The sequence below is a fragment of the Hippocampus zosterae genome, chromosome 14 (genome assembly GCF_025434085.1).
Source record: "Hippocampus zosterae strain Florida chromosome 14, ASM2543408v3, whole genome shotgun sequence".
Classification (NCBI taxonomy): Eukaryota; Metazoa; Chordata; class Actinopteri; order Syngnathiformes; family Syngnathidae; genus Hippocampus; species Hippocampus zosterae.
This window is the reverse complement of record NC_067464.1, coordinates 15222282-15795705: the sequence shown is the minus strand read 5'-3', so window position 1 is coordinate 15795705 and position 573424 is coordinate 15222282. Positions and strand designations below refer to the sequence as shown.

The 573424-nt window shown below is 43.6% G+C and overlaps 8 protein-coding genes, 2 long non-coding RNA genes and 1 pseudogene across 19 annotated transcripts; 6 read left to right on the top strand and 5 right to left on the bottom strand.

The window, feature by feature from the left end:
* Positions 1 to 5942: 5942 nt before the first annotated feature.
* Positions 5943 to 23614, bottom strand: gja10a (gap junction protein alpha 10 a). 2 transcript variants are annotated; one of them, XM_052085776.1, is made up of 2 exons: positions 23354 to 23614; positions 5943 to 7601 (listed from the first exon to the last, which is right to left on the bottom strand). In XM_052085776.1, the coding sequence occupies exon 2, from the start codon at positions 7560 to 7562 to the stop codon at positions 6096 to 6098; it is 1467 nt and encodes a 488-aa protein (XP_051941736.1). In that variant the 5' UTR covers positions 7563 to 7601; positions 23354 to 23614; the 3' UTR covers positions 5943 to 6095. The 2 variants fall into 2 exon arrangements, with proteins under 2 accessions (XP_051941736.1, XP_051941735.1); XM_052085775.1 differs by lacking the exon at positions 23354 to 23614 and adding an exon at positions 9844 to 10043.
* Positions 23615 to 30225: 6611 nt separating this feature from the next.
* LOC127615157 (zona pellucida sperm-binding protein 3-like) lies at positions 30226 to 31760 on the bottom strand (annotated as a pseudogene).
* Positions 31761 to 34689: 2929 nt separating this feature from the next.
* ankrd6a (ankyrin repeat domain 6a) lies at positions 34690 to 101015 on the bottom strand. 2 transcript variants are annotated; one of them, XM_052085753.1, is made up of 13 exons: positions 100838 to 101015; positions 81682 to 81786; positions 81488 to 81586; positions 77236 to 77334; positions 76419 to 76517; positions 76003 to 76080; positions 70532 to 70690; positions 54049 to 54159; positions 53674 to 53826; positions 51646 to 51759; positions 50992 to 51271; positions 46681 to 47006; positions 34690 to 38039 (listed from the first exon to the last, which is right to left on the bottom strand). In XM_052085753.1, exons 1-13 carry the CDS (start codon positions 100847 to 100849, stop codon positions 37854 to 37856), a joined length of 1821 nt encoding a protein of 606 aa, XP_051941713.1. In that variant the 5' UTR covers positions 100850 to 101015; the 3' UTR covers positions 34690 to 37853. The 2 variants fall into 2 exon arrangements, with proteins under 2 accessions (XP_051941713.1, XP_051941714.1); XM_052085754.1 differs by having other exon boundaries at positions 100844 to 101015.
* Positions 38080 to 98348, top strand: LOC127614482 (uncharacterized). Its single transcript, XM_052085817.1, has 2 exons — positions 38080 to 39081; positions 97625 to 98348. The coding sequence occupies exons 1-2, from the start codon at positions 38412 to 38414 to the stop codon at positions 98056 to 98058; spliced, it is 1104 nt and encodes a 367-aa protein (XP_051941777.1). The 5' UTR covers positions 38080 to 38411; the 3' UTR covers positions 98059 to 98348.
* A 48425-nt stretch (positions 101016 to 149440) lies between the features above and the next one.
* gabrr2a (gamma-aminobutyric acid type A receptor subunit rho2a) lies at positions 149441 to 218711 on the top strand. Its single transcript, XM_052085764.1, has 9 exons — positions 149441 to 149758; positions 153578 to 153684; positions 172019 to 172086; positions 184379 to 184602; positions 186872 to 186954; positions 193379 to 193519; positions 206561 to 206713; positions 214120 to 214328; positions 217833 to 218711. The coding sequence occupies exons 1-9, from the start codon at positions 149562 to 149564 to the stop codon at positions 218166 to 218168; spliced, it is 1518 nt and encodes a 505-aa protein (XP_051941724.1). The 5' UTR covers positions 149441 to 149561; the 3' UTR covers positions 218169 to 218711.
* A 5641-nt stretch (positions 218712 to 224352) lies between these two features.
* Positions 224353 to 540852, bottom strand: LOC127614473 (uncharacterized). The gene is made up of 3 exons (XM_052085806.1): positions 540507 to 540852; positions 233872 to 234300; positions 224353 to 225165 (listed from the first exon to the last, which is right to left on the bottom strand). The coding sequence occupies exons 1-3, from the start codon at positions 540834 to 540836 to the stop codon at positions 224638 to 224640; spliced, it is 1287 nt and encodes a 428-aa protein (XP_051941766.1). The 5' UTR covers positions 540837 to 540852; the 3' UTR covers positions 224353 to 224637.
* Positions 235970 to 310509, top strand: syne3 (spectrin repeat containing, nuclear envelope family member 3). 4 transcript variants are annotated; one of them, XM_052085693.1, is made up of 18 exons: positions 235970 to 236121; positions 238246 to 238408; positions 239997 to 240169; positions 242435 to 242744; positions 245682 to 245837; positions 255556 to 255915; positions 259722 to 259858; positions 260297 to 260471; positions 261536 to 261718; positions 282063 to 282206; positions 286877 to 287011; positions 288280 to 288441; positions 288804 to 288976; positions 299428 to 299902; positions 304328 to 304471; positions 306512 to 306685; positions 307429 to 307479; positions 310134 to 310509. In XM_052085693.1, exons 2-18 carry the CDS (start codon positions 238265 to 238267, stop codon positions 310314 to 310316), a joined length of 3279 nt encoding a protein of 1092 aa, XP_051941653.1. In that variant the 5' UTR covers positions 235970 to 236121; positions 238246 to 238264; the 3' UTR covers positions 310317 to 310509. The 4 variants fall into 4 exon arrangements, with proteins under 4 accessions (XP_051941653.1, XP_051941650.1, XP_051941652.1 ...); XM_052085690.1 differs by lacking the exons at positions 307429 to 307479; positions 310134 to 310509 and having other exon boundaries at positions 260348 to 260471; positions 306512 to 306709; XM_052085692.1 differs by lacking the exons at positions 259722 to 259858; positions 260297 to 260471; positions 307429 to 307479; positions 310134 to 310509 and having other exon boundaries at positions 306512 to 306709.
* Positions 324729 to 393427, top strand: clmna (calmin a). 2 transcript variants are annotated; one of them, XM_052085672.1, is made up of 14 exons: positions 324729 to 325122; positions 337409 to 337470; positions 355498 to 355593; positions 355699 to 355782; positions 355887 to 355979; positions 369500 to 369690; positions 369781 to 369974; positions 374529 to 374611; positions 374723 to 376732; positions 383514 to 383692; positions 385001 to 385082; positions 385438 to 385499; positions 390058 to 391643; positions 392201 to 393427. In XM_052085672.1, the coding sequence occupies exons 1-13, from the start codon at positions 325038 to 325040 to the stop codon at positions 390179 to 390181; spliced, it is 3345 nt and encodes a 1114-aa protein (XP_051941632.1). In that variant the 5' UTR covers positions 324729 to 325037; the 3' UTR covers positions 390182 to 391643; positions 392201 to 393427. The 2 variants fall into 2 exon arrangements, with proteins under 2 accessions (XP_051941632.1, XP_051941631.1); XM_052085671.1 differs by having other exon boundaries at positions 374529 to 374629.
* LOC127614537 (uncharacterized) lies at positions 393382 to 393692 on the bottom strand. The gene is made up of 2 exons (XR_007966576.1): positions 393543 to 393692; positions 393382 to 393507 (listed from the first exon to the last, which is right to left on the bottom strand). It is a non-coding gene; the product is annotated as an uncharacterized LOC127614537 (long non-coding RNA).
* dicer1 (dicer 1, ribonuclease type III) lies at positions 404378 to 508090 on the top strand. 3 transcript variants are annotated; one of them, XM_052085646.1, is made up of 29 exons: positions 404378 to 404529; positions 409793 to 409879; positions 409990 to 410192; positions 412575 to 412737; positions 416430 to 416560; positions 423331 to 423465; positions 427321 to 427481; positions 427621 to 427789; positions 433426 to 433898; positions 434089 to 434221; positions 440728 to 440970; positions 442415 to 442569; positions 442658 to 442790; positions 442868 to 442943; positions 443026 to 443165; positions 447840 to 448019; positions 455121 to 455334; positions 458072 to 458225; positions 470236 to 470418; positions 475964 to 476069; positions 479533 to 479708; positions 480629 to 481340; positions 483162 to 483314; positions 486589 to 487212; positions 487949 to 488204; positions 493859 to 494127; positions 494352 to 494514; positions 501473 to 501548; positions 504782 to 508090. In XM_052085646.1, the coding sequence occupies exons 3-29, from the start codon at positions 410079 to 410081 to the stop codon at positions 504945 to 504947; spliced, it is 5658 nt and encodes a 1885-aa protein (XP_051941606.1). In that variant the 5' UTR covers positions 404378 to 404529; positions 409793 to 409879; positions 409990 to 410078; the 3' UTR covers positions 504948 to 508090. The 3 variants fall into 3 exon arrangements, with proteins under 3 accessions (XP_051941606.1, XP_051941607.1, XP_051941608.1); XM_052085647.1 differs by having other exon boundaries at positions 409969 to 410192; XM_052085648.1 differs by lacking the exons at positions 434089 to 434221; positions 440728 to 440970; positions 442415 to 442569; ... (15 more) ...; positions 501473 to 501548; positions 504782 to 508090 and having other exon boundaries at positions 433426 to 433902.
* Positions 517107 to 564329, top strand: LOC127614552 (uncharacterized). 2 transcript variants are annotated; one of them, XR_007966596.1, is made up of 2 exons: positions 517107 to 517375; positions 564252 to 564329. It is a non-coding gene; the product is annotated as an uncharacterized LOC127614552 (long non-coding RNA). The 2 variants fall into 2 exon arrangements; XR_007966595.1 differs by lacking the exon at positions 517107 to 517375 and adding an exon at positions 532679 to 533402.
* The last annotated feature ends 9095 nt before the right edge of the window (positions 564330 to 573424 follow it).

Sequence of the window (573424 nt, the reverse complement as noted above, 5' to 3'; positions counted from 1 at the left end):
CCAAGTCAACAAATGTACTCCCCCTAAAATATAGCCCGTCTATCAATGGATTTAAGAAACATTGTTAAATCTCTTTCCCCTGAATGAAAACTCACAACTGCATACTTGGGAGATGGACAGTAGGTTTTTTTTTGTTTTGTTTTTGTTTTTTAAAGACATGGCATACCCTGCAAATGCAAAAGAAGACGAGCTCTCTTTTCACAATTTTTAGTTTGTACCAATGCAATTTATGCATTCTGTGATTTTTTTTCACAAAGAGCCATACTGAAAGAGTTTTCAACACAATCTGTATGACAAGCTTACGTTATCCAATCCGCGCATGAAAAATATTTATGAAGACACCATATTGATGTCGACGTGGGAGTTTTCATCCCAAATAGTGTATGTTGTGCAGTTCAAAGCTAGTAACAAACACAGCGGCGCGTGATTGATTTAGGGTCATACCAAATTCATCCGCTGTTGAAAAGTCGATTGTGAGGCACGTGGCAAGGCCGAGTGTTGCCGCAGTGCGCTTTGTCGCTCGGACGGCGACGTAGAGGAGCGTATTTAGTCCAGATTGAATGGTTGAATGGTTTCAGGGTGTAATCGCGGCAGTTGTAGATACTAAAGAAAATGAAAACATTCCGCTTCGCACTGCATTTAGAATGAACTGTTCCTGAGTCCCCGCCGGTAAGACCGTGTAAAGCTCAATAAGGTTTACCATTTTGAAATTGTGGCTTGTTTTTCAGAGTAGATATGGATCAGCTTCATATCATAGTGTATCATTGACTTCCTAAATGTGAACTTTTATTTATTTGGGATTTAAGTCCGGTGTAGGTCAGGGGTGCCCTACCTCGGTCCTGGAGGACCCCTATCCAGCCTGAAACACGCCCGATTCAAATGATCAACTCATCAGCAAGCTCTGAGGAGCCTGATGACCAATCCCGATCATTTGAATCAGGTGAGACATCGAAAAGCAGGCTGGATAGTTGGACACCCCTGTTGTAGGTAAAATGACATAGATGGGGGGTAGGGGTGGTGTTATAGTTGACAATTTCATGTGATGACACATCTTTATTTACTAGTCACGTGTAAGTTGTAATATTTTTCTGAAGATGAGTGAGCATGTTTACAATTTTGCTGTATTGCGTTTTTAGTTTTTTTTGTGTGTGAAGGTACTGCTACCGCATTATTAAGTTTTTTTTTCCTAACCCTTAAGTTAGCTAAATGTTGATGAATTTGTAAAATAACAAATCTGACAAGTGCAGCTAAGGTTGAAGATGAGATTTCATGTCAGTTGCTTCATGATACTCATGAAATGCTTGGATGCCTGAGCTGAGGCCACCGGAAAAAGGGAACCTCTAACTATTGCCGTACAGCTTCCCTCATGTAGATATGGAGAAAAAAATTGTTCAACATACAATAAATAATCTAATCAGTCAATCCAAATGAAGCACTTGTGCTTCACTTGTAAATGCATTTTCTGCCTTGAAATTGCAATGAGAAGAGTTGGTGGTCCGTCCCCACCACAGACGGTAGAATAAGCCGTAGATATTGGATGAACACATTACCGTCAGTATCTATGTTGTTGTCGTTTTATTTACACAAGAATAAGGTTAAAGCTAAAACACCAGAATACCTTTATTTCATTTAGCCAATTTTACTTCTCCATACAGACGACAATTGCGACGCTACTCCAAACCAATGTCGTCATAACTTGACTGAGCTCAAGAAAATGAACTCAAATTGCACTTGAAAAAATATGAAAATGGAGAACCTAAAGTTGGCGCTTCTGAAATACTTAAGTTCACATTCTTGTACCATTTTTGCTCCCTGGAGATGCCATGGCGCGTTTCGATGTCTGCTTTGAGCCCATCTGTTTCCCGTTGATTATTAAGTCAAATTGTACTGTCGGGAAAGAGCAACTGCCGCCACAAAATTGGAAACAACATTGTGAATCCTTCAACAAAACACACGCAGGGCCCTCTCTGTGCATTCCTGTTCTCGTTGTGTTTCGATCGATGTTCGAGGGGGCTGGGCGCACCCAACGGCTTCTGTATTATTCTTAAATCAGCCTTGAAAAAAAAGGCAGAATTTTGATTGGTTTTTAAAAGGGCAGTATTTCTTTCCTTATTTATTTATATTTTTTTACTGTGCTGTGCCATACCAATATTCATGTCATCCACAAAACAGGTTTGACTGGGAACGGCTCACACCTCTTGAATGCAGCTCCGACAAAAGTTGTGAACCCTTCAAATATTTGCTCTGTCTTTTGCCTTTCTCTTGGTGGTGACAAACCAAGGTGGAATAGAAACAAAGTACACCAATCGGGGTCCATTCCAGCAGATTCATTTATTTCTCGGATTGTGGCTTTGGGAATTTCTGAAAACCTCAGTTGAACTGACTTAACAAAACGTATCTACCTGGATAATTCAGCATACCTCTTTTTGTGGGTAAGAACTGTATGATAGACATGTAGTTTCTGTGGAGTTGTTTCTAACTTTTTACAATTCGAACATTATTGTATTTGTAGATTTTGGTGGTACATTTTACATGTTTTTTTTCTGACTACATACAACATGACTGTTATATGCAGATTCTGCGTTGTTGATTTCATTTTGTACCTCTGAATGTTCAAATGACACGTTTAGTTTAGAGATTTTTTGTTTGTTTGTTAATGAAAATGTGAAACCTGTCACGTTTATTTGATATGAAACCATGTTTTAAAGACAAAAAACCTTTTTTTGTCAAGGCAAATTTTTTGGTTGAGAAATAAAACAAAAAAAAGCATGATAATCATGGTGTCGTGTGTATTTTGATGCCTTTGTCATTTGGGGAGCCATTAGAAAGCATTTTTTTTAATAAGTTATGATGGATCAACTGTATATTAATGCTTGGACAAAATTACAAAGGGCTTATAAGTAAGTCTGATTTAGAAAATAAAATAGTCCGGGGTACAGAAGCAGTCAAACATCCTTTTGTAAATGTGCCTTAAAATCCAGACTGTTTTTTCAACATAGAGACTCCAGAGAAAGAGAAAAAAATACAATCCTGCTCCGTGCGCACATAGAAGAAGTTAAAGGTGCTTCTCATCCTAAATACCCCATTTTAACAAATATGCAGACGCAGCGTCAACATGACTGACTCTTGTCCACTTTGAGACCCATGAAACTTGAGTTGTGCATCGTTGTTGATGGATGAATCCTTGATAACCAGTTTGTGATGGAGCTGAGGTGTTGAACACAATTCCTGCATGTTCACCCACTCTCTCTACTTCTTCATGATTGATGAAATATCCAGAAACACACTCTGTGGAAGAAAAGAGCACAGTTATAGGATAATACAGCTCTATAGACTCCCTGTAAAGCAGGGGTGCCCAAACTTTTCGGATCGAAGATCTACTTTTCGATCAACTAACCTCATGGGATCTACCCTTACCGACGTGCGCGCGCACACGCACACGCGCACACACACACACACACACACACACACACACACACACACACACACACACACACACACACACACACACACACACGCGCGCCATGATGAGAAACAGACTGAAACTGAGGCATGCGACGCACTTCTGCAGCCTGTTAACTATCGTAGCTCACAAGTACCATTTTAAAGTGCTTCCCTGGACCCTCCTAGATTCCTATTCTTTGCCCGTGCCCTCGGTGAATTGTACACGAAGCAAACTCTGAATGAGAAGAATGACGATAAAAGATAGAGCGCAACAGCTCTTATCACAAGCTGCAATTGCAGACTGCTGAGCGCTAACAACTTCCGGTGACGTAATCAGGCGCCACCGTAAATTCAAGATTTACCTGCTTTATTTTATTTTTTTAATATTTATTTTGTGAAAATGAGACTGATAGGATGATTAGGGTGCAGCGTACATGAACACAAAAAAATATATTACTAACATGTACAAAGACACACAAATGGTTGTTTGTTTGTTTTTCTCCTCGACACTCTTCAGATCTACTCGGGACCTGTCTTAGATGTACCGGTAGATCAGGATCTACCTAATGTGCACCCCTGCTGTAAAGCATATAAACACTGTATGTAAACCAAGATAAAATTTTCAGATATCAAGCAACATTGAGTATTGAATTTTATAATTAAGGGTGCACTGAAGTGGTGCGTAGCATTGCAAATTGACTAATGGTCTCCTGTTCAAATCTTAACTGTGCTTTAGCCCACAAGAATAATGTAGCTCAGTCAGTCAGCATGACTGCAGTCAATGGACGACATGATCATCTATGTACTGTATATCCATCCATCATCTATCCATCCATCCATCCATTTTCTGATCAGCTTATTCTCACAAGGGTCACCGGGCGTGCAGGAGCCTATCCCAGCTGTCTTCGCGCAGTAGGCAGGGTACACCCTGAATCGGTTGCCAGCTAATTGCAGGGCGCACAGAGACAAACAGCCATCCGTGCTCACGCTCACACCTCGGGACAATTTAGAGTGTTCAACCAGCCTGCCATGCATATTTTTGGAATGTGGGAGGAAACCGGAGTACCCGGAGAAAACCCGCACAGGCATGGGGAGAGCATGCAAACTCCACACAGGGAGGCCGAACCTGGAATTGAACCCGATACCGCTGCACTATGAGGCCAATGCACGAACCAGTCGATCACCAGGCTGCCAAATCTCTTGCTGTCTGTCTGTCTCTCTTTGTTTCACTTGTTTAAAATGATGTTTAAATTGTAATTTCATGATGAGAATGTTTCATGGTAAAAGGTCCCCATTTCACAAGAAGGAAGTTGGATATTGTGGGGAGGAAAAGTGAATCTTTTGGGATCCAGTCCTAATATGAGAGATTTTTTTTAACAAGTGGAAGAGAAGAAAGGACATTCGAGCTGCTCTTTGTCTCATTGGATGAGCAATATTGTCAGATTATGCATTGGCATTTTCACATTAAACAGTGAGAACTTTGGTCAAAATTTTGAATCTTGAGTGAGTGGAATTCCAGTGGATGCGCTATATACAAATTTAAATTGTAGTGGTTTTCTTTCTTTCTTTATTTTCTGCATTTGCATATGTGCTATTAGAGTAATCTAAAAGTAATTACAAGTAATCATATTACATTTCTTTAATATTATGGTACTTGGATTTGTCATAATTCTGTTTGTGACCAACAGGTGGCACTGTAGGGTTCTCCTGCAGTTGCACACCTGTTGGTCATTATGTAATTAGTGCTTTAAAAGGACTCCCAGCCCGACCACTCATTGTCGGGTCATTGTTGCTGTTTGCAACTGTCATGTTTTTTTGATTGTCCTGTTTGTTTCCGTGATGGTTCTGTTCTTTTTTTTTTAGCTTCAGTCATGGTTTTGTTTGATACTTTGGATTCGTTTTGTTGTTAGGACTTTGTTTAGGATTCAGTTTTCTGTATTTTATCAAAACACTTCTTTAAATACACCCTGCTCCTCCCTCCTGCCTGCTTTTTAAGGTCCACCACCACCTTGCTACGTGACAGGATTAGGTCACAAATGGCTTTTTTTTTTAACAGGTAACTCGTAACGGTATCAGAATCCATTTGAAAAGTAACCCTCCCAAACCTGAATTCATCACTCTTTTTATGTGCCCTTGCACAATACTCGGTACCAATTGTCTCAGAATTCACTTGAATTGAATTGAATACAACTTTTGCCTAATGTGCAGATAAAGATGAAATTTCTTCCCTCTCAACACAAAACATAAAACCTCAGAGGATATTTTAATCATCTTTTTAACTTTTCACCTCAAAAATATTTTTTACAAAAACTTTGTTCCTGAAACATCACAAATTTAATGTTATACTGTTGTTTTTGCTTGTCAGCATTTCCTGAATCCTCCAACGACCGCTTCAGGGCGAGCTGCCTGGCGCCCCGCCTGGCGCCCCGGACCCAAACAATGCCATTTCTTCTTCAGTCAACCACTCATTTAAATCAATTAATCTAGCCTCACGTATCTTCAAATGAAATGTGTTTCTCATGCTCGATCCTTGATTTACAACTTTTGTATCTCAGAGTAGTTCCCATTTTCCCGTTTCAGATGGCTTCATAAATTTCGATCATCTACATGACACTGATTGATACTCTAAATAACACACTTGGCATTCAGATTCAAATATTTGAGTTCAACATGCAATACGTGTGGTCTGTGTTACTTGCCATTGACATTCTTCGCCCCCCGGGAGGCGGCATCATGAGCATGTCGCCCTGCAGTGAGCCGAGTTCATCTGATTCTTCTGAGGAATGTAAGGAGGAACTCGTGGAACGACTGACTGATGACAAGCTTTCAGATGGTGGTCTGAACATGAAGCTGGTTTTTCTAGGTTTGGGTAGAAGGACCTCACTCCCCACTGAGTCTCTGCGGTCATCCTCCAGGTTAGTCATAGAAGACGGCCGTCTAGCGCTACTACACAGAAAAGCCTCGAAATGGCTGGCATCACTGAGTTCTCTCTGATGGGTATCTTTGCCAGGGCTTGATGTGCTTCCCTCTGCTGCGGACAACACCGTGTCCAAGCCATGGTGGTTGTCCACTATTGTTGTGGGTACCTCTGGACCTTGATGAGTTTGGGAAATGACATAGTTGTGAGTCGATTGTATTCCTGGTTGGGGGCAGATGTAGTTGGTCTGGATGTGCCCCAGATGAGCCAAGCTGTCATTCCTCGGAGCCCCGTGGCTCGTTTTGAGCCCGGGGTAATGAGGAGGTATTACGTCTTCTTCTGGTATTACATTGAAGGTCTGTGTCAAAGGTCCATTGTAAGGTGACGCATTGCTCATCACACAATGATGTGACAGTGATACTTTCCTCCTGGACTTGAAAATTAAACTGTCATCTTCCATGTATCTCTCTCCAGAGAGGGCCGTTTTGATTTTCCTGATGCCAAGGTGGGATATTTCCAGAATGTTGAGAGAAAGCGAGACACCAGCAATGGCTATCATGAAAACCATGAAAATGGTCTTCTCGGTGGGCCTCGAAATGTAACAGTCCACACTGTTGGGGCAAGGCATCCGTTCACATTTATACAGTGGGTCAAGTTGAACACCGTATAGAATGTATTGCCCAAGTATGAAGAACACCTCCACCACAGAGCGTACAAGGATATGAATGATGTAGGTTCTCAAGAGGGATCCTCGAAGAGGTGCCTTTTTTACTTTTCGCTGTTCATCCAGCTTCCTCAGCTCTCTCTCTTTTCGTTTATGTTCATCCAGTGGCAATTCTGCTTCATCCATCTCCTCTTTCAGCTGTATCCGTTTCCTATGGCGCTCCTTCTCTAGTGCTCGGATGCAGTAGAGAGCATGGCCCATGTAAACCAGTGAGGGTGCAGAGACGAAGATGACCTGCAAGACCCAGAAGCGAATAAGCGAGATGGGGAAGGCACGATCATAGCAGACTGCCTTGCAACCTGGTTGGTCAGTGTTGCAGACAAATTCAGACTGCTCATCATCCCATACATCCTCAGCAGCCGCCCCCAGGATCAGCATGCGGAAAATGAAGAGAATGGTGAGCCAGATCTTGCCCACGATTGTTGAATGAATGTGGACCTCCTCCAGGATGCTGCCCAGTAGGTTCCAGTCACCCATCGTAAGGTCCTCACCACTTTATTGCCACATGTCTTTGAGCTGAAGAGACAAGGGATAGAGATCTTGATCAGCCTTTTTACATGCACATTGATCCCTAACTTATCGCGGTTAATTGGAAATGATCATTCTGCAGGTTCACCTACGGAAACCTTGTTATGACTTTTACTTCCTCTAGATCACATATGTCCGCGGGCCGGATCTGGGAGAATGTTTTCAGTGGCCCCTGGGATGATATTGATTTATTATTAGAACCGGCCCACAGACTGCAGCAAGCCAGGAACCCGCAGATCTTTTACACGCACCAATACTACATTTCCCACAATGCAACAGTGACGCGCCAAGCAGTGACCGCTTCATTTCAATATTAGTGCCGTAGTCGTTAGCTGAGCAGTGACATTAGCTTGCAGATACCCATTGAAAATGACAAAACGGATGGTGGACACTGAGAACCGGGGGTTTCAAACAAGGTGGGAGTCTGAGTCAAGTCAAGTCAAGTCAACATTATTGATAGAGCACTTTCAAACAGCCATCGCTGCATACAAAGTGCTGTACATGGAGCAATTTAACATACAATAAACAGTAAAACAAATCGGTAATAAAGATGGTACAAAGCACCAAACAGTAAAACCAAGAACAAATCTAAGTCATGCTGAGTCGAATGCCAAAGAATACAAGTTAGTTTTGAGGGGGGTTTTGAAGATGGGCAGCGAGGAGGATTGCCGAGTAAATGTTCATGGACGTAGCTGGAAAACAAGCGTGTCTTCTGTGCGGAGAAAGTGTTGCAGTATTGAAAGAGTGTAATCTGAGACGACATCATGAAACGAAACACGCGAACAAAAACAAGAATATGGACATGGATGGGGGAAGGGGATTTCATTAAAAACTGTATACTTAAAGTTTGTGACACAGTTTGCCCCGAAAAAAGCAATTCTTTTTAAACGTGAGCATGAGCACAAACACAATTGCCAAGCGAGTAGAGTAGTTGTCCATTTATCTAAAAGAGCAGCTTGTGAAAAACGGAAAATATGTCTTCACATATTCCTTAGCTGTGGATGAGAACACTGAAGTTTCTGACGTTGTCCAGTTGTCAATTTACAGCCACAGTGTGGACTCCAGCCTGAGTGTTACAGGACTTTTTGGCTTTACATCCTATGCATGAAAAAGATACGGCAGTGGGTGCTGCGCAGTTTGCCCGTTTCCTCCCTGACACAGTGGCCCATCTGCGCATCCAGGGTGATCAAACGTTGTCGAACGTTTGGCAGCACATTCCTGTGGAACAACTACTTTCTTTGATGCAACTGAACAAAACATCACACAGAAGTCGACTTACTGCTGAACACCTTTACTCAATTTTGAGAATTTGCTCAGCTCAGAGCCTGACCCCAAATATTGATGAACTTGTAGAAAAGATAAGACAACACCGAGTATCAGCCTCGGCCTCAAAGAAGTGAATATTACTGTGCAATCACATATGAAGATTTTTTACTCACTTCAAGTTTAAAAATTAAAGTATAATATTGGCTTTCACTGTATGTTACTTCTCTTTGAAGTGTTGTTTTTGGTGAAAACATTTTTGCACTTTATTTTATTATATTTAAATCGAATTTTTTTTAAAATATTTTTTTTGAGTAAATGATCGAAAATTGCTATTATTTGTTTTTCTTGTCAGTAAATTTTGCCTACTTTTGCTAAAAGAGAAAATATGGGCTCTTGATGGTGCCTTGAATAATACCGGCTTCTTTCATTCATTTTATTCGTATTTTTATAAAAAGGAAATTTGTTTTTTGTGCCTGTTGAAAATTAAAGTTTACTGACAGAGCCATAAGAAAATATTGCTTTATTTATCTGATCATATTGGAATGTATTTGTTTTCAATCAATTAACTTTGGTTCAAAAAACTACATGTGGTCATTTTTCAATTTTTCAATGAACATTCGATCAATTCTGCCCTCGGCTTGCAGCAAAATTTTTTATCTGGCCCTTCGTCCATTTGACTTTGACCCCCCTGCTCTAGATAGTCAAGTTTGATTGTCTTCTCAGCGCGCCGATAAGTGAAGAACCGCGAAAGAATTTTTGTGTAAAATTATATGTGGGTGCCAGCACGTTTAAAATCTGTAAATAGTATTTATATTTAATATATTTCAGACAAAGACTACAGCAGTACACATATTTACTTCAATCATTAATTATAAAAAATTGTACAGTAATGAACATTCATCAGCATTGCCTTCTGAGAGGCAAAGAGACTTGTGTTGGTGGTGGTGTAGAAGGTGGCTCTCACTTTACGCTCTGATGGTGTAGCCCCAGTTAGCCTCCAGCTAATGCCTGGCCAGCTATCCCCATAGCCGATGTGTTTATCATAAGACAATTAATCGGTATTGATGAGGAGGAGGCGAAGAGAGACGTGCTGCTGATTTGAAGCCCAATCACCCACGTCTCTATCTCTCTTTCGCTCTCTCTTTCTCTCTCGCTCTATATCTCACCCCCAACACACACACGCACACACACACACACACACATACACACATACACACTTTGTCACTTTAAACAAACTGCACTTCTTGTGCCTGATTATCTCATTTGGTGTTTGAACAGTGAGTTTTGGTTTCTCATCATCTTGCATGAATGAATGCTCACCCAATCCGTCACAAAAAATGACAATATGATAAACCATGACAACACTTGCTTTATGTTTCACGGTTTGACTTATATTTGTCATCATAACCACCCTTGTCCCTCCACCAGTGGTTTGAAATTCCACGAAACTTTACACCTGCTGGAAAAAGGTCTAAGCTATGGCGCAGGTAGTCTAACGCAGTGGTCTCCAACCCCCGGGCAGCGGACCGGCACCGGTCCATGGGTTATTTGGTACCAGGATGCACCGAAAGAATAAATAACTTACATTACTACCATTTTATTCATTTCTCAATCTGAAAGATTTTTTATTTAGAAAAATTACAGGATTCTCTGTGACATTAGTCTACACTGTAGACTGTAGAGTGACATACTGTAGACTCTACAGTATGACACTCGCAGGACGCAGGTCTAGGTGCGCTTCTTGGTCACGTGATTGGTTACCGCTAAAATGAAACCCAGGAGCGAGCAAAATGAGTAACAAACTAAAGTCTTTGGGAAGGGGAAAAGGCCCAGCCAGAAGTCAGAAGAGGAACCTTCGACTTTTAAGAAAAAGGTCACATTTAATACACAGTCTCAGGACTCCTGCTTAAAGTAAAGATTTATCTCAACAGAAGAGTCCCACGTACCAAGCCCACTCTCTATAATATGCGGCGATGGTGTGTCATGTTTTTCATGCACTTTGTATTTGTGATGAATCTTATTTTGAAGACATGTTTAAATGTTACTATACGGACCAGCGGGTGTTGCGGCCAGACAGGACGTAATGATTTGTGTTTATTATTATGTTTTGCCCCTCTGTGAGCCGTCACCTTACCGTGGTGGAGGGGTTTGTGTGTCCCAATGAACCTAGGAGCTAAGTTGTCTGGGGCTTTATGCCCCTGGCAGGGTCACCCATGCCAAACAGGTTCTAGGTGAGGGACCAGACGAAGCACGGCTCAAAGACCCCTTATAATGTGTAAAATTAAAGGATCTCAGTTTGCCTTGCCCGGACGTGGGTCACCGGGGCCCCCCTCTGAAGCCAGGCCTGGAGGTGGGGCTTGTTGGGGAGCGGCTGGTGGCCGGGCCTACACCCATGGGGCCCGGCCGGGCTTAGCCCGAAGAAGCAACATAGGTCCCCCTTCTCATGTGCTCACCACCCATGGGAGGGGCCAAAGGGGTCGGGTGCAATGTGAGCTGGGCAGCAGCCAAAGGCGGGGACCCTGGCGGTCTCTTCCTTGGCTGCAGAAGCTGGCTCTAGGGACATGGAATGTCACCTCTCTGGCAAGGAACGAGCCTGAGCTGGTGTGCGAGGTAGAGAAGTTCCGACTGGATATAGTCAGACTTGCCTCCACACATAGCCTGGGTTCTGGTACCAATTCTCTCGAGAGGGGTTGGACTCTCTTCCACTCTGGAGTTGCTCACGGTGAAAGGCGCAGGGCAGGTGTGGGCATACTCATTGCCCCACGGCTCAGTGCCTGTACATTGGGGTTCACACCGGTAGACGAGAGGGTTGCCTCCCTCCGCCTTCGGGTGGGTGGACGGGTCCTGACTGTTGTTTGTGCATATGCACCAAACAGTAGCTGAGCTTACCCACCCTTTTTGGAGTCCTTGGACGGTGTGCTGGAAAGTACTCCTGCTGGGGACTCCCTTGTTCTGCTGGGGGACTTCAATGCTCACGTGGGCAATGACAGCGAGACCTGGAAGGGCCTGACTGGGAGGAACGCCCCCCCCCCCCCCCCACCCCCCCGATCTGAACTTGAGTGGTGTTTTGTTATTGGACTTCTGTGCTCATCACAGATTGTCCATAACGAACACCTTGTTCAAACATAAGGGAGCGTCTGGCAGAATCCCCTGTCAGAAAGAGTTTCAACTCCCACCTCTGGCAGAGCTTTATAATATTTATATAATACATTTATATAATAACACTGTGGGAAGCCCGGTAGTCCAGTGGTTAGCACGTCGGCTTCACAGTGCAGAGGTACCGGGTTTGATTCCAGCTCCTCCATGTGTGGAAATTGCATGTTCTTTCCGGGCCTGCGTGGGTTTTCTCCGGGTGCTCCGGTTTCCTCCCACATTCCAAAAACATGCATAGCAGGCTGATTGAACACTCTAAATTGTCCCTAGGTGTGAGTGTGAGCGTGGATGGTTGTTCGTCTCTGTGTGCCCTGTGATTGGCTGGCAACAGATTCAGGGTGTCCCCCGCCTACTGCCCGGATACAGCTGGGATAGGCTCCAGCACCCCCCGCGACCCTAGTGAGGATCAAGCGGTTCGGAAGATGAATGAATGACTGAATAACACTGTGTACAGTGGGGATGGGGCACTGCTGACTTCGACTTGGGACGTTGTGAACCGGTGGGCAGAGTACTTCGAAAACCTCCTCAACTCCACCAACACGCCTTCCTCAGAGGAAGCAGAGCCTGAGGATCCTGAGGTGGGCTCCCCTATCTCTGTGGTTGAAGTCACCATTGTGGTTAAAAAGCTCCTCGGTGGCAAGGCCCCAGGGGTGGATGAGATCCGCCCGGAGATCCTCAAAGCTCTGTATGCTGTGGGGCTGTCCTGGTTGACACGCCTCTGCAGCATCGCGTGGTCATCGGGGAGAGTGCCTATGGATTGGCAGACCGGGGTGGTGGTCCCTCTTTTTAAAAAGGGGGACCGGAAGGTGTGTTCCAACTTCAGAGGGATCATACTCCTCAGCCTACCTGGTAAGGTCTATTCAGGGGTGCTGGAGAGGAGGGTCCGTCGGGAAATCGAGCCTCAGATTGAGGAGGAGCAGTGTGGTTTTCGTCCTGGCCGTGGAACTGTGGACCAGCTCTACACCCTTAGCAGGGTCCTCGAGGGGGCGTGGGAACTTGCCCAACCTGTCTCCATGTGTTTTGTGGACTTGGAGAAGGCATTTGAACGTATCCCTTGGGGGGTTCTGTGGGGGGTGCTTCGGGAGAATGGGGTACCGAGCCCCCTGATACGGGCTGTTCGGTCCCTATACTGCTGATGTCAGAGTTTGGTTCGCATTGCCAGCAATAAGTCGTTTTCATTGAGGGTTGGACTCCGCCAAGGCTGCCCTTTGTCACCCTTTGTCGCCGATTCTGTTCATCACTTTTATGGACATAATTTCTAGGCGCAGCCGAAGCGTTGAGGGGGTCTGTTTTGGGGGCCTCAGTATGGCATCTCTGCTTTTTGCAGATGATATGGTACTGTTGGCTCCTTCAAGCAGGACTCTCCAACTCTCACTGGTGCGTTTCGCAGCCGAGTGTGAAGCAGTTGGGATGCGGATCAGCACGTCCAAATCTGAAACAATGGTCCTCAGTTGGAAAAGGGTGGAGTGCCCTCTCCGGGTCGGGGAGAAGATCTTGACCCAAGTGGAGGAGTTTAACTATCTTGGGGTCTTGTTCACGAGTGAGGGCAGTAGGGAGCGAGAGATCGACAGACAGATCGGTGCAGCGTCTGCTGTGATGCGGACATTGTATCGGTCTGTCGTGGTAAAGAAGGAGCTGAGCGAAAGGGCAAAGCTCTCAATTTACCAGTCGATCTCCGTCCCAACCCTCATCTATGGTCACAAGCTATGGGTCGTGACCGAAAGAACGAGATCCCGGATACAAGCGGCCGAAATGAGTTTTCTCCGCAGGGTGTCCAGGCTCTCCCTTAGAGATAAGGTGAGAAGCTCGGTCATCCGGGAGGGGCTCAGAGTAGAGCCGCTTTTCCTCCACATCGAGAGGAGCCAGATGGGGTGGCTCGGGCATCTAATTAGGATGCCTCCTGGACGCCTCGCTGGTGAGGTGTTCCGGGCATGTCCCACTGGCAGGAGACCCCGAGGACGACCCAGGACACGCTGGAGAGACTATGTCACCCAGCTGGCATGGGAAAGCCTCGGGATCCGCCAGGAAGAACTTGAAGAAGTGGCTGGGGAGAGGGAAGTCTGGGCTTCCCTCCTAAAGCTGCTGCCCTCGCGACCCGACCCCGAATAAGCGGTGGAAAATGGATGGATGGATGGCTGGCTGGATGGATGAATGGATGGATGGATATTATGTTTCGAAAATACCAGTTTTCACGCAGGTCGTATCATATTATTTTGCTGTATTTATCAGCCACAGCTTAAAGGCTGGTCCCGGAAAATATTGTATGATATCAAACCGGACAGGTGGGGCAAAAAAGGTTGGGGACCGCTGGTCAAACGCATCCATCCATCCATCCATCCATTTTCTAATCCGCTTATTCTCACAAGGGTCATGGGGCATGCTGGAGTCTTTCCCGGCTGTCTTCGGGCAGTAGGCGAGGTACACCCTGCCAGCCAGTCGCAGGGCACAAACAACCATTTGTGCTCACAGTCACACCTCGGGACAATACAGAGCGGGGTGTCAAACTCATTTTTGTTACGGGCCACATTGTAGTTACGGTTTCCCTCAGAGGGCCATCATGACTGTGAATTTTGTAAAACCGTGTCAATGCTTAAACACCTCCACATATTACATATTTAGTGCACAACAAATAGGTGGATAACTCGTTTTGAAATCAGAAGTCAAGAACAATGGTTTGTTCAGATCTTGCTAATGTTAATGTTAAAAGTATGTAACGAGATAATGCTTGTTTCTCTATGTTATGATGGATTACATATGACAATTTGAAAATTTTGGTTTAGACTTGAGCAAGCATCATGAAAAAGTTGACATGCTTGGTTTGCTCTCGCGGGCCACACAAAATGATATGGCCAAATCTGGCCCGCTGTGATTTAGAGAAGGTCTCAAACTCGCGGCTCTCGGGCCCATTGCGGCCCAGACGCTAGTTTGAGGCCCCTTCCTTGATATAAAAGCTTAATGTTACTGCGGCCTGCGTGAGTTTAATATGGATGCAGCCTGTGGTTACACTACCTCCTAAATAATTACCTCTGTGTAATTTGAAGGCCGATAGCTTCGGAGCACCCCGACGATCGTGGCAATGTGTCCCGCACCAGCTTGAATACACGTGTAAACAACTTAGCTCCTAGGATCCTTGGGACACACAAACCTCTCCACCACGGCAAGGTGACGGCTCACGGAGGGGTTATTTTTATTTCGAAATAAAAATGAATAACAAATTATCCTTAGCACTTGTATTTTGTTCACATACTAAATTACCAATACAAGCACATTCATATCTTTGTATTACGCAAATAGCCGTTGAATTATTAACACGCCCACGTCAGGCCGAGCCCCCATTCACGTCCGGCTGTCGCATGTTCCTCGTCACGTTGAGCTCCGTCCACGTCAGGCTAAGCCCAGCCAAAGGGTTACCGTCGCTTTTTGTTCCTGTTCCCTGGCGAGGTAAGCCTTTGGACGACTTTGGGACGTCTGAGATCTGTCCCTTGAGGGAGGGGTACTGTCATGATTCATTTTGTGACCAACAGGCGGCACTGTAGGGCTCTCCCTGCAGCTGCACACCTGTTGGGCGTTATGAAATAATTGCTTTAAAAGGACTCCCAGCCCGACCACTCAGGGTCGGGTCCTTGTTTGTTTCTTTGCTGCTGTCATGTTTGCTCTGGTCATGTTTCGATTATTTAGTTTCTGCTTCAGTCATGGTTTTGTTTGATACTTTGGATTAATTTTTTTTCAGGACTTTGTTTTGGATTTAGTTTTCTGTGTTTCTATCGATACAACTCGTCAAGTTCACCCTGCTCCTCCCGCCTGCCTGCTTTTTGGGTTCCACCACCACCTCGCTACGTGACAGATAGTCCCCCAACTTAAGGTGAACAATAGTTGTATACTTCGTGTTTTAGTGCCACAATTTTACATGACTCAAATTCAACTAAATGTTAACGAAATACCATGTGTGTAACAATCACTTTGTGAGGCAATTATGGATGTAAAATGATTTGGTGAGGACAAATTACATTTTTTTTCTGAGTCTTCAGGACCCGAGGAGGAAAACCATAACTATCATGTAATAATAATAATAATAATAATGCTCTTGCGACGCGGGGGCCCAGTCTCATTCGGCTGGGTCGTCGCAGTGCGTAGAGCCGATCAGCTTCACCAGGGTCCGCCAATGACCACGGTCATGGGCCAGGTCCGCTGCATCCTCCAGGGTAAGGCCCTGGTGTTTGAGATCTTCTCTGATGACATCAAGCCATCTGGTGTGGGGTCTGCCGCGTGGCCTTTTCCAGCCGGCTGTCGCTGGATCAAATGAGAAGATGGCACGAGTTGGGTGTTCCGGGGGTAATCGGAGGAGATGACCAAGCCAACGGATGCGCCTCTGGGCGGCCAGTCGGGATGCAGGGGGCTGAAGGGTATGTTTTCGGAGGTCTGAGTTGGAAACATGGAGGTGCCAGCTGATGTTCAAGATGGTTCTTAGTGACTATGATGTGGCCCACAAAAAAAAAATGGAGTCTGATACCCCTGCCCGAGAATGGAGCCAGCACCATTTCATTCTTTGCAGGAGGCTTGTTCATGCATAATTTTCCTCAATAATAAAACACCAGACTAACACATTAAGAACAAATACAATGTTTGGGGGGGGTGCCACCTTAAAAAAAGTGTATAAATTTAGTATGACATTATCATGAATATCATAAACGGGAAAAGTTAAGAGGAAGAGTCTGGCTTTTAAAATATGCATAGAGGGGAAGAGGAGTGAGTTGCAGTAGTCAATACGGGAAGTGACGAGACTGTGAACAAGGATAGCAGTGGTGTGAGGAGTGAGTGAGGGACGGAGGCGGTTTATATTGCGAAGGAGGAAATGAGCAGACCGGGTAATGTGATTGATATGGGAGTGAAAGGATAGTGAACTGTCAAGGATGACACCCAGACTCTTCACCTGGGGGGAAGGAGATATAGTGGCATTATCAATTAGAAGGGAGAAACTGTCGGCTTCGTTTAGAGTGGATTTGGTACAGACGAGTAGGTGTTCTGTTTTATTGCTGTTTAGCTTGAGGAAATTATGGGTGAACCAAGATTTGATTTCTAAGAGACAGTGAGAGAGGAATGAGGGTGGGAGAGAAGCTGGGTTTGCTGGAGAGGTAGAGCTGGGTGTCATCCGCAAAGCAGTGAAACTGTAAGCCAAATTTGCGGAAAATGTTTCCGAGCGGAAGGAGGTAGACAATGAAAAGGACCCAGGACAGAACCCTGGGGAACACCAGAAGAGACGGGGAGGGATTGTGAAATAAAAGAATCAAGTTGAATGAACTGAGAGCGGCCAGTGAGATATGAGTGGAACCAACGTAGAGGGGTGTTGGTGATGCCCATGGTAGAGAGTCTCTTGAGGAGGATGGGGTGAGATATTGTGTCGGAGGCTGCACTCAGGTCAAGGAGGATGAGGTGGAGATTAAGCCAGAATCTGCTGCCATGAGAAGATTGTTTGTGATTTTTATGAGGGCTGTTTCAGTACTGTGACGGGGACGGAAGCCGGACTGGAATTGTTCATAAAGACTATTGTCGGCGAGGTGGGAGTGGAGCTGAGAGGCGACAGTTTTCTCAAGAATTTTTGAAATGAAGGGAAGATGGGAAATGGGGCGTAGGTTATTGAAGTCATTGGGATCTGAACCAGGTTTTTTCAGGATTGGGGTAACAGCTGCAGTTTTGAAGAGCACAGGAACAATTCCAGTTGACAGAGAGGAATGGATAAGGGCTGAGATGAAGGGAAGCAGAGAGGGTAGGCAGGATTTGACCAGAACCGTGGAGAGGGGATCGAGCTGACAGGAGGAAGTCTTGGATTTAATGATGAGGTCTGACATTAATGAGAGATGGGGGAGTTCAAAAGAAGAGAACAGTTTGCAAGGGGTGAGAACGTCAGAGGAGGGGAAAGGTACAGAGGAGCCCAGATGCTGGTGGATTCTGTTGATTTTTTCGTTGAAAAAGAGGAGAAGTGCGTTGCAGGTGTCACGAGAATAAAAGTGAGGTGGTATGGAGTCAGGGGGTTGAGTGATTCTGTTCCAAAGGGAAAAGAGAGTCTTTGTATTTCCAGCATTGGAGCGGATGAGTCCAGAGTAGTAATGTGATTTTTCTTGAGAGATGGAGTCCTTGTAGAGGGATAGTTGAGCTGCATAGATGTCCTGGTGAGCAGTGAGACCGTTTTTCCTATAAAGTCTCTCAAGCTGTCGGGTTTGGGATTTCAAGGAACGGAGATGAGGGGTGAACCAAGGGGCAGACCGAGTAAAAAGGACAGAGCGGGACTTGACAGGGGCGAGCGTATTGAGGATGCTGATGAGACCAGAGTTATATCGGAAAACTAAATCATCAGGAGTGGAATCAATGTCCGGAGTCAGGGTAGTCAGCCATGCAGTGAGAGAGTCAATGTTAATGTCTTTAATATTACGGTAAACGATGGTCCGGGGTGATTTGGCAGTTGAGAGCTGGAGCGTAATGTTGAATGAAATAAGGAAGTGGTCCGTTATTGGAAGTTCGTCAGCAGTACAGTTGGAGGGGGAAATACCAGAGCAGCAGATCAGATCCGCTGGTGTTCCAACACCAGCGGCAGTTGACCCATTGGGTTCGGCACAAGCAGCTAAAACCACCAGTTGAAAAACTACCAAGCCGAACAGCGAACCTGGCATTAGCGGCAGCGGCACTCGTCAACAGTGGCAGTATTGCCAGAGGTAGCGGCACTTGCCACATCAGTAACATCCGGGACAGCGGCAATGCCACTGGTCAGCAACTAGCATACAACCGCCTAGCAACTACAACTGACAATTTGCCACCCAAACAGAAGCAAGACACAAAGCTGGATGAAGAATTCATGACCCTCACGCCAGTAAACAAACTTCTCTGGAAACAAAAAGACGTTTTTACAGTGCTCTTGCAACAGTAGCATAACCATTTTAAAGGATTTGTCAAGATAAGATAAGATAAGATATCCTTTATTTGTCCCACACTGGGGAAATTTACAGCCTCCAGCAGCAAGAATGTGGGTAGAAAGAAGAAAGAAGAAAAAACAAACAAACACCGTTCAATTAAGTGCAATATAAATACAAAATGGATAAATCGCAGTGCTATTTACAATTGTTTTTCCACATCATTTAATTATTATTATTATTGTTGTCATTTTTATTCACATCACATCATTTAAATATTATTATTATTATTGTTGTTATTCTTATTCAGCAGCATGACAGCATTCGGTAGGAACGACGAAGATGATAATAGGCTAAAAAAACTCACAACTTGACAGTGTTACCATGGAAGTCAAAGAAATTAAAACCAGCATAAACTTTACTCAAGGAGAGGTAGATGACCTTAAAAAAGTCAGATGAACTAAACTGACCACCGACAGCCTGCTGGTATTAACAAAAAATATGGACTACTTGGAGGGCCAGTCAAAAACATACAACTTGGTTATTGATGGAATAGAGGAAACACCGGGAGAAACTTAGACTGAGGAAAAAGTGCAAAAACATCTCAAGGAGAAGTTGCAGCTACAGGGGACAATTGAGGTGGGGAGAAAGCTCACTGCACTGGGAGGCTCAGACCTGGGAGACTTCGACCGAGGCCAGTGGTGGTGTACCGTATTTGCCCTAATATAAGACGGCCCTGATTATAAGACGACCCCCTCTTTTTCAAGACTCAAGATTGAAAAAATACTTTTTGAACACCAAATTAATTTTTATACAGAAAATATTAGAGTACATCTGAAACCAATGATTATAACAATATATTTGATAGAAAAAGCATGTTATTTTACCTCATTCAAATCTAAAGTGCAGTCACATTCATAAATGAATGGCTTCTGGTTTTTGAAATGTAAATTACATCATAACTTCTCCTCAGCAGCTGGTTAACCTGGCCGATCTTCAACCCACTTTTCTCCAGATTGTCACTACGTTTCTCCATTTTCTGTTATCTCTTCTATTATTTTCTTCTCTTTTCCTTCTTACCGCTATTTTTTATTTTTCTTCTTCGTGCTACCGCTATTTTTATTTTTATTCTTTGTGGGAGGGGTTCACTTTGGCCTGGGCAGTCAAGTTCAGCATAGATGGTGCCATCTAGCGTCGTGAATGAGTATAATGTCTAGACCCCGAATACAAGACGACCCCCACTTTTTCAGTCTTATTTCAATGCAAAAAACACCGTCTTATATTCGGGCCAATACGGTCATTTGAAAAATACAAGGACAGCACAAGGATGCTACAGAGAACAAAAAGGCTCAGAAATCTACATTAATGAAGACTTTACAGATGCCGTGTGTCAAAAAATAAATTAAAATGTAAAGCTGTACGTGAAAGAGGGAAAATGCCTACTTGCGCCATGACAAACTTGTAGTCTAGTCCCACACCAGTACACCAACACAACAGGCTCGAGGTCAACACCATCAAGCGGCATGCTGATAACTGTTCATCACCTGACTAAAAAGCTCTCAGACTCCAGTGAAATAGTAAATGCATACACCAAAAATATGGACTTCTAAACCTTTGATTATGCTGACCACAAGACATTCGACCCAAGAACAACCTGGACCCAGACAATCATTTCTTCAATAATAATCACAGTATGAAAAATGCATTTTCACCTATACACTTAAACAGTACACGCCTCTCTAAAAACACAACATCAAACAATACTTGTCTAAATTAAATAAATGTAAAATCCTTGCCATTTCAAAAACTTGGCTTGACAAAGAAAAAACAAGTGAAATGAAATTGAAAGGATATGTGATGTGCGCAACAAATAGGGAAAACAGAAAGGGTGGGGGGTTGCAATATATGTAGACAATCAAGATTGACAAACACAATAGGAAACCTCATGGAGTGTGTAACTATCAAAATACATATTAAAAAGGCATCAAATGTCATCATAAGTTGCATCTATAGGACACCCGGATCATGCCTTGACACATTCAATAAAAAAACGAAAAGATATGCGAAGTGACTCTCACGATTTAAAAAAAAAAAGAAAGAAAACGAAGAATTTGTGGTGACTAACATTTGTTCAACCTAAAAAAAAGGACTATGAATACTGTGTACAGCAAGAGTCTTTTCCCAGTCATCTTTAAACGTAGTAGAATGACAGTTGATACAGCTACATTAATAGATCACATATTTATCAAGAATGTTGACCATAAAATGGAAAATGGACTTCTCATTACTGATATAAGTGACCATCTGCCTGTCTTTGCAGTTTTTGTAATTATTTTTAAAGACAAAACGAAGTTAACAGCTCACGTATCAGAAATAGGACCAAGAACCCAACACTCCATCGCAGCTTTCAAGCTAGATCTCGAAAAACAAAACTGGTCTGAGGTCTACTCAAATGAAGACCCAAATATTGCGTATCATGCATTTCAGTCTCCTATAATCTTTTCATATGATAAACATTTTCCATGAACTAAAGTCACCAGGAAGTATCAAGTCCTAAATAAGCCATGGATAACGAAAGGTATAGAGAATGCAGGTAAAAGAAACATTTTTATAAAATTGAGAACTAAAGACGCTGAAATAAAGTATAAGACCTATAAAAATAAATTTGTAAATATAACAAGAACAAGCAGGAGAGATCAATATCAAGCATTATTACAGCAGAATAAAAGAAACATGCACAAATATGGAAAATACAAAATCACATCATCAAAAAATGTTCCAAAAAAGTAGACTACCCAAAATATATTATTAAAGATAAAAAATATGAGTTTTGATAAAACTGCATAAATAGCGCATGATTTTAATGAGTATTTTGTCAATATGGCTTCTAACCGAACAAAAGAATAAAAAAATAAAAAGGTCGATTGATTGATTTAATATTGACATGACATTAAACATTATAGAACATGAAGTGCGACCCTTCACATACATATGCAACTTGCCATTTCATCCTCACGAGGGTCGCAGTGGGTACCGGAGCCTATCCCAGCTGTCTTCGAGCAGTAGGCAGGGGACACCCTGAACCGGTTGCCAGCCTATTGCAGGTCACACATTCAAACAATTAATCACACCCAGGGACAATTTAGAGTGTTCAATTAGCCTGCCATGCATGTTTTTGGAATCTGGGAGGAACCCGGAGTATCTGATGAAAACCCACTCAGGCACGGGGAGAATATAAAAACTCCACACAGGAAGGCCAGAGCCGGGATCGAACTCACAACCTCTGCACTGCGAGGTCGACACGCTAACCGCTAACAGCTAACAGCTAAAATCATTCCTATTTATAAATGTGGAGAGAGACATCTGTTCACGAATTACAGACCAATATTACTTCTCCCACAGTTCTCGAACATAAGAAAAAGTGGTTTCATTCAGACTTGATAACTTCGTTCAGAAACATATGCTTTTAAGTCAAAATCAATACAGCTTCAGAGAAAAACGGACCACGTCAATGGCAAGAATGTAATTTGTGGAAGCAATAGCCACTAGAATAGACAATAAAGAATTACTGTTGGTATTTTTCTAGATCTAAAAATAGCTTTTGATACTGTCAATCATAGTAAATTATTGAATACATTAGAGACAAGGCATGAGAGGTGGAGCATCTAAATGGATAAAAAGTTCTTTCGATAACAGATAGCAGTATGTGCAGTGCAACTACTTAAAATGAAATCAATTGAAGATAATAATGGGGTTCCTCAAGGGTCTGCGCGAGGCCCAAAACTAATCATATTATATATAAACGATATCTGTTGTGTCTCAAAACAATTGAAATGTGTCTTATTTGCTGATGACACAATAGTCTACTGTTCTGGAGGAAATCAGAAACAGCTTCAGACGACTGTGGAAAAATTAATTAAACATATTTTTAAAGCTGGTTGCAAATAAATAAATTATGACTAATTTTAAGAAAAAAAATCAAAGTTAATTGTTTTTGGCACTAGACCAATCAAATACCTGTTTAAAATTCTGGTAAACTCAATTGAAATAGAAAGAGTGTATGAAAATCTTGGATTTGAAATTGATTGTTTTGATTTAGTCTTTGAGCCTGGAAAAATGCTACATTCAATGAGAAATTAAAATGTGAAATGAACGGTTGTGTGTCGCTGATGGTCCACCCACCTGACTTGTGAGCAGGCAGCGTGGGATCAGTTCCCACTCGGTAACGGTGTGGATGTGGGTGTGAGTGGTTGTTCATTTCTAGATTTTGCCCTAAATCAGCTGGGATAGACTCCAGCACCACCACCCTGTTCAGCATAAGCAGTGTTGAAAATGGATAGATGAGCACCGGTAAAATTATGTTTTTCTCAGTGACTTATCAGTAAACAACTGTAACCATCATTGTTCAATAGTACTTACAAATCTATGGGATCCCTTTTTGCCTCTTGCTGTACGTCATGATGATAATTTCAAAATTCAAGGAATCCACTGCATCTGTATGGCTACCCCATGGAGGTCGAATTTTGTTGATGTCAAGTTATAATCCACAATATTTTGCTCCTTGCTCCTCGCTCACCATGTGTGTATGTGTGTGTTTGTGCGTGTGCGCGAGTGTGTGTTTGTATATGTGTGTTTGTAATGGCAGAGTGCAGGCTGGCAGTGCTCTTCCGTGTTGCTGGGCTTACAGGATGTGTGCATTGATTGCATCTCGATGGGACAATGTACCCCCCCCACACCCAACCCCACCCCCATCTCACACGTCAGCAGTGCCAACTCCAACCAGCGCCATCAATATCCCCCTCTCTGACAGAGAGCTGTGAGTGTTTATGGTTCATCTTTCACATGCAGTAGAATCCTCGTCTAATGGCTGGGACATTTGGAAATGAGATCAGTGAAGCTGATTTCGTGCATCATGATGATGTTCTTCTTATATGTCATACAACCAGTGAGAGTCCTGATTTTATTTGCATGTTTTGATTTCTTTGTAGAAATTGAGACAAAGTAGCCACAATGACCCTTTTGAATACTGAGTAATCGATCATGAAAAAAAGACCAAAGTGGGAATCAAGCCAGCTGAACTCTCAATCATATGAGCCAATGATGCAATGTGTGCTGTTTGTAAATAGAAAATACCAAACTGACACAAGATATGACGCCATTACCTTTTAAATTTGCGCTTCTCTGCTGTAAACTTATTATATTAACTTCAGGCCCAATTGTGCGTGTGTGTGTTTTGAAAAATCTGCTCTCATCATTTTCTCCTTGAATGTTTTTGTCTCTTAATTCCTTCAGGCATCATTTTTTACCGCAACATCTTTCAGAGAGTGTCATGATGTGTGTTTTGCTTTTCTTTTGGTTCTGAGAAAATATCATTTTTGGTTCTTAAATTTTCAATTAAAATAGGAATATAATATATTCACCACATCCCGGTGGTCGAGTGCTTAGCGTGACGACCTCACAGTGCAGAGGTACCCGGGATTCCATTCTGGCTGCAGCCTTCCTGTGTGGCGTTTGCGTGTCCTACCTGTGCCTGCGTGGGTTTTCTCCGGGTATTCCGGTTTCCTACCACATTCCAAAAACATGCGTGGCAGGTTCACGGAACACTCTAAATTGTCCCTCGGTGTGTGAGTGTGAGCGTGGATGGTTGTTCGTCTTAGTAAGCCCTGTGATTGGCTGGCAACTGGTTCAGCGTGTCCCCCACCTACTGCCCGAAGACAGCTGGGATAGACCCTAGCATGCAACGCGACCCTTGTGAGGATTAAGCGGATCAGAAAATGGATGGATATAATATATTACTATTATACCAGCATGTCACGTGTCTCAGGTCCTTTCCTCCATGGCGCTGAGTCTGTGCCAGTTCATCATTTTCGCAGTTCGGTATCTGTTTTTGGAGTTATTACTTGTTGACCCAACTATGACATACATACTTTTTTTTCCACCCCAAAGCCTACTTTCTACTACCGGTATTTATTTATAATATCATCCGTGCTCTCCTGCATTGCCTGCTTGCATGTAGAAACGTCAGTGTTATTAATGACATCGATGAGATATAGCTTTTCAAGTCAAGTTTGAGAGCTCTTTTTTTGTTTTTCATTTTGTTAGGTTGATTGTTTTTAGTTATCATACATTTGTATATTATTAATGATAAATTGATTATGCTTGCAATGAAGAACCCTTATGCCTGCAATCATAAATAGATTATGCCTGTAATGAAGAATGCTTTTGCTTTTAATAAAGATATACTGCTTTTAATCATTATATTCACATTTATAATTAAGAATGCTTAGTGCACTGTGTGGCAGTTGAGGGACGCAACCACCTTTTCGAGGACGTGGTTGGGAAGAGATAAGTATTAAGACTAAACAAGACCAAGGTTGGACAGTGGATGGAGCCATCTGCAACGTGATGTTTTTGGAACAATTGCACACATGTACGTAATTTTCACTCACATACACACACATAGTCAAACAAGTTTGGTGTGTCTTCAACAGCCCCCATCCTTTAGGTTGGACACACCCATGCATTACATTCCCAATAAATGAGAGGGCGAGCGGGGAGATCCTTGGGTGACGTGCAGAGAACTGAAACTAGTGCTTCTCCTCGTTCCCCCTGGTACCAGAATTGAGTCTCCTGTTTCCTCCTTGTGTTTTATGTCTAAGTGTCAAATCGATGAACCTGACGTATTTTCAAAAAGACAATCTCTGCTTCAAGCAAATCTACTTATATAAATTAGCAAACGCAAGTAGTTGTACGCATGTCCTGCGCAGCGTAGCTCTACAGACTCTATGAAAGTAAGGCAGTAGTAGCTTTTACTGGCTTAATTTGAGACCCATGGTGGCTCTATCAAATGACCAGCTGTGCCTAGAGGGCCTTCAATTGGGTTTCCATTGTGTGCGGACAGAGTCAATGGAGCATCGATTTGATTTTCCCTTCAGATGCTGCTGCTGTTGTTGCCGAGGACTAATGCTAGATGTCACACTGGGATCATTGGGTTACACCAGTGTTTTTCAATCCTTTTCGAGCCAAGGCACATTTCTTTCATTGAAAAAATCTCGCGGCACACCGCTAGCTGAAAATGTGAAAACAGCTTATATTAACAATTAAGTTTTACTTTATTATCAGCGTATTTTAACATTGAAAAATAACACTATACTATAACACCTTGAATAGTCAAGTCAAGTCAACAGTATTTATAGAGCACTTTCAAACAGCCATCGCTGCATACACAGTGCTGTACATGGAGCAATATTACATGCACAATAAACAGTAAGACAAATCGGTAATAAAGGTGGTAGAAAGCACCAAACAGTAAAACCAAGAACAAATCTAAGTCATGCTGAGTCGAATGCCAAAGAATACAAGTGAGTTTTGAGGAGGGTTTTGAAGATGGGCAGCGAGGAGGCTTGCCGAATGTTCAATGGGAGGTCATTCCAGAGAGAGGGAATCAACTTCAATCAATATTAATCTTTCATATTCATTCCCACTCAGTGTGATAAATGGTTTGGATGAAAACAGATCTGATATCCTGGCAACAACCGATGAAAGACTCACAAAGCTCTTCCTCTACAACTCTAATTTTTTCGATGTTTTTAGTTTTTACAGCAGTCAGGCTTAGCCATTTCGGCTCCGAGAATCTAATTTACAATGGCTTTGCAGGCAGGAAGTATTAATAGATCTGCCAATGGGACTTTTTTTATTTAGCCCTGCGTTCAGCGACATGGTAACTTGCTTTCAAGGCTTTCTCGTTTACCTTTGTGTTTTTTTCTCATCCAGGTTGCTTTTTTATCCGTGTATTCATGCAGGCGAACAAAATACTCCACATTTTTGTGAAGTGAAGGAAGGGTGTTTTGTTTGGAGCTAGAGTTTAAGCTTACTTTAGAGCATAGCACTGTTGGAGAGCTTTTCACCACATATCAAGCACAACGTAGTCGGTGCTGTTGCATCTCCGGTAAAAGTACTGTAAATCTAAATGAACTATGGCTTTTGTTGTATTGCCTCGCACCAGAAACTTCACTTGTCTCGAAGTATGAGGTAGCTAGCTAGATGCTGCTGCTACCTATCGGTACGTAAGAGTACTGCATGATTACCCTGACAGGCGATCGACCGCACAGGCATACATATCGGATCATTTCCCACAGCACACCTGACTATATCTCGCGGCACACAGCGTTTGAATAATACTGGGTTACACAAGAATGGTGGTCTCGTCATAAGCTCTGCCAGCAACTGAGCAGCAAATCTGTTGGTTCATGCTGCACCTGAATCAGGGGTGTTGACCTTTTCCGCCCTGAAGGGGAAAAAAAATGTGGGGATGATTTTTGTTATTTTTATTTGTTTAATTAGCCTTCAGTTTGCTTCATGCATATTAAGTTAGAATACTCTAAATCAGGCGTGGGCAATTTATTTTGCAAATGGGGCCGAGGTGGCAAATCTCGGTCCAGAAAGATGTCACAATCATAATAATAATAATAATAATAATAACAATACTTTTCATTTATAAGTGCCTTTCAAGACACTCAATTACACTTTACAACCAAAAGAAGAACAATAAAACCACAGATAAAATTATAAATAATAAAAGGAGAGATTAATTTAAACTGAATATGCGATTTTAAATAGTTGACGCCGGCAACATCGCCGTCACGAGGAGCACTAGCCGAGCCAGCCAGGCCGGCCAACACGCCGTGGTCCGCGGATCGGCCGCCATTTCTGCCGTTGTTTCTGCGTGGCCGGCAGGAGGACGACCAAAAGGAGGTAATGCCCCTGGAGCCATCGAGGTGGACGCCCCGACGAGATCCATGGCAGATGCACCTCCGGGAAGGACGAGGAGCGACGCCCGGGAGGCGGTGCAGTGCAGGCGGGGAGCCCGACCACCGGAAGCGGAGCCCAAGAAACCCCGCCACCGAACACCGCAGCAGTCCCCCCACAGGCAGACGGAGCAGCGACAGGACGGTCCACAGCAGCATAGCCCAGACACAGCCCCCGTCGAACCCCAGCACGTAGGCAGAGGGGTGGAGAAGGCACGGGGCCCCGTCCGACAGCCAAACAGGCATGACGCCGCGACAGCGCGACCAAGGAGAACCGTGCGACGACCAACGGTCCAAAACCACATTCACACCAAGGCATCGGTTTGGCATACGGGAGACGGTGGTTAGAATACCACTTGGGGGAAAAATGAGCATATAACACCATCCAGTGTGGGTCCTTGGGCAAGATCCTTCACGCTAATGCCTGCCTTATACAATGATGAGAGACAATAAAACGAATGACATGCCGGCTCAGATGTCGCCCGGCCAAACAAGGTCTGCGTCTGGTCCTGGGGAACCAGAGCACCTTCATGAAAAATGGGCTACTGGAACAAAGCGGAGATGGGTGAAATGCGAAAACATGGCTCTGTTGGAATGCTACTACTCAAGCAACCCTAGTCAGAGGGGTTACTTGCAGAGAATGTGGGCTAAATAGTTACTTCGAAACCCACAGTCACGGTTGACCAAGAAACAACTAGTAGCTCAGTGTTCCAACATCCACAAACGGCAACTGCTGTCACAATTTGAAATTGATGAGGTACAACGCAGGTTCCATGGTGAAGGGCCCCAGGCTGCCAGATCAGAGGAGGAGGTCATACCAGAGATTGGGAGGCAAGCCCCAATGATTGGGAGTCTAGCCCCAATTAATGAAATGCTGAACGATTCAGCAACTGACCTGAAAGCTAAGATCAGGGCAAGAATCAAAGCTGGGCAACCTAGAAACCGATTACAACGGCTATGTGAAGTACCACCTGAAAGTCTCATGGAAAGTGTGAATGCAGCACTGAGGGCAATCCCTACCGTAACGATCACGGAAACCAATGAGATGATATACGCTTCAGCATCAGTGATCCTTGAGATGCTTGGCTATAAGAGCAACCATGGAAGCCATGAGATACGTTACTCATCGTAGAAAAGACGGTTGGAGGCTAGGATCAAGGTGACCCGGAAAGATGTAAGTCAATTGACGGAGGTCCAGAGAGGTGTGATGAAAAGGCCGATACCCGAGAGGTACATCCAGATGACCATACCTGAAGCACTCGAAACTGCCAAACAAAGGCTCCAAGCCTTGTCCAGCCGCCTAAAGCGGTACACGAAAGAGAATGAGGCCAGACGAATAAACAGGCTGTTCGCAACACAACCTGCGAAAGTGTACGCTCAGTGGCAGGGTCCTAACAACAGAGCTCCTAACAACAGAGCTGACCCACCAAGACTGGAAAGTGAAAGGTACTGGAAAGGCATATGGGAGAAGGAGGTTGCACATAACAGCAGTGCACAATGACTGGTGACCCTGAGAGAGGAGCACAGCAACCTCCCTGAACAGAACCCAGTTACCATACCAGTGGCAGACACACAGGAAAGAGTCTCAGATATGAAGAACTGGACAGCACCAGGCCCAGACATGGTACACACCTACTCGGTAAAGAAACTCACAGCACTCCGCGAGCGCCGAGCAGCACAAATGAACCAGCTGCTGAGGGATGGGACTCACGCAGAATGGCTAACCGAAGGGCGAACGATCCTGATCATGAAGGATCCCTCGAAGGGTGCAGTCCCATCCAACTATCGGCCAATAACATGTCTCTCCGCAACATGGAAACTCATGTCAGGCATCATTGTGGCTAAGATAAGTGGACACATGGATCAATACATGAATGAAGCACAGAAGGGCATTGGTAGAGATACCAGTGGAGCCTGGTTGACAGAACAATCGCACAAGACTGCAGGTCCCGACATACCAACCTGTGCACAGCCTGGATTGATTACAAGAAATCCTATGACTCGATGCCACATACATGGATCACTGAATGCTTGGAGTTGTAGAAGGTGAACAGGACGCTAAGACCCTTCGTTGCGAACTCGATGAGGATGTGGAAAACTGCACTTGAAGCTGATGGCAAGCCTTACCCAAGTGTCCATCAAATGTGGCATATACCAAGGTGATGCACTCTCCCCACTGCTGTTCTGCATAGGACTGAACCCCCTAAGTCAAGTAATCATCAAGACAGGCTATGGATACCACCTCAGAAATGGAGCTACGATCAGTCACCTCCTCTACATGGATGACATAAAGCTGTATGAGCGAAAGGGACATAGATTCCCTGATCTTGATTTTACTGTTTGGTGCTTTCTACCGCCTTTATTACCGATTTGTCTTACTGTTTATTGTGCATGTTAAATTGCTCCATGTACAGCACTTTGTATGCAGCGATGGCTGTTTGAAAGTGCTGTATAAATACTGTTGACTTGACTTGACTTGACTATACATATTCCGTTGTGCTTGTATGATGTTCTGGCAATGACTAAACAGAGCCATGACAAATGCATGAAATGACAATTGCATAGCAGTTTATTGCATTATGATTGTGCAAATTCATCCAACTGCAAAATTTCACATATGACAGCTGCATACCATACAAGGCCAATGATACTTCCACATCAGTCATGCAGTTGTAGCCCCACCTGCTGGAGTCGGTTGGTTGCTGCACTGCTTGGCCCCGATGCGAGTGGAAGGCAACAACATTCTCATGATAAAAATCAAACCAATGAGACAGTTGTCAAAAGAACTATTTATTATATAGGCCACCTTGTTGCTGGTCTACTTTTTTGGGCAGAATCACAAGAGGGCCGAGAACAATAACATCACGCATCTTGGCACCTGAAAGAGAATGAAATCCTGTAAAATTGCAGCATTGAACATGTTACAGAGGCTCCTAGAGGGTCTAACCAGGAGGCTTCAGATGTTCGTAGGAGTATTGTGTGCAGGTGGTGTCACAGCAACAACACACGTCAGGGCTCCCATCTATGTTTTCCCATCTGATGAAGAAATGCAGCGAGTTCCCACAAATTCATCAGAGAGGATGTTTACGTGCCTTAGTGTATGACATATTAAATGCTACGGTGTCCATTACAGCTACCATTTGAGGAACTTTAGCAAGAACATTGAAGTTAAAAAAAAAGTCCAAGTTGTCACCTTGAATGCATATAAGTGCAGACCTTGTCCGCTCTGTTGCTCTTCCACATTTCAGAGGTGCCTTTTATCATGCATGTTAGAAAGAGCTGGAAAAGGGGGGTGAGGGGGGGCAAAAGTTGAAAGAATCTATTATGAAACTGCAGTCAGTGTCCCGTCAGTAACTCTCACCGTGTTTCTTTCATCCCCGTTAAACAGGAAAGCGTCCAGCTGCAGCTGGAGAAGGTCGGCCTCACTCTGGACAGAAAGCGCGCTCTTGATCCCCGCTGTTTTGAGTCCGCGAGACACCTGTGGGACAAACTGCCGCGACATCAGCGAATCTAGATGCAAAAAAAAATATATATATACACATTTTTTTTTAAAAACCTCTTTGCATTGTACCCGTTATTTTCAATGAGGAAGTATCGTGGCACTGATGCTGCCTCTGGGCTCAGAGTTGCCACACAGCTGTCAATGAAGAGCCGTCTCTGTTCCGGGCCATAATTGGTATAGGACGCTTCCAGGTTGAGCACGTCTCCAACATAGAAAACGTTTGACAGCCTCAGTCTTGTCCAGTTATCTACAATACATACAAACATGAACACATGAATTCAACATGCAAGCACATGCAAACGCACAAACACACACCACGTTATACACAAAGCCACCAATGTTCTCCCTTACCGGACATCAGCCTCAGGGAGAAGGGCGAGGTCTTTGGAGACGCAGTGACAAACTTAAGTGGCAAGCGAGCTTAACTGCTCACAATGTGTGTCCTGAACTCATGACATGCTTACAAAAACAGAACTCATTTTTGTTCTACCATTGACAACTTGGGAATACATAACATTGCGGCGAATGTCAACTGCAGAAACTTTAGGCCAGCAGTAGGAATTTTTGGAGGGCCGTTGATGGACTGAATTCTCAGTCCAGGAATTAAATCAGGTGAAAATTTTTAATTCTAGTCTCAAGCCTACAACTATTCATACACTTAGTCAATGTTACTTTTTGTAGTGGCAGGACACAGGAACAACCATTTGGGTCTTCCTTGTGATGTCATGACGGGGAGGAGGAGAGAAGGTCAGTTGGTTTGAGTAGATAAACGAGTCGTCAGATACCTGCAGATGGAAAAGGTTTGCTTTACAAAATAGGCAACTGGCACCCAATTACTATTCATGGCTTTTGTGGGAAGTAGTTTTTTTTGCACAGTGGTTACAACATTGCCTGCAGACCTCTTTGTGGCAACTTAAGTGGCTGGTGGCTGTCAAGGCTCTCTGTTACAAACTCCTACTTGTTGGATTTTCATATAGGAGGAACTGGAGAAAAGGCCGTTAAATGTGATTCTTTTAAGACTATTGCAAGTTGAAGGGTTCATTGTTTATGAATTTATGGCTCTACGTTAAGAACGGGCAAAAGGAGAGATGGATTCCGTTTGAAAGAAGACAGGTGATATTGTTTGGTCCCAGTGGCCCTTGTACATTCCATCCTGTAGACTTGGGCCCCCTGTCTCCATATCTGAAATCAACAGTCTCAAACTTGGGCCTTAAACTGGACAGTGATTTCAAACTCGATCGGCAAATTGGTGCCGTTGTTGAATCCAGTTTCTTTCACCTTAGACAGCTGGCCAAAATAAAAACTCTCCTCTCACATGAACACTTTGAGACAGTAATTCATGCCTTTGTCACCCGGCTCGATTACTGCAATGCCCTTTACTTTGGAGTCAGCCAGTCCTCCATTAAGCGCCTTCAGCTGGTCCAGAATGCTGCTGCTCGCTTCTTGACTGGTACTTGTAAGAGGGAGCACATAACTCCTACTCTGGCATCACTTCACTGGCTTCCCATTCATTTTAGAGTTATTTTCAAGATCCTCGTCTTTGTTTTCAAATCTTGGAATAATCTCGCGCCACCTTACCTCTCTGAGCTCATCCGCCCCTACACACCTGCCCGGCGCCTGAGGTCTGTGGACCAGACTTTGTTAGACGTACCAAGAACTAAACTGAGTCTCAGAGGGGATCGAGCCTTTTCTGTTGCTGGTCCCTCTCTCTGGAATGACCTCCCACTGAACATTCGGCAAGCCTCCTCGATGCCCATCTTCAAAGCCCTCCTCAAAACTCACTTGTATTCTTTGACATTCGACTCAGCATGACTTAGATTTGTTCTTGATTTTACTGTTTGGTGCTTTCTACCGCCTTTATTACCGATTTGTCTCACTGTTTATTGTGCATGTTAAATTGCTCCATGTACAGCACTTTGTATGCAGTGATGGCTGTTCTCTCTAAATACTGTTGACTTGACTTGACTTGATCCACACAACCGGGATCTACAGCAGTGATATCGGGATGTCATTCGGGCTTGAGAAATGTAGTCGGATGGTGACTAAGAGAGGAAAGGTAGTCTGCACTGAAGGGGTCTCACTCCCTGAAGGAACAATAGCAGACATTGAGGACAGCTACAAGTACCTAGGTACTTGTATACCACAAGCCAATGGCAACCTCGAACTGGCAACAAGGAAAGCGGCTACGGCCAAATACCTCCAGCGAGTGAGGCAAGTCCTAAGAAGCCAGCTCAATGGCAAGAATAAGACCCGGGCAATAAACAGCTATGCCCTGCCAGTGATCAGATACCCTGCAGGAATAATAAGGTGGCCAAAGGAAGAGATTCAGACCACGGACGTTAAGACCCGAAAGCTCCTAACCATGCATGGAGGGTTCCATCCCAAATCCAGCACCCTGAGACTGTACGCACGCCGAAAGGAAGGAGGCCGGGGACTAGTGAGTGTGAGAGCCACTGTCCAGGATGAAACATCCAAGCTCCATGAATACATCAAGGAGAAGGCTCCAACGGATGACGTACTCAGAGAATGTCTCAGACAATGGGGAACAGAAGATGAGGCGCTGGAAGAGGGACCATCATGGGAGGACAATCCCATACACGGGATGTACCACCGGACCATAACTGAAGTGGCTGATCTCAAGAAGTCCTATCAGTGGCTAGAGACGGCTGGCCTGAAGGACAGCACAGAGGCCCTCATCCTGGCTGCTCAGGAGCAGGCCTTGAGCACCAGAGCCATCGAGGCCCAGATATACCACACCAGACAAGACCCAAGGTGTTGGTTGTGCAAAGAGGCACCTGAGACGATCCAACACATAACTGCAGGGTGCAAGATGCTGGCAGGGAAAGCCTACATGGAACGCCATAACCAGGTGGCTGGCATAGTCTACCGAAACATCTGTGCGGAGTATGGACTGGAAACCCCAAGGTCAAAATGGGAAACACCTCCGAAGGTGGTGGAGAATGACAGAGCGAAGATCCTGTGGGACTTCCAGATCCAGACTGACAAGATGGTAATGGCGAACCAACCAGATATCGTGATCATAGATAAAGGGCAGAGGAAAGCGAGTGCGAGGAAATGTGCAGTGCTGGGAACAGCAAGGATACTGCGCCGAACCCTCAAGCTTCCTGGCCTCTGGTAGAGGACCCGAGCTGAATGAGGGACGGACACCACCCGAGGGGTGAGATGAGGATTTTTTTTTTAATATATATATATATATATATATATATATATATATATATATATATATGTGTGTGTGTGTGTAACATTAATTCCAGCCACATGCATCTAGGGTAGAAATCCCTCAGAACTGTTATTCCAGTTAAAATTCCAATGTATTGAAGCTGCCATTTCCCAAATTGTCAAAAAGGACCATAATCGGGCAAAAAGGTCTCAAGAACAAAATGATCCTTTTGGGTGATTAAAAAAATGGACGAGTGCACAATGTGTCCACTTCCTCAAAACTAATTTTTATTTTTGACAGGTTCTGCACAAGAATAAAAATCACTACGGTTCTATGAATAGCCCTCTTCATTGAAAAAAAAAGTAGTTTCTCCTCCTGTCGTTTATGCTAGTTTTGCTATATGCTCTGATTCTCACACAGAGAGCAAGAAAATAAAATAAAAGTTATCAGTTTCAAGTAACTTCCCTCATTGTCCAATCAAAGAAGACTGTCCCAACATTTCGGCACAAAAGAGACCCGTATTTTGGGGGTTCTCACTTTTGGGGCAACAAAAAGGGAGTTCCACCTTTTTCTGCATATTGAGTAGTTTCAACTGTTTCTTGCTCTGCATCAATTTCTCCAACATATTTTCCTTTGTTCGCCACCACGCATTAGGAAGTCCTGTTAACTCATGTTTTTGACCTATTTGGTATTAAATTGAATCATCAACAGCTCATCTCCCCATCAAGGGTAACTTGTTGACACCAATCCTCTGAATCCACTCATAAAGCACAGAATAATGATTTTGTTTGTGCGTGTGTGTGTGTGTGTGTTATAAAAAAACTATCAATACCTGTTCTCACATGTAATGACAGGCTTAACTTTCAAACACATAAAACATATCTGTGAGATACATGTTTCATGGGCAAACCTTTTGGGAACAAACCATCTGTTTCTGAATACATGATCAAGCTTGGATACATAGTATTTGTATCAATATGTATCATGTTATCTTTATTTATCATGTAAAAATGATACATGATAAATGGTACAAAAAAGGACGTTGGACAACAACAGGAAAGTGATACAACCCAAAATCCATGGAAAAGCCAAGGACAACATATAAACTGACATAAATCAATCAATAAATACTCAAGGAAACCCCAAACACGTAAAATACAAAACCATGACTGCTCATTGCAATGAAAAACTACTTACAAAGGTCAGTTCAAAAAACATCGAGAAATTTTAAAATTAAATAAAAACAAGAACATGAAAGACAGAGCGTCTGGAAGATTCAACACTTGGTGACAGAGTCGTGAGCAACGGAAATAATCCAACAAAGAAATGACAATGTGAAAGTCCTTATCTATACTGCTGATTGTGATTGTCAGCAGGTCTGCCAGCTGAAGGGAAAGGCCCGCTTCTGGCACCTGCTGGAGAAGCACAAAAACTGAACATTGACAATTAGAGGTTGAAAGGGATTTGTAAATCACTTATTTACATTTCACACTATGTCCAAACTTCATTGGAATTGGGGTTTGTAAAATAGCTTCTTTGATATCCAGAAAGGGTGGTTGATTGGTTAGATTGGCTGCCCTACAGTGCAGAGGTGCAGGGTTCGATTCCAGCTCTGGCCTTCCTCTGTGGAATTTGCATGTTCTAACTGTACCTGCGTGGGTTTTCTCCAGGTACTCCAGTTTCCTCCCACACTCCAAAAACATGCATGGCAGGCTGATTGAACACTATATAAATTGTCCCAAGATGTGAGTGTGGTTGTGTGTCTCTTGTGATTGGCTGGCAACCGGTTCAGGGTGTCCCCCAGCACTGCCTGAAGACAGCTGGGATAGGCTCCAGCACCCCCATGACCCTTGTGAGGATAAGCAGTTCAGAAAATGGATGGAGGAATGTATCCAGAAATATTTTTTATTTGACATACATTTCCATATTCATCAAATAAAGTGGGAACTTTTCAGAAAGAGGATTCAATTTCTGCCCTGCTTTGTACATGTGTACATAAAAACACACAAGTTGTGCAACTACATTGAAAAAAAACACAAAAGGGTTCCACCAATCCAAACTCCTTTGAAATGAAACTTTGACTCATTTGTTCCAATATTCAGTGAATTAAAATATTCCAATAGGAGGTATTCATTTTCACAGAGCTGTATGATTCACAGTGCAGAGGTGCACGGTATTGATAGGTACGACTTCAAATAAATGATACTCCTGAAATTAATACTCCTGAAAGTTGGGATCCTTTAGCCTTCACAGGTGCATCAATATCAGGTGTTAAATCCTGAGAAATGTTCAGTAAATTTCAGAATGTTATTTATGTGGTTGTTAGTGTGACCTCAAGTGGACAAAATGAAAAGTTTTGTCCTGTCTCCCCATGGGCCAGACAGGACCCCCTGAAAAGCTGGTTTCTCGCCCACGTGGCTGAAGCGTGACACATCTGCATTACAACACAAGTAACACAAGCAGAAAATACTCTGTAGGAGCAACAGTAAGCCAAAACTCACATTAACAACCCAAAGACAATCCGGTAATATTCATGAAGTCACTCACGAGGCCATCACATTACACAACACACAACAGCCGTTGCTGGGACTTGGGCTGTCCCAATGAACATTATAAAATCAGTTTAATTATTTTTAATATTTTTGATTGATTCTGTGTATCTAGAATACAATGCCCAATTGTCTTTATTTAAAAAAAATGTGACCCAAAAAAGTGTTGTTTTTTTCCCCCCTGGAATTTTTTAACACTTGGGAGTATTGATTTGAAACACAACTACATTGAGTTATGAATTTGGTCATGAAACAATTTAAAGTCTTTCGATTAAGTGCCACTGTACCTGTATTGGATCTTTCCTTGATACTGTCTGAAGTTAGCATGTTTGTTCTGTTTCTCTTCTGGGATTCTATGAACCAGATTATGCTTGCTTACTGCAACCATCCAAAAAATGTCTTATGATTAGTCTGAAGTGAATTCCTCTTTCCTTAACTTCGCAAGGATATAGGCACCAGAGAACCTTTAATACAGCGGTGAAAACTCATTTTTGTCACGGGCCACATTGTAGTTACGGTTTCCCTGGGGAGCTGTTATGAATTTTGGGAAACCAAATAAATGTTTAATCACCTCCACATATTGCATACACAGCGCACAACAAATTGATGGATAGACAGTACTTTTAAAATCAGAAGTCAAGAATGACTGCTTTTATGGATTACATATGACAATTTGAAATTTTGGTTCAGACTTTAGCAAGCATCATGGAACTTGACATACTTGATTTGCTTTTGCGGGCCACATAAAATGATGTGGCGGGCCAGATCTGGCCCCCGGGCCTTGACTTTGACACCTGTGCCTTAATAGATTGAATTAAATCAAAATTGATTAATTGTATTAGCATAGACACAGAGAACATTCTTGTAATGATTTTTGTCCTCAGGTTTCTGCATTCACGCCAGTTTTCAACTTCTGGAGCTCTTCCTCTAATACGTTGATATGTTGCAGTAGCTCCTGTCTCTCCTGCTCCATTTTGACCTTTGTCTGCTCCTCCACTTCGAGGACCTTTCTTTCATACCAACGCTCCAACTGAATGGACACAGTCTCAAAGAAGTGCTGAGTCACCTGCCAGGCACAGTTGAAAGTTAGTATCAGATTTTACTATGTCATCTTATTTCAGAGTAACCAGAAAGTGGATTTGTTAGGGAGTATTTCTTCATTTGGAAAAACAATTAAAAATTGTAGTTTACTGACACATATATATGTAGACAAAGCACTTAAATGCAGTAAAATCGAGAGATTGACAAACACAATAGAAAACCTAATGGAATCTCTAACCATTGAAATACACAATAAAAAGGCATCAAATATCATCATAAGCTGCATCTATAGGACACCAGGAACATGTATTGACACATTCAATAAAAAACTAACAGATATGCTCAGTTACTACAACGATAAGAAAACACGAATAATATGTGGTGGTAAATAAATACTATGTACAGCAACAGCTTTTTCCCAGTAATCCTGAAACCTAGCAGAATAACAGTTGACACGGCCACATTAATAGATAACATATTTATAAATAAGATTGATCATAAAATGGAAAGTGGACTTCTCATTAATGACATAAGTGACCACCTACCTGTTTTTGCAGTTGTTCATAATTATTTCGATAGAAAAGCTAAATCAACAACTCGTATAACAGAAATAAGGCTAAGAACCCAACGTTCCATCGATGCCTTTAAGCAAGACCTAGAAAAACAAAACTGGACCGAGGTCTACTCAAACGAAGACCCAAATACAGCGTTTGAAGTATTTCAGTCTACCATAATCTCCTTATATGATAAACATTTTCCATTAACTAAAGTCTCCAAAAAGTATAAAGACCCAAGTAAGCCATGGATAACGAAAGGCATAGAAAATGCATGTAAAAAGAAAAACAATTTATATAAATTGTTTTTAAAATTCAGAACTGAAGAAGCAGAAAAAAAATATAAGACCTATAAAAATAAACTGGTAAATATTATAAGAACCAGTAAAAGAGATCATTATCATGCACTATTAGAGCAGAATAAAGGTAACACACAAGAAATATGGAAAATACTTAACCAAGTAATCAGAAATAGTCCTAAAAAAATTGATTATCCAGAGTATTTTATCAAAGGTAAAAATACTATTTTGGAAAAAACTCCAGAAATAGCAACTGAATTTAATTAGTATTTTGTCAACATCAGCAGTAACCTAGCAAAACAAATTCCTGATCCAACAAACCTGCTTGAAATAGATAGATACGTAGAAAAAAACTCCTCCACGATGTTCCTTACTGCTGTAAAACAAGAAGGAGTATCAAATATTATAAAAACTTTTAAAAATAAAAAGTCAACTGATTGCTTTAATATTGATATGACAATAATCAAGCAGATAATAGAATATGTAGTGCGACCTTTCACGCACATATGTAACCTGTCATTCAAAGCTGCTATCTTTCCATCAAAAATGAAAATTGCTACAGTTATTCCAATCTATAAAAGTGGAGAAAAACATCTGTTTACAAATTATAGACCAATATCACTACTACCACAATTTTCAAAAATATTAGAAAAACTATTTTCGCGCAGACTTGATAGCTTTATACAAAAGCATGCGCTGATAAGTGAGAATCAATATGGCTTCAGGGAAAAACGGACCACCTCAATGGCAGTTATGGAGTTTGTGGAAGCAATAGCCACTAATATAGACAACAAAGAATTTACTGTTGGGGTTTTCCTAGATCTAAAAAAAGCTTTTGACACAATAGATCACAGTATATTATTGAAAAAACTAGAAAGATATGGCATTAGAGGTGTAGCTTATAAATGGATAAAAAGTTATTTAGAAAACAGATATCAGTACGTGCAACTCAACAATAAAAAAACGAATCAACTGAAAATCACTCACGGAGTTCCTCAGGGGTCAGTGCTTGGTCAAAAACTATTCATCTTATATATAAATGATATCTGCAAGGTCTCAAAACTATTTAAATGTGTCCTATTTGCTGATGATACAACTTTGTACTGTTCTGGAATAAATCTGACACAGCTCCTGATAACCGTAGAAAACGAATTAAACAAATTAAAAAACTGGTTCGACAGAAATAAATTGTCACTTAACCTGAAAAAATCAAAGTTAATTGTTTTTGGCACAAGACCAATCAAACACCAAGCTAAAATTATGGTAAACTCAATTGAAATAGAAAGAGCGTATGAAACCAAGTTTCTCGGATTAGTAATAGACTCAAAACTATGTTGGAAACCACATATTGATGACGTAAAAAGAAAAATAGCCAAGACCGTAGGGATCCTCTACAAAACCAAGGAAGTGCTAAATAAGAGATCTTTGTACACATTATACACCTCATTATTATTACCATATATGACCTACTGTGTGGAAATATGGCGAAATGCATGCAAAACAAACACACTCCCTATTCTCAAACTACAAAAAAAAAGCAATTCGAATTATTAATAGATCAAAATATACGGAACCCACAAATCCACTATTGATCAAATTATATACGATGACATTTTATGACCTGGTTGACTTTAAAATCGCCCAATTAATGTACAAAGCACACAATAACCTGCTCTGCCAAAACATTCAGAAGTTTTTCGAAATTCGAGTAAGCAACTATGAATTAAGAGGTACCAACTTATTCAAAAAACTCAAAACAAGAACAAACATTAAGCAAAGAAGTGTATCTAGCAAAGGTGTTAATCTGTGGAATATTCTCGAAACGGACCTAAAAATGAGTAAATCGCTTGCTGAGTTCAAAAACAAATTAAAAAAAATAGTACAAACAACCTACATCAATCAGAGTTAAAATGATAAATTCTAAACATTAAATATAATGATAAATCATAACTAAGTTGATATATAGAGAAAGGTATTGAAATAACCATTATGAATACAAGAGAAAATTGACACAAGAGTGCCAGAGTGAGGATGTATATAATCCCGATACAAACCAAAAGTTGTAAAAATATCACGGTTAAGGGTAAAGTATGAGCCTTAATGCAGACTTCTTCTTACTTTTTCTTTTCTGATTGATATAAAAATGATTTAGTAGATATAAACACATAACGGGGTAGGACTAGATTAATTTTTTACTTCATTCTACTCCCTTGACCATAATAACTGTGTTGAATGAAGACTGATTTCTTTCTTTTTAGTTTTTTATCTACCTTATTTTCTGTCAAATTATTACTGTATTTGTTTTATGTTCACTAAACAATAAAACAAAAACATATGTGGAAGAAAAAGATGATGATGAAAATGATATCAATTGCTTGCGGTATGGTCACACATCCACATGGTGCAAGCGGGAGCACAGAAACAGAAGTGCCTGTGGAAGTGGAAGTGGCAAAGGGACCATGAGGTCTCATGGCCTTCCAGGTATGTCAAGAGGTGGAAATGGAGGGGTCCTTTTTTTCAGAGGAGGAAGAAACTTGCCAGCTCTTCCCTCTGTATAAAAAGATACTGGCGTGAGATTTCTCAGACAAATTTTGAGATACGCATGTTGGTGAGGAGAAGGGGGGCACAAATCAGACTTAGAATGAAAATGATTCATTCAAATCCGGGATTACATAACAAAATTGTTGAAGGTTTAAAGATAAGGAAGGGAAAATATCTCAAAAATGAAAAGAAAAAAGAGATGCAAGAGAGAGAAATAAAAAGAAAGCTCTGAACATCACGACATGAAACGTCCAGTACAGGTCAGTACAAGGAAGACAAAAGTTGGAGCTAAATATGATGATAAAAAACAAGTGGGATGCAGTATTACTGAAAGAGGTGAAGGCCAAGAGGGAAGGCAAAGCCTGGTTTGGAGAAAATGAGAAACGAACTGCTAAAGCTTACTCTTCATGAGCTGCGATATTGCTGAGAGGGGAGTTGTTGCAGAAATGGTGCGATGAAGGACAACCAAGCACAATGAAAGATCAAGCTCAGTAAAAGTTATAGGCCTAGTTTTAACTCTTTTTTTAGGTATGGTTGGGGAGGAATTCTCAACCAATCAAACAACAAGAATGATCGATTAGAATAGCGGTCCCCAACCTTTTATGTCCCACGGACCTGATTAATGTCAGACAATATTTTCAGGGACCGGCCTTGAAGGTGTGGCAGATACAACAAAATAATATGATATGGCCTGCATGAAAACTGTGGAATTTTCAAAACATGATAATAAACACAAATCAAGACAAGAGGAACATCCTTTCTGGCCGCAACACTCTCTGTTCGCTATGGTAATGCTTAAACGTGCCTTCAAAATAAGATACACCGCAAATACAAAGTGCATGAAAAATATGACTCACCATCGCCGCATATCATGCAGAGTGGGCTTGCTGCATGGGAATCTGCCATTGAGATAAATCTGTATTTTCAGTAGAACACCTGATACTGTCTATTAAATATTATTCTTAAACTTATTCTTAAAAGTCGTGGGCTCCACTTTTGTCTCCTGGCTGGCCTCTTCCCCTTCCCAAAGACATTTGTTTCTTATTCATTTTGCTCGCTCTTGTGGTTGATTTTACTGGTAACCTATCACGTGATCAAGAAGCGTGTCAAGAATGACGTACTGTAGATCAGGGGTCCCCAACCTTTTTTGCCCCACCGACCAGTTTATGTCCGACAATATTTTCAGGGACCGGCATTTAAGATGTGGCGGATTAATACAACAAAATAATATGGTATGAGCTGCATGAAAACTATGGTGTGGTGCGTCTAATCTGGCCGCAAAACTGATCGCTATTAAGCGCCTTTGGCTGGTCCAGAATGCCGCTGCTCGCCTCTTGACTGGTACTTGATTTTCTGCAACTAGACGGTCATATCTCGGGGTAATAGGAGACAATGACACCTCAAGTGTGTGGTTTATGTCAAGACTACTTCGTAATTTTGTTTTAGTCGCCGTTGCTGCAGAACCCCCGCCTCACATAGGTAGGATGTCGGAAACAGTGCAACAGTGCTATTGTGGCGATTTCAGAGTATCCAGCCATAACTTTAATCCAGTTGTCTCTAACTTACTTTTAAGGCCGCCGTCATTTGCGATCCTCGGCAGTTTTATAACTCATTTTGCGACCTCCAACGTTTTGTTTTTAGCGTAATCGGTCACGTGACGGAGAAGCACGGTTTGACGCGAGTCAAGCGTGACACACACGGATGTAACGGAGAATCCGGAAATTTTAAAAAATAAAATATCTTTCGTATTCCGAAATAAGGTTCTTTCTGTGCGGCCCGGTGCCAAATGCCCGGAAATGCCATTTCCGGTCATTTTTCAAAACATCTTTCAGATTCCGAAATAAATAGAACAGAGGTAATGTAAGTTACGTATTGTAATATCTGTTTCTTGTATTTGTGTGAGATCATAGGGAGGTGAGGAGCCAGGTTGGGGGGAATATTGGCTCCGGGAGTTAGTCTGAGTGTGGAGCGCATGGGCGTGAGTTGTGGCGAACAGCAACTCCTTGAATGCGCGTGTTTATTACTTATTTTGTTATTTTAAATGATTAAGAGTATCAGCGACTGCGAGCATCCTTCTCTCCGCTACTGAGGGGCATTACATATCTGCAGGTGGTAGTGCCCGGAGCTCTTAAAGAGATGGTGCTGAGAGCATGCCATGGGAGCACCGGCTCAGGACACTTTGGCAGCACCAAGACCCTCCAACGGCTGCGCCAGGGGTTCTATTGGGGTCAGCATCGACGGGACGTAGAGGACTTCTGCCGGCGCTATGACGAGTGTGCGGCCTACAAGGGACTTCAAGACCAATCGCACGCACCGCTTCAGCAACAGAGGGTTGGGGCACCCATGGAGAGGGTTGCTATGGACATTATGGGCCCTTTCCCCGTGACGGACAGAGGGAACCGTTACGTGCTATGTGCGATGGACTATTTTACTAAGTGGCCCGAGGAATACGCACTGCCAGACCAAGAGACGGAGACAGTGGCGGATGCGCTACTGGAGGGCATGTTCTGTCGGTTTGGGACTGCAGATATCCTCCAACGTGACCAAGGTAGAAATTTTGAGTCCAAAGTTTTTGCTGCTCTTTGTAAACGCCTGGACATGCAGAAAACACGCACCACACCTTTGCATCCGCAGAGCGATGGTCTTGTGGAACGATTTAACCACACCATGCAGCAGCAGCTCGCCATCCTCACCTCCAAACACCAACGTGATTGGGACCAGCAACGTGATTGGGACCAGCACATTCCGCTTATCGTTCAGCGGTCCAAAGTTCCACGAGCTGTACTCCTGCTCTGCTGATGCTGGGCCGGGAAATTGGGACACCGGCAGAGATGGCGTTTGGAAGACCTCCCGGCAGCTCAGAGGACCAGCCGGGGCTGGAGTATGCCCGGAAACTGCAGGATCGGCTGGGGGCAGCGCACGCATTCGCACGGGACCAGCTGGAGAAAGCCGGCGCACGTCAAAAGCGAAACTATGACGTGCGGAGTAAGGGGCGGAACTTCCAGACTGGGGAACTGGTTTGGGTGTATACACCTAAAAGAAGAAAAGGGCGCTGCCCCAAGCTAGACAGCCATTGGGACGGTCCATGTAGGGTACTTGAGCGGGTGGGGGAGGCAGTTTATAGGGTGGCAGTTCCCCCCAGGGGCAGAAAGGTTGCCCTACATCGGGACAGGTTGGCCCCCTACCGGGGCAGCGGTGTTCCTGTATTTGAGGCGGGGTCCGCTTCATCCGCCAGTTCAGAACATGTGGATCCATGTTCCCCAGATCCCACCAATGTTGTCCCGAGCCAGCCAGCTGATGGTGGTATCGACTCAGAGCCAGGCCGACCACAGAGGCCGAGACGAAGACCACGACAGCTGGAGGACTTTTTTTATTGAACCCTCGGGGCGAGGGTTTCATAAAGGGGAGGACAGTGTAATATCTGTTTCTTGTATTTGTGTGACATCATCGGGAGGGGACGAGCCAAGTTGGGGGGAATATTGGCTCCGGGAATTAGTCTGAGTGTGGAGCGCATGGGCGTGAGTTGTGGCGAACAGCAACTCCTTGAATGTGTGTGTTTGTTACTTATTTTGTTATTAAAAATTATTAAGAGTATCAGCGACTGCGAGCATCCTTCTCTCCGCTACTGAGGGAGAGAAGGATGGAGAAGGAGAGATACATTACAGTATTATTTCTCTGCAGCCTGGTACCAAATGACCCAAAGATCTGGAGTGTGTGGTCTATTTGGATTAAGACGATGTAATCAAAAAGGGGTAGACCGCTTTGACTGGTGCCAAGAAAACAATGTATCCTATGTTAACAGTTATGACAATCATAAAACGCGGGGGAATTGGTTAAACAGTGCATTAGGGAGATGGTATGAGCTGGATGGATTCAGAATGAAGAGCGGACAGAGACATGGAAATTCTAAAAAAAAAAAAAAAGAAATGTACTGTTGGAAAAGCTACTTTATCTGACCACACGTAAATGAAATTTACATTGGAACCTATCAATTTACAGAAGAATAGGAAGAAGCGTTAAAAAAAGAAAAATCCTAGAATGAAATGGGGGGGGGGGGGGCACTAAGAATGATGATATTGCCAATGCATTCCGAAACAAAGCAAAATCATTTTGAAACAAAAGTGATGACAATGATGAATAAAGACACAGAAAACAAACTTCGGGAGGACATTGTCAAATGTGTCCCAAAAGCAGCTGTAAGTATGCGGAATCGAAAAAAAAAGAGAACCTGCGGCTGGTTGACCATGAAGAGGAAATATTACAAATGAGATCAAGAATCAGCAGGTTCTTGAATGCCAGAAACGAAAGAATTTTGGAAAGACTAAGACAGAGTACAGAGAAGAGCGTGACATCATAAGTCGAGCAAATGTAAGAAATGCAATTAGAATGTTGAAAAGAAGAAGCAGAGAGTTGGAGATTAAATGGTGGCACAGGATATTGAATGAGTGGAAGTGAGACAAATTATTTAGGATGGATGTACAAAAAAATCAGGAAAGAAAAGAGAGGCATGAGGAAGCACCTACTACATCAAATCTGAAAAAAAGAGGATGTCTAAGACCATTTTGAAAACAGCCCAGAAGATACTGAAGAAACGACCCACAAGAGAGATCATTACCGTCATGAAAAAGATAAAGTCTGCTCTAGGAGAAATTGGGTGAGGATGATCTAGCTGACAAAGGCGGAACCTGATGTCTTGAACAAACTGGTCACAATGATTCATGTTTGATAACGGGGCAGATCAGTGGGAAGAAGCATTGAAAATTGGCATTAAGGTACTTAAGAAAGGTGAGAGAAACAACACCAACCATTACTCAAAAGAGTCATCTGAGGAATCACGTGGAGTTGTGTGGGTTTCAAATTAAACAATCCTGCCCTGAAAGGGAAGAGATACATCTGCGAGCACTGCAGCGAACAAACCACGGCATGAAATAAATTGTCTGAGAGATCTGACAGGGAGGAAACCATGACAGGACAGTAATTCTCATCAAGAATTTGACCCTGTATTTGCAGATTTTTAATGAGGGTGTACATTGATCACACATTTTGCAACTAAGGAACAGTGTCATTTTTAGAAATAGGATCACCTCAATTCTTTGGCAATTTCAAAAACTATTCACAAGGTACGGAGTACGATAGAAATATTGCTTTTATGAATAAGTTATGATTTATGTTTTGTTGTTGTTGTTGTTGTTGTTTTTTTTTTTAACCAAACCATTTGGGTGTACAGTATAATCTTCGACCGGTGCTAGCGCAGTAGTTTGAAATCACTTACCTCCATAGCATGCCAATGATTTCTTTCTTGAATTAATGTGGGCTCCGACGGAGGGTCAACAAAGAACTCCAGTGTTCTGGTGCAGTCTGCTTGCATCTGTGTACACTTGTAGTCACTAGTTAATTTTCCACTGCGTCTGTCTGTTCTCTGATGATGATTGCTCAAGGGGCTCTGGATACTTAGGCTGGACTGCCGACTGCTGCTCGAGAAGCTGCGGCCACTCTCCTGCACTCCTGTAGTCTGGCGGCAGAGGTCATTAGCATCCACGAGAAATCCAAAAGCATGTCGGTTTTGTTTGGAGCAGAGGGCTTTCTGCTCATAGTCATCTGACAGGAGATTTTAGAAACAGGAACAAAAAAGCAAAACACACACAAAAGAATATTTACTCGGAAATGATAGACGCATGTCTGAAAACACTTCTAATATTTTATGTCTGGTGAATGTCAAACATTTGACTCACTTCGCTCTGACTACATATTTTATTTATTCAACAATTTAACACTAAATGTAGTGAGTGTGTGGGCCATTCATCTATTCTCTACTACTTATCCGAGGATGGGTCGTAGGGACAAGAGCTTTAGCAGGGAAGGCCAGACTTTTCCCAGCTACTTCTCCCAACTCTACCCGGGGGATCCTAAGGTGTTCCCATACCAGCCGGAGACATAATCTCTCCAGTGTGTCCTGGGTCGTTCCCTGGGCCTCCTGCCGGTGGGACGCCTCAACGCCACAGCTGCGCCTAGAAATTCCGTCCCTAAAGGTTCTGAACAGAATCGGTGATGAAGTGCAACTTTGGCGGAGTCCAACCCTCACTGAAAACAATTCCGACTTACTGCTGTCAATGCGAACCAAACCCTGAAATCAGGAGGTTCGGTACCTGATATTCCCAAAGCATGTCCCACAGAACTTCTCGAGGGACACGCCTTCTCCAGGTCCAAAAAGTACATGTAGACTGGTCGGCGAACTTCTATGTATCCTCAAGGACCCTGTCAAAGGTGTAGAGCGGGTCCACTGTTCCAAAGTCGGGACAAAAACCACACTGCTCCTCCTGAATCTGATCACTCGACTTGCCGACAGACCCTCCTCTCCAGTACCCTGAATAGCCCTTACCAGGGATGCTGAGGATTGTGATCTCTCTGATCTTAAAAAGAGGTACCACCACCCTGCCAATCTAGAGCCACTGTCCTGATGACCACACAATGTTGCAGAGGTGTGTCAACCGGGACACCACCACAGCATGCAGGGCCTTGAGGAACTGCGGGCGGATCTCATCCACTCCCGGGGCTTTGCCACTGAGGAGTTTTTAAACCATCTCTTACTTATATCTTTAACCCCAGAGATAGCAGAGCTAACCTCAGAGTCCCCAGAATATGCTTCCTCTAAGGAAGGCATGTTGGTGGAGTTGAGGAGGTCTTAGAAGTACACCAATTCACAACGTCCCAAGTCGAGGTCATCAGCGCCCCATCCCCATCATACATAGTGTTAAAGGTGCACTGCTTCCCTATCCTGAGATGTCAGATGGTGGACCTGAATATCCTCGAAGCCGACCAGAAATCAGCTTCCATGGTCTCGCCGAAGTCCTCTCATGCCTGAATTTTTGCCTCGGCAACCGCAAAAACTGTGCTCTGCTTGGTGAGTTAGTATGCATGAGCTGCCTCCGGGTCCCACAGGCCAAAAAGGCCTTCTCGGACTTCTTCAGCTTGATGACATCCCTTACTGTCGGTGTCCATCAGCAAGTTCGGGGTTAACTCCTGCTGTTCCTTTTTCAAATGCATATCTGATATTCAAAGTATTAACATTGATTCGTCCCAGCAATCTTTGGTAGAACTTCTTTTAATCTTCACATCAACCATGCAGGACAATATGATTGCCTTCCCCTCCTTGATAGCGTGCAGGGAAAGCCTTCTTTCATGGAAACCACAACACCCACCTTTAAAAAATGGCTGCAAGCAATGTTCTCTCAAATTTTTAATATGTCTGGGCAAACATACAAGCTCACTGAGCACACGAGGACCACTGTGAAGAACATCAGAAGTGTTCGCGGTGGCCACACATTAGTATCACACCTGGGATCATAGAAAGTTAATGGCTTATTAAAAGAATCAAATTACAGCAGCAATTTCTATTAGTTTGCTTTTAATATAACTAAGACTGGCTCACTTAAAGTGAAAAATATATTTTCTGATGAATGTGTCACTTGAGGTAGTCCAGCTTCCATTTAGTCTAGTTGATTTTCCAATGGAAAATTTGCGTAGAACTTTAACTTCACTGCATGTTTTGTCTCCGTACATTTCAAACTAAGAGAACCGCAGTTCATTTTTATTTTGGTTTGAGTCTACGTATCGCATTCACTGCTCGCTTGTTTCGCCATGATAAGGGGATTAGCATTGCATAAGAATAGCACTGTTATTCTTATGGAGCGTGTATGAGCGGAGCACATGCGCAAGTACTGCCAATGTCGTGATTGGCTGCATAGCATCATTGCATCATGCGCCTCATCTTCTGTTCCCCATTGTCTGAGACATTTCTGAGTACGTCATCCGTTGGAGCCTTCTCCTTGATGTATTCATGGAGCTTGGATGTTTCATCCTGGACAGTGGCTCTTATACTCACTAGTCCCCGGCCTCCTTCCTTTCGGCTTGCGTACAGTCTCAGGGTGCTGGATTTGGGATGGATTGCTCCATGCATGGTTAGGAGCTTTCGGGTCTTAACGTCCGTGGTCTGAATCTTTTCCTTTGGCCACCTTATTATTCCTGCAGGGTATCTGATCACTGGCAGGACATAGCTGTTTTTTGCCCGGGTCTTATTCTTACCATTTTCTTACTTATTCTTAGGACTTGCCTCACTCGGTGGAGGTATTTGGCCGTAGGCGCTTTCCTTGTTGCCAGTTCGAGGTTGGACTTGCCAACCGTCTTTTCCATGGTGGGTAATATATCTCATGGCTTCCATGGTTGCTCTTATAGCCAAGCATCTCAAGGATCACTGATGCTGAAGCGTATATCAGCTCATTGGTTTCCGTGATCGTTACGGTAGGGATTGCCCTCAGTGCTGGATTCACACTTTCCATGAGACTTTCAGGTGGTACTTCACATAGCCGTTGTAATCGGTTTCTAGGTTGCCCAGGTTTCATTCTCGCCATGATCTTAGCTTTCAGGTCAGTTGCTGCCTCGCTCAGCATTTCATTCATTGGGGCTAGACTCCCAATCATTGGGGCTTGCCTCCCAATCTCTGGTATGACCTCCTCCTCTGATCTGCCAGCCTGGGACCCTTACCATGGAACCTGCGTTGTACCTCATCAATCTCAAGTTGTGACAGCAGTTGTCGTTTGTGGATGTTGGAACACTGAGCTACTAGTTGTTTCGTGGTCAACCGTGACTGTGGGTTTCGAAGTAACCATTTAGCCCACATTCTCTGCATGTAACCCCTCTGACTAGGGTTGCTTGAGTAGTAGCATCCCAAAAGAGCCATATTATCGCATCTCGCCCATCTCGGCTTTGTTCCAGTAGCCCATTTTTCATGAAGGTGCTCAGGTTCCCCAGCACCTGACGCAGACCTTGTTTGGCCGGGCGACGTCTGAGCCGGTATGTCATTCATTTTATTGTCTCTTATCATTGTATGAGGTAGGTATTAGCGTGAAGGATCTTGCCCAAGGACCCACACCATCCCGTCTCCCGTATGCCAAAACAACTGAGCTATCCAGCCACATATATATATATATATATATATATATATATATATATATATATATATATATATATATATGCAATCAAACCTCGGTTTTCTAACGTTCTCGACCAATTCGGTTTTCGACCAAAAATTTCAATTTTTTTTTTTTTTTATGCCTTGGATGACAAACAAATTTCGGTTCTCGAACAAACTGAGCGCACCATTTAACTCCTATCTCCTTCCTTACACGAGAAAGTGACGCTTCCTCGGGTAGACGAGGAAGTGACGCTTCCTTGTGTCGCTTTCCATTGTGAGCGGACATGTTCAATAAACTTTTTTTTTAAAGAGTGCGGTTTCCGTTTTCGAACAGCCTTCTGGAATGGATTATGGACGAAAACCAAGGTTTGACTGTGTGTGTATATATATATATATATATATATAGATAGATAGATAGATAGATAGCATACATGCAACAAGTGTAAGGTGGCTTTGCTATTTACAATTGTTACTGTTTTTTCACATTTTTTATTTTTTATTTGCACTGTGAACGTTGATCTCGCAAGAAAATGTTTTCAAAAATAATTTTATAAATGAAAGTAAAAAATGAGCCAAACCAAAGGAGAATAGCTGTAACTTACTCCTACTTACCAGGTGACCAGTTTGTATTTCTTCCAAAGTATTTCCGACTCCCCATCAGCTCCTGTTTGTCTCCCCCCAGACTCTGGGTAGATTTCATGGGACAAATGTTGACGTAAGTAGCCAGTGATGTGCCACTCTCGGCAGATACTACAGAAAGCAAGGGAGTGGATTCCAGTCCAGTGTCCGACTGTTCCACAGGCGAGGAGGGAAGCAATTTATAGTGCTGGGATTCAACTGAAATTGGAATCTGGGCCATACACCACTTCTTCAGATCACAATTCATTGCTTTCTGTTGAACAGAAGAAAAATGTTTTTTTTTTCATTAAGAAATCTGTTCCGAACAAGAGTATAAAACTCAGTCCATAAATGTAATTGTGAGTTGTCCTTGAGTTGTATTTTCTGGTCTTATTTAGCATCAATAAATGCATGCTGCTTAATTTGTACATTACAGCATAAATCACAAAACAAATCAAATGTACTGCTTTTGGGGATAGCTGCATGGTATGTGGGTATTGCCATAAAAGGCTAAAACGCATGATCGTAACACACACTTTGGAGGGTGTTTTTGCATTCTGTGACAGATGCAAATTCTGTGACAGATTGGGTTGTTTAAATTGACTTTAACAAAACTTAAAATAATGTTTGTTGGATGTTACTGTGTACCTGAGCAATCAGGGCTTCCTCTTTGCCTTGCGCAACCACCTGCTCAATCCTGTGCATTATGTTGTTCCTCTCTGATGCTGCCCTTTCTTGATTCAGCATATCCAACACTTTCATCTACAACCAATTCAGAAAAAAAAATTGTGGTCATTTGAAATATATAAATCCTCCTCAACTTTCCTAGTTATTATATGCCTCTTTGAAGAGAATGATTTATATTAAATGGGTTACTTCTGTTGAGACACCCATTTTATTACATCATCATAATAATGATAATAATAATAATAATAATACATGTCGTTTGTATTATTTTTTTATTATTCATCTTTTCAAAAGAACTCTAAAGATCCTTTATAGTTGTAGATTAAGTGAGCAAAACAAACAGACAAGCATACTTCCCTTGGGTCCTTAACCCCCCCCCCCCCCAAAGTTACGCGTTTTACAATTTTGTAAATGATGTATGTTGTGTTATACAAACATTCTTTTTTTTTCAAACACTCAAAATTTTCAGAGGCATCTGTGCTATCCATACATTTTTTAATAGTTCTTTGGGATTTTTTTGCCCTTTATGGACAATAAGGGCAGTACTGTGCTATGACACTTCAAAGAAATCTATAAAAATAAAACCTGAATTGGAAGATGTCATATCACACAAGTAGAGCCTTGATAATGTCAAAGAATTATCAAAAAAAAATTCTCGATGAAAAAAAAAATTGTGGAAGTGCCGTTTTCTTGAATATGTACAAGGAAAGTCACAAACACAAAACGGTATAGAGGTAAAAAAAAATGTCCGTTGTTATTGTGTGCCCTTCCGACGAGTCCATGCGCCCCGGCGCCGCCTGGAGGCTTGCCGGTGTAAACTTCAAGCTTGGAGGCGGGGGCGGAGGGGGAGGCGGAGGGGGAGGCGGCTGCCAGCGGCGTTCAAGGCGCTGCCAGCGGCGTTCAAGGCGCTGCTAGCGGCGTCCAAGGTGGCTGCTGGCGGCTCGAAATCGGCGAGCGGTGGCGGTCGAATGCAGCTTTTTTTTTCTTTTGCAAAAAATAAAGTTATGTTGGGTACTCGGCGGCTGTGTGCGCCGGCGCCCGCGGGGATAGGCGTAGGGGGTGGGGTACGGTGCCGGTCATTGGCCGGTTTCCTACCCCCTCTGCCCTGGCCCACAGCGCCCGCTCCGCGATGGCAGCTGGTGGGAGAGGTGTGGGGCGTGGCCCGACGACGGGCTACGGCGCCGGTCATTGGCCGGTTTCCTACTGCCCCTCGCCGACCCACAGCGCCCGTCTCGCGGCCTGAACCACGCGAGGGCGTCAGCGGCGGTGCACCCAGCCCATAACTTTTTTTTTTTGCAAAAGAAAAACAAAGTTGTGTCTGGAGGTCCCAACAAAGCCCTACAAACAATCCCGACCGGAATTGTTCATGCAATAATGCCCCGCAAGGCGGTCGTATCTTCACAGCCCTGCCCAGCACCTAGAGTCTCATCAAGCTGGTGACTCTCTGGCATACAGTCTCTTCTGTTGTTTCTAAGTGTGCGGCGGAAAGAGAGAGAGAGCGAGAAAGAGGGGGCGGGTGTGAAACCCTACTTCGTGGATTTTCCTCTTTCGCAGAGGATCTCGGTCCCCATTAACCGCGATAAGTGAGGGATCACTGTATTCAAACAAAGTCCTGAAAACCACAGGAAACCAAAGTTACAAAATGTGAACAGAAACAAAATGTGACAGGGGCGCACAGAGATGCACACACACAATGATCCAACAAAGATGGCAGGGAACTAAATACAAGCAAAGTGACGGGACAGTGAGAAACATTTGGTCAAGACACCAAGGTTGAGGGAGCTGATTGGTTTGACACAAGGGGCACGGCTGACAAGAACAGGTGCAGACCAAAACAAAAACATAACAAACCTTCTTCACTAAGACTGAAAAATCCCAGTTCTAAGTGTACATCCTGCTTGAATGGTACAACAGTGATTTCCGAACGTAATATATACAGTGTAACAACATGTTTGAGCTATTTGTATGTATTTAGTCGTAAAAGCAGACCTGATGTTTGCTCTTGCGGTCCATCTTGCGCAGCCTGCTGTCAACCTGTTCGTGCATGTTCAGGATGTGTAGTCTCAGCTCCTCTTGTGTGCCCTTCAGTTTCTCTTCTAGTTTTTTAATCTTGGGCCTGCAATGGCAGCCATTTGCTGGTGCCTGGAGAGAATAGCTCGCGGTTAACAAAGCTCCAAACTGAAAATTAATCAGTGATTTGCCAGATCTCACCCAGGCGCATTTAGCAATACATGATTTATCAAATACATCTCCAAGCAATACAGATTTGTCTTTCCCTTTTTTATGATTATTATTTTTTGAGGGGGCTGAAGGTGGGGGTAATATCTGGTAATTACTTCTTGTAAAAAATTAACAAAAACTAACTTGTCGAACGTTTCCATCTGTGTCACGGTACAAAGTATAAAGGTGAAAACAATTTCCATAGGAGATTGGTGAATTGTCTCTGGCGATTGGATCCCTTTTTATGTGAAATTCCTGCAAAATGACAAAAAACACACGCAGACAACCAAACACACACACACACACACACATACACAAACACACACACACACACACACACATTTTTCATGATAGGCCATCGAATGACATCGAATGACACCCTTCCAAAAGAACTGCTCTTCTTCACCTCAAATTTAGAAATATGTATCAATGCTTTAGTCTATTACTGTACAAGAAAAGAGCAGGATTTACTCAAGGCACCGTATTTTCCTCACTATAAGGCTCACCGAAAAGTCTTCAATTTTCTTAAAAGCTCACCGCGCACCTTGAAATCCGGTGCGCCTTGTATATAGTCATTACGGTAATACGTCGACACGCAAGATGGCTCCTTGCTGGAGACATGCTTACAATGTTATAACTTGCTGTTGGTTCAGTGAACTGTGTCGCTTTATTAAATATATTTTTGTTGCAACTCCGAAAAAGAGGAGAGCTGTGGTGATGTTTTTTAAAACGCACACTTTATTTATGGTTTTCACAGTCTCAACAAAGACAGGTACGTCTTTGTCTGTCTCCGTGTCTTCTCTTCTGTTCGACTCGAGAGATGTTCATGACCACCTCTGAAAAATGATTCCTTCAATGTAACGACAAGAATTGAAAATAATGCATCAAAACAGAAAATCAAGCAAGTTAATCGAAATAAATTTTATAGCCCCCCTACAGAATTTTTTTTGTGACATGCCTGTCCCCAAGAAACACATCACCAGCAGCCTGAATGATTACAGACCAGTGGCACTGACCCCAGTGGTCCTAAAATGTCTTGAGAGGCTAGTTTTTCGCCACCAAAAATCACAAAACCTTGACCAGCATCAGTTTGCCTATAGACAAAATAGATCAACAGCTGATGCCATCTCCACCTTTGTTCATGCTGCCGCAAGCCATGGAGAGAATCAAAGAAGCTATATCAGGGTGCTTTTTGTGGATTTCAGTTCAGCATTCAATGCCATCCTGACCGACATTCTCATCACAAAGTTGAAAGACCTGGACTACCCATCCACCACCTGCAAATGGATCAGAAGTTTTCTGACAGATAGACCACAGACTGTGAGGGTGGGGCCCCACACAATCTCCACACTGATACTCAGCACAGGCTCCCCCCAGGGCTGTGTGCTGAGCCCCTTTCTGTTCACGCGCGACACACATGGCTGTACCGCCACGGATGACTCCAATGTCATTGTGTAATTCGCCGCTGACACTACATTGGTGGGTCTCATTTCAGATTGTGATGAGATGGCATACAGGGAAGAGGTACAGAGACTCGTAGGCTGGTGTTCATCAAACAACTTGCTGCTGGACACCAGCAACACAAAGGAGATGGTGATGGACTGGAGGAGCAAGAGAGTAGACCCCTCCCCACTACAGATAGGCGGTGTCTGTGTGGAGAAGGTCTCGACATTTATGTTCCTGGGTGTGCATGCAGTGGATGACCTCAAATGGCACAACCAACACGGAAGCTTTGGTCGGTCGGGAAAGTGCAACAGAGGCAGCACTTCTTAAGATTGCTGAACCTGACCGTTTTTTGTGCATATGCACCAAACAGCAGCTCAGCGTACCCACCCTTTTTGGAGTCCTTGGAGGGTGTGCTGGAGAGTACTCCTGCTAGGTAATCTCTTGTTTTGCTGGGGGACTTCAATGCTCACGTGGGCAATGACAGTGAGACCTGGAAGGGCGTGATTGAATGGCCCCCCGGATCAGAACTCCAGTGGTGTTTTGTTTGTTGCACATGGCACCAGGACACCCTAAGCCGCAGTTCGATGATTGGTTTTGTGGTTGTATCATCGGATTTGCGGCCTCATGTTTTGGACACTTGGGTGAAGAGAGGGGCGGAGCTGTCAACTGATGTCCACCTGGTGGTGAGTAGGCTCCGATGGTGGGGAAAAGATGCCGATCCGTCATGGCAGACCCAAACGTATTGTGAGGGTTTGTTGGGAGCGTCTGGCGGAATCCGGAAAAAGAGTTTCAACTTCCACCGCCCGGAGTTCCTCAAGGCTCTGGATGCTGTGGGGCTGTCCTGGTTGACACGCCTCTGCAGCATCGCGTGGTCATCGGGGATAGTGCCTCTGGATTTACAGACTGGGGTGGTATTCCCTCTTTTTAAAAAGGGGGGCAGAGATGCAAGACTGAGCTGGACAAAATGAGTGTGGCCGGTGAGATAGGAGTGGAACCAACTGAGGGGTGTGTGGGAGAGACCAATGGAGGTGAGTCTATTAAGGAGGATAGGGTGGGAGATTGTGTCAAAGGCGGCGCTCAAGTCTAAAAGGATGAGGATGGAGACGAAAGCGGGATCAGATGCTATGAGGAGATCATTTACAATACAATACAATAGGGCAGTCTCTGTGCTGTGGCGGGGGCGGAAACCAGACTGAAAGTGTTCATAGAGAGCGTGAAGGGACAGGTGGGAGTGGAGTTAAGCAGCAACAGTTTTTTCTCAGATTTTCGAGATAAATGGAAGGTTGGAGATGGGGCGGAGGTTATCGAAGTTGTTGGGGTCAGAGCCATGTTTTTTCAGTGTGGGGGTGATAGCAGCGGTTTTGAAGAGCGATGGGACAATACCAGAAGAGAGTGAGTAGTAGATTATAGCAGATATGAGAGGAAGCAGGGAAGGAAGGCAGGATTTAACAAGGGATGAAGGGAGGGGATCGAGCTGGCAAGTGGTGGGCTTGGATTTGAGTATGAGGTTGTATAATTCATCAGTTGTGGGTGGAACGACGAGAGAATTTAGAATATTTGTGAGGCAGGCATTGTAGTGAGCGGTGAGGTCATCCGGGTTTGAAAGGGCGTCTGGGGGCGGGAAACGGTCGATAATGGAGCAGATGGTGTCAATGTTGATATTTTTGGTATTACGAAAAGAAATGAGGCGGGAGGTTTTGATTGAAACGGAGTACGGTGTTAAAAGTGAGGAGGAAATGATCGGTTTCAGGAAAAACATCAGCAGTGGGCTTGGAGGGGCAGAGGCCAGAGCAACAAACCAAGTCCAATGTGTGGCCTTTGATGTGGGTCAATGGGTGAAGTCAATAAGACAATGTATCCCAAGTCTCTCCAGACAGGATGCAAAGTCTCTGGTGAGTGGCAGGTTGGGGCTGTCCACGTGAATATTGAAATCTCACAGAAATTAAATTTGGCGAGAGAGTGGATAAGTGTGTGATTAAGCTTGAAAATTCATTGATAAAATCGCTATTAGGCTTCGGGGGATGATAAACTGTTGCAATGATGGTTGGCGAGAGTCCAGGGAGTTTAAACACCAGGCATTCAAAAGAGTTTGATGCAGGGACGGAGACAGGCAAGACTTTCCACTTCTCGCGGTGGATTACCACGACGCCTCCTCCATGGCCGTTGCCACGGGGACGGCAGATGTAAACAAAGCCGGGAGGAGTGGAGTCATTCAGAGCAGCGAAGTCGATTGTTTGTTGCCAGGTTTCTGTTAAAACAAGGAAGTCAAGTTTGCGTTCGGCGAGGACGTCTTGAATGAGGTGTCCCTTGTTCGTGAGTGAGCGGATGTTCAACAGTCCAAAGTTGACGGCGGAGGTGTTATGTTTGACGGCTGCAGTGCTGTTAGGCAACCTAGCCAGGCGGGCTACTGCATGGTAGTTGGTGCTGCGGACGCGGTTTCTGGGTGTCGGGATGTGGACCAGATTGAATTGATTGAGCCGGGCTTTTTATAGTCAACATGTCTACGCGACCCGCGTTGAATGTAGCGACGTCAAGGCAGGCGAGCGATGTCAGGATGATGGTGCAGCTCCGGCGGTGGAGGCTCCGGTGCAATCCTCCGGATCCAGAGAAGATCCGCGACAGAATGGTGGAGCAGTCCTGTCACTGGATGATGGCACAACGTCAGGAGTATCAGAAATAACCCAAGGGTGGCAAAGTTGTGGCGCCCCATGACAAGGGAGAAAGGCCGGTGCAGTGACAGCCGGTAAGCTTAAGCCCATGGACTAAGTTACGAACTGGGGTTTGATTGGACGGGTGAAGCTATGATTTGTTACATCAATCACAGTCCAAACAGTCCAATACAGAAGGGCAAAAGAAAAATCAGAAGGAATATCTGAGCTTTGAAAAGTTGGGCTGCCTCCGTGAGTCGTCACCTTACCGTGGTGGAGGGGTTTGTGTGTCCCAACGATCCTAGGAGCTAAGTTGTCTGGGTCTTTATGCCCCTGGCAGGGTCACCCATGGCAAACAGGTTCTAGGTGAGGGGCCAGACAAAGCACGGCTCAAAGACCCCTGATGAAGATTAAAATAAATTGATCTAAGTTTCCCTTGCCCGAACGCGGGTCACCGGGGCCCCCCTCTGGAGCCATGCCTGGAGGTGGGGCTCGTTGGCAAGCGCCTGGTGGCCGGGCCTACACTCATGGGGCCCGGCCGGGCACAGCCCGAAGAGGCAACGTGGGTCCCCCTTCCCATGGGCTCACCACCCATGAGAGGGGCCAAAGGGGTCGGGTGCAATGTGAGCTGGGCGGCAGCCAAAGGCGGGGACCCTGGCGGTCCGATCCTCGGCTGCAGAAGCTAGCTCTTGGGACATGGAATGTCACCTCTCTGGCAGGGAAGGAGCCCGAGCTGGTGTGTGAGGCAGAGAATTTCTGACTGGATATAGTCGGACTTGCCTCCACACACAGCCTGGGTTCTGGTACCAGTTCTTTCGAGAGGGGTTGACTCGCTTCCACTCTGGAGTTGCTCACGGTGAAAGGCGCAGAGCAGGTGTGGGCATACTCATTGCCCCACGGCTCAGTGCCTGTACATTGGGCTTCACACCGGTAGACGAGAGGGTTGCCTCCCTCCGCCTTCGGGTGGGTGGACGGGTCCTGACTGTTGTTTGTGCATATGCACCAAACAGCAGCCCAGCATACCCACCCTTTTTGGAGTCCTTGGAGGGTGTGCTGGAGAGTACTCCTGCTGGGGACTCCCTTGTTCTTCTGGGGGACTTCAATGCTCACGTGGGCAATGACAGTGAGACCTGGAGGGGCGTGATTGGGAGGAACGGTCCCCCCGATCAGAACCCGAGTGATGTTTTGTTATTGGACTTCTGTGCTCATCACGGATTGTCCATAACAAACACCTTGTTCAAACATAAGGGTGTCCATATGTGCACTTGGCACCAGGACACCCTAGGCCGCAGTTCGATGATCGACTTTGTAGTTGTACCATCGGATTTGCGGCCGCATGTTCTAGACACTTGGGTGAAGAGAGGGGCGGAGCTGTCAACTGATCACCACCTGGTAGTGAGTAGGCTCCGATGGTGGGGAAGATGCCGGTCCGTCCTGGCAGACCCAAACGTATTGTGAGGGTTTGTTGGGAGCGTCTGGCGGAATCCCCTGTCAGAAGGAGTTTCAACTCCCACCTCCGACAGAGCTTTTCCCATGTTCCGGGGGAGGCGGGGGACATTGAGCCCGAGTGGACCATGTTCCGTGCCTCTATTGTTGAGGCGGCCAAACTGAGTTGTGGCCGTAAGGTGGTTGGTGCCTGTCGTGGCGGCAACCCCCGTACTCGCTGGTGGACACCAGCCGTAAGGGATGCCGTCAAGCTGAAGAAGGAGTCCTATCGAGCCTTTATGGCCTGTGGGACCCCAGAGGCAGCTGACGGGTATCAACTGGCCAAGCGGAATGCAGCTTCGGTGGTCGCCGAGGCAAAAACCCAACCGTGGGAAGAGTTCGGTGAGGCCATGGAAGGCGACGGCTTCGAGGAAACTCTGGTCCACCATCCGACGGCTCAGGAGGGGGAAGCAGTACACCACTAACACTGTGTACAGTGGGGATGGGGCGCTGCTGACTTCGACTCGGGACGTTGTGAACCGGTGGGCAGAGTACTTCAAAGACCTCCTCAACTACACCAACACGCCTTCCTTAGAGGAAGCAGAGCCTGGGGACTCTCCTATCTCTGTGGTTGAAGTCGCCGATGTGGTTAACAAGCTCCTCGGTGGCAAGGCCCCAGGGGTGGATGAGATCCGCCCTGAGTTCCTCAAGGCTCTGGATGTTGTGGGGCTGTCCTGGTTGACACGCCTCTGCAACATCGCGTGGTCAACAGGGAGAGTGCCTCTGGATTGGCAGACCGGGGTGGTAGTCCCTCTTTTTAAAAAGAGGGACCGGAGGGTGTGTTCTAACTACAGAGGGATCACACTCCTCAGCCTCCCTGGTAAGGTCTATTCAGGGGTGCTGGAGAGGAGGGTCCATCGGGAAGTCGAGCCTCAGATTGAGGAGAAGCAGTGTGGTTTTCGGCAGCAGGTGGCGGGTTGAACATTCTTGCTGATTGCACACCTGCTGCCAATCTGTCATAATTGCACCCTGTATTTTAGGTACGACTAATTGGCATTTCTTTGCCAGAGAATTGTATGCCACTGTTCATGCCAATGAAATGTGTTTTCTGACCATGTTTGGACATGCTGCATAATTTTCCTAGGTAGGACGCAGAGACGCCGGGACGAAGCAGTCGAAAATGGTTGAGTGTGTGAAGCAAGACTGGATTGGGGGCTGGAGTGGAATGATTGTCGTATGAAGACAGTAATTCCGTGCGAAGACAGTAAAACAATCGAACGTAAAAACACCGTATAAACACAGAAGTTGTGGGAGAACAGCAGCAGCCAGACGCGGCAGCCAGACGCGGTAGCCAGACGCGGCAGCCAGTTCGCGGCAGCCAGACGCGGCAGCCAGACGCGGCAGCCAGACGCGCCAGCGTTCACTCAACCCGGAAGTTGAAACTAATAAAGTCTATCTTTGATTAGACTGGTCAATTTGAATTTAGCTCTGCTAAGACCTTTATTCACGGTTGTAGTTTGTTTGACAGTATTTGTGCTTTGCACAAGATAGATTTTGACAGGAGATTTTGACACAGATGATTTTGTGATCACAATATTATTTGTGATCGAGAGATGGATTGTGAAGGAATTATTCCTCTCTGTTTGCTGTAACTGTTCAAATATTTGAAAGAAAGAATATAGAATGCCGTTGAATGTATTTCCTGCTTACTGTGATTACAATCACTTTTAGTGCCCCCTCAACCCCACTTTTTGGACCCCACCAGCGGACATGTTAACATCAAAAGACTCACTGTTATTGAGGAATTGCACCTTACTATGAGTACTGCTGATCTCAGTCTCTTTCCTGAACATCTGTTTAAACAAAGAATGTAGCGTTAAGTTTATATCTTCTTCCTCCTTGAGTGGTTAACAGCCCCCAAGTGTCTTCCGTGCCCCCACACTTGTGAAAGGGCCTGATTGCTGTGAACCTCCCCAGGGAGGACCCCTTATCTCAGGATGTATATCCAGCTCGGGGATTTGGTCCTTGTTATCATGCAAATATCGAATTGCATTGACCTTTCTTTTTTTCTGACTTTTACATAAGAGGCAGTACTCCTCATTTCTCATTAATCATATTGTCTCTACTATATAATCTCATGACTGTGTCTCTTCTGGGCTTCCTGACTGAAATCTGGAACCCTCAGGAGCCGGAATCGATTTGTAAACTGCGGAAAATAAATTAAAAGCTTTGAAGAAATTGTTCATGGACTCCAGCCTGTATTTGGATAACCAACATCGTCACCCTCGGAAATTATCGAACACGCGGAGGAAGAGAAAGGCCGCTCTTCTCCTAACACCTGTGTGTCTATTATCTTGTTCTCGTCCTAGTTGCTCTTGTTCCTCGTGTCTGATATTTTCTGTGAGTATGGTTTTCATTTAGGTTTATAATTCCTCGTATATGTGAATTGCTGTCTTCACAGTGTGTTTTCCTCCTTGTCTTAGCAAGCACTTTTCGTTATCGTGTTCTTTTGTGTTTTCCTGGTCCTTGTTTTGACCAGCGTTTTCGGTTTCTAGTTTTGTAATAAACATTTTTTTGTACGGAGCTCCTGTTGGAGTCTACTTTTTGGTGATCCAAAACATTCGCGTTCTCACTTGGTTCGGAACGTGACACTATATGTGCTTCCAACACAGTTTTGCATTACTCATCCAAGAAATGTATATTCATAAGCTCTTTCTATTTCAATTGAGTTACCATAATTTTAACTTGGTGTTTGATTGGTCGAATACCAAAAACAATGAATTTTGATTTTTTTTTCAAGTTAAGTGTCAATTTATTTCTGTCGAACCCGTTTTTTAATACCGTAAATTCCGGGCTACAGACCGCACCTGGTTAAGAGCCCAAATGCTCAAATTTATGAAGAAAAATCAATTTTGTAAATATATGCGCCGCACATTACTGTAAACCGCTGGCCAATGAGTCGGCGGGGGTTCGCGTATGTGTCCGGTCCCCCGCTGAACACCCGCAGAAAAAAAACGCAACATTTCTTAAGGTGAAAATAATCTCCATACTTTTATGAGCATGATAAATGCATTTGCACAACGAAATTACGCTGAAACACAAAATAAGAGGCCAGACAAAGAGAGATCTTGATGCGCATCTGCGTAATTACTAGGAGAAATACTGCAGCCAATTAGGCTTTAAATAGAATAATGCAAATCATATACAGTAAATGGGAAAATATATATGAAATTATTTCTATAGTCAGCCGCTTAAAAATTATCATTGTTGGCAGCTTTAGGCAGAGGTAAAATGTGTTCTCTCGTGGCCGCTTGTTTTCAGTATGACGGGGAGTCACCTTTTTTATTTACAGTCCGAGTGAGAGGCAAATCAAATGTCAGAGAGTCTTCGTCCATATTTATTATTTCATCTGGGCTGATGGAATTCTCCGCTATCTTTATTTGTGTGAATGTGCGGAACGAAGCAAGTTTGCCCTCGTAATCGGGAGGGAGCTGCTGCCCGAAAAGACAGGCTTATATTTCATGAATCTATAACACCACGACGGCCCACTTTTAAAAGCTTTGGTTGTCTTTTTACACTGGCTCATTTCTTCTTGCCGGAGCCTCCACCTTCGCACCATCGACTCGTCTATGCCAAATTTACGGGTGTTACGAACTCGGGTAAACCGAGTTAGGGAGGGGGATCCAAAAAACGTAGACAAAAACAAGGTCTCCGATGTAAAGACAATTTAATGTCTAAATCGAACCGAAAATAAGCGAGAACATAAAGCGCTGGTCCACAATGAGGACCAGGAGGTAAATCAAAAACGACTAACAAAAGGTGCTTGCACAAAAGAGCAAGAAAAGGAAAGTAAAGCCCACAAACTATGAACGAAAAACAATGTAACACTTTGTACACGCATGAAAAGCCAGATCATCAAAACAAAATGGTACTTACTAGTGATGGGTCCAGCGACACCGATGCATTGACACATGCACCGGGCTCACAGAGCAAACCACGTGTCGATGCATGTGCCTGCTTCATTATGTCACGTGATTGACACGTGAACTGCATTGACACAGTCCAGGCTTCTAATTGACACACCGGCTGCGTTGACACAGTCCAGGCTGCTAATTGACACATCGACTGTGTTGACACAGTCCAGGCTGCTAATTGACACATAGGCTGCGTTGACACAGTCCAGGCTGCTAATTGACACGTGAACTGCACCGGTGCAGTTTAGACTGCATCGGCTGCTTGGCACAGTACAGGCTGCGCCACTTAGTCCAGGGGGCGTCGACTCAGTGCAGAGGGCGTTGACGCAGCAAAAGCCCGCCGCACAGTGTTTATAAGGAAGTGCGTTTGGCGACACAATGCCACCTGCCGAAACAAGCCAGACCTCACTCACGCTCGCTTGTCGAAGTTCGTGTCAGTGCAGACTTCGTGTTCGTGCCTTGCCTTCCTTGCCGATTATGGAGCAGAGACGCAAATCATCCGCCGTGTGGGACCATTTTGATGTCCCGGAGAATAAGGTATTATTTATTTATTTATTCAAATCGCCTTCTGTCGCCGAGAGCCTCTCGGCGAGAGGCACTCGCAGAGTGCCTCTCAGATCATTGTCGTGTTGTACCATTCTAATCCGAATACATTTCAAGGTAACTCTTAGTTACTTCTTATTCACATTTCATTACAGGTGAAATGTCGAATTTGCCAAGTCGAATTGTCATACACCAACAGAAGCACCTCCACCATGCTGAGGCATTATCAGGCCAAGCATGAGAATGAAGTTCGCGATACACCCAGTATTACGCCAGGTATACAAACGTTCACTCATCTTTTCACGGTTGCTATGTTGATGTTTTAATTGACAATCACTAATTATTATTGGTTGACTCTCCACTCCATGTTTGACAATCAAGGTTCCAGGAAGCAGCTGTACTGGAAGGACCAACACACTTCTTTCCCAAACCTCTCCCACCTCGCAAAGGAGTTCCTTTGTACGCCAGCCTCATCCGTCCCTTGTGAGCGTGTGTTCTCCACAGCAGGAGAAATTGCTTGTAAGACGCAACAGGCTGAAGTTTAAAACATTGGAGCATCTTATTTTTCTCAAATTTGTGAAATAAAAGCCCACAAGCATCCTCATTCAAATGATCTTCACATTATTTGAACACATTGAATGTTGCAAAATGAATGCATGGATGTGAATGATATTGTATACACTTCATCATCAAATCGATGAATGACCTTATGAAAATGTTTTGGAACAGTTGTAGATGCAAAACCGTACTGGCAGCTACATAATAGATAATAAAAAATATCCCAAACAATAGGGATCCTCCCAAAAACTAAGGATGTGCTGAATAAGAGATCCTTGTACACATACTTTTATTACTTCCATATTTGACCTATTGTGTGGGAATATGGGGAAATGCCAGTAAAACACTGTTTTAAAACTACAATACAAAGCAATCGGAACAATCACTGGTTCCAAATGGACGGAACCCACAAATCCACTGTTTATCAAATTAAACAATGAAATCTCATGACCTGATTGACTTCAAAATCGCCCAATTAATGTACAAAGCACACAATAACCTTTGCCAAAAGATCCAGAAGCTTTTTAAAATTCGAGAAAGTTGTCATAATTTAGGGGGTACTAATCTATACAAAATCCAAAACACTAAACGAACATCACACAAAGGAGTGTATCTGTAATAGGTGTAAATCTGTAGAATGATTCAGAAACGGACCAGTAAAATGAGGAACTCTCTTGCTGAGATTAAAAATGAATTCGAGAGTAGTACAAGACAACTACACAAATCAGAATTAAGCTGATAAATTCGATACACTCATGAAATATAGCAATACATCAGAAATACATTGATGAGATTATTTAATATATTAATGAAATGTAGCATCCATTATGAATATGAGAAAATCGACATATACATGTGCTCTAAAGAGTATGTACTGTATATACAAACCTAATGTAAAAATGTATTAGTACAGCATACATAAGGATAAAAGCATTTGTTGATATTTAGACTTTCTTTCCTATTTAGAAAAATGATCAATTCATATATAGGAAGGGGTAGGACTCGGGGTAGGTTTTTTGCTTCTTTCTACTCCTCTAAACACATATTTGTGATGATGACTATTTTCTTTTCCTTTTTTTATATCTTACCTTCACCTTTTGCCAATTTATTACCGAATTGTATATTTTATATGTTCAATATACAAAACAATTTATCAGTCAGTTCAGTCTGTTAAGTGGGTTGGCTGCAGGGATCTTGAAGGTCCAGCAGGTGGCAGTGGTCAGTGACACAGTATCAGCACAGTATCAACACAGTGTGTCAGTGTGTCGACACGCCTCATGAGGCCTCATGGACCCATCACTAGTACTTACACACAAACTTGGTACCGAGACTACACGCGAAAACACGACGAGGTCAAAAGCCACTAGTCAATGAGCAATGAGGTAAGCAATGCCATAAACAATACTCCCACAACAGGTGTAGAACGTAGGAGTCCTTAAATAGTGTCTCTCTTGATTAATGATTGCCAGCAGGTGTGCTAGGAAGACCGCTCATGCCACCTGCTGGCCAGACCGAAAAACCGAAACGTGACAACGGGCAGCAGCTCGATTTCCTTCTTTAACTGCCAGAGTGATCGCTTTTAGTTTAAAAGCTGCATCATATGCTTTTCGTCTGGTATTCTCCATGTTGATCAGGTTTAGAAGAAAGATTGAAATAAGGAAGTTGTGATTACCGGTAATCATACAATTTCATTGGCCCCCTGTGTACTACTTCATTGGTCGACTGTTGCCGGGTAACACATTTTTCCCCTGCTACGGCAGAAAGAGCGGACGTTGTGATTAGTTCTACAATCTCATTGGACCTCAGTGAAAGACTGATTCATTTTATTGGTCCATGTTTTTCCCGCGATGGAAAAAAAAAATAAAAAGCCGCTTCATATTACACGCCGCAAGTGTTGAAAGTGTGGAAAAAAAGTTGCGGCTTGTAATACGGAATTTACAGTATGTTTAATTCCTTTTCCACAGATATCAGGAACTGTTTCTGATTTTCTCCAGAGCAGTAGAAAGTTGCATCATCGGAAAGTGGGACACGTTTAAATTGTTTTGTGACACGACATATATGATTTATAATCAAGATGAATAGTTTTGGGTCACGCATAAATCCCAGAGGGACCCCATGAGTGATCTTCAGTTGATTAGATTTTTCTCTTGTTCAACTGCACATACTGGTATGTGTCTTCTTAATAACTTTTTATCCATTTACAGTATATTCTACACCTCCAATTCCATATCTCTCTCTAATTTATTCAATAATATACTATGATCTATAGTATCTAGAAAAATCCCAACAGTAAATTCTTTGTCTATACTAGTTGCTTCCACAAACTCCATGACTCCCATTGAGGTGGTCCGTTTTTCTCTGTATATGCAATAGCTAAACAAACTCCTATTCCTTGTCTATTGATTTTTATTCATTGTTTCTCACTTGCATCAGTGAGAAAAACTAATAGAACTAATATTAGATCACAAATACAAGAGTTGCCATTTCCAACCATCCTGATAACGCACTTTTTCAAGCCATATTTTGCTTATCTTGGAACCAAAACTGGAGGCTTCACACCTTTGTTGCTTGTGTGACACCCTACGGCGGGCGTCGGCTACCCGCAGCTCCAGAGCCATGCGGCTCTTTAGCGCCACCCTAGCGGCTCCCTGGAGCTTTTTCAAAAATATTTGAAAATGGAAAAAGATGGGGGAGGGAAATATATTTTTTGTTTTAATATGGTTTCTGGAGGAGGACAAACATGACACAAACATTCTTAACATTTTCCAATGCTTCAAAAATGTGCTTCAAAAAGGCTTCCAAAAAAGTGTTGAATAAATATTAAATGTCAACATTTCTGTCAACGAGGATATGCGTCATAGCCTGCAATACATGTTTCTATTTGCAGGACGGGATGCAAGACAGGTGGCTGTCGTGAAAAAACAAACTGCATTTCTTGTACAGTTCACCGAGGGTACTGGCAAAGAATGGGAATGTGGTGTCATGATTCGGTTTGGGACCAACAGGTGGCACTGTAGGGCTCCCCCTGCAGATGCACACCTGTTGGTCATTAGGTAATTTGCTCACAGAGCAATCCCTGCATCGGTGCGTGTACTGCAGGCATGTCCAGCTCCAGGCCTGGAGGACCACTGTCCTGCCTGTTTTCCATCTCTCCCGGCTGCAACACACCTGATTCAGATGAGCAGCTCCTCATCCAGCTCTGAAGCAGCATTAGAACTGTCCTGATGATTTGAATCAGGTGCGTTGCTCCTTGGAGAGCTGGAAGACAGGCTGGACAGCGGCCCTTGAGGAAAGATTTTGGACACCCCTGGTGTACTGCTTCAAGACCATCACGTGAACAATAAATGAACTGCGTCGACTCAGTCTAGGGGGCGTCGACGCCGTAAAAGGCCGCCAAACTGTGTTTATAAGGAAGTGCCTCGAGCGATACGGTGCCACCTGCCAAAGCAAGCCAGACCTCACCCTCGCTCAAATAAAAATATATATTTGGTCAAAAACGAAAACACCAATTATCAGATAATGTCTCCGTCTAACTTCGAGCATCGCATTGGCGAGGTTAGCTTCGCTGTTGTCGTAGTTCAAAGCTTCTTTAATATGTGACGTGGGTTGCGTCAATGCTGATTGGTTGAACCACGTGAGTACGTGCTCACGCTCACGTGCGCATAGCAGAGAGCATCGGACTATCGACTGGTGAGGCGTGCTTAACTCGAGTGGCGTTGCTGCAGTCCGGCATGTTATGGAGGAGCTCGTGGAGAAATGTAAATTTTCTGCCCGTAGAGCCATTTTGATCTCCTTTTGGAGAATAAAGTACTTCAAATTTCCTTGGCTCTCCAATAATAATAATAATAATAATAATACATTTTATTTACAAGCGCCTTTCAAGACACCCAAGGACACTTTACAATAACAAAAAACGCAAAACAATATGGGTTGAGCAGCGGCAGCCAAAACGCGCCAGCGTTCACTCAACCCGAAGGTCAGAAAGAAACCACAGGGAGAAAAAACCCACACTCCAACTACCCTCGTTTTGAGGATAATTTGAGTGAGGCAAAAAAACTCCAGGATAAGCATATGACAGTTACACCAGGTCACAAGATATAAACAATGAAGACGGTGAATCAAGGGAATGTATGAGGGAGGGGGTAATGGCGGGGGACTAGCTTCCGTGCATATCTTCATCAGGTGAAGGTCCAGATAGCAGATGTTGTTTTGGTAGCAGGCTGCCCAAGAATTTAAGACAGCCTTGAGTCCGTGGCTTATGTCTCTTTAGTGGCATTGATCAGCCAAATCCATGATTTCAGTCAGTAATTGAACACGGATTCCATTTTTCTCCAAGTTGATGACCATCCTGCTGTGAAACCCGCAACAGTTTGTGGTTGAGCACAGTCTGAGTCTGAGTGTTGGACATCAGCGTTATGCCATCCTTAGCCTCGTCCAATAGAGCCGCTTCCGTCGGTTGAATTTTCGATAGATCAGGAAACTGCTCACACCAAACAGCAGCATACCTGTTATCGGAAGGCGAAAATGTAGATGTCGTCCAAATCCTCAACGGACAGTGTTGACAGGCACACCATTCTCCGCTTCCTCCAAGGATCTAGGGTGTACCCAGCAGCAAAAGTCCCCGAAGGGCAAGTAGGCTCCCCACTGCCTGCTCTTCTCATCGAGAAAATGTTGTCAATGGCATCAAGAGACCAGCCAACCAATTCCATGTTTGTTTTTAGGATGAAAATACGACAGAAGGCTAGGAAAAGTCAGACATAAGACAGCACAAAGTCGCGAGCAGGGAAGGGTGGGGTGGGGTGAGGGACAGCGCAGAAACCAAAAAGCGTCCGCCTTCGTCGAGAGCCAAGCAAGAAGTTGTCGTACCAAGTGCCTCTCAGATTATTGACATATCTTGTTCCATTCTAATTCAATTTAATTTCAAGGTAACTCTTAGTTCACTATTCACATATTTTATTACAGGTGAAATGTCGAATTTGCCATACAGAAATATCATATACCAACCAAAGCACCTCTGCAACTACATCTTGTATGTTACTCAGCCATATTAGTTTGTTTTTTGGAAACTGTTCTAAATGCCAATTTTGTTAGGTCAGTTCAGTCTGTCAAGTGGGTTGCCTGCAGGGATTTTGAAAGTCCAGCAGGTGTCAGTGGTCAGCAACACAGTATCAACACAGCATCAACACAGCGTGTCATTGTGTCAACACGCTTCATGACGTCTCATGGACCTATAACTACTAGACAAATACAGCTAATATAAATTCATACAGCATGCGTGGCCATCAATGTAAGGCTTATACCAGGCTTTTAATTTTTTGCGGCTCCAGTCATATTTGTTTTTTTGTATGTTTTGTTTTGGTCCAATATGGCTCTTTCAACATTTTGGGTTGCCGACCTCTGCCCTAAGGTTACGCATGCAGGCAGCTTTTTAGTATTTCTTGAAAAAATGATGAAGATTCTCCAAAAGTGAATCCCACATTGAATTCCACGGCAGCGGCAGCAAGCAATGAGTTGCAAGATGGCGCCTGGAAAATTATGTGACCGCTCAGAGGCAATCCACGTCCGAAGCAGGGAGAAATGGAAAGAGCTTAAGTTGGCCAGTTTTATATACAGGGCTGTGAATGTAACGGTATGTATTATACTGACCTCTGGGTGCCAAGTCACTCACACTAGAATGAGAATGGTCAATTAAAGCATGCAATCATGATGTAACAATTGTTTAATTCTTTACCTTCTGTTTAACTGTGGTGTAACTATATGTTTGTACAGTACACTTCTGCCTGGTGCAAATTTTTGTCTTACTTTTTTTTGGTGGGTGGCAGGCAGGTTTTTGAAGTGGCTGAAATGATTGAGTCCCATTTCTGTTTTTCCTCTAATTTGACATAAATATTAATTGAGTTGTGGGCATGCTTACAGAATAAATTAAACTCATACGTCATGAATTATACTCATACGTATGTAAATGGAACTGTTGAAAATATAAGGAAAATAGATTGGCAATCAATGAACGTCAAAATTGTAAAGTTTACCTACCTGGCCTTTGCCTCTTTTCCATCTGTGGGGTCTCATGGGCTTGCTAAGAACAGTGGGTGTAAAGTGGTTTTGCAGAGGCCCCTCCTGATCCATCTTGTTTTCCTTGCTCCCTATTGGGTCACTCATGTGCATTTCCGCCACCAATGAAGGGCTTTCCCGCTAGAGGATCAACAGAAGCAAGCAGGAAGGAATTTAGTTAACATAGATATTTTAACATTGTTTTCTTACAATGTAGCCGTTCCTCGAGGCCTCTAGGACCGGTCCTTGGTCCTCGGCCTCGAGTTTCAAGTCCTTGGCCTCGGATTGCCGGTCCTCGGACACAATGAAAAAAAACTCACCAAGGTCTACTAATTACGATATTTAAGAAATGGGAATGCTTGTCTGATTTTTCGTATGAATCGTCCAAAGGGCGTATCACTTAACTCACCTGTGACGTGTGCACAGAACGCGAGAGCGAAATATGACGCGAGGCACGATTACGAGGCAAATTGGTCATTAGATTTGTAGGCTAATCGCTGTGAAAAGTATTATGAAACAGTATTGGTTATTCTATAATTTAGTGGTTGTAGCATGGTAACATTATGAATAAAATATTAGTCACAAGGTGTAGTCATGCTAATGTTAACTATTGGTAGAACTCAATTATGTGTGTTAAATTCTTTCGTCAAATTGATCATAGATTACACATGCATCATCTTGGGAAGAGGATGTCAAGCCACATCTATACTTACCTGTATTAATGATTACCAGTAAATTAATCTTTGCAGTGTGAGATTGGAAAAATACTCAGATTTTGTGGTATGCTGTATTCATGATCCATTTATTTTTTTGGGAATAAACCCGGAGTACACAGCTGCTGATGTAATGTTCATTGTTAATGCCTAAACATTGAACTTTGAAACATTATACTTTTGAGTTTCGGAATTCTTGATTATCAATATCAGTCAAAATAGAAAAATGGGTTCCCGTGCTGAACATTTACGGAACCCAACATTTGTTATCGTGGTTTCCCATTGGGTAATCCGACGGAACCGAAAAACGGTTACCTTGAATTTCCGAAATCCTCAGGCCTGCTCCTGAATTATTTAAAATTTTGCAGCATTTGTTTATCGTTGTATGTATATGTTGTTGTTTGTGTTATTATCATATGCAATTGAATAAGTAGACCATTTCAGAATTCAAAATTTGGGACTCTCACAATGCATAATGGGACTCATACTTTTCTGATCAGCGAGGTCCTGGGACTCACCCCAGTTAACTGTAAAATTATCACTGCAGAGATTACCGCTTTTTCTGCAGTCAGTGATTGACTTCTATGCAAAGTCATTTCTCAACTTGTGTTCCGTGCCATGTCATGCCTGTTGAGTGTTGATTTACTTCATATTAAGAAACTACTGCACTAAAACATTAATTCATAAATGTATACCATATGATTTTGTTTTTTTCTCAATATAAATAACACATACCCTGACTGTTCTACTCTTTGAATAAAAACACTTCATTCAAGTGTTAGGGGGTGCAAAGGGTTATGATGGAGGGGTGTTGCAAATCATGAAGACCTGGCAAGTGGTATGATAGCATAGTTTTATACATGTTCTCAGTTTTATACATGTCTACTCGGCCTCAGTTTCAAAATCAGTCCTCTGACCTTTGACTTGGCCTCGGAGGCAAGTCCTTGGTCCTTGGCCTTGGCCTCTGAAAATTTCTCAAATCCATGGCCTTGGCCTTGCCCCTGAAAATTTTCCACGTCCTTGGCCTTGGCCTCGGGTTGCCGGTCCTTGGACACAACACTGATAGTAATATCCCTAAGGACAAAACCAGCCAGTTTTACAACATTTTGATCGAGAACTTTGAACAACAATCTTTTTCAAAACGCCATTGTATGGGCCCTATTTTTTGTGGCTCGCGCTAGTCTAGCGCAAAGCGAAGTCTAACTGTGCGCATGGGTGGACTTTTACTATTTTCCTAGATTTACAGGTACAAACCTAATTTCAATCCAGTTGGGACATTATGTTGAACATAAATCAAAACAGGACGGCCCGGTAGTCCAGTGGTTAGCACGTCGGCTTTACAGTGCAGAGGTACCGGGTTCGATTCCAGCTCCGGCCTCCCTGTGTGGAGTTTGCATGTTCTTCCCGGGCCTGCATGGGTTTTCCCCGGGTGCTCTGGTTTCCTCCCACATTCCAAAAACATGCGCGGCAGGCTGATTGAGTATGGATGGTTGTTCATCTCTGTGTGCCCTGTGATTGGCTGGCAACCGATTCAGGGTGACCCCTGCCTACTGCCTGGAGACAGCTGGGATAGGCTCCAGCACCCCCCGCGACCCTAGTGAGGATCAAGCGGTTTGGAAGATGAATGAATGAATAAATCAGAACAGAATACAATGGTTTTTTTGTTTTGTTTGTTTGTTTTTTACCAAGATGGCGTCGTACGAGTGGCTTCCTTGGTTACATGCTCCCTTGTTTTATGTGCTCCCTACACCGCTTACTTATCCGAGAGAAGACTTGCCAAACAGTAGAGAGTCTACGCTCTGACTTTTTTCACCAATGCATGCAAACCTACTAGGTTTTTTTGAGTTATTAGCTCCCAGGGCGACTCTACTGTACGGAGCATGGTAACGCTGCCGGAAGAGGGGGAAACGAGTCGGCGCGCGAGTCAAGCTACATCAGCGTGGTTCTCAAACCTCGCTCTCATCAAGAAGGATCCTTCTTGCTAATCTCTGTCTGAAAAACAAGATGGATGTTCTTCTTCTTCCAGGGACCAACAAAACCTTTGCACGTTCTGTCGCGCGCTGCTTACCGAAACTCGGCTCGGCGACCACCACCTGGATGCTGCACTACACCTACACATCTTCCGCCTCCTCCAAGCCATTACACGATGATACAGAATAATCATGGAAATCAAAAGGTCGTGGAAAATGCTTCTATTTCAATGAGTACTTGTGCACTGATCACAAAGCTCAACATACACTGCAGCCGCGGCTTGGATTCGCTGTTTCTAAGCTGTAAGCCATTCTACTCACAATGTAAGTTCTCCACTTGATACTCGCTGGTGTTTACATCCTACCGCAAGCTAACGTGAACAAAGCGCTACAAACGCTGGCTGACCAGCAGCACAGTGATTGTTTCACCAGAGAAGGCAACATTCTGGATTACTGCTACACGACACTTAAAGATGCATAGTGATCTGTCGCCCATGCAGGACTGGGCTTTTGCTGGGCAGTGACTGCTACAGTTCCAATAAATACTATGCCAGAATGCTAGATAATGGCGTTTCATACACACATTTGCAGCGTAAATGCCTGTATTTCACACTACAGCCTGGAGTGCAACAAGGATAAGAAAAAAAAAGGCACGTGGAAATTCTAATTGGCTAGTGTTTAAAAACATAACAGCCCTGAACATCAACAGAGCAATCGCCATCATCAGAATGGGATCTTCAGTTAGATTTCAGTTAGAAACACTTGTTTTTATTTAATCGATACCAGTCGTGAGATCTGTGACTTTCCCACTTGTGTGGTGCGCTGTGCAGGCATGGTTGCTGGTCAATGCTGATCAAGACTCACTCCTTCTATTGCTGCACCAGCTCAAACATGCATTCAGTCATGTGCACAGTATTCTTAATACTTTATTTTAAATTAGATTCCTGAAAGGGTAACTCACCCCCCTACCAGACTCTTGCTGCACACCTCACGAATAGTCAAATCTCGGTTTTCGAATCGATCTCTGGTCTTGACCAAATCAGTTTTTGACCAGACATTTTTACACCTTGGTTTACAACCGAAAACCGGTTTTCTACTAAACTGAGCAAACCGAATACACCACTTGACTCCGCTCAGCTTCCTTACACGAGGAAATTATGCTTCCTCGTCTAGTGTTCATTGTGAGCAGACGTGTTAGTTGTGATTTACGCAGATCTGACTGTTTTTATGTTTTTTTCTGCATAATGTATTAGCCCCTAAATAGGGGCTAATAAAATATTTTCGGATTTTGAACAAATCGCTTTTCGAACAGCCTTCTGGAACGAATTATTGTTGAAAACCAAGGTATAACTGTATTTGAAAAAACGGGGGTTGCCTGGAGGACCACCGGCCTTGCAAAGGACTTGCTCGTCCAATCACATCCAGTAACTTTCATAGCCTCGCAGGCACTTGGAACTTGTCAAACTCAAACATCAATTCATAGAACACAACTATGACAGTGTATCATCATATTTTGCGGTAACAAAAAAAAATAATTGTTGCAAGACTTTTATGAACTCTCACTCTAAAATGGTTCAATGGTTCAATGAATGACACCATCTGTACAACTGTCATAGTATTGTATTCTACCACTGTTCACTTTAGCTCTGCTTGATACTTTGCGCATTGTCTCATAGTTGTCACTGGGTGGTAACAACGCACGACTTACATTACGAAATGTCCCTGCATACCTATTTGTCATGTCCTTGTTTACGATGATACTAATGCAGCGTGTTATACCAGAGACAAATTCCTTGTGTGTTCTACATACTTGGCCAATAAAGATGATTCTGATTCTGATGAAATCTGAATGTTCGTCAACTCACTCATCCTATCACAAATCAGACACATGATTTGTGATAGGATGAGTGAGTTGAGCGGGGATGGGGCCAGTGGAAGCAGGTAGAAAATTGCAAGCATGTCTGCTGGGAGATAGCTGACAGTTGAGATAAACCATAATTTATTTTCTCAATCAAAGGGGTTATTGATTGACTGCTACTCCGCATTGTGTCATCTTTTCAATGACAGATGAAAACAGGAGGTAAATTTGCTGATGACTGGTGTGACAAATTATGTCTGCTTGTTCGCTGGCATTAACGGATGACTGTCCAGACGGGCATGCATCGCACATGTGCCATGGTTATATTTGATTATAGACTTGAACGTTTTGTGAGTGATCATACCACCGGTCTCGTTTTAAATAAAAGATGTCCGCGTGCTTGAGACACCGCTGCTAGCTTGCTACATGAACCCACCACCCATGATTTCAGCGAGGTGTCCATGTTGTCATAACTCTTGACTAGCAAATGATCAATCTCAAGCTCTAGCTGACTGCGGAGTGGTAAACCCCTCATTTGTTACATTAAAGGGAGAGTGGGTATTTATTTCCATCTTAAAAGTAGGCTATTTTAGGGAGATGACATTTCAGGCATTTTACCTTCAACAAAACCAACAAGGGATTATCTAAGAGAGTGGACAAAACCAATGATACATGTTGCATTTCTGACAAGTACAACTGACCAAAGATGCAAACGCTAGCTAAGGTCAAAAGCTGTCTGCTTATCAACATAATTGATATCACTTTGTGAAGCAGATTTAAAGGAGCCCCTTTAAATATTCTTTTCTTCGTAAACATCTAATACATTTCAATTAGCAAACTGTTCAACTCTGTCATTTTGCATTTTGAAACCATTCATTCAGCAGTTGAGGAATAGGTGTTGAAAATACCAACCTGAGGATCCTTGGCCAGCAGAAGTACGACATGCCGGTGGTTATTTTTTCTGGCTATGTCCGATGCCAATAGGCCTGCCTAGAATTAACAGAAGAGGCTCATTCACTTTCTTTTTTACGCTTGGCAAATAACATCTGATTTATTTCCTTTAATGTGTGTGTGTGTTTGTGTGTGTGCATAAATCTGACTATTGATAAATATATAAGGCATAACGGATTATAAGGTGTGCTGTCGGCTTTTGAGAAAATTGAATATGTTTAGGTGCGCCTTATAGTACAGAAACTACGGTATATACCAACATTCAACATAACTGTTGAACTTCCCGAAAACAATTCACATGCCTCCAAACTGCTAGAATGACATATTGCTACATGTATTAAAATCATTTTAAAATGAGAAATATGGATGCACTTCACATTGTTTCGGATTTTTCCATCTGCCCCAGAATCCAATAAAAGTTTAACTGTCCTCTTATGGCTCAAAGCAGCTGCCACATGTAGAGCTGTTTCCCCTTTCTACAGTAAAAAACAGAACAAACACATACACGCACACACACACATACACACATACACACGTACACGTACACGCACACGCACACGCACACACACACAATCATGAGTGGAGATTTGCTCCTGTGAAATCATTAACTTTGTGGTTTATTACCTTCGTGTTGTTATTTATTTATTTATTTATTTATTTATTCATTTATAAGAAAACCCTTTCTTGTCTCACAATGGAGAAATTTGCAATGTACAGCAGCAAAGTTTGGACAGAAGAAGTAGAAAAAGAAAACAAGTATTTGCATGCACAAAATATCTTTTTTAAATTATCTGTACAGTACAGAATGCCATATAAAAATATAAGATATAAGCAGATATGCAACAGTGTATGTGCTGCATAAGGTGGCTGTGCTATTTACAATGGGCCAGTGGGGGTTATTCACTAACTATATAATATACTGTGTAAAAACCAAGCATTGCTTTGCATATTGTTACCTCCACTGATAGATTGGTCTTATGTGATGATAAATGAAAGATGTCAAACTGGCCAAAGGAACAAGAAGTTTAGAGGCCCCTGGTAGAAATGAAGATGCTAACCAGTATTTTTTGGATGAAATCAACTGCTCTGTGAATGTTAATATATATATATATATATATATATATATATATATATATATATATATATATATACAGTATAACTAAAAGTTTAATAATATTGGTGGATTTTTCTGACCTTGTTCTTCGTGTCTGGTGTGGCTCCTCCAACAAGCAGAAGGCGAGCAGTCTGAGCATGATCATTTTGGCTGGCCAGATGAAGTGCTGTGTTGCCTGCCTGCATTAATGCAAAAAATTAAAATAAAATAAAATTAAAAAAAAAAACAGAATGGCCTTTTATTAAACCAAAACCAACCTCTTTGGTTACTTTGCCCAGTTTTAAAACTATGGCATCCATTGGGGCACTGTTGTAATGACCCTCAAGGACAACATGACAGTGTCCAAGCAGACTAGCACTTCTCCGACATCTAGTTGTAATATATATATATATATATATGTATTTTTTTTTTTTTTTAAGGCACTCTGTACATGACGCTGCGGCTCCAAAGCATAAAATCATAAAATGTTTCCTTTCTGCCTCATCCATCCTGATCCCGCTCTTTAGTCCATCGTTGAGGAGGGTGGTTCAAACTCCGGAGTTGAACAGTTATTTCGGGTTTTTGAAGGTGGCATCAGCTTTGCGTTTCCATGCAAATGGAGAGGCTGAAAAGGTGAGTTGGGTGAGTGGTGCAGCGACCTTGGTGAAGTCATGGATGAACCTCCAGCAGAAGTTTGCGAACCCTGGAACTGTTCTCTATGAATCTATTCTGGCAGGAGGAAAGAACTTGGGGATGAGCCACTGCCTCAATTAAGGTTGCCACCCCACCCCGTAAAATACAGAATCGTCCTTTCAGTCGGAATTTGATGTTGCGTCCTGTATTGGTTCAATATGGGAGGCGGTTTGTTTCATATTGTCCCAGACGTCTGTCACACACAAAAGACCACTGAATTTAATAATTATGAACAAACAAAAAGACAGGAAATATTAAAGACAGCAACGTGGTATTGGTGGGACGTATGCAGGACCTCCTGCGGACCCGCGAGCGTAGCCTACATCTGGTGCGTTCTCTGCTCCGTGCCAAATCCTCTTGTCTGTCTGCCTGCACGCAAGCAGCTCAGACCCTTTGCGATGCTGCTTCCTGTCATGATCACTGCCGAGTAGGTCACTGCACACTTTGAGCAGTCCTGTTGAGAGTTTCACAGCACTGCTTTGAAAGACAAAAAGCTACTCAGTGTTGCAAGGGGTAACAACGTGAGTACCGTAAATTCCGGGCTACAGACCGCACCTGATTAAGAGCTGCATGCTCAGACTGCAAGAAGAGCCCTACAGTGCCACCTGTTGCTCACAAACAGAACCACCCTAACAGTACTCCACCCTCAAGTGATGGATCCCAGACGTCCCAAAGTCAACCAATAGGTTGGCTCGGCGGAGACAGGGCGGGGTGCGGCGCGGCACTTGCATTGCCCGGGACAATGCCCGGAGGGTGACTGCAAAGTTTGCCTCATTGGGAACAGGAACGGATGGCAGTGGGACCAGCCCTCTGGTCCTGCAGGATCCAGTCTGTTGGGTCATTCTGTTAAGGGTTTTGCGAGGTGGTAGTGATGGATCCAGCAACACCGATGCGTCGACGCATGTGTCGAGCTCACAGAGCAATCCACATGTCAGTGCATGTGCTGCTTCGTGACGATCACGTGACCAACACATGAACTGCGTCGACTCAGTCCAGGCTGCATCGACTCAGTCCAGGGGGCGTCGACGCAGCAAAAGCCCGCCACACAGTGCTTATAAGGAAGTGCGTATAGCGAAACGATGCTGCCTGTTGAAACAAGCCAGAATGTAGCTGGGCAAAAAGGAAAACACACAGATTATCTGAAAAACGTGTCCGTCTGACTTGGTGCGTCGTGTTGGCTAGGCGAGCTTAGCTGTTGTTGTAGTTCAAAGCTTCTTTAATATGTGACGTGGGTTGCGTTGGCACCGTGATCAGCGCGCACAGCAGAAATCAGCAGACTATTGACTGCTGAGGCGCGCTTCACTCGAGTGACGTTGGTACAGTATGTGCATATTATGGAGCAGCTCCCGCAGAAACTCAAATTGTCCGCCATGTAGAACCATTTTGATCTCCTTTGGAGAATAATGTATTTATTAAAATCTTGTCTCACCAAGTGCTTCTCGGATTTTTGACGTGTTATTCCATTCTAATTCAAATTAATTTCAAGGGAACTCTTAGTTTACTTTTCACATATTTTATTGCAGGTGAAATGTCGAATTTGCCAAACAGCAATATCACACACCAACAAAAGCACCTCTGGAACTACATCTGGCATGTTACTAATCATTATTCGTTATGTTTTTCGGAAACTGTTCTAAATGCCAAATTTGTTAGGTTTGTTTTTTTGGATTGCGTGTGGCAACATTTAGATGATGAGGTATGGAGACTGCGAAGAAGTGCAACAGCAGATGCTCTACCTGAGGTCCAGCAATACCTGGCGGAGGGGAAAATTGCACGCAGTCAAGACCCACTATTATAATTGAAGGACCAACACACTACTTTTTCAAACCTCTCCAACCTCACAAAGCAGTTTCTTTGTATGCTGGCATCACCAGTGCCATGCGAGCGTGTGTTCTCCACAGCAGGGGAAATTGCATGCAAGAAACGCAACAGACAAATTCAAAACACTGGAGCAAATTATTTTTCTGAATAAAGATTTGTGAAGACAAAGCCCACAAGCATCCTCATTTACACAATGTTTGCATTATTCGAACATATTGAATAATACAATATGATTGCATACAGTAGATATGAATGATATTGGATACACTTCATCATCAAATCAGTCAGTTCAGTCTGTCAAGTGGGTTGCCTGCAGTGATTTTTAAAGTCCAGCAGGTGTCAGTGGTCAGTGACACAGTATCAACACAGTGTGCCATTGTGTCATCACGCTTCATGAGGCCTCATGGACCCATCCCTACGAGGTGGTAATGTATGACCCCAAAAAGCAGGAAGGCAGAGAAGAGCAGGGTGGACTGAACAAAATGTATTTAACAAAAAAAATACAAACTTAGTGGACACATAGACAAACACAGTGACAAAACTCAATGACCTGACTTCGACATGTCGGGCAGGGAGTCCTTTTAACAGAACCACTAACTAATGACACAATGACCAACAGGTGTGCCACTGCAGAAAGAGCCTTACAGTGCCTCCTGTTGGTCACAAACAGAACCATATAAATGTTTCACTCTTTGTTTCATTGCAGGTATTTGCTCACATCTTTTTTTTTAAAGTTGATTTCGTTTCTTGTTAATGTATATTCAACACTTCATCTTGAAGGAAAAAACTGAAATGTAGAATTTTTTGCAAATGTATTTTTTAAAAAAAACAACTAAAATATCACATTATCATAAGTATCCAGACCCTTTACTGTGATACTCATACTGAATTCCCATGCTGTCCATTTCTTCTGATCCTCCTTGAGATGACCCCTTTATTGGAGTCCAGATGTGTTTGGACTTGATTTGGAAAGGCACACACCAAGACCTTACACCTCACAGTGTATGTCAGAGGAATTGAGAATCAGAATGCCAAAGGAACTGCCCGAAGAGCTCAGAGATTTGAGAATTGTGGCATGGGACAGATCTGGTCAAGTTTACAAAATAATTTCTGGAGCACTCAAGGTTCCTAAGGACAAAGTGGCACCTCGCAAAACCCTTAACAATTTAAAGGGGGTCCCCATAAGTGAGCCACGGAAAGAATAATTGTTGGGATATTTTCAGAGGTTGAAGTGGGTATAAGTAGTGATAGCCACAAATATTTTGGGACTGATTGATCCCTGTCTTTTGACAATATTACCAATGTATGCACAATGATTTTGATGGACAAATTGTGTATGGCTCCTCCCATGATCTCACCGATAAATGGGATGAGGGTGTGTGGCTGTACACAGGAGGATGCTAGCTAAGCTAACAGCTATGATGGACAGACCCTCCCACCCCCACCAGGCCAACCTGACAGCACTGGGCAGCTCCTTCAGCCAGAGCCCCTGTTGAAACGTGAAGTTTGGTGATGTTATCCCATTTGTGATTAATGTGGCCTTTGGTGAAGACCTCTCCTGGAGTTTCAGCACTCATTCAAAACATTATAGTGAGCACACACCCAGGACAGGCTTCGTGAAGTGAAGACCAAAGTCATGACTCATTTGCTCATTTGTGTGAGTGTAAATTTTTGTTTGCCTATATTGTAAGTGCCCCGTCATTGAATGGAATAGCTGGGATAGGGCCCAGTTCACCCGTGACCTCTGAACAGGATAAATGGAAGAAAATGGATGAATGGATTAATTTCACACAGCAGTTTAAATATATTGATACAACTATTATATATTCCGGATCATACCTTATTCTTGATGTGTACATTCGCACCAGCCTTGACCAGCAGTTTCACACACTGAAGGAAACCATGCCACGACACCTCATGCAGAGCAGTGTTGCCATCCTCAAAGAAATCGAGAAAATGATTTGGTTGGACATGAAGTATGTGCAGTCATCTGAATTCATGTGTTTCTTGTTGTGGGAATGTCTATAACTCACTCTGTTCTGTAGGTCTAATGCACAGCCACCTTGAATGAGAGCAGAAATGGCATCACTATTTCCCAAGATGGCAGCTCGATGCAATGCTGTCTGGTGGCTTGGCAACTGTCAGAATGTGAGAGAGTTAATACACTTTTCTCCTAAACATCATGACATGTATCTTTAAATATACAGCATTGCAAATCATATACAATAGGGATAAATGTATTGAGACTGGATGCGCTTCATGACCCTAAAAAAAAAATGAGGGGAAGCTCATTTTTTTCCCCGCCTCAGACCAATTATCCAAACATCATGCAGAAGCCCCGCATTTATCCATTGACCATCCAGTTTCGCACAGTGAAACAACTCACTCTACGAAGAATCTGACTACACTAACAACAACCCATCATTATTGTTCTTTAGTGGAAAAACTTAAAATGAAGCCTATACCAAGCCCTTTAGTAGAAATAGACGCTACGGCGGAGCAGCGCCAGGACAGAGATGCACGGTCAGACGACTATGAAATACAAGTCACCACAAATTACATGTGTCATTTTCAAAGACAATCAGGGCTGATAAAAAGGATCGCACCATCTTGGTGGCTGGGTGAACTGTTCCAAAATGCAAGTTTACACAACCAGGACCAAAACATCATGTGAGATGGATGGCCCAAGCCATATATGTAATGAAGCTAAGCCTTCTGTACATTCATTTCTCGATCCTATGTTTGAGTCATCCAAAGATTCTAATCATGACCAATGATTACTATCATAAGTGAAATACCGTTTATACTATTCTTGGAAAATTTGGAGTGGCACCTTGAGAGTAAAAATTTGAATTGAAATTTGAATTTATTTGGTCTCCCTGGGGAAAACTTCTCTCAGAGGAGAGGCCCTCCGTGCCACTGTGTGCATACAATGCACAACATACATTGGACAATACATACAGTACAGACAAATATATGTATGCCGCAGACTGCCCTCATGTCGTCCTGCTTGTCTATCTGCCTCCCTCTAATTGTTTAACTAAGCTGATAGCCTGTGGTACGAATGTTTTTAGATCGGGTTAGTTTGCAGAGAGGAGTCCGATTGTCGCAGCTCCGAAATAAAGAGAGCTGTCGTGTTATTGTTTTTAAAACGTACACTTTATTAATTCGTTTAAGACTCAAGCAAATACAGACACGTCTCTGGCGGTCTCCGTGCCTTCACATCTTCTGTTAGGCTCGAGAGGCGTTCAACAACCGCCTCTGGAAAATTTTAAATTAACGATTACTTCAAAGACACTAAGAAAAGCGAAAAGAATACACCAAAACAGAAATTGTGTGTGTGTACGTGTGTCTTGTGAACACAAAACAAAGGACTAAATAACAAACAATTCAGAGACATTCCAGTCTCCTTCACGATGCCTCCTTCCAGAGTTTAGGAGCTCGAATTGGGAGTCTAGCCCATGGGAAGAATTTTCTAAAATGCTGTTGGCCTGTTGAAAAACGGACTGGACATATATGTCCTGGGGAGCAGGGGGTGGGGGCTGCCCCATTACCTTCCCCGCTGTTTTAACCAAGCTGGTTATCTGAGGTTTTGATTTAACAGTTAGGTTCCCAAACCAACTGGTTATTCCAAAGCACAAGACTGACTCAATGGTCACTCTGTAGAAGGAAGATTAACAATGCTTCTGCCAACTCAAAATATTGTCAGACGCCGCAAGAAGTGAAGGCGCTGATGGATCCTCGAGCAGACATTTGATATGTGTGTCTGCCAGTTAAAACTGCTATTGACGTAAATTCCCAAGTATTTGTAAGAGGAGACCTGGTTGATATCCGCACCATTTATAGAGATGGCGCTATGGTCTCTTATTGTTTGTTTGTTTGTTTGTTTATTGAACATAAAACATATATAGTAATAATTTGACAGGAAATACGGTAGATAAAAAAGTAAAAAGAAAGAAATCAGTCTTCATTCAACACAGTTATTATGTTCAAGGGAGTAGGATGAAGTAAAAAACTTATCTAGTCCTACCCCGTTATGTGTTTATATCTACTAAATCATTTTTATATCAATCAGAAAAGAAAAAGTAAGAAGAAGTCTCCATTAAGGCTCATACTTTACACTTAACCGTGATATTTTTACAACTTTTGGTTTGTATCGGGATTATATACATCCTCACCCTGGCACTCTTGTGTCAATTTTCTCTTGTATTCATAATGGTTATTTCAATACCTTTCTCTATATATCAACTTAGTTCTGATTTATCATTATATTTAATGTTTAGAATTTATCATTTTAACTCTGGTTGATGTAGGTTGTTTGTACTATTTTTTTGAATTTGTTTTTGAACTCAGCAAGCGATTTACTCATTTTTAGGTCCGTTTCGTGATTATTCCACAGATTAACACCTTTGCTAGATAGTCAAGTCAAGTCAACAGTATTTATAGAGCACTTTCAAACAGCCATCGCTGCATACAAAGTGCTGTACATGGAGCGATTTAACATACACAATAAACAGTAAGATGAATCGGTAATAAAGGCGGTAGAGAGCACCAGGGAAAAGATACAAAACTAATTTCAAAGGCATTCAATTTACGATACGCTTCTTTGCTTGATGTTTGTTCTTGTTTTGAGTTTTTTGAATAAGTTGGTACCTCTTAATTCATAGTTGCTTTCTCGAATTTCGAAAAACTTCAGAATGTTTTGGCAGAGCAGGTTATTGTGTGGTTTGTACATTAATTGGGCGATTTTAAAGTCAACCAGGTCATAAAATGTAATCATATTTAATTTGATAAATAGTGGATTTGTGGGTTCCGTATATTTTGATCTATTAATAATTCGAATTGCTTTTTTTTGTAGTTTGAGAATAGGGAGTGTGTTTGTTTTGCAGGCATTTCCCCATATTTCCACACAGTAGGTCAGATATGGTAATAAAAATGAAGTGTATAAGGTGTACAAAGATCTCTTATTTAGCACTTCCTTGGCTTTGTAGAGGATCCCTACGGTCTTGGCTATTTTTCTTTTTACGTTATCGATATGTGATTTCCAACATAGTTTTGAGTCTATTACTAATCCGAGAAACTTGGTTTCATACGGTCTTTCTATTTCAATTGAGTTTACCATAATTTTAGCTCGGTGTTTGATTGGTCTTGTGCCAAAAACATTTAAGTTCGATTTTTTCAGGTAAAGTGACAATTTATTTCTGTCGAACCAGTTTTTTAATTTGTTTAATTCGTTTTCTACGGTTGTCAGGAGATGTTTCAGATTCATTCCAGAACAGTAGAAAGTTGTATCATCAGCAAATAGGACACATTTAAATAGTTTTGAGACCTTGCAGATATCATTTATATATAAGATGAATAGTTTTGGACCAAGCACTGACCCCTGAGGAACTCCGTGAGTGATTTTCAGTTGATTCGTTTTTTTATTGTTGAGTTGCACGTACTGATATCTGTTTTCTAAATAACTTTTTATCCATTTATAAGCTACACCTCTAATGCCATATCTTTCTAGTTTTTTCAATAATATACTGTGATCTATTGTGTCAAAAGCTTTTTTTAGATCTAGGAAAACCCCAACAGTAAATTCTTTGTTGTCTATTTTAGTGGCTATTGCTTTCACAACTCCATAACTGCCATTGAGGTGGTCTGTTTTTCCCTGAAGCCATATTGATTCTCACTTAACAGCGCATGCTTTTGTATAAACCTATCAAGTCTGCGAGAAAATAGTTTTTCTAATATTTTTGAAAATTGTGGTAGTAGTGATATTGGTCTATAATTTGTAAACAGATGTCTTTCTCCACTTTTATAGATTGGAATAACTTTAGCAATTTTCATTTTTGATGGAAAGATAGCAGCTTTGAATGACAGGTTGCATATGTGCGTGAAAGGTCGCACTACATATTCTATAATCTGCTTGATTATTGTTATATCAATATTAAAGCAATCACTTGACTTTTTATTTTTAAAAGTTTTTATAATATTTGATCCTTCTTCTTGTTTTACAGCAGTAAGGAACATCGTGGAGGAGTTTTTTTTGACATATCTATCTATTTCAAACAAGTTTGTTGGATCAGGAATTTGTTTTGCTAGGCTACTGCCGATGTTGACAAAATACTCATTAAATTCATTTGCTATTTCTGCAGTTTTTTCCAAAATAGTATTTTCCTCCGTGAGTCGTCACCTTACCGTGGTGGAGGGGTTTGTGTGTCCCAATGATCCTAGGAGCTAAGTTGTCTGGGGCTTTTATGCCCTGGCAGGGTCACCCATGGCAAACATGTTCTAGGTGAGGGGCCGGACAAAGCACGGATCAAAGACCCCTGATGAAGATTAAAATAAATGGATCGAAGTTTCCCTTGCCCAGACGCGGGTCACCGGGGCCCCCCTCTGGAGCCAGGCCTGGAGGTGGGGCTCGTTGGCAAGCGCCTGGTGGCCGGGCCTACACCCTTGGGGCCCGGCCGGGCACAGCCCGAAGAGGCAACGTGGGTCCCCCTTCCCAAGGGCTCACCACCCATGAGAGGGGCCAAAGGGGTCGGGTGCAATGTGAGCTGGGCAGCAGCCAAAGGCGGGGACCCTGGCGGTCCGATCCTCGGCTGCAGAAACTAGCTCTTGGGACATGGAATGTCACCTCTCTAGCAGGGAAGGAGCCCGAGCTGGTGTGTGAGGCAGAGAATTTCCGACTGGATATAGTCGGACTTGCCTCCACACACAGCCTGGGTTCTGGTACCAGTTCTCTCGAGAGGGGTTGGACTCGCTTCCACTCTGGAGTTGCTCACGGTGAAAGGCGCAGAGCAGGTGTGGGCATACTCATTGCCCCACGGCTCAGTGCCTGTACATTGGGGTTCACACCGGTAGACGAGAGGGTTGCCTCCCTACGCCTTCGGGTGGGTGGACGGGTCCTGACCGTTGTTTGTGCATATGTACCAAACAGCAGCCCAGCATACCCACCCTTTTTGGAGTCCTTGGAGGGTGTGCTGGAGAGTACTCCTGCTGGGGACTCCCTTGTTCTGCTGGGGGACTTCAATGCTCACGTGGGCAATGACCATGAGACCTGGAGGGGCGTGATTGGGAGGAACGGCCCCCCCGATCAGAACCAGAGTGGTGTTTTGTTATTGGACTTCTGTGCTCGTCACGGATTGTCCATAACGAACACCTTGTTCAAACATAAGGGTGTCCATATGTGCACTTGGCACCAGGACACCCTAGGCCGCAGTTCGATGATCGACTTCGTAGTTGTATCATCGGATTTGCGGCCGCATGTTCTGGACACTCGGGTGAAGAGAGGGGCGGAGCTGTCAACTGATCACCACCTGGTGGTGAGTAGGCTCCGATGGTGGGGGAAGATGCCGGTCCGTCCTAACCAAACGTATTGTGAGGGTTTGTTGGGAGCGTCTGGCGGAATCCCCTGTCAGAAGGAGTTTCAACTCCCACCTCCGACAGAGCTTTTCCCATGTTCCGGGGGAGGCGGGGGACATTGAGCCCGAGTGGACCATGTTCCGTGCCTCTATTGTTGAGGCGGCCAATCTGAGTTGTGGCCGTAAGGTGGTTGGTGCCTGTCGTGGCGGCAATCCCCGTACTCGCTGGTGGACACCAGCAGTAAGGGATGCCGTCAAGCTGAAGAAGGAGTCCTATCGAGCCTTTATGGCCTGTGGGACCCTAGAGGCAGCTGACGGGTATCGACAGGCCAAGCGGAACGCAGCTTCGGTGGTCGCCGAGGCAAAAACCCGAGCGTGGGAAGAGTTCGGTGAGGCCATGGAAGCCGACTTCCGGACGGCTTTGAGGAAATTCTGGAAGGCTCTGGATGTTGTGGGGCTGTCCTGGTTGACACGCCTCTGCAACATCGCGTGGTCAACAGGGAGAGTGCCTCTGGATTGACAGACCGGGGTGGTAGTCCCTCTTTTTAAAAAGGGGGACCGGAGGGTGTGTTCCAACTACAGAGGGATCACACTCCTCAGCCTCCCTGGTAAGGTCTATTCAGGGGTGCTGGAGAGGAGGGTCCGTCAGGAAGTCGAGCCTCAGATTGAGGAGGAGCAGTGTGGTTTTCGTCCCGGCCGTGGAACAGTGGACCAGCTCTACACCCTTAGCAGGGTCCTCGAGGGTATGTGGTAATTCGCCCAACCAGTCTACATGTGTTTTGTGGACTTGGAGAAGGCGTTTGACCGTGTCCCTTGGGGAGTTCTGTGGGGGGTGCTTCGAGGGTATGGGGTACCGAAACCCCTGATACGGGCCTTTCGGTCACTATACCACCGATGTCAGAGTTTGGTTCGCATTGCCGGCAGTAAGTCGGAATCGTTTCCAGTGGGGGTAGGACTCCGCCAAGGCTGCCCTTTGTCGCCGATTCTGTTCATAACTTTTATGGACAGAATTTCTAGGCGCAGCCGAAGCGTTGAGGGGGTCCGTTTTGGGGGCCTCAGTATTGCATCCCTGCTTTTTGCGGATGATGTGGTGCTGTTGGCTCCTTCAAACGGGGCTCTCCAACTCTCACTGGAGCGTTTCGCAGCCGAGTGTGAAGCGGTTGGGATGAAAATCAGCACCTCCAAATCTGAAACCATGGTCCTCAGTCGGAAAAGGGTGGAGTGCCCCCTCCGGGTCGGGGAGGAGATCTTGCCCCAAGTGAAGGAGTTCAAGTATCTTGGGGTCTTGTTCATGAGTGGGGGCAAGAGGGAGCGGGAGATCGACAGGCGGATCGGTGCAGCGTCTGCTGTGATGCGGACGTTGTATCGGTCTGTCGTGGTGAAGAAGGAGCTGAGCCAAAGGGCGAAGCTCTCAATTTACCGGTCGATCTACGTCCCAACCCTCATCTATGGTCACGAGCTATGGGTCGTGACCGAAAGAACGAGATCCCGGATACAAGCGGCCGAAATGAGTTTTCTCCGCAGGGTGTCCGGGCTCTCCCTTAGAGATAAGGGGAGAAGCTCGGTCATCCGGGAGGGGCTCAGAGTCGAGCCGCTTCTCCTCCACATCGAGAGGAGCCAGATGAGGTGCCTTGGGCATCTGATTCGGATGCCTCCTGAGCGCCTCCCTGGTGAGGTGTTCCGGGCATGTCCCACCGGGAGGAGACCCCGGGAAGACCCAGGACACGCTGGAGAGACTATGTCACCCAGCTGGCCTGGGAACGTCTCGGGATCCCCCGGGGAGAGCTGGAAGAAGTAGCTAGGGAGATGGAAGTCTGGGCTTCCCTGCTAAAGCTGTTGCCCCCGCGACCCGGCCCCGGATAATAAGATAAGATAAGATATCCTTTATTCGTCCCACACTGGGGAAATTTACAGCCTCCAGCAGCAAGAATGTTTGTAGAAAGAAGAAAGTGGTAGATGATGGATGGATGGATCGAGTATTTTTGCCTTTGATAAAATATTCTGGATAATCCATTTTTTTTTTGGACTATTTCTGATTACATGGTTAAGTATTTTCCATATTTCTTGTGTGTTACCTTTATTCTGCTCTAATAGTGCATGATAATGACTCTCTCTTTTACTGGTTCTTATAATATTTACTAGTTTATTTTTATAGGTCTTATATTTTTTTCTGCTTCTTCAGTTCTGAATTTTAAAAACAATTTATATAAATTGTTTTTCTTTTTACATGCGTTTTCTATGCCTTTCGTTATCCATGGCTTACTTGGGTGTTTATAATTTTAGGAGACTTTAGTTAATGGAAAATGTTTATCATATAAGGAGATTATGGTAGACTGAAATACTTCAAACGCTGTATTTGGGTCTTCGTTTGAGTAGACCTCGGTCCAGTTTTGTTTTTCTAGGTCTTGCTTAAAGGCATCGATGGAACGTTGGGTTCTTAGTCTTATTTCTGTTATACGAGTTGTTGATTTAGCTTTTCTATCGAAATAATTATGAAAAACTGCAAAAACAGGCAGGTGGTCACTTATGTCATTAATGAGAAGTCCACTTTCCATTTTATGATCAATCTTATTTATAAATATGTTATCTATTAACGTGGCCGTGTCAACTGTTATTCTGCTAGGTTTCAGGATTACTGGGAAAAAGCTGTTGCTGTACATAATATTTATGAAGTCAGTTGTTTTTTTGTGTCTATTTGGGTTTAATAAGTCAATGTTAAAGTCACCACATATTATTCGTGTTTTCTTATCGTTGTAGTAACTGAGCATATCTGTTAGTTTTTTATTGAATGTGTCAATACATGTTCCTGGTGTCTTATGGATGCAACTTATGATGATATTTGATGCCTTTTTATTGTGTATTTCAATGGTTAGACATTCCATTAGGTTTTCTTTTGTGTTTGTCAATCTCTCGATTTTACTGCATTTACGTGCTTTGTCTACATATATTGCAACCCCCCCTCCTTTTTTGTTTTCTCTATTAGTTGCAAACATTTCATAACCTTCTAATTCCATTTCAGTTGTTTTATCTTCATCAAGCCAAGTTTCTGATATGGCAATTATTTTAAATTTATTGAATTTACTCAGGTATTCTTTGATTTTTGTGAAGTTTTTATAGAGACTTCTACTGTTTAAGTGTATTACTGAAAGTGCATTTTCCAGTTTTATATTAGTGTTGAATTGTTCATCCAGGTAATAGTCAAAGTTTGTTACCCTTTGTTTGTTCTTGAAGAAGTTATTGTCTGGGTCCAAATTGTTCTCGGGATTGAATGGTTTATAGTCAATATCTTCAAAGGGCTGGAAGTCCATGTTTCTGGATGTGAATTTCCCGCTCCCACGCGGTCGTCGATGGCTCCCTCACGGTCGTCGTTGGTTCCCTCGCTGTCGTCGCTCGCTCTCTCGCCGTCATCACTGGGTCCCTCGTGGTCGCTGGCTCCCTTGCGGTCGTCGCCGACTCCCTCACGCTCGCCGGCTGGCTGCCTCCCGGCTCTCTCACGCGCGCTGGCTGGTTGTCTCCCGGCTGCCTCAGGCTCGCTGTCTCCCGGCTCCCTCGCGGTCACTGGCTCCCCTGCAGTCGTCGCTGGTTTCCTCTCGGTCGTCTCTGGCTCCCTTGCGGTCGTCGTTGGCTCCCTCACGGTGGTCGCAGGCTGGTTGTCTCCCGGCTTCCTCACGGTCGCTGGCTTCCCTGCAGTCGACGCTGGTTTCCTCGCGGTCATCACTGGCTCCCTCACGATCGGTCGTCGCTGGCTCCCTCGCGGTCGGTCGGTCTTGAAAAAGTTTTTGTCCAGGTCCAAGTTGTTCTCAGGGTCAAACGTCTTGTGGTCAGTAGGGTTGGAAGTCATCAAAGGGTAGGCTTGCTGCTGGGTGTTTCTAACGTGGCAAGTGGGTTTACCGGCTCCCTCACGCTCGCTGGCGTTTGGTTGGTTGGTCTCTGGTCGTGGGTTCCAGCTGCGTAGTGACTTTTCCCAGTTAGCTTCCGTACTAACGTCCGCAGTTAGCTTCCGTGCTAAGGAGCTCGCGTTTCGTCCAGCCCCCTCTTCACGTTGCCAATTTCTACACACGCGCTGCCAACATGTTTCGCTCTGTTCTTTACTTTCAAATGTGGGAAAGCTTCACACGAGAGAAATGTTGACTTTGCTGTTGCTGCTCCTTCTTTCCGCTCGGCAATGCGTAGCAACTCACCATTTAGCATGTGATGCGTTCAATGATGATCCTTAGGTAGTGCTCATGCCACCAGGCAACAAATTTGTCAATCCTGTCACAGTGGCTACAAATGCCAGAGTCACTCGTGAGCAGACTAAGGATAGTTGTTTCATCTGAAAATTTTCCGACATATTGATTTGGTTGGGAGCTAACACAGTCATTTGTAAATAGGGTGAACAGTAAAGGTGAGCTCCTGCAACCTTAGGGGGGGTTGCATGAGCTAAAGTCCACAAATAGCAGTCTGGTGCATGCCCGCACCCCTACTCTCAAGATGCCTCAAAAGAAAGTGCAGGATAGTAAATCGGCATCATTGGTACTATGATTTTTAGTGTTGGCAAATTGATATTGATTTATTGCAGGTTGCACCTCCATGCATATTTTCTCTACAATGATCTTCTCTAACCCTTTCATCACATTGGAGGTTGTTGTCATCCTGTGGACAGGTTTTTTTAGGGGACCGGAATGGTAACCTATTTCCTCCAGAGCTCCGACATTTCTGTCTGTATCGGCAGCTGCAAGAGAGGATGCCAGGCCGGTGTTAGTTTCTCAGCAAAAGGTTTTAAAAAAAATAAGCAGACAAATTGGTCTGACCCAGCTCTGGGGCAGACACGGCACGTACACTCAGCCCACATACCTCAATGAATGACGGTCCTGCAGTGGCCCACGTCTGGCATCCATGATGTGGGCCACATTAGGCCCAGATCTGAGTCGCATTGTATAACCATATCTGGCCCTACTCCGCCCCTACGCTGGGCCAGAAGATGTTCTTGATATCAGCCTTAATTCAACCTTAACGAAGCCACATCTTTCATAAGACATATTTGACCCACATTTTTTAAAAACTCTCAAAAACGACTGTTATAAAAATAGGTTTATTGTCATAATTTGTGAACCTCACATGTAACTCCACCGACACTGGAAAAATGCACTTTTCATTATTTAACAGTGAACACAAAGTCCAAATTGGGATGCAGCTTACTGTTGAACGGCATTTTTCTATCCATCAAATTGTTGCACTCTCCATGTCCTCTTTTCTTCTCATGCTCTCCTTCCTGTCACCATCCCAATCAGGAGTCAGATGTAGCCATCTTTTGATTGTGACATAAATTTCCTGGTCTGAGGCCCAAGATGTTAGGCTGTTAGGTATCACAACAGTTGTAAGAACTGTAAGAAAACAATCCTGATTATTGTCTATCCTAGCGACGAAGTTCCAACAACAGCTGTCGTGAAGCCTGACGCAGAGACCGCCCCCTCTCGTTTTCCCGGAACAATCATCTGTATCCACGCATATGTGAGTGAACCCGTCGACTTGAATGAGATTGTCCGGAGCATCCGCGTGAAACCATGTCTTGGTAAACACCAACAAGCCAGACTCACGATATTCGAAGCTCGCTCATGCCTGGGTGCGCAGCTCGTCCAGTTTGTTCTTCAGCAATCGCCACCTAGTGGTCGAGCAGGATGCGCGGGAATGGAAGTTTTACAGCTCTTCGCACCCACTGCCTGACGCCTCCTCCCCTGCTCCGGTTTCTTATCCTCCTGAGACGGCTCGGTTTTGTTGTGGGTTGCCGCTGTAATTCCACGGGAATGTCTCAGAGCATGCTCGGTGATGCAAAAAGTCCACAAACCCGCAGGTTTAAGAGCTCGGTCCCGCTGTATTTAAGTTGTGCAGTGCTGGAGAACACGCCAGCAAAACATTGTGTTAGCAGCCCAGATACCATCAGCCACAAAACAAACAAAACTTAATTTTTCCCCAGTTTGATGTGCCAATGCTCAGATTGCAGTGCAAATATAAACGCAGACAAAGTAGATGTTCTGCCCAGTGTTCAAAATTAACATAAAACATACATCACAAACAATCAAACAAAAGAGTGTAGCAGCAGAAGCCTTCCTCCATGTCACCTGAAGACCAGCGCCATCTTGTCTTTCCTCCAAATTCACAAAAAACAACTCCCAATCAGGTAATCGAACCCCGGTACTCCGGATGATAGGTGGAGATACTGTCCATGATACTAACGAGGAACAGATACCTTTCGAGAGCCCGGCCCGCCAAACCGCCAGCAATACTATCATTTTGGTGGGTTGACAGCCATACATCCGTCCATCTATTTTCTGATCTGCTTTATCCTCACATGGGTCACGGGGAGCCTATCCGAGCTGTTGGGGAGGATAATCAGGCTGGATCAGTTTGGGCGTATATAGGGTACAGGATGATGTATCGGTCAGAATACAGGACGCGGGTATCTTGAAGTAAGGCTCTTTAATAGGTAGTAGAAGGCAAGCTTGGGAGATGGGAGACAGATTGTAGGTGATGGGGTGGAAGGCAGGGGCAAAGGGCAAGGGCAGAAGGTACAGATGCAGATGGTGATTATAGGAAGGTGCAGGAATGCAGATGCAGAAATGCGGATGGGGGCAGAAATGTAGATGGCGGAAATGCAGAGTCTGGAATATCAAATGACATAAATTAAGGCATATTCAGCATTCAACAAGATATCATAAAAACAGGCACACAGAATAGTTCTTAAGGTATAGAAATGCTGTACAAACTCTATAAAGAAAATACAATAAAAGGGAGGAAAGGTGCTGCCAACTGCTTGGTTGGCCAAATACACTAATGCAACACTCAATTGTACTGGCTCATTCAGATGGTCTATGAAGCCAACTAGTGGTCGATAAGAAAAGTGCAGAATGGCGGCCGAAGCTAACGTCTCGTCCTAGATTCACTTCGAAGTGTCATACAAACTAATAAATAGTGCGAAGGTACCAATCAGTACACATCATTGCAATAAAGAAAGAAAGGAAACTTACTTTGCGGTCAGGAACTCTGCCAACTTAGGAACTTAAAGGGAACGACCTTGAGTGAAGACACCAGACACCACGAACCTGCGCGCTACTAAACTGCTCATGCGCAGGGAACGCTGCAGCATTGTTAGATTCAGACGAGCATGGACGTTGCATTGCTAAAATGGCAACAAAACGGACCTTTGGATGTCAAGCAGCTAAGACAAGAAGAGCTCTGATGCTGGAAGACAGGGGTAAAAGTGATCAAAATGAAAGACGGAGCAAGCAAAATAAAATGCAAGAATCCAAGTATTAAAGAAATTGATGTAAGTGAAAGTGAATGGTGATAGTAAATTTCGCAATTTCTTTCACATTTTTTCTTTCTACACTGACAATATGAACTTTCAAATAAGTGTGTGCTCATAATTATGCACTATTGGAATAAAAATAGAGTATGCATACGTTTGTGTATGCTTGTACACATACGTTTGTGTGTGTGTGTGTGTGTGTGTACAGTGTGCTACAGTTGTGCAACCCCCTGTTGTGAAAGATTTCTTGCTGCAAACATGATTTCGTTGTAAAGGTGTTTCACTGTAATACTTCAATATACCAATCTGAGCCTTTAATACACAAGCTGTCTTCGGGCAGTAGGCAGGGGACACCTTGAATCGGTTGCCAGCCAATCGCAGGGCATACATAGACGTACAACGATCTGTGCTCACAATCACAATTCGGGACAATGCATGCTTTTGGAATGTGGGAGGAAACCGGAGTACCCAGATAAAACTCACGCAGGCAAGGGGAGAACACGCAAACAACTGGTCTGCCCCTGATGAAAAAAATGCATCACTAAAATTATAAAATTCACAAAAACAAACCCCACTTCAGAGAAACGAACACCTGTCTTCCACGTGACTGGCAAAGATCTACTTCACTAACTCAGAACTATCACCTATAGCAAGACCTATCAGTGAAAGCGCCGTCAATGCTATCAAGTGGGTTAGCCAGAATATGAAAATCATGTCACGTTCTTCTATAGTGTGGTGGTTATCATTCTCGTCTCTCACATGAAAGGTCCCCAGTTTGAAGCTGCATGCAAAAAATATCTCCTCCCTTTTTGATTTGCTTAAAAAAACGACATCACCAAAATATCCACTCATTCATTCATTCATCTTCCAAACCGCTTGATTCTCACGAGGGTCGCTGGAGTCTATCTCAGCTGTCTCCGGGCAGTAGGCGGGGGACACTGACACAGAAACCGCGACCCTAGTGAGGATAAAGCGGATTGGAAGATGAATGAATGAATGAATCACCAACATAATAAAATTCGTAAAAGCAAAGTCTCATCAGGAAATCGAACCACAGTTGTCCGCATGACAGGTAGAGACACCTCCAACAAGTCCTAGTGGCCAAACCACCGGCAATGCTATCAGGTGGGTTGACAACCGTGATATGAAAAAGCATGTGGTCACGTGTTTGCATATTGTAGTGGCTATCACGTTTGTCTCGCACACAAAAGGTCCGCCGGGCGAAACTGGGTGGAAACAATCTCTTTTACAAATGTCTTGGTTTAACAAACTCCACGATGTCAAAGTGCGAGTGTCTTATCTAAAGGTGTTTCGTGATTATTGATTTTCTATTTGTCAGTAACACAACATGGCCAGGGTTGCGAGGTCCCCTCATAGCTGCTTGCAGCTCTTGTCTTATGTTATTTTCTTGTTCTAAATTTTTATTTTCACAAATCTAAGATTAACCTGGCTATTCTTGGAACGCGTATATCATATTCTGTGCCATTTTATGTGGAAACGTGTGTTGGTCTGGGAAAAGAAATCTCAACTCACCTGTATTTACAGAGAATTTCAAAACAACCAATGCTGTATACAAAGTGCTGTACATAGACCAAAAATAATTTATACAACAACCAAATTAATAACAGAAAAATAAAAAAGAAATTACATAATGAGTAAAACTAAAAATTAAGTTTCGTGCTAATTCAAAAGCCAAAAGATGGGCATGCGAGGGGGCTTGCCGAATGTTCATTCATTCATTCATTCATATTCCGTACCGCTTGATCCTCACTAGGGTCGCGGGGGGTGCTGGAGCCTATCCCAGCTGTCTCCGAGCAGTAGGCGGGGGACACCCTGAATCGGTTGCCAGCCAATCGCAGGGCACACATAGACAAACAACCCTCCACGCTCACACTCACACCTAGGGACAATTCAGAGTGTTCAATCAGCCTGCCATGCATATTTTTGGAATGTGGGAGGAAACCGGAGCACCCGGAGAAAACCCACGCAGGCCCGGGGAGAACATGCAAACTCCACACAGGGAGCCGGAGCTGGAATCGAACCCGGTACCTCTGCAGTGTGAAGCCGACGTGCTAACTACTGGACTACCGGGCCGCCCCGCCGAATGTTCAGTGGAAAGTAATTCTAAACAGAGACACCAACCACAGAAAAGACTCAATCCCCTTTAAGCCTCCGCTTCGTTCTCGGTACCTCTAATAGTGTTTGGTCCATAGCTCTGAGGAACCAGGCAGGTGCGGAGTACAAGGGCCACCGAGACGAAAAGACTATCACTTCTGTCTTTTTGTCATTGAAATTCAAGAAATTGCAAAATACTTAAAAGGCTCCAACATCTACATTAACGAAGACTTTACAGATGCCGTACGACAAAAAAGAAAAGAGCTCCTCCCAAAATTAAAAGCTGCACGTGACAGAGGGGAAACTGCCTACTTAAGACATAACAAACTTATTGTCCACCCCCGCACCAGTACTCCAACACAACAGGCTCGAGTTCAACACCATCAAGCAGCATACTGAGAATTTTTCACCACCCGACAATAAAAACTCTGACCCTACTGAAGCAGGAAATTCACATACCAAAAAACATGGACTTCGAATCCTTTGGTGACCCTTCCAACCCTTTGATGACTTCCAACCCTACTGACCACAAGACGTTTGACCCTAAGAACAACTTGGACCCGGACAATAACTTTTTCAAGACCGACCGACCGCAAGGCAGCCAGCGACGACCGACCGTGAGGGAGCCAGTGATGACTGCAGGGGAGCCAGTGACCGCGAGGGAGCCGGGGGACACTTAATGACATAAGTGACCACCTGCCTGTTTTTGCAGTTTTTCATAATTATTTCGATAGAAAAGCTAAATCAACAACTCGTATAACAGAAATAGGACTAAGAACCCAACGTTCCATCGATGCCTTTAAGCAAGACCTAGAAAAACAAAACTGGACCGAGGTCTACTCAAACGAAGACCCAAATACAGCGTTTGAAGTATTTCAGTCTACCATAATCTCCTTATATGATAAACATTTTCCATTAACTAAAGTCTCCAAAAAGTATAAAGACCCAAGTAAGCCATGGATAACGAAAGGCATAGAAAACGCATGTAAAAAGAAAAACAATTTATGTAAATTGTTTTTAAAATTCAGAACTGAAGAAGCAGAAAAAAATATAAGACCTATAAAAATAAACTAGTAAATATTATAAGAACCAGTAAAAGAGATCATTATCATGCACTATTAGAGCAGAATAAAGGTAACACACAAGAAATATGGAAAATACTTAACCAAGTAAACAGAAATAGTCCTAAAAAAATGGATTATCCAGAGTATTTTATCAAAGGCAAAAATACTATTTTGGAAAAAACTGCAGAAATAGCAACTGAATTTAATGAGTATTTTGTCAACATCGGCAGTAACCTAGCAAAACAAATTCCTGATCCAACAAACCTGTTTGAAATAGATAGATACGTAGAAAAAAACTCCTCCACGATGTTCCTTACTGCAGTAAAACAAGAAGAAGTATCAAATATTATAAAAACTTTTAAAAATAAAAAGTCAACGGATTGCTTTAATATTGATATGACAATAATCAAGCAGATTATAGAATATGTAGTGCGACCTTTCACACACATATGCAACCTGTCATTCAAAGCTGGTATCTTTCCATCAAAAATGAAAATTGCTAAAGTTATTCCAATCTATAAAAGTGGAGAAAAACATCTGTTTACAAATTATAGACCAATATCACTACTACCACAATTTTCAAAATATTAGAAAAACTATTTTCTCGCAGACTTGATAGTTTTATACAAAAGCATGCGCTTTTAAGTGAGAATCAATATGGCTTCAGGGAAAAACGGACCACCTCAATGGCAGTTATGGAGTTTGTGGAAGCAATAGCCACTAATATAGACAACAAAGAATTTACTGTTGGGGTTTTCCTAGCTCTAAAAAAAGCTTTTGACACAATAGATCACAGTATATTATTGAAAAAACTAGAAAGATATGGCATTAGAGGGGTAGCTTATAAATGGATAAAAAGTTATTTAGAAAACAGATATCAGTACGTGCAACTTAACAATAAAAAAACGAATCAACTGAAAATCACTCACGGAGTTCCTCAGGAGTCAGTGCTTGGTCCAAAACTATTCATCTTTTATATAAATGATATCTGCAAGGTCTCAAAACTATTTAAATGTGTCCTATTTGCTGATGATACAACTTTCTACTGTTCTGGAATGAATCTGAAACAGCTCCTGACAACCGTAGAAAACGAATTAAACAAATTAAAAAACTGGTTCGACAGAAATAAATTGTCACTTAACCTGAAAAAATCAAAGTCAATTGTTTTTGGCACAAGACCAATCAAACACCAAGCTAAAATTATGGCAAACTCAATTGAAATAGAAAGACCGTATGAAACCAAGTTTCTCGGATTAGTAATAGACTCAAAACTATGTTGGAAACCACATATCGATAACGTAAAAAGAAAAATAGCCAAGACCGTAGGGATCCTCTACAAAGCCAAGGAAGTGCTAAATAAGAGACCTTTGTACACATTATACACTTCATTTTTATTACCATATATGACCTACTGTGTGGAAATATGGGGAAATGCCTGCAAAACAAACACACTCCCTATTCTCAAACTACAAAAAAAAGAAATTCGAATTATTAATAGATCAAAATATACTGAACCCACAAATCCACTATTTATAAAATTAAATATGATTACATTTTATGACCTGGTTGACTTTAAAATCGCCCAATTAATGTACAAAGCACACAATAACCTGCTCTGCCAAAACATTCTGAAGTTTTTCGAAATTCGAGAAAGCAACTATGAGGTACCAACTTATTCAAAAAACTCAAAACAAGAACAAACATCAAGCAAAGAAGTGTATCGTAAATTGAATGCCTTTGAAATTAGTTTTGTATCTTTTCCCTGGTGCTTTCTACCGCCTTTATTACCGATTCATCTTACTTTATTTTTACTTACTTACTTACTTTATACACTTTATTGTGTATGTTAAATCGCTCCATGTACAGCACTTTGTATGCAGCGATGGCTGTTTGAAAGTGCTCTATAAATACTGTTGACTTGACTTGACTATGTAGCAAAGGTGTTAATCTGTGGAATAATCACGAAACGGACCTAAAAATTAGTAAATCGCTTGCTGAGTTCAAAAACAAATTCAAAAAAATAGTACAAACAACCTACATCAACCAGAGTTAAAATGATAAATTCTAAACATTAAATATAATGATAAATCAGAACTAAGTTGATAAATAGGGAAAGGTATTGAAATATCCATTATGAATACAAGAGAAAATTGACACGAGAGTGCCAGGTTGAGGATGTATATAATCCCGATATAAACCAAAAGTTGCGAAAATATCACGGTTAAGGGTAAAGTATGAGCCTTAATGGAGACTTCTTCTTACTTTTTCTTTTCTGATTGATATAAAAATGATTTAGTAGATATAAACACATAACGGGGTAGGACTAGATAAGTTTTTTTACTTCATCCTACTCCCTTGAACATAATAACTGTGTTGAATGAAGACTGATTTCTTTCTTTTTACTTTTTTATCTACCTTATTTTCTGTCAAATTATTACTGTATATGTTTTATGTTCAATAAACAAACAAACAAATAAAAAAATAAAAAATATTTAGTGCCATCCAGGTCCTGATTTCCTTCAGACAGGATAAAAGTGGTCTCAATGAGAAAGCATGTATTTTGCTCAGCGGGACAGAGATTTGATCGTCATCCGCAGAGCAGTGGAAGGAAATACCATGTACTAGAATGCCTTTAACATGGTCAGAACGCTGCCACTACGCTTTTACCTCCGAGGCTGAATCTCTTTTTGATTGATAGGGATAAGAGCCAATCACCAATCGTTTGGTGAAGGCATCCTTTTAATTTTTTGAAAAGGAATGGACAGTAGAATTCACGTATAAATAAACGGACACATTTTATGATGTAGGCCGAAATTGAGCTTCCCCTCCTTGACAGACCAGCATCCGTCAGTGATACAATGAAACCAAAGACCAAAAATTTGCAAAGGTAAATTTGGCAAGCTATACAAAGGGGAGGTTCGGAGAGAGTTGATGTTAGTCAGTCCGTTAGCCAATCAGGATGCAGAACACCATTCACTGTTAAAAAAAAAAGCATTTAAAAAACTGCACACAAAAAAATCTGTGAAACAGCGAAGCCACGGAAGGTGAACCGCGTTATAGCGTGGGATTACTGTATTACAGAAAAAAAGCAATCTTAATGCATTGCACAATTACATACAACCCCCAAAAAACCGAGGGCAAGAGAAAAAAGTCAAAATGTTAAACATCATATATTTGTATTATACTGAGTGTGCAGTTTGCATAAAAGACAACACGCGGTAGACGAAACATTGACTTCATGTTATCTTATCAACCAGTTCAATAGAATTGTTCAATAGAAAAGTTTTTGTTGACATTTTTTAGACAATTGACAAAAACAGCTGCATCGAACCAGTTTGCAAAGCCAAACTGGTTCGATGTTGATTCAAACCCTCACCTCCATACGCTGCAGACTTCTTCACAGGCTGTTGAAAAAAATGAGCATCCCAAAAAATTTCACCCAAAACCATTCAAAGAGCGAGTGGCTGTGCTATGTAAGAGGTTGATACTGTTGCACCAACATTTGAATGGCTACTCCATCTGTGAAAGTGTCCTGAAAGGATGCCAGCTGTTGTAGTGTCTTCCAGATTAGCGGGACAGAGAGAGGGAGAGAGAGAAAGAGACCGAGAGAGAGGGAGACACACACACACATTCCACACACACACACACACACACACACACACACACACACACACACACACACACACACGCACACACGCACACAGACGCGCAGTGCATTTGGGACACTGCATGTACATCTACCCAATAGTTAATCCATGCTTAGATACTGTCATGTTAAAACATTAAATTATCTTCAATTCAGCTGTGCTGCCATTATGACAAAAACGTGTCATCTGATTCATTGTCCATCTTCACAACATGAACACGCTTGCTTACACACACGCATACACTGACATGGGCACACACTGATTATTAACAATGAATGCCTTTGATGATTCTTTGTCAAAAAAATTTCAACCTTTAGGATTATGATCAGAGTTGGCCAATGGGAACTTTGAATCTCCTTTTTCCACTTCCACTGTAACCTGGTAAATCAAAATAAGATCAATGGCCTAGTTTTTGACCCAATGGAGGAAATTGAGATTTGTTTCTTTCATCAAAGAGTGCAGCCATTGCAATCAATAGGAATCGATTGTGTTTTACAGCAGTTGTCCCCAAGTCACGGGCTGCGGACGATGGGTCATTTGGTACCGGGCCGCATAGAAAGAATAAATAATACATATGACTTCCGTTTTATTTATTTTGCAATTTGAAATATGTCTTATTCTGAATAATTACCGGATACTCTGTTACATCTGTCGACATCACGGGTGGCCATTACGTCGATTACAATGATCGGTCGATCGCTGACAGGTCCTAAGTCGATCGCAAGGGGTGTTGAGGAGAAAAAACAAACAAACAACCATTTGTGTGCCTTTGTGCATGTTAGTAACATATTTTTGTGTTAATGTACACTGCAGCCGAATCATCCTATCAGTCGTCTCTTTCATCATCATCTTTTATCGTTATCATTATTCTCATTCAGAGTTTGTTTCGTGTACAATTCACTGAGGGCACGGGAAAAGAATAGGAATCTACAGGGCCGAGGGAAGCACTTTAAAACTGTACATGTGAGGTACAAGAGTTAACAGGCTTCATAAGTGTGTCGCATACCTCAGTGTCAGGCTGTTGCTCAGGGGTGCCCAAAACTTTTGGATCGAAGATCTACTTTTCGATCAACTAACCTCCCGGGATCTGCCCTTACCGGCACGCGCGCGCGCACACACACACGCACACACACACACACACACACACACACACACACACACACACACACACACACACACACACACACACACACACACACACACACACACAAAATGAGAAACAGCCTGAAACTGAGGCATGCGACGCACTTTTGCAGCCTGTTAACTATCGTAGCTCACACGTACCGTTTTAAAGTGCTTCCCTGGGCCCTCCTAGATTCCTATTCTTTGCCCGTGCCCTCTGTCAATTGTACACGAAGCAAACTCTGAATGAGAATAATGACGATAAAAGATTGAGCGCAACAGTTCTGATCACAAGCTGCAATTGCAGACTGCTGAGAGCTAACAACTTCCGGTGACGTATTCACGCGCCACCGTAAATTCAATATTTACCTGCTTTATTTTATTTTTAAAATATTTTTGGGGGGTTAAAATGAGACTGATAAGATGATTGGGGTGCAGTGTACGTAACACAAAAAATATATTACCAACATGTACAAAGACGCACAACTGGTTGTTTTTTTTTCTCCTCGACACTCCTCGGATCTACTTGGGACCTATCCTAGATCTACCGGTAGATCAGGATCGACCTAATGGGCACCCCTGCTGTTGCTCATCTTGACGTGTGTGTGTATGTGCGAGCGCGGTAACGGGTCAATCGCGGGAGGTTGGTTGATCAAAATGTCGATCTTCAGTCCAAAAAGTTTTGGCACCCCTGGTCTACAGTATGTCACTCTTGACACAGGTCAAAGCGTGCTTCTCGGTCACGTGATACGTTACTGTTAAAATGTATCCCAGGAGCTAGTCAGTTGAGTAAAAAACAAACGTCTCTGGAAGTTTTATTTGGGAAGAGGAAAAGGCCCAGCCAGGAGACAGAAGAGGAGCCTATGACTTTCAAGAAAAAGAAGGCTATATTTAATAGATAGTATCAGCAAAAAACTAAAAGCCTGATAATGAAAGCAACACACACTGGATGTATCTATATTAGCTGACAATCAAAATCACTGAAGTTGGCTACAAAAACACAATGAGCCTTCATGATTAAATGTGTATTTCCCCCTGCAGTGCATCCTGTAGAGCAGGGGTGCTCAAATTTGTTTTGATCAAAGATCTATTTTTCGATCAACCAACCTCCTGCTATCGACTCATGACCGTACAGGCGCTCATACACACGCATTTACACACACATGCCATAAGTCAAGTCAGCTTTTATTGTATATCATATATATATATTCATTCATTCATTCATTCATTCATCTTCCGTACCGCATGATCCTCACTAGGGTCGCGGGGGGTGCTGGAGCCCATCCCAGCCGTCTCCGGGCAGTAGGCGGGGGACACCCTGAATCAGTTGCCAGCCAATCGCAGGGCACACATAGACGAACAACCATCCACGCTCACACTCACACCTAGGGACAATTTAGAGTGTTCAATCAGCCTGCCATGCATATTTTTGGAATGTGGGAGGAAACCGGAGCACCCGGAGAAAACCCACGCAGGCCCGGGGAGGACATGCAAACTCTACATAGGGAGGCCGGAGTTTGAATCGAACCCAGTACCTCTGCACTACCGGGCCGCCCATATATTATATATATATATATATATATATATATAAATAACATATATAACATATATCACCGATGAAATTACTTTCCTCTCCCAACCATAGTGCAAACATGTAGTGCATTGAACACGCAGCTAAAAATTTACATTAAATTACATCAGACATAAATGTATTCATTCATTCATTTTCCGAACCGCTTGATCCTCATGAGGGTCACGGTAGGTGCTGGAGCCTATCCCAGCTGTCTTCGGGCAGTAGGCGGGGGACAACCTGAATCGGTTGCAAGCCAATCGCAGGGCACACAGAGACGAACAACCATCCACGATCACGTTCACACCTAGGGACAATTTAGAGTGTTCAATCAGCCTGCTATGCATGTTTTCGAAATGTGGGAGGAAACCGGAGTACTCGAAGAAAACCCACACAGGCCCGGGGAGGACATGCAAACTCTACATAGGGAGGCCGGAGTTTGAATCGAACCCAGTACCTCTGCACTGTGAAGTCGACATGCGAACCACTGAACTACCGGGCCGCAACATAAATATATAAATATATGAAATAAAAGTAAAATAAATAAAACAAATAGCAATAACAGACTCCGTCCTCCATTCACCTCGGTTCCTCTACCAGAGGCCAGGAAGCTTGAGGGTTCTGCGCAGTATCCTTGCTAAGATAAGATAAGATAAGAAACCCTTTATTAGTCTCGCAATGGAGAAATTCCCAATTCACAGCAGCAAAGTTATGAAAGGAAGAAGTAGAACAGCAAAATATAGGAGCTGCTGGAAAGGCAGCCACTCTCGCGGCGCCATTTTGAAGTCAAAATAACAAAAAAAAACACAACACAACACATAGGACACAGACAGTCGTGCAATCTTTGCCAATTTTCTGCATACACTTTGTTGTCTGAAGCAGTTATAGATGAAAGAGGAGAGGATCAAAGTGTCCTTTCACCAGTGGATCAGTGTTCCCAGCACTGCGCTTTTCTGGACTGCGATGTCCGATGTTGTTCCCGGGATCTGTTGCAACCACTCATCTATTTTGGGGGTCACCGGCCTGAGTCTTCCGACCACCACCGGCACGACTGTCACCTTTACCTTCCAGGCTCTCTCCGGCTCCTCTCTGAGGCCTTGGTATTTCTCGAGTTTCTCGTGTTCCTTCTTTCTGATGTTTCCATCACTTGGGACCGCTACATCTACGACAACGGCTTTCCTCTGATCCTTTATCTATGATCACAATATCTGGTTGGTTCGCCATGACCATCTTGTCAGTCTTGATATGGAAGTCCCAAAGGATCTTCGCTCTGTCATTCAACACCACCTTCGTAGGTGTTTCCCATTTTGACCTTGGGGTTTCCAGTCCATACTCCGCACAGATGTTTCGGTAGACTATGCCAGCCACTTGTATATCGGGATATCATTCGGGCTTGAGAAATGTAGTCGGATGGTGACTAAGAAAGGAAAGGTAGTCCGCACTGAAGGGGTCTCACTCCCTGAAGGAACAATAGCAGACATTGAGGACAGCTACAAGTACCTCGGTATACCACAAGCCAATGGCAACCTCGAACTGGCAACAAGGAAAGTGGCTCCGGCCAAACACCTCCAGCTAGTGAGGCAAGTCCTAAGAAGCCAGCTCAATTGCAAGAATAAGACCCGGGCATTAAACAGCTATGCCCTGCCAGTGATCAGATACCCTGCAGGAATAATAAGGTGGCCAAAGGAAGAGATTCAGACCACAGACGTTAAGACCCGAAAGCTCCTAACCATGCATGGAAGGTTCCATCCCGAATCCAGCACCCTGAGACTGTACGCAAGCCGAAAGGACTAGTGAGTGTGAGAGCCACGGTCCAGGACGAAACATCCAAGCTCCATGAATACATCAAGGAGAAGGCTCCAACGGATGACGTACTCTGAGAATGTCTCAGACAATGGGGAACAGAATATGAGGCGCTGGAAGAGGGACCATCATGGGAGGACAAGCCCCTACACAGGATGTACCACCGGACCATAACTGAGGTGGCTGATCTCGAGAAGTCCTATCAGTGGCTAGAGAGGGCTGGCCTGAAGGACAGCACAGAGGCACTCATCCTGGCTCCTCAGGAGCAGGCCCTGAGCATCAGAGCCATTGAGGCCCAGATATACCACACCAGACAAGACCCAAGGTGTAGGTTGTGCAAAGAGGCACCTGAGACGATCCAACACATAACTGCAGGGTGTAAGATGCTGGCAGGGAAAGCCTACATGGAACGCCATAACCAGGTGGCTGGCATAGTCTACCGAAACATCTGTGCAGAGTATGGACTGGAAACCCTCATCCATCCATCCATCTTCTACCGCTTATCCGGGGCCGGGTCGCGGGGGCAACAGCTTTAGCAGGGAAGCCCAGACTTCCCTCTCCCTAGCTACTTCTTCCAGCTCTCCCCGGGGGATCCCGAGGCGTTCCCAGGCCAGCTGGGTGACATAGTCTCTCCAGCGTGTCCTGGGTCTTCCTCGGGGTCTCCTCCCGGTGGGACATGCCCGGAACACCTCACCAGGGAGTCGTTCAGGAGGCATCCGAATCAGATGCCCAAGCCACCTCATCTGGCTCCTCTCGATGTGGAGGAGAAGCGGCTCGACTCGCAGCCCCTCCCGGATGACCGAGCTTCTCACCTTATCTCTAAGGGAGAGCCCGGACACCCTGCGGAGAAAACTCATTTCGGCCGCTTGTATCCGGGATCTCGTTCTTTCGGTCACGACCCATAGCTCGTGACCATAGGTGAGGGTTGGGACGTAGATCGACCGGTAAATTGAGAGCTTCGCCCTTTGGCTCAGCTCCTTCTTCACCACAACAGACCGATACAACGTCCGCATCACAGCAGACGCTGCACCGATCCGCCTGTCGATCTCCCGCTCCCTCCTACTCCCACTCGTGAACAAGACCCCAAGATGATTGAACTCCTCCACTTGGGGTAAGATCTCCTCCCCGACCCGGAGGGGGCACTCCACCCTTTTCCGACTGAGGACCATGATTTCAGATTTGGAGGTGCTGATTTTCATCCCAACCGCTTCACACTCGGCTGCGACACGGTCCAGTGAGAGTTGGAGAGCCCCGTTTGAAGGAGCCAACACCACCACATCATCTGCAAAAAGCAGGGATGCAATACTGAGGCCCCCAAAACGGACCCCCTCAATGCTTCGGCTGCGCCTAGAAATTCTGTCCATAAAGGTTATGAACAGAATCGGTGACAAAGGGCAGCCTTGGCGGAGTCCTACCCCCACTGGAAACGATTCCGACTTACTGCCGGCAATGCGAACCAAACTCTGACATCGGTGGTATAGTGACTGAACAGCCCGTATCAGGGGGTTCGGTACCCCATACCCTCGAAGCACCCCCCACAGAACTCCCAGAGGGACACGGTCAAACGCCTTCTCCAAGTCCACAAAACACATGTAGACTGGTTGGGCGAATTCCCACGTACCCTCGAGGACCCTGCTAAGGGTGTAGAGCTGGTCCACTGTTCCACGGCCGGGATGAAAACCACACTGCTCCTCCTCAATCTGAGGCTCGACTTCCTGACGGACCCTCCTCTCCAGCACCCCTGAATAGACCTTACCAGGGAGGCTGAGGAGTGTGATCCCTCTATAGTTGGAACACACCCTCCGGTCCCCCTTTTTAAAAAGAGAGACTACCACCCCGGTCTGCCAATCCAGAGGCACTCTCCCTGTTGACCACGCGATGTTGCAGAGACGTGTCAACCAGGACAGCCCCACAACATCCAGAGCCTTGAGGAACTCCGGGTGGATCTCATCCACCCCTGGGGCCTTGCCACAGAGGAGCTTTTTAACCACATCGGTGACTTCAGCCACAGAGATAGTAGAGCCCACCTCAGAGTCCCCGGGCTCTGCTTCCTCCAAGGAAGACGTGTTGGTGGAGTTGAGGAGGTCTTCGAACTACTCTGCCCACCGGTTCACAACGTCCCGAGTCGAAGTCAGCAGCGCCCCATCCCCACTGTACACAGTGTTAGTGGTGCACTGCTTCCCCCTCCTGAGACGTCGTATGGTGGACCAGAATTTCCTCGAAGCTGTCCGGAAGTCGGCTTCCATGGCCTCACCAAACTCTTCCCACGCTCAGGTTTTTGCCTCGGCGACCACCGAAGCCGCGTTCCGCTTGGCCAGTCGATACCCGTCAGCTGCCTCGGGGTCCCACAGGCCATAAAGGCTCGATAGGACTCCTTCTTCAGCTTGACGGCATCCCTTACTGCTGGTGTCCACCAGCGAGTACGGGGGTTGCCGCCACGACAGGCACCAACCACCTTACGGCCACAACTCAGATTGGCCGCCTCAACAATAGAGGCATGGAACATGGTCCACTCGGGCTCAATGTCCCCCGCCTCCCCCGGAACATGGGAAAAGCTCTGAGCTGCTGTTTGGTGCATATGCACAAACAACAGTCAGGACACGTCCACCCACCCGAAGGCGGAAGGAGGCAACCCTCTCGTCTACTGGTGTGAACCCCAATGTACAGGCACTGGGCCGGGGGGCAATGAGTATGCCCACACCTGCTCTGCGCCTCTCACCGTGAGCAACTCCAGAGTGGAAGAGAGTCCAGCCCCTCTCGAGAGAAATGGTAGCAGAACCCAGGCTGTGTGTGGAGGCAAGTCCGACTACATCCAGTCGGAAATTCTCTGCCTCACACACCAGCTCGAGCTCCTTCCCTGCCAGAGAGGTGACATTCCATGTCCCAAGAGCTAGCTTCTGCAGCTGAGGATCGGACCGCCAGGGTCCCCGCCTTTGGCTGCCGCCCAGCTCACATTGCACCCGACCCCTTTGGCCCCTCTCATGGGTGGTGAGCCCATGGGAAGGGGGACCCACGTTGCCTCTTCGGGCTGTGCCCGGCCGGGCCCCATGGGTGTAGGCCCGGCCACCAGGCGCTTGCCAACGAGCCCCACCTCCAGGCCTGGCTCCAGAGTGGGGCCCCGGTGACCCGCGTCCGGGCAAGGGAAACCTTGGTCCATCTATTGTATTCATCATTAGGGTCTATGAGCCGTGCTTTGTCTGGCCCCTCACCTAGAACCTGTTTGCCATGGGTGACCCTGCCAGGGGCATAAAGCCCCAGACAACTTTGCTCCTAGGATCATTGGAACACGCAAACCCCTCCACCACGGTAAGGTGACGGCTCATGGAGGGGAACCCCAAGGTCAAAATGGGAAACACCTACAAAGGTGGTGGAGAATGACAGAGCGAAGATCCTGTGGGACTTCCAGATCCAGACTGACAAGATGGTAATGGCGAACCAACCAGATATCGTGAAATAAAGGGCAGATAAATAAAGGGCAGAGGAAAGCCGTTGTAGTGGATGTAGCGGTCCCATGTGATGGAAACATCAGAAAGAAGGAACACGAGAAACTCGAGAACTACCAAGGGCTCAGAGAGGAGCTGGAGAGAGCCTGGAAGGTAAAGGTGACAGTCGTGCTTGTGGTGGTCGGAGCACTCGAGGCAGTGAACCCCAGCCCCCCGGCTGATTTTCAGATTTTTTTTTTTATCACTAGCCACTCTCATCCCTGATCTATTGATTGCCCCTAAGTATGACTACCAGAGTCAATTGGCAAGGTTCTGTGACATCATTGTCACGTAGTAAGGTGGTGGTGCACCCCAAAAAACAGGCAGGAGGGAGGAGCAGGGTGTATTTGAAGAAGTTTATTGATAAAACACAGAAAACTAAATCCAAAACCAAGTCACGAAAACAAAACGAATCCAAAGTTACAAACAAACACCATGGCAGAAACTAAAAACTCTCAATAACAAAAACATGATCAAAACATGACTGAAGCTAAAACATAACAATGAACATGACTGAAACAAACATGACAGAAGCCAAGAGCAAACAGCAACAAACAAACATGACAGTAGCAAAAAGCAACAATGACCCGTGTTCGGGCAGGAGTCCTTTTATACAACTAATAATTACATAATGACCAAAAGATGTGCAACTGCAGTGGGAGCCCTACAGTGCCACCTGTTGGTCCCAAACCAAATCATGACAGTACCCCTCCCTCAAGGGACAGATCCCAGATGTCCCAAAGTTGTCCAAAAGCTTGCCTCGCCGGGGAGTAGGAACTAAAAGCGAAGGCAACCCTTGTCTTGCCGGAGAACAGGAACAAAAGCGACAGCGACCTTCGCCTCGTCGAAGAACAGGAACAAAAAGCGACGGCAACCCTTGCTTCGCCGGAGAACAGGAACAAAGGTGACGGCGACCTTCGCCTCGCCAAGGAACAGGAACAAGAAGTGACGGCAACCCTTTGGCTGGGCTTGGCCTGACGTGGACGGAGTTCGACGTAGCGGGGGACATGGAACAGCCGGACGTGAACAGGGGCTCGCCCTGACGTAGGCGTGGACGTGGAATGGCTCATCATGGACATGAACGTGAATCCACGCGAACAGACACAAGACGAGCCTCGGCTCAACGCAGACGCAGACGGGGCTCGGCCCACCATAGACGTGGCTTGACGAGACGAAAACAGGACAGCCGCATCACCAGCGTTGCCTGAAAGGGAAAAGGGTGTCGGCAGCAGATGCGCTCCGCCAGGCACATGGTGGAATAGGGACCAGTCCTTAGTACCTGCGGGGTCCAGGTGGTTGAGTCATTCTGTCACGTAGCATTGTGGTGGTGGATCCCAAAAAGCAGGCAGGAGGGAGGAGCAGGGTGTATTTGAAGAAGTGTATTCATAAAACACAGAAAACGAAATCATAAGGAAACAAAGTCCAAAACCATGACTGAAGCTCAAAACTTTCAATAACAGAAACATGACCAGAAATAGTGATGGGTCCAGCTAGTGAGGCTGGGCTCAGAGAGCAAACCACGTTTCGGTGCATGTGCTGCTTCATTACGTCACGTGATGACACCGGCACAGTTTGGACTGCATCGGCTGCGTCGACACAGTCCAGGCTTCTTGGCACAGTCCAGGCTGCGCCACTTAGTCGCAGTTAGAGGGGGCGTCGACTCAGTATTCAATACGGAAAACACAATGATTATCAGAAAAAATGTGTCCATCTGACTTCGAGCGTCTGTCGGCTGTCATATAATAGGCTATTATTATATGAGAAGTGCTTTATGAACGTTTGTACTGTACGTCATATTCCAGTTGATTGAGAGGTCCCGCCTATAAGAAAGTGACTGCGAGTGAAAATTAAAAGTCACACATTTAAAAATCACATAAAATGTAAACCTTGTCTGCTGACCATCATTACATCGGCGAGGCTAGCTTAGCTGTTGTCGTAGTTCAAAGCTTAATATGTGGCGTGGGTTGGGTCGGCGCCGCGAGTACGTGCTCGCGCTCACATGGGCACAGCCGAGAGCAGCAGACTATCGACTGCTGAGACGCGCTTCACTCGAGTGACGTTACTATAGTTTATTATGGAGCAGCTTCCGGACAAACACAAACACAATAGACTAAAATTTAAAACACTGGAGCATATTATTTTTCTAAATCAAATTTTTTGAAGACAAAGCCCATAAGCATCCTCATTCACATCATTTTTCACATTATTGAAACACATTGAATGATATGGGTGTGAATGATATTGTCAAGGGTCAATGTCATCTTTATTGTCAAATATGCTTTATGTATGACATGCAGCATAGATGAAATTTCTTCCTCTCAATCCTCAGTGCATATATGCATGCAAACATGCTGTGCATTAAACACACACAGCTAAAAAGGAGAGCAGCTACACTGTATAAAAAAGACATGTTATCTGAACAGTATAGACCAGGGGTCCCCAAACTTTTTCCTGTGAGGGCCAAGTAACTTTCCCCTACTCTGACAGGGGCCGAGTTCGTTTTGTAACAAAAAGTGTGACGATCGCAGGAGGTGTCGAGACATCAGCATTTATTGTTTTCCAAAAAGCCGCACATAACCAGGTATTAACCTTTTTCCAGGCTCTTGACAGGCACAATTTATGAAATCAATAATAACCAATATTTTTTTTTTCTTTTACATAATCTTTTCACCATTAGTCCATTTTTTTTTGACAGGACTGCATCGCAGATTTTATTTGTTCATTTATTTATTTTTGGGAGAGAGGAGTTCCGAATAGGGCACAGACTGCAGAAGGCTGGAATAGAATGTTATGTTCTATGCATCTACAAGTCTCGATCACCTGGTCAGACCTAGAGGGGGAACCCCCCACCAAAAAAACGTAAAAAACATCTTTGGTATTGTTCAGGGGGCCTAGGAAAATGCAGAGTTGGGCCAAATTCGGTATGGACAATATAAACAGCATAAACAACAACATAAACAATGGCGCTTGTGCCTATTGTGAGTAGAGTGAGGTAGTGCATTGTATACACTTCATCATCAAATGAGTCTGTTCAGTCTGTCAAGAGGGTTGGCTGCAGGGATTTTGAAGGTCCAGCAGGTGGCAGTGGTCAGCGACACAGTATTAGCACAGTGTCAACACAGTGTGACACTGTGCCTCATGAGGCCTCATGGACCCATCACTATCAAACAGCAACAAACAAACATGACAGTCGCAAAAAGCAACAATGACCCGACACTGAGTGTTCGGGCAGGAGTCCTTTTATACAACTAATAATTACATAATGACCAACAGGTGTGCAACTGCAGGGGGAGCCCGACAGTGCTACCTGTTGGTCACAAACCAAATCATGACAATCATGTGAATAGTCTATAATGCTTAAAAAATAAAATAAAAACTAGATTAAATGTTTCTGAACATTTGGTGCAATTTATTTCTTGCATGTAGTCAGGTGCAGTCTTGTTTCACATAATGGTTCACTCAAAAACATTGGTAGAGGTTAGCTAGTGCTCATGTAAACAAACAAGCCAGCTATTTAACAGACTGAAGCTAATGCTAATGCTTCTATTCTTATCCTATCACACTGTTTGTAGATCAGTGGACAAATAACATTAAATATATGACTGCAGTGGTGTGACATTCATTCATCCATCGCATCAGGAGCACAAGAAAGCATAGTTTGTTACGTCACCCTCGAAAGGTGGCCAAGATCATTAAGATTAAGATTAAGATTAAGATTAAGATATCCTTTATTTGTCCCCCAATGGGGAAATTACAATCAGAATTCAGAAAGGAAAACGCTGGGCAGGGAGAAGGAAAAAAAAACACGCTCGAACTATCCTCTTCCGAGGATAATTTAAGTCCAGGATAAAAAAGACCCTAGCACATAATAAGCATATGACAGTTACAACAAGTCACAAGACATAACATGTATAAGGGGGAGGATGAATGGAAAGGGGTGGGGGGATAGGGTAACCACGACGCGGCCGGAATGACCAGCTGCACGGCCCCCGTTACGCTCTGCATATCGGACCACGTCACGGGGGAAAAAGAATCGAAACGATGAAGACGGTGATAACAAGGATGTGTATGTGCATGTGGTTGTCCAGTTGTGTATGTGTATGCGTGTACAGGTCATAGCTGCTTCTTCGAGGTCTGCTCATCATGAAGACAGTCCGGGCTTATCAGTCCATGGCCGAGAAGGAGGGGGGTGATGGTGGGGGCCCTAGATTCCGTACGTACTTCCATCCAGGGGAAAGGCCAGATAGCGTTGTTTGTTTTGGAGGGACGGCCGCCAACAATTTCAGACAGCCTTGAGTCCGTGGCCTGTATCTCTTCACTGGCGCCCATCTGCCGAATTCAAAAAACTCTTTCCGCAGCATGGATTCCAACTTCTCCATGGTGTTGTCAATCGTGCGGAGTCGCTCCAAAACCGCATCAATATTGTGGGTGAGCTCAGTCACCGCTTGAGTCTGAGTGTTGGACATTCGCGCCAAACCATCCAGAATGACTGGCAGCTTCTTCACCTCCAATAAAGCCGCTCCCGTCGGTCGAATTTTGCGATAGAACAGAAAGCTGCCAACACCAAACAGCAGCATACCTGTTATCAAAGGGCCAATAATGTAGATGTCTTCCACATCCTCCACGGACAGTACTGCCAGGCACACCGGTCTCCACTTTCTCCATGGATCCAGGGCATATCCGGCAGCAAATGTCCCTGGAGGGCAAGCAGGCTCCCCACTGCACGCTCTTTTCGTCGAAAAAATTTTGTCGATTACATCGAGAGACCAGCCAACTAATTCCATGGTTAGTTCTTCGGATGAAAACACGGTAGGAAGCTAGGGAAAAAAGTTAGACAAAGACAGCACAAAAGACTGAGTGGCGAGCAGGGAAAAAGGTGGGAGGGCAGGGGAGCTGTGCCTTCGTCGAGAGCCAAGCAGAAAAAAAAAATCATGAGCTTATCATTAAATTAGAATTTCCAATTTCATTTTGTTGTGTGATCAAACCGTAGGGCCAGATATTAGCTTTTCATTCAAATAGAATATCACCAATAGGCACAAAATGCAGCAAAAGAGAATCAATTAATGCAAAACAATGTGGTCTGATTTTATTTTTTGTGCCATTGGTTAGCACGTCCGCCTCACTGGGCAGAGGTGCAAGGTTCGATGTCGATGCCTTTGCATGTATGTTATCCCCGTGCCTGCTTTTTTTTTTCCTTGGCACTACAGTTTCCTCCCACATTCCACAAACATGTATAGAACACTCTAAATTGTCCCACGGAGTGAGTGTGGTTGTTCGTCTCTGTGTGCCTTGCGATCGGCTGGCAACCAGTTCAGGCTGTATCCTGCATCCTTCCCAAAGACAGTGAGGATAGGCTCCAGCACGCCCTGTGACTCTTGTGAGGATAAGTGGATCAAAAAATGGATGGGTGGCTTTTATTCTATTTTAACCTCTTATGGACATTTTTAAAATGCATGAAAAAGATAATTACACTGGTCATCAAATGTTTACAAAATGTTCCAAAGTCAGTAAACTTTTCCAGGTGAATTTTCAGGCCGCTGAATCAGAATCTGCCCTTGTTTTTCCTTTAGGAGGTTTTCAAAATAAAATAATAAAAATAATATATTTTTGAATTAAGGATTGTATTCAGCAAGAGGTGAATTTTGTTTTCTGAAACATTGCTGTACATCAGAATGCATGATAAAATGTGAATTGCGCAAACTTTTATCGCTCTAACTGTTGTCTCAAAAACCTGATGATGTTTTTGAAAGCCGCATTAAAAATATACATTAATACATAATACAAATAAAACCTTTTTGTGGTCCCCATATTCACAAACTGCGGGTTTTTTTAAAGACCATACTGTATTCCAGAACAGAATGTCAAAACTGTTTTGAGTGCTCACTAGTGGTTTTCTGCTTCTTGTTGTTGTATTGTGCACCCTCTAATCTGTTTATTTGTATGTTTCTGTGTCCTTCTCTCATCTATTTGTGTGTGTGTGTGTGTGCGCGTGCGCACGCGCGAACGCTTGCACATGTATGTGTGCGTGTGCTGATTCCAAGTAATGCAGGCAGTTGCATAACAACTGCTGCTGGTTGTCATCTGCACTACCATGTGTTGCATAAGACAATTTTATGTCCGGTTTTAATCCGACCTGTGTTGCCTGAGCATTTACCATCTGTATTTCCAGCCTGTCCTCGAACCAAGCGTTTCACATGGTTTAACTGAGAGCTCTCAAAGCAATCCCCTGTTGAGAGGCTCGTTGGCTGCACTTTCAATTTGTTACCCAAAATTAAAATTAAATGTTTTTTTTCTTTTATAAGGATTTTTTTGGGGGGGGTAGCGTCAGGGTTTGGAGGGGATTAGCCTCAGGACATATTGAAAATTGGTTGTTACCTTACCATGCACAAGGATGAGATGCACATGACTGTGCTATTTCTTACAGTGCTAAATTAACTGAGTCATTACTTTTCCTAAAAATTAAAATCATATAAACTTGCTAAATTCCATCCATCCATCCAATTTTTAATCATTAGAGTTGTGGGTGTTCTGGCTGTTTAAAGCATCTCATCTTTGTCAATGCAAAGGTCAATGGAGGTGGACTACAAGGAAAAAGTATGTCAAGCTACCGTATTTTCACGACCATAAGGTGTACTTAAAAGTCTTACATTTTCTCCAAGATGGACAGGACGCCTAATAATGTGCGTCGCCTTGTGTCTGCACTGACTTTCAAAATCTGTGAATGTTATCCCGCTTGATTTGTGTTGTGCTGACACGTTGCTTCTACAGAATAAAGGTGGACGTAACACATTTAGTTACCTTTTCCCTTGGAGGGCCATTACGACCGAAATCATATAAAGAAGTCAAGAATAACAGTTTATTCAACTATTGTTGAATAAACTACAGTAACTTACTGTAGTGATGTGTTTGGCAACAAGAAACTGCTTCCTGCTCTTATTTATTACATATGAAAATCTGAAATGTTGGTACATATTTTACCAAGCATCATGGAAGTTGCCATGTTTGATTTTCTTTTCGCGGCCCACATAAATCAATGTGGCGGGTCAGATCTGGCCCCCGGGCCTTTAGTTTGATAGATGTAGTGGAAAACATCCATAAAATTGCACCAATGAAGAGACATGCTTATGAAGCACAGTTTTTTTTTTTTCTTCTTTCTACATACATTCTTGCTGCTGGAGGCTGTAAATTTCCCCATTGTGGGACAAATAAAGGATATCTTATCTTATCTTAAACTGCAAGCTATCAGTTCCACGGGGGACCATTGGAATCGCGCAGCCGTCAAGATCAACTAACCAATGTTGCTTGCTATTTTTGTTTTATGACACAGCGATATCTCTCTATTCGGGCAAGGATGTGTGTGGTGCAGCAACATCCGGTGGATTACAAGAAAAAGCTGGCCAATGTCCGCTTCTACTGTAGTATAAAGTGTAATGTTCTGTGTTACATTAAGTAAAGATTTTGTTTTTGTTGAAGATTTTAATCCTTTATTCTGCCGTTCTGCTGGCCTCACTTGGGCTCCATTACCAACTGGTTTCTCAACCAATCCCCACATTCTTCCATACTCGCATGGGCTACGGCAAGTGGTGAGGGACAAGCATACTTTGCAATAAACAAAAAGTTTGCTGACAAACATATCAGGTCAACCACATCACCAGCATGGGACGTGGTGCCACTCACTTTCAAGATCCCGGTGAACCACCGTGTAGAGGACCAGGACAGTAACGATACACACAACGGGGCGAATTGGCTTTTACAGTTGTGCTTTGTTGCCATGATAATGGACAGAAACGGCCAAAGTGACGTTGCAAGCAACGTGGAAGTGATGGTGAACACAGCTTTACGAAGACTCTGAGGCAGCGCCAAGCAAATTATCCCACACTTTGTGAATGGGTTATGGATGCATCTGCTTGCACTGTTGTTCGAAGCCAGCATGCCTGCGACCCTTGTGAGGTGAAAGCGGTTTGGAAAATGGATGGATGGATGATTCACTTTTTGAGTGTTATTCTTGACCCATACAAGTTTCGATACACACCTTTTGTGAAAATGTCTGTTTTGTTTGAATGTTTGAAAAGATATGTTTTATAGATATGTATGTGAATTTGTTTTTATCTGAGTGAACAAAAGTGTGATTATTTGTCTCTGTCATGTTCCTGTCCTTGGCCTGGCCAGCAGGTGGCAGACTGAGCAGAATTTCTAGCTGCACACCTGCTGCCAATCTTTCAATCAAGGAACTGTGTATTTAAGAACAAACAATCTGTCTGCTGGTTGTCGGAATATTGTTATGCCTTGATGCTTCCTTGCCCATAGACATTTTTGCTATACATCTCAGAATCAGAATCAGAATCATCTTTATTGGCCAAGTATGTACAACACACAAGGAATTTGTCTCCGGTATAACACCGTAAATTTCCCCAGTGTGGGACGAATAAAGGATATCTTATCCTATCTTAACACGCTGCACTGATATCATCGTAAACAACAAAATCATTGAACCATTTTAGAGTAACCAGTAGTTTTGTAGCACCATTTTGTGGTGCAAAAAAGAGTGACTACGTCAGTGACTGTTTAAGGAGTTAATGGCTAGAGGGAAGAAGCTGTTTAAGTGTCTACTGAATTTGGTGCGCATGGATCTGTAGCGTCTGCCTGAGGGGAGTGGCTGAAAAAGGTGGTGGGCAGGGTGCGGGGGATCCAGGAGGATTTTCCGTGCCCTTGTCTTGATTCTTGCAGTGTGCAAGTCCTCAAGAGTGGGTAGGGCGGTGCCAACGATTTTTTCCGCCGTCCTAACTGTCTGTTGAAGTCGGATTTTGTCCTTTTTTGTGGCGGCCCCAAACCAAACCGTGATGGAAGAACACAGGATTGATTCGATGACTGCCGTGTAGAACTGTCGTAGCACCTCCTGTGGCAGGCCATGCTTCCTCAGCAGCCTCAGGAAGTACATCCGCTGCCGGGCCCTTTTCAGGATGGAGATGGTGTTGACTTCCCACTTCATGTCCTGGGAGACTGTGATTCCCAGGAACTTGAAGGTCTCGACGGTTGACACAGGGCAGTTGGATAGTGTGAGGGGCAACTGTGGAGAAGAATCTTTCCTGAAGTCCACGATCATCTATACAGTCTTGAGCGTGTTCAGCCCGAGGTTGTGTCGGCTGCACCAGAGCTCCAGCTGCTCCACTTGTTGGCGGTACGCAGACTCGTCGCCGTCTTTGATGAGACCGATGACCGTGGTGTCGTCTGCGAACTTTATGATATTGACAGCTGGATCTGTTGAGGTGCAATCGTTTGTGTAGAGAGAGAAGAGCAGTGGAGAGAGGACACATCCCTGTGGGGCTCCAGTGCTGGTGGTGCGAATTGATGATGTTGTTGCTCCCAGTCTCACCTGTTGTGTCCGTCCCGTCAGGAAGCTGAGGATCCACTGGCAGATCGTAGGGGACACACTGAGGTGGAGTAGTTTGGGGGTGAGGAGTTCCGGGATGATGGTGTTGAACGCAGAGCTGAAAGCCACAAACAGAATCCTTGCGTAGGTCCCTGTGCTGTCGAGGTGCTTGAGGATGTAGTGCAGACCTATGTTGACTGCGTCTTCCACAGACCTGTTTGCCCGGTAGGCAAACTGGAGAGGGTCCAGCAGGGGTCCAGTGACATTCTTTAGGTGGTTCAGCACAAGGCGTTCAAAGGACTTCATGACCACAGACGTCAGGGCGACAGGCCTATAGTCGTTCAGTTCCGATGTTGCCGATTTCTTGGGAACTGGGATGATGGTAGACTGTTTGAAGCAGGATGGGACCTCACACAGCTCCAGGGATCTGTTGAAGATTTGTTTGAAGACCGGAGCCAGCTGCTCAGCGCAGACTTTTAGGCAGGAGGGGGGACACTTTGTCGGGCCCCAGAGCTTTCTTGAGCTTTTGCTGCTTGAAGAGCCGTCTCACGTCCTGTTCGTGGATCTGTAGTGGAGAAAAAGAGGGTGGGGGGTAGGTAGAGTGTTTCTGGTAGAAGTGGGTGTGTGTGGGAAATGGGGGTGTCCTTTTCAAATCGACAGAAAAACATGTTTAGTTCATTAGCAAGACCCTTAATGTTCACTGTTTGGGGGGATGGCATTCTATAGTTAGTGATTGCTTTCAGGCCCTTCCATACAGATGCAGAGTCGTTAGCAGAGAACTGTTTTTTCAGCCTCTCTGCATAGCTTCTCTTAGCGATGTTAATTTCCTTTGTCAATTGGTTTCGGGCATGTTTGTACAGTGCCCGATCTCCACTTCTAAATGCGGCCTCTTTCTCTTTCCTGAGTTGCCTGAGTTTGGGAGTAAACCATGGCTTGATATTGTTGAAGGAGCGGAAGGACTTCGTTGGTACACACATGTCCTCACAGAAACTGATGTATGATGTTACAGTGTCTGTGTATTCATCCAGTGTGCCCGTTGAAGTGTGCCTCGTCGTGTTTCGCTCTTGAACTCTCGGTACCAATGGTTTTGTAAGTATTGGATTTTATTTTGTGAATTGGCTTTCTCTTGCGTGTATTTTGGATACATTGTTTTTGTTTGTCTTCGCGATCTTTATTTTACTCCCTTGCCTTTTGTGCAAGCGCGTTTTGTTGTTCATTTTTTGTGCCCTCTGGTCCTTGTTTTGACCAGCGCTTTATGTTACTACTTTGTCGGTGCGATTTTTGTACATTAAATATTTTTTGCTTCGAAGACCTTGTCTGGCGTCTACACTTTTGGGTTCCAAACCTTGATTCGGTTAGACCGAATCGTGACAGTCTCGTGCATTTTTGACGAAGGCTGTCAAAGATAATGTAAATTGTACAACACATGGCCACACTTCGTACGTGCATTGCCAAAAGGGGTGTTCACAGGGCACACATTTGCTCCGGCGCTACACCGATGTATTTTGTTGCGATATATTTTACACCGTAGCAAATTTTGTGGAGCGGTCACACGTACAAAGCCGCTGAGCGTGTCAGCACCGGTGCAGCTCCACTTGCGGTCACATGGCAGTTTCTGCAGCGGAGCAAGAAAACAAATGAGCTGTCGTGTTGGTTCTTTTTAAAACATACACAATTCAAGAAAGCAACTGCTGTACAGGCACATCCTTCTCCTTCTCGGTCTCCGCCCCCGAAAGCGTAAATCAACGATGACTTCAATGACACTCAGAAAAGCAAACATGTAATGCGCCAAACAGAAAATCAAGAGAGGAAATCACAAATGTGGGGCGGGGGGTTGTGAACACACAACAAAGGAGCAAACTACACAAACAACTCCGAGACAATCCAGTCTCCTACAAAAGAAAAGATGTCGTTTGGGGATTATTGGGGACAGTTTGGTCGACTGTACAAAATTTAATGAGATGTCACAACATTTTTATGACACCAAACTGCAGAGCCTGTCAAAATCCTATAACAAAATAGATTAGTCTAAGAAAAATACAATAGAATATTGAACCCTGTAGAACCCACAGGGGCAAATTTTGGATATGAAATAACCAGTAGACAATTGAATAAGCTACTGTTTTTGGTTGATATATTTGTAAATCTGACACTAAAGGAGTCGGTGCCTCACCAACCATGAACCTCACCGCACGCCACTGGCGGGAGCCTATCACGTGACCAAGAAGCGTGCCTTGACCCGAGTCAAGAGTGAAATAGCTTAGACGGATGTAACAGAGAATCCGGTAAATTTTCAAAATTAAACATCTTTCAGATTAAATAAAATGATGTAAGCTATTTATTCTTTCTCTGTGGTCCAAAATAACCAAACAAGATGGTCGAAAACAAGTGCCCCATTTGCTTTTTGGTCTCAATTTATTCGCACATGAGATTTTTACGAGGTTTTTTTTTTCATCAAATAGTAGCTGAATGATGGTAGTAGTGATGGGTCCAGCGACACCGATGCATTGATGCATGCGCTGGAGCATACCACGTGTCGGTGCATGTGCCGCTTCATTACGTCACGCTATTAACACATGAACTGCACCGGCGCAGTTTAGAATGCATCGGCTGCGTTGACACAGTCCAGGCTGCTAATTGACACATCGGCTGCGTTGACATAGTCCAGGCTGCTAATTGACACATCGGCTGCGTTGACACAGTCCAGGCTGCTAATTGACACATCGGCTGTGTTGACACAGTCCAGGCTGCTAATTGACACGTGAACTGCACCGGTGCAGTTTAGACTGCATCTGCTGCTTGGCACAGTCCAAGCTGCGGCACTTAGTCCAGGGGGCGTCGACTCAGTGCAGTGGGCGTTGACGCAGCAAAAGCCCGCACAGTGTATCCTAAGGAAGTGCGTCTGGCGACACGATGCCGATTGCCGAAACAAGCTAGACCCCACCCTCGCTCGAATAAAAATATATCTTTGGGCAACACGGAAAACACACTGATTATCAGAAAAAATGTGTCCGTCTGACTTCTAGCGTCATGCCGGCTGTCATATAATAGGCTATTATTATATGAGAAGTGTTTTATGAACGTTTGTACTGTACGTCCTACTCCAGTTGATTGAGAGGTCCCACCTCTAAGAGGGAGTTCCAGAAAGTGATTGCGAGTGAGCACACCGCATGTTTGATGACTCTGCCAATATCATGCATTAAATGCAACAGACTGAAATTTAAAACACTGGCGCATCTTATTTTTCTAAATCAAAAATTGTGAAGACAAAGCCCACAAGCATCCTCATTCACATGAATTTCACATTATTGAAACACATTGAATGATACAGTGCAGCCCGGTAGTCCAGTGGTTAGCACGTCGGCTTCACAGTGCAGAGGTACCGGGTTCGATTCCAGCTCCGGCCTCCCTGTGTGGAGTTTGCATGTTCTCCCCGGGCCTGCGTGGGTTTTCTCCGGGTGCTCCGGTTTCCTCCCACATTCCAAAAACATGCGTGGCAGGCTGATTGAACACTCTAAATTGTCCCTAGGTGTGAGTGTGAGAGCGAATGGTTGTTCATTTCTGTGTGCCCTGCGATTGGCTGGCAACCGATTCAGGGTGTCCCCTGCTCCCCGGAGACAGCTGGGATAGGCTCCAGCACCCCCGCGACCCTAGTGAGGATCAAGCGGCTTGGACGATGAATGAATGAATGAATGAATGAATGATACAATATGAATGCATGGATGTGAATGATATTGTCAAGGGTCAATGTCATCTTTATTTTCAAATATGCTTTATGTATGACATGCAGCATAGATGAAATTTCTTCCTCTCAATCTTCAGTGCATATATGCATGCAAACATGCTGTGCATTAAATACACACAGCTAAGAAAGGATAGCAGCTACACTATATAAAAAAAGACATGTAATCTGAACAGTATAGACAATATAAACAGCATAAACAACAACATAAACAATGGCGCTTGTGACGACACTGAGCTTTTAACTCATTCAGTACCAGTCATTGGGTAGTGAATTGTATACACGTAATCATCAAATCAGTTTTTTTCAGTCTGTCAAGTGGGTTGGCTGCAGGGATTTTGAAGGTCCAGCAGGTGGCAGTGGTCAGCGACACAGTATCGGTACAGTATCAACACAGTGTGTCATTGTGTCGACACGCCCTATGAGGCCTCATGGACCAATCACTAGATGGTATATTATATCCTTCAAATCTGTCACATAGCATGTTGGTAGTGGACACCAAAAAGCAGGCAGGAGGGAGGAGCGGGGTGTATTTGAAGAATTTTATTTAAAACAAAGAAAACTAAATCCAAAACACACAAAGTCCAAAGTATCAAACAAAAACCATGACTAAATCTAAAACATAACAATGAACTAAACATGAAAGAAAACAAGAGCAAACAGCAACACACACGACAGTAGCAATAAGCAACAATGACCAGACACCGAGCGTTCGGGCAGGAGTCCTTTTATATAACTAATTACCAAATGACCAACAGGTGTGCAGCTGCCGGGGGAGCCCTACAGTGCCACCTGTTTGTCCCTAAACTGAATCATGACAAAATCTGATTGAAATTGAAACTTTATCAGTTGTCTGTTCCTAATAGTGACTATTGTTCTGTGCATGCATTGACGGATAATTCATTGCCAAAGGGAAGTGGGAAATCTGGAACGTCTTCAGGAGTCTGACCACGAGCAAGACTGCCGACACATCGCGCATCATAACGAAGAACGGCGTGCACTACGTCAGTACCCGTCAAAAGGCAAATGCGTTTGCGCAGCTCTATATCTGTCAGCACCCTGAAGTTAGTGAGTGGGGGAAAAGGAACAAAGAAGGTCATCAATTCCAGCCTGAGAAAAGTTGAGCCAAGCTGCAACCAAATATTCACTGCCAGCGAAGTGAAGGCGGACATAAAGAGCTTAAACCCGGCAAAGGTGGCCGGACCTGTTGGTCTGCAACCCCGCTTCACAACACCTACTGAGCGAAAACCAGGCTGGCTTCAGGCCAGGCCACAGCACCGAAGACCAGCTGCTCTGCATTGGGTTTCCAACGCAACCAATGCAGAGGACCTTGCTGGCGCTGATCGACTACTCGAAAGCTTATGACCATGTCTGGCAAGATGCCCTTCTCTTCAAGCTATGGTGCAAAGGGGTACCAGGCCATATGGTTCGCTGGATCCAAGCCTGGCTAATGAATCACATAAACTGGTTCACCTTTGATGGGGTGCGTAGCTCAAAGGCAAAGTTCTAGGAGGGTTTACCTGAGGATTCAATTCTTTCCCCCCTGCTATTCCTGTTCTTCATCAACGACCCGATTCGCCTCAAGTCAGCCTCTTCGCGGATGACGTGGTGGTTTGGGTCCATTACAAAGACCTAAAGAAGGCAGAGAGCAAGTGACAGACGTTGCTAACTCAATAGCAGACTGGAGTGACAAATGGAAGATGACTATCTGAGCCTAAAGGTCGGAGTGTAGCGTCTTCACAACCCATGAGGTACGCTGGGAACCAACCCTCACGCTCAAAGGTTAACCCATTCGCTTCAACGCAACACTGAAGTTCCTGGGAATAACCGATGACTGGCAGCTGTCGTTCTCCTCTCGAGTCGAACTGAAGAAGGCACGTAGACAGACAAAGACGTACCTGTATTTCTTGAGACAGTTTTAAAAAATGAACAGCACAGCTCTTCTTTTTTCGGTAATACAACAAAAACAGATTTAATAAAGCAGAGACACAGTTCACTGAACCAACACCAAGTTATAACATTGGAAGCATGCCTCCAGGAAGGAGCCATCTTGGAATCGATGTATTACCGTAATGACCATACAAAAGACGCACCGGATATTAAGGCGCTCGATGAGCGTTAAAGAAAATTGAAGACTTTTTGACGCGCCCGATAGTGCAGAAAAATATGGTCATCAAATTGATGTACTGTATAATGTTATCAAGATAATGTTATCAAGATTCATTGTCTAAACATAACAAGAAGGCATAAAAGTAACTTAATACTTCCGGGTTGAGTGAACGCTGGTGCGTCTGGCTGCCGCTGCTCACCCACAATTATTTTTCTTTTAAGCGTTTTTTTTTTACGTTTTCCTGTTGATACTACGGTTTACTCTCGTCATGGGAATAACCCTACACTTCTGTCACAATTCATTGTGGTTTTGGACCGTCGGTCGTCGCACGGTGGTCCTCTGTCGCGCTGTCGCGGCGTCCTGCCTGTTCGGCTGTCGGACGGGGCCCCGTGCCTTCTCCACCCCTCTGCGCTCCATGGTGGGGGTCGACGGGGCCTGTGTCTGAGCTATGCTGCTGTGGACCGTCCTGTCGCTCCTCCGTCTGCCCGTGGGGGGACTGCTGCAGTGCTCGGTGGCGGGGCTTCTTGGGCTAAGCTTCCGGTGGGCGGGCTCCCCGCCTGGGCTGTACTGCTTCCCGCGCGTTGCTCCTCGTCCTTCCCGGAGGTGCATCCACCACGGATCTCGTCGGGGCTTCCACCTCGATGGCTCGAGGGGCATCACCTCCTTTTGGTCGTCCTCTCGCCGGCCACGCAGAGACAATGGCAGAAACAGCGGCCGATCCGCGGACCACAGCGTGTTGGCCGGCCTGGCTGGGTCGGCTAGTGCTCCTTGCGACGGCGATGTTCCCGGCGTCAACTATTTAACATCGCATATTCTGTTAAAATTATATGTAGTAAAAGGAGAGATTAATTTAATCTGTGGTTTTATTGTTCTTGTTTTGGTTGTAAAGTGTCCTTGAGTGTTTTGAAAGGCGCTTATAAATGAAATGTATTATTATTATTATTATTATTATTATTATTACAAGTAGAACCGAACAAAAGGGCTACAAATCCCAGCGGTCAAACCCGGAAGCGGAGTGCCGGTACTTTTAACTCCAACCACAGCACAAAATTGTCATTCAAACTTTCCAGTGCAACCGGAAAAACATGACATGGCAGCACTCCATTAAAAAAAGAACAAAGCAAAGACACCACCGTAATTGGAAGACTTAACTTTTTAACTTTTGCTCACTTTGTTTAAACTTCCAATTGAAAAGAACAAGCAATTGTGATTGCGATGCCGCAAACATAAAACGCCACAGACACAAAGCAAAGCAGACAAACCAAGCAAGCAAACATGACAGAATTCCCCCAAAATAATTCTACACATCTGACAAAGAAAAGCGGACACAAACGTAGCTTACCATTGGGGTCATGCTGACGACGAAGTGAGCGATTTTCAATTGACACGAACTGTGATGGGCGGCCCGGTAGTCCAGTGGTTAGCACGTCGGCTTCACAATGCAGAGGTACCGGGTTCGATTCCAGCTCCGGCCTCCATGTGTGGAGTTCGCATATTCTCCCCGGGCCTGCGTGGGTTTTCTCCGGGGCATGCTGATTGAGCACTATAAATTGTCCCTAGGTGTGAGTGTGAGCGTGGATGGTTGTTCGTCTCTGTGTGCCCTGTGATTGGCTGGCAACCAATTCACGGTGTCCCCTGCCTACTGCCCGAAGACAGCTGGGATAGGCTCCAGCACCCCCTGTGACCCTAGTGAGGATCAAGCGGTCCAGAAGATGAATGAATGAATGAACAAACTGTGATGCTGCTTTTTATACATCAAATGAACGGGCACCTGTCAGTGGCAGCCCCGCCCCTCTTAAAGCCCCAGGTCAATCCAACAGCCGATGTGCATACGTAGCTGCTGGAGGAGGGATAAATTATTGTTGGTGAGAGGCAGATTGTTCATCATCGCCGGAGATTTCTTTGGGATTGTCTTCAGTGGACAGTTCCTTGGAAATATATTTGGGGCATTCCTCTAACTGTGGAAGGTGAGGTGAGGCTGATGAGGTGGCATTCATTTGTTTTGTGCTGTTTAACAGCAACTCGTAAAATGACGGCCAGTAGTGATGGGTCCAGCGACACCGATGCATTGACACATGCGCCGGGCTCACAGAGCAAACCACGTGTCGATGCATGTGCTGCTTCATTACGTCACGTGATTGACACGTGAACTGCATTGACACAGTCCAGGCTTCTAATTGACACACCGGCTGCGTTGACACAGTCCAGGCTGCTAATTGACACATCGGCTGCGTTGACACAGTCCAGGCTGCTAATTGACACATCGGCTGTGTTGACACAGTCCAGGCTGCTAATTGACACGTGAACTGCACCGGTGCAGTTTAGACTGCATCGGCTGGTTGGCACAGTCCAGGCTGCGCCACTTTGTCCAGGGGGCGTCGACTCAGTGCAGAGGGCGTTGACGCAGCAAAAGCCCGCCGCACAGTGTTTATAAGGAAGTGCGTCTGGCTACACAATGCCACCTGCCGAAACAAGCCAGACCTCACTCACGCTCGCTTGTCGAAGTTCGTGTCAGTGCAGACTTCGTGTTCGTGCCTTGCCTTCCTAGCCGATTATGGAGCAGAGATGCAAATCATCCGCCGTGTGGGACCATTTTGATGTCCTGGAGAATAAGGTATTATTTATTTATTTATTCAAATCGCCTTCTGTCGTCGAGTGCCTCTCAGATTATTGACACGTGTTTTACCATTCTAATCCAAATACATTTCAAGGTAACTCTTAGTTACTTCTTATTCACATTTCATTACAGGTGAAATGTCATACACCAACAGAAGCACCTCCACCATGCTGAGGCATTATCGGGCCAAGCATGAGAATGAAGTTCGCGATACACCCAGTATTACGCCAGGTATACAAACGTTCACTCATCTTTTCACGGTTGCTATGTTGATGATTAATTGACAATCAGTAATTATTATTAGTTGACTCTCCACTCCATGTTTGACAATCAAGCTTCCAGGAAGCAGCTGCTTGATCAGGCACTGCTGAACTTCATTATCAAGGACTGCCAGCCCCTCAGCAGTGTGGAGAGTGAAGGGTTCAAGGAGCTGATTCAGGTCCTTGAACCCTCGTATGATTTGCCGACGAGAAAGGTCTGTGTGGGAGTTCCATAAAGTAGTAGATGAATCCCATATAATGTTTGCTTTTGGTTTAATTTTCAGACCATCAAGAAAATGGTGGCCGAAAAACTTTGCTTGTAGCAGACGTGTGCACATTTTTCAGCATGATGTCTCTGATCCACTGGTGAAAGGACACTTTGATCCTCTCCTCTTTCATCTGTAACTGCTTCAGACAACAAAGTGTATGCAGAAACGTGGTGAAGATTGCACGACTGTCTCTGTCCTATGTGTTGTCTTGTGTTATTTTTGTTATTTTTGACTTCAAAATGGCGCCGCGAGAGTGGCTGCCTTTCCAGCAGCTCCTATTTTTTTGTTGTTCTACTTCTTCCTTTCATAACTTTGCTGCTGTGAATCTGGAATTTCTCCATTGCAAGACTAATAAAGGTTTTCTTAATCTTAATCTTAAATATATGGAGGAACGGGAAAAAGTGAAAATGGAAGTACAGCAAGCTGTGGCAGTGAGTATAACGACTGTCATGTTGACCTCTGTGAACACGGAGGCCTACTTGGCACTCACCTGTCACTACATTAATGCAAATATGCAGTTGTGTTCATCAGTGTTGGAAGTACAATATTTTCCACAAAATCACACTGCTGACAATTTGGCCCAGGTCAAAAGGGGCATGATGGAGGACTGGGCCATAACCAACAAAGTAAAGTGTCTTGTGACTGATGCAGCACCGAACATGATCGCATCCACTAGAGACCTCCAAATACGCCACTCAATTTGCATTGCACATAGTCTTAATTCATTAGTTAGAAAATCGTGCGATCAGGTGCCTGCACTTACAGACATTAGGAACAAAGCTCGGCACATTGTTACATATTTCCGTTCAAGCACTACAGCCAAGGAGAAGCTTGCTCAGGTGCAGCAACAGATTTGACGTCCAACCCTGAAACTTATCATTGAGGTGCCAACATGCTGGAACAGTACCTATGAAATGCTGTCAAGGCTGCATGGTGAGAGGGAACCAGTGTGGGTATCTCTGGCCTCCCTAAAGACAGATTTGGCTCTACTGACAGCTGATGAGTTCACCATCATAGGAGAAGCACTACTTGTGCTTTCTCCAGTCCATCAAGCTACAGTGGAGTTGTCTGAAGAGAGGAAAGTTTCAGGTTCGAAGGTCATCCCGATGATGAAAATGCTTTATCATGCACTTGAGCGCCACGCTTCAACCCTGCACACACAGCCAGTCATACAACTCCACGAACACCTCAAGCGTCGAGTCACAGACACTGCTGCTTCCAGTTTGGAGTCTATGAGTGTTAACCTTAGCAACACTTCTAGACCCCAGATTCAAATCACTTGGATTCCGCAGTTCCTCCAGGTGCACGGAGGCCATATCCAGGCTGCGGGCTGAGTGCATGCGTGTCATCGGGTGCACAATCGAGGCCCAGGCTGGACCATCATCGCAGCCCTCTGCAACTACATCAGGCATGTTACTCATCATTATTAGTTTATTGGAAACTGTTCTAAATGCCAATTTGTTTGGTTTTTTTAGGTGGCCTGTGGAGTCATCTGGATGATGAGGTGGTGCAACAGCAAACGCAGTATCTGAGGTCCAGCGGTACCTGGCACAGGGGAATATTGCACGTGACCGGGACCCGCTGTTGTACTGGAAGGACCAACACACTTCTTTCCCAAACCTCTCCCACCTCGCAAAGGAGTTCCTTTGTACGCCAGCCTCATCCGTCCCTTGTGAGCATGTGTTCTCCACAACAGGAGAAATTGCTTGTAAGACGCAACAGGCTGAAGTTTAAAACATTGGAGCATCTTATTTTTCTCAATAAAAATTTGTGAAATCAAAGCCCACAAGCATCCTCATTCAAATGATCTTCACATTATTTGAACACATTGAATGTTGCAAAATGAATGCCATCCATCCATCCATTTTCTACCGCTTATCCGGGGCCGGGTCGCGGGGGCAACAGCTTTAGTAGGGAAGCCCAGACTTCCCTCTCCCTAGCTACTTCTTCCAGCTCTCCCCGGGGGATCCCGAGGCGTTCACAGGCCAGCTGGGTGACATAGTCTCTCCAGCGTGTCCTGGGTCTTCCTCGGGGTCTCCTCCCGGTGGGACATGCCCGGAACACCTCACCAGGGAGGCGTTCAGGAGGCATCCGAATCAGATGCCCAAGCCACCTCATCTGGCTCCTCTCGATGTGGAGGAGAAGCGGCTCGACTCGGAGCCCCTCCCGGATGACCGAGCTTCTCACCTTATCTCTAAGGGAGAGCCCGGACACCCTGCGGAGAAAACTCATTTCGGCCGCTTGTATCCGGGATCTCGTTCTTTCGGTCACGACCCATAGCTCATGACCATAGATGAGGGTTGGAACGTAGATCGACCGGTAAATTGAGAGCTTTGCCCTTTGGCTCAGCTCCTTCTTCACCACGACAGACCGATACAACGTCCGCATCACAGCAGACGCTGCACCGATCCGCCTGTCGATCTCTCGCTCCCTCCTGCCCTCACTCGTGAACAAGACCCCAAGATACTTAAACTCCTCCACTTGGGGCAAGATCTCCCCCCCGACCCGGAGGGGGCATTCCACCCTTTTCCGACTGAGGACCATGGTTTCAAATTTGGAGGTGCTGATTTTCATCCCAACCGCTTCACACTCGGCTGCGAAACGCTCCAGTGAGAGTTGGAGAGCCCTGTTTGAAGGAGCCAACAGCACCACATCATCTGCAAAAAGCAGGGATGCAATACTGAGGCCCCCAAAACGGACCCCCTCAACGCTTCGGCTGCGCCTAGAGATTCTGTCCATAAAGGTTATTGTCACGTTCCGTGCCTGCCTGCAGGGGGCGGGCTTTCTCTCCGCCGACTGCACACCTGTTGTTCATTTCGGGATGATTATGCTTCCTTTATTAGGAGACTCCGGCAGTTTACTCACTGCCGGAGAATTCCACGCCGTGCCATATTGCTCTCGCGCTCGATCTCGCTATTTTGTCATTTGACCAGTTGCCTTTTTGCCTTACGGCCGTTACTCTTGTTATTCGCGTTTAGCTCCTAGATTTTGTATTACTCGTATTTCCGCCAATTCAGGCCCTCCTCGCGTCGTTTTGTTTTCCGCGAGCGTTTTCTGTTGTAGTATCCTTCTTTGTTATTCCTGGTCCTTATTTGACCAGCGTTTTGTGTTACCGTTTTTCCCTGTCGGGCTCTTTCTGTTTTTTTGTCATTAAAGACACTCTTTTTCTTTGACAAGATTTTTTCGTTGTCTGTTCTCCGGGGATCCAACCCTTTATTTCATTGTTCTGCACGGAGCGATAGTTATCGCTTCGGGCAGAACGTGACAGTTATGAACAGAATCGGTGACAAAGAGCAGCCTTGGCGGAGTCCTACCCCCACTGGAAACGATTCCGACTTACTGCCAGCAATGCGAACCAAACTCTGACATCGGTGGTATAGTGACCGAACAGCCCGTATCAGGGGGTTCGGTACCCCATACCCACGAAGCACCCCCCACAGAACTCCCCGAGAGACACGGTCAAACGCCTTCTCCAAGTCCACAAAACACATGTAGACTGGTTGGGCGAAATCCCACATACCCTCGAGGACCCAGCTAAGGGTGTAGAGCTGGTCCACTGTTCCACGGCCGGGACGAAAACCACACTGCTCCTCCTCAATCTGAGGCTCGACTTCCTGACGGACCCTCCTCTCCAGCACCCCTGAATAGACCTTACCAGGGAGGCTGAGGAGTGTGATCCCTCTATAGTTGGAACACACCCTCCGGTCCCCCTTTTTAAAAAGAGGGACTACCACCCCGGTCTGCCAATCCAGAGGTACTCTCCCTGTTGACCACGCGATGTTGCAGAGACGTGTCAACCAGGACAGCCCCACAACATCCAGAGCCTTGAGGAACTCCGGGCGGATCTCATCCACCCCTGGGGCCTTGCCACCGAGGAGCTTTTTAACCACATCGGTGACTTTAGCCACAGAGATAGGAGAGCCCACCTCAGAGTCCCCGGGCTCTGCTTCCTCCAAGGAAGACGTGTTGGTGGAGTTGAGGAGGTCTTCGAAGTACTCTGCCCACCGGTTCACAACGTCCCGAGTCGAAGTCAGCAGCGCCCCATCCCCACTGTACACAGTGTTAGTGGTGCACTGCTTCCCCCTCCTGAGACGTCGTATGGTGGACCAGAATTTCCTCGAAGCTGTCCGGAAGTCGGCTTCCATGGCCTCACCAAACTCTTCCCACGCTCGGGTTTTTGCCTCGGCGACCACCGAAGCCGCGTTCCGCTTGGCCAGTCGATATCCGTCAGCTGCCTCCGGGGTCCCACAGGCCATAAAGGCTCGATAGGACTCCTTCTTCTGCTTGACGGCATCCCTTACTGCTGGTGTCCACCAGCGAGTACGGGGGTTGCCGCCACGACAGGCACCAACCACCTTACGGCCACAACTCAGATTGGCCGCCTCAACAATAGAGGCATGGAACATGGTCCACTCGGGCTCAATGTCCCCCGCCTCCCCCGGAACATGGGAAAAGCTCTGTCGAAGGTGGGAGTTGAAACTCTTTCTGACAGGGGATTCCGCCAGACGCTCCCAACAAACCCTCACAATACGTTTGGGTCTGCCAGGACGGACCGGCATCTTCCCCCACCATCGGAGCCTACTCACCACCAGGTGGTGATCAGTTGACAGCTCCGCCCCTCTCTTCACCCGAGTGTCCAGAACATGCGGCCGCAAATCCGATGATACAACTACAAAGTCGATCATCGAACTGCGGCCAAGGGTGTCCTGGTGCCAAGTGCACATATGGACACCCTTATGCTTGAACAAGGTGTTTGTTATGGACAATCCGTGGCGCGCACAGAAGTCCAATAACAAAACACCACTCGAGTTCTGATCGGGGGGGCCGTTTCTCCCAATCACGCCCCTCCAGGTCTCACTGTCGTTGCCCACGTGAGCATTGAAGTCCCCCAGCAGAACAAGGGAGTCCCCAGCAGGAGTACTCTCCAGCACACCCTCCAAGGACTCCAAAAAGGATGGGTATGCTGAGCTGCTGTTTGGTGCATATGCACAAACAACAGTCAGGACCCGTCCACCCACCCGAAGGTGGAGGGAGGCAACCCTCTCGTCTACTGGTGTGAACCCCAATGTACAGGCACTGAGCCGGGTGGCAATGAGTATGCCCACACCTGCTCTGCGCCTCTCACCGTGAGCAACTCCAGAGTGGAAGAGAGTCCAGCCCCTCTCGAGAGAAATGGTACCAGAACCCAGGCTGTGTGTGGAGGCAAGTCCGACTACATCCAGTCGGAAATTCTCTGCCTCACACACCAGCTCGGGCTCCTTCCCTGCCAGAGAGGTGACATTCCATGTCCCAAGAGCTAGCTTCTGCAGCCGAGGATCGGACCGCCAGGGTCCCCGCCTTTGGCTGCCGCCCAGGTCACATTGCACCCGACCCCTTTGGCCCCTCTCATGGGTGGTGAGCCCATGGGAAGGGGGACCCACGTTGCCTCTTCGGGCTGTGCCCGGCCGGGCCCCATGGGTGTAAGCTCGGCCACCAGGCGCTTGCCAACGAGCCCCACCTCCAGGCCTGGCTCCAGAGTGGGGCCCCGGTGACCCGCGTCCGGGCAAGGGAAACCTTGGTCCATCTATTGTATTCATCATTAGGGTCTATGAGCCGTGCTTTGTCTGGCCCCTCACCGAGAACCTGTTTGCCATGGGTGACCCTGCCAGGGGCATAAAGCCCCAGACAACTTAGCTCCTAGGATCATTGGAACACGCAAACCCCTCCACCACGGTAAGGTGACGGCTCACGGAGGGACAAAATGAATGCATGGATGTGAATGATATTGTATACACTTCATCATCAAATCGATGAATGACCTTATGAAAATGTTTTGGACAAAATGAATGCATGGATGTGAATGATATTGTATACACTTCATCATCAAATCCATGAATGACCTTATGAAAATGTCTTGGAACAGTTGTAGATGCAAAACCGTGCTGGCAGCTACATAATAGATAATAAAAGAAAAATATCCCAAACCATAGGGATCCTCCCAAAAACTAAGGATGTGCTGAATAAGAGATCCTTGTACACATACTTTTATTACTTCCATATTTGACCTATTGTGTGGAAATATGGGGAAATGCCAGTAAAACACTCTGTTTTAAAACTACAATACAAAGCAATCAGAACAATCACTGGCTCCAAATAGACGGAACCCACAAATCCACTGTTTATCAAATTAATTCATCTTCCGAGCCGCTTGATCCTCACTCGGGTCGCGGGGGGTGCTGGAGCCTATCCCAGCCGTCTTCGGGCAGTAGGCGGGGGACACCCTGAATCGGTTGCCAGCCAATCGCAGGGCACACAGAAACAAACAACCATTCGCAGTCACACTCACACCTAGGGACAATTTAGAGTGTTCAACCAGCCTGCCATGCATGTTTTTGGTATGTGGGAGGAAACCGGAGCACCCGGAGAAAACCCACGCAGGCCCGGGGAGAACATGCAAACTCCACACAGGGAGGCCGGAGCTGGAATCGAACCCGGTACCTCTGCACTGTTAAGCCGACGTGCTAACCACTGGACTACCGGGCCGCCCTGTTTATCAAATTAAACAATGAAATCTCATGACTTGGTTGACTTCAAAATCACCAAATTAATGTACAAAGCACACAATAACCTCCTTTGCCAAAACATCCAGAAGCTTTTTAAAATTCAAGAAAGTTGTCATAATTTAAGATGTACTAACCTATACAAAAAAATCCAAAACACGAACAAACATCACGCAAAGGAGTGTATCTGTAATAGGTGTAAATCTGTGGAATGATTCTGAAACGGACCAGTAAAATGAGTAACTCTTTTGCCGAGATTAAAAATGAATTCGAGAGTAGTACAAGACAACTACACAAATCAGAATTAAGCTGATAAATACGATACAATCATGAAATATAGCAATACATCAGAAATACATTGATGAGATTATTTAATATATTAATGAAATGTAGCATCCATTATGAGTATGAGAAAATCGACATACATGTGCTCCAATGAGTATGTACTGTATATACAAACCTAAAGTTGTAAAAATGTATAAGTACAGCATACATAAGGGTAAAGGCATTTGTTGATATGTAGACTCTCTTTCCTATTTTGAAAAATGATCAATCCATATATAAAAAGGGGTAGGACTCGGGGGTAGGTTTTTTACTTCTTTCTACTCCTTTGAACACATATGTGATGATGACTATTTTGTTTTCCTTTGTTTATATCTTACCTTCACTTTTTGCCTATTTATTACTGAATTGTATATTTTATATGTTCAATATACAAAAAAATTTGTCAGTTCAGTCTGTTAAGTGGGTTGGCTGCAGGGATCTTGAAGGTCCATCAGGTGGCAGTGGTCAGTGACACAGTATCAGCACAGTATCAACACAGTGTGTCAGTGTGTCGACACGCCTCATGAGGCCTCATGGACCCATCACTAACGGCCAGTGAGAGGTATTTTTTTCTTATTGTAGATGTGAAATGTGCACATTGAGTGTTGCTCCTCGGCAGGTGTTGCGGCAGAAACAGGAACTATAGAACTGAACCGTATAATGTTGGACATGGTTAAAAAAAAACATCACATTTATGAACATCAGTGAGCAATTGTTCCTAAGTCAGAACTCCCGCATACAGAAAGTATGCCATTGATAATATACAAATTTGGGGCATTGACCACATATGATCATTATAATATACAACCTTTCAGCGTACCCATCTCTTAACCTAATTTCAGCAAGGGTCAAAGGATTAACTGCGTTGTTTTGCGTTTACCCATGGCTTTTTGCTTTTCTCAACAAGTGGAAAAAGAGAGAGAATATCCTCATAAAGATACTTTAATTCTCATAATGCCCAAGTACTTTTGCCCTTCATGACCAAGTTTTTCAGTGCAACGCCAGTCAGCAGATAATCCTTAGTAGCCATATGGATGACTGAGCTGACCTGGGCTGGATTTACACTAAAAGGTTCAAGCGGAACGATTCTATTTCTTTGCTCCCAAGTGATACAAACCAGATATGCATCATGGCACCATAAAGAGAACTAAGACGGTTAGTATCTTCAAATTGGAGGTAGACCTCCTCTAAATATGATAAAACATAAGATACAATGTTTGTCAATGCCACTCCCAACCCATTGCCCCTCATTTCTCTGGCACGCTCGCGCTCTCTCTTTCCCCACCGTACAAGTAGCAAACAAACAGGAGAGACAGTCTACCAGAGAGTCAACAGCGTGACGAGAAACAAAGGGAAGGTGCTGGGCAGGGCTGCAAGGATGCGCAGCTAATCAGCTCATGGGATAAATCCACCCGTGATGTCATTGGTCGATGTCACACCGGGAACTAATAATGTATATTGAATGATTGCCCGTTGCATCTACAGTACAGGCATGTACAAAACCTCTGAGTCATTCTGCATTTTTTTCTGAATATAGGAGTATGATGTGGCTCTTTACAGTAACACAGTAACAAAACAAAAAAAACAAAAAAAAAGGTCTCAGTCACTGAATGGTTGGCCACCCCTGCTCCAAATCTGTCGTGGCTCTGCATTTTGGCACACCCCTGTGGAACAGGATTACCGCAATGATCATTGTAGCTCCACCTCTGTACTTACTTGAACCATTGTCACTGATCTATAATCCACAGCACCAGACACTTTAAAGCGCTCAAGGAGTTTCTGTACAATTGCACACTAAAAGGTTGTTCACAAATACTCCGACTGGTCACTTTAAAAATAGTGCCATTATCTGCACCAACTGCACAACTGTCATCATATTTTGTGTTCTACCACTGATCATTTTAGCTCTGCTTGACACTTTTCGCATTGTCTCACTGCTGCCATTGGGTGGTACTACTGCATGATGGTCCCCAAACATTTCGGAAAGTCTTTCATTCATTCATTTTCCGAACCACTTTATCCCAGCTGTCCTCGGGCAGTAGGCGGGTGACACTCTGAAGCCAATCGCAAGGCACACAAAGACGAACAACCATCCCCGCTCACACTCACAATTTGGAGTGTTCAATCAGCCTGCCGTGGGAACGTGGGAAGAAATCGGATTATCCAGAGAAAACCCACACAGGCCCAGGGAGAACATGAAAACTCCACACAGGAAGGCCGGCGCTGGATTTGAACCTGGTACCTCTGCATTGTGAAGTCAACGTGCTAACCACTACCGGGCCGCCTTCGGAAAGTTTTTCAATTGTCATGTGCTTGTTTATCGTAGTTGCTTAGTACTTGTGTAGCCTGTATTACCAGGGACAAATTCCTTGTGTATTCTACATATTTGGCCAATGATGATTCTGATATATCAATTTATACATGATATGTGACAATCTATAGTAAGTATAGTAAAAGTATAGTAATTCATACATACTTCATAGCACAATAAGTTAATGTATTGTGAAAATGTGCTGAAGAGACTTGAGTGCAGGTGTCCACAACTTCATGGAAGGGACTGCCTGTCGTGAATGCATGTGACATCATCTGATAACAAGTGGGCCTTGCGCAAAATAAGACTGGGCAAGGTTCACCTCTTTGTGAATAGCATGAGTTCGATGGTAGAGTACACAAAAAAGCAGCAGGAGAAGCAGGGTGCACTGAACAAAATATTTGAAAAACACAAACAAGAGCACACTTGGAAAAAAACCCAAATATCTTAAAGTAACAAACAAACAAGACAAAAAAAACTCATGACAGTAGCACAACGATCTGACACCGAGTGGTTGACATGGCAGTCCTCTTAACAAAAAAAAGAGGTAATGACATCATGACCAACAGGTGCGATGCTGGAGGAGAAGCCCTCCAATGCCACCTGTTGGTCACATGGAATCCCATCGTGACATGTGACCCATCGGTCACAATGGAACAGAACCACATAAAATCAGCAGAGATTCCAAGAGATTCCTTACCCTTCACATTAACTTTTTAAGCAGTTGACTTCAGGGTTAAGCATGTTGTAATTTAATTGCGACTGCTACGCTTCCTTCGCTGCTCCATTATACTGCATCATTTGCATTTTTCTGTTTTTGTCTGCCACTTTTTTCCCTTGCTGTTGTACCAGATGGGCTCCAACTACCTGGGATGAATTCCTTGTGTCTGATTTCTTTCTTTGTTCTACTTAGTGCTTAGGTCACAGCATTTTGACTTAGAGGTTGCTCAAAGAGAGCTGCATAAATTCAGCCCAGAGGTCACAGAAACCGACACTAGTAAATTGAGCAGACATTTTATTCATTTATTTATTTAATGTTATGCAAGTGTTAAACCACTGTCCTTGGCTGTTGTTGTATGTGGGAGGTCATTTCTTTTTTAATATATTATTTATTTATTTTACAGGGACAGGGCACAATTAACAGCTAATTTGCATTCGTTATTCCGGGGCAAGCAGGCAAAACAACAACAACAGTGTTAAGGACTCGGATAAACCGAGTTTGGAAGGGGGATCCAAAAAACGTAGACAGAAACAAGGTCTCCGAAGTAAAGACAATTTAATGTCTTAATCGCACCGAAAATAAAGCGAGAACATAAAGTGCTGGTCCATAATGAGGACCAGGAGGTAAATCAAAAACGACTAACAAAAGGTGCTTGCACAAAAGAGCACGAAAGGAAAGTAAAGCCCGCAAACTATGAACGAAAAACAAGTAACACTTTGTACACACACAAAAAGCCAGATCATCAAAATAAAATAGTACTTACACAAAAACTTGGTACCGAGAACTATACGCGAAATCACGACGAGGTCAAAAGCCACTAAGTCAATGAACAATGAGCATAGCAATGCCATAAACAATACTCCCACAACAGGTGTAGAACGTAAGAGTCCTTAAATAGTGTCTCTATTGATTAACGATTGCCAGCAGGTGTGCTAGGAAGATCGCCCATGCCACCTGCTGGCCAGACCGCAAAACCAAAACGTGACAAACAGCAACAGAGAACAAAATAATTACAACATAATACAGCACAGTCTATAAAAACAACATTTTTGTGACATATTGTATCAAATTTGTACGTTAATTAAATACATATTAGAATAATGATAAATACAATGCGTATTAGTGTTTGAGAATGGCAATAAATGCAAAGGGATCATTGGTCGCAGCCTTTTTGAGGTAACTGTAGTCAAAGCTGGAAGTTATTTTCAACAGTGTTGGGTTGACATGTTAAAAAAAGTACTGTGGGAGTAATGTATTACCTCTAGTGGTGAAAAAGTAATATAACAAGTCATAATTGTAATACTCATAGTTTCTGGGTTCAATCGTGCTCTATAATGTTGAGGCAAATTTAAATGCAAGGAGGACATGAATTAGTCCCACCCCGATCAACTTCTTCATCATGGATACGTATCAATACTTACTCTAGAAATCTATCTATCTATCTATCTATCTATCTATCGTGGGGCAAAGAAGTATTTAGTCAACCACCAGTTGACTAAATTCTCCTATTTGTTCTCCTACTTGAAAAGATTAGAGAGGCCTGTAATTGTCAACATGGGTAAATCTCAACCATGAGAGACAACGTGGGTAGGCGGGGGGGGGGGGACTCAGAAAATTACATTGTTTGATTTTTAAAGAATTTATTTGCAAATCCTGGTGGAAAATAAGTATTTGGTCAATACCAAAGCTTCATCTCAATACTTTATGTACCCTTTGTTGGCAATAACGGAGGCCAAACATTTTCTGTAACTCTTCATAAGCTTTTCACACACTTTTCAGAATCAGAATCAGAATCAGAATCATCTTTATTGGCCAAGTATGTAGAACACACAAGGAATTTGTCTCCGGTATAACACGCTGCACTAGTATCATCGTAAACAACAAAATCATTGAACCATTTTAGAGTAACCACTAGTTTTGAAGTACCATTTTGTGGTGCAAGAAGAGTGACTACGTCAGTGACTGTTTAAGGAGTTAATGGCTAGAGGGAAGAAGCTGTTTAAGTGTCTACTGGATTTGGTGCGCATGGATCTGTAGCGTCTGCCTGAGGGGAGTGGCTGAAAAAGATGGTGGGCAGGGTGCGGGGGATCCAGGAGGATTTTCCGTGCCCTTGTCGTGATTCTTGCAGTGTGCAAGTCTTCAAGAGTGGGTAGGGCGGTGCCAACGATTTTTTCTGCCATCCTAACTGTCAATTGAAGTCGGATTTTGTCCTTTTTTGTGGCGGCCCCAAACCAAACCGTGATGGAAGAACACAGGATTGATTCGATGACTGCCGTGTAGAACTGTCGTAGCACCTCCTGTGGCATCGGCCTGCGAGTGGTGAGGAACAACAGCTGGAAGCTTCACGTGAGGGTTTCAAGAAAAAACTGGCCGCATAGAGGAGAGTGGACAATGAAAATTGTTGAAGCCTGACAAGGTGACGAGATTTTCCACTCTGGAACAAATAAGGGTTAGTTGAATTGAACAGTATTTGGGTTTATGTGTGAATATGCTGGGGCATGCGTGTGTTGGTATATACGCGAACAGGCGTACGATTGAGCAGTTATGTATGATTGCACAGGGGTGTGCGTGAGTAAGTGTATTAGTAAGCACTGTAGGAACATGTGGAAAGGTATGTAGGGAAATAGGTATGCATAAGTATGTGTGTGGGTGTGCGTACGTATATGTGAAATGCAACGAGTCAGAGTTCGAGTGGAAAATGGGTTGTTTAAGCAATAGGCGTTGTTTACTTTTTGATGGAAAGTCACAAAAAGCCACTTAGGTTCGCTTCGTACAATGTGAAAGGTATCCTAAATCCTATCAAGAGAAGCAAAATTCTGGGCAAAATGGCGAAAGACAAGATAGACATAATGTTTCTGCAAGAAAACCACCTAACTGACTTGGAACATTTGAAACTCAGAAGACAGGGATTTAAGCAGGTGTTTTCAGCCTCCTGCGAGAAAGGACATCAGAATCAGAATCATCTTTATTGGCCAAGTATGTAGAACACACAAGGAATTTGTCTTCGGTATAACACGCTGCACTAGTATCATCGTAAACAACAAAATCATTGAACCATTTTAGAGTAACCAGTAGTTTTGTAGTACCATTTTGTGGTGCAAGAAGAGTGACTACGTCAGTGACTGTTTAAGGAGTTAATGGCTAGAGGGAAGAAGCTGTTTAAGTGTCTACTGGATTTGGTGCGCATGGATCTGTAGCGTCTGCCTGAGGGGAGTGGCTGAAAAAGGTGGTGGGCAGGGTGCGGGGGATCCAGGAGGATTTTCCGTGCCCTTGTCTTGATTCTTGCAGTGTGCAAGTCCTCAAGAGTGGGTAGGGCGGTGCCAACGATTTTTTCTGCCGTCCTAACTGTCCGTTGAAGTCGGATTTTGTCCTTTTTTGTGGCGGCCCCAAACCAAACCGTGATGGAAGAACACAGGATTGATTAGATGACTGCAGTGTAGAACTGTCGTAGCACCTCCTGTGGCAGGCCATGCTTCCTCAGCAGCCTCAGGAAGTACATCCGCTGCCGGGCCCTTTTCAGGATGGAGATGGTGTTGACTTCCCACTTCATGTCCTGGGAGACTGTGATTCCCAGGAACTTGAAGGTCTCGACGGTTGACACAGGGCAGTTGGATAGTGTGAGGGGCAACTGAGGAGAAGAATGTTTCCTGAAGTCCACGATCATCTCTACAGTTTTGAGCGTGTTCAGCCCGAGGTTGTGTCGGCCGCACCAAAGCTCCAGCTGCTCCACTTGTTGGCGGTACACAGACTCGTCGCCGTCTTTGATGAGACCGATGACCGTGGTGTCGTCTGCGAACTTTATGAGTTTGACAGCTGGATCTGTTGAGGTGCAATCGTTTGTGTAGAGAGAGAAGAGCAGAGGCGAGAGAACACATCCCTGTGGGGCACCAGTGCTGGTAGTGCGTATTGATGATGTTGTTGCTCCCAGTCTCACCTGTTGTGTCCGTCCCGTCAGGAAGCTGAGGATCCACTGGCAGATCGTAGGGGACACACCGAGGTGGAGTAGTTTGGGGGTGAGGAGTTCCGGGATGATGGTGTTGAACGCAGAGCTGAAATCCACAAACAGAATCCTTGCGTAGGTCCCTGTGCTGTCGAGGTGCTCAAGGATGTAGTGCAGACCTATGTTGACTGCGTCTTCCACAGACCTGTTTGCCCGGTAGGCAAACTGGAGAGGGTCCAGCTGGGGTCCAGTGACGTTCTTTAGGTGATTCAGCACAAGGCGTTCAAAGGACTTCATGACCACAGACGTCAGGGCGACAGGCCTGTAGTCGTTCAGTTCCGATGTTGCCGATTTCTTGGGAACTGGGATGATGGTAGACTGTTTGAAGCAGGATGGGACCTCACACAGCTCCAGGGATCTGTTGAAGATTTGTGTGAAGACCGGAGCCAGCTGGTCAGCGCAGACTTTCAGGCAGGAGGGGGACACTTTGTCGGGCCCCGGAGCTTTCTTGATCTTTTGCTGCTTGAAGAGCCGTCTCACGTCCTGTTCGTGGATCTGTAGTGGAGAAAAAGAGGGTGGGGGGCTAGGTAGAGTGGTTTCTGGTAGAGGTGGGTGTGTGTGGGAAATGGGGGTGTCCTTTTCAAATCGGCAGAAAAACATGTTTAGTTCATTAGCAAGACCCTTATTGTTCACTGTTTGGGGGGATGGCATTCTATAGTTAGTGATTGCTTTCAGGCCATTCCATACAGATGCAGAGTCGTTAGCAGAGAACTGGTTTTTCAGCCTCTCTGCATAGCTTCTCTTTGCGATGTTAATTTCCTTTGTCAATTGGTTTCGGGCATGTTTGTACAGTGCCCGATCTCCACTTCTAAATGCGGCCTCTTTCTCTTTCCTGAGTTGCCTGAGTTTGGGAGTAAACCATGGCTTGTTATTGTTGAAGGAGCAGAATGACTTCGTTGGTACACACATGTCCTCACAGAAACTGATGTATGATGTTACAGTGTCTGTGTATTCATCCAGTGTGCCCGTTGAAGTTTCAAAGACGCCCCAATCAGTGCAATCTAAGCATTCTTGTAGAGCTAGCTTTGCTTCATCTGTCCATTTTTTCACAGTCTTAACAACCGGTTTAACACATTTGAGTTTCTGTCTGTATGTAGGTATTAAGTGGATTAAATTGTGGTCAGAAAGACCCAATGCTGCGCGGGCGACCGATCGGTATGCATTTTTGATTGTTGTATAGCAGTGATCTAGAATGTTGCCTTCTCTGGTGAAACAGTCTATGTGCTGCTTATATCTGGGAAGTTCACGGTTAAGATGTGCTCTATTAAAATCGCCCAAAATGATCAGGGGTGACTCTGGGTATTTTAGTTCGAGTTTGTTTACTTGTTCGGCTAGCGTTTGTATCGCCGTGTTAGCGTTAGCTTGTGGCGCAATGTAAACACCGACTAGTAAAAAGGAGGTGAACTCACGTGGCGAGTAGAATGGCTTGCAGTTTAAAGACAGCGACTCCAGGTCCGGGCTGCAGTGTGCGTCGAGCTTCGTGACATCAGTGCACCATTCTTCGTTGATATAGAAGCAAATCCCACCACCCTTCGATTTCCCCGATAGCTCCGTGTCGCGGTCGGCTCGGAGAAGGCGGAAGCCGGGTAGATGTAGCGCGGGATCTGGATGGCGGTCACTGAGCCAGGTTTCAGTGAAGCAGAGCGCAGCAGAACGTGCAAATGTTTTGTTGGTCTTTGTGAGGAGAATAAGTTCGTCCATCTTGTTTGGCAGAGATCGTAGATTAGCAAGATGGATCGATGGGAGCGGGGTTCGAAATCCGCGCTGCCTGAGCTTGACGAGCACGCCGGCTCGCTTCCCCCTCCTCCGGCGGCGTCTCCATGCTCCGTACAGCGCAGCCGCTCCGCTCGCGATTAGCTCCGAAAAACCTTGTGGATTTTCGTGTGCTGGTGAAAAAAGACCGAGCGTAGACTCCCCAATGCGCAGCAACTTTTCCCTCGTGTAAGTAAGCCGCTCAGGGTCGCCAAAAACAAACGAAAATAACAAAAACAGGGATAATACTAGGGAGCGTGTGACCGAGGCTGCCATACCTGTCGGCGCCTGATGACGACTTTGTTTGTTTTGCTGGTATTTTGGCCCATTCCTCCCTGCAGATCTCCTCTAGAGCAGTGATGTTTTGGGGCTGTCATTGGGCAACACGGACTTTCAACTCCCTCCACAGATTTTCTATGGGGTTGAGATCTGGAGACTGGCTCGGCTACTCCAGGACCTTGAAATGCTTCTTATGAAGATTCAGTATTCTTTCTCCTCCAAACACGAGAACCTGTGTTTCGACCAAAAAGTTCTATTTTGGTTTCATCTGACCATTACACATTCTCCCAGTCCTCTTCTGGAGCATCCAAATGCTCTCTAGCGAACCGCAGACGGGCCTGGACGTGTAGTGGCTTCAGCAGGGGGACACGTCTGGCAGTGCAGGATTTGAGTCCCTGGCGGCGCATTGTGTTATAGGTATTTTCACCCATATAGGTTTCGTTGTAGAGGACTTCCACTGTATTTCTTTCTCACCCCAACTAGTGCACGATATGGCCAGAAATCATTTTTAAGAGAACATTCACAGTCATGGTTTTGCAAAATACAATCCACATTTGAAATACAAGCAGTCACAAACTTAAATAAAATGCAGCATTGTGACGAATTAAGAGTCATTGTGCTTTTTAGATCACATTTTCAGTCACAGTTTGGAAAATAAGGATCACTTTGTTTGGCTGTGACCAAGAAAATGCAAATCAGTCTGCCTCTTAGAGGAATACGGTAATCTGCCGCCAGCGAGCTGCGTTGGCCACCTTAAAAATATAAGCACCATCATTTATGCATGCACGGTAATTGTTTGGATTTTAAAAAATGTATATGAATAAAATAAGTAATTTCTCTTCTGTCTGGCAACGATTCACCTAAGTTCACCCAGGAAGAATAAGAACTCTCAGAACAGCGCCAAGAAGCGATCTCATGTGAAGATAGAAAATAAAGTCAATGGTAATTCTACATCAATTTGTATATAACATATAATATATATATTTTTTAATTCATTAAAAAAGGAATCTTTGTTACCCCGCAACCACACCAGATTTTCGACACACTACGGCACCCCAAGGTATCCAAACACAGTACTGGCATTCAGATCTGATGTTCCATTTCAAAATAAAATGCCTCTGAAATATGACATTTTGACCTCCTCGCCTTATTTGTCCAGTAGTGGCATTGTCTGTGTTCTTCATTTGTCTGTATGGCTGTTTTATACTGCCCTCGCCTGGGCCCACGTTTTGGCCAGATTGTTCTGTCAGGTAGTACTTTGGACTCAAATGCACAACAGATCAAGAACTGAGATGTTTAAATAACTTTAATTCGACAGAAAGTGGTATGAATCATTGACTGACCACGGCACCTGACTCCAGGAACTCCTGATAGGACAGTTATAGATGAATGTGATGTGATGAAATAATCTTGAAGTGTCCAAAACTATTTACTCACAGAGGACGACACAGTGAAACTTCCTTAACCCCAACGAAGTGAGATACAATGGATGAATTTGCCAGTCTAATTGAAAATCACTGTGAAGTGTAAGACCCAAGTTTAAGACTGTTGGCTTATGATAAGGAGCCAGGGGGCCTAAGTCCATGGGATGGCATGTATAAGGCCCACTCAGACAAAACACCATCACTTCTGTCTTCTTTTCATTGAAATTAAAGAAATTTCGAGCCACCACTCAGGTCTTAATTTCCTCCAGGCAAGGTAAAAGTGGTCTCAATGAGAAAGTGTCTTTTTTGTTCAATGGCACATAGATCTGACAGTCATCCGCATAGCAGTGGAAGTAAATACCATGTTTCCTTAAGATAGAACCCGACAAGAGCAGATACTCCATTCCCATGGTCCTCTGCATAGCTAATAGCTCACAATTTAAACTGTGCTTTGTAAGCGTGTCTCTTCGAAGATGCAATTTTCTGGATGTTGTTTTGCACAATGCACGTACCGGCACCGACTCGGGGCGTGCTTTTAACGTTTTCTTTCACACCCACCCATCTCACTTTAACATCCGCATGCTGTCCTCAGTTATGTCTGCCTTTATCCTATATAAGCAACATGTCAGCACAACCAGTGCCAATCAGTCTGTCAACGCAAGATGGTGGCGCGGCTACCCGCAGCGGCTTCTCTCTCGCCCCCTGCAAATCAATGTTCTCCGTGTTCTTTATGTTCCTTGTTTTCACTGAGTTGCGCACCAAGGCGCGCATACCCTCGTGAGTTTCTGCTCGCCATCAGCAGTACGACAAAAACGGACAGTCATCCAACGGAGGCGAACAAACTGCTTGATTGTAGTCTGCTGCGTGACTGCGGTCTGCTGCGGAGGCCTGCTCGATCACCGACCCCCACTCCTGCAACCACCCCGCAGTGGAAGCGCCATGGACGGAATCGAAGGAAGCAGAAGAGGGGGAAGCGTGGAGGTATCTGGGCTAGGCTAGCAGCTAGCTCTCATTGACCGGCTATCCCGACCATCACACTAGTCAACGTACGCTCGCTGGACAACAAATTAGACTATATCCGCTTACTTTGAACAACTTGCAAAACCACGAATGACTGCTGTGTCTTTGTTTTCATGGAGACATGGCTCAACGACAGTGTCCCGGACCGGGGTATTCGGCTAGCCGGGCTAACGTGCTACCGGGCAGACAGAGAGGTCGTCGAGGGTGGGGAGACTCGCGGCGGGGGACTGTGTTTACATGAACGATGCCTGGTGCCGTGACACTGTTGTAGCTTGCAAGCGCTGCTCACCAACGGTGGAGTTTATGTTTATCAGGTGCCGGTCATTCTGCCTGCTGAGAGAATTTAGTGCCATATTACTGGTAGCAATATACATTCCCCCTGGCTCAACCAACAGCAAGAGTATGGCTCTGTCTGAACTCCATCAGGACATCAGTGAGCAGCAGACAGCCCACCCCGACGCCTTTCTCATCATGGTTGGAGATTTGAAGAGAGTGCTTCCACAACTCCATGGCCACATCATCTTTCCCACAAACAGCACATATATCCTGGACAATGTCTACACAACAATCAGAGGATCCTACAAAGCCCTCCCCCTTCCCCACCTTGGTGCCTCAGACCACACCTCTGTGATGCTTATGCCAGCATACAGGCCACTGGTGAAAGTCATCAAACCAGTGAGGAACCAAGTACGAGTGTGGCCTGAGGAGTCCACAGAAGCACTCCAAGACTCTTTCTCCTCCACAGACTGGAGTGTGTTTAAACATGCAACCACTCACCTCAACGAGTATGCGGAGACCGTCACTTCCTACATAAGGAAGCACATGGATGATGTCACGGTCACCAGAACCATCACCATCCGGGCCAATCAGAAGCCATGGCTGACAGGTGAGGTCCACAGGCTCCTGAGAGCCAGGACCACTGCCTTCAGAGCTAGAGACGTAGTGGGCCTCAGGACTGCCAGGGCGAACCTGTCACGAGGCATCAGACTGGCCAAAAAACAATATTCAAGGAGGATTGCAGACCAGTTCAAGGACAGCAGAGACATTAGGAACCAGTGGCGGGGGATCCAGACCATCACGGACGACAAGCCCTCTCCGCACACCTGCAACAGCTCCACACTTTTTACTTGGCTCTCGACGAAGGCGGACATTTTTGCTTTCTGCTCCCCCTTCACCACCCCCACCCTTCACTGCTCGCCACTCGGTCCATGTGCTGTCTTTGTCTGACTTTTCCTAGCCTCCTATTGTATTTTCATCCTAAAAACATGGAAACGTGGAATAGGTTGGCTGGTCTCTCGATGTCATCGACAAAATTTTCTCGATGAGAAGAGCAGGCAGTGGGGAGCCTACTTGCCCCTCGGGGACTTTTGCTGCTGGGTACACCCTAGATCAAGGGTGCCCATTAGGTCGATCCTGATCTACTGGTAGATCTAAGACAGGTCCCAAGTAGATCCGAGGAGTGTCGAGGAGAAAAAAACCCCCAACCATTTGTGTGTCTTTGTACATGTTAGTAATGTATCTTTTTGTGTTAATGTACACTGCACCCTAATCATCTTATCCAGAGGTGCCCAAACTTTTTGGACCAAAGATCTACTTTTCGATCAACTAACCTCACCCGATCTACCCTTACCGGCACGCGCGCGCACACACACACACACACACACACACACACACACACACACACACACACACACACACACACACACACACGCACACGCACACGCACACACCCACACACACACACACACACACACACACACACACACACACACACACTCACACACGCGCACGCACACGCGCACGCCATGATGAGAAACAGCCTGAAACTGAGGCATGCGATGCACTTTTGTAGCCTGTTAACTATCATGGCTCACACGTACCGTTTTAAAGTGCTTCCCTGGGCCCTCCTAGGTTCCTATTCTTTGCCCGTGCCCTCGGTGAATTGTACACGAAGCAAACTCTGAATGAGAATAATGCCGATAAAAGATAGAGCGCAACAGCTCTGATCACAAGCTGAAATTGCAGACTGCTGAGTGCTAACAACTTCCAGTGACGTAATCCCACGGTACCGTAAATTCAAGATTTACCTGCTTTATTTTATTTTTTAAATATTTTTGGGTGAACATGGGACTGATAGGATGATTAGGGTGCAGCGTACATTAACACAAAAGAAAGTCAGAAGCAAACACACCCAGAAACCAAGACACTTCACAATATTGGAAATTGAACATGAAAACATATCCACATCCATAGCAACTTTCATTTAAAACTCTCTGCTCACTATCGTCATCTGAACCATGTGAAAGAGTATTTTCTGAGGCTGGGGAGCTGGTGTCTAATAGGAGAAATCGCCTTGGAGCAAAGACACTCCAAAAACGTTTGTTCCTCAATAAAAATTCATAAACTAATCACTTTGTTGTATTTTATTTCACATGATTTAACAAAACATGTCTACATAAGTTAAAAATCTGAATTGCAACTCAAAGTTGCTGTATAATAATAATAATAATAATAATAATAATAATAATGCGTTACATTTGCAAGCGCCTTTCACATCACTCAAGGACACTTTACAACCAAGAGCAGTAATAAAACCACAGATAAAATAATAAACAAAGAAAGAAAGATTTAAGGTGCCTAAGCAAGTCTGAATAGGTGGGTTTTGAACTGGGTTTTGAATATGGAAAGAAAGTCAATAGTGTATTACGAATGTTGGGAGGAAGTGAGTTCCAGAGTTTGGGGGCAGAGCGACTGAAGGCTCTGCACCCCATTGTACTGAGACGGGCAGAGCGTAGATTAAGGTGGCGGCAGAATGAGATTTCTTTTCCACCAAAGGAATGAATACCGTATTTTCCACACTAAAAGGTGCACTGGGTTATGAGGCGCACCTTCAATGAATGGCCTATTTTGTCTTTTTTTTCATATATCGGACGCACCGCACGATAAGACGCACTTTACAATGCATTCACTAGATGAAGCTGCGCTCGAGGAATTACCAATAGAACTGTAGCAACGCTGCTCGAGTGAAGTGCACCTCAGCAGTCCATAGTCCGCTGCTCTCTGCTGTGCGTGCATGAACGCGAACACCTACACACGCGGTTCAACCAATCAGCGCCAAAGCAACCACATCACAGATCAAAGAAGCTTTGAACAAACAACAGCTAAGCTTAGCTGTTGAGTGGTGCTGCTACGGAACGATCAGATGTCAGTAAACTTATTTAATAAATCAGCGACACAGTTCACTTAACCAACAGCAAGTTATAGCATTGACTCGTTAACGTTGAAATCTCATGTGGTGGTCAACTGCATAACCCGATCGCCTTAAATTTGAACTCCGCGTTGTCAGCATGTCTCGCGCAAGGACCCATTTTGGGGTCGTCATATTACCGTAATCACCATACACTAGGCACATTGGATTTTAAGGCGCACTGTGAGCTTTTAAGAAAACGAAGGCTTTTAGGTGTGCCTTTTAGTGCGGAAAATACGGTAATCTCCCTCTCGTGTTTTGCCATGCTTCGCAGCAAGTAATCCCAATGTATTTTTTTCTCTCCTCTCAGCTGTTCATTCGCCAACCATCCTCCATCCCCCATACCCAACTGCCCCCCGCCTCCACCATCCCACACCCTCCTCCACCCTGGTGTGAAAAGTGCAGACGGTGAAGAGGTGCACACATGTGCAACTGCAGAGAGTCAGAGCCATGACTGAAGATTCATCCATCCTCCGCTGAGAGTCATGCTCTGCCCGAGTCCCCTTGGAATGAAATGCATGAAGGGAGAGTTCAAGAGTTCGCTCTGTGGGGTTTTTTTGGTCATCAAAATGCCCTATTTTACAAAACCTTTTATTTTATTTCTGTGTTTACTTATTACGGGGGAATGCCGTCATCGGGAGCGGAGATGGACGGGAACTGTGGAGACCCAAAAGCTTGGCACGTAAGTGATCAAAATATTTAAAAGCATAAAAATAGTCATGTTCTGATTTATCTTTGTTCATTTGGAGAAAAAAACTTGTATCATCAAGAGCTTCACATCTGTTTAAAGTTTTATATATCCAAACACACACACATACTAGACTAGTCCTGTGCTTCAATTGCAATGGTTTTATAACATACCATTTCCCGGTATGGTAATTAAAAATGGTAATAAATATAACAAGGTGACTTCATTACGCCGTACTGGACAGCATGATGATTAATTTACAGAATTGATTCATGAATACACATATATTGGGGGGTTGATAGAGAAATTGTCAGTTGTGAAATGTGATGGGAGATCATGCACAGTGAAAATAAGACATCCAGTAAGAGTATCCTTTAAGATAATAATCTATTATATTATTATATATTTTAAAATATTGATGTATTAGCACTGTTTTAGAACGTTTCTGGGGGGGGTGATTTTATTTTAAATTATTATATGTATATACAGTGTATATATATAAAACTGGTAAATATAAAACTAAGAATCCCATGGACCTGAAGCATCACAAATACCGGTAAGTCAATTGGAGTTTGCTACAGCAAAATAATGATGCCTGTTTCTTGTTGTCAAGGGATTCGAGACAACATCTCCAACAATGCATTAAATTCAAGTCAAACGAGGCCAAACTGAAATTGCTATCTACAACAAATAAAAACAATGTTTCGGTAAACAAGCTCAAGTGCTGTAAGTAGTGGGTGTCACAGCTCGCTGTGATGAGATGCAAGATCCAAGAGCAGAGAGGCAGGCAAATATTTCAAGTCTTTTACAACAAGATCAAATCCAACAAAAGAAACATGCAGAGCACAACCAGTCAGTGGATCATAAGGACTTATTGTATGATAAGGACGTATTGACTTATATGTTACAGATTTATCATTACAATCATATTTTGGTTCCAGTGAAGACAGAAAAAAAAGAGAAAAGAAATTCCAGGCTCACAGATCTAGTGGGCTGGACATCGGCACTAATATCCATTTGTATAACTGATGTCAGCAATAAATTTCACCACCTAAAAAAAATCTGTATTGGTTTACAGGTTTTGACCCCTTGTCTTGCAAAGCTTCCCCCCCCCCCCCCCCCCCCCCCCATCTCAGACTCTCTACAGTCACATTTATTTGTGCTGGTGTTCAACATGAGCTGGGTTGCACATTTGCATTTTATTGTTTTGTATCGTGTTTAATGTGTATTTTTCTATTTTTAATGTCGGGTTTTTCTCACTATTGTGTTTCATCATAGTGTTATATTTTAATATTTACAGCACTTTGGGCAGTGTTTACTGTGTATAAATGTGCTATTTAAATAAATATACACCTTGACTTTGACCGTGAATCTGACTTACTGAAGAGAAACGGAACCAAATTCTGACACTAGTCGTAGAGTGGGTGCTCCACACTCCTGGAGCACCCTCCACGAGATGCTCGAGGGTACACGGTCAAATGCTTTCTCCACTCCACAAAGCACTAGTTGAGCAAACTCCCATGCACTCCGACCACCATCGAGTACCCACTGTCCCATGGCCAGGACAAAAATAACACGGCTCTTCCTGAATTTGAGATTCAACTTCTTCTCCAGGGCCTCTCAATGGACCTTACCAGTGAGGTTGAGGTGCGTGATTCCCCGAAAGAAACAACATCACCGGTCCCCCTTCTTAAAAAGGGAAACCACCACCCCCGATCTGCCAGTCCAGAGGCACTTCACCCATTGTCCATGTAATGTTGTATCATCCAGCACATCCCCACAACATCCAGAGTCTTCTGAGACTCTGGGTGGGTCTCATCAACCCCCGGGGCCTTGCCATCAAGTAGCTTTTAAACCACCTTGGTGACCCTTTCTCCAGACATAAGACAGATAGACTCATAGACCCCGGTGAGTGGGAGTGAGGAAATCTTTGAAGTATTCGTCCATCCATCCATGTTCTAATCCGCCTATCCTCACAAGGGTCAAGGGCGTGCTGGATCCTATCACAGCTGTCTTCAGGCAGGACGTGGAGTATACCCTGAACTAGTTGCCAGTCAATTGCAGGACACACATAGACGAACAACCATTTGTGCTAACAATCACACCGAATGTAGAGTGTTTCATGAGCCTGCTATGCATATTTTTGGAATGAAGGAAGAAAATTGAGTACCCAGAGAAAACCCATAGGGAGAACATGCAAACTCCACACAGAAGGCCAGAGCAAATCGAAATGTGAAGCAGCGTGCCAACCAGTCAAACAGCATGCCGCCTTTGAAGTAATCTCTCCACTGATTCACAACGTTCCATGTTGAGGTCAAAGCACCCCATTCCTATTTTATACAGCAGGGGTAAGGAACTCCGGTTCCTCTAGTGCCATATCTTGCCTGCTTTTGATCCCTGCCTACACCAACGGACCTGATTCTATGGGTCAGATCATCAGCAAGCTCCGTTGAACCCTGAAACAATCATGATCAATCGAATCAGGTGTGTCTGATTAGGGAGAGCTCTAAAATTGGCAGGATATGGCTCTCAAGGAACCGGAGTTCTCTACCCCTGATCAAGAGTGTTGCGGTGCACTGCATCCCCTTTCTGAAACGTCGGATGGTGGATCAGAATTTATTCAAAGCCATCTGGAAGTTCTCTATGGCCTCACCGAACTCCTTCCACACCCGAGTTTTTGCCTTGGTAACCGCCAATGCTGCATTCCGCTTGGTCAGCCGGTACCCAACAGTTAACTCCAGAGTCCCACAGGTCAAAAAGGCATCATAGGACTCCTTCAGCTTGACTGAATCCCTCACCGTTGGTATCCACCAACAGGCTCAGGGGTTGCCACCATGATACAGCCACAGCTCTGGTGGGCCACCTTAACAACAGAGGCACAGAACATGGTCTACTCAGAGTCAATGTCCGCCACCTCCTCTGCGAAGTGGGCACATTTCTGCCAGAGATGAGAGTTAAAACTCTTTTTGATAGATGATTCTGCCAGATGTTTCCAGCAAACCCTGACAATGCATTTGAGCCTGCCATCGGAGCCAACACCCCACCAGGTGGTAATCAGTTCACAGCGCCACTCCTCTCTTCACCCGAGTGTCCAAAATATCGACAACATGGACAAACCGTGACAAGCACAGAAAGCCAGTAATCGAACACCGCTTGGGTTTTGATGAAGGGGGGGGGGGGGGGGGCGTTCCTCCTAGTCACGCCCCAAATTCATCCCAGTCATGCCCCTTCAGGTTTCACCGTCCTTGCCAACATGAGCACTAAAGTCACCCAGCAAAATGATGGAGACACCAGAAGGAGGACTCTTCAGCACTCCTTCCAAGGAATACACAAATGGTGGATACTCTGAACTGCTGTTTGGTGCATGAGCACAAACAATAGTCAGAACCTGTCCCTCATCTGAAGGCCGGGGGAGCCTACCCTCTCGTCCACCAAGATAAAACCCAATGTACAGCCACTAAGCCAGGGGACAGTAAATATTCCCACATCTGCTGTGCGACATTCACTGTGGACAACTCTCGAGTGGAAAAGAGTCCAATCCCTCTTGAGAGGACTGGTACCAGAGCCCAAGCTACGTGTGAGGCGAATCTGACTCTATCTAGTAAGAATTTTTCTGCCTCACACACCAGATCAGGCTCTTTTTCTGCCAGAGGTGACATTCAAAAATGTCTTGTCTTGTGTTATGATCTCATAGCCATATTAAAATCGTCCATACGTGGAAAGATGAATCAACGAATAAAAACACAACATATCTACGATTGTTAATTCTGAAAAAGGTAGGTACATAATCTGCCCCTCATTCTCTTCTTTTAGCTCTTTCGCAAAGAAGCCTCCAGATGTGACCAAGTCTCGTAAAATGAAGACAGAGCATCTCATCAAAGTAGATGATCATGACTTCACCATGAGGCCAGCATTTGGAGGTAAGTAACTGGCATTTGTGAATCTTTTTGCTTTCAAATTAGTTCATGCCTCTGTAAACATTTAGTATTATTTTGTCACCTCTCATGACACAAAAGCTGAAAAAAGCTTAGTAGTGTTATGTCAATAAAGTTTGCAAAAATAAAACAGTACACATAGAACTTCAATGTCAAAATATTGCATTTCTGAAGAAAAAAAAGTATACCACTATTCTGTATAGTTGTAGTGTACTACTATTGTTGCAGGATGTCATTAATTGTAAATTGTATGTGCATAATCAGTAGTAGTTCCAACATGCAGCAGGGAAATACACAGTATCTAATTTGCTCTTGTATTTTAAAAGGGTGCTGTACAATTTTTCCCACCCTTCACTGCCCATTTTCACACCAGGGTAGTGGGGAGGCTTCCAGATGTGGATCCCTATTTTTTTTTCTCAACCTACCAAGCGTCTACAGATGAAAAATAGCCAAGAACTGTAATCCGTCATAGTAACATGCAAATGTTGATTAAAATGCATAGTCTCGTTTGAATTGAAAGAAATCAATCAGTAAATAAAAATCTATCCATATCTTTCCACTTAACTGTGAGATTGTGGGGAGTATTGTTGCAAAACCATTTCAAACCAGAATCAAACGAATCTGTGTCCTTACCGCAGTCCCAAACGTGTAACAAAAATCCACAAATGCGTGACTGAAGTCAAAAATGTAAAAGGAGAACCTACAAATGTCACTCAAGTCACAAATATGGAATGAATGAATATACCAATTTGTGACTGAAGCTGGGGTCCTCTACCGGAGGCCTGGGAGCAAAGCACTTTGTTATAGCTGCAGCTGGTGTGAAAGCGCGAATAAACGTGTTGTATCAGCACAAATAATTTTATGTGGATAAAAAAATAGACATTGACAAGAAGATTAGGATGAATGATGAAAGAATGAATAATACTCTTGTAAATTTCTTACTGTTCAAAAGTAACTTTGGCCAATAGAATTCAAATTTAAAGGCTAAATCTGGAATATTGCTCAACCACCACATTTCAAAAAAGACCACAAAATCTCTTCTGCAGTCAACAAAATATGGCATGACCTGGCCACATACATCAAACTGATGGGCTATTCCTCTCTTCCTTCGATGCAGATTAACAACAACCTTAATGTGTTATTCTATTGAGGATTAAAAGCAATAACATACCACATGTCCGTTTCTATCTCCCTATCTCTCTCTATACACACTCTCATTTATATATTTATACTGTGTATATATATATATATATATATATATATATAATCAGAGATGTGTTCCTCGGTCCTTGGCCTCGAGGACCGGCTCGAGGACCGAGCGGCGGTCCTTGGTCCTCGGCCTTGGCCTCGGAGTCAAGTCCTTGGTCCTTGGCCTTGGCCTCGGGAGTCAAGTCCTTGGTCTTGGCCTTGGCCTTGGGCTCGGATTGCCGGTCCTCTGACACAATGAGGGATTAGAGCCTCGAAACCTTGTACAGGACCGCAAAAATCACAAAGGAAATAGTGATTTGTCGTTCGCAAATGACACATCAAGGTCCAACCCTCTTAGAGCCGGCTCTTTGAAGTGAACAATGGGATCGGCTCCTCATTGGGAGCCGGTCCGAATAACACACACACCCACGCACGCGCTGCAGTTTAGAGAAGGGGGAGGGGTTAGAGAAGAGACACACACAGCAGCACACTGAGCAGCACACGAACAAGACAGACGAGGAGACGAGAGAGCTAGTTAGTGAAAATAAAACAACACGGTTGAAAGTGGAAAGGTGAGAAAATGGAGTGAAAATGAAAGTGAAATATGGACTCATTTCAATTTAATTGATAGTTCAAGGGCGGCCCGGTAGTCCAGTGGTTAGCACGTCGGCTTCACAGTGCAGAGGTACCGGGTTCGATTCCAGCTCTGGCCTCCCTGTGTGGAGCTTGCATGTTCTCCCCGGGCCTGCGTGGGTTTTCTCCGGGTGCTCCAGTTTCCTCCCACATTCCAAAAATATGCATGGCAGGCTGATTGAACACTCTAAATTGTCCCTAGGTGTGAGTGTGAGCGTGGATGGTTGTTCGTCTATGTGTGCCCTGCGATTGGCTGGCAACCGATTCGGGGTGTCCCCCGCCTACTGCCTGGAGATGGCTGGGATGGGCTCCAGCACCCCCCGCGACCCTAGTGAGGATCAAGCGGTACGGAAGATGAATGAATGAATGAATGATAGTTCAAAGGCAGCGTGTAGACTGTGCAAGGTTAAAATATCCCATAGATCAGGCTCCACAAATAACCTGCACAGGCACATCAGAAAAGTCCACCCATCAGTACAATTCAAAGAGAAAAGGCAAGCAAGGGAACCAGCTATTAAGTAAGGTGCTAGTGTGTCTGCAACTGTTTCTGCTGCTGCAATGTAACAACTGCCTAGATGTACAACCCGGAGCTCTATGAGCCACTTTATGCAAAAAGCTATAAAACCAGCAAAACAACACAATTGACGAGGAACTGGGTAAAATGATTGCAAGGGATTTTCAGCCATTTTGTGTTGGCTGTGTGTTGTCGCAACATCTGTCCCCTCAGAGAGAATCTTCTCCAAAACATGGCAAATATTAACAGAGAGGAGAAACAGGATCAACCCCTCAAAGCTGTTTTTTCTTCATGCCAATCTTCGCTAAAGACAAGCTAAAACCTTTACCTGGATGCTGCTTTTTTTCCTTTTTGTTTTACAAATTTTAATTTATAATTTGTTGTGTGATATTCAAAGCTTACTTAGGTTGTTTTACTATAAATAGTTAAAAGCTTATAAATATACACATTCAGAGATTGGACCTTTTTGTTGACCTTGTTTTGAGATAGGTTTTTGTACTTTGCTTTTATTTTTGTAGCACTCGATGTTGTACTCCATGTTGAGTCTGTTCAGAAGAATATAAATAAAGCCATATAAATAATAAATATTTGATATACTGTCTATTTTTGCATTCGTCATTCATTTTACACATAATCTTAGGTTAATTTGGTAGTAAATTAACTTGAGGAACAAAAAAAATGAGGAGCCATTTGGGAGCCGAAATAGGCTCTCTAAAAGGAGCCAGAATTCCCAACACGAGAAGGAAATAAATTCCATCCAAGGAAACCCATAATGATGGATTAACTCTAACGCTTTAAGAGGGGCGGGTCTGCCACTGACTGACAACAGTTAGCGCAACGTATAAAGAGCAGCATCACAGTTAGTTTAAATCAAGCTTTGTTGCGTTCGCGATCAGGAGTTTAAATAGCGTGTAAAGCCTTTCTGGAACAGTGGTGTCTTTTATTTAGTTATTTTTGCACAGTCGTCACGTTTGTGCGGTGGCACTAGAATGTTTGTTTGAACCAAGTAATTTGCGTTACAGCAGTTCACTTCCGTTTGGATTTGGAGTCCTTTTGCTCGATTCCAGTTTTGTTTGCTGAATGCTTTCTCATGTTTGGAATAATGAATATTGATAATACATAGTTTAAAATCATGGTTGATTTAATTATGTATTTTATTATTGTGAAGTTGAGGGTATTAGTGGTAGTGGTAATAATAGTAGTACTCAGAATGGTTGGAGATTCAGCCATCTCGTCACCTCTGAATCCCGCATCCTAGACGCATAATTTTCCCACGGGACGCACAGGTCCAAACAATGTGCGTTTTTGGGATGCAAGGAAATTTCTCAGTGAAAACAAACAAACAAAAAATCTAAGGCAAGCCTGAGGATTTCACAGTAACAATCATTACCGGTTGCGTGTCGTTTCTGTGGCGTCATTTTCACGGTACCGAAAAATAGTTTAATTATAAAAGTCACCGCACTTGAATTGACTGTGTGATCCACGCGATTTTACTGCACCTGTATGTGTTTGTGATGTGGTGTGGTGTGTGAGTGTGTTATTTCTAATTTACTTTCCTTTTGGTTTGTTTTCAGTGTTGGGGGGGACACAACAGATGACGTTATGTGCGCATGCGGGTTGTTATTTTAGTCCGTAAACTGAGGAATGAAAGTTTGATATGGCGGCGAAAAAAACTCACCAAGGTCTACTAATTACGATATTTAAGAAATGTGAATGCTTGTCTGATTTTTCGTATGAATTGTCCAAAGGGCGTATCACTAAACTCACCTGTGACGTACAGTATGCACAGAACGCGAGAGCGAAATACGACGCGAGGCACGATTACGAGGCAAATTGGTCATTAGATTTGTAGGCTAATCACTGTGAGAAATATTATGAAACAGTATTGATTATTCTATAATTTACTGGTTGTAGCATGGTAACTTTATGAATAAAACATTTGTCACAAAGTGTAGTAATGCTAATGTTAACTGTTGGTAGAACTAATGATGATGTGTGTTAAATTCTTTCGTCAAATTGATCGTAGATTACACTTGCATCGTCTTGGGAAGAGGATGTCAAGCCACATCAATACTTACCTGTATTAATGTTTACCAGTCAATTAATCTTTGCAGTGAGATTGGAAAAAGTACTCTGATGATGCCACATGATTACACCAGTTTTCCATCCATCCATCCATTTTCCGAACCGCTCGATCCTCACTTGGGTCGCGGGGGGTGCTGGAGCCTATCCCAGCCGTCTTCGGGCAGTAGGCGGGGTACACCCTGAATCGGTTGCCAGCCAATCACAGGGCACACAGACGATTAACCATCCACGCTCACACTCACACCTAGGGACAATTTAGAGTGTTCAATCAGCCTGCCACGCATGTTTTTGGAATGTGGGAGGAAACCGGAGCACCCGGAGAAAACCCACGCAGGCCCGGGGAGAACATGCAAACTCCACACAGGGAGGCCAGAGATGGAATCGAACCCGGTACCTCTGCACTGTGAAGCCGACGTGCTAACCACTGGACTACCGGGCCACCCTACACCAGTTTTTGATCCATTTCAGTCCTTGGCCTTGGCCTCGGAGTCAAGTCCTTGGCCTTGGCCTCGGGTTGCCAGTCCTGCACCAACACTGATATATATAGAAAAATATATATATATATATATATATATATAGTGAAGTGAACTCCCAACATTATTGACTCCAGCTGTAACGCAAATTACTTGGTTCAAACAAACATTCTAGTGCCACCGCACAAACGTGACGACTGTGCAAAAATAACTAAATAAAAGACACCACTGTTCCAGAAAGGCTTTACACGCTATTTAAACTCCTGATCGCGAACGCAACAAAGCTTGATTTAAACTAACTGTGATGCTGCTCTTTATACGTTGCGCTAACTGTTGTCAGTCAGTGGCAGACCCGCCCCTCTTAAAGCGTTAGAGTTAATCCATCATTATGGATTATATATATATATATATATATATATATATATATATGGCGGCTGGATAGCTCAGTTGGTAAAGCATCGGTTTGGCGTACGAGAGACGGTGGTTCGAATCCCGCTTGGGCATAAAAAATTACCATCCATTGTGGGTTCTTGGGCAAGATCATAAAAAATGATGAGACAATAAAACGAATGACATGCCAGCTCAGATGTCGCCCGGCCAAACAAGGTCTGCGACAGGTGCTGGAGAACCAGAGCACCTTGATGATAAATGGGCATCCACAAACGGCAACTGCTGTGACAACATGAGATTGATGAGGTACAACGCAGGTTCCATGGTGAAAGGCCCCAGGCTGTCAGATCAGAGGAGGAGGTCATACCAGAGATTGGGAGGTAAGCCCCAATGAATGAAATGCTGAACGAGGCAGCAACTGACCTGAAAGCTAAGATCAGGGCAAGAATGAAAGCTGGGCAACCTAGAAACCGATTACAACGGCTATGTGAAGTACCACCTAAAAGTCTCATGGAAAGTGTGAACGCAGCACTGAGGGCGATCCCTACCGTAACGTACCCAGTTACCATAACAGTGGTAACGATCACAGAAACCAATGAGCTGATATACGCTTCAGCATCAGTGATCCTCGATATGTTTGGCTATAAGAGCAACTATGGAAGCCATGAGATACGTTACCCAGCATGGAAAAGATGGTTGGAGGCTAAGATCAAGGCGGCCCGGAAAGATGTGAGTCAATTGACGGAGGTCCAGAGAGGTGTGATGAAAAGGCCGATACCCGAGAGGTACATCCAGATGACCATACCTGAAGCACTCGAAACTGCCAAACAAAGGCTCAAGCCTTGTTCAGCCGCTTAAAGCGGAACACGAAAGAGAATGAGGCCAGACGAATAGACAGGCTGTTCGCAACACAACCTGTGAAAGTGTACGCCCAGTGGCAGGGTCCTAACAACAGAGCTGAACCACCAAGACTGGAGACTGAAAGGTACTGGAAAGGCATATGGGAGAAGGAGTTTGCACATAACAGCAGCGCACAATGGCTGGTGACCCTGAGAGAGGAGCACAGCAACCTCCCTGAACAGGACCCAGTTACCATAACAGTGGCAGACATACAGCAAAGAGTCTCAGACATGAAAAATTGGACAGCACCAGGCCCGGACATGGTCCACACCTACTGGCTAAAGAAACTCGCAGCACTCCATGAGCGCCTAGCAGCACAAATGAACAAGCTGCTGAGGGATGGGACTCACACAGGATGGCTAACCGAAGGTCGAACGATCCTGATCTTGAAGGATCCCTCAACGGGTGCAGTCCCATCCAACTATCGGCCAATAACCTGCCTCTCCACAACATGGTAGCTCATGTCAGGCATCATTGCGGCAATGATAAGTGGACACATGGATCAATACATGAGCAAAGCACAGAAGGGCATTGGTAGAGATACCAGAGGAGTCAAACATCAGCTCCTGGTTGACACAACAGTCGCATAAGTGTGTTGGTCCCGACACACCAACCTGTGCACAGCCTGGAGTGATTACAAGAAAGCCTGTCTCGATGCCACATACATGGATCACTGAATGCTTAGAGTTGTATCATGTGAACAGGATCCTAAGAGCCTTTGTTGCGAACTCAATGATGATGTGGAAAACCACACTTACCCAAGTGTCCATCAAATGTGGCATATACCAAGGTGATGAACTCTCCCCACTGCTGTTCTGCATCGGACTGAACCCCGTGAGCCAAGTAATCACAAAGACAGGCTTTGGATACCGCCTTAGAAATGGAGCTACATCACCTCCTCGACATGGATGACATAAAGCTGTATGCTAAGAGCGAAAGGGACATAGACTCCCTGATCCACATAACAAGGATCTACACAGGATGTACCACCGGACCATAACTGAAACGAATGACATGCTCAGTGGCTAGAGAGGGCTGGCCTGAAGGACAGCACAGATGCACTCATCCTGGCTGCTCAGGGGCAGGCCCTGAACAGCAGAGCCATTGAGGCCCAGGTATACCACACCAGACAAGACCCAAGGTGTAGGTTGTGCAAAGAGGCACCTGAGACGATCCAACACATAACTGCAGGGTGTAAGATGCTGGCAGGGAAAGCCTACATGGAACGCCATAACCAGGTGGCTGGCATAGTTTACCGAAACATTTGTGCGGAGTATGGACTGGAAACCCCAAGGTCAAAATGGGAAACACCTCAGAAGGTGGTGGAGAATGACAGAGTGAAGATCCTGTGGGACTTCCAGATCCAGACTGACAAGATGGTAATGGCGAACCAACCAGATATCGTGATCATAGATAAAGGGCAGAGGAAAGCCGTTGTAGTGGATGGAGCGGTCCCAGGTGATGAAAACATCAGAAAGAAGGAACACGAGAAACTCGAGAAATACCAAGGGCTCGGAGAGGAGCTGGAGAGCGCCTGGAAGGTAAAGGTGACAGTTGTGCCTGTGGTGGTCGGAGCACTCGGGGCAGCCCATCCCAGCCGTCTCCGGACACCCTGAATCGGTTGCCAGCCAATCGCAGGGCACACATAGACGAACAACCATTCACGCTCACACTCACACCTAGGGACAATTTAGAGTGTTCAATCAGCCTGACATGCATATTTTTGGAATGTGGGAGGAAACCGGAGGACCCGGAGAAAACCCACGCAGGCCCGGGGAGAACATGCAAACTTCACACAGGGAGGCCGGAGCTGGAATCGAACCCGGTACCTCTGCACTGTGAAGCCGACGTGCTAACCACTGGACTACCGGGCCGCCCCCACAATTAAATTTACATTCATATATTTGATCACTTATTCTTTGACATTTTAGGGGAAGCCGAGCCTCCCTTGCAGTCCGAACACACACACACACACACACACACACACACACACACACACACACACACACACACACACACACACACACACACACAGCTTCTGATTTGAATGCCACTCAAAGAGATGGCTGGTGTGGTTCCCATTTCTGAGCCAGAATGTTAGGTGTAGCAAGAACGGCAAAAAAGGCTTTGATATGATTCTTTTGTCTGGCACATCTTGCAAGGTTGTGCTGCTTGGATGTGGTTCATGGGTCGATGAGCCGCTGGAGCCTGGTGCTGTCGCGAACGAGCTCGACAGACTAACTAATTGATTGAAATGCTTTTCCACGAGCCATATCATCAGCAGCAAAAACAGACAATACAAAACACAACAAATATTACAGAAATATATAATATACATTAGGTGGTGATGTGGTGCTCACTGACACGAGTGAAGAGATGTGGACATGTAAATTTCCCCATTGTGGGACGAATAAAGGATATCTTATCTTATAGGCTGCACAGGAGGACAATGGCCACCACTACTTGGAAGCCTCCTTGGAAGCCGGCGTGTTGTTCTCTTGGTTATGGTCAAATGGGTACCTGAGTATAGCTGAGAGAGGAAATGAAGTGAGGACAAACTAAACCATGAAAAAGAAATAAGTGAGAGAAAGGTGGAGGGAACAGAAAGTGGAGAACACAATTTAAGACAAGATAAGAAAACCTTTGTTTGTCTCAATGGAGACAATGGAGAAATCCGCAAATATTTGGGAATCATTCCGAATTTTACATCTTCAAAAAAAATGTATCCCCAGAAAAGAACGGTGGGCAATGTGGCACAGCAACAAGTAGCTAAAGCACAGGACAATACAGGGGGAAGCAGAAACACAAGGAGACGTGGAACAAAGGTATGATGAGGAAAGGGAAAATGACCTTCATTCTGGCACACATAAAAAAAAAAACATACAAATTTGGGTTCCATCACTGACATAAAAATGGAATTCCATTTTAAATCTATAATCTATTCAATCAGTATTAAATTGACTACATATGATTTTGAGAGGCAAATGACAAAAAGTAGGAACTGTCTACTCGAAAGTGTTCAGAGAAAGATTTATTGGAGATTTGCACTGTGGCTTTTGCAAATTTGAAGTGGAAGAATTGTATTGCTATCCTAGCTCTGTTGCTCAATGCTCAAACTTACACTCATCGGAGAAGAGCTTTCATGTCATCTGCTTTATCCCTGAGCACCAATGTGTCATGCAATGTAATCTCTTTGGGGATATGATCTTGTCACACTGTTGAAACAATGAGGACCAGTTTCTCTTCACACTTAACAACCTAACACTATCAAATATTTAGATTTAAAACACAGTAGGACTTTGCCTATTAGCTGCATTGAATGGTGTGATTTAGGTGACTTGAAATATAACTCTTATGGCACATAGCTATGTGGCAAACTCCCACAGCAGCAATGCTGAGCAGATTAAGCTGGCAGCCGTTCCTCCTGCTTACAGTTTAGATTTGCATTGGCACCAATCTGTTACACCATCAGCCAGATGTTACTCTGCAAATAACACTGTCACAACTAAGAAGCAGTCGGCACAAAAAGTCCAAAAGTAATAGTCGCGGCATCGAGAATTTGGAATGTGGGAGAAAACTGGAGTACCGGCAACCTACGCAGGCAGGGGGAGAACGTGCAAACTCCACACATGGAGACCAGAGCCAACGACATCTGCACTGTGAGGTCGCAATGGTGAATTTGATTATCAAACTATTTTCTTACAAAAATTCTTATTTAATATTCTGATCTCCACCCCCCAAAAAATAACGTTTTTAAAAAGAATAGATTGTTTTTTTTCTTCCCCGAAAAGGAAAATAATGATCCTAAGCTATTCAAATTTCGACATGCCATATCAACCCATAAGTTATTTTGAACATTATACAATATTTGCAAATATCAGCTCTGGTTGCCATGGTGAAGTAGGACTTTGTAATATATGAATTACTTTTTCATTCAAAACGCTGTTTCTCGGGAACTACCGATGGATTTAGCAGAAACCCATTATGCACCTGCTTATAAAGCAACGATGAAGTTTGATGCTACACATTTCTACTTGATGGTATATTTGCCTTTAATTATAAGATACCCCCTCAATGCTCATCTAACCTTGGCAACAATATCTTGAGAAATAGTCATTACAAATGATCGTAAATTCTTATTTGCATTCAGGAAAATACTTTGTGTTGTGATGTGCTCTGCGACTGACTGGCGACCAGTTCAGGGTGTAGTCCGCCTTCTGCCTGAATTCAGCTGGGATAGGCTACAGCCACTCCCTGTGACCTTGTTCAGGATATGCAGCGTTTAAAATAGATGGATAGACTTTGTAGTATGAAAAAGCCGTGAATATTTAAATCTGTTATCTTGAAGCACTAGTACGAAATGAAGGTTGGTTGTGGTAGCGTCCACAGAGGTTTTGCTCAGTTTCATCGGGTCCATCTCCATGCCAAAAGACGACATTCTTCAAATGATACATGAAGGCATAGCGGCTATTTCCTCAGAAAATGTGAGTAGTAAGAGTATGTCTACATTACTCAAAAAAAGCGAGGGCTATTTGGCGTTCAGGTGAAATTTATGGAAAAGGTAAAGTTCACACTACTGTAATAACATGAAAGTAGGACATTTAAGTAGAAGGATGCACTGGTGACTTCCTCTTCTCAAACAATTCATTGAAACAAAAGTTAACAACAATAATGGTACACCACAACAAAAAATTTCAACCTCTTAATAACACGTCATGTGCCCGTTGAGCATCAATTATAGACAACGACGTATCATGCTCTTCACAATTCGACTTATTGTCGACTGATCCACTCTTCTTGAAGCGCAGCGCTCAGGTCATTGCGGTTCTGGTGTACAAAGTTTCGACCCTTTACACGGCGACTCAGTTGATGCCACCGGTTTTCAAGAGGATTCAGGTCTGGAGAAAATGCAGGCCATTACATTAGAGGTACACTACCTGTATTTTCCACACTGAATTATGAGGCGCACCTTCAATGAATGGCCTATTTTGTAATTTTTTTTCATATATTGGACGCATTGGATTATAAGGCGCAATGTATAATGCACCCACTAGATGGAGCTACGCTCCTTCTGTTCAACTCGAGAGGAGTTCATGACCACCTCAGAAAAATGTAAATAACTCAATGAAACTACAAAAATTGAAAATAATGCATCAAAACAGTAAATCACCAAATACATTCTATAGCCACCCTACAGAATTTATTTTGGCATTTTTTGAGCGTAGCTCTAACCGAACGATCAAGATATCAGTAAAATGTAGGAGACTGGACTGTCTCAGAAGTGTTTGTTAATTGTTACTTCATGTATTGTATTCACAAATGAGAAAATCACAAAATAAATTCTGTAGGGGGGCTATAGAATTTATTTTGTGATTTCCTTGCTTGATTTTCTGTTTTGATGCATTATTTTCCATTTTCATAGTTTCATTAAAGGAGTCGTTAATTTACGTTTTTCGGAGGCGATCATGAACGCCTCTCGAGTCGAACGGAAGAAGAGAAGGCACAGAGAAGGACAAAGACGTACCTGTATTTGTTGTGACTGTGAAAACCATTAATAAAGTGTGCATTTTAAAAAACAACACCACAGCTCTCCTTTTTTCAAAGCTGCAACAAAACCAGAGATGAAAGTGGACTTTTCTGAAAACCCCGGAAAAATAAATAAACACACACACACACGCAATCAGCACCGACGCAACGACAACACACACCAGACGTCACACACGACAACAGCTAAGCTAAACTAACCGAGATGACAATCGATGTCGGACGAACACGTTTTTCTGCCAATCTGTGTGTTTCCCTTTTTGTCCAAATATATTTTTTACGACAACTGTCTTGTCCATGGTGTCTTTTATTCGTTCCACTGGGGCTTAGCAAGTGTGTTTATAAAGAGACGAAAATCTCTTTACTGTTACTAGTGTTAGTGTCTCAACATGGCTACGCTCGTGAAAGCAAAACAACGAACTCAAACGCGTCTTTGTTCAACGTTGTCAACTCATCCGGATTAATTTTAGGAAAATTTTCCTCAATTCTCCGGAGAGATTTACATAAAAAATTCGGAATTCCGGGAAAATCCGAAGGACTTTTATCTTTGAAAAACATATTTAATAAAGCAGTGACACAGTTCACTGAACCAACAGCAAGTTATATCATTGAAAGCAAGTCTCCAGCAAGGAGCCATCTTGGGCTCGACCTATTACCATAATGACCATACACTAGGCGCACCGGATTTTAAGGTGTGCTGTGAGCTTTTAAGAAAATTGAAGACCCTTAGATGCATGAGTGACTGGCCCCTACACTCTTCCATAGGTGGAGGAAAAATGACCCATAATACAATCAATGCTTTTTTAATGACATTTTTGTCATTTTGGTTAAGAATAATCACTTGTATAAAATTTAGTAATATATTTAGGACCATACAGGAATGATTTCATGTTTGAAATGTCTTTATTTTTAATTTTTTAACATTTTTGAAAAATAAAAATTACCCAGTGATGTGAAATGTGAACATTCCATTTTGTGTGTGTGTGTGTCTGTCTGTCTGTGTGTACAATACAATACAATACAATACAATACATGCTGATTTATATAGCGCTTTCACAACAGCGGCAGCTGTAACAAAGCGCTTTACAAAACAGTTAAACATAAAGTAAAATAATAAACATAACATAAAACACGACAGTCATGCAGTTCTAACCACTTTTCCATCACACGCTTTGTTGTTTGAAGCGGTTTGAGATGAAAGAGAAGAGAATCAAAGTGTCCTTTAACCAGTGGATCAGAGACGTCATGCTCAAAATGTGCACACGTCGGCTACAAGCTAAGTTTCAAAGTCAACAAGAAGCTGTAGCATCCATTGACGAAAAAAGAGATTGGTTCACTTCTCCTGTCCCATGGAAATCCATGTCAATTCCAAGCGGCGACTCACGGTTCCAAATACGCATCGGCGCTCTTCGCCAACGCTCCTCTCTCCTCATCCTCAACTTCTGCGGCCATCCATCCAGCCGCACCAACGCCGACTGTCCAACAGCCCTGACATAGCCACTGAACAAATCAGGGTTGTGAAAAATGCTGCCCATTACTGGCGCAAAAAACACAAGCGCCCCAGGTCTGTCCAGCACCGACAGTCAATGGCGCCGACATTCCTCCCAATCAAAATCTGTGCTGGTACAGGCGTGCTGCCGAGAAGGCGCAACCACCAAGCACAAGCTTGCTTTTTTTGTATGCATTGCCTGTTTTGCCTTTCTGGCAGTGATCATTGCGCACAGTTACATTGCATTTCCCACACCTATTGCTGACTTTGCGATCTTTGTTACTTGGGCAGATCTGAAACCTTTTTCTCTTTGGTTGGCCCTGTGTATTTCTTTCCTGTGTCTTAGTGGTGGCTTTTGTCACCCCGCACCTTTTCATTGCTTCAATAATCGGGATTTGCAGTTCGGTGCAGCTTTCCAGTCGACTCCCCATGTGTGGTGTGACAAGCTCCTTTGACAGCTCTTTGAGGAACAGCCGTCGTGCATTGGTGATGCCACTCTTGAAATCTGGGTGCGGAGCCATGAAAAAGGTGTAGGCATTTAGGGGGCCGATGTCAATTATGTTGTACCATTGCACCATGGGCCACCTCTGTGTTTGTCGCTTGCACGTGTAGTTGCCCACCATCTGGTCAATGGTGTCGAGACACCTCCATTTGTCTCATTGTAGAATTTGATCACTTCTGTTTTTTTTCTTTTTGCTATGTTCATCCACTGCTTTGTCATGGTGCATCGTGCTCAGAAGCACAACAGCTTTTCCTTTCTTTCTGACATAGCTGACCATGGTAAGGCTGTCGTTGAATCCAAACTCTGTGCTGTAAACCTCCCTGGACTTGGAAGGCTTCATCAGAGGAGGGATTTCTGGCTTGTTCTGACATAGAGTCCCCACAATAGTGAGCTCCTTCTCCAGGAGATGCTGCGCGAGTGGCACACTGGTGAAAAAGTTATCCATGGTGATGTTGTGACCGGTGTTTCTAAATCTACCACACAGCTGCTGGACAATATTTTCTCCCAGATACTTCTGAACGTCTTTCCCTGTTGGTCTTCCCGTGTAAACTATACCATCTATTGCATCGGGGATGCGTGCATCACAAACCCAGAACATCTTTAGGCCGTACTTGGCAGGCTTGCTTGGCATGTACTGTAGAAACTTGCACCTACCCCTGAATGGCACAAGCTGTTCATCCACAGTGACACAATCACTGGGGATGAATTGCTGTCTGCAGTTGACCAGGAACAGGTACAATACATAGCGAAAAACTGCCATATGATCTGTTTCCAGGCGAAAGGCCAATTTGTAGATAAATCATAGTCATGAACGACACACAAAAAAATTTATATGAAGATAATACTTAGACGTATCAGCTCTTACAGTGTAAATTAATTTTCCTGAGGGGTTCATTTCTGATAGTATAGTCTTCGTGGTCCGCAGTCAATCTATTGCTGACAGCCAAAGTCGAATCTAATCAGTGGTTCCCATTGGACTCCATAGAAAATGTACACGGGTCACTTTTGACCCATTTATGGAAACTTTGGGTAGCAATACGAAAACTGAAATTTCTTAAAATGTATAAAATGTAAGTTAAAATTGTGAATCACATCATATAAAAAAAATTTTTTTTGAGGAATACTTGGAATATGAAATTATAATAAATTTTCAGTCCGAAGATATTTCAAGAAAAAAACCTCACCGGGTCATTTTTGACCCACATATGCATCTAAGGGTTAAGAAAATTGAAGACTTTTCAGTGCACCATATAGTAGGGAAAATACGGTCGTCTCCAACAGCCATATTCCCCCGATGTGACCTCAATGAGCTGGAATATTGTCGTCCATGAAGATAAAATAAGGCCCGTGAAGAGGGCACAATCACTGGAGGAATAATTATTCGGGTAGTATAGGCTTGTCACTGGACCATTTAGTGTTGGGCAGTTCTATCCCCACTGGACACACCTGCCCACACTGCCACCACCAAAAGTTCGTCTGGCAATAAATGATGCATAGCACACTCGTTGACATCTCCAACATCGTTGGCGGCCATCATTCTTCTCAACGTTAAAGACTCATTAGAGAACAGCACTAAGGCCCGCTGATCCCTCGTTCAATTTAATTGCTCCCTGCCCCATGCGAGACGATGACGTCTGTGCCCGGTGGTGTGGTCTGGTAACCTTGCAGGTCGTCTAGCGCTAAGACGGTGGCGATGTTAACCGTTTTGGATGGTCTGACGTGACACTTGGGTGCCTCTCACCTCCCTTAAATGTGCCTAGATTTTGAGTGGCATTCATCAGCATTTTCTCAGGGCATTGTTCACAGGATAGTGCGGTCATCGTCATGGGGTGTGGCCAAAGAACATCCATTTCTGCATCTTTCTGTGATTCTTCCAGTCTCTTGATATCTCTGTTGCAACCTGCTGATGACACTCTGTGACACTCTAAGACAGTGGTTCTGAACCTGGCTTCGATCGGAACCGAGGGTTTCGGTGAATCGTTCTCTGGTGTTCGACGGAGCCTGTGATTGAGACACACCCGACTCAACATGTCAATTAGTTATGACACACCCGCTTGGCCATCACTGGCTGCAGATGATTACATTGCTTGTCTAATCAGTGCTGCAGGAAATTTAGTTCACTCAGTAGTCACCGTGTGACTGTCGTGATAGGACATCATACAATTTAAAAATATATAGTGCTGAGAGCAGCAGACTATCGACTATCGACTGCTGAGACGCGCTTCACTCGAGTGACGTTGCTACAGTACGTGCATTTTATGGAGCAGCTTCCGGACAAATACAAATTGTCCGCCGCGTAGAGCCATTTTGATCTCCTTTTGGAGAATAAGGTATTCATTAAAATCTCCTTGTCTCACCAAGTGCCTCTCGGATTTTTGACATGTCTTATTCCATTGTGTGTGTGTGTCTTCTCCACAACAGAGGAAATATCATGCATTAAATGCAACAGACTGAAATTTACAACACTGGCGCATCTTATTTTTCTAAATCAAAAATTGTGAAGACAAAGTCCACAAGCATCCTCATTCACATGAATTTCACATTATTGAAACACATTGAATGATACAATACGAATGCATGGATGTGAATGATATTGTCAAGGGTCAATGTCATCTTTATTGTCAAATATGCTTTATGTATGACATGCAGCATAGATGAAATTTCTTCCTCTCAATCCTCAGTGCATACATGCATGTAAACATGCTGTGCATTAAACACACACAGCTAAGAAAGGATAGCAGCTACACTATATAAAAAAAGATGTAATCCGAACAGTATAGACAATATAAACAGCATAAACAACAACATAAACAATGGCGCTTGTGGCTACACTGAGCTTTTAACTCATTCAGTACCGGTCATTGGGTAGTGCATTGTATACACGTCATCATCAAATCAGTTTGTTCAGTCTGTCAAGTGGGTTGGCTGCAGGGATTTTGAAGGTCCAGCAGGTGGCAGTGGTCAGCGACACAGTATCGGTACAGTATCAACACAGTGTGTCATTGTGTCGACACGCCTCATGAGGCCTCATGGACCCATCACTACTCGAGACTATCAACACGAAAACCGAATCAACAAAGAATATCTGACGTGGAGAACAATAGCAACTATGACAAGATCGAATACAAGAATGAGAGAATTTAACACATGGGCAAGAGGAGTGGCACAGCATACAATTCTCCAGCAAACCAATGCCAGAAAGTAGGTCCATAAATACCATGTGCAATAATGACAGATTGGCATCAGGTGTGCAGCAGTAAGAATGCTCAGCCCGCCACCTGCTGCCGATACCGGAACATGACAGTTGGTCACAAACAGAACCACTCTAAAATGCCAGAATCGCAGCGTGCCTGTACCCCAAAGTTTCCCAGGCTGCGAGGGCTTTCATAGCTGCTCATAGCTATGAAAGGCTTTCGACCCAAAATGAGACTGACAGTGTTCTATTGTTTTTGGGCGGCTACTGTATATTCGTTAGTATTATTTATTTGTGCTTTCGATTGATACTGGTTTTATACCATCATAGGGAAATTCACATGCATTATGATCTGTGTGATCAATAATTGTATGAAGCTTCATCAAACATTTTATGACCTGGTTGACTTTAAAATCGCCCAATTAATGTACAAAGCACACAATAACCTGCTCTGCCAAAACATTCAGAAGTTTTTCGAAATTCGAGAAAGCAGCTATGATTTAAGAGGTACCAACTTATTAAAAAAACTAAAAACAAGAACAAACATCAACCAAAGAAGTGTATCTATCAAAGGTGTTAATCTGTGGAATAATTTCGAAACGGACCTGAAAATGAGTAAATCGCTTGCCGAGTTCAAAAACAAATTCAAAAAAATAGTACAAACAACCTAGATCAATCAGAGTTAAAGTGATAAATTCTATACATTAAATATAATGATAAATCAGAACTAAGTTGATAAATAGAGAAAGGTATTGAAATATCCATTATGAATACAAGAGAAAATTGACACAAGAGTGCCAGGGTGTGTATGTATATAATCCCGAAACAAACCAAAAGTTGTAAAAATATCACGGTTAAAGTAAAGTATGAGTCTTAATGGAGACTTCTTTCTTCTTACTTTTTTTTCTTTTCTGATTGATATAAAATGATTTATTAGATATAAACACATAACGGGGTAGGACTAGATACGTTTTTTACTTCTTCCTACTCCCTTGAACATAATAACTGTGTTGAATGAAGACTGATTTCTTTCTTTTCACTATTGTATCTACCTTATTTTCTGTCAAATTATTACTGTATATGTTTTATGTTCAATATACAACAAACCAAACCAAACATTTATTCATGCGGTTTTCAAGCTTTTGGCATTTTATCGGTTTGAGCTGGCACATATTTCTAACTCAGTCAATATAGTCGTAATAGTATTTTTTAATGCTCTAACTTGAATGTGAACAGGAGCATGAATGTGCCCTGCGATTGGCTGGCAAACAGTTCAGGGTGTCCCCCACCTACTGCACGAAGACCGCTGGGATAGGCTCCAGCATGCCCATGAGGATAAGCGGAGAGGATAATAGGTGGATATTTGTAATTTACAGCTGGCGCTTGAATGCATCATTTTGTTTTTCAGGTCCTGCTATCCCCGTGGGGGTCGACGTTCAGGTGGAAAGCTTGGACAGCATCTCAGAAGTTGACATGGTAAGGTCACCTCTGTGTATTTGGGGAATTGTATTCGATTTTCATTGGTGCAAATGTACTTTACTCAAAATAATAAAGATAAAGTTAAAGAATCCAGATATAATATTTAATCATTTGTTTCCAAAATATGTAATTGCAGGAGTAGAGAACGACTATAGAATAGAAATAAAGATTTTTTTTTTTTAACATTGAAATCTCCCGATTTATTGTGGTTAATGCTTCACACTCCCACTATATTGCAGTTTCTCAATTTTTAAATTTTTTTATTTTGATACTGTTTGGACAGTATTTTTGTGTTGGCCATTGCTGTTGTTCTCTCTCAACAAACAACATGTTTAAATGTGTTTGTATTACTTTAAAAGTGTGTGTGGAGCAAAACTGACACCCAAATCATGAGCTTTATCATATCACCAATATTTGGCTATTTATGCAACTTTTGTGAGGGCTGTAATTAAGATTAAGATATCCTTTATTTGTCCCGCAATGGGGAAATTACAATCAGACTTCAGAAAGGAAAACGCTGGGTAGGGAGAGGGGAAAAAAAACACGCTCGAACTATCCTCTTCTGAGGATAATTTAAGTCCAGGATATAAAAAGACCCTAGCACATAAATAAGCATATGACAGTTACAACAAGTCACAAGACATAACATGTAATAAGGGGGAGGATGAATGGGGAGAGGGCACACGTGCGCTCTGCAGATCGAACCACGTCACGGGGGGAATCGGAGCGATGAAGACGGTGATAACAAGGATGTGTATGTACATGTGGTTGTCCAGTTGTGTATGTGTATGCGTGTACAGGTCATGGCTGCTTCGTCGATGAATGTCTTCATTCATTGAACCGAGAAATAAATTCGGACCCAAGACACAACAACCTGCAGTGTTTGCATTTATTCATTCATCTTCAGATTGATTGATCCTCACAAGGCTTGCGTGGGGTGCTGGAGCATATCCCAGCTGTCTCCGGGCAGTAGGCGGGGGACACCCTGAATCGGTTGCCAGCCAGTTGCAGGGCACACAGAGACGAACAACCAACCACGCTCACATTCACACCTAGGGACAATTTAGAGTGTTCAATCAGCCTGCCACGCATGCTTTTGGAATGTGGGAGGAAACCGGAGCACCCAACTAATATATTTGTTGCCTGTCTGTCTGGTAACCTGTCAATGTGTAAAGTGCGTTTTAAATTTCTTTTTTTTCGTCCGGCTGCACTCTTTGTTGATAAATGTGCGCGGATAAACATGGACATTTGTAACACTCTGTGAGGCGAAATTGCAATGAGTGTCTCAGCTTTCAGGCGGGAGATAGAAACGAGCAACTTGAACATATGGCAGAATTGGCTACAATTACATTGAGCTCTGTGGCATATGCATGTCCTCACAGAAACTGATGTATGATGTTGCAGTGTCTGTGTAGTCATCCACACTGGAGCGGTAATCTATCACATGACCGAGAAGCACGCCTTGACCTGCATCAAGAGTGACATACTATAGACCAGTATTTTTCAATATTTTTTGAGCCAAGGCACATTTCTTTCATTGAAAAAAATCCCGCGGCATACCACTACCTGAAAATGTGAAAAAAGAGCTCATTTTAACAATTAAGTGTTTTCTTAACATTGAAAATTAACGCAATATTTTAACACATTGAATAGAAATCAAATCAACCTCAATCCAATATTTAATGTGTTCATTTTAATGGCAAGTAAAAATTAGTCAATTAAAACTGCTCAGGGTCGGATTTGTTTCTGTGTGACAGACGGATCTTTTTCTCCCGGTCGTTTGCGCTCGTCTGCAATATTGTACCAATCCCTTTTCCCATCTTGAGTCTTTGTATAATTCCAATATCATTCAAATGACTTTTCTGCTGAATTTGTGCAGTAGTGCAGCTTCCATTTAGTCATATTTCTGTAGCTTTGCTGCATGTTTTGCAGAGCATACCTTTTTCACTCGAAAAAGAAAACATCTCACTCAGTTTCACTGCTTGTTCTTCTATTTTCACATACTCCATCAGCCATTCCAACTTAAAAGAACTGCTGTTCATTCTTATTTTGGTTTGGGGAGTCGACGTATCACATTCACTGCCCGGTAGTTTCGAGATGACAGGGGATTAGTTTTAGCGTCACTGTTATTGTTAAGGAATAGAGAACAAGCGTCAGTACTGTCCATCCTGTGATTGGCTGCAAAGCGTCATTGCATTGCATCATGTGATTGGCTGGACAACTGTCACTCACTGAATTATACAGCAAATTGATACAGAAAAAAGTTATACAGTAAATATTCTCTAGTACGGACTCATGTTTGCGCTGTCCAATCTGTCCTTATAACAGAATTTCCTTATTTGGTAAATGAGCATAGTACATGTCCTTTATTTGAACCTGCAAGTATGTTGACAAAATGCACGTAAAACAACACAAGCAATAAAATGCAAAAATATACTGTCCAAAAATGATTTACAATATATAACAACAATTGCAGTACAGTATACAGTACAGGTGTAGAGTATTAAAAAAAATCTCTACTGTGTTGTGATTTATTTATTTTTTTAGTACGTATAGTACTAAAAGAAATGCAGATTTTTTTTTCCATCTTGGAAAAAATGAGTCTATTTTGGGTTGTTTTATTTTGTTTTGTTGGTTTGTTGTTCTTCGTTTCGATGCCATGATCTACAGCAGTGGTCCCCAATCACCGGTCCGCGGACCGGTACCGGCCCGCAGGGCATTTGGTACCGGGCCGCACTGAAAGAACTTGCTTTAATTTACTTCGTAATACGAAAGATGTTTTATTTTGAAAAATTACCGGATTCTCCGTTACATCCGTCTGTGTCACGCTTGACACACGTCAAGCCACGCTTCTGCGTCACGTGACCGATTACGCTAAAAACACAATGAGTAAAAAATGAGTTAAAAAAACTGCTGGAGATCGCAAATGACGCTGACCTTAAAAGTACCGTATGTTCGAGCCAACTGGATTAAAGTTATGGCTGAATATTCTGAGATCGCCACTATTTCAGACATGCTACCTGTGTGAGGCGGGGTTTTCTGCAGCAACGGCGACTAAAACAAAATTACAAAGTAGACTGGACATTAAACATACACTTGAGGTGTCATTGTCTCCTATTACCACAAGATGGGACCGTCTGGTTGCAGAAAATCAAGCTCGGGGCTGTGGTGAGTCGTCATTTTTCATGCACTTTGAATTTGCATTGTTTTGTATTTTGAAGGCATTAAGGCTTGTATGTGTTACCTATATGGGCTTAGACTGCATTTAAAAAACAATTGTAACAAAACAACATGCTTTCTAAAAATGTGTAAAACTGGAGAAAAAAGGAAAGAGATAGAGTCACAGCATGGGTAGAGTGTCATCAGCATCGTCGTCGTCATCGTCACTAACATGTTGGGGAGATTCTTCCTCCTACTGCTCTTCAGTGAAGGAAGATGTAGAGGGTTGAGGTGCAGCTTCCTTGGAGGTTAAGGGTATTGACCGAAAGAACCAATCCAAGAACGATTGGACAGTTTTCCTTTTTGTGGTAGCACTGCATTGCATCATCAATTTGGTTTGCACCCTTCGTACAGCGCACAACATTTGGGTTCTGTTGCTTGTAGATTGCAAGGGCTTTGTCAACAAAAGAAAACCCCTCTGCCAAACATTTATCTCAAACTTCTTCATGGGGATTGGTGTGTCATCTTCCCTCTCTGCCTCGACACAATGTTGCGCCTCCAACTCAGTGAGGTCTTCGTTCATCAGCACCTCTCCATGGGAATCCAGCAGTTCCTCAAGGCCTCCTCCTCAAGGTCAAGGTTGAGTTTCTCAATTAGCCTGACAAGACTGGTGAGGATGCTAACACTGTGTACAGTGGGGATGTGGCGCTGCTGACTTCGACTCGGGATGTTGTGAACCGGTGGGCAGAGTACTTCGAAGACCTCCTCAACCCCACCAACATGTCTTCCTTGGAGGATGCACAGCCTGGGGACTGAGGTGGGCTCTCCTATCTCTGTGGCTGAAGTCACCGATGTGGTTAAAAAGCTACTCGGTGGCAAGGCCCCAGGGGTGGATGAGATCCGCCCGGAGTTCCTCAAGGCTCTGGATGTTGTTTGGCTGTCCTGGTTGACACGCCTCTGCAACATCGCATGGTCAACAGGGAGAGTGCCTCTGGATTGGCAGAGCGGGGTGGTAGGCCCTCTTTTTAAAAAGGGGGACCGGAGGGTGTGTTCCAACTACAGAGGGATCACACTCCTCAGCCTCCCTGGTAAGGTCTATTCAGGGGTGCTGGAGAGGAGGGTCCGTCAGGAAGTCGAGCCTCAGATTGAGGAGGAGCAGTGTGGTTTTCGTCCCGGCCGTGGAACAGTGGACCAGCTCTACACCCATAGCAGGGTCCTTGAGGGTATGTGGGAATTCGCCCAACCAGTCTACATGTGTTTTGTGGACTTGGAGAAGCGTTGAGGGGGTCCGTTTTGGGGGCCTCAGTATTGCATCCCTGCTTTTTGCAGATGATGTGGTGCTGTTGGCTCCTTCAAACGGGGCTCTCCAACTCTCACTGGAGCGTTTCGCAGCCGAGTGTGAAGCGGTTGGGATGAAAATCAGCACCTCCAAATCTGAAACCATGGTCCTCAGTTGGGAAAAGGGTGGAGTGCCCCCTCCGTGTCGGGGAGGAGATCTTACCCCAAGTGGAGGAGTTCAAGTATCTTGGGGTCTTGTTCACGAGTGGGGGTGGGAGGGAGCGGGAGATCGACAGGCGGATCGGTGCAGCGTCTGCTGTGATGCGGACGTTGTATCGGTCTGTCGTGGTGAAGAAGGAGCTGAGCCAAAGGGCGAAGCTCTCAATTTACCGGTCGATCTACGTCCCAACCCTCATCTCGTTCTTACGGTCACGACCCATCGCTCGTGACCGAAAGAACGAGATCCCGGATACAAGCGGCTGAAATGAGTTTTCTCCGGAGGGTGTCCGGGCTCTCCCTTAGAGATAAGGTGAGAAGCTCAGTCATCCGGGAGGGGCTCAGAGTCGAGCCGCTTCTCCTCCACATCGAGAGGAGCCAGATGAGGTGGCTTGGGCATCTGATTCGGATGCCTCCTGAGCGCCTCCCCAGTGAGGTGTTCCGGTCATGTCCCACCGGGAGGAGACCCAGAGGAAGAGCCAGGGCACGCTGGAGAGACTATGTCACCCAGCTTGCCTGGGAACGACTCGGGATCCCCCGGGGAGAGCTGGAAGAAGTAGCTAGGGAGAGGGAAGTCTGGGCTTCCCTGCTAAAGCTGTTGCCCCCGCGACCCGGCCCCGGATAAGCGGTAGATGATGGATGGATGGATGGATGGATGGAAATTTCTCAGTCAAGACAAACAAACAAAAAAACTACGGCAAGCCTGAGAATTTCACAGAAACAATCGTCACCGGTAGTGTGTCGTTTCCGTGGCGTCATTTTCACGGTACCGAAAAACTGTTTTACTATAAAAGTCACCGCACACGAGTTGTCTGTGTGATCAACACGATTTCACTGCGCCTGTATGTGTGTTTGTGATGTGGTGTGGTGTGTGAGTGTGTTTCTTCGAATGATGCAACAGATGACGTTATGTGCGCATGCGGGTTGCTATTTTAGTCCGTAAACTGAGGAATCGCGCGAATGAAAGTTTGAGATGGCGGCGAAAAACACTCACCATGGTCTACTAATTACGATATTTAAGAAATGGGAATGCTAGTCAGATTTTTCGTATGAATCGTCCAACGGGCGTACCACTAAATTCACTTGTGACGTATGCACAGAACGCGAGAGCGAGATATGACGCGAGGCACGATTACGAGGCAAGTTGGTCATTAGGTTTGTAGGCTAATCGGGACTCGGGACGTTGTGAACCGGTGGGCAGAGTACTTCGAAGAACTCCTCAACTCCACCAACACGCCTTCCTTGGAGGAAGCAGAGCCTGGGTACTCTGAGGTGGGCTCTCCTATCTCTGTGGTTGAAGTCACCGATGTGGTTAAAAAGCTCCTCGGTGGCAAGGCCCCAGGGGTGGATGAGATCCGCCCGGAGTTCCTCAAGGCTCTGGATGTTGTGGGGCTGTCCTGGTTGACACGCCTCTGCAACATCGCGTGGTCAACAGGGAGAGTGCCTCTGGATTGGCAGACAGGGGTGGTAGTCCCTCTTTTTAAAAAGGGGGACGACCAACTGTGTGTTCCAACTACAGAGAGATCACACTCCTCAGCCTCCCTGGTAAGGTCTATTCAGGGGTGCTGGAGAGGAGGGTCCGTCAGGAAGTCAAGCCTCAGATTGAGGAGGAGCAGTGTGGTTTTCGTCCTGGCCGTGGAACAGTGGACCAGCTCTACACCCTTAGCTGGGTCCTCGAGGGTATGTGGGAATTCGCCCAACCAGTCTACATGTGTTTTGTGGACTTGGAGAAGGCGTTTGACCGTGTCCCTCGGGGAGTTCTGTGGGGGGTGCTTCGAGGGTATGGGGTACCGAACCCCCTGATACGGGCTGTTCCGTCACTATACCACTGATGTCAGAGTTTGGTTCGCATTGCCGGCAGTAAATCAGAATCGTTTCCAGTGGGGGTAGGACTCCGCCAAGGCTGCCCTTTGTCGCCAATTCTGTTCATTTTTGGACTTTATGGACAGAATTTCTAGGCGCAGCCGAAGCGTTGAGGGGGTCCGTTTTGGGGGCCTCAGTATTGCATCCCTGCTTTTTGCAGATGATGTGGTGCTGTTGGCTCCTTCAAACGGGGCTCTCCAACTCTCACTGGAGCGTTTCGCAGCCGAGTGTGAAGCGGTTGGGATGAAGATCAGCACCTCCAAATCTGAAACCATGGTCCTCAGTCGGAAAAGGGTGGAGTGCCCCCTCCAGGTCGGGGGGGAGATCTTACCCCAAGTGGAGGAGTTCAAGCATCTTGGGGTCTTGTTCACGAGTGGGAGTAGGAGGGAGCGGGAGATCGACAGGCGGATCGGTGCAGCGTCTGCTGTGATGCGGACATTGTATCGGTCTGTCGTGGTGAAGAAGGAGCTGAGCCAAAGGGCGAAGCTCTCAATTTACCGGTCGATCTATGTTCCAACCCTCATCTATGATCACGAGCTATGGGTCGTGACCGAAAGAACGAGATCCCGGTTACAAGCGGCCGAAATGAGTTTTCTCCGCAGGGTGTCCGGGCTCTCCCTTAGAGATAAGGTGAGAAGCTCGGTCATCCGGGAGGGGCTCAGAGTCGAGCCGCTTCTCCTCCACATCGAGAGGAGCCAGATGAGGTGGCTTGGGCATCTGATTCGGATGCCTCCTGAGCGCCTCCCCGGTGAGGTGTTCCGGTCATGCCCCACCGGAAGGAGACCCCAAGGAAGGCCCAGGACACGCTGGAGAGACTATGTCACCCAGCTTGCCTGGGAACAACTCGGGATACCCCGGGGAGAGCTGGACGAAGTAGCTAGGGAGAGGGAAGTCTGGGTTTCCCTGCTAAAGCTGTTGCCCCCGCGACCCGGCCCCGGATAAGCGGTAGATGATGGATGGATGGATGAGCACTTTGCCCTACCTTAGCCTTAAGGTCTTCAAAGATGGATCTGGCCTTCTCCTGGATCAGCATGAGGCTCAATGGAACACACCACTACCGCTGATTTTCAAGGCAAACACCTAGAAATCTCCCTCTCTTCTTACTGATGATGGTGGACTGCATTCCCACTGCACTTTTGAAATGCTCCATAATATGGTGCTTTTGGTTGTAGATGCTACTGATCGTCAACCAATTCATGTTGTATGTCTGTGCCACATTCACATCTCACCAGCATGAATTTTCTTTATTATCGCCACCTTCATTTCAAATGAGATGGCTTGCTGTTTTTTTTTAATCACAATTCCACGAGAAGCTTTTCCCTTTTCACCAACCATACTGGATTAGGGATACATTGAATAATTTTCGATAAATCACAACGAAGTTAGTACCACCGAGCCTGTATTTTGATTCCTTAATGGCAAAAACCGATGTTATCTGTGTGGTCGTTCTTTCATTTAAGAGAGGGTGAGGCCCTCACCGTGAGGGTATGAATAAAATAATGATGACAAAGATAGATTTAATATGTAATTTTTAATAGCGAAGCAATAATTCATACAAAAATGAAATAAGATGTAACGGAATGAGTTGATAATCATCAACATGTGAAAATGATTACAGCAATTCGAGTTTGTTTATTGAACATAAAACATATACAGTAATAATTTGACAGAAAATAAGGTCGATAAAAAAGTAAAAAGAAAGAAATCAGTCTTCATTCAACAGTTATTATGTTCAAGGGAGTAGGAAGAAGTAAAAAACTTATCTAGTCCTACAACGTTATGTGTTTATATCTAATAAATCATTTTTATATCAATCAGAAAAGAAAAAAGTAAGAAGAAAGAAGTCTCCAGTAAGGCTCATAATTTACCCTTAACCGTGATATTTTTACAACTTTTGGTTTGTATCGGGATTATGTACATCCACACCCTGACACTCTTGTGTCAATTTTCTCTTGTATTCATAATGGATATTTCAATACCTTTCTCTATTTATCATTATATTTAATGTTTAGAATTTATCATTTTAACTCTGATTGATGTAGGTTGCTTGAACTATTTTTTTTAATTTGTTAATTGTTTTTGAACTCAGCAAGCGATTTACTCATTTTCAGGTCCGTTTTGAGATTATTCTTCCAGACAGGATAGGAGTGGCCTTAATGAGAAGGCGTCTTTCTTGCTCAGTGGGACATAGATCTGGCAGTCATCTGTATAGCAGTGGAAGGGAATACCATGTTTCCTTAAGATGGAACCCAATGGGAGAAGATACAGTGAGAATAGCAGAGGCCCCAGAATTGAGCCCTGTGGAACACCACATGACAGGGGAGCAGTGCGTGACTCAGATCAGCCAAGGCTGACACAAAAGGTCCTGTCAGCTAGATAGGACCTAAACCACTCAAGAGCACTGCCGCCAATGCCCACAAAGTGCTGCAAACGAGTCAGCAGAATACCGTGATCCACTGTATCAAATGCTGCAGTTCAGTCCAATAAGACCAGACACACGTGGTCTCCAGAGTCATTTGCCAGGAGGATGTCATTAGAAACGCATAACAGGGCTGACTCCGTGCTATGCATCGTCTTGAAACCTGACTGGAAGACCTCGAAGATGTTATGTTCATCCAAGAAAAGTTTCAACTGCATGTGCACCACTTTTTCCAGAATTTTGGAAATGAAAGGCAGTTTTGAAATGGGCCTGTAACAACAGACAAAAACTCCATCGCAAAAATGTTTACTACAAAAACGCACCGAAAGAGTAGAAACATAAAGCACTGGTCAAGTGAGGACCAGGAAAAGAAAAAACAAAACAATAACCATCCAAAAGCACTTCCGCAAAAGGCAAAGAAGAAAATTAACCCGAGACAAACAAAACAAAATGCAAAGAACCCAACTTACGTAAGCTCAGAACAAAGATGAAAACAAAAACTATACTCACTAGTGATGGGTCCAGCGACACCGATGCGTTGATGCATGCACTGGGCTCACAGAGCAAACCATGTGTCGGTGCATGTGCCGCTTCATTACGTCACGTGATTGACACATGAACTGCACCGGCGCAGTTTAGACTGCATCGGCTGTGTTGACACAGTCCAAGCTGCGCCACTTAGTCCAGGGTGCGTCGACTCAGTGCAGGGCGCGTTGACGCAGCAAAAGCCCGCACAGTGCATCCTAAGGAAGTGCGTCTCGCGACACGATGCCGATTGCCGAAACAAGCTAGACCTCACCCTCGCTCGAATAAAAATATGTTTGGGCAATACGGAAAACACACTTATTATCAGAAAAAATGTGTCCGTCTGACTTCTAGCGTCATGTCGGCTGTCATATAATAGGCTATTATTATATGAGAAGTGCTTTATGAACGTTTGTACTGTACGTCACACTCCAGTTGATTGAGAGGTTCCGCCTAGGGGGAGTTCCAGAAAGTGACTGCGGGTGAGTACACCGCATGTTTGATGACTCTGCCACGTTGCTATTAAAAGTCACATAAAACGTAAACCTTGTCTGCTGACCATCATTACATCGGCCAGGCTAGTTTAGCTATTGTCGTAGTTCAAAGCTTAATATGTGGCGTGGGTTGGGTCGGCGCCGCAAGTACGGTACGTGCTCGCGCGCACAGCTGAGAGCAGCAGACTATCGACTGCTGAGACGCGCTTCACTCGAGTGACGTTGCTACAGTACGTGCATATTGTGGAGCATCTTCCGGACAAATACAAATTGTCCGCCGTGTAGAGCCATTTTGATCTCCTTTTGGAGAATAAGTTATTTATTAAAATCTCCTTGTCTCTCCCAGTGCCTCTTGGATTTTTTACATGTCTTATTCCATTGTGTGTGTGTGTTCTCCACAACAGGGGAAATAGCATGCATTAAATGCAACAGACTGAAATTTAAAACACTGGAGCATCTTATTTTTCTAAATCAAAATTTGTGAAGACAAAACCCACAAGCATCCTCATTCACATGATTTTCACATTATTGAAACACATTGAATGATACAATATGAATGCATGGATGTGAATGATATTGTCAAAGGTCAATGTCATCTTTATTGTCAAATATGCTTTATGTATGACATGCAGCATAGATGAAATTTCTTCCTCTCAATCCTCAGTGCATACATGCATGCAAACATGCTGTGCATTAAACACACACAGCTAAGAAAGAATAGCAGCTACACTGTATAAAAAAGACACGTAATCTGAACAGTATAGACAATATAAACAATACAAACAGCATAAACAACAACATAAACAATGGCGCTTGTGGCTACACTGAGCTTTTAACTCATTCAGTACCAGTCATTGGGTAGAGTGAGGTAGTGCATTGTATACACGTCATCATCAAATCAGTTTGTTCAGTCTGTCAAATGGGTTGGCTGCAGGGATTTTGAAGGTCCAGCAGGTGGCAGTGGTCAGCAACACAGTATCAGTACAGTATCAACACAGTGTGTCATTGTGTCAACACGCCTCATGAGGCCTCATGAGTATTACTCACCAACAAAGGAACCCGAGAATAAGAATAAACGCGGCTAGAGTGAGAAGTCTAGAAAAAAGGTTACATGAGCAAGAGCAGCAGCAAGGCAAAGAATTCCCTGACAACCAGTGGCAGGTTTGTCGGTCCTTCAATAAAAAGTCCCTAATTACAAGACTGGCAGCAGGTGTTCAACCCGCAAGTCTCCTCAGCCTGCCACCTGCTGGCGAAGCCAGGAACAGGAACATGACAGACAGAGCCTCTGCCATGGAGGTTAAGACACGCCCAATTCAACATGTCGATCTGTTATGACACGCCCACTTGGCTATCACTGGCTGGTTCATTTTGGGCACAATTAAAAAACTTTTACCTTATAATTATTCTAATCGTGTTTACATTTTTTCTCTTTTTAATCAATGTGTTTCTTTATGTCTTGAATTTGTAACAAAATCTTCCTTTTTTTTCCACGAATGAAGGGTTCGGTGAATGTGCACATGAACCGGTTGGATTCGGTGTATCTAACAAGGTTAAGAGCCACTAGTGTAGATTATATTCTAAGTCACTATTTAGATTTTGTTTGGCCAACTCTAGTTTTCAAAATTGGAAATAACAATCTAAATTGATTCTCATTCAAATTCCATTTGGGGTAACTATCTTTTATCATTCACACCTCACATATGGGCACAATCTGACAAAGCTAACTCTACTCATAATAAACATTGTCAAACTTTACATAGCAAATAAATAGCATAGCTAGCCATGTGAAGTGAACACCAACAACGGAACATTATTTTCACACACAGCTGTTGCATATCTTCGCCTGACCGTGTCTGAGTAGCATCACGTGTTTTGTAGCTTTGCATGCTTATTGGCTCAGCTGACCTAGTCGGCTACTGCGCTTGAATGCACATTTAATGAAACTTAAAACATGATTTTGAAAAAAAATGTATGTTTGAATCAAACACAATATGATACTTCGAAACTGAATAGATCCAGGTCCTCCCTCCCCTGGGATCATTGGTCCCAAAAACTAAAGTAGATATGCAGCCTCAGCCCGCCTCCTGAAAAGGAGCAAATAATTCTAAATGTCAGTGATTGTTGTGCACATTGTGACTTCCGTCTTCTTTGTTGAATTATTTTCAGTGATCATAGGTCTGATGTTGCAGTATTAAGGCCCCGATGATACTTTTTGCATGGAATGCCTGATTTAAATAAAGATGCCTTGCCTTACTTCGATCAATATTTGCTGGAATGGGTACTGACTCTGCATTGTTGATGTTCTCTGGTTCACTTTCACATCATCTTCCAACAGGACTTTACCATGACACTGTACCTGAGACATTACTGGAAAGACGAGCGTCTGTCATTCACCAGCAGTACCAACAAGAGCATGACATTTGATGGCCGTCTGGTGAAAAAGATCTGGGTCCCTGATGTATTCTTTGTCCACTCTAAGAGGTCTTTCATCCATGACACAACCACAGACAACATCATGTTGCGTGTCTTTCCAGATGGTCACGTGCTTTACAGTCTCAGGTGTGTATCAAGTCATCAACAAGCACATTTATTGATTTGCTTTATGTTCATCTGTCACAGTAGAATTGAACCCTTTCAGGTTACTACAGTGTTATCAGGTTACAGGGTGCATAAGGTGATGCTAGTGACTGGAGATGGCAAGTTATGAACCTTTAACGCAAAATCATCGATGGATAAAAAATTAATCAAATTAAACACTTCACAGAAAGGTCCGGCAGACGAGTGATTAGCGCGTCGACCTCACAGTGTAGAGGTCGTGGGTTCGATCCCTATTCTGCCCCCAGTAATTGTATTACAGTGCAGTGCAGTGCCCCCAGTGATGGTAGTATTGTATTACAGTTCAGTACAGTGCCTCTAGTGGTGGAAGTAGTTAGAACCACCCAAGAAGTCAGTGGGGTAGACATTTTGAGTGGAGAGGTACGATCACATCCACTTCTTTTGACATGTTCAGGCACAATCTGTAAGTACATTTACACAGTTCTACATACTACTCTTTGTTGTGCAAGTTTTTTATTGTCATATATAAGTATTTCATCAATGAATCTCTGTAAATACTTACCACGGCATTGTTAAATATGCTAGAGAATAGGGCTGTTACATGAGTGGCGAATGTCATTTCATTTGTATGATTGGATGCTATTACAAACATTAATGTTGTATTTTTGTTTGTGTCAAGTTTTACAAGAAAGACTTCCATAAAAATACCAAACGGTGGATTCTCATCTTCGTGTTTTTATTGGAAGATTGTTTAGCTCGCCGTCTACGCCAAGCTCTCTTGTCAAACGCATGGCTCGGGCAAAAGAATCCCAGCTCCAGCTTTCCTGTGTGGAGTTTGCATATACTCCGCATGCCTGTGTGGGTTTTCTCTGGGTACTCTGGTTTGCTCCCACATTCCAAAAACATGCATGCTCCTCCTCTTGTCCGCTTGAAGTAAAGTAAAGTCACTACCACCCACATACAAACACTGTGAACACGCACGAAACAAACAGCGTGTCACGTTCGGTCTGAAGTAGTGTATTGGCGGATGACACTCGCAAGATAGGCTGGGTGTATTTCTATCAGTCATTTGTGAAATGTGTGTCTGTAGGTACTTGACCCGGTTAGGGATAATACCATATTGGCCCAAATATAAGACGGCCTTGATTATAAGACGCCCCCCTCTTTTTCCAAGACTCAAGTTTGAAAAAATACTTTTTGAACACCAAATTAATTTTACACAGAAAATAATTACAGTACATCTGAAACCAATGATTATAACAATATATTTGAGAGAAAAAGCATGTTATTTTGCCTCATTCAAACCTGAAGTGCAATCACATTCGAAAATGAATGGCTTCTGGTTTTTGAAATGTGAATTACATCATAACTTCTCAGCTGCCGGTTCACCTGGCCGATTTTATTTTTACTCTTTGTGGGAGGGGTTCAACTTGGCCTGGGGAGTCAGGTTCAGCATTTGATATCTGGCGCCATCTAGCGTCATGAATGGGTATACTGTCTAGACCCCGAATATAAGACGACCCCCACCTTTTCAGTCTTATTTCAATGCAAAAAACACCATCTTATATTCAGGCCAATACGGTAATTGATTTCCATGATTGTCTCTCATGTTCTTGTATGCCTGATGGACTCTTGTACTTTGCGTGTCCAGTCTTTGGCTGTTTATGAATACCGTTTCTTGACCGTAAATACTTAAAATACTACTGTTATCTATGTATTTGAGTGTTTCTATCCTATGTATACAGTATTTCTGTTGTTGCCGTATTTATTCCACTGTGGCTCCCTCTACCTCTTTGTGTATATTTTTGGGTGCAACTTGTTTGTTCACGTTGACCTTTTGTTTTCATTTTTTTGATTTTTGTGTGTGTGTGTGTGTGTATATCTGTATGTGTGTGCATGTGGTTCCTTGGGCAACCGACATTTGATGTACACATACTGATAGTACACTCTATTTGCTTTTGTAATTTGCATCTGTTTTTCATCTAGTGGACTACGATGTTTTTTGGGTTTTTTTGGGGTGTGGGGGGGCGGCTTGAACGGACTGGCGGACTGAAATAAGTTGGTTCAGTTTGAAAAAAGATGGACCGATGATGACAGACTGGTGGATCGGCAAAATTTTGTAAAACATCCAATTTTTTCCTGTTTTTTTTGTCTGCTTTTGCATCCAGAGTTCAGTATTAACCGTGTATTATGATTAATAATATCTCTGACAGGTTCAAGTAAAACTGAAGAATGTATGCAATGACATGATTGTCTTCTTGATGTCTCTTAGAGTCACAGTGACTGCGGCTTGTAACATGGACTTCAGCCGATTTCCTCTGGATTCTCAGACATGTTCTCTGGAGTTGGAGAGCTGTGAGTTGAACATCATTAATCGCGTCGTCATACATCTGTTCACCGATCACCACCATCATCATCTTGACTGTTTATCCTGTTCAGACAAGTGGGGGTGCGGGGATCAAGCTAACCAATTAGAAGGAATGTGTGTGTGCAATCACTTTGCCTTTTAATGACTCACTCCGTGAAATTGGCACTGAATAAGTTGGGATGAAATCTACTTGTATTTTTTGTTTTCTTGTTGAGATTTATTGATGAGCTAGAGCATGAGGTGTCAAACTTTGGAGTTACGTCTTCCCTCGGAAGGGTAGTCTGACAGTGAAACCCCAAAAATGTCTAATTGTCTCATTGCATTTATTACTTGTACACAACAAATTAATGGATTGCTAGTTTTGTAAAAAGTCAACAATAATAGTCTATTCAATTATTAACCAAATGACTGTAAACTCAACTCTTGTTCAAGTGACTGCAACAGTGTAAATAAATTATTGCAAAATCTCAACGTAATTTATTACACCACGATTTGACATTTGGGTACATTTTTTTTTAGCAAGGATCATGCAAGTTGACACACATGCTTTTCTGTTGGGGGGAGGGGGGTGGGGGGGGGTCACATACCTTTGGTTTGACACCTGTGAGCGAGTGTGTGTTACTGCCTGACAGATACAGTATAGGACTGGAATTTGAATTCCATCCAATGACATTTTTTAGCAAGTACAGTGTAAGAATCATATAAAATATCAAAAAATATACATTAAAAAATAATGAAATATGTAAAAAAAATCAACAACAATAAAATGACAACAAAAGCCAACAACAACACTATTTAGCAAAAAGTAACCATTAATTACACGTGCAGTGATGGTGGCATTTCAGCACTCATTAAGCGCCTGCATACTCACAACATAGTGTTATGATTCGGTGTGGGACCAACAGGTGGCACTGTAGCCCCCCCCCCCCCATGCAGCTGCACACCTGTTGGTCATTAGGTGTAATTACTGCTTTAAAAGGACTCCCAGCCCGACCACTCATTGTCAGGTCATTGTTGCGTTTTGCTGCTGTCATGTTTGTTTGTTTGTCATGTTTCTGTTATTGATCGTTTTGTGCTTCAGTCATGGTTTTTGTTTGCTACTTTGGACTTTGTTTGCTTAGGATTTAGTTTTCTGTGTTTTATCAATACACTTCTTCAAATACACCCTGCTCCTCTCTCCTGCCTGCTTTTTGGGGTCCACCACCACCCTGCAACCTGATACATAGCTGGTTCTGCCATGGCATCTCCCTTCTGCATTTGCCACATGTCTTTGGAGCAGTCAACACACAGTATAATGGCATGATTGTTCTTCAGTGGCTTCAGTTTTCGCAAAGGTGACTCAGCGGTCTGATTAGTCCCTTAAGGAGACAGAAGAGCAGCTTATGATTTTCAAGAAAAGGAAGGCTACATTTATTAGAGAGTATCAGGAGTCCTACTTGACCAGAGAGTGTTTTGCGGCCAGATAGGACGTTCCTTGTGTCACGATTCGTGTTGATTATTATATTTAGAAAATATAACAGTTTTCATGCAGGTCATATCAGAATATTTTGTTGTATTTATCTGGCACACCTTAAAGGCTGGTCCCTGAAAAAATATTCTGACATTAAATCGGCCCATGGAGCAAAAATAGGTTCGGAACCGCTGCCTTAAGATATAATTCTGCTAATCCTCATATAATAAAACAATGTGAGCCTTGAAAAAAAAACACTGGATGTGACTTAATTTTGTGCAAATTTTTATTTTTTTTTTTAAACGATATATTTATATTAGGGGCAGCCCCGGTGGTCATGTGGTTTGCGCGTCGAACTCACAGCACAGAGGTTCAATTCCACCTTGTGTGGAGTTTGCATGTTCTCCCCGGGCCTGCGTGGTACTGGTCAGGACAGGTCAGCTTTTATTGTCAAATATGCTCTATGTGTAACATACAGCACAGATAAAATTACTTTCCTCTCTCCACCACAGTGCAAACATGTAGTGCATTGAACACACACAGCTAGTATTTAGATAAAAAATTCACAAGACATAAATATATAAATATGTTAAATAAAAATAAATAAACAAATAGCAAGAGACAACCAAGGGCACTTGTGACTTGTTTTAAGTGCAATAATCGGATGTCAGATGGGGAGTTTAGTCTCCTGACTGCCTGGTGGAATAAAGGGAGGGAGACATCACAGTCACCTCCCCGACGGCAGCAGGTCGAAGCGTCTGTGAGACGGGTGGGTGGCGTCACCTGCGATCTGGGTAACTTGGCGGGTCAGACGAGAGTTTTAAATGTCCGCGAGTGGAGGCAGAGAGACATAAATGATCTTCTCAACCATTCCCACAATGCGCTGAACACTCTTTCTGCAGGACACAGTGCAAGCACCGTACCACACGGTGATCCAGCTAGTTAAGATGCTCTCAATGGTGCCTCTATAGAAAGTCTGCATCATGGGGGGAGGGGATCTTGCTCTCCTCAGTTTGCGGAGGAAGTACACGCGCTGGTGGGCTTTTTTGGCCAGTGAGGTAGTATTTAGGCTCCAGGTCAGGTCTTCAGAGATGTATGTGCACACTAAGGAACTTGGTGCTACTCACCCTCTCCACTGTGGCACCGTCGATGGTCAGCCGAGCATGCTGGGAGTGCTGGGTGGTTATACATTCAGGTGGAGATTGTTGTCCTTGCACCACATGGCCAGCCTGCTCACCTCACTCCTATAGATCATCTCATCGTTGTTGTTAATGAGACCCACCACAGTTGTGTCATCTGCAAACTTAATGAAGAGGTTGGAGCAGGATGAGGGAGTGCGGCCGTGGGTCAGCAGAGTGAAGAGGAGGGGGCTCAGCACACATTCTTGGGGGTGTGGGGGGGCGTGTTCATCATGATGGTGCTGGAGGTATTTTTGCCTACCCGGACTGCTTGTGGCCCCCGTCAAAAAGTCCAGCAGCCAGTTACACATGGAGGTGTTGAGCCCCAGGTGGTATTCTCCGGGTACTCCGGTTTCCTCCCACATTACAAAAACATGCATTGCAGGCTGATTTATCACTCTAAATTGTCCCTAGGTGTAAGTGTGAGCGTGGATGGTTGTTTGTCTGTGTATGCCCTGCGATTGGCTGGCAACCGGTGAGTTGTTGTGAAATTAACCGATTTGTGTTAAGTGTGGCTGCTGGTGGCGCACATCGTGCCCTAATTTAGTTCATGAGCGACTCTGTATGAATCCAAATTTTTGGATTTCAAACAAGAATTTCCTATGAAAGAGTGAATCAAATGTTTTCTGCTCGTCTAGGGAGAATATTGTTTTTCCATTTCCGATTGATAGCGGCATTAAGTTGAACCGTTGTTTGTGTTATTGGATGACTGCCTTCCTTTTCATGAAACCAGTTTGCTCTGATTGGATGATGGATGGAATGACCTCTTCGATTCTGTTTGACAGTGCCTTGCTGATGATTTTTTTATGACTGTATTAATTAAAGAGGATGATAACTAGATGACAGAGTGGGATCTTTGTAAGGTTTTAAGCATGGTAATTAAAACAGTCCATAGTGGTGGGAGGTTAGGGTGTCGAGGAGCGACGGAATTCCAGAATTGTTGATATAACTCCGCAGGGAAGTCACGTTGCTTGGCATTAATGGAGAGCATTACAGGAATCATCGAAGTTTAAAGGCTGATAGTTTTGTTCCCAAATCTATTGGGGTAGATTGATATTTTTCAAAAATCTATAAGTGTCTTTATATTTGGGTTCTGAGGTGCAGTCTGCAAATCCTATTAATAGTTCACAATGACATTGTTGTTAACTTTTGTGTTGTGATGCGACTCCCTTGCTGAGACCTTTATTATTCCAATGTTTGTCTTGTATTTGTTTTGCCAGTTTTACCAGGTGTGCCATGGACGTATTACTTAGTTGTGATTAATTCAGTCAAGAAGAAAAAATATTTGTTTGTTTGTTGAAAAGGTCCTTTACTTCCATTTTGTGTTTCTGGAACTCGTATTAATGCTTTTAGGGGGATTGGTGGCATGGAGGTTGTCACCTTCTTTAGTTTCCTTTTCTAATTTTGATTCCAATACAGCACCGGTGTCAACCTCAAGGTCCCGGGGCCAATTGTGGCCCACCACATCATTTTATGTTGTCATGTTCCTGTCCTTGGCCTGGCCAGCAGGTGGCAGACTGAGCAGACTTTCTGGCTGCACACCTGCTGCCAATCTTTCAATCAAGGAACTGTGTATTTAAGAACCAACCATCTGTCTGCTGGTTGTCGGGATATTGTTATGCCTTGATGCTTCCTTGCCCATAGACTATTCTTTGCTATAGATCTCGTCGTGTTTCGCTCTTGAACTCTCGGTACCAATGGTTTTGTAAGTATTGGATTTTATTTTGTGAATTGGCTTTCTCTTGCATGTATTTTGGATACATTGTTTTTGTTTGTCTTCGCGATCCTTATTTTCCTCCCTTGCCGTTTGTGCAAGCGCTTTTTGTTGTTCGTCGTTTGTGCCCTCTGGTCCTTGTTTTGACCAGCGCTTTATGTTTCTACTTTGTCGGTGCGAATTTTGTACATTAAATATTTTTGCTTCGGAGACCTTGTCTGGCATCTACACTTTTGGATTTCAAAACTTGATTCGGTTAGACCGAATCGTGACATATGTGGCCTGCGAAAACCAACCAAGTGTGTTAACTTGCATGATCCTTGCCAAAATTTGTAACAAATAGTCAATGTACAAAATAATATTGACATTTTGCAATCATTTTTGTTACCTTTTTGTTTTGACACTCACTTGAGCAATAACTGTATTATTATAGTTGACTGGTTTCAAAATTAGTAATCGATGAATTTGTAAGAATGCGATGAGACAATTTTTTGTGGATTCACTGTCATAACGGCCCTTCAAGGGAAGACGTAATTCTAAAGTGGGCCACGACAAAATTGAGCATGACAACCCAGCAGGACAGCATATTTCCGTGTTTTGTATGATGCCAACAATGGTTTTCTTATCTTATCTTAAATAGTTGTTTGTCTACGCGTGCCCTGCGATTGGCTGACAACCGGTTCAGGGTGTAACGCACCTCCTGCCCAAAGACAGCTGGGATAGCCTCCCGCACCCCAGCGACACTCGTGAGAATAAGCCGGTCAGACAATGGACGGATGTATGACGAAGATCCCTGAAGCAGCTTGCAAGAGCAGCGTTGCAGATGTGTTCAAAGAGCCATTCATTTTTATGAATGATTGTTCAAGTAACTGTCAAATTCCTGATCTTCAAGCAGTGATATGTTTAATATCCATCTGGTAGAGGCGTGGGGGATGGCTTTTTGTATGTTGTGCAAGTGGAACTACAGAGTGGTTACTTATTATTATTGGTTGGATTTATGTTTCATATACAGTATGCATGTCACGTTGCGTGGTGGTGGTGGACCCCAAAAAGCACGCAGGAGGGAGGAGCAGGGTGTGTTTGAAGAAGTGCATTGATACAAAGAAAACTAAATCCAAAACAAACTCGAAAGTAACAAACAAAAATCATGAATTAAACAAAAACTATCAATAACCAAAACACTACTAGAACAAACATGACAGCAGCAAAGGAACAACAAACAAACATGACACTAGCAAGAGCAAACAATGACCCGACACTGACTGTTCAGGCTGGGAGTCCTTTTAAAGCCCTAATTACCTATGACCAACAGGTGTGCCGCTGCCGGGGGAGCCCTACAGTGCCACCTGTTGGTCCATAAACCAAATCATGACAATGTCAGAGTATTGAGAGTTGCTTGTGAGAAAATAGTAAATTTTGGAATGTGTGTGATGAATTCTTGAAAAATGTGTCTTGTCTGTCAGTGTGGTAGTCTCCAACCATCACCAAGGTCACAATCCTCTTTATATTGTTTTAGGACAACAGTTGATTGGGGTGATCTGGTACTTTCTGAAGTGTTGGATTTGTCAAATGTCTGGGTTAAGTGTTACGTTGAAAAGTCTCAGCAAGGTTGTGAAAGTACGGAAAAATCAATGAAGGAAGGCATGGGTCACCGTAGTTTGGGTTAGAAAGATTTGCTATTGTGAAGGGGATGTAGTTAATGGATATATTAATAATGATTTGTGGTCCTTGCAGATGTAAGACTGAATTATTGTGATGAAAGGTTAACTTGTCGTTCTTCATAATTGCCAGTCCTCGTTGTCTTGAGCTGTAATCTGTTTTAAAACATTGCTTCTAATATCTGTTAAATGACTTTCTTGCAATAAATATGTCTGGGTGTAATCTGAGAACATGGCCACTAACATTTGACAGCTTTCCAAAGGTAAATGAAGTTTGTGAGTAAAATTCCTCAAATTAATCGTGCCACATGGGGCAAGCATGTGGAATGGGAGTCTGGAAATTATAATAATTGATGAATAACAGTATCCATTTTGAATGCATCTAAAACAATGCTGTCTGATATTTTACAGATGCATACACAGATGAAGACTTGATGCTTTACTGGAAAAGCGGTGATGAGTCCCTAAGTACGGATGATCGGATTTCACTATCACAGTTCCTCATCCAAAAGTTCCACACTACATCTCGTTTGGCCTTCTACAGCAGCACAGGTATGGTGGTTAAGAATATTGTAATAGCACAAAAAATCCAAATGAGTCTTTCAGGAACTCAAATGGATGTTAGAACAGATTTTTTTCCACCATGAACTGCATGATACTGTTGTTTTTCTTCTGTTTGTAGCTTATCTGATACAGCCACACCACACGGCAAACGCTAAAATATCAGCCATTGCTGATTATTATTTAATCACACTCGGTGTTATTTCTGATCCGCTTTATCCTCACAAGGGCCGCGGGGGGTGTTGGAGCCTATCCCAGCTGTCTTCAGGCAATAGGCGGGGGAGACCCTGAACCGGTTGCCAGCCAATCGCAGGGCACACAGAGACGAACAACCATCCACACACACACTCACACCTCGGGACAATTTGAAGCAGCGTTTTTCAATCTTTTTCGAGCCAAGACATTTCTTCCATTGAAAAAAATCCCCAGCACACTACTCCTTGAAAATGTGGGGGAAAAAAATCTTATTTTCAGTGTTTTTTTTAACATTGAAGAATTATATACAGTATATGAAAGTATTTTCAAATCTTTCCTTTCCTGGCAAAATAGAAAGTTTTCTCTGATTGTGTCTTGAGTATGTCCACTTATATCAGTAGCCTCAACAACTTGCAACGCAAATGTATTACTGATACGGATCTTGTCCAAAACCACACTTTCAATGTCTGCAGACATATCATCAATACGTCTGGAAATTGTGTTATCTGAAAGAGGGACTTGGTCTATTTCTTCAGCCGCTTCGTGTCCGAGCAACTCATTTACGATGGATTTGCAGGGAAGTATTAATTGCTCTGCCACAGTGTGGGACTTTTTTGATTTAGCCACAAGTTCAGCGACATGGTAGCTAGCTTTCAGGGCTCTCTTGTTTACCTTTGCGATTTTTCTCATGCACGTTGCTTGTTTCTCAATGTGTTCACGCAGGCGAACAAAATGCTCCACATTTTTGTTTCGAAGTGAAGGGTTTTTTTTGTTTGGAGATGGCGTTTAAGTTTACTTGGGACCAAGCGCAGTTGAAGAGCCTTTCACCACATACCAAGCACAATGGAGTCGATGCCGTTGCATCTCTGGTCAAAGTTAATCCAAATGAAAGATAGCTTTCATTGTATTGCCTCACACTAGAAACTTTGCTAAACGTCTTTGCTTTCTTTTGTCCTCCACTCAGACTAGAACCTTCATCTCGGCCCGGATTTTGTCCAGGGTCCAGTTCAGAGTCAGTATTTTTCCTCTTCAAAAACCCTTTCACAGTCATCCTGCATCCATGCGTCTCTAATTCGCTTGTATCTAAGGACCAAGCAATTAGCTAGCTGCTCCATGTACTGCTATCAACCGGTATGGAAGAGTACTACATGATTACTCTGCCAGGCGATAGACCGCACAGCAGTGTTGTGGTCCTCGAGCCGGTCCTTGGCCTCGGGAGTCAAGTCCTTGGCCTTGAGTTGCCCGTCCTCGGACACAATGAGGGATTAGACTCTAATTTCAGGGGGGGGGGGCAATTATTTTCCCGCGGGGGCCAAATGAGAAGCAGAAAATATTGTGGAGGGCCGGGCCAAAAGTTAGAAATAGAAATAGAAAATAAAGAAGATAGCACAATGTCTTTGTATGCCAGTAATAATGTAACATTCTCCTCCACCATCACACTCGGCACCGGTTCTCCTCAAGGATGTGTACTGAGCCCCCTGTTGTTCACGCTCTACACATTTGACTGCTCTCCAACTCTTATAAGCGGTCCAGTTTGCAGAAAGTTTTTAACATGATAACAATCAAACCATTCTAGGAAATGTTCATTTACTCGAGCCACAAGCAATTCACTCTGAGCATGGAAATTGCCAGAATCGGATTGAGTAAGAATCGCTTCCTTGTTTTTCAAAGTCTCGTAGATTTGAGTCTTTCCGACTCCAGGTGTCTCCTGAATGTTTCGTACTTTGTTACCCGCTTCGTTTAATCAGATACATGTCACTTTCCCTTCCATGGTCGTTACTCTCTCCCTCTTTCTTTGTCTTCCTCTCCCTCCCTGTGCTCTGCAACTTGAAGTAACTGTGGCACCTGATGTTGAAATACCTGTAATTACTAGTGATGTGTCCTTCATCACAACTTTGAAGTGAATGATGGGAGCCGGCTCCTCACGATGGGAGCCGGTTCGAATAGGAGCCGACCTTTTTTTCTCCTGTTGTTTTTTTCCCCCCCTTCGGTTAAAGCCGCACGTGATTGGGCAAGATCTGTGGTAGAAGAGGTAGGGGAGGGTTACACACACACACACACACACACACTACAGTTTAGAGAGGGAGGAGGGAGGGATTAGAGAAGAGACACAGCAGCACGCGAACGAGACAGACGAGGAGATGACAGAGCTAGTTAGCAAAAAAAAAAACAACAACACAGTGGAAAGCGAAAAGGTGAGAAAATGGATAGGAAACGCAGTGAAATTTGGACTCATTTCAATTTAATTGATAGTTCAAAGGCAGCGTGTAGACTGTGCAAAGTTAAAATATCCCATAGATCAGGCTCCACAAATAACCTGCACAGGCACATCAGAAAAGTCCACCCATCAGTACAATTTCAAGAGAAAAGACAAGCAAGGGAACCAGATGTTAATGAAGGTGCTAGTGTGTCTGCAACTGTTGCTGCTGCTGCAATGTCACAACAACTGCCTAGAAGTACAACCCAGAGCTCCATGAGCCACTTTATGCAAACACCTATAAGGGCCGTTCACACGGCACACATTTGCTCCGGCGCTGCTCCGATATATTTTGTTGCGATATATTTTGCACCGCAGCAAATTGTGTGGAGCGTTCAAACGTACAAAGCCGACACAGTGTCGGGGCTGCCCCACTTGCGTTCACACGGCAGTTTCTGCAACGGAGCAAAACGACAGAAAACAAACGAGCTGTCATGTTGGTTCTTTTTAAAACGTACTGTATATACACAACTCAAGCGACTACTGGACCGGCACGTCCTTCTCTTTCTCGGTCTCCGTGCCTTCTGCTCGAGAGTGACCGCCCAAGAAAACGTAAATCAACGATGACTTCAATGACACTCAGAAAAGCAAACACTAATGCGCCAAACAGAAAATCAAGAGAGGAAATCACAAAATAAATTCTATGGGAGCGGAGGGTTGTGAACAAACAACAAAGGAACAAACAACTCAGAGGCAACATCTGTCCCCTCAGAGAGAATCTTTTCCAAAACGTGGCAAATATTAACAGAGAGGAGAAACAGGATCAAGCCCTCAAAGCTGAGCTTGGTTTTTCTTAATGCCAATCTTCACTCAAGACAAGTTGAAACGTTTACCTGGATGCTGCTTTTTTCTTTTTGTTTTACAAATTTTAAGTTAGTCCAGTGGTTAGCGCGTCGGATTCACAGTGCAGCGGTACCGGGTTCGATTCCAGCTCCGGCCTCCCTGTGTGGAGTTTGCATGTTCTCTGTGGTGCGTGGGTTTTCTCCGGGTGCTCCGGTTTCCTCCCACATTCCAAAAACATGCGTGGCAGGCTGATTGAACACTCTAAATTGTCCCTAGGTGTGAGTGTGAGTGCAAATGGTTGTTCGTTTCTCTGTGCCCTGAGATTGGCTGGCAACCGATTCAGGGTGTCCCCCGCCTACTGCCCGAAGACAGCTGGGATAGGCTCCGGCACCCCCCGCGACTCTAGTGAGGATCAAGCGGCTTGGAAGATGAATGAATGAATGAAAGTTATTTGTTGTGTGGTAGTCATGGCTTACTTGTTGTTTTACTGTAAACAGTTAAAAGCTTATAAATATAAACATTCAGAGATTGGACCTTTTTGTTGACCTTGTTTTGAGATGGGTCTTTGTACTTTGTTTTTATTTTTGTAGCACTCCATGTTGTACTCCATGTTGAGTAAGTTTAGAAGAATGTAAATAAATATTTGATATACTCTCTATTTTTTGCATTAGTAATTAATTTTACACATAATATTAGGTTATTTTTGGTAGTAAATTAATTTAAGCAACAAAAAAACTGAGGAGCCATTTGGGAGCTGAAAGAGCCGGCTCTTTTTAGGGAGCCGATCCAAAAGAGCCGGCTCTCCAAAAGGAAACAAAATGAATGAAATCAAAACCTTATGAATTCAAACCTTAACTGTGCACCAATCTTCGGCGGGCTGGATTAAAAAGACCAACGGGTCGGATCCAGCCCTCGGGCCATAGTTTGCTCACCACTGGATTAGAGCCTTGAATCCCTTGTCCTCAGGTATATAGTGGGTACAAGGTCTGCAAAATTCATGAAGGAATCAAATAAATTCCATCCAGAAAAACCCAAATTGATGGATTTATCTGTCGCTTTAAGAGGGGCGGGTCCGCCACTGACAGGTGCCAGTTCGTGCAATCTATAAAGAGCGGCATCACAGTTAGTTTCAATCACGGTTTGTTCCTTTCGCGATCGACAGTTTAAATAGCGTGTAAAGTCGTTCTGTAACAGTGGTGTCTTTTATGTAGTTATTTTTGCACAGTCGTCACGTTTGTGCGGTGGCACTAGAGTGTTTGTTTGAACCAAGTAATTTGCTTTACAGCTGGAGTCAATGATGCCGGCACTTCACTTCCGGGTTTGGCTGTTGGGATTCGGAGTCCTTTTGCTCGATTCCAGTTATATTTGCTGAATGCTTTCTCATGTTTGGAATAATGAATATTGATAAAACATAGTTTAAAATCATGGTTGATATAATTATTTTTTTATTATTATTGTGAAGTTGACGGTATTAAATTAATTAATGTAGTATAACCTCTACAGAGATACCGCCGCTCATTCCTGCCGACTGCTGTCAGGCTGCTGAATAAAAATAATAACAACAATAATAATAATAATAAATTGATGTGGAAAACAAATGTAAATAGCACTGCGACGTATCCATTTTGTATTTATATTGCACTTAATTGAACGGTGTTAGTTTTTTTTTCTTCTTTCTTCTTTCTTCTTTCTACCTACAATATTGCTGCTGTAGACTGTAAATTTCCCCAGTGTGGGACAAATAAAGGATATCTTAATTAGTGGGAGTGGTGATAATAGTAGTACTCAGAGAATGTTTAGAGATCAGCCATCTCGTTACCTCTGCGTCCCTCGTCCTAGACGAAAAATTAACCCACGGGACTCACAGTTCCAAACAATGTGCGTTTTTGGGACGCAAGGAAATTTCTTGCTGGGCGGCAGCCAAAGGTGGGGACCCTGGCGGTCCGATCCTCGGCTGCAGAAGCTAGCTCTTGGGACATGGAATGTCACCTCTCTGGCAGGGAAGGAGCCCGAGCTGGTGTGTGAGGCAGAGAATTTCCGACTGGATATAGTCGGATTTGCCTCCACACACAGCCTGGGTTCTGGTACCAGTTCTCTCGAGAGGGGTTGGACTCTCTTCCACTCTGGAGTTGCTCACGGTGAGAGGCGCAGAGCAGGTGTGGGCATACTCATTGCCCCCCGGCTCAGTGCCTGTACATTGGGGTTCACACCGGTAGACGAGAGGGTTGCCTCCCTCCGCCTTCGGGTGGGTGGACGGGTCCTGACTGTTGTTTGTGCATATGCACCAAACAGCAGCTCAACATACCCACCCTTTTTGGAGTCCTTGGAGGGTGTGCTGGAGAGTACTCCTGCTGGGGACTCCCTTGTTCTGCTGGGGGACTTCAATGCTCACGTGGGCAATGACAGTGAGACCTGGAGGGGCGTGATTGGGAGGAACGGCCCCCCCGATCAGAACCCGAGTGGTGTTTTGTTATTGGACTTCTGTGCTCGTCACGTATTGTCCATAACGAACACCTTGTTCAAACATAAGGGTGTCCATATGTGCACTTGGCACCAGGACACCCTAGGCCGTAGTTCGATAATCGACTTTGTAGTTGTATCATCGGATTTGCGGCCGCATGTTCTGGACACTCGGGTGAAGAGAGGGGCGGAGCTGTCAACTGATCACCACCTGGTGGTGAGTAGGCTCCGATGGTGGGGGAAGATGCCGGTCCGTCCTGGCAGACCCAAAAGTATAGTGAGGATTTGTTGGGAGCCTCTGGCGGAATCCCCTGTCAGAAGGAGTTTCAACTCCCACCTCCGACAGAGCTTTTCCCATGTTCCGGGGGGGGGGCGGGGGACATTGAGCCCGAGTGGACCATGTTCCGTGCCTCTATTGTTGAGGCGGCCAATCTGAGTTGTGGCCGTAAGGTGGTTGGTGCCTGTCGTGGCGGCAACCCCCGTACTCGCTGATGGACACCAGCAGTAAGGGATGCCGTCAAGCTGCAGAAGGAGTCCTATCGAGCCTTTATGGCCTGTGGGACCCCAGAGGCAGCTGACGGGTATCGACTGGCCAAGCGGACCGCGGCTTCGGTGGTCGCCGAGGCAAAAACCCGAGCATGGGAAGAGTTCGGTGAGGCCATGGAAGCCGACTTCCGGACGGCTTCGAGGAAATTCTAGTCCACCATCCGACGTCTCAGGAGGGGGAAGGAGTGCACCACTAACACTGTGTACAGTGGGGATGGGGAGCTGCTGACTTCGACTCGGGACGTTGTGAACCGGTGAGCAGAGTACTTCGAAGACCTCCTCAACTCCACCAACACGCCTTCCTAGGAGGAAGCAGAGCCTGGGGACTCTGAGGTGGGCTCTCCTATCTCTGTGGTTGAAGTCACCGATGTGGTTAAAAAGCTCCTTGGTGGCAAGGCCCCAGGGGTGGATGAGATTCGCCCGGAGTTCCTCAAGCCTCTGGATGTTGTGGGGCTGTCCTGGTTGACACGCCTCTGCAACATTGCGTGGTCAACAGGGAGAGTGCCTCTGGATTGGCAGACCGGGGTGGTAGTCCCTCTTTTTAAAAAGGGGGACCGGAGGGTGTGTTCCAACTACAGAGGGATCACACTCCTCAGCCTCCCTGGTAAGGTCTATTCAGGGGTGCTGGAGAGGAAGGTCCGTCAGGAAGTCGAGCCTCAGATTGAGGAGGAGCAGTGTGGTTTTTGTTCCGGCCGTGGAACAGTGGACCAGCTCTACACCCTTAGCAGGGTCCTTGAGGGTATGTGGGAATTCGCCCAACCAGTCTACATGTGTTTTGTGGACTTGGAGAAGGCGTTTGACCGTGTCCCTCTGGGAGTTCTGTGGGGGGTGCTTCGAGGGTATGGGGTACCGAACCCCCTGATACGGGCTGTTCGGTCACTATACCACCGATGTCAGAGTTTGGTTCGCATTGCCGGCAGTAAGTCGGAAGCGTTTCCAGTGGGGGTAGGACCCCGCCAAGGCTGCCCTTTGTCGCCGATTCTATTCATAACCTTTATGGACAGAATTTCTAGGCGCAGCCGAAGCATTGAGGGGGTCCGTTTTGGGGGCCTCAGTATTGCATCCCTGCTTTTTGCAGATGATGTGGTGGTGTTGGCTCCTTCAAACGGGGCTCTCCAACTTTCACTGGACCGTGTCGCAGCCGAGTGTGAAGCGGTTGGGATGAAAATCAGCACCCCCAAATCTGAAATCATGGTCCTCAGTCGGAAAAGGGTGGAGTGCCCCCTCCAGGTCGGGGAGGAGATCTTACCCCAAGTGGAGGAGTTCAAGCATCTTGGGGTCTTGTTCACGAGTGGGAGTAGGAGGGAGCGGGAGATCGACAGGCGGATCGGTGCAGCGTCTGCTGTGATGCGGACGTTGTATCGGTCTGTTGTGGTGAAGAAGGAGCTGAGCCAAAGGGCGAAGCTCTCAATTTACCGGTCGATCTACGTCCCAACCCTCACCTATGGTCACGAGCTATGGGTCGTGACCGAAAGAACGAGATCCCGGATACAAGCGGCTGAAATGAGTTTTCTCCGCAGGGTGTCCGGGCTCTCCCTTAGAGATAAGGTGAGAAGCTCAGTCATCCGGGAGGGGCTCAGAGTCGAGCCGCTTCTCCTCCACATCGAGAGGAGCCAGATGAGGTGGCTTGGGCATCTGATTCGGATGCCTCCTGAGCGCCTCCCCAGTGAGGTGTTCCGGGCATGTCCCACCGGGAGGAGACCCAGAGGAAGACCCAGGACACGCTGGAGAGACTATGTCACCCAGCTTGCCTGGGAACGACTCGGGATCCCCCGGGGAGAGCTGGAAGAAGTAGCTAGGGAGAGGGAAGTCTGGGCTTCCCTGCTAAAGCTGTTGCCCCCGCGACCCGGCCCCGGATAAGCAGTAGATGATGGATGGATGGATGGATGGATGGATGGAAATTTCTCAGTCAAAACAAACAAGCAAAAAAACTACAGCAAGCCTGAGAATTTCACAGTAACAATCATCACCGATAGTGTGTCGTTTCCGTGGCGTCATTTTCACGGTACCGAAAAACAGTTTTACTATAAAAGTCACCGCACACGAGTTGACTGTGTGATCAACACGATTTCACCGCGCCTGTATGTGTGTTTGTGATGTGGTGTGGTGTGTTAGTGTGTTTCTTCTAATTTACTTTCGTTTTGTTTTGTTTTCAGTGTTGGGGGGATGCAACAGATGACGTTATGTGCGCATGCGGGTTGCTATTTTAGTCCGTAAACTGAGGAATCGCGCGAATGAAAGTTTGAGATGGCGGCGAAAAACACTCACCATGGTCTACTCATTACGACATTTAAGAAATGGGAATGCTAGTCAGATTTTTCGTATGAATCGTCCAACGGGCGTACCACTAAACTCACCTGTGACGTATGCACAGAACGCGAGAGCGAGAGATGACGCGAGGCACGATTACGAGGCAAGTTGGTCATTAGATTTGTAGGCTAATCGCTATGAAAAATATGAAACAGTATTTTTTATTCTATAATTTACTGGTTGTAGCATGGTAACTTTATGAATAAAACATTAATCACAAAGTGTAGTCATGCTAATGTTGATGTTGATAGAACGTGTGTTAAATTCTTTCGTCAAATTGAAAGTAGATTCCACATGCATCGTCTTGGGAAGATGATGTCAAGCCACATCAATACTTACCTGTATTAATGATTACCAGTCAATTAATCTTTGCAGTGTGAGCTTGGAAAATATTACTCTGATGATGCCACATGAGTACACCAATTTCTGATCCATTTATTTTTTGGAATAAACCTGTAATACACAGCTTCTGATGTAATGTTCATTGTTAATTCATAGTTTTCAAACATTGGCCCTTGAAACATTGTACTTTTGAGTTTTGTAATTCTTGATTATCAATATCAGTCAAAATAGAAAAATGGGTTCCCAAGATGAACGTTTACAGAACCAAACATTTTTTTTCCCATTGGGTAATCCGACAGAACCGAAAAACGGTTACCATGAATTTCCGAAATCCTCAGGCCTGTTCCTGAATTATTTAAATTTTTGCAGCATTTGTTTATCATTGTATGTACAGTATATGTTGTTGTTTCTGTTATTATCATATGCAACTGAACAAGTAGACCCTTTCAGAATTTGAAATTTGGGACTCTCACAATGCATAATGGGACTCATACTTTTCTGATCAGCGCGTCCCTGGGACTCGCTGCCGGTAAACTGTAAAATTATCACTGCAGAGATTACCGCTTTTTCTGCACTCAGTGATTGACTTCGAAGCAAAGTCATTTCTCAACTTGTGTTCCGTGCCATGTCATGCCAGTTGAGTGTTACTTCATATTAAGAAACTACTGCACTAAAACATTAATTCATGAATGTATATCATAGGATTTTATTTTTTTTCTCAGTATAAATAACACGTACCCTGACTGTTCTACTCTTTGAATAAAAACACTTCATTCAAGCGTTAGGGAGTGCAAAGGGTTATGATGGAGGAGTGTTCCAAATCATGAGGACCTGCCAAGTGGTATGATAGCATTGTTATACATGTCCTTGGCTAGGCCTCAGTTTCAAAATCAGTCCTTGGTCCTTGGCCTTGGCCTCGGAGGCAAGTCCTTGGTCCTTGGCCTTGGCCTCGGAAAAGTTCACAAGTCCTTGGCCTTGGCCTCTGCGGCAAGTCCTTGGCCTTGGCCTTGGCCTCGGGTTGCCGGTCCTTGGACACAACACTGCCGCACAGGCATACAAATTGGATACATTTCCCACGGCACACCTGACAGTATCTCACACCAGTGTTCTGCGGAAGCATTTGAAAAACACTGATTTAAAGTCTTCAATCAGGCTATCATGCATGTTTTTGTAATGAGGGAGGAAACTGGAGGACCCAGGAAAAACGCACGAAGGCACTGGGATAACAGGAAGGCCGGAGCTGGAATCAAAGCTCTGCAATGTGAGGTCGACGTGCTAACCACTGGACCACCGGGCCACCTTACCTGGTCAGGGGTGCACATTACGTCGATTGACCGGTAGATCACGGACTGGTCCCAAGTCGATCACATTGGGTGTAGAGGAGAAAAAAAAACAAACCACAATTCACAGAGGACACGGACAAAGAATAGGAATCTTGAGGGCCGAACTTTGCATGTTCTGCCCGTGCCTGCGTGGGTCTTCCAATTTCCTTCCACATTCCAAAAACATGCATGGCAGATTAATGGAACACTCTAAATTGTCCCTGGGTGTGAGTGTGAGCATGGATGGTTGTTCATCTGTGTGCCATGCGATTGGCTGGCAACCGGTTCAGGGTCTCCCCCACCTGCTGCTCCGAGACAGCTGGGATAGGCTCCAGCATGCCTGCAACCCTCGTGACTATAAGCGGATCAGATAATGGATGCATATACAGTAGATTTATGTAGTGTGGATCTGTGTTTTTTCCCCTTTAGTCATCATAATAACATTTCATTTATAAGCGCCTTTCACAACGATCAAGGACACTATACAATCAAAACAAGAACAATAAAACCACAAATAAAATTATAAATAATAAAAGGAGAGCTTGATTTTTTTTCTTTTTTTTCTGCTTGGCTCTCGACGAAGGCGCACGCTTTTTGCATAGCTCCCCTGCCCTCCCACCTTTTTTTTTCCCTGATCGCCACTTACTCTTTTGTGCTGTCTTTGTCTAACTTTTTTTTACCTAGCCTCCTACTGTTTTCGTCCGAAGAACTAACCATGGAATTAGTTGGCTGGTCTCTCGATGTAATCGACAAAATTTTTTCGACGAAAAGAGCGTGCAGTGGGGAGCCTGCTTGCCCTCCGAGGACACTTGCTGCCGGATACGCCCTGGATCCATGGAGAAAGCGGAGACCAGTGTGCCTGACAGTACTGTCTGTGGAGGATGTGGAAGACATCTACATTTTTGGCCTTTTGATAACCGGTATGCTGCTGTTTGGTGTTGGCAGCTTGCTGTTCTATCGCAAAATTCAACCGACGGGAGCGGCTCTATTGGAAGTGAAGAAGCTGCCGGTCACTCTGGATGGCTTGGCGCGAATGTCCAACACTCAGACTCAAGCGGTGACTGAGCTCAACCGCAATAATGTTGCGGTTTTGGAGCAACTCCGCGCGATTGAAAATACCATGGAGAAGTTGGAATCCACGCTGCGGAAAGAATTTTCGGATCTGAATGATCGCCGCCAGTGAGGAGATACAGACCAAGGACTCAAGGCTGTCTGGAATTGTTGGCGGCCATCTCTCCAAAACAAACAACGCTATCTGGCCTTTCCCCTGGATGGAAATACACATGGAGTCTAGGGCCCCCACCACCACCCCCCTCCTTCTCGGCCATGGACTGATAAGCCGGGACTGTCTTCATGATGAGCAGAAGCAGCTATGACCTGTACACGCATACACATACACGACTGGACAACCACACGCGCATACACATCCTTGTTATCACCGTCTTCATCGCTCCGATTCTTTTTCCCCCGTGACGCGGTTCGATAATGCAGAGCTCAACGGTAACCGTGCAGCTGGTCATTCCTGCCACGTCGCGGTTACCCTATCCCCCCCACCCCCTTTCCATTCATCCTCCCCCTTATACATGTTATGTCTTGTGACTTGTTGTAACTGTCATATGCTTATTCATGTGCTAGGGTCTTTTTTTATCCTGGACTTAAATTATCCTCGGAAGAGGATAGTTCGAGCGTGGTTTTTTTTTCGCTCTCCCTACCCAGCGTTTTTCCTTTCTGAATTCTGATTGTAATTTCCCCATTGCGGGACAAATAAAGGATATCTTAAATCTTAAATGAATTCAAACTGAGTATGTGATTTTAAATAGGTAGGTTTTGAGATGTGATTTGAATGTGGGAAGAGAATCTTCGAATGTTTCGGATGTTGAGTGAGAGTGAGTTCTAGAATTTGGGGGAAGAGCGGCTGAAAGCTCTGCACCCCATCGTGCTGGGACGGGCAGAGGGTACACAGAGGTGAGGGAGCATAAAGACGGTCTTTGACGATATCACAGACAAGACAACCCTACCCAGCAAGCGAACGGTCGAGCAGTCCGAAGTTGACGCCGGCAACATCGCCGTCTCGAGCAGCATTAGCCGACCCAGCCAGGCCGGCCAACACGCCGTGGTCCGCGGGTTGGCCGGCGTTTCTGCAGTTTCTGCCGTCTCTGCGTGGCCGGCGGGAGGAGGTGATACCCCTGGAGCCATCGAGGTGGAAGCCCCGACGACATCCGTGGTGGATGCACCTCCGGGAAGGACGAGGAGCGGGGAGCCCGACCACCGGAAGCGGAGCCCAAGAAGCACCGAGCACCGCAGCAGTCCCCCCCACGGGCAGACGGAGGAGCGACAGGACGGTCCACGGCAGCACAGCCCAGACACAGGCCTCGTCGATCCCCACCACGGGGCGCAGAAGGGTGGAGAAGGCACGACAGCCGAACAGGCAGGACGCCGCAACAGCGCAACCGAGAACAATCGTGTGACGACCAACGATCTAAAATCACAATGAATTGCAACAGGAGTGTAGGGTTTCTCCCATGACGAGAGCAGACCGAGAGACGACAGTAAACCGTAAAAGAAAACGCTAAAAAATTGCTGGTGAGCAGCGGCAGCACTCAACCCGGAAGTAGTAATAACCTCAAATGTCCGAAATGCTCTTCTTTTGATGCCACACATCAGCCTCTTTTCTCTCAATGCATGCTTGGAAGGGTGACTATACAGACAATCATCTGTGTATCATGTACCAACACATAGGAATAGAACAGTAAGGAATAAGTTTCTATGTTGTCTTACCTGTACAAACGACTAAGCTGTTATGTTATGTGTTTTCAGGCTGGTACAATCGCCTCTACATCAACTTCACGCTGAGACGCCACATCTTCTTCTTTCTGCTGCAGACATATTTTCCTGCCACACTCATGGTCATGCTGTCATGGGTGTCCTTTTGGATTGACCGCCGGGCTGTGCCAGCAAGAGTTTCCCTGGGTAAAAGCCACATCCTTTTGAGTTGGAATCCTCAATAGGGTCAAGATCTTGCAGGCTAGCTGGTTACTAGTTTGTGGGTAGCTTGTCAAAGGGAATATATGTGTGTGGTCGTGTTTTCAATTTCAACTTAATTTGGGGGAATGACCACTTCTACCTCTTAGCAGTCTCGTTACTCCTTAGTTATACACGCGCATGTCTGGTGGCGCGCAGCGGTATTTTTTGACCATGCCCCGAAAAAAAAAAGAAAAAAAAACAATGGCCTGCTAGCAGGGGACCTCATAAAGGAAACTCCTGAATCCTAATGTGATTGCTTTATCTCTGGGAATTTGCAGTTGTTTTTGAGATGGAATAATATCCGATTTTTATTTTATTTTTTTGGGGTGGCTCCTATGAACCTGCAACACTATTAAGTGCCCATATGTAAGGGATTTGTCGCACACTGGTCTTGCATGATCTTCATCTAAAATCGTGTAATTGATTTGCCATTAATATGAGGAGGGTTCATTTCATAAATGGGAGATAAAAATTGTTCAGGAGTAAACAAATTTATGAGCAGATTATAATCCTCTCCGATTCAGAAAAAATAAAAAGGACACATGAAAGATGGCGCAAGCACGAGTGCTTCGGTTACTCGCTCCCTGCATTGTCTTTACTTTTGTCATTTTTGTTCTTTTTTGGCGAGCCCTACGGCTCTTACTTGAGAGAAGACGTGCTCAGCGTTAGGGAGTCTACGCTCTGATATTTTTCCACCAACACACGCAAACCCACAACGTTTGTGTGTCAGAGTTAATAGGTCGTGGGGCGGGTTCACTGTATGGAGCATGAAAACGTCACAGGGAGATGGGGAAGTGAGCCAGCGAGCGAGGCAAACGTGGATTTCGATCCCCACTCCCAACGATCCAGTTTGCCAATCTATGTTCTCTGTCAAACAAGATGGATGAACTACTTCTTCTCACAAGGACCAACAAAACCTTACACGTTCTGCCACGCTCTGCATCACTGAAACCTGGTTCGACGACCGCCACCCAGACACCATGCTTCCACCTTCTCCGAGCCGATCGTGAAATCAAAAGGTGGTGGAATATGCTTCTATATCAACGAAGAATGGTGCACTGATGTCAAGCTCAACGCACACTGCAGCCCGGACTTGGAGTCGCTGTTTCTAAACTGTAAGACATTCTACTCACCACGTGAGTTCTAACCCTTTATACTCGTGTTTACATCCCACCGCAAACAAACACGAATAGCAAAATCCCGGATATAAGCAGCACATTGATTGTTTCACCAGAGAAGGCAACATTCTGGACCATTGCTACATGACACTTAAAGATGTGTACCAATCTGTTGCCCACGCAGCACTGGGCTTTTCTGACCACTGTTAAATACACTTAATCCCTACATACAGAAACAGACTCAAATGTTTAAAACTGTTGTCAAGACTGTGAAGAGATGGACCGATGAAACAAAGCTGTCACGATGAGAATGCTTGGACTGCGTTGTACAAACACGCCCAAAACCAAATTAAGGAAATTAACATCGCAAAGACCAGCTGAACAAACTGTTTTCTGCTCACAGCTCTGCATCTGTGTGCAATGGCCTGAGAGCAGTTACAAACTACTGGACACAATCCCCACAAGCAGTGAACAAGAAGGCTCTGGCTGATGAAGTAAACTTTTTCTCCAGATTTCTTAAAGGACACCTCCACTTCCTACACCTGGCCACAGCCACCAGAAACTACCTTATCCACATCCCAGACCTTATTCCTTGCCATGGACATCCACAAACAGGACGTGAGACGGCTCTTCAAGAAGCAGAAGATCAAGAAGGCCGCAGGGTTCGATAAGGTGTCCCCCTCCTGCCTGAAAGTCCAGCTTGCGCTGGTCTTCACACAGATCTTCAACAGATCTCTGCAACTGTGTGAGGTCCCATCCTGCATCAAACAGTCCACCCACCATCATCCCAATCCCCAAGAAACTAGTAACATTGGAACAGGATGGCAATATCTCTCTCTCTCTCTATCTCTCTCTCTCTCTCTCTCTCTCTCTCTCTATCCATATATCTATATCAATATATACTGTATCTATCTAAAAAAAATGTTTTTTTAATTTGTCCGTCCCTCATTCAGCTCGGGTCCTCTACCGGAGGCCAGGAAGCTTGAGGGTTCTGCGCAGTATCCTTGCTGTTCCCAGCACTGCACATTTCTGGACTGAGATGTCTGATGTTGTTCCCGGGATCTGTTGCAACCACTCATCTAGTTTGGGCGTCACTGCCCCGAGTGCTCCGACCACCACAGGCACGAATGTCACCTTTACCTTCCAGGCTCTCTCCAGCTCCTCTCTGAGCCCTTGGTATTTCTCGAGTTTCTCGTGTTCCTTCTTTCTGATGTTTCCATCACTTGGGACTGTTACATCCACTACAACGGCTTTCCTCTGCCATTTATGATCACGATATCTGGTTGGTTCGCCATTACCATCTTGTCAGTCTGGATCTGGAAGTCCCACAGGATCTTCGCTCTGTCATTCTCCACCACCTTCTGAGGTGTTTCCCATTTTGACCTTGGGGTTTCCAGTCCATACTCCGCACAGATGTTTCGGTAGACTATGCCAGCCATCTGGTTATGGCGTTCCATGTAGGCTTTCCCTGCCAGCATCTTAGACCCTGCAGTTATGTGTTGGATCGTCTCAGGTGCCTCTTTGGACAACCTACACCTTGGGTCTTGTCTGGTGTGGTATACCTGGGCCTCAATGGCTCTGCTGCTCAGGGCCTGCCCCTGAGCGGCCAGGATGAGTGCCTCTGTGCTGTCCTTCAGGCCAGCCCTCTCTAGCCACTGATATTACTTCTTGAGATCAGCCACTTCAGTTATGGTCCGGTGGTACATCCCGTGTTGGGGCTTGTCCTCCCATGATGGTCCCTCTTCCAGCACCTCATCCTCTGTTCCCCATTATCTGAGACATTCTCTGAGTACATCATCCGTTGGAGCCTTCTCCTTGATGTATTCATGGAGCTTGGATGTTTCATCCTGAACAGTGGCTCTCACACTCACTAGTCCCCGGCCTCCTTCCTTACGGCTTGCGTACAGTCTCAGGGTGCTGGATTTGGGATGGAACCCTCCATGCATGGTTAGGAGCTTTCGGGTCTTAATGTCCGTGATCTGAATCTCTTCCTTTGGCCACCTTATTATTCCTGCAGGGTATCTGATCACTGGCAGGGCATAGCTGTTTATTGCCCAGGTCTTATTCTTGCCATTGAGCTCGCTTCTTAGGACTTGCCTCACTCACTGGAGGTATTTGGCCGTTTCCTTGTTGCCAGTTCGAGGTTGTCATTGGCTTGTGGTATACCGAGGTACTTGTAGCTGTCCTCAATGTCTGCTATTGTTCCTTCAGGGAGATCCTGGTTGTGTGGATCAGGGAGTCTATGTCCCTTTCGCTCTTATGTCCCTTTCGCTTTTAGCATGCAGCTTTATGTCATCCATGTAGAGGAGGTGTCTGATCGTAGCTCCATTTCTGAGGCGATATCCATAGCCTGTCTTGGTGATTACTTGGCTTAGGGCAGGGGTGTCCAAACCTTTTGCCAAGGGGGCCAGATTTTATGTGGTAAAATGTCGGGGGGCCAATCTTGGCTGACATTCTTTACATTGAACAACAATATTGTTCAACAAATTTTAGTAAGCCAGTCTGTTTCACATTTCCATTTTTATTTTTATTTTAACAATCTTAAGAATTTCTTTTGGTTCATTTGAAACAGGTATATCACATGCAACTGCTTATTCACTTGACTTTTTCTGAAACAGAAGTCTCCTAAGTGCAAATTGATTGATTTGAAACATAAAATGTATTACCGTGACTTTTCAATAGTCACAAAACCTTTGACTCGAACAACAGGGAAATGAACAAGCAATACACATATCCACAAATACAAGGATCATTTGAAATATGACATATCAGTCAATATAAACACGGAGTGATGTCTTGTTAACTCGTGAGTGATGGCCTCTAGTGTCTAAATGCTATTACTCATTTAGTGAATGTTATTACTCATTTAGCCACTAGAGGGAAGCAGTACTCTATGAAACATTACTCACCAGTCTACGAGACCTCAGTCAATGCAACACGTGTTCCATTGCGCCCAACCTGCGGGCCAGACGGCACTGATTTTATGACAGGGGCTGAGGGCCGGATGAAATTCGACCGCGGGCCGGATTTGGCCCCCGGGCCGGACTTTGGACATGCCTGGCTTAGGGGGTTCATTCCTAGGTAGAACAGCAGTGGGGAGAGTGCATCACCTTGGTATATGCCGCATTTGATGGACACTTGAGTAAGTGGCTTGCCATTGGCTTCAAGTGTGGTTTTCCACATCCTGATTGAGTTCGCAACGAAGGCTCTTAGGGTCCTGTTCACTTTATACAACTTCAAGCATTTAGTGATCCTTGTATGTGGCATCGAGTCATAGGCTTTCTTGTAATGAATCCAGGCTGTGCACAGGTTGGTATGTCGGGACCTGCAGTCTTGTGCGACTGTTCTGTCAACCAGGAGCTGATGTTTGGCTCCTCTGGTATCTCTACCAATGCCCTTCTGTGCTTCGCTCATGTATTGATCCAGGTGTCCACTTATCTTAGCCACAATGATGCCTGACATTTGCTTCCATGTTGTGGAGAGACAGTTTATTGGTCAATAGTTGGATGGGACTGCACCTTTTTGTCTGCCACTGTTATGGTAACTGGGTTCTGTTCAGGGAGGTCACTGTGCTCCTGTCTCAGGGTCTTTTGTGTACCGCTTTAGCCCGCTGGACAAGGCTTGGAGCCTTTGTTTGGTAGTTTCGAGTGCTTCAGGTATGGTCATCTGTATGTACCTCTCGGGTATTAGCCTTTTCATCACACTTCTCTGGGCCTCCGTCAATTTACTCACATCTTTCCGAGCCACCTTGATCTTAACCTCCAACCGTCTTTTCCATGGTGGGTAACGTATCTCATGGCTCCCATGGTTGCTCTTGTAACCAAGCATCTCGAGGATCACTGATGCTGAAGCGTATATCAGCTCATTGGTTTCCGTGATCTCTCTCTCTCTCTCTCTCTCTCTCTCTCTCTCTCTCTCTCTCTCTCTCTAGATATATATAGATATATATATAGATATATAGATAGATAGATTACTTTACTTCAGATTACTTTACAGAAAAAGTAATCTGACAAGAAATTCAAATTCAGAATTAATTGCCCAACATTTGGTGTGGGTCCGTACTTGGCCATACTGCGATTTCAATCATATGATCATGAATCATATATGATGATGTCAGTGACTTAAATCCAGTCAGATTTGGACAGGTTATCAGTGGGCTAGTGACAAACAATTGGAAATAGCAGTTGAAATATTATTTGTTGTGAATTACGGCTACGCTCACCCAACATTGGATTTACAGGTGGGTGGCATTACAGCCGGTAGTAATGTAGTTTTTGACTCCCCGTTGTTCGACAATAACAGAGAGATTTTGTCAAGTTTGATTTTATATTTGCTGTTTTTTTGTTGTAGTTGTTGTTGGACCTGGATTATAGTATGCAACTGAGGTGTGGTCCTTTCATTTAAAACAAGATATAGACTTAATATGAGAGAGTGCAACACTTATTCACACATTCCACGATCAGGCTTCTCTTTGGACTCCCATAGTGACGTTGAGCCAAACTTCATCTCAGTCCCAAAGGCATTATCATGTTGTGTTTGACTTGATAATGGTGTACAAGATTATGAACAGTTTTTATTAATCATAAAGGAAAATCATATGAACTTTCATTAGTTATTTTAGGATGCATTGTCGGATTGAAGGTTAAGGTTAACATTCTAAATTGGATCTCTTTTTGCAATGGGGGTAGTATCTTTTATGAAACAATTTTAGTATTGATGATGTTAATCTTCCTACACTGACAATTTTTTGAAGACACATGGCTCAACTATCATTTGACGTGGCTTTGGGTTGAGAGTCCAGACAATGGCCCAACTCCGTTGGTGCTAATCATCATACTTTGCTATGTCCGTTTAAAGGTGATTTTTTTATTTCTTCAAATGCAGCAATGACTTTTTTATGCTGCTGGTTGTCTGTAATATTTTTGACTGGCTAACAATAAAATACAAAGTTCCAGTAAACCTCACACACTCAGGGAACCACTGTGTGTTCATTTTTTGCCAAAGCTTTCAGCTTTCTTTTCAAACCACCTCTTGTGTGCTTCTTTCCCAAAGAGCAGGCACTGGAAGTTTTGGACAAAGTGTACATTTTTGTCTGTCACTGTGCTATCCAGGCTGTTTAAATGCATTTTAACCCTGGGGAACCTATGGGGTCAAATTTGGCCAATATACTGTAAATTCTGCTACTCAAATGCTATCCTTAAATCCCAATGGGTCAAATTTGGCCCTAATCCCAAATTAGGATTCAATCATGAAATATTTGGAAAAACATATATTTTGGTGTTCTCATGAACATATAGCAGTCATTTAATGTATAATTCATCATTTTCCAAAGAAGAAAAGGGTTCTTGAGTTCTCCAGGGTTAAAAATCTTTTTTTTAATGATATAACTTTTACTTGCAATACTTTCTGATTAAATAATTCAAGTATTAATGCAGTGGTTCTTAACCCTGTTAGAGATACCGAACCCAACCAGCTCATATGCACATTCACCGAACCCTTGGTAAAAAATAAAAATATGATCCAAGAAGTGTTCCTTCAGTTTTGCCGGTGCAAGATGAGAGTTACTCAACTTGGCCTGACAAATCGTGCAGATAGGACGCTGAGTCCCATCATGTTCTGTGATGCATGTGAATCCATGTTGTTCATGTTCATCAGTCACACGTCGACGACTGAGCGAACTAAATTTCCCGCAGCACTGATTGGACAAGCAATGTAATGTGATCATCTGCAGTCAGCGATGGCCAAATGGGCGTGTCATAACTAAATGACATATTGAGTCGGGTGTGTCTTAAACTCCATGGCTCCGTCGAACCCTGAGACCGATTCATCGAACCCCTGGTGTTCGATCGAACACAGGTTAAGAACGACTGGACTAATGTTTCATAGTTTAAGAACCACTGTTTCAGTGAAACGCAAACTGCATAATTTTACATTGTCTGGCATTCCATCCAGTAGTATGAAATAACATTAAAATGAAAAAGAAACTTCTTTATGTTTTCATTTATGAATGAATGAACATGAGGTGTGGTTTTTCGTTTCTGTGTGCCCTGCGATTGGCTGGCAACCGATTCAGTGTGTCCCCCGCCTACTGCCCGAAGACAGCTGGGACAGGCTCCAGCCCCCCTGCGACCCTAGTGAGGATCAAGCGGCTCGGAAGATGAATGAATGAATGTACATGAGGTGTGGCATTTCAAAACGTTAGGTGTAATTTAATGTTCTGTATCTTGTGTCTAGGCATCACTACTGTGCTAACCATGTCCACCATCATCACTGGTGTGAATGCATCTATGCCTCGAGTATCTTACATCAAGGCAGTGGACATTTACCTCTGGGTCAGCTTTGTCTTCGTCTTCTTATCTGTGTTGGAGTATGCTGCGGTCAACTACCTGTCCACTGTCCAAGACCGTCGGGAACGGAAAATGAGAGAACGTGCACGATCCCAGGTTAGTTTGTCTCACCTGGTTTGTTTGGTACGATGTGAAACTGTCATGTCTTAAACATCCTCGCTAATGAAAGGAGAAATCCCTCACTCTCTCGTGCCAACATCGTGGAAAACGAGCAGATATTGAAACAGCTTTATTTAGCCAACATTTTACAGCATGTTTTGGTTATTGACAAACGTTACATACCTATGTCGGGGGTCGGTAACACGCGGCTCCAGAGCCGCATGCGGCTCTTGAGCGACATCTGGTGGCTCCCTGGAGCTTTATAAAAAATGTTTGAAAATGAAAAATGATTTTGATAGTCGGCTAATATACTGTAGCTCAAATAGATATAGATACATGTTGCAGCTTCGAAAAAGGAGAGATGTGATGTTGTTTTTTTAAAATGTATACTTTATTTATGCTTTTAACAGTCTCGGCAAACACAGATGCGTCTGCATCCGACTCCATGCCTTCTCTCTTCTCGTTCGACTCGAGAGGCGTTTAAAGACCACCTCAGAAAAATGGAAATTAATGATCACTACTTCACTGACAATAAGAAAAGCAAAAAAAAATGCATCAAAACAAAGAATTAAGCGAGGAAATTACAAAATAAATTCTATGAGGGCGTTTGTGAACACACAACAAAGGGATGAATAACAAACAATTCTGAGACAGTCCAGTCTCCTACATACAGTACATACAGCATGTGTTTCCTTCATTGTAAGTTTTATAGAAGGCTTTTATTTTTTTGCAGGTCCAGACATATTTGCTTTTTTGGGGGTTAGGGGGTTTTGTCCTATATGGCTCTTTCAACATTTTGGGTTGCTAACCCCTGACCTACTGTATGTCTTTTGGTTTGGTTCTCATGGAGATGTGGAACTGTTATTTGGTTTCCAGCCTTTTTTTAACAGACAGCTCAAAGGTTGGACAAAAGGGCAAACTGCGTGAATAATTTCCGACAATCAGTACACCGAAACAATTGCCCATGTTGAGTTGAAGTCTGTCACGGACAATTCTGAAATAACCGGTAGAACCTGAACTGATGGCCAGTATATCATAGGGGTGATTTCAAAGACAGACCATCCCATATCTGCATCTAAGATAGCAAGAAGGAGAACCCATCCAACCACAGGGCAAACACATGACAGTCTTTGTCATGAGTATCAAGTACAACTTTATTGTGAAATGTGCTATATATGCAGCATACAGCACAGAAATTTCTTTCCTCACAAGACAACATACAGCAAGAGGAGCAGCGGGTGCCCGTGCCACCATCAAAAGAAAAGTTACCATATTTTCCGCACTGTAGGACGCAACAAAAAGTTTTCTTAAAAGCTCACAGAGCGCCTTAAAATCCAGTGCGTCTTTTGTATGGTCGTCCATGATGGCTCTTTCCTGAAGACATGCTTCCAATGTTATAACTTGCTGCTGGTTCAGTGAACTGTGTCGCTGCTTGATTAAATAAGTTTGTGTTACAGCTCCTAAAAAAGGAGAGCTGTGGTGTTAATTTTTTAAAACGGTCTCAACAAATACAGGTACGTCTTTGTCTGTCTTCCTTCGTTCGACACGATAGGCATTCAAGACCGCCTCCGAAAAACTAACGATTACTTCAATGAAACTACAAAAATTGAGAATAAGACATCAAAACTGAAAAGCAAGCGAGGATATCACAAAAGAATTTATACCACAGAATTTATAGTGTGATTTCATCATTTGTGAATACACAACAAAGGAATAAATAATTACTACTGACATCTTGCTGTGTTATTTTGACTTCAAGATGACTCCGCGCGAGTGGCTGCCTATCCAGCAGCCCTATTTATTTTGTCCTTCTACTTCTTCCTCTCATAACTTTGCTGCTGTGAAGTGCAAATTTCTCCATTGTGAGGCTATTAAAGGTTTTCTTATCTGATCGTACTGTTTGAGCTATGATAAAGGAAATGCCAATGCGTTTTTCGGAGGCGGTCATGAACGCCTCTCGAGTTGACAAAAAGAAAAGAAGGCACAGGGACGGACAAAGACGCACCGGTATTTGTTGATAAAAGGAGAGCTGTGGGTTTTTTTTCAAACGCACACTTTATTAATAGTTTTCACAGTCTCAACAAATATAGGTACTGTACATCTTTGTCCGTCTCCGTGCCTTCTTTCGTTCCACTCGAGAGGCGTTCATGGCCACCTCCGAAAAACGTAAATTAATTCTTACTTCAATGAAACCACGAAGAAAATCAAGAGAGGAAATCACTAAATAAATTCTGTAGGGGGGTGGGGGGGGGATATAGAGTTAATCTTGTGATTTCCTCACTTGAGTTTGTTTTGATGCATTATTTTCAATTTTCGTAGTTTCATTTAAGTCCAGTAATAGTTAATTTACATTTTTCAGAGGCAGTCATGAACGCCTCTCGAGTTGAATGTAAGGAGCGTAGCACCATCTAATGGAGGCATTGTAGATTGCGCCTTTTAATGCGAAGCGTCTAATGTATGAAAAAAAATTACAAAATAGCCATTCATTGAAGGTGCCCCTCATAATCCAGTGCATCTTTTAGTGCAGAAAATACGGTAACATAAAATGACAAAATAGTACAAGACAACACATTTGACTGACAATCGTGCATTCTTCACCACTTTCCAGCATACACTTTGTGTCTGAAGCAGTTATAGATGAGGAGGGAATCAAAGTGTCCTTTTCACCAATGACTGACATTTGTAGAACCACTCTACATTTAGTGTGTGTTTTTTGATGGATAAATGAAAGGATATCTGATGTCTTAACTTTTGTTTTTCACACTTAATCTTTTTTTTTTTTTTTTTTTTTGTGATGTTCCGGAATATCTGGAATCTGGAACAGAACTAGTCCCTCCAAATGCAGACTGAGACAAGATCAACTACAAAAATACTTTTATCAAAGAGAAAACACAAAAACCGACAAAGTACAATGTAAAACGCACGTAACAAGGAACCCGATACTAGCGAGACGAACCAAAGGTGCTTCCAAAGGCAAGAAGGGAATGTTAACACAAACTATCTTTTGTCGTGAAAAGACAAGGAAAAGCTAAAAGCCGGGAAAAAAACACAGAATAACTATGAACAACGAAAGGAGCGGAGAGCAAAACTAGGAATTACAAATACGAGACTGTGATCGAGAACGTCGAAGGTTTAAAAAAAACAGTCGTGAGCACTACAGAATTATCCAACAACAAGTGACGCCTTGATCGTCCTTTTAAGCAGGTGAGAGCTGATGATGTGATATCGGTGTGCCTCTGGAGGAGAAGCCTTCCAATACCACCTAGTGGACATAAACAGACAAAACCATGACACTTTTGATGTTATGCAAGTTTTTTTTTTTTGCAATTCAAAGAACAAATTGCATTATATTACAGTAGCTTTGCTATAACAAATACTACTTTTAGAATATGAGGTCCTCTCCAAAAAAGTATTTTCGGCCCAAAAAACAATCACAGGTAGTTTTAAGTATTTGTTTTGTTCTCTCATGAAATAATTGCTTTTTTTTTTCTTTCCTGATAGTCACTGCCCTGCACATGTGGTATTTCCCAGACAAGAACCATGGCAATGTTAGATGGCACCTATAGCGAGGCCGATACCAACAGTCTTGCCGGCTACACCGAAGAGCCAATGGTGCCGGAGGAGGAGCAGGAAGAAATGCACGATGTGTCCGAAAAAACAGAACATATGGTGGTTCACCTATCAGTGAGCAGTGAATCCACCACCATGAAGAAGAAGAAGAGTCTACGTACCCTAAACATCATCCAAAACACGCACGCCATTGACAAATACTCGCGTATGATTTTTCCGGGGTCATATATTTTCTTCAATCTTATCTATTGGTGTGTCTACTGCTGAACACACACCCGGTTTAGGGCTGCAGTCATGGAAAATGTCACAAAGACGGAATACAAGCTTCATTAAAATGTTACAGTTCCGAACTAATTAAAAGTGACTCTTGGGACCTATGTTTGGTGCTTAAGATCATGGACAGTGACTGAACACAACATAAATCAGTTACAATGCAATACCATTGACATTGAATTGGTGCGGGACGGCAACTTCTCACATACACACACACAAAATGTGTATGTATACTGTATATATAGCACACACATTTTTCTTTTTTTTTATAATTTGTTTGCTCTTATGTACTCATAATTGTTGGGAGTATTTTCTTATTTTCAATTTTAGATGACATTTTCCCATTCTTGGAACAGATTGTTAGAGATAAGTCAAAGGTATATTGTCCTGGAATGTGTAGTGTAGGTGTGTAATTCCTTTTTGTTCTCATCTGATAAAACAAACAGAGATTTTATTTTTCTCGATGAAAGAATTAGTTAAATGAACTGGATGCAATTATTTCTTGAAACGTATATGATGGTTGTAATGATTCGGAAATCTGAAAGAAAGACCGATGTTATTACAATCTATTTGCTCTAATTCTTGTCAATCCTGAATTTCTTCATGTGGATTTATTCTTGGGCGGCCCGGTAATCGAGTGGTTAGCGCTCACAGTGCAGAGGTGTAGGGTTCAATTCCGGCTTCGGCCTCCCTTGTGTGGAGTTTTCATTTTCTCCTCGGGGCTGCGTGGGGTTTCTCCGTGTACTCTGGTTTACTCCCACATTCCAAAAACGTGTATGGCAGGTTCATGGAACACTCAAAATTGTCTCTAAGTGTGAGTGTGAGCACGGATGGTTGTTCAACTCTGTGTGCCCTGCGATTGGCTGGCAACCGGTTCAGGGTGTCCCCCGCCTACTGCCCTAAAACGGCTAGGATAGGCTCCAGCACTCCCCATGACCCTTGTGAGGATAAGTGGGTCAGAAAATGGATGGCTGGATGGATGATTTCTGGACAATTTGGGCTGATTCATGACATAAAGTGGCAAAAATCCTTGACCGATTTTTATCATCTTGTTCTCATTTTATGAAAAATGTTTAATCAATGAGATCTTCTATTTTCACGTAGAGGGGGTTTGATTGTTTTTGGACCAGAGTGTTGTTGATCACCCATTTTAGCCAGTGCATCGCTGCAGATGGGTTGTGATCTGACCAGCAGAAGTTGAGCGATACAGTATTTTCTAGTAAGGAATCGTATTCGCAGAGTCCTATCTTTCCTTATGACTGAATTTCCTTCTGTGGGAAACAACTACGGGATATAGTCAAACTCCTCTACAACGAAATTGGATTGGATTGAATTGGATAAACTCTATTGTCAAATGTGCTGTATGTATAACATACAGCAGAGATGAAATTTCTTTTCTCAACATAAAACAAGAGGAAACGCTGCGGGTTTCCGCGTTGCTATCAGAAGAAATCATGTTTGCAGCAAGAAATATTTCACAACAGGGGGTTTTTCACTGTAGCAAATTTTATGTCAGAAGTAAACACACACACACAAAACATATATGTTATTCTATTTTTATTCTAATACTGTACATAGTGCATAAATATGAGCATACACTTATTTGGTATTGTTTAACATCAACATATATATTTTTTATATTAATCACTCCACTTGTTTTAAAAAAGTCATTTATACTCTTATTAAAAAGGTAGTTTCGATATATATAATTTAACTTCACATTTTACATGCATGAAATGCATCTGAAGCATAACAATACTGTACTGAATAATATCTCTACTGTACACAGTACTGTAACACCTTATGAATATGTAATTATTAAATTTGATGATACAAAACTAGGAAAAAACACCCATAAATCAGTTACATTTTTTGGTTATGTTGTAAAGCAACATTCGAATTTTCTATCCATTCATGAAAAAATAATTTTTAGAAAATAGATAGATAGATAGATAGAAAAGTATTGATTTGTTCATTTTTATCTAGTTTCAATTGGAATTTAAAATAATGATTTTTTAAATCAAACAATCCTAATCCCAAAGACACTTCATACTGTACAGCAGGGGTGTCAAAGTCAAATGGCCATAGGGCCAGATAAAAAAATTTGCTGCAAGCCGAGGGCTGATCGAATATTCTTTGAAAAATTGAAAAAGGACCACATATAGTTTATTGAACCAAAGTTAATTGACTGAAAACCTAACAAATACATTCCAATATGATCATATAAATAAAGCAACATTTTCTTATGGCTCTGTCAGTAAACTTTAATTTTCAACAGGCACAAAAAACTAATTTCCTTTGTATAAAAATACCCATAACATGAATGAAAGAAGCCGGGATTATTCAAGGCACCATCAATAGCCCATATTTCTCTTTTAGCAAAAGTACCGGTAGGCTAAATTTACTTACAAGAAAAACAAATAATAGCAATTTTCGATCATTTACTTGAATAATTTTTTAAAAACATAATTGGATTTAAATACAATAAAATAAAGTGCAAAAATGTATTAACCAAAACTTCGAGGAGAAGCAACACAGTGAAAGTCAATATTATACTTTCATTTTTAAACTTGAAGTGAGTAAAACTCTTAATATGTGATTGCACAGTAATATTCACTTCTTTGAGGCTGAGGCTGATACTCTGTGGTGTCTTATCTTTTCTACAAGTTCATCAATATTTGGGGTCAGGCTCTGAGCTGAGCAAATCCTCAAAATTGAGTGAAGGTGTTCAGCAGTAAGTCGACTTCTATGTGATGTTTTGTTCAGCTTCATCAAAGAAAGTAGTTGTTCTCACAGGTATGTGCTGCCAAACTTTCAACGTTTGATCAGCCTGAATGCGCAGCTGGGCCACTGTGTCGGGGAGGAAACGGGCAAACTGCGCAGCACCCACTGCCGTATCTTTTTCATGCATAAGATGTAAAGCTAAAAACTCCTGTCACGCTGAGGCTGGAGTCCACTCCGCGGATGAAAATTGACAACTGGGCAACGTCAGAAACTTCGGCGTTCTCATCCACAGCCAAGGAATATGCGATGACATCTTTTCTGTTTTTGACAAGCTGCTCTTTTAGACAACTGCTCTACTCGATCGGCAATTGCGTTTCTGCTCATGCTCACGTTTTTTCGGGGCAAACTTTGTCACAAACTTTAAGTATACAGTTTTTAATGAAATCCCCTTTCCCCCACGTGTCCATATTCTTGTTTTTGTTCGCGTGTTTCGTTTCATGATGTCGTCTCAGATTACACGCTTTCAATACCGCCACACTTTCTCCGCACAGAAGACACGCATGTTTTCCAGCTACGTCCATGAACATTTACTCCGACTCCCACCTTGTTTGAAACCCCCGGTTCTCAGTGTCCACCTTCCGTTTTGCCATTTTTGATCGCTATCTGCAAGCTAACGTCACTGCTAAGCTAAGGACTGCTGCACTAAAATTGAAATGAAGCTGCCACTGCTTGGTGTGTCACCGTAGCATTGTGGGAAATGTTGTATTGGTGCGTGTAAAAGATCTGCGGGCTCCCGGCTTGCTGCGGTCCGTGAGCCGGTTCCAATAATAAATCAATATCATCCCAGGGGACACTGAAAACATTCTTGCGGGCCGGATCTGGCCAGGGGGCCAGCACTTTAACATATGTGCTGTACAGTACTGTACTTGTGCACAAAGAGAAAAAAAGGGAAAGAAATTGTGAAATTTACGATCAGCATTCACTTTTTATTCCATCAATTTCTTGGATAATGTCTTTTATTTTGCTTCCTCTGTCTTTCATCTTGATCATTTTTGCCCTCTCTTCCAGCGTCAGAGCTCTTCTTGTCTTAGCTGCTTGGCATCCAAATCTCCGTTTTGTAGCCATTTTAGCAATGGAATGAAATACTTCCTGGACTACTGCGCTTGTATAAACCAGTGTGGTGGTTGCTGTTGCAGTTTCGGAGCAAAGCAGCAGAGATCGCTGTTGGCTGAGATTGGACTAGACATTTGCGGAAGGCTTGTTTTCGTTGTTGTGAATCTCGTCGCGAGGCAAGAGCAGAGAAAAAGATTTCGTATAACGGAATGGGGGGATTTTTTCGATGTAGGGGGAGCAGAAAATTGGGAATGGCTTTCATGCATGAACATTTTTTCACACTAGGGGGTATTTTCGCACATGTAGGTGTCGTTGAAGAGGAGTTTCACTGTATGTCCTGTATGAACATCGAAGTGTGTTAATAACATACATGCATGGCAACACAAGCAACAAAGTGCAACAATACATTGCCCAAAAACTGCAGTATACTGTACGGGTATATGAATAAAATATATTCTAACAAAATTTGGACTATTTGCTATGAAATGAGACAAGAAAGAGACCTAGCTTTTCTTTCCACTCACTCACTGTCTCTAACTTGACCTCCCCTCGATCACCACCCAAGACAGAATTGCTCAGCTGATGTGGTGCAACGAACTTTTTTGAGAGTGAGAGCTACTTCATGTGTCCTGATTGTGTGAAGGGCTACCAATTTGATACACATCTGGAATAACATTTGGACTAATTACATTTAATAATATTATAATGTAGGTCGGCCCGGTAGTCCAGTGGTTAGCACGTCGACTTCACAGTGCAGAGGTACCAATTCCAGCTCCGGCCACCCTGTATGGAGTTTGCATGTTATCCCCAGGCCTGCGTAGGTTTTCTCCGGGTACTCCGGTTTCCTCCCACATTCCAAAAACATGCATAGCAGGCTGATTGAACACTCTAAATTGTCCCTAGGTGTGAGTGTGGGCGTGGATGGTTGTTCGTGTCTGTAGGGGTGTTCACACGGCACACATTTGCTCCGGCGCTGCACTGATGTATTTTGTTGCGATATATTTTGCACCGCAGCAAATTGTGTCGAGCGTTCACACGTACAAAGCCGCTGAGCGTGCCAGCACTGGCAAAGCGTCGATGCAGCCCCACTTGCGTTCACACGGCAGTTTCTGCTGCGCAGCAAAACGAATGAGCTGTCGTGTTGGTTCTTTTTAAAACGTAGTGTATATACACAACTCAAGCGACTACTGGACAGGCACGTCCTTCTCCTTCTCGGTCTCCGTGCCTTCTGCTCGAGAGTGACCGCCCCCGAAAACGTAAATCAACGATGACTTTAATGACACTAAGAAAAGCAACACATAATGCGCCAAACAGAAAACCAAGAGAGGAAATCACTAAATAAATTATATGGGGGGCGGGGGGTTGTGAACACACAACAAAGGAACAAACTACACAAACAACTCTGAGACAGTCCAGTTTCCTACAAAAGGAAATATGTTACCAGCCAAGTCTTGTGTCATTATTAAACAAACACATGATGGTGTCACGTAACAAGGTGGTGGTGGTACCCCAAAAAGCAGGCAGGAGGGAGGAGCGGGGTGTATTTGAAGAATTGTATTTAAAACAAAGAAAACTAAATCCAAAACACACAAAGTCCAAAGTCCATCCATCCATCCATCATCTACCGCTTATCCGGGGCCGGGTCGCGGGGGCAACAGCTTTAGCAGGGAAGCCCAGACTTCCCTCTCCCTAGCTACTTCTTCCAGCTCTCCCCGGGGGATCCCGAGTCGTTCCCAGGCAAGCTGGGTGACATAGTCTCTCCAGCGTGTCCTGGGTCTTCCTCGGGGTCTCCTCCCAGTGGGACATGACCGGAACACCTCACCGGGGAGGCGCTCAGGAGGCATCCGAATCAGATGCCCAAGCCACCTCATCTGGCTCCTCTCGATGTGGAGGAGAAGCGGCTCGACTCTGAGCCCCACCCGGATGACCGAGCTTCTCACCTTATCTCTAAGGGAGAGCCCGGACACCCTGCGGAGAAAACTCATTTCAGCCGCTTGTATCCGGGATCTCGTTCTTTCGGTCATGACCCATAGCTCGTGACCATAGGTGAGGGTTGGGACGTAGATCGACCGGTAAATTGAGAGCTTCGCCCTTTGGCTCAGCTCCTTCTTCACCACGACAGACCGATACAACGTCCGCATCACAGCAGACGCTGCACCGATCCGCCTGTCAATCTCCCGCTCCCTCCTACCCCCACTCGTGAACAAGACCCCAAGATACTTGAACTCCTCCACTTGGGGTAAGATCTCCTCCCCGACCCGGAGGGGGCACTCCACCCTTTTCCGACTGAGGACCATGGTTTCAGATTTGGAGGCACTGATTTTCGTCCCAACCGCTTCACACTCGGCTGCGAAACGCTCCAGTGAGAGTTGGAGAGCCCCGTTTGAAGGAGCCAACAGCACCACATCATCTGCAAAAAGCAGGGATGTAATACTGAGGCCCCCAAAACGGACCCCCTCAACGCTTCGGCTGCGCCTAGAAATTCTGTCCATAAAGGTTATGAACAGAATCGGCGACAAAGGGCAGCCTTGGCAGAGTCCTACCCCCACTGGAAACGATTCCGACTTACTGCCGGCAATGCGAACCAAACTCTGACATCGGTGGTATAGTGACCGAACAGCCCGTATCAGGGGGTTCGGTACCCCATACCCACGAAGCACCCCCCACAGAACTCCCCGAGGGACACGGTCAAACGCCTTCTCCAAGTCCACAAAACACATGTAGACTGGTTGGGCGAATTCCCACATACCCTCAGGACCCTGCTAAGGGTGTAGAGCTGGTCCACTGTTCCACGGCCGGGACGAAAACCACACTGCTCCTCCTCAATCTGAGGCTCGACTTCCTGACGGACCCTCCTCTCCAGCACCCCTGAATAGACCTTACCAGGGAGGCTGAGGAGTGTGATCCCTCTGTAGTTGGAACACACCCTCCGGTCCCCCTTTTTAAAAAGAGGGACTACTACCCCGGTCTGCCAATCCAGAGGCACTCTCCCTGTTGACCACGCGATGTTGCAGAGGTGTGTCAACCAGGACAGCCCCACAACATCCAGAGCCTTGAGGAACTCCGGGCGGATCTCATCCACCCCTGGGGCCTTGCCACCGAGGAGCTTTTTAACCACATCGGTGACTTCAACCACAGAGATAGGAGAGCCCACCTCAGAGTCCCCAGGCTCTGCTTCCTCCAAGGAAGGCATGTTGGTGGAGTTGAGGAGGTCTTCGAAGTACTCTGCCCACCGGTTCACAACGTCCCGAGTCGAAGTCAGCAGCGCCCCATCCCCACTGTACACAGTGTTAGTGGTGCACTGCTTCCCCCTCCTGAGACGTCGGATGGTGGACCAGAATTTCCTCGAAGCCGTCCGAAAGTCGGCTTCCATGGCCTCACCGAACTCTTCCCACGCTCGGGTTTTTGCCTCGGCGACCACCGAAGCCGCGGTCCGCTTGGCCAGTCGATACCCGTCAGCTGCCTCTGGGGTCCCACAGGCCATAAAGGCTCGATAGGACTCCTTCTTCAGCTTGACGGCATCCCTTACTGCTGGTGTCCACCAGCGAGTACGGGGATTGCCGCCACGACAGGCACCAACCACCTTACGGCCACAACTCAGATTGGCCGCCTCAACAATAGAGGCACGGAACATGGTCCACTCGGACTCAATGCCCCCCGTCTCCCCCGGAACATGGGAAAAGCTCTGTCGGAGGTGGGAGTTGAAACTCCTTCTGACAGGGGATTCCGCCAGACGCTCCCAACAAACCCTCACTATACGTTTGGGTCTGCCAGGACGGACCGGCATCTTCCCCCACCATCGGAGCCTACTCACCACCAGGTGGTGATCAGTTGACAGCTCCGCCCCTCTCTTCACCCGAGTGTCCAGAACATGCGGCCGCAAATCCGATGATACAACTACAAAGTCGATCATCGAACTGCGGCCTAGGGTGTCCTGGTGCCAAGTCCACATATGGACACCCTTATGTTTGAACAAGGTGTTCGTTATGGACAATCCGTGACAAGCACAGAAGTCCAATAACAAAACACCACTCGGGTTTTGATCGGGGGGGGCCGTTCCTCCCAATCACGCCCCTCCAGGTATCACTGTCATTGCCCACGTGAGCATTGAAGTCCCCCAGCAGAACAATGGAGTCCCCAGCAGGAGTACTCTCCAGCACACCCTCCAAGGACTCCAAAAAGGGTGGGTATGCTGAGCTGCTGTTTGGTGCATATGCACAAACAACAGTCAGGACCCGTCCACCCACCCGAAGGCGGAGGGAGGTAACCCTCTCGTCTACCGGTGCGAACCCCAATGTACAGGCACTGAGCCGGGGGGCAATGAGTATGCCCACACCTGCTCTGCGCCTCTCACCGTGAGCAACTCCAGAGTGGAAGAGAGTCCAACCCCTCTCGAGAGAACTGATACCAGAACCCAGGCTGTGTGTGGAGGCAAGTCCGACTATATCCAGTCGGAAATTCTCTGCCTCACACACCAGCTCGGGCTCCTTCCCTGCCAGAGAGGTGACATTCCATGTCCCAAGAGCTAGCTTCTGCAGCCGAGGATCGGACCGCCAGGGTCCCCGCCCAGCTCACATTGCACCCGACCCCTTTGGCCCTTCTCATGTGTGGTGAGCCCATGGGAAGGGGGACCCACGTTGCCTCTTCGGGCTGTGCCCGGCCAGGCACCATGGGTGTAAGCACGGCCACCAGGCGCCTGCCAACGAGCCCCACCTCCAGGCCTGGCTCCAGAGGGGGGCCCCGGTGACCCGCGTCCGGGCAAGGGAAACCTAGATCCATTTATTTTTATCATCATTGGGGTCTTTTGAGCCCTGCTTTGTCTGGCCCCTCACCTAGAACCTGTTTGCCATGGGTGACCCTGCCAGGGGCATAAAGCCCCAGACAACTTAGCTTCTAGGATCATTGGGACACACAAACCCCTCCACCACGGTAAGGTGACGACTCACGGAGGGGAAAGTCCAAAGTATCAAACAAAAACCATGACTAAATCTAAAACTTAACAATGAACTAAACATGACAGAAAACAAGACCAAACAGCAACACACATGACAGTAGCAATAAGCAACAATGACCCGACACTGAGTGTTCGGGCTGGGAGTCCTTTTAAAGGCCTGATTACCTATGACCAACAGGTGTGCAGCTGCCAGGGGAGCCCTACAGTGCCAACTGTTGGTCCCTAAACTGAATCATGACAGATGGAAGTCCGAGAAAGCACGAAAGCAACGCATTTTCGCCGTACGTACGCTTCACAAGCATTTGCTCTGGAGCAAATTTAACCCAGTTGCGTTCACACGTGCAAATTTACATAGGTGCTGCTTCGCAAATGAGCATTTGCTCCGGAGCAAATTTTTAAACCACCTCCCTGAGGTGGATCAAATTTGGTCCGGTGTAAGCCTTTTTCCGGGGCTACGCCAGAGCTCATTTGCACGTGTGAACTCTCTACTGGGGCACCGGACCAAATCTTGCCGTGTGAACACCCCTTGTGTGTCCTGCGATTGGCTGGCAACCGATTCAGGGTGTCCCCCGCCTACTGCCTGAAGACTGCGGGGATAGGCTCCAGTGGTTAGCACGTCGGCTTCACAGTGCAGAGGTACCGGGTTCGATTCCAGCTCCGGCCTCCCTGTGTGGAGTTTGCATGTTCTCCCCGGGCCTGCGTGGGTTTTCTCCGGGTGCTCCGGTTTCCTCCCCCTTTCCAAAAATATGCATGGCAGGCTGATTGAACACTCTAAATTGTCCCTAGGTGTGAGTGTGAGCGTGGATGGTTGTTCGTCTATGTGTGCCCTGCGATTGGCTGGCAACCGATTCAGGGTGTCCCCCGCCTACTGCCCGGAGACGGCTGGGATGGGCTCCAGCACCCCCCGCGACCCTAGTGAGGATCAAGCGGTACGGAAGATGAATTAATGAAAAAAGAATGAATGAATACTGCCAGTGTTTGCATTTTTAAATCATAATTTCTACAAGCAAATCACAATCTTAGGACTAGCAGGCTATTGGTGTGGTCCTCGCGGGCTACCTGGTGCCCCCTGATACACACAGACACACACACACACACACAGCGGTAGTCGTATCCTCATTGTCTTCCATCTATATATTATATTTCCAGTGACTGTCCAAGGGTGCACAGTGGTTGACTAGTAAGCACGTCTGCCTCACAGTGCCAAGGTGCAGCGTTTGATTCCAGGCCCCGGCCTCTCTGTGTAAGGTTTGCATGTTCTGTCTGTGCCTGTATAGGTTTTCTCCGGGAACTTCGGTTTCCTCCCACATTCAAATACATGCATGGTAGGTTAACGAGACAATTAAAAATTAAATAAAATCAAGAAACACGATGAATTAATAATTCGGTATTGTTAGAAGATCAGAAGTTTAAAAGTGTTCGAATCACAACCATGCAAATAATTTGAATTATTACTGTATATGTTTTATGTTCAATAAACAAACCAAACCAGTAAAAAAAAACTCCAAAATGCAACCACACACACACTCACACACACTCACACACACACACACTCACACACACACACACACTCACACACACACACACACACACGTCAGAGCTTCGAACACACTTTCAATTCACGAGGCAATGGCACCGCCTCCTGTTTGTGCGTGTACAGCACAACACTAACACTATTGCAGCGGGTGTGTACAGGCAGCTGCTCGCTTGGTTAACCTCGACTGGTGAGTGAGCAGGCGAGTATTTGTTCATAAGATTTTAGAGGGCGCGAATCGTATCTCAAGCACGGAGAAGCACACATCTGTTTTTTGCAAACCATCATTAAGGACTTTCCAGCGAAACAACGTCACACCTTTGATAATTCCAGAGTAACCGAAACACCGCGTGCGCACAATATATTTTTAAACTAAGATACATTTCTCGTTTTCCATCAACATGCCGTGCATTTTTGGGGGGAACGTGGGAGGAAACCGGAGTATCACGCAGGCACGGGAGAACATGCGAACTCCACACAAGCCGGGGTGCTAACTCGTGCCGCCTAGAAATGAAGAATTGTGTTCTCAAAACAGTGATTGGCCGGCTCTATTCTAACATCATCTACACTTCCAATTGACACATTCAAAATGGCAATCTAAAACACTTATCTCTCTTTAAATGACTGGCAAAACGTTTTCTCAAGATGGCGGCATTCATTTCCACTTATTTTTAGAAAAATGGATTCGTGAATTTGTTGATGTTTTTATCTGAAATAATTTAGTCTAAAACTCCCCACGGGCTCGACCAACATATTGTGTAAAAATGTTTTAAACGGGGTTTCAGGAGACGACGACTCGAGATTTAATGCCTGCAATAAAACTTGCTTACCGCCAGGGGACAACCACGCACTTTTGATGACAATAATTTCAAAGCTAAAATTGTCAGAAAATCCTGAAATCAAGTCTTTATACAAAAGCACGATATGTGAATAATATAAATCCGAGTAACCAGGTTAGGGACTGACACTTGGATTTCAACACACAACTCACACTGGAATTCTGAAAATGACAAAGATTGATTTTCTATTTCTACTTAACATACACAAAAGTCACACAAGATTCAGTGCTGTAGAACTGACAACTGTACACATTTTGGATACAAATGACCAAAAAAATATTTTATTTGCCATTATTGATTAGCATAACTTTACTTATAAACCAAATTATTTTAGCAAAATTCTATATCCATTGATCAAAATATTTGTGTGTGTGTGTGTGTGTGTGTGTCTTTGTGTGTGTGTGTGTGTGTGTGTGCGTGTGTGTGTGTGTGTGTGTGCGCGTGTATATATATTTCTGCTTGGCTCTCGACGAAGGTGGACGCTTTTTTGCTCTGCTCCTGAACCACCCCCCACCCCTCCTTGCTCGCCACTCAGTCTCTGTGCTGTCCTTGTGCTGTCTTCTCCTAGCCTCCGCTGTATTTTTCATGCTAAAAAAAACAAACCATGGAATTAGTTGGCTGGTCTCTTGATGCAATCGACAAGATGTTCTCGACGAGAAGAGCAGGCAGTGGGGAGCCTGCTTGCCCCTCGGGACATTTGCTGTTGGGCACACGCTAGATCCATGGAGGAACCGGCGAATGATGTGCCTTTCAATACTGTCCATTGAGGAGGAGGAAGACATCTACATTATCGGCCTTCTGATAGCAGGTATGCTGCAGTTTGGTGTTAGCAGTTTCCTGTTCTATTGCAAAATCCAACCGCCGCGAGCAGCTTTATTGGAAGTGAAGAAGCTGACGGTCATTCTCGATGGTCTGGCGCGAATGTCCAACACTCAGACTCAAGCGGTGACTGAGCTCAACCGCAATTGCGGTTCTGGAGCGTCTCCGTATGATCGAGAACAACAGGGAGAAGTGGAATTCTCGCATCGAAAAGGAATTGAGGATTTGGCTGATCGGCGCCAGTGAAGGGATACAGCCACGGACTCAAGGCCACCTGAAATTGTTGGCGGCCGTCCCTCCAAAACAAACAACACTATTTGGACCCCTGTCCCCTGGATGGAAGGTATGCACGGAAGCTAGTGCCCCCACCATCACCACCCTCCTTCTCGGCCATGGACCGATAAGCCAGGACTGTCTTCATGAGCAGACCTTGAAGAAGCAGCTGTGGCCTGTTCACGCATACACATACACAACCAGACAATCACACGCGCATAGACATCCTCATCCTCCCCGCTTTCATCGTTCCCCTTCTTTTACCCCCGCGACATGGAATTATCTACGGAGCGCACTGCGGACTGTGCAGCTGGTTGGACGGGCCGCGTCGCGGTCACCCTCCCCTCCACTTCCCCCCTTCCCATTCATCCTCCCCCTCATAACACGTTATGTCTTGTGACTTGTTGTAACTGTCATATGCTTATTTATGTGCTAGGGTCTTTTTTTATCCTGGATTTAAATTATCCTCAGAAGAGGAGAGTTCGAGCGTGTTTTTTTTCCCCTCTCCCTACCTTGTGGTTTCCTTTCCGAACTCTGACTGTAAATGTCCCCATTGTGGGACAAATAAAGGACATCTTATCTTATAATAACAAAATTGAGCTTCCCCTCTTCTGACGTTTTCTCTTTGTATGAGAAGAAGAGATGTGAGAACTTAAAATTATTGCAAATTTTAGATTCTAATTTAAATTTGTTCACACTATCTTCGTTGGTGTTTAGTTATTTTATTTATTACACCTTTGCTAAACTCCCTGGCGTATTTTAAGAGGTTTGTGAAGTTCCCTACATAATTATTTTTGAATTTTCACCATATTTTGTATCCTTTGTTATTTTCAATACAGTACAGTACTAATGGGTGTCTTGAAAGGCGCTTCTAAATAAAATGTATTATTATTATTATTATAATTTCTGCTTTGCAAATTGAACTGGAAAAAAAAATGTTCTCGAATATGTTCTCGTCAATAAAGTTTTTTTTTTTAAATTACCAAAGGATACCAGATAGTGATGGGAATTCCGGCTCCTTTTAGAGAGCCGGCTCTTTTGGCTCGGCTCCCTAAAAAGAGCCGGACCGTTTGGCTCCCAAATTGCTCCTCAGTTTTTTTGTTGCTTAAATTAATTTAATACCAAAAATAACTTAATATTATGTGTAAAATGAAGTACTAATGCAAAAAATAGACATTATATCAAATATTTATTATTTATATGGCTTTATTTATATTCTTCTGAACATACTCAACATGGAGTGCTACAAAAATAAAAAGACCCATCTCAAAACAAGGTCGTCAAAAAGTTCCAATCTCTGAAAGTGTATATTTCTGATGTGCCTGTGCAGGTTATTTGTGGAGCCTGCTCTATGGGATATTTTAACCTTGCACAGTCTACACGCTGCCTTTGAACTATCAATTAAATTGAAATGAGTCCATATTTCACTGCATTTCCTATCCATTTTCTCACCTTTCCACTTTCCACCGTGTTGTTTTTTTTCACTAACTCGCTCTCTCGTCAGACGAGGGTCTTGTTCGCGTGCTGCTCAGTGTGCTGCTGTGTGTGTCAGTGTCTCTTCTCTAACCCCTCCCCCTTCTCTAAACTGCAGCGCACGTGTGTGTGTGTGTGTGTGTGTGTGTGTGTGTGTGTGTGTGTGTGTGTGTGTGTGTGTGTGGGTGTGGGTAACCCTCCCCTTCCGGCTCCCAGTGAGGTGGGTTCACTTCAAAGGAGCCGGCTCCGCGAACGACACATCACTAATACCAGATTGAAAATACCGGCACCTCGCTGATAATTGAACGAAAATGTTGTATGAAAAAATCCAGCCGGCTCCCAATGAGGAGCCGGCTCCCAGTGAGGTGGGTTCACTTCAAAGGAGCCGGCTCCGCGAACGACACATCACTAATATCCATCCATCCATCCATCATCTACCGCTTATCCGGGGCCGGGTCGCGGGGGCAACAGCTTTAGCAGGGAAGCCCAGACTTCCCTCTCCCTAGCTACTTCTTCCAGCTCTCCCCGGGGGATCCCGAGTCGTTCCCAGGCAAGCTGGGTGACATAGTCTCTCCAGCGTGTCCTGGGTCTTCCTCGGGGTCTCCTCCCGGTGGCACATGACCGGAACACCTCACCGGGGAGGCGCTCAGGAGGCATCCGAATCAGATGCCCAAGCTACCTCATCTGGCTCCTCTCGATGTGGAGGAGAAGCGGCTCGACTCTGAGCCCCTCCCGGATGACCGAGCTTCTCACCTTATCTCTAAGGGAGAGCCCGGACACCCTGCGGAGAAAACTCATTTCAGCCGCTTGTATCCTGGATCTCGTTCTTTCGGTCACGACCCATAGCTCGTGACCATAGGTGAGGGTTGGGACGTAGATCGACCGGTAAATTGAGAGCTTCGCCTTTTTGCTCAGCTCCTTCTTCACCACGACAGACCGATACAACGTCCGCATCACAGCAGACGCTGCACCGATCCGCCTGTCGATCTCCCGCTCCCTCCTACCCCCACTCGTGAACAAGACCCCAAGATACTTGAACTCCTCCACTTGGGGTAAGATCTCCTCCCCGACCCGGAGGGGGCACTCCACCCTTTTCCGACTGAGGACCATGGTTTCAGATTTGGAGGTGCTGATTTTCATCCCAACCGCTTCACACTCGGCTGCGAAACGCTCCCATTAGAGTTGGAGAGCCCCGTTTGAAGGAGCCAACAGCACCACATCATCTGCAAAAAGCAGGGATGCAATACTGAGGCCCCCAAAACGGACCCCCTCAACGCTTCGGCTGTGCCTAGAAATTCTGTCCATAAAGGTTATGAACAGAATCGGCGACAAAGGGCAGCCTTGGCGGAGTCCTACCTCCACTGGAAACGATTCCGACTTACTGCCGGCAATGCGGACCAAACTCTGACATCGGTGGTATAGTGACCGAACAGCCCGTATCAGGGGGTTCGGTACCCCATACCCACGAAGCACTCCCCACAGAACTCCCCGAGGGACACGGTCAAACGCCTTCTCCAAGTCCACAAAACACATGTAGACTGGTTGGGCGAATTCCCACATACCCTCAAGGACCCTGCTAAGGGTGTAGAGCTGGTCCACTGTTCCACGGCCGGGACGAAAACCACACTGCTCCTCCTCAATCTGAGGCTCGACTTCCTGACGGACCCTCCTCTCCAGCACCCCTGAATAGACCTTACCAGGGAGGCTGAGGAGTGTGATCCCTCTGAAGTTGGAACACACCCTCCGGTCCCCCTTTTTAAAAAGAGGGACTACCACCCCGGTCTGCCAATCCAGAGGCACTCTCCCTGTTGTCCACGCGATGTTGCAGAGGCGTGTCAACAAGGACAGCCCCACAACATCCAGAGCCTTGAGGAACTCCGGGCGGATCTCATCCACCCCTGGGGCCTTGCCACCGAGGAGCTTTTTAACCACATCGGTGACTTCAACCACAGAGATAGGAGAGCCCACCTCAGAGTCCCCAGGCTCTGCTTCCTCCAAGGAAGGCGTGTTGGTGGAGTTGAGGAGGTCTTCGAAGTACTCTGCCCACCGGTTCACAACGTCCCGAGTCGAAGTCAGCAGCGCCCCATCCCCACTGTATACAGTGTTAGTGGTGCACTGCTTCCCCCTCCTGAGACGTCGGATGGTGGACCAGAATTTCCTCGAAGCCGTCCGGAAGTCGGCTTCCATGGCCTCACCGAACTCTTCCCACGCTCGGGTTTTTGCCTCGGCGACCACCGAAGCCGCGGCCCGCTTGGCCAATCGATACCCGTCAGCTGCCTCTGGGGTCCCACAGGCCATAAAGGCTCGATAGGACTCCTTCTTCAGCTTGACGGCATCCCTTACTGCTGGTGTCCACCAGCGAGTACGGGGGTTGCCGCCACGACAGGCACCAACCACCTTATGGCCACAACTCAGATTGGCCGCCTCAACAATAGAGGCACAGAACATGGTCCACTCGGGCTCAATGTCCCCCGCCTACCCCGGAACATGGGAAAAGCTCTGTCGGAGGTGGGAGTTGAAGCTCCTTCTGACAGGGGATTCCGCCAGACGCTCCCAACAAACCCTCACTATACGTTTGGGTCTGCCAGGACGGACCGGCATCTTCCCCCACCATCGGAGCCTTCTCACCACCAGGTGGTGATCAGTTGACAGCTCCGCCCCTCTCTTCACCCGAGTGTCCAGAACATGCGGCCGCAAATCCGATGATACAACTACAAAGTCGATCATCGAACTGCGGCCTAGGGTGTCCTGGTGCCAAGTGCACATATGGACACCCTTATGTTTGAACAAGGTGTTCGTTATGGACAATCCGTGACGAGCACAGAAGTCCAGTAACAAAACACCACTCGGGTTCTGATCGGGGGGGGGGGGGGGCCGTTCCTCCTAATCACGCCCCTCCAGGTCTCACTGTCATTGCCCACGTGAGCATTGAAGTCCCCCAGCAGAACAAGGGAGTCCCCAGCAGGAGTACTCTCCAGCACACCCTCCAGGGACTCCAAAAAGAGTGGGTATGCTGAGCTGCTGTTTGGTGCATATGCACAAACAACAGTCAGGACCCATCCCCCCACCCGCAGGCGGAGGGAGGCAACCCTCTCGTCTACCGGTGTGAACCCCAATGTACAGGCACTGAGCCGGGGGGCAATGAGTATGCCCACACCTGCTCTGCACCTCTCACCGTGAGCAACTCCAGAGTGGAAGAGAGTCCAACCCCTCTCGAGAGAACTGGTACCAGAACCCAGGCTGTGTGTGGAGGCAAGTCCGACTACATCCAGTCGGAAATTCTCTGCCTCACACACCAGCTCGGGCTCCTTCCCTGCCAGAGAGGTGACATTCCATGTCCCAAGAGCTAGCTTCTGCAGCCGAGGATCGGACCGCCAGGGTCCCCGCCTTTGGCTGCCGCCCAGCTCACATTGCACCCGACCCCTTTGGCCCTTCTCATGTGTGGTGAGCCCATGGGAAGGGGGACCCACGTTGCCTCTTCGGGCTGTGCCCGGCCGGGCCCCATGGGTGTAAGCACGGCCACCAGGCGCCTGCCAACGAGCCCCACCTCCAGGCCTGGCTCCAGAGGGGGGCCCCGGTGACCTGCGTCCGGGCAAGGGAAACCTAGATCCATTCATTTTTATCATCATTGGGGTCTTTTGAGCCGTGCTTTGTCTGGCCCCTCACCTAGAACCTGTTTGCCATGGGTGACCCTGCCAGGGGCATAAAGCCCCAGACAACTTAGCTTCTAGGATCATTGGGACACACAAACCCCTCCACCACGGTAAGGTGACGACTCACGGAGGGGACATCAACAATAGACAATAAACATCACTAATACCAGATTGAAAATACCGGCACCTCGCTGATAATTGAACGAAAATGTTGTACGAAAAAATCCAGCGCAATTTGGCAAAGATGTTTTACTACATACAATGATGAAGTAACCATTTGCTGGAAAGATGTCTTACAACTTCATAGCTTATTTCGCTGAAAACGAAATAATCATACTTTACTTGGTAGCAATTATGTTTCAATGATAAATACGGCAAACATTTTGAGATTTCATTATGTTTTTGTGTTTTACGAAGAGTCATTGAATGCAGCGTCACCTCCTTTCTTTTTCCAGCCCATGCAGCGTACGCTTCACTTCCTGTCTGCCCTAACTTCACAGACTACAAAATCTCCAACAGGACTGCGTCAATTCACGCCTTGCTGTCAACTGATGCACAGAAGACTGTGAGTATTATTGTTATTATTGCTATTTATCATGACATCCATTTTCTAAAACATGTATCCAGCACTCCTTAGCTACATTTTAATCGGCCTAAACGACACGACGATAACCATGTTTTTCTCCTGTCTCTGTCCCGCCACATTAGTTAACAACCTTTTCACAATTAGATGCGATAAATTAAAAGTTAACATTTTCGCATTTAGGTGTCCATATTACTTAATACCGGTGCTGCTCTACCGGCGAAGACGAATTCTACATTTTTATCGCTACCTTGTAAACGGAAAAGTTATGTGTTCATCTTATGAACAGTAGCCTATATGGTAATGATGCCTAATGTAACAGTTGAAGTGTAGCGTGCAACAAAGCATCAGAAACGGCGCTGGGCGTTTGATTGCACGGGGTAATAAACGTAAACATACAGTATGTAGTTACGTCTTGCTGCTCTTTGAAGTCATGTTGACATGTTCTAGCGGAATACATACCTGTCGCCTGAGTCAGGGTTAAGGAGGTGACATGAAATGCATAAGGGGGAGGGGGGATCAAAATTATGAATACCCGAACTCAACAGACAGTTCACTTTGCTCCATATATTTGGATATATTCGTGCAACAGTCTTGAATGGTGCCCTTTGCGACATCCGTTGGCAAATCGTCATTGACAACATTTCCAATATACTGCAAATACATTGATCCTCTTTTTGAGTACGTTGACGTACTGGATACAATACAGACATATTGGATGTGGCAAAGTGAAGTTATTTGTGTCATATGCCTCGTTCACTTGGTTGTTGGAGAGGTGTCGAGCAAGAACTCACTGAATCAAAACCAAACCATTGATTTAGATTGTATTAAGTCTTTCTAACTCAGTTTTACAAATATTATTTGCCGATTTTTATGGCGAATAAAATGGACACATCCAATATGGCGGATATGCTGACATATCCCTTTGAACGGGTCACGCAGTTCAACAGGTGTCTGCAGCATAATTGAAAATAAAAATAAAAAAGGATATCGCTCTTCATTTTAAATGATGCTTTATTGGGCACTTTCTGGTCGGTGACGGACTTGTAATGTGACATCTCACCCGGTCCATCCATTTTCGGAAACACTTTATCCTCACAAGGATCGCGGGTGTGCTGGAGCCTCTCCTAGCTGTCTTCGGGCAGTAGACGAGGTACACCATGAATTAGTTGCCAGCCAATTGCAGGGTACACAAATGAACAATCATTCACACTTAGAATCATACCTACGGATTATTTTGAGTGTTCAATTAACCTCCCATACATGGTTTTTGGTATGTGAGAGGAAACCGGAGTACTGGAAAACCCCTGCAGGCATGGGGAGAACATGCTAATTCCATACAGGAAAGCTGGGGTCGAAATCGAACCCTGCACCGATGTGCTAACCAGTTGATAACTGTGCCCCTGCAAATAATCATCACTGCTGTGGTACATTAGTGTCAAAGCTCTATTATGATTTACACAGGCAGACAGAACAAATAAATGTGATCTTTGAAGGCAGAATGCACATCATGTGTTTCCCCTTTTTGTGTATGATTGTGTGCCGTGAGAGTTTTCAAATCATTCTGTGCTTTGAGTCAAGGTGGGGAATCACCGAGGGATAGATAATTCACCTCATGAGGTTAAGTAGATTTGCTTGCAAACCATGTTGTCAATACAACCTATGGAATGGGAAAAAGCCAGCAAATGAAGCTTTATAATCTCACCTGCATTGCACATGCACACACATGTACAGGAAAAACAAGTGCATGATGCACCCTCCCTGCAGGAAAAAAAACAACACAGAAGACTGTAAGCCGTGCGGCCAAGACATACATCATGAAATGAAGACAAAAGATTTTTAGAAATCTTCATACCCTGTCGAACATGCATTACCATATCGATTCAAATCTTAATCGCACTGAATTGAACCAAATCGAATCATAACGTACCACTCTAAAATTGCAAGGACCTTTTTAGTAAATTTGACCCCCGCACCCCGCAAAAAAAGTAGAGAGTCCACACATTGCATCCTGCCTTTTTGTGTCATAAGCCTTTGTTGAGTTGATAATCCCTTTAACACGAAGAGTATGTGAAAGCAGAGTCGGACTACTCTTGTGGATTTCAGGGCTGGAACTTGACTGGTCATGACTGAGCAGGAGCAGCAGACGTTTATGGAAAGACTGGAAGTGGCACTCTCTTGGATGAAGAATGTGCAGGAGAGGCTGAGGGCAAATGATGACACCCAAGGGCCCTTGAATGCCCTTGAAGCCAGACTCAGAGAGACTGAGGTGAGACCCCTGTACATTGTTTGAACCTGCCTCTGGACGGTATGCGTACTTAAGTTGATACACCCGGAGCTTAGTAGATTGGCGACCAGCACCAAATGTCAGTTTCAAGTAGTAGTGTCATTATGTTTCCAAGCTATGTTCATGCACAGCTTGTATACATGCATATTTGTAACTACAGCTATTGTGGATGAGTGATTATTTTCCATGGGTGTGTGTCTGTTATCAACCAAAATTAAACACAATTCAGAACCTCCTCCAGAAAATACAAAAGTAAAGTTAAGTCAGTTATTTTATAAGCATCGCCAGCACCCCAAAGTGGCGAGGGCACTTGATAGCTGCTTGCCACTCTGGTTTCTATCATTTTGAATTGCTATCCTTTCAATATATTATTATTTTTCTTTGTAACAATTTTGTTTCTGGTTCTTCTTTCAAGTTATAAATACAATGTTTTGAAAGCATTGAATAATTGTGTTTCCGCATCCTGATTTCATTATCATGCACATTAATCGTGATGTGTAATTTTCCTCTGCGTCGTCTCCATGCTATAATAACTACATATTTTCCACATTAACTTGGACAAGAAGAGACAATATAACCCCAGTGCAAGCCTCACTACAATGACTCCCCATAAAAATTTTAATTGAACTTAAAATTCTAAGACTCAGGTACTACGGTACTGTAACTGATCGCCAGCCATTTTTTGAGCAGCCAACTCCATAATGCCATATGTCCTGGATGATTTTGACTGTGTTCTGTTGTATGATTGTTATTTTATGTTCAATGTTCTGTCAAGTGCTTTGTGAAAGCTGCAGCTGTTGTAACAGCGTTGTATAACTGAAGATGGATTCTGTGATAATTTTACAGTTTACCCCTTTTCTGATCAGCGAGTCCTTGGGACTCGCTGATCAGAAAAGAATGAGTCCCATAATGCATTTAGAGAGTCCCAAATTTCAAATTCTCAAATGGTCGACTTATTCACTTTCCTGTGATAATAACACAAACGACAACAATATACATTGATAATAGGTTTATTTCTTATAAACAAATGCTGCAAAAATTTAATTAATTCAGGCATACAAGATTTGATGAGAAATAGGCTCTGATTTCATCCCATGGTTCAGTCTTTGAGTTCATAAATTCTCTTCTCTTTACTCTGCTTCCAATGATCCAAGGCTTTCTCAAAGTCAATTCATAATCCCAAAAAACTATCCAACTTTAGCTGCTTCATCTCCGCAATAAACTTTCGCGACACTTATTCGCAACACTTGTTTTCACGTTATACAACTAGGCAATAGTCTGCTATTCGCGAAGTTGAAGGCCGATCTCGCCAATCTCATCTCGCGCGAATGGAAATCTCGTCACGCGAGATTACTTAAAGCGAGATCAAAACAACAATGGCGGCGATTGTTAAACTGCAACACTGTGTTGCTGGAAAAAAAGATCTACCGTCGATTTTTTTGTTTTGTTTTGACTGAGAAATTTCCTTTGCTTCCCAAAAACCGTGCGTCCCGCGGGAAAATTATGCATCTAGGACGCGGGACGCAGAGGTAACGAGATGACAGGATTGTTTTGTATTTTCAATTTCAAGAAAATCCACCAATCGGAGCATGAAGGTCGTGTGAAGATGGACATGGCACTGGTCGCATCTGAACATCTCCTGGAGATAGGAGATGAACAACTGAAGAGTCACATCCAGGCTAAGCTCAAAGACTTGAAAAGCTGTTGGGAGGAAACCTGTACCTACATTATTCACTGCCACAGGTGCTCTATTCTTGCCAATTTCTTTTTGGCTCCACTATATGGTCAAAAGTACCTTAGGAATCAAAACAGGATGAATGAGATGTATGATAAAATAACACTTCTGACCTGCATTTTCATAACAATCTTTTCACGTTGAGTTTCTTCACTGATCTTGGGTCTTTCTGTGCGGCGCTTTGCTCCATTTGCTCAGACTTCATAACTGCCATAAAACGTATGCCAGGCTGCATCACACTTAAAACTGTTTGCTTTTGTGAATATTCTGCGAATAATAATAATCACAATGATACTTTTCATTTGTGTAGCGCTTCTAAAAACACTCAAAGGCACTTTACAAAGTTAAAACACCCCCTCCCTCCCTCTCAACCCCCCCCCCCCCAAACAAAACCAGAACAACTTAGGCATGTAATGATATTAAAAATAAGCCATCGTAACATTAAAAACTATATGGGTCTATGAGTAAAATAGAGAGATTATGTTAAACATTAGATTGTGTCATTACAGGTTTATAGCTGAACTAAACGGATGTTTTTTTAGTGTCATTTTAAAAAAGGGGGAGTGTGTGACTGTGTCTGAGGTGATGAGAAAAAGAGTTCCAGAGGAAGGGGGCGGCGATGAGAAACTCTATCTCCCCAGGTCCGGTGCTTGGTTCGGATGGGAGGAGTGAGGAGGTTGGCATTGCCAGATCTAAGAAAGCAGGTGGTGGTGTGATGATGAAGGAAGGAGGTCAATGGGATAGGAGAGGGAGAAGTTGTGGAAAGGCCTTGAAAGTGATGAGAAGAATTTTAAACTGGATTCATTGTTGGATAGGGAGCCAGTGTAGATGTTGGAGGACTCGGGTGATGTGGTCTCTGGTGTGGGAGTGGGTGAGGAGACGTGCAGCAGAATTTTGGATGACTATAAGCGTGTTGTGGGTTTTGGTGGATAAGCCGTAGAGCAGGGGTTGCGAACCTTTTTGACTAAGAGAGCCATATAAAGCCAAAATATTTGGAAATGTATTTCAGTGAGAGCCATTTATGTATACACACACAATACATCCTGATTTATATAGCGTTTTCACAGCAGCTGTAACAATACAGTTAACATAAAGTAAAATAGTAAACACAACACTTAACATAAAACACGGACAGTCGTGCAACCCTTACCACTTTTCCCTCATACGCTTTGTTGTTTATTTTAAAAGTGAATTCCACAAAATGTCAGTATAATAGGCCTTTTAAATAATTTTGTGATAATACTCACCATTAATGTGAATGGTTTTCCGTTCCTCACGATTGCTAAAAATCCAGCAAAAAGAGCAAAATTATAGTCAGCTTGGGTCCATACATGGAGTTGCTACTGGCAAGCTTGCACCCTGCTCACTAGCTTGCACGCTTCCTTTCCGCTGTCTCTTGCTGGGTTTTTTGATGCAAGTGTAGCAACGTAGCATGGCGCATGTCAAAGTGCCGCTTTGCATTCGACCGTTTCATCGATGGTATTTTGTCATTGCAAATCAGACACACCACAGAGCCTGTTCCACAAAGGTGAATCCTTCGGTCCATTCGTCCTCAAGTCGACCATACTCGTCATCTTTTTTTTCTTTTCACCAGTTTATTCGTTTAGGATTAACTTTGAGCGAATGACCAAATGGGCTGATTCAAAAGGGGGCGGTTACCGGTTTCCGCAGCAACAGCATCGTAGGCCAGTATTATCCAATCAAAATTGCTCCTTGAGCAGCCCCGAGCAGGAAATGAACAGTAAGAAATTGATGGATGGATTAAACAAGCAAGAATATTTTGTTTTATCTGCGAGCCAAATGCAATCATCAAAAGAACCATAAATGGCTCGCGAGCCATTGGTTCCCAACCCCTACCGTAGAAGATGCGATTGTAGTCGTTGAGTCGTGAGGTGATAAAGCCAAGAATCAGTGTTTCAGCTGCTGAGGACGAGAGAAAGGGGTGAATGCAGGTGATATTTTATATATACGTATACGCACACACACACACACACATACACACACACACACACACTTATCACTTATCTTGAGAAGAATTTTGAGCGTTTTGGGGCTTTGCCAGGAAACCAGAGTACCCGGAAAAAGTTGCAAGCATGTGGAAAACATGAAAATTCCACATGTTCCAATGGAGAGGATCAGCTAGCTCCATGTTCCATTGTGTTGTTCATATTCATATGTACAGTATATCAATGATTTGTACTGTTAACTAAGACTGTCTGTATATGCCATTGTCTAACTTGAATCTTGTTCATATTTTTGAACTCCTTTCTCAGTCGGATTGAGTGGGTGTGGCTCCACTGGAGTGAGTATTTGAAGGCCCACCAGGAGTTTGTGTTGTGGCTGATGAGGCAGCAGCGTGACTTGGACATTGGTGTGGAGTTGCAACTGGGATTGAAGGAAAAGCTGTGGAAAGTGGACCAACAGAGAGTGGTGGTGAGTGATGTCCATGGCCAGGAGGCTCTACTGGAGAGGCTGCTGGACGAAGCTGCTGTGCTGCACAACAGAACCCAAGACCCCAGTGTGGAGCCCCAAATACAGGAAAAACTGCAGCAGGCCTACAATGACATCAGGGACAAGGTTGAGGTAAGGCAGTGGTTCTCAATTATTTTCTATCATGCCCCCCCCTAAGAAGAAGAAAACATCTTACGCCCCCCCGCCCCTCGTGACTATAAATCATTTGTCTAAAAAATTGTTCAAAGTACACCTGTGCATAACACTGTATCCTTATTAACGTATAAGAGAATAAAAAAAGAAATGTGGATCAACATCAAGCATCAAGTACAACTTTGTCAAATGTGCTGTATGTGCAACATACAGCTTTATTAACTGTAACAGAAAAGATTTAAAGTGCATCTGAAATTCAAAAGTAAAATTAAATCCTTAGTTTGACTGTAAATATTTTTTGGTTTGACATGGTCCATCATTCAATACTGAAAAATAAAATTACATAAAATCACTAAATAACAATGCATTCAAACTGATCACCATCATTTACTCAGGAGCACAATCTTAAAAAACCTTTAACCTGCAAAACAAAAATATATAAAATTTGTGCAGATTTTTTTTTAATCAAAGCTGATTTATGGATTAAAGGCTACAAGTAGCAGTGACAAAACGGGATGATTGTTGGCAATATTTCGGCACATTTTCTCTGGGGAAAAAAAACTATTTTCAACGGGATTGAAGTCTAATGTTTTTAAGTGACGCCTTAATTCATTTGGCTTCATGCTGTCTGCCGTCTTTCCTCCTACCGTAGTCACAGTGAAGCCAAGCCCTACATAACCTTCGTCATATTTACCGGTACTCGTTTTCACTTTCGGTAGACCTCTTTTGTCCGTTTCTCTCTCGCCGTCTGTCGACTTCGTGTCTACACTTCCTCCTCATACTCTGTGCCATGTGCAAAGCGTGCATGCTCAGTGCGAACAAAACACAGAGCGACTGCTCCCTGCGCACTCTGCCAAGGATAGCGCCACTGTCCCCTAATGTAGTTGAGGTGCAATTGCACTTTATTCTAGGACAGTAATAAAAATAAATAAAAAAGCATGTTCCCCGAGGCCAAACGCGCCCCCTTGACGGAGCGTGGGGGGTGGGCCCCACTATTTGAGAACCACTGAGGTAAGGTAAATCTTATGACACTGTTGACTTAGAATTTATTAGGGGCAGGGTAGCAAATGCTGTGAGCACCCATTTGTTTTTTTGTTGGGGGCATCCAAACATGCACAAAAACTCCCCAAACTTTGCACACTCATTGGCCCTGGTAAAAATTATTATATTTTCAAAGTTGTCACAAATGGTGAAAATAAAATGGCTCTGTAGCGCCACCTAGATTGTAAAAAATAATTGCAAATTGAATGTGCAATTATGGCCCATTTTTGTCCATTACGGTACTTTTCTCTCTTGCACGTGCTTCAAAAAATAGTCGTGTCCTGAAGACATCTATTCAATAATATTCTGTTGTGCATAAAGCGCCACCTAGTGATGTTTAGAAATGTCATTTTTGTACATTTTAATATCAAATTTGTCAGAAAACCCACAGTGAATGTTTTTTTGTCTGATTTTTTTTTTCTTACAGTTGGTAAACCAGATCTGCGTGATATTTGTTTTTATTCTTTGATGCTTTACACCAAGGGAATGAATAAGAATTGACCTCACCTCGGAAGATTGCTTACTGTATTTATATAGCGCTGTTGTGAAAGTGCTATATAAATCAGCACGTATTGTATTGTATTGTATGACGTTGCAAACAAGGTTTGAATCCTTGAAAAACGCTATTGCTGTGGCAACGCGCAGTTTGCCAATAAAACACAGATTTTGAGACTATAAACATCTTTGCACACACATCAGGTCTGGAAAAAAAATCATCAATATTTTGTTAGTTCATTATTTTGTGTAAAAAACACCCTGTAGATATTTTTAACAAAGCAGACCTATTGGAAAGCAATGCGAAGTCTCGGCCTACAAACTTATTTTTATCGTAGTTGTAGCGCTGCCTACTGGCTGAAAGTTTTGTTTAACTCCATCCAGGCAGGCAGGCAGACAGCCATGAATATTAACTCCAACTACCTCTTGTGGCTAACAACGCTGCATATAACTTGACAACAGAACAGACAAGGTTAGGAAAATGTTATCCTAACCAGATACCCGAGCCACCTCATCTAGATTTCTAGTACTGGAGGAGAAGCAGCTTAACTCTGAGCCCCTCCTGGATGACCGAGCTTCTCACGTTATCTCTAATTGTCCAGACACCCTGCGGAGGAAGATTGTATCTGGGATCTCGTTCTTTCGCTCACGACACAACGCTCGTTACAATAGGTGACGTAGATCGACCGGTAAATTGAGACCTTTGCCCTTTGGCTCAGATCCTTCTTTACCATGACAGACCGATACAAAGGTCCGCATCACAGCAGACGCTGCACCAGCAATTAAACTCCTCCACCTGAGAAAAGATCTCATCCCTGGCCTGGGGAGGGCACTCCAACTTTTCCCACTGACGACCAGTGTTTCAGATTTGATGGGGCTTTTCATCCCGACTGCCTCACACTCGGCTGCGGACCACTGCAGTGAGAGTTGGAGATCCCTGCTTGACGAGGCCAACAGCACCACATCATCTGCAAAAAGCAGAGACTTAATAATAAGCCCACTAAACCAGACCCTCTCAATGCCTTGGCTCCGCCTAGAAATTCTGTCCATAAAGGTTATAAACAGAATCGGTGACAACGGGCAGCCTTGGCGTGAAGATGAAAATTGACCTCATATAAAAGGCAGTCTGTGAAAGTATGTTGAAGTGATTTAAAGATAAAAGTTAAAATGAGTTGTTTTTTTTCCCCATTTTATATTATTTCTTGTAACCAAATTTGATCAATGGACCTTTAACTCATTGGCAATTTTATTTGTGGTCCTTTAAGGTTTATATTTGTGTACCTCTGCTGTAGTACCGTAATTTTACAAATTCATATGATTTAAACAGGATGTGCCAAACCTCACCATATGAGAGTGAACATGTGACTGTTGCTATTCTAGGATCGTCTGTCACTGCTTCAAGCGATAGCTGAGGAGCACAAGACTTATCAAGGCAGTGTTCACCAATTTCAGTTATGGCTCCTGTCAAAAACCAAGGAGCTGACAGATCTTATGGAGAAAGAGGACACAACAGAGAACAAGCTGCAAGTTTTAAAAGTAAGTCTGAAACGGTTCCCATTTGCAAGAATGGGAAAGGTACAATGCCCATATGGGCTTTGGAAATGTACCATATTTTCACGACCATTCGCCGCACCGTATGGTTGGGTGCAGTCTCATTAATGGGTGCCATTTCTGTATTTTACACATAAACAACACGCACTGTATTATTGGCCGCAGTTTTAAAGTGGTAAAACATACGACATGCATGCGTGCACGCTAAAAACACGTTGGCATATGGTAGCGTGCCAAGACATACAGATACAAGCTAAAAATACGTTTTTAAAAAGGCAACGGAAGCAAAACTGAGTTCCGTTGTATTTTATTTAGCCATCGTACAATGTACTCACGTTTTTTGATCAATCATCACCCAGAAATCCAAAGTCCTCATCCTCTGTATCAGAAGCGAACAACTGTGCAAGTACCGGTAATCCATCAAGCAGCCACAATCCATTCGCAAATTGTGGCGTAACTCGCCCAGCGCTGCCTCTCACTCTTTGTAAAGTTGTGTTTGCCATCGATCATCTATTGTTCATGCCGTTCGCAACTTTACTTTGAACGCCCGGTCGCAACTTTACTTTGAACGCCCGGTTGATGCCGATGTCCAGCGGTTGGAGTTCTTTAGTCAAGCCTCCGGGAATAACGGCAAGCTCAGAGTTCATTTGCTTGACTTGGTTTTTCACCGTTGCTGTGAGATGGGCACGCATGCCAAAAGCATAACCGGTGGCTTTAAGTTTGAACTGAGCTTCTCTTAGTTTGAACTGAGCTTCTAGTAGGCGTGTCTCTTTGTCGAATTTATTTTCGAGGGTTCTTAGAAACCAAAACCAAAGTCGTTTTGCAACAATGCACATTGTTACACTCTATACAGGTGTTGGTACCTGCTTGGGGTGACCCTTTAGCGTCCACTTACACACCCACTCTTCACTCATTGGCGGACTGCTCCCCAGCATGCCTTTCCTCTCTCACGTCTGCCTTCTCTCTCTCTCTCTTTCTCTACCTCTCTCTCTCTCTCTCCCTCTTCATATATGTATATATACATCCCCACCCTTCACTAATTGGCCGACTTTTTTGCCGCATGCCTGTCCACAGTCACTTCCGCCTTTTCTCTATATAAACAGCGTATCGGCTGTCAGTCAGATTTTGGAACTCAGCGCATACACAAGACGCTCAGCATCATAAGGCGTCCTGTCCATTTTGGAGAAAATGTAAGACTTTTAATGGCGCCTTATAGTCGTGAAAATACGGTACTCAATTGGTTAACCTGTGTCCTAAATACTAAATTATTTTGTCAGGTAATCCGTGAACTGGATAACAGTAAGCTTTAATTTGCATTCCTTTATTCAAAAACGGGCCACAAACAAATGGAGATTCAGTTCCTTGTTTGATCCTTAACATGTCAGAAAAAAGTGCAAAAATATATATTTTTTTAATTCCTAAATAGAAGCCAACGTTTGTAAATGTATTTTGATTCGACACAAATGCATATTTATTGAAGTTTAAATTAGAGGTTCTCGATTATCAAAAATGATTCGATTAATTTGATATTCGATAAGATGTCAATTAATTGATCAAACATTGTACCATCCACATCATTTGGATGATATTAATGCCATGTGGCCATCAGCATTGCCTTCTTGATATGCATATACGCATACAATGTTAATATTATCCTTGATATCCAATTATTGTTCTAATATTTTCAGACTATAATTATCACATACCTACACAAGCGCATACATTTTGCTATCAGTCCAATTTTATTCTTTTTTTTGTACATTGAGTGAATCAATGGGAAGCTTACAACAAGAATGGACTAAAAATTATTGTATAAAATAGTGTTACGGTTCACATTATTTCAAGGCCATTTATTTAGTTCTTTATTTATTTTGCGTTAGGGTTACTCTTTGCATGTGTGCAGTAGCTCTCCTCTTGCTTTTTACTGATTGGTGGCCCTTGTTCACAACTTAGCCGACTAATCAGTGCAGGGAAAAGTGACCCAATTAGCAACTAGTTTCAGATGTGCCGCCACCTGCAAAGACTAACCACTACTGTTTCAATGGACTCTGTTGTTTTTGCTTTCAGGTAAGGGGGGTGTCTTGTGGTTTTTGTTGAGTCAGTACCTTGGGCTGGCTATTTTGTGTGTATTGTCTTGTTGTTTGTCAGCCCCAATCCCTTGTTTGGCCTTGGTACCACTCCCTCTCGATTAGTGCAGGCAAATTAGTTCCTTGCCATAGTCAAGTCAAATCAAGTAAACTTTATTGTCAAATATGCTCTATGTGCAACATACAGCACAGATGAAAATTAATTCCTCTCAACCACAGTGCAACCGCAGTATAGCCATCATCCATCCATCCATCCATCCATTCAGTCCTGTGTTAGGGAACTTTGTCATAACTAGTTCTGGTTCATTCATTTCACCAGTATGCTGGTTACACTTTGGCAGTAGGATTCCGGAGTGTTTACTCACTGTCCTGTTGTACTATGTGTCCGCCGTGCCGCCCATTTTCATTCTTTATCGACTTCAACCTTTTTTCAGATGCCATTGATATTTCCACAACTAATACACATTTACACTGCCACATAGAATAAAGAAAAATGAATTTGGAGCTGTTCTTTGGTAGTAAATATTTTAGCAGTTTAAGCCTTTGTAACAGTGGCCTGTATCACATAACTCATGTTTTGTCAACGAAAGAGCAAAAGTATTTGTTTGTTTGTTTGTTTGTTTGTTTATTGAACATAAAACATATACAGTAGTAATTTGACAGAAAATAAGGTACCGGTAGATGAAAAAGTAAAAAGAAAGAAATCAGTCTTCATTCAACACAGTTATGTTCAAGGGAGTAGGATGAAGTAAAAAACTTATCTAGTCCTACCCCTTATGTGTTTATATCTACTAAATCATTTTTATATCAATCAGAAAAGAAAAAAGTAAGAAGAAGTCTCCATTAAGGATCATACTTTACCCTTAACCGTGATATTTTTACAACTTTTAGTTTGTATCAGGATTATATACATCCACACCCTGGCACTCTTGTGTCAATTTTCTCTTGTATTCATAATGGATATTTCAATACCTTTCTCTATTTATCAACTTAGTTCTGATTTATCATTATATTTAATGTTTAGAATTTATCATTTTAACTCTGATTGATGTAGGTTGTTTGTACTATTTTTTTGAATTTGTTTTTGAACTCAGCAAGCGATTTACTCATTTTCAGGTCCGTTTCGTTTTTCACAGATTAACACCTTTGTTATATACACTTCTTGGCTTGATGTTTGTTCTTGTTTTGAGTTTTTTTGAATATCGTGTTTTCACGACTATTCGACGCACCGTACTAATGGCCGCAGTCTCATTAATGGGTGACATTTCTGTATTTTACACATACACAGGACGCACCGTACTAATGGCCGCAGTTTTACAGTGGTAAAACATACGCTTAAACATACGGCATGCATGCATGCTAACACGTTCGCTAACACGTTAGCTTGAAGCACACACTGAAGCTCGAAGCTAAAACACGTTTTTAAAAAGGCAACGAAAGCAGAACTGAGTTCGGGTGTATTTTATTTACAAGGTACTCATGTTTTTTGCTCAATCATCACTCAGAAAGCCATCAAAGTCGTCATCTTCTGTGTCCGAATTAAACAATTGTGCAAGTATCGGTAATCCATTCAAACCGCCAGGTTCCCGCTCGTTGTCAGAGTCACTCTCGTCGTCATGTGGCTCCACAGAAATGATGCCGGCTTTGCCAAAAGCTCGAACAACTGTACTAGCAGATACGTTCGTCCAAGCAGCTACAATCCATTCACAGATTGTGGCGTAACTAGGCGCTGCCTCCCACTCTTCGTGAAGCTGTGTTCGCCATCGATCATCCATTTTTCCCATGCCGCTCGCAACTTCACTTTGAACGCCCGGTTGATGCCGATGTCCAGCGGTTGGAGTTCTTTAGTCAAGCCTCCGGGAATGACGGCAAGCTCGGAGTTCATTTGCTTGACTTTGTTTTTCACCGCTGGTGTGAGATGGGCACGCATGGAGTCGCAAATCAAGAGTGACGGCGAGGCATGGAAAAAGCCATCCGGTCTCTTAACATACACCTCACTTAGCCACTCTCTCATCTTCTCATCGTCCATCCAGCCCTTTTGGTTTGCTTTCACGATGACGCCGGCTGGAAACTTTTCTTTCGGCAGCGTCTTTCGCTTGAAAATCACCATCGGTGGCAGTTTCTGTCCGTTGGCATGACAACCAAGAACGACAGTAAAAGCTGACTTCTCGTGCCCCGTTGTGCGTATCGCAACCGTGCTGGTCCCCTTCTTCTCCACAGTGTGGTTCACCGGGATGTCGAAAGTCAGCGGGACCTCGTCCATGTTGGTAATGTGGTTAGGCTGGATGCGTTTGTCGACAATCTTTTTACTGCAGTAGGTGCGGAAAACGGCCAGCTTTTCTTTGTAGTCCGTTGGAAGTTGCTGAGCCACGGTCGTCTTCACTCTCACGGATAGATGGCGCAGTTTCATAAAGCGAAAGCACCAAGACGGACCTCCTTGAAAATGTTCAATTTTCAATTCTTCGGCTAACGTTTTCGCCCTTAGTCGAATGGTGACCGTGGAGACGCTTCTGCCGGCTGCTCTTTGATCAAGAATCCACCGCTCCAGTTGGTCTTGCAACTCGGGCCACCTCGCCTTATTTCCACGGAAACTCCGCTTCGTCTTTTTGACTTGGCGAAGCTCGTTCTCCTGCTTCCTCCATTTGCGAACCATGGATTCGTTGACATTAAATTCTCTGGCGGCTGCTCGATTCCCATGTTTCACTGCATAACCATGGCTTGGAGTTTGAATTGCGCTTCGTAGGCGTGTCTCTTTGTGGAATTCATTTTCAGGGGTTCTTGGAAACCAAAACCGAAGTTGTTTTGCAATAATGCACATACTCACATTTTATACAGGTGCTGGTACCTGCTAGAGGCGTGCCTTTAGCGTCCACTTACACGCCCACCCTTCACTCATTGCCGGACCCACCCCCTGCGTGCCTGTCCTCACTCACGTCCACCTCTCTTCATATATTTACATATATGTGCACGGACGCGCTTCACTGATTGGCCGACCTCTTCCCCGCACTTCACTGATTGGCCGACTTCACTTCCGCCTTTTCTCTATATAAACAGCGTGTCGGGTCTCAGCCAGATTTTGGAACTCCGCTCATATAAAAGACGCATCGCATTATAAGGTGTCCTGTCCATTTTGGAGAAAACTTTAAACTTTTAATGGCGCCTCATAGTCGTGAAAATACGGTAAGTTGGTACCTCTTAATTCATAGTTGCTTTCTCCAATTTCGAAAAACTTAAGAATGTTTTGGCAGAGCAGGTTATTGTGTGCTTTGTACATTAATTGGGCGGTTTTAAAGTCAACCAGGTCATAAAATTTCCCCTGAGGAACTCCGTGAGTGATTTTCAGTTGATTCGTTTTTTTATTGTTAAGTTGCATGTACTGATATCTGTTTTCTAAATAACTTTTTATCCATTTATAAGCTACACCTCTAATGCCATATCTTTCTAATTTTTTCATTAATATACTGTGATCTATTGTGTCAAAAGCTTTTTTTAGATCTAGGAAAATCCCAACAGTAAATTCTTTGTTGTCTATATTAGTGGCTATTCAAGTCAAGTCAAGTCAAGTCAACAGTATTTATAGAGCACTTTCAAACAGCCATCGCTGCATACAAAGTGCTGTACATGGAGCGATTTAACATATACAATAAACAATAAATATACAATAAACAGTAAGACGAATCAGTAATAAGTAATAAGTAATAAGGCTATTGCTTCCACAAACTCCATAACTGCCATTGAGGTGGTCCGTTTTTCCCTGAAGCCATATTGATTCTCACTTAACAGCGCATGCTTTTGTATAAAGCTGTCAAGTCTGCGAGAAAATAGTTTTTCTAATATTTTTGAAAATTGTGGTAGTAGTGATATTGGTCTATAATTTGTAAACAGATGTCTTTCTCCACTTTTATAGATTGGAATAACTTTAGCAATTTTCATTTTTGATGGAAAGATACCAGCTTTGAATGACAGGTTGCATATGTGCGTGAAAGGTCGCACTACATATTCTATAATGTGCTTGATTACTGTCATATCAATATTAAAGCTATCAGTTGAATTTTTATTTTTAAAAGTTTTTATAATATTTGATACTTCTTGTTTCGTTACTTCTCGCTGTCGTCGCTCGCTCTCTCGCCGTCGTCGCTCACTCTCTCGCCGTCATCACTGGGTCCCTCGTGGTCGCTGGCTCCCTTACGGTCGTCGCCGACTCCCTCACGCTCGCCGGCTGGCTGCCTCCCGGCTCTCTTTTTGGTATGTGAATTTCCTGCTTCAGTAGGGTCAGAGTTTTTATCATCGGGTGGTGAATAATTGTCAGTATGCTGCTTGATGGTGTTGAACTCGAGCCTGTTGTGTTGGAGTACTGGTGTGGGGTTCGACGACAAGTTTGTTATGTCTTAAGTAGGCAGTTTCCCCTCTGTCACGTGCAGCTTTTAATTTTGGGAGGAGCTCTTTTCTTTTTTATCGTACAGCATCTGTACAGTCTTCGTTGATGTAGATGTTGGGGCCTTTTAAGTATTTTGCTTTTTGTAGGATCCTTGATCTGTCCTTGTATCATAGAAATTTCACCACAACTGGCCTCGGTCGAGGTCTTCCAGGGTCTTGTCTTCCTGTGCGGTGAGCTCTCTCCACCTCGATTTTCCCCTGTATCAGCAGCTTCTCCTTAAGGATTTTTTGAACTTTTTCCTCTGTTTCAGTCCACGTTTCCCCCGGTTTTTCCTCAATTCCATCAATTACCAAGTTGTTTCTTCTTGACTGTCCTTCCAAGTAGTCCACCTTGTCTGTTAATACAAGCATGCCGTCACATACTTTATCGAATTCTGTTTGCATGTCTTTGGAATGGCCAGTTTGAGAGATTAGATTTTTTTCCAATGTTGTCTACCCCTTTTTGGGTAAAGCTTGCTGCTGGGTGTTTCTAACGTGGCAAGTGGGTTTACCGGTTCCCTCATGCTCGCTGGCGTTCGGCTGGTTGGTCTCTGGTGGTGGGTTCCAGCTGCGTAGCGACTTTTCGCAGTTAGCTTCCGTGCTAACGTCCGCGGTTAGCTTCCGTGCTAACGAGCTAGCGTTTCGTCCAACCCCCTCTTCACGTCGCCAATTTCTACGCACGCGCTGCCACCATGCTTCGTTCTGTTCTTTACTTTCAAATGTGGGAAAGCTTCACACGAGAGAAATGTTGACTTTGCCGTTGCTGCTACTTCTTTCCGCTCGGCAATACGTAGCAACTCACACTTGAGCACTTTTCTTTCGCAATAAAAAAAAAAAGTACAGGAGTGGGGGTCAGCCAAAATGTGTTTATTTGCGGCTTCCACTTCATACCTACAGTATATAGCAGTAATATGCTTCTGGCGTGCAGAAACATAGCAGCTCAACATTGAGGCTCCGTCTCCCAGTCAATTTTGAGGCGATTGGTGAGGTGACGAGTGGACAGCACGCATGCTGAACAGGTCAGCATCCCTAACGTGTTGGCCAACACGATGTAATCCAGGTCTCCATACATAGAATGCCCCCTTGGGCTTGGGAAACAAATGAAAAATGACACAGCCAGTTGAGGTGAGTCGGGACAGTGCTTCTTGGCTTTAATCTGTCAGATGCTCAGTACGTTACTTACGATGCTCAGCTACGAGTAGTCTTGTCAAAACTCTTGCGCACTGAACATAGTGAATACCGAAGGATGTCTTTGTTAGATCTGCTATTAGACCATCATGATTCAAATTTGTATTCTCTACTAGTGCTGTCAAGAGATAAAACAATTGTGAGATTAATTAATTATGATCTGTAACTAATTGATCTAATTTATCTATATTTTAATCTCATCTAAAAATTACTGAGAAACCCCCTATTTTCATTTTCAATTAAGTACATTCTTGAGGCAGATCAAAAGATTGACGTCACAAAAAAGTGGCATTATAAAGTCCTTTATTGTTTTTAAACGGACTTCAACAGATCCAGTCCTAGCCATTTACTCTCTGATGTGTTTGAGACGAGTCCCAAGTCTTATCTGCAACCTTAATTGTCGACCACCATAGGGAAAAGCAGTTTTTTTTATTTTTTGTTTTTGTAAATCTCCAAATACCTCGGTTTTTGTTCATGGTCCGTTTCAGAAGGCTGTTCGAAAACCGATTCGTTCGAACCCCCCCCCCAAAAATTAAATCTTTATTGAACACGTCTGCTCACAATGGAACGCTACACGAGGAAGTGACGCTTCCTCGTGTAAGGAAGGCGAGAGGAGTCAAGGGGCGCATTAAAGTAAACTCAGTTTGGTCGAGAACCGATTTTCGGTCGTAATCTGGGGCATAAAAAAACTGCTTTTTGGTCGAAAACTGATTTGGTCGAGAACAAACGCGTTAGAAAACTGAGGTTTGACTGTAATTACAAAATAAAATAGAACATCAGGTCCATAAAAATGCTTAGGTTCACATATCAAAAACAATAACACTTTTCTGAGCAATACAACGACTGAACACTGAACTTGCTTCAGATAATAAAAAATAAATAAAACAGACCCTTAAATCACAATGCTGTCAGTAAGCACTTCAGAAATAACTCTGTTCATCATGACAAAGCGCTGAAATAAACATCAATCACTTCGAGTAGGCTACAGAGTACACAGCAGCTATGCTGAATTTGTGCCCTCGTGCGCTGGGTGTTGTCCTCAATTTTCATTTGGCAAAGAGCCTTGCTATGGCTGGCTATTTTGCTGACACCTTCGGTGCTAATGCTAGCTGTCGCTGCACTCGCTACTGGGTGCTTTGCGGGAGGCGAAACTTGAGCTGCTTCGGTGGGAAGCAAACTTCTTACAAATTAGGCACAACACTCTACCTTTTATCAATAGTGCCGTGAGGGCGTTTTTTGGAATATAAATTTTCCATTCACATTGGGCCGAGAACTTTCACATGCTCCTCCCATTTTCACCTCCTCCTCCGCTGCTAACCTGGCCCTCCCAACTCCAATGGGAGCCCATCAGCTTCTGCTAAACAAGACTAAACATAATGACAGCCCATCAATGTCTGCTCTCGGGCTGGGATTTACCATTGTTTCCCACCCTCAACAACTCGAACACCGGAAGCCAACTCATAAAAAGGGATATTATAAAAAGGCAACCCACCTACAGAAACAATAAAGTTAGAGATTAAAATTTAGATTAACACAATTAAAAAACATAACGCTTAATATGACTGAATTAATTATTTGGTGGACGATGCAGTCAACGTGTGGCTGCACTTTACTGGAATAATTTCGTGGTACAGGGACCTATGCAAAAATGCTCTTGATGTACTTCTGTTCGATACCATAATTCCGGATCTCCTCGCCTCCAAGATACTCTCGTTGAGCGTTTCTCCTGCCACCTCCACGTAAGGCTTGGTCAAACCTTTTCATCCACATAGAATGACATGTCAGGTTATGTACTTCAACACATGAATACCAGGTTAAAGTGTAGTCGAGTCTTTCATAGGTTTTAGTCAATCAATTGGCAAGTCTAAAATTGGCAACTCAAGTCTGAGCCGAGTCAAATCATGTCGAGTCACCCACTTCTGACAACCAATGTTCAGAACTTAATTATGTTGGCATGATGTCCCTCCCGCCCCCAAACCCACAATACAGGTAATTCCCTTTCCCTTTTTTAGGCCATTGATGACATTGTCGCCAGTGAGGAAAAAACTCTGCAATATATAGAGGATGTTGCTGAAACTGTCAGAGTGAAGACGTCACCTGCTGGAGCAGAGGTGGTAATAGAGGCGGCTGAAGAGCTCAGGCTCGGTTGGCAAAGATTAAGGCAAGGCCTATGTGAGGTTGAGGAGAGTCTGCACAACACCATGTCTTCACACGGAGAGTACATGTCAAGATGCCAGCGACTGGACGATGATATTGGTTTACTCAGATTACGACTCCACAAACTAAACCAGGAACTCGAGGAGGATCGTGATGTTTGCAATGGAGCTGAATGCAGTGAAGAGCAGATGATGGGCCAGTGGAGAAAATACGAGGTGAGTTTTTAACCTGTAGCTCAAAAGGGAAAACGTTGTTTTTCACACACTCTCTTAGCATGCCTTCATCTGTGTGATAAGGTTATGTGTGGTTTGCAACAATAAATAAAGGTAAGTATTTTCAGGTTGCGTTCTCCAATCTTTCCTTCTAACAGAATTTCCTTGTGTGGGAAACGACTATGGTACATGCCCTTTATGAACATGCAAGTATAACAGTATAATAAATAGGTATAACAACACAAGCAATAAATATATGGTCCAAAAATGGGAATTTCTCCATTGCAAGACTAATAAAGGGTTTCTTATCTTATCTTAAAAATTGCAGCATACAGTACAAAAAGATGCATCACAAAATTAGCACTATTTGCAAAAAAACGAGACTTGTAACAAATGTGATGGCTTTTCTCTCCACCCACTCACCGTCTTCTCCCTCCGATCACCACATAAGACGGCATTGCTCAGCTGATGTCGTGCAACAAACTTATTAAGACAGGCATGAGACGGTTCAAAGTCCTCGATGCCTATAGTTAGAAAGAAGGTGATCTCCATTTCGCTAAATCACGGTTCAGTTAGAGGAACGTTTTTAGCATGATAACAGTTAAAGCAATCCAGGAAACGTTCGTTTACTCGACTATGCGTTGAGCCACAAGCAATTTACTGTGAGCAGATAATCTGATTCATTCCACTCTCTCTTCCAAGGTCATTACCATTCCTGTTCGTTTGGATGCCACAATCTACTGGACGTAAATGTAAAGGAATGAGAAAAAAAAAGTTCACGATTCCAGTAAAACTCATGCCAACTCACTTATATGTCACTGTTTTGGATCCAATGAGAGTAAATGGCTGTGCGAACACGGTTATTCCGCAGCATCGAGCGGGACTTGCTTGAGTTTGCGATACTGCAGGCTTCCGTATGGCTTCTGGATTCCGGGTCCTGAAACTTCCGTTATTATGAATCGATCGTTCATGTAATATCGTGGTCAAAATTTTAATGCATAGGAATTTTATTCCGGGTCAGGGAATTTCCGTTTGACAGAAGCCCGTAGGCGGGAATACTTACTGTATACAGTAGAGCACACTTTAGCTCAGGGGCCACATGGAGGAAAATCATTCCCAAGTGGGCCGGATTTGTGAAATGATGGTATGTAACTTTGGATTGTTTTCTTTGTTTAAAATAAAGTCCAAAATAGTTCAAGCACAACATCACTATTAATTGCACAACACATGCATGTTTTGGTTGTGACTCGATATTGATGTTTTATGATTGCAGGCACAATGTGGCTCCCAAACACAGTTTTGAGCATGTATACAGAGAAAGAAAACATTTAGCATAAAAAAAGTCATTTAATTGCAGAAATTAGGTGTTTGGTATTTATGGTCCTAAAGCCCACATGATGATTTTCAGAATTTAAAGCGCATGTAGTGAGTAATGCTGAAGGCTGATTACTCACCATCTGACCGTGGATGAACAGAAAGGCCAGGTGTTTTCTTCGTGAAATTTCTGAGAGTGTCGCTAAAACCAAGCCCTGCCAACAGACAAATACTCTTTTTGTTTCGGTAGTGACATAAAAAAATGGGGATAGGTTTTTTCCATTTAGAGAAAATGTACAAAAATCTTTCACCTTACAAATCAATCTATTAAAATTAGAGCTGTCAATTTAGCACGTTTTAATTGGCATTAATTTAAATGAATTTTAACGGCATTAAATTTTTTCTCGCAAGATTAACGCGGCACATGTCACAAGCGGATGTTACGTTGCTCTATAAATACACCAGAACAAAACAACAAGCGCGCTGCAGAAGTCCACGCCCATGTCTGTTTTGCCAGCCACGGCAGCACGAGACACCGAAAACGGATACTTACAGAGTTTATGAATGGAAAGTTTACTTTTAAACATTTGCCCGATTGCTCCACTGACAAGACCAAAGTTATCTGTTCTTCTCTCTCTCTGTATCATACAGGTAAATGATGTATGCCACTGACACGATTGTTGCTTGTTTGGAACTATTTTGTGTGGAAGGTTACAGTGTTCTGCGTCCATATAAATAGAGCGGGTGGAGCTTCTGTGTGTTTGTCTGACAGTGGTAGCGACCTAGCGAAAATAAAACGTCTCCAGTGTTGTCCTCGAACCAAGTGTAGTCATTCGATATGAGGTCTACACAAAAACCGTAGTGAGACTTCCGCACAAGAAGGACCAACACAATCAACATAGCCTGTGCCCACGCGAGTCGGAGGGCCCGACGAAACCCGACCCGGCGCAATGAAAGTGAGGGCCGGCGCTGGCCACGCGGTACGATGTTTCCAAGCGCACTACCTGCCCGCCTCGCCTGAGAATGTTGTTGTGCAGAGACGAGGTGGGGTGACTGTTCATGTTGGTCAGTCCCTTAGCCAATCTGGATCCATCCATCCATCCATCCATCCATCATCTACCGCTTATCCGGGGCCGGGTCGCGGGGGCAACAGCTTTAGCAGGGAAGCCCAGACTTCCCTCTCCCTAGCTACTTCTTCCAGCTCTCCCCGGGGGATCCCGAGGCGTTCCCAGGCCAGCTGGGTGACGTAGTCTCTCCAGCGTGTCCTGGGTCTTCCTCGGGGTCTCCTCCCGGTGGGACATGCCCGGAACACCTCACCATGGAGGCGCTCAGGAGGCATCCGAATCAGATGCCCAAGCCACCTCATCTGGCTCCTCTCGATGTGGAGGAGAAGCGGCTCGACTCTGAGCCCCTCCCGGATGACCGAGCTCCTCACCTTATCGCTAAGGGAGAGCCCGGACACCCTGCGGAGAAAACTCCGCCAATCTGGATGCAGAACACAATTCACTGTTTAAAAAAAAAAAAAGCATTGAAAAAAACTGCCCTAATAATATCTGTGAAACAGCGAAGCCACGGAAGGTGAAACGCGTTATAGGGAGGGTTCACTGTATTGAGAAAATTGGCAAAAATCATCAAAATGTTATTTTCATTCATTGAAATTTAGGAGTTAGAGGTTGGGATAGCCACCTCTCAATACCAAGTGACATATAAAAAATATATATATATTTTATATATTCAGTTTAATAGTATTTGAATAGATTATAAGATTGTTAATGCAAGGTCTAAACAATTCAAATTTTGTGATTTTCCTTGAGGGACAGCTATTTGAATCAATTTGATAGAATGGCTCATATAGAAATGTGTGTGAGTATGTGTGTGTGTGTGTTATTGTTTCACAATAACAATGTAAGAATATCCTTAAAATATTATATACATGCACACAGTGTTCACAAAGTTTTGATACATATAACAATTCAGTTTGACCAGACCTTTCTCCCCTTTATTTATTTATTTATTTATTTATTTTGCTGGGGGGGGGGGGCAGTGCTTAAAGAGAAAATGTGCTCTATAGGGATGACAGATTTAAATCGCAGCAGAGAACTGACATAGACCGATTGACAGCAATGCAGACCTATTCTCTCGAGTTCACCTGAATCTTGCAAAGCGCATCAAATTATACATAAATATTATTTATAAACACTACTAAAATGTCACAATTTTTTTTTTTACTATGGATATGTATATGAGTGCACATCCTCTTTAGTTTCCTTACATTATTGGAGAAATAGCTTTTTCTGTTTTGGTGGTGTGATGTGATTTTATGTCATGTTTATACACGTTACTGTACATAGTGAATACTGATTACGGTGAAGCTTGATATTAAGAAAATCGTCAGTTGAATAGCAAATTTAATAAATCTCAGAACAATCTCAATGAGAATTCCTCCTCCAGTCTTTCAGCCCAAGTTCTCAGTTAATTTTGCTTGTGGTTTTTAGGGTGTAAGAAAGGCTCTGGTGGGGGAGGAGTCCCAAGTGGATCATCTTAAGTTACAGCTCAAGGAACTGTTCAGGTTTTCAGAGGATTCTTGCCACATTTCTGATGATGTACTTGGTGTGGTTAAAGAACATCAGAGGTAAGTGGCCAAGAGTTTGCTTTTCATGGTTAATAAGCTTCCCGCTGGCTTGTGCAATTGATTTTGGTTCACTTGTTGTATGTATTCTATTACTCAAACACACACGCGCGCGCACACGTACTGTATATGTATACCCATCCATCCATCCATCCATTTTCTGTCATGGTTTAAAACCAACAATGTTGTTGATATAATGTGCGGAGTGCAGCAGAACTAACTTCGCCATGACAATGCAGGTCACCAACCCATATATATACAGTGTGTGTGTGTGTGTGCGTGTGTGTGTGTGTGTGTGTGTGTATATATATATATATATATATATGTACATATATATATATAGAGAGAGAGACGTGTTGATATATTACATAATATACAGTAACATTCTAATCATTATATATACATTTAGTAAAAGCTTGTCAAATTTGTGTTTCTATTAAGTGTGAAATGCAAAGCTGCAAAATTGTGCTCAGAGTCTGAATCTGGCCTCAGAAACACACTCAGGAACCCATTGCTGTTCTTTGCACATTGGAGGAGAATGGTTTCTCAGGTTTTGGAGACTTCTGCTGAGGTTACAGACTTCTCACAGATTGTCCTGCTGGTTCAAAATATTGAGGTAAAACACACATCTTCCCTCATTTTGGTGTCTGTCTAAAATCTGACAGAAAAGCTTTTTTTCAAGTATGTTTATATTGTTTCTGTGTGACAATAGCAGATAACAAGTTAGATGGACAAATGAGCAAATTTGTGACTGTGTCTGGATTCTAATACTTTAGGATTTTTCCATTATAGTTAGTTTTTAAAAGAATTTTGACTTTGGATTTCAATTTCTATTGGTTTTATTGAGTTCTTGTAGCAAATGTGTTAGTTTTCTGATGGCACTGTAAGAACTGCTGCTTGTCACATAATTTTTTTGATTCATATTTTTAAATAGATATTTTTTTTTACGTTGTCTTTGAGGGCTGTCACAGGCCCACTAAGAAATACATTTGCTGTTATGCACTTGGTTTATGTTTTTCATCCATCCATTTTCTAATCTGCTTATCCTCACGAGGGTCGCGGGTGTGCTGGAGCCTATCACAGCTGTCTCCGAGCACTGGTTGCCAGCCAATCATAGGCCACACATAGACAAACAACCATTCGCGCCCACATTCACACCTCCGAAGAATTTAGAGCATTCAATTAATTACGGTGTATGTTTTTGGAATGTGGGAGGAAACCGAGTACCCGAAGAAAACCCATTTCATTCATGGGGAGGACATGTAAACTCCACACATGAAGGCGGGAGCATGCGCCTCTGCACTGTGATGCCGACATGCTCAAGGTTAGCATGTCGGCATCACAGTGCAGAGGTGCTCGATGGTGAGCAGCTCACCAGTCGATTCACCCTTTTGTTTTTCAAATACATTTTAATGTATTTTTAGAGTGGGTTTGTTAGTCTTTGTTTTTAAGGTGAATGTTTCGAGTGTGTCTATTTTTCCCCTCCCCTATTTTCCTTTCACATCTAAGAACTTGGGGCCCTAAACAGAGAACCGCCAGGCTTAACGTTCAGTCTCCCTATATTGGTCAATGTTTTGTTGTCTCTGGACAGGTTGAAACTCGGAAGGTAAAATTCCTTGTATGTTTAACATATATGACCAAGAAATCTGATTCAGATTTTTTTCTGTCCTCTACACTTAGCGCCTGTTGAAGGACAGTATGCAGCTGCAAGACTGTTTGAATCAGCTGAAGACAAAGGGTGACTTGCTCGACTCTTTGTTTGGTCCTGAAAGGTCTGATGATCTGCAAAGGGAGCTGAGTACTGCTATAAGGAACAGAGAACTACTGCATGTTCAGCTTATACAAAGAAAGGAAAGACTTGAGGTGAGAAAGAAAAAACATTAATTCACCCGGTTTTCTCAGACTCGGATCCAGCGTCAGATGAATTGGGTTGACTAAAGTCACAGTAAAATACTGCAAGCTGTTTTATTTAACGTTAAGCTTGATGTTAACGGCTTTTTCACGGCATTACATTAATACATACATTACATTAACATCTATTGTGTTCTGTGCCAATAAATTATATGTATTTTTCAATGTTACGGCAATTAATTCCATCCATCCATCCATCATCTACCGCTTATCCGGGGCCGGGTCGCGGGGGCAACAACTTTAGCAGGGAAGCCCAGACTTCCCTCTCCCTAGCTACTTCTTCCAGCTCTCCCCGGGGGATCCCGAGTCGTTCCCAGGCAAGCTGGGTGACATAGTCTCTCCAGCGTGTCCTGGGTCTTCCTCGGGGTCTCCTCCCGGTGGGACATGACCGGAACACCTCACCGGGGAGGCGCTCAGGAGGCATTCGAATCAGATGCCCAAGCCACCTCATCTGGCTCCTCTCGATGTGGATGAGAAGCGGCTCGACTCTGAGCCCCTCCCGGATGACCGAGCTTCTCACCTTATCTCTAAGGGAGAGCCCGGACACCCTGCGGAGAAAACTCATTTCAGCCGCTTGTATCCGGGATCTCGTTCTTTCGGTCACGACCCATAGCTCGTGACCATAGGTGAGGGTTGGGACGTAGATCGACCGGTAAATTGAGAGCTTCGCCTTTTGGCTCAGCTCCTTCTTCACCACGACAGACCGATACAACGTCCGCATCACAGCAGACGCTGCACCGATCCGCCTGTTGATCTCCCGCTCCCTCCTACCCCCACTCGTGAACAAGACCCCAAGATACTTGAACTCCTCCACTTGGGGTAAGATCTCCTCCCCGACCCGGAGGGGGCACTCCACCCTTTTCCGACTGAGGACCATGGTTTCAGATTTGGAGGTGCTGATTTTCATCCCAACCGCTTCACACTCGGCTGCGAAACGCTCCAGTGAGAGTTGGAGAGCCCCGTTTGAAGGAGCCAACAGCACCACATCATCTGCAAAAAGCAGGGATGCAATACTGAGGCCCCCAAAACAGACCCCCTCAACGCTTCGGCTGCGCCTAGAAATTCTGTCCATAAAGGTTATGAACAGAATCGGCGACAAAGGGCAGCCTTGGCGGAGTCCTACCTCCACTGGAAACGATTCCGACTTACTGCCGGCAATGCGAACCAAACTCTGACATCGGTGGTATAGTGACCGAACAGCCCGTATCAGGGGGTTCGGTACCCCATACCCACGAAGCACCCCCCACAGAACTCCCCGAGGGACACGGTCAAACGCCTTCTCCAAGTCCACAAAACACATGTAGATTGGTTGGGCGAATTCCCACATACCCTCAAGGACCCTGCTAAGGGTGTAGAGCTGGTCCACTGTTCCACGGCCGGGACGAAAACCACACTGCTCCTCCTCAATCTGAGGCTCGACTTCCTGACGGACCCTCCTCTCCAGCAGCCCTGAATAGACCTTACCAGGGAGGCTGAGGAGTGTGATCCCTCTGTAGTTGGAACACACCCTCCGGTCCCCCTTTTTAAAAAGAGGGACTACCACCCCGGTCTGCCAATCCAGAGGCACTCTCCCTGTTGTCCACGCGATGTTGCAGAGGCGTGTCAACCAGGACAGCCCCACAACATCCAGAGCCTTGAGGAACTCCGGGCGGATCTCATCCACCCCTGGGGCCTTGCCACCGAGGAGCTTTTTAACCACATCGGTGACTTCAACCACAGAGATAGGAGAGCCCACCTCAGAGTCCCCAGGCTCTGCTTCCTCCAAGGAAGGCGTGTTGGTGGAGTTGAGGAGGTCTTCGAAGTACTCTGCCCACCGGTTCACAACGTCCCGAGTCGAAGTCAGCAGCGTCCCATCCCCACTGTACACAGTGTTAGTGGTGCACTGCTTCCCCCTCCTGAGACGTCGGATGGTGGACCAGAATTTCCTCGAAGCCGTCCGGAAGTCGGCTTCCATGGCCTCACCGAACTTCCCACGCTCGGGTTTTTGCCTCGGCGACCACCGAAGCCGCGGCCCGCTTGGCCAATCGATACCCGTCAGCTGCCTCTGGGGTCCCACAGGCCATAAAGGCTCGATAGAACTCCTTCTTCAGCTTGACGGCATCCCTTACTGCTGGTGTCCACCAGCGAGTACGGGGGTTGCCGCCACGACAGGCACCAACCACCTTACGGCCACAACTCAGATTGGCCGCCTCAACAATAGAGGCACGGAACATGGTCCACTCGGGCTCAATGTCCCCCGCCTCCCCCGGAACATGGGAAAAGCTGTCGGAGGTGGGAGTTGAAACTCCTTCTGACAGGGGATTCCGCCAGACGCTCCCAACAAACCCTCACAATACGTTTGGGTCTGCCAGGATGGACCGGCATCTTCCCCCACCATCGGAGCCTACTCACCACCAGGTGGTGATCAGTTGACAGCTCCGCCCCTCTCTTCACCCGAGTGTCCAGAACATGCGGCCGCAAATCCGATGATACAACTACAAAGTCGATCATCGAACTGCGGCCTCGGGTGTCCTGGTGCCAAGTGCACATATGGACACTCTTATGTTTGAACAAGGTGTTCGTTATGGACAATCCGTGACGAGCACAGAAGTCCAATAACAAAACAACACTCGGGTTCTGATCGGTGGGGCTGTTCCTCCCAATCACGCCCCTCCAGGTCTCACTGTCATTGCTCACGTGAGCATTGAAGTCCCCCAGCAGAACAAGGGAGTCCCCAGCAGGAGTACTCTCCAGCACACCCTCCAGGGACTCCAAAAAGGGTGAGTATGCTGAGCTGCTGTTTGGTGCATATGCACAAACAACAGTCAGGACCCGTCCACCCACCCGAAGGCGGAGGGAGGCAACCCTCTCGTCTACCGGTGTGAACCCCAATGTACAGGCATTGAGCCGGGGGGCAATGAGTATGCCCACACCTGCTCTGCGCCTCTCACCATGAGCACCTCCAGAGTGGAAGAGAGTCCAACCCCTCTCGAGAGAACTGGTACCAGAACCCAGGCTGTGTGTGGAGGCAAGTCCGACTATATCCTGTCCGAAATTCTTTGCCTCACACACCAGTTCGGGCTCCTTCCCTGCCAGAGAGGTGACATTCCATGTCCCAAGAGCTAGCTTCTGCAGCCGAGGATCGGACCGCCAGGGTCCCCGCCTTTGGCTGCCGCCCAGCTCACATTGCACCCGACCCCTTTGGCCCCTCTCATGGGTGGTGAGCCCATGGGAAGGGGGACCCACGTTGCCTCTTCGGGCTGTGCCCGGCCGGGCCCCATGGGTGTAGGCCCGGCCACCAGGCGCTTGCCAACGAGCCCCACCTCCAGGCCTGGCTCCAGAGGGGGGCCCCGGTGACCCGCGTCCGGGCAAGGGAAACCGAGATCCATTTATCGTAATCATCATTGGGGTCTTTGAGCCGTGCTTTGTCTGGCCCCTCACCTAGAACCTGTTTGCCATGGGTGACCCTGCCAGGGGCATAAAGCCCCAGACAACTTAGCTTCTAGGATCATTGGGACACACAAACCCCTCCACCACGGTAAGGTGACGACTCACGGAGGGGGGCAATTAATTAAATACACATTTTGTTTCCAGGGATGAAATAAATTTTTAGTTTGGGTTTCGAAACTTAGTGGGTGTGCACATGCGTGTGTGTGCTCACTTTGTGATTATCTGCTTTGGTAATAGAAACGGTCGCTTGTGCAGTAAATTGTGTTTGAAACCTTGTGCTATTGCGCTATCATGTGGTCAACACTCAAAGACTATTGTTTGCCAAGAGCCAAACTACCACATAGCGACAACACAACTCAATGATTCCTTTCGCTTTGTGTTTCCAAACAAATGCTTTTGAAATTAAACAGATGGCAAAATGTGTCAGTCACCCATACCTGTCAACTAGTATGTTTTCCCCATATTTTACACGTTTTTTTTAATAATTTGAAATCATGTACGACATAGTACAACTTTTATACGGGGGGAAAAAAATTGCAAACCGATCTCACAAAGACCATTTTGGCTCAAATCCAGATTGTCTCACCTGCTGGTAGCCAACAACAATGCCGTCGTTGATCGCTACTATTGTCACGGCAAACCCGCAAAAGTAATCCTCAATCGTATATATTTTTTTCATCGCTACGTATGGTAGGATTGATAAAGCATGATGTGCGCATGCGCGGTAAGCCGTTGTAAGGGTTTTTGTTGCTTTGTAAGGGGAATCGTAATCATTTATAAGGGCAGCTATTAGCCGAGGTTGACAAGTATGGTCACCACTGAAACTGCCCATATTTAATACTGTCTTTGTACTGTATGTATTGGTTTAATCTGCTAAATTATTATCCCAGAGTCTGAAGATGGCTGTCAGGGAGTAGGACGCACGGCTGCAGAGCTCCTCGATCACTTCGAGCAACGCCGTACTTTATTAGTATTTTAACGAGTTTTATTTGTATTTAAAGGCATTAACGAAATGCCTAAAGCACACAAAAAGTCGGTTTCACGGTTTGAAATAACCCACTCGGACGGGGAGGATCGCGCCGCAAGCGACATTGACGGCCGGCCCGAACCCGGGGATCCACGGGCTAATGAGGCTACAGCTAACCTATCAACGATCCTGCAAGAATTAAGGGAATTCCGGCGTGAAAGCGCCAATACACTCACCGAAATCAAGGACGAAATTAAGACGACTAACAACAGAATAGATGACGTCGAAACGAGGATCTCTGAGACAGAAGAAAGAGTGCTGGGGCTGGAAGAGGCTACGAGGGAGCTGCTACGGCTACAAGCTACAATGCAAGATAAGATAACTGATCAAGAGGGACGTGCAAGACGGGACAATATAAGAATGTATGGAGTTGAGGAGGGGGCTGAGACCAACTCGGCAATGATGATAGCGTTTATAGAACATCTCTTTAAAGAAAAGCTCGAGCTTTCTCCCTCCACCGATCTGAAGATTGAGCGGGCGCATCGAGCGCTAGGCCGTAAATCCCCCGCCGATTCACCCCCGAGGTCAATAATAGTAAAATTCGCCAGCAATACGATGAAGGAGGAGGTCCTGCGTAATGTTTAGTACAAGAAGGGATTTCTGTACAAAGAGAAGAGAGTTTTTGTCGACCACGACTATGCTCCAGAGACCCTGAGGAAACGCCGGGAATACGCAGAGGCGAAGAAGGTGCTGCGGGAGAAAGGGATACGATTTCAGACTCCGTTTCCAGCGAGGATGAGAATATTCTACGAGGGGGAAACGTGCCTTTACAACTCGGCACAGGAGGCCACTTCCGACATGCTGAAGAGGGGTTTTCCCGTGGCTGTATACAAACCTCCTACCACCTGGATTGACAAAATTAAGAACAGACTGTGGCATCGGCCTGCGAGTGGTGAGGAACAACAGCTGGAAGCTTCACGTGAGGGTTTCAAGAAAAAACTGGCCGCATACAGGAGAGTGGACAATGAAAATTGTTGAAGCCTGACAAGCTGACGAGATTTTCCACTGTGGAACAACTAAGGGTTAGTTGAATTGAACAGTGTTTGGGTTTATGTGTGAATATGCTGGGGCATTGGTGTGTTGGAGTATACTCGAACAGGTGTACGATTGAGCAGTTATGTATGATTGCACAGGGGTGTGCGTGAGTAAGTGTATTAGTAAGCACTGTAGGAACATGTGGAAAGGTATGTAGGGAAATAGGTATGCACAAGTATGTGTGTGGGTGTGCATACGTATATGTGAAATGCAACTAGTCAGAGTTCGAGTGGAAAATGGGTTGTTTAAGCAATAGGCGTTGTTTACTTTTTGATGGAAAGTCACAAAAAGCCACTTGGGTTCGCTTCGTACAATGTGAAAGGTATCCTAAATCCTATGAAGAGAAGCAAAATTCTGGGCAAAATGGTGAAAGACAAGATAGACATAATGTTTCTGCAAGAAAACCACCTAACTGACTTGGAACATTTGAAACTCAGAAGACAGGGATTTAAGCAGGTGTTTTCAGCCTCCTACGAGAAAGGACATCAGAATCATCTTTATTGGCCAAGTATGTAGAACACACAAGGAATTTGTCTCCGGTATAACACGCTGCACTAGTATCATCGTAAACAACAAAATCATTGAACCATTTTAGAGTAACCAGTAGTTTTGTAGTACCATTTTGTGGTTCAAGAAGAGTGACTACATCAATGACTGTTTAAGGAGTTAATGGCTAGAGGGAAGAAGCTGTTTAAGTGTCTACTGGATTTGGTGCGCATGGATCTGTAGCGTCTGCCTGAGGGGAGTGGCTGAAAAAGGTGGTGGGCAGGGTGCCGGGGATCCAGGAGGATTTTCCGTACCCTTGTCTTGATTCTTGCATTGTGCAAGTCCTCAAGAGTGGGTAGGGCGGTGCCAACGATTTTTTCTGCCGTCCTAACTGTCCGTTGAAGTCGGATTTTGTCCTTTTTTGTGGCGGCCCCAAACCAAACCGTGATGGAAGAACACAGGATTGATTCGATGACTGCCGTGTAGAACTGTCGTAGCACCTCCTGTGGCAGGCCATGCTTCCTCAGCAGCCTCAGGAAGTACATCCGCTGCCTAGCCCTTTTCAGGATGGAGATGGTGTTGACTTCCCACTTCATGTCCTGGGAGACTGTGATTCCTAGGAACTTGAAGGTCTCGACGGTTGACACAGGGCAGTTGGATAGTGTGAGGGGCAACTGTGGAGAAGAATCTTTCCTGAAGTCCACGATCATCTCTACAGTCTTGAGCGTGTTCAGCCCGAGGTTGTGTCGGCTGCACCAGAGCTCCAGCTGCTCCACTTGTTGGCGGTACGCAGACTCGTCGCCGTCTTTGATGAGACCGATGACCGTGGTGTCGTCTGCGAACTTTATGAGTTTGACAGCTGGATCTGTTGAGGTGCAATCGTTTGTGTAGAGAGAGAAGAGCAGTGGCGAGAGGACACATCCCTGTGGGGCTCCAGTGCTGGTGGTGCGTATTGATGATGTTGTTGCTCCCAGTCTCACCTGTTGTGTCTGTCCCGTCAGGAAGCTGAGGATCCACTGGCAGATCGTAGGGGACACACCGAGGTGGAGTAGTTTGGGGGTGAGGAGTTCCGGGATGATGGCGTTGAACGCAGAGCTGAAATCCACAAACAGAATCCTTGCGTAGGTCCCTGTGCTGTCGAGGTGCTTGAGGATGTAGTGCAGACCTATGTTGACTGCGTCTTCCACAGACCTGTTTGCCCGGTAGGCAAACTGGAGAGGGTCCAGCAGGGGTCCAGTGATGTTCTTTAGGTGGTTCAGCACAAGGCGTTCAAAGGACTTCATGACCACAGACGTCAGGGCGACAGGCCTATAGTCGTTCAGTTCCGATGTTGCCAATTTCTTGGGAACTGGGATGATGGTAGACTGTTTGAAGCAGGATGGGACCTCACACAGCTCCAGGGATCTGTTGAAGATTTGTGTGAAGACCGGAGCCAGCTGGTCAGTGCAGACTTTCAGGCAGGAGCGGGACACTTGGTCGGGCCCCGGAGCATTCTTGATCTTTTGCTGCTTGAAGAGCCGTCTCACGTCCTGTTCGTGGATCTGTAGTGGAGAAAAAGAGGGTGGGGGGGGGGGTAGGTAGAGTGGTTTCTGGTAGAGGTGGGTGTGTGTGGGGAAATGGGAGTGTCCTTTTCAAATCGGCAGAAAAACATGTTTAGTTCATTAGCAAGACCCTTATTGTTCACTGTTTGGGGGGATGGCATTCTATAGTTAGTGATTGCTTTCAGGCCATTCCATACAGATGCAGAGTCGTTAGCAGAGAACTGTTTTTTCAGCCTCTCTGCATAGCTTCTCTTGGCGATGTTAATTTCCTTTGTCAATTGGTTTCGGGCATGTTTGTACAGTGCCCGATCTCCACTTCTAAATGCGGCCTCTTTCTCTTTCCTGAGTTGCCTGAGTTTGGGAGTAAACCATGGCTTGTTATTGTTGAAGGAGCGGAAGGACGTCGTTGGTACACACATGTCCTCACAGAAACTGATGTATGATGTTACAGTGTCTGTGTATTCATCCAGTGTGCCCGTTGAAGTTTCAAAGACGCCCCAATCAGTGCAGTCTAAGCATTCTTGTAGAATAGGAGGGGGGTGGCTACTGTTATTTCCACAAAAGTAATATTCGAGTTGCAGTCAGAAATTAAAGACAAAGAAGGGAGGTACACTATGATTGTGGGTAAAATGGAGGGATCTGTTGTGACCCTTATAAATGTTCATGCTCCACCTGGGGCATCGTGGGGGTTCTATCAACATATTTTTGACTTAATGATAACTAAGGCCCAAGGATTGGTCATATGTTGTGGTGACTTCAATATAAGATTGGATTTTAAAATGGACGTGTCACGAACATCACAGCAGCACAATAACCCAGTGGCTGAGAAAGTGGGAAAGATGATGAAGGAGATGGGCATATGTGATGTGTGGAGAGAGCTTAACTCACCTACCAGAGATTACACTTTTTACTCAGCGCCACATAATACTTATTCAAGGATTGATTACTTTTTCATGTACAGTAATGATCTCGGCCTTATAAGGACATGTAAAGTTGGAATAATGGACCTATCAGACCATAGCCCAATTTATTTAGATCTGCAAGTAAAATATAATAGAGGTCCATGGGCATGGAGGCTTAACTTAATTGCACTTAAGGGAAAGACGAGGGAGGAAATAAAAGAGGAAATCTCACTATTTTTGTCAGAAAATGACAACGGAGCGGTGTCCCCAATTATGGTGTGGGATGCAGGCAAGGCAGTTTTGAGAGGGAAAATTATTGCAAAATTGGCTTCGCAAAAGAAATCCAGACTGGAGAAACTGAAGAAACTCGAATACTCATTGCAGCAATTAGAGAGACAACACAAAAAAAATGTTCAATCGGAGGTGGACCAAAAAATTAAGGCAGTTAAAAATCAGATAAAAGAAAAAAACGTACTTTCTTAAAACAAAATTACTATGAGGCAGGTAGTAAAGCGACGAGACACCTGGCATATAAATTAAGAAAACAACAAGCCGAGAGGGTGCTACATAAAATTAAGGATCCTTGTACCAGACAAATGAAACATGACTTCAAGGATATCCAGGGTTGCTTCGAAAGATACTATGAAAATCTCTATTCCCTAAGGGTCACTGATGATGGGGGAGCTCCCGACGCTATGTTGGAGTCACTCAACCTCCCAACGGTCTCAGGAGATCAAAATGAGGTTCTCATGGTTGAAGTGACTATGGGTGAATTACAGAAGGCTATTTCCCGACTAAAGCCGAATAAATGCCCGGCCACAGATGGATTCCCCTCCGAGTGGTACAAGGCTTACAGTGACATTTTATCGCCACTACTACTGAGAACATTCAATTGGGTCCTATCAAAAGGAGCCATCCCACCCTTTTGGAGAGAGGCGATCATTGCTTTGATACCAAAAGAGGGGAAGGACAAAACAGACTGTGCAAATTTCCGTCCAATTAGCATCTTGAACCAAGACTATAAACTTTTTACATCAATTTTAGCAAGACGTTTGGAATCGATACTTCCAGATATTGTACACTTAGATCAGACCGGCTTTATTAGGCAGAGACAGACTATGGATAACGTCAGAAGAACCCTACACATAATTGCTCATATAAAGGCGCATGACTTAGAAGCCGTTTTGCTGGGATTGGATGCGGAAAAGGCTTTTGACTCGGTCAACTGGTCATATTTATATAAGGTACTACGGAGATTTAAATTCAATGACGATTTTATAAGAACTATACAGGCTATATACAATATGCCAATAGCAAAAGTAAGGATAAATGGAGGATCTACGGATTTTTTCAATCTAGAAAGGGGATGCCGACAAGGCTGCCCTATTTCCCCACTTCTATTTGCCATTTTTATAGAGCCCCTAAGTCAGTGGATAAGGCAGAAAGACGAGATCGAGGGGATAACTGTTGGACGGGATACTCATAAATTAGCCCTATTTGCGGATGATATATTAATATTTCTGGGAAAACCATTTACCTCTTTCCCGGAATTGCTTTCTACGCAAGGGAGTACGGAGCATTTTCGGGATACAAACTTAACATACATAAAACTAAGATACTGTCATTCAAGTACTCTCCGAGCAATGTGATGAGAGACGAATTCAATTTGAACTGGGACTCGGAGTCGATCAGGTACCTAGGCGTGAATATTCCAAAAGATTTAGATACAATTAGGCTTGAAAATTATTCCCCTCTCCTTGCCCAAATTAAGGCTGACTTGAACAGATGGAACCTGGTTCCATTCCTTGGATTACTGCAAAGAGTGGAAGCGATGAATGAACGTGCTGCCCAGACTACTATATCTATTCCAAACTCTAGCAATAGACTTACCCAAGGATATGTTCCAAGAGTTGGACAAAATAATATCGCGATTTATTTGGCAAGGGAAGAGGCCAAGAATTAGATTCAAGACTCTACAGTTGGCAAAGAGCAAGGGAGGCCTCTCCCTACCGAATATGTCAAACTATTATAGGGCAACCCAAGTAAAGATTTTGGCCAATATCTGTAATCCATCCTATTGTGCGAAGTGGAAAGACATTGAATGTCAGGTATCTAGCGATATTCCACTACAAGCAATTATCGGGGACCCTGGTTTGATTGATTGTCTTAAGAGTGTTAACCCTTGGATAAGAACCTCAATTAAGGTGTGGCACGGAATATTAAAGCAAGACAAAGAAAATAGCCCATATTTGCTTCTAAGATGGATTGGATATGACTCAGATTTCTTACCAAACAGAATGGATACGGGACTTAAAAAATGGATTGGAAACGGGTTAAAGATATATAGGGACCTCCTTGAGGCGGGCGGGATGCGACAATTCCAAGATCTTAGAAACAATTTCGGATTGAGTAATCAAGATTTCTATAGATTCTTGCAGCTAAGACATTATCTAGAGAGATCTCTACGCACAGGATGGGTCCAACAAAGTGGTTTCGGCTTAATCAAGATATTCCTACTATCTTATAGGTCAGACCCTGGAAGGGGTAGTAATATATTGAAAATTTACAAAGAGTTACAGGTACTAGAAGGTGGGGATACAATATATATAAAGAATAAATGGGCTAAGGAGGCTGGCATTTCAATTCAACTGGAAGCATGGGAAAGAACAATAGCACAGCAATGGAAATGTACATCGGCTCCCTCTTGGAGGGAATTTGGGTGGAAGAATGTCGTCAGGTTTTTTAGAGTTCCGGCCCAAGGGACTTCACAAGGAATGAATACAGCCTGTTGGGGAGCCTGCGGTAATGGCAAAGCCTCACATTTTCATGTGTTTTGGGAATGCCCGGTCATCTCCAAATTTCTGGGAAGAGACGAGGCTAACTATGGGTAGGATTATGGGAACAGTGGTCCCTCCGACCTTTGAAGCCCTGTACTTGGGACTGGAACCTGACTTCACCATTAACTTTGCTCAGAAATACACCTACAACATCTTACTGTTAGCGAGCAAAAAGGCAATCACAAGAAGATGGCTGACGACAGATCCCCCAACAGGCAAAGACTGGACTAAGGTGGTTGGGGAAATTTTTGAAATGGAGAAACAAGGCGAACAAGAAACATTTGAGACATTATGGGATACCTGGATAAAATTTATGGAACCCTAAGGTAGTGCTTGAACAGATAGTTGAGTTACCCTATTGGCCCCATTCCACTCAAGTTTATTTTTGTTTATTATTATTATTTTATTTTATTTTATTTCATTACTTTTCTACTCATATGGCACAGTGTTCAGGACATTGTATAGGCGGGAGGGCAGTAATTGTAACCCGTTTTACAGGGATGTCAATGTATGTATGTACTCCATTCCCTCTCGCTCACTCAGGTCCTCATCCTCCCTCCACCTTTTTCTACCCTCTGCCCGTCTCAGTACAATGGGGTGCAGAGCCTTCAGTCTCCCCCCAAACTCTGGAACTCACTTCCTCCCAACATTCGTAATATTGACTCTCTTTCCTTATTCAAAATCCAGCTCAAACCCCACCTATTCAGACTTGCCTACCCGCCTTAAATCTTTCTTTCTTTATTTATTATTTTATCTGTGTTTTACTATTGGTCTTGGCTGTACAGTGTCCTTGAGTGTTGTGAAAGGCGCTTACAAATGTGATGTATTATTATTATTATTATTATTATTATTTTGATGCCCGGGACTGGTGTGGTTCTATGTACTTAAACACGTGACCATGTTTTTCTTTTTTCTAACTGTTTGAAAAAATTCAACAAAAGTTTAATAACAAAACAAAAAAAATATTATCCCAATATATTTAGCCACTCAATAAAGCAAATGATTATCAACTGCAGCGCATTTACTGGTGGTAACTTTTCCCGCACAATGCCAACAGCCCTATCGTGTAGAGGCCTACGGTCACTCCTAATTATCTTAAACTAAGCACTTTATAATTTGGATAATCAACTAACCTCAAGCCTGAATTAAAAATATTTTTAATTTATAATTGAAATTTAATTCAAACTACATTTTGACATCATTCCCTCATACACGTTTTTTCTTTTTTTGGTAAACGGTGTAAAAAATATTTGCCTCCCTTCCTAGGGCAACCTAGTTTAAACCTAGTGTTAATACTTTTAGTTATTTTGTTCTATAGTGTTAATACTTTGAGTTATTTTGTTCTATTCATTGGATTTCAAGGTTTTCTCTTAATTTCCATGCATCTGAGCATTCACACAAACTCCCTGACCATCTTTTGACCATGGTGACCAGCAACACACAAGCACATGATGGCAAAGTGACAGTTTGTTACAAAAAAATTCAAACCACTTAAATGTCAAATTAGAACAAATCATTGATAGAGATTTGTGACACGAATAAAATCGGCCCTACTGTGTTACTTTTATCTTTAAACTCAGGTCATTTTAACCATAATTAAGTCTCAATACTGTCTGGATCAATAACAATAACCCCTCTTGAGGATACTGGTACCAGAGCCCAAGCTGTGCGTCGAGGCAAGCCCGACTAGATCTAGTCGGAACTCCTCTGCCTTGCACACCAAGTCAGGCTCCTCCTGTCAGAGAGGTTATTTCATTTACCTCCAGCTTATTTCTGTAGTCAGGGCCTTTTGGTAAGACCATGGGGACGGGGGACCCACATTACCTTTTTGGGCAGAGCGCGGTCGGGCCCCATGGGTGCAGGCCCTGCCACCAGGTGCTTGCCAGTGAGCCCAACCTCCAGGCGACCGATAACATTTTATAAACTTAATTGCATAGACAAAAAAGCTCAGTCATTCGATGTTAACACCAGAGGTGTATTAAATGAGCTTAACTTGTAGAGGTTTATTAAAGTAGCAAATGGATGCGACATGCAGGTTTAGTAAGCTGGGCTACACAGCCAATGCAAGCTTGTGATCGAATGGCGATGAAGGCTAAAGTCACAGATGACAGTTCTAGTGACATGTTCTCATGTTTCCAGTGCGATGTCGACCAATGACAGCATGAGCAGATTTATCCCGTGAGCTGATTGGCTGCGCATCTTCAAGCCCCGCCCAGCACCTTCCCTTGTGTCTCGTCACACTTTTGACTCTCAGAGAGAGAGAGAGGTGATTGGGCTTGTCCAAAGGCAGCAACGTGTGTAACACACGTCTCTCTTCGTCTCAATACCGATTAATTGTCTTATCATAAACACATCCTCTGCGCAGGGATAGCTGGCCAGGAGCTAGCTGAAGGCTAACGGTGGCTACACCATCAGAATGTAAAGTGACTGCCGCCTCCACCAACACAAGTCTCTTTGCCTCTCTCAGAAGGCAGTGCTGATGAATGTTAATTACTGTAAAAAGTTTTATAATCAAAGATTTAAGTAAATATGTGTACTGTTATAGTCATTAGGGCTGTTCACACGGCACACATTTGCTCCGGCGCTGCACCGATGTATTTTGTTGCGATATATTTTGCACGGCAGCAAATTGTGTGGAGCGTTCACACGTACAAAGCCGCTGAGCGTGACGGCATTGGCACAGCGTCGGCGCAGCCCCACTTGCGTTCACACGGCAGTTTCTGCAGCGGAGCAAAACGACAGAAAACAAACGAGCTGTCATGTTGGTTCTTTTTAAAAGGTACCGTATTGTAGCAACCACAAATGCCCTCTGAGAACTCCGACATTTGAATTTCGCGCCGTGAGACTGATCAGCCAATCGGCGGCCCCCGCTGCCGCTCGCTACCAACCAATCACAGCCCCCGGGTGGGCTGGACGTTTGTTTACACTAACGTCCGCTTTGCTGGTATATAAATGATCGTATGTTTGCTGAAATAAAGCAGTGTACCACCGCTGTTCGAGTACTTCACTTCGTCGCTCCTTATAACTGGTGACCCTTCGCCGTTCTCAACATGCAACCTTCGAGACTCAAGATGTCGACAACTCCACCGCTTTCCAACGGCCTGCTCCCGACCCGGTCGGAACCGCAGACGCCGTCCGACAACAACCTCACAATCCACGCCGTCTCGGTGAAAGTGCCGCCTTTCAGCACTCAGGAACCCGTTTCCTGGTTTCGCCGGGCCGAAGTACAATTCCGCCTCCGGAAAGTCACAGATCCAAGAACAAAAGCGGACTACGTCTTAGAAGCCATCCCCGACGGCGTTTTCCAGCACGTTTCGGCATGGTTGGACCAGCAAGACGACGAAATCACGTACGACTCGTTGAAAGATCACCTGCTGAAAGAGTATACTCTTACCGTCAGCCCCCGCGCCAAACGACTGCTCGCCATGCCCAGTCAGGATCTAGGCGACCGCACAGCTCTCAGTTTGTGGAACGAGATGCAGTCACTCGCCCGACTACCCGGCGCCGATCCGTCTACTGGCCAGCCTCGCAAAGTCGACCTCATGCGCGAACTATGGCTACATCCCGTCCTCAGTTCGCGCCGCCCTCCACGACGCCAATACACTGTCAATGTCCGCACTAGTCGCCAAAGCCGATGACCTGATTACCGTGACCACAGCCGCCGAGAAATCGACGCCGGTCGCCGCCGCCTGCAGCGCACTAGCCCCGCCCAATGTGGACGCAGACATCAATGCCGTACGCCACCGTCCAGGCCCACCGCATGATCGCCGTCAAGCTCCGCCCCAGAACCAGTGGTACATGCTACCGTCTGGTATTTGCAGCTACCATGACAAGTTCGACAGAGACGCGAGAAACTGCCTCCCGAACTGCAAGTTCTCAAAAAACGCGACGGCCACCCGCCGACAGTAACGCCGGCGGCGTGGCGCCCTTATCACAGTTGCGTTTGCACGATCGCCAACCCGAACCAGGGGTTCTACGTCACCGATGCCATCTCCAATCGCGAATTCCTGGTCGACACCGGAGCATGCCGCTCCATCTACCCCGCCACAGACCAAAACCGACGTCACAACAAGCCATGCCAAGTCAAACTCGTGGCCGCCAATGGTACGCCCATCGCCACGTATGGATGCCGCCGCATCCACATCAAGATCGCCAACCGCCGATACACCTGGGACTTTATTATCGCTGACGTGAGGACACCACTGCTCGGAGCCGATTTCCTCGGGCACCATAACCTACGGGTCGATGTCGGCAACCGAAGAATGCTGAATCTCCAATCGTTCCAGTCCACCGACCTCGTCGCCCGGGTCCAAGAAAACGCCTGTGCAATCACAACCAACGACCCATACGAGCACCTACTAACCGAGTACGCCGACGTCTTCAAACCCGAACTTCACCAGGCGCCGGGGAAAGCAGCGAAACACGGAATCTTCCACCATATCGAGACAAAAGGACCACCCGTCTATTCCAAGTTCCGACGCCTCTCACCCGACAAACTCAAGGCCGCCAAACAAGCTTTCGCCGAAATGGAAAGGATGGGACTCTGCAAGAAAGCATCCAGTCCATGGGCATCACCGCTGCACATGGTAAAAAAGACTGACGGTTCATGGCGGCCGTGTGGAGACTACCGCCTGCTGAATGTGAAGACGGAACCGGATCACTATCCCCTACCCAACATCGCGGACATCACCAACGAGTTGGACGGCGCCAGATACTTCACGAAACTGGACCTCTTGAAAGGTTATTTTCAAGTTCCCGTCCACGAGCCCGACGTCCCCAAAACAGCGATCATCACGCCGTTCGGCTCCTACGTCTTCTACTACTCAACGTTCAGTCTTCGCAACTCCGGCGCCAACTTTCAACGCCTCATGGACAGCATCCTCGGCGAACTTTCGTACTGTGTATGTTACGTCGACGACATACTCATCCATTCGAAGACGAAGGCAGAACATCACGACCACGTCCGAAACGTCCTCCAACTGCTCCGCGACAACGGCTTGGTAGTACGACGAGACAAGTGTGTTTTCGGCGCGTCGAAAGTAGAATTCCTCGGTTACGAAATCGACGTTTCCGGAGTCCGCCAGCCCGCTAAAGTCAACACCATCCACAAGTTCCCTACGCCGAAAACGATCAAGACTCTCCAAGAGTTCACTGGGATGGTGAACTATTACCATCGTTTCCTGCCTCGCCTCGCCCACGTCATGGCCCCGCTATACGATGCGCTCAGCGGCAACCCGAAACACCTGAAATGGACCCCCGCCCAGAGCAAATCGTTCGAAGCTACAAAAGCCGCCCTCGCCAAGGCCGCGACATTGACATTCCCGAAGCCGGCGGCTCCGCTTCAACTGACGACCCACGCAAGTAACGTTGCTGTAGGAGGTGTGGTGGAGCAGGTCATCAACGGTATCCCGCAGCCTCTGGGATTCTTCAGTCAGAAGTTACGCCAACCTGAAACCCGATACAGTACGTTTGACCGCGAACTTCTCGCCGTATACCTGGCTGTGCGACATTTCCGCCACCTGCTGGAAGGAACTCCGTTCAAGATCCGTACCGACCACCGCCCCCTCGTACACGCCTTCACCAAAGCTGGGCACCCGTGGTCCGCCCGTCAGCAGCGTCATCTCTCCGCCATCGCAGAATTCGGATGCGAGATAGAGTACGTCCCTGGTGAAAAGAATCCAGTAGCCGACGCCCTGTCACGAGTGGAAATTGACGCCGTCCATCTTGGCGTCGACTACGGAGCCATCGCCGACGCCCAAGTGGCTGATCAGAAGGGCACCGCTGACTATCGTCAGTCCGTCACAGGCCTGAGATGGGAAGACGTACCGTTTGGCGACGACGGACGCACCTTACTCTGCGATGTGAGCAGGCAACGCCCTCGGCCACTCATCCCGAAAACGCTCCAACGTCAAATGTTCGATATCATCCATGGTTTATCACACCCGTCTGGAAGATCAACCGCCAAACTGATGACCGAGAAGTTTGTATGGCATGGAATCAACAAAGACGTACGAGCCTGGGCTCGCAACTGCCTCCAATGCCAAGCCAGTAAGATCGGCCAACATACAGAATCCGGTATCGGCCAGTTTCCACAACCCCGACGTCGCTTCGGCCATCTTCACGTCGACATAGTTGGACCACTGCCACCTTCAGACGGCTACCAGTATCTCTTCACGTCCACCGAGCGGTCGACTCGATGGCCTGAGGCGATCCCAATGAAAGGAGCCACTGCACAAGACTGCGCCGCCGCCCTTCTCCAAGGCTGGGTCAGCAGATTCGGAGTTCCTGACGATATCACCTCCGACCGAGTTTCTTCATTCACGTCACAGCTCTGGACCGCCCTTGGTCAGCTCATGGGAACGACTGTGCATCATACGACTGCTTTCAACCCCGCCGCCAACGGAATGGCCGAGCGCACTCACCGCACGTTGAAGGCAGCGCTCATGGCCCGCTGCACCGGACCAGACTGGAGTGCCCAATTGCCCTGGGTACTTCTCGGAATGCGGACGACTCCGAAAGAAGGTCTCGGTGTCTCCTCAGCCGAGATGGTATTCGGTGAAACCATCGCCGTTCCCGGGGAGTTCTTCCCGTCCAGCCAAGACGCCGGCGACTCCACGGCCTATCTCGCCGATCTCCGACGCATCGTCGGAAAGTACCGACCCGTACTCCAGACCTACCAAGACCGGCGCAGCAGACGAGTACCGAAGTCGCTGTTAAGCTGTACTCACGTTTTCGTAAGGAACGACGCCCACCGCCCGCCTCTAACTCGACCATACCGCGGCCCGTACGCCGTGGACCAACGTAACGACAAGGCCTACCGCCTCAACATCCATGGTCGACAGGATTGGGTCTCAATCGACCGCCTGAAACCGGCCTACCACGACGACGACGAACCCGCGCCGCTGACCATCACTCGAGCCGGACGCGCCGTCCGCCCGCCCGACTGCCTGCACGCCCAACCATGAACTTTCATCACCATCCTAATACGGACTCTCGGACTCAGCCTGCCAGGGACTTTCTAACAGGGGAGTATTTGTAGCAACCACAATTGCCCTCTGAGAACATTTGAATTTCGCGCCGTGAGACTGATCAGCCAATCGGCGGCCCCCGCTGCCGCTCGCTACCAACCAATCACAGCCCCCGGGTGGGCTGGACGTTTGTTTACACTAACGTCCGCTTTGCTGGTATATAAACGATCGTATGTTTGCTGAAATAAAGCAGTGTACCACCGCTCTTCGAGTACTTCACTTCGCCGGGCCGTCGCTCCTTATAACTGGTGACCCTTCGCCGTTCTCAACATGCAACCTTCGAGACTCAAGATGTCGACAACTCCACCGCTTTCCAACGGCCTGCTCCCGACCCGGTCGGAACCGCAGACGCCGTCCGACAACAACCTCACAATCCACGCCGTCTCGGTGAAACTGCCGCCTTTCAGCACTCAGGAACCCGTTTCCTGGTTTCGCCGGGCCGAAGTACAATTCCGCCTCCGGAAAGTCACAGATCCAAGAACAAAAGCGGACTACGTCTTAGAAGCCATCCCCGACGGCGTTTTCCAGCACGTTTCGGCATGGTTCGACCAGCAAGACGACGAAATCACGTACGACTCGTTGAAAGATCACCTGCTGAAAGAGTATACTCTTACCGTCAGCGCCCGCGCCAAACGACTGCTCGCCATGCCCAGTCAGGATCTAGGCGACCGCACAGCTCTCAGTTTGTGGAACGAGATGCAGTCACTCGCCCGACTACCCTTCTCCTTCTCGGTCTCCGTGCCTTCTGCTCGAGAGTGACCGCCCACGAAAACATAAATCAACGATGACTTCAATGACACTCAGAAAAGCAAACACTAATGCGCCAAACAGAAAATCAAGAGAGGAAATCACAAAATGAATTATATGGGGAGCGGGGGGTTGTGAACAAACAACAAAGGAACAAACAACTCCGAGACAGTCCAGTCTCCCACAAAGGAAAGATGTTGCCAGCCAAGTCTTGTGTCGTTATTAAACAAACACATTACGGAAGTCCGACAGCACGAAAGCAACGTATTCTCGCCATACGTACTCTTCACAAGCATTTGCTCTGGAGCAAATTTAACCCAGTTGTTCACACGTGCAAATTTACATCGGTGCTGCTTCGCAAACGAGCATTTGCTCCGGAGCAAACTTTTAAACCACCTACCTGAGGTGGATCAAATTTGGTCCGGTGTAAGCCTTTTTCCGGGGCTACGCCGGAGCTAATTTGCACGTGTGAACGCGCTACTTGGGCAGCCCCGGCGTAGCACCGGACCAAATCTTGCCGTGTGAACAGCCCTTTTGTCTCAAATATGTAAAGCAGGGGTGTCAAACTCAGGTCCTGGAAGGCGGGCCACTGTCCTGCATGTTTTCCCAAGTCTCCCAGTTGCAACACACCTGATTCAAATGAACAGGTTCAATGTCAGGCTTCCGCAGAGCTTGCTGATGATTCTCATTTGAATCAGCTGTGATGCAACAGGGAAACTTGGAAAACATGCAGGACAGCGGCCCTCCAGGACCTGTGTTTGACACCCCTGATATAAAGTATAATCACTGTTTACATGCTGGTGCCCACATACACTTACCCACATAAAATTTCTAGTGGGGGAGAAAACCCTCCTTCGCCAGGTCCCTGTCCCCATTAACCGTGTTCAGTGAGGTGAAGGTTTTTTTTTTTATATTTGAAATATTTTTACAAACAGTTTACATTTTAAATCTTACTGTAATGACTATTGCACTAAATCGAATCAAATCGCAATATCTGTCAGAAAAATCTGCATTAAATTTTGTCCTAAAATTATTTGAATCATAAAATTACATTCTTTTTTTTTTTCTTCAAAAAAACAATATTGTTCACCAGTTTGGATATTACATATCGAGTGTTTTTAGTGTATTCAATTGATGATGATAAGAGAATGATTTTTAAATTGTTGTAATCTTTTTATTTACATTTTATACAGCGTTCCAACTTTGATGGAATCGTGGTTTACAAAATTATTAGACTCACTGAAGTGTACTTTTACTTTTTCAGGGCTTAATTTCAAGAACCAAGGACTTTGGATATGCCTACATTTTGGTTCGCTCTCAGGTGACAAGTCTCAGAGATGCAATGACAGCAACTAAAGGGCTTCTGCCTGACATCCTGGCTAAGAAAAGCCAAGCCGACCAATTCAGGGTGAGTTAAATTGTCGGCAATATTTTTTTTCATGATAAATGGTATAAAATTCTTATTTCAGCTGTGAATATTTAAAGCTGTCATCTTGAGTTAAGACGAAAATAAATGGAATATATTAAAGTTAGTTGTGAGAGTTTATGCCAAAGGTTTCCTGTTGTAAAGATTAATCTCAGGTTTCATCCTGTCCACCCATATCCGTGCAAAATAATGGAATTCTGCAAAAAATTACTCGAGATTTCTAGTGGATATTTAATTGAATGCGGTGGACCTTTGATGCAGGTATAAATCCCAGTTATGAACGCTAAATATATCATCACTGTGGTGACACCTGACGAGAAATGCCACCCAAACATGGAAAATCTCACTCACTGCAGTGTCAGGTTTCCACCAAGAAAAGGCGTTAACTTACAATGAAATAAAATCATGAGTCATTGAAATACAGTACAATGGACGAGAAATGTCTCTATGAATAGCGTACAATGTTGCCAGCAAGTTACAAAACGCTCAACAGGAAAATATTGCCTCTTGTTACAAAAAAACTTTCAAGGTACGAAAAGTCAAAGTGCAGTATGGGCTGCTACTCGCAGCTCTGAGTTTACAGGGTTCGTATGGGTCCTTAAAGTTCATAAAGATCAATAAAAAAGTTGCAAAATGATGTTCTTAATAGTCCATAATTTTCAGGGAAAGCTTCTAAAATCAAGAAAAATCCTTAAGAATGAACCTGTGGTGTTCATTTCATTTGTGTATGTCATTTCCCCCACACTTTCAATTCATAGTTTTGTCGGAAAATGCAGGACCAGGCTCTGCTTTTCCCGCCGTTTCCGATTAGATGATCATGTGATCACTTCGGGTTATTTCGGGTAACAACAATAGATCGACGCCATGCTGGGGTAGTGAATGGTTGGTTTGGTTGCCGGCACTGCAAACAATTACCATATTTTCTGGAAAAATCTATTCATCAAAGTTATCGATCTCAACAAGTGACAGACAAATATGTAGCGACGCCACTCGAGCAAGCGCGCCTCAGCAGTCAATAGTCCGCTGCTCTGTGCTGTGTGTGCGTCAGCTAAGCTTAGCTGTTGTCTCAGCGAAGCTAGCTTATCTGTTGTCGTAGATCAAAGCATCTTTGTTCTGTGACGTCGGCTGCGTCGACACTGATTGGTTGAAACCAAAAGGCGTGCGCGTGCGTACATGTTCGCGCGATGCACACAGCAGAGAGCAGTGGACTTTCGACTGCTGAGGTGCGCTTCGCTCGAGTGTCGTCGCTACTAATATTCCGGGACAATGCTATTTTAGAGTGGCACGGCTGGAGTAGTCGGAGTTCCGTGATTGGGTCCCGTAATTTGGTCGGAAAAATTGCTGGTGATAATACGTCGGCCTACTGCTGAGTGTGCAAGAAGGGCATCTCTGTGAGAGGTAAAACTTGTCATAGCCTCCTGGTCAAATCAAATGCATTGAGGCACACAGCAAAACAGAAGAAAATTGATCTACAAGAACTTGCAAAAGAGATTGAGGAGAAAACTAAGTCACTGTCTGCTTTTCCCTAATTGTCATATCAGTTTCATATTTGTCATTATAAAACATGTCTGATCATTGAAGGTGGTATGATGGAAATAATAGAGTTGTACCATTTGGGATTTAGACATCTGACATGCATTTCAGCTTTTCGGGTATACTGGATACTGCTAAGGTGGGCAAGCAGTACTACTGTTAGTCAAACCAGATTTTTCTAAATGGAGAACGAAAGTCCTTAAAAATGGCTAAATTGGCCCTCAATGCCCTTAAAAGGCCCATAAACAAAAAAGCAAGTGGAAGACTTGGAACCCTGGTTTCCTAAACACAACATACTTATAGCTGCTCTGCCATTGGCTACGACCGACCCCCTTTTCTGCTTGGCTCTCGACAAAGGCGGACGCTTTTTTGCTCTGCTCCTGTCCTCCCCTCACCCTTCCCTGCTCGCCACTCAGTCGATGTGCTGTCCTTGTCTGACTTTCCTAGCCTCCTGCCATACTTTCATCCTAAAACAAACCATGGAATTAGTTGGCTGGTCAATCGATGCCATCGACAAAATTTTCTCGACCAGAAGAGCAGGCACTGGGGAGCCTACTTGCCCCTCGGGGACATTTGCTGCTGGGTCCACCTTAGATCCCTGGAGGAAGTGGAGAATGGTGTGCCTGTCAATACTGTCCGTTGAGGATGTGGAAGACATCTACATTATCGGCCTTCTGATAGCAGGTATGCTGCTGTTTGGTGTTAGCAGTTTCCTGATCTTTCGTAAAATTCAACCGACGGGAGCGGCTTTATTGGAAGTGAAGAAGCTGCCAATCTTTATGGATAGCATGGTGCGGATGTCCAACACTTAGACCCAAGCGGTGACTGTGCTCAAGTGCAAAATAGCTGTGGTTTTGGAGCGTCATTGCAAGATGGATAACAACTTGGAGAATTTGGAATCCGCGCTCAGAAAGAAATTGGATTTGGCTGATCGACGCCATTGAAGAGACACAGGCCACTGACTCAAGGCTGTCTGGAATTGTTGGCAGCCTGTTCCCAAAACATCTGCGACCTGGACCTATCCCCTGGAAGAACATATGCATGGAAGCTCGTGCCCTACCATCACCCCCTCCTTCTCGGCCATTGACTGATAAGCCAGGACTGTCTCCATGAGAAGACCTTGACGAAGCAGCTGCGGCCTGACACGCACACACAACCAGACAATCACGCGCATACACATCCTTATATCACCGCCTTTATTGTTCTTGTTTTTTCCCCGCGACGTGAACTGATCTGAGCGCTCGAATGGACTGAGCAGCTCGCCGGTCGGGCCGTGTCGCCCTCCCCTCCAACCATCCGTGACTTGTTGTAACTGTCATAGGCTTGTTTACGTGTAGGGGTCTTTTTTTCTCCTGGACTTAAATTATCCTCAGAAGAGGATAGTTCGAGCATGTTTTTTTTTTTTTTAACCTCTCCCTTCCTAGTTGTTTCCTTTCTGAACTAAGATCTCGGGGCACTGTGCACACAGCGAGTACCGACAGGCCCTATGCACTGTATCCCATGTTCGTCATTGTTTTTCATGTTTCTTGTGCAAAGCGTGGCTGTTGCGTCCTAATTGCCCTACGGGGATAAATAAAGTTTTCTAAATCAGAATCTGAATCTGACCGAGCATCTTCCTCGCATCCCATTGGCCAACAGGGACCTACACTGTATGTGTCTATGTATGGACATAGAATGTTTGTCTGCAGCATCCTTGTCATTCGCCTCTCGGGGCTACAAGGCGTTCCGATAGTTTTACGTAAATGTGAACCACCCAGAAAAATTGTTCACCAATCGGGCGATTGCTCACTATGCTGATGTTTGTAACTGTCAGTTGTCCAAGTTTGCCTTGGACATTTTGGAAGGATTGTTAAAAGCCGACAAAAGCAAACGTCCTTGGATCAGTTCTTTACAAAATGCGAGGCGAAAACCACTTCTGAGAGAGAACATGAATGAAAGAGGGCAAAAAAACCCCACTGTGTAAGCATGAGGGGTGTTCACACGGCATACATTTGCATTGGTGCTGCACCGACGTACAGTATTTTGTTGCGATATCTTACACCGGTGTAAATTTTGTCGCGTTCACATGTAAAAAGCTGCTTCCTAAAGAGAAGTGTGTTAACCCCGGTGTAGCCCCACTTGCTTTCACACGGCAGTTTCTGCAGCCGTGCAATACGATAAATAAAACGTTCACATACGTAAAGTCTACTTCTGCGGACAAATCAAAGCTGTGGTCTATCAGACATCGTAAAAGGATGAGAGAGAGAAAGTGTTGCAGCTCTGAAACAGAGAGCTGTCGTGTTGTTTCTTTTTAAAACATACACTTTATTAATTTGTTTCACTCAAGCAACTACAGACACGTCCTTCTCCTTCTCCGTCTCCTTGCCTTCTGCTCAAGAGGCGTTCAATGACCGCCCCCGAAAACGTAAATCAACGATGACTTACTTCAGTGACACTCAGAAAAGCAAACATAATGCGCCAAACAGAAAATCAAGAGAGGAAATCACAAAATAAATTCTATGGGGAATTCTATGGGTTGGGGGGGCGGTTGTGAATACACAACAGAGGAACAAACTACACAAACAACTCCGAGACAGTCCAGTCTCCTACAAAAGGAAAGATGACGGAAGTACAACAAAGCACGAAAGCAACGCATTCAATACCTGTATGGAATCAACTCTTCTCATGCATAGCGAGTCTACCCCTATCGTGTTCACAGTTATCATTTTATATCGGTGCTGCCTCGCAAGCTAGCATTTACTCCGGACTAAATTTTTAAACCACCTCCTGAGCACGGTTAAATTTTCTCTGGTTTAAGATGTTTTCAGGGGCTACATCGGTATAACTTTGAACGTGTGAATGCTCTATGGGGGTACCTCTGGTGCTACACCGGAGTAAAAGTTGCCGTGTGAACTCCCCTTCTATTACAGGTTATGTTTTATGATCTGCTCTCAAATTTTAAGCTGCACATCTTACATAATAAGTGTATTCACCGATAAATACCTCTGGATAATGCCGGTATTTTTTTCAATGCAACACATTATTTTATTTTAAATTAGCATGGAAAATAGTTATGTATAGAATTGATGAAAACCTACACTAAATATGAAAGTAACTCTCACACTGTGTCTTTTTCTCAGGTGATTCAAAAGGACCTGGAAGACTGTGAGGCCCCCATCAAAGCTCTTGAAAATCTCATATCAGGTTGTCAAAGCAACCAGACTCAGTTTGAAAAATTGTTTACTGACTGGAAGTACCTTAAGAAGACAGTTGAGGTAGGATATAATGAGTTCAGCTTCCTCAAAATCCAATAGGTATCTGATAGCTAGCTGCCATTATCTGTAGTGTAGACAGAAAGCTGTGATATGCTCCTATTGTAGGAGGTTGATGCCATCAAAATACAATTAAGATTAAGAAAACCTTTATTAGTCTCGCAATGGAGAAATTCCAGATTCACAGCAGCAAAGTTATGAAAGGAAGAAGTAGAACAACATCTATATAATCTTATCATTTGGGTCTGGACGGTAGGTGACTGGTTCACACGTCCGTCTCACAGTGCAGAAGTGCGGGGTTCAATTCCGGCTGTGGCCTTACTCTGTTGAGTTTCAATGTTCTCCCTGTGCCTGCATGGGTATTCTACGGATACTCTGGTTTCCTCCCACATTCCAAAAACATGCATGGCAAGCTGATTGACCATTCTAAATTAACCTTGGTGTGAGTGTGAATGGTTGTATGTCTCTGTGTGCTATGAGGATGTGGGTGCACGTGGATGTGTGGGAACCGGAGTACCCGGAGAAAACCCATTCAGGCACGGAGAAAACATGCAAACTCCACACAGGAAGGCTGTGTGCAACATTTTCTTTTGAATGTTTTTTAAAGTGCTATACAAATAATAATAATTATTATTATTATTATTATTATACTTGGGGGAATATGTCAATTAATTTAACTTGTTCACTGCTGTGAGAGCAAAACTAAAACGGAGACCTAGTTCATCAAAACGGCTGCCTGATTGAAATTTTTTTCATTCATTCATTTATTTATTTGTTTTTGCAAGTTTTTTTCTGAGGTGACCTGCAAACAACACCCATCAATTTTCACCATAGAGCAAAATGCCACAACAGATGCCCATATGGCAGCCATCTTGAAAAACAACTGCCACATTGATTTTTTTTTTTCTTTTTGTGTGGCTCTCACTTTTTTCTGAAAAAGTCATATTTAAGGAACAATAATACCAAATACCATGCATGCGTCGCAAAGTTTTTACCTGCTGCGCCACTAAAGTTTCCACTCGAAATACATCATGAGCAGATGTGCATATATAGTAATCCATTGCAGTTAAAAATAAAACCCAACTCTCTCGTGAGTTCAACGCTTGTCAGATAATAACAGGTATCTTGGTGTCCTAGGTTTTCGAGCTGTCAGCAGTAGCCTTGACATTTCATATGCTGGTAAAACCCTGGAAATTCAGAAATGTAAAAGGTTATGAATGCATTATAAGAAATGACACTGTGGTAGTGTTTTTGTCTGTTGTTGTTTGCAGGTTAATCTGCACGAGAGTAAGGAGAGTATCGGAGATCATGCACATTTCCATGACAAGTTCCTAAACATAGAGAAATGGTGTATTGTCATGAAGCAGAAGCTGGAGTCCTTCAAAATCCCTTCTGGAGAGTGGAGCATAGAAAGTCGCGAGCATGAGGCACAGGTCTAAGTCTTCATGCTTACTGCTTTTGTTGATATTGTCCCAATCCTTCTAGTTAGGTATTTTAGTTACAGTATGTTTGTTTACGTTCTCAGATACAAGTTGATCCAATTACCACACCACTCAAAATATGGATCGTGAGCAATTCAGTATGACATATATTGTTACGAAAGTCTCCTTTTGGTTACATGTACATAAAAAGACAATGTTTGAATCTTCTGTTGGATCTCATTTGATTTGAATATTGTTGAACAATCCACTTATGGCTCTGCTGATACAAATTTGTTTTTCAAAACGTTCTGCATAATGATGGTTGAGCTAATATTGAGTGTTTAGGTTTCTTCTTTTTCTTTTAATTTCTCTAGAGAGCACTTGGAGAGTTTCCGGAGAAGAAGATCCAGCTACAACAGATGGAGATACTAGCTGAGGCTGTTTTAAAAAGGACTTCGGAGGAAGGAAGAGTCCACATTGTGGGAGATATGAAGCGTCTTCAAGGTTTATGGTTGGCGTTGTACACCATGAGTCTCAATATTCACAGGTAAAGCAAGACGAAGATGTAAGAAAACGTCGCTTGTTAGCATTTAAACCGATTAAAGGTGGCATATTCAGGGATGCAATTCACAATTTTGATCTGGTTGTCAAAGGAGCACCAGAGGTTGTTGCTCTGTGCTCATTTTGTTCCCGACCCACCGAGGACTGTGGCATTTCAAACTATCATGTATTGTGTGATTAATGAAGCCCATACAGATATCTTCACAAGTGTTCTTTTGATCAGGGGTCCCCAATCTTTTTTGCCCCACGGACCGGTTTATGTCAGACAATGTTTTCAGGGACCGGCATTTAAGGTGTGGCAGAAATAATACAACGAAATAATATGGTATGAGCTGCATGAAAACTGTGGTGTTTTCGAAATATAATAATAAACACAAGGAGCGTCTAATCTGGCCGCATCACTCTGATCGCTATGGTACTGTTTAATGCCTTCAAAATACGATACAACGCAAATTCAAAGTGCATGAAAATGACGACTCACCACAGCCCCAAGCTTGATTTTCTGCAACCAGACGGTCCCATCTTGGGGTAATAGGAGACAATGACACCTCAAGTGTGTGGTTTATGTCCAGTCTACTTCGTCATCTTGTTTTACTCGCAATTGCTGCAGAAACCCCCCGCTTTACACAGGCATGTATGTCGGAAATAGAAACAGTGCAATCTCAGAGTATTCATCCATAACTTAAATCAAGTTGTCTCGAACATACTTTTAAGGCCAGACAGATGTAACGGAGAATCCGGTAATTTTTCAAAATAAAACATCTTTCATATTCCGAAATAAATAAAACAGAATTAAGGCAAGTTCTTTCTGTGGGATCCGGCACCAAATGCCCTGTGGACCGGTACCGGTCCGCGGACCGGCGGTTGGGGACCCCTTCTTTAGATGTATTCATATTCTATAACTCAACACAGCCCTTACTTGATTAAATAGATTGAACCAAGTTAACGTGATATGGAAAAGATTTCTGGTCAGAACATACCTAAATGGTAAATGGACTGTCACTTGTACAGTCAAACCTCGGTTTTAGACCATAATCCATTGCAGAAGGCTGTTCGAAAACCGAACCCATGTTTCCCATTAGAATCGATGTAAAAAAAAAATTAATCCGTTCCAAGTCTAGAAAACAACTTTTTTTAAAGCATTTCTCAACTATTTTACAACATAAACTGTATACACGTATAAGAGAGCAGGTAACAACAAACTACAAACATTTTGTGTTTTATTTAAATCAATTTTAACAAACATTGACATTGTAACAAAAAATTTAACACTCTCTCTCTCTCTCTCTCTCTCTCTCTCTCTCTCTCTCTCTCTCTCTCTCTCATTGTGACAATTGTAGATTGCATTCTTTTACACCTTGAATTTATCAAATCTAAAGTAATGGCTGTAACTATGGACGCTCTGTCTGCAATCCTACACTACGGTACGAGGTAACATCCCTCCATCCATTTTCTGAACCGCTTTATCCACACAAGTCCAGTCTCGTCCATATTAAAACTTTACTGGGGAAGACATTTCTCGGCTTTGATGAGATTTTCAAACTCAACTTTAAACTTTTCGGCAGCTTCCTTGTCTGAACTGGCTGCCTCCCCATGACGAATCACTTCTTTTCCTCAACTTTTCGAACCATCCTCTGCTTGCTTTAAAATCAAACCCTTCAGGAGCAATGCTAGGATCCTTTTTTTTTAAAAATCAAATCTCCATACAATTGTCTTGTTTTGCAAGATTTGCAAATTTCCTCAGCGTGGGACAAATAAAAGGTTATCTTATCTTTTGCCACAAATTGTATCTTGGCTAAGACTATCCCCTGCTAGCTGTTTCTCATTAATGAAAATAAGCAAACGTTTCTCCACTTCCTCTAATATTTGTGGCCTTTGTTCATTAAACACACGAGATCCTTTAGCCACATCACTGGCTTTACGATGGTCTTTCTTTTTTAGGATGGTGATGATTTCGGCATGCCGAACTCCTTAGCCAACACAGACACATGCACACCTGATTCATATTTCACTATCAAATCTTTCTTAAATTCAATAATTTTCCTCTTTTTACAGCAGCTTTATGACTTCAATTTTCTTTCTTTGGTGCCATGCAGAAATAACAGTCCAATTTGCGTCAATCTCAACAAACACGTCTGTTTTTTTAAAAATCTTTATTGAACACGTCTGCTCACAATGGACGCTCTTTTTTTAAGAAATTTTTTGAACATGTCTGCTCACAATGGATGCTCTTTTTAAAAAAAATCTTTGAACACGTCTGCTCACAATAGACACTTTTTTTTTTTAAATCTTTGAACACGTCAGCTCACAACGGAGGCGTCACTTCTTCGTCAACCCGAGGAACTTCCTCGTGTAAGGAAGTCGAGAAAAGTCAAGTGGTGCATACAGGTGCGCTCAGTTTGGTCGGGAACCAAATTTCGGTCATAATCCGAGGCATAAACACTTCAAATTTTTGGTCGAAAACCGATTTGGTCGAGAACAGAGACGTTCGAAAACCGAGGTTTGACTGTATTTGCTTTTCTACCTTTGGTACTCTACACTGTTACCTCATTGACCTACTGATGACGCAGCATCAGGAGTAACTGGGGGTTCGGTATCTTGCTTAAGGACCCCTTCGACATGGTCGCAACCAAAACCACAATACCTCTGGGCCCGCCCAGAGGTATTGTGTAGCATCCATCCATCCATCCATTTTCCGATCCGCTTTATCCTCACAAGGGTCGCGTGGGGTGCTGAAACCTATCTCAGCTGTCTTTGGGCAGTAGGCGGGGGACACGATTTGTTGTGCCCAATCAACTTGCCATTCATGTTTTTGGAATGTGGGAGGAAACCCACACAGGCACGGGATCAAACCCTGCACTGTGAGGTCGACGTGCTAACCACTGGACCACCCCTGTAGCATATGAAAGAACATATGCAATTGTTACTTTAAAAAAAGGTAGTCATGACAAATTAATTAAAAGTGAAGGATTCATTTGGCTACATTGAATCATTGCGATTGAATCCACAGTTTAAAGAATACTTATGTCTCATAGAATGCATAAAAGATAGAAGGAACTCATATTTTCTTGTCTGTCCAAAGGAGCTGAAGAGGTGCTGGTCTTCAACCACAATGTGTAGCCGCGAGTGTTATTAAAGGCAGGGTTTAAAGTACACAAATAGAATACAGGTCATTTTTAAATCATGGTACCTTTGGGGATGGGCATTGAAAAAACGTCAGGGAAGAGTTCCCAGATCACACTTGGACTTCAGTTGATAATATTTGTCACTGGCTGACCGAGTTATATTTATATCATATATAGATGTTGAAGTAGTGAAATTGTGTGCATGTGCGCACGCTGTCAGATCGCGCACTTACCACTATAGTTTCCCCGGCCCTGAACAGTCTTGATCAACTCTCCGTTGAAGTAGGGGTGTCAAACTCATTTTTGCCGTGGGCCACATTGGAGTTACGTCTTCCTTCGGAGGGCCGTTCTGACAGTGAAACCAAATTAAATGTGTCATCGTATTTAGAGGTGTCAAATTATCGCGTTAATTGCGAATAATTAATTACATCCATATTTACCGCATTATGTTTTTTAATCGCGTTAGTCTAAATTGTAATCTCTAACTTTATTGTTTCTGTAGGTGGGTTGCCTTTTTCTAATATCCATTTTAATGTGTTGGCTTCCTGTGTTCGAGTTGTTGAGGGTGGGGAAACAACTGTCAGTCACAGCCTGAAGCGGACATTGATTGGCTTTCATTATGTTTGGGCTTGTTTAGCATAAGCTGATTGGCTCCCATTGGCTCTAAGGGAGAGCCCGGACACCCTGTGGAGAAAACTCATTTCGGCCGCTTGTATCCGGGATCTCGTTCTTTCGGTTACGACCCAGAGCTCGTGACCATAGATGAGGGTTGGGACGTAGATCGACCGGTAAATTGAGAGCTTCGCCCTTTGGCTCAGCTCCTTCTTCACCACGACAGACCGATACAACGTCCGCATCACAGCAGACGCTGCACCGATCCGCCTGTCGATCTCTCGCTCCCTCCTGCCCTCACTCGTGAACAAGACCCCAAGATACTTAAACTCCTCCACTTGGGGTAAGATCTCCCCCCCGACCCGGAGGGGCACTCCACCCATTTCCGACTGAGGACCATGGTTTCAGATTTGGAGGTGCTGATTTTCATCCCAACTGCTTCACACTCGGCTGCGAAACGCTCCAGTGAGAGCTGGAGAGCCCCGTTTGAAGGAGCCAACAGCACCACATCATCTGCAAAAAGCAGGGATGCAATACTGAGGCCACCAAAACGGACCCCCTCAACGCTTCGGCTGCGCCTAGAGATTCTGTCCATGAAGGTTATGAACAGAATCGGTGACAAAGGGCAGCCTTGGCGGAGTCCTACCCTCACTGGAAACGATTCCGACTTACTGCCGGCAATGCGAACCAAACTCTGACATCGGTGGTATAGTGACCGAACAGCCCGTATCAGGGGGTTCGGTACTCGATACCCACGAAGCACCCCCCACAGAACTCCCCGAGAGACACGGTCAAACGCCTTCTCCAAGTCCACAAAACACATGTAGACTGGTTGGGCGAATTCCCCAATACCCTCGAGAACCCTGCTAAGGGTGTAGAGCTGGTTCACTGTTCCACGGCCGGGACGAAAACCACACTGCTCCTCCTCAATCTGAGGCTCGACTTCCTGACGGACCCTCCTCTCCAGCACCCCTGAATAGACCTTACCAGGGAGGCTGAGGAGTGTGATCCCTCTGAAGTTGGAACACACCCTCCGGTCCCCCTTTTTAAAAACAGGGACTACCACCCCGGTCTGCCAATCCAGAGGCACTCTCCCCGTTGACCACGCGATGTTGCAGAGGCGTGTCAACCAGGACAGCCCCACAACATCCAGACCCTTGAGGAACTCTGGGCGGATCTCATCCACCCCTGGGGCCTTGCCACCGAGGAGCTTTTTAACCACATCGGTGACTTCAACCACAGAGATAGCAGAGCCCACCTCAAAGTCCCCAGGCTCAGCTTCCTCCAAGGAAGGCATGTTGGTGGAGTTGAGGAGGTCTTCGAAGTACTCTGCCGACCGGTTCACAACGTCCCGAGTCAGCAGCGCCCCATCCACACTGTACACAGTGTTAGTGGTGCACTGCTTCCCCCTCCTGAGACGTCGGATGGTGGACCAGAATTTCCTCGAAGCCGTCCGGAAGTCGGCTTCCATGGCCTCACCGAACTCTTCCCATGCTCAGGTTTTTGCCTCGGCGACCACCAAAGCTGCGTTCCGCTTGGCCAGTCAGTACCCGTCAGCTGCCTCTGGGGTCCCACAGGCCATAAAGGCTCGATAAGACTCCTTCTTCAGCTTGACGGCATCCCTTACTGCTGGTGTCCACCAGCGAGTACGAGGGTTGCCGCCATGACAGGCACCAACCACCTTACGGCCACAACTCAGATTGGCCGCCTCAACAATAGAGGCACGGAACATGGTCCACTCGGATTCAATGTCCCCCGTCTACCCCGGAACATGGGAAAAGCTCTGTCGGAGGTGGCAGGGGATTCCGCCAGACGCTCCCGACAAACCCTCACAATACGTTTGGGTCTGCCAGGACGGACCGGCATCTTCCCCCACCATCGGAGCCTACTCACCACCAGGTGGTGATCAGTTGACAGCTCCGCCCCTCTCTTCACCCGAGTGTCCAGAACATGCAGCCGCAAATCCGATGACACGACCACAAGGTCGATCATCGAACTACGGCATAGGGTGTCCTGGTGCCAAGTGCACATGTGGACACCCTTATGTTTGAACAAGGTGTTCGTTATGGACAGTCCGTGACGAGCACAGAAGTCCAATAACAAAACACCACTCGAGTTCTGATCGGGGGGGCCGTTCCTCCCAATCACGCCCCTCCAGGTCTCACTGTCATTGCCCACGTGAGCATTGAAGTCCCCCAGTAGAACAAGGGAGTCCCCAGCAGGAGTACTCTCCAGCACACCCTCCAAGGACTCCAAAAAGGGTGGGTATGCTTAGCTGCTGTTTGGTGCATATGCACAAACAACAGTCAGGACCCGTCCCCCCACCCGCAGGCGGAGGGATGCAACCCTCTCGTCCACCGGTGTGAACCCCAATGTACAGGCACTGAGCCGGGGGGCAATAAGTATGCCCACACCTGCTCTGCGCCTCTCACTGTGAGCAACTCCAGAGTGAAAGAGAGTCCAACCCCTATCGAGAGGACTGGTACCAGAACCTAGGCTGTGTGTGGAGGCAAGTCCGACTATATCCAGTCGGAACTTCTCTGCCTCACACACCAGTTCGGGCTCCTTCCCTGCCAGAGAGGTGACATTCCATGTCCCAAGAGCTAGCTTCTGCAGCCGCGGATCGGACCGCCAGGGTCCCCGCCTTTGGCTGCCGCCCAGCTCGCCTTGCACCCGACCCCTTTGACCCCTCCGACGGGTGGTGAGACCATGAGAAGGGGGACCCACGTTGCCTCTTCGGGCTGAGCCCGGCCGGGCCCCATGGGTGTAGGCCCGGCCACCAGGCGCTCGCCAACGAGCCCCACCTCCAGGCCTGGCTCCAGAGGGGAGCCCCGGTGACCCGCATCCGGGCAAGGGAAACTGAGTACCATCGATTTTATTTTTCATAAGGGGCTCTGTGAGCTGTGCTTTGTCTTGTCCCTCACCTAGGACCTGTTTGCCATGGGTGACCCTGCCAGGGGCATAAAGCCCCAGACAACTTAGCTCCTAGGATCATTGGTACACACAAACCCCTCCACCACGGTAAGGTGACGGCTCACGGAGAGGCCTTGATTTTGACACCTATGTTTTTTAAAGGGTTAGAACTTCCTGTTGTCTCCACTAACACTGTCATGCCAGTAGCACAGAGAGATGGAAGTTGGCTTAGCCGATGTCGAGAAGGATTTAAGCTTTCGTTGCCCCAATTCTATTTCCACTATGGACTAATTTATACAAAGGCAGTTTGGAGTGCAAAGGATTTGGATGCTAAGTTGACTCTCTCCTCTACATTTCAAGAGTGTTGCTTTTAGAGTGTCTTTAGTTCTTAAAGTATTTCCAAAATAAGTCTGATTATACTATTTGCCTTGCGTCTTGCACAGAGGTCAAAACAGGAGAAAACTGTCTTCTGTCAAAGCATCCACACGGCTTGAGCATCAATGAGACAGAGCTAACTAGGGTCTCTCGTAGCTGTTGTAGCTGAATTGGTGGGTTTCTCTTTACTTATCAATCAATGCAGTGATACGTGTATTTTCCTCAAAGTGATATTCCACTGAGCTCATGAAGTGGCACAACGTCACTCTGCAATTTGGTAACCTCCTTCAAAATGACAGTTTACACAATGTCACTTCACATCATGAGTTGTCCATATGTCTCACTGACCTCTGTCATATTTACTTTACGTGAACTCTAGTTAGGGTGAAGTGCACACCAATACTTAGTTTTAGGTTGTTCTAAAATGCAAATCGTGCTGACAACGCAAGTCAACCACCTTCCTGACTGATTACACAAAGTTTAGATTGTGTTTCCCTTTTACAACACACTAACTGTACATGTCGGTACATTCAAAAATGGGTCCTAAACTTTCTAAACCTAACACAGGATTTGTGTTGCGAGGCTATGATGATGGGGTTTCCGCTATTTCTTAAAAGAATAACATCTAAAGCAGTCACTGAGTACATGATCAGCATCTATATACGACTTGTTGATTGTAAGCAAGCAGACTATAGTTGGAAGTGAAGTTTGTGTGAGATTAGAGATTATGTGAAACTAAAGTTGTCCAATGCAAGTCTGGTGAACTCTAGTGGTCGAATTTAGTATAACAGTTTTACAGTCAAATTTGCCTGGGACTCAAACCAGCAATTATTTTCCTTTTCAAATTAATCACTACACATGCCACTTTTGTCCCACTTTTTGTGCTGCTGTTAGATCACTTTCCATTGCACGTCGCCATCACAACACAATATATACTTTTTTTTTTTTAATTCCGGGGACCCTGTGGCACACCACCAAGGAGGTCTGAGGATTTGGTCCTATTAAGACCACACTGTTGGGTTTTTAAAAATGTCGCCTGTTTACAGATACAATGAAGACATAAAACAACATGGATGCAAATCTACTTGTTAAGTCTCAGTTTTTCCCCAAAAAGTAGATTAGAGAATTGATAAAGAAGTGAAACGTTAAAAAAAAAAAAAACTACCCTATTTTGCTTATCCGTCCAGCTGTTCCGTCTGTGACCTGGGTACCCTTCCGTCATCGTCCCTCCATCCTTATTCAAAGAATAATCGTCCTGCGTCCCCATCCGTCCTCGTCCTTTTAAAGTGATTTCTCTGCAAGAAACTCATCTCGCTCAACAAGAACATGAAAAATCGAAACAATTTGGTTATTAAAATATTTACTACCTTATTTTCGGGACTATAAGTCGCTCTTGAATATAAGTCGCACCAGCCATAAAATGCATCATAAAGAACAAAAAAACATAAATAAGTCTGTCTCAGTCACATTTTGGAGGGAAATTTGTTTGATAAAATCCAAAACCAAGAACAGACTTGTCATCTTAAAAGGAAAATAAAAATAGAGAACAACAGGCTGAATAACTGTGTGATATGCTAACGTGACGTAATGCATAAACAACAAACTGAGAATGTGCCTGGTATGTTCATGGAACATATTAAGAGTCATTCAGATAACTAGAGCATAAAGATCATGCTAACAATTTTTCCAAACCATCAGTATAACTAAATCAATGAAATCTTAATTCTCTCTGTCATTTTTAAAGAACTCTGCGAACAGAATAGATAGAATATGCGGCACTACCTCTTCCACGTCGCAGACACAGTTATCGTCAGTTGTTCTTGTCAGTTACCGCTAATGGGGAAGGTATCAACACAGGCCTAGAGCACCCTCTTTTGGTTTAATGTGAAAATAACACGTGAAATGACGTAATGTGTTAATCATTTCACACAGAAGTCACTCCAGAGTATACTGTAAGTCGCACCCTCGGCCAAACTAAGACAAAAAAACTACACCTTATAGTCCGGAGAATACTGCACAATTCATATGTACAAAGTCATTGAAATTGCTTTTCTGTTAACAGATAAAATTATGTTTGAGTCCTATAAAGAATAAAATATGAAGAGGGCAGATCTAGTCATGGGAAAGCTTGGAAAAAAATGGGTATGCATCCCTTGATAGGAACAAAAATGTCTTCACTTATTGTTTGATGCAACTGCATTGGAAACTGGGGGGTGTGTGTATATGTTGGAGATTTCATTGTTGTAATAGATCAGCCTTTGGATACTACTAATCCAAAGAGAAGTAAAAACAAGTTAACACAATTCATCAATACAGGATTGGAAGATATAGATTTTTTTGATGTTTGGAGATTTGCTCACCCACTTGACAGGAACTATACTCACTATTCAGCTCCTTGCCGAGCATTGAGGATAGATTATGTTGTAAGATTCCAGTAAGATTTTCCATGCCTTTATCTTGGTTCTTGCGGTGTGCAAGTCCCAGAGAGTGGGTAGGGTGATGGCAGTGATTTTTTTCCCCCTCTCTTAACTGTCTATTGCAGTTGGATTTGATCCTTTTTTGTGGCAGCCCCAAACAAAACTGTGATGGAGGAGCACAGAACCGATTCGATGACCGCTGTGCAGAACTGTCTCAATAGCTTCGGTGGCACAGTGTTCTTCCTCATCAAGTTAACGTTGACCTCCCACGTTATGTCCTGAGAGACTGTGATTCCCAGGAACTTGAATGTCTCGACAGTTGACACAGGGTAGTTGGATAGTTTGAAGGACAGCTGTGGGGAAGGATGTTTCCTGAATTCTATGATCATCTCTACAGTCTTGATCGTGTTCAGCTCCAGGTTGTGTTGGTTTCACCAGGTACGCAGATTTGTCACCATCTTTGATGAGGCCGATGACTGTGGGATCATCTGTGAACTTTGTGAGTTTGACAGCTGGGTGTGTTGAGGTGCAGTCCTTCGTGTCGAGCGAGAAGAGCAGTGGGGAGACGCTCGGTGATGCAGAGCGTGGAAGAATGTACAAAGGTTTTGTTGGTCCTTGTGAGAGGAAGAAGTTCATCCATCTTGTTTGACAGAGAATAAACCGCTGGTTTGAAATCCATACTTACATAGCTTGAGCGTTTCCATGCTCAATACATCCGCCCCACCAGCTATTTCCTCACAAACTTGTGGATTTGCGTGTGTTGGTGAAAAAAGTAAAATGTCCTTTGATGGCTCCTGGTTATAATTTAATTAAAGCATCAAAATAGCCGTAATTGTTTTGAAAGAAGCATTTAGTTTTGTTGATATTGCACACCTTATGTTGCAAGATCACTTTTTGCAAGTCAAATTTTGGAAGATTACCTAAAGCCTTTGTTGGAAGATTACCTAAAGCCTTGGATTGACATGAAAGTTCACATCTTGTTTTTTGTCTCCTAGACTCCTGGATGACTCCATAAATGAGACACTATCATCCCAGACAGAGATCAGTTTTGAGGAAGTGGACAATGGATGCACTGATCATACTGAAAATCAACTCACCCTGCCTGGAATACAGGATGAGCATCTCAAATTATCAGGAAAAGGCATGGGCAGCCACAGTTCTTATGTTGGAGATGTCGATGATTTGTCTGTTGGAACTGTTCTCACTCAAGCAGGTCAGCAGCCTCTTGCCGAAGACTCTCCAGTGGATACAAATCTTAATAGTGATATAACAAGAAGGCGTGACAGTCATACCATGAACACAGCTAGCGAAGGAGCAGCTATGGTTCTCAGTCATCAGGAGGCCACAATGAGCCCAGAAGTAGGAGGTATGATGATGAAAGAGAGCCTGAGCCAAGGCGGAGGAGCTTTCATGCTTTTCAGACATGATCCAGCCAATCAGCAAGTCAGCAAATCAACTCAAGGCACGATGGTACGTTTCTGTGACTTAGTTTTCGGGTTGCTTTCTTTTCTCTCATTATCTTCATCTCTCTCCGCCTTTCTTTTCATCCGTGTTAAAAACACAAACAAACAAAAAATCATGTGGTCTCCCGAGGCTTTGTTTCCTGTACTTCATAATGCCTGCTCGGTGCAAAAAAACAAACAAAAAAACTAATATATAATCTACACCATAGAGCTAAAACTTCTTGCGCACTTCCTGACAATGAGGGTGCCACTGCCAAATACTGTAGTGAATGTGCAATTACATTTTCTTATATTTTAGATTAAAAAAAAAAACTCGTTCCCCAGAGTCACACACGCCCCCTGGCATCGCCCCCCCCCCCCCCCCACACACACACACACACTTCATTTGGCGGTGCGGGGCACGCCCCACTATTTGAGAGCCACTGTAAAATATATCGAGTTGATAAAACAGAAGGGCGGAACAGTGCATGACTGGTTCGCATGTCTGCCTCACAGTGCAGGGGTGCAGGGTTCGATTCCAGCTCCGGGCTTCCTGTGTGCAGTTTGCATGTTATCCCCAGGCCTGTGTGGGTTTTCTCCGGGTACTCTAGTTTCCTCCCACATTCCAAAGACAAGTTGGCGGGTAATGGAACACTCTAAATTGTCCCTAGGTATGAGTGTGAGCGCAGATGGTTGTTCGTGTCTGTTCAATTATTGTTGAGTGAGTGTTAACAGGGTAAAAAAAATATTGTAAAATCTCGACGTTATTTATTCCACATGACAATTTGACATTTTACTCCAGATTTTAGCAAGGATAATGGAAGTTGACACGCATGATTTGCTTTCCCAGGCAAGTCAAGTCAAGTCAAGTCAACTGTATTTATAGAGCACTTTCAAACAGCCATCGCTGAATACAAAGTGCTGTACATGGAGCAATTTAACATGCACAATAAACAGTAAAACAAATCGATAAATAAAGACAGTAGAAAGCACCAAACAGTAAAATCAAGAACAAATCTAAGTCATGCTGAGTCGAATGCCAAAGAATATAAGTTAGTTTTGAGGAGGATTTTGAGGATCGGCAGCGAGGAGGCTTGCCAAATGTTCAGTGGGAGGTCATTCCAGAGAGAGGGACCAGCAACAGAAAAGGCTCGATCCCCTCTGAGCCTCAGTTTAGTTCTTGGTACTTCGAATAATATCTGGTCCGCAGACCTGAGGCGCCGAGCAGGTGTGTAAGGGCAGATGAGCTCAGAGAGGTAAGGTGGCGCGAGATTATTTAGAGATTAAATAAGCGGATCTTCAAAATAACTCTAAAATGTAGGAGGAGCCAGTGAAGGGATGCCAGAGTAGGAGTTATGTGCTCCCTCTTACGAGTACCAGTCAAGAGGCGAGCAGCGGCATTCTGGACCAGCTGAAGGCGCTTAATGGAGGACTGGCTGACTCCAAAGTAAAGGGCATTGCATTAATCGAGCCGGGATGTGACAAAGGCATGAATTACTGTCTCAAAGTGTTCATGAGAGAGGAGTGGTTTTACTTTGGCCAGTTGTCTAAGGTGAAATAAGCTGGATTTAACAACGGCACCAATTTGCCGGTCAAGTTTAAAATCACTGTCCAGTTTAAGACCCCGTCTGTTGACTTAAGATAAGGAGACAGAAGCCCAGGTCTACAGGATGGGATGTACAAGGGACACTGGGACCAAACAGTATCACCTCTGTCTTCTTTTCATTGAAATTCAAGAAGTTTTGTGCCATCCAGGTTTTGATTTCTTCCAGGCAGGATAGGAGTGGCCTTAATGAGAAGGCGTCCTTTTTGCTCAGTGGGACATAGATCTGGCAGTCATCTGCATACCAGTGGAAGGGAGTACCATGTTTCCTTAAGATGGAACCCAATGGGAGAAGATACAGCGGGAACAGCAGAGGCCCCAGAATTGAGCCCTGTGGAACACCAGGGGAGCAGTGCGTGACTCAGAACAGCCAAGGCTGACACAAAAGGTTCTGTCAGCTAAATAGGACCTAAACCACTCAAGAGCACTACCCCCAATGCCACCAAGTGCCGCAAACGAGTCAGCATAATACTGTGATCCACTGTATCAAATACTGCAGTTAAGTCCAATAAACCTAGACACACGTGGTCTCCACTGTCATTTGCCAAGAGGATGTCATTAGATGCGCCGGGCCGGCCCGGGCCTTGAGTTTGACACGTGACTCAGACGAAGAGGCTAACATGATGTCAAGTCAAGTCAAGTCAACAGTATTTATAGAGCACTTTCAAACAGCCATCGCTGCATACAAAGTGCTGTACATGGAGCGATTACATGTGGCCGTTGATATATTGTCTGATTACATCACTAGGGGTATTGATGCTAAAATTGATTCAGTTCTTGCCACTATTAAAGACGAGGTAACCCTTGACAACAAGTCCTAGAGACTCGTGTTAGTTAGGCGGATGACGGAATTGCCACAGTGGAGAGCACGACAGAATGTGACAGGCTAAAGTAAAGACTTTGGAAAAACAAGCTGCTGCTATGTTAAGATAAGATAAGATATCCTTTATTTGTCCCACAATGGGGAAATTTACAGCCTCCAGCAGCAAGAATGTAGGTAGAAAGAAGAAAGAAGAAAAAAAACCCCAACAAACACCGTTCAATTAAGTGCAATATAAACACAAAATGGATAAATCCCAGTGCTATTTACAATTGTCTTTCACATCATTTAATTATTATTATTATTATGATTGTTATTTTTTATTCATCAGCCTGACAGCAGTCTGTAGGAACGAGCGTCGGTATCTCTCCTTCTTGCAGCGCGGGTGTAACAGTCTCTGTCTGAAGGAGCTACCAAGTGCTGTCAGGGCGGGCTGGAGGGGGTGGGAGGGACTGGCCATCATAGCTTTTAGCTTAGTTAGCATCCTTCTGTTGCCCACCTCCTCCAGAGTGTCAAGGGAGCAACCCAGGACAGAACTGGCCTTCCTGACCAGTCGCTCCAGTCTCTTTCTGTCCCGGGCCGAGATGCTGCCTGACCAGCAGACAATGCCATAATAGATGGCCGAGGCCACCACCGAGTTATAGAACGTCTTAAGGAGTGACCCCTGAACCCCAAAAGACCTCAGTTTCCTGAGTAGGAAGAGTCGGCTCTGTCCTTTCCTAATCAGGGTGTCCGTATTTGTGGACCAGTCCAGTTTGTCGTTGAGAAGAACACCAAAGTACTTGTAGGAGGTCACCCTCTCTATGTCCATACCCTGGATGTTCATCGGTGCTGGTGAGGACTTTTTCCTGCAGAAATCCACAACCAACTCCTTAGTTTTCCTAGGGTTGATCTGGAGGAGATTCTGCTGGCACCAGTCCACAAAGTCCTTTGTCAGTCCCCTGTACTCCCGATCATCCCCTTCTGTAATGAGGCCAACAATCGCAGAGTCATCGGAGAACTTCTGAAGGTGGCAGTTTGGAGTGTCATGTCTGAAGTCCGAGGTGTAGAGGATGAACAGGAATGGAGCCAGAACAGTCCCCTGCGGCGCTCCAGTGCTGCAGAGAAGCCGGTCCGACTCACAGCTCTGCAATCTCACGTACTGCGGCCGATTTGTGAGGTAATCTATGATCCATGCTGTGAGATGGTGGTCCACTCCGGCGTTCTCCAGTTTGCCTCCCAGCAAATTGGGCTGGATGGTGTTGAAGGCACTGGAGAAATCAAAGAACATGATTCTCACAGTGCTCCCAGCCATCTCCAAGTGTGACAGCACTGAGTGGAGGAGGTAGATAATGGCGTCTTCCACGCCGATGCCAGGCTGATAGGCAAACTGCAGCGGGTCCAGTGACGGGCTCACCAGCGGTCGAAGGTGGGCGAGGATGAGTCTCTCCAGCGTCTTCATCAGGTGAGACGTCAGCGCCACCGGTCTGTAGCTGTTCAGCTCCTTAGGGTGGGGGGTCTTGGGCACTGGGACCAGGCACGAAGTTTTCCACAGCTGTGGAGCTCTGCCCAGCTTCAGGCTCAGGTTGAAGATGTGCTGGACAATGTTACACAGCTGGTCAGAGCAGGTCCTGAGGAGCCGGGAACTGATCTTGTCCGGACCTGCTGCCTTCCTCACATTCATCTTCCTCAGTTGGTTCCTTACCTGCTCTGTTGTGACGGACAGGCAGGAACCAGGTGACATACTGGGTTGATGAGAGCTGATCGAAAGAGGAGGGGGAGGAGAAGAAGTCCTCAGTGAGAGAGGTTGCGGTTTGTGGTTGGGGGAAGGGACAGACGACTGGTCGAAACGGTTGAAAAAATGGTTCAGTCCATCTGCCCAGTCCTTGTCCTTCAAGGCTGAGTTGGGGTACATTGATGACTTGGAAAGTGTGGGTGTACTCGCTGAAGGCACAGAATGATATATATATCTATATTTGTTACTGTCTTTCATTTCTCAAACTAATGGATAGTTTTTTGTTTGTTATTTATTTATTGTTTTGTTTTCACAGATGGATGCAGATGAATATCAGTCCAAGAAAAGAGAGTTTGAGGCCTGGCTCTGCAGAGAGAATGAACTGCTTTCAGGGATCCTTAACACCAAGAGAGCAACGCGCAAGTGCAAAGAATTCACGATTCAACAGGACACACTGAGCGTGAGTTACCAGTGTCAGCATATGCCTACCCAACACACATTTGTCACACACCTCTGTCCAAGGGTTGAAGTATTTTTCATTAGCAGAGTTAGCTAACGCATTTCATTCAACATTGTAGTATACAATGGGCTGATTAATAAATGATAAGTATTTTATTTTTGCTTTCTTAATTTGAACATTTAATTGTCAGGAATTGTCTTCTTTTTAACTCAAGAAATACTTTGCCTTGAAAATAAATCTATATATATATTGCGCGTCGTCCCGCACGCGGTCTGTCCTTCCATCTGTCCCTTTTCAAAACGTACCTACTTCACCGCGCCGCTGCGCGCCGCCACTGCGCCGCTCAGGCAGTGGCTCACTACGATCGCGCGGGCATCTTAGCGAAAAAATGTTGTCTACCCACAAGCATTGCAATGAAATTGTTAGTTATTTAGTAGAGCTAAACATCTCTTTATTTTCGCGATAAGCAATGAAGATGAACAAAAAGTTGAACCAAGCAACAACATTTTTGTGGGCCGAAGGCCCACCTTACCAGCCTTCCGCAGGAATTAGCTGATGAGCCGCCCGCTGGGCGGCGAACCACCACCTTACCAGCCTTCCGCAGGAACTAGCTGATGAGCCGCCCGGAGGGCGGCGAACCAGCTAGTGTCATATAAATAAAACAAATCAAAATTAAAACTCATGTGCACTATAAGACACACCTCCAATGAATGGCCTATTTTAAAACTGTTGTGTACTCATTATAAGGCGGATAGAAGCGAAAATCGTGGTTGCACTATGCATCCACTAGGTCAGGGGTGGCCAACATGAAACATATGTAATACAATGGTATTACAAAACAATAATTGAAAGGCAAAAGTTATGAAGACAATTGATTCCACAAAAAGGCACACAGGTTTAGTTGGCTTACATCCACAAGGGGCTAAATATCCTTAGAAGTCTTGCTTTTGTCTCCTTCCTTTGTTTCGTCTGGAGTTAACTGTGCTTTTAGTCTTATCTTCATTTCATAATGGCTGCGCAGAGCTCACAAAATAGTTGTCTGTTTGAGTGTGTGTTGGTGAATGCACATGTCAATTAGTGTCAGGCAGAACCCTTTTCGGTTACAAGTGGTTCATGCTAATAATCACAACTAGATGGCGGAGGAACACTAACAGGGAAACAACTCAATGGGGAATGTAGTCTCTTTATATTAGGGACATTGGTTTATAGGGCGCACTGTTGGCTTTAGAGAAAATTAAATACTTTTAGATATACCTTGTAAGTGCAGAAATTACAGTCAACTTGCCTTCATTATATACCTGGTATACCTCATAACATTTACCCTATCCCCACACAAAATATTGAGCTTCTTTGAATAAGGACCCTTAAAACAGACATTTAAAAAATAAATACCAATAACAAAGAATTGAACAAGAATAAAATATAGTATAATAATTCAGATATACGGTATAATTTAAAACCCACAATCGCAGTTTCACTTTGTTTTGATCTGGGCTTTAATGAGACAATGTATATGTTTGTATTGTTAGCTAACTAATTGTACAAAAATTATTATAATTATTAGACAATTTTATTAATATCATTTTTATTAGTTATGAAGTAATTCTCCTCCATACTGTTCACTGTTTGGTTAACAGTCCACAGTTAAGGTTGCTTCTGATTGGTCAGATAAAAGCATACAATTCCTCATAAAACCTATTGCACGCTTTTGCGATACACATATTGCACAAGCCATTATTGAAATAATGCTATTTTCTTTTTCCAATATATTGTGCCGCTCTCATACACGTGTATGTGAATCGTTAGTTAGCCAGCAAATTGACTTGAAATGAACTGATCGGCAGTATTGACAGTGAGGCCCATCTCGGTAGTGTCTCAACACCTCTGTCAGAATTTGCTGCCGGCCCATTCTCAGTCCATCACACACGGCAACAGAAAGATGAAGGAGAATGGAAAATGAAATAAACTGGGACATTGACATGTTGGGTTGAAGACCTGTCTGCTGTTTTTCCCTGAATGAGTTTCACTTTTTGAATGCAGGCCCTGAGATCAGGGGTAACATGGGGACAGGAGCAGTTCCAACTTTTGCTTCAAGGAAGTGGCGTTAGAAAGAGTGGATCAGGTCTAGCAGCGGACACGAGTCTAGAAGAACTTCGTTACCGCTGGATGCTCTACAAGTCCAAGCTAAAGGCTGCCGGTGACCTCGGGTCGAAGGTGAGTTGACTACTTTCCAATCTTGGGTAATATTTCCTACATTTAAATGTGATGTAAGATGATCTTTTTATTATTAAAATAAAACTTTTTTTCTCTGAGCTGCTTCAAAATATGCATCACAGCCACGGCCACGCGATTCCTGGCTCCAAGATTTACTGAGCTGTTCGACTGCTAGTACATAATCTATGGATAGATCCAAGAAAAGTTTCGGACTTAATTAGCCATATTTGAAACAAACATCGCTAAGATAAGCATCACTCACAAATGACAGGCTCACATACACGTGTGAAGTAGGTGATGTCTTACATCTACGGTCGGGCATAGTGAATCGAGTGGAACCAGGACTAACATGCTGACATTTTGGCTATTTGATTTTATTTGGCATTAAACTTCAACTGGGAGTGACATTTAGCACCTTGAACCTTTTTTTAACGTATTGTTCATTCATGATTTGACAAACTGTTGCCTGTTCCCTCCCATTTTACAGCGCTCACATCTTAAGTTTGTGTTGATAGGTAAAGTTTTTTTTTTAAATACAAAATTACAAAAAACCTAGGTTGCATTACTTGCGTCTCAAGGCACCACTGTATTTATTGAGCTGGAAATGTACTGTATAATTGAGCGGCTTTAATGATATGTTTTGAGGTATTGTGCACACTCTTATTTGCATCATTAGTCGATCTTAATTTTGGGAGGAAAATACAGTCCATAGTAAAGCTGTTTATTTTCTTTCTTTTTTGCAGAAAGTCACTAAGAAACAAAGGATGCCTGCGACTGCAGCAACAGTTTATAAGGTACCATAAAACTAATGTGTATGTCATCTGAGAGAACAATGAATCACAAGCATCTAGAATTGACTTTTCACATTTTTCACTGTTATCGGCAGTGGCGACTGGTCAATAGCACAATGAGCACCACATAATTTTCCTGAAGTCCAAGAAGTAACTTAAAAAGTGCATAATGTAAAGAGTAGATGGTATAGATATTTGTTGACGATGTCATGGCATATTCCTCAGTGTAAAAAAATAAATACTGACATTGCCCCTATGGCGGCGAATAAGATACAATTCATGAAAGGAGGAGGACTGATAATTAACAGAAGATGGCTGAGTCATGCTAAACTGCTGACGCCCACAGGTGTCAAAATGCTGGGCCAAATCCATCCTGCCCACCAAAAAAATCTTATGCTCCAACCTCCATGATTCGTGCTAAAATCTACCCAAATTTCAAATTTTCATATGTAATACATGAAAATCATCAGATATTGCAGCATTTTTGTCACCATACCACTTTATACACTATCCATCAATTCCACTTTTTGCATCATCAATCAATTTGTATCTGTCTTGCACTTTTCATACATAGAAATGCATCTCAAAATGCTGTGCAATAAAAACATCCAAAATACACCTGCACTCACGCACAAAAACCACACACCTGTAGGGTTAGGTGCATCACATAAAAAAGAAGGAACTCACTCTTGGTCCCCAAGGTTTTGAGACAAAAAAACACGGTGCAAAGTAACATGGTTTAAAATAAATGGACCAAAGGCAAAAACGTACAAAATGCTATTTACAATGGATTAAACAAAAAGGGGCAACCCCGGTGGATGAGTGGTTGGCAAGTCGACCTCACGGTGCATTGGTATCGGGTTCAATCCAGGCTCCGGCCGTCCTGTGTGGAGTTAGTTCTCCCTGGGCCTGCGTGGGTTTTCTCCGGGTACTCCCACATTCCTCCCACATTCCAAAAACATACATGGCAGGCTGATTGAACACTCCAAATTGTCCCTAGGTGTGAGTGTGAGCGCAGATGATTGTTTGTCTCTGTCTGCCCTGCGATTAGCTGGCAACCGGTTCAGGTTGTCCCCCGCCTAGTGACCAAAGACAGTTGGGATAGGCTCCAGCACCCCCCGCGACCCTTGTGAGGATAAATCGGAAAATGGATGGATAACAGGTCAACAGCAAAAGGACCTGCTCAACTCGGCCTAAAAATGCATTTAAAGCAAAAGCTGGCACGCAAACGAAACAGCCACACTAATACTAATAAAAGAACAAACAACTATCTACTAAGGAAGCACAAATTCTTAAAGCACACTTGCCAAGAGCAAGCGAGCTGTCGGATTCACCCCCGATTTCTGTCACTCCATGGAAGATCTTTCAACTTGGCGCCGATGATTATTGGTCACTCAGGAAGTCTCCGAAGAAATCCTTTTAAAGACAGGAGGACTCACTCCCATCTACAACACAACAGACAACACGCACGCGCACACACACACACACACACACACACACACACACACACACACACACACACACACACACACACACACACAGCCTGATGAACTGTTAAAAAAAAAAAGATCTGGCAAGGCACAAAGAAACCATATGAAGGGGAAAAAAATCATCCAAAAGGAGCTCAATCAACTCACGGGATAAATCCACTTATGCTGTCATTGGTCGGCATTGCGCCGGGAACCAATCATGCGTGCAGGCATATCCAAAACCTCTGAGTCATTCGGCATCTTTTTTTTCCGAATACAGTACTCTGGAAAAAAATCGCTGTCATAACAAACCTTTGTTTTGCATGAAACTGTAATGCAAAGAAGTACAAAGTACCGGTAGGCTGAATAAGAACTCCTCCACTGAAGTATAGAGTCTTGGGACTCGTTTACTCGAATAGTTTCAGCACTAGGGCTCTATGACTGCTCTGTAAAACTACACAGGTGTCATATAATGAAGTTTGTGTACGAAACAGTGGAAGTGGGTTGTCTCATGGACAACCATATGAGTAAGAGAACAAAAAGGAGGTAAACATCTGGTGGACTGGTGCAAATCACTATCTTTGCCTCAATGTGAAGAAGACCAAGTAGTTGGTAGTGAACTTCAGGAAGGTCCTCTGCACATTGGAGGCATAGCGGTGGAAGTGGTCTCCGCCTCAAAGTACCTTGGGCTCAGCATTCCAATTATTTCACCTGCAGCAGGATTACTTCCTGTCTGCTTTAGAAGGCTCACTAAAATCTCCAATTACTCTGGAAAATGTGACGTGCCAGACTGGGGAGCTATGTCTTGGGGTACTTCCGCTGATGTGTGGTGGAGAGCGTCCTCAGTACAAGCACCTCAGTGTGGCACAACAAATGGTTGTTTTTTTTTGTTTTTGTTTTTTTTCAATGGACGGTTAAGGCTGCTCGGAAGGTAGTTGGGAAACAGCCTTCCCACAACCACAGACATCAGCAGATTCAGAAAGAGGGCTCCTCTGCATCATTGGGTAGCAAACACACTGTGCACACTACACTCCCTGTTCCATCCTCTCCCCTCAGGCAGGCAGCTACAAAGCATCCAGAGGAGGACCGCCGCATTTTTTTCTGCAAACATTGATAAGCACAGGCAGCTACCAGACACGCATTCATCAATGTTCCTTGCTCTTAGCTGCTTTTTTTTTTTCTTTTCAGAAACCAGGTTTCCTGCAGCGGGTGTTTCGAGTGGCTCTTCCTCTCTGGCTCCTCTTCCTGGCTTTCCTGCTGCTGGCCTTTCTCCTGCCCCTCGTGGACGAAGGCAACAGCTGCTCCATCTCCAATAACTTCGCAAGATCTTTCAGTGTTATGCTGCGCTACTCTGGGCCACCGCCTACATAGATGGAACTCAGCCCGCTTTCTACCGCACATTCTTGTGTCTCACCAAACGTACTCACCTACTTTTTTTTTTTATCTAAAGAAGAAGAGACAACTAAGACGTTCTGAAAGCCGTCATTATAGGCTTTGCAATCACCAACTCCATTATTTTCTTTGTATCTTGAAATATTGTTACGAAACATTGCCTCACTAATAGCCATATTCTCTCTGTTAGAACGCGTGCCATATGCTTAGAACTCATTCACTTCCAGCCGTTTTAGAACATTTTTGACATCTTAAAGACCAACGGGATATTGTCTTCAATGATTATAAGTAGGGCGGCACGGTGATCAACTGGTTAGCACGTGTGCCTCACTGCGGAGGTGCAGGGTACAGATTCCAGACCCTGGCCTTCCAATGTGGGGTTTTCATGTTCGCCCCGTGCCTATGTGGGTTTTCTCTGGGTACTGCGGTTTCCTCCCACATTCCAAAAACATGTGTGGTAGCTTCATTTGTCAATCTAAATTGTTCTTAGGCGTGATTGTGAATGTGACTGGTGCCCTGCGGTTGGCTGGCAACCAGTTCAGGGTGTCCCCCGCATACTGCCCAAAAACAGCCGGGATAGGCTCCAGCACACCCTGCGACCCTCGTGAGGATTAAGCAGATCAGAAAATGGATGGATGATCATATTCCCAACACTCTTTCACCGTTTGATTGAGCCTTTTTCATCCATCCATCCATCCATCCATCTTCTACCGCTTATCCGGGGCCGGGTCGCGGGGGCAACAGCTTCCAGCCCAGACTTCCCTCTCCCTAGCTACTTCTTCCAGCTCTCCCCGGGGGATCCCTAGGCGTTCCCAGGCCAGCTGAGTGACATAGTCTCTCCAGCGTGTCCTGGGTCTTCCTCTGGGTCTCTTCACGGTGGGACATGCCCGGAACACCTCACCAAGGAGGCGTTCAGGAGGCATCCGAATCAGATGCCCAAGCCACCTCATCTGGCTCCTCTCGATGTGGAGGAGAAGCGGCTCGACTCGGAGCCCCTCCCGGATGACAGAGCTTCTCACCTTATCTCTAAGGGAGAGCCCGGACACCCTGCGGAGAAAACTCATTTTGGCCGCTTGTATCCGGGATCTCGTTCTTTCGGTCACGACCCATAGGTCGTGACCATAGATGAGGGTTGGAACGTAGATCGACCGGTAAATTGAGAGCTTCGCCCTTTGGCTCAGCTCCTCCTTCACCACGACAGACCGATACAACGTCCGCATCACAGCAGACGCTGCACCGATCCGCCTGTCGATTTCCCGCTCCCTCCTACCCCCACTCGTGAACAAGACCCCAAGATACTTGAACTCCTCCACTTGGGGTAAGATCTCCTCCCCGACCCGGAGGGGGCACTCCACCCTTTTCCGACTGAGGACGATGGTTTCAGATTTGGAGGTGCTGATTTTCATCCCAACCGCTTCACACTCGGCTGCGAAACGCTCCAGTGAGAGCTGGAGAGCCCCGTTTGAAGGAGCCAACAGCACCACATCATCTGCAAAAAGCAGGGATGCAATACTGAGGCCCCCAAAACGGACCCCCTCAACGCTTCGGCTGCCCCTAGAAATTCTGTCCATAAAGGTTATGAACAGAATCGGCGACAAAGAGCAGCCTTGGCGGAGTCCCACCCCCACTGGAAACGATTCCGACTTACTGCCGGCAATGCGAACCAAACTCTGACATCGGTGGTATAGTGACCGAACAGCCCGTATCAGGGGGTTCGGTACCCCATACCCACGAAGCACCCCCCACAGAACTCCCCGAGGGACACGGTCAAACGCCTTCTCCAAATCCACAAAACACATGTAGACTGGTTGGGCGAATTCCCACATACCCTCAAGGACCCTGCTAAGGGTGTAGAGCTGGTCCGCTGGTCCACTGTTCCACGGCCGGGACGAAAACCACACTGCTCCTCCTCAATCTGAGGCTCGACTTCCTGACGGACCCTCCTCTCCAGCACCCCTGAATAGACCTTACCAGGGAGGCTGAGGAGTGTGATCCCTCTGTAGTTGGAACACACCCTCCGGTCCCCCTTTTTAAAAAGAGGGACTACCACCCCGGTCTGCCAATCCAGAGGCACTCTCCCTGTTGACCACGCGATGTTGCAGAGGTGTGTCAACCAGGACAGCCCCACAACATCCAGAGCCTTGAGGAACTCTGGGCGGATCTCATCCACCCCTCGGGCCTTGCCACCGAGGAGCTTTTTAACCACATCGGTGACTTCAACCACAGAGATAGGAGAGCCCACCTCAGAGTCCCCAGGCTCTGCTTCCTCTAAGGAAGGCGTGTTGGTGGAGTTGAGGAGGTCTTCGAAGTAGTCTGCCCACCGGTTCACAACGTCCCGAGTCGAAGTCAGCAGCGCCCCATCCCCACTGTACACAGTGTTAGTGGTGCACTGCTTTCCCCTCCTGAGACGTCGGATGGTGGACCAGAATTTCCTCGAAGCCGTCCGGAAGTCGGCTTCCATGGCCTCACCGAACTCTTCCCACGCTCGGGTTTTTGCCTCGGCGATCACCGAAGCCGCGGTCCGCTTGGCCAGTCGATACCCGTCAGCTGCCTCTGGGGTCCCACAGGCCACAAAGGCTCGATAGGACTCCTTCTTCAGTTTGACGGCATCCCTTACTGCTGGTGTCCACCAGCGAGTACGGGGGTTGCCGCCACGACAGGCACCAACCACCTTACGGCCACAACTCAGATTGGCCGCCTCAACAATAGAGGCACGGAACATGGTCCACTCGGGCTCAATGTCCCCGCTTCCCCCGGAACATGGGAAAAGCTCTGTCGGAGGTGGGAGTTGAAACTCCTGACAGGGGATTCCGCCAGACGCTCCCAACAAACCCTCACTATACGTTTAGGTCTGCCAGGACGGACCGGCATCTTCCCCCACCATCGGAGCCTACTCACCACCAGGTGGTGATCAGTTGACAGCTCCGCCCCTCTCTTCACCCGAGTGTCCAGAACATGCGGCCGCAAATCCGATGATACAACTACAAAGTCAATCATCGAACTGCGGCCTCGGGTGTCCTGGTGCCAAGTGCACATATGGACACCCTTATGTTTGAACAAGGTGTTCGTTATGGACAATCCGTGACGAGTACAGAAGTCCAATAACAAAACACCACTCGGGTTCTGATCGGGGGGGGCCGTTCCTCCCAATCACGCCCCTCCAGGTCTACTGTCATTGCCCACGTGAGCATTAAAGTCCCCCAGCAGAACAAGGGAGTCCCCAGCAGGAGTACTCTCCAGCACACCCTCCAAGGACTCCAAAAAGGGTGGGTATGCTGAGCTGCTGTTTGGTGCATATGCACAAACAACAGTCAGGACCCGTCCCCCCACCCGCAGGCGGAGGGAAGCAACCCTCTCGTCCACCGGTGTGAACCCCAATGTACAGGCACTGAGCCGGGGGTCAATGAGGATGCCCACACCTGCTCTGCGCCTCTCACCGTGAGCAACTCCAGAGTGAAAGAGAGTCCAACCCCTCTCAAGAGGACTGGTACCGGTTCCTAGGCTGTGTGTGGAGGCAAGTCCGACTATATCCAGTCGGAACTTCTCTGCCTCACACACCAGTTCGGGCTCCTTCCCTGCCAGAGAGGTGACATTCCATGTCCCAAGAGCTAGCTTCTGCAGCTGAGGATCGGACCGCCAGGGTCCCCGCCTTTGGCTGCCGCCCAGCTCGCATTGCACCCGACCCCTTTGACCCGTCCCACGGGTGGTGAGACCATGAGAAGGGGGACCCACGTTGCCTCTTCGGGCTGAGCCCGGCCGGGCCCCATGGGTGTAGGCCCGGCCACCAGGCGCTCGCCAACGAGCCCCACCTTTTTCATTCTTTGATTAAAGAAAAAAAGGCAGGTTGCACAAAATGCAGCAGGTTCTCCCAGTGGACTATGCTTATATCTAAAATGGTAGCTCAATGTCATCTACTGTTGGATGTGCATCACTCAAGTTGTTTCCAAGTTGAAATTTCCAGTGGCGCAGCAGCAGACTGTCTCCCACCCATCCCCATTGGGGGGAAAAAAACGTAATTGAAAAGTAGACTTTTCAATGGCAGTGAATGAGTTTTTTGGAAAGGCAGTTGAGCTCATCATTCAGAGCAGCATATCAATGGACTTCCAGACATGCTTTCAGTTATAACCACAGTCTTCTTATTGCACTTAAAACATACTTTTTACTTGGATTGATTCCACATAGAATAATGCTCTCCTTCAAAGTTACATGACACACTTACAAACAATAAGACATTCATATCAAGTGCGCTTCATCTTTTGCACAGATTTCAATTCTCAATTAGCAGGAAAAAATACATGTTGGAGGATTTGCGGGCAAGTCTGTGTTGGTCTTTGGTGTTTCCACACTCATTCGTTGTGCTTACATGCGGTGGGTGTGTCAGAAATATGTCAAAACTCATTAAGCAATTGCAGGTGCTTAAAAAAAAGGACAAACGAGAGAATGTGGCCCTTTGTTGTCATGTGCCGCAAAGGACAGGACTCTAAATGCAAGAGATTGGAAACCGTGTTTCAATGAACATTTTAAAATTGATACTGTGTTAGCCCATGTATATCAACCAAATACCAAATCCAGAAATGCGTAGCCAACAATATACGGTTGTTAAGCATGAACCACAGAAATTCCATAAAATGGAAGACAGATTATTCTTTATCTTAATCTCATTATATGCTTAGTTTTCAGGGGGTGGGGGTCCTCAAACAAAGCATGACCTTGAGAACCTGTAATACATTCTCAACAAGCCATTTCTTATTCTATGAACTTCTACTGTGCACATTACAGATGATGAAATGTTCATGTGGGATGAACAACAGTGCAACAAAGCAATCACCACATCTCACCCTGTTGTCAATTGGTTTTAAGGGCCTGAATTTTATCTTGTTTAGTTTATCTTGTGTGTGTGTTTGATGGGGTTGAGGCAAGTTAGTCATTTAACTTTGTACAGACAAAACTCATCCGATCATGCCTCAGCCATATCAAGATTCAGGGGGGAAGTGCCATGAAAAAGTAGGCTTCCTGTATTTTCATTAACTCCAGGTTTATGAAATCCCCAAAAATTGATTTTAGGGACATAAGGTAAATGGGGGTGAGTTTTAGACTTGGGCCTTCAGTGGGTATTTAGTGATTTAATCCCGTTCTTAATAACATCATAATATGTACATTAAAAAACAAAGCACTATACAGTATAGCAATGGCTTTGTTCACACTGCAGAGTGTGCGACTAAACCTTTCGAAAAACCACCTCTGCTGGTTGTGACAAGTACATTTGCCATTTTGCGGTCTTTGCTTTCAAATGTGATTAATAAACATCCAGCTTCACACAGAATTGTCAACGATCAAGAGTTATCATACCCATCACTATTTACTGGATCAATTCTTATTTCCTTTTAAAAAATATGGCATTCCCTATTTACACACACATACAATCATTGGTCCTTCCTTGTTAATGCAAGAAAAATAATGATACAGTACTGTAGTGTATAAATAGTTCATGAAACGGCCCTGAACAAAAGTGATGGTCACCGCAAGTGTCTTCAAACTTATAAGCAGTCAGTCTGCCTTTTTCAAGGTGACTAGTAGTCACTGTAATCTTAGTTGACAGTTTAGTGTGTAAACACACGAAACATGAAACAGGAAGTGAAGGAGAGTGTTGCCTCAGAAGATTAGGAAGAAAATTAGACAAAAATGTTATAGGTGAAGGATACAATTGTGCCCTTGACCATCAGGAAGAGTTTCGCTCTTGGAATTGTGGACATGTACCTAATATTTTAATAAAAATTTCATTCCTAAGTGCTAACCTGTATTTTTACTCTGCATGTGACAAATAAACGTTTTGAATGAAAATGGCTCAAGAATTTTATGTAAATTTGCAGAACGGACACACAGTGTCATGATTCGGTTTAGGGACCAACAGGTGGCACTGTAGGGCTCCTACAGCTGCACACCTGTTGGTCATTTGGTATTTAGTTGTATAAAAGGACTCCTGCCCGAAGACTCGGTGTCGGGTCATTGTTTCCTCTTGCTACTGTCATGTTTGTTTGTTTGCTGCAATCAGGTTTGTTTGAGTCATGTTTTGGTTGCTGTTATGTTTTATCTTCAGTCATGATTTTTGTTTGCTACTTTGGACTTTGTTTGATTTAGGATTTAGCTTTCTGTGTTTTATCACTACACTTCTTCAAATACACCCTGCTCCTCTCTCCTGCCTGCTTTTTGGGGTCCACCACCACCGTGCTACGTGACATACAGTATATGCATGTATACTATATAGACATACTGTCTTTCCAGTATATGTGTGCATTCATTGTTGAATGTTATATGTCCTGTTGTATTCTATGTTAAATGCTCAGTAGCGCGCGTTGTTACAGCATTGCAATTATTGTGAATGCACAATATAAATGAAAAGTGTGTTTATAGACACACACACAATGTATATAGCATGCTGTAATAACTCAACTTAATTCTGAGGGTACTTTAAAAACAACCATAGCTGGATCCAAGTGCTGTGCATAAAGTAAAACTCAGACATTAAAAGACAAAACAGTGAAAATGGGAAATAAATAGCATAGACCAAAAATACAATAGAACACTAAATATAATAAATAATACAATGATAGCCATGGAAAGCCAAAGAATTAAGTAAAATTTATTGATATAGCTATTAATCACAAAAAGTGTCAAAGCGCTTCACTTGCCCACAATTGACAAATATTAGCAACATTCCCAGGAGGGCAAGGAAAAACAAAAAAACAAAAATTTCATTTTTTTTCTCAAGTAAAGGTGTCCCCAATTGTTACATTTAGAGCACTTTTATAGGATATTTCATTCAAGTGTTGTCCTCATTTAGTAAAAGTATCCCCAGACAGGCTTTAATTTACAGCACTTTGTATTTATACAATCCAAAAACCTGCTGCCTCTCAGGAAATGCTAGTGGCGATTGAGTCATACAAGCTCGCCAAAAACAACCCAAAAATTTTATATGCAACGACTATGTCGACATTTTCGAGAAGTGCATAGGGCAACAACGACATCTATTGGTCAAACTGTAATTTGGAAAGAAAAACGATCTGAAAGCTGTGAGGATTTTCTCCCTTTCACTATTTTCACATTATGTCCAGAATATTTATATTGTAATTCCCTTCAAGGACGCACGCAGTCGCTGATGTAATCTGTTCGCTTTTTATTAAACAAAAAAAATCAGCAATCCACACACATTCATAGGAATTGCTGTTAGCCACCACTCACGCCCAAGCGCTCCACTTCAGACTGCCGCCGGAGCCGTTTCCCCCCCTCCTGGGTCCTCCCCTCTCTATGACGTCAGCCCTGACTCAACTAACGCAGCCGTCAAATACACAAATAACAAGAATTAGATATTACACTATTGTGCCCTATCAGTTCTTGTCTATAAAGGTAGAACACTGACATTTTCATGTACCTGTGTTTTAAATACAATCCGACTTAATCACGAAATTTCGAAAACGTTTGTACCATTGTTCAAAACCAGTGGCGATTGCTCTCGGACTGCAAGGGAGCTCGGCTTCCCCTAAAATGTCAAAGAATAAGTGATCAAATATATGAATGTAAATTTAATTGTGTGTACATGTCATTGACTAAATATGCGCTACAACGTGCTCAACCTTTGTTCCGAATCAGCTTCTTCTTAAGTATTAAGATATCCTTTATTCGTCCCACACTGGGGAAATTTACAGCCTCCAGCAGCAAGAATGTATGTAGAAAGAAGAAGAAAGAGAAAAAAAAACAACAAACATCTTTCAATTAAATGCAATATGAACACAAAATGGATAAATCGCAGTACTACTGTATTTACAATTTTCCTTCACATCATTTAATTATTATTATTATTTTTTGGTTATTATTTGTTATTTGTTATTATAATAATAATAATACATTTTATTTGAAAGCGCTTTTCATCTCAAAGACACTTTACAAGAGCATAAAAACTGGATAAAAATGTGCATTTAAAACAAGCATACATAATTTACAAAAGTTCATTTGGATGAACAAAAGAAAAATTGGTAAAAAAGATTAAAAGGTATTAAAAGCATAGCGGAACAGGTGAGTTTTTAGGGATGATTTGAAGGATTGGAGGTCAGTACAGTTGCGGATGTGTTGTGATAGAGCGTTCCAGAGGGTGGGGGCGGCGACAGAGAAGGCTCGGTCCCCCCAGGTTTTGAGCTTGGTCACGGGATAGGCGAGGAGGTTTGTGTTTGAGGAGCGGAGATTGCGGGAAGGAGTGTATTGGTAAAGAAGGTCGGAAAGATAGGAGGGTGCCTGATTGTGAAGGGCTTTATAGGTGAGTATGAGCAGTTTAAATTGAATACGCTGGGGAACAGGGAGCCAGTGGAGGTTATACTGGTTACGACGCGATCTCATTCATTCCCGCAGCTTCGCTGTGCTTTAAACGGTGGACGCCGAACGTCCGGGCGTCTCTTCCCCGGACGCCGAGCGTCTCGAGAGTTCAGGTAGGTTGTCCCAAAGCGTTGAACCGGAGACGAGTCATTGGATACAAGCTGGTTTTTGTCCCGCCCAGGTCACTCGGCGTCTCTGGGATTGGATAGTAGTGGGAGGGTACCGGACGCAAGGCTTTTCTGCATCAGATTGGATGATATGTCTGAGCCTGTGTGCCAGTTTGATTGACATCGAAATGAGCCAATCACCGACCTTTTAGTGTAGGCGTCCGTGTGAGCAATTTTTCAATTCGCCTTCTGTCTGTTCTGAGTTGAGCTGGAGACTTCTAATCATTTTAGCGACACTCTTTTTTGTAAACAACTCACGACAAATCAATATTTTGTTTCTGGTGGGTTTTATTGTAGTTCCTGTAGTTGTAGGACACTAAGTCCCTGGAAAATACGCTTTGTTGGAATGACGGGGTCACAGATCATTTTCGAAAAGGAACGGAGAGTAGAATTCACGTATAAATCAACGGACACATTTTATGATGTCGGCCAAAATTGAGCTTCCCCTCTTTGACAGACCAGCATCCGCCACTGTCCAAAACTATATTTCACTCTCATCCTTGGACATTTTGTGTTGTATTTCCGTGTATATGATCAATGCCTAAATATGTTCAAGGAGGAACTCAAAAGGCCAAGTGAATGTTTCAGATGATCAACCATGTTTATTTGTTTATAGTAGTGGCATTTATTTATTATTATTATTACTTAATTATTTGTTTTTATTTATTTGAGCATTTGGTGCCATTCTCACTGTTTCATGAAAACTTTATTATAATTATCCCTTACTTTTTGAAACATGAATATTGACAATGGGGCGGAGGGCTTTGTGTTTTCACACGTAGCCGACGAGGGTTTGGTCAACGCTTGTGCCGGAGAACTTCTGAGGTACCGCAAGAGCGTCGGAGCCGAGGACATCCTCGTCCTCACGGACATCAAGAAGAAACACAGTTTCACATTGTGGTGACTTGGCGGAGGAGGCGGCGGCGGCGGCGGAGGCACGGCACGGCACGCTCGACCACCAAGGCAGCGCGAGCAAGCGATAGCCAGCCGGCGTGGTTGGGCGAGAGGACGCTTCGGGACTCCGGTGGCGGTGCTGAACGGCTAATCCGGCAGCAGCGGCGGAAAACTTCGAACACTGCGGCGGTGCCGTCAAGGGAGGCCACAGGCTCACTGCTACGTCACCAACTTCCGGGTTGGCACAAAGATCACAGCACACCTCATCAACAAGCTGACAGTCGACTAGCAACAAAACCCAAAAATGCCGCCCAAACGAGGACAAGATATTAAACAGGACGAAGAATTCATGACCCTTACGCAAGTCAACGAACTACTCACGCAACAAAAAGAACTGTTCACAGCACTTATTCAGCAACAACAGGATCACTTCAAAGGATTTGTAAAGATGATACTGGATTCAACAAACACACGACTCGACAATTTTTCCAGGGAAGTTCAAGAACTGAAAACAAGTCTTAATTTTACCCAAAAGGAGGTTGATGACATTAAAAAACAACAAACGAATGGAACTGACCATTGCAAAGCCATGCAAACTGAAATATATAAAGTATGTGACAGTATGCTTGTTTTAACTGACAAGATGGACTACTTAGAGGGACAATCCAAAAGAAATAACTTGATAATCGATGGAATTGAAGAAAGGCAAGGAGAAACGTGGACCGAAACGGAGGAAAAAGTGCAGAAAATCTTCAAGGACCAACTGCAATTAAAGGAGACAATCGAGGTGGAAAGAGTCCACCGCACGGGGAGATACGAATCGGGAAGACCTCGACCAAGACCAGTCGTGGTGAAGTTTGAAAAATATAAGGACAAAACAATGATACAACAGAGAGCAAAATACCTAAAAGGCACCAAAATTTACATTAATGAAGATTATACAGATACTGTACGTCAAAAAAGAAAAGAATTGCTTCCAAAACTAAAAGCGGCACGTGAAAGAGGGGAAATTGCCTACTTGAGGCACGACAAACTCATCGTCCACCCCCGCACCAGTACTCCAATTCAAAGGGCTCCACTTCAACATGCTGAGAGCTGATTACCACCAGACAAAACTTAATGACTAAATACATATAGGAAACAAACAACACAAACATGGACTTTAAAATCTTTGATTACGCTGAACATAAGACATTCGATCCAGAGAACAACTTGGATCCAGACAATAATTTCTTCAATCATAATCACAGCATCACAAACTCAAAGTATTATACTGATGAACAATTCAACTCAAATGTAGAACTGAAAAATACATTTTCAGTGATACATATAAATAGTAGAAGTTTATACAAAAATTTCACCAAAATCGAAGAATATTTAACTACATTGAATAAATTTACAATTATTGCCATATCAGAAACTTGGCTTGATGATGAAAAAACAAGTGAAATGAAAATTGATGGATATGAAATGTATGCAACTCATAGGGAAGACAAAAAAGGAGGGGGAGTTGCAATATATGTAGATAAAACACTGAAATGCTGCAAAATTGAGAGCTTGACAAACACAACTGAGAATCTAATGGAATGTCTAACTTTGGAAATACACATGAAAAATGCATCAAATGTTATTTTAAGTTGCGTTTATAGGACACCAGGATCTTGTCTAGACACATTTAATAAAAAACTGACAGATATGCTGAGTTGTTCTAATGACAAGAAAACACGAATAATATGTGGCGATTTTAACATCAACTTATTAAACCCAAATGGACACAAAAAAACAACAGATTTCATAAATACAATGTATAGCAACGGTCTATTCCCAGTCATTCTGAGACCCAGCAGAATAACAGTGGATACGGCCACATTGATAGATAACATATTTATAAATAAGATCGATCACAAAAAGGAAAGTGGACTTCTCATAACTGATATAAGTGACCATCTACCAGTCTTTGTAGTCCTACACAATTACTTTGCTAGAAAAACAAAACCAAGAACCCATACATCAGAAATAAGACTTAGAACCCAACATTCCATTGCAGCTTTCAAGTTCGACCTAGACAAGCAAAATTGGTCTGAGGTCTACACAAATGATGATCCAAATACTGCGTTTGAAGCATTTCAGTCAACCATAACCTCCTTATACGATAAACATTTCCCAGTAATTAAAGTCACCAGAAAGTTCAATGGACAAAGTAAGCCATGGATAACAAAAGGCATAGAAAATGCATGTAAAAAGAAAAACAATCTATACAAATCGTTTCTAAAATCCAGAACTAATGAAGCTGAAACAAAATATAAGACTTATAAAAACAAATTAGTAAATATTATAAGAGCTAGTAAGAGAGACCATTTTCATGCATTATTAGAGCAAAATAAAAGCAATACTCAAGAAATCTGGAAAATCTTAAATCATGTAATTAGAAATAACTCTAATAAAGTAGATTATCCGGAGTATTTTATGAAGGACAAAAATACCATTATTGAGGAAACGGCAGAAATAGCAAATGAATTTAATGAATATTTTGTTAATATCGGCAGTAACTTAGCAAAACAAATTCCCGATCCAATAAACTCTTTAGAAATACATAAACACATAGAAAAAAATCCTTCCACAATGTTTCTTACTGCTGTGAATCAAAATGAAATATTAAATATTGTAAAAACATATCAAAGCAAAAAGTCAACCGACTGTTTTGATATTGATATGTCAATAGTAAAACATATTATAGAACTTGTAGTGCGACCCTTTACATATATATGCAACCTGTCATTTAAAGTCGGTATTTTTCCATCAAAAATGAAAACAGCTAAAGTTATTCCAATTTTTAAAAATGGTGAAAGACATTTCATAACAAATTATAGACCTATATCACTGTTACCACAATTTTCAAAAATATTAGAAAAATTATTTTCTCGTAGACTCGATAACTTCATTGATAAACACATGGTATTAAGTGAAAATCAATATGGCTTCAGAGAAAAACGGACCACCTTATTGGCAGCAATGGAGTTTGTGGAAGCAATAGCCACTAATATAGATAATAAAGAATACACGGTCGGGATTTTTCTAGATCTAAAAAAAGCTTTTGATACTATAGACCATGCTATATTATTGAAAAAATTAGAGAGATATGGTATCAGAGGCACAGCACATAAATGGATTGCAAGTTATTTAGAAAACAGATATCAGTATGTGCAGTTCAAAAACAAAAAATCCAATTTACTGAAGATTATCCATGGAGTGCCCCAGGGGTCAGTGATTGGACCAAAACTGTTCATTTTATATATTAATGATATCTGTAGTGTGTCAAAACAATTCAAATGCGTCCTTTTCGCCGATGATACAACCTTTTACTGCTCTGGAAAAAATATGACACAACTCATGAATATTGTAGAAAACGAATTGACAAAATTAAAAAAATGGTTTGACAAAAACAAATTATCTTTAAATTTAACAAAAACTAAGCTAGTTGTTTTTGGCACAAGACCAATTAAAGACCACATTAAAATAAATATTAATTCAATTGAAATAGAACGCGTCTATGAATATAAGTTTCTTGGACTAGTAATAGATACCAAACTATCCTGGAAGCCACACATAGATAACATAAAAAGAAAAGTATCCAAAACTATCGGGATACTCCACAAAACGAAGGATGTGTTGAATAAGAGCTCTTTGTATACATTATATTACTCATTATTACTACCATATCTGACCTACTGTGTAGAAATATGGGGAAAAGCCTGTAAAACGAACACACTCCCTGTTTTAAAATTACAAAAAAAAGCAATCAGAATAATCAACAGGTCGAAATATATAGAACCCACAAATCCAATATTCATCAAATTAAACACAATGAAATTCTACGACCTGGTTGACTACAAAATTACTCAAATTAATGTATAAAGCACATAACAACCTCCTTTGTCAAAATATCCAGCAGCTTTTTGAAATTAGAGAGAGCTGGTATCATCTAAGGGGCACTAATCAATACAAAAAATCCAGAACAAGAACAAACATTAAGCAAAGGTGTGTATCAGTAATTGGTGTCAATCTATGGAATAAGCTTGAAACGGATCTGAAAATGAGTAAATCGTTGGAGGAGTTCAAAAACAAATTCAAAAGATTAGTGCAAAATAACTACATGAATCTGAATTAAAATAGATACATTTGATATACTTATAAAATATAGTAATATAACTGTTTGTTCTTGTTTTGGATTTTGATCAACTTAACAGTTGTATTCAAGGAATGCTAATTACAATGAATATCAGAAAATTGAAATACAAAAGAAGAAAGAATAACAATATATATACAAACCAGAAGGTGTAGAAATAGAATAGCATAGTATACACAAGGGTAAAAATATTTAATGATATGTAGTTTTTCATTTCTTTGTTTTGAAAAATGAACAATCAGTTACATAATAAGGGGTAGGACTAGATAAGTTATTTACTTCCTCCTACTCCTTTGAGCATATAACTGTGATGTGTATTTTTTTTTTTTCTCTTAACTATTTCTAATTTTCCTTTTATAATTTTGTTTGACCTTTGTCAACCTGTTATTGCGTGTACTATATATGCTCAATAAAATAAAAACAAACAAACAAACAAACAAACAATTTATGTTCAGGGCACCAAAATGGCGAACACCGGTGAAAGATAGCTAGCTAGATAGACAAAACGGTCACATTATAGAGAAGATAAAATGCAAAAGATTGATTAAAGAAAATTATTTGTATTTTATATGCAATAATATCAGAAGGTGATTACACATTTATATAGTTTCAGAGTCATAATAGCCCCTCCGAGGGAAACTGTCAGACAAAAATGAATTTGAGGTCAGTGGATAAGATTCTCCGCGTACCAACACTTGTGACAGAGTCGGCGTACTCTGCGTATTCCCTGGGGTGGGCTGGTTCTTCGAATGATGGGCGGGACTCGATCTGATCGAGATCCATCCCTCCTCGAACAAACCAACCTGGAGCTTGAGCTTCGTTTTCCAAACGACGCTGTCGTCTCCATGGGGACATACTCACACAGAGAGCTGAACCACCTCTCTGCCAAGAAGCGAAAAATAAGAGAACACACACGACCACTCACTCTCAGCCACCATTGTCTGTTTACTGAGTGAAAATTGTTCCGCCATCTCAGCCTGTGCATGAAGGATTGAATGGCTCTCTGTCGACTAACTGGACAATAGACTGCCTGTTCGCTTTTCTCTCGGTGTATTCCTTCCTGGGTGTCGGAACTTGCCACTGATCTTGATGGCTGGGCACCAGTGGGATGACTGGTTCGAGAGGGAAGAATTCATCGGACACATCAGCGACATGCGAGTGCAGAACCTCCAAGGTAAGCGATATCCCGCCGCTTCTCATTGTACAGCGGACTACATACAGCCTTAGATAAATAATTTCACTACCATAGGGGTAAAGATAAATATCGAAGCTGCGTTTTTACCTTCTCAGTACAATCGGCCAAATAAAACAATCTACGGACACTCGCAGAAATGTACGTGCGAGTAGAACTTTTGCTTTTAGTAGAAATAGGTAAAGTCTAAATATATATACAGTGTATTCGTGCTTCAATCGTTGATTTAAATAATCACTGTATTAAATAAAACCAAGAAAGTGATTTTCATCAACTTGGATGCGGGGTGTTTTAAATCGTGACTTGAGTTTCGGCCCAGTTTGTACATATATACCTGTGTGTGTGTGTGTGTGTGTGTGTATATATATATATATATATATATATATATATATATATATATATATATATATATATATATATATATATATATATATATATATATATACATATACATACACACACAGTTGTATATACACACACACACAAACGTACGTGGATGCGTGTGTGATGTGGGAGTGTGGTTTTAAACTACTTCTCCAAACCTTAATTTGGTCTGTTTTTCCCTTTCAACACGTCATATCAACAGCAACTTGACAGCAAACAAACATTCTTTACTTTATGGGCTGAATAAAGTATCTATCTGGGGTCGCAGGGTGATTGGATGTCCACCTCACAGTGCAGAAGTCACAGGTTTGAATCCCGCCCTCTAATTCCTGGGTGGTGTTTGCATGTTCTCCCCGTGCCAATGTGGGTTTTCTATTGGTGCTCCGGTTTCCTACCATATTTCAAAAACATGCATTGTAGGTTGATTGAATACTTTAAATTGTCCTTAGGTGTGATTCTGAGCGCAGATGTTTGTTTGTCAGCATGTGTCCTGCGAATGGCTGGGAAACACTTCAGGCTGTCCCCTGCCTGCTACACGAAGATAGCTGGGATAGGCTCCAGCACCCCCGAGACCCTTGTGAGAATAAAGCGGATCGTAAAATGGATGGATGGATAATAATAAAAATAATTCCATGAAATTCTACAAAACAACAGCGACACCCCTGGAGTCATTGCACGAGCCCTAATGATTATCAAAATATTTTAAACAAAACAATGTTGAGCTCGGGTGGCCTGGTAGACCAGTGGTTAGCACGTCGGCTTCACAGTGCAGAGGTAGCGGGGTTGATTCCAGCTCCGGCCTCCCTGTGTGGAGTTTGCATGTTCTCCCAGGGCCCGTGTGGGTTTTCTCCGGGTGCTCCGGTTTCCTCCCACATTCCAAAAACATGCATAGCAGGCTGATTGGTTGCTCTAAATTGTCCCTAGGTGTGAGTGTGGGCGTTGATGGCTGTTCGTCTCTGTGTGCCCTGCGATTGGCTGGCAACTGATTCAGGGTGTCCCCCGCCTACTGCCCGAAGACGGCTGGGATAGGCTCCAGCACCCCCCCCCCCGCGACCCTAGTGAGGATCAGGCGGTTCGGAAAATGGATGGATGGATGGATGGATGAATATCGAGCTCTCAGTGATCACTACTCAGCCCGAAAAATAATACCAAGAGCTTTGAGTCCTGCTGAATCATTGTCTTCATATCTCTTAATTTCTTTGATCACAAACTTTTCTTGCGCCTTATAAAGATGCTGAGGTTTTCTGACTGTTACCAGTCCTTGCAGCATTCTTGGAAAGTCCTGAAGTATCTGATAAGTGGCTGGGACAGTTGAAGGATGGAAGAGCCGCGAGTGCTTTAAAGCAATGGCCCAGAGGCTCTTGCGTAACATGATGAGCCAGAGAGAGTGGGAGTGCATTTCCCTCTGCTTTACTGTGCTCACTCTCTGAGCTGAATGTTCCTGTTCCCACATCCCACACAACACACTGTTTTGTACCTCTCACGCTTGCACTCACACGCATACACACACATGCATATACATGCACAAACACAATCTCTCCTTGCCTCAGCTTCGTTGCCTCAAAGGGATGGGTGTGTGTGTGTGTGTGTGAGTGTATACTGTATGTGTATATATATATATAGAGAGAGAGAGAGAGAGAGAGAGAGAGAGAGAGAGAGAGAGAGAGAGAGAGAGAGAGAGAGAGAGAGAGAGAGAGAGAGAGAGAGAGAGAGAGAGAGAGAGAGAGAGAGAGAGGAGGATGAGGAGAGAGAGGAGAGAGTGGGAGAGAGAGAGAGAGAGAGAGAGAGAGAGAGAGAGAGAGAGAGAGAGAGAGAGAGAGAGAGAGAGAGAGAGAGAGAGAGAGAGATCTAAGAGTCATGAGTCACGGCAGCAAGTCTGGGTAGGAGGTCATCAGGTGCACAAGCATCAAAGCAACGCACCATCCCAATCATACAGTTCGTGCCTACCAGCTAATGTTTACATGGGCCGGCTGTGCAAAGTCTGCTTGCATTTCCATGCTTTCCGCTTGATCACTTTGGGGCTACTTGTTCAAATGATTCAACAGGTTTTTTTTTGTATTGCCTTGTTTTTGATGACATACCACACACAATGGAAATAAAATAGCTTCATCTTCAAAACTCATGGCTCCTCATCAGCTGCACGTTTAGCTGCATTTTTGGTCAATTTGTCACGTAATATCACAATTCTCAATCATATAATCACAATTATATAATTATATTGCCCTTTGGAAGTTAATCGACAGGGAGTGGATTGGTTGATTGAAGTGTGATCTAAAGGGTCATAAATGAGAATGTCTTGAACTAGACAGCCTCTCAATATTTGCAAATAGACCTTTCAAGTCACCATTAGCAGCCAGTTTGTTTGACGAAACGGGGTTCGTGAGGGGGTCTAACATGTAGCGGATGATTTTAAGTAGTGCCCAATCATTGGATCGTAGGATGATTAGCTCAGCCGTTTGAACGTTGGATATTTTGGTACCGGAGACAGCGGCCATGTCTATCGGTTTTGTGTCAATTGACAAGCAACCGCTAGGTTGTGCCCCAAAGGTAGCTTACAGTTTTTTGCATACCGGACCCAAACATCATAGCTTTGTAATGCCATAAGCCAGCCAACAATGCAAGCTTTTTTTCACGACTCCATCTCCAATGAGTTGGTTATCTAAGAGGTGACCGGATGTTGGTTAGTGTTGACAACCAATGTTATTTGAAAAAAATGTTTTATTGCCCAAACCATGGAGAGCAAGGCTTTTTCACAGTCTGAGCATTTTAATTGGGGGTCATTGAATGTTTTGCTGATGACACGTTTTACTTAAGATAAGATAAGATAAGATAACCTTTATTTGTTTATCATTTCTTTATCATTGGGGAAATTTGCAGTCTACAGCAGCAAAATTGGGGGAGAAAATAAATGTTTCATTGCACAAAATAAATGTTTCAGAAAAGAACTGGACACAGTTCAATATAAGTGCAATATAAAATAAAGCATTAGCAATATATTTGTAGAATAAATACTAGAGTATTCCCAGAGTCGGGACTGATTGAAAACTTTACAGATTCTGGACATAAAATGGGCTAGGCTAAGGGTCGGCAACCCAAAATGTTGCCATAATGAGCAACAAATGTAACGGCCCTTAAGATGAATGAAACAGAAAAATAAAGTAAACACAAGAGTTTGTGAAAAGGAAATCACAATCTGCCTACCTTCGTCGAGACCTGACGCAGAGGGATCGTCCGCACTTTTGCAGCGAGTTAACTATTTTGGCTCATGTATACCGTTTAAAAATGCTTCTCTCGGCCCTCCAGATTCCCATTCTTTGCTATCACCCTCTGTGAATTGTACATGAAACTCCGTTTATTTATTTATTTTCAACAGCCACCTGCCTGGTATCCCGCTCTGCGAATAGAAACGTGTGTCGCAGACTGTGAAACAAATTGTCGTTGACAAAAATGCTGAAATTTAATATTTATTCCACGCATCTTTAAAGCATTGGAAATGGTTAAGAATGTTTGTCCCCCTCCAGGAACCATATAGAAACAAACAATATATTTCCCTTCCCCATCTTTTTCCATTTTCAAACATTTTTGAAAAATCTCCAGGGAGCCACTGGGCCGGCGTTAAGAGCCACATGGGCACTAGAGCCGCGGTTTGCCGACCGCTGCGCGAGACGAAGGGAAAAGTGTTAGGAATAATTATCGGGAAATTATCAGGACTAATAAGTGTGTGTAATGAAAGTTGAAGTTGAGTTTGAATGACGTGCAAAGCTCTGGTTAATTCCCAATACAATTATGCATCAGCTGTAGCAGAAATTGTAAGCTAATTTACTTTTGTCATCAGTCGATCACAAGAGAAGAGGGTTGCCGCGAGGAGTGTGGCGTCACAGAGCATCAGGAGGAGAAAAACATGGGAAAGTCCATCCATCCATTTTCTGATCCGCTTTGTCCTTACAAGGGTCGTGGGGGGGCCTGGAGCCTGTCCCAGCCATCTTCAGGCAGTAGACGGGGGACAACCTGAACCGGTTGGTAGCCAATCACAGGGCACACAGAGACGAACAACCATCCACGCCACAGTCACAGCTAGGGACAATTTGGAGTGTTCAATCAGCCTGCCGTACATGTTTTGGGAATGTGGGAGGAAACTGGACTACCTGAGAAAACCCACACAGGCCCGGGGAGAACATGCAAACTCCACACAAGAAGGCCGCAGCTGGAATCAACCCCGGTACCTCTGCACTGTGAGGTCGCCAGGCTAACCACTGGAACACCGGCTCAGCACATGGGAAAGTAAAGTCCAAAAATCAAGTTCAACCAAAGAAAAAGATTGAAAAGATCAGAGTGTTTTGCTTGCCCAAGCGGTGGTGACAGTGGATCCTAGGGGAGCGTCCCTCGAATGCCCAGCTGCTCAACGTGTGTGAATAACTCCTCAACCCAGGCGGCCAGCAAGGTGACGGCGTTACGGAGCTGCACATATGTGGCCTCTTGCTGTCCCACCAGTCTCCCTTGGCTAGCCAAAGCTTTTACAATGTTATCCAAATCCAGGGGATCCATGGTCATATTATTCTCGTATGATCTGGAATAATCCGGATCGGTGTAGATCCCACAAGCATTGACAGAGGCAAAAGCTTTATTACAGAAAGCGCAAGACCAACAAAGTAGAAATTAGGTTGCTGGTACACAGAACCAGGTAACACAAAATACAAAAGAGCCCGAAGAATTAAATAACATTAACACTATTTACAAAATCTGATAAACTATGACATAACATGAGCGCCATGAACAAGGTTATGAGCATCTGGAGAATAAGAGTTGTGAGCAAGGCCAATAATCCGACAGCAAATTGTTGGCGTGGCAGTCTTTAAGGAGTCCATTGATGATAACTCATGGCAGGTGCAGTGATGGAGCATATGCCCTCCACTCCCACTGGAAACTGAAAACCAAAACAAAAAAGAACCATCACAAATTGGAGCGGTAATAGATTAATTTTATATTACACGCCGTGGCAGCACGATGATTGACTGGTCCATCTCACAGTGCAGAGGTGCAGGGTTTGATTCCGGCCCTGGGGGCTTTCTCTGGGCTGCTCCAGTTTTCTCCTACATTCCAGAAACATTCAGGGCAGGCTAATGGAACACTATAAATTGTCCCTCGGTGTGAATGTGGGCGTGAATGGCTGTTCATCTATGTGTCCCCTGCAATTGGCTGGCCACTAGTTCAGGCTGTACCCCGCCAACTGCTCGAAGAAAGCTGGGATAGACTCCAGCGCGCACACAATCCTCATGAGGATAAGCGGAGGAGAAAATGGATGGATCTTACGTTTTGGTGGGCAGAGTGTAAGAGCCATACACACGCAGACCAGCGTTTTTATCTTGTTAAATGGATTTTATATCATTGAAACTAACTAACTAATTGACTTGTATAATATTGTGTCCAATGTTGCCCACTCGACATCCAATGCAGCCTGGTCATCCTGCAAGGGGGATTCTCCCAACTGCGGCCCATTCTCAAGATTTCTAATTTTTTTCCCCAGATGTTTTTTTTGTGTGTGTGTCCGTGTTTCTTGGACCTCCTGGGGGTTAAGGCCAGGGGATGTCGTGGATACTTGTCAACTGTGGGCATGTGAAGCTCTTTGAGACTGTTTGTGATTAAGGGCTATATAAATAAATGTGACTTGACTTGACAGACCGGCTCTCTGTGGACAGCTAGTGCACTCCCTCGACATTACAGCACTTTTAATTGTGTTTGGAACAACAAGGAGATGTAAACAATGTCCAAACAATCGGAGTAAGCCAAAAGATACTTCTAAAATATCTTAAATCTGCCATGCCAAACGACTCAAGTCTGCCTTGCCTGATATACAGACACCTTACCGAATGGAATAAGTTGAGAACCCTACAGTGAGGTTTGCAAGTAGGACTCATCCAAATGATGTAACTTCAAAGTTCAATGAGTGTAAATTATTTGATGACAAGCAAGCTTCTTAGCCTCATGGGTGCATTCAATGAGGTCATAAATTAATCACGCAGTTTGTAGATGAGACAAGTCTCACACACACCTACCGTATACCTAACTGCGTGGACTCATCATTTTAGCCTGCTTGTGAAGTTTCAATATTTCTAAGACAAATACATACAGTGATCCCTCGCTACTTATATATCTATATATATATTGCGCGTCGTCCCGCACGCGGTCTGTCCTTCCGTCTGTCCCTTTTCAAAACGTACCTACTTCACCGCGCTGCTGCGCGCCGCCACTGCGCCGCTCAGGCAGTGGCTCACTACAATCGCTCGGGCATCTTAGCGAAAAAATGTTGTCTACCCACAAGCATTGCAATGAAATTGTTAGTTATTTAGTCGAGCTAAACATCTCTTTATTTTCGCGATAAGCAATGAAGATGTGAAGATGAAATGAAAATGAATGAAGATCAAAAAGTTGAACCAAGCAACAACACTTTTGTGGGCCGAAGGCCCACCTTACCAGCCTCTATATATATATATATATATATATATATATATTTATATATACACACACACACACACACACACACACACACACACACACACACACACATATAGCGGCTGGATAGCTCTGTTGGTAAGGCATCGGTTTGACATACGGGAGACGGTGGTTCGAATCCCGCTTGGGGCAAAAATGAGCAGATAACACCATCCAGTGTGGGTCCTTGGGCAAGATCCTTCACACTAATGTGAAGGATCACAATGATGAGAGACAATAAAACGAATGACATGCCAGCTCAGACGTCGCCCGGCCAAACAAGGTCTGCGTCAGGTGCTGGGGAACCAGAGCACCTTGATGAAAAATGGGCTACTGGAACAAAGCGGAGATGGACGAGATGCGATAACATGGCTCTGTTGGAATGCTACTACTCAAGCAACCCTAGTCAGAGGGGTTACATGCAAACCCACAGTCACGGTTGACCACGAAACAACTAGTAGCTCAGTGTTCCAACATCCACAAACGGCAACTGCTGTCACAAGTTGAGATGGATGAGGTACAACGCAGGTTCCATGGTGAAGGGCCCCAGGCTGCCAGATCAGAGGAGGAGGCTCTTGCGTAACATGATCTCCAGGATAAAAAAAGACCCTAGCACATAATAAGCATATGACAGTTACAACAATGAGGGGGAGGATGAATGGGAAGGGGGAGGAGGGGTGACCGCGACGCGGCCCGTCCAACCAGCTGCACAGTCCGCAGTGCCCTCTGTAGATCATTCCATGTCGCGGGGGGAAAAGAAGAGGAACGATGAAGGCGGTGAGGATGAGGATGTGTATGCGCGTGTGATTGTCTGGTTGTGTATGTGTATGCGTGAACAGGCCGTAGCTGCTTCGTCAAGGTCTGCTCATGAAGACAGTCCTGGCTTATCGGTCCATGGCCGAGAAGGAGGGGGATGATGGTGGGGGCACTAGCTTCCGTGCATACCTTCCATCCAGGGGAAAGGGGTCCAAATAGTGTTGTTTGTTTTGGAGGGACGGCCGCCAACAATTTCAGGTGGCCTTGAGTCCGTGGCTGTATCCCTTCACTGGCACCGATCAGCCAAATCCTCAATTCCTTTTCAAAGCGAGAATTGACAATTGCGGTTGAGCTCAGTCACCGCTTGAGTCTGAGTGTTGGACATTCGCGGCACACCATTGAGAATGACCGGCAGCTTCTTCACTTCCAATAAAGCTGCTCCTGTCGGTTGGATTTTGTGATAGAACAGGAAACTGCTAACACCAAACTGCAGCATACCTGCTATCAGAAGGCCGCTAATGTAGTTGTCTTCCTCCTCCTCAACGGTCAGTATAGACAGGCACACCATTCTCCGCTTCCTCCATGGATCTAGGGTGTGCCGAGCAGCAAATGTCCCGAGGGGCAAGCAGGCTCCCCACTGCCTGCTCTTCTCATCGAGAAAATCTTGTCGATCGCATCAAGAGACCAGCCAACCAATTCCATGGTATGTTTGCGGAGGCTAGGAGAAGACAGCACAAGGACAGCACATAGACTGAGTGGCGAGCAAGGGGACAGAGGAAAAAAGCGTCCGCCTTCGTCGAGAGCCAAGCAGAAAAAAAGGAATACATATATATATATATATATATATATATATATATATATATTTAATATACAGTACTGTATATGTTGCTCTATGTGACTTGCTGTTGTTTTGAGGTTTCTCGCGGACCGTTTGCGTACTAAAAAAAAAAACCTGTTGATGTTACTTGACAGATTTTCATTTAGCGCGGGTGGTTTTGGTCCCCATTGACCGCGATAAACGAGGGATTACTGTATTGTTTTTATAGTCTAAGAGATTTTGGTCCGTTGTACGTCACTATATTTGATGCAGCTTTCAATATCGACCTAATTTGCAGTATTGAACCAAAAAAAAACGTGTGTGTGTGTGTGTGTATGTATATATATATATATATATATATATATATATATATATATATATTTGAGCTGTCAGTTTAGCGCGTTTTTATTGGCATTAATTTAAATGAATTTTAACGGGATTCAATTTTTTTCTCGCGAGATTAACGCGGCTCACGTCACAAGCGGATGTTGCGTTGCTCTATAAATACACCAGAAACAAAACAACAGGCGCGCTGCAGAAGTCCACGCACATATCTGTTTTGCCAGCCACGGCAGCGCGAGACACCGAAAACGGATACTTATGGAGTTTATGAATGGAAAGTTTACTTTTAAAAAGTTGCCATATTCCAACTCAACTGACAAGACCAAAGTTATCTGTTCTTCTCTCTCTCTCTGTATCATACAGGTATACGATGTATGCCACTGACGCAATTGTTACTTGTTTGGAACTATTTTGTGTGGAAGGTTACAGTGTTCTGTGTCCAACTGTCCATATAAATAGAGCGGGTGGAGCTTCTCTGTGTTCGTCTGACAGTGACAGTGCGCTACAGTGGTAGCAACCTAGCTAAAGTAAAATGTCTCCAGTGTTGTCATCGAACCAAGTGCAGTCATTTGAAATGAGGTCTACACAAAACCGTAGAGAGAGTTCTGCGCAAGAAGGACCAACACAATCAACATAGCCTGACTGTGTTAGGGGGAGTGAACCCCCGCCCCTTTCAGAATGCTTTGCCCCTGCAGCATGGGGGAAGTGGGTGTGCTTGTTTGTACGGCCGGCAGTTTCGAACACAGCGACACATAATGAACGCTGGTGTCCGATGTCTCGTTATTCTTCAACAAAACATACAGAAACAGACTGCTGTGTTGAAAGCAAACTTGAGAAAAATGAAGTATCCAACCATGGTTTAAATCCACTATAGGCTGAGTACTAGTATACCTTAGATGTGCACTTTATAATGTTATATTGCTCTGTTTCGATTTCATAAAAAAAGCTGTTAAAGCAGCTGTTGTGTGACAAAAAAAAAATTCACCATTATTGATGGACAGTAATATTGTGTGAGAGATTATGTGTGAATAACTGCACCAAGTGAAAAATGTTCATGTAAAATTGAAAATCGAAATTGTTATTTCAGTAAATATTTGCATTTGGCACATAGAAAATTGATTCATGATTCCATGTTGATGAGAGCATTAAAATGGGGAAAAATAGGACAAAAAATGTAAGAGGAAATTCAGAAACGATGAAAAATGTGTTAGTAATCACGAAAATTGAAATCCCAAACCCGGCAGCTTGAGAGACTTTATAGGAAAACCGGCCTCACTGCTCACAAGGACATCTATGCAGCTCAACTATCCCTCTACAAGGATTCCATCTCTCAAGCAAAATCACATTACTACTCCGGACTCATCTGCTCCAATGCTGGAAATACTAAGACTCTCTTTTCCCTTTGGAACAGAATCACTCAACCTCCTGACTCCCTACCACCTCACTTTTACTCTCTTGACACCTGCAACGCACTTTTCCTCTTTTTCAATGAAAAAATCAACAGAATCCACCAGCATCTGGGCTCCTCTGTACCTTTTCCCTCATCTGACCCTCTCACTCCTTGCAAACTCTTCTCTTATTTTGAACTCCCCCATCTCTCATTAATTTCAGACCTTATCATTCAATCCAAGACTTCCTCCTGTCAGCTCGATCCCCTCCCCACAGTTCTGGTCAAATCCTGCCTACCCTCTCTGCTTCCCTTCATCTCAGCCATTATCCATTCCTCTCTGTCGACTGGAATTGTTCCTGTGCTCTTCAAAACTGCAGCGGTCACCCCAATCCTGAAAAAACCTGGTTCAGATCCCAATGACTTCAATAACCTACGCACCATTTCCCAACTTCCCTTCATCTCGAAAATTCTGGAGAAAACTGTCGCCTCTCAGCTCCACTCCCACCTCACCGACAATAGTCTTTATGAACAATTCCAGTCCGGCTTCCGTCCCCGTCATAGTACTGAAACAGCCCTCATAAAAATCACAAACGATTTTCTCATGGCAGCAGACTCTGGCCTTATCTCCATCCTCATCCTCCTTGACCTGAGTGCAGCCTTCGACACAATCTCTCACCCCATCCTCCTCAATAGACTCTCTACCATAGGCATCACCAACACCCCTCTACATTGGTTCCACTCATATCTCACTGGCCGCTCTCAGTTCATTCAACTTGATTCTTTTACTTCACAATCCCTCCCCGTTTCTTCTGGTGTTCCCCAGGGTTCCGTCCTCGGTCCGCTCCTCTTCATTGTCTACCTCCTTCCACTCGGAAACATTTTCCGCATATTTGGCTTACACTTTCACTGCTTTGCGGATGACACCCAGCTCTATCTCTCCAGCAAACCCGACGCTTCTCTCCCACCCTCGTCCCTCTCTCACTGTCTCTCAGAAATCAAATCTTGGTTCACCCACAATTTCCTCAAGCTAAGCAGCAATAAAACTGAACTCCTACTCGTCGGTACCAAATCCACTCTAAACAAAGCCGACAGTTTCTCCCTCACAATTGATAATGCCACTATATCTCCTTCCCCCCAGGTGAAGAGTCTGGGTGACATCCTTGACAGTTCACTATCCTTTCACTCCCACATCAATAACATTACCCGGTCCGCTCATTTCCACCTTCGCAATATAAACCGCCTCCATCCCACTCACTCCGCACCACTCCTTGTTCACAGTCTCGTAACTTCCCGTATTGACTACTGCAACTCACTCCTCTTCGGTGTCCATCAAAAATTCCTCCATAAACTTCAACTTGTTCAGAATTCAGCAGCCCGGATCATCACAAGAACCCCCTCCTTCCATCATCTCACCCCCATCCTCCGATAGCTCCACTGGCTTCCTGTCAACCTTAGAATCAACTTCAAAATACTTCTCTATACATTCAAAGCCAAGCATAACCTTGTGCCCCCCTATCTGTCAGATCTTCTTCAAATCTCCATTCCCTCTCGCTCACTCAGGTCCTCATCCTCCCTCCACCTTTTTCTACCCTCTGACCATCTCAGTACAATGGGGTGCAGAGCCTTCAGTCGCTCTGCCCCCAAACTCTGGAACTCACTTCCTCCCAACATTCGTAATATTGACTCTTTCCTTATTCAAAACCCAGCTCAAAACCCACCTATTCAGACTTGCCTACCCGCCTTAAATCTTTCTTTCTTTATTTATTATTTTATCTGTTTTTTACTATTGGTCTTGGCTGTACAGTGTCCTTGAGTGTTGTGAAAGGCACTTACAAATGTGATGTATTATTATTATTATTAATTTTTAAGTTCATTTGAGTTAATTATTTTAATTAGATTAAATATTTTAATCGTTTGACAGCTCTAATATATATATATATATATATATATATATATATATATATATATATATCCAATATCGGAACAATAATTATCATGCCTTCTTCATATATATTGCAAGGCCTCTCTTTCCAGTAATTCTGAAAGTTTGGTTTTCATAAAAATCTTTTGTCTTCATGTCATTGTTGCAGTTGAGAGAGAAGTGGTTCAGAAGAGGACCTTTACTCGATGGATGAATCTACATTTAGAAAAGGTTTGTTCATATGTTGACATCAATGTAAATATAAAAACATCTGTTTTTCACTCTACACAATTTTGTAACACTGTCCAGAAAAAAAATCAAGATTTTAGCCCCACATGGATGAATGGACGGACAGACAAATTGAACTTTATTCATTTTATGTGCCAACTCAGATTGTCACAGCAGTGATATTTAAAATTTCACCAAAGAAGCAGCGACCATTCAAGTGAAAAATAAACAAATACAGTGGTACCTCGACTTACGAACGTCTCAACAACATTTTCAAGTTACGAAACATCTCAACAGGAAAATATTGCCTCTTGTTACAAAATAAATCTCAAGATATAAAAGATGAAAATACAGTATGGCCTTCTACTCGCAGCTTCAACTTTCCTAAACGCAACAAACATACTTAGATCTGCTCTGCCATTGGCTATTAAAGAGCATCTGCCTGACATCCCATTGGCTAAGAGGGACCTCTTACGTATGTGTCAATGTTTGTTTTGTTTATTGAACATATATTGAACATACAATAACAGTTCGACAAAAGTGAAGGCAAGCAAACATTATAAAAGGAAAAAAATAAAAAATAAATAAAAACATACATCGTCAGAGTTCAGAATTTGTGTCGATGCAGCGTCCTTGTCTTTCACATCTCGGGCCATGAGGTGTTCCGGGGTGTTTTACTTAAATGTGAATCACCTAGAAAACGTGTTTCACCAGTCGGGTGATCGCTCACTATGCTGTTTGCCTTGGACATTTTCAACGGATTGTTAAAAGCCGACAAAGTTCTTGACAAACGGAAACAAAACAGAACTTGGATCAGTTCTTGCCACAACAGCAGGCAGAGAGAACATGGACTAAAGGGGGCGGGGGGAACAAAGAGGACACAGTTAAAAGTTAAATGACCATTATTTTTATTCTTTTTCTTTTTTAGTGAAGTTACGCTGCGTAACTTCACTCAAATAAGTAGTCCCAAGACGGGTGGTCATGCACTGCAAGAGGGTATTAGTTCACTCCACTTATATTGTATGTGTCATGGATCTGTTTGTCACTAACAGGTGGCACTGTAGGGCTCGTGCTGAAGCTGCACACGTGTTGGTCATTGTGTCATTAGTTTTCTGTTAAAGCACTCCCTGCCCGACCACTCAATGTCGGGTCATTGTTTCTGTCAGTGTATTTTGTTCGTGTTTCTGCTCGTGTTTTCTGTTCATGATTGTGCGTTACTGCCACAGATTTTTGTTTGTATTGCTTCACCTCGTTTTTGCGTCTGCCATGGGTTTTTGTTTGTTACTTTGGTTTTGTGTTGTTTTTGAGGACTTGGTTTTGGATTTAGTTTTTTCAGTGTTTTATGAATACATTTTGTCAAGTTCACCTTTTCCCTCCTGCCTGCTTTTTGAGGTCCTCCACCACCTGCGTTCATGACAGCATGAACATTGAATGAAGGTTAATGATGCTTTGGGGTAGCACCAAGCTGAAAAGCAACTTTTCTCATTACGCTGGATTACAATTTACACTAAAACTGTTTTTCCCCCTTTTAGATTGGTTAATAAAAAGTAATTATCTGTAATTATCAACATTGACTGATATGAAATATTTATGCATTGAATTCTTAAATATTAAACACTATATGTTAAATTAATGTTTTAAATATTTCTCCAGGTCCATATTTTCAATAGTTAAAAAACTAACAATTCAACATACGGTATTAAAAGACCAATATGAAATACTTATATCGTGACATACTTTTCAGTCATATGGCCCATCCCTATATTTGTCAGATTTTTGGTCATGTCCCTGAATTAAATGGAAATCAATAAATCAATTTATTTGTCATGTCCACAGCAATCAAATTGATATCCTGACGGCACATTCAGCCTCCCAATTTTGATTTTAATGCTTGGTTGAGCAAAAACATAACTTTAATGTCACTCAGATTCTGAAAACATAAATTATACAAGGTTGATTGATCAAATTAAATTATACATCATAAGTAGTAAATACAAAGTCATACATCTGATCATGGGCAGTTGAAAATTGAACACTTGGCCACTGAGAGTCATCGAGGTTTGATTGTAAAGTTTGGCAACAAAATAATGGACAGATCTGCAGTTGCACTCCTTCACACATTGGGGATGAATGAGCTGAGTGACTGATTTTTATTGGGTCCTGTTGTGGGTAGGACTTAATGTCCATTTGCAAGGATAACCATTGCCATTATCGTATTCCTGGCAATTTGCGGCCAGATGGCACCCCAGGACAAAGCTGTTCATGGTCAAGAGCTGAGATACTGTTACCCAAGCATTATCAGAAAAAAATGGCTGTTGCCTTGTTCCCCTGCATGCCAAAGGCCCTGACCCTCCTCCAAAAAAGTCTCCTTTGGCCTTTTCTCTACAGGGCTTGTTTATACCGATCATATGAACACTAAGCGTAAGCAAGAGCCTGTTACCGGTTTGATGGCATACCACAATTTTGTCACCGTTTTTTAAAACCTCCACAACTTACAACAGCTGGGACGTTTTTTTCTCTCCCCCCACCTCCACCCCCTGAGTCTTCAGTCCAACAGGGCACCGGCAGTGTGCAGCCATGTGTCATTGTGAGTGCCACGTGAGTCCCACATCGCTGCTAAACACTTTGCAAACAGCCACTTCCTGTTTCAAGAGATTCATTATACTGTATAAATAGATTTGAATAGTTTGCTACCGAGGGAGGTTGCTGATTAGCATGGCTGCTATGTTAACATCAACTAGTTTACATTACATCACAAAATGTTTTATATGAGTCGCTCGTAGGACACAACCAGTGAGTGAGCTTGGGGGTCTGTCAACAATATGACAACACGTTACTCATAACGGACTTCATTTTACCTTCAATGTATTTCCCATCCCGTCAGTAAGAATGGTTCCTCTTGAATATGATGCACAATATCAATATGAATACTAACTTAACAAGCATGTAGCATTAACGGCTCCTTCATTTGCCTGATCTGACTGAATCAGGCAAATGAACACAGAAGTGGAGCATGTTTTACCTTATTCGGCGGCAGCAAATCGAAATCCTCTCACACTGGAGAACGCTTCCTGGATGGCTCCATCAGTCAAAAAGTCAAAAAGTCAGAATGTCAAACAACAAATTGCTATTCCGAACTTGCAGTACGTGTAGAACAGGGATATGTTGCGGTGATTCGGCTGTCTTAAATGCACTCAGTTTCGTGCCGAAATATCAAAGCTCCACCTATCAACCTGAAGCAGTCGGCTAACTCGGTCGGAATGATACAGTCAAGTGGTTCAAACGTCATCAGTGACGTCACCTGAGGCAAGCTCCGTCCCACTACTTCACTGTAAGCCCGCTTTCGAGTTTGAAGCGTGCTTCGGAGCTTCAGTGTAAGCGGGAGCATCACTAGAGATAATTTAGAGCAGGCATGCCCAGCTCCGGGCCTGGAAGGCCTCTGTCCTGCCTGTTTTCCATATCTCCCGACTGCAACACACCTGATTCAAATAAGCTGATCAAATAAATCAGGTGTGTTGCAGCCGGGAGAGATGGAAAACAGGCAGGACAGCGACCCTTGAGGACAGAGTTTGGACAGCCACGATTTATAGAGTGTTCCATAAATTTGGCACACGTTTTTGGAATGTGGTAGGAAACCGGAGTGAAGGGAGAGACTCGATTTTGCTAATTGCTATTGTAGCAAGTGCATTTTATCTGTCCATTCTGTGAATCCAAACATCCCTTATGATGAGTACAATCAATGGACAGCATTTTCCCTTGCCTTGATGGGGGTCACCAGGGCCCCTCCGTTCGAACCAGACCTGGAGGTGGAGCTCTCAATGGTGAGTGCCTGGTGGTCGGGCCTTCATCCATCGAGCCCGGCCCAGCACAGCCTAAAAAGACAATGTGTGTCGGACGCTGTGTGTGACTTCGGGGGTGGCCGAAGTCAGGGACCTTGGCGGTCTGATCACCAGCTCTGTAAGCTGGCTCAAGGGATGTGGAATGTCACCTTTCTGGAATTGTAGTATTACCACAACACACTTAGGAAGTGTTAATGGTCAATGTGTTGTGATATTCACATTAGTGCTTGTAGCTACGAGCTGCCTTTACCAATGCACACGCCTCATCCGACTTTGGCTGTCAGGCCGACTGGTGACATATGTGACCATTCTGGCTCCTGAAGAACCATTTATAATTTGTTTTCTGTTTCTGTAGTTACGGAACTGTTTTATTTTGTAAAGTAAGTTTGTTATTGTGAAATGCACACCGGATTAACCTGTTTGACGTTGTACGGAGAAGCTCCGAAAGATGGACTGCAGCTTCACGTACTAAGCCAAGCACTGCTAGTATTATGTAAAGGTTTGTTCACCGTGAATTTACATTTGAATGACGTTGCAATTCTTTACGGTTAGCGCATTTGCTCACGAACGTTGGTAATACAAGCATACCGGTAGTCATACATTTGGCATGTACCAGACAAGTGGGGCGCATTGTTTTGCCACGTTTTACTTTGTAACGGCATGTAAGCCTTTTTATGCGTGCGTTACAGTTTTACACCTTCTTGACTTGCCTCAACTGTTAATAAATTGCAAGAAACCTCAACAGGTTTTCTCATCGAAGGAGTTGTCTGTCTGTCTAGCCGCAGCAGGGACGTGGCAAAGGCAGAAGAGCTTGTCTTTTGGGCCCCTAAGCAAACAGCCATGCCAAATAAACCTCCCTTCCATCCCCACCACTTTTTATTTTTATTGTATTTTTTTGACAAAAAGTGACGTATGTATTTTAGGCCACTTTATCCTGTTTTGGAATTATGAGCTGACATCTTAAATTAGCCCACGTGTGTTCTCTCAAGTTGTGTTTTTCAGTACAGAGGTTGGTAGGTGGTTTGTTCTGTGACACACCTGCCTCTTGTTTTCAATATGCTGTTCTAAAAGGGCAGCACAGGCTCCTCACAGGTGTCGGATTTCTCACTTGCTCAACTCTGTTGCTCAACTGCGTTTTTGTTGTGCTGTAAATACTCTGTTTTAGTTTGCTCCGCGTTTTCCAGCCTTCCGATTCTCATGCGAGTACATTGATTTGAGTTTCAGTTGTGCTTTTGTTTCCCCATTTTTATTAATCTCGCTCGTTTTGTTTACAATTTATTCCTTGCGCTTTACCCAGGGTTTTTGTTGTGCACATCTTTTGGGAAGTATGCAAGTGATCACTCTTAAGCAATGGTGATTGATTAGTATCACGATTATTTAGGAATATTGAATCGAGCGCCATTGTTGAAGGCATGTCATGGAAAGCCAGCTCGCGTTAACACCATAACCCCAAAGTCCCTCCCTGCATTACCCAAATGTTACAACGGCGAACCACCAGTTAAACTTGCCCGCTCACTCGAGCTTGATTTCAATATTTCAAAAGCCTGCCTTGTATGTGGCTGCTCTTTGCCTGCCCTGTGAAACTAGCAGTGGGAGTGACATCACCCATAGAATAGCCGATATGGCTCAGTATACTGTCAATACTGAAGTTGAACCAATGGGCTGCTCCTTCCTTTGTAGGCTCAGGCGAGCACTATGATCACAAATGCTCCCTTTTTTTGTTTTTAGATGTGCTGATAAAAATTCCATCCAGTCGCAGAGCGCGAGTTCATGCTTTAATGCTCCTACAGGTCCAAATAGTCAAGGCACTCCAATCCCCTGTCCTTCTGTCAGACTGCACACATCATATTAAATCCTTCATCTATAAATTAAATAAATAAACATCCAAGTCTGGATGTTTACTTTGCCACGTTAACGGCCATCTTATTTAATGAGCGCCGTTTGCTTTTCAAAGGATGGCTTCAGCAGGCTCCCATTCAATGAGGCGTTCATGACCCACTCTGCATTTTTTTGTAACGAATACTGCGCGCTTGTCTATTTTCAGTTGTACATGTTTAATTATAAATACTCTTGGTACTACAGTTGTGAAACGCAATATATATATATATATATATATATATATATATATATATATATATGTGGTTAGGTCTCCAATTATTACTAGTATAAGGCAATATCTTCCTTAAAACGTGGGAAACATTTATTGTGTGTTGTTGGTTGATTACTTGGATCACTCATGTCATGTAACGGGTAGATGCTTGTGATTGAATATTTGTATTATCATTTGTAAGACACTCAACCTTTGTGGTTGATGGGGACCTGACATTAAACATTGACACCTCATGTGTTTGGCAAGATGTGACGTACCGGTACATTCAAATACAGTTGGAGATTTCAAACTCAAACACACACAAAAAAAAAAAACTTAAATGCAGTAAACATTAATAGCTATATATTTCAAAATGAATGGAGGCTTTCGAACAAATTTTAAAAGCTGACATTTTTACAAGAATGATGGGAATGCTATTTTACTTAACTACAATTAATGGTTGTGAGATATCCGGTAAGTCATCGGCACCAGAGTGATCCTGTTCCAAATACTGCACTCGGGTTTGGTAGATGAGAGACACTCAAGAATCACCTTGCATTTCTTTTTTAAATTGACTTTATTGACAGTTTTGCACAAAGAGCTATTAAACAGTATCCATTCAACCTAAGCCTTTCCTTTCCAACCTTTCCTTCAGGTGCGATCTCTGTTTCTTCACAACGTGCTCAAGTGAGGGTACATTTTTGTAAACTGAGGGTACAAATTAGAAAACTGTGAGCACAGATTGGTAAACTCACGACTAGTAAACGTTTCCGGAACAGAATTTTTATTAATATATGAAAAACTATTAATTTAACACAAAAGCGGCATGTAGCCGACAAAGTACAAATAATGACGCTGGTAGGCACACTAGGAAAAAAACCCGAAAGAAACCATACGCGCTTGCAAAAGGACGCTTGCAAAGGAAAACGTACAAAGGAAGATAGCTTGTTAACAAAAAGACAAGATGATCCAGTTGTGAAAATGTCGAAACCGAGAGTAATACCAAACATCAGAAAACTACTTAAACAAAACAGAGAACGAGAGTGTGGAGCAACATCGAGACTGTCTAGAAAACTGCATCAGAAAATCGGCAAGGTGAATTTACCGACAGTCAATTGTCGTCTGTGCTGTCCTTAAATAGTCCATGATCCCAGTGAGTCACAGATGTGCAGCGGGAACGACAAAACACTTCTGCCGCCTGTCTGAGACTAAACGGAACAGAAAGATGACAAACTATGGGAACAGATTAGTTACCTTTGGGTAAAGATTAGTTACCTAGGGGCAATGATTAGTAAACTGTGCGTAAAGATTAGTAAACAGTGGGAGCACATTACTAATCAGTACCCACAGTTTACTAAAGTGTAGGAGCAGATTACCGGTACTACATTTTGGGAGCAGGTGAGTAAACTGTGGTGACAAATTAGTAAACTGTGGATATGTCTTAGTAAATTTTGAGAACAGATTACAGTAGTAAACTGGGGGGACAGATTAGTAACCGATGGGGAACAGTTTTGCTAATATATTTTTTTCTTGTACCGTGGAAACACAGGGGCCTCGTACAACATCAATCAAAAGAATCCCTTTTTTTCACCTAGAATCACCAAACCCGACTGACAGTAACATTAATATTAATATCCATTAAGAGCAACACATTTAGAAAAAATAAAATACACAATGGCATATAAATTAAATTAACACAGGTGAATTATCTCGAAGGGCATTGGTTGCTCGACTGATTACCGCAACAGGAGGGAACTCTGGTTCCCCGACAGCCGTATCCTGCCTGTTTTAGATCGGTCCCTACTCCAACACACCTGATTACCTGATTCAATTGATCATGATAATTTCACGCTTCCCCTGAGCTTGCTGATGATCTGATCATTTGAATCAGGTGTGGTGAAGTAGAGAGCGATCCAAATCAGGCAGGATATGGCTCTCAAGGAACCGGAGTTCCCTACCCCTGGGTTAGCGCGTCCTCCTCACAGTGCAGAGGTGCAGGATTCGATTCCGGGTGCAGCCCTCCTGTGTGGAGTTTGCATGCTCTCCCTGTGCCTGAATAGATTTTCTCCGGGTACTCTGATTTCCTTTCACATTCCAAAAACTTGCATGGCAGGCTAATGGAACACTCTAAATTGTCCCTAGGTGTGATTGTAAGTGTGAATGGTTGTTCGTCTGTGTGTGCCCTGCAATTGGCTGGCAACCAGGGTGTCCCCCGCCTACTGCCTGAAGAGACAGCTGGGATCGGCTCCGGCATGCCCACGACCCTCGTGAGGATAAGCGGATCAGGAAATTGATGGATGGATGAATTTATCTCGAACTTTATATTGACTACATATGTCTGTCACATCGAATTTACATACAACTTGTAACACAAACAACATCTCCACGACTTTTTTTTTTCACTCCACACCTGACCCTTTGCTTCGTGCTTTGCTTTCTCATTTTCAGTTGCCATCTAGTTTTCACTGCATTCTGCTTAGAATAGTACAGTACACTTATTTTCCTCATTAGGAGAGAAAAAAAGCTGTGTGTGCTGAACTGAATGAGTTCTATGGACATACCCAAAACAGTCGAACCGAATGGTTTGGATGGTTTTCAAAAACAGTTGCACCTCTAGGAGGCATCTATAACTATACATCAGTGGTTCTTTGCCTTGTTAGAGGTACCGAACCCAACCAGTTCATATGCACGTTCAACAAACCCTTCATTGGTGAAAAATAAAAATAGTTTTTTTTACAAATTGAAGACATTAAAAAAACACATGTATCTAAAATAGAAAAAAATAAAATAAAATTAAGTCTACAGGCATACATCGGTTTTCGACCGTAATCCGTTCCAGAAGGCTGCTTGAAAACCGAAACCACGTTTAAAAAAAAAAATCATTATTGAACACGTCTACTCACAATGGAACGCTACACGAAGTGTCACTTCCTCGGGTAAGGAAGGTGAGTTGCTACGCATTGCCGAGCGGAAAGAAGGAGCAGCAACAGCAACAGTAAAGTCAACATTTCTCTCGTGTGAAGCTTTCCCACATTTGAAAGTAAAGAACAGAGCGAAACACGGTGGCAGTGCGTGTGTAGAAATTGGCGACGTGAAGAGGGGGCTGGACGAAACGCTAGCTGGTTAGCACGGAAGCTAACCGCGGACGTTAGCACGGAAGCTAACTGCGAAAAGTCGCTACGCAGCTGGAACCCACGACCAGAGACCAACCAACCAAACGCCAGCGAGCGTGAGGGAGCCGGTAAACCCACTTGCCACGTTAGAAACACCCAGCAGCAAGCCTACTGGACACGTCACAAACTAGCATACAACCGGCTAGCAACGAGACCCGACAAAATGCCACCCAAACAGAAGCAAGACACAAAGCAGGACAAAACAAACAGCAACAAAAAGAACTTTTTACGGCGCTCTTGCAACAACAACAGGAAAATTTCAAAGGATTTGTCAAGATGATAATAGACTCAACAAACTCACGACTTGACACTTTTACCAGGGAAGTCCAAGACATAAAAACCAGCATCAACTTTACCCAAAAAGAGGTAGACGACATTAAAAAAAATCTAATCTGTCAAACTGGCCATTCCAAAGACATGCAAACGGAATTCTACAAAGTATGTGACGGCATGCTTGTATTAACGGACAAGGTGGACTACTTGGAAGGACAGTCAAGAAGAAACAACTTAGTAATTGATGGAATTGAGGAAAAACCGGGAGAAACGTGGACTGAAACAGAGGAAAAAGTTCAAAAAATCCTTAAGGAGAAACTGCTCATACAGGGGCAAATTGAGGTGGAGAGAGCTCACCGCACAGGAAGACAAGACCCTGGAAGACCTCGACCAAGGCCAGTTGTGGTGAAATTTCTAAGATACAAGGACAGATCAAGGATCCTACAAAATGCAAAATATTTAAAAGGCTCCAACATCTACATTAACGAAGACTTTACAGATGCCGTACGACAAAAAAGAAAAGAGCTCCTCCCAAAATTAAAAGCTGCACGTGACAGAGGGGAAACTGCCTACTTAAGACATAACAAACTTATTGTCCACCCCCGCTCCAGTACTCCAACACAACAGGCTCGAGTTCAACACCATCAAGCAGCATACTGAGAATTTTTCACCACCCGACAATAAAAACTCTGACCCTACTGAAGCAGGAAATTCACATACCAAAAAACATGGACTTCGAATCCTTTGATGACCCTTCCAACCCTTTGATGACCTCCAACCCTACTGACCACAAGACGTTTGACCCTGAGAACAACTTGGACCCGGACAATAACTTTTTCAAGACCGTCCGACCGCGAGGCAGCCAGCGACGACCGACCGTGAGGGAGCCAGTGATGACCGCGAGGAAGAAAGCGACGACTGCAGGGAAGCCAGCGACCGTGAGGAAGCCTAGAGACAACCAGCCTGCGACCACCGTGAGAGAGCCAACAACGACCGCAAGGGAGCGAGAGACGACCGAGAGGAAACCAGCGACGACTGCAGGGGAGCCAGTGACCGCGAGGGAGCCGGGAGACGGCGAGCCTGAGGCAGCCGGGAGACAACCAGCCAGCGCGCGTGAGAGAGCCGGGAGGCAGCCAGCGACGACCGCAAGGGAGCCAGTGACCACGAGGGACCCAGTGATGACGGTGAGAGAGCGAGCGACGACAGCGAGGGAACCAACGACGGCCGTGAGGGAGCCATCGACGACCGTGTGGGAGCGGGAAATTCACATCCCAAAAACATGAACTTCCAACCCTTTGAAGATGTTGACTATAAGCCATTCGATCCCGAGAACAATTTGGACCCAGACAATAACTTCTTCAACAACAAACAAAGGGTAACAAACTCTGACAATTATCTGGATGAACAATTCAACACTAATATAAAATTGGAAAATGCACTTTCGGTAATACACTTAAACAGTAGAAGTCTCTATAAAAACTTCACAAAAATTAAAGAATACCTGACTAAATTCAATAAATTTAAAATAATTGCCATATCAGAAACTTGGCTTGATGAAGATAAAACAACTGAAATGGAAATAGAAGGTTATGAAATGTTTGCAACTAATAGAGAAAACAAAAAAGGAGGGGGGGTTGCAATATATGTAGACAAAGCACTTAAATGCAGTAAAATCGAGAGATTGACAAACACAATAGAAAACCTAATGGAATGTCTAACCATTGAAATACACATTAAAAAGGCATCAAACATCATCATAAGTTGCATCTATAGGACACCAGGAACATGTATTGACACATTCAATAAAAAACTAACAGATATGCTCAGTTACTACAACGATAAGAAAACACGAATAATATGTGGTGACTTTAACATTGACTTATTAAACCCAAATAGACACAAAAAAACAACTGACTTCATAAATATTATGTACAGCAACAGCTTTTTCCCAGTAATCCTGAAACCTAGCAGAATAACAGTTGACACGGCCACGTTAATAGATAACATATTTATAAATAAGATTGATCATAAAATGGAAAGTGGACTTCTCATTAATGACATAAGTGACCACCTGCCTGTTTTTGCAGTTTTTCATAATTATTTCGATAGAAAAGCTAAATCAACAACTTGTATAACAGAAATAAGACTAAGAACCCAACGTTCCATCGATGCCTTTAAGCAAGACCTAGAAAAACAAAACTGGACCGAGGTCTACTCAAACGAAGACCCAAATACAGCTTTTGAAGTATTTCAGTCTACCATAATCTTCTTATATGATAAACATTTTCCATTAACTAAAGTTTCCAAAAAGTATAAAGACCCAAGTAAGCCATGGATAACGAAAGGCATAGAAAACGCATGTAAAAAGAAAAACAATTTATATAAATTGTTTTTAAAATTCAGAACTGAAGAAGCAGAAAAAAAATATAAGACCTTTAAAAATAAATTAGTAAATATTATAAGAACCAGTAAAAGAGATCATTATCATGCACTATTAGAGCAGAATAAAGGTAACACACAAGAAATATGGAAAATACTTAACCAAGTAATCAGAAATAGTCCTAAAAAAATGGATTATCCAGAGTATTTTATCAAAGGCAAAAATACTTTTTTGGAAAAAACTACAGAAATAGCAACTGAATTTAATGAGTATTTTGTCAACATCGGCAGTAACCTAGCAAAACAAATTCCTGATCCAACAGACCTGTTTGAAGTGGATAGATACGTAGAAAAAAAACTCCACGATGTTCCTTACTGCAGTAAAACAAGAAGAAGTATCAAATATTATAAAAACTTTTAAAAATAAAAAGTCAACTGATTGCTTTAATATTGATATGACAATAATCAAGCAGATTATAGAATATGTAGTGCGAAAAAAAAATCATTATTGAACACGTCTACTCACAATGGAACGCTACACGAAGTGTCACTTCCTCGGGTAAGGAAGGTTGGTCGAGAACCGAATTTCGGTCATAATCCGAGGCATAAAAAACTCAAAATCTTTGGTCTAAAACCGATTTGGTCAAGAAAAGAGACTTTGAAAACTGAGGTTTGACTGTATATCTGTAATTGTATGACATACTTATCACGATACACACTGAATACTGAGCGAACTAAATTTACCACAGCACTGATTGGACAAGCAACGTAATCGTCTGTAGCCACCAATGGCCAAATGGGCGTGTCATAACTAATTGACATCTTGAGTCGGGTGTGTCTTAACCTCCATGGAAGAGGCTCCTTCGAAACCTTGAGACCGATTCACCGAACCCCTAGGGTTCGATCGAACCTAGGTTAAACAACAATGCTATACATCAACTGTGCAGAAGGCTGGATCTGCTCCAAATTTTAAAGCCAGCAGATGCGCTCTTGCTGACATTGGTGGGTAAAGATAAAACCATGTTGGCAGACTCACAGCTTTGAATTACACTATTTTGTTTTCTTTCAGAAACAATCATGATTGGGTTGATTGAATTTAGATTTTAAGGATGTCTTATGTGTGCAGGATAATCTGAAAAAAATATTAATGTTGGGACACCAGGTCTACGAAAAGCCTTTTCCGAATGTTTTTCATAGATAGGAACGTTTTGAATGACCAAATCCACCCCAAAATTTTAGCCGCTAAATTTGAATTTTGAATTAGATAAGAGCCAGTCTCCCCATATGTTCGCTCTCTTGTTCCTGCACTGTGCTTATTCCTATGCCCCCCTTCACCTACTGGAACATGAACATCCACTTTTTCACTTTCTGTTCTTGTTCCTTTTTTGGCATCGATGGCCGGCACATCGCAGAAGGCTGTGTGAACAACGCTCTGCTGTTGTCTGCCAGGCCCGACAACACTTGCGGGCCGCGCACTCCAAGACTTTTCACCAGTGTGCTGACGACTATTGTAGCAGGCTACAACCAAAAAATGTGTACCGCATCTCCTAAGTGTGCCTTAAGACCATATTTTATTTATTTTTTCTTCTTTTTTTAATTTTTCCTCCTATTTTTCTTCAACCGAACTGGCTGCTAAGAGTGAATCGGGGCAGATTTCCACATTTCATCTTGTTTGGTGCCAACTCAGACTAAATGTGAGTGCAATATTTGCAGAATTTAACAAATTGTGTTGCGATTGGCTGGCAACCGATTCAGGGTGTCCCCCGCCTACTGCCCGGAGACGGCTGGGATGGGCTCCAGCACCCCCCGTGACCCTAGTGAGGATCAAGCGGTTAGGAAGATGAATGAATGAATGAATGAATGAATGAATGAATGAACAAATTGTGTTCAAATTGCTAATTTCAGTTGAGGTGAAGGGGTTAGGTTGACCTTATCAGTCAAAAGAGATTTCGGTCTCTTCATAACCACATTAACTAAACCCCGGTGGGACGAAAGAAAGACACTGTGGATAAGACAGCTATTGTTGTAAAAAATACAGAGAGCAATGGATGACTGTTGAGGCATGCTTCGCTCAAGTGGTGTCGCTACAAGTCCCACTTTGGTCTGGCTGGATTGTTCACACCACTTTATTCAAACACGACTCATTTTATTTGATCTTTTTAAAATTTTCATACTTAGTTTTTTCTGTGGTTGGGCAGAGAATCAGCCTTTCTCTTCCTCCGCGTGTTCATTAATTTGGATGACGAGGATGTTGGTGATCCAAATACAGGCTGGAGATGATGAACGGTACCTTCGAATGTTTTAATTTTATTTTCTGCTGTTTCTGAATCGATTCGGGCTCCTGAGGGTTTCAGATTTCGTCAGGAAGCCCAGAAAAAATACAGTCATGAGAAATCCATGCAAATCCCAGAAACAAAGAAAGTAACATGTCATCTGACCCGGTGTGGCCGGAAAAAGTTGGGAGTGGTGAGGTGAGACCAGACCACCACTACCCATCATAGTCTTCGGTCTCAGCTTTGATGTGATGGCAGCAACACAGATACTTGAACAAACAGTTCCTCTTTTAATGTTAAACATGTCCTCTGGAGGGGGCCCTAAAAGTGGTGGGGGTCAAGGGGCACTAAAGGTGATTATAATCACAGTGAGCAGGAAATACCTTCAACAGCATACTACATTCTTTGTTTCAAGTGTTTGAACAGATCCAACAACGGAGAGGGGCTAGAACATCACAGTTAGGAAAACATTCCTTACCTCCTAAGACCCGAACTCTTGCAAGGGATGCATATTTATTTTATTTTTATTTTCTCTTTGATATTTAGGCTATTTTGGGACCTGATGAGTGTAAAAACAAAGAATTATCTTTTTACTTGATGAAACGTCTTCGTAAGTGGACGCCAAGCCCTTATAGTCCAAAATTTAACATTATAGTCTTGAAAACCAACAAGACTATACAACAAGGGCAACAAACTTCTGTGTTTGTTTTTGTTTGTTTATTGAACATAAAACGTATACAGTAATAATTTGACAGAAAATAAGGTAGATAAAATAGTAAAAAGAAAGAAATCAGTCTTCATTCAACACAGTTATTATGTTCAAGGGAGTAGGAAGAAGTAAAAAACGTATCTAGTCCTACCCCGTTATGTGTTTATATCTAATAAATCATTTTTATATCAAGCAGAAAAGAAATAAGTAAGAAGAAAGAAGTCTCCATTAAGGCTCATACTTTACCCTTAACCGTGATATTTTTACAACTTTTGGTTTGTATCGGGTTTATATACATCCCACACCCTGACACTCTTGTGTCAATTTTCTCTTGTATTCATAATGGATATTTCATTACCTTTCTCTATTTATCAACTTAGTTCTGATTTATCATTATATTTAATGTTTAGAATTTATCATTTTAACTCTGATTAGTGTAGGTTGTTTGTACAATTTTTTTGAATTTGTTTTTGAACTCAGCAAGCGATTTACTCATTTTTAGGTCCGTTTCGAGATTATTCCACATATTAACACTTTTGCTAGATACACTTCTTTGCTTGATGTTTGTTCTTGTTTTGAGTTTTTTGAACAAGTTGGTACCTCTTAATTCATAGTTGCTTTCTCGAATTTCAAAAAACTTCTGAATGTTTTGGCAGAGCAGGTTATTGTGTGCTTTGTACATTAATTGGGCGATTTTAAAGTCAACCAAGTCATAAAATTTCATCGTATTTAATTTGATAAATAGTGGATTTGTGGGTTCCGTATATTTTATCTATTAATAATTCAAATTGCTTTTTTTTGTAGTTTGAGAATAGGGAGTGTGTTTGCTTTGCAGGCATTTCCCCATATTTCCACACAGTAGGTCATATCTATATATATATTGCGCGTCGTCCCGCACGCGGTCTGTCCTTCCGTCTGTCCCTTTTCAAAACGTACCTACTTCACCGCGCCGCTGCGCGCCGCCACTGCGCCGCCACTGCGCCGCTCAGGCAGTGGCTCACTACGATCGCGCGGGCATCTTAGCGAAAAAATGTTGTCTACCCACAAGCATTGCAATGAAATTGTTAGTTATTTAGTAGAGCTAAACATCTCTTTATTTTCGCGATAAGCAATGAAGATGAACAAAAAGTTGAACCAAGCAACAACACTTTTGTGGGCCGAAGGCCCACCTTACCAGCCTTCCGCAGGAACTAGGTGATGAGCCGCCCGGAGGGCGGTGAACCAGCTAGTATGGTGATAATAATGAAGAGTATAATGTGTGCAAAGATCTCTTATTTAGCATTTCCTTGGTTTTGTAGAGGATCCCTATGGTTTTGGCTATTTTTCTTTTTACGTTATCGATATGTGGCTTCCAACATAGTTTTGAGTCTATTATAATCCGAGAAACTTGGTTTTATACGCTCTTTCTATCTCAATTGAGTTTACCATAAAAGCTTGGTGTTTGATTGGTCTTATGCCAAAAACAATTAACTTCGATTTTTCAGGTTAAGTGACAATTTATTTCTGTAGAACCCGTTTTTAAAATGTTTAATTTGTTTTCTACGGTTGTCAGGAGCTGTTTCAGATTTATTCCAGCCAGCCACCGGACGCTTAGAAGCCGTCTATGCCCATAGATTTGGCGATGGAGCTAGCCTTATCACGAATTAGCGGCCCAGTTAGCGGGAAGTTTTTTGCCCGACAACAGTGAAACCATTCCAGCACACGATCATTTACCGCGCTGAATCTCGTCCGTCGAGCCATAAGCAATTTCCTATGAGCAGGCAGACTGCCACATTCGTACCGGGCAAGAATCGATGCCTTGTTTTTTAACGTCTCATAGATTCGGTTTTTTCCAACCCCAAGTGTCGCCCGGATGCTTTTCACTTTGTGCCCGGCCTCGCTCAAACGGATGCACTTCACCCGCTCTCCGACAGTCATAACAGTTCTTGGACGTTTCGATCCCTTTTGGTTCCCCTTTTGAGCTTCCTTGTTAAATCCCCTCAGATGCCATGATCGACAGGGCACAAGTGAATATGTATAGTTAAAATATTTCGCAAAATTATGTACAGTAAACTGCACGCCAATAAAAACTCACTTATACGTCGTTGTTTTTGATCGGATAAATGTAAATTACGAAGTGAAAACCTGTGTCAGAGTCATGTCTTTTCCGTAGCATCGGGTGAGAGTTGCATGTATTTAAGCTCCCGCGGCATGACGTCTCCATCCGGGTTACGGGTAGTGGAATTTCCGCTTACGCAACTTCCGGTAACGTAATATCGTAGACAAAATGTTAATGCATAGGTTTTTATTCCGGGTGAAGGATATTCCTTTCCATAGAATTCCGGGGATGGGAATATTTACTGTACAGGGACGGATGAAAACCCACTTCCGTCCTTGCTTTGTCTGTCCTTTTTAAAAAGAACTTCTCATCCTCCATTCTCCTTATCAACCCTATAACAAACTCAAAGCTCTCCAAATTTAGCGTCTTTCCCATGAAAATACTGTTTTAAGGAGTTTTGTTTGTTGTCATTTAAAATATCATCCAAAAAGGTGCTCGAGTTTAGTGCAGACATTAAACTCGAGTCGCCCTTATTCACTTAAATAATTAACTGACCCGATTGACGGTATATTGTGGACTGCAGAAATCTGTGAATAATGACTTTTGAGAGGCTGACATTTGAGGATTTGGACAATTTTTTAGCTAAGAATGGCTGTATAGGAATCCTCGATTATTAATGTAGTTGCCGATTAATTTGATAATTGATTGGTTGTCAATTAATTTTGACAGCCTAACTCGGTTCGAGCCGAACTTCTGTGAAAAGTGAACTGTACACCCAAGCATTTATTTTGGTCTTTCACGACTCTACAGGTCACTTTCATTTAGCAGTGAGCATTAGCTTCTCCATTTTTTCATGTGCTCTCTTGTTGCTCAGTTGTGTTGCATGTTTAGCTACTCCTCATTCACCTTTAGTGAAAGCGCAACTTGTTAGGAAGTCCATCTATTTTGCCACCAAGGAGGTAAGGGTTACAGTAATTAGTTAGGAGAGGATCCACAACCCTCACATGCAGTTAGCTTCGCACAAAGCATTTGCGAGCAGCTGGGAAATCATGCTGGTAAGTGTGTGAAGGTGGATGCTCTCAGCTGCTTGGTTAGTGTAACCTGTCCACGAGTAGGGTGGCGGGGGAGAGAGTGTATTTGCTTAAAGACGATACTTTCATTTTATTTTCTCTCTGCGAAACGAAAAATGCTGGAATTGTTGAATGCATCTAGGTACACATTCATATTGTATTTTTTGATGTTTTCATCCACTTTCAGTGTAATCCACCAATTGAAGTTCAAGACCTTTTCCAAGATATTCAGGATGGACGTATCCTCATGGCTCTTCTGGAGGAGCTCTCTGGGTGCAAGCTGGTCAGACTCTTACTCTGTCTTTGTACCTGCCATTATCCACTCAAAGAGTATTGTCATAAAATAATCTTTGCTTTGTTGCTGTCAATATTTGACATGATTGTCCAGCTTCAGGGGTTCAAGAAATCATCCCATCGAATCTTCAGAATTAACAATATTACCCAAGTTTTATCTTTTCTTGAGGAGCGAAATGTGAGTGCCGCAACTATATTTATTCCCTTAATGTGAGAATCCTAATAATTGCTGTGAATAAGTGTTGATCCATGCCAAATAAATGTCCTGTGCACACTCAACAGGTAAGGCTCGTCAGCATTGACGCTGCTGATGTTGTCGATGGAAACACATCCGTCATCCTGGGACTAATCTGGAACATCATTCTCTTCTTCCAGGTTCTCATACTTTTCTTTAGTCTTCCTATTTAAAACCTCCCTCATTTGTGGTCACTGTTTCTAACCCCACCTTTTTTGATACGACTGTCGTTGCCCTCGAAAAAAGGTTTGGATTGAACAAAATTGTCTCATGGGCGGGGCACTTCCATTCAAATAAATCCATGGTAATGTAGCGCATTGGAACCGTTTCCAGGAGGGGGCCACCAAACTTTTTGAAAGTGAGAATTCCTCCTTGTGTACTGATTAACACAAAGACTTACAAGTTGGATATACACTTCGGAAATGAGAAATTTGCTCCAGTGACCTTTTATTATGTTCTTAATAATTAATGACTTCAGTGTTAATGATTCATTGTGTTTACACTGATCATGTTCATGATTTAACAAGGTAAGAAATAGATCCTTGTAGAAGTGTCAGAATTAATTGATTGGACTTCCAACCCTTTGAAGATACTGACTATAAGCCATTCGACCCCGAGAACAATTTGGACCCGGACAATAACTTCTTCATGAACAAACAAAGGGTAACAAACTCTGACTATTACCTGGATGAACAATTCAACACTAATATAAAATTGGAAAATGCACTTTCAGTAATACACTTAAACAGTAGAAGTCTCAAAAACCTCACAAAAATCAAAGAATACCTGACTAAATTCAATACATTTAAAATGATTGCCATATCAGAAACTTGGCTTGATGAAGATAAAACAACTGAAATGGAAATAGAAGGTTATGAAATGTTTGCAACTAATAGGGAAAACACAAAAGGAGGGGGGTTGCAATGTATTTAGACCAGGGGTGCCCAAACCTTTTGGACCGAAGATTTACTTTTCGATCAACCAACTTCCCCGGATCTACCCTTCCCGGCACGCGCGCGCGCACGCACACACACAAACCAGCGGTGTGTCCAAGGACCGGCAACCCAAGGCCAAGGCCAAGGACTTGACTCCAAGGCCAAGGCCAAGGACTTGGAAAATTTTCCGGGGCAAGGCCAAGGGCATGTATAAAACAATGCTATCATACCACTTTGCAGGTCTTCATGATTTGCAACACCCCTCCATCATAACCCTTTGCACTCCCTAACGCTTGAATGAAGTGTTTTTATTCAAAGAGTTGAACAGTCAGCAGAGAAATAAAAATAAAATAATATGGTATACATTTATGAATGAATGTTTTAGTGCAGTCGTTTCTTAATATGAAGTAAATCAACACTCAACAGGCATGACATGTAATGGAACACAAGTTGAGAAATGACTTTACATAGAAGTCAATCACTGACTGCAGAAAAAGCGGTAATCTCTCAGTGATAATTTTACAGTTTACCGGCAGCGAGTCCCAGGGACTCGTTGGTCAGAAAAGTATGAGTGCCATTATGGATTGAGAGAGTACCAAATTTTGAATTCTGAAAGGGTCTACTTATTCAATTGCATATGATAATAACACAAACAACAACATATACATACAATGATAAACAAATGTTGCAAAAATGTAAATAATTCAGGAGCAGGCCTGAGATTTCGGAAATTCGTGGTAACCGTTTTTCGGTTCCGTCGCATTACCCAATGGGAAACCACGATAACAAATGTTGGGTTTCGCAAACATTCATCATGGGAACCCATTTTTCTATTTTGACTGATATTGACAATCAAGAATTCCGAAACTCAAAAGTATAATGTTTCAAGGGTCAATGTTTGAAAATTATGCATTAACAATGAACATTACATAAGCAGCTGTGTCCTCCAGGTTTATTCAAAAAAAAAATGGATCAAAAACTGGTGTACTCATGTGGCATCATCAGTTTTTTTTTCCAATCTCACACTGCAAAGATGAATTGACTGGTAATCATTAATACAGATAAGTATTGATGTGGCTTGACATCCTCTTCCCAAGACGATGCATGTGTAATCTATGATCAATTTGACGAAAGAATTTAACACATGTCATCATTAATTCTACCAACAGTTAACATTAGCATTACTACAGCTTGTGACGAATATTTTATTCATAAAGTTACCATGCTACCAAGTTACCAGTAAATTATAGAATAACCAATACTGTTTCATAATATTTTTCACAGCGATTCGCCTACAAATCTAATGACCAATTTGCCTCGTAATCGTGCCTCGCGTCGTATTTCGCTCTCGCATTCTTTGCATACGTCACAGGTGAGTTTAGTGATACGCCCTTTGGACGATTCATACGAAAAATCAGACAAGCATTCCCATTTCTTAAATATCATAATTAGTAGACATTGGTGAGTTTCTTTTCCCCGCCATCTCAAACTTTCATCTGCGCGATTCCTCTGTTTGCGGACTAACAACCCGCATGCGCACATCTCATTAATGACATAAGTGACCACCTACTTGTTTTTGCAGTTTTTCATAATTATTTTGATAGAAAAGCTAAATCAACAACTCATATAACAGAAATAAGACTAAGAACCCAACGTTCCATCGATGCCATTACGCAAGACCTAGAAAAACAAAACTGGACCGAGGTCTACTCAAACGAAGACGCAAATACAGCGTTTGAAGTATTTCAGTCTACCATAATCTCCTTATATGATAAATATTTTCCATTAACTAAAGTCTCCAAAAAGTATAAAGACCCAAGTAAGCCATGGATAACAAAAGGCATAGAAAACACATGTAAAAAGAAAAATAATTTATATAAATTGTTTTTAAAAGTGAGAACTGATGAAGCAGAAAAAAATGTAAGACCTATAAAAATAAATATTATAAATAAATAAGTTTAATATTATAAGAACAAGTAAAAGAGATCATTATCATGGACTATTAGAGCACAATAAAAGTAAAACACAAGAAATATGGAAAATTCTTAATCAAGTAATCAGAAATAGTCCTAAAAAGTGGATTATCCAGAGTATTTTATCAAAGGCAAAAATACTATTCTGGAAAAACTGCAGAAATAGCAACTGAATTGAATGAGTATTTTGTCAACATCGGCAGTAACCTAGCAAAACTAATTCCTGATCCAACCAACTTGTTTGAAATAGATAGATACGTAGAAAAAAAACCCTCCTTCACGATGTTCCTTACTGCTGTAAAACAAGAACAAGTATCAAATATTGTGTAAACTTTTAAAAATTAAAAGTCAACTGATTGCTTTAATATTGATATGACAATATACAAAGCAGATTATAGAATATGTAGTGCGACCTTTCACGCACATATGCAACCTGTCATTCAAAGCTGCTATCTTTCCATCAAAAATGAAATTTTCTGAAGTTATTCCAATTTGTAAAAGTGGAGAAACACATCTGTTTACAAATTATAGAACAAAATCACTACCACCACAATTCTCAAAAATATTAGAAAAACTATTTTTTCGCAGACTTGATAGCTTCATAACAAAACATGCGCTGTTAAGTGAGAATCAATATGGCTTCAGGGAAAAACGGACCACCTCAATGGCAGTTATGGAGTTTGTGGAAGCAATAGCCACTAATATAGACAAAGAATTTACTGTTGGGGTTTTCCTAGATCTAAAAAAAGCTTTTGACACAATAGATCACAGTATATTATTGAAAAAACTAGAAAGAGATGAGGTGCATTAGAGGTGTAGCTTATAAATGGATAAAAAGTTATTTAGAAAACAGATATCAATACGTGCAGTTCAACAATAAAAAAAACTAATCAACTGAAAATCAGTCACGGAGTTCCTCAGGGGCTTGGTCCAAAACTATTCCTCTTATATATAAATGATATCTGCAAGGTCTCAAAAAAATTTAAATGTGTCCTAATTGCTGATGATACAACTTTCTACTGTTCTGGAATAACTCCGAAACAGCTCCTGACAACCGTAGAAAACTAATTAAACAAATTAAAAAACTGGTTCGACAGAAATAAATTGTCACTTAACCTGAACAATTCGAAGTGAATTGTTTTTGGCACAAGACCAATCAAACACCAAGCTAAAATTATGGTAAACTCAATTGAGATAGAAAGAGCGTACGAAACCAAGTTTCTCGGATTAGTAAAAACTATGTTGGAAGCCACATATCAATAACGTAAAAAGAAAAATAACCAAAACCATAGGGATCCTCTACAAAACCAAGGAAGTGCTAAAAAAGAGATCTTTGTACACATTATACTCTTCATTATTATTACCATATATGACCTACTGTGTGGAAATATGGGGAAATGTCTGCAAAACAAACACACTCCCTATTCTAAAACTACAAAAAACAAGCAATTCGAATTATTAATAGATCAAAATATACAGAACCGACAAATACACTGTTTATCAAATTAAATAAGATGGAAATTTTATGACCTGGTTGACTTTAAAATTGCCCAATTAATGTACAAAGCACACAATAACCTGCACTGCCAAAACATTCTGATGTTTTTCGAAATTCGAGAAAGCAGCTATGATTTAAGAGGTACCAACTTATTCAAAAAACTCAAAACAAGAACAAATATCAAGCAAAGAAGTGTATCAATCAAAGGTGTTAATCTGTGGAATAATTTCGAAACGGACCTGAAAATGAGGTAAATCACTTGCTGAGTTCAAAAACAAATTTTAAAAAAATACTACAAACAACCTACATCAATCAGAGTTAAAATGATAAATTATAAACATTAAATATATAAAGCAGAACTAAGTTGATAAATAGAGAAAGATATTGAAAGATCCATTATGAATACAAGAAAAAATTGACACAAGAGTGCCAGGGTGTGTATGTTTAAAATCCCGATACAAACCAAAAGTTGTAAAAATATCATGGTTAAGGGTAAAGTATGAGCCTTAATGTAGACTTCATTCTTCTTACTTTCTTTCTTTTCTGATTGATATAAAAATGATTTATTAGATATAAACACATAACCAGGACTAGATATGTTCTTTACTTCTTCATACTCCCTGTGTTGGATGATGACTGATTTTTCTTTACTTTTTACTATTTTATTTACCTTATTTTGTGTCAAATTATTACTGTATATGTTTTATGTTCAATAAACAAAATAAACCAAACCAATTAATTGACAACTCGTTGATTATCTAAATTAATCAACAACTATTTCAATCATTTTTGGTTTCACGGATCGGTTGAGAAAAGAACTGTAAATGCTGTTTGTGGACCGGCAACCTTTCATCGCTTTTAAATTGCTGGTTTTAAACCACTGCTACTGACAATAATAATTACAGTGAAACGCCTCTAGAACAAAACCTACATTGGCGAAAATATCCCATAATGTGAAAAAAATATTCATGCATTAACACCATTCCCATTTCGGACATTCAAATAAACGAACGTTTCCTCGAATGCTTTACTTCTTATCATAATAAAAACCTTATGCTAACTGGATCGCTAATAAGAGAGAAAGGCGAGTTCCATCACGCTAACGATGGCCATCGAGGACCACGAAACGTCTTGCGGCTGGCTGAAAAGTTCATTGCATGACATCAGCTGAGCAACGCTGTCTTGGGTGGCGATCGAGGGGAGGTCGAGTTAGAGACAGTGAGATGGTGGAAAGAAAAGCCACCGGGTCCAGGAAGTATTTGTTATTGTTAGATTCAGACGCAGTATGAACGTTGCATTGCTAAAATGGCTACAAAACGGAACTTTGGATGTCAAGCAGCTAAGACAAGAGCTCTGATGCTGGAAGAGAGGGTAAAAGTGATGAAAGACGGAGGAAGCAAAATAAAAGACATTATCCAAGAAATGGATGTAAGTGAAAGTGAATGCTGATCGTAAATTTCGCAATTTCTTTCCCTTTTTTTTCTTTCTACACTGACAATATTAAGTGTCTAAGTGTGTGCTCATACTTATGCACTATTGGAATAAAAATAGAGGACACATACCTTTGTGTGTGCGTTCGAGGTAAGATCTATCCAGAAAAAAAAAAATCGAGCCCGACCCAACCGAGTCCGAAGGTATGAAAGCCCTACCCGGCCCAAGCCTGACCAATGGATCTTGATTTGCAGGCGAAGCAAACCCAAAATTTCATGTTTTATTTGTGAGTATTTATGGCAGAAAAAAGATTTCCTAAGGCTAAAATAATCGATACATTTATATGAACATGGTAAATGCATTTACGAAATAACGCTGAAACACAGAATAAGAGGCCAGACAAAGAGAGATCTTGATGCGCATTTGCTTAATGTCATCAGTTTTGGACTGATGTCCAAAAAAGGGAGACCACTGGCAACATTAGGGAGCACCAAAACCTCTGGGTATGGCAGTGCTAGGCTTTAAATGGAATAATTCAAATCAAATAAATAGGTAAAGATATATTAAGTTAATTTGTTAGGATTAGTTGAAACTAAATTTAACATACAAGTTCTAATTTTCGGTATCTGTAATTTGGTGTGACATGTACGCAGTGCAGGCGGCACGGTAGTCCAGTGGTTAGCATGTCGGCTTCACAGTGCGGAGGTACCGGGTTCGATTCCAGCTACGGCCTCCCTGTGTGGAGTTTGCATGTTCTCCCCGGGCTTGCGTGGGTTTTCTCCGGGTGCTCCGGTTTCCTCCCACATTCCAAAAACATGCTTGGCAGGCTGATTAGACGCTCTAAATTGTCCCTAGGTGTGAGTGTGGGTGTGGATGGTTGTTCATCTCTGTGTGCCATGCGATTGGCTGGCAACTGATTCAGGGTGTCCCCCGCCTACTGCCCGAAGACGGCTGGGATAGGCTCCAGCACCCCCCGCGACCCTAGTGAGGATCAAGCGGTTCGGAAAATGGATGAATGGATGTGTGTAGTGTATGCTTAGCGTTCTGCGGCTGTTTCGTAGTTAAATAGCAATTACATGACAGGAACTTCTCTGTTTTATCCAAATTGTTTGTTTTAAAACAAGTATTCCTTAGTTTAGTATCCGCACAACCTTTTAGTATGCATTTTTATTAGAGCTGTCAAACGATTAAAATATTTAATCTAATTAAAAATGCAACCGTCATAATTAACTCAAATGGACTAAAAAATTAATCGTGATTACTCACACATTTTTTATCATTTCTGAATTTCCTTTTACATTTTTTGTCCTATTTTCCCCCCATTTTAATGCTCTCATCAACATGGAATCATGAATCAGTTTTCTATGTGCCAAATGCAAATATTTACTGAAATAACAATTTCGATTTTCAATTTTACATGAACATTTTTCACTTGGAGCAGTTATCCACACATAATCTCTCACACAAAATTACTTCCCATCAACAACAGTGAAAACAATATTTTGTCACACAACAGCTGCTTTAACAGCTTTTTTCATAATATCATAACAGAGCAATATGACATTATAAAGTGCACATCTAAGGTAAACTAGTACTCAGCCTATAGTAGATTTAAACCATGGTTGCATACTTTGTTTTTCTCAAGTTTACTTTGAACACAGCGGTCTGTTTCTGTATGTTTGTTGAAGAATAACGAGACACCGGACACCAGTGTTCATTATGTGCCGCTGTATTGGAAACTGCTGGCCGTACAAACAAGCACACGCACTACCCCCGTGCTGCTGGGGCAAACCATTCTGAAAGGGGGGCGGGGGGTCACTCCCCCTAACACAGTCAGGCTATGTTGATTGTGTTGGTCCTTCTTGTGCGGAAGTCTCTCTACAGTTTTTGTGTAGACCTCATTTTGAATGACTACACTTGGTTCGATGACGACACTGGAGACGTTTTATTTTCGCTAGGTCGCTACCACTGTCAGACAAACACAGAGAAGCTCCAACCGCTCTATTTATATGGACGCAGAACACCTTCCACACAAAATAGTTCCAAACAAGTAACAATCGTGTCAGTGGCATACATCGTATGCCTGCATGATACAGAGGGAGAGAGAAGAACAGATAACTTTGGTCTTGTCAGTGGAGCAACTTTTTAAAAGTAAACTTTCCATTCATAAACTCTTTAAGTATCCGTATGTCTTGTGCTGCCGTGGCTGGCAAAACACATGGGCGTGGACTTCTGCAGCGCTTGTTGTTTTGTTCTGGTGTATTTATAGAGCAACGTCACATCCGCTTGTGACGTGTGCCGCGTTAATCTCGCGAGAAAAAATTTAATCCCGTTAAAATTAATTTAAATTAATACCAATAAAAACGTGCTAAACTGACAGCTCAGATTTTTATATACATATATAGATATATATATATTTTTTTAAGTAAACGAGAGAGAGGCCCGACCCGACCCGAACCCGAAGCAATGATTGACATTTTAGGGCCCGACCGAAATTCGGGTCGGGCTTGGGCAGCCCGACCTTACCTCGACTGTGCACATACATTTGTTTGTGTGTGTGCATGCGTGTGTGTGCTTACATCTGAGATCAAATTTGCTACAGTGAAAACCCCCCTAACGATGAGTAAAATGAATGGATCCCAGTTTCCCTAGGTCAGTTTCCCGCGGGTCAACGGGGTCCCCCTCTGGAGCAAGGCCTGGAGCTGGGGCTCGTTGGCGAGCGCCTGGTGGCTGGGCCTACACCCATGGGGCCCGGCCGGGCTCAGCCCGAAGAGGCAACGTGGGTCCCCCTTCTCATGGGCTCACCACCCATGGGAGGGGCCAAAGGGGTCGGGTTCAATGTGAGCTGGGCAGCAGCCAAAGGCGGGGACCCTGGCGGTCCTATCCTTGGCTGCAGAAGCTAGCTCTAGGGACGTGGAATGTCACCTCTCTTGCAGGAAAGGAGCCCGAGCTGGTGTGCGAGGTGGAGAAGTTCCGATTGGATATAGTCGGACTTGCCTCCACACATAGCCTGGGTTCTGGTACCAGTTCTCTCGAGAGGGGTTGGACTCTCTTCCACTCTGGAGTTGCTCACGGTGATAGGTGCAGAGCAGGTGTGGGCCCCTGGCTCAGTGCCTGTACATTGGGGTTCACACCGGTAGACAAGAGTGTTGCCTCCTTCCGCCTTCGGGTGGGGGGACGGGTCCTGACCGTTGTTTGTGCATAAACACCAAACAGCAGCTCAGCATACCCACCCTTATTGGAGTCCTTGGAACGTGTGCTTGCTGGAGAGTATTCCGGCTGGGGACTCCCTTGTTCTGCTGTGGGACTTCAATGCTCACGTGGGCAATGACAGTGAGACCTAGAAGGGCGTAATTTGGAGGAACGCCCCCCCCTTCTCCCCCCGATCAGAACTCAAGTGGTGTTTTGTTTTTGGACTTCTGTGCTCGTCACGGATTGTCCAAAACGAACACCTTGTTCAAACATAAGGGTGTCCATATGTGCACTTGGTACCAAGACACCCTAGGCCGCAATTCGATGATTGACTTTGTGGTTGTATCATCGGATTTGCGGCCGCATGTTTTGGACACTCGGGTGAAGAGAGGGGCGGAGCTGTCAACCGATTACCACCTGGTGGTGAGTAGGCTCCGATGGTGGGGGAAGATGCCGGTCCGTCCTGGCAGACCCAAACGTATTGTGAGGGTTTGTTGGGAGGGTCTGGCAGAATCCCCTGTCAGAAAGAGTTTCAATTCTCACCTCCGGCAGAGCTTTTCCCATTTCCGGGGGAGGCAGGGGAAATTGAGTCCGAATGGACCATGTTCCGCGCCTCGATTGTTGAGGCGGCCAATCTGAGCTGTAAGGTGGTTGGTGCCTGTTGTGGCGGCAACCCCTGTACTCGCTGGTGGACACCAGCAGTCAGGGATGCGGTCAAGCTGAAGAAGGAGTCCTATCGAGCCTTTATGGCCTGTGGGACCCCAGAGGCAGCTGACGGGTATCGACTGGCCAAGCGGAACGCAGCTTCGGTGGTCGCCGAGGCAAAAACCCGAGCGTGGGAAGAGTTTGGTGAGGCCATGGAAGCCGACTTCCGGACGGCTTTGAGGAAATTCTGGTCCACCATCCGACGTCTCAGGAAGGGGAAGCAGTGCACCACTAACACTGTGTACAGTGGGGATGGGGCGCTGCTGACTTCAACTCAGGACGTTTTGAACCGGTGGGCATAGTACTTCGAAGACCTCCTCAACTCCACCAACACGCCTTCCTTGGAGGAAGCAGAGTCGGTGGACCCAGAGGTGGGCTATCCTATCTCTGTGGTTGAAGTCTCCGATGGGGTTAAAAAGCTCCTCGGTGGCAAAGCCCCAGGGGTGGATGAGATCCGCCAAGAGTTCCTCAAGGCTCTGGATCCTGTGGGGCACGCCTCTGCAGCACTGCGTGGTCATCGGGAAGAGTGCCTCTGGATTGGCAGACCGGGGTGGTGGTCCCTCTTTTTAAAAAGGGGGGATGGTGGGTGTGTTCCAACTACAGAGGGATCACACTCCTCAGCCTCCCTGGTAAGGTCTATCCAGGGGTGCTGGAGAGGAGGGTCCGTCGGGAAGTCGAACCTCAGATTGAGGAGGAGCAGTGTGGTTTTCGTCCTGGCCGTGGAACTGTGGACCAGCTCTACACCCTTAGCAGGGTCTTTGAGGGTACGTGGGAACTTGCCCAACCAGTCTACATGTGTTTTGTGAACTTGGAGAAGGCATTTGACCGTATCCCTCGGGGAGTTCTGTGGGGGCTGCTTCGGGAGTATGATACGGGCTGTTTTGTCCCTATACTGCCGATGTCAGAGTTTGGTTCGGATTGCCGACAATAGTTCGGAATCGTTTCCAGTGAGTGTTGGACTGCGCCAAGGCTGCCCTTTGTCGCAGATTCTGTTCATCACCTTTATGGACAGAATTTCTAGGCGCAGCCGAAGCGTTGAGGGGGTCCGTTTTGGTGGCCTCCGTATTGCATCTTTGCTTTTTGCAGATGATGTGGTACTGTTGGCTCCTTCAAGCAGGGCTCTCCAACGTTTCGCAGCCGAGTGTGAAGCGGTTGGGATGAAGATCAGCATCTCCAAATCTGAAACCATGGTCCTCAGTTGGAAAATGGTGGAGTCGGGGAGGAGATCTTGCCCCAAGTGGAGGAGTTTAAGTATCTTGGGGTCTTGTTCACGATTGAGGGCAGGAGGGAGCGAGAGATCGACAGGCGGATCGGTGCAGTGTCTGCTGTGATGCGGACGTTGAATCGGTCTGTCGTGGTAAAGGAGCTGAGCGAAAGGGCGAAGCTCTCAATTTACCGGTCGATCTACGTCCCAACCCTCATCTATGGTCACGAGCTATAGGTCGCGACCGAAAGAACGTGATCCCGGATACAAGCGGCCGAAATGAGTTTTCCCCGCACGGTGTCCTGGCTCTCCCTTTGAGATAAGGTGAGAAGCTCGGTCATCCGGGAGGGGCTCAGAGTCGAGCCGCTTCTCCTCCACATCGAGAGGAACCAGATGAGGTGGCTCGGACATCTAATTAGAATGCCTCCTGGACGCCTCCCTGGTGAGGTGTTCTGGGCATGTCCCACTGGCAGGAGACCCTGAGGATGACCCAGGACACGCTGGAGAGACTATGTCACCCAGCTGGCATGGGAACCCCTCGGGATCCGCCAGTGAGAGCTCGAAGAAGTGGCTGGGGAGAGGGAAGTCTGGGCTTCCCTCCTAAAGCTGCTGCCCCTGCGACCCGACCCCGGATAAGCGGTGGAAAATGGATGGATGGATGAAAAACCCCCTGTTGTGAAAAATTTCTTGCTGCAAACATGATTTCGTTGTCTAGGAGTTTCACTGTAAAGCGTAATTCAACACTTTATTAACATTCACGCCTTTCAAACAATGTTATTTTCCTGCAAAACAAATGTACAATAAAATAAAATAACAATGAACTACCAATTTGGAATCATAAATATACCTTGTAATGTAAACTAGCAGTCCCCAACATTTTTTGCCCCACGGACCAGTTTAATGTCAGACGATACTTTCAGGGACTGGCCTTTAAGGTAGGGCGAATAAATGACCTGCATAAAAACGGTGGTATTTTCATAACATACTAATAAACATGAATCATGACACGATGGGCGTCCGATTTGGCCGCAACACTCTCTGGTAGCTAAGGTAACGTTTAAATGTGCCTTCAAAATAAGATACATCGCAAATAATAATATGTTTATAAAAATAATGACTCACAATCGCTGCATATTATGCAGAGTGAACTTGGTGCGTGGGAATCTCCCCTTGAGATACATCCGTATTTTAAGTAAGACTCCTGATACTGTCTATTAAATATAGCCTTATTTTTCTTGAGAGTCGTCAGCTCCTCTCCTGTCTCCTGGCTGGACCTTTCCCCTTTCCAAAGACGTTAGTTTATTCCTCATTTTGCTAGCTCCTGGGTTTCATAACCTATCACGTGACCGAGAAGCTCGCCTTCATCTGCGTCAAGAGTGACATACTGTCGACGGATATAACAGAGAGAGAATTTTTCAAAATAAAACATCTTTCAGGTTCCGAAATGAATAAAACTGAAGTAATGTAAGTTACTTATTCTTTCTGTGCTGCCTGGCACCAAATGAACCACGGACTGCACCAGTCCGCATCCCGGGACTTGGGGACCGGTGATGTAGACAATCATTTTTCAAATTCCGATCCTGCATACGGTGTTCGCATCATTGCTACTTGCAAATGGGGCTGATCAAAAGATGACACGTTTGATTGCTGCCTTCATCCGGTGGCTGCCAGCTAGTTATTAGCGGGTTTGGGCTGTTCAAACTCCGCTTGCATTTTTGCTATTTGGTCAAATTATTCAACGTGTTTCTTGTCTTGTTTTTGACGATATCGCACACACGATAACTTGCTCCTCCACGTCGCTCAGGGAGGAACTTCTCTTGGTGAAATAGTTTCATCTTGGGAAGTCGTGGCCGCCCAGCAGCTGCACGTTTGGTCAATTTGTTAGGATTACTTTCGGTTTACTGCTTCTTCTTTCATTTTTGGTGGGTTCTGTTTCTGTCAACTTGCAAACCAATGGTAGAAGTAGGACTCCGATTGATCGGAGTCGCGCACATTTTCAACATTATATCTGATGCAGTAAATTTGCTCACCGCACGCAGGCCCGGTGCTGGTCTGCGGACCGTGGCTTGGGGACCACTGCTTTCAAGCCATTGTTTATCTTAAAATGATCCAAATCCTCAGATTATAATTCATCTCTGATTTCTGAAGTCCTTTGTGAAAACAGAGTGATTATTTTTTGTGTTTAATCAAAACAAAACATTTGCAAAGATCTGCATTGACTTTGGAAAACAATGACTCAACTAGTAACTGAATCAGTTCCAAAAAGGTCCATCCCTCTTGTGTTGTATTTCTTAATTTTTGTTTGTTATTTTATTGACAAAGCAATACCAAATAAACAACACAAACTCATTAATAAATAGTAATCGTGAAAAAAGTTGTTTTGTCATGTCTGTGCACATACCTATAGATTTGGTATAAAAAGCACCAATGATTGTGAGATACTAGATTTTATACTTGTATGACAATTGTTGAAAAAAAATATAAAAAATATATAATAGAATAATATAATAAAATAAGCACCTGTATTATTCCTAAATTCATCTTTCAGACTCGGTCATATCCTTTCTGTTGACAAATTAATTTTCCTAAAATCACCATCATACTTTGGATTAAGAAAGAATGATGTTTATCAAACAGTTTTGCAACTGAATCTTTCAGATTTTAGATCCAAACAAAATCCAAAATTCATGTCAACATCATACAACTCTCCATATTCTGCCAGATTAAGGAGTTGACTGGCAACATACGGAGCCAGTTCCCCTCAACCTCCACCTTGTCATCTACACCTACCAGCTCTGACCTATCCAATGGCAACACATCGTTGGCCGGAAGGCATATGGCAGCCGCAACCACAAGAGAACATAGCAAAGCCTTCAAAAAACTGCTGCAGTGGGTACAGAAACAAACACGCAAGTGAGTGTGAGCTTCCATTTCAAGATTTATTTTGATTTATTAGTTCGGAGCAATATTCAATTAGTTTGTATGACCACTTTTGTTCCCAAGGTATGGTGTGGCAATACAGGACTTTGGGAAGAGTTGGACAAGTGGTCTTGCTTTCCTTGCAGTCATCAAGTCCATCGACCCCAGCCTGGTAGATATGAGGAGGGCCTTGCTAAGAAGTGCACAAGAAAATCTGGACGATGCATTCAGGATTGCCCATTACTGTTTGGGTATCCCGCGCCTCCTGGAGCCTGAAGGTGTGCTACGGCTTTTTGTAAATTTACGTATCATCTACTGCAATTTCGTATAATTACAATTCCACTCTGTTAAGGCATTGGAAAACCTGAATTGCTTGAATGAGGTCTTTTGAGTACCACAGAAACTTGGCTTAGCCCCATGGAGGTAAACTGTTACAAGTTCTACCCTGTTTACTTGTTTAATGTACTGTACCAGACAAAGGTTTGGAAACACTTTCACATTTAATTAGTCTCATACACATTAAGAGGTAAAAAAAAATTAAAGCTACTGATTCTTTATAATGCACAGCTGTAAAGTGAAAGTCAGTTCAGGTCATGAAGCAACATCAGCATCATAAAAATATGTGCAAAGCTGTTGTGGGGAAAAGGTGTCCATTTTGACTAAAATAAAAAATTCAGTACAATAAAATATGTATTTTTAAATGAGTTTTAATCAACATTTTTTTGTTAACCAAATAATTCCACCAAAATCCCTTCATAATGTCAAATTAAGCATTACTCTACCATTCAGGAACCAGGCTCCATTTGTCTTTGATAAGCAATTTTGCTCATCAAGGACTTCGTTGAGGATCAAATTAGTCATTTTAAGGAGAATGTTTTGTTTCGATTAATCCCAGGGTCCCGAAACAAAAAATGTTTGGTTGAATGTAGGGCTGCCACTGATTGTTCAAGTTTCCTCGCGGGAATCCAATACAATAATTTTCTATTAGAATAAAGGATATTTTTACTTAATACTAGTGGTGTAGTTGTTGAGACCATTTTTAGGGTCTTTTTACTCATGATCAAGACCGGTCAAGACGATGCCAGTACGACTTGTGATCAATGAGAAACGCAGAATGCAGATGCTCCGCTTGTTGGAAAGTAAAAGTCTTATCGGAAAGAATGTTAAGTACTCGGGTAAACCGAGTTAGGGAGGGGGATCCAAAAAACGTAGACAAAAACAAGGTCTCCGAAGTAAGACAATTTAATGTCCAAACCGAAAATAAGCGAGAACATAAAGCGCTGGTCCACAATGAGGACCAGGAGGTAAATCAAAAACGACTAACAAAAGGTGCTTGCACAAAAGAGCAAGAAAAAGAAAGTAAAGCCCACAAACTACGAACGAAAAACAATGTAACACTTTGTACACGCAAGAAAAGCCAGATCATCAAAACAAAATGGTACTCACACACAAACTTGGTACCGAGACGACACGCGAAAACACGACGAGGTCAAAAGCCACTAGTCAATGAGCAATGAGGTGAGCAATGAGGTGAGCAATGAGGTGAGCAATGAGGTGAGCAATGAGGTGAGCAATGAGGTGAGCAATGAGGTGAGCAATGAGGTGAGCAATGCCAAAAACAATACTCCCACAACAGGTGTCGAACGTAGGAGTCCTTAAATAGTGTCTCAATTGATTAATGATTGCCAGCAGGTGTGCTAGAGAGACCGCTCCTGCCACCTGCTGGCCAGACCGAAGAACCGAAATGTGACAAAGAAAATGCAAAGGAGCGGGACTGGATGCAGAAGACACGGAAGAGAGCTGACTCTCAAGCAAAACGCTCAAAGTACTGACAAGATATCACTCTCAATTCATTCATCTTCCGAGCCGCTTGATCCAACTGTATTTATAGAGCACTTTCAAACAGCCATCGCTGCACACAAAGTACTGTACATGGAGCAACTAACATATACAACAGTAAAGCAACCAATCAGTAACAAAGACAGTAGAGAGCACCAAACAGTATAACTCAGATCATAATTTGGGTCATGCTGAGTCAAATGCCAAAGAATACAGTGAGTTTTGAGGTGGGTTTTAAAGATGGGCAGTGAGGAGGCTTGCCGAATGGTCAGTGGGATGTCATTTCAGAGAAAGGGACCAGCAACGGAAAAGGCTCGATCCCCTCTGAGCTTCAGTTTAGTTCTTCGTACTTCGAATAATGTCTGGTCCGCAGACCTAAGGCAGGTGTGTAGGGGCGGATGTGCTCAGAGAGGTAAGGTTTAAGATTTAAAGATTTGAAAACAAATAATAGTATATTGAAAATAAATCTCAAATGTATAGGGAGCCAGTGAAGGGATGCCAGAGTAGGAGTTATGTGCTCCCTCTTACGGGTACTAGTCAAGCAGCGGCATTCTGGACCAGCTGGAGGCGCTTAATGGAGGATTGGCTGACTCCAAAGTAAAGGGCATTGCGGTAATCGAGCCAGGATGTGACGAAGGCATGAATTGCTAACTCAAAGTGTTCATGAGAAAAGAGAGGCTTTACTTTGGCCAGGTGTCTAAAATGAAAGGATCTGCATTTAACAACGGCACCAATTTACCGGTCAAGTTTAAAATCACTGTCCAGTTTAAGACCCAAATTTTAGACTGTTGACTTAAGATAAGGAGACAGGGGGCCCATGTCTACAGGATGGGATATACAAGGGCCACTAGGACCAAACAGGATCACCTCTGTTCTTTTCATTGAAATTCAAGAAATGTTGTGCCATCCAGGTTTTAATTTCTTCCAGGCAAGATAAAAGTGGCCTTAATTAGAAAGTGTCTTTTTTGCTCAGTGGAATATACATTGCTGAGTAACACGAGTTTATATACTGTGAGACATCAAGCCTATATGACAGAGTAAAGGATAAAAGGGCCACAGCCACTGCATAGCAACTGAAACATCAAACGTACTGTGGGAATATTTATCAAAATAGCTTTTAATATGATGTACTTCATAAAATATTTATATATAAGCGGCTGGATAGCTCAGTTTGTAAGGCATCGGTTTGGCGTACGGGACAGTGGTTCGAATCCCGCTTGGATTAAGTAGAAAGAATGAACTTACTGTTCTTTGCGAATATCCTCATAATATTTTTGTGTCTGCTCAGCCGATCTGGTTGAAGTTGTGCTAAAACAAACATCACACAATAAATCGCCTGAACCTGAACCGACCGCTGCAGGTTCCCTCTTGTTTTTGTAGAAATTGTTATTATTATGATGGTAGTGTTCTCATGCAGTGAGAAACCGAAGCCAATGAAGACAAATGAGATGTAAGTTCTTTCACAATTCTTCAAAGACATGCCAGTGAAAACTGAAAATAAGATAATACAAAGCAATGTCTGAACAGAGTCAAGATGCAAAAATTCACCTTATCATATGCAAAAACACTCGAATTATCTACACAATCTGCTCTTTGGAATTTCATCATTCAAAGGTAATGGGAGCAAGTCGTCAGCACATCGCAACGTTTAATCATTCCATTCAGAATCAAAATCATCTTTCTTGGCCAAGTATGTGGAACACACAAGGAATTTGTCTCCGGTAGTACAGTCTACACTCGTCTTATCAATAACAAGCAACTACGCTAAACAAAGACATGACAAATAAGTTTCAAAAGACTTTCCTTCATGTAAGGGTACCATCGTGCAGTCATATCACCCAATGACAGCTGTGAGACAATAGGGGTGTTCACACGGCACATATTTGCTCCGGCGCTGCACCGATGTATTTTGTTGCGATATATTTTGCACCGCAGCAAATTGTGTGGAGCGTTGACACGTACAAAGCCGCTGAGCGTGTCTACACCGGCACAGCGTCGGTGCAGCCCCACTTGTGTTCACACGGCAGTTTCTGCAGCGGAGCAAAACGACAGAAAACAAATGAGCTGTCGTGTTGGTTCTTTTTAAAACGTATACACAACTCAAGCGACTACTGGACAGGCACGTCCTTCTCCTTCTCGGTCTCCGTGCCTTCTGCTCGAGAGTGACCGCCCCCGAAAACGTAAATCAACGATGACTTCAATGACACTCAGAAAAGCAAACGCATAATGTACCAAACAGAAAATCAAGAGAGGAAATCACAAAATAAATTATATGGGGGGCAGGGGGTTGTGAACACACAACAAAGGAACAAACTACACTAACAACTCCGAGACAGTCCAGTCTCCTACAAAAGGAAGGAAATATGTTACCAGCCAAGTCTTGTGTCTTTATTAAACAAGCACATGACGGAAGTCCGACAGAGCATGAAAGCAACGCATTTTCGCCACATGTACGCTTCACAAGCATTTGCTCTGGAGCATATTTAACCCAGTTGCGTTCACACATGCAAATTTACATCGGTGCTGCTTCGCAAACGAGCATTTGCTCCGGAGCAAATTTTTAAACCACCTCCCTGAGGTGGATCAAATTTGGTCCGGTGTAAGCCTTTTTCCGCGGCTGCACCGGAGCTAATTTGCACATTTGAACGCTCTACTGGGGTAGCCCCGGTGTAGCACCGGACCAAATCTTGCCGTGTGAACACCTCTAATGTGCAAAGTGGAAAAGTTGCAGTGAGTGGATGAAATTGCAAGCTTCTGGATAATTTACCAGGGATTAGTTGAATTTTTGTTTGAACAATATTTGAAATTTCTAGAAACACTGATCCATACTGATGTTAATGCGAGAATAGTTCAATTTTTCAATTGAATTAATGCAGTAGCGTGTAAAGTCTAAAATCCTTTTGACTGTTTTGGTCGTGGTTAATGGAGCCTAACTGATATCTGTTCCCTGTATTTCGCTAACTCCAGTAAATGCCTTGCTTTCGCTATCCTAGATGTGACGACCAATGCGCCAGACGAACAGTCCATCATGACATATGTATCACAGTTCCTTGAGCACTTCCCTGGCATAGATGAGGTACAGAACACTGAACATGTGCATGGATGTTATTTTTCTGTCATCACATTATGTTGAGAAACTAACCTGATGATGAATACTGATTGACTTTTTACATTTTGACTTCCTTAGCAAAATGAGCCTAACCCTTTCATCGAAAGGAGTATCTCTGTGGATCGACTCGGCTTCTGTGAGCCTGACCGTGCGACCCTGACTCATAGCATTGTGAAAGAGAGATGCCTCATGTTCCAGAAGGACTGTCCACAACCCCCACCCCACATATTATGTTCTTTTGTGTCAGAAGACAAAGGGAACAGTTCACCATCCATTCATCCAACAATATCTTGTACGTGGCTTAGTGAAGACTCCTTTGCTGATTCCACCTGCATGAAAGACAACTTAAATAGGACGGAAGAAAATGTTGAACCCCCAGAAGAAGTCATATCCCAGATAACCCCTAACTCCCTACAATTAACCCAAAGTCACTCTCGCTTTGACTCGCCGTTGCTCGAGTTGAAGAAAACGGAATCTGTCAAGGACGATTCTGCTATCAGCTCTCCAGATTCTTGGGTAGAGAGTGATGATGGAGTAGTTCCTGTGAAATGTTGTCAGAGTCTAAGTCGAAGTTCATCGTGTGATTGGGATATGGACTGCGCAACCCATGTGCACATTTCTTCTTTTGATGAAGGATCTGTTCCCATTCCATGTGAACTTCCAGATGACCAGTTCATTACAGACTCATGTATAGATGAAGGTATTTTTTCACTTAACTCTGATGATACACAGGGCAAAGTCCTTGGAAAGGAAATCGAACAAAAAGATTCCAAGGAAGTTGCAGAAAAGGAGGAGGAAGATTTCAAGAACCAAAGCAAAGTCTTTTTTCCAAAAGTTATATTGGAAACTTCAAACGAAAACAGAGATTGTCAGGTTCGATGGACTGATGCTCATCATTTGCTTCAAGTGAAAGCATCCACAGAGGAAAAACTTCCAGTAAAAACAACATCATTATCTGGATCTGACTCTCAAGAAACCGGTGATGCTACCATATCCGGTGCACATCCACAAACTGAACCACAACTCTGTTCGAATGAAGAGCTTTCAGAGTCATTTAGTGTGGCAACAAGTCCTTGTGAAGAACAGGGATGTTTGAAGCAAGCCGCGGACCGTGTGACGAATTCACAGATTGGTGAAAAAATAATTGATCATCAAACTGACAAAAGAGTTGAAGTGGAAAATGAATGTTACAAAATAGATTGTCAGTCGAAACAAATGGGTCCAAATTCTTTTGTGAAAGATGAAGATGGCGATGAGCCCTTAAGTGCCCCCTGTGACACAGAAAAATATATGTCCGCTGGAGATGCCCACCAATTGGAAAGTGATAAAACCAACCAAGCCCTGTGCTATAACAAAAGTGACTTGGAATCATACTCTCACCAGCAACTTGAGCAGCAGTCTAGTGGTGTAACATGCAGTGATGATAAGATTTTTTTCAAGAAAACTACGGACCATGCAACTGATTCACAAGTCATTGAAAGGCAGTTCTACTGTCAGCAAAGTCTTGGAGAGGTAAATGTTGATACATTCTTTTTCCAACGGAATGACTTCAAGAAAACAGTGTGTTCATTGCGGGACAAAAGAAAGGAGGAGGCCACAGAAAAACCAAATAAATCAATTGATGTGGATGAAAGATATTGGCCAGATCTTCAAGTAAAGTTGGAATCAAACACCCAAGAAGGAGATCCGAAAATAAGAACAGACCAGATAGCAGGTTGTCCTGTGAATACAGAGGACATGTCCTCAGCTTCTCAAGCAGCCAGACACCAAAATGAACAAAATGAGCCTCCACAGAAATATCAGAAAATCGACTTGTGTAATGACCCACTTGGTACATCCAAGGAAATCAATGATTTTTCCACAGACCCCAGTCAAGGATGTGACTCTATCGAGAGTTTGAATTGTTTTTACCCAAACAGAGAGGAAGCCCTGTTTACAGAGCCACTTAATACTCAAATGCAGAGCTGGCCATTGGTTTTGAGTTTATCACCGCTTAAGCCAGCTCCAGCTTCTGAGACAGTACCTCAAGATAAGCCACTTTATTTGATGGATGAAGACGTTGCGAAGTTGTTGAATGAAGACAGCAAGGTATGTAAAAATTCCAACTATGAAAATTTTTTACATGATGTCACTTGTCTCATCCAGCCATAAAAATAGAAGGACATGCATTTTAAGTGAATTGATAATGACACTTTGTGTGAAATGACAAATTGTCGCATTGTCTTTATTCATATGGCACATTTTATACACAAGGGTCGAGTGGTGAGCATGTCGACCTCACAGTGAAGAGGTATTGATTCCAGCTGCGGCCTTCCTATGTGGAGTTTGCATGTTCTCCCTGTGCCTGTGTGAGTTTTATCTGCCTATTTCAGTTTCCTCCCACATTCCAAAAACATGCATGGCAGGCTGATTGAACACTCTAAATTGTCCCTAGGTATGAGCGTAAGCGAGAATGGTTGTTCATCTCTGTGTGCCCTGCGATTGTCTGGCCACCGGTTCAGGGTGTCCACCGCCTACTGCCCAAAGACAGCTGGGATAGGCTTCAGAGCACCCGCGACCCTTGTGAGGATAAAGTGGACCAGAAAATGGATGGATGAATGGGTTTCTGACATAAGGCAACTAAACGAGTTTCACACAATCAAGGAAACAACACTTCTAATCTTTTAAACACACAACAGTTAATGATCTGTTAGTAGAGGCACCTTCCAACTGGTGGTGGAAGCAGGATTTGGGAGCCAAAACGACTCAACAAAAAATCCCACGCTGTCCTCAAAGATGCCCTCAGTGACAGGTGGACACGATCAGATGAGTCCATCGCTGTCCTCAACCGTCGGATCAAATGATCAGGAAATTTACAAAACTTGTCAGACATGTCCAGGCGTCACACTCTCACTACTAAGCAAATGGAACAAGTTCGAAGAAACAAGTCGTCTTGGAGAGAGAGCACGGATCTCCGTCACTCTTGAGCAGCCACTGGCTAAAAAAGCATTGCCTCTCAGCAAAACACCCAACTAGCCCGTAGTTCCCACCCCCATTACCAGTAGCAGCCAATTATCACAGACATGTGCTATTGCCCTTGATGGACCAGCGATTATACCTAAGATGCATTTGCAGGCTTAACTAAACAATAGCTTCTTAGTAAAAGTGTGCACATAAAATAACCCAGGGGGTTACATTTAGAACCAAAGCAGAGAAAAACAAGCATAGCTTACAAACATTTCTAAAAGAACATATATTGACGACGTTTAAACGCATTCAGAGGAAAACTTAACAAAACATTTAAAAGTGAAGAAATAGGAGAAAGTTTCAAAAGTTACTAAAAGAAAAAGCAGATTTGAACATGTTCAGAAGGCCTTAATCAAAGGCATGGGGAAACGTTTTTAACCTGGATTTAAGAGCTTTTAGACTTGAGGATGACTAGAGCAAATTCTATTTGTGTTCAGCATAACAGCTAAGTCCCCCAAGTAGGGGGATTTAATGTGCACATTTTGAGCATGACGTCTCTGATCCACTGGTTAAAGGACACTTTGATTCTCTCCTCTTTCATCTCAAACCGCTTCAAACAACAAAGCGTGTGACGGAAAAGTGGTTAGGACTGCACGACTGTTCGTGTTTTATGTTATGTGTTGTGTTTATTATTTTACTTTATGTTAACTGTTTTGTAAAGCGCTTTGTTACAGCTGCCGCTGTTGTGAAAGCGCTATATAAATCAGCATGTATTGTATTGTATTGTATTAATCCCATCCAAGTTTCCAATTTGTTCAACAATATTTTTTGTTCAATTGTATTAAATGTAGCACTGAGTTACGATAAGATGACCAACAACACTTTCCCTATGTCAGTGTTCAATTTTAGGTGAGTAAGTAAGGATCCTTTCTCGATACTATGGTGAGGTCAGAAAACCTGATTGGAATTTATGAAAGTGCGGTTGAGATCAAGAATTTGCTAGGTTGACAATCTTTCTTAACCCTTCTGTTGTCCTCGGGTCAAAATGACCCGTCACTTTGTAAAAAACGCCCCGAAAGCCCCCCTAAATGATATTTTTTAAACTTGAAATTTTATGAGTTTTCCTAGATAGGCCCCAACTGCAGAAAAATCGAAATGTTGTTTTTTCACATTTCACATTTCAATGGAAGCTGTACAAAAAAAGTACAAAGGTGGTCTTCGAGTCAAAATGACCCATGAGGCAAATGGGGTTGAAATCAAGGTCACAAAAGTTATTTACACACCATAGAATGTTTCAATGTTTTAGTTGTGTCTCAGATCAATTAGTAGAACATGTGAACAAGACAGTAGCATAGCTGCCGTTCTCGTAGATGGCAGAACTCTTTTTTGTGGATTTCAAGGAGTTATAAAGGTGCTACAGATGACATGACTCCGAATTCTCTCTGTGCTGACGCCATGAGTGTGCGTTATGACATTGAAGAGGCTCTAGAACTATTTTTTTCTGCTGTCCAGCAAGACAACTGATTCAGAACAGGAAGTAAAGGATGTATCAGAAGAAGATCGGGAGGGATATAACCCAGAGTATGATGAATTGTCTTCAGAAAAAGAAGAAATCCCTGAAGCTGAAAGAGAGACTTTCCTTTCAAAAAATGGCAAAATAACATGGTCCTCAGCAGCATACAACCAACAAGGCATGCATGCAGAACAAAATGTACAGGAGCTCCTGAGAATACCTGATGATCCACCTTCCACAGCCACTTCCCCAGCGAGGACAAGTAAGAAGAAGAAATGCCAGTTCTGCCCTCAATAGAAGGACTGTAAAACACATACTGTGTGCTTTAGGTGAAAGAAATATATCTGCAAACTTGCATACTGCGCTACATGTGCTAATTAGTTGAATGGGTTATCTTATTTTTGTCTTGTATTGTCCTAAATAGTTTACTGAAGGAAAAAAAAGAAAGAAACTTTAGTCATTGGAATGAATACAAATGCATCCATAACTCATTTAAGCGCATTTTTTTCATTTTCTTAAGCTATAGAAATCCAAGTGAAGAGGGAGAACTATATCACACATAATGTGATGAAGGACAAGTTGTTTCTTCAAGTAATATGAAATTTGGTGTTTAAAATTCAATTCAGCTGCTTATTTGGGGGGTTTAGTGAATATGGGTCATTTTGACCCAGAGGACACAGGGTGTGCATAGGAAATGAGGACAAGAGGAGGGTTAGAGAAGCAAAGGTCTGAGATGGGTCTATCATATAATTCTTGCAATGAGTACCCGGAGAAAACCCATGGGGAGAACATGGAAACTCAATATAGAAAAGACCAGAGCTGGGATCAAACCCACGACCTCTGTACTGTGAGGCCAACACACTAACTACTGGATCACTGAGCCACTGTTTTTATACTACATAGTGTAAAATTGAACATTGTGACGCTATCGCTCATATATACAGTATCGCCCACTCCTACATGCCAATACTCCAAGTGGCCTGGACTGCGAGTGCTCTTCATAGCTGCTTGCAGCTATAGTTGTTGTACAAATAACACGTTAAACTGAAACACACCTTTGCTAAATGTTTGTTCTTGCTTTTGTTGACACTTGCATGTCGTTAGTTATAGCAACTCTCTCTAATTTTAAACAACCTCTGCGTATTGTGGCATAGTGGGTTTTTTGTACATTTTACATTATTTCTGTTGTTTTGAAGTTAACTAGATCAATGGTCCCCAACCTTTTTTACCCCAAGGGGCCGGTTTATTCATTCATTCATTCATTCATCTTCCGAGCCGCTTGATCCTCACTAGGGTCGCAGGGGGTGCTGGAGCCTATCCCAGCTGTCTTCGGGCAGTAGGCGGGGGACACCCTGAATTGGTTGCCAGCCAATCGCAGGGCACACAGAAACGAACAACCATTCGCACTCACACTCACACCTAGGGACAATTTAGAGCGTCCAATCAGCCTGCCACGCATGTTTTTGGAATGTGGGAGGAAACCGGAGCACCCGGAGAAAACCCACGCAGGCCCGGGGAGAACATGCAAACTCCACACAGGGAGTCCGGAGCTGGAATCGATCCCGGGCCGGTTTAATATATTTAATATTTTCAGGGACCAGGCTTTAGGGTGGGATAAATACAACATAATGTGATATGACCTGCATGAAAAGTGTGGTATTTTCAAAACATACGTGGAATAATAAACACAAATCATGACTCGAGGAACAGCCTATCTGGTCGCAACACTCTCTGGTCGCAACACTCTCTGGTCGCGATGGTCACATTTAAACGTGCCTTCAAAATAAGCGACAACGCAAATTCAAAGTGCATGAGAAATACGACTCACCACAATACTGAATCAGTGGGAGCCCAAAGCTCGTTTTTTTTCTGCAACCATGCGGTCCCATCTCAGGGTAATAGAAGATGACACTCAAAGCATGTGGTCTACTTTGTAATTTTGTTTTGGTCGCCGTCATTTTTTCTCTGAGAGAAATCTTTGCAGCATCTCCGTAATTCAAACACTCTGGCCAGTGATCTTTCTCGGGATAACCATCTTATTTCTGTGTCTAAGAGAAGGCGTCTGTGCTCCATCTTCATCTCCTCACAAATTTCCTCGAATAGCGTGTGTTAAGGGTGTGTGCTTTTTGTGGTTAATAACTTTAATGATATCATTCTAGAGTCTAGAGACTCTAGAATGACTGCAACCTCCTTAATACCCCAAAGGCTTGTCTTTTAATGCAGTGTGCTTGATCTCCGAGTGGCGAAGCAGTTTTGATGGCTTCATTGCCTCATTAGAGAGCCGATCGCTGCATATAATTCACAGTGGGCTTGGTGCGTGGGAATCTTCCGCTGGGATGAATCAGAATTTTAAATAAGAGTCCTGATATCGTCTATGAAATGTACCTTTCTTTTTCTTCAAAGTTGAAGGCTCCTCTTCTGTCTCTTGGTTGGGCCTTTACCCCTTCCCAAAGAAACCTTCCAAAGACATTTGTTTTTTACCCATTTTGTAGGCTTCTACGTTTTGTTTATAGCGTAACCTAACACGTGACAGAGAAGCGCGCCTTGACATGCGTCAAGACTGACAGAGATGGATGTAAAAGAGAATCAGGTAATTTCTTAAAATAAAACATCTTTAGGATTCTGATATAAATGAAATGGAATTCATATAAGTTATATATTCTCTCTGTGTGGCTTGGTACCAATATCGGTCAGGTGTTGGGGATCTCTGAACTAGATCATATATTTTCACAGTATTTCGTTTGATAAATCAGGGCTCGACATTGCGATCGATATGCTCACAGATGCGGCCAACTTTTCAGTGTGCGCTGTTAAAAATTTAATCTAGTGGCAGTCGCGCGATTGCGTGTTTTCATGCTCAAACTGATACTTGGAGGGGAAGAAAATAAAGCAAAGGCACTTCAAATCTGTTTCTTTGTCAGACTGCGCACAGAAGGCGGAAGCCTGTCTCCCAATCACGACCCTCTTGGCGTTTTGGCAATAGAGACTAGGCACATGACAGGTCATGCTCTGAATGTTTGTTTGTGTCTCAACTCCAGATGAAGTGAAGGGTGTTTCCATCAGGTGCACCTGCACTCTGTTTCCAGTAAAGCCTGGCTTAGTATTTAAGGACTGCCAAGTTGCCAAGGCTGTTGTCGGTTTATTGACCTTGCTTGTTGTTACTGCTTCACGTGTTATTTTCTAGACCTCTTGATACTATTCGTAGTCTCTCTCGTTTTGTTCATGGATCCTGGTTTGTAAGTCTTTCCGTTATTTTATTTTTACTATGATCATAGTTTTCGTGTCATTGGACTCTTGGTATGTTGTTTGCATATTCTTGGTGTTCCTATGAAACCTTGCCTTTTGCAAGTGCTTTTTGGTTTTGCATAGTTTTTTTTTTTGGCTCTGATCCAGTGGTATATAAGGAATTATAAATTTTAAATACTACTGTTGCAAAACCTAATGTATTTATGGACGGTTGGGTCTTGAACGAACTATCAAGAAATTGCGATCTTAAAACAGATTTATTGTGTGTGTGTGTGTGTGTACAGTATAAGCAAAAGTGGACTCATTAACTTGGCGCACTCGTACGTAACGTATTAACTACTGCAACTCACTCCTCTTCGGTGTCCATCAAAAATTCCTCCATAAACTTCAACTTGTTCAGAATTCAGCAGCCCGGATCATCACGAGAACCCCCTCCTTCCATCATATCACCCCCATCCTCCGACAGCTCCACTGGCTTCCTGTCAAACTCAGAATCAACTTCAAAATACTTCTCTATACATTCAAAGCCATCCATAACCTTGCGCACCCCTATCTGTCAGATCTTATTCAAATCTCCATTCCCTCTCGCTCACCCAGGTCCTCATCCTCCCTCCACCTTTTTCTACCCTCTGCCCGTCTCAGTACAATGGGGTGCAGAGCCTTCAGTCGCTCTGCCCCCAAACTCTGGAACTCACTTCCTCCCAACATTCGTAATATTGACTCTCTTTCCTTATTCAAAACCCAGCTCAAAACCCACCTATTCAGACTTGCCTACCCGCCTTAAATCTTTCTTTCTTTATTTATTATTTTATCTGTGTCTTACTATTGGTCTTGGCTGTACAGTGGCCTTGAGTGTTGTGAAAGGCGCTTACAAATGTGATGTATTATTATTATTATTATGTAACAGGCAGATAGATACTTGTAACTCACCATTTGTCGGATCATTTGAAATTAACTTTTTTGACCCCAAGCCGATCTCCCTGATGACTCTAAAGTCAAATTTTCCAACAGACTTTTTTTTTACTTTAGCTCCACTTTTTTTTTTTAATCTACCTCCCTTCACACTATCTCACATACAGGTACACTCCAGAAAATGACTCCATTGTACCTTATTGTATTTGCCCAGCTCTGACACAACCCCTCTTTTTGTGTTGCTCTCATTAGGTAATGACTGAGATCAAACATAAGACTTGCAGCAGATCTGAACTCAAAGGACTGTGCCAGTTGCCTGGGGGGCAAATCACAGACCTTACAAAAAGTGTTTTCCCACCTGACTGCAGTGATCTAAGTGAGGCTCAGCAAAATACCCAAGACCCTTCCAGGGAAAACACAGAGACTATGAGGTAGGCTTTCTCTTTTTAGATTCCTGGTGGAAAGTTCAACCAGAGTTGTGGCAATGGACAGTTTCTGACTTGGCTCACTCTATTTTTTCCTTAAAGTAGCACTGTCAAGTGATTTGAACCGAGACTCATTGCATATCAGAGGTGATAGTTTGGCCAAAGAGAATTTCAGCTCGAGTATGTAAATTGAGACTTCAAAGAGAAGTGTGAAAATGAAATAGATCAGTTTCATCATTTTTGCCCATTTATAAATATAAATGGGCAATGTACTGTTGTACAAGGGGATGAGTGTGTTTACAATATCTGGTGGCAAGAGCAGTCATATTTTATTGTATGGATTTTATACATTTCTGTCCAATACATGTGCGAGTGTGTGGATCATTATTTTGGGCACACACCCTCAAATAGTGTGTATGAGCACTGCACTTATGTGTGGTCTTGCACCAAAGTGAGCAAAAGTCACTCATGGTACTTCAATTGGTCAATGGTCCCAATCTTGAGAGTGAAAATGAAACAAATGGTCAGAAAATAATCATGACATAGTTCTGAGACTACAGACCAAGTAAAAATAAGAACAAAAAATGTTCATTGTTATGTGAATCGTAGTGTGCTGGACAAACAGTTTGGTCAATAATCATGTGTTATTTTCATGTTCTGTTGCACTTGCACCTTTGCCTCAACTACCGTATTTTCATGACCATTCGGCGCACGGTGTTGTTGGGCGCAGTCTCTGTAAGGGGTGCTATTTCTGTATTTGACACATACACAAAACGCACTGTATTATTGGACGCAGCCCGGCATGGTAAAACATACGCCAGCTTAAACATCCGGCATGCATGCACGCACGCTAAAAACACGTTTTTAAAAAGGCAACGGAAGCAAAACTGAGTTCGGTTGTACTTTATTTAGCCATTTTACAATGTACTCACGTTTTTCTCTTCACCTCCTACACGCTCACCCTTCACTCAGTGGTGACAGGTACCTGCTAGGGGCGTGCCTTAGCGTCCTCTTACACGCCCCCCCTTCACCTCATTGGCAACTGCCACCTGCTAGGGACGTGCCTTTAGCGTCCTCTTACACGCCCCCCCCCCTTCACTCATTGGCTGACTTCCGCATGCCTTCGCCACTCACTCCGCCTTTCTGTATATAAACAGTGTGTCGGCCAGAGGTGCTCTCAGTCAGGCTTTGGAACTCGGCGCATACACTAGACGCTCTGCATTATAAGGCGTCCTGTCGATTTTGGAGAAAATTGAACACTTTTAATGGCACCTTATAGTCGTGAAAATATGGTCATTTGAATTTTCCTTTCAGAGACGGCACAAAAATTCCCAGTGTGATTGAAATTCCGATCCCTCCAGTCCTGCGTCAAAGGAGGGGAATTTATTTCTCTCAGGTTAGATTTATCTATACTTTTATTGTAAATTGTTGGCTTTAATTGAAATTGGCTGTAAATTTCCCCAGTGTGGGACAAATAAAGGATATCTTATTGGCTTTCACTCTTCTCTCCTTGCAGGGTGGTTCTGTTTGTAACCAACAGGTGGCACTGTAGGGCTCCTCTTGCAGTGGCACACCCGTTTTCAGTGCCCGCTGTTGGTCATTGACACAATGACCAACAGGTGTGCCACTGCAAGAGGAGCCCTACAGTTCCACCTGTTGGTCACAAACAGAACCACCCTAACACTCCTTTGTTGACCCCGACCACATTATTAAATACGTAGAACCTTTTGTTTGTCGCCCCCAACTTACAGAGCAACCAGATGACCGTGAGGACATTTTCAAGAAAATATAAGAATGGTGACTCTGAATTTTGGTAAGAACTGTTCCTGCAACCATTTGTCAATAAACTTTTATGGGCATCACAAGTTGTTCAAATACCACATTCAAGCATTTTGGTGCACCAATGGCTACTGTCGGATGATCTTGTCGAGTGGGCCATAATGTGGTGAGCCTCCATTGTTGAGGCAACCAACTGGCTTATTGGCATATAGTAGACACTAGCGGTGAGGGACGCCATCACTACCCCTGGAGGCAGCTGATGAATACGGGCAGGATGCTAAAGCAAGGCATGAGAAGAATTCAGAAACGCCATAAAGAAAGGTCACTAGCCCTTGCTGACATATACCGTAAAGAAAGTAAATTCATTTCCAGTACCGTATCTACTGGGCCAGCACGATTTTCTCTCTAGAATCTTGCAGACATGGGCACTTTATCCTATTTTTCCGGGGCGTCCTCTCTCCGCAATCTGGGTACCCTTCCGTCATCCTTCCTCCGCCCTGATTCATATAATCGTTGCCTGTCCTCATCCGTTTAAAGCGTGTCCATCACAGTCTGTGCCCCCCCTCCAAAAAAAAAGCATCTGTGCACAACGCCATGAGAGAGAGGCATAGGTGAGGGAGGGGGGAGGGGGGGTAGTAATTAATACCCTACAGAAGAGACAGCACTTACTATGCTTGCATAGCACTGCCGAGCCCATATAGAATAGCCATTTTTGCAACAACCGTAAACAAGTATTATCAGAGACAAGATCTACCGTATTTTCCACACTGAAAGGTGCAATGAATTATGAGGAGCACCTTCAATGAATGGCATATTTTCTAATTTTACATTACAATATCAGACGCAATCTACATTGCATCCACTAGATGGAACTACGTTCAAGGAAATGGCAACAGAACGATCAGATGTCAGTAAAACGTATTTAATAAAGCAGCGACACAGTTCACATGACCAACAACAAGTTATAATTTTGACTTGTTAACGTTAAACTCTCTTGCCGCTGCTCTATTTCCATGTTCAACTGCGTAACCAATTGCCTTCAGTTTGAGCTCTACATTGTAAGCATGTCTCAAGCAAGGGGTGGACATATTACCGTAATGACCATACACAAGGCACATCGGATTTTAAGGTGTGCTGCGAGCTTTTAAGAAAATGCAAGGCTTTTAGGTGCGCCTTTTAGTGCGGAAAATACAGTACATTACATACACAAAGAGACCTTGAGAACGTCGACGTTGTAGTCGTACTGGACGTGGCAAAATGAAGCAAATGGTGAATATGCTTCCTCCTTGGAGATGCATCATCAAACAAAATATGGAACTATTGCTATTGATTGTATGATGTTATCCTAGCTCAGTATTTTGATTTTATTTGGTGAATTTATTTTATACTGTATCTAATATGAAAGCCATATCAAATATGCCGGATGGCCTGACATATCGTTAAGTATGTGGGTGTCTGGAGTCAAAATAACAAGGCCGGAGAGTAGCCCAAAACTGTATTTTCTTAACAGGTAATTTCATTAGGGACAATTAAAGGGACGCATGAAACCTCACTTCCGTGCTTGCTTAATCCATCTTTCAAAAAAAAAAAAAAAAACTTCTTCCCCAAAACAGGCATTTGTCAGAGATGGATGGACGGACCAATCCGTCCCAGGGATGCAATGCCCATCTCTGGATTCTAGACACTTACTGGTAGTAATTTACCTGTTATTTTGCTGTTCAAAGTTAGATAGACGTTCTCCACTTTAACGTGGTTCCAACCAGATGTCTGTGAAGTGTACTCAATCACCCAAACATGGTACACATGCGAGCCATGTCAATTTTATGTTACCTACCCGCGTTAGGTGACCAAGCATGGGTCTAGACAGGACTGTGTGAAGGGGCAGCCACAAATCTTGAGGAAGAATTGTGCTGCAGCAACTTTTACCGTGTCTAACTGACAAATTCAAACACTTGTTTGCAGCCGCACACGCTCTTCGAGGAAAATGGGCTACAGCTTAGCTACTAGAAGAATTTGGTTATATGGTTTTGCTTGTTGTTGTTGACTGTACAAATAAAGTTTAAGAAAAATATTAACTCTTGTTTCATGATGTGATTAGCAATTAAGTTTGTCATTACACAAAACACTATGATTGAGTTTAACAAAGCCCACTTACTTGGTATTTGCAGTTTACTGCTGAGAAACCTGACACTGGCCATTTGCATACTTAAGGCTGATTAGAAGTTGGATCTCCGCTTGCTGCAGACAACTATCGCTCGCCGTGAGCCGGCAGCAGGCCAATACTCTGAGCAGAATGAAAAGGAAATGGAGAGTAGTCGTGAAACATGACACGAGAAACAACTGAATATATTTTATATTTGAGGGGGCAAGCAAGACAAAGACAGTAAGAAGTGGAGCACAGGAGAGGCATGAGATTATATAAATATATAAAATATACAGTATATTTTGGGGGGGCACATTTATTTGAAGGGGCCCTTGAGGTGATGTGAGTCCATCAAAGCTTTTTGGGACTGTCTTCATGGTCTTTTTAATTATTATTTTTTAACTTCAAATTAGGGGCGGGGTGGCCATCGGACATTCCGGGAATATATCAGAATCAGAATCAGAATCATCTTTATTGGCCAAGTATGTAGAACACACAAGGAATTTGTCTCCGGTATAACACGCTGCACTAGTATCATCGTAAACAACAAAATCATTGAACCATTTTAGAGTATACCAGTAGTTTTGTAGTACCATATGTTAATTTTCGCAAACGGCCAATGTATTTCCAGTTCGGTCCTGGCCATCACGGCACCTTTCAGGTTACAAAGGGGCGTGCGGAACCAATTAAGTTGAGGACTCTTAATTGCAAATTAAGTTGGAACTTGAGATTCCACTGTACTTACCGAACCTTATCGTACTAAATTCTACAGACAAGCCTTCCAATGAGGAAGCAATCTTTGGACTCCCAGTTGGGCTCTCCTATCACTTGGGCTGAGGTTGCAGATATTATTAAAAACGCTGTTGCAAGGCCCAGGGGGTGGATGGCATCTCCCTGGATCAAGGCTGTTTTGACTGACGCAATCAGGATCTGGTGTGGTGCAGTTGGAAGACAGCCTCCAATATCCAATTTTGAGCCTGTTTGCTGAGGCTCCTGTCCCCCTGTAAACAGCACTGTGTATAAGTGGAGGAAGAGTCATTGTTCCTTCTGTATTTTCATTCTGACTGTATTGTCCCAACCCCTTTTGCACAACCTGCTCAAACTATCTGCTGTTTGTAGAATATATGTACCATATTTTCCGCACTAAAAGGCGCACCTAAAAGCCTTTAATTTTCTTAAAAGCTCACCACGCTCCTTAAAATCCGATGTGCCTTGTGCATGGTTCTTACGGTAATAAAATTCAAATTGCCCCACGGGAATAAATAAAGTCTTCTGAATTTGAATATGTCAACCCCAAAATGGCTCCTTGCTAGAGACATGCTTACAACGCAGAGTTCAAACTTAAGGCGATCGGGTTACACAATTGAACATGGAAATAAAGCAGCGGCAAGAGAGTTCAACGTTCATGAGTCAATGTTATTATTTGCTGTTGGTTAAGTGAACATTGACATTTGATCGTTCTGTTGCCATTCCTTTAGCGTAGCTCCATCTAGTGCAGTGGTGTCAAACATACGGCGCGCGGCCCACAAGGAGGTTTGATCATGCCCGCAGGATAATTTAAACGTGAAAAAAAGCATAAAGACACGGAATGAATATTTTTAATAAGGTGTAATTTATGGGGTATGCGCTAGGGGGACACACTGTTTTGATCAGCGTAAAATGCAACATTGTTTTGATCAGAAAAGAAGATAACAGCGGCCTCAGTCCATCACTGAGACAGACCCAACACAGCAGATGCTATCAAGGACTGAATACTTGATTCTTTACACATTTAATAGCACTCTCTTTTGTTTGTAAGATGTAGGCAGTTATTACATTGAGATTTTATATGCACGTGTAAATGGTAAAAAAAATAATTTCATTATAAATCATTTAATTTTAAAAGTGCATTACTATAGTATTCAATACCAATTACTTATTAAAGTTGTGTGCCTTTGTACAATCATTGGGCTCAGCTGCAATACATATATGTGAATGATAAAAGTAAATTGCACATTTGTCAAAGGAAATCGAAGGAGCTTCATGAAATGTTTTGTAAAAGATCTGGGGGGAGGGGGGGTCCAACATTTTCCAAATGTTCTTGTGCTTCTTTCAACTAAAATAAAGGAAATACATTATTTTGGTTACTTATAGCAGAGTATGATATAATTTTAATGATATGGCCCACTTGACATCTACCGAGGCCGTATGTGGCCCACAATGTGAAATGAGTTTGACACCGCTGATCTAGTGGATGCATTGTAGATTGCGTCTCATAATGCGGTGCATCCAATTGATGAAAACGAATACAAAATAGGCTATTCATTGAAGGGTCGCCTCATAATCCAGTGTGCCTTTTAGTGTGGAAAATGCAGTACTGTATTTAAAAATAGAACAGTAAGAACTTGTTTCATACAAACTCTGCACAACTTTCGGATTTTATGTTTTTTGTTTTATTACATTTTCTTAGCTGGAGTGGGAGCTGGGAGCCTTATCTGCTGTTTGTTCTCTGGCTGCTGCTCTACTGCTTATGGCTGTTGCCACAAATGGACCTGAAGACTTTGCCGAGTCTGCTGTTCAACATCAACCACTGAAGACACTCAACCCTCACGCGCGTGTGCACACACACACACACAAATACACACTTCTTGTTCTGTTTGGATTAAGAAAAACTATATATATCCTGCGCAGCGTTGTTTTGTAGCCTTACTCAACTAAGTGAATGCATTTGACAAGCTGTTTTCTTAGTTGGCTTTTGAGCTGGCACAAAAATGAATGGCTTTTCAGTTCTCACTGCAACTTTTGTTGTAAAATAATAACTGTAGTTTTGAGTCTTACTGCCATTGAATGATTGTTATCCGATTTTTATTTTTCCACAGAATATTAATAATTATGGCAACTGTGATTCATCTTCAAGTCCCGGTGGAACCTAGGACAACATCACCATGTTAAATGATCGTGTTACAATGACACATTCTAATAATATGAGAGCATACTGAAGTATTCTGCCTATTTTTACAAGCTGCATTACCAGATGAGAGAGAATGAGATTGTAAATAGAAAGATGAGTTTCCAAATGCGATAGATATTTTGATTACAAAATCTATATATAAAGTCTAGAGCAAAACAAAAAGTAGTTTAATTTATTTGTTAATATGTCTGTGGAGCAGTATTGGGGCTAAGAGGAGATTGAGCCATAGTGCTGAGGATGAAGTGGAAGCCAGATCTGCATAATGTTTCCAGTGCTCTGTTCAGGCCAGTCACGTTCTTCCACTTCGGCTAAAAAAAAATTAAAAAAAATGCTTTTACTGTACGAAAGGGAATTTGTTTATCTGTCACTGCCCTGGCAACACCAAATCACATTATTAATTGGTCTAGAATATTGAAATTTTATTGGTACTTTCACCTCTCGTTCAAGCTTCGAAACTAGCACACAGCTGCGTGGTGATGTTATGTTCTAAATGCTACTGCATGCTTCAAAGATCAGTCAATAACAATAGTGAGTGTCGTTATTCTATTGATTACTTTTGTTTATACCGGCACATTTATCTGGTGACTTTGCTTCGTATTCAGCTGACAAAGAGGATGTTTACTGCTCTAAATTTGTATTTAGCACAATGGCTTTGAAGCAAATTACAATGGTTCTGACTCATGTCAGTCAACGGAGCTGAAGCAGGATTGTTTGTTGTTGTGGTGGTTTTTTTATTCCACATATGTAAAAATGGAATTACAAACCCCTATTCCAATGAAGCATGTAGTGGTCAAACATTCTGTAAAATGTCAAAACAAAATACAGTGATTTGCTTATCCTTAAAAAAAAAGGTCACAGAAAGTAGACTATTCTCGGTGTAAAAACTGTCACATCTCCATTTTTGTGCTGGCGCAAGTCTACTTTATGGTGGTTTTTCAATTTGGTACTGCGTATTACTTGGTGTTCTGGGGACCAAAAGTGTCTTCTATAACACGGCCCCCGGTGCATCACACAAAGTAGACTGGATTTTAGACTCGGTTAAAAGTATGTCTAACTCCTGGGGGAAGTGGGGTAACACAATTTTTGTTACGTTTCAGACAAGCCTAATTAAGTTTGGACCCCAAAGTGTAGACGTCAAAGGGTCTCCGTTGCAAAAATATGTTTCTGGTACAAAAATCGCCACGACTAAGAGATAACATAAAGCGCTGGTCAAAACAAGGACCAGAGGGCACAAAAAACGAACAACCAAAAGCGCATGCACAAAAGGCAAGGGAGGAAAATAAGGACGGCAAAGACAAACAAAAACAATGTATCAAAGCAAATTGACAGCTCCCATTCCTCAACAAAATACACGCAAACTAAAGCCAAATCACAAAATAAAATCCAGTACTTACAAAACCATTCGTTCAAAAGCGAAACACGACGAGCTCTATAGCAAGAATAGTTTATGAGCATAGAAACAGCAAGGCATAAACAATACTCCGACTACCAGAAGACAGATTGCGGGTGCTTAAATACAGTTCCGTAATTGACTGATTGGCAGCAGGTGTGCAGCCAGCAAGTCCGCTCAGTCTGCCACCTGCTGGCCAGGCCCAGAACAAGAACATGACAATTTTGGTGTATTTGATGGAGGTGAAGGCAGACGGATTGGCACTCCGCGGACATGAGTGGTGGATATCACAGGATTTCATTCATAATTATGGCAAGAGCTTGGACAGTTCCTCTGAATCATTGCAGAAATGAATTCATTGAATGAATTATAAAAATTCCCATCTTTAAAAAAAAAAAAAAAGCACGGCTCATAGGACCCCTGTCACTCTGGGTCGTACACGGACACACAGACAGTCGTGGGTGCAAGCTGGTCTCCAATCGCCCACATCACATGCAGGGCCGGCGACATCATCTTGCAGTTTACCTGCCAATATCATGCACAGATCCGAGTGAGTCAATTTCTGCTTCTGTAATGTCAGCCATGGCACACTCAAGCAGACTGCGTTTTGACCAACTTGATCTTAGTGCAAATGAGGCATGCCGCCAAAAGGCTACTTCAACTCACAAAGGCGCACAAAGGCACATTGTTATGCTCAGTTCGACCCGTGCATAGTCTTGCAAAATACCAAAAGAAAGAAAATCACCCTGGGGCACAGTTAGACTTGCGCTTTGCGCTAGAAATGAAAATAGGGCCCCATATATTACAGTAGCAGCACCCAAAAATACAGCCCGCTTCTTTGGGCCCAAACCCATCTGAGATGAACTGACACCAAGTGAAAATGTGTGCTGTGATGATCTGACGAGTGCACGTTTCAAATTGTTTTGGGACATCACATCTTCTGCTGCAAATAGGAAAAGGACCATCTGGATTTTAATCTATGCAAAGTTCAAAGCTAGCATCGGTGATGGTATGGTGGTGTGTTACCACTTGCATTAGTAACTTCTGTGAAGGCAGCATTAAGGCTGAAAGATAGCCATGGGTTTTGGAGCAACATACGCTACCATTAGAGCAATTTTTTTCAGGGACTTATTTGTGCAAGAAAATTCCAAGCCATATTCTGCATGTGTTACAACAGAGTGGCTTCAGAGTAAAACTGTACTAGAATGAACTGCCAGCAGTCCAGACCTTTCATCCTTTGAACACATGTGGCACGTTATGAAACGCAAAATGTAACCACGAAGATCCTGGATTGTTGAGCAAATGAAGCCGCACATCAAGCAAGTGCCAATCGTCTACAACATTTTCAACAATTAGTGTCCTCAGTTTACAAACACTTATTGAGGGTAGTTAAAGGAGAGGTGATGTAACACAGTTTTTGGGGGGAATGGGTGGCACACATAAAATTCACAATGAGTGAATATTTGCAAAAAAAGGAAATCAATAGTTTTTCAATTTGATCAAACAAATATTGTCTTTGTGGTGTATTTAATTGAACATATAATGAAAAGGATTTGCAACTAATTGTCTTCGGTTTTTTGTTTATGTTTTGCACAACACCCAATTTCATTGGAGTTGGGGTTTGTACATTTTCACCACAATGATAAGGATACATTTGATTGTGTTTATTTTTCACATCTCCTGGTTACTTACAAGTTAACATGATTTGTTCAATGTCTGTTTTTCAACCTGTCTCAATACTATTACTGTACTCATTAATTACCTTTTTTGAAACACTCAAAGCATAATGTTACTTACAAAGTTACTTATATACAGTACGCACTGTCGAGACAGAAACATCTTCATCTGTTTAATATTTGACTATCTTCATTGTTTTTAAAACATCTTTTTACTTAAAACATTGTGTTTTTTCCTAACATTGAGAGAAATCAACATTCGTACAGTACAGTTCTTCACTGGATGGTCGTTAAATTCAATTTAAATAAATCTGTCTCGCATGGTATAAGTTATTTATTTATGTTTATATTTATCTTATATTATTAAGTTATGGATGTATCAATTTAAACATAATATAACTGTCTCCCGCCTGAAAGCCAACGTTTGGAATAGGAATGAAAGTCCAATTTGTAAACAGTACGTGGAATACAATTCAGCACCATGAGAAAGAAATATTAAACATCCATTTATTTTTCCAGTAAAATGCTGAGTTATCAAGCACATTTTATCACAGTGTCCAGTGTGTGTTTGAAATTTGTGTTCACTCTTAACTACTGGGAAAATACAGATCCTAAGAACCAGAAGAAAGCCCATGTTGGTGAGTATTTGCAAGTCACGAGTCGTAAGAAACATTATATTTAATCGGGACCTGGATGGGAAACATGCTTCCGCCTGCTTTATCTTTATCTTACATTCATACTGGATATTATGGTGTAGTGCACACAGAATTTTATCAGATCTTTTGATGTCAGTAATGTAAACAAATAAAATACCTTGATATTATTGTCTGTACTGGTGGTTGGTTTCTCATCAGCTGTTTTGTGCCATCTTTAAATGGCATTTTTTTAATGCACAAAAGCCCCTTTTCACGGGGTGAGGGGGAGAAATAGTAGGGTTTTTTTGTGTTGCACACTTTGCTGTCAAAGAGGGGATCTTTTATACATATAATTGATCATTAAATGTGTCTATCCATCCATTAATTGAACCGCTAATCCTCACGAGTTTCGCGGGTGTGATGGAGCCTATCCAGCGGGATACACCCTGGACAGCTTGCCAGCCAATCGCAGGGCACAAATAGATATACAACTACTCGCACTCACACTCACTCCGAGGGACAATTTAGAGCGTTCAATCAACATACGATGCATGTTTGTGGAACGTGACAGGAAACCGGAGTACCCGGATAAAACCCATGCAAGCATGGGGAGAACATGCAAACCGAGGCCGATAAAAATTGTCAGGCGCCGTGTAACACCCTGTGATGTACAGAAATTGTATTGGTGCATTGACTAAAACAGTGGAACCGGAACCAGCCCCCAAGGAGGTTCGGTCAGGCCCGCAGGATCATTTAAAAGTTAAAAAAGGCATAAAAGACACGGAATGAATATTTTTAAGAAGGTGCGATTCATTACGTATCCGCGAGGGTACACACTATTTTGATCAGAGTGGACGACAAAACATTGTTTTGATCAGAGAAGAAGACAACAGCCATCTCAGTCTGTCACTGAGACAGACCCAACACGCTATCAAGGACATGTGATTACTTTATTCTTTACACATTTAATAGCACTCTCCTTGGTTCTTAAGGTGTAGGCAGGGATTAAATTTAGATTTTATATGCACATGTGTAATGGTATAAATCTCATTTAATCTTAAAATGGAAGACTATATTTTTCAATACCAATTATTTGTTAAAGTTTTGTGCCTTGATCAGTGGGATCAGTTGCAATGCATATATATGAATCACAAAATTAAATTGAACACTTGTCTAAGGAAATCTAAGGTGCTTCATGAAATGTTTTGTGAAAGATATGTTCATTAAACGTCACCGTTTTCCGAATGTTCTTGTGGTTCTTTAGACCAAAACAAAGGAAAGACATATTATTTTGTTTATTTAGAGCAGAATATGATATCATTTTAATGGTCCGGCCCACTTGAAATCTACCAAGGCCGTATGTGGCCCACAATGTGAAATAACTTTGACACCCCTGGTCTAAAATGAACAGTAAGTGAGCTGTGAATTTTTGAAAATCCAACATTTACCCATTTTTTCACATTGATGCTATTACACCCTTGTTGGAGAGCAGGCATGTCCAGCCTCCAGCCTGGAAGGCCGCTGTCCTGTTTGTATTCCATATCTCCCAGCTGCAACACACCTGATTCAAATGATCAACTCTGAAGCAGCATTAGAATGATCCAGATGATTTGAATCAGGTGTATTACTCCTAGGAGACCTGGAAAACAGGCAGGACAGAGGCTCTTAACGACTGAGTTTGGACACCCCTGTAATATAGAGGATTCATCTGATTGACCTTCAAATGACCCAAGATCTACTTTTTCGTAAACCAACCTCCTGCGATCGACCCGTTACCACAAACGCGTGCATACGCACACACTTACAAAATGACTATAACGGGCCCGAAGATGATCAAGGCACTTTAGCTGCATGTTAAATTTTGGAGCTCATGTGCACCATTTAAAAATGTTTCTCTCGGCCCTCCGGATTCCCATTCTTTGCCAGTACCCTGGGTGAATTGTACATAAAACAGCACCTGCCTGACATCCCGTCCGGCGAATAGAAACGTGTGTCGCAGGCTATGACGCAAATCCTCCTTGACAGGAATAATAATGTTGAAATCTAACATTAATTCTACACATTTTTACAGCATTGTAAAACTTTAAGAATGTTGGTGTCATGTTTGTCCTCCTACAGAAACCATATTAAAACAAACAATATATTTCCCTCTCCCATCTTTTTTCATTTTCAAACATTTTTGAAAAAGCTCCAGGCAGCCACTAGGGTGGCGCTAAAGAGCCACATTCGGCTCTGTAGCTGCGGGTTGCTGACCCCTAGACTATATCATCATAAGTCCTCAGACAATGGGTGAAAAAAAATGAGTTTTCAAAATATCCATCCATTTGTCTATCAACATGTCTGCCAGTAATCTATTAGTTTCTTGTTAGCATGGTTCCAGGGTGTATCATGTGACTTCCCTGGACCCTCCTAGAATCCTATTCTTTGCCCGTGCCCTCGGTGAATTGTACACGAAGCAAACTCTGAATGAGAAGAATGACGATAAAAATAGAGCGCAACAGTTCTTATCACAAGCTGCAATTGCAGACTGCTGAGCGCTAACAACTTCCGGTGACGTAATCAGGCGCCACCGTAAATTCAAGATTTACCTGCTTTATTTTATTTTTTTAATGTTTATTTTGTGAAAATGAGACTGATAGGATGATTAGGGTGCAGCGTACATGACACAAAAAATATATTACTAACATGTACAAAGTCCCTAGGTGTGAGTGTGAGCGTGGATGATTGTTCGTCTCTGTGTGCCCTGTGATTGGCTGGCAACCAATTCAGGGTGTCCCCCGCCTACTGCCCGAAGACAGCTGGGATAGGCTCCAGCACCCCCCGCGACCCTCGTGAGGATGAAGCGGCCTCGGAAGATGAATGAATGAATGAATGTACAAGACACACAAATGGTTGGGTTTTTTTTCTCCTCGACACTCTTCAGATCGACTCGGGACCTGTCTTAGATCTACCGGTAGATCAGGATCTACCTAATGGGCACCCCTGCCCTACACACATAGAAAGAATGTGTGTAGGGTGGCCCGGTGGTCCAGTGTTTCGCGCGTCGACCTCGCAGATCAGCAGTACCGGGCTTCATTCCAGCTACGTCCTTCCTGATGTTGTCCCTGGGTCTGCATGGGTTTTCTCTGGGTACTTTGGTTTCCATTTGAAAATTTAATCTTGGAACTCCAGATACACACATACTTCCAGATACAAATGGAATGGAACTTATTTGATAATAATGTGGACTGCCAATCGACTCTGGCAGTTGAAGGCAGAGGGCAGCCATCTTTCGTTGCCTCTTTTATTGACAATTTATTTTATTATGATTATTATTAGGTAATTAGTATTAGGTAATTGTAGCAATAGTCATAGTCTTAATTTATTTATTTATTTTTCTGAAAACACCCTTATCACCATCATCCCGGAACTCCTCACCCCCAAACTTCTCCACCTTGGTGTGTCCCCTGCGATCCTCAGCTTCGTGACGGGACGGACACAACAGGTGAGACTGGGAGCAACAACATCATCAATACGCACCACCAGCACTGGAGCCCCACAGGGATGTGTCTTCTCTCCACTGCTCTTCTCTCTCTACACAAACGATTGCACCTCAACAGATCCAGTTGTCAAACTCATAAAGTTCGCAGACGACACCACGGTCATCAGTCTCATCAAAGACGCCGACGAGTCTGCGTACCGCCAACAAGTGGAGCAGCTGGAGCTCTGGTGCAGCCGACACAACCTCGGGCTGAACACGTTCAAGACTGTAGAGATGATCGTGGACTTCAGGAAACATTCTTCTCCACAGTTGCCCCTCACACTATCCAACTGCCCTGTGTCAACCGTCGAGACCTTCCAGTTCCTGGGAATCACAGTCTCCCAGGACATGAAGTGGGAAGTCAACACCATCTCCATCCTGAAAAGGGCCCGGCAGCGGATGTACTTCCTGAGGCTGCTGAGGAAGCATGGCCTGCCACAGGAGGTGCTACGACAGTTCTACACGGCAGTCATCGAATCAATCCTGTGTTCTTCCATCACGGTTTGGTTTGGGGCCGCCACAAAAAAGGACAAAATCCGACTTCAACGGACAGTTAGGACGGCGGAAAAATCGTTGGCACTGCCCTACCCACTCTTGAGGACTTGCACACTGCAAGAATCAAGACAAGGGCACGGAAAATCCTCCTGGATCCCCCGCACCCTGCCCACCACCTTTTTCAGCCACTCCCCTCAGGCAGACGCTACAGATCCATGCGCACCAAATCCAGTAGACACTTAAACAGCTTCTTCCCTCTAGCCATTAACTCCTTAAACAGTCACTGACGTAGTCACTCTTCTTGTACTACAAAATGGTCCTACAAAACTACTGGTTACTCTAAAATTGTTAAATGATTTTGTTGTTTACGATGATACTAATGCAGCGTGTTATACCGGAGACAAATTCCTTGTGTGTTCTACATACTTGGCCAATAAAGATGATTCTGATTCTGATTCTTATTACTGCTTTTTTTTTTTTTAATGCCAGTATCGTGAATGGAGTAATTTCGCAGAGTAAACTTTCCTAGCTGCATTGACCATTTAGACTTGAGTATATTATCTCGGGTAACCATATTTTGATCTAAAAAAAAGAGGCCGCTAGTCCCAGCCTCGAGATACAGAAATGATACTCAAATATATTTAAGATTATGGATGCACACTATTGAGAAACATGCAAAATGCAATATGGGTGTTACAAATTGTAAGATCGATAGTATGCCTATATTTAACATGTACCTAAAGAAATATTATCATGAAATACGAATGCATTCTGATCTAATTATGTTCTTCAGTGAAAATAATATCCCGGGAACCTGTTCTTTTATTGATGGGCAATTTGATGGCGATGTGCATTGCGGTTGCATCTGATTGGTCAAAATTACATTAAACTATTGTCACGATGCAAGGTGGCGGTGGACCCCAAAAAGCAGGCAGGAGGGAGGAGCAAAGTGTACTTGACTAATTGTATATAAAACAGAAAACTAAATCCATAACAAAGTCCAAAGTAACAAACAAAAACCATGACTGAAACAAAAACTATCAATAACCCAAACACTACCAGAACAAACATGACAGCAGCAAAGGAACAGCAACAAACGAACATGACAGTAACAAAGAGCACCAATGACCCGATAATGAGTGTTCTGGCGGGAGTTCTTTTATAGAACTAATTACCTAACAACCAACAGGTGTGCAGCTGCAGGGGGGGGGGGGGGGCTACAGTACCACCTGTTGGTCCCAAACCGAATCATGACAGTACGCCTCCCTCACCCCAAAAATGTCCAAAGGCTTGCCTCGCCGGGTAACGGGAACAAAAGTGATAATATACAGTAAGAATAATATAATAATAATATAATTATTATAATATATAATTAATAATATAAATATAATTTTTACTGTATATTATTACTTTTGTTCCCGTTACCCGGCGAGGCAAGCCTTTGGACAAAGGCGACGACGACCTTCGCCTCGCCGGAGAACAGGAACAAGAAGCAACCCTTTGGCTGGGCATAGCCTGACGTGGATGGAGCTCGACGTAGCGGGGGACATGGGACAGCCGGACGTCAACAGGGGCTCGACCTGACATGGCACTGCTCGTCGTGGACGTGAATGTGACTCAGTTCAAACAGACACATGACGAACCTCGGCTCAACGTGGACACGGACGGGGCTCGGCCCACTGTAGACGCTATTTGACGAGACAAAAACATGGGGCAGCCTCATCACCAGCGCTGCCTGAAGGGGGAACATGGGACAGCCGCAACACCAGGGCTGCCTGAAGGGGAAAAGGGTGTCAGCCGCAGACGTGCTCCGCCAGGCAGATGGTGGAAAAGGGACCAGTCCTTACTACCTGCGGGTCCAGGTGGTCGGGTCATTCTGTCACGTTGCAAGGTGGTGGTGGACCCCAAAAAGCAGGCAGGAGGGAGGAGCAGGATGTACCTGACGAATTGTATTTAAAATAGAGAAAACTAGTGATGGTTCCAGCGACACCGATGCATTGATGCATGCGCCGGGCTCACAGAGCAAACCACGTGTAGGTGCATGTGCTTCTTCATTACGTCATGTGATTGACACGTGAACTGCACCGGCGCAGTTTAGACTGCATCGGCTGCGTTGACACAATCCAGGCTGCTAATTGACACATCGGCTGCGTTGACACAGTCCAGGCTGCTAACTGACACGTGAACTGCACCGGTGCAGTTTAGACTGCATCGGCTGCTTGGCACAGTCCAAGCTGCGCCACTTAGTCCTTAGTCCAGGGGGCGCCGACTCAGTGCAGGGGGCGTTGACGCAGCAAAAGCCCGCACAGTGTATCCTAAGGAAGTGCGTCTGGCGACACGATGCGAAACAAAACAGACCTCACCCTCGCTTGAATAATAATATATGTTTGGGCATTACGGAATAAACACTGATAATCAGAAAAAATGTGTCCGTCTGACTTCAAGCGTCATGTCAGCTGTCATATAATAGGCTATTATTATATGAGAAGTGCTCTATGAACGTTTGTACTGTAGGTCATACTCCAGTTGATTGAGAGGTCCCGCCTATAAAGGGGAGTTCCAGAAAGCGACTGCAAGTGAGCACACCGCATGTTTGATGACTCTGCCACGTTGCTGTTAAAAGTCACATAAAACGTAAACCTTGTCTGCTGACCATCATTACATCGGCTAGGCTAGTTTAGCTGTTGTCGTAGTTCAAAGCTTAATATGTGGCGTGGTTTGGGTCGGCGCCGCAAGTACGTGCTCGCACGCACAGCTGAGAGCAGCAGACTATCGACTGCTGTGTGCTGAGACGCACTTCACTCGAGTGACAAATTGTCCGCCGTGTAGAGCCATTTTGATCTCCTTTTGGAGAATAAGGTATTTATTAAAATCTCCTTGTCACTCCAAGTGCCTCTAGGATTTTTGGCATGTCTTATTCTATTGTGTGTGTGTGTGTGTGTGTTCTCCACAACAGGGGAAATAGCATGCATTAAATGCAACAGACTGACATTTAAAACACCGGAGCATTTTATTTTTCTAAATCAAAATTTGTGAAGACAAAGCCCACAAGCATCATTATGCACATGATTTTCACATTATTGAAACACATTGACTGATACAATATGAATGCATGGATGTGAATGATATTGTCAAGGGTCAATGTCATCTTTAAGAAAGGATAGCAGCTACACTGTATAAAAATGGCATAATCTGAACAGTATAGACCAGGGGTGCCCATTAGGTAGATCCTGATCTACCGGTAGATCTAAGACAGGTCCCAAGTAGATCCGAGGAGTGTCGAGAAGAAAAAAACCAAACAACCATTTGTGTGTCTTTGTAAATGTTATTAATATATTTTTTGTGTTAATATACACTGCACACTAATCATATTATCAGTCTCATTTTCACAAAAAAATATTTTAAAAATAAAATAAAGCAGGTAAATCTTAAATTTACGGTGGCACGTGATTACGTCACCGGAAGTTGTTAGCGCTCAGCAGTTTGCAATTGCAGCTTGTGATCAGAGCTGTTGCGCTCTATCTTTTATCGTCATGATTCTCATTCAGAGTTTGCTTTGTGTACTATTCACCAAGGGCACGAGCAAAGAATAGGAATCCAGGAGGGCCCAGGGAAGCACTTTAAAACGATACGTGTGAGCTATGATAGTTAACAGGCTGCAAAAGTGCGTCGCATTCCTCCGTTTCAGGCTGTTTCTCATCATGGCGTGCGCGTGTGTGTGTGTGTGTGCATGTGCGCATGCGCGCGCCGGTAAGGGTAGATCCCGGGAGGTTAGTTGATCGAAAAGTAGATCTTCAATCCAAAAAGTTTGGGCACCCCTGGTATAGACAATATAAACAATATAAACAGCATAAACAACAACATAAACAATGGCGCTGTGGCTATTGTGGGTAGAATGAGGTAGTGCATTGTATACACGTGTTTTGAAACACTTCTGATACTCAATTTGAATGAATATCAAGTTTTATAAAGGACCGTCGGAGATAGGCACTCAGAAATAACGACAAGACACTTCTGGCTACCAACAATAGGCACTTTATTGGTCCCACACAGAAATGATAACACAGTTCAAGCAAGTTGTATGAAGCTAATACTATCAGCAGATGTACTTCTGCTTTTAATCATGAGTTTTCGGCAATAACAGGATGTGTCTCAAGAGTTTCAGTAAAAACATGTTATTCAAGCATTTATGCAATATACAAACTTTAAACACAATAATCATTAATACAACGATATATATTGATTAATGAAAACATCACTACACTATTTATTATACCAACACGTCATCATCAAATCAGTTTGTTCAGTCTGTCAAGTGGGTTGGCTGCAGGGATTTTGAAGGTCCAGCAGGTGGCAGTGGTTAGCGACACAGTATCAGTACAGTATCAACACAGTGTGTCATTGTGTCGACATGCCTCATGAGGCCTCATGGACCCATCACTAGAGAAAACTAAATCTAAAACAAAGTCCAAAGTAACAATTAACAAACAAAAACCATGACTGAAACAAAAACAATCAATAACCAACACTACCAGAACAAACATGACAGCAGCAAAGGAATAGCAACAAACGAACATGACAGAAGCAAAAAGAACCAATGACCCGACAAAGAGTGCTTGGGCATGAGTCCTTTTATAGAACTAATGACCTAACGACCAACAGGTGTGCAGCTGCAGAGGGGGTGGGGGGGGGGGAGCCATACAGTGCCACCTGTTGGTCCCAAACCGAATCATGACAACTACACAATTCCAGATGAATTCATTAGACATGTTTTGCATTCTGCACTTTGTGCGCCATTATCACAATGACAATATTTTTTCAATATGTTGTGAAATCCTCATTTAAATAAATTCTCCTCTGTATTGGTAGAAAATAAAACAAAGAAAAAGGTGAATCTATATGAGCTTTTAGCTCTCCGAATTGCATCTTTACTAGTCATTGAAATACAGTATGTACTTGTGGGCTTTACACACTCTCCTAAGCTTTTTCGTGTATTCTCACTGTGCTCAACTCCGACTGGTGATCGAAACGCACTTCTGAGTCCAGTGACTTCAACCACAGCGGTGAGACACAGACGAATTATAGGGATGACTTTTTGTTTGTTTATTCAATTTTGGCTTCTGTCCTTCCCATTTTGGCAGCAAACACTATTGTATGGCTCTCACGTTTGTAACTGAACGGGCCTGCTCCACATACACTTTGCCAAACTACCGCTGCCTTCTGGGTTATTTAGTCTTACGTCACACATGCCGGTCACGGTGCATTCTGCCACTCATAAGTATTGTAATATCTGTTTCTTGTATTTGTGTGATATCATAGGGAGGGGAGGAGCCAGGTTGGGGGGAATATTGGCTCCGGGGAGTTAGTCTGAGTGAGGAGCGCATGGGCGTGAGTTGTGGCGAACAGCAACTCCTTGAATGCGTGTGTTTATTACTTATTTGGTTATTAAAAATGATAAATGATGTATCAGCAACTGCGAGCATCGTTCTCTCCGCTACTGAGGGGCATTACAGTATTTTTTAAGCATTCCGCATTTGTTCCACAAAACATCATTCAAATTAGACATATGCTACTTAGTTCCGTGAAAAACGTACACGCTGGACATTTTCATGAATTTATAAAATTTCGTTCGGACACCCATACAGGATATAAACAAGCGTAAATGTCCGGATAAAGGAGGACATTTGGTCACTCCAATATTATCTTACTATCGTGAATTATGACTTTCAGAAGTGATGTTTATATTTCACAGCGTTTTTTTTTCTTGATGGAGTTTAGTTTTATTTCATAGTTCGTAGTTCTGACATAATGATGCAGACGAATCATCGAGTAGCATTGGAGATAGACAGGATAAGAGAAGGTTAATAATTACATTCTTACCGATTAAATGTGCATTTTGAGCTTTTCTCACGCGCAAAAATCAATTTATTTAAGTCAGGTAACGTGGCAACGTAAGATGGCTGCTAGTGGCTTCACTTCTCGCAACGGCGAGTAAGGCGGCGAAAGGAGTCCGGTTATATACATCCAATGACGGCAGCGCGAACAACTTACGGATATTCTTGGTGAATTTAGTTCAACGCGGTCACTGTGTAAATGCGGCACATTACGCAATTTACGTTCATGTTTGGTCGTAGCTAAGGAGCAGGTCACAGGAAATGATACATGAGTGGGAAAGGGGACACATAAATTGGGACAGTAGCGTGAATGAGAGACGTTTTCAAATAAAATATTCTGGATCAACAGGACATGTCACAGGTGAGATTGTGCATCCATATGTCTTTGCTTAGAGCACCCCAAAAAAGCTGTTGGCTTCGCTTGGAATTAACCACTTAGCTAGCTAGCTAATACCGTGAAGGTTCGTGGTAGCTATAGTAAATGCCGTACGTCCGTGTGTTGATTTAGAGTTAATCTCCGTTTCATTGTGTATAAAGAAATTACGCAGGTGCGCTTGTAAATAACGCAGGGATATTTTCACTTGCTAGTGAGATTGTCAAGAGCGATACGTTTCTCTATTTGCTAGCCGTGCTAGCAAATTACGGTGGGTTAAATTGCCACTTTTGCAATTATTTGCGTTCATCTAAGACAAGTTTGCGGTTTCGGGGCTGTATGACAAATCATTTTCAGCTTCACCTAACAAATACCGTTTTCCAAAACGGAACTAACCACACCAAAATAAGTTCTACATTAAGGTTAGCAGCCACGTTATGAACGTATAAAAGGTATTAAGAGGGTAATTGGTACAAAATGTGTAAAATAATAATATTTAAAAACCCTCTGAGGCTAGGAAACATCTGATATTTGGGGGGAAATTGTCGTATGGGGTAGTAGTGTACAATTCAGACTTATTTTTTTTTAGCAAAAGCTTCACATGCAGCTATGATTTAAGAGGTACCAATTTATTCAAAAAACTCAAAACAAGAACAAACATCAAGGAAAGATGTGTATTTATCAAAGGTGTTAATCTGTTGAATAATATCGAAACGGACCTGAAAATGAGTAAATCACTTGCTGAGTTCAAAAACAAATTCAAAAAAATTGTACAAAAAAACAATCAGTTAAAATGATAAATTCTAAACATTAAATATAATGATAAATCAGAACTAAGTTGATAAATAGAGAAAGATATTGAAATATCCATTATGAATACAAGAGAAAATTGACACAAGAGTGCCAGGGTGTGGATGTATATAATCCCGATACAAACCAAAAGATGTAAAAATATCACGGTTAAGGGTAAAGTATGAGCCTTAATGGAGACTTCTTTCTTTTCTGATTGATATAGAAATGATTTATTAGATATAAACGCATAACGGGGGAGGACGAGGAGTTTTTTACTTCTTCCTACTCCCTTGAACATAATAACTGTGTTGAATGAAGACTGATGTCTTTCTTTTTACTATTTTATTTACCTTATTTTCTGTCAAATTATTACTGTATATGTTTTACGTTTAATAAACAAAACAAAACATGTAATGTATTCTGGGATGTTGCAGGTTTACAACATTGGCCCGATGTGGTAAATTAACGCCAGGTCAGGTCAAGTCAAGTCAAGTCAACAGTATTTATAGAGCACTTTCAAACAGCCATCGCTGCATACAAAGTGCTGTACATGGAGCGATTTAACATACACAATAAACAGTAAGACGAATCGGTAATAAAGGCGGTAGAAAGCAACAAGCAGTAAAATCAAGAACAAATCTAAGTCATGCTGAGTCAAACGCCAAAGAATACAAGTGAGTTTTGAGGAGGGCTTTAAAGATGGGCAGCGAGGAGGCTTGCCGAATGTTCAGTGGGAGGTCATTCCAGAGAGAGGGACCAGCAACAGAAAAGGCTCGATCCCCTCTGAGCCTCAGTTTAGTTCAAAAACAATAGGGCATGGAAAATTGCTGTATTTGCATAGAGCAATTCAAAACAATGTTCCAAAGTACTTAACGGTAGAAGAATAACAACAAAACAACTTGGTATAGATTAGGGACAAGAACAATATTTTTTCATCCCCTACATCAACCACTATTGAGATATAATATCAATAATACTATATCAACGTCTCAAGTCCTAATTGAGAAGGCCAGGTCTGAAGGTCACTTCTTCGTGTGGTTGGAAGAAACAATTTTTGTCCTTTGTAAAGTACTTTGCACTTCAGACAGGCCATTTGTGTGTAGCCATTCTCGTACACTCTGCATCGTCCACGTTTATCAGCATGGATGGGAAAATGATCGGATCGATCTAGTCTGACCTCAACTGAAGGGGTTGTTTTTAGTTCTGGGCCATTCTTCATAACTGCATACAGGTTTGATTGGTCAGAAATAAGTTCAAACACGGATTCATCCATGAACTGATCAAAATACCACTTTGCACTTGGTATTTCATCTGGTGGAGGTGAGAATGCAGGTATTTGGAATGAAGGGTCTCGGTCAGCTGCTGGGGGGTTTCCTCTGCCTCCAAGAAAAAACTTTATTTAGTGGAGCTGGGCCGGGCTGAGGTTAATCATCATCGGGGACCCCAGTGTCATTGTCTGCTTGTATGTTATGAATGTCAACATCAATTGTGTTTGGATTAGGTATTGCTATTGCTCCCAGTGTCTCATCATCATCAAGGCTGAAGTCAGACTCGTATTTCAGCAGGTTCACCAAAATCTGGACCACCAATTTCATCGTCTGAAATTGATTTTGTCATCATCAGGAAGGCAAATCATCCAGTGGTTAGCACGTCGGCTTCACAGTGCAGAGGTACCGGGTTCGATTCCAGCTCCCGGCCTCCCTGTGTGGAGTTTGCATGTTCTCCCTGGGCCTGCGTGGGTTTTCTCCGGGTGCTCCGGTTTCCTCCCACGTTCCAAAAATATGCATGGCAGGCTGATTGAACACTCTGAATTGTCCCTAGGTGTGAGTGTGAGCGTGGATGGTTGTTTGTCTATGTGTGCCCTGCGATTGGCTGGCAACCAATTCAGGGTGTCCCCCGCCTACTGCCCGGAGACAGCTGGGATAGGCTCCAGCAACCCCCCGCGACCCTAGTGAGGATCAAGCGGTACAGAAGAATGAATGAATGAATGAATCATCAGGAAGGCAAATCATTTCAAAGGACTCTTTGAGTGAATAAGATCTTTGTCGGCCTGCCATAACGCACCACAAACCTGCAACCAGAGTATTCTGCAAGCTAGTTAGCAATTTTTAAACGATTTTAAAGAATATTTAAATAACATGCCACATGATGTATTTTTTATTTGAAATTTCATGAAATTAACATCAATTTACACATTTTGTGGAGTCACGCAATGCCCTGGGAAAGCTCAATTTGCCCCACTTCCCCCCCCAAAAACCCCACAGGATTTTTTTTTAAAAATAGCTCACTCATTTGTATTCTTTGGCTTTGACTCAGCATGACGCAGACTTGATCTTAGTTTTACTGTTTTTGTGCTGTCTACTGTCTTTGTTAGTAATTTATTGTTCTATTGTTTATAAGATAAGATATCCTTTATTCGTCCCACAATGGGGAAATTTACAGCCTCCAGCAGCAAGAATGTATGTAGAAAGAAGAAAGGAGAAAGAGAAAATAAAACAACAAACATCTTTCAATTAAATACAATATGAACACAAATGGATATTATTGTTGTTTATATGATATTTGCTCCATGTACAGCACTTTGTATACAGCGGTAGTTGTTTTAAAGTGCTCTATAAATACAGTTGAGTTGATCAGTGATGTTATTGCAAGTAAGAAACATCACAGCTACCAGCATATTTAAAATATGTAAACAGTAGTAGTACTTTACATATTTGAGACAAAGATTACAACAGTACACATTTACTTCAGTGTTTCATGATAAAACCTTATACAGTAATTTAATCTGTGCTGTATGTTGCACACGGAGCACATTTGACAATAAAGTTGACTTGAACTTGAACTTAAACTCTTGCCTTGTACAGGGTAGCTTCACTTGGAGACTTTTCTGCTGGAGGCGCTGACGAAGTAGCAACTCCAGCTGTGGTTTTTAAATTGGAGAAAAACATGGTGATGGGTTACGCAATGACATTTATCTTGTCTTCTTATTCATTGGAATAGGTTTAAAGTCTCTTTTTTAAAAATCAGACAATGGTCTTTGTTTGAGTGAAGAAAAAGTATGCTTACTAAGCTGACAGTTTCGACTGTCATTACAGCCTTCGCCTCAGCTGTCAGTGTTAAGGCTGCAAACCAACTCTCCGGCGTCGCAGTTGAATCAATATGTCCCTATTGGTGCCATCTCCGATGAACGTGCTTACACGCATCCAGCCGGGACGCATTGCTTTGGCAGTGGCAAGGGGTTGGAGCGCAGTGTAACTAATCCAAAAAAGTTATAATTAAAAAAAAATAATAAGCAAATCTCGAACACACCACTAAGATATGGTTTGCGAAACAGTCAATAGACAGGCAATGATGCACAGCCAGTTCGCTGACGGGATAAATCTACTCGTGCTCTCACTGGTCGATGTTGCGCCAGGAACCAAGCGTGCACCTTCTTTGAGTGGCCATGTACAAAGCCTCTGAGGCAAACCTTCTCTTTTGCGCAGCAACATGAAATAACACATCATTCCGCAATACGGGTGCCGATTAAATTTGTATTAGTTTAAAAAAAACACGAAACACTGAAGCCGCAAAATTTATGTTATAATAGGGCTGTTCACACGGCAAGATTTGGTCCGGTGCTGCACCGGGGCTGCCCCAGTAGAGCGTTCACACGTGCAAATTAGCTCCGGGGTAGGTAGCCCCGGAAAAGAGCTTATACTTGCTCCGGGGCAAATGCTCGTTTGCGAGGCAGCACCGGTGTAAATGTGCACGTGTGAACACAACTGGGTTAAATTAGCTCCAAGCAAATGCTTGTGAAGAGTACGTATGGCGAGAATGCGTTGCTTTCGTGCTCTGTCGGACTTCCGTAATGTGTTGATTCATAACGACACAAGACTTGGCTAGTAACATCTTTCCTTTTGTAGGAGAATGGACTGTCTCGGAGTTGTTTGTTCCTTTGTTGTTTGTTCACAACCACCCGCCCCCATAGAATTTATTTAGTGATTTCCTCTCTTGATTTTCTGTTTCGCGCAATAGTGTTTGCTTTTCTGAGTGTCATTGAAGTCATCATTCATTTACGTTTTCTTGGGCGGTCACTGTCGAGCAGAAGGCACGGAAACCGAGAAGGAGAAGGACGTGCCGGTCCAGTCGTCGCTTGAGTTGTGTATATGCAGTACGTTTTAAAAAGAACCAACACGACAGCTCGTTTGTTTTCTGTCGTTTTGCTCCGCTGCAGAAACTGCCGTGTGAACGCAAGTGGGGCAGCCCCGAGACTGTACCGGGGCTGCCCCGCTCAGCGGCTTTGTACGTGTGAACGGTCCACACAATTTGCTGCGGTGCAAAATATCCCGCAACAAACTATCTCGGTGCAGCACCGGAGCAAATGTGTGCCGTGTGAACGGCCCTAATATGTATTTCTACCTTACAACGGCAGTATCACAAATGCAGTATTATGCAATCATGTATTTCTGTTCCTCAGGTGTGTTCATGGAAGAGTAAGGCATTAAGAGATTTAATCATGGAACCAAGATTAAGTGTTTCCTAATCCAGATTGTGTTCCAGACTTGTAAGTATATTTTTGGATAGATTTTGTTCAATAGTTTGAAATACCAACACTTAATTTTCTCTGCTCGCTGCTCTCTGCTTTTGATATAGTGTCCCAATCTCCTTTTTTAGTGAATTTGTGGAAAATCCGATATGAAATGAAATAAAATAAAGTGGACAGCGGGAGGAGTTCTGCCCATTATTCTCCATCTCGTTGAAAAATGGCTGGCCTGAAGCTTGTCACCCCGGCCACATCTCCCATGGGGCCTTTTTTTGGACTTCCATGGCAGCAGGAGGCTATTCACGATAATATCTATACACCCAGAAAATATCAGGCAAGTAGTTGTTGCTTGTTCAATTGTGTTCACTGAATTTCAGTCATTTGCGTGATTTTGTATCAAGAGTCAATGGTGAGGCACATCTTTTGGTTGGTTTTGTGGAAAAAGACACAGTTGCTCACGTGTTGATATATAATGTACAATGAAACCTTCCAAGTCGAACACTATTCATTCGATAAAGCTAGTATATGTTTTGTTCCAAGTTCAAAACAACATTTCCATGAATAATCATCATGCATCGCTCGAGAGAAGCTAATCATTATTTATTAATACTTAATGTTGGCATAGGGCCGAATCCTTGCACCTCCAAAATCATCACTTTTCAGGAGACATTACAGCATCAAAGAGAGCAAGTCATTTTGAACACTTGTAAAATTTACCCCCACGCACTGACCAATAGTACAGATTTGTGAAAAGATATTACGTTGAATTGTGACATAATTTTCAACCTGATGCAAGCAATAGCAAACAATCAATCTTGACACACACACACTTTTTTTTAATGACAGAAAAGAAGTAATGAGGTGGTGATGCCACTACTGTGCTACTTTATGCACTTTAATCAAACTATCGTATATAGCACAGTGTTTTAATTTTGACAACAAATTTTAATTTATTTTTAGCTATCGTCTTTCGACTAAAATTTAAGTTTTTTTTTTCAAATTTAGTGAGCCGATTCTATTTTAGTTTGAATCCGATTTTATTGAACGAAAACAGAGAAATATTAAGTCAACTACATTAATAATTAATGTAGTCGGTTTTCCTTCAACATACATTAAAACTTTTATCCAGAAAAGTGTCACTTGTATTTGTAAGTGTACTTGAAAACACAAGACACACATTGAACAAAACTGTCTTGATTAAATTTAGTTGCAAGGAAGAATGTTGAAATGTCAATCTTGCGTTACCTTAAAAATTAGCAATTACTTTTCAACTGAATAAAAACAAACACCTGCATAATTGCCCCAGATTAATTACAATGAATGTAACCACGTTTGATCATCAATCTAAATAAAGTGCAGCATGCAGTCCTTGCTACAACAATCCTGGTAACCACAGGAGTCTTTCATTTATTTATGTTGGTCCATTTTAGCGAAAGCATTTAATGCTAATGAGAATTTTGCTCCATTACGCTTTCCCTGAGTGAGGTCACCTGTGCTTCTCATGGTCTCACCACCCGTGGGAGGGGTCAAAGGGGTTGGGTGCAATGCGAGCTGGGCGGCAGCCAAAGGCGGGGGACCCTGTTGCCCCCGCGACCCGGCCCGGATAAGCGGTAGAAGATGGATGGATGGATAGGTCACCTGTGACCTGAACACTCTCACAACGTTAGCAATGGCAGCATTATTTTCCTTCTTCTGATTGGATGTTGTCACTGTGGTTTATTGTTCGTTTTTTTAAATTTCTTCACGAAATTTTCAACGAATTTAGTGGTCGTCATAATATCAATGAATGACTTGTTTTCGTATGCGTTTCGTCTGAAATTTGTCAGTGAAATTAACACTTCACACACCACCTCCACTAATCCACAAGGATGCACACATAGGCTTTCTAAACATGAAAATTCATTTGAGTGTGCGAGTGCAAACTCGTGGTCAGATGTTCTCCTTCAGGATTTTATGGTAGACAGTAGAATTTATTGACCCATCAATCACGGCAAGTTGTCCTTGTCCTGGGGAGCAAAGCAGCCCCAGCCCACCACACTGCCACCACCATGCTTCACTGCTGGCATAATGTTCTTTTTCTTTTCTTTTTCAAAGCTGTGCCATTTTTACACCAAATGTAATGGGCCGCACATCTGAAAATGTTCGACTCATCAGTCCACAGAATGTTTTTCCAAAAGTTTTGAGGATCATCAAGATGTCTTTTGGCAAATAAAAGATGAGCCTCTGTGTTCTTTTTGGAACGTAGTGTTTTTCGCTTAGGAACTCTCCATGGATGCCAATTTTAACCTATATTCTCATGTATGAACATGAAAATGTTCAATATTATCTGCTAACAAAAAATGTAAAAGGGTAAAATGATTTACTGCATATCTGGTCTTTGACTCCTTAGCTGGGTAAATATTCCATTACACAACCCCAATTCCGGGTGTCTGTCTCAAAGGCGGCACACTTTTTACACGATGCATGTGCCACTCCCATATCCTGTACATTCGTCGCGCATACTGAGACATGAGAGGTGCAACAATGCAAGAACACATTATTACTCAAATCCCAAAATACTTAAAGGTATTTGACTTTGGGCGTTTCACCATATCAGACTTTATATTTTATGGAAATAAATTTTATGTCACAATTTCTTGTATTTGTGAATAAATTTAGATTTTTGTTGCCATTTCTTTTTGAATATCTCATTAATGACTTGAATCTTCTTCCACAGGTTGAACTTCTTGAAGCAGCTCTTGAACATAACACTATTGTCTGCTTAAATACTGGCTCAGGAAAGACATTTATTGCTGTTCTCTTAACAAAGGAGCTCTCCCACCAAATTCGCGGACAATATCAAGAGGATGCGAAGAGAACTGTGTTTCTTGTCAACTCAGGTACTTGCCAAATGCAATTCATGCCTTGTTTTTGTGTGTCCCAACTGCCATTTAGTTTAGTACTAAATGATACGTTTTTTATAGCAGTTGTCTTATTACCACATGTCATTTGGCTTTGTGGACAGAATAAATGAATAAATAAATATATATATATACATTATAAGTTGTTGAGCATCATTAAATACTGCTTAAGTTTATGGGAAAACGGACTTCGACGGCCCACAAGACTTGTCTGCAAAATCCAACAAGGTTATTCAGATGAGCCATATTTAGTATTTTGACTATAGTTTGCCTAAATTAGAGTTCTGCCACAAAAAGAAAAATGGAAACATTTCTCTGCATTATTTAAACTACAAATTACTGTATAACAAGCATCAATTGATTAAATTAATGGCCTCTCTCATTGAATCAATAAATACTGAGCATAGTATCTTGGCAGGATTTCTTCTCGAGGATTTCAGTACATTTTGAAAGTGGTCATAATGTGGCGGGTTGGTATATTGACACATTTGTGTGACTTTTTTGAAGTTTTATCCAATCTGTATTTACAAAACCTATTCCAATGAATTTGGAACTTCGTGTTAAACATGAAGAAAAACAATACAACAAATTCCAAATCATGTTCAGCTTAAGTTTAATTGAATATACTACAAAGACGTATTTCATGATCCAACTGAACTTTTTTTTTTTTTTTTTTTAGCAAATAATCATTACCGTATCATTTTATGGCTGCAACATGTTCCAAAAAAGCTGTGACAAGTGGCAAAAAAGACTGACAAAGTTGAGGAATGCTCATCGAACACCCATTTTCGAACAGGTTAACAAGCAAGTGGGGTGCCATGAATGGGTATAAAACGAGCTTCCCTGAATTGCTCAGTCATTCACAAGCAAAGCTGGGGCAATGTTCACCTCTTTTTAAACAAATGCTTGTGAAAATAGTTCAGGGACAATGTTCCTCATTGTACAATTGCAAGGAATTTAGGGATTTCATCATCGAGGGTCCATAATATCATCAAGAGGTTAGAGAATCTGAAGAAATCACTGCCATGTGAGCAGCAAAGCTGAAAACCTACTTTGAATGCCAGTGACCTTCGAGCCCTCAGGCGGAACTGCCTCAAAAACTGATGTCAATGTGTAATGGATATCATCACCACATGCACTTTTTGAACACTTCAGGTAAACCATTGTCAGTCAATACAGATTGGCACCACATCCATATCTCCAACATAAAACTCAAATCTACAATGCAAAGCAAAGGCACGACTGTTATGGTGGCCGGCCTCACTATGCTAACGTTCACGGAAACGGCGGTGATGGTGATGGCGGCGTCAGCCGAATGCGGGCACGCTGCCGATGGGATAGTCAGCTTGGTCTCATTGTTCTTCAACAGTGTGTCAGAATATGTGAAAGCGGTCTGTTCTGCAAACAAAGTTGGGCACTGTACCACTGCTAAATCAGCGAGGGTATCACAGTATATGAAGTTATAGAGGGGCAATTACATTTTCGGAGTTGCTTGAAGCGCAAAGATGTAGAAAAACTGTAACGGTTGCCAAGGGCTACATCGACATACTAACTCAATTGTGTTAAGCATAAATTTAATGTCTTAATTTTTTTAAATACAACACTTATTGTATTGCCATTTGTGTAGCCCGACTATCTTTTTGTAATTACAAAATTAAAATCTCTCACATCAGAAAAAAAAAACATTGTGAAATTTTAAGGTATGACCTGTACTCCTCTATTTTACAAGATGTTTTATAAAATTTTAAGCTATTACCCTTACTGCTCTATTTAACAAGGTGCTAATAACTGTTCATTATTTGGTCCAGTAAAATTTAAGAAAATAAAGGTTTTGCCCAAATCCCCAATTAGCTGAAAACGACCTGATCATCATCATGTACCGTAAATTCCGGGCTACAGACCGCACCTGATTAAGAGCCGCGTGGTCAGATTTATGAAGAAAAATCAAATTTGTAAATATATGCACCACACCGTAATATAAACCGCTGGCCAATGAGTGGCGGGTGTTCGCTTCTGTGTCCATGCCGCCGTGGAGCGCCTCCGGGTGCGGGCCCCGCTGAACCTCCGCAGAAAAAAAACACTAAATTTCTTAAGGTGAAAATAATCGCCATATTTTTATGAGCATGATAAATAAATTTGCACAACGAAAATACGCTGAAACACATAAGAGGCCAGACAAAGAGATATTGATGCACATCTGCGTAATTACGAGGAGAAATACTGCAGCTTTAAATAGAATAATGCAAATCATATAAATCGCAAAAGATGTATGAAATGAGGGCGGCCCGGTAGTCCAGTGGTTAGCACGTCGGCTTCACAGTGCAGAGGTCGATTCCAGCTCCGGCCTCCCTGTGTGGAGTTTGCATGTTCTCCCCGGGCCTGCGTGGGTTTTCTCCGGGTGCTCCGGTTTCCTCCCACATTCCAAAAACATGCATGGCAGGCTGATTGGGCGCTCTATATTGTCCCTCGGTGTGAGTGTGGGCGTGGATGGTTATTCGTCTCTGTGTTCCCTGCGATTGGCTGGCAAGTGATTCAGGGTGTCCCCCGCCTACTGCCCTAAGGCGGCTGGGATAGGTTCCAGCACCCCTCGCGACCCTAGTGAGGATTAAGCGGTTCGGAAAATGGATGGAGTAATGGATGGATGGATATATGAAATTATTTCTACAGTCAGCCGCTTAAAATGATCATCGTTGGCAGCCCGACGCTGCGCGTCTCAAAACACAGGTAAAATGTGTTCTCTCGTGGCCGCTTGTTTTCAGTATGATGGGGAGTCACCTTTTTTACTTACAGTCCGAGTGAGAGGCAAATCAATTGTCAGAGGGTCTTCGTCCATATTTATTATTTCATCTGGGCTGATGGAATTCTCCCCTATCTTTGTTTGTGTGAATGTGCGGAACGAAGCAAGTTTGTCCTCATAATTGGGAGGGAGCTGCTGACATAACGTCGTGCGTGCCCTAATAGACAGGCTTCCATTTCATGAATCCATAACACCACGACGGGCCACCTTTAAAACCTTTAAAAGCTTTACTTGTCTTTTTACACTGGCTCAGTTCTTCTTGCCGGAGCATCCACCTTCGCACCATCGACTCGTCTTTGCCAAGATTACAGGCAGCAGCTCGATTTCCTTCTTTAACTGCCAGAGTGATCGCTTTTAGTTTAAAAGCTGCATCATATGCTTTTCGTCTGGTATTCTCTGTGTTGATCAGGGTTATAAGAAAGATTGAAATAAGGAAGTCGTGATTACCGGTAATCATACAATTTCATTGGACCCCTGTGTCGGGTAACGCATTTTCCCCCGCTACGGCAAAAAGAGCGGAAGTTGTGATGAGTCACACAATCTCATTGGACCTCAGTGAAAGATTCATTCATTTTATTAGTCCGTGTTTTTCCCACGATGGAAAAAAAAAAAATGAAAAAGCCGCTTCATATTACACGCCGCAGTGTTGAAAGTTTGGAAAAAAGTAGCGGCTTGTAATCTGGAATTTACGGGAATTTGATTGGACATTATGGTGAATTTCCTTTCTTTTGTCTTTTTTTTTATTGTGACCTCCACCTGTTTGTGAAAATAATTGTGTTTTTGTGCTGAAGATGGCAGTGTCCTAATACTTATAAATAATAATGTTTTCATTTTTTGGGATGTAAATTTAAAATTAGTCATTGTTTTTGTGCAGCCTTGGCTGTTGTTCAGCAAGCAGCTGCAGTCAGAACTCACTCTGACCTCCAAGTGGGAGAGTACTCAGACGTGGAAGAGACTTCAACGTGGACTTACCATCAGTGGAGTGAAAAGATAATCAAGCAACAGGTATGTGGATTCCGCTTTATTTCTGATTAGCTGTCTATCCCTCGAAATAAGAGTCTGGTGTCTGACAGCAGAGATGGTCGGTTGATCATGTCTTTTATCCGGTTGGTTTCAAATATTGCAGCAACTTAAAAATGTGGGATTTACATCAAACAATGTAGAATTGCTCTCTGGTTAATATGACCATATTTCCTGCACTTTAAATTGCTTCGGATTATAAAGCGAACCTTCAATGAATGGCCTTTTTCGAAACTGTTTTCATATATAGGGCACACTGCATTTTAAGGCGCACAGAATCAAAGTACAAGAGTGGCTGTGGTTTCATTGTGCATCCACTATATGAAGCGACGCTAAAATAAATAATATACAATACAGCTTTGTTATATAGCATTCACAACCGCTGCAGCTTTTTAACAAAGCACTTTACAGAACTTTTAAAATACTTGTCCAAAAAATCTGAATATTCATTCATATGTAGCTCCCTCAGGATGTAACATGAAGCCTGACACAAAGTCCATAAAAATACAAGGTTTGTTCATTGGCAAGCTGGAAGATCTGCTCCAACACGGACATGAAACTTGTAAATGCAAATGGCATGACAAAACAAACGCTATGAGGACAATTGATTCAACAAAAAGGCACACAAACCTGGTGGGTTCACATCCACAAGGGGCTAAATATCCTTATAAAAAAAATCCTCGTCTCACCCCTCGGGTGGTGTCCGTCCCTCATTCAGCTTGGGTCCTCTGCCAGAGGCCAGGAAGCTTGAGGGTTCTCCGCAGTATCCTTGCTGTTCCCAGCACTGCACATTTCTGGACTAAGATGTCCGATGTTGTTCCCAGGATCTGTTGCGACCACTCATCTAGTTTGGGTGGGGTCACTGCCCCGAGTGCTCCGACCACCACTGGCACGACTGTCACCTTTACCTTCCAGGCTCTCTCCAGCTCCTCTCTGAGCCCTTGGTATTTCTCGAGTTTCTCGTGTTCCTTCTTTCTGATGTTTCCATCACTACATCCACTACAACAGCTTTCCTCTGCTCTTTATCTGTGATCACGATATCTGGTTGGTTCGCCATTACCATCTTGTCAGTCTGGAAGTCCCACAGGATCTTCGCTCTGTCATTCTCCACCACCTTCGGAGGCGTTTCCCAATTTTGACCGTGGGGTTTCCAGTCCATACTCCGCACAGATGTTTCGGTAGACTATGCCAGCCACCTGGTTATGGCGTTCCATGTAGGCTTTCCCTGCCAGCATCTTACACCCTGCAGTTATGTGTTGGATCGTCTCGTTGCCTCTTTGCGGTTTGTGCCCAAGTGTGATATACCTGGGCCTCAATGGCTGTGGTGCTCAGGGCCTGCTCCTGAGCAGCCAGGATGAGTGCCTCTGTGCTGTCCTTCAGGCCAGGCCTCTCTAGCCACTGATAGGACTTCTTGAGATCAGCCACTTCAGTTTTGGTCTGGTGGTACATCCCGTGTGTAGGGGCTTGTCCTCCAATGATGGTCCCTTTTCCGGTGCCTCATCTTCTGTTCCCCATTGTCTGAGACATTCTCTGAGTACGTCATCCCTTGGAACCTTCTCCTTGATATATTCATTCAGCTTGGATGTTTCATCCTGGACACTCTCAAACTCATGAGTCCCCGGCGTCCTTCCTTTCGGCTTGCGTACAGTCTCAGGGTGCTGGATTTGGGATGGTACCCTCCATGCATGGTTAGGAGCTTTCGGTTCATAACGTCGGTGGTCTGAATCTCTTCCTTTGGCCACCTTATTATTCCTGCAGGGTATCTGATCACTGGCAGGGCATAGCTGTTTATTGCCCGGGTCTTATTCTTGCCATTGAGCTGGCTTCTTAGGACTTGCCTGACTCGCTGGAGGTATTTGGCCGTAGCCGCTTTCCTTGTTGCCAGTTCGAGGTTGCCATTGGCTTGTGGTATACTGAGGTACTTGTAGCTGTCCTCAATGTCTGCTATTGTTCCTTCAGGGAGTGAGACCCCTTCAGTGCGGACTACCTTGCCTCTCTTAGTCACCATCCGACTACATTTCTCAAGCCTGAATGACATCCCGATGTCGCTGCTGTAGAATCCTGGTTGTGTGGATCAGGGAGTCTGTCCCTTTCGCTCTTAGCATACAGCTTTATGTCATCCATGTAGAGGAGGTGACTGATCGTAGCTCCATTTCTGAGGCAATATCCATAGCCTATCTTGGTGATTACTTGGCTTAGGGGTTTCAGTCCTATGCAGAACAGCAGTGGGGAGAGTGCATCACCTTGGTATATGCCACATTTGATGGACATTTGGGTAAGTGGCTTGCCATTGGCCACAAGTGTGGTTTTCCACAACCTCATCGAGTTTGCAACGAAGGCTCTTAGCGTCGTGTTTACCTTATACAACTTCAAGCATTCAGTGATCCATGTATGTGGCATCGAGTCATAGGCTTTCTTGTAATCAATCCAGGCTGTGCACAGGTTGGTATATCGGGACCTGCAGTCTTGTGTGGCTGTTCTGTCAACCAGAACCTGATGTTTGGCTCCTCTGGTATCTCTTCTGTGCTTCGCTCATGTGTCCTCTTATCTTAGCCGCAATGATGCCTGAAATGAGCTTCCATGTTGTGGAGAGATGGGTTATTGGCCGATAGTTGGATGGGACTGCACCCTTTGAGGGATCCTTCATGATCAGGATCGTTCGCCCTTCGGTTAGCCATCCTGGGTGAGTCCCATCCCTCAGCAGCTGGTTCATTCGTGCTGCTCGACGCTCATGGAGTGTTGTGAGTTTCTTTAGCCAGAAGGAGTGGACCGGATATGGTCTGGTGCTGTCCAGTTCTTCATATCGAGACTCTTTCCTGTATATCTGCTCCTGTTATGGAAACTGGGTTCTGTTCAGGGAGGTTGCTGTGCTCCTCTCTCAGGGTCACCAGCCATTGTGCACTGCTGTTATTGCAACCTCCTTCTCCCATATGCCTTTCAGTTTCCAGTCTTGGTGGGTCAGTTCTGTTGTTAGGAACCTGCCACTGAGCGTACACTTTCGCAGGCTGTGTTGCGAACAGCCTGTTTATTCATCTGGCCTCATTGTCTTTCGTGTACCGCTTGAGGCGGCTGGACAAGGCTTGGAGCCTTTGTTTGGCAGTTTCGATTGCTTCAGGTATGGTCATCTGGATGTACCTCGGGTATATTGGATTTATTGGAAGTGAAGAAGCTGCCGGTCATTCTGGATGGTTTGGCGCGAATGTCCAACACTCAGACTCAAGCGGTGACTGAGTTCAACCGCAATATTGATGCAGTTTTGGAGCGACTCAGCGCGATTGACAACACCATGGAGAGGTTGGAATCCATGCTGCGGAAAGAGTTTTTTGAATTCGGCTGATGGGCGCCAGTAAAGAGATACAGGCCACGGACTCGAGGCTGTCTGAAATTGTTGGCGGCCGTCCCTCCAAAACAAACAACGCTATCTGGCCTTTCCCCTGGATGGAAGTACGCATGGAATCTAGGCCCCCCACCATCACCCCCCTCCTTCTCGGCCATGGACTGATAAACCAGGACTGTCTTCATGATGAGCAGACCTCGACGAAGCAGCTATGACCTTTACACGCATACACATACACAACTGGACAACCACACGCGCATACTCATCCTTGTTATCACCGTCTTCATCGTTCCGATTCTTTTTCCCCCCGTGACGTGGTCCGATATGCAGAGCGCAACGGGGACCGTGCAGCTGGTCATTCTCGGCTGCGTCGCGGTTAGCCCCCCTATGTTAAAGCAGCTGCTGTGTGACAAAATATTTTTTTCACTGTTGTTGATGAACAGTAATATTGTGCGAGAGATTGTGTGAATAACTGCTCCAAGTGAAAATTTTTCATGTAAAATTGAATATCGCAATTGTTATTATTGTCGCAAATTTGCATTTTGCATTTTGCACATAGAAAACTGAGTCATGATTCCATGTTGATGAGAGCATTAAAATGGGGAAAATAGGACAAAAAATATAAAAGGAAATACAGAAACGATAAAAAAATGCGTGAGTAATCACGATTAATTTTTAGTTCATTTGAGTTCATTGTGACAGTTGTTATATATATATAGAATAAAACACCTGTTCAGCTATGCATGGCGTCTAAATCCACCTGCTTACACTCTAATCCCTGGAAAATAAGTTTAATGTCTACCATTTGAATATAATGCATGACCGGCTGATTGATCCGGAAAGGGAGTAGCAGAAAAAAATAAACACTTGCGATGACCGATAAGTAGAGCAGAGGGTCCCCAACCTTTTTTGACCCACGAACCGGTTTCATGTCAGACAATACTGTATTTTCAGGGACCGGCCGTTAAGACCGAATAGATACAGCAATATAATATGATATGACCTGTATGAAAAGTGTGGTACAGTGCACTCCGCTTAATAGAACACCATTGGGCCGAAGCGCTTCTGTTCTACTAAGCGGGGTTTCTATTAACCGGAGACACTTTATTAGGTACACCTTCAGACACGTCGACGACCAAGTTATGCACGCAGAAAAACCCCTGCTGATGAGTTAGAAGAGATATTACTTTTGTCTGGAAACAGGAGTCCGTAATTTTGCGGTTGACTTCCCTCTCAATGCGCTGGATAAGAGGGAAGTCCTGGAAACCGCGGGCGTACCTTCTGAGAATCCGGCAATGCATCGTATCGTCTGAGTATGTCCTTCTTATCCGCAGGTGATAGCCCTCGTCTCTTGAATGAAGTTGAAGCCATTGTGACGTGCGTGTGTCTATGTGTGGAGTGACGCGTGCTACCTGTTACTGTATACGGCTAGAACTACCGCGTTTTCTCGCGATAGTGGTACAGTATCGCGATAGCTACACTTCGAAAACCACTAGTTTACAATGTTCATTGCTTACGGCCTGTTCTATTAAGCGGAGATCTGTTCTACTAAGCGGAGTATCTTTATAGGAAATTGCATTAGGCAAATCCGTTCCAGAGCCTTTTGCTCTATTAAGCGGATTACTCTATTAACCGGTGTTCTATTAAGCGGAGTGCACTGTATTTTCGAAACTTAATAATGAACACGAATCATGGCAGCAACATTCTCTGGTCGTTACAGTAACGTTTAAACGTGCCTTCAAAATAAGATGCGCTCGCAAATAAAAAGTGCATGAAAAATACGCCTCATCATCGTCGCTCATTATGCAGAGTGGGCTTGGTGCGTGTGAATCTCCCGTTGAGGTAAAGCTTTGTTTAAAATAGGACTCCTGATACTGCCTAATAAATCTAGCCTTTTCTTTCTTGAAAGTCATAGGCTCCTCGTCTCCTGGCTGGGCCTTTTCCCCTTCCCAAAAGAAACCTTTCAAAGACGTTTGCTTTTTATTCATTTTACTAGCTCCTGGGTTTAATTTCCTATCACGTGACTAAGAAGCGTGGATTCACCTGCGTCAAGAGTAACATAATAGATGTAACAGAGAATACGGTAATTTTTTTAAATAAAACATCCTTCAGATTCCAAAATTAATAAAACGGAAGGAATGTAAGTTATTTATTCTTTCTGTGCGGCCTGGCACCAAATGACCGGTCTGCGGCCTGACGGTTGGGGACCCCTGAAGTAGAGGACCGATTTATTTAACTAACGGGTCATCTTAAGGCAATAGCACCCCCCAGTGGAACCACACAGTGCACTATCAATTTCAAGAGTGGTCAAACCCCATAGACAAACAAACAAAAACAACAACAATATCCAACTTTTAATACGATATTCCCACTTGGTATCAAGGTTTTAAGGTCTCTGACTGAGGCAGGCCTGTTAAATGTAGAAGTAATGTCACTAGCGGGCCGCGGCGAGGAAACGACGTCCTCCCTCTCCAACACGCGTGGAGTTATGTACTCACCACACCATGGGTTACTGTCTGTTTATAAAAGCTGCTTCCAACTGGTGGTGGAAGCAGGGTTTTGGGGAGCCAAACTGACTCAAGGTAAAAAAAAAAAAATCCCACGCTGTCCTCAACGCATACCTCATTTATTCCTCCAAGACGTCCTCAGTGACAGGGGGTTACGATCCGTCGGGTTCAGTTCTGTCCTCAACCGTCTGATCAATAATCAAGTATTTTACAAAACTGATCCGACGTGACCAGACGTCACAGTCAAATTAGTGCGGACAAAAGATGAAGTTTGATGACACCATGTCGTCCCTTTGAGAAGCACAGGTCCTCCATGCACAAGCGGCCGGTGCGCTACATATATATGTAGCCCCTGGGTTATTTTATGTGCGGCTCTTGGGTAATTCCGCCGGTCCGTCAAGGGCTATAGCACAGGTGGTGATAATTGACCACCTGGTAAAGGTGCGGAGGAGTGGATGTGTTACGGAGGAGGAAATGTTTTTTAGCCACCGTCCGCTTATATCTATCGCATTGGCAGGACCCTTTCTCGTCTCAAATTTTGCAAATGGAATAACCTCTAGGAAATCAATTGATTATATTTGAGATATTTTGTAAACAGCATGTTGGGGTGGTATCTCTACAGGCTTACGCTGTGGCGCGAGATGATAACGGGTTCCCGATCACTCAGAAGAAAAAGCTGTCGAATTCTCTACTTTTATCTTTCTATACACTTGAGAATGCAATAATCTAAAGTCACAAAAAGTGGTCTTTAGAACTGCCCTATAGCCAGTGATGGCTTTGGCTATGTATCTAAATAGGCGATTGAGTCAGATAAGTTGCACCTCAAACTTAATTTGTTTCTGTGACAGATGAAAAACGTGATTCTTCACATTGACATTTTTTTTCCCCGTCATTCTTCTTATATGTTGTAGGTGCTGGTAATGACTTGCCATATATTCCTGCATATACTGAGGAATCAAATCTTACCCTTGACAAAAATCAACTTGTTGGTTTTTGACGATTGTCATCTTGCCATCACCAATCACCCCTACTGTGAGATAATGAAGGTGAGTGTGTAAGTGTTACAAAATAATGTAATAATCAGACTTTGAAGGGTTTGTGTGTTCATGTTGTCTGGAATTTTTATGATTACTTAGGTAAAATTAACATTGTATCATCAAAAAGAGCAACATTTTAGATGAGTCAATAATTTGTAAAAAAAAAATAACACCCGTTTGGACTGACCAATTGATAAGATCTGTGGGAAACAATATGACTTGTCAACTTGTGACAGGAGCTTCCCAACGACATGTTCGAGACCCCACACACAATTCCAATAATCTCAGAACACATGTTCCTTCAAATAGAAAGAAGAACAGAAAACTCTCAGTCAGGGCACCTGTTTGACTGTCTGCATTCTGTTCCACATCATACTTCATGGGGTCATGACTCCGGAGACATCGTCTTTCCTCACACACAAAGATTTGGGGTGGCAATACTGATTATATGTTTATTATTCATTAGCTCGGATCTTATCGGGACAACTCCAGTTTTGTCACATACATGTCAGAAAGATCATTTCAGCGGGAAATCTTAACACATAAGAAAAGCTGGTCCATTAAAGCCACGTTTTAACATTGTGTTCAACCAGGACACAATAATGGAGGCTACTCGGGGGGGGGGGGGGGGGGATGGCTCGAGAGCAGGGGTGTTCAAAGTTGGTCCTCAGGGGCCGCCGTCCTACCTGTTTTCCAGCTCTCCCGGGTGCAACACACCTGATTCAGATGATGACTCATCAGCCATCTCTAAAACAGCATTATTTGAATCAGTTGTGTTGCTCCCGAGAGAGCTGGAAAACAGGCAGGACGGCAGCCCCTGAGGACAGACTTTGGACACCCCTGGTCTAGAGTAACTTTTTGTGGTTCAACTGGTGTGCCAAACTCTTTTTTTTTTTTCTTCTTCTTGGTTGCACAACCGGGAAAGTTAGTTGCACCAACATTTTTGACCACATCACATTCACAGAGCTGCCAAGCTATAGAAGTTCACTTCTGGAACAGTTCATTTTAATTTTCCTTCTCTTAAAATTCTATCTAAGACCATTGTAGCAGGACTGCACATAGGAGTCTTTTATTGAATGGATATTTAATATTATTATAGACAGACACACACACACACACACACACACACACTTTTTCAAATAAATGCAAGACCCCAACTAATGGCTAAAGGTCATTTTCAGGTGAAGACATTGAAGGACCAAAATAAAAACAAAGTATTAAAAATATCACTCACCAAGCTACACTTCAACAAGCCATTGCTGTTTATATTCCAACAAGTATTAACTACTATTCTGACAGTAATTCCAAAGTGCAGTGTCAGGGTTTTTATCCATTACATCCAGTAGTTCCAGTTCAGCCATCTTGTTTTATGAATTTGATGCTGCAAGTGGAGAGGCATTAGCTCAGAAGCCCCGCTTTTATTTACGTTTTCTCTACTGCCAAATCTGACAAGAATCCATGCAAGTCCCGCTGGTCACGCTCTTGTCCGGGATGTTGAAAGTGCGGTCCTATGTCATGAGACTGAGTCAATTTGTTCTGTAATCCAATGTTGATCAAATCCAAATGATTAAAGCATCTATCAGCAAAGTTAAAAAGTACATTTTAAAAGGAAAAGGCACAGTTCGTCATCACTCTCTGGAGGCCGCCGGAAACCGCCACCCTCTTCAGGTGATTGATGACCGTCGAGGCGCCAAAGTCCAAGAGGTCTGCTGGCACACCAGTTGTTATATGGACATCCTTGTCATAAGGATCCTTTTTCATGAGCACTTTGAAATTCATGCCTTTTGTCACATCCCGGGTGGATTACTATTATGCACTTTGCTTTGGAGCCAACCAGTCCTCCATTAAGTGTCTCCAGTTGGTCCTGAATGCTGCTGCACGCCTCTTGACTGGTAGAGGGAGCACATAACTCCTACACTGGCATCCCTTCATTGGCTCCCTATACATTTTGGAGTTCTTTTTAAGATCCTATTTGTTTTCAAATCTTTAAATGGCCTCACTCCACCTTAATTCTCTGAGCTCCTCCACCCCTCCGCCCATACCCGGCGCCTCAGGTCTGTGGACCAGATATTATTAGAGGTACCAAGAACTAAGCAGAGGCCCAGAGGGGATTAAGCCTTTTCTGTTGCTGGTCCCTCTCTTTGGAATGACTTCCTACTGAACATTCGGCAAGCCCCCTCACTGCTCATCTTTAAAACTCATCTCAAAACTAATTTCTGTTCTTTGACTTTTGACTAGGCCTGACCCAGACTTGACTTAATTTTACTGTTTGTGTGATTTCTACTGTCTTTGTAAATATATTGGTTTATTGTTTATTGTTGTGTATATATAATACTTGCGCCATGTCGAGCACTTTACAGCGGTGGTTGTTGTTTAAATACAGTTGAATTGAGAGTTTCACATAGCCATGGCATACCTTTCCTGCATTGTTTCAATTAACTGGAAATGCATCATAATAAAATAAAGCAAATGGTTTGAGCACTGTGTCTAACAGTCAAGGCATGGGAGTATTAGCCAATGACAATATTGTTCATGCGTAGTGAACAAAGATAAAAAAATGTCAATAAACTGGTGTAGTATAATTAGCAAATGACACAACATCCATAGGTCGTTTTCTACACTTTTTGAAATTTGCTTACTTCTCTGCATTCGAGTCCAAATTTTACCACATAAAAAAAACACGATGACGACAATTCCATTATAACGGCCCAACTGTCATGTTGTCGCCATTTGCATGACTCACTGAGAAGTGTTGGTTCTGTGACTTGTTTTGGTTTTATTCCTATTTTTGTTCAATTCTGACTGGCTTGGGAGGACTCTTTGTTGACATTTGAGAGTGAAGATGTAGATTGCTAAGATAGTTTCCCCATTCTATTTTTTCGCAAACTTGTGGCTTTGAAGTGCTTGTAAAACATTATTATCCATTAATCTATCCATCCATTATACAAGCCGCTTATCCTCATGAGGGTCGCGGGTGTGCTGGAACCCATCCCAGCCATCTTAGGGGAAGAAGGCAGGACACACCCTGAATTGTTTGCCAGCACACATGTATCTTAAAATCCCCCAGAAGCAGGATGTGTTCATATATCGGTATGATTTGGGCAAGATTTGAAAAGCCATTCAGAAAATTCTTATTGTATGTTAGAGGACAGTAAATGGCAGCAAAGAGCACAGAAACAGCCCGACTGACATTAAAGAAAGTGTATTTTAAACTGGTGATCAATGTGGTGAATATAATGTACATTATCCAAATATTTTTTTAAATAGTCGCTGTTCTTCCACCACGACCTGAACTTCTCAGAGCGTCCAAATAAGAACATGCAGGCGGAAATAGTTCTCGCATCACAGTGCACTCACCATTGCCAGCCCAAATCTTATCAGGCAGAGGAAATCCAGGTTATTGGAAAGAAATAGCTCCCTCAGAATGAAGGTTTTGTTTATCAACGACCGCGTTTTTAATAACATTATCCTGGTGGGAGCAGCAGGAGTGTGCAACTCCTTCAATCGGCGAGGTCAGGGAAGCTCCCTCAGCAGCTGGGCTTCCACGCCGTATCGGAGGAGGCATGGACGGCAGCACAGCCGAATCTTGCTGGGAGAGCCGAAAATTGGTTGGAAACGGACATGGACAGGATTCCCGAATGCGCCACAACGGGCTACATCCTTGTTTTCAGGAATGAGCAGGGGACAACCCATATCTTTGTACATTAACAGTCTCAGCAAAATGCCAATCACTACAAACAGATAATAAAGCCGAAAACTCAAGACACAACGGCCCACTCTATCTTGAATAGTTTTTCTCTTCTTTTCTTGATAATGATCCTGCTGTTTTTTTTTCTGTTTTTTTGTTTATGTCACTTTCTGCAGCTTTTTGATGGCAGTTTATGCAGTCCTCGTATTCTGGGTCTCACAGCCTCCATTCTGAATGGAAAGTGTAACCCATCAGATCTTGAGCAGAAAATCCAGAATTTGGAGCAAGTCCTGAAAAGCAGCGCAGAAACTGCCACTGACCTTGTAGTTCTTGACAGGTCCTGTAATATAATTATTTTCATGATTAATATATTATGGAAATCAATGAAATAGTGTGGGATTAATATATTCACGATCAATACATCAAATGTATTTTCATGAAAAATGAAAATGTATTTCATATTCTATTTATTCCAGATATGCCTCTCAGCCAAGAGAGGTTGTGCTGGACTGTGGCCCCTATCTGGATAAAAGTGGGCTCTCCTCTCGTCTACAAGTGGAGTTAGATGAAGCTCTCGACTTCTTGAATGATTGTACCATTTCTGTTGCAAGAGAAGACAGGGGTCCGACAGTCGTCCCTCGGCAGGTCAGAATGATTATATCATGTTGCTTTTAATTCATTCACTTCAAGCGTCTCCTGCCATCAACGGGTATACTCTTTTCACGGCGAGGTGTGTAGGAAGATCTGACGCAGCTCCACTGTTACGAAAACAAATTGCATTATACCAAAAACCTACACCTGGAAAACCTACAAACCCAGTGAAGTTGGGATGTTGTGTTAAACATAAATAAAATGGAATCCAATAAGCTCAGGGAGCATACAGAGGCAAATCTGTTCCCAAATGGGTGGACCTGAAACACAGTTGCTGTCAATATTACTCAGATCTTTGCTCTTTCTGGGGCATCTTTGACTTTAGTCCCTGCAAATATCAAAGGTCACCTGTAATTATATTGTAATGTCTAAAAAGTACAGCTAAAAATATTTCTTTTTTTTTTTGTATTTTGTATAGAACACACAATAAAATGAATTAAAAATAAATAAATACAAGCAAACACAAATATCCAATGGCAGGAAAGAGTCTCAGTAACAATATGTGGTTGTCCAACTTCTATTCAAGAAATACAGTGAAGTGCAACAATTATATTTAATACAATAGGGCTTGAAGTAACATTTTTGAATACCTGCCATTTAATCCGAGTTCAGGCCAGACAAATGTGTTGGCAAGTTCTTTAATGACTGTTAAATATAGCTGTGGTGACTCAGTCTGGACCCTGGATGGGACCGATGTAATGATGAACAAACTACGTGACTGTCTGTGAATGCACAATGAGAAAATTCACAAAGGGCCACTAAGAGGCAAAAAATTGCGACCTTTGGCAAAGGTATAAAAATTTGTTCACGTCAGGGTTCGTCCAATGCCGCATATGTACGAGAAATCCTTGGTCAACTTACACCAGACATTCAACAAGTTTTACTGTTTTTTCTGAGTTTCTCTGCCTTCGAAACAGTTCGCAATTGTCCTCCGGTCAGTGGGATATGGGCTTTGAAAAAAAAAAAAGGTCCCCTATTTGTTTTCCCCATCCATTTTTCCTGAAATTAATGCTAATTTTATATCGTTGTGTAAAGGCTGAGTCTTTCACGTTATTCTACACTACTATTTTTATTATTTTGTGGAGGTTGAGGCTTTCACACATGTCATTCTTCACCATTAACTTTGTTGTTACTTTCATTATAGCCATCGCAAACAGCTAAATATCTATAATAAGATGATAAAGCAATCAAGACAAGCTCGTTTCTCAAAACGTATTAGTGTTAACCGAAATAACCGTAAAACATTTTTTTTCCACAATTGATCGTGTCATTAATCCTGATTTTAATGACCAAATCCATCCATCCTTTATCTGAACCACTATATACTCACTATATCCAATCGCAGGGCACACATAGACAAACAACCATTCACACTCACGATCAGGCCGAAGGACAATTTGGAGCAGGGGTGAGGCCAACCTCCCGCGATTGACCCGTTACAGCAGGTGGATACAAACACACGTAGGCACACACTCGCACATGCATGCACACGTCTGCCATGATGAACAACAACCATAACAGACCCTAACATGGACGAAACAAAAAAATAAATAAACTAAATACAAGACAACACTGAGATTGGAAAATAGAAATCCCTGCTTACCTTACTAGGGGACCTGACACGGAGGCAATGATGCACGTTTGCACCGTGTTAATTTCTAGAAACATCACTATTGTAGCTCACGTTTACCGTTTTAAAATACTTCTCCTGGCGCTCCAGATTCCTATTGTTTGACACTGCCATCTGTGAATTGCAAATCAAATAAACTTGAATGACAATAAACCCCCCCAAAATGTTGATACAGCTCTGATGGCAAGCTGCACTTGCAGACTGCTGACCGCTAACAACTTTCCGTGATACAGTTCATGCCCCACAGTACAATACAATACATGCTGATTTATATAGCGCTTTCACAACAGCGGCAGCTGTAACAAAGCGCTTAACAAAACGGTTAAATTAAAGGTCTTATTTTTTTTGACTCCCCTTATTTGTGAAAGTTAAACTAATCGGATTCTTCGGGTGCAGTGTAAAGCAACACAAAAATACATACCGTATTTTCCGCACTATAGGGCGCACCAAAAAGTCTTCAATTTTCTTAAAAGCTCACCGAGCGCCTTAAAATCCGGTGCGTCTTTTGTATGGTCATTACGGTAATACATCGACTCCAAGATGGCTCCTTCCTGGAGACATGCTTCCAATGCTATAACTTGCTGTTGGTAGAGTGAATTGTGTCGCTGCTTTATTAAGTATGTGTTGCAGCTCTGAAAAAAGGAGAGCTGTGATGTTCATTTTTAAAATCTGTCTCAACAATTACAGGTAGGTCTTTGTCTGTCTACGTTATATGCCTTCTTCCGTTCGACTCGAGAGGCGTTCAAGACCGCCTCCGAAAAACGTAAACTAATTATTACTACAATGAAACTCCAAAAATTGAAAATAATACAGTACATCAAAACTGAAAAGCAAGCAAGGATATCACAAAATAAATTCTATAACCACCTCTACAGAATTTATATTGTGATTTCATCATTTGTGAATACAAAACAAAGGAATAAATAACTACTACTGAAATCTGATCGTAGTCGTCGTGGCGCTATGATCAAGGAAATGCCAATGCGTTTTTCGGAGGCGGTCATGAACGCCTCTCGAGTTGAACGGAATAAGAGAAGGCACGGAGACGGACAAAGTCTCGCCTGTATTTGTTGAAAAAAGGAGAGATGTGATTTCTTAGGGGGGTAAATTCTGTAGGGGGGATACCTTCATTGGTATAATCCAGTGCATCTTTTAGTGCGGAAAATACGGTCTTGATAACACACACACAAAGACACCCAAATCCTTTTTTTCCTCTTCCATTTCCTAATACACCCCCCGCGGTCAACTTGGGACCAGTCGGCGGACTACCAGTCGACTGCGATTAATTGATTGGACACACCTGATTTAGAGTGATCAATTAACTAATTATGCATGTTTTTGGAATGTGGGAGGAAACCAGAGAAAACAAATGCTGGATGGGGAGAACATGCAAACTCGACACAGGAAAGCCGGGGGCCGGAATTGAACCTATGACCTCTGCACTGAGGCTGACATCCGAAACAATTGCCCCCTTGCGCCCACCTAAATCAATATGTTGTCAAATTCAATGTGCGAAGATTTTTCAGGCCATTTTAATAGTAAGATAGAGATCATATTGTCCCTCCTTAGATAGCAAGACCTTGGAGCATCAACCAGGAACATTTGTCCTGGTTGATGCCGAATTATTGATCAAGGTTATTTTTCACCTTAAACCCACAGCATTTGTTTTAGATCCAATCTCCACATGCTTTTTTAAATCTGTTTGTTGTTGTATTGTTTGTTGTTCTTTACATGATAATTTGATGAAACATGTATGTTCTTCTTTTATTTGAAGGTCCTGTATTTTTTGGTTGTAATATTTTAAATATTCTTTAAAGTGCTTTGTTACAGCTACAGTGGTTGTGAAGGCGCTATTCAAATAATGCATTGTATTCCCTTTAGCGTCGATCCATCTAGTTGATGCATAACGCAACCTCAGCCACTATTGCAGCTTCTATTCTATGTGCCCTCTTGTGGTGTGCTCTAACTATGGAAACGGTTTTAAGTCATTCATTGAATGTGCACCTTATACTCCGAAGCACCTTATAATGTGGCAGATACGGTAATTAGAATTTTTCCAAACCTACTACATCACGTACCTTGTTATGATCGCAGGTTTTGGACTGGTGTGTTCCTGGTTAGGCCGCCGTCTGCATGTCTGATGTTCCTCACCACGGTCCAAGGAATGCTCAGGGAATTTATATGAATGATCAGACGGAGGGAAAATTAGAGGGAACATTGGTTATGGGGCTGTCCTGGTCGACAAGCCTCTGCAACATCATGTGGTCATCAGGGACAGTGCCTTTGAATTGACAGACCGAGGTTGTGGTCCCACTTTTTCAGAAGGAGGACAGGAGGGAGTGTTCTACAGGGGCATCACACTCTGGTGAGGTCTATTCAGGGGTGCTGGAAAGGAGGGTCAGCGGGAAAGTTGAGTCTCAGATTCAGGAGGAGCAGTGTGGTTTTTGTCCCAGCTGTGGAACAGTGGACCAGCGCCACACCTTTGGCAGGGTCCTTGACTCCAATGGGAGTTCGCCCAACTAGTCCACATGTTTTTTGTGAACTTGGAGAAGGTTTCGACAGTGTCCCTCTGTGTGGGCAGGTTCCATAGTATGGCTGTTCGCCCCCACACCCATGTTAAGAGTTTGGTTCGCATTGCTGCCAGTAAGTCAGGTTCATTTCCAGTGACAGCTGGCTGCTGATTTTGATCATAACCTTTATGGACATAATTTCTAGGTATAGTCGAGGCATTGAAGGGGTCCAGTTTGGTGCCTGCAGTTTTGCATCTCTGCTTTTTCATGATGGTGTTGTACTGTTGGCTTCTTCAAGCCAGGATATTCAACTTTCACTGGAGGTGTGCGCTGGCAAGTGTGAAGCGGTTGGGATGAAAATCAGCACCTCCAAATCTGAAATAATGTTCCTCAATTTGAATAGGGTGGAGTCCCCTATTCTGGTCATGCAATCAGAGCTGTGGAGGAGTTTAACTCATTCAGTACCAGCCAATTCAAGACCAAGTCTGAAAAGACGTTTAAAAACGTCTTTGGGAGTGAATAAGTTAACGGCAGAATGGAGTGGAAGATAGATGTGGCATCTGCTGTGATGTAAACTTTATCGGTCTGTCGCGGTGAAAAGAGCTGAGCCAAAGGGCGATATACATTCCTACCTTCACCTATGGTCACGAGCTGTTTGTTTGTCACCTCAAGTTTGTCACGCCAAAGGAAATCCTGCATGAATACAAGCCTTTTGAGCGGCCTCTGAGAGTGTAGAGTGGTACAACAACCGCAATCAGGACAACTATGTTTCGTGGAGTGATTCTGAAGAGGAAGATGAGGATGAAGAGGTGGAGACCAAAGACAGGGGTGAATTGGCCAAAGATCCCAAATACAAGCAGATGAAATGGGTTTCCTTCGTAGTGTGTTGAGCGCTCTCCCTTACAGATAAGATGAGAAGCTTGTTTATCTTGAAGGGGCTCACAGTCAAGCCACTTCTCCACATTGAGAGGAGCCAAATGAGGTGACTCCGGGCATCTGAATCGGATGCCTCCTGGAGGTGTTTTGAGCATGTCCCACCGTCAGGAGGCCACATAGACAACCTAGGACACGCTGGAGACACTGTCTCCTGGCTAGCCTGGGAATGCATTGGGATCCCCTGGGAAGAGCTGGAAGAAGTGGCTGGGGAGAGTGAAGTCTGGGCTTCCCTGCTAAAGCTGTTGCCCCCACAACCCATCACTGGATAAGCAGTAGAGAATGCATTCATGAATTGACACTATTGTTTATCCTTGTAATTTTGACTCAAAGAACAGTTTTTAAGGACAAATAGAATATTTTTTGTTGTGGTCAAAATGCCAGCAATCCCCCCCCCCCTCCCCCCAACAATGCTTATGTTTAAGATAACATTTTCCGGGACCTATCCCCCCTCCCCCGCCCCAAAATAAAAGTCCTGACAATTTCATCATTTATTTGTTTGTTTATTCGAAACTCAAAATATATCTTCTTTTTAACGCCGTCTTTGTCTTGTTCAGGTCTTAAGTGACTGCAGGGCTGTACTGCAGGTGCTGGGGCCCTGGTGTGCAGACAAAGCAGCAGGCATCATGGTGCGTGAGCTCCAGAAGTATATCAAGCATGAACAGGGGGAGCTTAACCGCAAGTTTCTGCTCTTCACCGACACCATTCTCAGAAAAGTTCATGCCCTCTGTGAAGAACATTTCTCTCCTGCCTCCTTGGACCTCAAGTTTGTCACACCAAAGGTTCTCCGTCTGTTGGAAATCCTGCATGAATACAAGCCTTTTGAGAGGCAACAGTTTGAGAGTGTAGAGTGGTACAACAACCGCAATCAGGACAACTATGTTTCTTGGAGTGATTCTGAAGAGGAAGATGAGGATGAAGAGGTGGAGACCAAAGACAGGGGTGAAGCCAACTTTCCTTCGCCATTCACCAACATTCTTTGTGGAATTATCTTTGTGGAGAGGCGTTACACTGCAGTAGTCCTAAATCGGTAGGTTTACCCAAGTCACCCCTAGTGTAAGAGGTACGGTGTTTTCACTGCAATCAATCAAAAAATGATCATAAATCCTGATTTGATTCTTTTTTCTGTACACATGTTCAACCCACTGATTGTTAGGACAGTGTTATAGCACAGACAAAATGCCATTGATCATCTCCGACATTTTGCATTTCCTTTTCAGTCTTATCAAAGAAGCAGGAAAGCAGGACCCAGAGTTGGCTTACATCAGCAACAACTTTATTACTGGCCATAGCATTGGTAAAAACCAGCCAAGGAACAAGCAGATGGAGGTGGAATTCAGGAAGCAAGAGGAGGTATAAAAACACAACAAGAATCCACCTACAAACACACAGGCGAATTTTTGTAGAAAGTGGATGGTAATGGATGTTATGTTACACCATGTTAAAAAAAATCACCATAACTTTTTTTTTGTGCATCTTGGAGAATTTTTCAAAATATGTGAAGAGCACTTAGATGCTGTACATGACAAATTCTATTTCCCACAACGCTCTTCTCGGTAGTCCACATGAGTAGTCAGCAGGCTTGTTCTAAAAATAGTTCGCATGGGATATGGTGCGTTACGTAGAAAGGTAAAGATTTGAAAATATAAAGGCTTGCAGAGTTGATAGAAGTCGTGTTGCATATTGATATGCATCTGTTTCTTACCTTGTTAAATCATTGTTGGTCATTATTGTGAGAAATCAATATGATCAGTAGTTCAGCGATTTAGCGACTTTTGACTTGATTCATGATGCAAAGGTTCCCTTTGGCATGGAAGTACTCGAGGATCAAAGAAATAAATGTATGCTCAGACACAAGCACTTACCTAAAATACACACATTTTTAAAAATTGGCCGACGACTGTATTTGATAGGCCCATATATTTGTTTCTTTGCTAGCGATAATTCAACATTTTAAAGTCCAATGGTACCTCCACTGATGAACGTCTCTTCATACGAAATTGTAAAGTTACGAAATGCCTCAGCAGGAAAATATTGCCTCTTGTTATGAAAGAAATTTGAAATTACAAAAGTTAAAAATATAGTATGGGCTTCCAGTCGCAGCAGATCAGAGTTTCCTGAAAGCAACATACTGATATGTAATTGACTCTTACCGAGCACTTCTACCATTTTTGTCTACGTGTGTAGATAGATATGTTGATGCAGCATCCTCGTCATTTTCCCCTCAGGCGATGAGGCGCTCCAATAGTTTTATGTAAATGTGAATCACCCAGAAAAAGTGTTCACCAGTTGGGCGATCGCTCACTATGCATTTTCGAAGGATTGGTAAAAGCCGACAAAGGCAAATGTCTTTGGATCAGTTCTTTATAAAACCCCAGGCCAGAACCATTTCTGAGAGAGAATATGAACTAAAGAGGGCAAAAAATGATTAGATTAAAAGTTAAATTACCATTATTTTTATTCTTTACTCTTTGTTTTTTTACATTAGGCACAAATCTCCTTTATTGTGCAATAATCTACCGTATTTTCACGACTATTCGACGCATCGTACTAATGGCCGCAGTCTCATTAATGGGTGACATTTCTGTATTTTACACATACACAGGACGCACCGTAGGAATGGCCGCAGTTTTACAGTGGTAAAACATATGCCAGCTTAAACATACGGCATGCATGCGCGCACTCTAACACATTAGCTTGAAGCATACGGTAGCATACCAAGACGTACAGATAAGCTAAAAACAAAAGGCAACGAAAGCAGAACCGAGTTCGGGTGTATTTTATTTAGCCATCGTACAATGTTCTCACGTTTTTCGATCAATCATCACCCAGAAATCCATCAAAGTCCTCATCCTCTGTATCAGAAGCAGAGGACTGCACATCTCAGTTGTCATTGAATGCATCACATGCTAGTGTGAGTTGCTACGCATTGCCGAGCGGAAAGGAGTAGCAACAGCAAAGTCAACATTTCTCTCGTGTGAAGCTTTCCCACATTTGAAAGTAAAGAACAGAGCGAAACATGGTGGCAGCGCGTGTGTTTGTAGAAATAATTGAACAATTGTGCAAGTACCGTAATCCATCAAAAACGCCGCGTTCCCTCTCGTTGTTGCGTATTGTGGCGTAACTCGCCAAGCGCTTCCTCTCACTCTTTGTAAAGTTGTGTTTGCCACCGATCATCCATTGTTCCCATGCCGTTTGCAACTTTACTTTGAACGCCCGGTTGATGTCCAGCGGTTGGAGTTCTTTAGTCAAGCCTCCGGGAATAACGGCAAGCTCAGAGTTCATTTGCTTGACTTGTTTTTTTCACCGCTGCTGTGAGATGGGCACGCATGCCAAAAGCATAACCGGTGGCTTTAAGTTTGAACTGAGCTTCGTAGGCGTGTCTTTTTGTCGAATTTATTTTCCGGGGCTCTTAGAAACCAAAACCGGAGTTGATTTGCAACAATGCACATTGCCACACTATACAAGTGTTGGTACTGGCTTGAGGCGTCCACTTACACGCCCACCCTTCCCTGATTGGCCGACTTCTTTCCCGCATGCCTGGCCACAGTCACTTCCGCCTTTTCTCTATATAAACAGCGTGTCGGCTGTCAGTCAGATTTTGGAAGACAGCGCATATAAAGAACGCGCCGCACCAAAAGGCGTCGTGTCCATTTTGGAGAAAATTTAAGACTTTTAATGGCGCCTCAATAGTCGTGAAAATACGGTAATTGGAGCATGTATTTGTTAGATATTTTGATGCATTTTTGTTCTTTGGAAAAGCAGCGGCGGGGAGTTGGTTCGCAGCCTTGACCAGGTAGCCTTATTTTGAATGTTTCCTGATCCCGTCAGCTTTCACAAGGAAGCCATGACATTGACAGCTCAGGCAAATGCTGAAGAGACAGGCAAAACTGGCCACTCATTTTTTTCTTCACCAAAAAAAATAAATAAAAGACCTGATAAAGTATTGATGGCTTTGCCAAACCTGGTGTGTTTGAAATATTTCCTGGGTTTTCTAGCATGTTTGGACCCAGAAAATTTGCATTGTATTTTAGGCAAACAGTACATTGCCACGACAACAGCGTTTGACTTCATTTCACATCATGAAGGTCTAAACACTCTTCCCAGGAAATATGAGGTACATCTGGTTAACCCTCAAGGAGAGAAACGGCCAAGGATAAAACATTTCCTTCATCCAGTAGGTGGTGCTCCAAATATGATGAAAAATATGTTTGCATCTATTCAGGCCTGGACTCACATACTTGAACACTTGACAGGTGCGTCACACCTGATTTGATGGGATGGGTTTTTCCATCTCAATGAGGCTCAGCCCGCAATCGCAAGCTCGTGAGTAGAGTGCAAAATGGAGCCACCCCTTCTGTGCATTCCTGCCCACCTTGGCCAGCCTGGTTACCAGAATTTTGCGCTTGTCAGCCTGATAAATTAACCTTGGAAGGGCAAATGAGGTGCAAAATATTCATATGGTGTGAGAGCTTTAAAGGAGACTCTAAAATCCAGTGGTGGGTGGTGAATTTTGGACCTGGACCTTCAATGGGAATCTGGTGATTTAATTCACTTAATAACACCATGACATCGCAACACGTACCCCTCCTGTCCCAAAAATGGCTAAGTTCACACTGCAAAGTGTATTACTAAAAACACCGATGAAGATTCATAGATGATTGTCTGTATATATTACCAAAAGAAAAGAAAAATTATATTCCGTTACATGACCTCAAGAACTCCAAACTTCTATCGCACAATATAGCACTTAACAATCACATTTTATCTATATCCATCCATCCGTTTTCAGATGCGCTTTTTCCTCACAAGGGTACCGGGGGATGCTGGAGGCTATCCTAGTTGTCTTCGGGCAGTCGGCCGGGGGCACCCTGACCTGGTTGCCAGCCAATCGCAGGGCACGCAGAGACAATTTAGGGTCAATTTAGTGTTCCATGAACCTGCCATGTATGTTTTTGAAATATGGGAGTGCCCGGAGAAAACCCAAGCAGGCACGGAGAGAACATGCAAACTCCACACGGGGAGGCCGGAGCCGGAATCGAACCCTGCACCGCTGCACTGTGAGGTTGATTCGCTAGCCACTGGACCACAGGTTTTATCGATATGTAAATTAAATACATAAATAACATTGTTATCATCAGAGATGCTCATGCAGAAGTGCCTCCGTGTTTCTGTGGACTAAATCTTACACTCATATATAATTTCTCTCAAATTTACCCCCCTCACCCCCTCAACCCCCACCACCCTCAGAGGACTTTGGGCTGTGGTGGAGGAAGGGCGACTTTTTAAAAAACACTTTTATATATCAACGGTAGTGGTTTAACAAAAACATTTTGAACCGGAATATTGTTTTTTGATTTACAAGATGTGAGTACCGTATTTACACGACTATAAGGCACCATTAAAAGTCTAACATTTTCTCCAAAATGGACAGGACGCCTTATAATGCGGAGCGTCAAGTGCAGGGGTGGGCTTTTTGGCTCGGGGGCCACATTGATTTCTAAATTTGACAGGTGGGCCGGGTCAGCACAAGATATGGTTCATATAAAAAACTGTATATGTTGACAGTCCATAACAAACATCAACAGAACAAAAGCATTACTTTTTTTTTCTTAATGAGAACAGTGAAACAACTGTGGTATGTGTCCTGTATGAACCTCCAAGTATGTTAACAACATACAGTATATGTGTGACAACACAAGCAACAAAGTGGAACAATATATTGCCCGAAAACTGCAGTATACAGTACAGGTAGGTGACAAAATGTAACAAAGTTTGGACTACTTTCTACAAAATTACACGAGTAAACCTGGTGGTTTCTTTCCACTCACTCAATGTCTCGAACTTGACCTCTCCTCGATCACCACACAAGACAGCGTTGCTCAGCTGATGTCGTGCATTGAATTTTTGATGCCAGCCACGGGACGCTTCGAAGTCTTCGATGCCCATAGTTAGTGTTATGGAATTCGCTTTCTCTCTTTTTAGCGGTCCAGTTTGTGTAAAGTTTTTAGCACGACAATAGTCAAGCCATACCAGGAAACGTGTATTTACTCGACTGTCCTTCGAGCCGCAAGCAATTCTCTCTGAGCATGGAAATAGCCAGAATCAGTCTGAGCAAGAATCGCTTCCTCGTTTTTCAAGGTCTCGTAGATTTGAGACTTTCCGACTCCAAACGTCTCCTAAATGTTTCATACTTTGTAACCTGCTTCGTTTAATCAGATACACTTCACTTTCTCTTCCGCGGTCATTACTGTTCCTCTTTGTTTGGATGCTACGGAAGAGGATTAGGGCCAATGAAGAAAAAAAAAACTTATCCTCTTCCGTAGGATGCCATGATCTACAGGGCGTAAAAATATTCGCAATTCCAGTAAAACTCACTGCAATAAAGAGTCTCTTGCATGTCGCTGTTTTGGATACAATGGAAGAAATCGCGGCGCGGACAGCCGGACCCACTTATTCCGTCGTATCGAGCGGGAGTGCACGACTGCGGGCTTCTGTGTCTTCTCCACCTCCCTCCCTGTGCTTTGCAACTTCAAGTAACTGTGCCACCTGGCGTTGAAATGCCTGTCATTACAAGTCCAAATTAAATGAATGCAATCATTTACATCGAACCTTAATTGTGTACCAACCTTCGGCGGGCCGGATTAAAAAGACCAACGGGCTGGATCCGGCCCGCGGGCTTTAGTTTGCCCACCCGGTGTAGTTTATGTGCCAAGTTCCAAAGCCTGACTGAGAGCACTTCTGGCCTACACACTGTTTCTACAGAGAAAAGGCGGAAGTGAGTGACGAAGTCCGCCAATGAGTGAAGGGTGGGCGTGTAAGAGGACGCTAAAGGCACGTCCCTAGCAGGTACCAGTCGCCAATGAGTGAAGGGTGGGCGTGTAAGAGGACGCTAAAGGCATGCCCCTAGCATGCCGTATGTTTAAACAGGCGTATGTTTTACCATGACTGGCAGCGCCCAATAATACACTGCGTTTTGTGTATGTGTCAAATACAGAAATAGCACCCGTTAATTTTTTTAAGCCTTTAACCCAGGGGTACCCAAACTTTTTTGACTCATAATGAGACACGGCATTACTTTAGTGTTTTGGGGGGGTTGCTCTATTTGTGTAATTGGTTTCTTCTTTTTAATTGTCTTTGTGTTTGTATGACTGATTTTTGTTTCCATGTTCAGTACGTTCTTTGCCGAAATGGTGTTTTAAAATGCTCATTTTAGAAATTGAGTTGAGTTCATTTGAGGTATGAAATCCATTTCCCATTAAAGTAATTTGACCGCTTCAAAAAAGGCCACATGTAAGACCAACACAACAGCCAAATTTTGGTTGATGATATCTCCGGAGATGAAATGCAAGATGAATGGGATGTTCAAGGTTGTTTTTTCAGTTGAGGCTAAATCACAATTTTTGGCATGTTTAATCTGCTGAGAGGTCAAATTTGCTCAGCTTTTAAATAATAAAAAATCTCAAATGATGACCTTACCTGTTGTTGGAATGTACTTTTCAGTGGTCTTTCAACAGTTTCGGTTGAACATCTTTTTCCCTTGGTACTGGTTGCTCTGGACTTTTGAAACGTTGAGATACTAAACAAAAGCACTAAACATATTTGTCTTAAAACTAGGGGTTTCAATTGCTGTCACAATTTTTGTGACAGCAATTACAATAAGGAAATTAAAAACAGAATTTAAAAAATGAATATCTCAATCTGTATTTTTCGACCCATGAGGAACTTTTAGCCAGAGCAGGGTTCCTATTGGTTTTTGGTTTTGATCACGCGTATCATTCAAAAATTGGTTGTTCTGTTACACATTATCCATCAATATTTACCCACTGTATTAATTGACTTCCATCTTTCTCTTGTAGGTTCTCCGTAAATTCCGAGCTCATGAAACCAACCTGCTGATTGCCACTAGCATTGTGGAGGAAGGTGTGGACATTCCGAAGTGTAACTTGGTGGTGCGGTTTGACTTACCAACTGAATACAGATCATATGTCCAGTCCAAAGGCAGAGCTCGAGCTCCTGTCTCCAACTATGTTATGTTGGCTGATCGTGACAAGACCAAATGCTTTCAAAATGACCTCGGCACCTACAAGGCAATAGAAAAGGTCAGATATTTTGTCTCTCTCTCTCTCTCTCTCTCTCTCTCTCTCTCTCTCTCTCTCTCTCTCTTTATAGAGCTGTCAAACGATTAAAATATTTAATGAAAAATGCAACTGTCATAATTAGCTCAAATTCCCCAAAAAATAATCGTGATTCATCACACGTTTTTTATCATTTCTGAATTTCCTTCTATATTTTTACGTCCTATTTTTTCCCATTTTGATGCTCTCATCAACGTGGAATCATGAATCAGTTTTCTATGTGCAAAATGCAAATATTTACTGAAATAATTTCGATTTTCAATTTTACATGAACATATTTCACTTGGAGCAGTTCTTCACACAATCTCACACACGCGGAAGTCTCTACGGTTTTGTGTGGACATAATTTCGGATGATTACACTTGGTTCGATGACAACACTGGAGACGTTTTATTTTCGCTAGGTCGCTACCACTGCACCGCTGAACTTCTCCGTCACTGTCAGACCCTGCTCTATTTATATGGACACGGAACACTGTAACCTTCCACACAAAATAGTTCCAAACAAGTAACAATCGCATCAGTGGCATACATCGTTTACCTGTATGATACAGGTAACTTTGGTCTTGTCAGTGGAGCAATCTGGCAACTTTTTAAAAGTAAACTTTCCATTCATACACTCTTCCGTATTCGGTGTCTCGCGCTGCCGTGGCTGGCAAAACAAACGTGTGTGGATCTGTGCAGCGCGCTTGTTTTTTTCTGGTTTATTTATAGAGCAATGTAACATCCGCTGTGACGTGTGTCGTGTTAATCTCGCGGGAAACATTTTTATCCCGTTAAAATTCATTTAAATTAATGCCAATAAAAATGCGCTAAACTGACAGCTCTGATATATATATGTATGTATATATATACACACACACACACAGACGCACTTTTTTGCCCAAAGATCGACTTTTGAAGCGACCAACTTAGTACGATCGCACTCGTGCAAGGACACACACATGCGCGCGCATGCATGCACGTGGGTGCCCAACCATGCACTCGCGCACATGAGTGTGCTTCTGCAATTAAAAAAAAATAATTAGGGAGGCTTTTAACAAATCTGAGTTTGCCAATTATGGAGGGCACTATTTGTCTATGAACGGCCAGCGGGGCGCAGCACTACCTCACTTGCCTACCCTGACCGCACATCTCATACTGAGCACTTAGCCCCTAGGAAGATTTGGCCACGCAAACCTCTCCCCCGCAATGAAGCTTCGGCTCGAGAAGTGGGAGACGAGAATTGTCTTTCATCTCTCCTTCTCCTCTACATTTTCTGCTTTAACTTCCGCTATCTGCAAGTCTTCTGTAAACCACATCTTTAACTTAAAAAAAAAAATCGCACATTTAAATAAATAATTTTATTTTAATAATAAATTAAAAAAAGGTGGGAGTAGAATGATGATGATTATGATTCTTCCAAGCAGATCTTGAGGAACAAGTGCTCCAAATCTGTGGAGGTTGGTGAGTTTGAAGGAGAGCAGGTGTTGGATGATGACAACATCCTTCCTCCATATGTGCTTCAATCTGAGGATGGAGGTCCCCGGGTCACCATCAATACTGCCATTGGTCACATTAACAGGTATGCTTTATCTGTGGTACCATTGTTTCCAAAATTTAACCCATGCAAACAGCCATTTTGAAAAATAAATGTTGTGTAAATGGCTCAGGTACTGTGCTCGCCTGCCCAGTGACCCCTTTACTCACTTGGCTCCCAAGTGTAAAACAGTTGAAATGCAGGATGGAAAATTCCAGTCTACACTTGCTTTACCCATCAACTCCCCTCTGAGAGTGCCTGTTAAGGTATGGAATAAACTATAACATCCCTAAACAAGTGTTGTAGCAAGCAAATAATTCTTTCAGACATTCTATCTTCACAGGGTCCAAAAATGAATTGTGCCAGATTGGCAGAGAAAGCAGTTGCACTACTTTGTTGTGAGAAACTACATCGAATAGGTACAGTATGCAAATCATAGTCCTCCTCTGTTATCAGCATTTGTTATTCCCCTATTTTATGCTTTGCAACCGACTTTCCAAGGTGAGCTTGATGATCATTTGATGCCAGTCGGGAAGGAAACCGTAAAGTATGAGGAAGAGCTGGACCTTCACGATGAGGAGGAAACCAGCGTTCCTGGCCGGCCTGGCTCGACTAAGAGGCGACAGTGCTACCCAAAAGCTGTGAGGGAATTATTAGGATGAACTATGGTTTGAAAATAATTCATTATCGATATGTATCGCGATTATCACTTGATCGATATCAATAGAAATGTTCATTCGGGGAAAAAATACGGAAGCAAACCTAAACCCCATCATCATGTAAAGAGAGGCTCCAGTGTGATTTATGCACAAAAAAGGATATTTGGAGCAGAAAACTGATTTATTTGTCCACAGAACCAGTGAGATGTGTGCACGCACAAGTGGTTGGCATATGAACGCTCAATGAACATGCAGTTTAACTTAAAATAAATAACAGTTGCCTTCGTGCAACTCTTTTTATACTGTGCAAACTAATACAATGAAACATCTCCGGATGGATACAGGTATGTAGTGTAGAAAAAAAAGGATGTGCAAACTCCGACGTTGGTCAACTTCAACTCTCAGGCTCGCATTTCATAGGCAAGTAATTAAAGGCTGAGGTAACTCCCATATAATAAATCCGATATATGCGGTTCCAATTTCACCCTACTCCAAATATTGACGCCTTCCAGCGTACAATTTTTCTCATTTCTCATACTTGCCATTTTCCCCCAAGTTCATATTTTACATTAAAAATTTCCCCATTTATCCAATGGTACAGATATTAGGCTTTCGATAACGAGATCTTCTGCTTTTTACAACTAAACATTTCTTCACATATGACTTGATTTTTATTTTGGCTTTAGGATTGCTTCCGAGGGCCAATTTCAAAATAAAAACTCGCGACGTCAGACAACACAAATATAGCCCGTATTTAAACCGACAGACATGTTTCAGACAAATGTAGTGTCTCATAGCATCGTCTCACGTGCAGTGTGATCACTCAACGATTGATCATCTCGGGCATAGTTGTCAAATTCAGGGCCTGGAGGGTTGCTGTCCTGCATGTTTTCCAAGTCTCCCTGTTGCAACACGCCTGATTGAAATGAATAGGTTAAATGTCAGGCTTATGCAGAGCTTGCTGGTGATCTGATCGTTTGTATCGCCCTCCAGGACCTGAGTTTGACACCTATGATCGAGAGTGAGGGATGCTTCACAACCACAAAAACGAAAGTCTGGCTCAACAAAATTTGTGTTCGTCTTGCTATACATCCTGTGAAATGTCCTTCATTATCCTTCGACTGGTTCTTCGGTATTGACCAATAGTAAGAGTGTGCTCTGCTACTTATGACAGGAGACGAAATATGGTCCACACAAACAATGTACGTAACATGAGTTATCATGATGCATTTCCTAACTGAAAAGCTACGATCAGATTAGCAAATGTAGTGTCATTAAACAAATTCATTCACTACATCAAGCTCTTTTTGGAGGTGAGTCTATACTGCCCTCTCCCCACCATCCAGGAACAGGGTCCATCATCGTTTTAATTATTTATTTTATTTTTTTGCCTTTTCTGAGCAGAGAACAAATGCACATGCACATAATATCTCCGTGGACGTAACTTTGATAGCTGCTCGTCCCGCCCCCCAAGGGACATATGCCAATGCACCGAATCTTGATGAAAGCACGTAAGATTTATTCGGGGTCTGATCGGTGTGGCGTCTTGCCCGGTCAGAGATTCAGAACAGAATGTATCTGGTAGTCTCACTGAATGATCATTGTGAACAACAAAAAATATGTTTGAGAAGGCCGCAAGTATTGATATTCATGTACATCCATCCATTCGTTTTCTGATCTGCTTTATCCTCACAAGGGCCGCAGGGGTGCTGGAGCCTATGCCAGGTCTGGTGTTATTTCTGTGCTGCCGGACTTACTTGTCTTCGACAGACGCTGGACTCGTAATGTTTACAAATAGTTTGCAAGCATCCATTTTGAATAGTTTATTTTTTCTCGCGTATTCATGTACATCCATCCATTCGTTTTCTGATCTGCTTTATCCTCACAAGGGCCGCAGGGGTGCTGGAGCCTATGCCAGGTCTGGTGTTATTTCTGTGCTGCCGGACTTACTTGTCTTCGACAGACGCTGGACTCGTAATGTTTACAAATAGTTTGCAAGCATCCATTTTGAATAGTTTATTTTTTCTCGCGAAGCGTTAGTTTGTCGTTACTTAGTATATGGCCTAAAACCAACGTCTTGTTGTGATTGGTCACTATAACGGCGAATGCAGAATCACAACCAATCCGTGTTCGCCTTTCTAAACCCCTTTCCCGTATTGAAATTACTCGTGTATGTATTCATTCATTCATTCATTCATCTTCCGAACCGCTTGATCCTCACTAGGGTCGCGGGGGGTGCCGGAGCCTATCCCAGCTGTCTTCGGGCAGTAGGCGGGGGACACCCTGAATCGGTTGCCAGCCAATCGCAGGGCACACAGAGACGAACAACCATCCACGCTCACACTCACACCTACGGACAATTTAGAGTGTTCAATCAGCCTGCCACGCATGTTTTTGGGATGTGGGAGGAAACCGGAGCACCCGGAGAAAACCCACGCAGGCCCGGGGAGAACATGCAAACTCCACACAGGGAGGCCGGAGCTGGAATCGAACCCGGTACCTCTGCACTGTGAAGCCGACGTGCTAACCACTGGACTACCGGGCCGCCTCTCGTGTATGTAGTGTGTATTAAACAAAATGCTGAATGTTATCGAGACTCGTGACGAAGCTAAAGTGCGTCAGATAGATGCAGATCTGAAAAACAAGTTTCAATGGGACTGGTTGGATAGAAAGCTGACAGTGTCCCCAGTAGGAACCAGTAAAGAGGAACCATTGTGCTTGTGTCAGGTTTCGTGAAAAAGCTTGATGTCGCTTGTAAAGCTCTGTATACAGTGTGTGACGATGTCACTCTATATGGATCGAACGGATGGAAAGCTTTACAAAGTCAGGCAAGAGAAAGTTAAAGGATGAATTGGACAAGGAGCAGAAGAAAGCAAGGCTGGAGCATGTAAAAAAAACAAGAGGAGTTGGCTAAAAAGACGAAGAGGACCAACAAGCTTTTAGCTCTTGCTAAAAAGCTTAAAATGAAGAGAAAATTAACATTATACATCATGAAATTGTACATAGTTGTATATACTGTAAATCAGGGGTGCCCAAACTTTTTGGATTGAAGATCTACTTTTCGATCAACTAACCTCCCGGGATCTACCCTTACCGGCGTGCGCATGCGCACACACACACACACACACACACACACACGCGCGCGCACGCCATGATGAGAAACAACCTGAAACGGAGGAATGCGACGCACTTTTCTATCTACCTAATGGGCACCCCTGCTGTAAATAGACACCCACTTTATAGGATAAAATGCATTCATAACCCATATATAGTAAACCGTTTTGGGACTTCACTATCACTGTATGAGGTAGGAATCAACAGCCTTTTATCACATTTACACACCATTTTATGAATACAAGTAATGAACAAATCTTAAATGGCACGGAGTGTTTCCTTTTTTAGTTTTAATTTCGAGCAGCAAATTTGAAGTTACCTGTTGGTGATCACCAGGAATACATAAGCAAAATTGCACAAAGGCCTGTCGAATTTTCACTTGAAAGAGTAGTGAACAATCTATTGGGATTTTTATCTGTGAAAGTTTAAAGTTGTGTGTACATTGAATACACTTCATCTTTAGCATGGTATTCAAGTGCAAATTTTATAAGCAAATAGGGAATGGTCTTTCAACAAAAATAGTTGAAAACGAAAATCCGCGAATTTGCTTCCAATTAACGCGAATTAGCGTCCAATTAACATAAACAGGTTAAAAAAAATCTTTATTAAAGGCCGCGAGAAGCTGCAAAACAACAGAGAGTCACATTGAGCAACATAAAGAGTACTGTACTCCATGTATATGTAATTGTATGTATGTAATTGTATGTAATGTAATTGGGGAATTAAATATGGCCCCTAGTAAGTGTACATAGTGTAAGGTCTCAGTCGTCACACATCTGTGAACATTTCAGGGACTTTGTGGAATCATTTTCTTCACCGAATAATTTCACATCATCTTCACTCCTGATTGTTTTCTGTTCACTCGTCCATCACTGCATTTTGTGCTTGTCTGTTTTGTCGAACAGTCACCTTTTGATGACTTTTAGTCACTGCAGTGCAACTTGAGCGTCCAGACTGCAGTTGCATCAGATACAAATGCGATTCATATCCATATACAAAAGAGGCCTACTGTGGATTAAAAAAAAAACAATCTGAATTTTGTTGTTTCATATTGACATGAAAATAAGTCCAACATGCACTGTATGTCACACATAGGAAAAAAAAAAATATATGAGTACACCTGCAGCCTAAAACACGTACACTACTGAAACACATCATTCAATATCGTACATGAACACATTTCATAAAATTATGACGTGTGAAAGAATTTCAGTTTTCTGTGTGTGAGTGTTTAGCATTTCATTTTTGTGTAGACGTCTTTCAATTGTGTTTGTATGCAGATTTATTTCGGTTTAAATCAGTAGTTCTCACTAATTTTCTGTTACGCCTGCGAAGGTAGAAGAAAATATTTAGTGCCCCCCTCACTCAGCTACGACGACAAATAGGATAATTTGTCTATAAAAGTGACATAAGTACACCCAAAATATGTCTGAATGCTTCCATAAAATGTGTTAGCGGTTCACTAGTTTGTGAGTGGAAGTGGTGATTGTTACATGATTTGGCATGACATTGACAATTCTCTCCCTTCTTTATGATCTTCAGATCCCCGAGTGTCTGCAGGACAGTTTTGCTACCCCCCAGCATACTTACTACCTATATGTCATTGGGATGGTCCTCACCACGCCACTCCCGGATGAGCTCAACTTCCGCCGAAGGAAGCTCTATCCACCAGAGGACAGCACCCGGTGTTTCGGCATCCTAACAGCTAAACCTATACCACAAGTATGTTAGAATTTAATGCCTCTCTGCTTTATTTTTAGGGCCAAAGCAGCAACCACTGCAAAATCTCTGTTGTTTTTGTAGAAATGATTACGGTCCATGTTCCATGTTGCGGGTCGCTGTAAAAAAATATATTTATATCATTGCTTTTAAATTGCCAGTTTTAAAGCATTGCAACTGGCAACAAAAATAAGTAATGGGACATTTTATGAACCTGTATTTTTAATTTATTTCAAAAATTTTATTTATTCAATGGCACAACAAATGTAGAACAATACAAAGTAGCACAGGTGAACTACCAAATAAGGACCCCTGAGGAATAATGAATACACCTTAAATTGTCACCATAACTCCAGCTGCAAGCAGCTATGAAGGCCTGATGAGTAGTGTAATTTTAGGGATTCAAAAACAACTCTTGTTTTCTTGTCAGCATTTCGTAAACGCAGTCGCATTTCACGAAACATTACAATTTTTGTGGTTCATCATCACGAAATCCTGAACACATTTCCGAGCAAATGACCTGGTTCACCCGCTTGGAGAAAAACATAAAAGAATAAAACATCTGTTTCATTTAGCCAGCAGGTAGCACTACCACTATGATGAAAAATGAATTTTCAGATGTCTCCGGGCCTGAACTATTATCAAATTTGAGAGATTTTTAGAAGATGGGTTCAACTGGTTCAAGTGACAGCTTTTGTTTTCAGTCAGCCAATGATGAGGTGAAAACGGGAGTTGGTGAGGTACCGTATTTTCACGACCATTCGGCGCACTGTATTATTGGGCGCAGTTTTACAGTGGTAAAACATACGCAAGCTTAAACATATGGCATGCATGCGCGCATGCTAAAAACACGTTAGCTTGAAGCACACGGTAGCATGCCAAGACATACGGATACACGCTAAAAACACGTTTTTAAAAAGGCAACAGAAGCAAAACTGAGTTCAGTTGTATTTGATTTAGCCATTGTACAATGTACTCACGTTTTTCGATCAATCATCACCCAGAAATGCATCAAAGTCCTCATCTTCTGTATCAAAACTGAACAATTGTGCAAGTACCGGTAATCCATCAAAAACGCCTGGTTCCCTCTCGTTGTCAGAGTCACTTTCATTGCTATGTGGCTCCATAGAAATGATGCCGGCTTTGCCAAAAGCTCGAACAACAGTGCAAGCAGACACGTTCGTCCAAGCAGGCACAATTCATTCGCAAATTGTGGCGTAACTCGCCCGACGCTGCCTCTCACTCTTCGTAAAGTTGTTTGCCATCGATCATCCATTGTTCCCGTGGCGCTCGCAACTTTACTTTGAACGCCCGGTTGATGCCGATGTCCAGCGGTTGGACTTCTTTAGTCAAGCCGGGAATGACGGCAAGCTCAGAGTTCATTTGCTTGACTGCTGTGAGATTGGCACGCATGCCAAAAGCATAATCGATGGCTTGAAGTTTGAACTGAGCTTCGTAGGCATGTCTCTTTGTAGAATTTATTTTCGGGGGTTCTTGGAAACCAAAACCGGAGTTGTTTTGCAATAATGCGCATAGCCACACTTTATACAGGTGTTGGTACCTGCTAGGGGCGTCCCTTTAGCATCCACTTACACGCCCACCATTCACTCATTGTGGGACAGTGTGGGACAAATAAAGGTTATCTTATCTTATAATTGGGATACAACCCTTAAATCAAATGTTAGTGGTTTGGTACATTCTCTGCCTTTGAAATGAAGAGGAATACACACTACAGCAAAGTACAGAACTGAAGACCATAGGTACATTTCATTTTATTTTATGTTATTACACACGTTTCCTCTTGCAAACGAATTTCACCCATTTTTTTGATCCTTTGCACACAGGTTCTTTTATTTCTCTAAAAGTGAGAAAAAGACCCCAGCACTTCAATGCGTTTTCTGTTTTCCAACATCTCTTTTCATCTCTTTATTCCAACATCACAACTCGGTACAAATCGATTCAGACCTTTGTATTTTTAGATGTACAGACATAAGAATATAAATAATATAATATAGAGGCAATATGCAAATGGGAGGTGGACAATCACTCCCTATGTAAAACAGTTACAAAAAGACAAAATCCAGTGTGATCCGGGGTAGTCATAAAAGTTGGAATGTGTGAGGAGACAGACAACCGTCCTTTCTGGCTGGTGCCAGCAACATAAATGATCAAGATAACAGCTCCTTCTGTTAGGTTAAACATGTTCGCTGGAAAATCCCACACAGGTGTTTGTGATTAGGAAGCAATAAAAGTAGTACTAAAAACAGTAAGTAGTTAATTATTCTAAATCCCTCTCTTGATTACAATGAATATTGTGATCACATAATTGTCAGTAGGGGTGCTCACACGGCAATATTTGCTCCGGTGCTGCACCGGGGCAGCCCACGAGAGCGTTGATACGTGGAAAGTTACACCGGTGCAGCCCCTGAAAAGAGCTTAAACTGGAGCAAATTTAACCCTGCTCAGGGAGGTGGTTTATAAATTTGCTCCAGAGTAAATGCTCTTTTGCGGGGCAGCACCGATGTAAAATGTGAAAGCTGCAGGGTTAAAAATTTGCTCCGGAACAAATGCTTATTTGTGGGTGGAGTAGCCTCGCTATGCATGAGAAGACATACGGCTAGAATGCATTGCTTTCGTGCTCTGTTGTACTTCCGTCATCTTTCCTTTTGTAGGAGACTTGACTGTCTCGGAGTTGTTTGTGTAGTTTGTTCCTCTGTTGTGTGTTCACAACCCCCCCATAGAATTTATTTTGTGATTTCCTCTCATGATTTTCTGTTTTATGCATTACATGTTTGCTTTTCTGAGTGTCATTGAAGTCATCGTTGATATACGTTTTCGGGGACGGTCATTGAACGCCTCTCGAGCAGAAGGCAGGGAGACCGACAAGGAGAAGGACATGCCTGTACAGTAGTTGCTTGAGTTGTATGTTTTAAAAAGAACCAATACGACAGCTATTTATTTTCTATTGTTTTGCACTGCTGCAGAATCTGCCATGTGAATGCAAGTGGGGCTGCACCGTGGCTGCACCGTGTGTAACACGCTCAGCAGCTTTGTACGTGTGAATGCTCCACAAAATTTGCTCCGGTGTAAGATATATCGCAACAAAATATATCGGTGCAGCATCGGAGCAAATGTGTGCCGTGTGAACACCCCTTGTGTATCCTCTCTTGCCAAAAGCAAAACAACTGATCTATCTTTCACCTTAATTGTAGGAGAAAACATTAGCATTTGGTGTAATGCCCTTATACAAGATCAACCTGACCAATGCAATCACAGAAATGCGTGTTTTGGTCCTGGACCGCATGATGGATTTGTTCAACTTCCACGTCCAGTCACTCTTCAGCATGTCACTTTAAAGTTGGAGATGCTCCAGGCTTGTTGCACAGTGTGACGCGTGGAACCTTTCCTTCCAGACAGACAGCATGGCTGGTCCTTTCTGGAACCTTGCATGATCATCTCAGCTGGTGTCCTTTTCTGGTTTAGGACCCTCACATACTCCTGCTCAGGGCACGTCTGTGTCTCCACGCCCGACTCGTTCAAGTGTTGACACTGGGGGTTAATCTGCTTCTGGAAATAAGAAACGAGATATATAAAGTTTATGGGAAACCATTTTTTGAAGAGTGCCCCGAGTCCATGGACCAGGAAACTCCTGGCCATGTTCCAGCTCAAAAGCTGTGAAACCTGTGGTAGAATTGATGGTAGGCCTCACAGCGAGCGTTCGACCCTACCTTGAGACTGCGATTGATAAACCGTGCCAAATTTATGTTTACGTCTGAACAGTGGCTCGAGATATATAGTGATCTGTGGTGCAAAACAATATTATGACGGTTGTGCAGTTGATGCAGATAACCATTGCACCATTTTTAAATGACCACTAGCAGTAATTGTCGTACAACTTTCGGTGTGCAATTATGCAGAAAGTCCTTTGGCACTCTCAGGTGTCTAGTGCTGTGGAATATTGATCAACGACAATTGTTCAAAGTATGTAGAAAGCTGAAGCTACAATGATCAATGCAGCAATACTGTCTCACTGGGGTGTGCAAAAATGCAAAGATCCACGATAGATTTGAGTCACTGTTTAGGGAGTTAATGGCAAGAGATAAAAGGCTCGAAAGTGATTACCTGAGTGAAGTAGCTGGAGAGGTGGTAGTCAGGTTGTGGGGGAGTCCAGCAGGATTTTCCATGGCCTTGTCCTGGCTCTTGCGTTGTACACGTCCTCGTGAGTGGTGGTACCAATGTTTTTTTTGTTTGTTTGTTTTTGTTTTTTTTCCCCTGCAGTCCTGTCCGTTGCAGTAGGATTCTGTCCTTTATTGTGAGGGTAACAGCAATGTGAATGTCAAGAGTGTGCAATGAGTTTTTTTGTTTGTTTTTTTACACAGCCTGCCCTGTGGTTCGAATTGATTTATATTATATGTATTTTTCTGATCAGCTCATGTTCAATGAAGCATACGTGAGCCATGTAACTGCTTTGGGTTCAATTCTTAACGTAAATATTCATAAATTACTTACAATATTTATAATATTAATATTTTTTACGAATATATTAGTTACGGCAATAAGTTTCTACTATTTGCAGCATTGCTTCTTTGAATGTCTTCCATATGAAAGTGCAATTGATATTGGACGAAATCCTGAACTAAATCAAAAGCCAAACTAAGTGATTGGTTAATCGAATCGAATTGGACCCTTGTGAATCAAATCAAATTGATTTGGGAAATCTGAATCAATACCCAGCCGCAAGAGTGGCTGCCTTTCCAGCAGCTCCTATATTTTGTTGTTCTACTTCTTCCTTTCATAACTTTGCTGCTGTGAATTGGGAATTTCTCCATTGCGAGACTAATAAAGGTTTTATTATCTTATCTCTACCTTTATTAATAATAATAATATAATATTAAAACGGCTGATTGTGTGTACTGTACTTATGAATTTTGTAAATGTGGAGTTATAGGTAGCTTTGGACATTAAAGCTAAAACAACAAAATAAATGAAAATAGATTGGTTGTTGTGCAATAAGGAACAAATGGTTGGTGTAAACTGGTGTAAATGGAAGTTTGAAATGCAGAAAATGTTGTTTGTGACTGCAACAACAACAACAAAGTTTTTTTGTAATGTACGTATTCAGATCCTGTTAGCAGACCAAGCAAAAGTGAAAATATTTTGTTTTCTTCACTTTGCCACGAGCAACCTTTCTGTAAGGTACTGAGAGCAGACATCTGAATCATTCTGGCTGCCATAATGTTGACCATTAGTGTGTTCATTCAAAACATTTTTAGTAGTGACTTTTATCACTGAGTTCGTACAAAAAACTCTCACTATGTATTGTGATGTTGAACAATATGATCACGTCCTTTCGTGTTTTCCCCCCAAAAATATGCTTCTCGAGATGCACATTAACACACACACGAGCACACTCACCCACAAGCACACGCACACTCATAAAGATGCGTACATATAGCATAATGCTTATACATTTTTGGCAAATGTTAAAATTGTAAATCGATCAAGACTTGAAAATACCGTTATTTTTTGGCCTCAAAAGGGCTTTTTCACATCTTCTTTTGAAGCACTGTTTTTATGTATTTGAGCTTCCATAAAAGCAAGAAATATCGTCAAAATTAAAATTTACTTGAAATACGTATTTCACATAAGCCGTGATTCCTGTTTTTTTTCTTTCCAGAAAAAGGAGTTTTAGTTAAACTTGCCTTTGTTCGACTGCATATTTATAAAGAAAAACCAATGGTAGAAATAAACTTTAATAGAAGAGAATGTAATATTTAATTTGGTAGGTTCTTTGTCATTACAGCCATAGGACACTGTGGGCCTTAGATGGATCAAAAACCACCAAAATGGCTGGTCTTGAATGAATTTCATGACAATAGGGAATGAGTGTCATAAATAAAGCCAACTCTGCAGTGCGACCCAGCACTCACAAAGCCTCACAAACCATCCAATGTGAAGGCAGTGAATCTGCAAAGCGGGGTTCTGAGGATCACATGGGAACCTCCACCTTTGCCTGTGTAGAGGCATACTGCATCCTCCTGGCAAAGGAGTCAGCCATTCCTCCATTAAGCGCCATCAGCTGGTCCAGAATGCCGCTGCTCGCCTCTTGACTGGTACTCGTAAGAGGGAGCACATAACTCCTACTCTGGCATCCCTTCACTGGCTCCCCATACATTTTAAGAGTTATTTTCAAGATCCTCCTATTTGTTTTCAAATCTCTGAATAATCTCGCGCCACCTTACCTCTCTGAGCTCATCCGCCCCTACACACCTGCCTGCCGCCTGAGGGCTGCGGACCAGACATTATTGAGAAGTACCAAGAACTAAACTGAGGCTCAGAGGGGATCGAGCCTTTTCTGTTGCTGGTCCCTCTCTCTGGAATGACCTCCCACTGAACATTCGGCAAGCCTCCTTGCTGCCCATCTTCAAAACCCTCCTTAATACTCACTTGTATTCTTTGGCATTCAACAAAGCATGACTTAGATTTGTTCTTGGTTTTACTGTTTGGTGCTTTCTCCCGTCTTTATTACCGATTTGTTTTACTGTTTATTGTACATGTTAAATTGCTCTATGTACAGCACTTTGTATGCAGCGATGGCTGTTTGAAAGTGCTCTATAAATACTGTTGACTTGACTTGACTTAAGCTTGTCAACAAATTTGCCTTATGTCATGTGAGCCTGAGAATGGATCTCGGATGTCACTGTTTTACTAGCTGTGTTCACCATTATGTAAGAGCGTCTAACAGTGTTGAAGGTCAATAAATTTTTGAAAAATCCATCTGTGTGACCCCTTGCTTCGCAAATATCCCATTTTTTTACGTGGAGACCTGCTGCAATTAATACGAAGTGGTCAATATATGTAGAAATTTGCTGTTGTGGCTTTAAATGGGGTGTTATTTGTATACCGGAAATTATGGTAACTTTTGATCATGATCGAAAAATACCAATTACAATTCGGGCTTTTCACTTTCGTGCAGTTCTGGTCTCTGAGTGGCATTAAGGTCATCCATGAGAAACTTTTTTTCCTCTTTTTTTTCTCCACGTTATTAAATGTATGTATATGTATATATTATGTATATGTGATTATTGTATCCCCTTACAACAGATCCCCCATTTTCCGGTCTATACACGCTCTGGTGAGGTGACGATCTCCATTGAGCTACAGAAGTCTGGCTTTAACCTCAACGCCACCGAGCTTGACCTCATCATTCGCCTGCATCAGTACATCTTCTCCCACATCCTTCGTTTAGAGAAACCTGCACTGGAGTTCAAGCCTACATTTGCGCAGTCTGCTTACTGTGTTCTACCTCTCAATGTTGGTGAGTGGACGTGTACTCAGAATATGCTGCTATTTCAGGTGGATGGTGTGGTGTGAATTGTGTGTGTGTGTTTAAATATAGGGTTCAAAAGGCTCTTGCGACAAATATGTTGGGTAATTGATTAGCATTGGTCTGTTAAATCAACGCTTTAATTTTGAAGATTGATTTAGCATTAAAAGAAATTAACTTAGTTTTGTTTACTTCCTGTCCTCAACTTCTGATCACTTGTAGAGTGAAACAAAGCTAGCTGCCTGGTAAGAGGACAGTCGCTGCCACAAAGAATCAAAATTAGAATCAGATTTATTGGTCAAGTATGAAAAGCACGAGGAATTTACTGTCCCAGTTCCAAGCCATCGAGAGAAACAGAAACAACAATAATGACCAACACAGGGAGACAGAACGGGAAGCCTTGTTGCCAAGCCATCCAGAGAAACAGAAACAACAACAATGACCAACACAGGGAGACAGAACGGGAAGCCTTGGTGGTTCGCTGTTTAGTGCCCTTATAGATTCCATGTGAAAGGAAAAAAACAGGGAAGAGTAAGGAAAGAAATGACAGACCATGAAATGGAGCATTGTTTGAGCCCCAGACCTTACCCTCAGTACATGTAGTGTACATATAAGACATGTACAACAAATCTTGAGACTTTTCTTGTAGTGAATGGGGAGGTAGGGGTGGGGGAAACATAATGCAACCAGACTGGCTAGCAGCTTCCTCTATTTGAGCTCCCTGAAAAGTCGAGTTTCCTTTCAGTGAGGGCTGGGAATATAAATCCAACTCAAGCAGGGTTGTGCAGCGTCCCGCGTCCTCGACGCATAATTTTCCCACGGGACGAAACAGTTCCAAATAATGTGTGTTTTTGGGACGCAAGAAAATTTCTCAGTCAAAACAAACAAAAACAAAAAAAAACTACGGCAAGCCTGAGGATTTCATGGGAACAACTTCACAGTGCAGAGGTACCGGGTTCAATTCCAGCTCCGGCCTCCCTGTGTGGAGTTTGCATGTTCTCCCCGGGTCTGCGTGGGTTTTCTCCGGGTGCTCCGGTTTCCTCCCACATTCCAAAAACATGCGTGGCAGGCTGATTGAACACGCTAAATTGTCCCTAGGTGTGAGTGTGAGCGTGAATGGTTGTTCGTCTCTGTGTGCCCTGCGATTGGCTGGCAACCGATTCAGGGTGTCCCCCGCCTACTGCCCAGAGACAGCTGGGATCGGCTCCAGCACCCCCCGCGACCCTAGTGAGGATCAAGCGGTTCGGAAGATGAATGAATGAATGAATGAATATTTTAACGGTACCGAAAAATAGTTCAACCATAAAAGTCACCGCACACGAGTTGACTGTATGATCAACGCAATTTCACTGTGCCTGTATGTGTGTGTGTGGTGTGTGAGTGTCTTTCTTCTAATTTACTTTCATTTTGTTTTGTTTTCAGTGTTATGGGGAGGGGGGTGCAACAGATAACATTATGTTGCTATTTTAGTCCACAAACTGAGGAATCGCGCGGATGAAAGTTTGAGATGGCGGCGAAAAAAACTCACCAAGGTCTATTAATTACGATATTTAAGAAATGGGAATGCCAGTCTGATTTTTCGTTTGAATCATCCAAAGGGCGTATCACTAAACTCACCTGGGATGTATGCACAGAACACAAGAGCGAGATACGACAAGAGGCACGATTATGAGGCAAGTTGGTCATTAGATTTGTAGGCTAATCGTTATGAAAAATATTATGAAACAGTATTGGTTATTCTATAATTTACTGGTTGTAGCATTGTAACTTTACGAATAAAACATTTGTTATTTCGTGAAATTGAAAGTAAATTCCACATGCATCGTCTTGTGAAGAGGATGTCAAGCCACATCAATACTTTCCTGTATTAATGATTACCAGTAAATTAATCCTTGCCGTGTGAGATTGGAAAAAATACTCTGATGCCACCAGTTTTTGATCCATTTATTTTTAAGAATAAACCTGGAGTACACAGCTGCTGATGTAATGTTCATTGTTAATGCATAGTTTTCAAATACTTACCCTTGAAACATTGTACTTTTGAGTTGCAGAATTCTTGATTATGAATATCTGTCAAAATAGAAAAACGGGTTTCCATGATGAACGTTTACGGAACCCAATATTAGTTACCGTGGTTTCCCATTGGGTAATCCGACGGAACCGAAAATCGTTTACCATGAATTTCCGAAATCCTCAGGCCTGCCGCTGAATTATTTAAATTTTTGCAGCATTTGTTTATAATTGTATGTATATGTTGTTTGTGTTATTCATATGCAATTGAATAAGTAGACCGTTTCAGAATTCGAAATTAGGGACTCTCGCAATGCATAATGGGATTCACACTTTTCTGATCAGCGAGTCCGAGACTCGCTGCCGGTAAAATTATCACTGGTTGTGTAGCATGTGTTGTCGTGGACAATGTGGTTTAAATGACACAACTCATGGACTTTACCTAGTTTTTATGGATGTATTTTTTTTCCATTCTAACTGAAATTATTCTTTCTGTTTCATTCTCTCAACATTTTAATGTTGAGAGAGAAATATAAATTGACATGCTTTATTAATCCCGTTAGGGAAAATAAATATTAATTTAGCTTTTGAACATGGTTAGTTAGGTGCAAAAAGTATGTGACTTGTCCCTGGAAGATGCATTTATGAATCCCGGTGGTGGTTAACATGGTTTGAGATAAGAGAATATCGTCCATTGTTTTCCATTTCTTTTTTGTAGCTGGAGAGTCCAACACACTTGATATGGACTTCAAGTTCATGGAGGACATTGAAAAGTCTGAAGCTCGGACTGGCATTCCTACTACTCATTACACCAAACAAAACCCTTTCACCTTCAAATTGGAGGATTACCAGGATGCAGTCATCATTCCAAGGTACGTTCGGAGAGGGGGGGAGTTACACGAAGGATTCCAAGAGATTTTGGTGTCAGTTTTTTATGTGAAACATCCCTGAGATCAAGGTGGGCAGCGACTATTTTTTCTTGTCTTGTCTTGGAGAGAACTGAGGTTGAATAAAAGCTTGACGTTAGCAGGTACTTCAAGGTTAATTTAATGTTTTTACGCATTGGTTAAAGCATGTTGTACATGTTCAATGTCAAAGTGAGTATTTTAGCACGATTGTGATCAAGCAGCTGGCGAAATACTTTTTTTGCCCCTGTGCGCGTGTGTGTGTGTGTGCGCGCAGTAATGAAAGTCCTCCGAATTTTCCCGGAATTCCGGATTTTCAAATTTTCTTAAAAATTCCTCCAGAAAATTGAGGGAAAATTCCTTAAAATTAATCCAGATATTAATTGGCAACATTGAACGTACACGCGTTTGAGTTCTTTGTTTTGCTTTCATGAGCGTAGCCATGTTGAGGCACTAACACCAGTAATAGTAACACCCCTATCCCTGCAATTCTCATGGCTTTGCCTTATCTCGGAGATTCCGAAATTACGTCGAGAACGGAAGCCACAAAAGGTGCCCGTGTGCACACAAAAGGCAGAATAATTATTGAATGTTGAGTATTTGAAGAGCGTTTTGTGTCAACTAATTCATGCGTGATTGCCTCCCAGCACAATGTTCAAACAGGTAGACAGGCAAGCTGACATGCGTGCAATAGACGCGAGTGTTAGGAACACGTTCAAGTGGTCATGGCTTGAACTGAGATTTTTTTGGTCCGACTACATTAGAAAGGTCAACAAACCTGGTAAATCAGCTAAAATCATATATACAGTGATCCCTCGTTATTTCGCGGTTCGTTTATCGCGGCTTCAGTGCATCATGGATTTTGTCAAACATATTCATGAAACCAAAATAATAAAACAAAATAAGTCCGCAAAAGGTCCGCGAGAAGCAGCGAAAGTCAGCAACAGAGCGAGTCACGTAGAGCAATATATCCAGTACAGTGAAGCTCCTCTACAACGAAATCATGTTTGCAGCAAGAAATTTTTCACAACAGGGGGTTTTCACTGTACCAAATTTGATCGCAAATGTAAACACACACATATATGTACTCTTTATTTTTATTCCAATAGTGCATAAGTATGAGCACACACTTATTTGACACTTCATAGTCATCATAGTCAGTGTAGAAAGAAAAAAAGGGAAAGAAATTAACGATCGGCATACACTTTCACTTACCGTATTTTCACGACTATTCGACGCACCGTACTAATGGCCGCAGTCTCATTAATGGGTGACATTTCTGTATTTTACACATACACAGGACGCACCGTACTAATGGCCGCAGTTTTACTGTGGTAAAACATACGCCAGCTTAAACATACGGCATGCATGCGCGCACTCTAACACGTTAGCTTGAAGCATACGGTAGCATGCCAAGACATACAGATAAGATAAAAACACGTTTTTAAAAAGGCAACGAAAGCAGAACTGAGTTCGGGTGTATTTTATTTAGCCATCGTACAATGTTCTCACGTTTTTCGATCAATCATCACCCAGAAATCCATCAAAGTCCTCATCCTCTGTATCAGAAGCAGAGGACTGCACATCTCAGTTGTCATTGAATGCATCACATGCTAGTGTGAGTTGCTACGCATTGCCGAGCGGAAAGAAGGAGTAGCAACAGCAAAGTCAACATTTCTCTCGTGTGAAGCTTTCCCACATTTGAAAGTAAAGAACAGAGCGAAACATGGTGGCAGCGCGTGTGTGTGTAGAAAGAATTGAACAATTGTGCAAGTACCGTAATCCATCAAAAACGCCGCGTTCCCTCTCGTTGTTGCGTATTGTGGCGTAACTCGCCAAGCGCTGCCTCTCACTCTTTGTAAAGTTGTGTTTGCCACCGATCATCCATTGTTCCCATGCCGTTTGCAACTTTACTTTGAACGCCCGGTTGATGCCAATGTCCAGCGGTTGGAGTTCTTTAGTCAAGCCTCCGGGAATAACGGCAAGCTCAGAGTTCATTTGCTTGACTTGTTTTTTCACCGCTGCTGTGAGATGGGCACGCATGCCAAAAGCATAACCGGTGGCTTTAAGTTTGAACTGAGCTTCGTAGGCGTGTCTTTTTGTCGAATTTATTTTCAGGGGTTCTTAGAAACCAAAACCGGAGTTGTTTTGCAACAATGCACATTGCCACACTCTATACAAGTGTTGGTACTGGCTTGAGGTGTCCACTTACACGCCCACCCTTCACCATTGGCGGACTAGCTTGCCTGTCCTCTCTCTCTCTCTCTCTCTCTCTCTCACTCTCTCACTCTCTCACTCTCTCACTCTCTCTCTCCCTCTCCATATATGTATATATACACGCCCACCCTTCCCTGATTGGCCGACTTCTCTCCCGCATGCCTGGCCACAGTCACTTCCGCCTTTTCTCTATATAAACAGCGTGTCGGCTGTCAGTCAGATTTTGGAACTCAGCGCATATAAAGGACGCTCCGCACCATAAGGCGTCCTGTCCATTTTGGAGAAAATTTAAGACTTTTAATGGCGCCTTATAGTCGTGAAAATACGGTACATCAATTTCTTGGATAATGTCTTTTATTTTGCTTCCTCCGTCTTTCATTTTGATCACTTTTACCCTCTCTTTCAGCGTCGGAGCGCTTCTTGTCTGAGCTGCTTCACATCCAAAGGTCCATTTTGTAGCCATTTTAGCAATGCAACGTTCATGCTGCGTCTAAATCTAACAATAACAAATACTTTCTGGACCCAGTGGCTTTTTTTCCCACTATCTCACTGTCTCTAACTCGACCTCCCCTCGATTGCAACCCAAGACAGCGTTGCTCAGCTGATGTCAGGCAGTGAACTTTTAAAACCATCCATCATCAGCAAGCTCTGCGGAAGCCTGACATTGAACCTGTTTATTTGAATCAGGTGTGCTGCAACAGGGAGACTTGGAAAACATGCAGGACAGCCGCCCTCCAGGACCTGAGTCTGACACCTACAGTATGCTCTAAGCCAGGGGTGCCCAAACTTTTTGGATTGAAGATCTACTTTTCGATCAACTAACCTCCCGGGATCTACCCTTACCGGCGCACACATGCACGCATGCACACTCGCGCACACACACACACACACGCACACACACACACACGCACACACACACACACACACACACACACACACACACGCCATGATGAGAAACGGCCTGAAACGGAGGAATGCGACGCACTTTTGCAGCCTGTTAACTATCATAGCTCACACGTACCGTTTTAAAGTGCTTCCCTAGGCCCTCCTGGATTCCTATTCTTTGCTCGTGCCCTTGGTGAATTGTACACAAAGCAAACTCTGAATGAGAATCATGACGATAAAAGATAGAGCGCAACAGCTCTGATCACAAGCTGCAATTGCAAACTGCTGAGCGCTAACAACTTCCGGTGACGTAATCACGCGCCACCGTAAATTTAAGATTTACCTGCTTTATTTTATTTTTAAAATATTTTTTAGTGGAAATTAGACTGATAATATGATTAGTGTGCAGTGTATATTAACACAAAAAATATATTAATAACATTTACAAAGACACATAAATGGTTGTTGTTTTTTTTCTTCTCAACACTCCTCGGATCTACTTGGGACCTGTCTTAGATCTACCGGTAGATCAGGATATACCTAATGGGCACCCCTGCTCTAAGCCAATGGCAGAGCAGCTATGAGGATGTTGCATAAAGGAAACATGGAGCTGTGAACGAAATAAAAATCGTTCACCATGTAAACCAGTGCGGTGGTTGCTGTTGCCGTTTACGAACGAAGCAGTAGAGGTCGCTGTGGGATTTGACTTCATTGTTGTGAATCTTTGCGAGGCAAGAGCAGAGAAAAAGATTTCATATAACGCAACAGGGTTTTTTTTCGTTGTATGGGGGAAGGAGAGTGGGAATGGTGTTAATGCATGAAGATTTTTTTCACACTAGGGGGTATTTTCGTCAATGTAGGTTTCGTTGTAAAGGAGTGTCACTACATGTACAGTATATGTTTACTGTATTTTGTTATTTATAAACTCACCTAACTTATACATGTTTAAATCTATTAGTATACAGCATTAAGTCATGTTAATTACTTCAAACTTTACTACAAACTTTAATTACTTCTACATGCATGTATACCATTAAATATTATGTACATGTACCAATATATACCTGTGTGTGTATTAAGGGTGTGGAAAATAATCGATATTAATCGATACATCGATGCGCACGTCCGCGATCCGAGTGCATCGGCTCATTCACTGGGTACGACGCGATTGACGGGTGAAATCGCGATTCATCACGATGCATTGATGGGTATCGGTAAAATCCGATTCAATCGCCATTTTATTCATGTTAAACGTCACATATCTGCCCTTTCCTAGGCGCAGTGAATGCACCATCATTGCTTTGCGTTTTGTGTTGAATACGGACGGTAGCCGTGCGTCACATACAGTCCAGTACACAACGAGCGAAACATTATGGAAGTTGGCGCACGCAGCAGCAAGGAAACTACTATATTTAATGCAGCCGCAACATTCAAATCTTATGTTTGGAAATACTACGGCTTCGAAAAGAAAGACTGAAAGCTTGATAAAACCTCCGTAATTTGCAAGGAATGTCGCACTAAGAAGCCATACAACGGCAGCCCCACAAATATGCAGACCCACTTAAACCGATGGCACCAGATCACCGACAAGTTTCCCTCCCGCTTCCCCGCCCAGTTCCTCGTCGGACACCGGAGAAACTCTTGGTAAACCAGGTCAGGATCAGAAAAAAATTGCCTCTTATTTTGGGAGTCCCTTTGCAACTCACTGTGACCGCGCAATGGCTATAACTAAGGCCACTGCTTATTTCATATGCAAAGACCTCCAGCCTTAGCGTGGTGGACAACGAGGGTTTCAGACAGCTCGTGCACGTTTTGGAACCCAGGTATAAAATACCAGACAGGTCTGTGTTCACTTACAAACATATTCCCGATGTGTACAACAAAGTGAGAAGTGAGATTACTGTGTCGCTGAACAGTGCGCAAAGAGTTGCACTTACAGTGGATGGGTGGACATCTTGCGCTATAGATTCATATACTGTATGTATTTATATATATATATATATATATGAATATTTCATATAAGACACTCAGTGAGAGTCTGTTTGTGTTTACACTATAGCAACAGCTGTGAGTCTCAGGTGTCAAATTGTTTACATTTTCTTTGCACAAAACCCAATTGTGAAAGGGCTTAAATAAGTTGTTTTACAAGTTCTACTCTTTATAAGGAATAAAGTGGTATCCTTTTTGTAATACCATACTGAATTCCATCTTTTTAAAAGCTTTTTTTCTTTGCTTATTTGCATCATGTTTAATTGCACAATATCGCAACAAATTGCATTGTATCGTATCGGATCGCATTGATTTGAACTTAATGTGTATCGTATCGCATCGTGACGACGGTGAAACGTATCGCATCGTATCGCCAGAAAATTCCATGTATCGTTTAAGTATCGCATCGCTGGCAGTGGATCGTGATGTGTATCGAATCGTCCTCAGTGCTGAGATTCACATCCCTAGTGTGTATGTATGTATATAATTCCTCGTCTCATCGCCCCTCGGGTGGTGTCCGTCCCTCATTCAGCTCAGGTCCTCTACCAGAGGCCAGGAAGCTTGAGGGTTCTGCGCAGTATCCTTGCTGTTCCCAGCACTGCACATTTCTGGACTGAGATGATCTGTTGCAACCACTCATCTAGTTTGGTGGTCACTGCCCCGAGTGCTCCGACCACCACAGGCACGACTGTTACCTTTACCTCCCAGGCTCTCTCCAGCTCCTCTCTGAGCCCTTGGCGTTTCTCGTGTTCCTTCTTTCTGATGTTTCCATCACTTGGGACCGCTACATCTACTATATATACATATATATATACCGTATTTTCACGACTATTCGACGCTCCGTACTAATGGCCGCAGTCTCATTAATGGGTGACATTTCTGTATTTTACACATACACAGGACGCACCGTACTAATGGCCGCAGTTTTACAGTGGTAAAACATACGCCAGCTTAAACATACGGCATGCATGCGCGCACTCTAACACGTTAGCTTGAAGCATACGGTAGCATGCCAAGACATACAGATAAGCTAAAAACACGTTTTTAAAAAGGCAACGAAAGCAGAACTGAGTTCGGGTGTATTTTATTTAGCCATCGTACAATGTTCTCACGTTTTTCGATCAATCATCACCAAGAAATCCATCAAAGTCCTCATCCTCTGTATCAGAAGCAGGGGACTGCACATCCCAGTTGTCATTGAACGCATCACATGCTAGTGTGAGTTGCTACGCATTGCCGAGCGGAAAGGAGCAGCAACAGCAAAGTCAACATTTCTCTCGTGTGAAGCTTTCCCACATTTGAAAGTAAAGAACAGAGCGAAACATGGTGGCAGCGCGTGTGTGTGTAGAAGGAATTGAACAATTGTGCAAGTACCGTAATCCATCAAAAACGCCGCGTTCCCTCTCGTTGTTGCGTATTGTGGCGTAACTCGCCAAGCGCTGCCTCTCACTCTTTGTAAACTTGTGTTTGCCACCGATCATCCATTGTTCCCATGCCGTTCGCAACTTTACTTTGAACGCCCGGTTGATGCCAATGTCCAGCGGTTGGAGTTCTTTAGTCAAGCCTCCGGGAATAACGGCAAGCTCAGAGTTCATTTGCTTGACTTGTTTTTTCACCGCTGCTGTGAGATGGGCACGCATGCCAAAAGCATAACCGGTGGCTTTAAGTTTGAACTGAGCTTCGTAGGCGTGTCTTTTTGTCGAATTAATTTTCAGGGGCTCTTAGAAACCAAAACCGGAGTTGTTTTGCAACAATGCACATTGCCACACTCTATACAAGTGTTGGTACTTGCTTGAGGCGTCCCATTAGCGTCCACTTACACGCCCACCCTTCACCATTAGCGGACTAGCTTGCCTGTTCTCTCTCTCTCTCTCTCTCTCTCTCTCTCTCTCTCTCTCTCTCTCTCTCTCTCTCTCTCTCTCTCTCTCTCTCTCTCTTTCTCTTTCTCTTTCTCTTTTTCTCTTTCTCTTTCTCTTTCTCTCTCTCTCTCTCTACACGCCCACCCTTCCCTGATTGGCCGACTTCTTTCCCGCATGCCTGGCCACAGTCACTTCCGCCTTTTCTCTATATAAACAGCGTGTCGGCTGTCAGTCAGATTTTGGAACTCGGCGCATATAAAGGGCGCTCCGCACCATAAGGCGTCCTGTCCATTTTGGAGAAAATTAAAGACTTTTAATGGTGCCTTATAGTCGTGAAAATACGGTGTGTATATATATATATATATATACCAGAGCTGTCAAACGATTAAAATATTTAATCTAATTAAAAATGCAACTGTCATAATTAACTCAAATGGACTAAAAAATTAATCGTGATTACTCACACATTTTTTATCGTTTCTGAATTTCCTTCTACATTTTTTGTCCTATTTTTCACCCATTTTAATGCTCTCATAAACATGGAATCATGAATCAGTTTTCTATGTCCCAAATGCAAATATTTACTGAAATAACATTTGATTTTCAATTTTACATGACCATTTTCACTTGGAGCAGTTATTCACACATAATCTCTCACACAACATTACAGTCCATCAACAACAGTGACGACAATAATTTGTCACACAACAGCTGCTTTAACAGTTTTTTTTAATAAAATCAAAACGGAGCAATATGACATTATAAAGTGCACATCTAAGGTAAACTAGTACTCAGCCTATAGTAGATTTAAACCATGGTTACATACTTCGTTTTTCTCAAGTTTACTGTGAACACAGCAGTCTGTTTCTGTATGTTTGTTGAAGAATAACGAGACACCGGACACCAGTGTTCATTATGTGCCGCTGTATTGGAAACTGCTGGCCGTACAAACAAGCACACGCACTACCCCCGTAGTGGCTGTGGCTACGCACGTTTTTTTTGCCAACCACGGCAGCGCGAGACACAGAAAACATATACCGTATTTTCACGACTATAAGGCGCCATTAAAAGTCTAAAATTTTCTCCAAAATGGACAGGACGCCTTATAATGCGGAGCGTCTTTTATATGAGCTGAGTTCCAAAATCTGGCTGAGACCCGACACGCTGTTTACACAGAGAAAAAGCGGAAGTGAGGTCGACCAATCAGTGAAGCGCGTCCGTGCACTTATATGTAAATATATGGAGAGAGAGAAAATCTGTACGTGAGTGACGACACGCATGCATGCGGAGAAGAGGTCGGCCAATCAGTGAAGCGCGTCCGTGCACTTATTTGTAAATGTATGGAGAGAGAGAAAATGTGTACGTGAGTGACGACACGCACGCATGCGGAGAAGAGGTCGGCCAATCAGTGAAGCGCGTCCGTGCACATATGTGTAAATATATGAAGAGAGGTGGACGTGAGTGAGGACAGGCATGCAGGGGGTGGGTCCAGCAATGAGTGAAGGGTGGGCGTGTAAGTGGACGCTAAAGGCACGCCTCTAGCAGGTACCAGCACCTGTATAAAATGTGAGTATGTGCATTACAGCGGACTTCAAAGAAAAGCTGGCCGTTTTCCGCACCTACTGCAGTAAGAAGATTGTCGACAAACGCATCCAGCCTAACCACATTACCAACATGGATGAGGTACCGCTGACTTTCGACATCCCGGTGAACCACACTGTGGAGAAGAAGGGGGGACCAGCACGGTTGCGATACGCACGACGGGGCACAAGAAGTCAGCTTTTACTGTTGTTCTTGGTTGTCATGCCAACGGACAGAAACTGCCACCTATGGTGATTTTCAAGCAAAAGACGCTGCCGAAAGAAAAGTTTCCAGCCGGCGTCATCGTGAAAGCAAACCAAAAGGGCTGGATGGACGAGGAGAAGACGAGAGAGTGGCTAAGTGAGGTTAACAGACCGGATGGCTTTTTCTGTGCCTCGCCGTCACTCTTGATTTGCGACTCCATGCGCGCCCATCTCACACCAGCGGTGAAAAACAAAGTCAAGCAAATGAACTCCGAGCTTGCCGTCATTCCCGGAGGCTTGACTAAAGAACTCCAACCGCTGGACATCGGCATCAACCGAGCATTCAAAGTGAAGTTGCGAGCAGCATGGGAAAAATGGATGATCGATGGCGAACACAGCTTCACGAAGAGTGGGAGGCAGCGCCGGGCTAGTTACGCCATAATCTGTGAATGGATTGTGGCTGCTTGGACGAACGTATCTGCTAGTACTGTTGTTCGAGCTTTTGGCAAAGCCAGCGTCATTTCTGTGGAGCCACATGACGACGAGAGTGACTCTGACAACGAGAGGGAACCCGGCGGTTTGGATGGATTACCGATACTTGCGCAATTGTTCAATTCGGACACAGAAGATGACGACTTTGATGGCTTTCTGAGTGATGATTGAGCAAAAAACGTGAGTACCTTCTAAATAAAATACACCCGAACTCAGTTCTTTCGTTGCCTTTTTAAAAATGTGTTTTAACTTCGAGCTTCAGTGTATGCTTCAAGCTAACGTGTTAGCGAACGTGTTAGCATGCATGCATGCCGTATGTTTAAGCGTATGTTTTACCACTGTAAAACTGCGCCCATTAGTACAGTGCGGCCTGTGTATGTGTAAAATACAGAAATGTCACCCATTAATGAGACTGCGCCCAACCGTACGGTGCGTCGAATAGTCGTGAAAATACGGTACTTTAAGAGTTTATGAATGGAAAGTTTACTTTTAAAAAGTTGCCAGACTGTTCCACTGACAAGACCAAAGTTATCTGTATGTTTTGCAGTCGTAAACTGAGCTATCATCATAGCACGTCGAGTCTGAAATACCACTTAATGGCCAAGCACACAGCTGATGCGAGTACTCCGCCCCCTTGTCTCAGACAGACGGCTATGGATCATCTCAAAGCGAAGAAAATGGATGACATGACGAAGAACAAATTTGCTGAAGCCATAGCTAAATAAATGCCTACTGCATGCAAGCCTGTCAACATTGTCCACAGCTCGACTCAAGCTGAAATCATTCGCATTGCATCTAACGACTCCACTACGGATTGCCAGCGAGAGCCTCCATTACAAACTGTGTACAGAGAATGTCCGTAGCGGAAAAGGCTATGGTACACCAAGCGGGAGAAGCCACGATTTCGAGAGAGAAATAAGAGACGAGGTTGATGAGCCTCGGGTGAATCGCCTTTCGAATACGATGTATGCCACTGACGCGATTGTTACTTGTTTGATACTATTTTGTGTGGAAGGTTCATGTTCCGTGTTCATATAAATTAAGTGGAGCTTCTCTGTGTTCGTCTGACAGTGACTGTGCGCTGATGCAGGTCAAGAGTTTAGCGGTGCAGTGGTAGCGACCACACTGAAAATAAAACGTCTCCAGTGTTGTCATCGGACCAAGTGTAGTCATCCAAAATTATGTCTACACAAAACCGTAGAGACTTCCACGCAAGAAGGACCAACACAATCAACATAGCCTGACTGCTGTGTTCAAAGCAAACTTGAGAAAAACGAAGTATACAACCGTGCTTTAAATCCACTATAGGCTGAGTACTAGTTTATCTTAGATGTGCACTTTATAATGTTATATGACTCTGTTTTGATTCCACGAAAAGATCATTTGAGTTATGACAGGTGCATTTTAATTAGATTAACTCGCTCTAATTTTTTCTAATCTTTTAATTAGATTAACTCACTCTAACGCGGTTCACTTTCCCTGGCTTCGCTGTTTCACTGATTTTTTTTTTTTTTTTTTTTTGTGCAGTTTTTTAAATGCTTTTAAACAGTGAATTGTGTTCTGCATTCTGATTGGCTAAGGCACTGACCGAGCGGATGCTAATCTATCAAGGAGGGGAAGCTCAATTCCGGCCTACATCATAAAATGTGTCCTTTTATTAATACGTGAATTTTACTCTCGGTTCCTTTTCAAAAAAATGAAAATGAGGCCTTCACCAAAAGATTGGTGATTGGCTCATTTCGCTGTCGATCAAAAAGAGATTCAGCCACAGAAAGATCATCATGAAGAAAAGCTGAGCTTCTGCACGCCCACTGTCCATCGACTCCCAGAGACACTGAACATCCGATGGGTGGGACAAAACCAGCATTTATCCAATGACTAGTTTGTTTCAATGCATTGGGCCAATCTAACTTGAACTCTCTAGACGCCCAGCCTCCGCGCGGTCGACGCTCAGCGTCCGCACAGTTTAAAGCACAGTGAAGCTGCGGGAATGAATGAGAAGAGAGTCATGTTGTAACTAGTAATAAAAAGCTGATTGGGAACAAAAGTTGACCGCGTTGTAGTGCATATTGAGTCAATGACATGTCCACACAATTGAATGTACACACATATATTTGACCACTTACTTTTTGACATTTTAGGGGAAGCTGAGCGTCCCTTGCCGTTGTAGAGCAATCGCCTCTGCATTGTATACACAGTTCAGTATTGTATAAGAACTGTAAAAAATAAAGCTGACGATCAAGTACCGAGTACAACTTTGTCAAATGTGCTGTATGTGAAGCACATAGCACATTTGAAATTTCGTCCCTCTCACATTTTTTTTTTTTTTGCTTTTTAAATGAATCCTACTTAAAGGATTTCACTTATCTCTGGTTCTTTTTGGAACACATATATATATATATATATATATATATATATATATATATATATATATATATATATATATATGGGAAAGTGCACTTTCATCTCTGATTGTCCAAAATGGTATCTAAACTTTTGTTTGCCACTATCAAAACGATGGCTAGGCTTCTCTTTCTTCAAGACAGATTTATAGGTCCGAGTTGGCTTTTGTTTTTTGCAGCTTTCTCAAAAGCAGACTGAAGTGTGAATTATTTTTCTTCGTTTCATCCACAAAGTCAAAAGGTACTGTATTTTGTGAAAGACTGAATAGCAATTTGTTGCTATTTCAGTCATCATGACAGGAGAAATGAATGTAAACATGTTTTTTTTTTTTTGCTCATCCTCTCCTAGGTACCGTAATTTTGACCAGCCTCATCGCTTTTATGTCGCTGATGTGTACACAGACCTCACACCACTCAGCAAGTTTCCTTCACCGGAATATGAGACATTTGCTGAGTACTACAAAACGAAGTACAACCTGGACCTGTCTAACCTGAATCAGCCACTCTTGGATGTGGACCATACCTCATCCAGGTTAGTAGTATGTGCATGCTATTTACAACTGTGATGAGGGGTTTACATACATGAGTCATGGTGAAAAAGGGTCAATTTAAAATAGGGTTTATAGGTGGATGGACAGATGGAGAGGTAGATACGATAGATAGGATAGAGAGAAAACCAATTTTCCGATCCGCTTTATCCTCACAAGAATCGCAGGGGGTATTGGAGCATATCCCAGTTGTCTTCAGGCACTGGGCGGGTGCTACACTGAACCGGTTGCCAACCAATCGTAGGGCACACGCAGACTAACAACCATCCGCGCTCACACTCACACATCGGGACAATTTGGAGTGTTCCATCAACCTGCCACGCATGTTTTTTGAATGTGGGAGAAAACCGGCGAACCCAGAGAAAACCCACGCAGGCCTGGGGAAAACATGCAAGGATAGAGAGATATGATTGATATACTTAATATGATAGATACGTTTGGTAGATACTGTAGATCAGGGGTGTCCAAAGTCGGTCCTCAAGGGCTGCTGACCTGCCTGTTTTCCAGCTCTCCCAGGAACAACACACCTGATTCAAATAATCAAGGTCGTTCTAATGCTGCTTCAGAGCTGGCTGATGAGGTGATCATCTGAATCAGGTGTGTTGCAGGCGGGAGAGCCGGAAAACAGGCAGGACAGTGGCCCTCCAGGCCCGGAGCTGGACACGTCTGCTGTAGATCAATAGATGGATTGCAGGAAATAACCCCGCTCCCCGAAGTTTGCTCAGCACCAAAAAAAAAATCTTAAAATTCTCTGCTGAAAATGCTGAGTGACTAGTAACTCTGGGAAAGCAGTAGCAACAGTGCCTGGTGACGAAAACAGTTTCTTACATTTCATGCATATGTCCAATCTCAACACAGTTTATCTTGTTCAAGGCCGCCTGAGGGGTTGAAGGTCACAGACTTTCAATTTTGGTTTTCAGCCTTGCCGTTTACATCCAGTGACATGTTCAGATTCTCTGAATGCTTCGATGATATTTTGGATGGTAGATCCCGAATTTCCAAAATTCTTTGCAATTGTCATTAAACTGTTCAACTATTTTCTTCCGCAGTTGTTTACAAAGGGGTGTACCTCACCCCATCATTGCTTGGGAATGACTTAGCAATTCAGGGACGCGCCTTATATACCCAATCATGCCACCTGTTCCCTGTGAGCCTGTTCACCTGTGGTTTTTGATGAGCGTTCCTCAACTTTATCAGTCTTTTTTTTGCCACCTGTCCCAGATTCTTTGGAACGCGTTGCAGCCACAAAATTTTAATGATTAATTGCAAAAAGCAAGAACATTTAGTATTTTGAACAGTAAACGTCTTTGTGGTGTACTCAAATAAATATGATTAGCAAATCATTGCATTCAGATTTTATTTAGTTTCAAGCAACATGCTAACTAGAATGTGTGTGTGTGTGTATACAATACAATACAACACATGCTGATTTATATAGCGCTTTCAGAACAGCGGCAGCTGTAACAAAGCGCTTAACAAAACAGCTACTGTATATCCATCCATCCATTTTCCGAACCGCTCAATCCTCACTCGGGTCGCGGGGGTGTGTGTATATATATATATATATATATATAATAACCCACAGTCACGGTTGACAACGGAACAACTAGTAAATCAGTGTTCCAACATCCACAAACGGCAACTGCTGTCACAACTTGAGATTGATGAGGTACAACGCAGGTTCCATGGTGAAGGGCCCCAGGCTGCTAGATCAGAGGAGGAGGTCATACCAGAGATTGGGAGGCAAGCCCCAATGAATGCAGATGATGAGATCAGGAGCCCAGGCCCAATGAATGAAATGCTGAGCGAGGCAGCAACTGACCTGAAAGCTAAGATCATGGCGAGAATGAACAACCTAGAAACCGATTACAACGGCTATGTGAAGTACCATCTGAAAGTCTCATAGAAAGTGTGAATGCAGCACTTGAGGACGATCCCTACCGTAACAATCACGTAAACCAATGAGCTGATATACGCTTCAGCATCGGTGATCCTAGAGACTCTTGGCTATAAGAGCAACCATCGACGGTCAAGAGATACGTTACCCACCATGGAAAAGACGGTTGGAGGCTTAGATCAAGGCGGCCCAGAAAGATGTGAGTCAATTGACGGAGGCCCAGAGAGGTGTGATGAAAAGGCCGATACCCGAGAGGTACATCCAGATGACCATACCTGAAGCACTCGAAACTGCCAAACAAAGGCTCCAAGCCTTGTCCAGCCGCCTAAAACGGTACACGAAAGAGAATGAGGCCAGACGAATAAACAGGCTGTTCGCAACACAACCTGCGAAAGTGTACGCTCAGTGGCAGGGTCCTAACAACAGAGCTGACCCACCAAGACTGGAAACTGAAAGGTACTGGAAAGGCATATGGGAGAAGGAGGTTGCACATAACAGCAGTGCACAATGGCTGGTGACCCTGAGAGGAGGAGCACAGCAACCTCCCTGAACAGAACCCAGTTACCATAACAGTGGCAGACATACAGGAAAGAGTCTCAGATATGAAGAATTGGACAGCACCAGGCCCGGACATGGTCCACACCTACTGACTAAAGAAACTCACAGCACTCCATGAGCGCCTAGCAGTACAAATGAACCAGCTGCTGAGGGATGGGACTCAACTAGAATGGCTAACCGAAGGGTGAACGATCCTGATCATGAAGGATCCCTCGAAGGGTGCAGTCCCATCCAACTATTGGCCAATAACCTGACTCTTCACAACATGGAAGCTCATGTCAGGCATCATTGCGGGTAAGATAAGTGGACACATGGATCAATACATGAACGAAGCACAGAAGGGCATTGCTAGAGATACCAGAGGAGCCAAACATCAGCTCCTGGTTGACAGAACAGTCGCACAAGACTGCAGGTCCCCACATACCAACCTGTGCACAGCCTGGATTGATTACAAGAAAGCCTATGACTCGATGCCACATACATGGATCACTGAATGCTTGGAGTTGTATAAGGTAAACACGACGCTAAGAGCCTACGTTGCGAACTCGATGAGGATGTGGAAAACCACACTTGAAACCAATGGCAAACCACTTACCCAAGTGTCCAAATGTGGCATATACCAAGGTGATGCACTCTCCCCACTGCTGTTCTGCATAGGACTGAACCCCCTAAGCCAAGTAATCACCAAGACATGCTATGGATACCGCCTCAGAAATCGAGCTACAATCAGTCACCTCCTCTACATGGATGACATAAATCTGTATGCTAAGAGCGAAAGGTACATAGATTCCCTGATCCACACAACCAGGATCTACAGCAGCGACATCGGGATGTCATTTGATTACATCAAAGAGAAGGCTCCAACGGATGACGTACTCAGAGAATGTCTCAGACAGTGGGAAACAGAGGATGAGGAGCTGGAGGACAAGCTGGAGGACAAGCCCCTACACGGGAAGTACCACCGGACCATAACCGAAGTGGCTGATCCCAATAAGTCCTATCAGTGGCTAGAGACGGCTGGCCTGAGGGATAGCACAGAGGCACTCATCCTGGCTGCTCAGGAGCAGGCCCTGAGCACCAGAGCCATTGAGGCCCAGATATACCACACCAGACAAGACCCAAGGTGTAGGTTGTGCAAAGAGGCACCTGAGACGATCCAACACATAACTGCAGGGTGTAAGATGCTGGCAGGGAAAGCCTACATGGAACGCCACAACCATGTGGTTGGCATAGTATATCTGTGCGGCGTATGGACTGGAAACCCCAAGGTCAAAATGGGAAACACCTCCGAAGGATGTGGATAATAACAGAGCGAAGTTCCTGTGGGACTTCCAGATCCAGAGTGACAAGATGGTAATGGTGAACCAACCAGATATCGTGATCATAGATAAAGGGCAGAGGAAAGCCGTTGTAGTCGATGTAGCGGTCCCAAGTGATGGAAACATCAGAAAGGAGGAACACGAGAAACTCGAGAAATACCAAGGGCTCAGAGAGGAGCTGGATAGAGCCTGGAAAGTAAAGGTGACAGTCGTGCCTGTGGTGGTCGGAGCACTCGGGGCAGTGACCCCCAAACTATATGAGTGGTTGCAACAGATCCCGGGAACAACATCGGACATCTCAGTCCAGAAATGTGCAGTGCTGGGAACAGCAAGGATACTGCGCAGAACCCTCAAGCTTCCTGGCCTCTGGTAGAGGACCCGAGCTGGATGAGGGACGGACACCACCCGAGGGGTGAGACGAGGATTTTTATTATTATTTTTTGTTTGTTAGAGCTGTCAAATTATTAAAATATTTAATCTAATTAAAAACGCAACTGTCTTAATTAACCATAATAGTTAATTATGATCAACTACAATTTTGTGTAGACATCATTTCGGATGACTATACTTGGTTCGATGGCAACACCGAATTTATTTATTTTCAGTATGGTCGCTACGACTGCACCGCTGAACTCTCGACGTGCCTCAGCGCACCGTCATTGTCAGACGAACACAGAGAAGCTCCACCAGTCCACACGCTTTATTTACTGTATATGGACACGGAACACTGTAACCTTCCACACAAAATAGTTCCAAACAAGTAACAATCGCGTCAGTGGCATACATCGTATTCGACAGGCTACCTGCTCTTTATTCACCCGAGGCTCATCAACGTAGTCTCTTATTTCTCTCTCGAAATCGTGTTTTCTCCCGCTTGGTGTACCTTAGCCTTCTCCTCTACGGACAATCTCTGTACACAGTTTGTAATGGAGGCTCTCGCTGGCAATCCGTAGTGGAGTCGTTAGATGCAATGTGAATGATTTCAGCTTGAGTCGAGCTGTGGACAATGTTGACAGGCTTGCAAGCAGGAGCCATACATTTAGCTATGGCTTCAGCAAATTTGTTCTTCGTCATGTCATCCATTTTCTTCGCTTTGAAATGATCCATAGCTGTCTGTCTGAGACGAGGGGGCGGAGTACTCGCGTCAGCTGTGTGCTTGGCCATTAAGTGGTATTTCAGACTCGACGTGCTATGATGATAGCTCAGTTTACGACTGTAAAACATACGGATAACTTTGGTCTTGTCAGTGGAACAATCTAAACTTTCCATTCATAAATTCTTTAAGTATGTGTTTTCGGTGTCTCGCTCTGCCGTCGCTGGCAAAACAAACGTGCGTAGACCTGTGCGGCTCACTTGTTGTTTTGTTTCTGGTTTATTTATAGGGCAACGTAACATCTGCTGTGACGTGTGCTGTGTTAATCGCGATAAAAAAATTAATCCCGTTAAAATTCATTTAAATTAATGCCAATGAAAATACGCTAAACTGACAGCTCTAATACATATACAGTGTGTGTGTGTGTGTGTGTGTGTGTATATATATATATATATATATATATATATATATATATATATATATACATATATATATGTATATATATGTATGTACGTACATACATACATACACACATGAATGACGGAGACGATGAAACAAAAAACTGTCAAAATTCTCCTAAGAACTGAATGCTATTTATTTATGTTCTCTTCATGTATGAACATTTATTGAATTTTTCAGCATTACTTGTCTTGTGCTCACAGACTGAATCTTTTAACACCTCGTCACTTGAACCAAAAAGGTAAAGCATTGCCTCTCAGCAGTGCAGAGAAGAGGAAGGCAAAATGGGAAAGTCTTCAGAATAAACAGGTAATGTTTTTAGGGTATCTTCAAGGCAGTATCTGTCTATGCATGCATCTACAGTAATTCCTCGTTTATCACGGTTAATGGGGACCAAAACCACCCGCGATTGACGAAAATCCGCAAAGTAGCAACTCCCCCCAGTATCAATAATACTTTTAGGCCAAATTTAATGGTACACATGCATGTTTGTAGTCATTAACATTACTTTGTGCTGTATACTAATATATTTATACTTTTGTGAACTTTTTGCGGCATTTTTGCATTTTTAAAAATATTTTTTATGAATACAGTGAAACTCCTCTCGAACGAAACCTACATGGGCGAAAATACCCCCCTCATGTGAAAAAAATCTTTATTCATGAACACCTTTGCCATTCTCCTGCCTCCATACAACGAAAAAAACCCCAGTTGGGTTATATGAAATCATTTTCTCACTACAACAAAGTCTAATCCACCAGCGACCTCTACTGCTTCGTTCAGAAACGGTAACAGCAACCATCACACTGGTTTACACAGCTTGGAGTTTCCTGAACGCAACATGCTCGTAACTGCTGTGCCTTTGCTTACCAAGCATCATCCTGGCCTCCGATTGGCCAAGAGGGACCTCACTGTCTATGTGTGTAGATACTGTATCTAGATCCGTGGAAGATAGAAGTGGAATGCATCCGATTAGCTGATCAGAGTAAATTTTTTATGGCTCGACATTCAAATAAATGAACGTTTCCTCGAATGCTTTACTTGTTATCATGCTAAAAACCTTATGCTAACTGGAGCGCTAATTAGAGAGAAAGGCGAGTTCCATCACGCTAACGATGGCCATCGAGGACTACGAAGCGTCCCGTGGCTGGCTTAAAAGTTCATTGCATGACATCAGCTGAGCAACGCTGTCTTGGTTGGCGATCGAGGGGAGGTCGAGTTAGAGACAGTGAGAGTGAAAAGAAAAGCCACCGGGTCCAGGACGTATCTGTTATTGTTAGATTCAGACGCAGTATGAACGTTGCATTGCTAAAATTCCTACAAAACGGACCTTTGGATGTCAAGCAGCTAAGACAAGAAGTGCTCTGACGCTGGAAGAGAGGGTAAAAGTGATCAAAATGAAAGACAGAGGAAGCAAAATAAAAGACATTAAGAAATTGATGAAAGTGAATGCTTATCATAAGTTTTGCAATTTCTTTCCCTTTTTTCTTTCGACAATAACTATATGAAGTGTCATAAGTGTGTGCTCATACTTATGCACTATTGAAATAAAAATAAAGAGTACAGTACAATTGTGTGTGCGTGTACACATACGTTGTTTGTGTGTGTGTGTGTGTGTGTGTGTGTGTTTACATCTGAGATTAAATTTGCTACAGTGAAAAACACCCTGTTGTGAAAAATTTCTTGCTGCAAACATGATTTCGTTGTAGAGGAGTTTCACTGTATGTTTGAAAAAATCTGCGATGCAAGGCTGCAATAAACGAACCACGAAATAGCGAGCGATCACTGTATATGCATGCAACACTTTTTTTTTCTTCTATTACCAATTAGCTATTGCCAATGGCTAAGTGGGACCTCGACCGTATGTGTGTGTGTAGATAGCTAAAAAGGTAGATAAGTGTGTGTGCAGTGTCCTCATCATTCACCCCTCCGGCCATGAGGTGTTCTGGTAGTTTTTCGTAAACGTGAATCACCCTGAAAAAGTGTTCACCAGTCGGCCGATTGCTCACTTTGCTGATGTTTGCCTTGGACATTTTGGAAGGATTGTTACAAGCTGACAAAAGCAAACATCCTTGGAGCAGTTCTTTACAAAACGCCAGGCAAAAACCACTTCTGAGAGAGAACATGACCTAAAGAGGGGGGAAAAACGATGAGGATACAGTTAAAAATTAAATTACCATCCTTTTTATTCCATATTTTTTGTTTTTTACGTATGCACAACTCTCATTTATTGTTCAATAATCTAATTGTAACATGTATTTGTTAGATATTTGGATGCATTTTTATGCTTTAGAAAACATTTGTCTATTTATGGGCGGGCTTGGAATGCATTTACCATATTTTCCGAACTATAAGTCGCTACTGAGTATAAGTCGCACCAGCCATAAAATGCATAATAAAGAACAAAAAAAACCCACATAAGTCGCACTGGAGTTCAGTCGCATTTTGAGGAGAAATTTGTGATAAAATCCAACACCAAGAACTGACATGTCATCTTTGAAGGCAAATAAAAATAAAACAACAGACTGAATAAGAGTACGATATGGTCACGTTACTTGACGCATAAACAATGAACTGAGAATGTGCCCAGTATGTTCACATAACATATTAAGTTATTCAGAAAATTGTAGCATAATGATCATGCTAACAAGTTTACCAAACCATCAGTGTCACTCCAAATCACAAAATCCAATGAAATCTTCATTCTCAGTGTCACTTTTAAACAACTCTGCCAACTTCGGAGATAGAGGAGACTTTGCTTCCTCTTCTACTTCGCTAAAGTAGAGCGATGTGGAAAGCATCAACATAGACCTAGAGCCCCCTCTTGCGGTTTAATGTGAAAAGAATATGTCAAATGATAGAACACATAAGTCGCTCCAGAGTATAAGTCGCAACCCGGCCAAACTATGGAAAAAAAAAACTGCGACTTATAGTCCGGAAAATACTGTCCATGGAAAAATACGTTCTACTTTCAAAATTTTCTTGTTCAGAAATTTCTTCCAAAGTCAATTGATATCGCAAGTAGAGTGTCAGAGTTTTTCTCGGACAAAGTCAAAGAAATGACTCTGCACACGGAAAATTGTCTCCAATATCGGCGGGGGGGATCTCTGAGAACGAACGATGGTAGTTGTCCCGATGATCACCTAATAATCAATATTCTGATTTCTTGGAGGTAGTATTTTAAATGCTCTGTCAAGCGTCTTGTTACAGCTGGCAGCGGTTGTGACAGCTCTATTTGAATAAAGCTGTTTTGTATTGTATTCCAAGTGGATGCATAACGCAATCACAGCCATTGTTGTTGCTTGTCGTCTGTGCGCCTAATAATGCGGTGTGCACTATATATGAAAACAGGTTTAAAATAGGCCATTCATTGACGGTGCACCTTACACTGTGAAGCGCCTTACAGTGTGGAAAATACGGCAATATTGGAGCGTCTCTTAAAAATCAAACCCCAAAAAAGCCACAGCTGTCATGTGCAGCTGAAAGTTTTTTGCAAGTGGGAGGAAACCTGAGCACCCGGAGAAAACCCTCGCAGGCACATGTAAACTTATGAAGGACCATTTAAAAAAACAAAAAAAAAACTTTCCACCTCTTCTTTTCACTTATTGTGCAATATGCAAGGTGGGGAAAGTGTGAGAAAGTCCTATTACGTTTATTTTTCTATTTGTTTTCACACAGTAATAACTCTTGGGTTCTAAGTGTTGCTTATTATCAATGCAACACATACACACATTTGTTTATCAGCTCATGTAACAAGTGCTGTATTTGTTAGATCCTAGTTCCAGAGCTTTGTGCCATCCACCCCATCCCAGCATCTCTTTGGAGGAAAGCAGTGTGTTTGCCCAGTATCCTCTACCGTCTCCACTGCCTCTTGACAGCAGAGGAACTCAGATCCCAGACAGCCAGTGAAGCTGGAGTTGGATCACAAATCCTTCCTCCTGATTTCAGGTATCAAACTACAACAATCTTCCACAACGTTTGTAGTCTCAACCCAAATAAAGAACAACAAATAATTGCCTTGAAGGCCACTTTATTCTCCCATCATCGCATGGACGACAACTGCCTCATTGCATCCCGTGACTGACGGGTTGTGCTACGCGGCACGTCTGCAGTACACATCAGAAATTGTTGCCGTGCGTACAATGCGCCTTCTCTTTCGTGATTGTTCCGTTTTTGCCATACTGCAATGACAGTCAGCTTTCCTAGCTCGGTTTGTTAATACACAAGCCATCTCGAAGGAAAATGTACTTGTCAACAGGGAGGAGAGGATCCACCCCCACAGCCTATTGTTGTAGCTTAGCGGTGTGTGTGTGAAGAAGCCCACAGACACACATACGTTGCCTTCTCAATCGATTTCACAATATTGTACAATGAAATACATCTTGTCGTCTCGGTCCCTCCCTTCAGCTCACGGAATAAATCCACTCATGCTGTCATTGGGGACCCAATCATGTGCTTGAATGAGTACCCGTTACCTATACAGCACAGGGATGTACAAAACCTCTGAGTCGTTTTTTTTTTTTCATGAATACCGTCGTGTTGGGTTGGGGGGGACGCGATGTACTGAAGTTGCGATAAATGAAGCGCGATATAGCAAAGGATCACTGTACTGCAGCCTGGGACCAGTGTGGCTTGTCATGTGTCTCTACAGTGACTGCAGTCATGTAATTCTGTATGTTTCACCGCTTTTTTCACCACACCAAGGCATGTTTCAAAATCATTTTTGTGACTTACTGTAACACTCCTCCTGGGACTAATGTGAAGGTAAACAAAACCGAACTAATAATACAAATATCCCACTCTAACTGTTGCGCTCAAGAAATATTATTTATTCAAGTAAAACTGAATATTGTCTTTCTTTCGTCCAGGTATCCAAACTTGGACTTTGGATGGAAGAAATCAATTGACAGCAAAATATTCATCTCATTAACTGAGGATAATGACATTCATCGTGAGAACCAGACACCTCATTCAATTTCTTTAATGGATGACAGTCGTCCTCACCATTCCCAAGCCATCGTCACTTTTGGCAAAAAGTTTGCAAATGGCTCCACTCTAATTCCTTACAATGGTGGCAGTAGTCTCCCAGAAGGAGAGCAAAGTCACCAACATAATTGCCAATGCTCCCAGGGTAGCTTTCTTGAACTGCTTAGCCCTAAAACAATGCAAAGCCCTACCTCAGTTCCTGTGCAGCCCTCTCACAGCTTGAAGACTCCCAGCACATGTCCTCCATACCATAGTGATGAATGCACACTAGGAAGGAACTTAGGCCACAGAAATAATGCTACCTCAACCTACAGCCAGGCCGAAGAGGTTCTCAATGCTCACAAAGCACCTTCACATAATTTTGCTGCTGTCTTGCATCCCAGCGAAGTGTCAGGAGACGCTATAAAAAGGCTGGGGCCCAACCCAGGCCTTATCCTGCAAGCCTTGACCCTTTCCAATGCCAGTGATGGTTTCAACCTCGAACGGCTGGAAATGCTGGGTGATTCGTTCCTCAAACATGCCATCACCACATATCTGTTTTGCACCTACCCTGATGCCCATGAGGGCAGGCTCAGCTACATGCGAAGCAAGAAGGTGAGTCCCATAACCACAATTGAGATTAATCAATGCATTCTTTCATAATTGTGTGATAAATACAATACAATACAATACATGCTGATTTATATAGCGCTTTCACAACAGCGGCAGCTGTAACAAAGCGCTTTACAAAACAGTTAACAAAGTAAACTAATAAACACAACACATAACATAAAACACGGACAAGTCATGCAGTTCTAACCACTTTTCCATCACACGCTTTGTTGTTTGAAGCGGATTGAGATGAAAGAGGAGAGAATCAAAGTGTCCTTTAACCAGTGGATCAGAGACGTCATGCTCAAAATGTGCACACGTCGGCTACAAGCTACGTTTCAAAGTCAACAAGAAGCTTGTAGCATCCATTGACGAAAAAAGAGATTGATTCACTTCTCCTGTCCCATGGAAATCCATTTCAATTCCAATCAGCGACTCACGGTTCCAAATACGCATCGGCGCTCTTCGCCAACGCTCCTCTCTCCTCATATATATACCCCTAACTTGTACTTAACTAATGTAACGACATGTTTTTACCTCATTACTTGACATCCTAGCCAAGGACTAAACGGAAGCTCAGAGGGGCTCGAGGTTTTGTCCGACACCGATTCTTCCCTCTGGAATGAACTTAAGTTAAATATTAGTCAATCCCTCTCTCTGTCCATCTTTGAAACTCTTCTTAAAACACATTTTTATTCGTTGGCTTTCCATTTTGCATGAGACCTGGAATTCTTTTTAGTGTTTTATTTGTTTTTTTTTGTAAATTTGTCTTTGCATATTTACTTTCAATATTGAAATTCTTTATGCATAATTGCAAAATTTGCTCTAAGGTTTCTCTTTGATGTTGAAATGATTGTTTTCAGCAAATACAGTGTTCCAAAATTCCAGGAGTCTGTACGTCAGTTGCACATGTACTGAATCGTACAAAATCAAATTTTACTTTACTTTAGGATTTCCCAAAATACTCTACATCCAATCCATTCCGGACAGCCAAAAATATGAACTAAAAATACATTCACATGAGTCACGAAAACCTTACAAGAGCGGTGTTAATTTTTTTAAAATGATGACGGTACATGAACATTTAACATCTCTTCTACCTTCATTGAAGAGAGTTGATGACCATCCTGTCAAAAGTCAGGCCTACAAAACAAAGGCATCCAAGTATCATAACAGTTGGACCACACTTGATTGGTCCTTGATTGGACGCTTATTTAGGAGTTCCATGCAAATTATGTGTGCTCGTTTATTGAGTGTGACATTCAAATGAACAACCACGTGCTCCAAGAAAGTGTGATGGAATCTGTTAGATTGCTGTTTTTATTTTGAATGTTTGATTTTTGAGAGGATGTGTTACCTGTTGAATACTTCATATCTCATTCATTAACCGAACCGCTTTCTCCTCACAAGGGTCGCGGGCATGCTGGAGCCTATCCCAGCCGACCTCAAGCAGTCGGCAGGGTACACCCTGAACTGCTCGCCAGCCAATCGCAGGGGCCACATAGACAAAAACCTACTCATACTATGCTTCATATACAAATGAAGAAATAAGTTGGATTAACGTGCAACGATTCTGGGTATTGAATAGCCAAGTTGCATATTTTTGAAGGAAAATTCAGCAGCTGTCCAAAAACTGAAGTAAAATTAAGACCCCCAAAAATATATTGTTGAAAATCAAGAGGAAAGGTACAGCATTAAAAAAAAAAACTCAGGTTCCACAGCAGTTAATAAATTGAATAAATAAATGATGCCCTCCATTTCCGTGGTCTCATTGTTGATGACATGTCTCCTTGCTCTGTGCTTTCCTGCCTGCACAATTTTTAGGTGAGCAACTGTAACCTCTACCGCTTAGGGAAGAAGAAAGGACTTCCCAGCAGGATGGTGGTGTCCATCTTTGATCCCCCAGTAAACTGGCTGCCTCCTGGCTATGTGGTCAATCAGGACAAGACAGTTACCGACAAATTGGATTCAGATGAGGTCAGTGGATTACATGCTGATTCTTGTCCACCTTGTCCACTGAGTTGCCGTTCTTTATTTCTTTCTTTTTTCTCTATTTCTTTTTCTTTTGGTAATTGATTGAACGAATCCACTGAGAGAGAGATGCTTAGAAGGTCAGAGAGTCAATCAATGAGTGTCCAGCCATTCCTAGAGAAAAGTTGTTTGTTCCGTGCTCTCTTTTTTTATCAGTTGGGTATATTTATTGAGTGAGGGTGGGAATTGATAAGCGATTCTGATTCCATTGTTGATCGTGTTTGTGGTTCCAATTCTTTATCAATTCTCATTGGGTGAGGGAATCAAAGAATACAAATCGGTTTGACCTGAAAGGTGGGAAATAAGATCAACCAGAAATACACGTTTAGTTCTTATTTGCCCAAAATGTTGAACGGGTTAATTTCATTCATTCAGGTACAAAATGACATACTAATTACTGATTTGCATCTGCTTACAGCTGTAGCCTTCATAGACTGACTTTAATAAACATCTTCTTTATAAGTTACAGAAAACTGGATTGTTCCACAACAGAAAAACGATTACCGTATTTTCCGCACTGTAAGGCACCGTAAAGTATTCAATATTCTTAAAAGCTCACAGCGTGCCTTAAAATCCGGTGCACCTTGTTTATGGTCATTACGGGAATATGTCGACCCCACGATGGCTCCTTCCTGGAGACATGCTTACAATGTTATAACTTGCTGTTGGTTCAGTGAGCTGTGTGGCTGCTTTATTGAATACATTTTTGTTGCAGCTCCAAAAATAGGAGAGCTGTGGTGTGTTTTTTGTAAACACAGTTTATGAATGTTTTTCACAGTCTCAACAAATACAGTTACGTCTGTGCCTTTTCTTCTTCCTTCGACTCGACCACCAGGACCACCATGGAAATACTTCAATTAACGATTCCTTCATTGAAACGACGAAAATGGAAAATAATTAATCGAAACAGAAAATCAAGTGAGGAAATCACAAAATAAATTGTATAGCTGCCCTACAGAATTTATTTTGTGATTTCCTCGTTTGTGGATACAGTACACAACTGAGGAATAAATAACAAACACTTCTGAGACAGTCCAGTCTCATACAATTTACTGATTGTTCTGTTGCAGCTACGCTCAAAGAAATGCCAAAATAAATTCTGTCGGGGGGGGGGGGGGCTATAGAATTTATTTTGTGATTTTCTGTTTTGATGCATTACGGTATTTTAAATTTTCATAGTTTCATTGATGTAATCGTTAATTTACGTTTTTTGGAGGCGTCATGAACGCCTCTCGAGTCAAATGAAGGGCTGTGCCTCAATCTCGTGGATGCATCGTATATTGCGCCTTATAGTCCAGTGCGTGCAATAAATGATTTTTTTTTTAATAGCCCATTCATTGAAGGTGCGCCTCATAATCCAGTGCGCCTTTTAGTGCAGAAAATACGGTGCAACCAACAAATTTGACTACTGCCCACTGACATTGATTCATCCTCTGCTCATTTCTCCTCACTCCTTGAGCAGCAAGTGTAAAAGGAGAAGCTTGTCTTGAATCTGAAAGCAGAGCCATCTCTGTCATTGTCATCATCTTAAAAATGCATGATTCATGATGAGGAAAAACATTTCTACATTGCTCAGCTTTATTAAAAGAAAATGAAAGTTGCTTGCTTGGTGACTGTGTCAAATGCATGATATATTTTACTGAAGTGTACCTATGATGAAAATGACAAGCCTCGCTTATCTTTTTAAATGGGTGAACGTGCCCATTTTTAAGTTGCCAGATACTTATTGGCCACAAAAAAAACACGATAAAACTATGCACAAACGTTTACCATTCCTACACCTGATTTGTCAGTATGTAATTACTGTCAAATTAAAGCTGAATCTCCATTATGTTGTTTTGAGCCAAAAAGATGAAAAATGCTGATGCCCAAATATTTATGGAACTTACTAATTTTGAGTGGTTAACGCGTCACTAGGGAATGAGAGGGGGGAAACCCATGCTCGTACTATCCTCTTCTGAGGATTAAGTCTCAGAGAAAAAAAATACCCTGCACATCAAAGCATATGACAGTTACAACAAGTCACAAGACATAACATGTAATGAGGGGGCGGATGGATGGGGGCGGGGGGGGGGGGGGGTTGACGGGGGTTGACCGGCGTGCTGCCAGTCCATTCAGCGCACAGCAGATCAGGTCACAGGTCAGGAAAAGCCAGGAACGATGAAGGCGTTGATGATAAGGACGGGCCGCAGCTGCTTCGTCATGGAGTCCCGGCTTATCAGTCCATGGCTGAGAAGGATGGGGTGATGGTGGGGGCACTAGCTTCCATGCGTACTTTCAGGGCAAAGGACCAGATCGCGTTGTTTTGTTTTGGGACGGCCGCCAACCATTTCAGGTGGCTATATCCCTTCACTGGCGCCAATCAGCCAAATCCTCAATTCCTTTCCGAAGCGAGAATTCCAACTTCTCCATGTTGTTGACGATCGTACGGAGATGCTCCAGAGCCTCATCCACATTGCGGTTGAGCTCAGTCACCGCTTGAGTCTGAGTGTTGGACATTCACGCTAGACCATCGAGAATGACCGGCAGCTTCTTCACATCCAATAAAGCTGCTCCCGTCGGTTGAATTTTGCGATAGAACAGGAAACTGCCAACACCAAACAGCAGCATACCTGGTATCAGAAGACCGATAATGTAGATGTCTTCCACATCCTCAATGGACAGTATTGACAGGCACACCATTCTCCACTTTCTTCATGGATTGAAGTGTTCCTTCAGTTTTGCTGGTGCGAGACTAGAGTTTGTTCAACTTGGCATGGCAAATCATGCAGATAGGATGCTGAGTCCCTTCACGTTCGGTGATCTGCGTGTGCATCCATGTGGTACATATTCGTCCGACCAGGCTGTGTTGAACATCTGAGACCGATTCATTGAACCCCTGGTGTTCGATCGAACCCAAGTTAAGAACCACTGCTCTAAAATGTCCTGAGGTGTGAGTGTGAGCACGGATGGTTGTAACAGTCTCTGTGTGCCATGCGATTAGCTGGCAACTGGTTCAGGGTGTGCCCCGCCTACTGCCCGAAGACGGCTGGAATCGGCTCCAGCACTACCCCCCTCCGTGACCCTTGTGAGGATAAAGCGGATCAGAAAATGGATGGATGGAGTCATATTCACCATGATGTTTTTCTTCTTTCTTTTTTTTTTCTTCAAAGAACGATATTGTCCACATACATATTGTTATTTGTATAGTCACTTATGATGTCTGCCTTACTTCATTTAGGCCAAAGAAGAGCTTATGTCTAATGGGCGCTCTGCTGATGACTGCGCTGAAGAAGTGAACCAGATCAATGATGAGGGAGACCTGCTTTCAAAGGATGAACCAAAAGATGAGGTCAACATGGAGGATGACCTGGAGTACTACAAGGAGCACATCAAATTCATCGACAATATGCTGTTAGGATCTGGTGCATTTGGTAAAAAGATCTCTCTGAGTAGCTACCCACCCACTCAGCTCACTGCCTCAGGCCCATCAGCAGCCATTGAGACCCCATATGAATGGAAGGCCCCAAAGAAAATCCCCTATGCTTCGGCCCAGCACCACTCTGAGCCCATATCCACAATGTCTTCGGCCGAGGACTTTGACTACAGCTCATGGGATGCGATGTGCTACCTGGACCCCAGCAAGGCAGGTGAGGAGGATGACTTTGTGGTGGGTTTTTGGAATCCATCGGAGGAGAACTACGGCACCGAGCTTGGAAAGCAGTCCATCTCTTACGACTTGCATACAGAGCAGTGCATAGCAGATAAGAGCATCGCTGACTGTGTTGAGGCTCTGCTTGGTTGCTATCTGACCAGCTGTGGAGAGAGAGCTGCCCAGATGTTCCTGTGCTCCTTGGGCTTGAAGGTGAGGTGACTCAATATTTCTTGCCTAACTACTTAGAACAGCAGGGATGTTAAACTCATTTTTGTCATCGACCACAATGTTGTTACAATTTCCTTCAAAGGGCCATTATGACTGTGAAACCGTATACTGTTCTGTACATGTACATTACCCCTTTAGAATATTACAGAAACGGTAGGGAATTTATGTATAACTAGTTTTAAAATCAAAAGTCAGTAATAATAGTTTGTTCAACCATTTGTTCAAAAACCTCTGTTGTAACAAAAGAAAATGATCTCAAAATTGCAACATTTTTTAATTACATCTAACAATTTGACATTTTGGTACATATTTTCGCAAGAATCATGGAAGTTGACTGATTTTCTTTCACGGACCAGATCTGGCCCCCGTTCTTTGAGTTTGACACAGTGATTTAGAGTAGGAATTCCAAATGGATCTGTCACTTAGAGCGAGAGATCGACAGGCGGATCGGTGCAGCGTCTCAAAAAAACGGAAATTTTCAGAATCCGTATGATTTGTGCGATATGGCCATATACGTAAGATTCACCACAAAATCCGTATGAACTATGGCTAAACCGTATGAGTTGACAGGTATGCTCCTAAAACTCTAAACTGTTTACCTAATTAGCAAATTAACTAACCGACCTCAGACTATGAAAACACCATGGCCTTCCTGAATGTCATAGCAATGTGTGTATCTTTATTTCATAAATGTTTTTCTTTTCTTTTCTCAAAACAGGTCTTACCACTTGAGAGAGGGAGCTTGACAGAACAACTTAAGCTCAGCCCTACGTCCCCATCAAGTGACTTGTGCTATGGCTGGTTGAAAATCCCACCGCGCTGCATGTTGCAACATCCAGATGCTGAGCGAACCCTCAACCACCTTATCTCTGGCTTCAAGAATTTCGAAAAGAAGATCAACTACACATTTCACAACAAGGCTTACCTACTGCAAGCTTTCACCCATGCTTCCTATCATTACAACACAATCACAGGTGAGACTGCTGCCGAATATCTTTTTTAGGGCCCGAGCAGCGAGCGCTCTGAGGTTCTTATTGTTTTTGAAAATATTATTATGAGGGCCTGAACAGCGACTTCCCTTTAGGGCCCATTTATAGCTGCTTGCAGCTCTAGTTTATTAGTTTACTTTGCGGGTTTTTACAAAATGGCTCTGTTGCACACCCAAGAAAGTTTTAACAAGCCGGCCTCAGTAGTATGTATCAACAAGATTTACGAAAAGCTGAAGGGATATGTAATACCTAATGACCTACAAAAAAGTTCTTGCAGCCTTACGCTAAATTAACTGGAAGAACACCATGGGGGTGGGGGGAATTTGTTTGTATCTTGAGCTTTCGTTCATGTTCGGCCCATTCCGACTGTTGCTCATCGTGGTGTGTATGCATATGTGCGCAAGTGCACCGGTGGGTACCCGAGTGAGTTCGTGCGCGTGCGTGTGTGTGTGTGTGTGTGTGTGTGTGTGTGTGTGTGTGTGTGTGTGTGTGTGTGTGTGTGTGTGTGTGTGTGTGTGTGTGTGTGTGTGTGTGTGTGTGTGTGTGTGTGTGTGTGTGTGTGTGTGTGTGTGTGTGTGTGTGTGTGTGTGTGTGCTTGCACGTGCACAATTGGGTACGTGAGAAGTTGGTCGCTTCAAAAGTCGATTGTTGGCCAAAAAAGTGTGTGTGGGTGCGTGCGTATGCACGCGCCTGAGCGAGGAAGGGTATGATGTGGCTCTTTGCAGTAACAGTCAAAAAAGTTGGCTCTTCATCTCTGACTGGTTGGCCACCCCTGGTCTAGGCACATACAGTAAATGTACCTGCTTGCTGGTGCAGTATTCTGCGTAACAAGGACATCTGCACAATTGCACACTTCTTGTACTACAAATACTGCGACTGGTCACTTTAAAATGGTTCAATGATTTTCTGCACCAACTGTACAACTGTTATCGTATTGTATTCTACCACTGATCACTTGAGCTCTGCTTGATACTTTGCACATTGTCACTTCTAACAACCAGCGTAGATGTGCTTTGTGGACTTGAAGAACGCCTTTGACCATTTTCCCCGGGTTTCGTGTGGGTGGGGTGCGCCAGAGGAATCGGGAACAGGATGTGTTAATACAGGCTTTTCGGTCCCCGGTCAACCAGTGTCAGAATTTGGTCTGCATTGCCTGCAGTTAGTAAGATTCCTTTTCAATGAGTGTTGGAAATAGAAAGTCAGAAAAAAAAATCCAACAACAACATCCCTGGCGTTCTGCATCCTGTCGGCAGAGGCCACAGTATGCTGTGGGACCACAATTACAAGCACAATTACAAGCACTAGTAATTGTGAAAGAGAACATTTATTAGCAGAAAAGTGTGTTTTGAGCACAGTGGAGTCATTGCCTGCCCGAGAAAACGGGCTCAAGTGTGATCATCTCCTCCTCATGGGGGATTGTAATATTCATGTGTGTTGTCCTGAAAAATCACTGGACAAAGGACTTTTTCAGACTTATTGACTCTTTTCACTTTATGTGTGATATATGACCACCTCAACACATGAACAAGGACATAATTTAGACCTAGTTCTTGCTTATGTTCTACCGGTATAAAACTTGAAAATCTTGGACAATGTGATTTCCGATCACATGACAGTTTTTCGTTGGTGTCGTCTTTTCTCCTAGAAACATGAAATCTTCTTTCATATATTGTGACAAATGTTTACACCATATAATTCAGCGTACTTTTTCTTGGCAAACTGTGCATCGGCATGGTAACAACATTCGACGAAATGAAAAGCTTTGCTCTTAACTAGTGATTTTGAACATCTTAAGATGAAACACGCAGTTTGAAAACAATCGGTTATCTTCTCTATGAGCATTTTTTTCTCAATGTGACCTCTATAAAGGGGGCCAAACGTGAACGAAAATTCAAAATAGTGGATTGCCTCTCTTTCTCTGTAGTTGTTCCAGGTCTTAAGATGGTATAGCCAAACTTTGAAGTCAATCCAATGAATCCACTCGACCAAGGGTGCAAAACTACGATTCCTGTAAATGCGCAAAAACGGGCCAAAATTGGACATTCAAAAATTCTGTTAATTTTCAACCCTTGCTGAAATATACTATTTTACATATCTCGAGGTGCTACATAGGCCGGCCAATTTTTGTAGGCCGAGGTAAAACATACAGGGATTGTTTTTTGTTTTCCCACTTGAGTTGGCGGGATAGAGCCATTTTGTTGTCACTGTAAAAAACTCATCTCATCTCAAAACTCATTTGTATTTTTTGGCTTTTGACTCAGCATGGCTCAGACTTGATCTTTGTTTTACTGTTTTGTGCTTTCTACTGTCTTCGTTATTAATTTATTGTTTTATTGTTTATTGTATTCTATATTTGCTCCATGTACAGCACTTTGTATACAGCGGTGGTTGTTTTAAAGTGCTCTATGAATACAGTTGAGTTATAAGATAAGATATCCTTTATTTGTCCCGCACTGGGGAAATTTACAGCCTCCAGCAGCAAGAATGTAGGTAGAAAGAAGAAAGAAGAAAAAACAAACAAACACCGTTCAATTAAGTGCAATATAAATACAAAATGGATAAATCGCAGTGCTATTTACAATTGTTTTTCACATCATTTAAAGATGTTAAAAAGATGTTTTAAGAGTTGAGATTATTTCTGATAATTTTATAATTTCAAAAATTTCACCAGTTCTGATGAGTGTGTGCTTTCGTGCATGTTTTGGTCCCCGACAATTTTATTCATTCACCGAATAACAACAACTTAATAATCATCATCATAAGGCCAAACAAAAAAGATAGTGTGTTTCCGGAAACATGAAATTTCAGCAATAGGGTCTGTAGGTCGGACAAAGTGCTTTTTTTTAATCTTTTTTTTTTCATTAAAAATGTAAACAAAATAACCATAAAACACAAAACAAGAAGACATTGAACCCGCCGCTCCGCGGCCGGCGCCGCCGCCACCTATTCAGTTTTTTCCCGGGCTCCGGACTCGGGGGGGGGGGGGGGGGGGGGGGGGTCTGGGGCTCGCCTCCGCCCTCGGTGTTTACTCGGCCCGTGGTGTTCATCAAATACTTTGCTGATGTTTTTTCGATACACCAATGGATGCTATTTTCTTAACATTGCGGTGCGAGCATACAACTGTAACACAGAAAACGCGGTTTGAACTGTCGTCGCAGATCGCGGCCACCGCCATGTTTCAATGTTGTTGACAGACGACAACGCACGCGCTCAACTATCAGGAGAGTTTGCACCTATGTAAACCCTCTACACAAAAATGTAGAGGGTTGTTTGAAAAAAATGCCGACAGTAAAGTTTTTTTTTTTTTCGACTTAGAAATTCTCGGTCAGTCAGGTTAGCGGAAACACACTACTTTTTTTTTCTACGCCTAATCATAATTTCCTCAATAGCAATTGGGACATGGCAGCTCTCGTTGCTCGGGCGCAAATGATAAAAAGAAGAATTTGATCCTCAGTTGACTTTGGCTCAACCTAACTTGATTCTCTCATATTGTAAACTGCTACTTGTGTTAAGTAGGAGTGGCAACTTTTCTGCCTCTGTTATTTATCAGGAAGCTAAGCAATGCTCAGGAGGTTTGGATTGATCAACAGATTAAACCAGGGGTCGGCAACGTAAAATGTTGAAAGAGCCATGTCTGGAGCCGCAAAAAATTAAAAGCCTTATATAATCCTCATAATGAAGGCGACACATGCCGTATCTATTTATATTAGCTATATGACCCTAATATAAAAATGACTAAGTTGGCTACAAATACACAATAGGCCTTCATGATTAAATGGGTTTTTTTCCCCTGTAGTGCAGGGGTGCCTGACCTTTTTTGACCAAAGATCTACTTTTCGATCAACCAACCTCCCGCGAGTGATACCCTGACCACACGCGCATGCCATGATGAGCAACAGCCAAAATGGCCCCGAAGATGATCGCGGCATGGGACGCACCTTTGCAGCGTGTTCACTGTCGTAACCCATGTGTACCGTTTTAAAATGCCTCTCTCGGCCCTCCAAATCCCCATTCTTTGCCAGTACCCTTGGTGAATTGGGCATGAAACACCGGGTGGGGGTTGTTGTTTTTTTTTTTACAACAGCCACCTGCCTGCCATCCCGTCCTTCTGATAGAAACGTGTGTCGCAGGCTGTGATGCAAATCATCTTTGACAGAAATTTAGAAATTGAATATTTATTCGACACATTTTTACAGCATTGGAAAATGTTAAGAATGTTTGTGTCATGTTTGTCCTGCTACAGAAACCTTATGAATTAAAAAAAGTATATTTCCCTTTTTTCCCTCTTTTTCTATTTTCAAACATTTTTGAAAAAGCTCCAGGGAGCCACTAGGTGGTGCTAAAGAGCTGCATGAGGCTCTGGAACCTCGGGTTGCCGACCCGCGGATTATACCAATAACTCCAAGCATGTGGTGACTGTTACGGGGTGAAAAGCTAATTCCTATCATCATGTGCCCACATGGCCAACTAGTAGGGTGTCCGAAATTTTTTTCCAGTAGCCACATTTGGAGCCCTCCTGTCGCCCCCACCAAAGGCCTCAGTGCCTTGAAATTCGAAATACATCAGAAGTTCCCAAATATGATGATCAATCAGCTAAAACCCCACTAAGAGTAAACATTTCCAATATATGGAAGGCATTTGCATTGTGTCATTAAAAATAAAAAATAAAATAAAAATCCACTTTTCTAGAGGTAATACAGTGGCACCTCTACGTCCGAGATTAATTGGTTTCTGGAAGAAATTTCCTGACTAGAAAATTTGGGAAGTAAAGACAGATGCCTTTTCCATGTAAAATGCTCTAATCCGCCCCCCCCCCCCAAAAAAAAATGAGACATAAATGTTTTATGAACCATAAAAATGCATCAAAGTATGTAACAAATACATGTTACAATTTGATTATTGTACATTAAATGAGAGTTGTGCATAATGTAAAAAAAAAATTTAATTATTGTCATTTAACTTTTAACTGTGTCCTCATCGTGGTTTGCCCTCTTCATGCTCTCTCAGAAGCGGTTTTTGTCTGGTGTTTTGTAAATAATAACGCCATAAGACTAGACCTCTTAGCCAGGTCCCTCTGAGCCAATGGGATGTTTGGATGATGCTAGGAAATAGTCAATGGCAGAGCAACTATAAGTATGTGGGCGTTCAGGAAACTTGGAGCTGCAAGTAGCGGCCCATACTGTATTTTTACCTTTCGTAACCTGTAATTTCTTTTGAAACAAGAGGCAATTTTTTATGAAGAGACATTCATAAGTAGAGGTACCACTGTATCTTTAAAATAGTATGTCTGTTGTATTTTTAAGTGCAGATTCTGACAGTACGGGAATGGATAGATCTAAAAATTTACAGGTCTGTAGCCACCTTAAAACAAAAAATGAGGGCCTCTGAATGTGGTCCAAAATCTGGTGTCCAATTCTTGGATCCCAAAAAATGGACATAGCCCTCAAACTTTCACGGCCTGTAATTAAAAAACTGTTGTAGCTAGGAGTCTCACAATTCTGAATTTTTCATTAACATCAAAAGGCATTCATAGAAAAACATCGGGCAAAAAGGTGTCACTGTCAAAGGTGCGTGCCTTCATGTGGAATGACCGCGTCTGTGTTGACTTCACACTTACATGGCTGTTTTTTGCTCTTCAGATTGTTACCAACGGTTGGAGTTCCTCGGCGATGCAATTCTTGACTACCTCATTACAAAGCACCTTTATGAAGACCCACGGCAGCACTCGCCTGGTGTATTGACTGATCTGCGCTCAGCACTTGTCAATAACACCATCTTTGCCTCTCTGGCTGTGAAGTATGACTACCACAAGTACTTCAAAGCTATCTCACCTGAACTTTTCCACGTTATTGATGACTTTGTGCAGTTTCAACTGGAAAAGAATGAGATGCAAGGCATGGACTCTGAGGTAAGTGCTGTTATGGAGTGTCAGAATTGTTTCCAAAATATAATAATATTACAGCCGCTATGGGATTTTGAATGCCCCCAAATGAACGTGGAAGCTTTTCAATCATTGTGGCACCCTGAGGAGACCGTTGTTGGTTATAGAATAGCATTGACAAATTAATGTTGGGTCTTTGATCCTTTCTTCGGTCATATTGTTGTTATTTTGTTCCCCCAAACCCATCGCAGTTACGACGCTCTGAAGAAGATGAGGAGAAAGAGGAGGACATTGAAGTCCCCAAGGCTATGGGCGATATCTTTGAGTCTCTCGCCGGTGCCATTTACATGGACAGCGGGATGTCATTGGAGACGGTGTGGCAAGTGTATTATCCAATGATGAGGCCACTGATCGGTGAGGAAGAGTCATGAATTTGAACATTTTAGATATTGTTGTGGAAAAAAAGGGAAATTGACTAATAAGAATCTTTGTAGCAAATATGTACAGTGTAACCTCAGTTCACCAATTGTGTTGCTCATTAACAAATTGGTTGACACACTTTTCACACAAAAGTTGCTTTGGTTCACAATCTATGCTTCAGTCACAGCTTTCATTGAGAACGTTCAATTGTGGTTCATGGAGAGGCCGGTGCTTTTGGGGCCCCCTTTGTGAGTGTCTGCTCCGCCTCAAATACCCCTGCAGTGTAGCCATTTCATACCAAAGATCATATATGATTTAAACAACCGTATTTTCCGGACGATACGTCGCAACCTTTTTCCCACACTTTGAATGCCGTGGCTTTCAAAAAAAAGTACAATGTTTCAAGGGTAAATGTTTGAAAACTCTGCAATCACAATGAATTCAGTGTGGGACGAATAAAGGATATCTTATGTTATGAATATTCCATGACTAGCTGTGTACTCCAAGTTTATTCCAAAAAATAAATCGATCAAAATATTTTGTACTCATATGGCATCATGAATACAACATACCACAAAATCAGAGTATTTTTTCTAATCTCAAACTGCAAAGATTAATTTACTGGTAATCATTAATACAGGTAAGTATTGATGTGGCTTGACATCCTCTTCCCAAAACAATGCATTTGGAATCTGGAATCAATTTGACGAAAGAATCTAACACACATCATTACGCGAGGAGCAGCGAAAGTCAGCAAAATAACAGTGAGTCACATAGAGCAACATAATACAGTACATGTGGGGTGAGGGGGGGGGGCTGAGAAGATGCAGCAAAGCCATGTTGATTGGCTGTGCGTCATCTTTCTGTCTTATCACGTGGGTTACACTTTGATCTTTAATGGGTGTCTAAGTGTTGTTCACGATGCGTGCTAGTGTGTGTGCGTGTGTGTGCGCTTGCTAGTGTGTGCGTGTGGCAGAGAGAGAGAGAGAGAGAGAGAGAGAGAGAGAGAGAGAGAGAGAGAGAGAGAGAGAGAGAGAGAGAGAGAGAGAGAGAGAGAGAGAGAGAGAGAGAGAGAGAGAGAGAGAGAGAGAGAGAGAGAGAGAGAGAGAGAGAGAGAGAGAGAGAGAGAGAGAGAGAGAGAGAGAGAGAGAGAGAGAGAGAGAGAGAGAGAGAGAGAGAGAGAGAGAGAGAGAGAGAGAGAGAGAGAGAGAGAGAGAGGCTTATAACAACAAAAGCAGGTCTCTTCCATCCTTAATTCTCAAATCATCCTGAATTAACGAATCATAAACACGTCTGCTGCACGGCTGCGGGATCGCTGGCGTGTGTGTGTGTGTGCGCGTGTGCATGCGTGTGTGTGTGGTGTCTTAGGTTTTTTTTTTTTTTTTTTTTTTTTGACTGAGAAATTTCCTTGTGTCCCAAAAACGCACATTATTTGGAACTGTGCGTCCCGCGGGAAAATTGTGCGTCTCGGACGGGCGGGATGCAGAGGTAACGAGATGGCTGTAATAGTTTTTATTTATATATATATATATATATATATATATATATATATATATAGCGGCTGGATAGCTCAGTTGGTAAGGCATCGGTTTGGCATACGGGAGACGGTGGTTCGAATCCCGCTTGGGGCAAAAAATGAGCATATAACACCATCCAGTGTGGGTCCTTGGGCAAGATCCTTCACATTAATGCCTACCTCATACAATGATGAGAGACAATACAATGAATGACATGCCGGCTCAGACGTCGCCCGGCCAAACAAGGTCTGCCTCAGGTGCTGGGGAACCAGAGCACATTGATGAAAAATGGACTACTGGAACAAAGCGGAGATGGACGAGATGCGATAACATGGCTCTGTTGGAATGCTACTACTCAAGCAACCCTAGTCAGAGGGGTTACATGCAGAGAATGTGGGCTGAATGATTACTTCGAAACTCGCAGTCACGGTTGACCACGAAACAACTAGTAACTCAGTGTTCCAACATCCACAAACGGCAACTGCTGTCACAACTTGAGATTGATGAGGTACAACCCAGGTTCCATGTTGAAGGGCCCCAGGCTGCCAGATCAGAGGAGGAGGTCATACCAGAGATTGGGAGGCAAGCCCCAATGAATGCAGATGATGAGATTGGGAGGCCAGCCCCAATGAATGAAATGCTGAGCGAGGCAGCAACTGACCTGAAAGCTAAGATCATGGCGAGAATGAAAGCTGGGCAACCTAGAAACCGATTACAACGGCTATGTGAAGTACCATCTGAAAGTCTCATGGAAAGTGTGAATGCAGCACTGAGGGCAACCCCTACCGTAACGATCACGGAAACCAATGAGCTGATATACGCTTCAGCATCAGTGATCCTTGAGATGCTTGGCTATAAGAGCAACCATGGATGCCATGAGATACGTTACCCACCATGGAAAAGACGGTTGGAGGCTAAGATCAAGGCGGCTCGGAAAGATGTGAGTCAATTGACGGAGGCCCTGAGATGTGTGATGAAAAGGCCAATACCCGAGAGGTACATCCAGATGACCATACATAAAGCACTCGAAACTGCCAAACAAAGGCTCCAAGCCTTGTCCAGCCGCCTAAAGCGGTACACGAAAGAGAATGAGGCCAGACGAATAAACAGGCTGTTCACAACACAACCTGCGAAAGTGTACGCTCAGTGGCAGGGTCCTAACAACAGAGCTGACCCACCAAGACTGGAAACTGAAAGGTACTGGAAAGGCATATGGGAGAAGGAGGTTGCACATGACAGCAGCGCACAATTGCTAGTGACCCTGAGACGGCAACCTCCCTGAACAGAACCCAGTTACCATAACAGCGCCAGACATACAGGAAAGAGTCTCAGATATGAAGAACTGGACAGCACCAGGCCCGGACATGGTCCACACTTACTGGCTAATGAAACTCACAGCACTCCATGAGCGCCTAGCAGCACAAATGCTGAGGGATGGGACTCACCCAGGATGGCTAACCGAAGGGCGAACGATCCTGATCATGAAGGATCCCTCAAAGGGTGCGGTCCCATCCAACTACCGGCCAACTACCTGTCTCTCCACAACCTGTCTCTCCACAACATGGAAGCTCATGTCAGGCATCATTGCGGCTAAGTGGACACATGGATCAATACATGAGCGAAGCACAGAAGGGCATTGCTAGAGATACCAGAGGAGCCAAACATCAGCTCCTGGTTGACAGAACAGTCGCACAAGACTGCAGGTCCCGACGTACCAACACAGTGCACAGCTTGGATTGATTACAAGAAAGCCTATGACTCAATGCAACATACATGGATCACTGAATGCTTGGAGTTGTATAAGGTGAACAGGACCCTAAGAGCCTTCGTTGCGAATTCGATGAGGTAGTGGAAAACCACACTTGAAGCCAATGGCAAGCCACTTACCCAAGTGTCCATCAAATGTGGCACTTACCAAAGTGATGCACTCTCCCCACTGCTGTTCTGCATAGGACTGAACCCCCTAAGCCAAGTAATCACCAAGACAGGCTTTGGATACCGCCTCAGAAATGGAGCTACAATCAGTCACCTCCTCTACATGGATGACATAAAGCTGTATGCTAAGAGCGAAAGGGACATAGATTCCCTGATCCACACAACCAGGATCTACAGCAGCGAAATCGGGACGTCATTCGGGCTTGAGAAATGTAGTCGGATGGTGACTAAGAGACGCAAGGTAGTCCGCACTGAAGGGTCTCACTCCCTGAAGGAACAATAGCAGACATTGAGGACAGCTACAAGTACCTCGGTATACCACAAGCCAATGGCAACCTCGAACTGGCAACAAGGAAAGCGGCTACGGCCAAATACCTCCAGCGAGTGAGGCAAGTCCTAAGAAGCCAGCTCAATGGCAAGAATAAGACCCGGGCAATAAACAGCTATGCCCTGCCAGTGATCAGATACCCTGCAGGAATAATAAGGTGCCCAAAGGAAGAGATTCAGACCACGGACGTTAAGACCCGAAAGCTCCTCACCATGCATGGAGGGTTCCTTCCCAAATCCAGCACCCTGAGACTGTATGCAAGCCGAAAGGAAGGAGGCCGGGGACTAGTGAGTGTGAGAGCCACTGTCCAGGATGAAACATCCAAGCTCCATGAATACATCAAGGAGAAGGCTCCAACGGATGACGTACTCAGAGAATGTCTCAGACAATAGGGAACAGTAGATGAGGCGCTGGAAGAGGGACCATCATGGGAGGACAAGCCCCTACACGGGATGTACCACAACTGAAGCGGCCGATCTCAAGAAGTGCTATCAGTGGGGAGAGGGCTGGCCTGAAGGACAGCACAGAGGCACTCATCCTGGCTGCTCAGGAGCAGGCCCTGAGCACCAGAGCCATGGAGGCCCAGATATACCACACCAGACAAGACCCAAGGTGTAGGTTGTGCAAAGAGGCACCTGAGACAATCCAACACATAACTGCAGGTTGTAAGATGCTGGCAGGGAAAGCCTACATGGAACGCCATAACCAGGTGGCTGGCATACTCTACCGAAATATCTGTGCGGAGTATGGACTGGAAACCCCAAGGTCAAAATGGGAAACACCTCCGAAGGTGGTGGAGAATGACAGAGCGAAGATCATGTGGGACTTCTAGATCCAGACTGACAAGATGGTAATGGCGAACCAACCAGATATCGTGATCATGGATAAAGGGCAGAGGAAAGCCGTTGTAGTGGATGTAGTGGTCCCAAGTGATGGAAACATCAGGAAGAAGGAACATGAGAACCTCGAGAAATACCAAGGGCTCAGAGAGGAGCTGGAGAGAGCCTGGAAGGTAAAGGTGACAGTCGTGCCTGTGGTGGTCGGAGCACTCGGGGCAGTGACCCCCAAACTAGATGAGTGGTTGCAACAGATCCCGGGAACAACATCGGACATCTCGGTCCAGAAATGTGCAGTGCTGGGAACAGCAAGGATACTGCGCAGAACCCTCAAGCTTCCTGGCCTCTGGTAGAGGACCCGAGCTGAATGAGGGACGGACATCACCCGAGGGGTGAGATGAGGATTTTTTTTTTATATATATATCTCGAAACTGCCAAACAAAGGCTCCAAGCCTTGTACACGACTGCAGGTCCCGACGTACCAACCTGTGCACATTGATTACAAGAAAGCCTATGACTCGATGCCACATACATGGATCACTTAATGCTTGGAGTTGTATAAGGTGAATAGGACCCTAAGAGGCTTCGTTGCGAACTCGATGAGGATGTGGAAAACCACACTTGAAGCCAATGGCAAGCCACTTACCCAAGTGTCCATCAAATGTGGCATATACCAAGGTGATGCACTCTCCCCACTGCTGTTCTGCATAGGACTGAACCCCCTAAGCCAAGTAAATCACCAAGACAGGCTATGGATACCGCCTCAGAAATGGAGCTACAATCAGTCACCTCCTCTACATGGATGACATAAAGCTGTATGCTAAGAGCGAAAGGGACATAGACTCCCTGATCCAACATATTTTCTTTAATTCACTTTTCATTTGTCGGAATGTATTATTTCCTGACGTTTTTGCCCAAACGCTGTAAGCCTTTAATTAATTTCATGAAAGGGAATTAGACTTCACTCAAAGGCTGCAAATCATCTGGGTGTGGCTGGAAAATGAAGCCTCCATTGTCCCCCGTAAATGTTTTGGGATCGGGAGATGATCTGCTTTGACTCGCTACAGTTATTTCTTATTAGATGTCTTTTTTTTTAGGTACATACCTCGAAAGACTACCAAGGTGCTTCATATCATTGTACCAGTTCAGGTTCAATGTTGATGTAATTGAAGTATAATTTGCTTTTTTTTCTTGCTTTTTTCACAAAACACACATCGCATTTTGATTACACATGCACCGTGCGACTGTTGGTGGCCGGCGTTGCCAAATAATGTTTTCTTAAATGCCTTATTAAGGCTTGTTGACAGTATGTTGAATGTCACTCTTGAATAAAAATGAACTACCAACCAAAAACCATTCTTTTTGCGCCAGAATGAGCTTGTTCATAAAAACATTTACAAAGTAAAATACACTACATTCACTTCCCGTTGCCCACTTTTGTTCATTGAACTCGCTCGGGTACAACATGACCACCCTCATACTGAATATTAATCAGCCTTATGCAAATTTGAGGGACGGCTGTGGAAATCCAAAAGTTTGTGTGTGGCTGTGTTGAAGCGCGTATAGAGAGTAAGCATCTTGAGTTGAGTTGACTGAGCATAGTGAACTACAGTTCTGAATACAGCCATCTCTGTCATGCGTCCCCCGTCTGTTTTTTGTTTGACTACCAACACCCACCATCGCTGGCAATGTACGACATCCTCTGCATCTCCCAAACGCCTTTCTAAACTCAACATTTATATTGCACTTGTGTGCATTGCTGCCTGATGAAGCTCGTCAGTGAATTGGCCTTATATGAGAACAAGAGAGAAACCGAGAGGTTCTGGTACGCCACTTGCTTCCTTTTGCATTGTTGAGGGGTCGGGGTTTAAGATGAATAAAAGTTTTTTTAAAGCCATCTGTGTGACATATTTCTCATTTTATAACATGGCGACCTGTGGCTATTAATACGAAACAGCCACTTTATGTACAGATGTGTTTTGATGGCAAAATTTAGGTGCATTTTGTAGTCCTGAAATTACGGTGAATTGTATCAATCAAAACAACATAAAAAAAGGGGAAACGTGGTGCTGATTTGCTTATGGTCATATAATTTCCTGTCAATGTACTCAATACACACATATAAAAGGCCATGCCAAATCGTAAATGAGCTGACAGCTTTTAAATTCTAAACTCGGCCTCACATTTGGTGCTTTGAAGACAAGATGTGATTTAAGTTTGAGAACTGAGGTTGCACTGCAATACCAAAAACCGAGCCACTGGAATGTAGTGATTTAAAATTCATTTCTCAGACTGTAAATGGAACATGTATTAATGACAATTATCTCACCCTGCAGAGAAATTTTCTGCAAATGTGCCCCGTTCTCCTGTAAGGGAGTTGCTTGAAATGGAACCAGAAACTGCCAAGTTCAGGTAAGGAAACATGACTTTAAGGTTATTGTCTATACTCTATACCTTGATACCAATGTGGCAAGAATAAGTCAAAAGAATTAAAGCTTTTTCATTATTTAAAACAACATAAGTATTTTCGAGTCATTTTCGCTATTTTGATTTTACTTGGGAATGGGGCACCATTTTTGACCTTTTATGGGGGGTTAAATTTGAACTCCTTGTTAAATGTGTCCAATTGTCTTCACACTTTTGGTGTTTCATCAAAGGTCATTTAACCCTCCTGTAGCGTGGGTTGAAATAATGAAGCTTTACTGGTGGTCAGAAGTTTCCTGTTAAATCCTTTTGGTGCCGTATAAAAACATTTTTCATCGTAAGAGCTGGCAAATAAAACAAACATAACACCATGAGTCTCACTTGTCTACGTACATGTAAAGTGCGATTAATTCAGCATATATTCTAATCACAAACATAAATCTATTGACAGTTAATCATAAATATTCACCTTGTTGCAACTTTCAATCAAGCTGAGTATGTTCAAACTGTTAATTTTGTCCTCTGTGACTCTGTTTAACCTCTTCTGAATCAATTCACTATTCGATCAGCCCTTATCTCTTTCCATATTCCTTCAAAATAAGACTTCGCCTAACAGTAAGTCAATAGGAAAGGTCCGATATCTGACAATTTGGCAAATAAACTCAAATTCCTCTACACCTCCGACTATGCTCAAATATTACTAACCCATTTTACCGTTTGGGTCAATTTGCCCCCAGGGAAATTTGGCTCTAGAAAATGATGCACATTAATTTGTTGAGCCAGTTTTTGTGTCAGGTATTGAATAAGTAAATAACCCCTGGGTCGTAAAACATATCAGCAAGTTGACCTGCCTTCTCGCGCCACCATGGTTAGCCATAGCGTCACCAGGCGAAACTTTTATCCATCCATCCATTTTCCGAACCGCTTGATCCTCACTAGGGTCGCGGGCGGTGCTGGAGCCTATCCCAGCCGTCTTCGGGCAGTAGGCGGGGGACACCCTGAATCAGTTGCGAGCCAATCGCAGGGCAAACAGAGACGAACAACCATCCAGGCTCACACTCACACCTAGGGACAATTTAGAGCGTCCAATCAGCCTGCCATGCATGTTTTTTGTAATGTGGGAGGAAACCGGAGCACCCGGAGAAAACCCACGCAGGCCCGGGGAGAACATAATCCACAAACTCCACACAGGGAGGCTGGAGCTGGAATCGAACTCGGTACCTCTGCACTGTGAAGCCGACGTGTTAACCACTGGACTACCGCGCCGCCTGCGAAACTTTTAAATTATTTTCTTTTCTGACAACAAGGCCACAAGAGGATTCAACATTATTGGTTTTGGGGATGCAATGACCTTTTCCTGTAGCCCCACCATGAGGGCAAGAATTCAATTTTTCGGGTTGTGAAAATCTTTTCTAATTTGGGATGTGCATTCATGACTCTTAATTCATGTTGGGAACCTCCTCTCCCCACCCCGCCCTATGTCCTCACGAACATGTTTATTTACTTACTGTAATTTCTGGACTATAAACCGCTACTTTTGTCAAATGCTTTCATCCCTGCGGCTTATTTCATGGTGTGCCCTGTTTAAAGATTTTCCCAACGACCGCCAGGGAAAAGGTAACAGTGAGACGCTATCATGTGTCACAGAAAAAACAACCGGCCATAAGAGGGCGCACTTCACCTGTGTTTTGAGCTGGACCGCAATCTGAAAGCTGTGTGGCTGGGTCTATGACAGACTTCACCGAAGACGACATAATTTTTATGAAGGCGTGATTCCCGACTGAACATCGAAAATATACAGCATTAATAAGATAAAAGTCTGAGATATGTCAAATGGGACCAACATATAGGAAAGTATATAAAAATAGACAACGGTAGTGACTTGTGAGTACTTTTCGTCACGTTTTATGTGCCTGAAACACGCGGAAAACTCATCTCCTCTGCTTCATGGCTGTTCACAGGACCCACCTTGCAACTCCCAAGCGATGATATTTTACTCTTAATATCAACCGGGTTACAATGCCAATTGCAGATCCATCAGGTCTGAATAAGCACAGCTCAGGCTTCGTCTCACTTCACTTCGTAGTCCAAGTCTCACAAGATTTCCCAAGAGATTATCCAATGCTCCTTTTAAAGTGACAGTGCTCCATTTATTAAAACAGGCAGCATTCACGACAGCAGTCATAGGATTGTTCACCTGGTTACATATGCCAAAAGAAAACCTCCCGAAAGACATGTCATGAAAGTTGACACGAAAGTGTTGATGGTAGAAAGCCAAATAAAGGCATGGTTGACCCAGTGTTATGGCAAGGGAGGATTTTAAAACAAACCATTACTCAACAGGGAACAATGCCATTTTTTATTTCTTTTAACCAGCCGTGAGAGTGCTGTTTTAGTGCCGACATGCTGCCACGTTATAAGGCATTATTTTGAAAGAAAAGTTCAGGTTAAGTTATTAAACGTTGAAACCTCTTGCTCGGTACCTTCTTACTTTGTAAATTTCTCATGTTACAATATGGGCAACTGTGGCTTATAAACAGGTGAGGCTTATGTGTATACTAAATGTTTCTTCCTTCAAAAATGGGTGCAGCTGATAATCAGGTGCGCTCTTTTCATAACATACCTTAACTTTTCTTTCTAAATGGTGCCTGTAATGTGGCAGTAAAATTTTATTCGCCGAGTCATGCTTATTTCTGAGAAAAAAATCCTCGCTTGCCGTAACAGTCAGTCATCCATTCATTCATTAGGCTTTCTACCATCCACACTTTTGGATCAACTTTCACGACAATGTCTTTTGTGAGGTTTTTTTGGCAGATTAAATGCCCGCTCTCATGGCCGGTTGTTTTCAGTGTGACAGATGATCGTGTCTTCCTCGACGCGTATAAATCAACTTGTCTCACTCTTACCTTTTCTGTTCGAAAAATCTTTATATACGCCGCTTCATTAAATAAGCCACAAAGTTGAAAGTGTGTGACAAAAATCATGACTTATAGTCCGGAAATGTTGGCATTGCGAGTTGATCTATCGTTAATTGTGTCAGTATGAAATGCTGCTGTGCAATCTATTTTTGACTGCCTATTTGCTATTTTCTGTGGTACTTTTAAAATCCTGAAAATGAAATAACTTTTGTGTCAAATTCTAACGTTTTGATTTGAAAAACACGCCTGTATGTCATATTTATGGTGTGCCGAGTGTGAAAAACTGTCCTTTGGTGTGTGCAGCCCCGCGGAGAGAACTTATGACGGAAAGGTCCGGGTGACCGTAGAAGTCGTCGGAAAGGGCAAGTTCAAAGGCGTTGGACGCAGCTACCGTATTGCCAAGTCAGCAGCAGCCCGACGAGCTCTGCGCAGCCTCAAAGCCAATCAACCTCAGGTCCAAAACAACTGAGCTCCTCTCAGCATGAAGCACCTCGGTGTTGACGCTCCTGGAGAAAAAAAAAGCAGTATTTGCTATCCAACACAACAAACAGGCTACGTATGCCCTGTGTGTTATACGAAGTGATGAACATCGGAAGCAGCCAGGGAATACTGTGTGGAGATGCACCAGAAGAAGCAGACTTTTTGGGGGGGGGGACAACAACAGATTTATCTGACCTTTTTTGTTCTTTTTGCGCAAACACAATCTTTGGTTTTCTGTCTTCGCTTTTGTGTACTGTATTTACGAGTGCTTTATTAACATTAAGCAAAGTGTTCAAATGGTCAGGTTGCAATATCTATCACTTCTTTTCCCTTCCCCTCAGTAATTAAGATGAGGCTAATGCCTGTTTTGTTGTCACTTTGTACATAGTTCCATAAAAGTGTAAATCAATCGACGTAGCTAGGAGGAATACAAAAAAAGAATGCTTAGCTCCTCAGCCTGTGCACTAATGCCAGTAAGTTTGAAACTGTTCAAGAAATGCAAGCAGCAGACGTAGCAACCGGATTCCACTGGAGAGAAAACGCATACACACTTGTGTTGCTGTCGGAGAGTTGTCTTAAAATTGTATTTTGTAATCATTCTCTCACTTAGTCATTTAGGTTCTGTATTCGGAGAACTGTGCGGTTACGTTGACACCAAAATTATATCGAGATAGAAAGTATGTACAAAAATCTCAAATTATAATTTTGGAACGCAGAGGCTGAGGCTCACTCATAAGTTCTTCAAAATAAACAGGCATGTAAACATTCCCACTTTACTGTAACTTAAATTAGTTGTAAACCGCCATTGGGTTGCATGTTGGTATCTAAAACTGTATGAATTTGATTTCCTCTGAGTGTTTTACCTCTTTTGTATATGACAGTGAGATTAAATGTTTTGGCATTACTTTCGTTATTAGGTTCACTGATAAATACATTTCTGTACTAATAGATCAACTATTCATTCTTGTGCTCTGATGTGGTGGTCCCCAAACACCCGGGCCGTGGGTCGCTATGGCAGGTCGGACAGATAAAAGAGTAAAAAAGAAAACGGACTGGACATCCATTTTACTTATTATTAACACTGACAAATATTTAAACCCCCCCAAAAACGTTACACGGCGCATTGTTTCCAGAAGTAAATATGGTCCACATGGCAGGGCTCATTTTATCGTCTGACATCGCCAGAGTAGCAAGGCGGGAGGAGGTAGAAATATTTTGTCGAGAGGAGGCAACGCTCCTCGAGCTCCTCATTTCATGGTAACATTGATTTTAAGATGGCACATCATTGCCACTGTTAATAAATGAAACATCTGTGTGCCTGAATTATTACTGTCACCACAAATGTCCACTCTATGCTTCATGTTTCACATGGGATTAAATTAAAGTCAATTGTATAGACAACAACTGTTTCTCAAAACCAATTTTGGGGATTCACTTACGATATCTGCCCGAGCGGAGTGCATACTGGATACTGGGCTTCTGATGACGTATATATAAAAATCTGTGTGGATAAGTGTTCATACTGTTGACGCATTGCATCCTTGTCTGATTTATATCCACACGCGAAAGAGGTCCAGGTCGTATTTGAGAAAATCGGAATGGTACTGATGAGTTGGGGTGGTGGGGGGTGAGGGGGTGGAAAACTTTCTTTGCATTGGGGGAAAGATCCAATGAGGATTCATCATGAAAGCCTATGCCCATGAAGAAAAAAAAAATCCTTGAAATATGGATTCGTCACGAAAGGGGATTACCACACACCAAGCCCGCTCTGCACAAATTTACGGCGGGCGACTCACCAATTGTTAAATTACGCCTTCAAAATAGATTGGTCAGCAAATGGACCTGTAAGTGCCTTTAGAGTCTCATACTTGGTGGCAAAGCGCATTGCAAAGCAAAGCAACAAAAAAAGTCATTCCATCTTGGTCAAAAACGTTTGTATTCTAGCATTGCAAATCCACCGCCTGCCTCAAACAATATGAACTCCTATGAAGCGGTCCGGGGCAGCGAACATGTTGGGGACCACTTCTATAATGGTTTTCAACAAAATCATACAGTTTTCAATGATTTGTACAATATGCTGCAGAGGTTTGACAGACGTTTTCAATAGGTTGTATGACAAAAAGACAAATGTAATCCGACATGAAAGTGTTCACTCCCACTAACTACATCCTTGACAAATCCTTAAAGCAGCTTTGACAGCATGAGGTTCAAGTTAATCATTGGAAAAAAGAATATCGGCCATTTTCTTTCTTGATTTCTCTTCACAGATCGTGCGTATAATTGCAGTCTGTCTTATTGTCATTGTCATTTTCTGCTTGATCAATGTGTCCATTTTCACCTCAGTACCTCAGTTAAATGCATGCACATTCTTGGCTTTTTATTTGTTTTCTCTTTTGTTTGGTGCTGTTTTTTTTTGTATGAAGCTTGAATTTCTCATCGTTTTTTTTGCACTGTGACTGTAATATCTCAATTTGATTTGTTTAGTTTTGATGGGATTCTGTTTGATTTAGATGTCCTTTTCGTCCATCATCCAGCTGTGGAAGAACACTATGTTGTTTTTGTCTTCCCTACCACAGTTGAGTTTGAGCAACAACAACAAAAAAAGACGGGCTGGATGATTTTATTATGGTGAGAATTCTTTCTACCTGCCTGACGAAAACAAAAAGTGTCATTTGATAGGGTTGTAGGTTTATGGGAGTCATCAGATTGCACTTATGATTAGGAGGAACAGACTGGAATTATACCAGGAACAATTCTTATGTCCTTATTTGATGAGAGACAATCTCCGACTTGGGTAATTTAATTGTTTTTGTGATCTGAGATGTAGTCGTCAAAACCACACACATGGATGGATAGATAGATACACATTCTGCCCATTTTTTTAGACCATCATGTAAACACACTGACATTCATAAATGGGGACAAAAATAAAAATTTGAGGTGAAAAAGGTAGATTAAAAAAGCTAAAATGAGAAATGGTCAAAGCCGACCTGCTAACCTGGAGAACTGCACTTCCTACCTCAATTTGTCTGAATTTCCATATTTTTAACATACAGTGGTACCTCTACTTATTAAATTAATTAGTTCTGGACGAAATTTCTTAGATTGAAAATTGTGTAAATAGAGACGTGTTTTCCATGTAAATGACCTAATCCGTTCCAAGCCCCCCTCCTCCACCCCCCAAAAATTCACAGAAATCTTTCCTACTGCATTAAAATGCATCAAAATATGTGACGAATACATGTTACAATTTGATTATTGCACAATAAATAAGAGCTGTGCATAATGTAAAAAACAAAGAATGGAGTAAAGAATAAAAATGGTCATTTCACTTTTAACCTCATCGTTTATTGCCCTCTTTAGTTCATGTTCTCTCTCAGAAGTGGTTTTTGGCTGGTGTTTTGTAAAGAACTGATCCAAGGGAGTTTGCTTTTGTCGGCTTTTAACAATCCTTCGCCCAACTAGTGAACACTTTTTCTGGGTGATTCAGGTGGCTGCATCGACACAAATCTATCTACACAGATAGACACGTGCGGTCGAGGTCCCTCTTAGCCAATGGGATGCCAGGAAGATGCTATGTAATAGCCAATGGCAGAGCAGCTATAAATATGTTGCGTTCAGGAAACTCGGCGCTCCGAATAGCAGCCCAGACTGTAATTTTATCTTTCGTAACCTGAAATTTCAACAAGAGGCAATATTTTCCTGTTGAGACGCCTCGTAACTTGAAAATTTCGTATGAAGAGACGTTCCTAAGTAGAGGTACCACTGTAATGTCAATGACTGGATGAGCAAATTTTCATGGTTCAGACCACTTAAATTCCCAACGTTTGGACAGGACAGTGTTGAATTTCGACCTCGTCAATCAAATTAATAGACCTTACTGTTCCCTCCAACGTCTAATTTTGTGTTGTAGTTGATTAAAAAAACAAATTACAGCCAAATCTGCTTAATCACACTCAGCGTTAATTTGAACATGTATGAGAACAGTAGTCAGGCAAGCATAGCTAACATGCAATGAAAAACTTTACACTTGTCAAGTTCGATTAATGGGTCTGCTTATTACAACATCAATCTTCTTGGAGCTTTTAGCCGTGTTCAAATGCTAATTCCTTACCATTCACCCATCTCTTTGCATTGCTGCCCGTTTTTTGATCTCTAAGCCATCCCTGTTCCGCGGACTAAACAGCACACTTTCTCCAAGGCGAGTTTAGTTACAACTAGTGCTCAGCAACATGGGGGAAAAAAATCTATCACAATATTAGCCATTTTATGTCACAAGAATGATATACTGCGATATATTTTCAGTTATCCTATTAAACAAATTCTACAACACACTCTGACTCCTTACCTTTTCCTACTTTATTTTGAAATGACATTCAACAAGGCGGCCCAGTTGTCCAGTGGTTAGCACGTCAACTTCACAGTGCAGAGGTACCGGGTTATCTCTGGCCTCCCTGTGTGGAGTTTGCATGTTCTCCCCGGACCTGCGTGGGTTTTCTCCCACATTCCAAAAACGTGCATGGCAGGTTGATTGAACACTCTAAATTGTCCCGAGGTGTTAGTGTGGGCGCGGATGGTTGTTCATGTCTGTGTGCCCTGCGATTGGCTGGCAACCGATTCATGGTGTCCCCCGCCTACTACCCGGACCACTGGGATAGGCTCCAGCACCCCCCGCGACCCTAGTGAGGATGAAGCGGTTCGGAAGATGAATGAATGAATGACATTCAACAATGGATCGAATAACAAACGGATCCAGTAGTCCGACTGCTGCTGTATAAAATTCACTAATGTTTTGCTCAGTTAAAAAAAAAAAAAAAGGTTTCTGAGAGAAAGTAATGTGAAAAAAATTAAGGATGAGCGAGACTGAAATGTGATTTTGAGAACATTTACTGTGCAGATCCTAAAAATCATCATCAAAACTCAGACGGTATTGTGAAAACAAGAAATGTGTGTTCATTTTTGCATCCATTTTCTGGATCACATATCCTCAGAGTTAATAGACATCTCTATCTCAATTTACTCTTCCCGCTGGATGGATGGGACCATTTCCTGTTTAGCCGTGTGTAGCATTTTTGTGTGAATGCTTTCACACACGTTATTCTGCTCCGTAGACCTGTGGCACAGGCAGGTGTGTGGGGGCGGAGAAGCTCAGAGAGGTAAGGTGAAGCGAGGCCATTTAAAGATTTGAAAACATATAATAGAATCTTAAAATGAACTCTAAAATGTACAGGGAGCCAGTGAAGTGATGCCAGAATAGGAGTTGTGTGTTCCTACTTATGAGTACCAATCAAAAGGCGAGGAGCAACATTATGGCCCCCCAATACGGCGGCCATAGTCTCTGAGTTGTTTGGCATTAAAAAAAGTATATACAGTATATATGAATGTATAGCGAGGGGTGACTGTAACTCCTATTTCATAAGAACTGAGACTGCCATTGTGCCAAAGGTTATATACAATCCGATTCATGCCTAGAGTTAACTGTGGAATGCATAAAACAACACGAAAAAAGCCATTTAAGTCAGCAACATTTAGGCTGCTCACACGGTGCCTATTTGCGCTCTGATTTGCTCTCTTCCGGTGTACTACTTAGCAGACAGACGTTTACTTCATGATTCATTTTGCATGTATGTGAATTACATTGACATGACTTCCTCGCTAATGATGCACATTGCTGAACGAACTCACAACAATGCGTGCTCAGCTACCACGAGACTGATTGCGTCACACATATTACTGTGCATGTGCAAATGTTTAAATTATAATATTAACAAAGGCAAAAACATTCTACAAAGGCATGCAAATTAGTCAATGGTTAAAATGACTAACTGAAAAAGTTTAACATGTCCCTGAAAGTCACTGAGGACCGGGAAACAACAACCAAGTGTCAGAATTTTTCCTGTTTCGAAGACTTAATTTGAGCCTCAGAGTTTAAACAAATAAAAACAGAATACAATGATTTAGGCGGCACTGCATCAAAAACTGACATCAATGTGTCAAGGATATAACCAGCTCAGGAAAACTCCAGAAAAACAATGTCAGTAAACAAAGTTTGGCGCTTTCACGAGCGTGGGTAGTCTCGGACCCCAAAAGCAGACAAGGGGGAGGAGCAGGGTGAACTTGACAAAATGTATGAATCAAACACTGAGAAAACCAAATCCAAAACAAGCAAAGTCCTGAAAATAAGAATTCAAAGTAACAACAAAACCCATGGCATAAGCAAAAAATATGACGTGACAAACACAAACTACTGATGGGTCCAGCAACACAGATGCGTTCACCCACGCACCGAGCTCACAGAGCAATCCCAGCGTCGGTGCGCGTACAGCTTCAAGACAATCACATGACCGATGCATGAACTGTGTCGACACAGTCCAGGGGGCGTTGACGCCGCAAAAGTCTGCCAAACTGTGTTGATAGGGAAGTGCGTCTATCAACGCGATGCCTTCTGCCAAAACAAGCCAGACCTCACCCTCGCTCGCTTGTCGAAGTACTTGCATATTATGGAGCAGCTCCCGGGGAAACGAAAACTGTCCGCCGTGTGGGACCATTTTTATCTCCTTTTGGAGAATAAGGTATTTATTCAAATCTCCTTGTCTCACCAAGTGCCTCTCAGATTATTGGCATTTCTCGTTCCATTCTAATTCAAAATTCATTTCAAGGTAACTCTTAGTTTACTATTAACATATTTTGTAGGTGAAATGTCGAATTTGCCATACAGAAATATCATACACAAACAAAAGCACCTCTACAACTACATCTGGAATGTTACTCATCATTATTAGTTTGTTTTTGGAAACAGTTCTAAATGCCAATTTTGTAGGGGTTTTTTTTTTAGATGACCTGTGGCAGCCTCTGGAAGATGACGTGGGGAAACTGGGAAGAGCTGCAACAGCAGATGCTATATCTGAGGTCCAGCGATATCTGACAGAAGGGAATATTGCATGCAATCAACACGCACCACAAGCACTGGAGCCCCACAGGGATGTGTCCTCTCTCCACTGCTCTTCTCCCTCGACACTAGGGGTGGCCAACCCGCGGCTCGCGAGCCGCATCCGGCTCTTTGGCTGGTTCAATGCGGCTCCCGGGCTTTCACATGACAAGCGTGGAAAACGCCTCCGCAGTGGGGCTGCGATTCAAATAACGGCTCTAAATATACAGAACTAACTACGTCAGCCTATCATCAATCCTGTTACCTGATTGACATACAGGGCAACCAATCAAATGACAACTGAATCACGGATTGACATACAGGGCAACCAATCAGATGACAACTGAATCACCGCTCATGTGCAAACAACAGTGCTCAACGCAAAGCGCTAAACTAGTCAGCTTTAAAGGTAAGGGTGCTATTAAGTCAATCGCCATCAATTTACCGTCAAACAAGCTGCTATCAATTTCCGTGTTCCTTCAAAATGAAACTTCTTTCCATCACTAAGCCAACAAGGAAAGTTGCTATCTCTTGCTGAGAAGCAGGAATGTCTCGTCATGCACTTACAAATTTACTCTTGGGACAGTCATGGGAAATGTGGCCTTTCGCCCCACAACACCAACAAATAATCTCCCCTGGATCAGTCCCACGTCTCTTCCTTGGCATTCCTCTGCCCCTATTTCGGCGCGGATTGTTGACTGTGCGTGTGTATGTGAGAGTAAAGTCCACTCCCAAATCTCCCCTTCCCCTCGAGGTCATTGGATGGCCCCCTCGAAACGAGGGTGGAGGGAATAGTGGAAAAGGAGATGTCGAAGTTGGAAGGGATGAATATAATGATGGTGTAACAGGATTTGTGGATGTCATCTCAAGCTTGTTTTCTCTCTCCACTTTCTGTTTTACTCCTGTCTGTAAACCTACCGGTCCCAATTCAACATCCTCTCTCCTGTGAAACATAACGTTTCCTTTGCTCTTGTCATGGTTAAATTCCATCTCACTGACACGTTCCCTTCTTTCAACTTTCTCTATTCCCTTTTCCTCTTTCACTTTCTGCCTCTTTTCAGCCAAGAACATCCAGAACTCAATGTCTTCGAACCCATCCATATCTGTCATTTTCGCACATAGTTCTAAGATTATCCTGCAGGTGCATATAATCCTCATCTCACCCCTGGGGTGGTGTCCGTCCCTCATTCATCTTGGGTCCTTTACCAGAGGCCAGGAAGCTTGAGGGTTCTGCGCAGTATCCTTGCTGTTCCCAGCACTGCACATTTCTGGACTGAGATGTCCGATGTTGTTCCCGGGATCTGTTGCAACCACTCCTCTAATTTGGGAGTCACTGCCCCGAGTGCTGCGACCACCACAGGCACGACTGTCACCTTTACCTTCCAGGCTCTCTCCAGCTCCTCTCTTAGCCCTTGGTATTTCTCGAGTTTCTCGTGTTCCTTTTTTCTGATGTTTCCATCACTTGGGACCGCTACATCCACTACAACGGCTTTCCTTTGCCCTTTATCTATGATCCACAATATCTGGTTGGTTCGCCATTACCATCTTGTCAGTCTGAATCTCCAAGTCCCACAGGAACTTCGCTCTGTCATTCTCCACCACCTTCTGAGGTGTTTCCCATTTTGACCTTGGGGTTTCCAGTCCATACTCCGCACAGATGTTTCGGTAGACTATACCAGCCACCTGGTTATGACGGTCCACGTAGGCTTTCCCTGCCAGCATCTTACACCCTGCAGTTATGTGTTGGATCGGCTCAGGTGCCTCTTTGCAAAACCTACAGCTTGGGTCTTGTCTGTTTTTTCTTCTTTCTTCTTTTTACATACATTCTTGCTGCTGGAGGCTGTAAATTTCCCCAGTGTGGGACAAATAAAGGATATCTTATGTTATTAATGTTTGTGTTCAGCTGGCCAGCAAAATTATATTTTTTTAATCCACAAATTTAGATGTTTTATCTTTGAAAGACATTGGCTCTCTACAAATTTCCAGTCCGTGCATGCTAACTTCATTTTAGGATTCATTTTATCCGTGATCTTACTATTTAGTATCCCCATTTTGCACATTTGAGAGGGCAGGGGTTGGCAATTATTTTTTGCATAGGGCCACATGAGAAACAGAAAATATTATGGAGGGCCGGATTAATAATAATAATTAAATGATCCATCCATCCATCCATCCATCCATCTTCTACCGCTTATCCGGGGCCGGGTCGCGGGGGCAACAGCTTTAGCAGGGAAGCCCAGACTTCCCTCTCCCTAGCTACTTCTTCCAGCTCTCCCCGGGGGATCCCGAGGCGTTCCCAGGCCAGCTGGGTGACATAGTCTCTCCAGCGTGTCCTGGGTCTTCCTCGGGGTCTCCTCCCGGTGGGACATGCCCGGAACACATCACCAGGGAGGCGTTCAGGGGGCATCCGAATCAGATGCCCAAGCCACCTCATCTGGCTCCTCTCGATGTGGAGGAGAAGCGGCTCGACTCTGAGCCCCTCCCGGATGACCGAGCTCCTCACCTTATCTCTAAGGGAGAGCCCGGACACCCTGCGGAGAAAACTCATTTCGGCCGCTTGTATCCAGGATCTCGTTCTTTCGGTCAATTAAATGATGTGAAAAACAATTGCAATGCGATTTATCCATTTTGTATTTATATTGCACTTAATTGAACGGTGTTTGTTTGTTTTTTCTTCTTTCTTCTTTCTACCACATTCTTGCTGCTGGAGGCTGTAAATTTCCCCAGTGTGGGACAAATAAAGAATATCTATCTTATCTTATCAAAAGGATGAACTCAATTCGACATAATATTAATTGGATTTCTTTATTTAAAAAGCAGTATTTAGCATTTTTAGGCATGTTTTTCAGACTTTAAGAGTACATTATTCCGTCATATCGAACGGGATTTGCTTGACTTGGCGCTACTGCGGGCTTCCGTATCGTCTCCCCCTTCCTCTCAATGCTCTGCAACTTCAAGTAACTGTGCCACCTGGCGTTGAAAGGTCTGTCATTAGAATGACAGACCTTTCTAAATGAAATGAATGCAGTCATTGACATTGAGCCTTAATTGTGTACCAACCGTCAGCGGGCCGGATTAAAAAGACCAACGGGACGGATTTGGCCCGCGGGCCGTAGTTTGCCCACCCCGTGACGTAGGGTAACTATGCTGACTTTTCCCTTGAACAGGGTGACAATTTCTCCGACTGAGTTAATTTCCAACCGTCTACCACCAAACTGTACCAACGTGGCGGGAAATTCTTCCATCTGCTTCCTCAGACAGTTGCGACAACAAATGTCCTGTTCTAATGAGGTAGCAAACCTCCACTCACAGTTACACAGTCACTCATTAAGCACATTTAATTAGATTAAATTCAGCCTAGGTACCGTTACACACTCTATTTACACGCAGAGTTTAAGCACGTACAGGACACCGCCCTTGCAATTTTAAAGACTTGACTCTGTCTATATGCCTGATAGGGACGAGTATGGCTCAGGGCTTTAAACGGCTTTAAAGACTACGTCTTCAGCCGGCGCGCAAACACTCATTCAACGCTTTGAAAGAGTCCCTTCTTCATAGATCCCTCTCAGGCTCAAATTAAGTTCTCAAACCAGGTGTAGTCTAGGTACTCGGTTGTTACAAATCTCCAACACCTGTCCTGAGAGGGTTCCAATTAAAAACAAGTTTAAAGACCACCCCATCCTCCGTCTTTAAAAACTCGGCGCACAAACACTCATCCAACGCTTGAAAGAGTGTTAATGAGGAGTTTAAGTACATACAGGACACCGCCGCCCTAATTACCAAGAGTAGCCCTCTCTCCTCTCCTCTGGATTCGCATCATCCCTCAGCCCCCAGAAGAGTAGGCGAAACCCAGTCCCTGAAAGGGTGATTTAGCCGTGGCCACGGTCTTCGTGGCCGTCGACTCAGCGTCTGGAGGCGTCAGATATATTGCGATCCCGGACGAGCCCCCAAGAATGTCAGGTTTATCCAATTTGACACTTAGGAATAAAACACAAGGAGGAGACTCAATTCTGGTACCAGGAGGGAACGAGGAGAAGCGTTCGGTTTCAGTTTTCGGCACGTCACCCAAAGATCTCCTCGCTCGCCCTCTCATTTATTGAGAATGTAATGCATGGGAGTGTCCAACCTAAAGGGTGGGGGCTGGTGGACACACACTGAACTTGTTTGACTATGTGTGTGTATGTGAGTGTAAACATGTGTGCAACTGTTCCAAAAACATCACGTTGCAACTGGTGTTGATGGCTCCATTCACTGTCCAACCTTGCTCCTGTTTAGTCTTATCTCATCCTATTGAAGATATATCCTATATATGTTATATGTTTAGCTTAAAACTTTGTATCATATACAGGTCGACTTTGACACTAGTCTCTGTCCTGAACATCTGCTGAAGTACTTAAAACAAAGAATGTAGTGCGAAGTTTAGATCCTATTTTCACTTGGTTAATTAACAGCCCCCCGAGGGTTTTCTTGCCTCCTCCACCTCGTAAAAGTCCCTGAAGGCTGTCAAGTGCCTCCGAAGAGGAACCCTAATATCACGATTTGTGGACAGGCAGATATGGTCTGTACTTTGTCAAAATGTCAAGATCGAACTTTGCTTGACTTTCTTTGTCTCTGATTTTTACATAAGGCGAAGGACTGCCCGCCCCTAATTAATATAATTACTATACCTATGTATACGTGTGACTGTAGTTGCTCAGGGCTTCCTGATGAAATCTTAGACTCACAGGAGCCCGAATCGATTCGTGTTGTTTCGCACTTGTGCCCTGAACGTTCAGTAAAACATCTTGCAAGAACTTCTCCATTTCCATCCTCTGATTTTCACACATCAACTCAACCCGAAACAAACGAACACGCGGAGGACCTGGGGAAGTGGAGAATGGTGAATGGATCCCGCCGTGTCCACAACAACACGCTTCCCCCTGCTTGATCATCCTCCAACACTAACCACGTCCTCGGAAAGGTGGTTGCGTCTGTTGGATTTATTATTTTTTAGTAATCATACATTCGCATATAATTTGATTTATGCTCGCCAAGAAGAATGCTTCTGCCTGTCATGATAGTTTGATTTTGCTTGCAAAGAAGAACGCTTATGCTTGCAATCATTAGTTGGCTTTGCCTGCAATGAAGAACGCTTATGCTTTCAATAAAGATATATCCTTTATTATTTACTCACATCTATAATCATTATATATTTTTCATTATATGCTCACTTTTGCTTGCTGTACTGTGTGAAAGGTTAGGGTCGCAACCACCTTTCCGAGGACGTGGTTGGGAAGAGATAACTGTTAAGACTAAACAGTGAGCAAGGTGAACAGTGAATGGAGACATCAACACCAGCTGCAACGTGATGTTTATGTGACATTTGCACACATGTACGTAAATTGCACTCACATACACACACATAGTCAAACAAGTTCAGTGTGTGTTCAACAGCCCCCACCCTTTAGGTTGGACACACCTATGTAGTAGCTTTCCCAATAAATGAGGAGGTGAAGGGGGAGATCGTTAGGGTTACGTGCCGAGAACTGAAACCGAACGCTTCTCCTCGTTCCCTCCTGGTACCAGAATCGAGTCTCCTGTCTCCTCCTTTTGGTTATTCCCGAGTGTCAAATTGGACCAACCTGACATTTTTGGGGGCTCGTCCGGGATCGCAACATACCTGACGCCTCCAGACGCTGAGTCGGCGGCCAGGAAGACCGTGGCCACGGCAAAGACACCCTTTCTGGGACTGGGTTTCGGCTCCTCGTCTGTGGGCTGAGGGTTGAAGCGAATCCCAGAGGAGAGAGGACTACTCTTAGTGGTAAGTAGGGCGGCGGTGTCCTGTACGTACTTAAACTCCGCATCAACACTCTAGGTGAGTGTTTGCGCGCCGGGTTTGTAAAGACGGAGGTCGGGGTGGTCTTTAAACCTGTTTTTAATTGAAACCCTCTCAGGACAGGTGTTGCAGTTTGCGACATCCAAATACCGAGACTACACCTGGTTCGAGAACCTATTTGAGCCTGAGAGGGGTTTGTTGAGAAGGGACTCTTTCAACGGTGATTGAGTGTTTGCGCGCCGGCAAAAAAGGACATGGTCTTTTTAAGCCGCAAAGCCCTGAGCCATACTAGTCCCTATCAGGCATACAGACCGGCAAGTCTCATAAACTGGTGAGGGTGACGGTGTCCTGCACGTGCTTAAACTCTGTGTGTAAATAATATGTATTAAACTCCGGGTATAAATAATGTGTATATAGTGCGTTACCTCTGGTCAAGGTAGTCGGATAAAAGCAAATTAAATGTGCATAAATGAATGACTGTGTAACTGTGTGAGTGGAGGTTCGCTACCTCATCTGAACAGGACATTTGTTGTGGCAACTGTCTGAGGAAGCAGATGCAAAAATTTCCCGCCACCTTGGTGGTGGAAGGTTGGAAATTACCCCAGTCGGAGAAATTGCCACCCTGTTCAAGGGAATAGTCAGCCTAGTTACCCTAGGTAAATCGCTGACTCTAAACAAAACTTCTCAAATTCTCAAAGTTCCACCCCCAAATTCGCAATGGGGGTTCATAATAGTAAGACCGTGGAGAGAGGTGATCCCAAAAGGAAGTTAACATGTAAGGACTGGAGATTCGTGGAGAGCCAATGTCCTTCAAAGATAAAACATTTAAATACGTGGATAGAAAAATACAAATTCGCTGGACAGCTGAATATACAAACGTTGATGCGCCTGCAGGATGATATTAGATCAATGTGCAAGAATGACAAAACGAAAATGGATAAGGATGGGTTTGGAGACCTTGATTTCTGGGTGTCCTTGGCTGAAAAGAGGCGGAAAGTGAAAGTAAGGAGGGGTTTAGAGAAAGTGGAAAGAGGGGATTGTGTAAGTGAGTTTGTAAAGAATGAGGGAGACGTTATGTTTCACAGGAAAGAAGATGATGAATCGGGTCCGGTAGGTATACTGACAGGGGGAAAAACAGAAAGTAGAAAGAGAGAATGCATTGGAGCAGAAAGAAGAAAGAGAAAATGCGTTGGAGATGGCATCCACAAATACTGTTGTTACACCATCCTTTGTTGTTACTCCTACTTTGGCATCCCTTCACTGGCTCCCCATTCATTTTAGAATTATTTTTAAGATCCTCCTCTTTGTTTTCAAATCTCTGAATAATCTCGCGCCACCTTACCTCTCTGAGCTCATACGCCCCTACACCCCTGCCCGGCGCCTCAGGTCTGTGGACCAGTCTTTGCTAGACGTACCAAGAACTAAACTGAGGCTCAGAGGGGATCGAGCCTTTTCTGTTGCTGGTCCATCTCTCTGGAATGACCTCCCACTGAACATTCGGCAAGCCTCCTCGCTGCCCATCTTTAAAGCCCTCCTCAAAACTCACTTGTATTCTTTGGCGTTTGACTCAGCATGACTTAGATTTGCTCTTGATTTTACTGCTTGGTGCTTTCTACCGCCTTATTACTTATTACTTATTACTGATTCGTCTTACTGTTTATTGTATATGTTAAATCGCTCCATGTACAGCACTTTGTATGCAGCGATGGCTGTTTGAAAGTGCTCTATAAATACTGTTGACTTGACCATCATTATATCCGACTCTTCCGACATCTCCTCCTTTTCCACCGTCCCCTCCACCCTCTTACAGAGGGGGCCATCCGATGGCCACCAGGGGAAAAGGAGATTTGGGAGTGGAATTTTCAAAAAGTTGGGGTAGTGATTTTTCCCCTGTTGCGACGAAGGTTGACTCATCCGGAAGCGAGGTACGAGACGCGTTTCCCATGATTGAAGTTGCAAATCCAGACATAAGAGATGAATCGCCTGTCATTCTTGTTTATACAACATGGACACAAGAAGATGTAAAAAAAGCCGTAGATGGCATTACATCACATAAAATTGATGTGGAACAATTCGTCCAGGAAATGGAGGATCTGCGAAAATCGTATCATCTAAATGGAGCTGAGGTGCAACAAGTTTGGATGGCGGCTTGTTTGACAGTAAATTGATGGTGTATACTGTATCGATATTTGGATGGGGTGAAGTCTTCTCGCGGATGACAAAATTAAAAGTTTGGATATGCTTAACTTGGTTGAGAGCTGTAGCAAGGTGAATATCTTGGTTTGTCTGAAGGGTTGGGTCTGCGAATATGTGTTAGATTAGTCTTTGCGTGTGGGTGTGTAGATAAGCGTGACTCTTGGAGCGACTCATGGAGTCTTGTTTGTTTTATTTTCTGGCTTTTGCAGTGTAGAAGGTTTGTATGGCATCTATTATAATTACCGGTACTTGTAATTGTAACTGTTTTTATTATAATTCCTAACGCCACTTCAGCTTCATTATTTCAACTGGCGCTACATGAAGTATGTGTAAATCAGGTAAAGAAATAAAATGGTTGAGTATGGGTGTGGTCACACAGAGAGTTTTGGATACTTATAGTGGGTGAAAGGCAAGTGAAAATATTGATGGTGAGACGTAAGGTGATGATGGAAGTTGAGTATGTTGAGAATAAAGAAAGGCACAGGCAGGTGAGGTTTGACACAGTGATGCTACGAATGAGGAGGTCACCGTGTGTTTAGGTTGAAAAGGGCCGTAAGGTCACGAGATGCTTAGATGGTTGTTTGTAAGTCGTAAACACAATTTTTTGTTTGTGTTGAGTGGTCGTCAGTGGACGTGTGTGGAACGTTGTTAACTTTCTGGAAGGAGTTAGAATGTGTAAGTATACAGTGAAGGCCTTGATCTGGATGATTTGTGAATGTTAATGTCTGTGGGTTTCAATTATCTTATTTGTTTTATAAATGCTTCTGTTATGCTGCTAATTGCCAGAATGTTCCAATTATGTTCCAATGTTTATTTTAGATTACGTTCATAAGAGGCACATTTCTCTTGAAACATGAGAAGAGCCATCACGGCTCCTGATGTGGGAGAAATGATGGTCTTGTCTCATGAAATTTTGTAAATTCAGTTACAACTTTGCTATCCGTGGATTGTGTAGTGCCTTCCGTCATTATGAAATTTGACTAGAGTTGAAGCTATCGTCGAACATACAAATTCTTGTTGGTTTGAGTCATAAAAAACCCCGTCAGATTTTAAGACATGTCTCATTTGTGCATACACGGGCTGGAGTTCTAATTTCGTTCGTCACAAGAGCAAAATCTTCCAGCTTTAATCAGCATGTTTCAGGGTCACGTGTGAATAATTTACAATTGGCTTTGTTAACTTAGTATGACTGCACGTTTTAAGGTCAACAGTGGCATTTTTGAGAATCACGCACCCTAGGTGGTGTTTACCAAAGACAGTTGTGACATAGATAAGCCTTTTGGCAGCCTTGAGCTGTCACGTCCCGTGTTTGCCAGCAGGGGGCAGGCTTTTCCTGCCTACCGCCGACACACCTGTCACCCATCAAGGTCTGATTACTCAGGCTTTATCTTTGTGCTCGGGCAGTTGACTTACTGCCGGAGTACTCAACGCCGTGCCAAATCTCTCGATTATTGCCCAAATCTATTCGTTGCCGTGTAGCCTTGTGACTGTGATTGCGCGTCGTTTAATCCACTATTGTCAATTCCTATTGTTACCAACTATTTTCCTTGCCATTTTCTCGCAAGCGTTTTCTGTTACTTCCTTTTATTCCTGGTCCTGATTTTGACCAGCGTTTTCTGTTTGTTGCTCCCGGACGGGTATTTTGTGTTTGTATTAAAACTCATTTGTTCTCGGACCATCTTTTCTCTGTCTGCTATTTCGGGGATCCACCTCATTATCTTGTTGTGCACGAAGCAATCATTTTATCGCTTCGGGCACAACGTGACAGAATACTCCGGCCACCATGGATCCCGCAGACTTAGAAAAGATTTTTTCCGCTCTGCCCTGCCGAGAGCAACAGTTGAGTCAGCAGGGCCAAGCCATTGCGGAAATCAGCCGCGCGGTTGCCATGCTGGCTCACAGGTTCGATGATTTCGAACCCCGTCTTGTACGGGTGGAGGAACGGAGAGCACCTCCCTCCGTGATTCGTCCTGCCACCCCTGAGGCACCCGCATCATTTCCCACAATGATGAGGGAGCCTTCGCTTCCACACCCCCCACGTTACGGGGGTGAGCACGGGCAGTGTGGGTACTTCCTCCACCAGTGCTCGCTCGTTTTCGACCAGCAACCCTCCCTCTATGCTACTGACGCCGCGAAGGTGGCATATATTATGAGCCTGTTGACAGGTCCGGCGGCGTCATGGGCGATGGCGACAAGCGACGCGAAGCCGAGCCTCCGGTCTTCATTCCACGGCTTCGTGGCGGCGTTTCGCCGGGTGTTCCACCATCCCGTGCGGGGCAGAGAGGCTGAGGGCCGGCTACTTGAACTCCACCAGGGGAGGCGATCGGTTGCGGACTACTCCATCGAGTTCCAGATTCTGGCCGCCCAGAGTGGCTACGGCGACCGGGCGCTGTGCGGACTGTTTCGTCGTGGATTAAACACCGAGCTCAAGGATGAGCTGGCGACTCGCGACCACAGCTCCAACCTGGAGGAGTTAATCGAGCTCTCCCTGCGACTGGACAACCGCCTGAGAGAGAGAAACCGGGAGCGGGGAGGTGATCGTTCTCCGTCCCGGTGTGCCACGTACTGCGGGGAGGAGCCGATGCAGCTGGGTGGCGAAAACGTTGGACCGGAGCAGAGACGGCGCCGATTCAACGATCGGGCTCGGTCTGACAGCTGTCAACGGGGACCTCATGCTGCTCCCAGCCGACCGGAACATTCCCCATCCTCGCCCTCCAAAAACTGTGAGTCCCGACCCCGCGCAGAGTCCCCCACGCCTCGGCGAACTGACTCCCGGCCGGGACACACCGGGAGACTGGAACTCGAGGGCGAGATATGTGAGGGGTCCCGGTCGCGGCGGGTTAGGGCTCTGATAGACTCGGGGGCTGATGGTTGTTTTATGGATACCGACTTCGCCGCTGACCTGGGCTGTTATGTCGAGAAGTTGGCCGATAAGAGGCGGGTTTGTGATCTCGATGGACGCCTCCTGGGGGTCGTGACGCAAAGAACGGAACCACTAAAACTAAAATTATCCGGTAACCATGTTGAGCATTTACGGTTCTATTTAATGCAGTGTCGTAACGCTCCGGTTATTCTCGGCTTGCCCTGGCTCAGGACTCACAACCCCGTAATCTCCTGGGAGCGTCCGGCAATAGAGAGTTGGAGCCGGAACTGTTATGAGCGTTGTCTAGGATCAGCCGTAGGGCAGCACGAACGTGCCGGTGACGACATCCCCGAAACTATCTGCCTTGACGGAGTGCCAGACTGCTATCATGACTTGCGACAGGTGTTCAGCGAGGATCGCGCACGCTCGTTGCCCCCGCACCGACCCTACGATTGCGCCATAGACCTGCAGGCGGGCGCTCCGTTGCCAACCTCACGGCTGTATCAGGTGTCTAAACCCGAGCGCGAGGCACTCACGGAATACATCAACAGCTCGCTCGCTGCAGGTCTAATTAGACCATCGCGATCGCCGTTAGGTGCGGGGTTTTTCTTTGTTGAAAAGAAGGACAAATCCCTGCGACCGTGTGTGGACTATCGAGGTCTGAACGACATCACGGTAAAAAATAAGTATCCGCTACCGTTGCTAGACTCCGCCTTCGCCCCTTTACAGTCAGCCACAATCTTTTCAAAATTAGATTTACGCAGTGCCTACCACCTGGTTCGCATCCGGAAAGGTGACGAGTGGAAGACTGCTTTTAAGACCCCGCTCGGCCATTTTGAATATCTGGTTATGCCCTTCGGGCTGACAAATGCTCCCGCCGTCTTTCAGAATCTCATCAACGACGTGTTGAGAGACATGCTGAACATTTTCTGTTTCGTCTATCTCGACGATATTTTAATTTTTTCCCAATCAATTCATGAACACAAGCGACACGTCAGACTGGTATTGCAGCGTTTATTAGAGAACAGGCTCTTCGTCAAGGCAGAGAAGTGTGAATTCCATGTGCCTGTCATCTCCTTTCTGGGGTTTATTATTGAGCAGGGCAAGCTGAGAGCAGACCCCACCAAGACGGAGGCGGTGACGAACTGGCCAACGCCGACTAACCGGAAGGAGTTGCAACGCTTCTTGGGGTTCGCTAACTTCTACCGTCGTTTTATTCGCGGCTACAGCCAAAAGGTACTCCCGTTGACCCGTCTGACGTCCACAAAAATCCCATTCAAATGGGATTCGGCTGCTGAGTCGGCATTTTCTAGCTTAAAGGCCGCATTCACAAGTCCCCCGGTGTTGCACCATCCTAACCCGGACTTCCCGTTCGTTGTAGAGGTGGACGCCTCGGATTCAGGGGTCGGGGCTGTTCTGTCCCAGCGTTCCCCGGTCGACCAGAAATTGCACCCCTGCGCCTTTTTCTCTCGTCGACTCAGTACAGCAGAGTCCAACTACGACGTGGGCAATCGTGAACTGCTAGCCGTAATCGTCGCCCTTCAGGAATGGCGCCACTGGCTCGAGGGGACTAAGGAACCGTTCACGGTCTACACCGACCACAAGAACTTGGAATATCTCCGCTCTGCTAAGAGACTCAACCCCCGTCAGGCCCGTTGGGCACTATTCTTAACCCGGTTTAATTTCATCCTCACATACTCTCCTGGCTCTAAGAACACCAAGCCCGATGCCCTTTCCCGTCTCCACGACCCCGTGGAGAGGGACCGGTCACCAGAGACCATCCTCCCGACCCGGTGCATCGTGGGGGCGTTGAGATGGGAGATCGAACAGAAGGTCCAGGAAGCCCTGGATGGTGTCCAGGTCCCGGCTGGATGCCCCGCAGGGAAGTTGTTTGTACCCCCACCTCTGCGCTCGGAGGTGTTGCAGTGGGGGCACGGGTCCAAGGTGGCCTGCCATCCTGGGGTGAACCGGACTGTGCATCTCGTCACCCAGCGGTTCTGGTGGCCGGAGCTTCGGAAGGATGTGGTGGACTATATCAATGCCTGCTCCGCCTGCGCCTGCGGCAAGGTCTCACATAGGCCTGCGGCAGGACTGCTCCAGCCATTGCCCATCCCTCCTCGACCTTGGTCACACATCGCCCTGGATTTCGTCACGGGCCTTCCTCCATCCCGTGGGCGGTCGGTCGTCCTCACCATCGTGGACCGGTTCTCTAAGGCGGCTCATTTTGTTCCGCTGTCTAAGTTGCCGTCTGCACTGGAGACCGCCGACCTCCTAGTCCAACACGTCTTCCGTCTCCATGGGATCCCGATGGACATCGTCTCGGACCGGGGGCCCCAGTTCGTGTCCCGCGTATGGAAGCGGTTCTGCCGATCCCTCGGGGCCACGGTCAGTCTGACCTCGGGATATCACCCCCAGTCCAACGGACAAGCCGAGCGTGCCAACCAGGATCTGGGGGCGGCCCTCCGCTGTGTATGCCTGCGCAGTCCCTCCTCCTGGGTCGACCATCTACCGTGGGTGGAGTACGCACACAACACCCTCGTCTCTTCAGCCACTGGTAGGTCCCCCTTCATGTCGGCCTACGGGTATCAACCGCCGCTGTTCCCGTCCCAGGAAGGACAGGTGGAGGTCCCGTCTGTGCAGCATCACCTCAAGCGAGCCCACCGCGTATGGAAAGAGGCCCGAGCTGCATTGGCCCGCACGGCGACCCGGAACCAGCAGATCGCAGACCGTCGTCGGCGCCCGGCACCTACTTACGTGGTGGGGCAGGAGGTGTGGCTGGCTACGAGGGATCTCCGCCTGGCCGGCACGTCCGCGAAACTGGGGCCCCGATTCACTGGACCGTTCGTGGTCGAGTCCATCGTCAACCCCGTCACGGTCAGGCTCCGGCTGCCGCCCGCCATGAAGGTTCACCCCGTGTTCCACGTTTCCCTGCTCAAACCAGTGGTTTCCAGTCCCTTGGCTCCACCTTCCACTCCGCCCCCCCCTCCGCGGGTCGTCGACGGTGACCCGGTGTACACGGTTCGTACCATCCTGGACTCTCGGCGCAGGGGTAAGGGGTTCCAGTATCTGGTCGACTGGGAGGGCTACGGGCCTGAGGATCGGCAATGGGTGCCCCGCTCCTGGATCCTTGATCCGTCCCTTCTGCGCGACTTCCACGCAGCTCATCCGACCAAGCCGGGTAGGCCGCCGGGAGGCGTCCGTTGAGGGGGGGGTACTGTCACGTCCCGTGTTTGCCAGCAGGGGGCAGGCTTTTCCTGCCTACCGCCGACACACCTGTCACCCATCAAGGTCTGATTACTCAGGCTTTATCTTTGTGCTCGGGCAGTTGACTTACTGCCGGAGTACTCAACGCCGTGCCAAATCTCTCGATTATTGCCCAAATCTATTCGTTGCCGTGTAGCCTTGTGACTGTGATTGCGCGTCGTTTAATCCACTATTGTCAATTCCTATTGTTACCAACTATTTTCCTTGCCATTTTCTCGCAAGCGTTTTCTGTTACTTCCTTTTATTCCTGGTCCTGATTTTGACCAGCGTTTTCTGTTTGTTGCTCCCGGACGGGTATTTTGTGTTTGTATTAAAACTCATTTGTTCTCGGACCATCTTTTCTCTGTCTGCTATTTCGGGGATCCACCTCATTATCTTGTTGTGCACGAAGCAATCATTTTATCGCTTCGGGCACAACGTGACATGAGCAGTGTATGGTGCGAACTCTGCATCCTGGAAGAGTGCTAGGAAAAAGAAAAAGAAAAAGGGATGAGCTGTTGCACACTAGCATGACGTTTTTTTTGTCGCCTGGGTAGCATTTATTTTGTGTGTCTATGTTGTTATGCCGATCCCCTTTAACGCTGGAAAAAAGCACAGTGCTTAACCGTGCTACTTTGTTATTGCTTCCTGATGGGTGTTTGTTTGTTTGTTTGTTTGTTTGTTTGTTTGTTGGAATGTAAACAGGTAATAGTGATTTGAGAGGTTGTAGGAGGAAGTACAACAAACTCATCTCATCTTATCTCCCGTTTTGTGTGTGTGTTGATTTGTTTCATATTAATATTGCAATAACATGCATGACGGGCTGATTGGAAACTCTAAATTGTCCCTAGGTGTGAGCATGGGCTTGGGTGGTTGTGCTTGTGTCTGTGTGCCCTGTAATTGGTTGGCGACCGGTTCAGGTTGTCCCCCTCCTACTGCCCGGAGATGGCTGGAATAAGCTCCACCCACCCCCGCGAACCTCGTAAGGATAAAAGCGGATCGGACATTGAATGACTGAATGTATTGCTTCATATAGTGATGGGTCATTTTTTTTGGGTACATCTCGGTTTAACGGGCGAAGGGAGGAATCTAGATACAGTGCACTCCGCTTAATAGAACACCATTGGGCCGAAGCGCTTCTGTTCTACTAAGCGGGGTTTCTATTAACCGGAGACACTTTATTAGGTACACCTTCAGACACGTCGACGACCAAGTTATGCACGCAGAAAAACCCCTGCTGACGAGTTAGAAGAGATATTTCGACTGTGGACGTCAATATCTTTAATCAAACAACAAAACAACAACTTTAATCAACTTCAGTCAAACATCTCAAATCACGAGAAAAATTTCGTTACTTTTGTCTGGAAACAGGAGTCCGTAATTTTGCGGTTGACTTCCCTCTCAATGCGCTGGATAAGAGGGAAGTCCTGGAAACCGCGGGGGTACCTTCTGAGAATCCGGCAATGCATCGTATCGTCTGAGTATGTCCTTCTTATCCGCAGGTGATAGCCCTCGTCTCTTGAATGAAGTTGAAGCCATTGTGACGTGCGTGTGTCTATTAAGGGTGTGGAAAATAATCGATATTAATCGATACATCGATGCGCACGTCCGCGATCCGAGTGCATCGGCTCATTCACTGGGTACGACGCGATTGACGGGTGAAATCGCGATTCATCACGATGCATTGATGGGTATCGGTAAAATCCGATTCAATCGCCATTTTATTCATGTTAAACGTCACATATCTGCCCTTTCCTAGGCGCAATGAATGCACCATCATTGCTTTGCATTTTGTGTTGAATACGGACGGTAGCCGTGCGTCACATACAGTCCAGTACACAACGAGCGAAACATTATGGAAGTTAACGCAAGCAGCAGCGAGGAAACTACTATATTTAATGCAGCCGCAACATTCAAATCTTATGTTTGGAAATACTACGGCTTCGAAAAGAAAGACTGAAAGCTTGATAAAACCTCCGTAATTTGCAAGGAATGTCCCACTAAGAAGCCATACAACGGCAGCCCCACAAATATGCAGACCCACTTAAACCGATGGCACCAGATCACCGACAAGTTTCCCTCCCGCTTCCCCGCCCAGTTCCTCGTCGGACACCGGAGAAACTCTTGGTAAACCAGGTCAGGATCAGAAAAAAATTGCCTCTTATTTTGGGAGTCCCTTTGCAACTCACTGTGACCGCGCAATGGCTATAACTAAGGCCACTGCTTATTTCATATGCAAAGACCTCCAGCCTTAGCGTGGTGGACAACGAGGGTTTCAGACAGCTCGTGCACGTTTTGGAACCCAGGTATTAAATACCAGACAGGTCTGTGTTCACTTACAAACATATTCCCGATGTATACAACAAAGTGAGAAGTCAGATTACTGTGTCGCTGAACAGTGCGCAAAGAGTTGCACTTACAGTGGATGGGTGGACATCTTGCGCTATAGATTCATATACTGTATGTGTATATATATATATATATTCTCATTCATTCATCTTCCGTACCGCTTGATCCTAACTAGGGTCGCGGGGGGTGCTGGAGCCTATCCCAGCTGTCTCCGGGCATATATATATATATGAATATTTCATATAAGACACTCAGTGAGAGTCTGTTTGTGTTTACACTATAGCAACAGCTGTGAGTCTCAGGTGTCAAATTGTTTACATTTTCTTTGCACAAAACCCAATTGTGAAAGGGCTTAAATAAGTTGTTTTACAAGTTCTACTCTTTATAAGGAATAAAGTGGTATCCTTTTTGTAATACCATACTGAATTCCATCTTTTTAAAAGCTTTTTTTCTTTGTTTATTTGCATCATGTTTAATTGCACAATATCGCAACAAATTGCATTGTATCGTATCGGATCGCATTGATTTGAACTTAATGTGTATCGAATCGTATCGCATCGTGACGACGGTGAAACGTATCGCATCGTATCGCCAGAAAATTCCATGTATCGTTTAAGTATCGCATCGCTGGCAGTGGATCGTGATGTGTATCGAATCGTCCTCAGTGCTGAGATTCACATCCCTAGTGTCTATGTGTGGAGTGACGCGTGCTACCTGTTACTGTATACGGCTAGAACTACCGCGTTTTCTCGCGATAGTGGTACAGTATCGCGATAGCTACACTTCGAAAACCACTAGTTTACAATGTTCATTGCTTACGGCCTGTTCTATTAAGCGGAGATCTGTTCTACTAAGCGGAGTATCTTTATAGGAAATTGCATTAGGCAAATCCATTCCAGAGCCTTTTGCTCTATTAAGCGGATTACTCTATTAACCGGTGTTCTATTAAGCGGAGTGCACTGTATAAACAAGCGTGTTTTGCGGGCTATATTTAGGTAGGTTTGTGCGACTTTCGGTTTGTGCACGTACTGTTTGAGCATGTACGGGAGCATATTTATGCGTCGCTTTTCAAAATTGGTGCCCCGTTACATTACAGCATCTCATCAGTTTATTGGCTTAAAACTGATTTGTATAGTTATTTTGCGGTTTGCTTTTGGACCTCTTTATGGACACAGCGGGTGGGTCGCACATTTTCTGGTCAGCATGGTGGCCAACAGCCATCTTGATGTCCAAGTCGTCAGGGTCCATACTGTTGAGCGACTCGAGATTTGACGTGCGATGCCTGCAGCAGGAGCTCATTTGGCTTTTCTTTCTAATGCTTGAAGGTCTTTTTGACGAAGACATGGAACATTTCTTTTTACTTTCTTTGTTAAGGTCGCGGTTGTTGTGAATGCGCCCAGTGAATTGGAGTATGTTGTATAACATGTGAAGTATTGTTAATTCAGTGTGACGAATGTTGTTCGTTGTTGTATCAAGTTGTGATATTTACGCGGCTCACACGGCAGTGATTTATTTTTTTTAGGGGGGACTTGCTGACTAACAGCAACATGATAACGTTTTGGGTTCAGTTCACTTCTGTTTTATATGCGGCAACAAATTGGGCAGTGAACCCAAACTTCTTTTTTGTGTCATGGATTATCTCACGCATTGGCAGGGGGAATGGTGTCTCTGGTTCGGAAACATGATACAACCTGTGGTTTTAACCAATGTTGGAATACGGTACATTTTGAACTACATCTCCATTTCAGATAATGTACATGGTTTTCTTTGAATTAATGAGGGGATGCCATATTGCCGGGGTTTGGTTGAGGCTTTTCCAAAATGGGTCAAAAATTTATAAAATGGAATGCATGTTTCACATTTTATTTGAGACACTATTGCTCCTGCCATCCACAATCTGCAGGATTGGTAGCAAGTCTGAAAGTATATGGTTAAAATTCAATTAAAGAAATTTAATTGAAATTGAATTGACTTATGTTAATATTACGAGAATGGTGTTTTCTTCTTTGTTTGAAATATTGTTTGGGAGACTATATAAATTACTGATAATTTCTGACAATATGTGAGAACGTTTAGAAAAAAAAAATGAACTGAGATTGCCGTAGGACAATTGTGCCTTTTCACAGCAGGTTCCAGCAGACATGGCTCTGATTCGAAACATGAAAAACAAACATTGTGTTTCTTTGAAGTGTTGATGACCACACCGTTTGATGGACATTGTAAAAAGGTCATCTCGACAGAAACATCCACTGAGGAAGGTGAGCGAAGTCCGGTGACGCGATGGGCACAGTATTTTAGTTACTGGGAACATCAAACGACCGGCGGAAGAAGTTTCAAGACACCTTTGCACTCATTTAGGGTGTGTTTCTGTCGACATGCTAGAATATCAGTGGTGGCATGTCATTTCCTGTTATATGATCACACTAACACATGGTCGACTGTTCTCCTTTTTTATATGGTATTTGTGCTCTCCTTTAGCACATGTGAATGGGGATGTATTTTTTAAATAATAACCTACATTTTGCGAATAGATCTAGACCAGGGGTGTCAAACTCATCTTTGAGGCCGCTTTGGGGTTACACCTTCCTTCGGTGGGCCGGTACGACGGTGAAATTTGATTAAATGGTTATATTTTATTGATTGTACAACTCAACTCAACTGTGTTTATAGAGCAACTTGAATCAACCATCTCTGTATACAAAGATATGTACATGGAGTGGATATATCAGAAATACAATGATGACATTATTTACTAACAACTACATATGAATGAATTCTGCCAATTTTGAAGCCAGTCATATTTTGTTCAATTATTGTTTGGTTGAGTGTTTTAACAGGTAACAAAATTATCACAAAATCTCAACATTATTCATATAGAATTTTGGCATTTCAGTACAGATTTTAGCAGGGTTTATGGAGGTTGATGCGCGTCAATTGTTTTCACGGGCCACATAAGTACATGGGGTTTCGACTTTGACACCTGTGATCTAGATGATCTAGGGAAGGGATATGAAGAAACACATTTCGGCACAAATTGTTGTATATATTTTTTTTTTTTTTGGCGGCAAAAGTATTTTATTTATAATCGATCTAGTCGATCTCATTATGAAAATAAAAAGAGAAGTGAACACACCATGAGTGGTAGAAAAGAGCACAACTTGTTTTTTTTGGGTTTGTTTTGGGGGTTGAAGTGATTTGTGTACTGTTGCTCGGCTGAAATTGAATTTATTACCGTTTATTGATTTATTTCTAGTTCAAATGGTGCATTAATTTGGTAGTAATGGTTCAGATATGGATTTTAAATACATTTCTTAGGTGATTTTATGCTTTTAGGATCTTTTCTTTGGTGGTAAAAGGAAAAAGGTAAACAACCCGACAGTGATATAGTTATTCCCTGGTGAAAGTTGAGCTATATTTGATTCTTTTGTTATTTTATTTTTATTTTATGTTACTGCGGATACAGTGTGATGCAGTAGTGTCCTTCTCCTCATTTTGAAGGCAAATGATGCTTATCGCGGACGAGAGTTTTTCATTTTATGGTGTCTGCGCATTGGTATCACTGCTTTTGCCAGTAACTGTGTTTCCATCAACAGCGGAGGACATACAGGGGGCTGCGTTATCGTCGATGACGGAGAGTAGCCTTCTCCGGTTCCGGCGTGACGCCTCCTGGAGGGATGGCGATCCCACCTATATAGACGCAATTGGGGTTCCTCGTGGCGTGCCAGATGAGTATAAGTTGGTTAACCGGATTGCTGCCGGTTGGGAATCCATTTTCATTTGGGTTACCCCTAATAAGAATGTTGACAGGATCAACTACCTCACTACAACGTCCAGAGGCTCGGAAATTTTACTGAAGAAGCCGTCTTGGCTATAAAAGAGCAATTGGCGGCCACCTCCCTGATGGCGTTTCAGAACCGCATCGCGGTTGATATGCTCTTGGCAGAGACCAATGGAGTATGTGCGATGTTTGGTGACCAGTGTTGTACGTTCATACCTAACAACGCCGCGCCTGATGGCGCCCTCACCAAGGCCATTGAAGGCCTCCGCACCCTGAATCGCCAAATAAGGGCCCATTCCGGCGTGAATACGTCCTTCTGGGCGGAGTGGTGGCATAAGGCCTACGGAGAGTACAAGGATTTGGTGTTTTATGTACTAATCTGTTTTTCTCTTTTTCCAGCTGTCTTGACGTTGTGTGGATGCTGTTGCATTCCCTGTATCAGAGTGCTGCTTATCCGGCTTATTACTACAGCTGTCGCGACCACGACGTCTAAAGTGAATGAGATGTATCCTCTGTTGTTGTTTGATGGCAGTGATTCTGAAGTTGTTTATGCCTCTTCGGGTGATGACGTGATTTCGCTTCGGCATCAGGGGGTCATGGATGGTTTTTGGTCGTTTTGCTCCCTGCCCCGAGGGGTAACTATGTTTGCGTGTGCGGAATGACTCCACTGAATGAAGTCCGTCGGGGAGGTTCTGTGTGATGATACGAGCAAATGTAGGATGAACAGGACGGAATGTTGGATTTTTTATTTTTTAGTAATCATACATTCGCGTATTATTCGATTGATTCTCGCGTCGTCAATTTATGCTCGCCAAGAAGAATGCTTCTGCCTGTCATGATAGTTTGATTTTGCTTGCAAAGAAGAACGCTTATGCTTGCAATCATTAGTTGATTTTGCCTGCAATGAAGAACGCTTATGCTTTCAATAAAGATATATCCTTTATTATTTACTCACATCTATAATCATTATATATTCTTCATTATATGCTCACTTTTGCTTGCTGTACTGTGTGAAAGGTTAGGGTCGCAACCACCTTTTCGAGGACGTGGTAGGGAAGAGATAACTGTTAAGACTAAACAGTGAGCAAGGGTGAACAGTGAATGGAGACATCAACACCAGCTGCAACGTGATGTTTATGTGACATTTGCACACATGTACGTAAATTGCACTCACATACACACACATAGTCAAACAAGTTCAGTGTGTGTTCAACAGCCCCCACCCTTTAGGTTGGACACACCTATGTAGTAGCTTTCCCAATAAATGAGGAGGTGAAGGGGGAGATCGTTAGGGTTACGTGTGGAGAACTGAAACCGAATGCTTCTACTCGTTCCCTCCTGGTACCAGAATCGAGTCTCCTGTCTCCTCCTTTTGGTTATTCCTGAGTGTCAAATTGGACCAACCTGACAGCGTCTCTAAACGAAAGAAAAAAAGACAACAATACTGAAACATGCTTGCTTGTATTTTTTCTACATTGTTTGGCAGTTGGGACAAAAAAATGTGAGTTATGTTACATTACTACATACAGACGTTGTGCTATCTTCATGGGAAAGTTAAAATCACAAAGCATTGTAGTGTTCATCTTCCTGCGTATTGCGAGACGTTCGTGTTGACGCATTCAAGTATCTCGTTACTTTCAGCACCTGCCCGTTCCGGGTTTGCGTCCTAGCTAGGGTCATTCCGTTCCTATCGATTTCAGCCTGAGTTTGTCATTTCAATTCCTTTGTGCCTTTTACCTCATCGGCGATTCCCTCAGCCCTCGAGTACATGACCAAAACGTGAGTACAATGAGGTGTATTTCTCCTATTAGTTGTGACTGGTGTTCTGGAGTGTGTTAGCCACATCAGCATGTTAGCATCGGTCCGCCACGTTCGCGAGTGTTAGCCACATTAGCACGTTAGCATCGGGCCAGCGCGTTTCTCGGTAATTACCTGTTAATATAGAAGCATCGTTTGTAATTTTATGTTAAGTTGTGTTAATGGTGCGATGTCTGTAGCTCCTTCCCGTTCTGAAGACGACCGATTTTGTTTTACAAATGTGTGTCGGCCTTAATTTCATGAATGTAAGTGTAGTTAATTCTAGATGGTGCCATTACCCTGCATTTGATTTGTTATTCCTTGGTTGCATCCAGGAATATGAATGTTATGTTATAACATTGAAGTTTCCCTTCTCACTTTTAGACTCAAACCCTACTCGATCCCTCTTCATTCTTCATTCTTCGATCCCTCATCTTCGATCCCTCATCTTCCCTACTCGATCCCTCGATCAATCCTCCCCGCTCAAAAGCCTTCAATCCAACCTCAATCCAAACTCATTCATTCGCTTCATTCCTACTGATCCTTCATCTTCCCTCTTCAGCCCTCCTAAGCGTCCCTCCTCAGCCCTCCTCAACCAACATCACCCTGTATTGTTTTTAATTCATTTTAAGACCACAGTAAAGAATATTGAAACACCCCCTGGAATTCCTGTCTCTTCCTACCTGTGCTCTGACCGGCACACCATCTAGTCTATAGTTATCTCCTTAAAACCAATCAGTCCTATCATCTCCCCAACAGTTACAAATGTTGCACAATTAGAATTGTTTTGCATAATTTCACTGAAAAAAATCGTTTTTCTGTTAAAATAATTGCACTTCCATTATCTAGCAATAATACATACTCTTATCAGCTTCTGTAAACATTGTCATTAACTTATTTCAATGTAGAAATACATTTGAAATCGGGAGTAGATTTCTAATTTTTGGCCCGGCCCTCCACAATATTTTCTGCTTCTCATTTGGCCCCCACGGTAAAATAATTGCCCACCCCTGGTATAGACAGTAAAACACTCCAGTGCACAGTCTCGGTACAACATTATGGACAGCATTTTAAAATTAGGAGAATTTTTGAAAATTGGTAAGGAAGTTATTTTCTGTAGGTTGGTAGCTCTGTAGATGTGAGGCTGTCCAAATGTTTGGTGCAACTTAAGTGCTGGAAGAAAAACAGCAGGGCTCATCAGTGCAACCAGTACAAAAAGTTAGTTTTGAGGTCTCCCCGTTGCTTTTGTTAAAATGGAATGATACGTAGAGTCGGTGGGCGGCCCGGTAGTCCAGTGGTTAATACGTCGGATTCACAGTGCAGAGGTACCGGCCGGGTTCGATTCCAGCTCCGGTCTCTCTGTGTGGAATTTGCATGTTCTCCCCGGGCCTGCGTGGGTTTTCTCCGGGTGCTCCGGTTTCCTCCCACATTCCAAAAACATGCGTGGCAGGCCGATTGAACACTCTAAATCAGGCATGTGCAAAGTCCGGCCCGGGGGCCAAATCCGGCCTGCGGTCCAATTTCATCCGGCCCTCGGCCCCTGTCATAAAATCAGTGCCGTCTGGCCCGCAGGTTGGGCGCAATGGAACACGTGTTGCATTGACTGAGGTCTCGTAGACTGGTGAGTGATGTTTCATAGAGTACTGCTTCCCTCTAGTGGCTAAATGAGTAATAGCATTCACTAAATGAGTAATAGCATTTAGACACTAGAGAGCATCACTCACGAGTTAACAAGACATCACTCCGTGTTTATATTGACTGATATGTCATATTTCAAATGAATCCTTGCAGTTGTGGATATGTGCATTGCTTGTTCATTTCCCTGTTGTTTGAGTCAAAGGTTTTGTGACCATTCAAAAGTCATGGTGATACATTTTATGTTTCAAATCAATCAATTTGCACTCAGGAGACTTCTGTTTAAGAAAAAGCCAAGTGAATAAGCAGTTAAGTTAAGTGATATACTTGTGTCAAATGAACCAAAAGAAATTCTTAAGATTGTTGAAATTAAAATAAAAATGGAAATGTGAAACAGACTGGCTTACTAAAATTTGTTGAACAATATTGTTGTTCAATGTAAAGAATGTCAGCCAAGGTCGGCCCCCCCCCGACATTTTACCACATAAAATCTGGCCCCCTTGGCAAAAAGTTTGCACACCCCTGCTCTAAATTGTCCCTAGGTGTGAATGTGAGCGTGGATGGTTGTTCGTCTCTGTTTGCCCCGTGATTGGCTGGCAACCGATTCAGGGTGTCCCCCACCTACTGCTCGAAGACAGCTGGGATAGGCTCCAGCACCCCCCCCCCACCACCCCCACCCCCCACCCCCGCGACCCTAGTGAGCATCAAGCAGCTCGGAAGATGAATGAATGAATAAATGAACGTAGAGTCGGTGCAACCCCTACTGGTGAGCGTGGAGATGAACATCGCCATGCTTGCACCAACTAACCACCAAGTTGTACGATGCAAAAATACATGAAGATTGCTATGTTTCTTTGTTTTGGGATTGTACAATGTGTGAAACACCTAAATGTGGTTTGTAAAATGGAATATTGGTTTTAATATTACATGTTCAGGATGAAATTAATGTTGAAAGCAAAATGGCCATTATCCGACTGTGAAAGACAATGATAAATGCTTTTGTGCGGCAATCTCCGGTGAGTGTGTCATTTACATCAGCCGGTCTACTGCATTGTTGATTGTTATTCGGCAAAATGCCTCGACGCTGTGCGGTGATGCACTGTTCAAATTCAGGCAAACAGTTGTTTGAGTGCTCAAAAGAAAAGAATAGGGCATGTAAATGCTCCAGAAAATTGGAACGATACAGTTTCATTCTCATAAAGCAGGGGTGTCCAAACTTTTTGCCAAGGGGGCCAGATTTTATGTGGTAAAATGTCGGGGGGCCGACCTTGGCTGACATTCTTTACATTGAACAACAATATTGTTCAACAAATTTTAGTAAGCCAGTCTGTTTCACATTTCCATTTTTATTTGAATTTCAACAATCTTAAGAGTTTCTTTTGGTTCATTTGAAACAGGAATTTGAAATATGACATATCAGTCAATATAAACATGGAGTTATGTCTTGTTAACTCGTGAGTGATGCCCTCTAGTGTCTAAATGCCATTACTCATTTAGTGAATGCTATTACTCATTTAGCCACTAGAGGGAAGCAGTACTCTATGAAACATCACTCACCAGTCTACGAGACCTCAGTCAATGCAACACGTTGTTCCATTGCGCCCAACCTGCGGGCCAGACGGCACTGATTTTATGACGGGGGGCCGAGGGCCGGATGAAATTCGACCACGGGCCGGATTTGGCCCGCGGGCCGGACTTTGGACATGCCTGTCATAAAGCAAATGAATTTCACGCCAGTGTCGAGGAGCATTCTTTGTTTCAAGCATTTAGAAGACCTCTGTTTTCTCAACCGAATTTGCAAAAATAGGTATGTGTGATAATCAACTCTGGCTGTTGTTGATGAAAACATTCAATATAAAGTACTGTACTATACGTGTATATGGGTGTAATCCTGTACAAAAACATTCAAACTAAATGAGCGCAAGGATGGAATCCTCTGCAATGGTTTACAACTCACAATACTGCCAAAATAAAGTATGAAGTGGCTGACAATGCAACAGAACTACCGGTACCTTAGCAATAACAATGTCAGACACTAACCCATGATAACTGCGATGTGCTCGCAGTGGGAATACTTGGTCCAAATAGGTAATCTCATTTTGCGCAATTTACGGCGTGGCACAGCATCGAATTGCAAACAATAACACCTGGCTAATAAACTATATAGCTGAACATTCTTCCAGTCTCGAGGGGTCTCGTCTCAATTCCACGCCTGGCCATTCGGGCACAACATTTTCGCTCTCCAAATCGATTTCTAACGGGCCTTGTACACTTTCCCTAGTGAGCCCCGCTATTACTGTCTTGAAGTGACGTCACTGCCACGATTGATTAGTTTGCGATCAACAGGTGGCTCTGTACTGTAGGGCTCCTCCTACAGCTGCAAACGTGTTGGTCATCATGTCTTTAGTAGGTTTTCTGTGAAAAGGACTCCCGGCCGGCCACTCAGTGTCGGGTCATTGTTTCTATTGCTGATTCTGTTCCTGTTGGTGTTTTGCTTCTGCCATGGGTTTTTGTTTGTAGTTTTGTCACATCATGCTTTTTAATTATTTTTTGTTTGTGACTTTGGATTCTTGTTTTCAGGACTTTGCATATTTTGGATTTAGTTTTCTTAGTGTTTGATGAATACACTTTTTTCAAGTTCACCCTGCTCCTCCTTCCTGCCTGCTTTTTGCGTTCCTCCACCACACGTTCGTGACAGTCACACATCCGTTCCGGGTTTGTTGCTCGTCAGATTCTCACTTCGTGAAGACGATTACTTTGTCAAATTTATGAAATAGAAATTATTTTTTTCATTTATTTATTGCATTTTTTTCAATTATATGTGACAAAAAAAATATTTAGTTTGGAATTTTCCTAAATTACTTCACACTTGGCCTTCAAAAAACGACTCAGTGAGATCCCCTAAACATTTTTAATGAAGAAGCCATATTTATTTGGAGTTATGTCTAATTAGTATAGGTTAATTTACGGAAAAAAACATTGTTACTCAGTGGCGTTTGGTCAGGCCCAGCAAGGCCTTCTCTGCTGGCCTAAACATTGTCAGAAAAGTAAATGTAATAAATTTACTTTTCTGACAATGTTTAGGCAATGTTTCTGACAATGTTTGTTATACTGAGAATAACATTAAATTTATTTCCATAAATATGTCAACAAAATTATTCTCTGTGTTCTTTAGGTCATATTATTTCCACTTAGTCGAGTGGCTTTCAATGTTATTTTAAATAACATTGAAAGCCACTCGATAAATAACTTATTTATTATGGTAGAGTTTTTAACCAATCATGTTTCAGCTAGCTTGTGTTGCCAGGTAAATTAAACTTGCTCGGGGCCTTCAGATTAAACAGTGCAGGCCCCTGTGCGCTGTAAATGAATGGGCACAGTCAGGTTGCAATAGCCAATCAGATCACGACTCTGAAATACGTCTGCGTACTAGGGCCAGCTAGAAGGTCTTACGTAGAGACTGGCCGTGCGCGTTCGGTGATTTGATTAGCGCCTTTTCTGTTTACTGAGAATTGTATCCTGACTTGATCAATAAAGATTCTTTAAAAAAAAAAAAGATTGGATTCACGCCTGCGAGAGCTATCACTGCATTTGAACCCAAAATGGCCGAAGAAGAAGATGTTGATCTGGTTGCGGAACTACTTTCCACACAATTTTAAAGACGGGTCTTACACGAAAAGCTGGATATTGTGCGAAGAGGTCGCCCAACTCCTGCGCTAGCTAGCCTGTCCCAGCAAGGAAAAGGGTTTGTCCGTCATTTTCAGACGAACAATTATGAACGGTACTTGTGGCTCACAGCCTCTGAGAAACGCTGCAAATTGTACTGCTGGGAATGCCTATTGCTTGCAACTGACTGATTTGGTGTTTGGAGCCACACTGGATTGTTTTACCAGGGCAGCAAGGACATATCAGAGCATGGCTGGGCACTTACAAGCTACGGTGCGTTTAAAAACGTTTGGGGACACTCGCGTAGCTCTGCAGCTCAGTGAACCACCACTACATTGGTGAGTAAATGAATTTTATTTTACATTTCTTCTTGTCATTTTATTTCGTTCATATTAAATTAATGGTAACGAAATAAAATGACAAAGATACAAAAATGTATCAAATGAATCTGCTCACCTGCAATTTATAATGGCGCATTGCAGTCACCTTTGTGCACGAAGGTTCGTTCAATCTCAGCTGCTCAACATTTTCAGTTATTTGCTGCTGTATCGCTGATTTTCAAAATGCAAATGATCTGTTTATTTTATTTTCAAAGAATAGTTTGTTTTGTTATTGTTTGGTTGGTGTCTTATATGAAACTGCGACATTGTGCAATTTATTGGACAGACTTGTTTATGATCACACAGCGTAATTTGGGTGACATTTTATTTAGTATTTTTAAATCATCTTTTTATTTTTGACAATATCTCTAAAGTTAGTTTCCTGCTCTTAATTGTGAATGCATACTCAATGGTTTTAAATGCTCCTAAAATTGTTGCTTGACGAGCCTATACTCTATTGTTGTCATGTATGTGACGTCACTGAAGTCCTACGGTTGAAATGCACGGGCCGCCACTGTTGTTACTACATCCAACTATTATATCGAAATTCATCCATCCATCCATCCATCTTCTACCGCTTATCCGGGGCCCCACTGTACACAGTGTTCGTGGTGCACTGCTTCCCCCTCCTGAGACGTCGGATGGTGGACCAGAATTTCCTCGAAGCCGTCCGGAAGTCGGCTTCCATGGCCTCACCGAACTCTTCCCATGCTCGGGTTTTTGCCTCGGCGACCACCGAAGCTGCATTCCGCTTGGCCAGTCGGTACCCGTCAGCTGCCTCTGGGGTCCCACAGGCCATAAAGGCTCGATAGGACTCCTTCTTCAGCTTGACGGCATCCCTTACTGCTGGTGTCCACCAGCGAGTACGAGGGTTGCCGCCACGACAGGCACCAACCACCTTACGGCCACAACTCAGATTGGCCGCCTCAACAATAGAGGCACGGAACATGGTCCACTCGGACTCAATGTCCCCCGCCTCCCCCGGAACATGGGAAAAGCTCTGTCGGAGGTGGGAGTTGAAACTCCTTCTGACAGGGGATTCCGCCAGACGCTCCCAACAAACCCTCACAATACGTTTGGGTCTGCCAGGACGGACCGGCATCTTCCCCCACCATCGGAGCCTACTCACCACCAGGTGGTGATCAGTTGACAGCTCCGCCCCTCTCTTCACCCGAGTGTCCAGAACATGCGGCCGCAAATCCGATGACACGACCACAAGGTCGATCATCGAACTACGGCCTAGGGTGTCCTGGTGCCAAGTGCACACGTGGACACCCTTTGTTTGAACAAGGTGTTCGTTATGGACAGTCCGTCACGAGCACAGAAGTCCAATAACAAAACACAACTCGAGTTGTGATCGGGGGGGCCGTTCTTCCCAATCACGCCCCTCCAGGTCTCACTGTCATTGCCCACGTGAGCATTGAAGTCCCCCAGTAGAACAAGGGAGTCCCCAGCAGGAGTACTCTCCAGCACACCCTCCAAGGACTCCAAAAAGGGTGGGTATGCTGAGCTGCTGTTTGGTGCATATGCACAAACAACAGTCAGGACCCGTCCCCCCACCCGCAGGCGGAGGGATGCAACCCTCTCGTCCACCGGTGTGAACCCCAATGTACAGGCACTGAGCCGGGGGGCAATAAGTATGCCCACACCTGCTCTGCGCCTCTCACCGTGAGCAACTCCAGAGTGAAAGAGAGTCCAACCCCTCTCGAGAGGACTGGTACCAGAACCTAGGCTGTGTGTGGAGGCAAGTCCGACTATATCCAGTCGGAACTTCTCTGCCTCACACACCAGTTCGGGCTCCTTCCCTGCCAGAGAGGTGACATTCCATGTCCCAAGAGCTAGCTTCTGCAGCCGAGGATCGGACCGCCAGGGTCCCCGCCTTAGGCTGCCGCCCAGCTCGCATTGCACCCGACCCCTTTGACCCCTCCCACGGGTGGTGAGACCATGAGAAGGGGGACCCACGTTGCCTCTTCGGGCTGAGCCCGGCCGGGCCCCATGGGTGTAGGCCCGGCCACCAGGCGCTCGCCAACGAGCCCCACCTCCAGGCCTGGCTCCAGAGGGGGGCCCCGGTGACCCGCGTCCGGGCAAGGGAAACTGGATACCATTGATTTTATTTGTCATTAAGGGGCTTTGTGAGCCGTGCTTTGTCTGGTCCCTCACCTAGGACCTGTATGCCATGGGTGACCCTGCCAGGGGCATAAAGCCCCAGACAACTTAGCTCCTAGGATCATTGGGACACACAAACCCCTCCACCACGGTAAGGTGACGGCTCACGGAGAGGTATATCGAAATTGCATTGATCATTTCAATTCAAAAAAAGGTATCTTTCTTCTTCTAGTTCTGTCCTGGGCTGCTCCCTTGACACTCTGGAGGAGGTGGGCAACAGAAGGATGCTAACTAAGCTAAAAGCTATGATGGACAGTCCTTCCAACCCCCTCCAGGCCGCCCTGACAGCACTTGGTCGCTCCTTCAGCCAGAGACTGTTACACCCGCGCTCCAAGAAGGAGAGATACCGACGCTCGTTCCTACCGACTGCTGTCAGGCTGCTGAATATAAATAACAACAATAATTAATAATAATAATACTTAAATGATGTGAAGGACGATTGTAAATAGCACTGCGATTTATCCATTTTGTATTTCTATTGCACTTAATTGAACGGTGTTAGTTGTTTCTTTTTCTTCTTTCTTCTTTCTACCTACATTCTTGCTGCTGGAGGCTGTAAATTTCCCCAGTGTGGGACAAATAAAGGATATCTTTCACGTTGTGTCGAATCGTTAGGCCTTATCTTGACACGCATTGTATCGGCCCAAAAACATATTTTTCGACCCCTAGCATAAATATGTGTGTCTGTATATATGTCTTTAAACTGAGTGTGTGTGTGTGTATGTGTGTGTGTAGATATAGATGTGTCTGTATGTATGTATGTATGTATAATAATAAGAAACAAGGACAGAGTCCAAAAATGATTCATGTGGCAATTATTCAGATCTGATGCCTTTTAAAAACAATTTCTTATTCACCACAAGCCTCTGATTGCGTAAAAATAAGCAGCCCTATGATTCTCCATCTCAATATCAGGTGGGCTTATATCATTTCTGAAGTCCCTCTACCGAGTCCCCCTGGAGATGGCATATTTTTCAATTTGGTTAAATCAAGGAGACATGGTGTCAGACCTAACAATCACTCATTATCTTCATTGCAGGAGTGCAGCAAGCAATTTATCAGTGAAAACATGATATTGCCAAACGGAAATAGGCTGTGCAGGAGCCGAAATAACTTAATTATGTCGCGTCTTGCTGTCATCATCATTTCCATGATGTTCCCAAAGTCTTTTTCAACCATTTCAATCTGTTTTTTCATCAGAAATGTAGGGCATAATATTTGCTGAACATATTTCGACAAGGATTGATGAACTTCCCCACAGAGGCGACGCCACAAGACATGCAAACCAGGCAATTGTCCAGGGTCCCAAGCTGCAGAGCCCTGAGAGACGGTCGATATTGGCCCATATATCCATGCCCCCCTGAATATGTCCTGCTCATCGACACCTACCACTCTCACACACATGCAATATACGCACTTTAACTGCCATTAAAACAGGTTAATTGCGTTTAATAACATCATGACACGTGTTTGCGAGCTACTCTTCAATGCATCACAAACAATCGGCACATGTTTCAACATATAGTATAATGCTGGATTTTGCCGCAGACCTGATTGAATGTGGTCAAGGTTCGAAGTACCCATTCAGCCCATATTCTCTGCATGTAACCCCCCTGACTAGGGTTGCTTGAGTAGTAGCATTCCAACAGAGCCAACAATATCCAACATGTTATCGCATCTTGCCCATCTTCGCTTTGCTCCAGTAGCCCATTTTTCGTCAAGGTGCTCTGGTTCCCCTTGTTTGGCCGGGCGACACCTGAGCCGGCATGTCATTCGATTTACTGTCTTCACAGACTTTAAACATGGTCTGTACCATCTCAAGACCAGGGACAAAGACAAGGTGAAAAAAAAGTCAGGAGTTTTCTAAATACTAAGTGATAGAGGCAGGGGATCAAATTCTGTGTTTCATATTTCTTTCATTACAAGACAGGAAATGCCCCATAACTCCCCTGCGCAGGCTCCAAAAATCCCAAACTTCACATGTCGACTATTGGTTGCGGCCTGAAGTCATCTATCTGACAAGTTCATCCAGCCACTGTAAAAGTCACGAGGAATAGACACCACAAATTCCTGTGATGCTGAACGGGATAAATGGTATAGAAAATCAATGTATCCAACAAAGGAATGCTAAATTTTGGATGACAGGACCTCTCATAGAGCCCATCTGTCAAAGCCTCACAGCCGATATAGTACAGGTTTACAGGAGGCAACGAAGACCATAATCATAGTGTAATATGATCCGTGGCCTTCTTATTTCGCTGCATGTAATATTGCTCATAATCCTAAAAAGTGGAATTTAGGGCACTGTACCGCAGCATTTTGTCTGGCACGTGAACATACAGTTCAAATGGAATCTTGGTCTCATCTTCCTGACCAAAATGCCACAGTTATTAAGATGGAAAATGCTGGAGATGAGAGACATGGCTATCAGACTATCATTGAGTAGCTTGATATCCCTTGGTATTTGGTCAACGATTTTGATATTGAATCCCTCCTTCAGAATGGCTAATTAAGCTAAATCCCTGATTTCATGGTCACAGATGTATTTGATTAGGAATCACGACAGCTGGCCCCAAAAATTCTCTGTTCGAAGAGTTGTGGAGATACTGAACAGAATTTTCATTTTATTTTTTCTTTTATTTACTTTTGGGACCCGACTTACCGTAATTTCTCTAGTATAACAAATTCTCATATATTATCAGCACCCTGTTGTTGTTGATGGTTTTTTTTTTTTTGAAGAAGAAGAAGTCTTACCTTGCTAACCGTTTGGGCTGTAAAATATCAACACTTAGGGCCCTCTGGTATTGTTTCCCATGTAATTTTGTTTGAAATTTTTGTGAGATTTGGCATATTATAGTACCGTATTTTCACGACTATTTGACGCATCGTACTAATGGCCGCAGTCTCATTAATGGGTGACATTTCTGTATTTTACACATACACAGGACGCATCGTACTAATGGCCGCAGTTTTACTGTGGTAAAACATACGCCAGCTTAAACATACGGCATGCATGCGCGCACTCTAACACGTTAGCTTGAAGCATACGGTAGCATGCCAAGACATACAGATAAGATAAAAACACGTTTTTAAAAAGGCAACGAAAGCAGAACTGAGTTCGGGTGTATTTTATTTAGCCATCGTACAATGTTCTCACGTTTTTCGATCAATCATCACCCAGAAATCCATCAAAGTCCTCATCCTCTGTATCAGAAGCAGAGGACTGCACATCTCAGTTGTCATTGAATGCATCACAAGTTAGTGTGAGTTGCTACGCATTGCCGAGCGGAAAGAAGGAGTAGCAACAGCAAAGTCAACATTTCTCTCGTGTGAAGCTTTCCCACATTTGAAAGTAAAGAACAGAGCGAAACATGGTGGCAGCGCGTGTGTGTGTAGAAAGAATTGAACAATTGTGCAAGTACCGTAATCCATCAAAAACGCCGCGTTCCCTCTCGTTGTTGCGTATTGTGGCGTAACTCGCCAAGCGCTGCCTCTCACTCTTTGTAAAGTTGTGTTTGCCACCGATCATCCATTGTTCCCATGCCGTTTGCAACTTTACTTTGAACGCCCGGTTGATGCCAATGTCCAGCGGTTGGAGTTCTTTAGTCAAGCCTCCGGGAATAACGGCAAACTCAGAGTTCATTTGCTTGACTTGTTTTTTCACCGCTGCTGTGAGATGGGCACGCAAGCCAAAAGCATAACCGGTGGCTTTAAGTTTGAACTGAGCTTCGTAGGCGTGTCTTTTTGTCAAATTTATTGTCAGGGGTTCTTAGAAACCAAAACCGGAGTTGTTTTGCAACAATGCACATTGCCACATTCTATACAAGTGTTGGTACTGGCTTGAGGCGTCCACTTACACGCCCACCCTTCACCATTGGCGGACAAGCTTGCCTGTCCTCTCTCTCTCTCTCCCTCTCTCTCTCTCTCTCCCTCTCCATATATGAATATATACACGCCCACCCTTCCCTGATTGGCCGACTTCTTTCCCGCATGCCTGGCCACAGTCACTTCCGCCGTTTCTCTATATAAACAGCGTGTCGGCGCTCAGTCAGATTTTGGAACTCAGCGCATATAAAGGACGCTCCGCACCATAAGGCGTCCTGTCCATTTTGGAGAAAATTTAAGACTTTTAATGGCGCCTTATAGTCGTGAAAATATGGTATTTATTTTTGGAAACCTTACAGCCTAACAAACCAGAGAAGTTTGCCATTTTTTGTCGGTCCATTCACAGCCATCATGGACCTTTAAAAAAAGGCACATTTTTAAAACTCATATCCCAGGTCAATTCCTTACACCAGTGTTTTCCCATCTTTTTCGAGTCACGGCGTGTTTCTGTCATTGAAAAAATCCTGCGGCACACGACTACCTGAAAATGTGAAAAAAGCTTATTTTAACAATTAAGTGTTGTGTTGTTAATATCAGCATTTATTTTAACATTGAAAATTAACACAATATTATAACACGTTGAATAGGAATCAAATCATCATCCATCCAATATTTGGTGCATTTGTTTTAATCGCAAGTAAAATATAGTCAATTAGAACTTTAACTTGCTCAGGGTCGGATTTTTTTCTGAATGACAGATGGTTCTTTTTCTCCCGGTCGTTTGGACTCTCCCGCAATATTGTACCAATCCCTTTCCCATCTTGAGGTAGTCCAGCTTCCATTGAGTCCGTATTTTTTAAAATAGTGACAATACTGTCAATTTAGTCAATTTCAGTCAGTTTCAAAGTTTCAAATATTAAAACTGGTTACATTTATCTTGGAAAAAAATCACAAACTTTGTGTCATGATCCTGTTTTCTTCCATCAGGTGGCAGAGGAGTGCTGTCCCTCCAGCTAGTACACCTGCTCCTCATGGACTCAGCCGACTATTTAAGAACTCCCATCTTGTCATGTCTCTGTTGGGTAATTCACCTTGCTCACAACTGTCAAGTGTTGAGACATTCCATGTTCTTGCGCTTCATTTTTGTTCTTGCCGGGTTTTCTGCACTTACCTTTGTAAGTAGTTTTTAGTTGTAGTTATTGTCACAGTTTTTGTCGCTTTAAACAACACATTACAAACTTGCATGATCCTGTTCTTGTGTTTCTCCAGCAGGTGGCAGAGGAGGGCTATCCCTGCAGGTTGCACACCAGCTGCTAATGTCATCTGCCGACTATTTAAGGACTCCCATGTTATCATGTATCTGTTGGATAATTCGCCTTGCTTACGAGTGTCACCAAGTGTTGAATTCGTGTAGACACTTGACCAGGAGTGCCCATTATGTCGAACGCGATTGACTGGTAGCTCGTGGACTGGTCTCAAGTCGATCACGAGGAGTGTGGAGGAAACAAAAACAAACAAACATTTGTGTGTCTCTGTGCATGTTAGTAACATATTTGTTAGTGTTAATGTACACTACACCCTAATTCATCCTATCAGTCTCACTTTCACAAGAAGTATTAAATAAAGCAGGTCATTTTTAACCAACGGTGGCGCGTGACCTGCGTTACCGAAAGTTGTTAGCGCTCAGCAGTCTGCAATTGCAGCTTGTGGTCAGAGCTGTTGCGATATATCTTTTATCGTTATCATTATTCTCATTCAGAGTTTGTTTCAATTCACCGAGGGCACGGGCAAAGAATGGGAATCTGGATGGCCGGGAGATGCATTTTAAAATGGTACGCGTGAGCTACGATGGTGACATTGTTGCACAGAAGACGCTCCAATAGACTTTTTTGTAGGTCTTGGGCTTTTTTTTTTCCATGTGAAATTTTGAATATTTTGGAGCATATGCAGAGGAGTTATCAAACGTTTACTCTTTTGTGGTGAAGGAAATATAAAAGAAAACATTTTGATGCCCGCCCCATCATTTCAAAAATCCATTCAACATATAATATTTAATTCAACATGTTTCCCACTGTTGTTGTCCCAGGCCTTAAGACAGGGGTGTCCAAAGTCAGTCAGGCGATGTCCTGCCTTCTTATTCATTCTCCGTGCTGCAACACACCTGATTCAAATGAACAGAATGATGGAAAACAGGCAGGACATCGGCCCTTGAGAACCGAGTTTAGATGATAGATATAGAGTTTAGATGATACAGCCTAAGTCTTAAGTCAAATGGATGAACCCGCTAGAACAGGGGTGCCCATTAGGTAGATCCTGATCTACCGCTAGATCTAAGACGGGTCCCAAGTAGATCCGAGGAGTGTCGAGAAGAAAACAAACCAAACAACCATTTGTGTGTCTTTGTAAATGTTATGAATATATTTTTTGTGTTAATATACACTGCACACTAATCATATTATCAGTCTCATTTTCACAAAAAATATTTTAAAAATAAAATAAAGCAGGTAAATCTTAAATTTACGGTGGCACGTGATTACGTCACCGGAAGTTGTTAGCGCTCAGCAGTTTGCAATTGCAGCTTGTGATCAGAGCTGTTGCGCTCTATCTTTTATCGTCATGATTCTCATTCAGAGTTTGCTTTGTGTACAATTCACCAAGGGCACGAGCAAAGAATAGGAATCCAGTAGGGCCCAGGGAAGCACTTTAAAACGGTACGTGTGAGCTATGATAGTTAACAGGCTGCAAAAGTGCGTCGCATTCCTCCGTTTCAGGCTGTTTCTCATCATGGCGTGCGCGTGTGTGTGTGTGCGCGCGTGTGCGCATGCGCGCGCCGGTAAGGGTGGATCCCGGGAGGTTAGTTGATTGAAAAGTTTATCTTCAATCCAAAACGTTTGGGCACCCCTGCGCTAGAACAAGGGTGCAAATGTATGACCGTTGTAAATGTGCAAAAATTGACATTCAAAATTTGCTGTGCATTTTAGCATATGGCTGGACTGGAATTTTTTTCACGTCTCGAGAATGCTACATGCACCTGCAAATGTTCATATCAAACGTAATGGCATTGGATTTTGTTTCTCCCCTGTAGGTAGAGGGGCCATTTTGTTTTGATTGTTTTTGACAATGTGAAAAGTTTAGTGATGCTTGTCTAGGTCCTCAAAAAAAAGAAACAAACAGTAAATTATTATTAATATAATAATAACAATTGAATATTTCTACAAAAAACAATAAGGACCTCACAGTGTTCGCTGCTCAAGCCCTGATGATAATAATAACAGTAATTTTAAAAAGGGGGACCGGAGGGTGTGTTCCAACTACAGAGGGATCACACTCCTCAGCCTCCCTGGTAAGGTCTATTCAGGGGTGCTGGAGAGAAGGGTCCGTCGGGAAGTCGAACCTCAGATTGAGGAGGACCAGTGTGGTTGTCATCCCGGCCGTGGAACAGTGGAGCAGCTCTACACCCTTAGCAGGGTCCTTGAGGGTATGTGGGAATTCGCCCAACCAGTCTACATGTGTTTTGTGGACTTGGAGAAGGCGTTTGACCGTGTCCCTCGGGGAGTTGTGTGGGGGGTGCTTTGTGGGTATGGAGTACCGAACCCCCTGATACGGGCTGTTCGGTCACTATACCACCGATGTCAGAGTTTGGTTCGCATTGCCGGCAGTAAGTCGGAATCGTTTCCAGTGAGGGTAGGACTCCGCCAAGGCTGCCCTTTGTCGCCGATTCTGTTCCTAACCTTTATGGACAGAATTTCTAGGCGCAGCCGAAGCGTTGAGGGGGTCCGTTTTGGGGGCCTCAGTATTACATCCCTGCTTTTTGCAGATGATGTGGTGCTGTTAGCTCCTTCAAACGGGGCTCTCCAACTCTCACTGGAGCGTTTCGCAGCCGAGTGTGTAGCGGTTGGGATGAAAATCAGCACCTCCAAATCTGAAACCATGGTCCTCAGTCGGAAAAGGGTGGAGTGCCCCCTCCGGGTCGAGGGAGAGATCTTGCCCCAAGTGGAGGAGTTCAAGTATCTTGGGGTCTTGTTCACGAGTGGGGGTAGGAGGGAGCGGGAGATCGACAGGCGGATCGGTGCAGCGTCTGCTGTGATGCGGACGTTGTATCGGTCTGTCGTGGTGAAGAAGGAGCTGAGCCAAAGGGCGAAGCTCTCAATTTACCGGTCGATCTACGGTCCAACCCTCATCTATGGTCACGAGCTATGAGTCATGACTGAAAGTACGAGATCCCGGATACAAGCTGCCGAAATTGGTTTTCTCCGCAGGGTGTCCGGGCTTTCCCTTAGAGTTAAGGTGAGAAGCTCGGTCATCCGGGAGGGGCTCAGAGTCGAGCCACTTCTCCTCCACATCGAGAGGAGCCAGATGAGGTGGCTTGGGCATCTGATTCGGATGCCTCTGAACGCCTCCCTGGTGAGGTGTTCCGGGCATGTCCCACCGGGAGGAGACTAAGAGGAAGACCCAGGACACGCTGGAGAGACTATGTCACCCAGCTTGCCTGGGAACGCCTCAGGATCCCCCGGGGAGAGCTGGAAGAAGTAGCTAGGGAGAGGGAAGTCTGGGTTTCCCTGCTAAAGCTGTTGCCCCCGCGACCCGGCCCCGGATAAGCGGTAGACAATGGATGGATGGACAATAATAATAATAATAATCCATCGATCCATTTTAGTAACTCTGTTTTCCCTGCACTGACTTTCCAAAGGCTGTCATAAACAACGCCATTTTTGGCTAACACCTTTCCTGTCTGTTGTCGTGCGTTTTGGGCCACATACAAACTCTAACAACAACAGCTCCATGGCTGCCCATCAAGCGGAAAAGAAAACTGAAATCCCAACGGAAGTCACCGGGTTCTCCAGGACGTTCACTTTCATATTCAAATGAACCTGTTCAAAAAAGGAGTGTGAAGAATCATTTATTTAATTGCGCCCTGTATTCCAACAATACAATTTCCTTACAGTAATTTGCTTTAATTGACAATAAAAGAACCCATATATAATAAAACATAATACAATAAAAAACAAGATATCACGATAAATAAACACAATCAATCTGTCTACTTTGTGAGCATCTGCACTCTTCATTCTTCTCATAATACATAAGGATATCTTCTTTGTACGTTTTCCTTAACAGCTTCATGCCGGAGCTATGTTGTGAGCCTGAAGTGAAGTAATTCCATAGTTTCACACAAGCAGTGGAAACACAAAAGCTTTTCATGGTTGTGCTGAAATCTATCATAATTATTGCCAGGGCTATTGAGACGATGCCGTGTATGAAAATGTTTTTGAATATGATTCGGCACAGAATCCTATTGTACTATATATATATTTTTTTTCAAGATGGCGCCCGAGTAGGCAGCCTTCGGCAAGTGCCCTTCAAGAGCCTTGCTTTTTTGTTCTTTTTTGCTGTTTTTGTCTTTTGTTTTGTCACATGTTGTTTGTTGTTTTATTGTGTGGACCTGATATGGACTGTTTTCAGCGCTTTTTGGCCACGACATTCGTCAAAGGAGCAGTATCTGTGCTTGGTGGTTGCGCCTTCTCGGCAGCACGCCTGTACCAGCACAGATTTTGATTGGGAGGAATGTCGGCGCCATTGACTGTCGGTGCTGGACAGACCTGGGGCGCTTGTGTTTTTTGCGCCAGTAATGGGCAGCATTTTTCACAACCCCGATTTGTTCAGTGGCTATGTCGGCGCTGTTGGACAGTTGGCGTTGGTGCGGCTGGATGGATGGCCGCTGAAGTTGAGGATGAGGAGAGAGGAGCGTTGGCGAAGAGCGCCGATGCGTATTTGGAACCGTGAGTCGCCGCTTGGAATTGACATGGATTTCCATGGGACAGGAGAAGTGAACCATTCTCTTTTTTCGTCAATGGATGGTACAGCTTCTTGTTGACTTTGAAACTTAGCTTGTAGTCGACGTGTGCACATTTTGAGCATGATGTCTCTGATCCACTGGTTAAAGGACACTTTGATTCTCTCCTCTTTCATCTCAAACTGCTTCAAACAACAAAGCGGAAAAGTGGTTAGGACTGCACGACTGTCCGTGTTTTATGTTATGTGTTGTGTTTATTATTTTACTTTATGTTAACTGTTTTGTAAAGCGCTTTGTTACAGCTGCCGCTGTTGTGAAACCGCTATATAAATCATCATGTATTGTATTGTATTGTACTGTCGGCACATGGTTTGAAAAACACTGGATTAAACAGTTTGGGGCCCAACACTGACCTGCCCGGGGCTAAGTTCAAATTTACTGATGTGTGATTACCCATCTTCTCAAATTGTAGGCTGTTGCTTCATTAACTCTTGACCCCATTTGAAACAGCTCTTCTGATACCATCTCGCTCTAGTTTGTTTAACAGAATATTATGGTCCATAGCAGTGGCGGATGTTGGTCTGTCAAGGAGGGGAAGCTCAATTTCAGCCTACATCATAAAATGTGTCAGTTTATTAATATGTTAATTCTACTCTCCGTTCCTTTTCACCAAAAAAAAGGGAAAAGGATGCCTTCACCATAAGATCATTGGCTCATTTCGCTGTCAATCAAAAAGAGATTCAGCCCCAGCAAGATCATCCAATCATCATGAAGAAAAGCTGAGCTTCTGCACGCCCACTGTCCATAGACTCCCAGAGACGCTGAGCGTTCGGTGGGTGGGACAAAACCAGTATTTATCCAATGACCTGTCTCGTTTCAATGCATTGGGGACAACCTACACTGAACTCTCAAGAGAGAAGCAGCAAGAATGAATGAGAAGAGTGTCGCGTCATAACCAGTAATAAAAAGCTGATTCTGAACAAATGTTGAATTGCATATTTAGTCAATGACATGTCCACACAATTGTACGTACACAAATATATTTGATCACTTACTTTTTGACATTTTAGGGGAAGCTGAGCTTCCCTTGCAGACTTAGAGCAATCACCTCTGCATTGTATACATAGTTCAGTACTGTATAATAACTGTAAAAATAAAAGGTGACTATGAAGTACCAAGTACAACTTTATTGAGAAATGTGCTGTATGGGAAACAGAGCACATTTGAAATTTCTTACCTCTCACATTTTTTTGCTTTAAAAAAAAAAATCCCACTTCACGGATTTCACTTATCACTGTTTCATTTTGGAACGTAACCCCCGCGATAAACAAGGGAAAATTTCATTTTCGGTGTCTCGCGTTGCCATCCACTCAAACCGTGGCTGACCAAACAGACATGGGCGTGGACCTGTGCGGCGTGCTTGTTTTGTTTCCGATTTGTTTTAGAGCAACATAACATCCGGTGTGGTGCCGCATTAATGTTGCGATAAAAATGTAATCCCATTGATATTGAAATATATATAATCTATATGCTCGGCTCACCACCCCCCCGCCCCCCCAGCCCCTCGGATGGTGTCCATCCCTCATTCAGCTCGGGTCCTCTACCAGAGGCCAGGAAGCTTGAGGGTTCTGCGCAGTATCCTTGCTGTTCCCAGCACTGCACATTTCTGGACTGAGATGTCCGATGTTGTTCCCGGGATCTGTTGCAACCACTCATCTAGTTTGGGGGTCACTGCCCCGAGTGCTCCGACCACCACAGGCACGACTGTCACCTTTACCTTCCAGGCTCTCTCCAGGTCCTCTCTGAGCCCTTGGTATTTCTCGAGTTTCTCATGTTCCTTCTTCCTGATGTTTCCATCACTTGGGACCGCTACATCCACTACAACGGCTTTCCTCTGCCCTTTATCTATGATCACGATATCTGGTTGGTTCGCCATTACCATCTTGTCAGCCTGGATCTGGAAGTCCCACAGGATCTTCGCTCTGTCATTCTCCACCACCTTCGGAGGTGTTTCCCATTTTGACCTTGGGGTTTCCAGTCCATACTCTGCACAGATGTTTCGGTAGACTATGCCAGCCACCTGGTTATGGCGTTCCATGTAGGCTTTCCCTGCCAGCATCTTACAACCTGCAGTTATGTGTTGGATTGTCTCAGGTGCCTCTTTGCACAACCTACACCTTGGGTCTTGTCTGGTGTGGTATATCTGGGCCTCCATGGCTCTGGTGCTCCTGAGCAGCCAGGATGAGTGCCTCTGTGCTGTCCTTCAGGCCAGCCCTCTCTAACCACTGATAGGACTTCTTGAGATCGGCCACTTCAGTTGTGGTACATCCCGTGTAGGGGCTTGTCCTCCCATCATGGTCCCTCTTCCAGCGCCTCATCTACTGTTCCCTATTGTCTGAGACATTCTCTGAGTATGTCATCCATTGGAGCCTTCTCCTTGATGTATTCATGGAGCTTGGATGTTTCATCCTGGACAGTGGCTCTCACACTCGCTAGTCCCCGGCCTCCTTCCTTTCGGTTTGCTGGATTTGGGATGGAACCCTCCATGCATGGTTAGGAGCTTTGGGGTCCTAACGTCCGTGGTCTGAATCGCTACCTTTGGCCACCTTATTATTCCTGCAGGGGATCGCTGGCAGGGCATAGCTGTTTATTGCCCGGGTCTTATTCTTGCTATTCAGCTGGCTTCTTAGGACTTGCCTCATTTGCTGGAGGTATTTGTATATATATATATATATATACACACACACACACGGGCGACCCGGTAGTCCAGTGGTTAGCACGGCTTCACAGTGCAGAGGTAGCGGGTTCAATTCCAGCTCCGGCCTCCCTGTGTGGAGTTTGCGAGTTCTCCCGGGCCTGCGTGGGTTTTCTCCGGGTGCTCCGGTTTCCTCCCATATTCCAAAAACATGCATGGTAGGCTGATTGGACGCTCTAAATTGTCCTTAGGTGTGAGTGTGGGCGTGAATGGTTGTTCGTCTCTGTGTGCCCTGCGATTGACTGGCAACTGATTCATGTAGTCCTTGAGGGGCCCCCTGGTCCTCGCGGTCGCCATGTTGGTGACCCCGGATATTGAGTTTTCAATGAATCCACCATGCATGTTTTTGGAATGTGGGAGGAAACCGGAGTACCTGGAGAAAATCCACGCAGGCAAAGGGAGAACATGTAAACTCCACTCAGGAAGGCCGGAGCCCAGATTCGAACCCTGGACCTCTGTACTGTGAGGTGGATGGGCTAACCCAGGGGTGCTCAAACTTTTTGGATCGAAGATCTACTTTTTGATCAACTAACCTCCCGGGATCTACCCTTACCGGCATGCGCGCACGCGCACACACACACACACGCACACGCACTCACACAACCTGATGAGAAACAGCCTGAAACTGAGGCATGCGACGCACTTTTGCAGCCTGTTAACTGTCGTAGCTCACACATACCGTTTTAAAGTGCTTCCCTGGGCCCTCCTAGATTCCTATTCTTTGCTCGTGCCCTCGGTGAATTGTACACGAAGCAAACTCTCAATGAGAATAATGACGATAAAAGATAAAGCGCAACAGTTCTGATCACAGGCTGCAATTGCAGACTGCTGAGAGCTAACCACTTCCGGTGACATAATCACGCGCCACCGTAAATTCAAGATTGACCTGCTTTATTTTATTTTTAAATATTTTTGGGTAAAAATGAGACTGATAGGGGTGCAGTGTGCATTAACACAAAAATATATATTATTAACATGTACAAAGACACACAAATGGTTGTTGGTTTTTTTTCTCCTCTACTTGGGACCTGTCTTAGATCTACCGGTAGATCAGGATCTACCTAATGAGCACCACTGGGCTAACCAGTATCCACCATGCTGATAATAATAATCATACATCTCTGATTAAAATTTGTTGTTGCCAATTCTCGAAAGTACATTAGCCCTTTTGTTATCCGAAACACCTCAGATAAATTACGATAAAATATATGGGCCCTACTGAAAAGCAAATTAAAAGGGAACCATTTCAAAGTAATTCTTCTATGTAGATAGTGCTTGTTTATTTAATATCCCAGAACTGCACCAGAGCTAATTTGACCGATAGTGGCCATCAGCACTGTAACATGAAACCCGCTGGCAGATGATGAGGCATGAACGGACTAAATCAAGACTCCACTCTCGGGTGGAATTGGCTGAGGTCTCGTTGTGTCCGACCTTTTGAGCTCAGTATAATGCCTTTCCCAAGCAGCATTGGGAAAGCCTTTAATGAAGTGCTCTCAGATGGAAAGCGTTTTCCGCAATGCTTGGATCCCAAAACCCCCAAAGCCCTCACCACCGTGCCTCCACCCCTTCAAGTTTAGAAAGAAGAATTTGCTAAACCACTCTGGCCACCCCAAACTTTTCAACAAACTTGTACACCTCAATCCCACTCTTATGAATTGCTCTATCCCGTTATGTTCGTCCTTTTCTGTGCTGGCGATGTTTTATGAAGCTGTGTTCGGCAAACCAGCAAACTCTTGCTCTAATCCTTCTCCTAATGACTGGGTTAATTTTTGGGGGGGTTGCTTTTTTTAACATGCTTCATGGGCACTGGCTAGAGACCTGCAGGCTCCAACTCTGTGGATATTAGACAGTAACCTAATTTGCACTTGCTGGATGTAATGCACACCAGTGTTAAGTAAGAGGGGAGGTAGCTACGCAGGTCACTGGTGGCCTGCTGCATTCTGTAGCGATGGTTGTGCAAAAAAAAGGGGGGTGGGGGAGGGGGTTATGTTTACATTTTAACATGGGCACCTTGAGAGGTTGAGGGGGCAAAGGCAAAAGCAGAGACTAAGCAGGAGTAACGAGGTGTTTCTGGACCCGGTCTTTCGACTTGAATTACGTCAGAGCTCTCCCTCTTGAGAGTCGTATCAATCTCATCTCATACCGATATTGTAGAGAAATTTCATGGGAGTTTCGAGCATATTCTAGAGGGTATTATAACTAAGTAATAAAAAAGTAAGTTCCTTTGTCTTAGGAGAAGATAAGCTAAAACATATTTTTTGGTCGTTGTCCCTTTAGTTTCCCTGTAATAAGCACAGGAAAATGTTACGCAAAGCACAACATATGATCATTTAAGTCCAAATATGAATGTGAATGGTTTTAAAAACACAGAATAACTACTAAAAAATAAAAACAAATGTTTCAAAATATTTGGGGAGTTTTTCCAATATTTTGTCACTGCATATGCGTTATCCAAATATAAGCAATGCTGTATGTATTTTCAAAAAGAAACAATTGAGTCAAAAACACCTTAATTGAAACCACCTCTCGCTTGGGTTGGGTATCACGTCTGATTTAAAGTTGAGTAATTCAGGAAGGTCAAGGGGGTGGGACCTTGACGTCTCAACTGTCAGTTGATTGAGATTGGACGAGGGATTTGGACATTATCAACGCTGACAATTTTTTACAATTTCACAAGAATTTGTACTTATATTGTTCTCTGAGGCCCGTGTAAGAATACCTCTCGAATGCCACTCACAAATTATTGTGGTAGCAAGCGCAGGCTTGATTATACACAAGCACTGAATGACGTAAAGCTCATTTACCTAAAACCACTTTTTCAGTTTAGCTCTACTCAAATCCGTCGTCATTGGCTAAGGGGAGAAGGCTCTTAAAAAAAAAAAAGACCGATAACAATAATAGAGGGAAAAACTGTCTCATATAGTAAAACGCTTTGTTTATATGACGGCAGAGTGGCAATTTTCAGTCTGCTTTTTTCCCCCCCCAAATTGACCACACATACAATCCATTCCTATTTTATGATGCGAAATACCTCCTTTCAACCTTTTTATACAGTGACAATTCCCCAGGTGTTGCAATCAGAGTATTTCTTTGTTTAACTCGGCTACGCCTCAGCTCCGCCTCAGCTACAAGAACGGTTCAGCCGAACACACATGGCCAATGTCAGCCGTAATTAACTTTGACAGGGGCATTTAGCGGTTGTAATTCAAATCTGATTCAGAGCATCTTAACCCTGAAGTCTGTCAAGTCATTTAAAATGCACTGGAACACTCATGGTCCCAATCAGGTCTGTGTTTGTGCGGCAGCATGTGTCAACTAAGCCAGCTGGGGGGTTTTGTGGAGGCCGGTGGGTTGGGGCGCTCCTTTTACATTACAGTCCTGAATGGGTGGACCACTCTGCCATAGTTGAGAGGGGGTCTGGGTTCCAATCTTCACTTAGAACTCCTCTCCTGCATGAGTTTTGGCAGTTTTGCTTTCTCCCACATTTAAAAAACTTTCAATAAGATTGGTAAATTAAAGACTCAAACTAATCCAGAGACGTGAATATGAGCGTGTATTTTTTTCTATAATGTAGCAAAAAAAAAAAAAGCAATATTTATATTATGGCCAAAGTCACTGTCACATCATAGTATCAATGTTGGCTTTGTAGATTGATTTTTGAAAGGGGTAAATACAATATCTTATTCAGACTGATCATCGACTTGCAAAGGAATTTTCATTCCTCCAGATTACCAGTTTTTGTATGGAAAACACTTCTAGGGTATAAATATTAAATTATAAAATCGAATCAATACAAGATGAGATAAAATCTTTCAACCCATAGCTCACTGCATGGGAAAGGTTTGCAAGTGTTTCCAAAAGCATGCAAAGTGGTTTGCTGGATATTTACAAACAGTTTCAATGGCCGCAAACCGTTTTTTTTTTCTTTGACCGAACTTCCAGTAGAGACATTTTGAGCATATTCAAAATTCGATGGCAAAAAGAAAAACTGTTTGCGATCATTAAAACTGGTTACAAATTTCTGGCGAACATCTTTGCCATGTTTTTTACAACCTTTAATAATCCCTAATGAATAAAAATTCTCTGTTTGTTAAAACTTGCAAGCATTCCCGCCCAGTGAGATACAGGCTTTACCATGACCTCTGGGATTGGCTTGTCCAATGACTGGGAGGGCTTTACAGGCCAGTGGCATATCAAGGGATGGAGTGGGGGATCAGGGAAAAGGAGAAATAATACTTATATACAGTATATACAAACCGAAAGGTGTATAAATAGAAAAGTATAGTATACATAAGGGTAAAAGTATTTGATGATATGTAGATTTTTCTTCTTCTTTGTTTTGAAAAATGATCAATTCAAATTGCTACATAATAAGAGGTAGGACTAGATAAATTATTTACTTCTTCCTACTCCTTCGAGCAACTGTGATGATGTGTTTTTTTTTCTTTTACTTACTTTTAATTTTCCTTCATAATTTTTGTTTGCCTTTTGTCAATCTTATTGAGTGTACTATATATGCTAATATATATATATATATATATATATATATATATATATATATATATATATATATATATATATTTTTTTTTTTTAAAGATTATGTGTGAATAACTGCTCCAAGTGAAAAATGTTCATGGAAAATTGAAAATTGAAATTGTTATTTAAGTAAATATTTGCATTTTGCACATAGAAAACTGATTCATGATTCCATGTTGATGGGAGCATTAAAATGGGAAAAATAGGACAAAAAAATAAATAAAAGGAAATTCTGAAACGATAAAAACATGCGTGAGTAATTACGATTATGTTTTACTTCATTTGAGTTAATTATGACAGTTGCATTTTTAATTAGATTAAATATTTTAATCGTTTGACAGCTCTAAGATATATATGTATGTATATATATATATATATATATATATATATATATATATATATACTGTATATACACATAGATATAGATATATACAGTGAAACTCCTCTACGACAAAACCTACATGGGTGAAAATACCCTCTTGTGTGAAAAAAATCTAAATGCATTAACACCATTCCCACTCTCCTGCCCCCATACAACTACAAAAAAAATCCTGCTGCATTATACGAAATCTTTTCCTCTGCTGTTGCTTCGCAACGACATTCACTACAATGAAGTCTAATCCAACAGCGACCTCTGCTGCTTCGTTCGGAAATGGCAACAGCAACCACCACACTGCTTTACACATTCGCAGTAGTGCAGGAAGTATTTGTTAGTTAGATCCACACACAGCAAGAATGTTGCATTGCTAAAATGGCTACAAAGCGGACCTTTGGATGTCAAGCAGCTAAGACAAGAAGAGCTCTGACGCTTGAAGAGAGAGTAAACATGATCAAAATGAAAGACATAGGAAGCAAAATAAAACATTATCCAAGAAATTTATGTAAGTGAAAGTCAGTGGTCTTCCGTCAGGGCCAGCAAGGCCTTCTCTGCTGGCCTAAACATTCTCAGAAAAGTCAATTTAATAAATTTCCTTTTCTAGAATAGCATACATTTAATTTGTTATTTTATTTTCATAAATATGGAAACAAAATTATTCTCCGTATGCTTTACGTCATATTATTTCCACTTTGTTGAGTGGAATGTTATTTTAAATAACATTGAAAGCTACTCGATAAATTACGTATTTATTATGGTAGAGTTTTTAACCAATAATGTTTCAACTAGCTTGTGTTGCCAGTTAAATTAAATTTGCTCCGGGCCTTCAGATTAAACTGAGCAGGCCCCTGTGCGCTGTAAATGAACGGGCACAGTCAGCTTTCAATAGCCAATCAGATCACGAGTCTGCGTACCAGGGCCAGCTAGAAGGTCTTACTTTCTAGCTGGCCGTGCGCGTTCGGTGATTGGATTAGCGCCTGCTAGAGGGAACTGTTGCTGCATTTTGACCCAAAATGGCCGAAGGAGAAGACGTTGATCTGGTTGCAGGACTACTTTCCACACAATTTTCAAGACGGACCTTCTCACTGGATTTACCAATTTAAGTTGTTTTACCAAGGCAGCAAGGAAACATCAGAGCACGGCTGGGCACTTACAAGCTACGGCACATTTAAAAACGTTTGGAGACACTCACGTAATTCTGCAGCTCAGTGAACAGGCACTACATTGGTGAGTAAATTTATTTTGTTTTACATTTCTTCTTGTTATTTTATTTTGTTACCATTAATGGTAACGAAATGACAAAGATACAAAATGATACAAAAATGTATCAAATAAATCAGCTCACCTGCAATTTATAATGGCGCATTGTAGTCAGCTTCATGCACTAAAATTCGTTCGATCTCAGCTGCTCAACATTTTCAGTTATTTGTTGGTGAATAGCCTATTCTCAAAATGCAAATGATCTGTTAATTTTATTTTCAAAGAATAGTTTGTTTTGTTATTGTGTGGTTGCTGTCTTATATGAAACTGCGACATTGCGCAATTTATTGGACAGACTTGTTTATGATCACACAGCGTAATTTGGGTGACATTTTATCTAGTATTTTTAAATCATCTTTTTATTTTTGACAATATCTGTAAATTTAGTTTCCTGCTCTTAATTGTGAATGCATATTTGATGGTTTTAAATGCTCCTGAAATTAAGTTTTGCTTGACGAGCCTATACTCTATTGTTGTCATGTATGTGACGTCACTGAAGGCCTAAGGTTGAAATGCACGGCCCGCCACTGACGCCGAATCTGATGGAGTCAATATGCTCACAGTTCACCGCTGGCCACGTAACATCAGGATTCTCAATCACATAATCACCCAGCCGCACTAATGTTGCTCTTCAGAAAGTAATCGACGAGGTGGGGGTGGGGGTGACAAAAAAAAATGTCTGTCTTCGTGCGCCTGGTCCACTGGTCCATGGACTGGTGGTTCTGGACCATTGCTGTATACTGTATGTCACCATGGCTGGACTTGGGCATGATGTTACATTTGAGTTGTGGAAGGATAGTTTACTGTTCCCCAGCAAGTCTGGCAACACATCTGACAAAATAGTCATTCACTCACCACTGTCCCCCACCGCTCACTCCACGCCAATTACCCAATCAGAAGAACCTCGACACAAGTAATATCAGTCAAAGCATTGGGGGACATGATTACAACTTTGGCCAAACAAATCAGAGACGATATCTTGGTCGGCCACAGGACTATACCCAGCTAAGTATGTTCCGGCCTCAGGTTTTAAATGCTCCTGAAATTAAGTGCTGTCTGACGAACCTATATTGTGTTAATGTACTGCATGTGACGTCACTGAAGGCCTAAGGTTGAAATGCACGGCCCGCCACTGGTGAAAGTGAATGCTGATCGTAAATTTCGCAATTTCTTTCCCTTTTTTTCTTTCTATACTGACCATATGAAGTGTCCAATAAGTGCATGCTCATATTTATGTCCTATTGGGATAAAAATAAAGAGTACACATACGTTTGTGTGTGTGTGTACAGATACCCGTGTGTGTGTGTGTGTGTGTGTGTGTGTGTGTGTGTGTGTGTGTGTGTGTGTGTGTGTGTACACACACAATAAAGAACAGCTTTTTGATGATCCATGTACTGTAAATGGAGAGGCTCTATCGGTGAGTAGGGTGACGGGTGCTTCAGTCTTAGAGGGACCTGGCCGCAGCTGACCCTGAGCGAGGTTGTAGCCGAGAAAACTAACAGAGGTAACACCAAACTCGCATTTTCTGCATTGAGATAAGCCTACATAAACTGCTGATGCATATCTCAGAGAACGTCATGAATGAATACTTGACAATACTGGAGCATTAGTGAGACCAAATCTTCAAAGTGGCCAAGGGCCAGCTTGAATGCTGTCTTCCACTCATCTCCTTCCCACATTCACACCAAAAAGAGGATTTGTTGATGAGTGGGAGTGGATACTTATTCTTGATGTTGATGTCATTTCGTCCTTTCAAGTCAATGCATTGTTGAGAGGTCTTGTATTATTATTATTTTTTTTTTTTGGTGTCAGCAAAAATAATATGATTGTGATATGATGGAAATATTGTGAAATAAATTAATAAGTTAATGAGTTAACTCCCAGGATTAAGTAATTCCTCCAATTTGAATTCGGAAATTATTTAAATTGTAATTTCCCATTTCAACGCTAGAGTGCTCTACACCCACTTTAAAGTGGTGATTTAGAACATTAATTCGTTCATTCATTTATGCATTTTCCAGTCCACTTCTATCCTCACAAGTGTTCGATGGTCTGTGGTGGTCGGAGCACTCGGGGCAGTGACCCCCAAACTAGATAAGTGGTTGCAGCAGATCCCGGGAACAACATCGGACATCTCAGTCCAGAAATGTGCAGTGCTGGGAACAGCAAGGATACTGCGCAGGACCCTCAAGCTTCCTGGCCTCTGGTAGAGGACCCAAGCTGAATGGGGGATGGACATCACCCAAGGGTTTTAAATTTTTATATATTCATTCATTTTCCAAAACGCTTTATCCTCACTCGGGTCGCGGGGGGTGCTGGAGCCTATCCCAGCTGTCTTCGGGCAGAAGGCGGGTGACACCCTGAACCGGTTGTCAGCCAAGCAGGGCACACAGAGACGTACATCTCGGGACAATTTAGAGTGTTCAATCAGCCTACCATGCATGTTTTTGGAATGTGGGAGGAAACTGGAGTACCCAGAGAAAACCCACGCAGGCCCAAGGAGAACATGCAAACTCCACACAGGAAGGCCAGAGCCGGGATCGAACCCACAACCTCTGCACTGTGAGGTTGACGCGCTAACCACTGGACCATCGGGCTGCACAACTTAGAACACAGTCCACACAAATGCAATGCATATCAGGGCTGCCCAACCAGTAGCCCGCGAACTAGTCCCAAGTCGATTGCGGGGGTCTTGGGGAAAATGGATTTTTAAAAAGAATGTGTGTCTGTTTGCATGTCATTAATGTTCTATATTTTGTGTTAGTGCACACTGCAAGGTGCAGTCTCCACCCTAAGCATCCTCTCAGTTTCAATTTCACAAAATAAAACCCCAACAACAACAACAACAAAATACTGTATTTTCTGCACTGAAAGCCTATTTTGTATTTTTTTTTCGACTCCAGAGGCAGTCATGAACGCCACTGGAGTCGAACAGAAGAAGAGAAGGCACGGAGATGGACAAAGACCTACCTGTATTTGTTGAGACACTGAAAACCATTAATAAAGTGTGCATTTCAAAAAAAACAACACCACAGCTCTCCTTTTTTCGGAGCTGCAACAAAAACTTTTTTCAAGATAAGTTTTCCTTTTATTTGTCCCACACTTGGGAAATTTACAGTCTACAGCAGCAAATTTGGGGTGTCGAAAGAAGAAAAAAAATGTTTGCATGAATAAAGCAGCGACACAGTTCACTGAACCAACAGCAAGTTATAACATTGACTAGTTAACATTGAACTCTCTGGCCGCTGCTCTATTTCTGTGTTCAACTGTGAAACCAGTCGCCTTAAGTTTGAACTCTGCGTTGTAAGCATGTCTCCAGCAAGGAGCCATCATTAGGTCGACATATTACCGTAATGACCATACACAAGGCGCACCAGATTTTAAGGCGCATGTTGGATTTATTATTGTTTAGTAATCATACATTCACGTATTATTCGGTTGATTCTCGTGTCGTCATTTTATGCTCGCAATGAAGAATGCTTCTGCCTGTCAGTATAGTTTGATTTTGCTTGCAAAGAAGAACGCTGATGCTTGCAATCATTAGTTGGCTTTGCCTGCAATGAAGAACGCTTATGCTTTCAATAAAGATTTATCCTTTATTATTTACTCACATCTATAATCATTATATGTTCTTCATTATGTGCTCACTTTTGCTTGCTGTACTGTGTGAGAAGTTAGGGTCGCAACCACCTTTCCGAGGACGTGGCTGGGAAGAGATAACTGTTAAGACTAAACAGCGAGCAAGGCTGAACCGTGAATGGAGACATCAACACCAGCTGCAACGGGATGTTTATGTCTATTTGCACACATGTACGTAAATTGCACTCACATACACACACATAGTCAAACAAGTTCAGTGTGTGTTCAACAGCCCCCACCCTTTAGGTTGGACACACCTATGTAGTAGCTTTTCCCAATAAGTGAGGAGGTGAAGGGGGAGATCGTTAGGGTTACGTGTGGAGAACTGAAACCGAACGCTTCTCCTCGTTCCCTCCTGGTACCAGAATCGAGTCTCCTGTCTCCTCCTTTTGGTTATTCTTGAGTGTCAATTTGGACCAACCTGACAGCGCACTGTGAGCTTTTAAGAAATTGGAAGACTTTTCGGTGTGCCTTTATAATGCGGAAGTGGACACATGGATCAATACATGAGCGAAGCACAGAAGGGCATAGGTAGAGATACCAGAGGAGCCAAACATTAGCTCCTGGTTGACAGAACAGTCGCACAAGACTGCAGGTCCCGATGTACCAACCTTCTGCACAGCCTGGATTGATTACAAGAAAGCCTATGACTTGATGCCACATACATGGATCACTGAATGCTTGGAGTTGTATAAGGTGAACAGGACTCTAAGAGCCTTCGTTGCAAACTCGATAAGGTAGTGGAAAACCACACTTGAAGCCAATGGCAAGCCACTTACCCAAGTGTCCATCAAATGTGGCACTTACCAAGGTGATGCACTCTCCCCACTGCTGTTCTGCATAGGACTGAACCCCCTAAGCCAAGTAATCACCAAGACAGGCTATGGATACCGCCTCAGAAATGGAGCTACAATCAGTCACCTCCTCTACATGGATGACATAAAGCTGTATGCTAAGAGCAAAAGGGACATAGATTCCCTGATCCACACAAACAGGATCTACAGCAGCGACATTGGGATGTCATTCGGGCTTGAGAAATGTAGTCGGATGGTGACTAAGAGAGGAAAGGTAGTCCGCACTGAAGGGGTCTCACTCCCTCAAGGAACAATAGCAGACATTGAGGACAGTTACAAGTACCTCGGTATACCACAAGCCAATGGGAAATTCGAACTGGCAACAAGGAAAGCGGCTATGGCCAAATACCTCCAGCGAGTGAGGCAAGTCCTAAGAAGCCAGCTCAATGGCAAGAATAAGACCTGGGCAATCAACAGCTATGCCATGCCAGTGATCAGATACCCTGCAGGAATAATAAGGTGGCCAAAGGAAGACATTCAGACCACGGACGTTAAGACCGGAAAGCTCCTAACCATGCATGGAGGGTTCCTTCCCAAATCCAGGACCCTGAGACTGTACGCAAGCCGGAAAGAAGGAGGCCGGGGACTAGTGAGTGTGAGAGCCACTGTCCAGGATAAAACATCCAAGCTCCATGAATACATCAAGGAGAAGGCTCCAACGGATGATGTACTCAGAGAATGTCTCAGACAATGGGGAACAGAGGATGAGGTTCTGAAAGAGGGACCATCATGGGAGGACAAGCCCCTCCACGGGATGTACCACCGGACCATAACCGAAGTGGCTGATCTCAAGAAGTCCTATCAGTGGCTAGTGAGGGCTGGCCTGAAGGATAGCACAGAGGCACTCATCCTGGCTGGAGCAGGCCCTGAGCACCATAGCCATTGAGGCCCAGATATATCACACCAGACAAGACCCAAGGTGTAGGTTGTGCAAAGAGGCCTGGCTCCCAACACATAACTGCAGGGTGTAAGATCCTTTTTTCTTGTCTTCAAGAAAAAGACATGTATGGTTATACTTCTACATGGAACACCATAACCAGGTGGCTGGCATAGTCTACCGAAACATTGGATTGGATGACCATCATATTATGATATCGAGACTTAAAAATGATGATCATGGATCAAAATAAAAGACCAAAAAAGCCATCACGTGCCCAGTTTTCAAAAAGAAGAGAACCGGGCAAAGGGTATGCAGATTTCTCTTTTGAGTGACTGAAAGCTATTGGCTATTTGTGTGTGTGTGCGTGTGTGTGTGTGTGTGTGTGTGTGTGTGTGTGTGTTTGCATCATTTAAAAAAAACATATCCGATTATAAATGCTGGAAATAACTAATGACAGTAATACCATTTTCTCTTCATTAGAAATGGCTCAATTAGAAATCCTAATTCTCAACATCAGCCACAGGATTTGGCCACAGTTAGCCACAGTTCTGACTGACAGAATTCGGACACAGCTGGTTTGTAGAGAACAAAGTGAGGTACCTTCTGACTTTCCTTGCTATCAAATTGACAGTAACGACACAGTCATGACATGTAAAAGCCACATTGGCTCAGGCGTTCCCTGGCTAGTTAGTTACTCGCTAGTTGTAATGAAGATAATTAGTTTTGTTTGTTTGTTTTTGTTTGTTTGTTTATTGAACATAAAACATGTACAGTAATAATTTGACAGAAAATAAGGTAGATAAAAAAGTAAAAAGAAAGAAATCAATCTTCATTCAACACAGTTATTATGTTCAAGGGAGTAGGATGAAGTAAAAAAACTTATCTAGTCCTACCCCGTTATGTGTTTATATCTACTAAATCATTTTTATATCAATCAGAAAAGAAAAAGTAAGAAGAAGTCTCCATTAAGGCTCATACTTTACCCTTAACCGTGATATTTTCACAACTTTTGGTTTGTATCGGGATTATATACATCCTCACCCTGGCACTCTTGTGTCAATTTTCTCTTGTATTCATAATTCATATTCTTGTATTCAATACCTTTCTCTATTTATCAACTTAGTTCTGATTTATCATTATATTTAATGTTTAGAATTTATCATTTTAACTCTGATTGATGTAGGTTGTTTGTACTATTTTTTTGAATTTGTTTTTGAAATCAGCAAGCGATTTACTCATTTTTAGGTCCGTTTCGAGATTATTCCACATATTAACACTTTTGCTAGATACACTTCTTTGCTTGATGTTTGTTCTTGTTTTGAGTTTTTTGAACAAGTTGGTACCTCTTAATTCATAGTTGTTTTCTCGAATTTCAAAAAACTTCTGAATGTTTTGGCAGAGCAGGTTATTGTGTGCTTTGTACATTAATTGGGTGATTTTAAAGTCAACCAGGTCATAAAATTTCATCGTATTTAATTTGATAAATAGTGGATTTGTGGGTTCCGTATATTTTGATCTATTAATAATTCGAATTGCTTTACTAGCAAGCACTTAGTTACTAGCAAGAACGTTATAATAGTGTTGACTGGTGCCTTGCTACCTTGCAAGTTATAATGAACCTATCGAGTTGCCAATTAGCTGTTTATTAGTTATAGAAAATTAACAAAGTTATATTAATCTCAAAAGGTTAACCTGTCACCTCTGACAACAGCACCTGCCATGGGTCACTTAGTCCAGTGGTTTCCAACCCCTGGGCCGCGGACTGGCACCGGTCCATGTGTCATTTGGTACCGGACCGCACAGAAAGAACAAATAACTTACATTAGATCCACTTTATTGATTTCGGAATCTGAAAGATGTTTTATTTTGAAATAAATAAAAAAATCAGGAGTCCTACTTAAAATACGGATTTATCTCAACGGGAGATTTCCACGCAACAAGCCTGCTCTGCATAAAATAAAGCGATGGTGAGTCGTAATTTTCGTGCACTTTCTATTTGTGATGTATCTTATTTTGAAGGCACGTTTAAACATTACCATACCGACCAGAGAGTGTTGCGGCCAGATCGGACATTCTTCGTCTCATGATTCGTGTTTATTATTATGTTACGAAAATACCACAGTTTTCATGCAGGTCATATCATATTATTTTGTTGTATTTAAAGGCCGGTCCCTGAAAATACTGTCTGACATTTAACCAGTCCATGGGCCAAAAAAGGTTGGGGACCGCTGACTTAGTCCATGGTTGCATGGGTTGTAGTGTTGTGGGAACTGATTTGCAATAGTTTACCTCAACTGTTGGTTTATGAATACTTTGACAGCAAATGTGTCCTTCTACGCAAGCAAAGACATGGGCTCGACAGTATTTTTGGTACATTTGGTGAAAGAAAAAAAAGAACTCTCAATTTTCAATACAGGGTGATCTCATGTGTGTTGTAGGATCAATTTATTTGTATGACCCTAAAATACTCCCACACCAAAGGGGACCTTTGCGTCATGATTTTGAAGTCAAATGCCTATTTTTAGTCCTTAACCTCAATCCTAGTCGCATATAAAGCATTTCCCACTACCTTATATTTAATATCAGCATATTGAGTTCTCCTTTGCTACTTTTGGAAAGAGCATTGGAGAGTTCAAACATTCGTATGAAATATAGAATGCATATTTTCTTAAAGACTTCTGCCAAAATGCTATGTTGCATATATATTTCCAGCCATGAGACATTTCATAGTGTCTGTCTGTAATTGTTTGCAGCCGGTCTGAAAGTGGTGCTGCGTTACGCCTACTGTCAGTCGCCTTCGTCATTCATTGAGGACAAATCTTCTGCCAAATGACTACTTGTAATTTTCTTCACAGTGAAAACAGTAAGCAGAGATTCAAAGGGCCGTGAAAAGCCAGCTGTCGTGACACGTGCATTTAAGATGGCATATTTGCATTTCCCTTATAATATGACACTTGCGCTAAGTGACATATGATTGATTATGGGGAGCGAAGTGGCTTTTGTAACCCCCGTAAGTGCTCTTAAAACAAATTAAAGCTTTCATCATTGTAACATGTCTATTATGGGATGTGGTAATAGCCCCTCGTTGAATCAAATTATTTGTGTCTCAATAATTTAGAAAAATGTAACAATTAATCATGCCCGAGAGTGACAAAAAAATCATGGCAAAGGCTCACCAAAACCGGCTAGGTTAATTCATAAACACTTAGTGGTGTTTATGGCTTGCTTTGTGAAATAAGCTCAACTGCTTAATTGCTCATCTACTGACGGCCGTGGTGCTGCCAGCATGAACATTACCATCTGACTTCAGTTTTAACTAAATGACCCATAGAATAAACAAATTGTCTCTATCAGGATTTCGTAGCTCGGCTGAAAATGTGCTTCTTTGAAGTGCTCCCCCTTAAAATGATGAATTCTCTTTTAAAAGTCTCCAATATGCTGTATTCAACTTACATTCTCTTTATTTTTGTAAGAAATACTATCTTTCCAGTTCATATGAGGGAAATTTCATACACGGAGTCAGAAGGTGTTGGCTCTTCATGATACAGCGGCTCTTTAAAAAGCATTTGGGCGCAGAGCGCTGGCGTCCATTCGGTACCATTTTGAGAATGAAGCAAGTCTAAGTGCGACACATAAGGGATAGTATGTGTTTTATATGAGTAATGCATTAACCTACTTGGGGAAAAGTTCATGTTAAACGTATAAGCTTGGACAGCACAAGATTTATGATGATAGCTGCAGAAATTATGCTTTTCTTCCCCCCAAAGGCACCTTAATTATGTAATTATTGCCAGCTGCTTTTCATTTACGGCAGCTGTTAATTAGGGCGCAGGGCCCGCAGTTCAAGTGCTGGATCACTACCTCACGTCGACTCTCTCTCTCCCAGTGCACCCCCATCACACCGCCGACCCCCACCCTCCCATCTCCCAGGGCGATGGTGGCAATGGCCAAGGCGATTAGCCCCAAGTCCGAAGCAAAACTAATTTGTAATTCAAACTCCAGACTCCCGTCGGATCGGCGAAGGAACCCTTGGGCTTCATTTGGGTTAAGATAAATTTGCGGCTATGCTTTCACTTTTGGGCCACAAATGCCGGGAAAATATCAACAGCACAGTGTTGACTTGTGCTAAAGTGTTACATCACATTTTCAGAAGGATACAGCTCAGAACGGTATGAAGAGGGACTGTTGACCATTTGATATTCTGGTGCCTAGACTAAAGTTGGGCAGCCCAGTGGCTGCGTGTCGACCTCACAGTGCAGAGGTCGTGGGTTCGATCCTGGCTCTTGTCTCCCTGTGTGGAGTTTGCATCTTCTTCCCATGCCTGCATGGGTTTTCTCCTGGTACTGAGGTTTCCTCCCACATTTCAAAACCATGCGTGGCAGGTAAAATGGAACACTCTAAATTGTCCCTAGTTGTTCGTGTCTGTGTGCCCTGCGATTGGCTGGCAACCGGTTCAGGGTGTCCTCCGCCGACTGCCCGAAGACAGCTGTGATAGGCTCCAGCACCCCTTGCGACGATCATGAGGGTGTACGCGGATTAGAAAATGGATGGATGGATGATAGACAAATTTAATTGCATTTTAAAAGTTAGCGGGTTAGAAAATTAGGTGCCATTACCGTAATAAATGTTTCTGCTGTAGAATTTTTCTCTATATCCAAAGGTACAAATAGACCATTTATGATGAAAAGAATCACACAATTCAAAACGCCACTGGAGTCGAACGGAAGAAGAGAAGGCACGGAGATGGACAAAGACCTACCTGTATTTGTTGAGACACTGAAAACCATTAATAAAGTGTGCATTTCAAAAAAACAACACCACAGCTCTCCTTTTTTCGGAGCTGCAACAAAAACTTTTTTTAAGATAAGTTTTCCTTTTATTTGTCCCACACTTGGGAAATTTACAGTCTACAGCAGCAAATTTGGGGTGTCGAAAGAAGAAAAAAAATGTTTGCATGAATAAAGCAGCGACACAGTTCACTGAACCAACAGCAAGTTATAACATTGACTAGTTAACATTGAACTCTCTGGCCGCTGCTCTATTTCTGTGTTCAACTGTGAAACCAGTCGCCTTAAGTTTGAACTCTGCGTTGTAAGCATGTCTCCAGCAAGGAGCCATCATGAGGTCGACATATTACCGTAATGACCATACACAAGGCGCACCAGATTTTAAGGCGCACTGTGAGCTTTTAAGAAATTGGAAGACTTTTCGGTGTGCCTTTATAATGCGGAAGTGGACACATGGATCAATACATGAGCGAAGCACAGAAGGGCATTGGTAGAGATACCAGAGGAGCCAAACATTAGCTCCTGGTTGACAGAACAGTCGCACAAGACTGCAGGTCCCGATGTACCAACCTTCTGCACAGCCTGGATTGATTACAAGAAAGCCTATGACTCGATGCCACATACATGGATCACTGAATGCTTGGAGTTGTATAAGGTGAACAGGACTCTAAGAGCCTTCGTTGCAAACTCGATGAGGTAGTGGAAAACCACACTTGAAGCCAATGGCAAGCCACTTACCCAAGTGTCCATCAAATGTGGCACTTACCAAGGTGATGCACTCTCCCCACTGCTGTTCTGCATAGGACTGAACCCCCTAAGCCAAGTAATCACCAAGACAGGCTATGGATACCGCCTCAGAAATGGAGCTACAATCAGTCACCTCCTCTACATGGATGACATAAAGCTGTATGCTAAGAGCAAAAGGGACATAGATTCCCTGATCCACACAACCAGGATCTACAGCAGCGACATTGGGATGTCATTCGGGCTTGAGAAATGTAGTCGGATGGTGACTAAGAGAGGAAAGATGTTTCTGCTGTAGAACTTTTCTCTATATCCAAAGGTACAAATAGACCATTTATGATGAAAAGAATCACACAATTCATCTTCGAAACGATGTAGTGAATAAAAATAATTCACTTTTACAGGCAAAAATTGTTTCTTCCACTTTGTGCTTGATGGGTGATTTATTAAGTCATCCCATTAGTAACTGTTTGAAAAATGGTCACTTTACTACAGCTTGTTCTGAATGCTGAGATGGGATTTGGCTGCTGTTAAGCGCAGAGCTGGATCTACTACTACTACTGTGAGATAGACAGCTGTTGCCCTCCGCCGGACACTTGGAAAAATCCTCAAATATTTGCTTTACCTTTTACAACGGGTGAAATTAAGTAGACAATACAAACAATATGCAATTGCTTTCTCAACGGACTTTAGCGTGTTTCAAAAGGACAAATTTTAAAGTGGCCTTTTCACCCTTCCGTTTTGCTGTATGCAGGCCTCAAATGAAAAAGTTTGGACACCCCTGTTGTAACTTCAAATTGCTCTTCGTTGATCTTCTTGGACTGCCCCCCTAAACTTGTCGAGCCCATAAAAACAAATGATTCATCCTATGGTCAACTAGCGGTATCATATTTTTGTGTGTCTTTAGGTACCTCTAACATGAACTGGGGAGGACCATCCTCTTGCCCAAACATGAATCCAAATGCTTTCTTTATTGAACGAGCCAGAAGATGTCCATTGGACAAAGGGAAAAGTGAGGGATGAAAATAAATACATATCTGGAAAAATGGCCATGTGAGTTAGTTTGAGTGTGTGTGTGTGCTGGCAGATCTGACGGGTTTGCTCTTTTACTGAGGGTTTTTTTTTTTTGACATCCTCTCACAGCCATCAGTGTCAGGCAGTCCACCAAATGTCAATCACATGCTTGTGATGAATGAAAGCGAGTGAAAATAGGGGGCAGAAAACATCAGGTAAAACGCATGTTTTTCACAATTGGGGTGCTCGGCTGATTGGCCTGTCAAGGAGGGCAAGTGCTGAGAGGTGACACACATGTGATTACCTATGCATTACAGAAGATGATAAGGGTCTTTACAGCGCACGCTTGAAGTATCTTCAAAAGAGCTGCGAAGCATTAAGCCATCGAGAGATGAATGAATTATAAAATGGAACTGTTTATGTGAGGTTCGAGCCATCTCCCATCCTTTCATCTCAAACATGCTGCGAGTTACAATCGATCAGTAATAATAATTCAGCAGGGGGACCTGCTTTCCAAGTAACATAAACAAGTTAGGAAATGTGAAATGGTGGGAGGAACCTCACGCATCACAGGGATTAGATTCAATAAAACAATGATTTAACTCTGATTAGGACCCACTTTAAACAGTTGAGAATGAGATGAATTACAACAAGAACAGACAATGTAGGCTTTAGTCAACCTCATTGTATATCGGTGTTTATGAATTATGAGTGGAAGCTGGATTGATCACAAGACCAGACGAGAACATGTGCTTCCACACAAATAGTAGAAACAATAAACAGTAACTCCCAAATGCCTTCAGCTTTTCATACAATTTTTCTCAGTAACACTGCAAAACACCTTCATTCAACCTGCCTACATTAAGTTTCGGCATGGTTTCATAAAGGTCAAATGAAAAAAAGGGGATGGGGTTAACATCTGCTTATTTGAAATGTCATAATTTATGTTTTTTCATGCAAAAGGGTTACCGGTAATTGTGTTTCAAAGAATTCCATTTAGTCAGTGTTTGTTTCCCTCCATTTTATTCCAAAAACGTAGTTAGTAATCGCAATGCATTGTGGGTAGCAGACGGCGTGTTTCGTCAAACGAGTCGCTGCAGAAACCCTGACTGTGGTAATTCTAATTGGTCCTGCTGTGTTACACTTCTTTTCTGTACACCTCTGGAAGCAATCGCTGTAAGTT

Coding starts and splice junctions, on each gene's coding strand:
- gja10a (XM_052085776.1), bottom strand. CDS start 7,562: ATGGGTGACTGGAACCTACTGGGCAGCATCCTGGAGGAGGTCCACATT.
- LOC127614482 (XM_052085817.1), top strand. CDS start 38,412: ATGTACAGCAACAGCTTTTTCCCAGTAATCCTGAAACCTAGCAGAATA. Junction 39,082..97,624: donor TCCAGAGTATTTTATCAAAG/GTAAAAATACTA, acceptor ATTTTATCAAAG/GCAAAAATACTATTTTGGAA.
- ankrd6a (XM_052085753.1), bottom strand. Junction 47,007..50,991: donor AAATACAAACTGGTCACCTG/GTAAGTAGGAGT, acceptor ATCTCCTGTCAG/ATGACTATGAGCAGAAAGCC. Junction 38,040..46,680: donor ATCATTGGCATGCTATGGAG/GTAAGTGATTTC, acceptor TGTGCCTGGCAG/GTGACTCAGCACTTCTTTGA.
- gabrr2a (XM_052085764.1), top strand. CDS start 149,562: ATGCTCTGCCCGAGTCCCCTTGGAATGAAATGCATGAAGGGAGAGTTC. Junction 153,685..172,018: donor CATGAGGCCAGCATTTGGAG/GTAAGTAACTGG, acceptor TTTGTTTTTCAG/GTCCTGCTATCCCCGTGGGG. Junction 186,955..193,378: donor TTCTCTGGAGTTGGAGAGCT/GTGAGTTGAACA, acceptor GATATTTTACAG/ATGCATACACAGATGAAGAC.
- syne3 (XM_052085693.1), top strand. CDS start 238,265: ATGACTGAGCAGGAGCAGCAGACGTTTATGGAAAGACTGGAAGTGGCA. Junction 259,859..260,296: donor GTGGTTAAAGAACATCAGAG/GTAAGTGGCCAA, acceptor GTTTCTATTAAG/TGTGAAATGCAAAGCTGCAA. Junction 306,686..307,428: donor CCGGTGACCTCGGGTCGAAG/GTGAGTTGACTA, acceptor TCTTTTTTGCAG/AAAGTCACTAAGAAACAAAG.
- clmna (XM_052085671.1), top strand. CDS start 325,038: ATGGCTGGGCACCAGTGGGATGACTGGTTCGAGAGGGAAGAATTCATC. Junction 355,783..355,886: donor CTTTTCTTGAGGAGCGAAAT/GTGAGTGCCGCA, acceptor CACACTCAACAG/GTAAGGCTCGTCAGCATTGA. Junction 369,975..374,528: donor GCGCCTCCTGGAGCCTGAAG/GTGTGCTACGGC, acceptor TCGCTATCCTAG/ATGTGACGACCAATGCGCCA.
- dicer1 (XM_052085646.1), top strand. CDS start 410,079: ATGGCTGGCCTGAAGCTTGTCACCCCGGCCACATCTCCCATGGGGCCT. Junction 448,020..455,120: donor CAGCTAAACCTATACCACAA/GTATGTTAGAAT, acceptor CCCTTACAACAG/ATCCCCCATTTTCCGGTCTA. Junction 488,205..493,858: donor TCATTACAACACAATCACAG/GTGAGACTGCTG, acceptor TTTGCTCTTCAG/ATTGTTACCAACGGTTGGAG.
- LOC127614473 (XM_052085806.1), bottom strand. CDS start 540,836: ATGATCGACCTTGTGGTCGTGTCATCGGATTTGCGGCCGCATGTTCTG. Junction 234,301..540,506: donor ATCTGAGTTGTGGCCGTAAG/GTGGTTGGTGCC, acceptor TGTGGCCATAAG/GTGGTTGGTGCCTGTCGTGG. Junction 225,166..233,871: donor CAGAGCCTGGGGACTCTGAG/GTGGGCTCTCCT, acceptor GGGGACTCTGAG/GTGGGCTCTCCTATCTCTGT.